Source organism: Ammospiza caudacuta, chromosome 2, assembly GCF_027887145.1.
Source record: "Ammospiza caudacuta isolate bAmmCau1 chromosome 2, bAmmCau1.pri, whole genome shotgun sequence".
Taxonomy (NCBI): domain Eukaryota; kingdom Metazoa; phylum Chordata; class Aves; order Passeriformes; family Passerellidae; genus Ammospiza; species Ammospiza caudacuta.
Window position 1 is genome coordinate 96,275,822 of NC_080594.1, and position 576,716 is coordinate 96,852,537.

The 576,716-nt window shown below is 41.1% G+C and overlaps 6 protein-coding genes across 13 annotated transcripts; 3 read left to right on the forward strand and 3 right to left on the reverse strand.

Moving 5' to 3' along the window:
- Window positions 1-2,985: 2,985 nt before the first annotated feature.
- Window positions 2,986-9,404, reverse strand: ING1 (inhibitor of growth family member 1). 2 transcript variants are annotated; one of them, XM_058825003.1, is made up of 4 exons: window positions 9,352-9,404; window positions 8,720-8,920; window positions 3,893-4,592; window positions 2,986-3,570 (listed from the first exon to the last, which is right to left on the reverse strand). In XM_058825003.1, the coding sequence occupies exons 2-4, from the start codon at window positions 8,859-8,861 to the stop codon at window positions 3,525-3,527; spliced, it is 888 nt and encodes a 295-aa protein (XP_058680986.1). In that variant the 5' UTR covers window positions 8,862-8,920; window positions 9,352-9,404; the 3' UTR covers window positions 2,986-3,524. The 2 variants fall into 2 exon arrangements, with proteins under 2 accessions (XP_058680986.1, XP_058680987.1); XM_058825004.1 differs by lacking the exon at window positions 9,352-9,404 and adding an exon at window positions 4,732-4,801 and having other exon boundaries at window positions 2,986-4,592; window positions 8,720-8,755.
- Window positions 9,405-18,170: 8,766 nt separating this feature from the next.
- Window positions 18,171-53,690, forward strand: CARS2 (cysteinyl-tRNA synthetase 2, mitochondrial). The gene is made up of 15 exons (XM_058799892.1): window positions 18,171-18,379; window positions 18,958-19,008; window positions 23,077-23,194; window positions 25,746-25,817; window positions 26,377-26,482; window positions 27,200-27,283; window positions 29,673-29,802; window positions 32,047-32,180; window positions 35,149-35,216; window positions 37,865-37,931; window positions 42,976-43,114; window positions 45,090-45,213; window positions 47,123-47,221; window positions 50,550-50,810; window positions 53,517-53,690. The coding sequence occupies exons 1-15, from the start codon at window positions 18,171-18,173 to the stop codon at window positions 53,589-53,591; spliced, it is 1,737 nt and encodes a 578-aa protein (XP_058655875.1). The 3' UTR covers window positions 53,592-53,690.
- A 1,039-nt stretch (window positions 53,691-54,729) lies between these two features.
- Window positions 54,730-106,066, reverse strand: NAXD (NAD(P)HX dehydratase). Of its 7 annotated transcripts, XR_009275998.1 has the most exons (13): window positions 104,880-104,986; window positions 103,681-104,261; window positions 102,099-102,470; window positions 98,551-98,701; window positions 97,448-97,493; window positions 95,729-95,817; window positions 82,960-83,068; window positions 68,445-68,495; window positions 68,262-68,366; window positions 67,808-67,928; window positions 64,803-64,922; window positions 59,398-59,518; window positions 56,902-56,982 (listed from the first exon to the last, which is right to left on the reverse strand). XR_009275998.1 is itself a non-coding variant. In XM_058824993.1 (12 exons), the coding sequence occupies exons 2-12, from the start codon at window positions 104,240-104,242 to the stop codon at window positions 56,832-56,834; spliced, it is 1,878 nt and encodes a 625-aa protein (XP_058680976.1). In that variant the 5' UTR covers window positions 104,243-104,261; window positions 105,557-105,785; the 3' UTR covers window positions 54,730-56,831. The 7 variants fall into 7 exon arrangements, 6 of the variants coding, with proteins under 6 accessions (XP_058680976.1, XP_058680975.1, XP_058680977.1 ...); XM_058824993.1 differs by lacking the exons at window positions 64,803-64,922; window positions 104,880-104,986 and adding an exon at window positions 105,557-105,785 and having other exon boundaries at window positions 54,730-56,982; XM_058824992.1 differs by lacking the exon at window positions 64,803-64,922 and having other exon boundaries at window positions 54,730-56,982.
- Window positions 106,067-139,971: 33,905 nt separating this feature from the next.
- RAB20 (RAB20, member RAS oncogene family) lies at window positions 139,972-168,327 on the forward strand. The gene is made up of 2 exons (XM_058799931.1): window positions 139,972-140,242; window positions 166,544-168,327. Exons 1-2 carry the CDS (start codon window positions 140,071-140,073, stop codon window positions 167,062-167,064), a joined length of 693 nt encoding a protein of 230 aa, XP_058655914.1. The 5' UTR covers window positions 139,972-140,070; the 3' UTR covers window positions 167,065-168,327.
- Window positions 168,328-172,843: 4,516 nt separating this feature from the next.
- COL4A2 (collagen type IV alpha 2 chain) lies at window positions 172,844-319,219 on the reverse strand. Its single transcript, XM_058823172.1, has 48 exons — window positions 319,065-319,219; window positions 318,670-318,773; window positions 318,472-318,532; window positions 277,225-277,305; window positions 227,653-227,787; window positions 227,527-227,571; window positions 225,300-225,416; window positions 224,503-224,574; window positions 222,921-222,956; window positions 222,763-222,825; window positions 220,578-220,613; window positions 219,894-219,935; window positions 219,286-219,360; window positions 218,133-218,177; window positions 216,874-216,936; window positions 216,071-216,115; window positions 214,002-214,055; window positions 213,664-213,730; window positions 212,108-212,209; window positions 211,557-211,712; window positions 210,846-210,938; window positions 210,380-210,546; window positions 204,538-204,610; window positions 204,343-204,449; window positions 203,041-203,242; window positions 202,227-202,286; window positions 201,408-201,470; window positions 197,337-197,444; window positions 195,644-195,865; window positions 193,314-193,475; window positions 192,694-192,864; window positions 191,467-191,610; window positions 190,079-190,204; window positions 189,531-189,712; window positions 188,024-188,087; window positions 187,565-187,639; window positions 186,840-186,947; window positions 185,812-185,919; window positions 184,500-184,571; window positions 183,988-184,113; window positions 182,618-182,734; window positions 181,058-181,219; window positions 180,824-180,922; window positions 179,916-180,062; window positions 179,199-179,315; window positions 178,139-178,330; window positions 177,082-177,368; window positions 172,844-174,492 (listed from the first exon to the last, which is right to left on the reverse strand). Exons 2-48 carry the CDS (start codon window positions 318,711-318,713, stop codon window positions 174,238-174,240), a joined length of 5,148 nt encoding a protein of 1,715 aa, XP_058679155.1. The 5' UTR covers window positions 318,714-318,773; window positions 319,065-319,219; the 3' UTR covers window positions 172,844-174,237.
- Window positions 319,178-439,881, forward strand: COL4A1 (collagen type IV alpha 1 chain). The gene is made up of 52 exons (XM_058823186.1): window positions 319,178-319,507; window positions 367,717-367,767; window positions 385,208-385,297; window positions 385,388-385,432; window positions 386,918-386,962; window positions 387,069-387,131; window positions 387,233-387,286; window positions 387,431-387,457; window positions 388,804-388,887; window positions 389,000-389,062; window positions 389,679-389,714; window positions 391,608-391,649; window positions 393,252-393,341; window positions 393,939-393,974; window positions 394,120-394,179; window positions 396,329-396,373; window positions 396,593-396,646; window positions 397,112-397,153; window positions 398,313-398,406; window positions 399,065-399,100; window positions 400,625-400,789; window positions 402,653-402,748; window positions 403,847-403,930; window positions 404,684-404,754; window positions 407,847-408,038; window positions 408,913-409,081; window positions 409,437-409,529; window positions 409,628-409,732; window positions 411,223-411,320; window positions 411,623-411,773; window positions 412,110-412,223; window positions 412,628-412,795; window positions 413,348-413,437; window positions 414,020-414,172; window positions 416,935-417,033; window positions 417,124-417,213; window positions 419,143-419,282; window positions 420,148-420,278; window positions 420,382-420,458; window positions 421,228-421,326; window positions 421,842-421,892; window positions 423,774-423,959; window positions 424,613-424,746; window positions 428,110-428,182; window positions 428,845-428,916; window positions 430,224-430,352; window positions 431,735-431,833; window positions 431,981-432,193; window positions 432,947-433,124; window positions 435,915-436,029; window positions 436,653-436,825; window positions 438,361-439,881. The coding sequence occupies exons 1-52, from the start codon at window positions 319,445-319,447 to the stop codon at window positions 438,440-438,442; spliced, it is 5,010 nt and encodes a 1,669-aa protein (XP_058679169.1). The 5' UTR covers window positions 319,178-319,444; the 3' UTR covers window positions 438,443-439,881.
- The last annotated feature ends 136,835 nt before the right edge of the window (window positions 439,882-576,716 follow it).

Genomic DNA, 576,716 nt, shown 5'->3' on the forward strand with positions numbered 1-576,716 from the left:
TATATCTTTCATTTCTATTACAATTTAAAAGATCAACTAAAAATACCCTATGAAAATTAAAACAGTGGAGCAGTCCAATTCGATTGTATTTACCGGATTGTATTTATTCTGAAAGAATAATTACAAGAATAATCTCCAAGAAATTAGGATACAGGTTATCAGCAACTGTGTTTAATTAGTAAGAAACCTATTTAAGCCTAATGATATGCATGGTGAAGGTTGTTGCTGCTCAGTGGAGACAGTGGTTCTGCTTGACTGGGATGCTTTCAGATGGTGCAATAGTTGAAACTGATGCTCTGCTCTGCTCTGCTGGTTCAGGCTCGCAGTGGTTCTCTTGCTCTCTCCCCAGCTGGCTGGGAACATTTTGCAATTGGAGCTGACATAGCACCCAAAGGGCTCCCTGACTTTGACTGCCCAGCTCGTGCCTCCAGCAGCCCTTCTGCACTGCCAGCTGGCCCACTGCACAACAAATCTGCTGCCGAGGACAGGGACGACTCCAGGACAAGGTCTGCTGTCAGCTGCTTGGAGTGTTGAACCGTCACTTTTCAGTGGTTGGAAGGACTTTACCATCAGCTCAAGGGTTCAGCAACACAATAGAGACATGCCTGCTACCCCTACCACACAGAAGAGCAGCAATTACAGCTGTCTGAATGATTTCAATGAGAAGTTTAAGTTTGTAACTCCTGCTGCTATGACTTCCCCCTCAGCAAACACCCAATGATTTTTATACTTTGCATTGATGCTGCAACACCTGAGAGCTGTTTACTAACCCGTGGGAAATGGAGATGAAGCCTCAGCTCAGCTCCTAGAGGAGCCTCCCTCTCACTCAAACCTTTTGTTAGCAGCCTCGTGGGAAAGGGTCACTAAGAGAGTCATATGTTTTCTCAAACCAGGCAGATGATCTCCCCAAATCACTCTGCTTGACAAAATAAGAAAGTTTGCAAAATAGCTGATCTGTCACGCAGAGATTACAAAACTTGGCTCAAAAGATAGAAGTTTCTTGTGGACATGTGAATAACTAAGACAGCATTTTAGACAAAGTACCAAAGCCAGGACAGAGTTTGCAGAGTCAGCAGCGCTTGGCAGTGTGTCAGTATAACACAAGATGGCTCCACTTCCATCAACAAAGAGCTTAGTGCCATTGCAGAGCCCCTTGCATCCAACTAATCGCGCCCATCGACTGAAACCAGACCTTCCAGGCTGTCCCGTGCCAGTGCACTCAGCCCTCAGGGCCAAGGAGCAGATCAGTGCTGTAGCCTGCAACAGGGTGAGCTGGAAGGTAACACAAGCCTGGGAAAAATGTGGAAAGGGACGTAACTCCAAGCTGCTTTACAGATCAGCAGCTGTCTTCAGCAAAAGACTGAAAAATGGGAGACCACAGCCAGCCTTCAGTAGCTGGAAATATTTAAGGGCAGTATAAATATGGCTCTACTGATCCATCTATAGCTGAACATTCTTACCATCCTCTTTTGCATTTTTGTTGTTTGCTTCTGGCTTTTCACATTCAAAATATCCCTCAGAATCAATGCAGACATTTTGTGAAAAAGGCTTGGTTTGAAACCTTGTCTGCACTAGTTCCTACATAAAGTTTCACTGGGGTTTTGCTAGTACAGTCCTGCTGCTAAGTATTGATGTTCTCAGCATAGGCTGGTGGGAGAACGCCAGAACAGCAGAGGCAGAAAAGACCAGAAGCATCAGCATCAGCCACAACAACAGCAGGTGGAGGCACAGAGGAGCGGGAAAGACCAGTAAGTGTGCAGGGAGAACGGAAAACCAGAAGGCTTTAGAGAAAAGATGAAAGGAGAAGGAAATGTAGAGAGCAGAAAAATTACACACCAAGCCTAAACCAGCTCGGGAGCAGCAGACTGATTTGGAGCAGGCACTTGCCCTGGGCACAGGTGCCTCAGTGGAACCTGACACAGACGTCTGAAGGGATTGGAAACAACTGCAGATGTGCACAAGTAGTGCACCTATTTAGAAGTAAAACAGGACTACTTGCCACTGTGAGCATGTTTGTCTGGCAGGGAATATCCATGCAAGGTGATGCAGTGCATTTTGGGGCCCCTCAGTACATTTTTAGAAAACACTGAACCCCTTCAGCTGTCTTGTGTTTGGCTAGATCAAAACCTTACTCCCTACAGAAGGATCTTTTGGAATACAAGGGTCATTTCAGTGGTATGGTTTCACTGTTCAGGAAACAAAACACCACCATTATACACAGAATGTTCTAAAAAAAAAAAACCACCAACCCCAGGCCCCCATCTTTTTATGTGAGTCTTTCACCTGATCCTCTGGATTTCACAACTTTTACTTCCATGGCCTTCCTACTGCTGGTCCTGCTCCCTTCTCACTGGATGAAGGCCTGCAGTGTGATGGAGACGAAATCTGCTCACTGTAATGTTGGCCCCTAAAGCCATGATGGTGAAGGAAACAGCCTGACCAAGCTTCAGTGTCCATCCAAGGGACAGAGCACTGGGTACCTGGCACAGCACCTGGTCACAGCAAGTACATTTTGGTATGGGGTGACCATGAAGAACAAAAAGGCCTGCCCTGGAACAGCTGCAGGAATACTTGGGAAATGCTGAAACACAAAAGATCCCAATAACAAACATGGAATAATTTATATCCACAATGAAAAAAGCATTAAAAAAACTGAACAAGACCAGCTCTGTACTATTGATTTTCAGATAAATGTCTGGGTCTGGGAGTGACTGCAAGCACAAAATGAGAAGATTTGGATGGAAAGCTGAATGCTATTTTGGCTCTCCTACGACCTTGCTGGCCATACATTCTATGAAGATCCTTTATCAGAACTGTAATTTGGTTACCACTACAACAGGTTCAGGCTTCCAGCAGCAGCTTGCTGCAGCTGCTGAGGTCAAAGATGAATTTCTGGGTTTTTTGAGCTACATGAATGATCATTAAACAAGACTGCTAAAGAAGCAAACTGTCAAAGTCATTTCATTTATTTCTTAATATCACATCTGTACAATTTTCATACATACAGCAGGAAATGCACATTGGTTACACAATGGCATTTGGCTGCATTTCCAAGTATAATACAGTAAGTGCAACTCCACTTAAAATGTACATTTATACAACTTAAACAAATTAAGGATTGCTACACCACTATCTGTGACAGTATAAAGCTTCATTTATGTTATGTCTCATTACTAAACCACTTCCTGGTTAAATACAAAACATATTCAATCATTTAAAAATGGCCTTTGTGGTACCTGGCCAGCATATAAAATATTTGTTGTTTAAAATTTAACCATTAACTTTTTGTTTTAAAAAATAATCCTCTAAGCCTATTTAAACATTTGTTATTGAACTGTTATACTGACACTTTGTAGCAGGAACCAAATTTTACCCTCTTTTTGTTTGTTCTTGCTTATCACCAAAAGAAGTTACTTTTGCAATGTATTGCAGCTTTATTCAGATACAGCCAGGTGGTTAAACTATTTATCAATTTTACTCAAAAGGTAAATAACATTTTTCATTAAGGAAAACAAAATTACATTTCAAGAGATATTTGTCAAAATTTTAATGGGTAGAGTGCTACCAGCACTAAAAAAAAAAAAGAAAATAAAAAGAAAAAAAAAAAGAAAAGAAATAAAGAAAATTATTAATTTATCTTTTAAGAAACACCCGAATATTCTTATAATTTTACTTTTGGAATACATTGGTCCACAGACCACATTCTTGTTACAGCTTACCAAATGAAACCCAAAATTTCTTATTGCCGTCCCTGTAACAGGAATGGTTCAGTTTTACACCTCCTTTAAAAATATACATTTTACAATCCTTTCACCTCAACAAAGGTGACACTGACAATAAATACACTGGTTTGGTGGGTTTTTTCCTTCACTATGAAAAGTCCACAAACTACCTGTTGTATGCCCTTTCTTTTTTAGATTTCTCCAACGCCTTGTCCATAGTTTTCTCGTTTTCTCCTCTACATTTGGGGCAGTACCATTTGCCCTTTGGTTTATGGTTGAGTCCCACACAAGAAAAGTGAAACCATTCAATGGGGCACTCATCATTATCACATCCTATCATTTCTCCATAGGAGACCTGGTTGCACAAGCAGTATGTTGGCTCATTAGGGTCAATAGGAAGGTCAGGAGGAGAAGCTTCCCGCTCTGCTTTAGCCTTGGATCGTTTCTTCTTCTTGGATGTTTTTGCTTTCTTCTCCTTTGGTGTTCCTGAGGTGATGTCATCGTGATCATGATTATTTGAGGCATTTTCTCGATTCTCATTATTCCGCTGCCTCCTCGATCTCTTGTTGTTGGGCTTTTCAGCCTGTGCGATTGTCTCATTCTTCGACTTATCCTGGCTGCCTTTCCCGCTGTTTCCAGTGGTGTCATTAGTCTCTTGGCAAGTCTCAAACAGCTCCACGTGGCTGTCCACTTGCCTTGTTCTGTTCTCAACCAGCTCCACCATCTGACTGACAATTTGGATCTTCTCGTCCCCCAGTTCCTGACTCCGAATCAAGGCTCTCTGTATGCAGTGTAACATTCTTCTCTTCTGCACAGCATCTGTCTCCCGCTTAAATTTTTCATAGTAATCATCCAGGTCCTTCAGAATCTCTGCAAAGAAGAAATAAAAACTATAAATATTTTTGACGGGGAAAATGGCAAAACAAAACCTCCTGGTTTTCCTTCCATACAGCAACAACTTCTTGTAACACGCAGCTCTGATCAAAGACAGATGCCCTGAAGCTTGTACCTGACAGCAGCTCATGACTCCACTGGACTGCTTTTGTTCTAGGTGGTCCCACAGGAATGGAATGCAAAGGCTGATTTAGGAGAAAAAAAAGTGACTAAATATATTTTTATGTATGTTGATAATGCTTCCCTTTAAACTTTTCAGTGATTAAAAAGAATTAACTAAACCAATACACATACCGTCAAAAGCTCCAAGGTTAACTGCAAAATTAGAGGGGAAATCATTGGACATTTTCTGTACAACAACATTAACATTTTCAGTGAATGACAGAGCAGGAGAAAGAGAGTGGGACAGAAAGAAAGCACAAACCACCCTAGAAGCACACTGCTGGGTTACTTGACAGGAGATACAGAAACACCAAATACATGGCCTAGACCCAAAGCTATTTCATCCAATACTGTTGAGCTATTTCTGCTGAAAATATGAGGCTGTGTAAATCCCTGGACTGCAAAACTAGGATTACAATATCCAGGAGGTTTAGATTATTTCCCACCTACACTTTCTGTAAAATACATGTTGCTATTCTTTAAAACACAAAAATATTATCTTCATTAAATACTTACTGCAGAGCAGGAAGTTAAAAGATAACATTAAAGATGATAGGCAACAACAGGGAGCTAGAGCTTCTGCTTTAAAATATGTTACATCCTGAATTGCACCTCAAGGATTGTTCTAAGTTTATAAAAAACAACAATGCACAAAGTATCTAAAGTTTCAAGAATGGCCATGGAAACGTCTTTGTAAGATGTTTTTGAGTTTCATTATGATACCCAAATAAACTACAGCATACACGACACTCAGCACTCCATATTAAGTCCTCAAAAACACATTGAATGTTTTTCCTGCATCTCCTTTCTTCTCTGAATTTTCCCTTTCTCACAGGTTAGAACAGACTGTCTTAGAGAAGCAAAATATATTAAATATATTTATATAAAATCTGACTTCAATTCATCTAACAGAAACTAGGATCTCTCATATATGCCAATGGCATTATCAAAACTTTTATAAACTTACATTTTTTTATTATTTATTTATTCATAGGAACATGTGACACATATGCAAACCAAGAGTTATCCTGTGGTTTAGGTTTTGACTTTCCTTGGCAGAGTTTTTAAACATACACAATTTCCAGTGAAGACATGGAAATATTACACAAGCTTTATTCAGATTTTAGAGCTGCAGCTTGTGCTTCACACATCGGTTAAGCACGACCTGTCAGCTGGTTCTGCAATATAACCTATCTGACAAATCAGCATTCCTATATGTTATTCATCGTTTTAAGCAACCGGTGGGTTTTTTTTAACCTACAAAAAAAAGCCCAAAACAAAACAACAATAAAAAAATACCAAAAATGGTATGCCCAAGATGCCACCAAAAGATCCTTCAAACACACAGCGGATTCTACGTTCAAGAAGGCTGAAAAAGCAGAGTTAATGTTTTTCAGTGGCTGAAATACAGAAGTTTTATGCTTTAAGTTTTGGCACTTGACTGATGTCATCAGTTTAACCCATCTCAATCTGGTGGGTGGGCATGTCCTACGAAGAACGGTCTGTCTGAACAGCACAAAACCATTACCGACGGAAGTTCGGCGTCGGGAAAACTTCGGTTCCAGCACTGCCCGCTGCCATTCCCGCCCGGCTGCGGGCTGGGATCCCGGCCCGGGTGTGTTTGGCATGTGCGACACGGAGCGGGAGCTGCGCAAAGCCGCGGGCGCTCAGCCCGGGCGCCGGGAGCGCAGCGCCGCTCGCTCGGTGCTGAGGGAGCCACCGGGGCCGTGCTGCGGCTCGGGCTGCCTGCAGCCGCTCGCTCGGTGCTGAGGGAGCCACCGGGGCCGTGCTGCGGCTCGGGCTGCCTGCAGCCGCTCGCTCGGTGCTGAGGGAGCCACCGGGGCCGTGCTGCGGCTCGGGCTGCCTGCAGCCGCTCGCTCGGTGCTGAGGGAGCCACCGGGGCCGTGCTGCGGCTCGGGCTGCCTGCAGCCGCCGCCGCGGGAACCTCGGCTCACGGCGATCCCAGGAACCCGCGCTGCCGCGCCGTGCTGCAGCAGCGGGAGCGGAGCGCTGCGCTCTGAGGCACTGGCGAACGCGCGCTCCCGGCATCACAGACACCACTCCGGCGGAGGGAAGCCGTGCCGCCGGAGCTTCACTCCCAGCGCAGCTCCGCGGCCTCACGGGGGCTCAAACGCCGCGGAACGACGGCGAGCGGGACACGGGCGAGAGCCCGGCCTCCTCCCCGCCCCTCTGCGGCGCCCGGGGCCGACCCAGAGGTGACGGAGCCGCCATTGTTCTCGAGCAGGAAACCGGGACGACCCCGCGGAACCCGCGGCGGTCCCGGCGACGCGGGGGGGGCGGGGCGGCTCCGCCCCCGCCGTCCCGAGCGGGGCCGAACGGACTCTCCCGGGGCAACAAACGAGTGATTGACAGGGAGCAGCGGCCAATCACGGCGGGCGGGAGCGAGCTGGCGCCCGCCCCCTCCGGCCAGTCACGAGCGAGGTGCGGCTGGAGCAGAAGCGCCCCCCCCACCCGGACACGTCAGTCACTCTCCGGACGGCCAAGGCTGCCCCGCCCCCTTGCTGCGAACCCGGCCAATCAGAGCGCGCCGGCCGAGGCCGGCCGAGATATTCAAATCAGCCCCACGGAAAAGTTGCTTCTCGAAACGTCACGACGAGGCGGGGCCGCGAGACGGGTCGGCCCGGCCCCGGAGCCAATCCGCGCGGGGAGGCGGGGCACGGCCGGCCCGTGGGGACGCCCCCGCCCTATCAGCACCCCCGACGGGCGTGGCGAACCGCGATATGCTAACGAGGTCTGTCTATAAAAAGAGCGCGGACGCCCCTTCCTAGCACAGCGCGGAGGTGCCCGCTGGACGTGGCTTCGTGGGGCGCGATGCCCGCCTTGTCCTTTTCTTCCCTTCTTACCCCCGAAAGCCCCCGCGGGCTCCTGAAGAAGTTTCCCCCGGACCCTTCCCCCGGGAGCTGACGGGCTCCCATGGTGAGCTGCCCTAGGAGCGGCTGAGGCAACGGCAGGCAGGGCTCGCTGCCCGCCGCCCCTAAGGCCACATGCATGGGGGCGCGGGCAAGGAGAGGGGGTCCCCCCCTCCCGGCACCCCGGCTGTCACCGCTACCTGCGGCACAGAATAAAGCGCCCTCCCCCCTCCCCCTGCTTCCGAGCGGACGCCAGCTACCAAGTGACAAAGCTGCCCCGAGTCCCGCAAACCGGCCTCCCCTTCCTTCCCTCCGCCCGTGGGGACGGGGACGGCGTGCCCCGAGCGCGGGGAGGGAGGGGGGCGCTTCAGCCCGGCCGTAAGCGCGACCGTGTGTGCCGTCCCCCCCGACTCACACCGCACACGCCGGTCCTGCCCCCTCGGCCCCCCCGCCCAACGGAGCGGGGCTGTTTCACCGGGTGAAACGAAACCCACCGAGAAGGGAGCGAAGAAAGCACACCCTGCCCCCCACTCTCGCCTAACCCCCCTCTCCTCTTCTCCCTCCCTCCTTCCCTCCCTCCTTCACTAGCTGCCTCTCTCCCCTACTACAGCCATAATGAATACTGTACATTCCTAAATGTTGTGCTGTAATCTCTTCCCCCTCTATCCACCCAGCACTTTCTTCCGTACCCCCAAACCCTTCCACCTCAGCCCCACGGCCAGGGACGGCCCCCCTTTGTGCACCGCACACCCCACTTCCCTGCCCCCGCCTTCTTGGCCAGCAATTTACACAGAAAAACAGAGTCCTTGCTAAATAAGAAAAGCCGGAGACCTTTTGTTCCGCCCCATGACAAGAGCTAACGCTGCAGATCAGTCCCTCTCTCTCCTCGGATCTTTCCTCCCGGCTTTCTTCCTCCTTTTACCTCTCAAAAATAAAGCTACCATCCCTGTGGGGTGCAGAGGGGCAAACGGAGCCGAGGCTCAGCTCTAAAGAAAAGAAAGGGAAAGACACCCTTCCCCCCTGAGCCCCAAACCACACACACGGACACACAGATATATAGAAAACACTTACCTTGATATTTGGCGTCAATTTCCCTCATCAAGGAGACATTTCTCTGCAGATCGAAGGGCATAGACTCGATGGAGTCCAGATAATCCTCCACATAGTTCACTAGGTGAAGCTGGTCTCCGTTTGCAGGACTCAACATTTTCATCCGGCAAAGAAACAAAAATCCTTCCCCACACCTCTCCGTGTGAGAGCAAGTGCTGCTCCCTTCAAAGACGGTAACCCCGATGAAGGTCTCACTCCCTGCCCACCTCTCTCGGTAGCTCCCCCCCAAAAAACCGAGGGAAGCTACATCTGACTCCTCTTGTGTGAAAAAGAGGGAGAGACACACACACACCCTCCGCTAGTCCCCTACAGCCAGCAGCAGCTGATTGAATGGCTGTCGTTGTGGGTAATTCACGAAGGAGGTGGTAAGAACAATCAGAGGGATTTGTGTGTGTGCGTGTGTGTGTGTGTGTGGGGAGGGGAGGGGGAGAGGAGGAGGAGAAAGGAGGGGGGCTTAAACCAGCTCCTCCGAAACAATCTGGAAACAAAATGTGCTCTGCAAAGTGTCTGTCAGAGGCAGCGGCAGCCCCTCTGCCTGCGCCAGCGCCGCTCTGCTTCTCCTCTGCTCCCCCCTTCCCCGCTCTCCTCCTCACCACCGCCGCCGCCGCCGCTCCCCGGCGATATCAACGCAGCCTCCTCGCTCCCATACGCCGCGCTAGATCCAACGTGGAAAACCCAAATACCAGTTTCAAACACTTGGGAAACATTCGGCCCCGCCAGCCAAGGCGCATGCGCTCTCTCCCAGCGCTGTGTACACACACACACACACACACACACTCTCTCTCTCTCACACACTCACCGCACACACTCAATCCCTTCCCCCGCCCGGAACCTCCGCATATCCATCGGCCCGCCTCCCTTACTCACGTTTGGGGAGGGAGGGAAGGCGGCGGGGATGCGGGCCGAGCCAGGGGGCGGGCGGCGCAGGGCCGGCGTGGGCGTGGGGTGAAGGAAGCCCCGGGGAAGGCGGAGGCTCCGGTGAAGTTGTGCGGAGGCTGCGAGGCGAGCGGCCCGCGGGGAGGCTGGGGGGGATCGCGGGGGCAAGTGAATGATTTTGCGCTAGGGTACCGAGACTTTGGAGGAGTCTCGCCTCCTGCCAGCTCGCCCCGGGATGGAGCGGCTCCGAAGCCCTTCCTAGGAGAGGGGAACACTGAGAACCATGCGACTCCACCCGGCGCTGCGGGCAGGGCTGTGCCCGGCGCGGCGCCGGACGCCGAGGGGAACCGGGGAGCGTTCCGTCCCTCCCTCCTCAGCGGGCACCCGCATCCATCACCCCGCGGCGCCTGACAGCCGCCCCAGCCAATCAGCGCGCCCCTTGCGTCCCGCCCCGCGGCCCCCTCGGCCAATCCCCGCTGTGACACCGCTGCCCGGGATACCGCGCGCCGCGGCAGAGGGGGCGGTAACGCCCGAGGGGAGGGGGCGGGCCTGCGCACGCGCGATTCCTCTGGCGACGGGGAGAAAATGGAGCCGTTAGGGACGCAGCGCGACTACGTTTCCCAGTGGTCTCCGGGCGGTTGCGCATGCGCGAGGCAAGGCTAGCTGAAAGGCGGGAGGGGAGGAAAAGGGAAGGAGGGAGGGTGCCCGAGCCAGCCAGCGAACGAGCTTGCTGTGGCTGCCTTGTCCCGTGCAGTGGCGAGGGAAGCGTCACCGGGGGACGCCGCCGGGGCTGCGTTGTACAAGAGGCCGGCGGCGGAACGCTCCCACCCCGCATGGTTGCTGGTGGAGAGGGCTTACTGTCGGCAGAAGGGGAGGAGCAGAAGGGGAGCTCGAGTATAGCCCTGTGTTCCCCGCCAGTGTCCCGGCGGTCCAGCGGAGGAGTCGCGCTGTCGGTCAGCGTTGCCTTTGCGTCCTGGAGTCGCTGCCATGTCCCGGAGGCTTCAGGCACCCGGCTCTGCCGGGATCGGGGAACGAGGAGCGGGGAAGGCGGGGCTGGAAAGATCTACCCCAGCTCTGCTGAAGCAAAACAACGTGCGCTTTATGCCTCTTGTTGTTTTAGCAGACGTCACCGGCAATCCCCTAATTTAGGGGAGACTGAGTCATCGCTTGTGAGCGCCCGGACTCGCTGGTGCAGTCGCTGCTCGGTGAGGCCCCGGCGATTTGCTCGCTGCGGGAGCGGCGGCCTGCCCGGGCACCTCAGCCCAGTCCGAGCCCTGTGCAATGGCTCTGCTGCTGCCCGCAGCTTGGTGTGTGAACCCAGAGCTGGGGCTCGCAGGGAAGAACAGGCACCTGTTTAGCAATACCTCCAGTATCCTCCCTCCCACCCCCCAGTGGGAGACATGCACCCAAATGCTTTCTGAGGAGTGGAGACGGTACCACAGACCAAACTTTGTGAACTGATACCGACCCGCTGTTACGGGCAGATGTCAGAGGGAGCTTCCTTGTTTTCTGAAGATCCCTGTAAGTTCTCCCGTTATTTTCTTCCTCTCAATTTCTGTTTCCAGGAGCTGCTGTAAAAAAATGAGTTGCTGAAGTAAATAAAAGCCACATACACAAGGTCTCAGGTTTTTAACTTAGAAGCACTATGGCACGTAGGCATTGCTCCAAGCCAGTGTTTCTGGACCTGTGTGCTTTGGTTTGCGTGGCATAGAGAGGGAGTTGTCTAATGGCTGCACTAGCCTGGGAATAGGTTTTCTATTCCAATTCTAGACTGTTGGCACCTATCTGGTAGTTAAAGCCTTCTTGCCTTCAAGAAGGTGAGCCACTGTCAGCGATTAAAGGTAGTTAACAGTCCCCTGCGTAGTGTAAGAATCCAGGCCAATAATTATGACTCAGTAGAGGCAAGACATCTGAAAAGAATACAGATGAGTCCTAAAAAGAGTCATTCTTGCAAAAAAGGTAATCATCATTCTAGACACACACAAGTAATTACATGTATGAATAAAAAATTATTTTGTAAAAGTACCTTTTAATTTGCTAAACAGGAACTTTTGTCCCTCCTCTTAATAGACAAAAAAATAGGAAGGGAAATGCTGAGGTGTAATGGTAGCCTGCTAAGTTGCAGCAATACTATCTTTCAACAAAAGTATTGATAGTTTGGATGTGCTGAGTTGAAAGAGATTGGTGTCATCAGGCTCTTAAAAGTGCTGTCTACTAGATCCTCCTCTGTTAATTTCTTGTATGTTACTAGAAGACTGACAGAGAAAAACCATCATGGGACTTTGCACAAGTCCTTGGACAGGAAGGGACTGAACTCCCCTGAGAATGCATTTGGTGTCCTCTTTGAAGGTCCTCTTTTACAGCTCTTAAATATGATGCTCAGTGCTTTTTATAGTGCTGTAATCAAATATATACCTGTACCCAGAAATCTCAATTCTCTGCACCCCCCTCTAAGCCCAGCAGCAGGTCAGCCATTGTTTTAGGAAGCTGGGTGAGGGGGAGGGAAGGATGAAATCAGGTGTATGAGTACCTCTCTAGAGGGGGAAGTGTTAGAAGGTATGGAGCTGATGCCCACTGCCCGTTGCTGCTTTTCCTTCTTCTCTGTTTTTTTCTTACTTTGGCCTCTTGCCTCTGAACTACATTAGGTGAGAGATGGGAGATTTTGAGTAGAGTTTCAGATGTTCTTTTCATATTAGGGGCCCATTTCTTACCATGGAGAAGGATTTGCAAGTAGAAGTGAATGTCATGTATCAAAGAAGGAAGAGACTCCTGGGCTTAATTTTCTTCCTATTTCTTATATTTGTCTAGAGGATAAAAGTATGTATCTCTCCTCCTTTGGCTCCCAAGCCCCTTTGCTCTGTTTATGAGAAATTTTTCCTATTTAGAACCAAATCTGAGGTTTACAGAAGTTTCTTGAAGCTGTTGCCTTACTACAGATCTAAACTCACAGCAATTAGAATCAAGGGAACTTAGTACCAGATCAACAACTTGCACAACTACTGTGTCATACACATACCATGTGTGTATATACAAAATATACTTGATATAATATAATTTTTTTATAGTTGTTCCAGTCATGGTTATCCCAGCTAATCAGCACAAAGTTCAGAATACTTGATATGATAAACATAAAATCCCAAACTTCCAAACGTTCCACAAATGCACGTACTGCAAAGCTGGTACAAGGAATTCTGGCTGCCTCCTCTCTCCTTCTCTGCCTTAGCTGAATACTGCTGTATGAAGTACTGTGTAATCATTACAGCTGTGTTTCTGTTTATTAGAAAAGATAGTGTCTTCTGATCATTTGTCACTATACTTTATAGTACAGATGAATCAGATGGGTTTATTCCTGCTAATGAATTGCTGTTTCCGCACCATTTAATAGCTTAATCCCTCTTCTATAGTTACATATGCTTGGAGGGTTTTTTCCTTGCTTGTTTGTCTGTTTATTCTTTATGAAGCTAAATTCATGCTTACGTGGATGATGGTAGTAGAATTTTACAAGCCTATTTATTTTGCTTTTGTTGTGAGTTTTGAAACAAAAGTACAAACAATTAACATGCAAGATGAGCAGAGCTGAGGTTTGCAAGTATGAAGACTGGCAGAGCCATGGCTCACCCTCTCATGCAATCCACATTGGCAGTGCCCTGGATAGTATATACTGTTTACAGATATTTAGGCCAGAAATACCTGTTCATGCCACCAAATAATGTTGGATGAATACATTCTAAAATCTGGAAAACAAATCTAGTTGTTTGTCCTTCTGCTGCTTCCCAGTAAAGGCTCAAGAACTTAATGAACTTTCCAAATGCCCACCTAACATTGGCCTGCTGTTCTAAACTTCTTCCTTTTTAATCAGATATTTCACATCTCCTCCTCTGCTTGCCCCAAGGCAGTTGCACTCACTACCTCTTCTCACACCTGTTTCCTGGCTACTGCCTCCTTTTTCTTGCACTTGCTGCACTTCTAAAGCATAGTGAGCTTAAACAGCATTACACTGACATTAAAGGTCAGCAAAAAAATTTGACTGGAACAAGTAAATGTGCATTGCAGTAGAAGGCCAAAGCAAATACATCTGAGTTGTCTCAGATGTCAATGGAATGAACACAGATCAAGGGCAACATATTCCATGGGATTCACATTCCTTTAGTGAATTCAAGAGAGATATACCTCAGCAGTTGGAAACTACTGACAAAGAACCAATCTAAACCCTCACTGAATTCTTACCAACCCTCAGACTTGTGGTCAGCTGTGGTGCAGGACCCAAACACTTGCAATGAAAAACAGGCAATGTATGTCAGAGCAGTTGGTGGGTAGGTTTTCTGAACCTAAGAGCTAATAGACTTCTGGTTAGAGCAAGTAAGTTTAATTGGTTATATATGTCCACCAGCAATGAATTTTCTTTTGCAGTGTTACTCCCTGTCCCCAGAACTACTCTTTTCAAATAAATTCTGAAGATGATTTCTCTGTTATAAAGCATACTCTTTACCTTGTGAATATTTGGTGGAATGGCCACTCAACATTTACAATATTTCTGAGCCAAACACTTGTAATAAGATTGAGGCAATTTTTAGTCTCCTTTAAAAAATCAAACAAGATTCTGAAACAAACCAATAACACCTAGATTTTCTAAAAATAAAAAGACTATAAAAGTTAAGTTAAAATGTGTCTGTAACTACAGATTACTGCAGAGCACCAGCAGAAATTCAGTCCACTGCAGTGGATTTAGCTCGTCTTTGCTTTTGGTTTGTAATCTGTCTTTATAACCTTTGCCCCTGTATTTTCTCAGATTTGGCCTCCTTGCCAGGTTTCTGAACTAGAATTTGATGAGAAGGGCCACGGATACTGGAAACACGCTCTTGCTAACACAGCAAATGCAACCTTTTTCCTCTGTCAACAACTCTAAGATGCTGTGGCTGAATTTTTAGAAGATAAAATACAGCACCTTTAGCAATATGGGGGAAACTGTAAAAAATTACAAAGCATATGTCTCCTAATAATACATGGAAATGGATAATTGTTTTTTAGCTTTATTCATGTATGATACAAAACATGCTCTGGGATCTTACCTCTGAGGGAAAATCTTATAGGTATTACTAGGACTGGAGGCTGGAAAATACAGAAGCCAGGTAAGCCAAAATCCCCAGAGATCCTCCCTGCTCACCACAGAAATGTTGTCAGCACTGCTGGTGGACAGCACACACAGCTGTGCTTCTAACAGACTTCCTTCTTGATCAAGGATGGAGGGGAAACATTGCCTTCTTACATACTCGGATAAAGGAACAGAAAACACAGAGATCCCTTCTAAGGTGTTCAGGAGTCACCCCTTTACCTTGGAGTTTCAGTTTTTAATTTAAAGGAAGTTTTAGCCTTGATGACTCTTAAGAAAAACATGAGAACATGAGCTGACAACATTAAATACATGTGTGTCCCCTTGAAACAAGAGTTTACCCAAAGCTCAGGCAGACCTGCTGCAGTGGGAGTGTGACTAAGAGCTGCACTGCTCTGCAGATCACATTTCCTCCTGGCTATTCTGCAAGAGCTGAAGTTACAGGACTACAGCAGGCCCAGGCCTGGCACTGATCATGTGTACCTTGGCTCCAACTGCCTGCAAACTCCAAAGGCATCTTCTATCCAGGTGGAAGCAAAGGTCTCCTGGTGGCATAAAACCTTTTGCTGCTGTTCTGCACTTGTGGTAGATGGCTTTTGTGTCCTTGCACATGTCCCAGAGCAGGAGTAAGGGTACAGGTACAGGTGGCATGAAGTGGAGGTATGCTTACAGCCACAGACCAATTGATTCTGAGAATGCTGGTATTTTTAACATGAATAATTCATGTTTTTTATCCACCAGGATTAGTTTTGCTTTCATTTGAAATTAGGTTCTTTTTGTACTTAGGTGTTTGAAGAACACTTTCCACTATTCCACTGTATTCTTTTGCATTAAATCTCAGGCATGAATGATGTTAGCTGTTTATTTCAGGCATTTAATAACTGTGGCTTTTCCCACCATCAGAAAATAACATTTTACAGCAGGACATAGAGGTTTTGGGACTAAATGCTAAAAGCCAGTCTGGCTAGCACAGACACTAAGCCTTCTGAAACCAATGGGAAAGAAAAGGCTCTTGCATTCTTCTGATCTGTTGGCAGTTTCATCCATGATAGCTAAACCTGGAATTAAGCCTAAAAAACATCCATTGTTACTTAGTATTGATTTGAACTCTGTCAAAGTGCTTAGAACCATACAGAACAAAGAAGACAACAGAGTTAATGACAAGTCTTAACTAGATGTGTGTTGAACAGCAAGACATCAAAACCAGCTCATTATGGAAGCTGAAATAATTGGCTTGTAAAGCTTCCTGAGAAACATACAAAGCAAACATTTACAAAGGTTATTGGATGGTATCCTAAATTTCATCCTAGGTAGTCTTAAATTAACAAGCTCATAAAATAGGTATCTTATTTGATCAAAATGTTAAGATTGTTAAATGACAAATTCTGTGGAAAGTACCTATTAAAAGAAAAGGGAAACATTTGCCACTGGTAGGGCTTTATATCTGATATGCTCTAAAATTGAGTAAACTGTAGACAGACATCAAGTATTATGTAAAAGCAATAATTTTAAATTATCTTATTACTTATGAGAAAAATCTATTCAAGTCATCCCTGGCACATAGAAAAGGAAACAATACAAACACTTCTGTGAGGCAGCTCACCACAGGCACACCTGCAGCATGCAGCCCAGAAAAGCTGTGAGTGTTCAGTAGTGCCTTCCTCCCAAAGACCAGCAAGGTGCCTTAGCAGGTAACACAGTGGTCTGAGGGACCCGAAAAGGCTCTCCCTGAACAGCCTGTGTAGAGGATTGTGTGGAAGACAGTCAGGAGCAGGACAGACAAGGTGAGTTCACTCACTCTCCTTGTACAAGAGCAAGGGTGGCCATAACTGGAGCTCACAGGCCTTGAGTTCAACGCATGCCAAGGGGGTGCTTCCTAAAGATGGCACTAGACCTGCAGTACTCCTTGCCAAAGCCTGGGATTGATGTGGGTTCACAGAGAATGGGGAATTAATGGTACAGCAATCTGTGAGGATGGGTACAAAAACCGGGGGGGGCGGGGAGGGTCATGAGGCACAAAAAAAAAAATAATCACAAGATATTCAGTTGAAGATGCCATCTGTTTGGAAGCTGGAAAAATATCTGGGAAGATATTCACAGAATCATAGAAAGGCTTGGATTGGAAGGGACCTTAAGGATAATCCAGTTTCAACCCCTCTGAGCAGAGACATCTGTCACTTAGACCAGGTTCCTCAGAGCCCCATCCAACCTGGCCTTGAACACTTACAGGGATCAGGCATCTACAGCTTCTCTGAGCAAACTGTTCCAAAACCTCCCTACCCTATGAGTAAAGAATTTCTTCCTAACATGTATCTAAATCTCTCCTCTCCGAGTTCAAAACGGTTCCCCCCTTGTCCTGTCACTATCTGTACAAGTAAAGAGTTGCTCTCCCCTTTTTTTGTAGGTCCTCTCTAGGTACTGGAAGGTGCTGTAAGGTCTCCCTGGAGCCTTCTCCAGGCTGAACAACCCCAACTCTCTCAGCTTGTCTTCACAGGATACCTGTTCCATCCCTCTGATCATCTTTGTGGTTATAAGCTTATGGAATTCTCACTTATTTCCTTGGTATCTGCTCATAGTCACTTTTGGAAACAAGGTGCTCATTAAAAAATACTTTTGGTACCCTTATGTCTGTTCCATTACACTGTTATTCATTCTGGTTGAGTAGCCGTGGTTCAAGGTACTGCAGCCAGTTAAGCTCCATTTCCTCGATATGCTCTGAAAGCAAGAAAAAAAAATCCCCAGTGAGGAAGCAGACCTTGACAGTCAGCCTGGCTACCTTTAGGGTACCTCACCAAGTACTCGGCAGCACTTGCTGTCATTTTTGAAAACGTCTAGGTCAGGTAACACTTTATACAAGTATGTGGGAGTCAGGGGGTGCATTAAGTGTTTTCTGAGACTCTGATTTGGGAGTTTGGGAATGTCACACCATGTTTATTTCCAGGAACTAACAGGCTGCCAGCCGTTCTCTGACCTGAAAGGCAATGCAAAAAGAGATTCATTCCCTGAAGTGACCGAATTGACTCGACACAGTGGAGACCATTATGGTGAATTAGTCACACATTACAAACATCTCCCTTAAAAACCTCGTTAGGAAGAAGCCGCGCTGGGGTTGTGCCGAAGCACAAGGCTGGGTACGCGCCGTGCCAGCGGGACCCAGCCGGCCCAAGCCCCGCAGCGCAGGCTCAGCATGGCAGGGCTCGGCAGACCGCGCCGGGAGCGGGGCAGAAGCGGACCGGGAGGGGCGCGGAGCGGGGCGGGAGCGACGCTGCCCCCCCGGCCCGGCGGGAGGCCGTGGCGCCCGGCCCCGCCCGCAGGCCCCGCCCCTTCCTGCGCCCCGGCGGCCCCGGCCACGCTCCGCCGCGGGTTCCGCACGGCTGTGGCGGCGGGTTGTGCCCTCCCCGCCCGCGGCCGGGCAGCCTGCGGGCCATGCTGCGCGGGGCGGCGGCGGCGGCCCGGCGGTGCGGGCTCGGCCCCGGTGCCGGCCGGGGGCAGGCGGGAGCGCGGCGGTGCTCGGGCGCTGCGCGGCGGCGGCCGTGGGCGCCTCCGGCGGGGCGCGACAGCGGGATCGTGGCGTACAACAGCCGGAGCCGGAGCAAGGAGCCGCTCGTGCTGGCCACGGAAGGAGTGGCGACCTGGTAGCGCCTTGCGGCGCGGCGGGCGGGGGGTAGCGGGGGTGACAGGAGCGGTTCGTGTCCGGAAACAGCTCCTGTGTCCCCTCCTGGGCTCCAGGGCACGAAAGACATGGAGCTACTGGATGAAGGTCTAGAGAAGGGTCACAAAGTGATTAAGGGACCGGAGCGTCTCTCTTGCGAGGAGAGACTGCAGGAGCTGGGCCTGTTTAGTCCAGGGGTGAGAAGACTGAGAGGGGAAACTCAGCAATACATATAAATACCTCGAAGATGGGTGTCAAGAGGATGGTGCCAGGCTCCTTTTGGCATTGCCTAGTGTCAGGACGAGGAGTTGTGGCCATAAACTAAAACACAAGAAGTTTCACCTCAACATGGGAAAGAACTGATTTATGTTGAGGGTGGCAGAGCACTGGGACAGGCTGCCCAGAGGGCTCATGGAGACTCCCTCTCTAGGGACATTCAAAACCTACCTGGACACATTCCTGTGTCACCTGCTGTAGGTGACCCTGCCTTGACAGGGGTTTGGACTGGGTGATCTTCCAACCTTGACAATTCAGTGATTCTGTTTGCCTCCTCTCCTGCAGGTACAGCTGCGGGCCGACGGTGTATGACCACGCACACCTCGGGCACGCCTGGTGAGTCGTGGATGGCAGCGTGGGGACATGCAGGCACATACACAGCGCTGGACATCCCATGCCAGGGGTGCTGGGAATACAGTGCTGGGCATCCCCAGGCTGCAGTGTGTGTCCTGGTGACAGAGCTGTAACTGCTGACACGAGGCCCAGCCCTTCGCCCCCTGTGCTGTGCGAAGGGCAAAAGTCTGTTTGTTGTGTATTTTTCCTCTGGGGCTGGGGTAGTCCATAAAGGGGCTGTTGGTTCTGCTGCCTGGCTGAGACAGAGAGTGTGTGTCTGTGTCTTAGGAAGAAGCATTAGGAATGTGTGCAGTTTGTTTGGGTAGGGTGAGTTGTAACAAATTGTATCACCATAGTGTGACCTCTCATGTGGAGTTCATGATCTGGAGCAGAGTCTCTCAGCTGTGTGAAAAGATAGTTTCACCTCAGGTTAGTTCAGGCACTGTGTTGGCACCAAGGAAAAGCCATGCAGGGCTGGCTAATAGAAAGGTGCTTTCAAGGTTCATAGATGAACACATCGCATCTCAAATCTCAGAAAGTCCAGGTAGCTTAAAGGTTTTTCTCTGTAGTTCATTAGGATTGTTAGAACAATAAGCTAGCTTCATTATAAGTAACTTTGAAAAAGTACTTTAAATACACCAGAAGAGGTTGCTGGCACTTGTTTCAAAACAACACACCTGATGAGTAGACATGCAGGGGGTCTGCTGTTCCTGTGAAACTGAGGAGAGTTGCAGCAAGCAGCAGCTCAAGCTGCTCTTAAGGTTCTTAAAGAGCAGGTTGTGTTGTGCTCTTTGGAAGAGCAGGGGTTTATCAGATAATTGCCATCTATATGAAGATCAGATATTGTGCATTTCAGTAACTGAATAGTTCCCGTTCAATGTAAGGGATTTCACAGCTTCTCATCCTGTCTCAACTTCATTCAGAAACTTGTGTTGAATCTTGCTCATGTTGAACTGAGCCATCACAGTAATTGCACAATTGCTGCTTTGTTCTGTAAAAAGGAGGACTTAAAATACCAGTTATATGAAAGTACTGTTGTCAGTGCTAATGTTAATGCTGCTGTACTGTTGTGTGTATGTTCTGGTGTCTTTTTCCTCCTTGCTTTTGTCAAGTCTCAGCAGTAAACTGATCTAGCTTTTTACTTGTGACCTAAAAATCAAGAACATGATATCGATATCTTGGACTTGTTGTTTGTACTTAGTATTTTCAGGAAAGTCATAGTAATTGGTGTATTTAAATCTACAGCTCTTTGTGATACAGGCTCCTTTACAGTTTACCTTGAAATAATCACGATTTAAAATCATCACTTGAAAGTAACTGTGTAAAAAAGATGGTTATAAGTTTCTTGTCTTTATCCCTCAGTTGAGGTTCTCTAGTGTGATAGGGCCTGTCTTCCCTGACATGGTGTAATAGGGAAGGGAATTGCAGAGGTGCTTCTGTCCTAAGGGGTATAGTTGATCTAGACCACAATGTTTTATAGAGGTGGAGAATTTACCCGTTGGTCTTGCAGCTCTCTGTGGCTTTTAAATGTCTTGTTTTTTCAGTGGTTCCTTGCCCTCAGACTTTCTTGATTAAAAGAGGGAGTAGAAGGGCCTTGCTTACGCTTGCTGTTTTTTTACCCATCTTTTCTTACCCATGTGTAAATAAGCAATTTCAGGCTTTCCCACTGTGGAGGTTTGCCATACATCTTCCTCACCCTGGTCTGACCTCTTCACGTGCTAATTTAAGATAGAATGGTTAGTGCAGAATATTGCCTTTGGTGTATCATGCAGATACACCAGGTATAATTCCCTGTTTTAGCACCTCTTTAAGCACTTCACGTGTTGTTCCTGTTGCCTGACAAGGTGTCTGCACTGAAGACCTTTTGCTCTCTTTTCTCATCAGTTGAACCCTCCAGCGTGGGAGGAGTTGGCTGTTCCTTTCCAGTATCTCTGGTCTTACACATGTCAGTGTTGACATCCTGTTGCTCAGCTGATTTGTTAGGATGGTGGAGCACTCTTGGTTCTATTTGTTTATTTATTTTTCAAAATGGTATCTTTTTTCCCCAGTAGCTAGGTCCAGCCATAGAACAGCTGGAATGTGTGCTGCTGTTGGGGGCCAGGAGGGGCCCTGGGAAGTAGCATAAAGTCAAATGGAGTGGTGGCTGTTGCTACTCTGCTGCTCTTGTTAAATACCTTCATATTGTTGTACTCCTGCCACATGTTCTTTTCTTACTAGAATTCCCTTTTTCCCCCTCTGTCTTACATTTGACTTGTGTCAAACACAACAAATGGAGCAGGTAATAAAGCAGAAATGGATCATGAAAATGAGTTTGAGATCCTTGAAGAGAATTTGGAAATAATGGCATTATTTTTCTCCTGTCCTGTTTCCATTCCACAAGGAGTTCTTTTTCTCTAAATAATTTAACATTCTCTAGTATGTTGTGCTTCCAGTCCTAAAAACAGATGCTCTGTCTGCCTCCATATGACATCCAACACCCATTCTATATAGAGAAAAAAGTAAGACAGGCAAATAATAATATTTTTTTCCCCCAGTTCTGGGTCTGACCTTGATTGTACTGGTTTGACCTGCAGCCTGGTTGGCATCCAGGTTCCTGGCTGAATGCTTTGAAGTAAGAGTAAAACCAGCCATGAGAGATTTCTCTTGCACGTGCTCTGCCACCCCCTGATCTTGACTGTCTGTTTTGGCTGGGTTTTTTTATCAGTGCTGGAGTGGTAAGGACCCCGTGGTATCAGGAATTCTGCTCTTGTTCTTGCAGAGTTTCTTCCATTAATTCAGATGGAAGATGAGAGGACAGGGAACAGTGTGAAATTTGTGCCTGCTCTGGGAACAGTGACTGCAGGGCTGTTAAATCTAATATCAAGCTTTTGATGCTGGCGTTGTTCCTCTGAACAGGATCCAAAGGCCAATTTAATATTCTTATGGAATCGTGTCACCACATTAGATGAGCCTTACTCCCAGTGAGCTGCTATTCATTAAAAACTATCTCCCTGGCAGCAAGGCTTTCAAAAAGTCTTTTATTCAGCATGGGCATGGCACAAACAACAACTAAAAGTATTTTTCTTCATTGAGATATTCTGCATCCATAAATCAGTACCTTAGTGCTACCTGGCACCTGCTGGGAAGGGTGCAAATCCATTTCTGGAGTTGCTTACACTTCTTTGTTCTGGCAGCCATGGGAGTTGCAGTTTGTGTGATGCTGTGAATGAAATGGGAACCTGTAGGTCTGTGAACCTCCTTGCTGGCTTTGGGGAAAACAGCTCAGAAATACTGAGGATTCTCATCATCTTGCAGGGCAGACACAGAGATTTTAGTAATCTTCTAGTATCCCACCTAGTAATTTAGTTTAATTCAGTGAAAGTGTGTTTTGAGAATTACAGATGGGGAGTCTGTGAGCAGGAGCTGCAGCAGCCCTCTACAGCTTGTATATCCACCAGTCTATCAGCATTAATACTCTGCTTTGTGGTAAAAGCCCTGAATAATTTTCAGAATAACTTTTATTCTCAAATGTAAATAAAACAGAATTAAGCTATGGAGCATCTACTCTTTGCTATCAGAAAAGATCTGTGATGGTGTGTGAATGAAATACTTTATTGGTGGCTGGTATCTGTTGTTACTCAACCCTAAGAAAAGTGAATTTGAATCCTGCTTTATTTCTCCCTGTTCTGCTGCATGACTTTTGAAAACCTCTTAGGATAATACTAAGCCTAAGGGATGTATTTCAAGAACATCTGATCTATGTGTCTCATTTTGTCCTGTTGGCTTTGAAAGAGTCTCCCAGCTCCTGTAGCTTGTGATACCCTTTGAATAAAGAGATGCAACAAAAGAGAACACTCAGAAAATCTGATGTAATGTGTCACTAATGCCAGAAGAGGGTAGGCCAGTTCAAGAGAAATTTGCTTGACTTTTCTCCAGGTAGCAACTGGTTTTGGAAAAACACCTTATGTACTGAAGATCTTTTCATTGCAAGTGTTGGGATTAATTAGATTGTCCCTGTGGCTGTTGGTTATTTTTGTTTTAGTTTATTCTTACTACTACGTGTTCAAAAGCTCGTGTTTCTTTCTCTTCCAGCTCCTATGTTAGATTTGATATAATTCGAAGGATAATGACAAGATTTTTTGGAATTGAAGTTATCATGGTGATGGGGATCACAGACATAGATGACAAGATAATAAAAAGAGCCAATGAGGTAGGTGTTTGCTGCAATCTTTGACTAACCTTTTGGTATTTTCTAAGCTGCTTATGTAGGAAAATTAACCTGGGTTTGGGGTTCTTTAGTTATGTTTGTTTTAATTAGTAGGTAATTAACGGTGAGATTTCTGGTTCCCTAGTGTGGCTGTAATGGGTCTGGCAGTGAAGAGGGCTGAGTGTTGAGCTGTGGGGGTAAATGGGTACAGAGCTGAGTGATGGGGGGAGGCAGAGAGGGAGCTGCCTTACAGCACCCACAGCTGGGATTCTCCTGCCCTCTCCCCCTGCCTGAGAGGCTGGAAGGGAGCAAAAGCCCAGCGTGAATCCTCAGCACAGTGAAATTATCCCAAAATGTATCAGCCAGAAGGGTTCTGGGTGAGTTCTGGGAAGTGTTTGTGTGCCGTGATCATGCAGGGCAGTGCTGTACACAAGCACTGCCGCGTGGGGCCGAGGGCAGTTCCGGGCAGGTGCCGAGCACCATCTAGCTGCAATGTCAGCACCTTGGAAAGCTTCACCCGGCCTGCCTGGATTTGTCACCCGCAGGAAAGTTAACATTGTGTGTACGGGTAAGTCTTGGTAAGACTGGGGCTGTAAGTGGTTCTTGGCAGAATTTTAATATGACCTTTTTTACCAGATTAGCTTGGTGAATGATTATTTCAATTCTTTTTTTTTTAATGGTTTTAAGAACACTTTTTGAACCCTCAAGCACTAAGACTGTATTCTGTATTTTTATTCTGCATTTTGAGTCCTTTTGTTTAATTTGATTTTAGAATCTATAACTCATGTCTTTGAGATCATAAGTGAATGTGTGGTATTGAATTTCAGTTGCAAGCTTTAAGATAGTTTCTTGGAGCCAGAGAATTTGACAGCTGTTCCTTTTACTTATCTTTAAGTAAACAGTTACTTTTGCAGTTAAATATAGGCCCCTGCATTCAAATGAATACCAGCACACCACTCATATAGAAATATGTCTGTTCCCTTAGTCCATTTACTAGCAGTTTTCTAAGGCAGTAAACAATTCTAAAATAAAAAACCTCCAAAATTCAGGCATATTAAATCCATGTTTGCATTTTAAATTTTTTCCTTATTGTCAGAAGATCTTAGCGATTTTGTGTTTGAGGAGGGGGAAATTACATGTTCTTGAAAGATGTGTTGCTTCACTACATTCTTTGCTTCTATGAAGTCATCTTTTCTTGGCTTTTTTTTTTGTGACCTTTTGAAGTGTTTGCTCAACCATTTTTTTTTGGATTACCTCAGTAGCCTGCTTTTGTTGTTGGAACCTGAAGCATTACAGTGGTAAATCAACATGTCTGAGCTTGTTTTTCATCCCCTGGTGGGGTTCATCTGGGGGAAGCCTCAAAGTTGGTACTGATGAACATGCTGCATGCCATCAGGGGTCCTTTGAGAGAGACACGAGTCTCCTTGTGTGTTGAACATCCATCTGGAGGGGAGGAAATTCTCCATCTTCTTTCTGTAGACACCTTTGTTTCTTTCTTGATCAAAGAAGCGGCTGAGCTGTATAGAGAGATGAATCTAGTCACAGGTCTGTAGGCAGAAAGAAGCGTGTCTTTGCTTTTTGGTGCTGAGCATTGTCCTCATTTCAGTGCTGCATGAACATTGTCTTCACCAGAACCCCTGCTTTGTACAAACAGTGGTACCCACCTGTTCTCTCAAAATCTGAACCCATAGAGGTGCTCCAGTAATGAATTGGAAGTGATGATGTGGGATTTGTGTTGTTAAGGGTTCAGTTACCTGCAAGATGGAGAGACTGACAGTATGTTGTCTCTCCCCAGTTCGCAGAGAAGATGTAAAAGCATGCATTTGAAACACTTTGATACCGTGCTGTAGATTACTAGGGCAGGTTTTGCTGTCATGCATCTTTCAATCCCTGGTCTTTTCTGAGTATTTGAGAACAAGTACCTTACTATGTGCAAGTACCTTTCCTTTTGGGTTGCATTTTCTCATCTCCTCTGCAAGAGGAACCCGTTCATTTCCCATGAATGAGAAATGTAGAAAAGGTGCTTGAGAAATGCTGGACTTGGCAAAGCATGGAACTGGCTTTCAGTATTGAGATCTATGAGTATCCATGATCTGCTGAAATAGCTTATTTTTCTTAATCACTGGAAATGAATCCCTTGTCTCATCCTGCAAGTCCCTGATCTGTCTTTCTGACACGTAGGTGGTATTGGTGTTTCCTGTCAGTTTTAATGTCCTATGTATGGTAGTATATTTTATCACTGGAAATGAAAGACCCTCTCAAGAGGAAAATAATAAGAGAGGGAAGGAGTTTATTATTTTAGTCTTTGGTTGCTTTCTCTTAAAAGAGATATAATAATATTTTGTAAATTAAGCATAAATTAAATACTACTTCTAAGTTATTTATAATTTATATCTCCTCCCTGTCAGTGTTAGATTAATAAGCCTTTCTGACTCTTTACCTTAGGGGCTCTCTAAGTCTTCCAATTAGCTATTAGCTGTCTGAGAAAAGATTGCCATATTTTATATCATTACTCTGACTTATGATTTGCCAATCTGCTTCTCTTTTTTTTCAGATGAATATATCGCCAGTAGCTCTTGCTCGTATTTATGAAGAAGACTTTAAACAAGATATGGCTGCCTTGAAGGTACAAACACTCAAGATTGTAAATCTAAGAGCATTTCTAAGCAATTATTTTGGGAAAGAATCTGGTTTTGAGAGTTTGAAAAAATAAATTCGTTGCTTGGAAACTGAGTGCTGATTTACTTTTTCATTCTTCTAGAATGATATTGCACACCTTTTGAGTAAGGAGATGTGGGGAGAAGCAATCCTGAGCTTTAGAATGAACAAATGAAACTCTGGAACAGTTTTTTTCCATATTCAGTAGATCCTTGATTCACAGATACTACTATAATGCAGAAACAGCCTGATTGAAAGCACAGGAAACACAAAATCTTCTTTCATTGATTTCAAGTGACTTTGCTTCTTGTCTCCCTGTCAGAAGCAGAGAGTGAGCCACTGGGAAAATCAGGGTTTATTTTTGCCACCCTTCTGTGTGTAGTGTCTTAAATACTATTTATGATTTTTTTATGATACTTGCAACTTTTTTTAAAGATACAATTGAGAAGAATGTTCGTTTTTGTTTGTCTCCTAGAATGAAGGAACTCATTGGCAGTGTGTTAATGCTATGTTACTCTTTCTTTAAGGTCCTTCCTCCTACAGTATATATGAGGGTGACTGACCATATTCCTCAAATAATCTCCTTTATAAAAACAATAATTTCCAGTGGACAAGCTTATGCAACCTCACAAGGTAAGACTTTGACCAAGGTAACTCCTTGTTCAGCACATGTATAGGAAGTCACTGCTCTTAGTAATCCTGTTTTGGAATCAGATGAGATACCTTGTGCCAGGCTTTCCTTCTGTTGCTTGACGGGGTGTGAGTGAGTTGTTTGTGATGACATGAGTGGGCAGAACAACTATTACTCAATTTCTAAGTTAAATGCAGCTCGTTATTTATTGTAATTGTTTACTGTAATAAACTGCTGTCTAAACTCCTTGGGGAAATCCTGGCCTGGGTTCTATAAGAAAGCTGAGGGAACCTCTGAAGAGGAGCTGTGTATCTCCTATGTGCTGTCAAAGATGTGTCTGCAAAGCAAAATGTGTGGGTTTCTTTTTTTAGCAGAGCTGGTGGCTGTAGAAGAATTCAAGTGCATTGTAACTGGACTAGGTGTAGGTTGAGCTGCAGTAGGGAGGGGATTGCTGGTTGTGCATGGGCAAGGAAGAGCCTGGGAGATCCCCAGAATTCAGAGTTATGCTATGGGCAGAATGAGCATGTGCACAGAGGTTACTGAAAAACTGGATAACATGGGAACATCTGCTACTACTTTTGCCATATTTCTGAATTTCTAAATCACAATTTCAAATGGGAGTGGAAGAGCACTTTTTTTTTGCTTTCAGGGAAACGTTATCAAGTTCTCATCAATGTGCTGCATCTTTGCTATGCAACTAAACATTTCTTTTGTATTAGGTAATGTTTATTTTGATGTTAAGTCCTGGGGAAAAAGATACGGAGTGTTAACTGCTATTAACCCTGATACCCAAGATGAAGCAGGTAAGTTTGTGGCATGAGCTTGTTTGTGTTAATGCATTGTTTGAATGCATTTTGCATCTATGTGCAGACTTTCATTTAACAGTCTGAAACAGTTTTCTAACCCATTCTGTATAGCTAAGTTTCTGGTTAATTAGGGTTACAGTGCTTTCATAGTTCTTTTTTGAGGCACTCACTGTTGCCAGTGGAGGAGGAAAGTTGGGTTTTCTTCTTCCTTTTGTCCTTCCCTCTATACCTTTGTTCTGGTACCTTAGAACAGTTAGGATTCTTAAGCAATTTTAATTAAGTACTTGGCATTGGTACATAGAAACTTCACAGTGGGGTAGTGTTCTTGCTGTTACAGTAGCCAGCAGTGAGGTACTCAAGGGAAAACACAAGGAAACCTCACCTGCCATGTTCTTGTTGGGGCAGTTTCCCTGCTCTGAAGTTAACTGGATGAATTGCTCCCTTCATTACTTATCACTGGGCTAAGCAGCCTCTGTGTGAGGGTGAGCAGTCTCTCATAGGCTGTGCTAGAGCAGGCTGTGGAGATTTTGCTGTAGTTCCTGCTTTGCAGGGTTGCTGAACCTCTGTTCAGCAGAGTAGTAGGGTCTGATGAGGTCTCTGTGTCAGAGAATTTGATTCAGGTCTCCTGCATACTTTTGTAAACTAAAGTTCAGTATTGCATCGTTAAAAAAATCTGTTTGCAATTATTGAAAATACCCTGGGGGCTGATGCTCAGGTGCAGCCAGAACTTCTCACAGCTCTGCTCTGGAGCTGTTTCAGTGTTACAGCTTACAGAGGGAATGCATTTTGTCAACAGTTATTTAGAGGTGATTACTGAGTGCAGAGAGCAGCAGCCTCCTGGGCTGCATGACCATTGGGAGGAGCATTGCCAGCTCCTTCTCTGCTCAGCCCTGGTGAGACTGCCCGGAGTGCAGGGCTGGTGCTGGGCTCCCCAGAACAGCAGTGGGGAAAGGCCAGCAAGGGCCACAATAGTGATGGAGAGCATCTTTCATCTCCAAATACTGGAGCATCTTTCATATGAGGCAAAGCAGACAGAGCTGGACCACCGAGCACGGAGGAGAGAAGGCTCAGGGGAATCCTACCCATGTGTACTCATACTGATGGAGTAGAGCAGATGGAGCCAGGCTTTCCTCTGTGGTGCTTGGTGATGGGACAAGAGGTGCTGATCACAACTTGAAGTACAGGAATTTCATTTAAAGCCAAGAAAAATGCTTTTTACCCTGAGGATGGTTAACACAAACCATGTTGCTCAGAGAGGCTGTGGAGTCTCCATCCTCAGTCAAAGCTGAACTGGACACCATCCTGGGCAGCCTGCTGCAGCTGCTCCTGCTCTGAGCAGGGGGTTGGATTGGGCTGTCCCCAGATGTGCCTTCCAGCCTCAGCTGTGACTGATTATGTGTTTTACCCTGCTTCCTCTCCAGTCACAACTAAATACATTCTTATTTCTAAAGATTTTGACACTTGTTTTGCTTACAACTGAGAAGTTGAAGAGTGCTCTTTTATAGCCGTATACTCAAAAAAGGCAGAAGAGGGTTGTAGTCAGCAGATCCTGGTCACTCAGAATTTGGCAATATAGTGAAGAGCCCAGGTGAAGATTCAGTGGATAAAATTAGAGTTATATTTCTGTATCTTTAGTTCTTAGGAATTTTGAGTTGTATGATTCTAAAAGTGAGGTCATGTATTTGTCAGAAATAAAGTCCAGAGTCCAGAGCCCTGTTCTGTGGCTCCTGCCAGGGGTTGCTGGTATTTGACTGGAGGTTAGGAGTCAGCAGAGATGAACAGTCCTGCAGTATTGTAACAAAAAGGACTGCATCCTTGGCAATGAAGGAAGGAACAAATGTAGCTGTGAGGGAACCTTTGTAGAGAACCCATTGGTGAAAATGGTAGTGAAAAGTTGCTACTGTCCAAGAACAGTTTTGATTCTTACCTCTGTGCACTTTGTTTTATAAAATATAAAACAGAAAGCAATTGTGTCCCAGAGAAAAAATTGTGGGGGTTTATGTTTGTTTGTTTGTGTGGTTTGGTTTAGTTTTATTACCTTTTCTGCTGTAGTGCAGTAAATTTGTCCTGGGGAAACTGGTGGATGTGTAACTAAATGAATGAAAATAAGACAAACTGGGCAAGGATAAAAGGACTGAGAGGATAGGATATATTAAGGAATCTTGAATCCATCTTTGTAGCTTGTCAAAATAAATTTCAATATTTCAGTATTTCAATATTTCAATTTTCCCCGGTGTGAGGGGGAAGAGAGGGAAGTTGTAGTGAAAAGAAGTTGATTGAAAGGGATTAAAATCAGAGTAGTTCACTAAATACACATTTCCTCTTGCTTTCATTGGTCATTTTTTTTCTTTGAGACATATCCCATTAACAAATCACTTCTTGCCAGCTGATTCTGACAAACGACATGGTAAAGATTTTGCCCTGTGGAAGGCTGCCAAGCCTCAGGAGCTATCCTGGAATTCTCCCTGGGGAAAAGGGCGACCTGGATGGCACATTGAATGCTCCACAATATCAAGGTCAGATTTCTTGGATTTTGATAAATCTAGTGCTATTTTTCTTTTTCAGTCACAGTACAATGGTAGCAGCAGTACTGAAATTGTTTTCTGATCAGTAGGTAGCACTGGTTTTAATGTGACCCTTAACTTAGCATGTCACATGTGGCCCAGATAAACTCTGCTTCACCTTACTGTCACACCTGTCTCTATGTTTTGGCACCTTCTCTAGAGTCAGACTTGGTGCTTAAAATATGGCACACAGGATCACACAGTCCATTAGCAGTCTTTCAACTTGAGCTGGGTAACCAAAGGAGTGGTGCAAGTTATGGTGCCTCTTCCATTGCCTCCCTTCCACTTCTAGCAGTCTCCATCAGTCCTAGTTCAGGAGGTAGGTGTCAGGAGGACTGGGTGTGGGATTGCAGCTTGATCTATGAGATCTTGCTGGCCTTATCTTAACAGCAGCTATGGATGTTCGTGCTCATCATCTAAGTGTTATTCAGCATTCTTGCTGAGTAGTGTTTTGCTTGCAGTTGGTTTGATGTAATTTGCTCTTAATTTAAAGTTTCATTTTCACCACAGGAGAAAAAGGTCTTCTCTCCTGGAAGATTGATAGTGTACTTAGTTTTGCATTAGTCTCAGATCTTTTTTTGGAAGCTAATAAGAAATAGTTTAGATCTGACCTTGTTCAGCTGAAATTTTCAGCTAAAGCTGAAAGAAGGTGGAACCAGCTGCCTTAGGTTTTTCTTTCATATGCTTTTCTGGTGCACCTGGGATTGTTAGTCTTTTCCACCTGCTTGTGAAAGGTGTTTATAAGGGTGATTTTCTGTCTGCAAATAGTTTCAGCATAGTGAGGCAGCTCTTAAAGCAATCAAAGTGCACAAAATCATGCTGTGTTTGATGTACAACCTCTGACAGAAGTGCACAGATAAGAAGTGCCAGTTACAACATGGCTTGTCTGCTAATGCAGTGCTGTTTATAGTCTGCATTTCTTTCTCTAAAAATCTATTTTACTGAGGCTGGATGAGGCTCTTACCATATAAATAAAAGACCCACGGAGAGCGTGATTGTAGTAATCTTGGACTGTGAAAAATGGAGAGCTTACTTTGGTAAGTGACCTAAAACAATTTGTTGTGCCAGTCAGCTGCTGAAGGCTCATTTTTAAGCAATACTTACTTAGCTGTCTGTTTTGCCAAGTATCTCAAAGCACTTTAACTATGTTAGGTGAATTAATTTTGATAATGAGGAGTCTCTGGTCTCTAGAGCAGCCTTGGAGGAGGGAATTCCCTGCTTTGGCCCCCTCAGGTCTGTCATTCTCTACCCATTTTCCCTTGTGGTGAGGTGGGTGGCTCCTCCTGTCCCTGTGCATTTGGCAGATCCATCTGTCACCTCTCTCCAGCTCTTAATGGTTTTGTTGGAGGATGCAGCAAGTGCTCCTCTGTAGGTGGCACAAGGGGAGGTGAGGGTCAGTCCTGGGAAGATTTGTGCTTTAGCTGATTTTGAAGCAGGCAGGAGCAGAGAAGGATGAACTTGGGAAATGGTGGCAGCTGCGCTTTCTTCTTTCTCTCTTCTCCTTGTCTTTTCCTCCTGTGCCCCAACAGCTTCTGCACATCATTTGGCACAGTGTTAGCAGGGTGTTTTGTCTCAAAAAGGGACCAAAGTATCAATGTTTAACCAGCTACCAGGAGCATCTTGTTAAGGTGACATATGTGAGGCCTGTGTGTTTGTCTGTAGGCCTTGCATCTTTCCCTGCTTGAGCACTCCTGGTTTCTGAGCAGTTAAGGTTGACTCCCATCCCTATGAGGCTGTAAGTGTAAACTTTGTTTAACAGGCAAAATAAAGTTGCTGACCTGCCCAGCTTGACCTGACTACACATACTATTGTTTGAATTCTTACAGAAAATATACAAGATAAGGAAGAGTAATACCAAATTTATAGATGTAAGTTGTTAGGCTTGCACATAAAGGCACCTGTGTGGTAATGAAACTGTAGCAGAACAAGGAAAGGAGACATCCTGCTTGCAGTCCTTAAGATAGAAAAGTAATTGCTTTTACTAAGGAGAAGTAATTGTGAACAGATATGGGTCCTGTCCAGACAAGTTCTGCTGCTTTTTTGGTATCCAAGGTATGTGTAAAATCTTGTTTTAAAACTGCAGTTACTAAGTTGTACACTTACATATATGTTGTTTCATCTTATTTTTATCTGCATTTCTTTTTACAAAAAGCTTTTGTGGTGTTCTACTTACCGATCAGGAAAATATTGTTACAGTGCAGTGTTTGGAAAGCAGCTGGACATCCATACTGGTGGAATAGATCTTGCATTTCCTCATCATGAAAATGAAATTGCACAGTGTGAGGTGTATCATCAGTGTGAGCAGTGGGGGAATTACTTTCTGCATTCTGGTAAGTAAAATATTGATCACTTGAGAGGCCTGTGCAAATACAATAGTTTGGGATTTTTAAGTTTGGCATTTCATGCTGTGAGAACACGTTACACTGCCTGGCATTATGTAGAGCTGCTCCTTGCTCTCTCTGCATAAAAGTGCTTCATTCAGTGAGGTTTGTGCTGTACAGAGCTTTGAACTACATCACTAATGGCTCTAGTGCTGTTCCCATTGATGGAAGCCTTGGCATTTGTTCTTCCTGTTGCAGTTGTGGTGGTTCTGGATGGACAGCTGAAGTCAATAGAAAATCAGATTCAAGTCTGCAGCCTCTTTTGCTGATTAGTATTTTGGGCAGGATGTCTCTATGAACTCTGGAAGCTGCTTCTGTGAATAGAAGAGCTGCAGAGTTAAGCCTGTGGTGCACTCTGGGAATTACATGAGCTTTCATTTTTATATATTTGTACTGTATGGGATGAATATTGAATTCTAGTTTCAGTTCCCAGTGCAGAGCCTGTTGGAAATCAATAGCAATAGTCCAGAGGCTGGTGCATCCTCCAGGGTGTGCTTTGTTCCCAAGGTGCTGTGGAATCCTCTGCATTTCCATTGAGATGCACTGCTTACTGCCAAGGGGAGCCTTCTGTTGACAAACCAGTGAATCTGGCTTTTCAAGCTTGGAACTGAATCTGTAGGGGAAATATTTTTTGATACCATCTAAATAAAGAAGAGTCAATTAAAAAAAAAAAAAAAAAAAAAAAAAAGGGAGAACTTAATTCCAAGGGCAATTTTTACACTGAAGTTTTCTAGGAGCTGACAGATTGCATTCATTAAGTCAGAAAGAGTTGCTGGAGGATGATGGTGTGAATTATTTAGGGCAAATGAATCAGCTTCAGAAACAATTTATTCTGCTAACAGACTTCAGGATTTTAGCAGCTCAGAATTGGAGGAGCAGTCCCCATTAGAGGAAGAAAATCCCTGCACTGAGGATAAATCTTATAAGGACTTTATTTTTAGACTACTTGTACTCTGGGAAGAGCGCCAAACCAAAGTTATGAAAATCCTTGTATTTTGTGTACTTGAATGAAATCATTCTAAGTACTGAAACTCTTGGAAGAGAAATATTAATTCAAATTCAGATATAACTGGTACATTTTTAGGAAAACACAGTCCAACTATTTTAAACTTGTTTGCCAGAAGTTAATTAAGTCAGTATTTGGGCACCTTTGCAAAAGAGAGAAAGTAATCTTAGCCAGGCTCTTCCCTTTCTCCCAGGATAATTTTGGCTGTGGGTTTTACTTGAGTCCCAAGAGCTGCAGGTGTCCAGCTGTGTCTCACAGCCTGAATGTGCTTATTGAGAGTCCCAGGTTTAATGATGCTGTGGTGAAAGTGGCCTCACCTGCTGGCAGACAGGACAGACAGACTTTGTGAAAACAAGCTTTTTTATCATGGGTAGTTGCTGTAGCTGGTTCTGCATCCATGGATTTTTTGATTCATTCCTACTCTCCATAGAGTATGTTGTACAAAATTAAATTTTGAGATGGTCAGGGTAGGACTTCACATGGTGAGTTCCTGTTACTTTGAATCATTATCAGAAATAGCTGAGGAATGAAGCAATGAGCTTTTCAGGTCCAGTTATCAGGCCTGAGCTTGTTGTTTTCATATCCAGATAAGTGTAATGGGGATTTTATCTACTTGTGGAAGCAAGAGGGTTTCAGGCAAGGCTGCAAAGCAGCTCTGTGCAGTGAGTAGCACAAAATACAGACAGCTGCATGGGTTGCTGAGCAAGAAATGCCACTTCTGTCACCACTCATAAAAGCAGGAGTGTGATCATACGTTGTCCTTGCACTCTGAGGCACTGGTAGCACTGGGCTGCCAAATGTGAAAGAATGCAGTGCTGGTAGGGTATTACAGAGCAAGAGAAACTTATGCTTAAAAATCTGTCTCAAAGTATGATTAAGTGCTAGATGCTGCAGGTCACTGATGTGCCTAAAATCTCATTTAGTTGTGGGTGGTTGGTAACTTACAGAATTAGTCTTTCATTAGGAGAAGCCTATTAAGGCTTTTAACAACATTTCTGAAATTATGCTGAGTAGTTTTTCAATGGCAGGATGTTTGCCATCTCTCTGGTGCTGTGAATAATTGGTGTTTTCCATCAGTGATGCTGCCATGGCTCACATGATGAGACTTGGAAGCAGGCAACCTCAGGCTATGCCTCTCCTGTCTTTGACAGAGCTTTCAGTCCTAAAGCCAAGCTCTACATACTCTTTTAAATGCAGTGTTACTACCTTTTTCCTGTGCTTCAGCCCTGCAAGGCAGTGATCTGTGTGACTGTTCAATGTTCTAGCAGTGCTCAGAGGTCACACTTCAAAAAAAACTAATTCAAATTAGATACTGTAGCTGCATCCCTCCCTCACCCTGCTTCTTCTCAGTCTCACAAGTCTGGAGAAGTTGAGAATCTGTTGAAAATTCATTTTGCATTTAAGGTATTTTGAACCAGTGCTATAAAACTTTGGGGTAAAAAAATAATGTTAACAGCCATTAGCAAGTAATAAGTACAGAAGATTGAGTTTTAAGGATTTTTTAATGCTAGATCACTGGAAAATATTTCTTAAAATACTTCTGAAAAGTCAAGAGTAACAGATAAAGTACTTGTGAAGACTGAAACTATTTCTTTGCTTGTTTTTATCAGTTTATTGTAAATTCTGAGCAGGGGGGCTCATGGTGGTGGTGGGTAGTATTTTTTTTTTTTGATGTTTTAAATGACTGTGTTTTAAAATTCACCCAGTGGAAGTTTTGAGAATGGAGACATGTGCAGGACTGTAGGCAAAGCTTTTGAAAAATGTTCCCCATTACATTGAAATGTTTGGCATGTATCCATCATAGCATATGCTGCCTCCAACATATAGCGTCTCAGTGCAGTCTTTCTCATTTGCTCCCTATTCAGAAGCACACTTGTTTATCCTGATTAATCCCTTTTTCTTTTACTATAGGGCACTTGCATGTTAAAGGAAGTCAAGAAAAAATGTCAAAGTCATTAAAAAACTACATAACAATTAAGGTAATTTCTTTGTTTGAATTGAAGCAATTTTGTCAGTTTGTAATATGTAAATATTAATCACAGCCCTCTTTTGAGAAAGCTTTGGAGTGTGTGCTTGTGCTGCAGGGTTTCTCTAGTACTGATGTATCTGTTTTTGTGGATCTGGAGGTAAGATACCTGCTCAGATTCATGGTTTGCTTATAACAATGGATCTTGCTGAGCTCAGAGTGTTTGTAGGAGCAGAGTTTGTGCCCAGTACCAGAATCCTGCACTGTACATTTGTGGTCTCAGGGGTCTTTTCCAACCTGAATGATTCTGTTCTCTAGTGATGGGTTCTCATCATCTGTCCTTAATAATGCTTTGAAAAAGCATGGACTTGGAAAAGAATGGATGTTTTTCCTAGTCCTTCTTTAGGTGAAATGGGACATAGTGTCAGTGTTTTGTCAGGAAGCTGCTGGGTGTCCTGAACCACACTGTTGCAGCAGTCTTTCCCATTACCCTTTATTTTTATATGGTGACCTTGCTGAGGCACAGAAGCCTTTTGATAGCCATGAGCCACATGACTGTGTGATATTCCAGTGTGTCCCCAGGTCTTTGGTGTGGCCCAGAGCAGGGTTTCTCTGCCAGCTGTGTGTGCTCCAGCTCTGCTGGGGTGGCTCCCACCATGGCTGATGCCTACTGCTGCAATAGGGTGATTTCCTTCCTTTAGACAAAGCTTGGGAAACTGCTTTGGCATATATGTTCCCCTTTGCCCTCTTGGAAAAATTAATTAAAATCCCTTTAAAATGAAATTCAATATGAGCTGCTTTATTCCTAAGTCTTCTGATGCTGTCGGGGTACAGTTAAGCCCTGTTTCCCTGGAGCTCACAGTTTTCACAGAAATCTCATGTCTCAGCAGATGTTGTGGACAGGGTGGAGAAATGACCACAACTGCAGTGCTTGGAGTTAAAAGCAGCATATAACAATGTTCCTCTCCATGTCCCCCATGATGGCACAGCTTGTGTTGAGGAAACAAATATTTCTGGCCTGTCTCTCTTTCCTTGTAGGTCTCTGCTTTTCATGCCTGCCCTTACACATGGGTAACAAGTATTAATCTTTCCTGAGAAGTGATTTTCAATCCAGTGGAACAATTTTTTCCTGTACAGCTGCCTTGCACCTTGAAAGTTAAGCCCTGCATGGAAGGTTTTATGCCCGTGCCAGAAGAGGGGAGGTCTGTCCAGGATCTTCCCTCAGCCCAGCCAGTTGCCACCTGCATCCCAGGCTGTCACCTGGGCACAGCAGCCCAGCATCCTCTGCATCCAGCTGCCCTGTTTCCCTCCCCTTGTACCCTACTCCAGTTTTTTCTTTCCTTTTTTTTTAATAGCTAATTAAAAAAAATTAATTTAAAATTAATTAATTTAAAAAATTTAATTCTGACCCCAAAAATCAAAGAGATTGTGATAACACAGGGCCAAGCAAGCTGCTTTCAAAGAGCTGTGATTCTTCATCTGTTCTGTTTTAAAGGAAATGCAGAGTTGTTTTTTCTAGTTTGGATGGTCCTTTACCAAATTTGAATTTATTTCTGTACTGTACTCATATTGTTCTACCTCTGTATATTAGTGTAAAGCTGCTGGGCATATGGGGTACACTCATTTATAACCAGTTTATTTTTAAAAACCCACAACAAACAAACAAACACCCACCAAAACAATCAGTACCACTGTTTCTTGATTGTGATTGCCTCAATTATTTCTATTTTCACTTGAGAGACAGCACATTGCTGATGCTGTTCCACTGTTCAGGCTGGTTTAGTCTTGTACCAGAAGGCTATTTCAAAATGTGAAGTTTAAGCAAATAACACTTTCCATATTTTCTCACTTGTACTTTCTTCTTATTATTTTTGATTTTTGTGGCACTTCAGTGATCCTCATCAGTTTGCAAATTAAAAAAATTGCAAATTAAAAAAAAAAAGGCAGAAGTGCAATAGTCACAGTCAATCTACCTCAGTGTCCAGCCTTGCTGAGAGCAGGGTTAGAAGTGATTGAATGTTTTATTAGTGTACCTTCCAAACATATTTAAGTAGCTCATTATGCTATTAATATACATTATTTGTACTAGTAGTTTACTGTTTAATTTACTGGAGTAAATTATTTGTAAAGCTAGATTAATATTAGAGTGGAGTTTATTAGGCTTCATAATTAACACAGATAACTCTTTTTATAATGCTGGGATTTTGTTCACTCCCTGAGTTTCTTCATATTCTATCCTGCAAAAAAGCACACCTATTTTCTTTTGCAATAAATATTTTTTTTTGTAAAGTTTGCAAAACTTGGGAGCTTTCCTCTCTGTAAGATTGTATCCCAATCTTAGTCTGATAATTTCATTTTGGGTTTTCTTTGCAAAGGTGTTTTTACAGTGTATGTTTGATTGTACTTGCAAAGTAATTTTCACTATCTTATATTGGACATTGTGTGTGTATTTATATCTTGTCTATATGTATGCACATCTATCTTATATGGAATTGAATTTTATTTAGTTTAGGTTTTAAAGCAGGGTTAGAGTCTAAAGATTTTATGCCTGTCTTAAATTGCAAAGATGCATTGTCCTGCTAGTTTGAAAAGCAAGAGGGTGAAAGAAATTTCCTGAAGAAATTGATATGCTAAAGCTGTCTTTTTATGCATGGAGTTTAGGATTTCCTGAAGAAATGTTCATCAGACCAATTCAGAATGTTTTGTTTGCGTGGCAGATACAGCTCAGGTAAGGAGCAGCCCCTTCCCTGCTGAGGTGTGCATGGCTTTCCCCACTCCTTTCCCAGCTTTCCCCACTCCTTTCCCAGCTTTCCCCACTCCTTTCTCAGCTTTCCCCACTCCTTTCCCAGCTTTCCCCACTCCTTTCCCACCTTTCCCCACACCTTTCCCAGCTTTCCCCACTCCTTTCCCAGCTTTCCCCACACCTTTCCCACCTTTCCCCACACCTTTCCCAGCTTTCCCCACTCCTTTCCCAGCTTTCCCCACACCTTTCCCAGCTTTCCCCACTCCTTTCCCACCTTTCCCCACTCCTTTCCCACCTTTCCCCACTCCTTTCCCAGCTTTCCCCACTCCTTTCCCAGCTTTCCCCACTCCTTTCCCACTGGTCCCTCTGGAGCGAGCTCCCCGTGTGGGTCCCTGCAGTTCCTGAATGCAGTGGGTGGAAAGGGTTTGGTGGTGCTCTGTGGGGCTGCTCTTTGGCTCACATTTAGAAAATGGTCTTTACTGAGCACAGTACATAACCATTCATTTAAATACCTTCTTGAGCCACAGTTAGCTGTGACTCGTAGTTAATTGCACTTTTAATTAATGAATTACCTCTGTCTGTGATTGGCATCTGCTGTAGTTACTTGCATTGCAGTCACAATCAGCTGTTTTTGGAGATGTATCTAGATGGAGCTGTGGCTTATATTCCTGTAGAGAGTATGATGAGGGCTGGCTAATATTTTTTTATCTGCCTGCTGTGTTACCATTTTTGTCCTGTGGAGTTCGTGAGTGTTGAGGCAGTTCTGTGGTGCAGTGCAGCTCACTTAGACCAGCACATGATAACCTTATCACATGATAATGAACACCTTAGCCTGGCAGATCATCTCTCTGCTGGTGGGGAGATTTTGTCAGCTTCCCTGTGTACCCCATAGTGTTTCCAGCAGGTAGATGATGCTTTGAGCTGGAAGAAGTTTTCATATGTCTGTGTTCCTACCAGTTTATTGGGCCCTGCCAAAAGCAGAGGGTAGCTCCTTAACCGCTGCTGGGTCATCTGGCTTGTTGGCTGTCCTGGCATGGCAAGGGAATGATGGAGCATGGGGCTGCAGGTGCTGTGGTGTTCCAGTGGGCCTCTGTCTGCCTTGGATAAAGCACCTGTAGCAGTGTGACTGTGAGAGCTGGCGTGGCCAAGGCTCTGGGGCACTGCTTGTGCCTGTCAGTGTGCAGTGTGCTGCCAGTCTATAGCCGTGCAGTCTTCTGCTTGTTCATACTGCTAACTGCCTTGCAGGAGCCACTCATGTGACATTCCTGGTGGATCCTCCCTCTCCTAGGACAGCTGAAGGCATCAGGAATTGAGTAATTGCAGTATTTCAAAGCATGGGATAGCAAAGAGAGAGCTGGTTATTAACTTCCCTGCCACTGTCACAGAAAGAAAGGGTGCATCCAATTGCAGGTCTGTGAGGGTGGTCACAAGGGTTTTCAGGTGAAAGGAGAGACGAGAATGTTGACTCCATGTTCAGAAGGCTTGATTTATTATTTTATGATATATATATTACATTATAACTATACTAAAAATAAATAGAAGGAAAGATTTCCTCAGAAGCTAGCTAAGCTAAGAATAGAAAAGAATGAATAACAAAGGTCTGTGTCTCGGACAGCCAGTCCAAGCTCTCTGGTCTATGGTTGGCCATTAATTGTAAGCATGCAAGATGGCCCAATCACAGACAAACCTAATGTATTCCACAGCAGCAGATAACTATTGTTTACATCTTGTTTCTGAAGCTACAGCTTCTCAGAAAGGAGAAAAATCCCAAGAAAAGATTTTTCACAAAAGATGTCTGTGACACAGGTCTGCTGCAGAGCAGCATCCTGTTGTGGCATGCAGTGGATTGGTGGCATCCTTGGCTGTTTTGGGGTGATGCTGCAGGGCAGTGGTTTCTTCTGATTGCTTCTTTTAGGAGATGAAATACCTTGTGTACACTTAGGTGTCTCCCTGGTTGGGGCCACTTGGGAGTTGTGAACAAATGTGCGTTTAAAACAAGGGAAAGACTACACCTGCTACCACTATCATATATATGTGAGCAAGAGCTAAATGTCCAGTAGTTTCTAACCTTGCCTAAGAAAGCCTGCAGGCACCTCTGCATTGCTGGGCAAGGAATGGCACTGGAGCCCTGCCATGGAGAGGTACCTGCAGGCTTTCTTCACTCCCTGTCAGCTGGCTGCATTTGAACCTGTGCTTTTTGCATTACTTCTGGGATAAACACCCCCCTGAGGTAGAAAAAGAGTGCTACCTGTCTGGATGTGGGTGGCTTTGATGAAAAGATATGCCGGTGTCATATCAGAGTATAAGCCAGCTGGCAGGTAAGGCTTGCTCAGAAGTCTGCACTTCCCACCTCCACCTTACAAGGCCATTATTAGCTTCCCATAAAGAGCCAGAGTTGGTCTCTACTGAGCCAGGTATTCACTGTGCTGCCTGTCAGCTTGTGTCCCTGCTGTCAGTATTGGTCTAAACATCAGTTTACTGTACTTCTTCTCATCTTGCTGTCTGCTCATATTTTTATTAGAAGTGAAATCCCAAGCACCTTCTTGTTTCTTAAAAGGTTTTTATGGCCTAGACCCATGGGTAATGGCTCCTGCCACTCCTACCTGCCAAAGAAAGCCTTTTGTAAAATCCAGGTTTGGGGCTCAGGTGGTACCACAATCATTGGATTGAATGTGTAAAAAAGATCTTTGTAGGCATGTGGATGAGGGCAGCTGCTGACAGTTGGGAATGGTTCATGCTTGAAACTGTGTTTCCTTTGGCTTGGAATGGGCCTTTTTTGTTGTCTGGGCTACCCCCCCTGTCTCTGTGTGTGCTAAGAGGCACAAATAGAGTCAAATGTGACTCCAGACTGGCCCAGCCTTGGAGGGGCAGGGATTGAAAGGGGTGTGTGCAAGGATGTGCATGTGTTTCATGAGAGAGGAGTCCCTTCCTGTGATGATCATTGCCAGAGGGAGGACAAAGCTGCATGACCTGCCTGTGGGGAAGAGGAGGAAAGTTAGAGAGAAGAGACTTTTATCATCCTTGCATAATGTATTTTTGTATGAGGTTCCTCTGCTTTATCTGCCTCTCTGCCTCTCTGCCAGTGAGGCAGAGCTGCTCAGGGTGCAGCTGAGCTCTGGGGGCAGTGGGGATTATCTGGGCTGTCAGTGACAAAGGAGGGAAGGAGTGGGGAGCACAGTGAAGGTTCATAGGGCCAGGCTTGCCTGTGCTTTACTGTGGGTTTGCAGTGCCTGCAGGCAGTGGTTTAGGAGTATGCCCTGAACTAGGGATGAAGAATGGCTTGAACTAAAGTAGGTTTCGTCAGGATAAACTTTTATCAAGTTATTCCTTGCAGAATTCTTGTAACCAGGTTAATCAATTGAATAATCCTAATGTATATAAATGATCGCTCTCAGTGTCGCACTGTGTTATAGAGGTGTGTACATTGGTCTTCTTGAAAACTAAGTAAAGCTTGATTTAATGAAGCAGTAATGCAGATTTTTAATTACACACAAGTGAAAAATCTGACAAATAGAGGTTCAGACTTACACCTTTGTTACACTGGGGTAAATCCTGTGTAAAGTCTGTTTAAACAGTTAGGCTTCCTTGGGATTTAGGCTAATGGAAATGAGATTGGATGTCACATCTGGCTGCTTTTTCCCTCTTACATCTGTCCTCTTGGTAGAACTGTCTGCTCTAAAGAGTCTGTCTGGGCAGCACTGGGTAATTCCACAAAGCAGTTGGATGCACCGCAGGCAGGACCAGAGGTGAGATTTCTGTGGAAGCTGTGGGTCATATTCAGTGCTGATGATACCAGGAATATGCTGGTATCAGCTGTAGTTTGGATGTACCTTATTGCTGAGGTCAGGAGTACAGCAGTGAAGCAATGCTGCTCTGGCCATGGAATGGCTCTGGTGTGATCCTGGGGGAAGGAGTGCATTCAGACTTAGACACAACTTCCACTGAGCTCAGGTGAGCTCTCTTAAAAAAAAAGCTTTTCTGCAGAAGATTGCACATTCCTGTACAAATTTAGAAAAGCCTCTCACTGGTAGCAATTCCCAGTAAAAGTGACAGTGAGCTTGTCTGGCTCCTGCACTTCACAGGGTGCAGGCAAGGCCAGGGAGCCTGCTGGACTCCTGCCAGCAGCAGTGGACTCTGGAAGCTCCCAAGGTGGAATTGGCTGCCAGAGGTGGGGTCTCCCTGAATGCCGTGGGGATGTCTGTGTGCATGGATGCCTTGTTAGTGGCAGGGCTGATGTTACTGTGGCTGGGGGAAGAGAAGCTCTGTAGGGTTCCTGTATGCCACATCTCATTGTAAACTGGAGCTCAGCTGTGGATGCAAGGAATTGAGGTTTTATCTTTCTTTTCAGTGGCCATAAGAGGCTTTGATATGTGTGAGTGTGATGAATCCCACCCTAGACATGCCCTTATGAGTTTAAGCAATTTGTATTTTCTCTAAAAATAACTTTCTCAAAGTGGTATGATCAGTTTAGCTTTGATGTTGTGAGGGAATTGTTCAGGAGCTAGATCACAAATTTTAGGTTCATCTAGATTTTAGATGTTGGTGAAGCAGCCCTTTGAACAGAGTCAGAGGTGAGGGTTAGGCTTCTTTGTATGTCTCCAAATACAGATTGTGTCTACCTAAATTAGACTAGGCACAAAATTAGAGGTACATGTTGCCATCACTAGAACACTTAGAAGTATATTAAATCTTAATGATTTGGATTGATAACTTGGCAGAGAAATTCAATAATGGAAAAAAATTAAAGTTAAATAGTGATTGCTTCAGTAAACTTTCAGATTCAACTTTTTGAATCAGTTTGATAAGTGTTCCAGTAGGTTATACTTTGTCATATGTAGTGATTGTCTTTTATATTGATTTAGTCCTCCTGGTGTGCATGAAGAATGGAGCTTTTAATTAAATGTGCAGTTAATTGTGAGAAGTTTGCTATACAAATAATAACAAACTTCTCCTTTGTCTCCAAATACTGTTCCTATATATGACAGACAACATTCTCTCCATTGTAATGCCTTGATTTCTTTTTTCTTAGCAGTAGAATTTAGTGAGGAGAGCATGGAAGATGCAAAGAACCTTCTTCAGGCAATCTCCTCATTTATTAGAGATGCAAATGCTTATATAAAAGGACAGCTGGTGTGTGACCCTGTTAGAGAAGACATATTGTGGGAAAGGTAAGTGCAGTTCCTGTATTAAAAGATTGGGATTATGTGAGCAGTAGTTGGCTGACAAACTCGTGTTCAAGAAGCAGGACAAGAAGGACTAAGCAGCAGTCCTCCTCCCCAGCCCAAAAACAAGGGCAGGTTTTTAAAAAATTCCCTTTCTAGCCAGCTGTTTTTGCTCTTAATGTGCTGTCCTCAGGTCATTGTGGTTTTAAGATCTGTGTTACTTTTCTGGTGTGCCTGTCCTAACACAGGCTTTCCCCCTCGTGGGCAATGCAGGAGGCAGAGCTGTGGCAGCTGTGAGGGTCCCCAGTTTGTAAGCAGAGCTGGGCTGTGGTGACTGGAGAAGAAAGAGAATCACTGGAGAGTGACACACCTTGGGCACCTGGATTTGTAATCAGGCTGGCTGGCACTGTGCTGTGCAGCAGAGGAGAGAAGGGGCTACTGAGAGGCTGGCCAGGGACAGGGATGTCACAGGGCAGGAAGCAATTATAATTGTTGTGTCCCTGACAATGGTGAGGAGAATCCTTTGGAGTCCATTGTGAAAACCAGATTATCTTCAGGACTGAGGTGTGCTGTGTGCAAAGCTGAGAGCAGAGCACAGAGCCAGGGCAGGAGGGACACTGAGTGCCCTGAAGCAAGGTTAGTGCAGGCAGCTCTGGGCTGCAGAGTCAGAGGGGAGACAGCCTGGGCTGTGGAGGTGAGAGGCAGCTTCTTGTGGCTCAGGTACCTCACTGTTGGGGAAGCTTCTGGCTGCAGTGACTGACGGTTGCAACGGGCACTGGAGCACATTACAGGAAAGTGGAGTTGCATTAACTAGCTGTGGTATTTGGCAAAAGCAAGTCCTTCAGCAGGGGGCTGCAGGAGATCTGTTGGTGCAAGATAAAGCTGAGAGGTGTGAGGAAGTTGAAATGGATAATCAGTAGGGGATGTGTGGGAGGGCACAACTTGTGTATTCCTAGGTGTAAAAACAACCAAAATGAAACAAAGCTCTTAATTAGTGAAGTGTTAGATACTCAGTGGAGAGGGGGAAGCTTGCAGGGAAAAGTGTTGGGAAGGATGAATTAGAACAGCAGCCATCCAGTATCTGAGGGGAGGTAGGCATTCCAGGCAGAAAAATACAGAAACAGGGAAAATGAGGCTCAGGAGAGCCCCAGAGATGCTAGAACAGCTTGAGGTTCCCCTGCTCCTTGCACTGTTTTGGGAAATGGCATCCTTGGGGCAGTGCTGTCAAGCTCTGGTTCACCTGGCTGTGTGTGGGAGCACTCTGCCAGCAGCTGTTTGTGGCTCCCCATTTATCCCTGCTGCTCTCTCATCTCCCTCTCCAGTGGCTGCAGCTGCTGCTGCTGGTTCTGTGCTGATCTCTGCTGGTTGCCCACTGGCCTTTGGCACTGTTACACAAATGGTCCCACTGGACATTTCCATCTGGGCCATGGAGAGTGCAATCCCTTGGGACTGGGCTTGGGCTCTCCTGGGAGATGAGGAGGCAGTGCTTGGTTCTGAGTTGGATCCTGCCAGCAGGATTCTTGGCCAGCCCCAGGACAGCTTCCTTGCCAGGCCCTGAGAGCTGCCTGTGATGTGCCTTTGGAAGAGAAGCATGCTGCTAGCATGATTAGTGGGCTGCTGGAAAAAAAAAAAAAAACAGAACTCAGTAAGATCTTTGAAATGCCTAGTATCAGTCTCATTTTCCATCTGTTTTTAAATGATTTAAGGCAAACTTTGCTCTGTTGTTGTTGGCCTCTCTCATTAGCCATGTACATTTATTGAATGGCTGTAACACTTAGGATTTTAACATGCATCAAATTTTTCCCTTCACAGCAGAAAGATGTATTCTCCCTGATGAGTGCAGCACTGCCCATCACAGGACAGCTGGGAAGGAGATGGCAGTGTCCTTTCAGTGACTCCCTCTGGCTGAATGGCTGATGAATTCAGCGTACTGCTGGCATCTTGTTTGTCTTATCTTAAATGTTACCTTTTCTTCTTGAAGGCTAGCCAACACAAAAGTAACGGTGAAGGCTGCATTTGCAGATGACTTTGACACCTCCAGGGCTGTTGCAGCAATTATGGACCTCATTCACCATGGCAACAGACAGCTTAAGGCTGTTACTAAGGTAACCCATTAGGATACAGAGATCAGAAAATGACAGCTGTCCACTGTCCTACTGCTTAATGCAGACAGATTAGTTTATTGTTCACATAAGAAACCAGCAGAAACAAAGCTCCATAAATTTTTGACCTTAATGGAGCCCATTTGTCCTGACCCTAGCACAGGAATTGTGCATGGCTATTGTTTTGTGCTCTGTTGTGTCCAGAGGATGTTTCTTTCCTGCTACCCTATATTATTTATATCTAATGCTTTTGGAAGTCCTGAGGCTGTTGTGACATGTTGCTAATTTTAGTGCTGGTTCTGTGTTCTTACCCTGCTTCTTTGCTTAATGCCCATGCACAGAAATTAAGCTAAACTGGGAAGGGTGTGGGGTGGTTGCTGCAGGGGCTTTGGCCAGCAGTCCCAGGTGCCCTGGACAGTCTTGGTGGTGACTGGGGACTGAGTGGCTTCTGCTGTGTTCTGTAACTGGCATCAGCATGAGCCTGTCTTCACATGGCTTTTGGCAAATTAGGACCCTGTTAAGATCTCTCATGTTGACACAAATAAAGAATCTGCTAAGGACAAGACTTGAGCAGTAAACACTGTCTGAAGCACTTCTGTGTTCTCCATGTACCAACAGCTCCCTTTGTCACTGAAGGTGAGCACCTCAGCCTTGTTGCTGTGCTCCTTGAGTACTGGTGTCATCATGTTCACCATGTTTGTGCAGTAAAAGAAGTGTTATATACATGGTAATAACTGGTTTTAAGAGAGAATGTCTTGTCCTGTTTTGGCATTGGCTTTCAATTTTCTCCTTAGCCTTATCTTTACAAATAAGCAAATCTTTACAGATTAGCCTTAGCCTTATCTTTACAAATGATCTTTACAATCTGAGTGAATCCCTGACCTGAAACACTTAGCAGCAGGGATCTGTAATGGCATTGCCACTCCTAGATACAACTACCCCCATTTTGTCAGTCACTGCTTGTTCCCCCTGAATTCCTCCTGTCAGTTGTTTTGTTGAGAATGGGATGGGATATTTGTGGGGCAGCTGACTCAGATTTCTGGTTGAGGTGGTGGAGCTTTTCTGGGTACATCCCAGCTGTCTGGAGTGTTCCCTCTTTATTACAAGTGTAGTAAAGTTCCTTAAGAACTGTCAGTAAATCCACATAACTACTTATTCCTCTCTTTAGCCTTCCTGCTAGGCATTTCTCACCTTAGATGGCACACTCCTGTTCCTTTCTCCCAGTGGCTGCTCCAGCTCCTCCCAGTTCAGACCTTCCTATACATTTTAGACTATAGTTTATCTCAGGCCCCGGTAAAGATGTCAGATAAAATCCAGTACCAGCTGCTGATTTGCTAGTGCATGTCATCACTCTTATTTTTTAGGCAAGGGTTAGTCCCTTAAATGGCTCCTCAGTCTGTCATTTAATCCTTATTTTATTGCTGCTGCTGATTGCTGGTGCTGCCAGGGTGTGACAAAATGCCATACACTTTCTCAAAGCAGTCTCACAATGGATCAAATCAATAAGATACTAAAAAAATTTGGGTTTAATCTTTTATATTATAGGTGCCCATGAATGTGGGATTTTGTTGTTTTTATTTTGTTTCCATACACATAGCCCTTTCATGGCCAGAGTGCTATTTTTAGTTCTGATTTACTGCACACATGTAATGTGTGGCTGCTTCTCACATCTCTTGTTGCTGCACAGGCTGGTGATCAGCTCTTCCCTTCCCTTGTGTACTTAAATCCCTTCCCTTTGTACTGTGAGGTGCTTTTGTATCTCTGTAAGATTGCTTGTCTGGGCAGGTGTTCCTGATGGAGGTAGATCTTTATAATTAGTAGCAGTTTTCCCTTGTGGACTAGGCTGCAGAGAGATGCTGGGCTCTGTAATATGTATCGACTGGACAATCTCTTTTGAGTGTTTTCTTAACAGGATGCTGGATCTCCTAGAAGCTCTGTTGTGTATGGAAGCATTATTTCCTATATTGAAGGCTTTTTCAGTGCCCTTGGGATGTCCTTTGAGGAAAGACAGGTAATGAAATATCTCTTCTATGTGTTTGAGGATATGGTCGCAGCCCCTGTGTTTCATAGAGTGCTTTCTGAAAGCATCAGATGTAACAAAGTTATTTATGGTTTTAATAAATCTTTCCGCACTGCTTGCACTTTCTCCTGTGATGTTTTAGGAGAATGTTTGAGCAGGTGGAACAAAATGTGGGCTTTTTAGTTCTTGGAGGTGCTCCCATGTGACTTCTGCACTGGTTTTGCTGTGGAAATGAAAGACTGAGGAATGAAACAAGAAGAAGTTAGCATTGGAGGCAGTTAAATCATCCTGCTATGTGTCTGGCTTTCCCCAGCTTTTCCTATTCTTCCTGATGGTTGCATCCAGGCTGGCTTTGATAGCTGTGTGAGTATTTGCAGTTGAGGGGTCCCACTCCTCTGCAGAAAGCCAGAGGAAGGGGCTGCTCTGCCTTGAGCCATGGGATATGGGGAGGGAAGGACAATGAGTTTACATAACTAGTTCTTGGAAAAGTAGGAATGGGGAGAGAAAAAAAAGAAGAGAACAGCTCAAAGAAAGTACTGAATGGGAAAGAGAGTCATCAATATGGAGGTGATATCCCAATGTATGGAAGCATTTAAAATGACACAAGGTGCGGGAGAATAGCAGGGTGTTCTTTGCTCCTCTCCTGCTCAAATATGCAGCTGAATGCAAAGTAGTGGAAAACTTTCTATAGAGAAAGTGTTCTGCAAAACAGAACAGTTATTTTGGGGAGGGGGACAAGAGAGTAAGAAAATGTAACATTATTCATCCTTTGAAAATCAGGCAGTGTAGTGGTAAATGTTTTTATTTAGTTTGCCTCCATGGATTTTCTCACAAAATTTCTTTCAAAACAGTGTCTGGATGTGATTTGGCTGTGTGTTACTCCTCACAGCCTGTAGTTTGCATGTTAATTTTTAGTGGCATACTAAACACATTTTTTTGTTAGCTGGATGGCAAAGTCATTACTCCAGATTCTGGGCTGTCTGTATGCAGGCATCTGCTGCACCTATATTTTTGCTGAAACAAGTATCTGAATGCTTTTCTTTGTTTTAGGCTGTGCTAGTCCCTTTCTCTGTGTGGCAGGAGGATCAGCAGAAGATGCTGGTCTGAGATAAGCAGGAAGAAAGGAGCAAGTCGTCAGACTCCTCTCTGTTCCTCTGCTCTTCCAGCTTCCACTAAACAAATGTGTCAAAATCTTCATCAGAAAGGTCCATGGGCTACCACAATTTAGTAAATTAAATGGTGTAGGGATTGTTCCCTGACTCTGAGACCAGCCAGAACAGCTCAGCATCCAGCCTTTCTTGCCCCTTAGCCATGTAGCCCCAGGCATGCAGCTTGCCAGGAGCAGTCCCTGACCACAGTGGATGCTGCCATGTGTGGGAGAGGGCTGCCTGGCCTGGACACTGCTGTGCTGACAGTGCAGAGGATACAGGCAGCAGTGTTTGGACCCCTTCATTTGGATGTTTGCATGTAGCCTGTGGGTCTGTCTTGCTCCTGGGCTGGGCTTCATCTCAGCTAATCAGCCTAATGTAGCTGCCTGTGCTTCTGAAGTCATCAGTTGGGGTGCTAAGGAATGGCTCATCTCAGTCTAGTGGCTGTATGACAGTAACAGAGCCTGTCTCTCTCTCTGCATTGGCAAGAGATCTTATCCACAGGGGAGGTAAGATGCATCCATGTGCAAAGGTAAAGAGTGAAAACCATTGTGCCTGTTTTAGAGGTGGGAAGCTTTTGCTCTCCCAAAGAGTGCAGTGTTGAGTGTATTGCAGGTGCAGCTGGGACCAGTCTGTGGAGTAAGAAAGGGCCAGAAATTTGAGATCAGCCCTGAGAAGCTGTTTTATGTGGCAGATTTGTGGCAGATTTGTTCATCTCCTAAAGCTGCTTCTCCTTTTGAAGGCTCTCACTCCAGTAGGTGCCTGGTTTGAACTCTTTCAGTGGTGTTTGTAGAGGCATGTTTCTTGCTCCCATCATCGTGGCTTTCCCTTCTGTATTTAAGTGTTATCCTGCCATAGGTTACTGTGGAGTGTTTCTGGCACTTAGATTTATTACCTTTTTCAATCTCAAAGACTTCTTCTTTAGTATGGCTACATGTTTTGAACACTTGAGGAATTCACTGTATTTCACACTCTTGTCTTCAATAGCTGCCCCCTCACTTCTCCTCCTGCTCCTCTTTTTTGCCTGTGGCCTCGGAAGCTCTGCTCCCTTTCGTTTCCATCCTGCTGTTTGGTGACTAAACCCAGATCCTTCTGGCTTTAATTACTCAGCTGCCCTTCTGCTGCCTGGTGATGTTGCTGCCAGGAGCTTTGCCCCAGGCCTTGGTGTGCTTTGTGCTCCCACTCTCATGTGCTAGTGATAAAACACCGCGGTGAGGTTCTCTTGTTTGTTGGAGGTTTGTCCTTTTCTCCCCTTGGGAGTTCGCCTCTAATGAGAAACAGGGATGGTGTCTCTGCCAGGAGTGAGACCAGGAGCCTGGCTGTGCCAGTGCTGAGGAGTGGCCTTCCTCTTCAGCTGACTGCCAAGCTCCCATCCTGGCAGCTGTTGGAGCAGGACTGAGTCAGTTCCTTTCCTGAGGCATTGACCAGCGGGGCTCCTGCCAAGCCAGAGGAGGCCAGGGAAGCTTGGAGGTGGCTGAGGGGAGGAAGGGGCTCAGCTGCAGCCAGGAAATATCCACACCCTGTGCAGTAGCTGCTGCTTCTCTCAGGTTTTTTTGAGTGGCTGAAACTTTGGGTAAGGTGGATCGGATGAAGGTTCTGTGGATTTGGGAAGTGTTTCTGTAGATGAAGGGAGAAAGGATAGGATGGACTGGAGACTTAAAGGCAAAATACTTTTCCTGGTTTGTGTTTCCTGAAGGAGGTCTGGAGCTCAAAGACAGAGTAAAGGGCTGATGTATTCTCTGTCTTTGGAGTTTTACAGCCAAGGAGCTGTCTGAGCTGGTGGCTAGGCTTCCCTTGCTGTGTTGGATTCCTGTTGCCAGGCCTTTCTTACATTAACTTGTCAGATCCCTTTTCAAGTTATGTACATTTATGGCATATCCAGGGTTTCCTGTGGAGATGAGTTCCCCACTTGGGTTATGCAGTGTGTTGTGTTCACGTGAGAGCACTCTGCTCCAAGGTAAATGCTGTCTTGTGCAGAAACATGCTGAATTACTTGCAAGTGTGACTCCACTGTAACTTTTTGTCCAGCATTAGTGAGATGGTGACATTTTAATCCTACCAATATATGGAAGATGCACAACTAAGAGAGGTGATACAGTCTCACATTGCTATGGAGATGGGGTTGATTTTTTAATCTCAGATGTTTGTAAAGCCCCCTGTTTGATTTCTAGGTGGCTGTGGGAGGAGACAAGTCTGCAGTGCTGTCCAATGTCATTGAGGAGCTGGTGAGGTTCCGCTCCAAGGTCCGGCATTACGCGCTGGCTCTGCCCGAAGCAGCGGACACTGCACCAGTGGAGGGTGCAGCAGGAGCCCAGGGAACCAAACAAGAGCAGAAGGAAAAGAGGAAGCACTTAATGCAGGAGAGAAAGCCCCTCTTGGAGGCTTGTGACAGTCTGCGTGGAGACCTTGCTGCCTTTGGAATCCACATTAAGGTAGAAGAGAGTAACTCTCTTTGTGAGACTCTCAGTCACTTTTTAAGATAACACATTTTTGTCCTTCATTCCCCTTCAACGGCTTGTGGTGTGGTGCCCTGCTCCCTGTGTGACTGCAGTAGCAGGAGGTGGAAGTCAAGCCCTTGTTTGGCTATAGTGCTGCCTTCTCTTCTGCTCCCCCTCAGCCTTGTGTTTCCATGCAAGCCACTCATAATATGAAAATCTCATAATGTTCAGAAATCCCTAAGTTGCCCAAGTTCAGTCCAGAAGGAAGGGTGTGAGTAATGTCTGCAGTCTTAAAAAAGATTGCAAAGGAACTGGAAAGTAAACCGAGATGACTTGTGAAAATAATGCCTTCCTTCTACCTACCCCACACTGCCCACCAAAAATAAGTCTTCATGAGAAAGCCTCTTCCATCTCCAGCATTCCCAATTGTTCCTGAGCCACAGGAACTTTGCCTGATTTCTGTACCGCTCCTCTCTCTAAACTGCTTTCTACTTTTAGCCTACACCTAATGCCAGTGTTCTTTTCCATTATCTCAGTGGCATCTCTGGCTTGGGAAAAGACCCTCTATGGCATTACTGCCTTCTCCTTGTTCCAAGGATCTGCATTACTTCCTTAAGTGCTGCTTCTTCCAGTTCTCTAGGTCATTGTCCTTCTTGCCTCTGTGAGGCAAGGGTCACTGTAGCTCCTTGAGTGCAGAATAATCCTCCACATTCTCTCCTTCCATCCAGTTTATACTGTTCATTTTTCCTTTCCTTGGGAACTGATGCTGGCAAGTCTGGTTCCATAGTTCTGCCGGTGGGAGGATGGAAAGCACAGTGACATCATGGAGTGACAGCACACATGGCTCCAGCTGCCGAGCATGAGGGCTGTCACTTGTCACCGCCCCTGTTGGAGCGCAGTGCGGTCGGCACTCTCCTCTCTTGGGTGGCAGCGAGCGTGCCGGCAAAATCCGGGGTGAGGGCCAGAGCTGCAGCTGGGGAAGGAAAGGGAAGCTGCAACATCTCCTTCCTTTGTTTGTAAATCCGCACTGCACTCACCTACCAAGCACGTTTGCAAATCCAAACAACCGTGCTGAGACAAAGTCTTGGAGAAGCAGCCTGCCTTTTCATCCATTGGGAAAATGCTGCAGCTCCACCTCCATCCTTTTGCAGATCTGTTTTGGTTTGTTTTTAAGGAGATTTACATTTGAAAACCCCACAAATGAGCCAGTATTCAAACCATTCCATTCATTAAAAAAAAAAATTAATAACATGAAGCTCAGCATAATCTGTCCCAGACTAGATTGCTCCAGAAGACAAAGCACAAGTGCACTTAGGAGCACACACAGATCAAGCATCCGAAGCTGAACTCCTGCTTTTTTGGCTGATACTGTGGAAGTATCTGAAGGTGTGAAGTTAGCTTTCACCTTGCTTTTCCAGATCCCAAAGAGTCCTGCGAGCTGAGTGATGCAGCTCTGCAATTCCTCACACAGGCTCACTAAAGCATGTGTACAAAGAGACAGAGCCTACACAAAGCAGGGCTATCCCCACCCTCTTGCTCGTCATGAGTCTGCCTGGCTGGGTCAGCTGATGCCAAAAATACCGTGGTAAAACAGCACCTAACAGGGGTCCTGCTTGCCTAGTAATGGCTTGAGGAAGTTATGTGAATTTCTGATTTCTGCCCAGCCCCTCATTCCCACAAAATGTTTGAGCCTCACACTGTGCATGCATTAATGCCAACACACTGCCCTCTGTCATGTGAGGCTCAAGCAAGCCAGCAACTTCTGAAGTCCATGTGCAGGTGGAAAAGCAGCAGAAGAGATGAAGCAAACGAGCCACAGCTCCATCCAGTGCAGACTGGGAACCCCCCTGGTTGGAGGCAGGGGAGAGAGGGGGGGCTTGAATAAAGCTTAATTTTCTTAAAATCAGTTTTGTAGAAAGGGTAGTTCCTCCTTCGGGTTCTAGCTTGTCATTTCCCTAGTCTGGTTTCTTCTGTCAGGTTGCTCATTGCAAAGGATGTTGGCTGAAGTTACATATTTTGCAACAGACTGATTAAAAAAATCCATGTTTCTTTTCTTGTCATTGTGGCATGCTTGGAAGCTATGGTACCAAGTGAAATGTATTTAGGCATCAAAAAGTTTTCATTTTCATATAAAAAAAGATTCAACAATTCCAGCTGCTCTCATGAGACAGCACTCATGGAATGTTGTTGTGTGTCAATGCTCAGATTAACTTTTATTTTCAACCACTGCAATCAAACAGCTGGTTCTAAACAGAATGTTCAATTTAGCTGTAATATGGCCTTTCAGAAATATGACAGTATCACATTACAGAGACTAAAATCAACAGGCTTCTGTCCTGAGTTCAGATCAGACATGTTCAGCAATACATTCAGATGTATTGAGTGTTTTTTCAGGAACATGAGCCATTGAGACTTGAAAATAGGATTGTATGAGTTGAGTGTAGCTCCTCATGTGAGAGGCTGCACTCCACTGCAGCATTCCACACTGAAGAGATGACATTTCTGCTCTGTATTTCTTCCCTCCAAATTAGGAAAAATTGTCTAGTTTTGTTCTGAGCATTTTTAGTAGCAGTGGCATTCCTGTGAGATTGTATTGCCACCTCTTTTGCTCAATTGGATGAATAGCTTTGCTGAGTGAATCTTGGTTAAAAAACCTGTGATCCACTTGGGCTGGACTGACCTGCTTACTTTCTCCTACAGGACAGAGCTGCTGTTTCAACCTGGGAAATTGTGGAAGGAGGGCAGACAGAGAAGCAGACTGAGAAAAAAAGCTGATCCTTCATCCTTGGACTTGTTTTTTTGTCTCAGCTACTTCAGCAACTGTTGTAAATACTAATTCTTTCAAAATAAAATCTGTTGAACAGAATGGCCAAAAAGGATAGCATGTAATTTGAGCAAAACTGTTGGCACTAGTACTTGGTAAATAAATACAGGCCTTGCAGCACAGGTGGTGGAAGCATCCACAATGCAAGGCAGCACAGGAGCAGCTGAGCTGATTTAACACCATGAGGCATGGGTCTGTTCTGCTGCACGAACTGCCCCAGCCCAAAGGCTCTGCCATCTGCCCTCACCCCGTGCTGCTGACCTGACCCAGAGTCTAAACATTGTGAAGGCAGAGGCCAGAACTTAGGCCTGTCTTAAGGATGAAAACACTAAAGTTTTATGCCTTTGGTTGGACAGTCCTGGTCCTCTCAGATGCAGGAAGGGGGGATACTTTTAACCTCAAAGTATTTCCTTATTGCAGTGGTGCTGCTTTGAGCCTGTAAAACCTTTACCCGTAATGTGATGGTATCCAGTTACCTGTAAGGCTTGGTACTTTTGTTTGCTTTTGCACAGAATACAAGGAGCCTTCTGTAGCACTGGGAGTGTAGCACTCTCAGGATCTCTCCAGAATTGGGAAGATAAAATTAGGATGTATATATATTAGTATAAAGTATATTTTTTTTTACCTGTTCAGTTACCTTTTTGCTGGCCATGGCTGCTGTGGCTGTGGGCAGAGCCTCTCTTACACCTGAGGTGAGCTGTGTTCTAGGGCCTGTGTTGATACAGGGCTGGTAGTTACCTGGTACCTGCACTTTCTTTAAATCAATTTGCAAAAACATAAGAACCAAAATTATGGGTTCATCTACAAGGCACTTGTGTGTTTTCAAAGTGACTGTTTAAAAGGACAAAGGCTTTCTTTTATACTGTTGAGAATGAAATGTGTAGCTCTTTTTCTGCTCCCTTTCTCCATTATCTGTACTTCCAGAGAAGAGTGGGGTGTCTCTTCATTCAGCCCTGGGGCACAGGTGCTTATTTGACACAGCTGGTATTGTACATTTGCTCGTGGCAGTGTTGTTCCAGCAAAACAGAGTGAATGGTGAGCAGCAGCTCAGCTGCTGTGGGAAATGGGATCAGCACACACCAAACAAAGTCCACTCAATTTGCTATTATTTTTATTTCCTACCAAAAGAAACTGCTACATTTCCAGAATGTTTAAAAATTGTAACAATTCATATACATTAGTGAATAACGGAGTTACAACTTCTGTGTAGCTTTAAAACCAACAGGGCAAGTTGAAATCTGTACTGAGCTCTGTTAATTGATTGACTTCACCTACTCATCATTTAGATTATAATACCACTGATGTTCTAATTAAAAGAAAAAAATCACTTATTTTAAAGGCAGTAGCTGTTTTAAAAATCAGTCTAAACTTTCTGATTTCATTTGAAAGTAGTCAGGTTTCTCAAATACATTTAAGGGGAGGATTAATAGCTTAAGATTCCCCAAAGATACAGTTTACAAAACTGCTTAAATTAAACACTAAAACCTCATTTCTTAAGAGTAGTCTGTGAACCCTCATAGAGCAACACAAGCAAACACTTAAAAACCTATTTTAAAAATAGGTAACTGGTTTAAAAAGAAAAAGAAAAATGCATCAGGGTGAGGTAGTAGTCACAGTGCATCTATAAATACCAACTCTTAAGGGCTGAAGGGAAATACTTGGAGTAGCCTTTCTGATTCTGGGTGCCTTCTGCAGGCAGCTATTGCAAGGAATGAGAACAGTCTGACTGGTCTGAGACACAGTTGCAGCTCAGAGCATTGCAGGGGTGGCTGTGCTGAGCAGGAACATCCCCTGCAGGGACCAGATGCATTATGTGCTTGGTCCAGAGCTTTAATGAGCAGCAACTCTTGGAGATGGAGTGGAGGGTCAAGGGCATCAGCCATTTAAATTTACTTTGCATGAACTTGCCTCCCTCTCCAATCAGGTTCAATCTCTACAAGCTTTGACTAAATCTCCAAAACTTTAAGGAATGGTCCTGTGCAAAATCCCACAGAAGTTCTGCTTAACACCTAATGCCTGCCTGCTCTGCCAATGTGCCAGATCAGCATGGCCCTGACAGTGTCTGTCTGTCCTGCAAATATAAGTAAAAGCCTCTATGCTTTTTGCTCTAAAAACTTCTGCTTTTTGCAGTGCTAAGGACTGCACCTGAAGCTCAAACACGGACCACCATTTCTGCTCCTGCCTTCAACTTGCAGCACATGCTGCCTGCACTGTGCTGTGAAGGGACAGGTACAAGCCCTGGGCTCCTTTTGTTCCTCAAGGTGTATTCCTGCTGGCTCATTGCTGTCCACCTACAGATCTGTGTGCTGGGCTGCTCTGAGCTCTACCCCAGCAGGCAGCTGCAGTTTTAGAAGCACTTCACTGTTCCATGATCACTGAGGGCTGAACCAGTTCTGCTGGGTGCCACCGAGTTTCGTGCCCCACCTTGTACCTCTCCAAATGACAATTTCACAGGTTCATTATATTGAGTCAAGACCAGATAAAGAAACAGAAATTTATTTCTTTTCCAGGTAAGCCTAATTATTGTTTAAAGAATTTTACTGCCATGATACCTATAGCATATCTTTACTCTGCCAAGGGAGAACCTTTAAAAAGAAAATAACAGGACATTGCAGGAAGGGATGCCTCGTCTAAATGAATGCTGCCTCTAGGACTGGGAATGGGAAAAGGCAACTAATTACATTCAAAATCTACAGCAACTCTCATGCATTCCCTTTCCAAAGAGGCTTACTTTTTGCTTCTTACTCTACTAGCATGGCAAAAAACGAAGTGCAATAGCTAATTCTAGACATAGGGTCTAAGCATGACAAGTGACAACCTTGGTGAAATCCAAGAAATTCAGTTGAGCTGGTGGAAGAATTTTATCTAAGTATCAAGTGCATTTTTTTTTTGCTGTTCACACTTTAGTTATTGCTCAATAACTATCAAAAAGAACAGAGGAATACTTTCAGTTTAGTTTTATTATATTATAACAGATCTGCAACTACAGCTTATTTCAGCCAAAACATTTTTGTATTCCAAACTCTTAAAAAATATCTACATTAATCATATTTTTTCTATTCTTAAAAATAAAAAAATCTACCTAACATACCAATGCTGCTACAGCACTTGAAAGGGTGCATTATGTAAATTCTACGGTACATGTAATTACTCTTGCAGTCATTGTTCTTTTCTTCTCTGCTGCTTTGGCTTCAGGTTTCAAAAAGTTTATTAAAAGCTGTTCCAACTTCTGAAACCATGTCAGAGGCTGTCATTGAACGTCCAAATTTCTGAAAGGCTTGCTGGTTAGACTGCCTTGTGAGAGAGCAAGCTCCAAATGCAGCCACTAGAAAGGGATTTTGACTGAAAGGAAAGAAACCAAAAAACAACATTATAAAGAGAATCCCAACACTTCTGTGCAATCTGTGAGGTGGTGGACATCATCTTTATACCCATAAATGTTAGCATTGCCAGGAAGGCCTCTTAAGCAAACATGTTCTCACTCTTGCACTGCAGAGCATCTTTGTCTGAATATTTTTAATCAAATACTTCCCTACCCATGGCACAGCATGTGACTGAGTGAGAAACACCACCATGGCCAACAGGCTTAAAAAGTGGGGAAGGTGTTCCATGTCTAGTTTCACTGATGTGAAGCTTCATGCTGTCCTTCAGAGGAAGACTGAAGGCTCACCAGACAGCCTTTCAACCCCTTTCCTCTCCATTCTCTTGGTAACTCCATTTAGTTTCTGTCTTGCAGGGGTGGGGGAAGGTCATGGGGATGCACACAAGAGATGATTGTAGACTGCTCCAGGGCCTTCATTAGATCAGCTTGAAAGGGGTACAGTGGCAAGTGAAGACCACAACACAAGCTAAAGGCATTACTGCTGTAATGCCTCCTACACACTTATGAACAGCCCAAGAGTGTACCCAGACCCAGACCTGCAATGCTGAACCTCCCCCAGAGAAGCCAGCACAGTCCAGAGCCACTTCCACCTTTCACCTTCAAGAGCATCTCTTCACAGGCTGGGCCATGGGAGTCACTTCTGCTGCCTTAAAACAGAAAACAACTGCAGAACAGTTCAGCAGCCAGTGCTGTGCTTCAGGTCTGGAAGATCAGAAACCTCACAAAGCCCAGCCTCAGCTGAGCATTGCAGCCTGGAACACACTGAAGACCTCCTGACTCCTCTGCCAAGTGAGAATTTTGTGAAGGATTCCAATGTAAAACACAGACAAAGCAGGACATGACTTTACAATTAGGTGCTACATAAGCAAAATTTCCATGTACTCATCAAGGTGCCAGGAGCATTTAAGGCACCTTGAGAGCTAATCTGGAAGCCCAAAGAAGAAACAAGAGCTGTGTACAGGCCCCTGGGCTCAAGGCAGCTAAAACACCAAACACATCAGCATTCTCAAGTGAAGAATCCTGCCTACTGTGCCACTAGCACCCCTGAAAGCCAGCACAGTCTCAGTGCTTGAAAACCTCTCTGCACAGACCCATTCTGAATGCCAGAGCCAGGCACAAGCTGGAACTGGCTGGACTGCCTGCAGTGCAGTCTCCAAGCAGATGCCCTGACTCACTGAACCCAAAAAGCTCCTCCTTTCCTGCAACACATGAGGTAGGCAGGATTGGTACAGCAGGTGTCTGTGAAGGGTCACCTTAACACCACTGCAGGACACACAATGCACTGCTGATGCCAATTATGCTTTTCCTTCATCTATAAAATAAAGGAGTTTCTGAGCAAGCTGTTTAGAGAAGCCACAGGAGCTCAAGTCAGGAGAGCCTGGAAAACACATGCTGTGTTTGCTAATCTCTCCAACAATTTAATACTGCTGTGCTGTACCCCATGCAAAAATGAAGTCACTCTTTTAATGACTTAAAACAGAATTCCTCCTTTAGTGGCAGCTGCAAATTCAGATACCCGGAATGACAAAGGAAACCAAGATTGTGTATGTTAGACTTAAGAATTTTGAAGCCTGAGGCACCTTGTGCAGTGCCCTTGTGGTAACACAGCCTGGATAACTCCCAGGGACATCTGACACTGCACATCCCAAAGACAACAGGTCTGCACTCCTCAAGCTTCCATAGCCCCTGACTTACTGAGAAGAGGGACTGTAACTCCCTGACTGCTTACATTCCTTTCAACTTTATTTGAAGCTGATGCTTGCACAGAAAGACTCCATGACTATCTGAACCAGCTACTTCACAGGAACTGACATCGTTTAACTAAAAAGCCAAAAGCCATCTGCATGGCTGTTTTATGTGCAACCAGAGTGGACTGCCATTTGGCCTTAAAAGATTTACTCTCTTTGAAATTGTATTTTATTTGCAAGTTTCAACATACCTGCCCCCCTGAATTACATAGCCACTATGCAGGAGGATTCACTAAAATAAAACAACAAAGCCAAACAACATGTCTTTTGAATTACAGAGATGTTATTGCCAATGACTACCACTTATTTATCCTTTCTACTTTCTGCCTACATTCAAATGTTTTGAAAACACAAACCTCATACATAAATGTCCTTATGAACAGATCCACAGGCTCTTCTTCTGCCCCAGACTTGGGAGATGTTAGATTACTGAAGGGCTTGTATTACTATAATTATTACTGTTATATAGACTGTTCTAGAACACCCTTATACTTTTTAAAAGTACATGGATACTTTCTCACCAAAATCTCCAATTTCATTTGGAAATTCATATAATAGCAGGTCTACAACAGTTGCCATAGGTGAACACAGACTCACAGCAATTAAGTTATTAATTAATATTCATACCCATTTGTTTTTTCAGCTCCAGCAACAAATGCCCAGTGTGCCAAGACTCCAAGAGAACCAGAAAGGAGGTCCCCCTGCCCACCACATCTCCGGCTGCTTCCTTCATGGCTGCACACAAGAACTGTGAACACAAAGCAAAACCAGTCAGGTACTTTTATCCCTCTGCTTACAGTGACAGCTCTGCAGCTGCCAGGGTATCCTCTGAGGCACACAGCAACTAACAGGTGGGACTTAACATCAACTTAATACAGGCTGCAGAATACACTGAAATACACTGTTCTTAAAAAAAATTAACATTAACATTTTAAAAAATACTTTTCTCATTACCTTTTAATCCTTTGCACATAACATTGCACAATGTGCACACTTTTTCCACTTCACTCAGCCTGCACAGGTGAGTTTAGTTATTCATGTAGCATCATGAGCCATCACCCCAAACTGACCAGGTCCTTCCCCAAAGCCATTGCACAAACAGAACTCTTCAGGGTCTCTGACCTTCAGAGTTTGCCAGTGTAAACCAACGTGTTTACAAAAAGCAAATGCAAAACAGAACTAAAATCTCAAATGTTCTACTGTATCCATCATGAAAATATTTTATGAAACAGCCCTTTCCTTAAGCTTTGTAAAAAGAACATGCAAGACAGATTTATTTTTGTTCTGCCAATCAACAGTGTCCTCACCATCCGTGTATGTTTCTGTCAGCAGTGTCACTGTGGATAGGCTGTGTCAGGATATCAGATGTTACATTTCTATTTTAAATATACAAAGGACCTTGATCAAACTGATATCTTTTTGTAGCTTTAACTATGAGGAACACACAAATGGTTTCACTACATTTAACTCCTTTGTTCTCCATTCTCAACAAGCCCAAGCAGGAAGCCTGGAGGACATACAAGGCACATAAAAAGAAAACAGCATCAATTCTGCTACCCTTCTCCAAGCTCTCGTGTGGGAATGTACCTACCCTTAGCTTTTTTCTTGCTTGGCTCTGAAAAATAAAACAAAAACCCAGGAGAAATTTATTTTCCTCTCCTAGGAGGATGGAAGACCTGGCAGAATCATGACTGGCCAAGTGTGATCCTCAGCATCTCCAGTCAGCTACTGCAGGATTCAGGACTGTGCACACAACTCCTTGTGTGCTGCTGAGCATGCCAAATATCCCACAAAGGGTAAGGCAAGAGCAGGCATTGCTTGGACAACAGCTCTTACCTCAAGCCTGGACCTGGATTCCCCAAAGAGTATAAACACAGCAGCCCAGGTGTTTTAGAGGGAGTACTGCCATATTTTTAACATTTGAAAAAATTTTTCTTTTTGAAGCTAATGGAAAAAATGTGCACAGAACTGAAGGACTTGCAGATACATCTTTCTAACTAGCAAATGGTAAAAAACTACATAATGCCAATAAATCCCTTCCAGTTTGTTATGTGCAACAGCAAAGAATTGTACTTCAGCTCCATTTCCTAGTGGTCCTTCCAGCAGTAACTGTGGGGCTCACAGGGCCAGGCAGTTGTGCCTGTCTGCTGCCACTGAGAGGGCAAAGACTCATTAGTCACCAGGAGCACAGCACACACCACTGCAGCCCTGCCAGCAGTTCATTTTCCCAATCACTCTTCTGCCCTTCCCCCTCCCCCTCTCAAATTAAGATTCTGGATGTGTTTCTCAGTGAGCAGTAGCTAATGTCAAATTTCACAAGTGTAATGCCCTTCTGAGTTAGCTATCTGAAGAAGGTATGCCCTTTTAGGTGGAGTGATTTATTCTTATTTTTATTTTAAATACAGTGCTTTGGAGAAATTACCTCTAATTCTACTACTTTGAAGATGCTATCTCACAGGATTTTCACTTTGAGGGCTTGAACTCCTGGCAGGAGGCAGGATGGAAATCCTCTGTTCAAAAGCTTTGGGGCCTTCTGACTGACAGCTGAGCTCAAGCCCCTGCTTATTAGCTGTATGTCACCATCTGCCACTATTCTGTAGCCCCACAACCTTCCAGTCATTTTTGAGCTGTACAGGAAAGCAAGATCTCAAACTAGGCCAATTATAATACTCGGCTAAAAAAAAAAAAGAAGCGGTCTTTTGTTTGTGGTTTCAAAAAGTAAGTCTCAAATATGTGCAGACTACCTCACAGGCAACAATAAAAGCAGACCTTTGTACTCTGCACACAGATGCTGGAAAACAAATCCTTGGAATACCTTCAAAGAAGCAGAACTAGAGGAAATTCACTTGAATGAGGAGGGAGATATAACACAATTCTTGTGCAGAGGCTCGGCTGATCAAAGAACACCTCAATATAAAAGGATGATGAACATGATGACAGGCAATGGGAAAAGGATTTAAAAACACTTCTGAATTACAGCCATTATTAAGAGCTTTTAAAATCTAAGAAGTAGTCCCACAGTGGCATCAAGACAAACTGCCACACTGCCAAATCAACATGGGATACTTTTCTCACCCTTCTCCTAGAACAGCAACACAGAACTGCTGTCTTCACTCTGCTAGTGCAACATCCATCCCCCAGTGCATGTCTGAGCCTGCTGTGAGGACAGCTCTGGCAGCTCCTTCAGGACCATGGGGGTGATGCCTTTAAGTTGCACTGAGCAGTCACAACCAGTGGCAGTGTTACAAGAACTTGGTTAGCTGGACATGGCTGAAAAGTCAGCTGTGATGCCAAGAAGGTGGGCAGCTCTGTCCCCTGGAAACGAGCACAATGCTCTGTTTATGTGGGGATGAAGTTGGGTGTGATGTGTTGTACATCACATACATCAGCAAACACAGAAAACATGGTTCTTGGAAGAGCTGAGGAGACCCAGATGACTGCATGTGGCACAACAAGGAAACCACAAAGAAATCACCACAGTGTGTCAATTCTGAAAGGGCAGCAGCCAGGGCCACTTAAGGTCAATTAGTTTGACACCAGTCTGGATCAAAACAATGGAGAGGTTCAGTTATAGCTGCACTGACAGAAACCACAATTAATGCTGGTCAAGCTGGCTGTTACAGCAGGGTGTCCAGTTCTGCCTTCTAACAGGTCTGAGCAACCAAATCTGATGTCATGATTTCTCAGGTTAATGAATCAAAGAAAACCCACCTCAGTATAAGTAGCAGAGAGTTTTTTAATGAAAACTGATTTATACCAAGTAACTCTCAGCAGAAAAAAAAAATCACCCAACTTCCTAGCATTTATCCATGCAGCACACATATACTATCAGGAGAAAAGGCTAGATGAAATAAAAATGTCATCACTGAAGAAATGCCTGCAAGGAGATCTGCTAGAGTCAGAACAGCCACAGTCCTATTCAACAGTTTCAACACAGTCTCAGCAAGTAAACATCACATAAATACTGCCAGGCCTTTAGGCAGCAAGTACAACACGTCCCTCACATATAATCACAGGGATTTCTTGTGTACCCAAATCCACAGAAATTATTTGTACTGAAATGAGTGCAACAGAAACAAAAAACTGAAGGCTGTCATACTGACAGAATATTGTAAAGCAAAATTAAGGAGTTTTAGGCTTCAAACAATTCAAAACTCTGGCCCAGAATTTCTGGGTAATCATGGCCAAGTCATTTAATAGGTCTGTGTTTAAGATATCTTCAAGAAGTGCTGAAAAGGGAGTGATGGTAAGATACACATTAATGTTTGTGAAAGCATTCACACCATGGTGTCACACCTAGCTGTATCATTGCCAAGTTTTAAGCTGAAAGAACTCCCAGCCCAAATTTTGCTGCTGCCAAAAGCCCAGAATTACCTATTTATGGGTATTGTATGCTTAATTAAAAAAAACAAAACACAACAGTCTGTTCTATAATTGAAAACAGCTGTCCCGAATAGCAGCTCCATTTACAATGCCAGCTCCTAAATACATCACAGTTAGAAAACCAAAATAGTGTGTGTCTGCTTGTTCCCAATTCACCATGTTCACCCAGTAGTGAAATAAATAAATGAATCTCTGGGGTGGTTTTACTTTTGCATTTAGACCATGGCATGTGAAATATGGGATAGTTTAGGTGTTCTGATGATGGTCAAGAAGGCTGAAGAGCCTATGTGAAACATCACATTTATTGAGATGCCAGACAAAGACTGGAGATTTAAATTTAACTCCTGAATCTCAGATGTCCTGGACAAACTCCTTGCACTTGTTTTCTTCTTACAGAGGAGGAGTATTACACTCACCCTAATGTGGTCAGGAACCCATGGAAGAAACATGACCATTCTAACTTTTGATACAATCCAACTGGATCAATCAGCTAACAGCCACCCCACACAACAAACACACTCCAGTTTAATTAAAAGGTTTAAGATTTCCATTTTCTATGCAAATAATGTAGCTACCAAGGACCATTTTGCGCAATCAAGGCAAGATTTAGACCAACATCAGATTTTTAGTAAAACCTCTTACCAATATACATCTCTGACCTAGCATGTATCTATTCTAGTAATACATTTATCTTTTTCCTTTTGCAAGTTAGTTCACAAAAGCAAATAGCTGGAGATCATGGATTCCCAAGAACATGTCCCAGAGTGCATACAGACAGGGAAACCAAGTTTAATGACTCTGGCTAGAGAAACAACTCAACTGATGTGGAAAATGTAAGTTGGCTTTTATATAAAGGGTGCTTATACTTTTTTATTCCCTAATCACACTTTTAAAACTTAGGTAAGTCCTTGAGTGCAATAGAGCAGTCAATTTAAGTTGAGATGAGAATGACCCAAGTTTTCCATTAGTTCTGCTGGACAGGCAGAGGAGCCAGGTGAGCAGTGCCAGGAGAAGCTGGCTGGGCTGCACTGCCAGAGGCAGCACAGGGGCACCAGGACAGGAACCAGCACCTCCCCATTCTGCTCATTCTGCAGAAGCAGCACTGCAGACCAAAGTGCTGCCTCTCAGTTACAAATCCCTCAGTTGTAAATCTAGGTGAGATTTGCTCAGCAGCTGTGAGGGAGCCAGGCAGTGACAAGCTTCATTTCCAGCTTTGTGGGGAGATGAATGGCTGGAATTAGAAGCACCACTTGGGGATTTATGGCAAAAGTTGGCTTTTTAGCCCTTAGCCAGTACTCAGTATTCTGCCTCATGTGCTTCCTTGCTTCTTTTGACCATAAAGCTGCACCTGAGCAACTGAAGTTAAACCAAATTTGGCTACTGGTTCCAGGTAGAAGTAATCCCAGGTAGTAGCAAGATGGTTCCCATAAAGCCTGCCTTTTGGAAGGGAGGAGGGTCAAACACAGAAAAACTCACTGTAATGTTTAAAAACCAAAATCCAAATACTCTAATTCAAGGACCTAACCAAATTTTAAACATGTTAGGAACTAAGGCTGGTATAACCACACTTTATTATTGACCAGTTCTCCAAAGAATAATAAAAAGATAACCTTAGAGAGCTGTGCCATAGTGAATAAAAGCTGACTTACCTTTTACCCATAGGCTGAGTACTCATTCCTACCCTGGTCAATGATGGCACTGATATCACCTACCAAGAGCATGGTGAAGCTCATCTTTGTAGAGCAGGGAATCAACAACTGTAGACCAAGCTATAATGTGAAATTGCAAAAGGAAAGAGAAAAAGAGTATATAAAACTTAATTTAAAATCTGGGTGATTACAGGCCAGTTGGCAGCTCACTACTGAAATGGAGACAAATTTTAGAAAAACCTCCTTTGTACTGGAGGGCTGCTACTGCTTTCACAGAGGCCAGTATGTGACTCTGAGGCCATCTAGTCTGATCTGTGAAAACAAACTTTAGAGGTCTCCAGACACTTCAAAGTTTGTGAACCTAGCAAAGTTTCAGGTATGTGGATGTACTAGTTCATTTGTCTAAATCTTACTTTGAATTTATTAAACTTCACCTTCCAATCAGAATTTATTGAGCCTCTCTGTGTAGATTACAAAGCTTGTTGTTGAGAGTAATTCTTCAGCAATACCTGACACCAAATTACCTGGTAACCCTTTCTGTCTTCAGGTGGCAGAAGTAAACTGGCTACGGTATTTCCTACAGACTCAGGAATAAAACTACTGTGAAAACAATCATTACAATCACTCTAAGCTATAAAGCATTCACAAACCCAGTCTTTCCTACTGCAAAATGTAGTATCTTCAAAAAGTCTTCCTTCTTCAACAACTAAGCATAAAAAACTAAAGTTACACAGTTAAGTTTGCAATTTCTCAATTTCTGGTGTTCCTGGAGAGCACTGAGACTTACTTTTCTCTCTCTTTTTTTTTTTTTTTTTTTTCCTGGAAAGCGCACATGCAGTATTTTCCCAAAGGAGAAAGTTTAAAAGTAATATATGCAAACTACAGTGTCAGTATGCTGAACACAGGAGGTCAAACAGGAAAAGCCTAACAGGCAGGGCTTAAGCACTACAAATAGATGGTGACATGACAAATAAAAGGCAAGAGGAGTACACAGATCTTTTCATAATGTTTGATTGTGCTCAGAGGACACTGGCCCATTCTAATAACCTTGGATTTTTTGTAGTCTTAGCTGAAAAAAATGACATCAGATCAAAAGAAGAGACAGATGAAAAAGAGCAAAAAAACCTGAAGAATTCGAGGTCAGTGACAGGACAACATATTCCTTGTTTGGCACAGAGCACGCAGTAGAATCTCCTTTCTCAATGTAATTTTGCATTTGAGAAGCTTTTAAAAAAATGACCAGCAGATCAGACCCAAAGAATATTGTTGTTAAAAGGAAGGTGAAGTCTGTAGTCTCTGCAAAATTCTCAAGAACCTTCTTCAAAGTCATGCAAACTCTAAAAACAGTTCTTGTAACAGACATTACAACCTGCTTTCTTAGCTCAGCAATGCTGCCTGTAATGTCTGTAATCCAACAAAGCACCAGTGATAGCACCAAGGTAAGAACAAGAAAGCAGCCTACAGCTGGACATCAATCTACTGCTATAAAGGCACAGAACTGTTTTTATTTCAAAACCAAAAGTCATTTCACTAGTAGAAGAAAATACCACAACACAACAGAGACAAATAACAAGGTGGGGGAAAAATATAACCAATGAAAAACCCCAAAAGCACACAAGACATATATGAACTTGTGCCACATATGAATATTCAAAACTGAAACTGGAAAGAGCTTCACTTGTTTCCTGGGTTTTTCTTTAAATCTTGCATGACAAGAGACATTTTACACCTGTCCTGTCTCTCCAGCAGGTGTGGGGATACACTTATCTCAAGAGTAACAGTTCCAAAGGAGAACAGACATATAGATAAATATACTAGATAATGTACTCCATCTAAAGTGCTCACCCAGTCTTCCCAATGTTCATTTAAAAAGCAACAATCCTGTATAAAGAGAATATTTTTGACATAAAAGCAGAAGAAGAAGACAACTACAATGCTCTAAAGCTCTCTAGCTGGCACAGACTGGAGTCAAGTCCAGCCAAGTTCATCCACCCCTAAGCCTGGCCTGACTGTCCACGGTTACAAATCAAGTCTGCTGCAGGTGCAAATAGGACAAAAAATTCTTCCTGTGGGGAAAGCTGAGTTCTTTGTGAGGAAGTACATCTATCTTTCCCACACAGATGTAACCATATTACTTCCAGGTCCCACTTGTTGCACAGTCTGCTACAGTATCTGCCCTAACAGAGTATGTGAAGGTGGCTCTGCCCAAACCAGTTGTCATATTACATTTGCTTTTCTGTTATGAAAGACTTCCATAGCTCCCAGTAATGAAAAATTGACTGTATATACAAAACAGTTCTGAAGCAGCATAAACATTTATCAGAGATTAGCATTTCAAGTAATTAAAGGCAGAGCTGCTGCTTGTTATGTATGAAATAAGACCATGCAGGCAAAATGTGACGAAGGCACTCATGAATTAATTTTATACTGATCACAGCACATGATCAGTATAAAAAGCATCAGACAAGCAGCTAATTTTATTAAATATACTTTAAACTATATTGGTATAAGACTGTTGTAATGACAATCTAGAATTAATTTTTAATTTGTCAGGGCTGCTGTGAAGTCATATGAAGAACATGATGGACAGGATCAAGGAACTGAGTCTTAAGACATCTTCATTTCTCACACACACTGACACATCCTGAACTAACAGTATTATTTTGTATCAATTTAGCAATGACACATGCACTTCTATAAACCATTTCAGCAAATAACTATCAAAGAGTCCACAAAGATTAAATAATTAATTTCTCAATACCCATGTAATGTAAAATATAACATCTATAAATGCAAAATAAAATCAGCAACTTTTTTCAGCAAATAAATTTAGTTGCACTCTTAAAATATTAATTTAGACAAACCATCTAAAGGTGATCAGCAAAGACAGCAATCCCTCTCATCTTCAGGGCAATACTGCCAATTGCTATACACTCTACTGGACTCTGACTGAAAGCAAACAGAACAGAACAATCACATTGCTGAAAGCAGAAGGCTTCACTTACCCTTCTCTCCATCTGAAATAAGATCTCTTTCTCCCTTTTGCACAACTGTCAAATTCCCCATGGCTTGGCTGAGTCTTAGCACACATCCATGATGATCACTACTGTCTACGGGGTCTCTAAGCTACAACACAAGAATTCCATACACAGTACATATTTTGCTACTAGAACAACATATTCTAACACATGCTAGTTACATATGCATGGGGGAAAAAAAGCAACATCAGTCTTTCTATACCCACTGCAATGTTAAAAAATGCATGAGAGTGGGTTTTTAAAAACCAGCTCAGTTTAAGAATATGCATTGCTGTGACAATCATCCCATGAAAATAATAACCCAGCAAGTGTTTCTCTCACATACAAGAAACAGCACATAATATTTAAGCCAGTAATAAGTTACTTGTTTTCAAGGACAAAAAGACTAAATACATAAATACCCAAAAGGCAAGTAGCTCACCATGGCCTCATACAGTCTACTGAACTCCATGTAGTTTGGAGTAAGAATAGCTCGCTGGTAGCCTTGGATAAGAGAAGGCTGCTGGGAAATGAGCCACAGTCCATCCTGCAAAACACAGTAAGAACATTTACTGAACAGATTCTTAAATGCTAAACCACTGATAGAAATAAAGAAAATACTTACTGCATCAATAATGATAGGAATTCCTTTCATTTTCGATTTCTCTATAATACCCTGCAAAAAATGCAGATACTTTTAAGATGCTTGTTAATTTATATTTTATAAGATCCAAACCAAATTCATACCATAAATCTGACCATGAAAGTTGTTTTTACAAAGTGATAGAAAAAGATCTGTTATATTCTGCAAACTAGTGTAAAACATTTTCATATCAGCAGGTAATTTTACAGTCACAATGTTTTCTCCCTGGTTTAAGTGTCCACAGAGCTGGTATGTGTATTGGGTATCCATGGCAAGGTTTTGGGAGGGGGAAGAGGGGCCACAGCGCTTTTATAAGAAGTTGCTGGAAGTTTCCCTTATGTCCAACAGAGCCAATGCCAGCCACCTCCAGGACAGTCCTGCCACTGACCAAGCCAAGCCCATCATTGACAGTGATGGGATCATAGACTTAAAAACAGAATAAAGTTACTGTGCTGAATCAACTGCAGCCAGAGAAGAGAGGAGTGAGAATATGTAAAAACTACAGCCCTGCAGACATGGGAAGTATTCCGGGCTTTGGAGCAAATTCCCCTGCAGCCTGTGGTGCAGTTCATGGTGAGGCAGCTGTGCCCCTGCAGCCCATGGAAATCCACAGGGGAGCAGAGCACGTGGATGCCCAAAGGAGGCTGTGACCCCATGGAAAGCATGCACTGAAACAGGCTCCTCGTAGGACCTGTGGCCCCATGGAGAGAGGAGCCCACAGTGGAGCAGTCTGTTCCCAAAGGACTGCACCCCATGGGAAGGACCCATGTTGGAGCAGTTTGTGAAGAACTGCAGTCCATGATAAATCCACTGGAGAAGTTTGTGGAGGACTGTCTCTTGTCAGAGGAAGCCCATGGTGGAACAGGGGAAGAATGTGGAGTCCTGCTCCTAAGGAGGAAAGAGCAGCAGAGACAATATGTGATGAACTGACCAGAGTATCCATTTCCCAACCACCTGAACCATTAACAGCAGGGAAATGAACAATTTTGGAGTTAAAATAAGCTTGGAAAGAAGGGAGGGGTGGAGGGAAGGTGTTTTATCACCTTCAGCTTTAAGGTGGTTTTATTTCTCATTATCCTACTCTGATTTCACTTGTCATAAAACTCGATTTCCCCAAGTTGAGTCTGTTGCAATACTTCAATATAACAGTAACTGGTGAATCATCTCTCCTGTCCTTATCTTAAACCCACGAGGAGTCTTTTGTTGTATTTTCTCTCCCCTGTCCAGCTGAGCAGGGGAGTGGCAGAGAAGCTTTGATGGCACCCGGCATTCAGCCAGGGTGAACCCACCACAATAAGCAACCCAAACAAACAAGCAATCTCACCCACTCTGCCTGCTGCAGGAGGCATGTAATGCCAACACAAATCACACACAGTAAACATACATCTTAAAATAAAATAAAACCACAAAAATCCCAGGGAGTACTGCCTTGATAGAAATCTACCAATAACTATAATAACTAACTTCAGTTGCTTTGCTGCTGACAGCCCCACTGCGGTATTAGTTTATGTACAAACAAACATCTGAGACAAGCAGCATATATGATGTCATTTCACCTGTGGGTCTGGAGGTTTTATGCTTTGAAAGCAAAACCAAGGTAGCCCAGACAACAGACCATTTGTAAAAGTGTTCTTTTCAGTGCTGAGCAGACTGTCTGCCCTTGTTCTCCCTCCTAACCCAGCAGCAGCAATGACTGATCCTCAGGCTTTCTAATGAACAGTGGTCAACAGTCAAGTTTTCTTCAGTGTCGGTTATTACCAACTCATCTTTGAAGCTGGAGGGTTTATCTTTTTCCTGTATAAGATAATAGAGCATGGTATCCATCCAGAAGCTTAATTAATTTTGAATGTTATTAAGCTCTTCAGATTAGCTATCATACGGCACTGAGCTTCACAGGTTAGCAAGACATGATGTAAGGAATAAGGAAGCAATTTTAAATTAATATTCAGGGTACTGAACATCCCTCATTTCTTGTAGTGTGGTTAAAATAAACACCACCCACCTTAGTCCCTGTAAATTATTACATATGACATACACATATCCTCACAAATATTACTACCTGATTCTGATTTTTCCAATACCAAGGGAAAGTATTTCCCTTCCATTTTCTTTGTAGGGCACTGTCTGCAGTTTGGAAGCATGAGACTGCTCACTGCTCCAAGCCTGAGGACTTGTCCCCACACACAGCTGTGACCACAGCAGAAGCTACCAGTGAACAGAAGCCTTTCCAACACAGACCTGCACACCTTGGGCTGTGTGTCAGACTGCCAGCTGCCCACCTCCTTTGGGATCCCCAGGGAACACCACAGAGTCCTCCCTTATACTCAGCTACTTGAATAATTTTGAACTAATGGCAAGTTTTACACAACTCATACAGTTCAGCTACTGCTAAATTAGTTAAATTTACTGGTAAGTATACTTAACAGCTGTGTGAGGATGGAGTGTCAAAACATACCTAGAATTAACTGTGACATTGTGAAAACCAGAGTGCCTTACTATCAAAGCTTTCAAGAAATGTATATGAGAGTAATTTCTTAATTCATTCATGTAATCTTCACAGATGTGCACAGCTCAGTTTTCCTTCACAGAAGCTGCACTGCTTTGCCCCTGCTGTGTTAAGTTCATTAACAATTATGTTTAACTTGGCTCACTTTGTAACAATAAAACAAGGCTGTGAATCTAGCAAACAGATTTTGTGTTTGCTGTTTGTATTTTCCTTGTATAAATGCATGTTATAGATCCAACAGCCCAATTATTTTTGAATGATACCAAGCTATTCTGATTAGATATCAGAGGGCACTGAGACCCAGACCTCAGCAAGATCATCCTTCCCCAATCTTTGAAGGTACAAGTACCTTTTGCTGCAACCTGGTTTTCTAACTGGTTATAATTAGAATATTTTTGTACATTAGCAGCTTCACCAAACTCCTTCAGTACACTTAAAATGCTTACTGCTCCACTTCCCACTAATATGAATCACCAGTTTATTCTAGTATGTCAACCTCAATAAGCGAGTGTTTCATGACACTTGATGTTCTTAAACTAAAAAAGATTCCCACAACAGAGTCAGTAAGGAAGTCTGAAGGAAGACACAGATCTCAGGAGTCCTTATCCTTCCAAACTGTTCTCTTAAATGCATTACAAGCAATCTAGGGAAGGAATTTTGCCAAAATTCTGTTCCCAAAGAAGCTGAAGTTTGGCAGTAGCTGTTATTGCTTGGCCCTTTTTCATGTTTCCTCATAATTGTCATCTTGGATACAGCAATGTCTTGCTCTCTCCTAAATAAGCAATCCTGAAGATCCATAGTATACCAAGAGAATGTATGTATAAGACAAAAATTAAAAAAAAATAAAAAAAGGAAGTTACAGAGTATGACAGTGTATCTACAGCTAAATAGCATCTGGAAGGCCAGATCACTGGTACACTTCAGAGAAATAAGGCATTTTTTTCCTAGTCATGTTTTGAGTTCCTACCTCTTTAGCACATCCTCCACAATCCTGAAACATCTGACCTCCACTCTAAAGAGAAATTTCACCTTGCTAAGTAAAACCACTGGGCAAGCAACTTTTATTGTGTACCAAGTCTCTGAGGTGTCAGTTTTTCATCTAACATACTGAATGATCTTTGCTTGTTCTTCCTCTCCTTATAAAACAAACAATCAGGGGATACAAAGTTATTTGTATTATTTAGAAAGCTCATTTTTATTTAAAAAATGCAAAAGAAAGGAAGAAAGGAAAAAAGGACGAAAGGAAAAAAGGACGAAAGGAAAAAAGGACGAAAGCCCCTATCCCAATCATTTTCCTTTCCTCTTCTTTCCTTAAACCCAGAGAGAAACTGCTGGGAGATAGACAAGGAGCCTCACAGAGGAAGTTTTGGGGAGGGAAGGGGTGATTTCAAAACCGTAATAAACCAGTAGAGATCAGGGAACCCCCTAAGACAGCCACACGTTTGAAGGACATCACATTCACAGGAGAACCTCTGTTTCCTACTGATTGTGGACAGGACCACTGGAGAGCTGCTCATCCCATGCAGCTCAGACACCTCATTTAGGGTGGGAGGAATAGCCAACAGACATACCTGTGTCTCCTCAGCTGTCACAGGGGATGCAGAGACACTTCACCGTTTTATTTTTAGACACCAACAATTAGGTGAGATGAAGCCCACTTTTAAGCATTCTATTTCTGCAAATAGCATATTTAACAAAAAAAAAAACCCGAAAAACAACAAACCCTTAAATATTGGCATTAAGAGGAGTTTATGGCAATAATGGCAACATCCTCTATGCAGAGTATTAGCAAAAAATCGATTTTCACCTGAATTTGTACCTCAGTATTTGGCATGGACATTTTTTGGTTAATACCTGTAGATATAGAAGAACCTTCACTGTTAATTAATACAGCTCAGGCTAACTCTGCTTTCACACCAAAACCTCTTTAACAGTTCCTGGTAGAATTCTATGAATGAGCAGAAAACATCTATCTGTTCAGTTGTATCCAATGTAACAATTTATATGGGAAAGGATTTAGAAGAAAACATTGACAATTAAAAATATGAAGAAATGTCACCAAGACAAAAGCTGAAACCAAAACACCATTGACAAGTGAACAGCAACACATACAGGTATCAATGATAAGCTCAAGGCATCATCCATTCCCTTCAAACACCATTTTGAATATTAAGGATTTGAAGATTCTAGCTCCAGTGAACAAACTTTCTGTGCACAGAATGTATTATACTACAACAGTGGTGGTTCAGCTGGGAGCAAAGCAGGAGAACTTCCTTCAGCTGATGCCTAAGCCCTCAAGGACATCCAAAACTGAAGCACTGGACTCACAAGGCAATCTTGGCATGAGTCAGAAAGCAGAGGGCACAATGATGAGAAGAGGAGGATGCCGCACTGTTGTCACCCAACCTTATGACCTACAGCCACACTGTGTAATTAAGATATCAAAGAATGAAATTTGGATTCTTCCTCTGCAGTTCACAGTCAGGGCCAAAACTCAGTCTCTTACCTTTCATATTGACACTCTTAATAATGGGGTTTGGGCAATCTCTTGCAAGAGATATTCTCCTTTGTATCAGCTGGCTAAATACTTGGCAGTGCTCTGAAACAGTGATTCAACATTTGTGTGAGAAAAGGAAAAGAGATGTCAACCCCCTCTTACTAAAAAATCAGTGATGATTAACTGTATTGCAAGACTGCAGTACTCATGCTAGAACAAATCTGTAGCAGGACTTTCCTCTCCTAATAACAAGACCAAATCTGAAGCTTCTCTCCTCATTAAGCCAAAGAGGAAATTACCTGGGATTCACACATCCCACAAAGATGCTCTATGGGACAAACACTCTCACAGTTATTATCATTTGTTAGCAGCACCAAATCCTTGACATTTTGAATTGCCCAAAATAGTATTTCAGTCATTGCAGGTTTTGGTGGTGGTGGTTGAGAGGAAAAAAGCCAGAGAGGGTAAAATTAACCTGAATCTACTCCTACTCTACTCTTGAAATACACTATTTCCTGAAAAAAACCTTTTCTTTGACTCATTATTCAGGACTTCTACACAAGCAGCCTACTCAGTAAGAACTGAAAAAGAACTTGTGTCACAGTAGAAACCATTGGTCTATCTGAGGAAAGGTAACTCTTTACAGTAATTTCAAAAATTTAAAAAGTAAGGATGAAAAATTAATGTGTTTTCATTATTTTTTATTATCATGGAAGCTATTCCCCTAAATGCAAAGCATTCATTGTAGTAGATATCTGTTTCCTGTCCCAACTTTCACATGGGAATTTTAAAACAGATTCCCAAACCCAAATTCCAAACTTTAAAAGAAACCCAAAAGACAAAGGTGAAACACAAAATAAGCAAAACCACCAAAACAAAACCAAAACACACCAACCAGCACACTTTCCCCAAAACAACCTGAAACACAAAACCCCCAACACATGGATACCTGTACAGAACACACACAAATGCAGAATTATTCAGGTAGGAAAGGTCTGCAGGAGGGAGAAGCCTGAAGGAACAAATGGACAGGATACTGCTGAAAGAGGGCACAGTAATGCAGAAAAGCAAGATGTGATTTAACCATTTGGTAGCCTGCAGCTGTGCTGTGAAACACAAAATTCACCTGCACTGTACCAACATGGACATCCAGGACTCCTGCACACTTCCACAAGTACTATGGAAAAGGGAATGGGGCTGAGATGAGCCACTGGCTGTAAGGAACAGCCACGTGGGGAACAGTGGGGAACATGTGAGGGAGGAGCAAATTGCTATGGAGCTCCTGAGTTCAGGCAAAGGATTCCCTATGAGCCACCCTGAGGCCGCAGGGGCAGAGCACAGTGCTGCTCTCTCAGCCAGTGCCACAGGCTCTTGGAAAGAAACTCTGCACTCTGGGCTGCGGCACCCAAACCCACGAGCCAGCAGGAACACCCATCCTATTTATGCTGCCCACATGCAACAGCATAAAAGCTGCTTCTCCACAGACCCACAGAAAAGACAATTATGTGGGTTTCCCCCACCTAAGTCAGATATACTTTTCAGCTTTTTTTAATTAGATACGGATTAGCAGAAGAATGCCTGCAGTGACTTTTAATATATTAATATTTTTATCACTACTTATGTTCTTCCTCATGAGCTAGTTCAGCTACAGAAAACTTTGGCATTTGGTGTTTACAAAAGGAAGAATCAGGAAATTAGAGCCAGTCATTTAATTATAAGATCGAATTTTAATGAAATGAACAGAAAAGCAGACTAGCAGAATATATAAAGCAACATCTATCCCAAAACAGTAATTAATTTTCACACTGCCATCTCTCTACCTAGCAAAGGAAAGATTGCTTTACTTGACATCAGCAAAAACACTGCATTTCCTCAGTCCCTTCAAGAGTCATGCCTTGACCCACTCTCGGAAAAAGTCTTACTCATGCCCTCAAAAAGAAATTCAAGCCTTAACATGCCATAATAATGGACAGTACTGACCAAAATAACATCCAAACACTTTAGGAAGCAGCGCCTTCAGCCCACTGGAAGTCCACTCCACTGCAACCTGCAAATGCTGAGTATGTAATGACCACTCTGGTTTGGTAAAGACATGCAAATGTGCATAACCTGGCACTGGGAGTGGCAGTCCCTCTCACAAAGAACCCCCTCCTGAAAGCTAGGATCAGAAACTGCTGGTGAAACACCACCTAAAATTGCTTATATTTTCTGCATGGATGCCGCTCTCATCCAGCAATCCTGAATCCATGATTTTGTCTGAAACAGGGAGATAAAAGAAAAAAGAGTCAAAATTTTCCTGTAAATGCTGCAGCATTTCCACACATCCTCCTCCCCAAGGTGACCGGGAGGAACAAATAAGTTCCACCCCAACACGCTGCAAATCAATTCCTACAAATAGGCACTGAAAGCCCTGGGAAGCATTTCTGCCTTGCTGGCTTCAAGTCTGGATAAATGCAGAGTTAGCAGGGACTCAGCTGCAATAGAGGTCAGGATGCAGCTCTCTGGTGGAGATGCCTGGAAAATGGCCTTGGCAAGCAGGAATTTGTAATCTTGCACAGCTAGAAGTAGGCAAATAGCCCAGGCACAGGCTGTGCTCGAGGCTACAGCCCTAGCTGGCAGGGGGGAGAAGCTTCCCTTAATATATTCTATTTGATACAAGAAGTCTGAAAAACATTAAGAATGGAGCTCTACTGTTTGAAATTCTTCCATTAGAGCCATATTTTCACACATTTCAAAACTGGTTTTACTGACTCACTGATTAATATGGGCAGTTGTCTCTTAAATGTGCTTTTATTAATTCCTACAAACTGATCCAAAGACTCATCCTCCTTTCAAAATTCAGCAAAGACAATGAAAATCTCTCTTTTTGGACAAGATATATATATATATTGTCCAAAAAGATATATATATATATATATATCTATATATATCTTATATATAACCTTATCACCTTTAACTAGCCTAATTGCCTGAGTTTTACTTTATGTATTTCTGTAGGCATACCTGTCACTAATTCCTTAATCCTCCACTAAGCCTTCAAACCTCATGCAAGGAATGACCACCACTTGTGAATGAAAAGTCACCTAATAGAGATGAATGTCCCAGCTCTGGAACAAATACGTTCTTCCTCTCGTAGAATGGTTTATGCTCCTCTTGGTTTATGCTCCATTCAATTTAAGTTGGTCTTTTGTCTTTAACTGTAGTACCACATGCTAGGCCCTGTTTTCCAAAACAGATTTTCAGGTGCACAGCAAAATGTTTCACTTAAGCCAGACAGAGTGTGATACGGACTCTAAATTAGAGTACCCCTCTACACCATCAGGCTCATTCAGTGTTTTGGGAGATGTTAGAAGCTGTTACAAATAACAAAGCTGAAAACACTGTAGATGGCAGCTAATCAAAACTGTTCTATTTCACATTAAAAAAAAAGATGAAAAATATTCATTTGTAGATTCCTTCTTTGAATTCAAATTAGATCACTGGCCTTGAGCATAGAAGAAAACTGCAACTAACAGTTTCTTAATATCAGCTTCAATCACATGCTAAATTTCAGAAGAAGCGACATAAACCAAAGTAATGCCTGAACACAATAAGAAAAAGCAAAGGCCTCTGAAATACTGTTCTAGTTATGAAAAAATCCAGAGCAGTCCTTTGTGCCTGTGCTCCCCCAAAATCATGGTCAAACAGAGACCATTTGAGAAGCTACATTTATACGTATATTTTGGTCCTAAATACATGAATATCCACTTTTAAGTATTAATCCTTTTTATTGCAATCCAAAGTATAAATACCTACATCAGAATAAATAAAAGCAGTAATTTTTCTCATGCTCTCATTCACTTAGTGTTTGCACTGACAATGAAAACTGTACAAAGTTTCCAATTTATAGCTGATTATGTTAACTAGATTTGGCATAAGATATTCATGGTCAGCTGTTGGCACTTTGTCTTAAATAAACATAAAATGAACTTGTCATGCTTAAAATGAAATTAATGAACTGAATTTATCACTGCCAATTTCTTTTTAGGGTTTCTAGCTGAATGAAAGAGTTGAAAAGACATCCAATACCAGAGTTTTGCTTAGAAATGCTTTTGAGTATCAAAATCAAATTAAATTACAATATAAGCCTACATGCAGAAAGCAAATAAATATCCCACTTCACTGTGAATGACTTTCATCAAGATCCATGACACATATTAGAAATAAATTCTGTTTGCAAGCTGCATAAACCTGTATTTAAGGTACTGTTAGCATATATTCAAACACTATTTTTCTAATCAAGACATCCCTGAGGAAGCCACAGAATACTGACAGCTCTTAGCACAAGCAGCAGGAGTTTCTTGGCATAACCAAGAGGGCGTGTCTGTCTTGAGCTGGTGTTCCCAAGCTTCATCCACAGCAGTTGCACCATCACAAAGACCTGCATCCTAACTCAGCACCTGCCCCACCTTAGGTGACAACATCCACAAATTCTGAGTATCATCAGGCCTTCTGACAGCAATGAAGCTTGGCTAGCTGAAGATCAGTTTTTCACTGGATTCTGTTTGTGATCTGAGCATCAATGCTGGGCCTTGGGTGAAGGCTGACAGCACACACATCCCACTGGGTTTTGCCTTTACAGTACCCCAAACACAAGGTTTCAGCCACCTCACCTGCCCCTAGCTGAGGGCTGAGAAGAGAAAGAGGCATATCCTTGCTGCTACTTCAGTTCCCTATGAACTGCTGAATCCCCACAGCAAGAACTACAAAGGGTATAAAAACAGGGAGGAAGCAAATGCATGACACAGGCTAAGGAATGAAGTTTCTGGAAAATAATTCTGCTGATTTGAGTTGCCATGAGCAGTGACTCCAAACAATAATACATTCTCTCGGTTCATATTTGTACATGGTGGTAGAAAATTAATCACTGTGTGGGATAGTGTGAATTTTTTTCCACAGGCAATACTACTAATCTGTCACCTGCAACATTAACCTGAGACACTTCCCAGGTGTCCTTACACCTGTGGTACAAACAGAAATGAGAGGGCTACTTAGATAACAAGAGCGAAATCCTTTTCAAGGCCCACAGTGACAGATTCAACTCTAACTGACCTATATGACAACATCAGGTGGCCCTGTATTCTGCAGTGCTCTTGATCTTGCAGAAAAGCAGTGCAGATAGTGAGGCACCTGGTCCCGTTCTCACAATTTATTAGGGCTGTGAAGTGTTGCCTAAATCTTGAATGCACAAGGCTTGAAAGGGGGAAAATAATCCAACTAACCAAATACAGAAAGGCTGATGCCTCAGTCAAGGTGGAACTGAGAATCCACCCATCTGAAATTTTCAAATGGGTTCTCTCTGGGCACACCTGATGGAGATGATCTGTGACAAGAGCCCAAACCCCTCTCACCATGTACATGTTAACTACAGCCAAGACATTTTAACACAACTTTAAGATGATGTCACAAGGGGTGGAAAATGAGATTCTGCAATTTATATCCCAAGAGATAGCAGAGATCTTTAAGGGCAAATGACTGGCTGAAGGAAGCACTGCAGAGCAAGGGGGCTGAGGGAAGAAAAACAGCAACAGCAATAGGCACAAATGGCAGCTAGGCAGGGCCTCAGCCAAAAGAAAAGCCAGGCTGGTAGTCCTGACATGTTCTGGAAGCTAAAACAAAGACTGAGAAGTGAGCAAGAGGAACAAGCATATGGTTTGAGAACCCAGTCAATTTCATCATGTAATCTGAATTACACAGAGCTGTTCTTGCCATTAATCATTACCTCTCTCCTACAGCAGGAAAGCAAGCATGCTCTGCTGAAAACTTCATTCTGACTTCAAGCAAGACACAGGAAGGCTGGAAGACCAGGGTCCAGGACTTGGTGCTGCCACTTCAAGGAGAGAGGCAAGGAACTCAGTTACAAGCAAGGAAGATTCCAACATGGAAGAGTTCAGTTAAGGAGAGGGCTCTTCATAATGGCTCTTTATTCATCCTACAGGATGAATGCTTGTCTATTGATCCCTACAGTAACTGCTATTCCAGCAGCAATCCCAGATCAGTCCATTGGCCTCAAAGTCAGAAGGAACAGGGGAAAGGAGATGGCAAAGAAACGGAAACTGATGAAGGACATAGCTCAGCCTCTAACTGCCTAACTGCTAGGTGGCAGCAGAATGCAGAACATCCTGGAGCATCAGGCAGCTCTCCTGCTCTCCCACGAGGCTGTGCAAGGAACATTATTTTTAACTAAGTCCTCTCAGAAGCTGCTCTCATCTGCACCCTGCAGCAGAGGAACCCGGTTCTCTCACACACCCAAGAAACAGCTCTTGATGGTACAGGCAGAAATTTCCCTACTTCCAAGCTTCTCCTAGAAGGAAAATCAGATCAGAGTTAAGCCAGAAGCGCAAACATTCATGCAACAGCTGAATGAAGTAAATTGTGATTGGTAGATATGATAGGAACATAACACTGATGCTGTGGGAAAAAAAGAATATCCAACAGCTCTGGAAATATGCTGCTTCTAAGCAGAGGACAGTCTGGGATCTTGGCCTTGCTTACACATAGCAGCTAAATGGGTTCTCTTTCTCAACAGGCTAAACCACTAGGAGCAGCTGAGCTGAACTCAGGGACATAACATACTTGTATCTCTGGCCAGAATCAGTCATGCACACTGAAAGGAATAAACAGATGGCCTGATGCTCCCAATAAGAAAGCTGACATCATGGCCAACTTCCACACTGGATGTGATAACAGCATTTCAAAAGTTTGAAGTAGTATGGGGAGCAGAAATGCTTCAATCTGCATACTCCAGAGCTGAGAAGTGGAGCAGAAATGTGTTTTTTCTCTTTTCTCTTGAAGAGAAGCTGCTTGGACTGCTTATTTCCTTTGGAATTGGAAGGTCTAACCAGGCTGAGACTAGAATTGCCACATCTGCAAGGGATCCAGGTGTACAGCTTTCAGAACACAACAAATGCCTTCTTTAGGGGAATTTTCTGAAGCTGCAGCTCCTGGTCTCACAAACCCATGGCCAGAAAGCTCTGACAGCATCAGCTCCAAGCAACTGAGTAACAGCATGTGAGAGTTCTGGCACAGACCCACACAAGTGGCTTATAAAAGGAGGATATAACTTGGAGAGCAGCTTCTTGTAACAGGACTTGTAAATGGAACGACAGCCAGACCCACAAAATTGCAGGAAACCAGTAAATATGTATTCAGAGACTATCATAGTGCTCAAGGAAAAAAAATCAAAGGAAACTGATCACAAGGTGGGTTTTTTAAAATCAGACTGTTGAAAGGAGCTCAAATGCCACAGCGCAGTGCAGGCGCTAAGAATGAGGGAGGCAGGTGACACACTAAAGATGCTGAGGAAGCAAAGCATTCTTTGATCTGGAGATGATGCACCATCTGGTCAACAAGCACTCAAGCTATTCCACAACAAAACACTGTCTCTTGGCCATATACCAGAAATTGAAGGTTACAGCACTAGTAATTAATTTCTTAATTTCTCAATGCTCAGAAGAGAGAAGCAGCCCAAACACATGACTGTTTGGAGAAGCACATTAATTGGAAATGTGCTGGCACAATACTGACAAGAACTGACATAAAAACAGCTTTAGAGGGATGCCAGAACACGATGCCTCAGCACCTTAATGGGACAGGAGGAGGCTGAGGGGAAGCTCTATCTCACCATCACAGGCACTCTGATACAAAACCCTGACCAGAAAGCAGGCACTCACCTACCTCCCAGCCTGGTGTTCATATGTGCCACAGTTAGCTTAAGGGGAAACCAGAAAACTTTATAGCAAGCCAGCCTCCTATAAAAGTTTAGAATAGCAATGCTATCATCTCTTGGTTTTTTTTTTTTTTTTTCTTGACACTTAAGATCCACAGTTGAAGCAGGAGGGAGACTCAGCTTTCCCTGAGCACAGAGAAGCAGCACTCTCCCTCAGACAGCAGCCAGGGTTCACCTGCCCCCAGTGGCACGTTAAAAACCTCAGCACTGGGTAACTAATGAACACTTACACAACTACAGTGCAGACAAAGAACTTGAGCTTTAATGTGACTTGAAATTACTAAGGCCAGATCCACAGCTCATATGAATGTGCCCTGAGATTTTAGCACGAAGTAACTTCCAAATGCCTTGTCTTCACTGGCTAGGTTTGTTTCTTTAACTCTAAGCTGGCTTTCACAGGACAGCCAGACTGAAGTAAAAGTATGCTTGCAATTCACAAGGAAAGCAATATTATTTTTAGCAACGAGGAAAAAAATGCAATCAAGAAATCTTCCAGATACTTCTGTAGTACAGATAAGCACATAAACCCTGGATGGAATTCTGATATAAAAGACATTTATCTTAGATATTCCGAATGAATTCTTATTTTCTTTTGTTTAAAGTTGTTTTCCTTTAAGAAAAAAACCCCATCAAACTTATTTTTTTTTAGCCAAGAAAAAAGAAAAGAATTGCTTCGGATATTTTTTCTGTTAAAAAATTCTGAAAATCATGTTTTCAAAAAATAATAAAACCTGTTTAAATTTTTCACTTGTAATACAATTTCATTTCTTCATCAGCTGTAATAAATTTATTTTATTTTCTAATATTTATTAATTTTGACTTCTCTACCATAATATATACATTTTCCTTCCAAAAAAAGTTAATGAAGCAAGAAACTCCAATAGCAACTTTCTCTAACAAAGTCCTAGCAAAACTACCATTCATAGGTAGTTTTTTCAAGGTTTTCTAAACACTTGGATAGCGTGGTCTCCAGTCCCTTGCCTGCTCTGTTTTGTGATTTCACTGTGTAACTGTCAACATTTATGTAAATTATATTAATTCCACTTGTTAGTGCCACTGATTAATTCAGTAATACAAGTCAGAAAAAAAAATTAAATTGTACAAAATTAGATTGACATTAGACTGAAAGACACACTTCCAACACACAAAGATGTGTTGCCAATAATACAAAACATCATTGGGAAGATGGTCTAAGTATGTATTATCTAAAGTAAAAGACTATCTGATCTCCTGTTTCAGCTCTCCACTAAGGCTTGACAGAAAATAGGATTATCTCTTTATCCACAGTAGAAATCTGCAACATTTTAGAGAGTATTATTTCTTATTGCAAGAGGACACAGTCCCTGTTCTTTGGTGCATCTGATATGAGCTGTCAAAAATTATGAACTCAAATCCATATTTATGCACTTACAGTACTGGTGCTTTGCACCTAAGAAAACAGAGCCTTTTATCTAGATATACCAACACCTATTTCTTAATTAGTGACTTTGACAAGCTATACAAAAGCAAACCAGAACAACCATACAGGTGCCTAAAATTCAGACTGAAGGTTACAGTTTAACAATGAAGACCGTGGATAGAAACTGTAATTGCCAGTCAACAATATTTTATTAAATTTTATATTTCGCAACCATAACAGGAATATTTGTGTAATGATGCAAAATATAGGAATGGTTAATGCAAATCAACATGAAGACACAGGATAAAACATCAATATGCACATTACCTTAGCATTCTCAAGCAGAACTTCATCTCTGCCTAAGCCAGGTCCTATGACAACCGAGTGCAGCCGTGGTAACCACTTTTCCACCTCATGGACAGCATTGGGACTATCACTACAAGGAAGAGTGGAAAAAAAAATTAAGTTTAAAAAGGCTTCATTTCAGTATGAAGTATTTCCTATCTCGAGCGTCAGGCAATTTTATCCTCCAAACTACCAAGAATCTGTGACCAGAAAACATAGAATGGTTTTCCAAATAGCTAAAATTAAAAATTTCTCTCAATTCATTCTTTAGGGGATACCACATAAAAATGAGGAAGTAACTGCAAGTATCCACTACAGCTGTTACAAAATAAAAAAATAAAATCCAAGCAGGAAACCAACAATTTTTAGAGTCTGTCACAAGTCCCTATTTAATGGTTCTTTGCAGAGGTTATACCTTGGAGAGAGATTCACTATCTCCCAGGTATATATTGCAGCTTGCTGGAAATGATGCAATTGTTTATCACCCCAAATGGCAGAATGATAAATGTACTCATATGCTTTTTTGTCAGTTGCTTCATAAGAATTTGTTCCAACTGAATTACAGCCAAATTGTCCCCTTTCCCCAAAAGGCAACAGGAGAAACAAGCTATTCAGTACAGGCATTATCTGCTTGTAATGCTTAAAATTTCTATGGCATTCTGGTTTTTGTCTGCATTGGAAAAATGATGAGAAAATTCACTGCCAAATATAGCTGCCACAATACTGCATTCAGCCACTGACCAGAACGGTTTATTTTGTTCTGATCAGTTTTGTTGTGTAAATAGGTCAGAATATTTTGAAAGCACTGCCCAGCATTTGCAGTTAATCCTTACTGACAGTATGTAGGGAAAATTTAGCCTCCCTCCCCCCCATCTCTGACATTAGTGACAACAATAAATGAACATCCTAACTGAAGCATGGGGGAATAAAGCTCCCTGTGGGCTGAGCAAGGGGGTGCTGCCTCACAGTATTGCTCAGATTATTGTAAACTTGCAATACTCCAACAAAGCTGTATTATTACAGATGAAAGCCACTACAGGTTTTTCATAACCAACAGCTGTCCTGATGGGACACAGCACTTAGGAACAAGTGTTTAGGTTGTGTCTGGCAGAATCAGCAAATTCCACAATGATTTCTGCAAGTGCCAGGCAGCAGCCCAAAGCTTTTGCAGCTGCAGGGAGCGAGGCATCCCGTCAAGGGCGCAGGGATGCGGAGCCTGGCCGCAGCCCAGAGACCCCTCTGCCGACAGGAGCCGCCTCAGGGAGCCCAGCGGCGCCTGTGCTGACACCACAACACAGCTCTGTCAAAGCAGGGCTGCTGGGTGCGAGTGAGGGCCCTGCAAGGGCAAGGGGGACAGTGAACAGCAGGACATCGCTGTCCCTGGAGCAGTCCCTGTTCCAGCAGGCTGAGCTTCTTCCACTTGAGCACTGCAGCTCCCTCCTCCTCCTCCTCTACCTCGCATGGAAACCAGCTGGAGAACTGTTAAACAGCTCACTTTTATTTTTGTTTATCTCTGTACCATCACGTATCAGTTTATGATGTAGATAGAAGATGGAAATAAAAATTATTCAAGAAATAGCTAAAGCACTATTTAAATAAAGACAGGTCTTTAATATGTGGTAGGTTGAACATGTGAAAAACTGCCTGCAAACCAAACTCTAATAAAACATCATAATTTCTGAATGCAGACCACTTTTCTTTGTTCACATACTGAACTTCTTTTATCTTTGAAGAGCAATATATATCTCAATGTACATACACCATGTAGTTGTAAGAACACTGCAACTTCTAGGTATGCAAGGATGTCTGGACTCAATATACCTTTGGATAGTAGAAGCCAAATAGATTAACAAAAGCTTCATTAAGCATAAGCTAAGAATAGAGCCACAGGTAGTGTCACAAATGCTCTGCTCTTCTACAAATATCTTATGCAAATAATCTAACCATAAAAAAGTTTGTCAATTTATTTATATTCAGGACTGAAATAAGATAGTTTTGTCTAAAACTCAATTGATAATGTGCACTTTTCAAAACAAAGCCATCTCTTGGGAAATAAACAGTCCAATATTAAGCCTGCACACTTTGCCTCTGGTAATAATAAAAACCTACTGTGGAGCTTTTCATCTTCCAAGCATCTTACAAATATTATATTCAACTCCTTTGCAATGTCACATCAAGAAGCAACCCAAGATGTGAAGGGTCAAGAGATTAAAAATGGCGATAATGACTACTACATTGCAAAATCAGCTATAAAACCATGCTGTAAGTAACTGATGGATTTTATATCTTCATCAAGAAAGCAGAAAAATACTGTCTCACAACAGCACCATGCCAGCTTCACTTCAGGACACTGAATGTTCACAACAGCTGTGCTACACAGCTACAGACACTGTACCAATATCCTGCTCCTGCAGCTGCTCTGGAAGTGGAAGGGCTGTTGTGTTATCTACAGTTTATGTCCACACACGTACATCAAACCAGCAGCATTTTAAAGCTGATAGGGTACAAATGATCAACAAGCAGCTTCAGGCAGGGGTAATCCTCGAATGTTCCTGACCATGGGATTTAGCACAAAGGCAGAATTCCTCTAGCTCGTACCAGCTACAGTCTACACATGATGTTTGAACACACCCAGAAAAGCTCTCTGACTCTAAGATCAGATGGCCTCTGCACTCTCAGCTCCAAAACAAAGCTCAACCTGCCTGTCAGTCACAGTTCCTGCACCATGGTAATTCCTCATCAGTGGAAAAAGTGGCTGGGAGAGGCTAGCTGGCATGGGCCAAAATCCTTGCTAAGGATCATCTGGATAATTAGCCTGTACAGATAATTGTGCCTGGGTACTGAGGAATAAACATTTCTTGGCAGTATTTAGTTTATCATCACAGAAAAAGTCAATGCATGTTCTTGTTTGCCTGTGGATCAATACCAGACACAAATGCCTTTGGGAAAAGCTGCTTTGGAGGCAACAGCACAGAATGCCATGTCAGGTCCTCAGCTGCTCATGGTGCACTACACTCACACAGAGAACAGAGTGAACCTCCTTTGTCACATCATGCCAATTTCTCTGCCTAGTTACTAAACTGATCTCAAACATCTCCTTTTACCTAATCACCTCCACTGCCCAAGACATTGAAACAACAACTGAAATTAGCGTTGTACTTTAAAAAAAACCAACATCTCTCTAGAAAGATAAGGGGTATGGAGAAGATTTCCCCTTGATCAAAAGAGATGTGATCTTCAAGCTTTGACAGAAATTAATCAAGTGAGCAAGAATCACTATTGCCTTTAGAGGTGCAGAGCCATATGAAATCCAACTTGATTTTTTTCCAAAGGAGGTATCACAAATGCAGCACCCCCAATCTAAAGCACAAAGCTACTAATAATATAAAGAGAAGCAAGAAAATCTCTTAAGCCAGGAGAAAACAGTATTTCAGTTTCTGAGAAGAGAGTAAAAACCTTTAAGACAAACTTTGATTAAATAAAAATCTGGGATTTTCGAAAATAAAGCAAGTTTTTTTGATGGTGATAGGGTAAGACTTTGGGAGCTAGTCTGCTTTCCCCTAATACAAAAATACAAACTCTGCACCATGAACATACAAAATAGGAATAACTGGGAAGCTGAATCCTAGCAGTAATACCTGTAAACATGGAGAGTGAACTGCAGTACCATTGTGCAGATGTGTGCAAAAAAATATTCTAGTGACAAAGCACATCAGGGAATATATGGGGAATGAACAGATCTCTAACAGCTACTTCCAGCTAATCACCAGGTGTTATGTGACATGTTATCAGATGCCATTCTGATGAAAATATAGATTATTACAACTCACTGTTGTTCAGTCAAGCCCCAAACACTTCCTCAAAACCTTAGCTTGTCTGCAAAGCAACCAGTAAACCTCTGCCTGCACGCATTAAAGAACTATCACAGGGTAAACACATAAATAACAACTGCAAGACAACAGAATAGCTAATAAGAAAAACTGAAAGAGCTTCTGTAATTTGTGTCATATCTGTGAAGCTGCACAGGTAAGGAAGAGTCTAAAGCTAATGTCAGCAATCACAGAATCAACTTCACAAATTGTCCATTAGTCAGATCAAGCAGACAGAGGAGGTTACATGGAGGCACACGAAGGAAAAGGACACCAGAGATGGGGTCTGATCGGCTTTCCTTGGCTGCTAAGGAGAGGCTGAGATGACTGATGATCTCTTGGGAAGGCAGACACAGCACCTTTATCCTCTGCTGTCCCTGAAGCTGCTGGGTAGACAGGAGCAAGGTATGGTGTTCAGTATCTTGCATGTTTATATTTTTCCTCTTTTCTATGCTTACAAAATATATTGAGGAAAGCACTTTCCCTGGCAAAATAGACAAGGATTCTTCAAATTAAACATCACTGAGTCTCTAAAATGGTGAGGACAAATTTTCTTTATAAATTATTAGTGGCTTTAGGTAACTTTTGCCACATTAACCTCATGAAGTTCAAGGAGTGCAAGGTGTTGCATCTGGATTGGGCCAATTCCAGATATGAGTACAGACTGGGAGAAGCCATTAGAGGCAGCCTTGAGGGGAAGAGCTAATAAAGAAAGAAGAACAAAGTTAAGCTTTTAGAAGCTTAACTTATCTTCAGGACTCTTCTATATTTCACTATGGCACAATGAAAATTGTCCTAAAACACAGTTCTGTAGATCTTCATCTTAGGGAAATCTTGATGTAATAATCTTTCCAAAAACAGACAAGCAAACAAAACCTCCTAACATTAAAAAAAAAAAAAAAAAAAACAAAAAAACAAACAAGAAATCCCCAACAAACACCAAAGATGGTGGGTATTGCCCTGAAATCACCCACAGTTCCTAAGCACCTTCTAGGGCTGTTTATAACAGATATCTGACAGGTGCCATCTGCTTGAAAGTCTTCTCTAGGTTGGTCACTGCCCAGAGTGGGGGACACTTGACAGCTAGGATCTGAAACACCACTCCCATCCTCAACTCTCTGAAGAAATAAAATTTTGTTCTATGCTGCATTTTATTCAAAGACTGGCTTTTACCAGATGATCAAAAGCCACCAAGCAACAGCTTTAAATAATCACAGAAAGCTCTAAACACAGCAGCTTTCCCCATTCAGGATGAATGACAGTTTCTGTCACTGCTTTCTGGAGGAGGGAAAGGAACAAGAGATAAGGTGCAGCCTTGTCAAATTTTACATGGAAACAAGAAAATGTGAAGCAAAGTCAGCAAGGGTATAACCAGGAGCTACAGAAATAGTAGATAAGCATGAATGACAGCACAAACAGGAGGCAGCAGGACTGCAGCTCTTCACATGGGTTTTGGGCAGAGCTGGTACCTCCTTAGCAATCAGAGATGTGGTTTGGACACCAGAAAATGCCAATCAGTGGGACCTCCTGCTAGAGGAGAACACGGGGCAAAAGCAAGACTGCTGTCACCTGATTGACTATATGGCTCCTCACTGGAAAGGACATTATTCAAATCCTGCTTGTAATCTGTACACACTTGGTATGACTGGGGCAACTCCAAATGCATTAAAATGTATCACTGCACAAGCCTGTTTATGCAAACTCAGACAAAGCCACACTAAGGGGGCAGTTTCATAGCAAACCTACAGACTTATCTTCAAAGATGGGAAAATTTCTGATCTGAGGATGGAAGAGTTTCAGTTTTGTTTGTCCAAACACTGCAGGTAATTATAATTAATGTGCATCAAATGGTAGACCTGCTGACATGTATAACGTTCATGTAATACAACACATCAAAAGAGCCAAAGATGGGACACAATGTGTAGCTCTAGAACCGAAGTAATTCTCTCAGAAAACTAATTGTTACCAATTGTGGTAAACCTTGGGTGAGGTTTTCATTGGGAAAATAAGATAGGGAGTGAAATTATCCTGGAAATGATGAGTCAAAGGAATGAAAATCAAACTCAATGCAAAAAATGTTCGGCATAAAATTAAACTAATTCTCTATTCTAAGAGAGGCTGTATTTGCCAATGTTTAAATCATCTCTCTCGTACAAATTTCCAGAAGCCCAAGGGCTTCAGGGAGCCTCTTTCAGTCCCATGACCAGAACTGGAAATAATAGCTTCTTCTAGAGAAGCTCTTGTGTTTCTCACCAAGCACTTCAGTCAGGTAGAGCCAATTGCAGAGACAACACACTGGCATGAAGCTGTCTGGATGCAATTAGAGAACAAAAGGAGATACATGTATTAAATTAAGATTAGCATATTAAAATGCCCCCCCCCCCCAAAATGTTTAGAAGACAAAATGATCATTTTCACCTAGCAGACTGTTAAAATATCTAAATTGTGTACAATCTGTAAACACTGGATAGACAATACATATTTTCCAGCTACAATTTGATTAAATAACAGGGAAGAAAATGAAAGAGAAATAAAGACCTTAATGAGAGAGGGATTGAATTCTATTCAAATCAAGTCTTCTTTTCCAGACATTGAGTAAGTTAATTTAGACACCAGAAGGGAACCTGGTAGGCTTCTTCTGTTAGCAGCAGCAAGAACAGCAACCCATTATCCAGGAGAAGCAGGAATATCACAAGTTCATAGAAAGGAACTGCTCTTAATGTGCAGATACCAGAGTCTTGCTCCATATTCTACCTTCAAGGCAGTAAAAGTATGAATGACCTATTGAGGTGAACATTTAGAAAAAAAATGACACATTGGCCACATTGTTGTTTTGGAGTTTTTTTTTTTTTCATAATGCCAATGACTGTAAGTGTTTTCCATAGCTGCTGCCTGGACACCAGACTCTCACTCAGGTATCAGATTTCTGCTACATTAGGAATTGGGTGATCATACACTAGAGGCATTGGAGCCAACCCAAATGCACTACACAAATGGGATCACCTCTCTTGAGCAGAGCAGAGCCTCTTGCATCCTGTGAGACAGCCCCAAAGGAGAAGAAGCTGTTGCCTGACTCTGTTTTCTGAGGTTTCTCACCCAGACATGACTACAGCGCTGAACATCAACCTTATCTAGCCTTGTAAAGATACCACAGCTACCAACACAATCATTTTATGACTTGCACTTAGATATATACAAATACATAAAGCACTTGTAGTCTGCTTTGATCTCAACCACATTACCACTGTGTATTATGACAATCCTCTCCAAAAGCATAATGATACCCAAATGTCTTGACCTCCTATTTTCAGAGTTCATGGAAATGGTCTTGACCCATTATATTTCCCATGAACTGAATTGATAAATACAATCTGGCTAATATTTTTCAAATGGACAGCAATCAACCAAATTTGTGACTTTAAAAGCCATAGAAAGAAGATGACAATGAAATTTCCCTCAGAAAGAAACACATTTAAAATATCCCTAGAAAAAGAAAAATAATGCCCCCCCCCTTTTTTTTTTAATATTAAAATCAGTAAATAAAGTGACAAGCTTTGATCACATTGGTAGCCCTTGCATTCAACCCTTAAGGCAGAGATAATAGTTGAAAACCCAGAAGGTTAGAGTACTTCCAGTCAGCTGTGAACACATGAGAAGACAGGACAGGTCTCAACCTACACATCTGCTTTGCTTATTGTCATCCGGAGAAAAAAAGGGGGGATCCTAAAACCTTCAAAAATAAACCCCAGGGATGCCTGCCTTCAGTCAAACTCAGGAAAGATTGAACACCAAAGAAATTTGATCCCGGTTTCAAACCACAGCAGTATGGCAAGTATTCAGGAAGATAAATTTGGCCAGATCCAACTGGAGTACATCTCTTTCTGACATATCAGAAAGCAGCAAGGACAGCAGAACTTCCTGCAGCAATGCTAAAAATCTTTGGCTACTTCTCACACTTTGAGGAGGTGACAAAACCTCTGCTGGAATCACAGGGGACCTCTGCAACAACAGGAAGGAAAGGGACTATAGCACAGGGTGAATACACCTCCCTGCTTTTATTCACTCTGCAACACACAGCAAAGAAGGAGCAGTTTTTTGCCAAGAAAGCTGGACACAGGAAACAAGTCCATAAGCAAGTTTTGGCCACAGCATTCCATGACAGAACAAGAAAGAGTTTAAATATATAAATTCTCTAAGTTTGCACATACAAATTGACCTTTATCTCCCCCTAAGTACTTAAGAAAAAAACCTGGACTTTCTCATGTGATTTCTAGCCAGGCTGATGTCTAAATGAGGCTTTGGAAGAATGATCACAAAGTTTATATCTTCCTTCATCTTTGCTGCAGGTGACCCAGCAGCCAAGTCGCTTATGAGACATCATTTTGATTGTTGGAGGCATCTCTGTTTATTCCCTGACTTTCCCTGGTGACAATAACTCTGCACTTCTTCCAGCAGCTGATCCAAAAGTCAGGTCAGTGCCAGCATTACACCAAAGTAGTGTTTAATAGCTATCCTTAATAGCTATCCTACAGCTAGAAGGTATGAGCATCCTTCTACACTGCATCAATGCTTTTGCATCTCCTCTTCACATAATAAATTACAGGAGACCAAAAATATTAAGATTATTGCTGGGCTTTCTATAAGAGATTTGGCACTGGTTCAGAGTGCTCAAGTAACTTATCAGGGCCTCAACTAGCCATGATTCACTTTCATGATTTTTTCAAATGCTCAAAACATAGACAAAATTCAATAAAACTAGGTAAAATATGTTCCAGAAACCCTGATCTTCACTGAGTTTCTTCATTAAAGATAGCTGCCCTCAACAAACAGTCCAGCCTCAGAAGTATTTTTTTCCCAATTATTCTTATTTCAAACTAAAATGAATAATCTTTTCCAAAATGCAACCCAAACCTGAACTCTGCATTTAACTGTAAGACTTGAAGTAATTCTGACAATCTTTCCTAGTCCACACAAACCCAGAGATATAACCAGCTAAGAGGAAGGTTTTAGCTCTAAATCCATGCCTTGTTCAAGGGTGGCTTTTTTGGTGGATAATGTAGAATTACATCACTTCTTTGGCACCACAAGAAATCAATGACCTCATTCTACTCTGATAAAACCCTGGAGGATCAAGGAGTATATTGACTGTTGCCTTTACAAACTGTCTGATGACCAGCTTACAAGGGGGCTACTCAGTATTATCTGGCTCTTTTCTGGCCTACAGAGAAGAAAATCTCTGTACAATTAGGAAAAGTCCCAGCAAAAGGGGAAAATAGCACAATAGATTTATTCTCTCTTCTTTCAACATACAACCACCTGGTTCCTACAGCTCATTTAGCTCTGTGATCACTTGCCTACCAGGACAAGATAAGGTAACCCAGCACAGGTATCCAAGAAGTCTATTCAGTCTGATCTGAGCCAGGCCACTACCATGGAAAATATGAAAAAGCTGCTGAAAACTCTTCTCTAGAAAGGCATGAAGGAAGTGTGCACACATGTACAGCAAAAATCCACACAGAGAACACCTGCAATAAAACTTAATAAAATGCCAAAGCTAGGTTTTATCTTGCCTGTATTTGTGAAGCATTTACAGTAGGAGCACATTAGCTGACAGAACAGGAAAGTGCAGCACAAACCTGAGGTAGCAGTGACAAGACCAAGGAGAGCAGATGTCACCAAGACTGGGTACATTCCACTATTCAAAGATCCCAACTTCTGCAATACGCATTTTTTGCTTCTCCACAGGAAAGCAAGAAGTTGGACATCAATATGAATGTTAGTTGGACATCAATATTGAACTGGTTAGCTGGTCAATTTTTGAATAATACCACGTCCTTGTGGAAGGGGACATAATGCATTTGACAGAATCCCTGAATAAAAAGGAAAAGTTACTATTGATAATACTGACTATTCACAGTCCCTAGACATCCTGCTTTCCCTTTTCTGCTCAGGTAGTGAGGACACAAAGCCAGGTGCTGAAGTTTCATTTTTCCAGATCCCAGGCTGTCACATGCAGTCCCAGCTCTCACATTCACTTACAGGGAATGAAGTCAAGAAACAAAAAGCACAGAAAGCGGCACTATGGGTGTCCCCAAAACGGAATGTCACACCAAAAGGATTCCTGGGATGGACTGCATCTGAGATCATGTGGAATTGCCTTGGCAATGCTGCAAGATGGATGTTCATTTTCATAACCCTCCTTCTGCAATCCTGCTCAATCATTCTCACATACCATTCTCTGCATCCTTCAAGTGACAGACAGTTGCCAAAGACCTGAAACGCCCCAGTCCAACTTCTAACTCTCCCATGCCTTCACCAGTCATGCTGGCAAAGATCCACAACAGCAGCTCTAATGAGCCCAAAGAGCCTAAGCACCCAGAGAGGGCAAGAAAAGAGCATTTTCTTCCCTTGAGGTGATCCCCTGTGAGGTGAAGGCAGTAGAGAAAGCAGTGGCAGCTAAGATGATAAAATGTCAGACTCCCAGCAGTACAAAATGGCAGCTGAACCCTGGCAAAGTGCCAAGCTGCTCAAACAGGGAGTTGAGCACACGGGGCCATAATTATGATTAGCATAATAACAGAGTGGCACAACAGCTACCTAGTTACTCTGAAGGGTCATGGAGAAATCATAACAAAGCAGAGTTTTGAGGAGAGCCACAAAAGCAAACAATGGCATAGCTCTGGTGGGTTTTACCCGGAGGTTCCCCCATGCGTGAAGCGCGGCCGGGAGGAGGCACAAAGGCTGTTTAAGGGATCAGGCTCCGAGGCAGGAGCAGCCGGCCGTGCCCGCGGAACGCAAACCGCCCCACCACGTACAAAGGATCAGATGAACACTGGGACACTGAGCACAAAGCACCTTGCAAGAAAAATAGGCTGTTAGTGTAAATTTCAATAAAACCTGGGCTCAGTAGAGTCAATCAAGATTTTTTTCCTTTCTAACCAGAAAAGACTCTTTTCTCTTTCCCTCTGTCCCGGTTTGAGAATGAAGCAGAACAGATAAAAAAACGAGAAAATTTAATAAATAAAATCTGAACACTCAGATATTAGCATTTTTTTTCATTTTGAATGTCATGTAAACAAGATTTACAGATCCACTGCATCACGCAATTAGCCCAGCTGTCTGTATGAAATGAATTAGAGTTTTAATAAAAGTATTAAATACTGAGTCACAGACTTAAAAATATATGGACATGAAAATCTGCAGATTAACTATACTGTGTATGTCTGAAGGAACTCATAGACAGAGTAGAAGTTTAAAATCAAAAGTTCTCTTGGCAGGTAGAAAGATCAGAGTTTTCACTGAAATCTGAATTCCAGAGAAGACACTGAGAATCTGTGTATAAAAAAATCCCACTCTTACTTAGCAGGCCTGATCTGGTTCTTCATGAACAGAAAGTTTACTGTCAACCCTATTTTCAGCTCCCTTTTCCTCTGTGCCGCTTCTATATCTCCTATTAATATTTTCCATTACCAAGAATATTATCAAGAACTACTGCATACACAAACCAAGCTTTTCCCAAGGCAAGGTCAACTCATCACCATACAAGATGACCATCTGCTGTACCTCAAGTGAAAGACATCCAGACACCCCAAGTTAAATGCTGATATTGCCATTAGGCTTCTCCATTGCATTTGCTATCATATGATATCAGACAGAACATCAACAGAAGAGATGCTTTTTAGACTGAAGAGATAAACAGTCATACTGGTAAAAACCCTACCCATCTCTCCTTGCTTTCAAACATCATTTTTATTTTATATGAAATCCATAAAGTTACGGGTTTCTTCTACCTTTGGGGAGTGGGGGGAAAAAGCAGCCAACAAAACACAACCCTGTTTAGCTGCCTTCCTTCTAAGCACTTCTGTCTCCAGCAACAGGAATGAATCCCACCTTCAGAATGCAATAAATTTACAACTTCCAACGTAGACATCCCCGTAAGGAAGACCACATTCTTGTTCTCAGACACCAAATTATTCCTACTGTCATAAATCCTTCCTGATAGCAGTATCTGACAAACATGTTTTTAAATCATGCTTTTCCTACCCTCATCACAGCTTTGCTACGTACACCAACAGACTTTGACGTGCACTGGTCTGAACTAAGCTCACAGGCATACACCTAAGGCACACATCTTAATTCTAATTTGCAGTGCTCATTGCAAACAATCAAAACACCTAATTGAAACAAATTTATCCTATGAAAGTTCATCAATCAGTAACATATTTCAGAACAGAAATTCAGAGAAGCACACACACATTGACACTGATTTTCTCAATTAGAGGACAGTCACTTATTAAAATTTCCTCTTCTTGTTAATTAAACCCTTATTTTATATAATTTTGGAACATCTATTAATTCCCAAGAACAGGTGTGTATTTCAAGCAACATACTCACAAAGAAAAAGGAGAATTAGCATCTCTCTTGCCTTGTAATTTTACCTAGGTGTCTATATACACAGTAGTGAGAGGAAAACAGACACTCTACTATTAAATACTATTAATACTGAAGAAGCAAGAGAACACACTCCATTTGCCTTTCAAATGCAGATTGCAAAATGCTGACTTGTAGCAATTTTTAGCTCTGGATCTTGCTGCTGCTCACTGCTAAATGCATTACAACCACAGAACAAGTCAGGGAGAAGCAGGAAGAAAGATCTCTGCTTTTTAAAACTTGTACTTTGACAGTCACGAAAAGAAATTCACAGCTGACTGTGAATTTCAACTGGTCATAACGAAAGGACAAAGCCTGGAGTTTTTATGATCTCCAGCTCATCCATCCAGTAACTCAGCAAAATAAATAACACAAATGAATCAATTATCAGACTGAAATATTAAAACTAGTAAGCCTGACTAGCTCATTTAAACAAACTTTAAGTCACTTACAGAACTGGATGAACAATCAGCTCTGGACTATATGATTTGATTACCGTTGCTGCATCTTTGGTACAAAACACATGGGATAAATCTGCACCCTAAAAAAGAAAATTTGCAAACAGTATTGTCAAATTTATACTTAATAACAACTTAATCATTCCAAAGATTACTCAACTAATAATTCAACTGAATACTTTCCTCTCGGTAGTTTAAACAAGTTTTATGATGTTTCTTCTATTTTGGCATAGACTAGTATGAAATGTTCTGTTCTTTTTGTATGTAACTTCCAATATATTTTTTTTCTGTTTCTCGCTAACAGGATGACTGAAAATGCAAATCTCAAATTTTTATTCACTTGAGAAATGTTTCTCATCTGTAAATGAGCAAAGACTCATGTACAAAAGCCATAGATGAACATGAGTAAAACTACTTAAGAGAGCCATAATACTATTGTAACACTTGAAAATATAGCTATGGTGACCCATGAATACATTTCTAGTCCTACCATTTTCACTGAATAGGCAAAAATTCATACATGAAAAAGGCTGGCACAATTTTGGCAACACACCCTATGTTAAATAAACATTAAAGCTAAAGAGTTGAGTCTCAAGCTTCTACTACCAGCTCAAAAAATCAGAGCACACATAAAATTATGCAAGGAGTGACCAGACCAGTGATCTTGTATTGGTCATGCATACTGAAACTTCCCAGTATCAAGGAAGTGTCTTCTCTGTTTTACCACTATACATTGAACATTTCAAGTTACTGTGACTGTTTATGTGCAGGTGCAATGGTCTGAAATCAAGTGACCTCAGTAAGGAACCTCTTAGTATTGCCACTGGACTTGTCCACATAGTGGACAGAATAGTGGACAGAAAGCTGAGTGGCCTTGTGATTTTATAATAACATGGTAAAATAACATCATTTCAGTTTCAAATTTTTGAGGGTTTGCATCCTGAGAGAAGAAGTGGTTAGAAATATCTGGGATATTTCCTACATATTGAGAGAAATCTTCAAAAAGAAAAACAGACACAATGAGCTGAAAGTACTGACACACTATATATAGCATTCTGAAAATCAGATGTATTATGTAAGCATGGCTTGTTTACATTTAAACAATCACCCTGTATTTATGTAGTCTGTTTAGCCATTTAATATGTCAATAAAATAAGGTAGTTCATGCTTCTAGGGAAAAAAAATCTTAGAAAATATTTCTGCTGAAGATTAGAATGCAAATAAAATGTGCTATTAGAAATTACATGGAATTCCACCCACAATCTTTAAACCTACCACATATAAAAATTTTACTAGTCTAAAGTTTTAAATTTTGAAAGAAAGAAAGTTGTTTCATTCAATACAGTTATCAGGTCCAGAAAAAATTTCCAAAGAACTCACTATAGCACAAAAACACAACTCTAAACAATAATCTAAGGTTATTTCATTGTTCACTTTTGGAGAAAATATTTCATCAAGTCTTGAAATTTCCTATCCAAGTCCCTGAAATTGTCAAATTTTGGAAATATTTCTAACTTCACCTTATACAGAGAAAGGAAACATGGTGAATGAAACACAGTAAATGACACATTTACAAAGTATTTCTACAAATTCTGAACCAAGGATTTTCTTTGCTTAAGAGAAGACCTTCTAGAGCTCAAAGTTTTAAAAATGACACCTAGGCAACAGAAATTATGAAAGGTTCACTTTGGACTTGTATAGAAGAACACGTACCACTTTGAGGGCTGTAATTGCAGCAAAATATGGTGCTCCAGTGTATCTAAAATGAAATAAAACTTAGGTTAGGAACCACAGACATGAGAAATGATCTTTCATAGAAATATTTACACAGATCATGCCATAAACCAGCAAAAGTTTCTCAAGTAACAGAGGCAAAACTTCAGAGACAAACAAAACAAGAGCCAAAAACTGTTTGCAAGCTAAATATGGGATCTGTGACCTGGATCAATCCCATCTGGCTTTAGATGCTTAACTAAAGTGCCTAAACTGTGATTCCAGTTGCCCTAAATTCTCTTTTTATAAAGACTGAGGAGAGAGATATGAACACAATCACCCTCCAAAAGTGCTTACTTCAACAAAGAGGTTGAATGAACCTATGACCAGTAGCTTCTAACTCCTGGCTATTTGACCCAGCTACAAGACAGCACCTTTCTGCTCTTTATGGAATGTTTATTAACAGCAGATGTCCAACAGCAGATCTCTCTTACAGGAGAAAGATGTCATCTCTCTTTCAAAAGGGGAATATGAAAAGAAGGAAAATGTAGTGGCTCATTCAAAGTATTGTGGCCAAAATTGGCTGTAGGTCAGTAAAGCATTTAACTGATTTATGCAGTACATTTTTTCTCCCCTGAAATAGGATATTTCCATTACTCCAGTACATAAAACAAGACATTGACAGAATCTACTAAACACCAATATTTATCAAAATAAAATGCCTACAAGAAAACACAGCATAAGAAAAAAGAGACACAGTTCCCGAGAAGGCAAAAAATCAGATGTGCCACTGTGTTACTCTATTTATTCTAAAACCTCACCATGCAATGGGAAAAGACTAACAGCTTTTGGTGGTCAAAAAAGACAGAGAAGGTAGACACAAACAGCATTTTAAGTTCCCATAACATTCAGTATAAAAACTTGGCAACATATCTGCAAGGTACTGTATTCTTTCCTAAGTATGCATGGTCATGATGATGGAGTCCTAGAGCTCTCTGGAAAACTGTGGTTTAAGTGTAAGGTGAGCTTGAATGGCTTCTCCAGGCAGTTATGAAATCCTGAAGCTTTAACAGAAGCAAAAATCAAATTTCTATTTAACTTACTCTCGACATCCTCCAACAATGCCTATACGACCATCTTGACCTTTATGCTTTTTCCCTGTGAGAGGAGGGATAACATTGCGCACCAGCTGGAAAATATTCTCCATATCCTTCAGAGTGTGTGTTCTGTGCAGCGAAAAAGACCTCTCTATAACTGAAAAGAAGAAAATAAGTGTTACTTCAAAGAATGTTCTTCCTTAAACTACTGCCAAGCATTTCTTTTAAGCACTCATGTACACTAATAAAATCACACAAAGATACACAAAGTGACATACTTCTAAAATCCAAATGCTTTGTCACTTAAAGGCCTTTAGAACAGTGAGTAACTAGGGAAGGTGATGATTATAAAAATGCATTCAGGGTCTGATGAAGAGAATATTCTCACTGACTGTTCACAGTCCTAATTTAGGGCTCAGGTACAGAAAGAAGCAACAACCCAGAATAGTTACATGAACATTTAGTAACTAGAAATACCTTCTTAGTTCAGCCTGAAATCAGTTCCATAATTAAGCTCAACTGAAACAGGAACACTTAGTAAGGACTAACACATCCACAGAGCAAGTACAAAGCAACTAAAACCAAATTTTAAATGTACACCCTACCTTATATTTCGCATCCCCTTAAAGACTTCCACCTCTTAGCAGAATCACTGCTTTGTTATTTTGGTAGGCGGTTACAAAGCATAGTGAAAGTCTTTCTGCAAAACTATAATCCGACACACTAGATGCAAACATCACAAATATCACACAAAGATCATTTTTAGCTATAATACATCTCCAAATCTCTGATGCAAAGCCACATGTCAAGCCACATACTAAAACAACTGCACACTCAGTAGGCTATGTATCAAATTACTCTTTCCAAAGGCTACAAAAATTTAGAAGAAAAAGTTACTTCAACAATTACAACTAGAAAGAATCAAAACATTTACCTAACACGGGGAAAATGTGAAGATCACTACTTCTATCAACAATATGTTAACTATAAACTGCAGCAAATACACTAAAAGAGCAAATTCTTAAAAGCTCCTCATTACCTGTAAAACTTTGCTCAGAAGAGTGGCTTATTTGAATGCTAATATCAGTGTTCTAGATCATAGCCATGCTTACTTTCTTTTTTACAGATCTTCTAAAAAGCTTTCAAGAACTGCTACACATGTAAAACACAATTATGTAGAAAATAATTCCCATGATATTCCTTATTTTCAGCTGTACACAACTCAATAACCCAAACCCTCAACTCCAAAATATAGAGGGGAGGAAAAAAGAAGGAAAAAAAAAAAAAAAAGAAAATTTCTGTTCCAGAAGTGCTGGGCATAATAAGGTGAAAAAATGTAATAAACAAGAAAATTCCAAGTCTGTGCGCTATCAGCAAAATACATCTTTTTCTCTGTCTTTCACAGAATCTAAACCAAACATGCTAATCTTCAGTAATAGTATGCTTTAGTCTTCAATAATGATAAATACTCTTGGCTGATCTTTTGCTCTTGAATACAGGCATCCCAGTCTTGCTGAGAAATAATAAAAATGGGGGGGGGGGGGGTAAAAAAGAAAGGAATGAAAAATAAAAGAAAAAACCCACAACCTGATTTGGATTATGGCCAAAATAGTATTGCAGTGACCCAGAGGAGAACAAAATCCTCAGCTCCTCTGAAAACAGGGCAGATTATTTTCTTTAAACCATACTTCACACACTTGCTGGTTTTCAACCACACAAAAATATTATGTAGCTTGGGACCCTTAAACTGCAGTGTTGCTAAGAAGGCCTTGTGTTTATTTGCTGCTGGTTCTTGTTCATGTGTGAATATAAAATCACTACATAATAAATGGAGAGAAAGCAGAGAATTATGCAAAAAGCCATTCTTAATATAGCCCTACTCTACCTACAGAATCACTATGGCATATTCAGCTCTCAACAAATTAAATCTTAATTCCTTAAAAGATGTGTTGCCTGAAGCACTGTGCTCACATTTTAGCATAAACACTTTTTTACACCCTTGCCAATTAGAAGATTAGAATCTCGAATTGCTCTCGCTACAGTAAAATAAATAAAATGAATTTTTGTATTGTGCAATATGCCTGTACACCTATATGATGAAATCCAACAAGAAAAATTGAACCTCAGTTTCAGGTTGCTACACATAATTAAGCTTTTCAGGAAAAAACTTTCAGAAGTAATGGCAAGGCCTTGTAGGTACCTTCACCCCAGTCTAGAACCTTAAATAATTTCCTATGGGATTTTCTAAAGCACACCAGTTTTCCTTAATTTTAAAAGTGAGAACATTTGAAACACTGTATCCATTCATATCCCATAAATTATCTGCAAAAGTCTGCTGCCACCAGGAAATGCTACACACCAGCTATCCACTCAAGGAACACAACCAGATCTGCCAGCCTAAACCCTCAACGGGCCTAACCACCAGTCTGCCTGCACTTTACAGGGAAACAATAACTAACACACAACTGAAAGGACCTCTCAGGACTCAGGGAATGCCCCTTAGGATCTGGCATGCCAGATGATTATTCATCACTGATGCTGGCTGCTTCCTTTTTTTTTTTTCCTCTTTCCAAACTACACTTTTTTCCTTCCAAGCAGTGTGAAAACCAGAATTAGAACAGAGTAAGAGTTTTTGCATTTCCACATGGCAGGCTACAGTCACTAAGCTCCAGTCTGACTCTACTTCCAGCACTGATGGAATATCCCTGATTTCCTCCTGCCCATGCAGCCTACCTCCAGGTACAAAGAAACTATGATGAAGATAAATGCCACAGGCACACAGATCCCAAGAAGTTTGATAATGATTGCTACCATCAGCTTCTGGCCCACACATGAGGTACAGAAGGAAGTTTGTGCATAAATATCAATAATTGAGATACTGCTTTGCCATTCACTTTAAAGTAAACTCAGATGCCCAAAAAATTTATAGAGCTGGTGTAGAAAAAAAAAACCACAAGCAAATATTTTCATCTTCTATTACACCGGCTACAAGAATACAATATTTATAAGATTCAGAATTTTGTTGTAAAGGAATTTATTTTAAAGAAGCTAGATCTTAACATCTGACTTACTTCAGCGTAGGAAAAACTCCTCTCTTTTCCCAGCCCTGAAAAAACACACGCACAGCCTTAACTTCATATACTGGGTTATGCTGGGTAACTTCAAGCAGAACAGCAGCAATATTTCTGCTACAGAGTAACTCATGTTTCCAGATTGCTTCCAGCAACTCTCCTACCTGCCTTTTACATATACAACTCCTTCTCACTTCACTGTACAGAGACATGAATGTGGAAAGAAGTTCCCAAGGTTTACAGGGTTCCAAAGGGATAATTTTGCTCATGAAAATTTGTTATAACTAATGTACCTGTATTAAGTAATCAGTACAATGGTACGAATAATGATTTAATTTAATTTGACATCAGACAAACACCTTCACCACAGTATTAAATAATTCCAATTAGCTTTTATTTTTTAAAAGCTGCTTACTACCAGTGCTTTCACACAGAAGTTTTAAAAAGTACCCCAGCTTTTATTTATGCTGTAGAAGGAAGTACCTATCGGTGGAGAAAGTGTTGCTGTCATAGCATTATAATTAAAGTTATCCGCATATGAACGATGGTTCGCTCTCCGAGGTGGACTTGTTGGTATAGACTGTGACCTCTGTGATACCGAAGAAGAAATTCCAGCCAACATCTGTCCCAACATCTGTAACATCTGGAGTTCTCGAGCATGCTCAGCTTCCCGACGCTTGTCCTCAATTTTGAGCCTCTGCTCTTCGAATCTGTAAAACTTCTCGTCTGTATCCATGCTCTGCTGCAGGAACTTTTCCATCATTTTATCCAATGTCAAATTGGTATGGCGTTTTTTTGATCTTTTGGGCTGATTGAGAGGTGGGGTAATAGTTGGAGCACTGACTTCTTTAAAGCCTAAAGCAAGGGAAGAATCTATTATTTTTCTGATGGAAAACAATTTTCTAAGAGGAAAGCAGCAAACAATCTCCCTACAAGAGGTGACCTAACGTCTCACAAAGCATTAGGTTACACTTTCTCAATGCAAGTTGTATTTATGTGACATAAATAGTACTTCTTTCAGAGTACCAAAGCAAATCCACAAACTTCTACCAAGTTGCAAGGGTAACACAAAAATCACAGAGCCATTTTTTAATTGTCGTAGTACTAAACTTCAACAATGGGAGTCTTTTTCATCTTCTAAAAAGGTTTAAGTGAAGGTTATTAAATAGTATAGCCTCATTTGTCTATTGCAGATAATTACATTAATCTAAATTGAGCTTCAGTCTGTTGGCATTCTAGATTTGCATTTCAAAAGAACATTAGTGTAAACAACTCTTTGATGGGGTTTAAATGTAAAAAGAAGGTTGCTTAAACGTCAACCAGTTGGCTGATTCTTAAGTCATGTCAACTTCTGAAGACAGGTTCATGTTTGTATTAAAAACCCTGCATTAATCTAGATTGAAAACAAACAAGCAACATTTCCCCCGCTGCTCCACAATACAGATGTGGAGGGTAAAGAACGCTCAGGAAAAGGACAGGCTTTATCAAAGTGCTGCTTCTGTCCGCAAGCCGGTAAAGTTAGAAACAGTGTTTCTGAAACAACTCGTGCAATTTATTACGTAAAAGCTCTCCCGTAGCTTTCTGGCCCAGCTGCAACATAAGGAGATTTTTCAGGTATTATCGTCATCATCGTTTTAATACCGTTTTAATGCAGTTTAGCATAACTGCACTCAGTCTGCAGGGAACGGGAAAACACGCCAGCGGGAAGGATGCTTATTTTCTTGTACAATGCTACCTGACACTTTGTCTCGATAATCTCTGCGCTAGTTTTCCATGGGTTTCCCATTGACAAATGCCGATGAAAACTCTCTGGGGTCCCTGTCTGCAGCATCTCCCCCTCCCCGGCATGCAGCACTGGCAGCACCCGCAGCAGCCCGCTCCCCGGTTCACGGGGACGCGCAAGGTGCAGGAGCGGGGAAAGCACGGGCGGGTTTCGGAGCGCCAAGGACGGGGCAGGAGCAGCAGGGTAAGGAAAAAGCCACTTAGAAGCGCCGGCAAGTGGGGCTGCGAGAGCCCGCGGGGTGAGGGGAGGACACCCGGCGCCGGGAGCCCGCAGCGTACTCACCGTCCCCCGGCGGCACGGGGATGGCGAAGGACGGGCACTCCACCTTGATGGGGTGGTCGGCGTAGGAAGAGCACTCGCCGGAATCCTCGGTGAAGTTGTCCCGGGGGGACTCCGGCCCGGCGTCCTCGTCCAGCTCGGCGTCCAGCGAGCGGCTGTTGTGCGGCGTGCCCGGCGTGGGCGGCGCGGCCAGCGGCCCCGCGGGCGGGTGGGCGCCGTCGGGCGGCGGGGCCAGCGGCTCGGGGGCGCCCTCGGGGCCCCCCCGGCAGCTGAGGATCCGGTCCATCTCGTCGTAGTACTTGCATATCTTGCGGGCGTGCCCGTTCTTCTTCAGCCCGTCCCGGGCCTGGTAGTACTGCCGCTTGAGGCCCTTGATGCGGATGCGGCACTGCTCGGGGGTGCGCTCGAAGCCCAGCTCGGCCAGGCGGCACGCCACGTCCCGGTACACATGGCTGTTCCGAAAGTTGCCGTCCAGCGCCGACTGCACGTCCGCCTCGCCCCAGATCTCCAGCAGCGCCCGCGTCTCCAGATCCGACCACAAGAAGCCCCGCGTGTTCGTAATCATCCTTGGCCGGCCGGGGTCACTGCAATGGCCGCGCACCGGGGAGAGGGAAGGAGGGAGGGAGGGAGAGAGGGAGGGACGGAGGGGGCGGAGGAGGGCGGCGGGGAGGAGGGAGGGGGTTTAATGCCCGCACGCGGCTCTCCCAGGGGGCGCCTACGCCAGCCCCGGCAGCCGCGGTGCGGCGGGAAGCGGCGGAGAGCCGGGCCCCAGGACCCGCATCCCGGGCCGCCGCCGCTCGCAGCCCGCAAACAAAACTTTCCAGGCGCCGCTTTGAGCTGCGGGCACCTGCAACAAGAGGGGTAGTGAGGTGGCAAAAAAAAAAAAAAAAAGAAAAAGGAAAAAAAATCTCTTCCCCTTGACTCGCCCCCTCCGAAAACGATGATGACAAATAAAAAATAAACAAGCAGGCACCCGGCGCGGAGCCGCGGTGCTCTCCTCCCCCCTCTCAGGCAGTCATTCGTGCGCTGCCGCTCCCCCGGGCTCCGCTGGGAGCGACAGGACGACGGCGCTGGCTGGACTTGGAGGCTCTGCTCATCACAGTGCGCCTGCCTCCCTCCCTCCCCGCCGCAGTGGAGCGCGATCCCTACACACACACACCCCCACACACACACAGGGCGCTGCAGCTCCGCTCGGCGCCTACCTCACCCCCGCGCACCGCCGTGCCGCGCCGCGCCGCGCCAGCGCGGGCAGCGACATCGCTGCGCCCCGGCCGCCGTGTCACCGAGCCGGGCCGGGCGGGCTCCCCCCGCACCGGCGCACAGACGCGCGGCAGCGCTGCCCCTGCAGGCCGCCACCACAGCCGCGCCGCAGCCGGCGCCGCCCGCAGGCCCGCGGGGAGCCGGCAGCCGCTGCCCTCGGCAGACCCTGCGGCGGTGCCGGGGGTCGGGTCTGCGAGCGCTTCCCCGCCCCCGGCCGTCCCTCCGCGGAGCAGGTGAGCGGCCTGGCCGGCCCCCGCGGCAGGCGGGGGTGGGCTGCATCCTGCTGGGCCCCGCTGCCGCCCCTTCGCTTTGGTTCTGCTCTCCGGCACGAGCGTCACGCGAGGCCGCCACCGCCTCCCTCCAGCCTCGGCCCAGCCCCCGGCGGGGCTGCCCGGCCCGGCGACCTTTCCCCCCGTGGGGAGCACGCACCGGCCCGACCGCCCGGGGCTCCGGCAGCACCCGGCGCCCACCCGGCCCCGCCTCCCGCCCGGGCCGGCGCTCGGAGGTTTGTACCTTCGCCGCTCCGCAGCCAGAGGGCCGCGGCCAGTGCGGCCAAGGCGATGGCAGCGCACCGTCCCCACATCCTGGCGGGGACAAGGCAGGGCCCCTCCGCTCTTACCTCGGCCCAGCGCGGGGCTCCGCACGGCCGCTGCCCAGCGCGCACAGCTCATCGGCGCGGCTTCCGCCTCCGCTCCGCCGGGGCCGGGCCGGGCTCCGCGGGCGGGCGGGCGCGCCCTCCTGGCACCGCTCCGCGCCTCCCCGCAGCGCTGTGTGTTACAGCCCGGCTCGGCTCGGCTCGGCCCGGGAGGGGAGAACTCGGAGAACCTGGCCCGGCCAAAGCCCGGCGCTTTGGGGCTGTCTTCCCGGCCCTTTAATTGGCAGCTCTTATAAACTCCCAGGAATTTACCATTTATTGTTTCACGCTCTTCCCATCCCTCACCTCGCCAGGTGTTTCTGAGAAAACTCCTCGTTTGCAAGTATGATTTGCTTCCAGGGTGGTATTTCTTGCTCAGATACATCATTTTCCCCTATACACATCAGTTGCCCTATACTCCACTGGTGAGACCACGCCTCAAGTACTGTGTCCAGTTCTGAGCTCCTCAGTCCACAAAGGACACTTGAGGTGCTGGAGCAAGTCCAGAGAAAGGAAACAAAGCTGGTCTAGAACACTAGTTCTGTAAGCAGCAAGTGAGGAAGCTGACGTTGTTTAACCCGGAGAAGAGGAGGCTCAAGAGACCTTATCACTTTACAACTACCTGAAAGGAGGCTGCAGTCACATGGGAGTCAGCCTCTTCTCCCAGGTAACCAGTGACAGGACAAGAGGACACAGCAGTCTTACACCGGGCTAGGGGAGGTGTAGGTTGTACATCGGGAGGAATTTCAACACAGAAAGCATGGTTAGACCTTGGAATAGGCTGCCCAGGGTGGTGGTGGAACCATCATCCCTGGAGGTGGTTAAGGAAAGACCAGATATGGCACTTAGTGCTGTATTCTAGTAGACATGTGTGATCCTGTGATTTTTATAGCAGCATTCCATTATTATTTTCTTTAAAACACAACAGAGCTGGTGAATTTACCATCTGATGTTCACCTCAGCTCCTACAGCACCTGCTTAATCTACACAATGAATCAAAATGCAGTGTCACCCAGGAGAAATTTAAGATTATATGCATGAGAAATCTGAAACATTTTTTAAAAGCTCTGAACAGCTGTAATCTCTGCTGTAGACTCCTGGGTATTTCAAGAAAGAGTGTTGTTATTAACTCAAAAGCTTGTAGCCTAACTGGCAGTAAAATGTCAGTGTTTCAATTAATATTTTGAAGGGGTGAAGACAGACAAAATTTTCCTTTACTGTTCTATGTTATATATAAGCTGTGGTCAAACAGACCTGCTGGTGTTACCTGGACCAAAGCCAAGCACAAGATATTTATGTTTTTCAGCTACAGAAGCATTGTTTGAAGCAGCCATGCTGTGTGCAAAGTAGGAGACAGACAACCTGAACTTTTAGTGACCCAGGTTGATCAGTAACCCGTGTTCTGGAGCAGGACCTTGGATACCTGATGACTTCACTGTCAAATATTAACTTGTTTGCTGAAAAGTTGCTTTTCTATAGGTCCCAGTATCTGGTATGATTTTAAAGCCAATACCAAGTCAGTGAAATTTTCCCTTCATTCAGTCAGCACAAGTAATGCTTTTTACCCTCTGATTATCTGAGTGGCAGTCCAAAAGATAGATTAAACAGACAATCACATTTAGTTTGCACATGAATTTTAACCCAGAAAAAAATGAGTTGAATACCGCATTTCATACACTCATGCTTTGATTCCAGCTGGAAGGATAATGAATGTGTAGATTCCCATAATTCCAGCACTGATTTAATGTCTGGAAGAGAGGGGGGAAAGAATAATGTGGATGTTTTTTTCATCCCATCAAGTGTCTCTACCAAAGGCATATCTTGTGCCCAACAAAGGACAGGAAGAAAGATACAGGTGTAATGTTTTTTGCTGAATTCTCTGGTTTCCTTTGTAGCAGAGGTGGAAGGGAATTCTTCTGATGCTGCAGGCCCCTCAGAAGTTGTTTGTGGAGGACCCAGTTCTCAATTTGTGTGTGGAAGAAAACCTAAGGGTGTCTGTGGGCTTCCCCTATGCCACAGTTCTTCAGCTTGTTATGCACACCTTTGTTGTGCACAACAACTTTGCATAACCACAGGAGTGTAAAACCTTTGGGCAAAACATGGTGCCACTCCTCTGACATTCTCCTGCCCTGTATCTAACTCAAGGTACCTTCTTCTGGTATAGTACTGGCTGCCATCTCCATACCTTGTACAGAATAAATCCATAACTTCTGGTGCCACCTCTGAATGCAGCAACACCAATACTACTTAACCAGCAGATGAGGCAGGGAAAAGGGCCTTTAACAGAACTACAGAAGGTAGGAGGTGTGTGAGGCAAAAGTTCACACTCCCACCAAAAAGGAAGAGAAAAAGCAGCTGCAAGAGGCACTTAGTTTTTCAGGTATATACTGTGCTTGTCTCTTTTTTTTTAATTGGGCTTTCTTTTCTGACAGTCCTGCCATTTTCTCTGCTTGTCCCTCTTACATGAAAGGAGGAATGACCCTGCAGAGTTCCATTTCCTTCTTTGTCAAAATCATTCTGCCTTCATTGCCTGTTGCTGGCCCCTACCACATCCTCAGTGTCTTTTCCCTCCTTCCCCAGCTCTTGATCTTAACCCTGAGTTCCAGCATTTTAACCCTTCCCTAGCTGCACTGTCAAGGCAGCGCATCCTCCTCATCAGTGGATTAACTCTGTACCTCCCCAGCTACACAAAAGAAGAAGCATCAGTAGCCAGCCTGAGAATGTCCTAGCACTGTCAAGGTAGACAAGAACTTGGAGGATTGACTTTGTACTGCATGGCAGCAGCCACTGACAGCTGGTGCTTGCTGGGAACAATCGATATGGGGAGGGATGGACTGTCAGCTAGATGTCCCTAGGTGGAGACCCCAAAATAGTGACCATTCGGGACCATCTTTTCTTCTGCAGGTTCCTGATGAATCTTTGTTGGCTCTTTGCTTCTGATGACTTGGCACCCACTCAGCACTTCAGTCCTTTCCACCCATTTGGTAACTGTTGTGCAGCCCTGCCTACCAAAGCCATTCCATGGTGAATGTGGACAGCAGGTGTCCATAGCAGAGTTCGCAACATCCTTTGATTGCATTCTCTCCACTCAAACAATTGACAGCCTGTACTGGAATCACCATTTAATATCATAAATATTACAAACACATCCCTGCCAACATATGCATATTAATAATGGCAATAAGAGGTTTAAGCATACATGTGGCGAAAGGTAATGGAAGAACTCAGAAGTAATAAGTAGCTCTAGTTGAAACTGCCCTTAAAATACCACCAAGAATTTCTTTGTTGTTGAAATGTGAATCTGGAAACACCTTTCATTGTGAAAAAGATAAAGGAAGTCTTAATTTCATTCGAATGATTACCTAGCTAAATTGCAGCTGTTAGAATCGATAGTGTAATAGAGAATAGAGAAGGCAAAAATGGTATAGGTGTTCTGATAAAAGAGAGAAAATCCTGCAGGTATTATTAGTAGTGCTATTTACTGTTTTTAAATTGAGTGGAATGAGTATGTTTTACACTGCTAATGTGTTTATCTTGGTACAGGACAAAATGTGGCTATATGGTGTAAATTTTAGTTTACTAGTTTGATGTCTCTGTAGGCCACAAAGAAACTAGGAACACCTGAAGCTATAGTAATTATTCCTGTCACTTCACTTTGTGTATTTTTATATTCAAGAGAAAGGATAGCAGCAAGCAATTGACAACAAGCTGTTACAAGAACACATCAACATGGCTTTGGTTTCCCTATAAAGTTTACTAAACAGGAATGTTGTATGGGCTGAAGAAGGAAAGTAATGTTTCTTTCCATAATGTATATGGAAAGAAACATACCTGCACCTGATTAAATACTGTGTTAAAAGTTTGCCCCTACGGCTTCTGTGATTCTTCATATTCCTACCAGGGCACCTCAGATATTATCACTTCTAGACATACTCAGTCTAATAATGTTTGTGAAGCCCTGTGCTTCACTAGGTAATTTTTGTTTTACCCAAAGTGAACACTCTTTCTGCTGAGTGTTAATGGTGAGAAAAGCAAACATGAGAGAAACAATAAAGAGGCTGTTTCTGGTTTGTACTCTCCTTAGAGCAGGCAATAAGAATGATCTATGTGGTGCAGTAGAAGTGAAGGTTTTTTGGACTCGCCCAAATCCTTCAAACAAGTTCCTGATATCTAGTGCAAACAATTATGTAAAATCTCTTAAGCAACAACAAAAATGTTAAAACAAATGGCCTCTTTTCTAATAGGGAATAATGAGAAAGTTGATACTGGGCAATTATACAGTTTTTTTAAAAACTGCTTTATCTTGTTCTTTGGTGGCAGAAGGTAAAATTTGCCAAATCCAATAATTTTCACAATTTAGAAGACTGCTATTATTATGAAATATACCATTTATATAATTTTTTACTGTTCAGTAATGTCATTTACACATTATTTTAGTTGTGTTGTGGCTGAGCCTGATGGCTTTGCCTGAGCATCGTCTTACCCATTGTACATATACAAATGTCAACCCCTTGCTCAAAACAGTTTTGTGTGCATTTAAGAGAGACATGAATACTCAGAATGATGGACAGATTTGTAAAAAATAAATTGGCTTTACCTTAAGTGATACAGCTCAGTTCAGTCTTGGAAAATCATAGTGGATATTGAATGTGACTGCTGGAGGAAGGCTACATGCTGTATTCACAAAGGGATTTGAACACTGAAAGGTTCCTCTTTCAGGTACCTGGCTTCCCTGGGTTTTGTTTCCCCCATAATGTGTTGCTAGTTATCTCATAGATCCAGCAACTTTAGCAGTTGTGTCCCCAGGTTTCTCTGAAGACTGTGTAGTTGCTTTCCCTGCAGCCCCTAAGCCTTGCATTTGTAGTCAGGCTCAGACTGCTGTAATGCCACGGGTGATATCTGCCTCCAGTTGCTTCTGGAGTTGTGCATAATCTTTTTGCCCACAGGAAAAAGCTGCAGTTCTCTTTCCTCCCTGTGAGAGCTGTTCCTATTACATATTCCTGAGCTCTCATATATAGAAAATATATATGTTTATATATATATATATATGTCTAGTCCTTAATATGCCTGCACTTCAATTTACAGGTGTTAGAATTAGACACACGTACCCTGGTTTTGGTTACAGCTTCTACTTCAAAGTCAGCATATATGCATGCACATTATCACTTCCTGTGATTGTCACAGCTGTGTAGGTGTATGGGCAGCAACAATTCATTTTCTCCATGCCAAGGCCAGCTCTGCAAGTTCTGTTGGGATAATTAATCCCATCGTGGGAGGAGAAGGTTGTGTAAAAATAAAAGCTAAAATAGGGTAAGAGGGTGGATATAACTATGTCGTTACAAAGATGACACATCCAAATGATGATTTTCCTTGCTGTATGGGAATAGCCATCCCAGTATAAAGCACCTTTACACAAATACAGCTATAGACTTGACATGTCAGAAGTTGAGACAGCAGGGAAATTGCATTGCTTTAGTTCTATCACAATAATTAAAATAAGACTTATTTTATTTGGGACAAGCCCCAAATAACATATGGCAATAAAAATTTACTTCATTTGGCAAATGGTTTTCCACAAAGAAGCCCATCCTTTCATGTGAAGAAAACTTTTCAATCTTCCCCACTTCCATTTTCTATCCTTCATTGCTCTTAACACCCTTCCAGAAGGGCATACCATGTCAGTGAATCCAGGTCTTCTACTAGCATGTCTTCATGAAGAGTAGTTAATGAAGGAGCAGTAAAGATCAGAAGGGTATGGAAAGGAGAGCCTTGATGGGTGGCTCTCCAGGTCTGCCAATGTCATGTGTCAGGAAAGAGGATGTGTGGCCAGGGAGGAAGGGAGGCAGGTAGCCCTTCTGCCCTGAGCTCCTGCTGTCACCTCCAGGTTCACACTAAGACTTGAGACAGCCCATGCCAGGGTCACCGCTCTGTACCAACCCACCTCTCCTGCTCTCTCCCACTGTCTTCCATCAAACCCAAGTCTTGCTGACAGATTAAGACTAAACTCTACAGTCAGGGGAAAGTCTTACTGCCCTGAAGGCATCCTACTGGTGGTCCCTAGCTCCAGGCCTTTCCCTCCATGCCTGTCTGCTCTCAGCCCCTTCCCTTGCCAGCCCTACTGTGGCTCAGCACTCAGTGTCAGCTGGCCCCAGCCTTCCCATGCCAGGCACTGAGGCTGTCCACAGTGACCTTCTGCTCCCATTCTCCCTGGGCAAGAAGAAGCAGCTCCTGCTGCTGGCAGTCGGGCAGACACAGCCTGCACTTCCTCAAAATCCACCCAGGCAGGATCCCGATGGATGGAAGGAGGTGTCTGTGGCAAAACTTGGACACCTTAGCAAGGAATAACCATGCCAAGCCCTGGTGCTGTGGTGGGGGAGACTGTGACAGAATGATAACTGGAGTGTCTTTGGTGGCCAGACCTCAGCCAGGCATGCAGAGCTCCAGTGAGGGTGCAATGTGATTGTGCATCACCTTCAGCCTGCAGCGTTGGCTGATCTCCCATCACACTAACCCTCCCCCTCAGCACCATGCAGAGAGGGGGTACCCCCTCTTCAGCCACCTCCAGTCTGCAAATGATTCCAGGACATTGCTCTTACCTTGTCCATTCTTTAATGATACATCCCACTCCCTCAGGCTAGCACCCCGTACATTGCATCCCTGCTCTCCCCATGATTTTCTCTTGAATACCTCCTTGTCCCACTGTACAGCCCACTTGGATCCCTGCTCTGTGTTTTCTTTTGTGAAGTGGATGCCAGCACTCTGCTGAAAGTGAGGGAAAGGCACCACAGCTGGACACTGAGCTCCCACACTTTGACCAGAGTTTTGAGCATTCCCAAACAATACTGCACGTCACAGGTGAGCAGTTTCTGCAACTGGTAACAACAGAGCACCAAATCTGTAACATGCCTTCATCCAGTTGTCAGCTGGTGAGTTATGTGCTGTAAAAAAGCTTTTTAAGACACTGCCTTCTGAGTGGCCATGAAGGCTTTCTCCCATTATATGGAAACCAGATTATTGCTGAACTTATTTGATCCATTCATAGGGAGCAATAAAATGCACAATTTGCTCAGTAAAAACTCCACCTGGTCTCTGAGATATATTGGCATGGCAAGCATCCACCTTCCATTGCTGTCACTTGCAGTCCCCATCCAGTCACTTATCAGTTCATCTGTTACAAGAAGCAGAAATATTCCCCTTGCATAGGCAAAAAGTCACCTCCCTGGGGCTTCTAGTAACTTTTCCTGCCTCTATTCTGGCAACTGGAGTGGCACACTTTAAGGCTGTAACAGCCTAAAAAGGATTCATCAGACTGCCCCTTCTGCTCAGGCATTCACAGCTGTCTCTGTACAAGGAAACTATGTAATGGGGAGGAAAAGCATTGGGAATTGAATATTAATCACTCTTGTTTTTTTCCTGTAAAAGCTCTTTTGTAATGCTTTAGAGCAGACAGGAGTTAGCTGGTTAGGAAAATCAGCAAACTGAATGCCTTCTTTTGAGATAAAATGTGATTCATTTGCAGCTGTGCAGACACAGTCTTAGTCCACGCCATGTTTATCAGGTTCAAAAGCACTTTTATCAAATTCACCAGAGAAAAAGAAGTGCTGCAGGTTTGAGCTTAACTATCCTGCTGATACCTGTAGGTCAAGGCTGAGACCTCAGGTCTTTCCTTTCATGGAGGGGGACTGACTTCCCTCCCTCTTGGTCTAAGTTTATTGAACTTTCTGGCGTGTTACAGTTCATTGTGATTACAAAAGTGACTCAATTACTTTTCAACAGCATCACATTATTTCAAGACAATTATTTCAAGCTACTGAGTTGTATCAAGACCTGTTTGTCAGGTTTAACTGATGCTTGGGGTTATTAGTTTTTATGTTGTGTGTTTGTGAATTTTTCCTGCTCAGACATGCCCTGCCAGTGTGCTCTTCTCCCTCCCAGCTTTTTGCCCTGTTGAGCTAAAATCCATTATCATGTTGCTTGAGGGCATTAGGCTTCCCAGTTTTGTTCAGTTGTAAGATTATTCTTAACTACTCTTTTAGGATCTCAGAATGACACCTATTGATCCATTAACCTATGAACATTTAATGTGTGGGGGGTCTGGAGATAAAAATTTTGCTTTTTCTGGGCTTTCAACATCTCATGTCTTTTTGTAAAAGAGACTCTTAAACCATTCACTGTGAGTAAAAAGGCTCAGAACTGGAGGTCAGAGTGACAGACAACAAAGTTGACCTAATTGTGGAGGTGTGTGAGGACTGTTTCAGAGTAGTGGAAAAAATGGGAATAAAGGAGGTCAAAGAGTTCCAGAAGATGCTTCTGACTGAGTATTTTTGCCAGGTCCTGAGCTGTAGTGGGAAATATGGAGTGTAATTCAGCTCCAGATTGCAGACATCTAAATTTAGGTATTAAATGTAGGTGACTGCCTGTGAGCCACATATCTCAAGTTCCATTTCAAGCAATGGAGATCACGTCCTTAGAGTTACTGGGGCCTGGAGAGCTACTGAGCTCATCCTAAATTAGACACCTACCAGGCCAGTCTGTCAAAGACCCAGTCATGCTGCAGCTAAGATACTTCTTAAACTTTGACAAGTCTATTTTGTACATCCCAAGATGCCCAGGGTTCCCCAAAGACAGAATAATCACACACATCTCTCTGGTAACTGTGTTGGCAGGGGGAAATTATGATTGTGTTTGCCCAGCCAGAAACACACCAGATGGTTGTAACAACTGAGTGTAATGCATCCTTTGGGGAAAACCTCCTTGAATTTCCCAAATCCTGCCTGAATACTTGCTCATTATACATAATAGACACAAGAAGGATGTGAACATGGGATCAAGTGCTCCTGGGCAGCCACAGAGTCAGTTCACAGCCTCTCTGCCAGGCCTTCTTACTGTCATGGCCATAGTCCCACCTGTGGGGCTATGGACGGGAGCTGTAGGGCTCTTTGGTAACAGTGGCTGGATATCTATGCAGTAAGCACTATCAGCTGCTAAGACATGGCAGGATGATCCTGGCACTGTATACACATGGATTATATATGGAACATATAGGGAAGGCTAAAACAAAATTTTATATCTCCAGCACTAACATCTGTAGCTCACTTGTTTGCAAGAGAAAGGGCATGTTCATCCTGTATTTCTCTTTTAGCTTACCCTTTACTCATAAGGTTAAAAAAAAAAAAAAGCCCAAACACACCCACAATGGCATGATCAGAGCTTATTTTTATCTCTTTGTTTGTAGAGTTCACTTACAAGGTTACAAATCTTTTTGGTATATTGCACAAGAATTACAAGAATTCAACTACTAATGAATTTTCACCACACAACATGAGTACTGACCATTTCTGGGAATACAGTATGTTCAACTGTTCAACATGAAATGTGTGAACACACAAATACTTAACCCAGTATATTAATGATAGATACTATGAGTTAATATAAGAGGATATATGAGTAATTGACTTGTACTTCACGAGAAGATCCTTGGTCCCTCACTGCTCATTGCACATTCCCTTCACAAGGCATTTGTGGTACACATCTGCCTTGAAAACATCACCAGCTTTTTCTGTGCCACTGTTTTTACACGGTCTTGCCCTTTCTTGCTGTTGTTAGGCTTCTGTTTGCAACTAAAGGCTGCTACTCCCATCTGCTGTGGGCAAAAATGTGCTTCTGAAAGACTCTCACTGTCCCTTGGCAGCATGCCACAGAAATGTTTCTCCACAAAAACAGTAGCTGTCAGTGCTGGATTTTAGGGACTGAGGGATCATCTTGAATACTTGAATACAGTGTACTTTTATAAAAGTTATTATTAGGTTCCTGCAGAATTTTCTGGGCCTGGACTTCTGAGCCTCTTACACTTTCAAGCAAAGTGACTGATGTACAGCTGACTGTTCATGCAAACAGAGCAGCCTGACAAGCTGCAGTGCTGTGAATCTGCTTCCTTTTCTTCTTTTAAGAGATCTTGAAAGAGAAGTGTTTCATCTTTTGTAACCCATACTTATCACTGTACTACTCAACAAAATATTTCTTCTCTCCAATACCCTTTGTAATCATTATTGACAGCACAGTTCTTCTGATTGTTCATCAGATTTATAACATGAGACAGCACTTGAGTGGGCACAAACAAGCAGAGAAACAGGAAAACAGATCTTTGAGAAGTTATTAATGGTCAGCTTGGGGAGGACAGTACTTCCAGCACAACTGCAGCATAAGAGTTTCAAGGTTTTTGCTGGAAAGCTTTGAAAAGCACAGCACATTCACTCCATAAGTGCTTGTGGCATCCTTTGCTCATAATGTGATGGCTGAAGGAGGAAATGCCAAAGGGATGCACTGAAAATGTAACACATGGCCAGTTATTGGCTGGAATCAGCATCTTTATGGAGAGTGAGGGATAACAACACAGTGCAAGCATGCTAAAGTTCTTGAAAATGAAGACAAGGATGTGTTTGATGGGCAAGAAAAAAGAGCAGAGAATAAATGTGTGGAGTTCAAAGACACACAAAACTGATGGAAAAGACCTGAAAGAAACAAACAGAAGGCAGGAGCTGTTACATGATGTGGTAAGGTTTAATTCAGCAAGTCCCTAAGCTGCTGGCTATAGAAGAAAGAAAGGAACCCTTTCTCTATTTCTAGGTTTTTGCTCATTTCTGGATCACCACAGGTAATTTCAAGGAGTGCAAGGTAAGGTAAATACAAAGGAAAAGTCTTGCAAGTTAGGAAGGGTTAGGAATTTGCACTGTCAAATATTTTGGAAGCTTTGCACTGAAAAGCAATGGTCTCTACATTATTTTGTCTAAATATATTTCTCTAAATTTCTCTACATTTTCTCACCTAATGACCAGCAGTACAGTATGTGTTCGGACACCATGTTTTTGTTACCATGACAAATAGGAGAATAAGAATGTATATAGGATGTGGAACTTAGCACCAGGAACTTATCTGTATTAGTCACAAATGTCTTAATCTTAGTTAGCTTGCTAGAGAAAAACTGTGACATATGACAGTTGTATCCAAATAAAACATACTATCTGACACTGGTATCCATATCAACCCAATTCATGCACAGTCCACATCAGATTATTTGTATGATACAGAAATCTCTTAAATGTGCTGAATTTTCCCTCCAACCCCTCAGCACCTTTTGTGCTACAACATGTTACCCCCAGAGCTTCTCTGCCATCAGAGCCAGTCACCATCTCTTAGCATTTTTTCCCTTAATATAAAATGAAAGAAGTTTTGAAGCAAAAATTTAAATGCTGAAATTCTCTTCACCTAACTCTTGTTATTTAAAATTTAGCTTAATAATCTAAAACTCAATCTACTGATTCAGTTCAAGGTGAATAAATTGAGAGTGGTTCATTTGATTTCTTAAAAATAAGTATCTGCTTACATTTGCAAAGATATTGTAAGCTCTTTAATGTGCAACTTCAATTGTTTTTCTCGACCTTGATATCAAAACCATGGTTCAGGACACTAGAGGGAAAATCCTATATTAATAGTCATTGATTGCCCACATGAGGGGAACTGGCAGAGGACATCACTGCCCACTCCTTTCTCAGGTATCTGGGCCTTCCTTGGGTGGAAAAGATGTCCAGGAAAGGAAAAGCTGCACAAACACCTGGCTTTTCCACCCAAGTCAGGGTGGAGTCAGAGTGTATTTCTACTGACATAGTAGATGTTGTTTGATCTATGACATGTATTATACCAAATAATCTCTCTCTCTCTCTCTCCCTCTTTCTTTGTTATGTAAGAGTGGTGACATTTTTTGAGCTGTCAGACACAGTCTGAAAATCTGAAACTTCTTTACAGAACAGGTCACAAAAGTCAGGATAGGGAAGACATTAATAGGACTGCATTCAAAGATCTTTAGCAGCCATTTCTGTCTCTTTCCTCTATTTTTATACTAATATTTTGAAATTTTATGATGTTGTTTTCATATATTTCCTGCGTTTATTGCTGGAGAATATTAATATGTTATTATTGAGCTGTTTAAGTGTCCATGGCCACAATTCTCACGATTCCTCTCATTTTTAAAGTGTTCATTAATACTTTTGTTTGAGGAAAAACAAAAGAAGCATAGATATAATAATTTGTATACATACAAGCTTCAGAAAAGCTGTTTGTGTTTCTGAGCTCTCATATTTGATTCTGTCTGTCCCTTTAATGTCAACTGAACACTTAATACTGATGGGAAGACAGCTGGCTGCTCAGACATGGGTGTACAACATCTGTTGGCTGCTGTATGAGCACAAGACTTGGAACAGCTTCCACTCACTGTGCACCTGACTTTTTTGAAAATGATCCAGTTTTTGTGTTTGTGAACTGATTTGATGCCTTTATTCATCACAGAGCATCTCCTCATCCCTTCTTTATCCATCCTTGACTGTGTGCCACACCATCTGAAAATCAAAGATTGAATTGGAAGGATGACACTTGTTTTTCTAGCTTTTGCACAGTTCATCCAATATTTTCTTTCTTTAAAACAAAAGTAAATGAGTTTTGGAGTGTCTGCTATTCTGCGTGAGTCTTTGTCTCCCTTGCCACAGGTGGCAGAAGTAAGAAAATGAAACCCCCAAATGCTCACAAGCTTAGAGCTATGAGCAAGGGGATGCTAAAGAATCCACAGAGGGATAGAGAGTCTCTGGTTCTGCAGCACCTGAACTGTGGTCTCATTTCTTTGATGAAGAAACAGGTAAAGCTTGTGTCTAGGAAGAGTGCCTGAGAGATTGGTTAAATCAGCAGTGTTGGAATCCATTGTAATAAAAAAATTTAAAGAGCTTCTGAATGTAGCTGGGTAATCCTCCAGCAAGGAGAAATCTTTTTGAGGCTGTAACCTGCACTCAGGATGCTTCCCATGCTGCTGGCAGCCTCCAGCAGAGTATCACAAGGTTTGTTGCAAATACTGAATATGAACAAGTGCAGATGGTGACTTTCTACCTCTGAAAATGCTTTCTTTCCAGCACACAACACATGCATGTCATTCCATGCCACTGTGAATGTGTGCATACAGTTTGCTAAAATCATCCTTTATGTTAAAGGAGTAAATGGGGAGATGGGAACTTTATTGACCATCAAGACAAAAGTAAGAGGTGATGCATGACATTGCTTTTTTCCACTTCTCCTAAGGCACTTTCTCAGGGTGCACAAACACACACACACCTGTATAATCTCCATACACACCTGTGTAATCTCAAGTGCAAACTGATTTTCAGGGTGGGGTGGGGAGACGTTGATACACTCAGTCTTAAGCACAGGGCTTGCAGACCCAAAGCTGGGAAGGTAAGTTCTCCTGGGACATGCATTCCCAAGCAGCTGGGTGTAGATATTGTCAACAGCGTGACACCCAAAATTCCTGTAACTGTGCTTGCTGCCACATCACTTCTGTGTGTTGGTCATTGTTAGAGGCTGCAGATGCTGCTTCATGAATGCCTCCACACATGTTCTGGGCTGAAGTTACCTCGCTTGAGTGAGGATGAGGGGAGCTTACTGGGATAGGTACTAGGTGTTATCCAGGGTCCAGCACGGCCAGGACTTCAGGTTTGGCCCAGAACCTGTAGGTATCATTGCTATAGAAATAATCCCTTTTGCCTACTTTGTCAAATATGAGAGGATTTAGGCTATAAGCATTTCAGCAGGTGCCTGCTCCTTCCCTTTGAGAGGAGGAACAAGATTTCTTCCTTTAGCTGCTCTACTGCAGTCCATAGGTCAGGACAGCCAACCCACTTCATCTACTTTTTACCTACAATAAACTCTGAACTGGAACATCTAAAGCATGTGCTTGATTATGCTGGTGCTCTTCTGGGTATGTGTGGATGGATTTGAATTTTTTTTTTTTTTTTTGTGCCTGTTGTGACTTTGTCATGTCCCTTCTACACAAATGTGAGGAAATATGGGCACACCAATTTCCTTTTTTTATCACAGATAGGATCAGATGTGAGCTTATGACAGTGGTTGTGACAAGGCTGGAGTCTGCATGTGAAGATATCCAAATCCTCTTGCTTTAATTTAGGTGGTTGAAGGTGATATATTTAGCCTTAGATAACATTATAGGCTCTTTTCATAAGCAATGAACAGGGAAATGTACCATCAAAGCTGATATGTGTCATCCTAAAATGAATGTCTGTGAGAAGTTAGGCAAGTACAAGAGACAATTCCTCTGTTTCCTTCCATTACACTTGAAGAGAGCATGGGGTACTAGCTCTGGCTGCTTTGGATCACTGTGGATTGGTGGCAATATTCAGTGTGTGTGGAACCTGGCCATAGAATCCCTCTTCACAGATGACAGAAGTAGAACACAACTATGATGGCTCTCTCACAACTACTACTAAGAATAAGAGCCAGCATACCTGGGATGACAGACATTTACAGTGACCATCTGGACTGGATGGCTCTCCTCCAGAAGGGATGAGGAGTGGAACAGCTGACTTGCTAATAAATATCTACAAGTGTTCATCTCACATTTATTATGCCACACTGAGATGAAACCCTAACCCTGACTCTAACTCTAACCCTAGGAGTACCAGTTAAGTTGTAGATATTTTATTTTTCCATTATCCTGAAGAACAGAAATACTGCTAGCACTGAATGCATGCTAGAGGAATTCCAAAGAAATACCATTCCAAAGAAGTACCAAACAGAATAGGAATTAACAAACTCATTGAGAATGACAAAATACTAAGGGGCTTACAATTTAAGAGCAGCTTTCATGAAGAGAAATTCTGACTAATTTTGTGTCTTTTTTTTTTTTTTTTTTTTTTTTTGGTAGAAAATTGATAAAGGGAGAAAGAAAAGGAGGCAGATAATTTACTGGCTGAACGTTCACACAACAAGCAGTAAAAGAAACTTGAAAACCACAGGGTTGCAGGAGCTGTTCTGTCATTAATCAAACTTGCAAGAGAAAGGACTGAAAGGGTAATAAAATCAGTTTGAAATTAGGTTAAATTTGAATTGTTCAAGTGACCACTACACATAAAATTTGCTTGTGTGCTATCATCAGAGTTAAAAACAGAATTAGTCAATTATTATAAGTTGTATAATTAATTAGGAAACTGTTACAGATCTAAAAAATTATTCAGAGTCTAGCACTTACTTTCATCAAACTTCATTTTATTAATCTGTGCCACAAAACCTTCCTACAATATTATTTTATGCAAGAATCTCATGGAGTGAAGAAGGATTCCATTTCTTCATACAAATCCCTGGAATACATCCATTTGCTAGGTTTCAGGTTCTGCATTTTTTGGTGTCTGTGGGGTAGGATGGGAGTGCAGCTGGTTGCAGCTGCTCATGCTTTATACCCCTGTCCATCTTGGAGCCTGGCTGTGAGCCGTGAGCGTGCCATCACGAGTATGTTGTCTCGAACATTTGGCCAGAGGCGTGCAAAATAGAAACCCTAATGCCCCAACAGTTGCACTGACCAGGTGTCCTCAGAGGTTGGCTGGGGACAGAGACGCTTCTTTTTACACTTTCTAGGAAGCATCCGGATGCTATTGAGTGAGCTAGGAAAGAGAATCTGTTCTTCATTCCTTGGAAAGCTGAGGTACTGTGGAAGAAATGCTTTGGGTTTTCCAGAACGCATTCCTAAAACGGTTTGGTGAAGAAGAAGCGTGTTTGACCAGGGAAAGGGGCAATGCAGTTTCACGTTTTTGGAGGAGTGGGGTGAGTGGAGGAGCTCCTGCCCTGTGGAAATTACCCAGGGTTGTTCTTTGATGCCTTCTGTGCTTTGTGACACCACAAAATTGTCACACAATGGGAGCCACAGGGTCTGTCGCTGGTAATGTTACCACAACCTGTTTTATTTATCTGCCCTTTCTTTCCCAACTGCCTACTGGAATTGAGTGGAGAAGGTCTTGGAGGGGATCAGCTTCTGACAGAAGCATTTCCTTGTCTACAAGGATGAGAAAAATGAGTGTAACTCAGTCTGATACTTTCTTAATCTCATTTGAGTCCTGCTGAAGACAGAGTCTTGACCTTACCTGTTCTTTTTGCACACTCCTGTCCTTCAGCCCTTGGAAACACAAAGGCTTTTTGTACAAGAATCTTTTGTGTAGCTGAGGGGGCACTGGCTTAACCAAGTGATCTGCTCCAGAACCACAGTCAGCATCACTGACACATCCATTAAAGCCTGAAAAGTGCATGCAAATAAAATTTGTGAAATATCATATAGTCATTAGCCTGTATGCAGTGCCTCTTAGATTGTCAAATAAACTGTTGAAGATTAGAGCTTTGTTATTCTCTTTATTGTTGGCATAAACCAAGGGATGGAATAGCAAGGAAATATGAATAAACTCACTCCTGAACTGTTGGTCAGGATGGCATATTACCAACAAACTATTGAAGACTTTGCAACATCCCCTTATTTTTAATACCTTCATGTGGGGTGAGGGTCTGTAGTCATGCGGAGAGTCTCCAGGCAGGTGGAAAGGAGAGCTGCATTATTGCAAAACCCAGGCCTTTTAAAGCAGTTAGCCCATAATCAGCTACATAGTTTTAAATCATAACAAACATAGTTCAACCAACCACCATACACCATGATGTGAACACAGAATGGTTACATAACCTGTTTTTCTACCCCTAATTCAGCTGAATCTCTTTCCCACAGTCCTTTTCTGCCTATTCAAGGTAGCAGACCTGAGCCATGATTTTACAAGGCCTTCTCTTGGTAAGGTTTTACCTATATGCACACCTTCAGATTAAAATGCCAATGGAATTAATCAAAATTAGGAGTGTTCAGCAGAGCAGGAAAGACTGCAGAGTGCTGCTGCTGCAAAAATTAATAGAGACATTCTGGAACCCTGGCTCCATTGCATGACTGAGTCTGTAACCTCAGCTATCAAAAGTTCATTATATATGTAGCTTTGGGGGATTTGACAAACCGTTTCAAAGACTGGAGATTATAAGAAAAATGAAAAATAAATATGTTCATTACAGTATCATTACTTCATTTTGCCTTTAGAAACTGGCACGGACAGTTTGGCTGAACAGACATGGAACAATTTATTTTGATCAGTATGAAATACAATGCATTTTACCCTGCTCCTCTTACTCTTTCCATGGCTCAGGTTGCACGGAGTTTGATTAATGTGCATGCTTTACATGGGGTAATTTTTACTTTTATATCCCCTCTCATAGCTATATAAAAAGGCAGTATCTACCCTGGATAAGAACTCCCTTGTGTTAGAGAAAACACACACATATGCATTTTTTTCTTTCCTTGAATTTTTTTTCTATGGTTTTGAAGGAAATAACTTTCAAGCTCATATTTTTTGTTCTTTAGTAAATAAAGTATTGGGCTAGGAAGAGAGCAAACCTAGAAATGAGTAATCAGACAGAGTCTTCAATAGAATACCAACCACCCTGACAGCTACAGGCTTGGTCTTATGGGATGCACTTTAATATAGGCTCTACAACTAGTAATTGAAGGCAACAAATATCTTTTTGGCCCTACCAAGACCATTTGATGTACTAATCTAATTTTAGGTATCCAAGTAAAACCTGTCGCTCCCAATTTTCTATATTTTTGTGACTGGAGTGTGTGCATTTAATTGGTAAATAAAATTGAAACCAATTGATTATTTTTATTTTTATGGTAATATTTATACCACTGATAAAAGCCTGCCTGCAAGTTGAAAAAATTCAATCATCCCTTTTCAATATGGAAAGAAGTAGATTTTTTTTCCTCAAAAAAACTCATGCAAAATTTAATTTCTTCGGTGTTGTTTTTGTTCTCATATAGATGTATGCCTACAGGCTTCAAAGTGCTCCGTGTAAAAGTTACTTAACTTCAGAAGATTTGTCTAATAATCTCCATTGGTGTACTAGAGCTATTGCATTGGAACTATTTGGGTTGTATCAACATTTACAATACTGCAGATGTTGTTAGACACTGACTCCTTGAAAGTACAGCAACTTTTCAGCTTTTTGCTTCACTGCTTTATTTCTAATGGATTGCAACACTACTCTGTGCCTGACAAAGAATCTGTTTTCTCTGTTACTTTCTGATTTTGACTGTGATCTGTATTTCAAGGCAGCAGAAGTTAAAGCAGCTTTTCTTTTCCACCATCCCACTGACATAAGGGCATCACTGATAAATTGAAAACAAGGCTGTTCACTTCTTGCAAAAGTGTTTCTGACTGGTTGTGTTAGTGCTGCTCCTGTGCCCTGGCAGAAGCTGCTCCACAGAGCTCTGTAGCAGCCATGGAGAGCTTTTTACTCACTGTGAGCAACCACTGAAATACAATTAATAAATCCATGCATTAACATTAGGCTTATTTACAAATGGAGGTGAAAACCCAAAATCACCTAGAACTCTCAGCATCACCGTTTGCATCTAAGGAAATCCTCAGCTTGTTTTTGACCCCCTACTGCTGCTTCTTTACAGCAACCTCTGCAATTCAAGGCATCTACCCATACTTGGGTTAAGACAGTAGGATATTTAGACCACAACTAAATTAGAGGAGTTTGTATATTTTCTCACCATGTGAGTGGCTGTATTTTTTCATGCTACCAGAGTGCTTAATCCAGTCAGAAGGTAGTTTCTGAGATACATGAGGAAACAATGAACAGACATTTTGTTATTACAAATATACTGACATTGTTTAGAGATAGAAATCATTATTTGGGAAGCAGGGGATAGAGAGGTGAAAAATGTTGCTTGACGGCTGACAAAGTAATTGGAAGCTGACTTGACAGCCTTCACTCCTGACAGCCTAATCCAGTACAGCTGCTTGTTCCCACAGGCTCTGCACTGAATGTAGGGGTGAATTCTTCTTCTTAAAGCCATAGAAACACCATCAGGTGTTTCCACTCCTGCAAGGTGAAGGCCTCTGTGATTCTTGTGGCCAAGGCAGTATCCATACATCAGGACACTGCTCTGGAGCCCCCAGGGTTTTCATTCTGCCCTGGCCACTGTGCACAGCTCAGGCACCAGGAAAGGTCTTTGGCACATCTTGGAGACAAACTCCCTCCACAAAAGCACAAAAGGGCTCTTTGTTGGCATTAGGTGTGCAGAGCTGGCCTCTGCAGCAACCATGCTGCTCTCCTGGGTTTTACCAGTGCCAGGGGAAAAGGACAGACTGGAGAAGGACTGAGAGAAGTCCATATTCATTTTCCAGACAGTCCCAGGAGGGGCAGTGGTGGCAGCCTGCACACAGAGCCCCTGCACCAAGGCTGTCACCTGCTGTTGGTGAGAAACAGCAGAGTTTACACATGTGTGTAAGCACCCACAGCAAACACAGCACAGGGGATAACACACAACCTGAAAATCATCCAGCAGGAAGCAACAGGACACCTGACACAGGTTTTGTTCAAAACAGGCTTAAGCAAGGTATATGCATGCATAGGAGGGAGCAGAGAGATATGCCAAGCCAGCACGAGTGTAAGAGTGGAAGCAGACAGGATAACAGCGCTTTAAAGGAGGTTATTTGCTTCCATGTCTTTAAGGAATGCTGTCAGTCTCTATGCTCATCAGACACAGACAGCAAATAAGTTTTTCCAGAAAGTGAGTATGATCTTAACAGCATCTGACTGCACAGGTGACCATTTTCTGAATACAATGACATTGCCATTGCCTTTTTACATAAAGCATCATTGGGAAGAGTACCCCATGACAGAGTACTCACTGTAAGAGCAGTGACTAAAGGAGGAAACCCATCATATTTCAGCACTGTGAACATGGAGCTGGCTGTTTGAAAGCTGAGATCTTGCAGTTAGCTCCATTTCCAGAGTGTGAAGAGGGTCTCACAGTGGTTGGTGAATCCCCAGGCAGCAGCAGCCACTGGGCTGCCATGACAACCACAGGGCTATGGCCACGGGCTGTGGAGCTAGCACACACTGCATGGCTGTTGGCTTTGTGACGAATTCCTTACCATCAGCTGACTCTTGCCCTCTGCCAATGCTTCTTCTGGTTCAGAAAATATGGAAAGTAATTTCTACTAGGCAGCTCATTTGTATTGCTGACTTAATGGTACTTTTCTGATAAGTGGCACCAGATTATTTTACAAAAGAAGGCATTGATTGACCATTTTATGAATGGCCTACAATATATATACCATCTTTTGTCTCCTTAATTTCAGTGGTGGCCTCTAAACCATTTCTTTTCTAGGCCCAGGACATTCTTGATTACTCCAGCAGTGACAGAGCAATGAACAGTATGAACTATGTATGAACTATGAACAGCAATAGCCCAAGAATGTCAGCATCTCAGTGCAGTATGACTGCAATACAAATTATTTTGGACTCATGCTGTGACTTTTTAGGGGAAGAGATTCTCCGTCTCCTCCACAGTACCTTCACAGAGCTTATCAGCAGAGCTTTTCCAGAGGGTGGACAACCTAGGTAATCTCTGCTGTTTGAATCATTCATCTTTGTCAAGTATTTCTTGCTGTGATAAGCTTCCAGTTTAATTTGTGTGTAGAATAATTTATATTTAGAGCAGTGGTAGCAGACCTGTATCCAAGCAGGATAAATGCTGGTCCTTACTTGCCACAATACCACGCAGTTTCAAGATGCTGCTGTTTGCTTAATTAGAGAGAGGGGAATGAAAAGCTCTGTATTTCTCCACTGGCACACCTGGGGTGTGAGCAGCCCCTGCTCACCCAGTCCACATCTCAGCATTGCTGAGACCAGCACTGGACTGCAGCAGGGCCCCAGCAGCCAGTGCCACCTCTGCCCTTGTGTGAAACCCTCTGAGCAGCTGCAGCAGTGGCAGCCCTGAGCACAGACTCTGGGCAGCTCTAGGTCTCCCTCTCCAGGAACAAGGCTGATGCAGAGGCAACTGCTGAGGCTGACCATCAGGTCCTTCATTTGCTAGGTTCCTCAGAACGTAAGTTTGTGAATCCACCACTGAAAAAAATCTTTCTTATTGAACTCACATGCCTGTTATGTGTTTGAGCTTTCAGGTTAAGCAGTTAGAGAGCAAAGTGTAGTGAGGAAATACTAAAGAGACAGACAATCTCCTGCGCCTTCAGAGTGAAGGGATTTCCCCTGATTTTTTGCAGTAATTCATTTATTAGCTGCTGGGAAAGAGCAATAATAATAACAAGCATGTGTTTATCGTTATTATTTATCAGAACTTGTCCCTTCCCCCAGAAGTAGGGCCGGCACTTCTGCAAAGGCACACAGAGGCACAGCAGGTCCACGAGGGGCTGGCAGCCTCCACATAGCAATGGGAGCTCTGCCGAAGGTACTGCTACCAGTAGCATTGCACCAGTTTACTTAAATTTAATGGGGTAGCAACTTAAAACACTATAAATAAGTTTTCCATTAGACATGGTTTCTATGGCCTCTTGATTTCCATGGAAGTGTATGCTTTGACCCCTGAGCCATGTCCCCCTTCCTCCTCGGGTCATGGCACTCACATTTCCCTTAGCTTCATGACTTCAGCATTTACCTGGCTCTCAGAGAGACCTGGCCCTGGCCCACCAGCAGCTGGGCTGGTCTGGCTCGCTGCTCCTCACTCACTAACTCCTGTTAGCTCAGGGGCCCGAGCACATGGACTCTCAGGCACAGCAGAAATTTCAATGGGCGGCATCCCTCAACAAGATTCCCCCTGAGCCTGCATTGCCCAGAAGCCGATTCGCGTTTGGGGCCTGGTGCAGTGTTGAGAAATGATGTTGTGAGGAGGAAGGCGAGAGACGCGTGGGCAGTCGGGCTGCCTCCCGCCGTCCTTCTGGCACTCATTTGGGTCAGCAGGTGGGAAGGAGCGGAGCCCCGGGCCGGCCGAGGAGCCGGGCGAGCCGAGGGCCGTGACCCGCAGCCCGGACGACGAAGGGCCGGGCAGCCCGGGGCCGTGACCGGCAGCCCGGGGCCGTGGTCCGCAGCCCGGGGCCGTAGCCCGCAGCCCGGGGCCGTAGCCCGCAGCCCGGGGCCGTAGCCCGCAGCCCGGGGACCGTGACCCGCAGCCCGGGGCCGTGGTCCGCAGCCCGGGGGCCGTGGTCCGCAGCCCGGGGGCCGTGGTCCGCAGCCCGGGGCCGTGGCCCGCAGCCCGGGGCCGTGGTCCGCAGCCCGGGGCCGTGGTCCGCAGCCCGGGGCCGTGGCCCGCAGCCCGGCGGGGCGGGCAGCGCCGGCCGGCGGCTCCCGGTGCGAAGCGGCCGTGCCGCCACCTGCCGGCCCCGGGCAGAGCCCCGGTGTCTCCCGGACCTTCCTCTGCCCCCGCTTCGTGCTCTTCGCAAACTATCTTATTCCCGTGACATCCAGTATGTTTTATCCGACTTTGTAAAGTAAACGTTAATATCACTTCGGGAAAAAAATACAGCTGAGAGAAATGGCAATCGTTTCTTTTTCTTTGCAAGAGCTTGTTTCAGAAGTAATCCCTCCAGTTTTTGGCTGTGCCACTAGTGTTGTGGCATATATATTGTATACATGCCTACAGTCTTGATTTTCCTACTTGTCTAGATAAAGGCACTAGCCCAAGATTGCATCTGCTCCCTCCTGTCTGAGCATCAAGTTTTCTTTTATATAGAAAAAGTGAACAGCAAAAGGATGGGAATGGTCAGCTATAAAATCTGGACACAAATTTTTAAGCATCCAGACTCAACAACAGAGAGATGCCCTCATGCCCCATAATGCAGTCACATTCTGAACATCCTATTGTAATTGGAGTTGTTCATATTCCCAGGCACAACAACACAAATCTGCAAAATTCCCACATAATGTAATACGAGACTAAGCACTAAATTAAATTGTTGTTTCTTCAAGGATATTTTCCAAAAGTATGTCTGTCTTCTAAAGAATATCCCCTTGCTTCAAGTTCTTCCATTTATCCATGCCCAGAACAGACAAAGCAGAAACTCAGAGAATCTTAAACAGATTTAACTGAAGGGATAATGCAATAGTAGATGAACTTTATTGTTAATAAATCAGAACTCATTCACCCTTGGGACACCTAGACCTGACAGGGTCTCCTACAGGAGGCCTTCAAAAACACCTCTTTTCATTGACTGTATAAAATATGCCCAAACCATTCAGTCTGGGAACTGAGGAAGAAGTGTGTCTCACAGGCTGAAATCAACAGGCTGCTTTTAGGACAAGGTACACCATGTATCCGTAGCTCAGTTCAAATCATAGAATTATTTAGGTTGGAAAAGATCTCTAAGACCATTGAGTTCACCTGTTAATCCAGCACTGCCAAATCCATCACTAAGCCTTGTCTTTTGAATACCTCCAGGGATGGTGACTCAACCACTACCCTAGGCAGCCTGTTCCACTGCCTGACAACACTTGAGGTGAAGAAATTTTTCTCAGTATCCAATCTAAACCTCCCTGGCACAACTTGAGATAATTTTCCCTGATCCTGCCATTTATTTGGGACGCCTCCTTTCAGGTAGTTGTAGAGTGATAATGTCTCCCCTGAGCCTCCTTTTCTGCAGGCTGAACAACCCCAGCTCCCTCAGCCATTCCTCACATGAATTACTCTGTAAACCCTTCAAGGCTCCACTGCCATTCTCTGGACACACTCCAGCACCTCAATGCCTCAGCAAAAAAAGAACTGTAAAGAAGGCTAGAATGCAATTCTGCTAATACAGATAAGCAGTGTCAAAACTAGAGGCTGGGTTGTTAGTCCCTGAGTGATCCTGGTGCACAGTTACTTTTCTGCATTTGTTATCATGTTATGTTAATGCAATTAATATGCACAAAGAGTAGATACTGATCAACTGCTCTCAGAAGAGACTAATTTTTTTTTCTGCCATCAGCAACTGAGTTTGTCAAGGTCATGAATCATCTCATTCTTCAGCAATGACTGATTTCAGAATGTAACCAAACCAGCCTCCATCTACTGGTTAATAGTTAACAATTTCAAGTGTCTGATAAATTCTGGACCAGATCTGAAAACACGTGAGGGCTCAGAGTTAATATTTATCTTAGCAGGGTGAAAATATAAACAGCTTACTTCTAGCCTCTTGTGATTTGTTTTCATTTTCTATATGAAACAAATGGGGCACAAGCAGCCACCTGTCTTTCCAGGGAGACAATAAAATAGCTGATCAGAAAAGTCTCTCAGAAATAGAAGACCAGATGGGAGGAAGCTACAAGGACCAGAATCATAATTTACCACCACTAATCAGTTTAAGACTATCACTAATCAGTTTAAGACCAAATATCTACACTCACCTAAGTTTTGATCAAGTTAGGCAGATTTTGCAATAAGTTTTCCAGTCAAAAATCTCTAACTACTATCTCTATATTTCTTTACTCAAATCCAGTATGGATTATACTTTTGAAATCCACTTTTTTTTCCTTTCAACCACCTGCATCATGACAATATAAGTTTTATGATCTTGCCAGCTGGGAAGCAAGAGAGCACCTACAGCTTGAAAAATAAAATCTTGAACAGTAGTTAGACTCCATGTGGGTCATGTGGGTCTAGGAGCTTTATACTAGAGGATGTGGCAGGCCAGAATCTGGGAGACCTTTGCAGCCCCTTTCTACAGTCACCTCCTGACTCCCTGACTGCCTCAAATCCTCAGAAGGGACAAATGAGCTGTCATTTTTATCTCCTGAAATGCCACAGGTGTTAAATTTTTGCATTAAGGCAAGCTGGCCCAAGTTTCAGTTTATGATTCTCTGTAACATCAGCAGTTTGGGGGGTGCTCCATGAAACCATTCCATTCACAGAGGTGAGGAGGGTTCAAGTGGGAAACAAGGCAAGAATACAGGAGTTCTTTCCAGGTAAATGCTGCTCAGAATCAGCAGCTTTGAGACTTTCTGATTTTCATTAGTCTAATCTCCTTTTTTTTTTTTTAATTTTAACATTGACCTTCGCAAGGCAAGAAGTTCTGCAATGTATTAATCATGCCAGGCACTCAAATGATGCACTGAGAAGAAACAATTGTTTCCTTCCATTTTAAACCTGCTACCACAAGACTGGAATGGCTTCTCTCACTGCTGGTAATTTCCTGCTAGTTTTTCATCCTTTGTACTGGCAATTTGAGGACAGAGACAATGAGGAAAAGGTTTTATCTGGAAAACAAACTCCACTCCACTTCCTGAATTGCCTAAATTCTTCAATTTTAAAAAGTCCTTCAGTTTCAAGTTCTTGCAGCTCTTGTGCCTTCATGCAAAGGTTTGTTATAGATCTTTTCTCCTTCATGATCACAAAATGTACTTGCAATGAGTATAAGCACACTGTGAGCTTGTGTGCCTTATGCATCAAAACACAGGCTGTGACCTGAAGCTCACTGAAGTGGATGGATTTTTGCTACTTACTCTGAAGAATACACCTAACAAGTGTTCATTGCAATTTCTCCATCTGTGCTCAATCATTTCTTTTTGTTAGTACCCATGATCAGTGTGTCCAGAAGTTAGCTAATTTATAACCCTAATCAAAAACTCATAACATAATTTAAATTCAAGTCCATTCTTCTTCACTGAAGAATTTTAGCATAGGTTTAATTTAGGTGTGCTTTTAACTGTTAATGGTATTCCTAAGAGCTTCAGCACCCAGCTGAATATGCCTTGGGATTAAGTTCATACTTGCCATTTCACTGAGAACGGATTTTTTTTTTTTTTTGGCTCATGATGCCTTATAATCAGACTGAGTATTCCTATTTCTTTTTATTTTACCCTCTTCCATTCTTGTTTTCCATGCATATATTCTATCATGAAGGTTTGAATCAATGTTTTGTAGTCTTTCTCTTCTCCTTTGGACATACCCCCTTCTGTTTCAGCTTTTAATTTCAAGCACTTTTTCCATTCAGTGTCATTTGTATATATTAAATTAATTGTCACCTTTCTCCTTTTTCTGCTTTATGAATAGCAGTTTTGCCATGTTATTTTATAGTAACCCCATCTGAGCTTTAGAGAATTACAAGCTTCTTTATTTGACTTAAATAGGAACAAGCTTACTCCAATAATAATAATATCTTATGTTAACATCTCCAATATGTTCTAAAAGTTTTCTTTACTCTGCTATTTTTATTCCTTAAATAGACTAGCTTTGACAGAAGCAGGTGTTTGAAGTAAATTAAATTATATAATATTATGTCTGGAATGACTTTTACCCAGCACTTCTGTTTAAATTGGGGATTTACATTAAATATCAGCTAACATCAGTCTTTTATCTCACAGAAGCTGTTTTCTCAGAGTCTTAAAAGGATACATATTATTCACATTCACTGAAGAAAAACCTTATAATAGAAACTTTTTCCTTGAGCATTTTCCTTCTTCCTTCATCCTTTAGGGTTCCAAGTTTTCCCTCTTGATTAAGAGTTTCTTGCCCTGGGTGTGAAGGAGAGTTAGGATATTTTATATATATATATATATATATGAATTATATTATATATATTTTTATATCTATTTATAAATGTATCATATAGTTAGGTTATTATCAAAGCTCTGGAACCAATCAGTGATGTATGAGGCCAAACACAGAATTGACTTGCTTCCATAAGCAATTCAAGCAATGTTTTAGAGAGGTTGGCTTAAGTGAAAATGAGCACAGATTGTGGGGCTGCAATGCTCTGAAGATGGAAACATCATGACAATAGTAATTACTAGTGATAACAACGCCAAAGAAAGCCAATCCACAATTATATTTACCTCCCACTTGGCATTTCAAATGGGAAAAGGCAAGCAAGCAGACTTTTAAATATTTTCAGAGCTGAATCCATTTCAGGAGCTACTAAATCAATTATTTCAGCAACTTGCTTTTGTAAAGGGAATAAAACCTCAGCAACAGATTTCATTTCTAGGTGACTTCCCAGGCCCCAAGAAAGACAGCAGCTTCTACAGCCTGGAAAGATGTTGAAACAGCAGCATGCAATTCCTAGCAACTCATAAGTGCCAAAAAATATACTGCTTCAGCAAACATAGCAAATTTTCACATAACAGAACTACAGAGAGAATAACTATTATAGCAGGAAAAAAAAGTTTAAGTTTCAGCTGCAAGCACTAGACACTGTTTTTCAGAGGCAATTTAAAGTATTTTTGCTCTTGAATTTACAGCAGAATTTTCTCTACATAATTAGGTTGGAGAATATTTTTTGAGATGACTGAAGGTCAAATTGCATCGTACTTATTTATACCTTGGCTATGAATAGTTCCACTGATCTCAGTAAGATTTCTGGAGGAGTATCCAAGGTGAGTAATGATTAAAACCTTGGTTATTAAAAAAGAAAGAGTAGAAGCAAACCAGAACAGTTTCCTATGATCAATCAACAGCAATTTTTTGAATGGTGACATTGGAAATGCACTCAAAAGAATAAAACAGAAATTAATTCTCAGAAACACTGTGATGTAAAGTGATGTGCTGGGGAGTGGTGCACTTCATTTTAATTATTAATATATTGTTAAAGTTACAGAAAAAGTAGGAAATTCTGACTGCACCATCTTTATGTAAACTCTCTACAGGATATTATGGTATGGCAATGTTTCAAATGTAATGAGGTTGCCCTCATGCTGTGTTTGAAACTATTTTAGTAAAACTTAGCATTTTTAGTAGGCTTTTAATGCCTAGATATAATGTCTGAAACAGCAGAAATCCAACTAACTAGCTAGCAACTACAGTCTGAAATATTCTGGGGTGTTTTGTCTATTTATACAATTCAGAAAGCAGCCAGGAAGCCCTCTTTCATATTCTAGGAAGAAAAGATTTTCTGTTACAGAAGTAACTAAGAAAGTCATCATAGCTTCCTTTTTTTCCTAGTTCTAAACTAGGACTAGCAGAGAACTGGAACATTTTATGCAGTAAGTTTCTTATTTGAATGCTATAAACTTGATAAGAATTTCCAGTATTACTCTCCAAAAACATGCTAGAATAAATGATATTTTTATATTCTAAATTCCACTTTGATTATCCTTTTTTCTTCTAATCTCAAAGTCACATCTTCACACATGTAAGCAAGTCAGTACTATCTTTATGCTTCTAATTGCATTAATATTTCCTTTCTAAATAGGTTCTCTTATCCATAAATAGCTGGGGCATCTCTCATCCAAGGGCCAGATATGGCCAGATGAAACAGGAGCCCATGAAGGGGTGCAATACTTATAGGAGAAACCATTGTGAAAAATTTCATTTCAGAGTGGTCAATTTACACTTTGAAGGTCACAGTGTTGTCTTTCTGTAACAGAATAAAAAGAGGGTAGCTGTTTTTTCCTGCCAAATGCAATCAATTTTTTTCAACTTTAACATGCACCAGGAGGAGAAATCCCACTTCTCTCTACAGCTGCCAGTATGGGTGGGGAGGAGCTCAAAGAGGAAGGAGAAAAGGGGATTGCAATGGCTTGTCCAGCCAAGAGGTGAAACCAAAGTATAGTAACAGGGCTAGAGGCAGGACAAAGTGTAACTCCTGACTGGATGTGTGTCATGGTTTAGGAATGATTCCCCGATTAGTGTTCCCAATGAAACACTCCAAACCACATGCCCCACTCCCTTTCCCTGCAGGGAGATGGAGAGGAGAATTGGAGGCTCAAAAGGTGAAGATCATGGGTTCAGACAAGAACAATTACAGGAAACAGCAACGAAATAAAAAACTGAAGAGTAACAGCAGCAATATTAATAACAATATGTCTAAGAGGTGAACAATTCACATGCGAGTGCTCACCACACAGAAACCCCTGAGAGCACCCACCATGCTTTGACAGCAGGAAGGGACCCCTTTCCCTGCTCCCAGAAAATGATGTGAGGTGATATAGAATTACCTCCAGGCCCTAGCAGTGATCCCTTCTGGCTACTGCAAAAATTAACCCTGCCCTGTCTGGAACCAGGGCAATGGGATTTTGCCCTGAGAAAAATTTGTCTGTGATGCTCTTCAGTGGCATTTTCTTCATGACCAGAAACCATGATGGCATGCTTGGCACCATGTGAATTTATTCACAGGGAATAGCTATGGTTACAGCCTAGAGAAATGACTTCAGGTACAATATGCTAAAGATACTTGATATGCATGCATGCCATTAGGAATGAGGTGGTCCAAATAAAACTGTTCTGTATATGTTGCTTTTTTAACAATTCATACAATGACAGAATTGAACTTGCAAATAAAAATTAAATTATTTAAACTGTCACAAATGTGTTGTGGAAATACCTTCACATTTAAAGGTCACGAGTTGCATTTTTTTAAACTCCTATATCATTATTAGTCAATAGACCACACTTTCTGATTCTGCCAAATCTGCACTCACATTCCCACTGTGGGCTGCTGCAGTCCATAGGATGTCTCCTAGATACATGGGTCTGCTTATTATGGATAAGAATCTTAATGAGTTTATAAAAACTAAAGCAAATTCTGTTTTACTATTGGCTAACTTATTCCATCTCCTTCATGATGCCAGGAAGAGTGAAAATCTAATGCATTTTTCAAAGGCCATAATTCTGTAACTTCTAGTAAGCTTATTGTATACCTTTGTATACATCCACATACAGTGCCCTATTAAACTTCAGGAACATGATAGTAGGACAGCCTTGGATTCTTGTGTGCTGGTGGAGTCAGACTAGACCTTAAAATGCTGCAGTTAAAAAAAACCAATCTATGCAAAACTCACATTTAGTGCATTTACCAGAACTTCCTGCATTGTGATCACTTTGAATCACAATGCTTACTTTTGATTGAATTTCTAGTCCTATATTTCTGTGTCATTTATTGAGTTTTCATTGGCACCTGTGCATCAGAGAAGAGTTTATTTTTGCTCACTCAGTTCCTGAGTATATCTATAGCTCAGGTTCCTTCGTGGTTTCCATGTAAGACCTGATGTTCAACTGCCTGTAACACAAGTAAATTCTAATCATCCAGGTCAGGCTTTTCTGCGATAAGGATGTCTTGAGCTGGTTGGTTTACCATCTCACTGTCACAGTGGAGTGATTCAGACACCAACCAGACAGGAGTCATTCAGTGAAATACTTTTCCAATCCTGGTGAAAGAAAACAGTCCTACAACTGAGGTGCTCCAAAACCTGCAAGGTTTGAAGATGAGGTAGAGCAGGGAGACTTGCCAAGGGAAAGTAAAGGTCTGTGAGCAGCCAGCACTGCTTAGCTGAAGACCCAGGGGACTGAAGCTCAGTGCCTCCAACCATGGGCTGCCTCATCAGCCTCGTCTATGCCAACCACAAAATCAGCAGAAAATTATTCACAATCACTGCTGAGCTGGTTTCTCATCAGCTTATCAAGCTCAGTTGTCATGCCAAATCCAGTGCCAGCCTAAGAAAAATGCCAGGAAAAGGAGAGGGAGAAAGGTGTGGAACTGCAACCCTAGAGAAGGGCAGACCAGCTTTTGATAAGCAGTACAGGCAATTTCCCTTGATTAGGGTATCTAGGTTGTGGACTAACCTGAGGGGTGGAGAGGAAGAGCCTAGTATATGTCAAGATAAATATGTAGGCAGAGCAGTGGCAATGTGAAAAATAGCTTTTTCAGGCTACATAGCTACTCATCACATTGCCACGGCTCTGGTGCAATATTCTGGGCTTCCTAGCCTGAAAGAAAACACCTTGAGAGTGAACTCTAGTTACAGCTGTCTGGAAGATGATGAGGGCAAATATTTCTGTTTCATGAGCATGCATACTCATTAAACAGAGTAAACTCATTGCTCATTAGAAGAAAGAAGTCATAAAGGAAGGCAATAAGCAGAAACAAAACCAGAAATTGCTGTGGTTCACCAAATGGTACCTTTTTGTAACTTCTGGAGTGACCTCATGCTTCATGAAGAGGTACAACAAAGCACTGGTGTGCCAGCACGTATTAAGGACAAGGAATAAGCCTCCCTTATTGTCCTTCTCTTTGGTTTGTAAAGCCTTGTCTAGGATTTGTAAAGCCTTGTCTAGGATTCAGTAAGTAACTAAGATAGAGATGGCTCTAACTTATAGATTCTTCCATGTTTTAAAAGTAGGATGAGATTGTACCACCTTCATCATTAAAAACAGTCCCATTGAGGTTACCTGTGGTACCTCCAGAAAGCACACATCAGGTCATGGAGATTCAACATCTCACAGAGATGGGACAGAGACACTGACAGAGGACAAAAAGGAGGCAGGTTGAGGTGCCTCCTTTTACCAAGTCCACAGCACACCTGTGACGTGTTGGGGGCAGCAGTTAGTAGCTGACGTGACACATCCTTTCAACCACTTGCTCAATTTGTCTCCAAAATAAGATCAGCTCAGCAAAAAACAACCTTGTTCTGTGACAAACATTTCACCTCATGTGAACTTACAAAATATTGTTAGCCTGAAGACCAAATGAGGACCATAAGCAGGACAATACACACACACACACACACACACACACACATATATATATATATAGAGAGAGAGAGAGAGAGAGAGAGGGAAGGCTGGCAAGGAAAAAAATAAACAGGCTCTAATTTTCTCCTGCAATACTAAGCAGCTTTCATACTGCAGGAGACTAAAAACGCTGAGTTACCCTGACGTCAGTACAGTCATTATTGGCTCAGGATTTTGGCTTGTGTACAAGGCTAACATTCTTACTCTTGGGAAGGTCTTACTCTAGCACAGAAGTGGGTAAGAAACTAATGTGTTGTCCCTCTTTGTACCCTAATCCAAGTGTCTGAATTTCAGAACGTCCAGAGACCAACCATGGTGAGCACAGTCACACTGTCAGGAAGGCTAATGAACAACCTCCTTGTAATTAAAGGTGTCCTCAGATGCTCTAAAATGAAAAACACCAGACAATGTATGTAGTCCACATACTTGCACTACCTAGAGAGTAAAGTATTCCATATTCCTTCCTATCAAGCAATTTGACATTCTTCATGCCCATACTGACTACTGTGGAGACGTCTTGCTACAGACGACTCAGTGATTTGGGGAAATTATCTTGCAACAGGCCAATACATCTGAGTACTAGAGAGCAAATTACAGGCTCTTAATGTTTTCCCAAATATTTTCACATATGCTCTGTTATTATTTATATTGCATTACAGACTATCGTGAGCCATTTGACTTTAACCAGGGGTGACTTAAATTGCATGCTGAGGTTCGGTGTGCGTTCATCCAAGGCGGTGTCAGCAGTAATAACACAACACGCTGTGCTCTGCCCAGTGAGCGTGCTTTCCTGAGGTCAGTGGGAGCTCAGGCTGCTCAGGATTCACAAACTTGACTCTTTAAGGGCTCACCTCAGGGGCCCTTTGACAAACCTTGACCCTGTTCAGAGCACCACTGTCCTAAATTCTCCCAAGGATCTGAAACAAAACACAGCACCCTCCAATCCTGTTGCACATGATTATCAGGGACAGATAGCTGTGAAACAGAGATGGCCCTTTAAGTAAGCAGTGAATGGGAGGTGAATACTGGTGGGATAATGCACATCCCTTGTGCATTAGAGAGTTGTTAGTTGTGACACTAGGTTCAAACCAGTACTGCACCAGATGAATTTGGTGCCTCGTTGAGCTAGGCTATGTTTAACATACAAAAGCGATACATTGCTATCAGCGACATTTGGCTGGTGACACTTTCAGGAGAGTCCCCTGACTGTCTGACTGCTGCTAGCTGGAAATACACTCACTCAAATATGTGGGGATGTAGGTATGTGTTTCCAGAAACTGTGGAAAACATCTGTGAAGGGAATGGACTTCTCTTTTTATATAGCATGTTATTAACAGAGCCTAAAATCTCAGTTGCATTTTCACCCTATTATTCAGACTGTTTTCTGTCCCAAGTTCTCTGCTCACCATTAGAAACTATTGATACTTGTTTTGAATACCAGAAAGACCTACATTTCTTCAGTACTTGAAAACAATTCAAATACAGCAGAATTTTGGTAAAATTCAGAAATAATTGTTTTAAGTGCTTTAACTGCTAGGATTTGGTAGTAGAGGCACTGTTGTAAATCAATAACTGTGTTTAAGCTTTTAGGTATTTTGTTATTCTGTGGACAGTTCATATGGCAAGAGTACATAAACCCAGGAATCTTTTACAGGTGCAGACCCTTATGGTCTAAACTCTTTGATACAAGATTCTTCTTTTCTCTTTCTGAAATGGCATCTGCCACTTCAAAAGGGTGAAACATATTGCACATGGGAATTTGCAAGCAGTATCCATACAAAGAGAATTTTGTTATTTTTACACTTTCATGCCAAGCACCCAGAAGAAACCTACTTGCTTAGAGGTATGTCAGAGAAGCACTTTGATCCAATGAGTGTATCTCTGGGAGTGAGATAGGAATCCAGGCAGAAAATGGGAATCTGAGGCAAAGGCTGCATATGCCACATAAAAATAGTGCCACACAATTACCCAAGGGCAACAATTCCCCCCCCCCTTAATTAGTATTGCACACAGCTCTGAATCACATCCCACATTAATACTTGAAGTCACTTGTAAGACTTTTTCTACCTAACCATTTAACAACCCCTCTCGTTGGGTATCTCCAGTACTTTAATATCTGGAGCATATCTTATTCTGAACTGAAATTACATATCACTGGCTACAGCTGCAAGATTACAAATCTGGTCAGTAAAAGCAGAATAAGCAAAAGTAAGTAGGCAAGGCTTAAAAAACCCAGACTGTCACACAGCTAATCCTTTTTAGCAGGGAGGCGAAAATCAAAGCATCTCATAAATATGAAGCCTAGACTGGCTAAAGAAATTCTAGCACTTTCAACATGAGACATGCAAGAATGAGGATGCATGTTCACTTATTAAGAAAAGTGCTTCTATTTGAAGACTTTTCTGTGGGGAGGGAAAGACAATTAGTAAATGGTAGGTTCTTTTAAGAATACTATAACAGTTGTTTCCTCCCCTCAGTTGGTCTACAAATTGTCCCTTTATTGGACCCAAAATTTGTAGCAAATTTATATTTTATTAATATTTTTTCCCAGATTTGTTTGGCATAAAGAGGACTGATGCAAAAAGGATAGGCTAGATCTCTGTAATGGAATTAATCTGAATTACAGCAGCTGGGCAACGGACTGTGAAATTGGGTAGACCTGCCCTCGGAAAATAATCGCTGACACTTCCCTCTCACCAGGGCAAAGGTGTTTGCCTGGCAGCTGTCACAGCTCTGTGAGAGATCTTAATTTCGGAGCAACTTTCTGCCCCTCCGTGTACACCCCAGAAGGGGGTCGGGATGAGCGGGCTTTGCCTTGTGCTCCGGGAGGGCTGCGGAGGTGGTGTCTGTGCCATCCCCAGCTGGAAAGACGCGAGCATCCCGGGATGCAGCGGCATCCCCCGAAGGCTCAGCGAGGCCGACTCGGCCCCGACACCCCCGACAGAACCGGGCAGCGGGCAGCCTGCCCCGGGGCAGGGACAGCGCACCCGGCCGCTCCGGGCAGGGCAGGGCAGGGCCGGAGGGGCCGCGGAGCTCCGGCCGCTTCCCCGCCCGCGTCCCCTCCCCCTGGCGGGGCGGGAGCGGGGCCGGGCCGGGCCGGGGGAGGAGCAGCAGCCGGAGCCGGGGCCGGATCACGGCGGCTCCCGCGGAGCCCCCGAAGTTTTCGCTGCCGGCGGAGGCGGCTCCGGGCCCTCGTCCCGCCGCTTCCGGGGCCCCGCCGGGCGGAGCGGGCCGGGCCGGGCCGGGCAAGGGGGCGGGAGCGGCAGCGGCCGCCGGCAGGGAACCGAACCGAGCCGCGATGAAGAAGCCGGACGGGAAGGTGGTGCTGCTGGGGGACATGAACGTGGGCAAGACCTCCCTGCTGCACCGCTACATGGAGCGGCGCTTCCAGGAGACGGTCAGCACCGTCGGCGGCGCCTTCTACCTGAAGCAGTGGGGGCCGTACAACATCTCCATCTGGGACACCGCAGGTGAGGCACCGCGGCACGGAGGGCACGGGGTCCGGCACGGCGCTCCCCGGAACCCGCGGGGTGTCTGCTGGCGGGCTGCCCCTCTCCTCCGGTCCCGGGGAGAGCGGCGCTGCCCGCGGCGCCCCCCGTGCCTTGGGATGCGTAGGGCTTCCTTTTCCCTGGTTTTGGCTCGGCCCTGGAGTACGAGCTGCGGGGTGGGTGCCCTCGCTCGGGACAGCTTCGCTTTGCGAGAAGCGGGGGCAGGAGATGGAGACGTGATCCCGCGGTGCCCCGGAGGCGGCGGCCGGCGCCGGGAGCCCTGCCCCGCTGCTTATCGCCTTGTTTCGGCTCTGCGGTGAAGTCAGCCGCCTGAATCATAGGGTTGGGTGGTAGGACAGAGTCTGAAAAGAGACACGATTTTGACGGGCTATAAGGGGTCTTACAACTGTTCATCTCTGGTGTTTTTTCTTTGCAAAATGTGGATGTACAGGGAAGATTGCAGTGCCTAGTTGCTTTCTTTTACCCGAGTAGATGGCTACTGGCCGCAAGTTCAGTCATGAATTAGAGAGGTTGCAGCTTCTCCCTTCCCTTTCTTGCTGAGTTCATCCCTTCTCGCTGTGTACTGTTGAGTTTGGTATCAGCTGGTGTCACTTCCCGAGGCGTGCTGCCTGCCAGCCCTTCAGACGTGGCGTTCCCCTTCCCCGCAGCTGCAAGGAACTGGTGCACGGAGCATGGGCTGCCGGCAGCTCCTGTCTGGGACAGCAGCGAGGGGCTGGCTGTGCCACAGCATCTCTGCGATGCAGGACCGAGCGTGGGCTGTGGTTTGGAGGCCTGGGCTGGAGGAGGTGGGAGAGCATGGACCGGAGAAGCGGTTTGTGGTCTTAGTCATATGAATGTCTTGCTCTTGATTATTACGTCAGGAAGCTCTCCTCTGTCATGTAAAGGAGCAGAGTGTCCTGCAAAATTAAGTCAGTGGACGCTCTTGCCTTTAAATTGTTCTTTGCAAATAAAATCTTGTTCCATTGTTTTTGTAGCTGATTTCATGTTTAGCTGGAGTTTTTAAAACTATTTAGTGGCAACATGAAGAATGCAAGTTATATGTCCTTGTGAAACTTGAGGAGCTGCAACATCGTGCAATATTCCAGTTTCCTCTTGATGAAATTTCGGAGGCAAGTTCATTTGCTGTGTCACTTCATGTCACGATCTAGTCCAAAATAGCTTTTCCTGTGTCAGAAATTGAGAAGAAGGAAGGGGAGAAACGAAACTGCCAAAAAGTTATACAGAAACACTTCTGGGAAGTGTGGGAAGGAGGTGTTTAAGAGCTTTTTCTAGAATTTGGTAATCTGTTACTATCATGACAGCTCTCTACCAGTAGCTCTGTTTTAAATATAATTTCCATGTCATTTGCAGTATTTTTTTTTTAAATCTACTTCAATTTTGCAGTTATTGTGTTGTACTATGGGGAGTCTCTTGTGGGCAGTTGCTGCTTGTTTCTTGTAAGCCAAACCCCTGTGGGTGATTAGCAGTGGGCTTTATTTCAGCAGAAAAACCATCTGTCTTGGTGACATTGTTCCTTGGTAATTTTCATGACACTCTTCTATTTTTTTTTAATCATGCATAATAAAATAAGTCCCTGCAAGGCTTGTTTGCTGGTTTCAGAGCCCTTTTTGTCAGTTGTTTATTTTTATTGTGGTATTTTATTCAGTGTTAATTGAGGAACCAGGTTCCAGTTGTGTGTGGAATCTGGAAAACTCCAGAGGAGGAATCTCCATGTGCCAGATGAAGCACACAGGTGATACCTGTCTCAGGACAGTGCAAGTGTTCAGAGCTCAGCAATCGCTTCCCCAGTGGCCACAATTCCCTCTGCACCCTGGAGCAGGGCCCCTGCCAATGCACAGCTCTGCAACAGAGGTTCCTGCTGCTCAGCAGCACTTCTGGAGCTGAGTTGCTGAAACTCTGCAGAGCAACAGCTGAAAAGTGTTGCTGTGTTGTACCAGGGTGGCATAACACATCTTCCTCATTCTCCTCTGTTGCTGGAGTTAGCCCTGAGCCTGGCTGTCCCCTCTCTCGTGTTTCAGGGGCACACAAGGGCTCTTGCACCATCTCCCTGTTAATTTGTGCTCCTGCAGAATGATGGAAGTTGCCAAAACTGAGCCAGACTGCTGGGGCCTCTGGGTTTTTGTTTATTAACAGCTCTCGTTACTCTTGGAATTAAGAAAAGCTCCCAGGGCACATATGTGCTTTCTGCTGTCCTGGTGAAGAAGTAAGGGACCTTGTTGACACTGTAACTCTGGTGTTAAGAAACAAGGGGATTCAAAAGTCGGTGTTATTCATTTGTTTGTTTTGTGTGGATCTTATGCTTTTGCTGGCCTCAACGTGTCGGGAGACCTTAGTTTGCACCTCTTATCTCTCTGTGGTCTCACTGTCTTATCTCTACCAGGTGGGTACCAAGTAAGCTTGGAATGTGTAGAAAGGACGAGTTTAAAATTTAGCTTTTTTGTCTGTTTATTAACCTGATGTTGCTAACTACTGAATCATTGTGAAGGAGTTATAGGGTTGTCAAATACTGATACATTGTTTTTTTAAATTATGCATGTGTAGATATATAGAGAAATCCAGCAACAATCATCCAGGAGAGTTGAAATTCTTTAGCACAGCAATGACAAGAACGTGGATCAAAGTTTGCACCCATCCCACCTACCTGAATACTGAGTGCCAGCTCAGGATGTCTGTCTTAATACCTCAACAGCAGTTTATACAATGTATAATGTAGAAATATGGAAGATTTGGCCTAGAGAAATTAGGGTATGCATGGTAGTAGCTACTGTACTAGTCCAATACATAATTAACAAGGTAAAGTGGAATATATATTCTTTTTAAATTTTCTCCATTCATATTATATTTAGTATGTGAATGTATGTTTATTTTTGTTGTTGCTTATGAGCATTATTTTTGGGACTGATCTCCATAGAAGTCCCCTATGTTTTACTTGCAATTCAGATTGTATGGGTTATTTGTTTTTCTGATATGGGGGTGGGCATTTGGCTGTAAAAATGCAAGCTTCAATACAATGAGGCTTCATTCTTGTAATACAAAGTGGTGTTTGTGCACACTTAGACTTTAGTAATCAATGAGAATATCTGCAGTAGTGGTGATGGATCAAAAGTATGCATGGATGCTAGTACAAGTGTAATTGCTGATTTTCTGAGCTATTTAAAATGTGTGTCATTTTCACTAATCACTCTGTTGATTTTGCGTTACTTCCTGCTCTGAATTTAGAAAAACCTCATTTTCCTAGGAAGAACTAAATTTGCTTACCACAGTGCTTAAAATGTGCATTTCTGTGTTGTCTTTAATGAAATCAGTGTGCACACCTGACCTGTTCTACCAAGTTAGATTTGAAGTGTAAATCAGTTATTCTAGGGAGGAGTCTTAGCTGTAAATTCACACCCCTCCTTATCTTGGAAAAATCAGCTGCTTAGTCTAATCTAAATCTTTCATGTTCTTATCCACAAGCCCTGTAGAATGGGTGTGCAGAAGTTGTCAGACTTGATTGTTTTTTTATGTAAATGCTCATTGCAAATAGTTCAACATCTCCTGTTTTCCAATTTCATGATTATGAGAGAAGTTATTTGGAAGTTGCATTCAAGTCAAGGAAACAAATAAGCCCCAGATGGGGGAATACTTGGGAGAAGTATCATATGCTTGCCATGTTCCAAAGCTCTCCTTTTCCTAGCTTTCTGCTTTTGGCTGTTTTTCCATTGTCAGAGGCTTGGATAGACAGTCTTGTGTCTGACTTGGCATGGCTGCTGTTGTGTTTGTGGTTGATGCATAGAATTATTTACTTCTTATATTCTGATGCAACAAGTTACATTTGTTGTTTTCTCTTTGGATCAGTTAATTCAAAGGAACTAAAAAAAAAGACCATAAACTGTACAAAAAGAAGTAACTGTACACTTTTAGCATAGATTTCAGTCTCTTTAAGTTGACATTTGTTCATCTGGCAGAGAAGTGGTTTCTTAATCCCAGCAGCAAGGTTTCTTAATTATTAGTGGCCATGTCCCCTGTGTTGCTGGCATAGTATTAGAGCAGTCAACTGGTAAATGAATGACCAGTAATTCAGAAAGTTCACATCAGGATCCTCTAATTCTATTTTAAGAGACTGAGTTTTGAACTTGCTAGCAGATATTCATGCAGCATTATAATGGGGAAACATATAGGTTAACTTCAAGGGAAGCAAAGTTTCCTGCTTTTCTTTCTTCTCATCTTGAACTATCTGTCAACAAGGAATGACTTGATTTTTTTTATTACTCTGTGAATACTCGGTTCATATTTTTACATCTTCCAACCGTTTATTTTTACCTGCATATATATATATTTTTTAACTTGTCAGAGCTAGTATTTAGGGACAAAGGAGATAAACCTAGCCTAGAAAAGGCTCTCCTGTGCCTTGGGTCAGCTGCAGTGTATCTGCCGAATGAGTGCTCACATCTCTTGTGATCGGCGTGCTGATGTCTGATGTTAATCAGCGCTGGTGAGCACGTGTGAATTGCTCACAGCTTCTGGTCTCTGGCTGCTGGGGTTTACGGGCTGCAGTGCCGGCAGCTGCCTGGGCTCAGCTTGCTCGGCCCAGGTGTCAATGTTTAGCTGGTCAGATGTGTTAGATTCCCCCGGTAACAAGGATTAGGTTCCCCCTTGCTTATTTAGGCTTTGAGGGGTATGTGGCTTTGGTTTTGTTCTTTGTTCGCAATTTATCTGTGCTGATGAACACTTCCTTGTGCACACTGAGTCAAAGAATATCTTGAGCTGAAAGGGACCCGTAAAGACCAAGTCCAGTTCCGTGCTCCTTGCAGGTTAACTTAAAACGAAAGCATTAAACCGTGTGACCAAGAGGGAGCTCCTTGAACTCTGGCAGGCTTGGTGCTGCTGGGAGCCTGTTCACACACTCAGTGAAGAATCTTTTCCTGATGTCCAATCTGAACTTCCTCTGATGCAGCTGCACTTTCCATTTCTTGGTAAAGGCTGTGAATCAGCATAGTTCTAATGCAAACATGAAATCGGGTGTGGCTTGGTCCTCAGAGTGTGAGATGGGCCCAGGAAGCTGGAATCAAACATTGCCCTGTGTGGTGAACAATATGCAAATTGACAGTAGGTAGAGCAGAGACACGGTCCTCCATCATACTGAAACAGAACAAAGAGGAGGACTTAGGTGGCACATTTCCTCACATGTGAACACTGATAGTAGCTACTCTGTTTGGTGTTATTCTGGTTTTGACTTTTGGAAGTAGAGGATTACAGCAGGGAAAAAGAAGCTGCAGATGAGATGGTTGGGTTGAGTAGTTGAAGCCAAAGAGGGCTCTGATGTGTGTGCCTTTCTGCACCTGATGGAATTTTGGCAGTGGTTGAGGTTGGCTGTTGCTGCATGTGTAGTGGGGTATCTTTAGTTCAGGAGGTTTCTTATTGGAAGGTCATAGGGGATATAACCTCAAAAAGTGTCTTGGGTATCAGGACCATCAGTGAGGAAGACTGCTGAGTGTGTACCTGCACTCAACAGGTGAACTAAACACCATAGAGGTTAGAAATCATGGAGAATAAAATCCCTTAAGTCTGTTGCTGGTGAGTCATGGCTTGGGGGCCAATTACCAGCAAGAGTCTTTGATTTTTAAATTTTTTTCTAAATTCTTAAAACACTTATCTTTCCTTTCTGCCCTTGGGAAAATTATTTTGCAGAATGTTATGTTGGCCATAATTAGTTGTTCATGATGGTGGTATGTAAAACAATGATGGCTGAGGACCAGTGCCTCATACACACATGGTGTGGCTTCCCTGAGATTACTGTGCATGGTTATAAGCTATATATTTTCATATCTTGCAAATGAAACCATAATAGTGGAAGCTCAAAGGGACAGAAATTCCCCAAGAGAGTCAGTGAGCTCTGTATCTAAGCCTCTGAAGCAGATTCAGAGGAAGGAATAAAAGTTTAAGCTTTAGACCATCCCTGGAAACGTGGTTTTGTTGTTGTGAAACAGTCTACTGGATTACTTTTTTTTTTTTTTTTTTGCAATGAATGTTTCCTGAAAAGAGCAGAATAACTTGGGAGGTGATTAAAAATACGAAGAAATAATGAACTGTGTGAGAAATGTCCTGGAAAAAGTTCTATTTTCTGTGTCCAGCAATTTAAAATAGAGCGATACACAAGTAAAGCCAAAGGTAACAAATTCACTGCAACTGGAAGTGCTTTTGTATGCAAATTAAGTAAAAATACAGAAATACCTTGTCAGAGGGAATTGTGAAAAATACATATCAAAAAGAAACAGAAGGCAAAAGTAACACAATTTATTCAGCTATAGCTAACTGAATTTATTGAAAGCAGGATTTTATTTCTAATGTGTAATTTTAGTACTGACTTACAGAGGCAAGCTGAAGGGGAGGTTATGGCACCTCGTGAGTACTTGATGCAGGCTAAGGTAAATGTTGTGTGTGAACCTCTGTGCTACCTGCTGTGTTCCAGCCCCCACACTGAATCCCCACTTTGCATGTGGTATTTAATAATAGTGTGCAAAGTGACCGAACTGTTCTAGCCTAAGTGGGAAAGTACTCAACACTTTGAGTTGGACTCTCCCTGAACAGTCTCAGTGACCTGAGGTGTGTGCCTGGCTAAAGCTGTCTGGGATCATGCCAAGGCATTGTGGCTTGACAAACATGAGCCACTTTCAAGAGGACTTGAGTTTGTTCAAGTTCTTGACTTGACTAAATATGCCATCTTTTAAAGTCACAGATTCTAGGCTGGAGCAATATGGAGAATCTTCCTGATGAAGAAGAGTTTGTGCCTCTGGCATTGCATTTTTCTTCCCTGGTTACTGAAGGAAGAGGTGTATTTTGCAGATATCTGTCAAAATTTACTAAACAGCTGAAAGATTAGTTTAAATACTGTCTGCTTTATGCCAATACTGAAAATGTATGAGGGAGGGAGACGTGAACAAGAGGAATGGTTAGTAAAACATTGTAAATGCAATGGCAAAGCTGCTCACAAAAATTGCAGATATATGGAAATTCATCTTCCTGCTGGATCGGGAGCTGGTAGGACACTGTAGAAAATAAGGGTGTCCAAGAACTGGATTATTGGCTTCAGTTAAACTGGTGTCCTAGAGGGTATACGCAAAGGCATAGGTGTTCTGGGCATGAAAACAAGTTACTAATGCCCTGTTCCATTCTGCAGTTTGACTTTGTGAAATGTATACCTCAGCTGTCTAAGAAACAGCAACTCTTTCAGTTTGAGCATGAGGGAAAAAACACAGGGATGGGATGGGAAATGTTTTTCCCAATAGTTCTCTGTCTGAGTAAATAGTGTGGCACAGAACAGCAGAATGCTTCACAAACTGCAATGTAGAGATGAATGTATGCAAATAACACACATTGATTAAATTGTGGTGGTGCGGTGTTTTTTTGTTGTTGCTGTTGTTTTTACTGGGATGCAATCACATTCTGTAATGGAAAACAAATAGGTATTTAAAATTATTATTGTATGTCCAGGTGCCTGAACTTAGGCAGTCAGGGTTGTGGTGTCTTTCTGTTGACTTTGCAATTAACTTTTGCTCTCAGCTGGAAGGAAGGGGACAGTGGACACTTAAAATACAAGTGTGGGGCTGGTAACTGGCTGCTAGTTGTTGTACAATTACTACTTTGAGTGATCCTGTATGGTGAGTACCTTTTTAGTTTCACCTCAGTAGGTGCACATTATGGTGGAACAAATATCAAAACCAGGAAAACTCCTAAGCAGCCTCACACTGCCTTGGCTAAGTTTCTCCTGATACTCTGTGGGCTGGTTTGAGTCTCTTCACACTGCAATCACACTTATATCTACATGAATTGTTTGCTTCACTGCAATTGCTGTCTTGTGTTGAAGCCACTGGCCATGTGAGCTTCCAAGGGGCAGTGTTTTACTGCCTGAACTGAAGGTACACTTAGTAATCCCTCATCTGAATCACATTTTACTATTGCAAAATATCCAAACAAATAACCTTTGTTTGGGTCTCCATCTAGAAAAATGCTGAGTCTGTGGAGCCATTAAAAATTGTGGAATAGAAAGAATATTTTCTCTTCCAAGTCTGAATGATTTCCTTTCTTTCAGGGAAACACTGAAAGTACAACATCCAGGGGGTTGATCAAAAGGCATCAAAGCTGTGATAAATTCCTTTTCCTGTGTTTGATTAACTGTAATTTCATATTCAGTACCTGAAGATATGCCTAGGAAATGAGATTTCAGGTTGGTGATTAAACTTAACTTATGCAAGTGTGCTGCAGAGAGCAGAGGTGGTCAAAGGAAGTGAGTGGGTTTTTGCTCTTAATTTGAATTCTTTACATAAGTAATTTGCTATACTACATCACAGGAGATTCAGGATAGCTTCCTTTAGGGCAACCAACTCAATAAACATACAAGATTTCCACACCTACCTGGGTGTGGAAAGAAACAAATCTGAGGAGTGCTTATTAACGTGTTTTTTAAAGGGAGATTTCAGATAAGTTTGTGAATTTTCTAGTACATCTTTCCACCTCTTAGGAAGCAGATGAGAATGGAAGTTGGCTTTGCATGGGCCATCAAGAAGCCATTCATGGAGGATCCCTGCTAAGAGCCTAAAGACCTGTGTGAGCATTTGATGTAGATACTTCTCCCTGTTCCCTCAGCCTTTCTTTTTGATGCAGTTATATATTTTCTATACTGTTACATAATTTAATATTCCTAACTACTGCTTTTGTACTTCAGGAGATTCTTGCAAAATACAGAGAAAAGGTGTTGTCCAGCCATCCAACCACTTATACATACTTATTTTAAAAATAATGGTCTTCAGTGCAGTTGAAATAAAAGGAAAATTTTTGATTTACATTCTCTCAGGGCCTCTCGCTGGTCAGAGTGACCCTGAGGTAAGTTAGAAAGTCTCTTTTCCCAGCCTGGCGCTCGAAGAAGGAGTCAGAGCTCTTCAGTTCTCTGTCTCAAGGTTGTTTATTGTTCCTTATCTGTAAAATATTTTCTCCTGTCCAGCTGAGGTCTGCTCAACAAGACAGTCCAGGCACTCTGCCTGCCTTCCAGGCGGTGTTATCTTTTTATACTAAAAACTACATGTACAATATTTACAATTACCTTCATATACCTATCACCTATGTTAGACAGTGATCTTCTACTCTAGACCAATCTGTAAGTGCCAACCTCACAGCAGAAGATGGAGGCCAAGAAGAAGAAGGAGAAAGGCTGGACACACCCAGATCCCTCCATCTTGCCCCCAGAACCCCCATTCTAAAAACTCCAAAATCTACTTTTTCACCCCGTGATAAATTCACTGTCATTCTACTTAATTTGTCATGGCTTGCAGATCTTCATCTAAGGTTGGTAACTTGCTCCACAGGTCATAATCAAACCCACAGGCATCCTGGGCTCTGTGCCAGGGTCTGTGAGCCCCCTGGCAGGGGTCTTGGCTGCTCAGGACAGCCAGAGGGATGTCTTGGGTTCTCACAACATTCTGCAGCTGACGACTACTTATGAGGTTTTACTCATATAAAATATTCAACCATATATATTTAAATACGCGAGATTTTGTTGTGAAAGGCCTCAAAAATTCAGTTTCTGTTCTGCATCATGGGATCTGTGATCTTGGCATATAAATCTGTACATCTGTTGTTCTTTTCTTAATTGTTGAAGGTAGAAATAAGGATCTTGTTAATGTTCTAGAGGGTTTTTTGCTTATATTCCACCTATCATTTGCTCTCAAAATTTTCGTTCTTTCAGAAAAGGGAGAAATTACCAGAATCTGTAGTGGCTTATAGGTACAAAATTAAATGAAAGAAAATCTGTGTGTAGTTGAGTCAGCATCTTCCAAGCCTCATAAAAGGGATCATCAAATCTTGTGGTTTGCTGCAAGTGAGACTTGGGTGTTTTAAACAAAACAAAAAATCCCCACTGGTATAATGAGTGAATTTATTTTTAATTTTTTTTGCCTTCCTGATACAGGCTGTTGCTTTTTAAAAAACTAAAACTCCAATTTTGTGAAACTAAAAATGTCTAACTGCTCAGCTCCTCCAGCCCCTATCAGTATGATTCCTTCTTATTTTCATGAGACTGTAAGGCTGTCTTTAGGACATGAGCTTTCCCTCCTGCAGCAGATAGCTGTATGTATGACATTTGTATTGTTTCCCTTATCTCCCTTCCCGTTCTTGTGTTTTGTCACGTTGTCCTGTTTGACTTCTTATTTCGCTTCAACTCTTGGAACCACAGTGGAAGTGGAATAGTTGTCTTCTCTTTGAGTTGCAGAGCACTTTGTAACCTAGAGATACTGTCCTAATTATGGAAGAGAAGGAGGCAGTGCAAGCAAATCAGTGAGCAGTTCCCTTTCTGTAGGCAGCTTCCCCTCTTGGCAGGAGGGTTGCATGGGCAGACACTGGGCAGTGGCAACATTGCTCTTGGGAGCTTATTTTGTTTAGAAAGTTCAGAACTGAGTTGTTTATGATTTTTAGCGCTACTCCCTTTGTACCAGGTTGGAGAACAATAATGAGATGAGATTATGTACCATGCCACTTGTCTGATTACAGTTTATTTAATTCTCACACTAACGCTCCTAAACTGTGGATATTACATATCCACTTAAGTGTGCAGGCAGAGAAACTGGAAGGAGAATTAAAAGGGAGAAGTAGTGCTGGAAATGTCAAGGCCATTTGTTTATCTTACTTAGCATAAGCTCTGAAAACACAAGTCACACGTCCTGTGATAAAATTATCCTAATGTTTTGAGCAAGTTTTAAATACATTCCCACAAAACCCAGGTAGCAGCACTGTCTGGCACAGTCTCCCACTTCTGATCCTTGCTGAAGGCAGCCCACTGGATAACCAGAACTGCCTCCTGCTTTTGACAAATAGCAACTATTTAGAAGCACCCCGTGAAGAAGGTTTCAACTGAATAGAAACTGATGGTAGCTGGTAAGTAATAGAAGCAGTTATAATTTTCTTCAAGGTTAATTATGCATGAATTCATTGCTTGTGTTCTTAGTTGAGAACCTGCCTATAAATAATTGAAAATGTTGAAACAAATAATAATGAGTGAGCCTAATTTTATGTCCCATGTTATTAATATGAGTTTCTCTTCAAAAAATAAAACAGACTTTTAAATTCAGTTTGCAAGATCCATGGCCTTTATTTCTACACATTTAGCAAAGTTTAAATATTTTTCAAATTGTTGGTGAGGGGTGGTTTGAAGTTAAACTCAGCAGTACAAATCAGGAACTAGCATAGTTATCTACTGTGCCTCAGTTCCATTTCACCAAAAGATGATTTAATCTCAAATAAGAGGCACTTTCCAAGTAGACCAGCTGTGAGGATCTGATACCCAGAGCTTCCTGAAGCATTTCAGATAACTGTGGTTTTTGTTATGTGTGCTAGAGTCATTCCTCACTTTGGAAACATGTGACACAGAAGGTCACTTCTTACAAAACAGCCTGGCAGCTCTCAAGTGTGTTTTTGTGTGACCTGGACTCTGTTTCTTGGAAGGTGAATGTTGTGATTTGAAGATGCCTTTCCTTCCCCCTCCTCACCTGGTAGTGATCACTGATGAATACCAGCATTTAGCTGCTGTCTTGCACTAACTTCAGCTTTGTAAATCCTAGGCCTCTAGAAGAGCTTCTAGTTCTCTTCTTTCTGTCCTCTACTCCTAATCAACCTGGAAACATACTAGTAGGATAAAAGATTTACAGAAGTAGTGCTTGAGGGGCTGCCTACATATGAGCCTAGTAATTAATTTTCTCTTCAAAAGGAAGCATGGCCAATACACTTGAGTCCCTCTCTACACTGCAGTGCCCCATGCATGTACTGAACCAAACTGTGCTGCAGCTGTGGAAGAAGAGAATGTTCTGGCTGTGTGGTAGGATTGGAAGGTGCATTCTCACAGGTATGTGGCCTACCAGACTGATTACTAAAGGCTTAAAAACTCTTGCTTCTGGTGGCCTGATGCTGTGGTAGAAATGGCCTGCAGATCCCTGAAACTGTCTAAATACTGAATTTCTTGCAGGTTCTTGAAAGCCTCTGGTGTTGGGATGACCCTGAAGTAGAGCACAGAGGGGTAGGGCTGGGTTCTGCTGGCCTGTCTTTGCTGCTAGTGCTTTTGAAATTCTAACGGAAGGAATCATCATGAAAGTGGGGCTGATAGAAAATAGGCACTGCCATAGCTAATGCTCTTGTAAATTAATCTAGAATGGTTTGGGTTGGAAAAGGTCTTAAAAATTATCTAGGTTCAAACCCCCTGTCATGGGCAGGGATACCACCCACTTGATCAGCTTACTCAGGCCCCCATCCAACCTGTTCTTCAACACTTCCAGGGTTGGAGCACCTAAATCCTCTCTGGGCAACAAGCTCTGAAGCTCTTCTGTGGGTCTGTGGAAGAAAGCTAACTTACTGTGTTACCATGGGTGGATGTGCACAAAAGAGTTTACAGCTGCTTCTTGATGATTTGGCTTCCTATACATGGGAAAAAGGGAAATGACTGACAGCCAGGAAGCAGAAATACATAGAATGTGTTTGGGATTAAAGCAATTACATGGAAAAAGAAGAACGTTTCTAAAAGAGCAGACCTTTTAATTCTATGTATGGTTGGATACAAAATTTAATCCAAAGACGGTCTGCAATGAGTAACAATAAACTCTTTTTGTAGTCTCTAAAAAGTCAATTCCCTTTATTGAGATATTTATTAAGTTTATTATGTTTTCTCACTCAAAAAATGGTGTATTGTACTGATTGTTTTGGTATATATTTAGTTAACCCTTCTACAAAAAATCCTTTGAGGAATTTTGGTTTTAAAAAAAGAGGTTGTAATGAGCTAAGGCTATAGCAAAGCATCTAATGAGGAAGTTAAAAAATCTAACTCAGCTTAAAACAGGGATAAAGAATGAAGAAAAACAGGAAGAATTTCTTGTCTGTGAGGTAGTGGGCAGACACTGACTTAACAATTCTCTGCTGAGAGCTGTCAGGAATGCTGATGAGTGGTAGAATTTCAGAGTGCTCATTGAGATACATTTAGGAGGACAATCTTAACTAAGCTCCAAGCACCCTCTTGCTTACTCTGCCCCATGGGGATGGGGGAGAGAACTGGGGGAGTAAAAGTGAGAAAAGTTGTGGGTTAAGACAAGTAGTTTAGCGGGTAAAGCAAAAGTTGTATGTTCCAGCAAAGCAAAACAAGGAATCCATTCTCACTTGTCATTGGTAGGCAGTTGTTCAGCCATCTCCAGGGAAGGTGGGCCCCATAATGCGTAATGTTGACTTGGGAATACAAGCACTATCACTCTGAACAACTCCCACTTCCTACTCCTTTCCCCCAGCTTTATCTGCTAAGTATGACACCCTGTGGTGTGGGATATCCCTCTGGTTAGTTGGGCCCAGCTGTCCTGGCTGCATCCCAATTTCTGATGCACCCCCAGCACCCTCACTGTTTGGGTGATGTCACAGCATCAAATAGGTCGGACAAGATCTCTGAGATCAAGTCCAGCCTTTGAACATCACCATGTCAGTTATACCAAGAAACTCAGTGCCAAGTCAAATCTTTCCTAAAACACCTCCAGGGACAGCCCATTCCAATGTCTAATCACCCTTTCCATTCCTTAATGTCCAGCCTAAATCTCCCCTGATGCAGCTTAATCTGTTGCTGGTTACCCAGCAGAAGAGGCCAACCCCCACCTGGCTGCACCCTCCTTTCAGGTGATTGTAGAGGCAAAGTCCCTGCTGAGCCTTCTGTTCTGCAGGCCAAACAGCCCCAGCTCCCTCAGCCTCTCCCCATGGGACATGCACTGTTGACCAGCTCTCCCAGGTCCTTTTCTGCTGGGCCCCTTTCCAGCCATTCTGTCCCCAGCCTGTCCTGCTCCCTGGGGCTGTTGCTGCCAAGTGCAGGACCCAGCCACTGGTCTTGTTGAACCTCATGCCACTGGTTTTGCCTCATTGATCCAGCATGTCCAGGTCCCTCTGCCAAACCTTCTCACCCTCCAGCAGATTGTCCCAACTTGGTGTTGTCTGTGGACTTGCTGGAGGTAGATTCAGTCTCCTCATCCAGATAATCCAAAAAGATAATTAACAGGACTGGCTCCCCCACTGGTCCCTGGGGGATACCATTAGTGGCCAGGTGGCTGCAGCACTGTTCAGCACCATGTCCTGGGCCCAGCCATCCAGCTGGTTCTTAACCCAGCAAGCAGTGCTCCTTTCCAAGACAAGGCCTGCCAGCTTTTCCAGAGTATGCCATGGGGGGTGGTGTCAAAGGCTTTGTTGAAGTCCAGGTAGGCTGCATTGTCTTTCAGCACACAGGGATGGCCTGCTTGTGTGTCTTCAAGATTTCTTTTTTAAGGTATGTATTGATTAAAGTATGTATTGTCTGTTAATTAAAGTTGAAATATGTATTGAAGTTTATGAGAAACAGGGAATTTTCTAATACTGTGCTGCTCAGCAATAGCTAAAATATCCCTGTGCTATCTATGCAGTTTCCCAAATCAGCAGCACAAATCCGAGAGCACAGCCCCATACTGGGTACTGTGAAGAAAATTGACTGCCCCAGCCAAACCAGCACACCAGGCTAATCTCCCAGTTCCTTATTGAGCAATATAAAACAATAAGTGTGGAGTGACCTCCTGGCCCTGCAGTGCCAGTCAGGCTGTGCTAAAGTACACCTGGCCATGCATTCCTGCCTCAGCTAAGGACCTGCTCCTCAGTTTGAAGAGCAAGCTTGGGGAGGGGGTGTGGGCTTTGAAGGTCTCCTTTGAGTGACTCTGAAGTTAAGGACCTGGCAACACCCCCTGCTTGGAAATTGTGTAGGGAATTGGGCTCATCTACAGTGCCTTTACCCCTGTGGAAAGGAATTGTAAATTAAGTAAAGTTTTCAGGTACTGCAAAGAAAAACCAGCTGCTTTTAGGACTCACTCTGTAGAAAATGATTTGTTTTCTGTAGAAGGTACTTTTCTTTGAGGAAATGAATTGGTGTTTCAGCAGGTGTTGAAGCTGAAAAGCTTCTCCCAGAGGCCAGAAGCGAGTGTCTTGCCTAGGTCAGGTTGTTGTGCAGCCCTGTCCTGTCTCTGGCCTCTTTGTTGCTCACTGCTGAACGGGATTTGACCGTCAAGCTCTGCTGCTGCACTTAAGTGTTCAGTGATATTGCTTCCTGCAGAACTCTTACAAAGTAAATCCAAGGTTCCTTTTTCCCCTCCCCTTATGATTTCCTTCCAATCAGATTTTCCTTAAGGAAAGCTGCCAAATGACCACTTCTTTCTAAGCAGCAGTTTCAACTTTTCTTTTAGATGCATAGTTTCAGAAGAATTTTATGTCGATGCTTTTCTACTTACTTGCAATTGAATTTTTAATTTCATTATTGCATTCATGCTCTCATTTCAGTAGAGGCATTTGGGAACTTCATGGATTTAACTTAATTAACCTAATTTAGTACGCTGATACATTTTCAGTAGACGTGTTGATGCTAGATTTCAGCTGGAGTCCTGGTGGAGCATTTGTAGATGGGATGGTAGTGTCCCATCAGTTTGTTTGGACTTTGTTTCTTTTGCCAGATATCAGTGTTTAGATAAAACATTTCCCTTCACAGCTGTGAGATTTCAGAGAGACACAGTTAAAAACTGGTGTAATTTTTTCAGTTTGTGTTGAAGGTGCACCTTGTGGTATGCTTGCCTGTCTGGCAGGTCTAGGGTTAGTTCTGTTCATCTTTTACAAGGCACTACCCTTCCAGGCAGCTGAAAATACATGAAGTGCTTGAATCTTCTGGGGTTATCTCCTTTTTCAAGAAATGAACACAGTATGTGAAGAGAACTAAATAAAATGATGGTTTGAAGAAAGTAAATCCAACTAGCTAAATGTAAAAGTTATTCAGGATTGTAGAGACATCAGTGGAATCTTTAGCTACAAATAGGTTTTTTTTTTTTTTCAGTGTGGGTCTAGCCAAAGTTTTTGTTGGCAAAAACATGCTATGTAGTGTGGTTAGGAGGTTTTCTCTGTGTGTCTGTGTAATGCTTTGTATTGCTAGACATAATATGGTGAAGTTTAAAACTTTGGATAGAAAGCATATTTGTGTTTTTATGAAATGTGATAGCTTTGGATGGAAAGCATACTGTTTCTATGGAAACATCTGTATTGAAATGAAAATTCTTGTGAGTTCAGTAGCTCAGTCTTAATTTAATTATTAGAATTGTAAGTTCTGATTTATTCTTGGCAGCAAGAAAAATTATTTTGCATTTATGTAGTAGAAGAGATTCCAGGTATTCTTTTGTTTCAGTAAAGCTGAAACTAGTGGGCTAAGTCTTGTGGATAATAGGAATTTTCTCTGATACTTCTCCTTTATACAGGCATTGTGCAGCTGAAGGCATTGCTGATGATAGAAACCCCAAATATGCCTTTAGTCCAAAGATACTGAGTTTATAAGTCTCTTTATAAAAAATCAGTTATAGCTAGAAATATACAGACTAAACGAACATATAAGGCTGCAAATGAAGAGAGACTGATGTTATGGGTTGCTGGCAGCAGGTTAAGCTTAATTAACTCATTAATTAATTAAGGTTAAGGTTAATTCATTGGGCAACAGTACATTTTGCAAGGTCCATTGAGTTGTAGTGGATGGCAAACCAAGCTCTTGGTACCTTGTGCTTTCCCAGAACCTGTGAGCTATTCTGGAAAGTACAACAGGTAGGCAGAGATAAAAGTCATCAAGAATTTAGGTAACATTGTGACTTCAGTGATATTCTTTTTACATTCTTGGTAATAAAATCATACAGAAAGATGGAAGAAAGGAGCTAGGGGTAGGATTTTTAGTTCAGAGAAATATGCCAGAGGCAAAGACTCAGAGTGAAAAAAAGACTAATTTCTCTGGCCTAACAAGAAGGAGGTTAAGTCATAGGGGAATACCTTTTATGAGGACTGTGGAGTTTTTCTGGGGTTTGGGGAATACGGTATTTTTTAGTTTGGTGTTTGAAGGAGGGGTGTTTGTTTTTGGAACAAATTACTTTGTAAAGCTGAAAGTCTATAAAAACTCAGAATCTGAAAGCTGAAATCCAGCAGGCTAATTGGTGGGATGCTAACTTTCCTTTCTTTAGATACTTTATAGAATTCAGATTTCTCCTAAGTCACAAGACAAGGACTGAGTGAAATTCTATCATCTTTATTATGCAGGAGGTAAAATTTGAATGAGGATTACACTTGGTCTCTGATCATGCTCTGTAAATGTTTTTTTTTCTTTATGATTTTTTTTTTCTTTCCTCTTTTATTCTCTCCCATGTAAACTTGGTCTCCTTCTTTCATTGAGTGTGTCTGACAGGTCTGTCATTGGGAACCAGAAATGCAAGCCTTCACTACCAGTTATGGAATGAAAATGGACAAACTACTCTTCAGGGCTGGATTAAAAATGGTTCTGGGGATATTGAAACTAATTAATGATCAAATAACACAGAATTTGACAAGATGACTGAGGGATGTTTATTATATTTGAGCTGTGGGTGAGAAGGCTTCATCTGTGGTAATCAGCTTTTTTGGATACCTCTGGGACTCAGAATGCTCTGCAGGATGTAACTGATGGGCACCTGTGTAAGCTGCTAGGCATCTGCTTTTAGTTTAGCTGCCTTTAGAAAATTAGGCTTCTACTTAAAAGCAGATTTCTCCATAAACTATCACACTGTTAGCTGTCAAAAAGACCAGGAAATTTTTACCCATGTTTCAGTTGTTGGTTCTTTGGTGGTGTGCTGTGAATTAAAGCTACATGGCTTTTGGGGCTTTTCTTCCACACATCAGAAAAAGGTGGTAACTACCCTTTTATTTTGGAGCTTCTACAAGAACATGCCTAGATTGATAATCTTCTTGGAGAATATGAAATAAAACTAATCTGCAGCAAAAAATTCCCAGTATTTTCTGTTTTGTGATTCTTATTAAACAGGGGTTTGTGTGTGCCTTTTTGTGAAGAAAAGCACATTGCAGCAACCCTTATTCTGCAGATAATGCTCAGATGATCCTGTAGATCATTAACCGCATCTTGCAGAGTTTGACATGTGATGTGCAGCACACCACGCTGGCATTCTTGCATAACTTCTCAGTGTTATTTGTCCTAACAATAAAAGGCCCATTTAAGTGAACTTCTTTGGAAGAATTGTTTTATGTGAATTGTGCCAAAGTATCACTTTTGGAATGTTAATTGAATTGATGGTCTAATAAAAATTAAAGAGTCAGTTAAAACTGTTTGACCTATTGGTATACTTCAAGTTTGACAAGGGAAAGATGTTCTTAGAAAGGTCAAGGGCATAAAGGGGATTTTTTTTCCCAACAAATCAGGGCTTTCTTGAGTGAATTTGGCCTATAAAAACAGGAAATACAGCCGAAATAGAATTATGAGCACTTTTTCCTGGTGAGAACCATAAAGAGGAGCACATTAATGGTAGTTTGTGCTGTTGTTTATTTCAGCCAGTTAAGATGGGATGCTGCCACCACATACAAATCTTAAGGGCAGGTGTCAAAATGGTGGGACCAGACTTTTCAGTAGTGCCCATTGAAGGGACAAGGGGCAGAAGGCACGAATCAAACCACAGGAAGTGTAATCTAAATATTGGGAAAATCTTCTGTACTTTGAGTGTGATAAAGCCCTGGAACAGGCTGTCCAGGGAGGTTTTGTATCCTTACCTGGAAATGTTCAAAACCTGCCTGGAATTATCTTGTGCAACCTGTTCTAGGCAAGCCTGCTTCAGCAGGGAGGTTGGATTTGATGATTTCCAGAGGTCTCTTCCAACCCCAACCATCCTGGGATTTGTGTAGCTTTCCTTTTTTAAATGCTCTAAACAAACAATAAGCTTGAATCTTTAAAGAAATATAGGCAGCATTAATTTTAGCAACGTTATTAATCCTTTTTAAAGGAGGACTTGTCTTTCAAGAAAGTAGGTGAGTTTTAGTGCAGAATCTTCTATGTCTTTGGTATTTGTTGGTCCTTGCTGAAACATATCCTTCAAATCTTATTTATGGCATATTTGTTAGCTTTAGTTTAATTGTTATACTTTAAGGGGAGAGGAAAGAAGTAGGCTAAAATAAATCTGCATAAGGTTTTTTTCATTAATGATATTACTATTCTTATGTATAAAGTATAGCAGAATTTCCATTTCCAGTAAGTAATCACCCCATTTTTCGTTATTTCAGATGCCTTCTAGTGATTCTTTCTGTTTATAATTATTCTGAATTAATTCCTTTCCCAGACACACTGATTGTAGTGATTTTTTTTTATTTATGTAACAACACAATTTGTGCTTTTGGTGCTCTTAGATAAAGCAGAGGAAGAGTGAGCTGCATTTAATGCACACTGTAGGTGCTGGTGTAGACCTTCTAGGGGGTAGTTTGTCTTCTCTGGGCAGAATCTTAATAGCTAATTTAGATCCCAAAAAGGATGTTGGCTTTGTTATGTAAAGGACTGGAAATAAAGGATAAGTTTTATTCTTTCCCTTGCATATTGTATTAGAGACAGAATCCCTAGTAAAAGGCCTTGATGCTTAGTAATGCTATTAATTTCATCCAGCTTTTCCTGAAACCTGTTGTAGATTTTCCTCTTATTCCATGGAGAATATATTAATATCTGTTAAGTATTCCTGCATAAGTTTGCTTCCAAAGAGAAAAGAGGTATGCTCTTTTAAAAAATGTGTTTAAGAATTAGCCCTTTCTCAGCCCTTCGCTTACTTATCTCTGTGTATTTTCCCTAGATTTTTATTTCTATCATAATTTAGATTCCCTAGTAACAGAGTTTACATATATTTTTGGATGTGCTTTATCCCAGACACTGTTGGATCACTGGTGGTAGTTTAGTAATCTTCTTAAAAAAATCTCTCTTTATTATTTTTATTTATGTAAAAGGTACAGTTTAATCTTTCAGGATAAAAGTTATGCTGTCGAAGCATAGCTCATAAATTTTGGATTATAGTGCCAAGGCATTTCCTGTTTTATCAAAACTTTCTCTGCTTCCACTTAGATGACTAGTTGGATTTTCTTGAGTAACTTTATCCAGTTGTCCAGGCAAAAATCATATCTATTAAACTGAATTTTTAATATTGGATAGAATTCTATTCTATAGCCTGCCCCTAGATTGTATAAAAATTCTGAATGTGAATTCAATGGGGACTAGGTTATAGTGACATAATGTAATGCCACTTGATGGTGCTTTTACATACTTTTGTGTTTTAAATCAGAGCTAAAATGAAAATGTTACAAAGACTGAAGTTGTGTTAATTGTTTCTATTTATTTTAAAAGTGTTTTTAAACAACCTCAATTTTCTAAGACCAGACCTAAGAGTGTTTAAGGAATTAGTAGAAAATGATTATGCAGTGTGCAAGTTCTAGTCTTTCTAGTCATTGATTTTGTGTCCAAGGGGCACATCTGTTAGTGGAAGTATGGTGTTTCTAGTACAATAATTAAAGCTGACTGGAGGACAGGGCTCAGTTTGATTTCTTGTCTTGCTTAAGTGAGAAGTGAAAGACTGCTTCTGGTTCGTGTGGGTTGTTTTCTCACACTGAGCTGCTGTTTTGCAGAAGGAGATTGAGAAGACCAGAATAATTCATGTTTGTAGAGTGGGGATGTTTGCAGAGTCTTGGTAATTTCAGACTCCTTCAGAATCCAAAGCATTTGCTCGTTAAGTAAAAACTGCATGGATTTAAGGGAAGAGATTATTTCTTTCACAAATTTATCTTCTATTATGAGAGAAAGATTCTTGAGTTAACAATTCAGAATAAATTGTATTTAGAAGTGGAGTAAGCATGTCTCAATCATGTATTACTTTGAGCCCACTTTCTTGACTGTTTTTGATGTTTTCTCTTTGGAGAGCTTTATGAAAGAATTTTCCTTTGTTCATTGTTCACTTTACCCATGTGGTTGTTATTTTCTTCTTTCATGTGTAGCTCTTTCTACTTTAAAACATGCAAGTAAAGCCCTTTGGGTATTAAGATCACTACTCTCCTATGTTTATGTTATATTCTGCTTTGGCCAAGACATACACATCTAATTTTAATAACTTAAATAGAAGCTGCTAAAATAGGGCACAGTTCATGCCATGAATGTTGATTCATATCTAAGTAATGAGTATAAACAAAATAAACGTCATCTTGTTTTTTAGCAGAGCTAGACATCTGTTGCATACTGAAGCTTCAACGTATGCAAGTGTCTTCTGTAATACAGCTTTGTGAATGTAAAATACTGGGTGAAGGTGGAGCTGAAATGAATTTTATTGTTACTCAACTGTAATTGTTTTTGTGGTTGGTGGTTGTTTTTTTCTGGGGAGAGGTAGGGGGTGTTGTGTTGAAGTTTTTTGTTTATTTGGATTTGTTGGTTTAATTATTTAGTTTCTCTCTGTCTCAGAGACTACCATTCCGTGGGGAATTTTGTCTTGAAGAAAAACCAAATGTTGGCATTTTTCTGGCAGATCAGGAAATCATGTATTCTGACAGCTCCTGGACATGTAGAAATTGGACTCTCCAGTCCTTTGTGACTCATGTTTCCACAAATTTCTATTTATGTAATCCTTGTTAATCCTTTGGAATGGAGAGCTTTATTTTTATCCCCAAGTAACCACAGATGTAGTCCAGTTCTTTACAAAGCTCCTGACTTCAAGGGAAATATGATAAAGCCACCTACAAGAAATAAATACCAACCTTGAACAAGGTAATGAAGAACCCTGACTTCATCACTCTCAAAACCTGACTCATATGTGGGCAGGAGAATTTTCCTGAAACCTTTAGGGACCTTTACTGTTTGTTCTTTGGTAGTCATTACAATGCTTGGTATATGTGCTCAAATAGAAATCTCAGTTCCTAGCAAAATTGTTTCTCCTGATGTCCTTTAAAGGGTCACAACTTTACTGCCTTGTCTGTGAACAGAAAGAAATGTTGTTCCCCTTTCAAAAAGGATCTTTGTCTACCCTTGTGATTGAGAGGATGTTCCTGCTGAGGTAACTCAAGAGCATAAGGGTCACCCTTTGAACCTTCATCTACTGCAGCTGAACCCTCAAAGCTCACTTCTTTCTAATACTGATTTCTGTGCTGTGTCATGGGTGTCATGCTTTCTCTTTTCTTTCCTCTTTGAGCTGTCTCCCCAGGGTACAGTTCCTATTCCTCTCTGTGTACACTCAAGTTCAGACTCTACAAAGCAGAAAGAGAATCTGAAAGAAAAAAGCTAGCGGATACCTTATGTTTCTGTTAATTCCTCTCTACTGTTCCGATTACAGTACTGCACAAATCACAGTGAAAATCCCTGGAAGGTCCCTGGTTTATGGACTGGGCACTTCCTGGACAATTCTGCAATCTTGTGCAATTTTAACGCTATGGTGACATGCCTCTGTAGCTCACCTTTGTGTGCTTTTCCCCACTACATATTTACCTTAGGAACTGAGTTGTGCTGCCACTTAGACTATGATATCAGAGTAGAAACAGTACTTTTTCAGTACTTTATTGAAGAACTTTTTTGCTCTTTAATAGTCGTTGTGTTTTATTCCCTCCAGACTGAAAGTCACAGCCTGTTTTGCATTCTTGTACATGCTCAACACTGAGAGATTTAAAACTTCTTCTTCTAGTAGAAGTTGTGCCACTTCAGGAGTTGTGGTGAAAGCCTTTGAAGAGGTGGTGGGTAAGGAGCATTCAAATCTGGCTTCTGCTCTCATAAACATCCACAGCAACTTCATGAGCTACTTGGGATAACACCCTCAGGGGCTGTGGGCAGGCAGAGAGCTCCAAGCATTGAGGTGCTGCTGTTGTCAGTGAATGCCACAGCTGGAGGGGATTGGGATGCTTGGATGGGCTGTGGTCCCATCCAGAGAAAGCATTCACAGGGGCTGCTGCCTTCCAGCTGAGATGTCCAAGTGCAGTAGGAGGCCTTAAGTTCAAGTCTTAGTACACTTTAAATCTACCCTTGTTTATTTGTCAAGCCAGCCTCTTGCAAGGTCTGCTTTTCTCTTCTTTCTCTGTTAGGTTCATTACAAACTTCATGGTACTGAGGTGCATTTGGCTCATTGCAGGACTTGGAAAATGCTCATTGGTTGTGCTGCCTCTGAGTGGCTGAAGTCTCCAACAGGTCTTCATATACTTCATCAAAGACCTTCTGGAAAGCTGATGGTGCTGCAGATAGGGATACAGATGTAGGGTTGTTGAACTGCTCTAAACACGACAAAATATAAAGATGAAAAGGAAATGAAAATTAGTTTTTGGTTGCTTAGTTTTCAGCATTTTCCCCGATGTTGTGCCTTTGTGGTTGATTCGGTGGTTCTTGCAATTCCTTTGACTGCAAATTATTTAATAGTTCTTTCACTCTTCTCTCTTAACTTTATTTTTTTGAAAAGGCAAAATTGTTTAATTGTTGGTTTCAAGGCTTACCACTTACTAATTGTATAAAAAAATATGTGGTTGCAGTGGGACCAGATGGGTCCAGAGGAAAAAATAACTGTCTATAAGACAGGGATGGCTGTTCTCATGCAGTAACTTTTTCATCCTAATGTCTGATACTATTTTGCCTGATACCTTGAGGACATATGTTAGTTTAAATACTTTGTGTAGTTTTGGGGATTTTTTCCATATGTAGTGTTGTTCCAGCCCATAAGTGTCAGAAGTGGTCTGTACAAGGAAAATGCTACAAAAATACATTGTGCAGTTTTTTCTGCATGTTGATTGTGCTGTGAGGGTGACCAGAGGAGACTGTCCATAATTCCTTTGATATAATTAGTTTCTTATGCAAGGTAAATTCTCTACTGTTTCTTTCCCCCTTTCAACAATGTATTCGTTATAGAAGTAGTCAGTTGGTAGTTGCCATGTAAAAGTGTCACGGTTTATATTATGCTGTGCAAGATTAGATTAGCATACAAATGCCATAAAACAAGTAATAATATTGTTCTACTGCTTGGTTGCTGTAGCAAACGATTCTGGGGGCTGCATTTTATGGCTTAGGCATCTGAAGTGGGAGGGCAGGGGGAGATAACATGTTCCATTGTGGTCTCCAGACCACAGTATAATCAGGGTTTGGGTGAGAACAAAATCAGTCGTGGTGCAAACTTCTATTGAAAACTTGGGGACATTTAAAGACTCAGTTGCAGTGCAGCTGGAAGTACAACTTTAATGTGAGATTTGAGAAAAAAAGCATAAAAGGCCTGACCTCCTCCATCCCCTGCATCCCAATCTCCCTTGCCCTTACTCAACATACCTAAACAAGGGTGTAGCTATTTTTTTTTTAAACCTCCTTTTTTCCTACCTCCATGATCATGAGTTAAAGAATTTCTTTTGCTGAGGGAAAGCAAATCAGAGGTTATACAAAATTTCACTGAAGCAATTTTCCATAAATTTTCCCTAATGATTTTCTGAATGCTGTTCACTAAACTTTTGACCTCTGCAGTGTTATATAAATGCTATTACCAATTTTTCACTTTGTGGGAAAGTATTTAAATATTACACGCATGTTTTTGATGTGAAATCCTCATTTTCTGTGTGACGAGAAAATAACTGAGGAACAACTATTTATTTTTTCTCAGCATTACACCTGAATTTATAGACATCTGTTTCTACCCTTTTTTCCAATCATTCACCAGCCTGAAAGATCCCACAATTTTTCCTCATGCAAATGTTTCACATACTTCTGAGCATTCTCACCAGCTTCCTTTTACCCCTCTTTATAGTGAGCTCTGCACCTTTCCAAACCTCTCTCTCTGGCAGCTGCCAGAATTTCACTCAGTGTGAAAAGTGCAATGAGATTTGAATTTCATGTTCTAGCTTGAGGTTTCCCAGATCTGTTTTACTGATAATGATGAGCACTGTCTCTCTTCTGGCAGCCTTGGAGTTCTGAGATTTGTAGAAGGACTAACTGCAGTTTTGCTCCCCACCAGAGCTGGATTCTGAGTTCCTTTCACAGAGTGCACGTTCACATGCAGATGTGTTTTCCCAATGTGTGCTGACCTCCTTTTTTCAGCATTACTTTCTTCTGCCTTTCCTGTTCCACCATCATTTACCAGGATTTCATGATGAATCATTGATGGTGATGAAATAGCTCCTGGTGGTCAGTAGCTTTGTGCAGAAGATGAATGTAACCAGATCTCTTCCAGATTTTCTATAAATGAAGGCTCTATGCAAAGGGATTGTATGAAAAGAGTTGGAAACTGATGTTGATTTTCAAATGTTCATAAGCATGTAGTTGGCTCTTTTTTTCTCTGTTCATGCACATTTATGTAGTGACCTGAGGCTGACTCTGATGGTTGGTTGAGATCTAGTGTGTTTTATCTTTTTCTTGATACCATCTTAGGTATCAAGAAAAAGATAGTGAAACAAGCAGCATATTCTACAGGTAGGAAGTATTTGGGGAAGGGATCAGTTCTCAGTAGGAAGGAAAGCACAGTTTGTCTTCTGCCTAATTTCCCTTAGTCCTGTTGCAACTACTGAAGAACATTATTTGCTTCCCAGGATTTAACAGAGTCACTTTTGTCTTACAAGAAATGAAGGACACCATCAAAGTTTACTTGGAAGTGTTGGAAGATAGTCCCTGAATGAGGAGAAAGAAATCTTTTAACTCTTGATTATTGAGCAATGGCCAGGGCAACTTAAAATATTAATTTCTCTTAGAATGTATTAGGATTTTCTGTATATTGTGTGTTTAGTACTCTAAAAATTGTGTGAAAACTGGTGGAGGGACAGATGCCTATCACTACAGGCTGGATAGCACAAGACACTTTTCCTGTAAAGCCAAGGTACCTGAGAACTGTGGGCATGTAGCATCAGACTATATGGCTTACAAAATCCTTCAAAACTTAGAAAGAAGTGGATTACTGATTTTGATACAGATTTCTGAACTAGATATACTTGAAAATGCATGCTGGATTTATAGGAGTAATAAATTCCAGCAGAACTTGAAACAGTAGAACTTTTTTGTTTGTAAATGGTGATGTAGATGGATGGGCCACCTGTGGGTGCAAGCAGGGTAGTAGTTAATGTGACATAAATCAGCTAGCATGCAATTTAATAAAAAAGAAGCCAGGTTTTTTTTTTTGCTCTCTGCAAGTAAGAATGCTGCATGAACTCCCTTGTTCACTGTTGCCTACAAGAGATTCCCTTCTCTGAGACTGAGCAAGCAGTGAGCAGAGCTGTTCTGTATAACGGTTGCTCTCTTATGGAAAAACAGAAGGAAAAACCTCAAAGTGCTACAAATAACCCATTTTTATCTTCACTGCTTCATCCAGACTTGTGAAATTGGTTTAAAATTTCTTAAATTCTCTTAGTTGGTCAATGATGTGTTTTCCAGCACGCTAACATTTGCTGTGTTTAAACCTTTGCCAGGACGGGAGCAGTTCCACGGCCTCGGGTCCATGTACTGCAGAGGAGCGGCTGCTGTGATCCTCACGTACGACGTGAACAGCCTCCAGAGCCTGACGGAGCTGGAAGAAAGATTCTTGGCTCTGACAGACAGTGCAAGTGCTGACTGCATTTTTGCTATTGTTGGAAATAAAGTTGACCTCAGCGATGACTGTACTTCAGCACCGGATGAAAACAGACCCGGGAAGTCTGGTGCCAGCTGTGGCTCCAAGGTGCGGAAACAAGTCCGTGCAGAGGACGCGATTGCGCTCTATAAAAAGATACTGAAATACAAAATGCTAGATGAGAAGGATGTTCCAGCAGCTGAGAAAATGTGTTTTGAGACCAGTGCAAAGACAGGATACAAGGTGGACTACCTGTTTGAAACTGTGTTTGACATGGTAGTCCCAATAATCGTACGGCAGAAAGCTGAGGGGCCGCCGCAAACCGTAGACATCACGGACTACAAGCCAGCCAAAAGGACAAAATCAGGTTGTTGTGCCTGAACCATCTATGTGACATGGAAAAGGGGAGGGATTTTTCACTCCAGCAGAATGAGGAATATGAACTGCTTGCAGTTGACCAGAAAGGAAAAGTCAAAGAATAAGTAGACTAAAATGGTGTGTTAAAAAAAAAAAAGAAAAAGAAAAGAAACAATAAATATTCTGACCATTAAAGGCTTCTGGGAAGCTCTGTGTATAAAAAAATGGGAATGCAGGTGAAATTATGGAGTAAGACTTGCCAGTTTCCATGGGCTCTGAAGACAAGTGGTGTGTTATTAGAATGGGTAGTGACAATCATTTGGACAGATTTGAAAGATTCTGATTTTTAGTGACTTGCCATTTCATGTTGCATGTAAATGATCTGTTTGTGTACTCTTGAAAACTTTCATATGATGATCTTCTTTTCCCTTACAATTATAACTTCGGAAGACTGAAGACACAGTACTTTTTTATTCTTAAGGAAAAAAAAGAAAATCCAGGTATATTTATATTTGTAGCTAATAAATCAATTGCAGTCTTTTTATGTCAGATTGATAGCATATGATTCAGAAGCTGAACTATTAAAATCACTGTGGATATGTACTGTTCATTTGGAGACTTTATTAATGAGAATTCTTCTTCCATAGTGAGCTTTCATGTGTTAACAAGCAGTATCCCAGCTCTTGCTGTTCTAATTGCAAGTTGCAGGAGGAAGTTTTTTCTTTCTTTCCATTTTCCCCTTGTAATTCTTTTTAATATAGGTGGGTTTTGGGGAAGAAATCAATCTTATTTTGTCTGTATTTTTGTTAAAACTTCTTTTTGGTGCCCTATAGGGGTCTCATTGTGTTCAGCATCTGTGTCTGTCTCCTTTCCCACTCCTTAGTTGTTCTCAGGCAGAACTGCAGCTTTGATTTTTATCAGCTATGCATGACATTACTACCTGGGGTAGTAATTACCTCTACCTGGAGGGAAGTGAAGACTGGTGTTTTCTGATGTGAAACAGGATAATGCAGGAGGAAGGGAAGAAACTGCCTTTTGTGGAGTAAAAGGCCCATGAAGGAGCAATAATGAGGTACAGGTTTCTCTCCTGACTGCAGTAAAAAGGCGTGGCTAACGCTTAATACAGCTCCTGGAGTTTCCCAACCCTCTCAGCTACAAAGAATGCACGTAGTGACCCAGGAGCTCACACTGAACTGAAGCAGAGTGAAGAACTTCTGGTTTTTCAACACACCCTGAGACACACCCCCCCCCCCCGCCATTCCTCCCAAAATCAGGCAACCACTCAAGCCCAAGGATGCAGCTTGCATATTTTCAGTTTTGCGAGCTCCTGTGTGGGGACTTCATCTTCCTTTGGGTGCCTCTGGTACAATTTTCTAAAACTAAGCATTGGTGGTTCTTAAGCTTTGTCACTGCCTGTCTCTGTCTCACCCAAATAACAGTTCCATACATAGGGAGAAAATTCCTGAATAAATATTAAATTAAATTTTTACTAAATGTATTTAAAGCACTTTTTTTTTGGAAGTACATCCTATTGAGCGAATTGCTACAGAGCAGTAGCTTTATTTTCTGCTTTTCTGCTTTCAAGTTAATTCATAGTACACATGTAGTGGGGAAGAATGGCTTGAGGGAGAAACCACTCAGCATTAAATAATATAATCATAGGTTTGGGTTCAAAGGGACCTTTAAATGTCATCTAGTCCACTTCCCCATGCATTGAGCAGGTAGGTCTTCAATTTCATCAGGTTGCTCTGTCCAGTCAACGTGAATATTTCCACAGATGGGGCACCTACCACCTCTCTGGGTGGTGCAACAGGTGCAACACCTGTTGCAGTGTTTTACCAACCTCATTGTCAAAATGTCTTCCTTGTATCTAGTCTGCACCTGCCCTTTTGTGGTTTAAAATCATTACCCATTTTCCTATTGCTACAGGCCCTACTAAGGGTTGTAATCTTTTGGGTTTGCCACTGGCTTGCAGACACCTACCAGTGTCAGAGACTAAACAGCACCTGAGCTGTGGTATTTTAAAATGTGTATAATTAGAAACCTTCTAGCCATTAACAAAATTCCAGGGGCCATATGTAGTCTTCCCTCAGGACTGGGAAGAGACAAACAGGCTACAATCTCAGGTTTTTTTGTGACCGAAGGGTTCTGCAGACACACCTGTGAGAAGTCCAGCACTGGCTTTCCTGCTTCTGTTGGCAGCTGAACCTGCAACACATGCTGATTGCAAGGTGAGGCATTTTGGGAGATGTACATCTAGAAGGCACAGAATAGAAAAAATAGTTGTAAATTTAACGTCCGACACTTCTTAAGGTATAAATATTTGTAATTGAGTTGCACTAGCATTTGATTCATATGAGATGTTAAGTAACTCTTAGTCTTTCTAAAAGCTTCAGCTTGAGTGTTTTCACCAAATGAGATGACACAGGAACCAGTCTTGTGTGCTGCACTCTTGCCCTTAAGGCTACACTTGTCTGGTATGATCTTGTTTTTTCAGTGTTGCTGGCTATTGTTCCTTGAAAAATTTCTGGGTTATGATGAGATGACACTGTACCAGCCTTTGTGAGGTCATGGGATTACAGGACACAACCTGGGAAGTAGTTGTGTAATACATGGGAGCTGTTGAAGAGAGCTCAGTTGTCTGGAGCTGGGCCTGTTGTGGTGATGCTGCTGAAGCCAAGGGAAATCCTCCCTGCATGGACTAAGGACTCTGCCTGCTGTGCCAGGGAGGGGGAACTCATTTGACAAGCATTTATTCCCCCTGCCCCTCTCCCTGTTGTGTCTGGATTATGTGAGGTGATCATATAGTGAAATAAAAGAGGTGCTATTTTTGGCCATGCTGGGTGAATGTGAGCTACAGGCCAGCCAGTGCCTGAGGTGAGGGCTGAGCCAGGCTGACCATGGGGAGGATCCATCCTGCTTTCTGCCCCTCACAGGCACTTATGGTGCAAAATGGAGGGTGCTATGGGCCCTTGACAACCCCAACAAGACTACAAGTCCTGTGGGGGTCACAAAAGAACCCCCTCTGCCAGTGCCCATAGGGCTGGCAAAGCTTCCCAGACTCTTAGCTATGTCCTTGCCCACATCCTAATGGGAAGCCCTCCTGCCTGTTTCTGCTACTCTGTTAGTGAGTCATGGGGTGCTGTGATGTTGCTTCTTTCCCTTGTTCAGTAGGGTTTAGCTGTTGTGTGCAGAACAACTGCAGGGCCATGTCCCCACTCCCCCTCAGCAGGTGGCCATGTCTGGGGGTGCCACTGGTCCCCATGTGGTTACAGGGACAGCTGCTGCCTGCACTTGGGTGCTCTTGGCATCTTCCAGTGACCCCTCAGCCTCTCCTCTGGCAACAATCTCACACCTCCTGTGCCAAGGCCATACTTGCTGCTTGCTAATTTTCTATTTCTGGCAGCCATGGACAAGCACAGTCATATAGGGTGTGAACAGACTCTGCTCATTTGGTCAATAGCTCTGAGGGAATAATTGGGGTCAACTCATGTCACTATGTTGACTTCACTTATATCAGTGTTAATACACTGATGTGCTAATACCTATAAAAGGGAAATATAACCTCATTTATCTTCTCCAGGCTTGGCAGCATGTTATACTTCACATGTTTTCAAACAGGAAAGTGTAGGAAGCATACACCACGCTTTGAAGTAGATGTGGTCAAACCGAGGTAAAACATTTATGATTTATTTTACATCCTAGGCTGGAGCACTCTAGTTCAGTAAAAGGATAGTTTTGTTTTGCTGTAGCTGAATTTTTCCTGTAGAGAGGTATTTTAGCTTCCTGAAAGTGGGTTCTACAACCGTAACTGTGGAATGGTTTGGGTTGGAAGGGATCTTCAGGAATCATCTAGTTCCAACCCTCTGGCCATGGGCAGGGACATCTGCCAGCCACTCGAGCAGGTTGCTCAATGCCACCATCCAGCCTGGCCTTGAACACCCTTGGGCATGGGACAGCCACAGCTTTTATGTGCAACCTACTCCAGTGTCTCACTACCCTCACAGTAAAAAATGTCCTCCTTCTGTCCAATCTAAACCAAATCTCTTTCAGTTTAAAATTGCTTCCCCTTGTCCTGTACACTACAGGTCTTTTAAAGTCTCCTTTAGGTGCTTTGAGGCTGCTGTAAGATCTCCCCAGAGTCTTTTTCAGCTGAACAACCCCAACTGTCAGCCTGTCTCCCTCGGAGAGGAGGTAAACTCGCAGCTGAGAGGCAGTGTGACAAGTCAGAGTCCTTCCATGCAGTGCTCTGGATGAGCTCACCAGGTGCAATCCTCTGTGTGCTGTGAGTGCTCTGCGTGTCTGTGCAGAGCTCCCTGCCCTGCTCTGAGCCGCGATTGCGCAGCTTTGGGGAAACACTGCTCTGGGCACACGCACCTGGAGCACACGACACACACCAAGTACAGAAGCTCAAGCCTGCTTAGCACCCTGTGGGTTTTATGGTTGGTTTGTCTTTTCCCTGCACCACGCTGATGTGTTCCATTTAATGCTGAGCTGGGACCACTCTGAACAAACTTGTTAAGATCAGGTTATTGAATCAGAGAAAATGAAGAGGCAAAGCAACTGCTGGTGGAAGAACCATGTGCTGAAGTTTTATGTGCAAGAGCAATGATCTTTGTAGGAAGATTAGGCAATATATTAGCCATGAAAATCCAAATAGTTTGCTGCTGTTGTTGACATAATCAGTTTTTACAGATTTGTTTAACCTTCACTTGAGTTCTCTTAAAACACTGAATGTGCTGCATTGCCAGAGTTGCATGCTCTACAACCCATAAATGATAGTTTTGTGATAATCCCACAAGCACTGCTGCCTAGCAATGTGTGGAAGAGGCAAGTTGTGTGTTCTTGAGTATTTATTATTGCCATGTTTAAGAGATTTGGCAAATATGGAAAAGATTTAGCTCACGTTGACTGCAATGCTTTCAGTACTAAGAGTTCTATTTAGCTGAAATAAATAATAGTGTGATAAGTTTGTTCAGAACTAATGCAAGGTCAGAGAGCTCATTTAAAGCTCAGGTAGTTTCTCTTTTTATGGCTATATCTAATTATATGAGCAGCTAATGTAGGTCAGACAGTGTGCTCGGTAAGTACCTGAAGGCAGCCTACTAGAAAGATGGCAGGGGACTTTTTACAAGGCCATGTAGTGCCAGGACAAGAGGGAATGGTTTCAAATTGAGAGTAGGTTTAGATTAGATATTAAGAAAAAATCTTTACTGTGAAGGTGGTGATGCACTGGAACTTGCCCTGAGAAGTTGTGGGTGCCCCATCCCTGTAAGTGTGTAAGGCCAGGTTGGATGTCACTCTGAGCAACCTGGTCTAGTGAAAGATCTCCCTGTCCATGGCAGGGGGCTTGGAACAAAATTGTTTTAATGGTTCCTTCCAGTTCAACCCATTCTATGATTCTAACCTTTAACTTAATTTATATATATATATTTTTTTTCTGTGGAGGTAACACTTGTCAAGTCTGGTAAATGTCGGTTTCCTGAACACTGCAGAGTATGAATAATGGTTGTTTTAATCTGCAATGCCACAGTTTATTTGCTTTTATCATTCTAACAACAAATTAAATACTATTTTACTTGTTCATCTTAAATAAGTGATTTTAGAGACAGCTTCCCTCTTAGATCTTTTTAAGTGCAATGAAACAAACAAGTGTTCTCTGGTTGAAGAGTTTGAGTTTCAGTGGGAGGAGTTTGCTGGAAGTGCTTTTCTAATTCCTTAGTGCAAACAAAGTATTTCAACAGAGTAGTCCATATGCATTGTATGGAAAGCCACAGTTTACAAAATAGAAATCACCAACAAATAGAGATGTAGAAAAAAAGGGTTTATTTATGATACAGTGAGGTTGGAATGTAATAATAAAAGCCAAGAAGCACCTGAAGCAGGAGTGAGGTGAGTTACTGAAAAATCACTGTCATTGCTATAAATATTAATCAGATTATGTGAACATTAAATTTGTAGCTGATCCTTTTTTCCCTCCTCTCTTGCAGCACTGACAGACAACTTTGGGCTAAATTGTTTCTTTCTACAGAAGAAGGAAAGGACTAGCCATTCTTGCAATTATCACCCCTTTTCTACAGGAAAGGATGATGCCAAATAAATGCCTTGCTTCCCTCCCCTTTGCTTTTGCAAGGATGACTCTGTGCAGGTTGGGATGGTGGCCATCCCACTGCCACTTGTCCCCAGCTGCCAGGACAGGACACATTAATGAGCCAGCTGGCAGGGCTGCCAGTTCTGTGTTTGAGGGTCATGTGGGATCCAGCACTCCTGCACACCCTACCCTGTGTGCTGCTCCAACATGATGCCCCTAAAGCCTGTTTGTGATGAGTGGCTTCATTCTGGAGAGAAAAAGGTGCAATGCAGAAACCAATTGCTGCTGCTGTGGGGGTGGTGTGACACAGATGAAATGTCCACAGCATGGTGGAGCAAGGGATTGTTTGGCTTGGGAAATGTCTAGGAAAAAACACCATCAAGTTTGTAAAATAAAATGGTAATCTTCTTCATGTAGACTTCTAACCAAACGGAAAGAGTTGCATTTTGTGATTTTCTGTTTTTGGGAGCCTATGGGGTTTGTTACTGGCAATGGTTAAGTGCTAAAGCATGGTGAGGCTTGGGAGAAAAAAAAAAAGATGGTGTTGAGTGTGTTTGAAATGCCCAAGCAGAAAATACTAAAATGCAAATTAGGTTTCAGTGCTGAACGTGAGCATTTTGGACAACAGCATATTTTCAGTATTTTGCAACAATTTAGGACTTAGATCATCCTGTGTTAATTTATGGAACTGCAGCTGTTAGTGTTTACTGTTGTGACAAATACAGTAAATAGAAAGATACATATATTCTCTTCAGGTAAAGGTGGTGGGTATCTGACCAAGAAAACCTTTTATTACTGAAGTTTTTTTGGTGTTTCAAAGCTGTGAGTATTTCTATCAATCATTTGGCAAATGATGTAATATTAGACTAGCAAAAAATGTGTATATATTCTGCATAGTGGGAGAACACACCACTAGATCTGTTCAATTTAATTTGTGTTATACTTAACTTGCTTTTACAGACATTTAAAAAATTACTTTCCATTCAGCTTTTGAGGTAATAAGTTAAAAAAAGCACCAACATGATTTATTCAATTGTCTAACCACCTCAGAAGGCTCCTCAGTATAAGAACTACGCGATAAGGAGGTTCCTTATACTGTGAGACTTCTATAAGTTTTTCATACAGACTTGACATCTGCTGATATGGCTTCGGATGAGTCCTGCCTTGAGTGTGTCTCCCGAGGGCTTGCTTTGGAAGGGCTGGTCGATGGTGGTGAGCCAGAAGCTGTATTTGTTGGCAAAGTAGTGGCAGGTTCCGCGGGCGCCGTTGCATTCGATGAAAGGAGTCGCCCTGAAATCCTCCAGGCAGCTCCCAGGGGAAACCAGCGACTGTCCTCCACCTTCATCACCAGCAGCAGTGTGCTAAGGGAGACAAGCAGGGCACTGTTCAGAGCGCAGCCTCAGGCAGTGCTGCCATAAACTCACATGTGTGAAAACAGAAAAACCACTAGAATCGCTCCCAATTCTTATCTCCAGAGCAGAAAGTTGGCCAGTCCTGCAGCTGTGTGAGGGTTTGGCTATGCTGTAACTATATAAAGCAGCTAGCCCATGCACTGATGCCTCTTTGAAATCTTCTAACAAACATCTTTTCTGTAGTTAAGATTGTCACTGTTTGAAATCCTAGAATTGGAGAATCATTTAGGTGGAAAGGGCCCACTGGAAGTCACTTCTCCCAGTTCCCTGCTCAAACCAGAGCTGACACACCAAAGCTGCCCTCAGTTGCTCCATGGTGGAGTTGTTAATACCTCCAAGGATGGACCTCCCACAACTTGTCTGTGCATCTTGCTCCTCTGTTTTACTGTCCTCATTAAGAACAATTTTTCACCATATATGTAATTCAAACTTCCCAAATTATAAAGTCTTACTCTGCATTGCATGTGAGGAGCACTGCAGAAACAGAATTAACTTCAATACAAAAACTAGTTCCTCGTATGAGATGTTTTTTTAACAGTGAATTACACCCGAAATCTGCATCTTTACACCACTCAACTGTTGCCTTTGACAGGTTCTGTGATAATGAACTGAATGTTGCTTTTCTTCTGTCAAAGGCATTACTAACAAAATGGGCATTTTTTCTGTCCCTTTAATAAATATACAGCTGTATTTTTTAGTTATACTGTAGATTTTTTGTTAGGAATTGAAAGAATCTGTAATATAAAAGAAAGCAGGTGGAAAATAAAGTTCTTAAACAGTTTTGTAAATGTAGGGAATGTAAGAGACAGCATACATTATTTCAAATTAGAGGCCTCTGCAGTTGGAGCTGGAAAGCAGACAGTAAAACCTGCTGATGCTATTTGAACCCTGGGATGGGAGCAGCCCTGCTTGGCAACCTCAGGTTGAGCTCTGGTATTCCATGCTTGGTCTGTAAGCTCCAACTCTATGCCCATAATATCTCTTCTGGTATTCACTATGGCTTTTTATCCTCCTGCAATGCTTACCCATATAGGATGTGTGATAGTGGAGTGCCCTCACTACATGAAATCTCACTGACTTCTCTGGCTTCTCTCTTTGGGCAGTGTCTGTGCTGACTGAGCATTGTTCCTTACTCAGGGGAAGGAGGTGACAAATTTAAGCCAAGGAATTAAAACAGCATGTACTCTGAGAAAACCACAAGTGTGCACTACTTCTTCCACAGTTGCCTGAGAAGCAAAAATGAATACACCAAACACTTCATTTGCTCCACAAGCTAGCTGGGAAAATGGGGATTTTTCTCACAGTGCTGACAGACTTTGTTCTGGCAAAAAGTTCTTGCTAAGGTGACAATTTTGCTCTTAACAATGCTCAGTGTTTACATGGGGCTCTGCAAATATTTAATTAATTCTTGGAATTCTTGTGAAGGAACTATGAGATTGGTATCAGGGCTTTTTATAGAAGCAAAAGAAAGGTCAAACACAGGGATGGTAAAAAATTTGACCTACTCTCTCAAAATGTAGGGATTTTTTTTTGTATGTAATTTTGGATTTGCCTGTATCTTCTTTTCTGAAAAATCTAAGTTTTTGGCTTTTGACAAACAAATGGTTTGTGGGTAAGATTGATTATTGTTCTTTTATGTTGTCTCCTGCCACAGAAATATTTTTTCTTTTCCAGTACTGTTTACTTCAGGATTCAGCCCAGTCTTCAAAAATTAACAACATGGGCAAGCTGCTACAGGTTTTGACCATTGTGTTCATCAAGCAAGTCAGAAAAATGAGCATCTGTCAGACCATTCACTGACATTTTAGATGCTCTTTACCATGCTAAGCTCTCTGGGGCTCATATTATCCCTCTGTACAGTCTTGCAAAAAATGCTCAGGCCCTTCAGTAGGTCTTCTGCTGCACACCCAGCACTAAGTTTTTCTGTAACATCCCATCTGCTAATTATAAGATCACAAGATTGAAGAGCTCATGTAAATGATGGGATGTACAGCTCAGCTCTTGCTGCCAACAACACTGAAACTTAATTTTTAAAACAACCAAAGGCTGTCTCTCTTTCCAGAGTAAGTGAAAGACTTTGGCTTCAAAATCGTCGACCAAAATACCAATGATTTTTAAATTTCGAAAAGATGGGAAAAAGAATGTTGCTGCTTTTCCTTTTTCTTCCCCCTAGAAGAGCTTCTTAGTAATGATGTATGTACATAACTCCAAATCTTTAGCTGTGACAATGCTTTGTGTGCTCCTGTTGCATCTCAGTTAGTTTTATCTGTTAAGTGACAGCTGTCCTTTAATTCTGTTCTGAAGTGCTATTTTGTACATAAAGTAAGGTCTCCAGAGGCTACTCTGACAAGAGACAATTTTCTCTGAAATTCACAGAAATTTTCATCTTCCTAGAAATTACTTTTGTAGTTCCCTGGTTCCCCAGTATGATGCATGGTTTTGGTCTGGCTGCCTCTGAAGCAGAGCCGCCTTACTAGTACCAAACACTCAAATTTAAACCCCATTGCTGCACAAAATGTGACCCTGGAGGCCCAATACCATAAGGAAGGAATATCCGATCCACAAACTGCGCCAGCCTTCAGGGCAGTGAGGAATAGAAGCTTCTTGGCTGTGGACAGCAATTGCCACAGCTGGGGCCTCACAGACCGAGCAGCGACTGATATATGGCTTAATGTCTTCTTCTGCCACGGGCATCATTGGGAGAGGTGCTGTAGTGGAGAGCCAGTAGGATTTATCATTTCGACTTGCATAGTAGCAAATATCCCCAGGGTTACAGTAGAGGAATGGCATGGTGCTAAAGCGAGACAAACACGAGCCAGCCAGCCCTGTTCAAAAAGAAGAAGAAAAAGGCAATCATTCTCACAGAAGACAATGTACATTTCCAGTTTCCTGCTCTTTCCCAAGTACCTGCCAGGAAAGCCCCATGGTCCAGAATGTTTTGCTGGCTTTACAGGTGCCCTCAAACAACACTAATGATTTGCAGGAGCTCTCTCAGGGACACTCCATGAAGACATGTAGTTTTTATATTCTCATTTTGGTGCTTCCTAAGCCTGTTTGTTGTAGTCCCAGCTTTTGGAATCCAGGCTGCTGCCAGCAGCTGTAAGACCATGTCTGGCCAGTCTGTTTAGGTCCACTCTGGCCAGCTATGGACCCCGGCCCACATGGTCTTACATGGACAAAAGCAAAAGACCAGAAGCACTCTTCTCCATGTGGGGATGAATGTCCTCTGTTTATTGTCTTGAGAACCACCAGATGGAAGAACCCGTATGGAAAGAGACCTCATGGCTCATGGCGGGAGACTTTTATACCCAGGGAACGGGGGGCAGAGGAGGAGGACCATGGCAAATGGGATACCTGCAGGGAGGGGTGAGGAGAGGGACTGACCAGGGAATACACCACCAGGGGGGTATTGGGGACAGAGGTGGCTGAGGGAGAAACCGTGTGATAGGAGAGGGGGAAGAACAAACCATGTGATATAACATAAACTATTCAGTGCGATATAAAGACTACTCTGTGCAAATCTCTCATAACCCAGTGGAAAACAACAACTAAATAAACTATTTAGTGCAATACAATGAGCAGTATTTGTACATACCTAAATCCTGGTTGTGTGCTTTCTCTTGTCCTTCAAAATACAGCAGGCTGTATCCACTCCAGAGTTTGTTCATGCCCACTGGGCACATGGGCTCTTGGTCGGACTGGCTGTGCTTCACCAGCAGGTATCCCATGCTGACACTGCGGCCCGGCATGCCCGGGGGCCCAGGGCTGCCAGGCCGGCCCGGCTGGCCTTAGAGCAGAGCAGAAAAGAAAGAATCCAACTGGGTTTATGCTCCCACAAAGGATCTGGTGCTAGCTGATACTCCAGCTAAGCTGCTAACCAACAGCTTAATGGCATGATGCCTTTGCTTTATGGTAAGTTATTGATAGAAGAGCTGCAGTTCTAGGATTATAACAGTTGCTGGATAAGGCTCCCTGGTTTCTAACATAATGAATTTCACACCAGAACTAGAGAAAGTCACAAATAAAGTTCTGATGAATTTGAGCATACAGGGATGAGCAGATTTTCCCTTTAAAATATTTTCTTAGTCCAAGATAAGGCAGTGGTTGTTGGACTTCTTGCATTTGCCTCATACACTTGAAACTATGCTCTGCAAATACCTTTTTTTTGTGTGCTTAGCTAACTAAGATAGTAATAGTTCTGCTCTTTGATTTGATAAGGACACAGGTATTTCCTTTACAGACACATTCCCTTACACTTCATCCATCCAAGTTTCACCTACCCAGCCATTCATCTCCATGAATGTAACTGTTAGTTAAACACTAGGCTGAAAATACTTAAAGAGAATAAATACAGTCAGAATGGAACAAACTCATGAGTGGACTGATATTTACAGCTATCAAAATTTATTCTGAAAATACTGCTCTAAGGTAACTCTTAACATTTAATTAGTTGTCCCTTGTGAAGTATCTATGAAAACAGATGCTTTCCTCCCCTCCCCTTCCCTCCCCTCCTGCACCTTCCTTTTGCTCCCTGCCCTCTCCTCTTGCCCCCTCCTCTCTCTCCTCTCATTTCCTTCCAGTGAAGTAGTAACTGCAGAGTGATGAAGTGCAGAGAAATGGGAAAGAGGAAAGAAGTGCTGTGTGAAATCTCTTACCTTCAAATCCCACCGGACCCTGAAATCCCATTCCTCCTTGTTCCCCTCTGGAGCCAGGAGGAGCTGGAATGCCACCCCTGCCCTGGAGTCCTGGCTCTCCTGGTGAGCCTCTGAAACCTTATACAACAATGGTTGTAAGCACAGTGACTGCAGACATATCAACATGCCCATCCCACTTTGTTAACAGGAGCTCTACTTGCATACATTTGGTCCTGTCTGCTGGGCTTGCACTGAAGGTAAGACCCTATGGTACTTGCTCAGGCAAAAAGCACCAAGTTAATTACAAAAGCTTGCTGGGGCCAAGACTACCTGAGTCCCACAACCTTAATCCTTCACTCTTGGCACCACTTATCTCTGATGAGGCTCATGGCAAAAGGTGCAGTGCATCAGCTCTACACTGATGCTATGTTATTCCCCAAGCTGACAGTGTTCCCACAAGGATGTGCACTTGTCCACCAAAGATGTTCAGTCTTGATGTGCATGAGATCCGTATCTGATGTTGCTTTGGCTTTGTGAGTGTTGCCAAAGTTATTTCCTGTTTTGCTTATGTTCTGAATGCTAGGAGGAGGAAGAAAGCTGAAGCCTCAGCTTTGGAAGACTAAAAATTAACTCTCCTTTCTGGATTACAGACTTAAAGTAGAAGAGCATCAAATCAGTGCTCTGGTGGCCTCAGTCTGCTAAGGGGAACAGCTTTCAGTCTGAATGTGTGATTCCTACCTGGATCTCCTGGTGGGCCCTGAGGTCCCATATCTCCTGGGCTTCCCTGAGGTCCTATACTTCCACGGGGACCTGGTGAACCTTGCTCAGCAACCAGCCTTGGAGGATCAGGGGCTCGCCCAGGAGAGCCTGGAGGTCCCTGGAAGCCTGTCATAAGAAGCAGGATGAGATAGTTTGATTAAAAATAAAAACCTGAACCATCCTGTATTTTTTTCCTTAATGTACTTTCATCCAGAGACATGTTGCTCTTACTTGGCTGCATATGCATGAGAGGTCTATGGTCTGCAACTCACCAGCTTGGGTATAGCAGCTATATTATATTGGGGAAATATGTGTGGGTATGGGATGCCCAAGATGAGACAATCTCCAAGTATGGGATCATCTCCAAGAGACTGTCTTCACCTGAACTGTACACAGATAGGCAAAAGAAAATTATTGATGCTACGGCTCCCTCATTTATGACACAGGAAGCTGGAAAGTTCCCCCCAAACAGCTGCAAGTCTCTGAGGTGCAGCATCATCTTTTGGTGGGCTTCAAGAGATACAAATACATGATGGTACAGATGGAGTGATGGATTTTAAAGCTCTCTTTAAATATTCAGGATGTCTTCTCTGGAGGATTAATTTAGACAATAAATCCTTCTTTTTACTGACTTTAAAGGTGGCTCTGATTTTGGAGTTGGCACCTCATATAAGTCAAATCCATAAAGCCAAAACTTGACTCTCGTGTTAAATTCAGGCATCTGCTCCCTGGAAGTTTCCAGAATTCACAGACTCATGCAGGATGGAGGGCTCTGGAGGTCACCAAGCCCAACCTGCTGCTCAAAGCAGGGCCAGTTAGATCAGCTCTGTGGAGCTGCAGAACGAGTGGTTTCAGAAGGAGTCACACATCTGACTGCACACACTTACCCGTTACTCCTCTATCCCCCTTGGGTCCGATGGGTCCCAGGTCACCTGGAAATCCTACTGTGCCCATAAAGCCAATGACACCTTGTTCACCCCTGGGACCTTTAATGCAAAATGATAAGTGGCATTATTGCATTTCAGTACAAATCAAGTGAGTGCAAAAGTCACGGTGTTAAAGCTGTTGTAGCACAGAAGGCTCCCCTGCTTCCTGCCACGATCAGCATTTCCCATCCTTACCTTTTGGTCCAGGGAATCCAGGCAGGCCAGGACTTCCTGATAATCCAGGATCACCTCTACTTCCTTTTGGGCCGATTTCTCCAGTCCTACCTGTTTCTCCACTTTCTCCTTTGCTTCCTGGTGGAGCAGGAGTTCCAGGCTGCCCCTGTGGTCCTGGATAGCCTGTTTAGAGGACATATAGATTGTAATCTGTTTATACAGATTATATAGATTGTAATCTGTTTATACTTAACATCTGGGCACACAAGAAAGTAACAGAACTATCTAACTGTATCCCATCAGGTCCTATTTCCTTAATTTAAGCAGGGGACAGATTTATTCAGCATTCCTGCTCCTGCTCTCAGGCTGGCAGCAGTGGCAGAGGAATTAGAGTATGAAGCTCCCACAAAACAGTGTTATCTCAAGCAAGATTTCAGCAGAAATAGGGTGCCTGCTGAGATACAGCCTTCCATGAGCTATTCCTTCACTAGCAAATGCCCCACTTCCCTAGGTGTTTCCTTGCTTCATCCTAAATTATCCAAGTTGCTAGAGAGAAATCAGAGAGCAGCAAGTATCTGACTCAGAGCCAAGGACTTACTGTTCTGTGTATCTTAGTGCTCAGTTGAACATCTGGAACCAAATAAGTACTTCGTGCTGTCTTGGGAATGATGGGAACAGCTTCTTTTTCTAGAATTTCATATTGCCTGAAGCTAAACCTGGCAGGTTTCTCTTCAGCTACCTCTGCTGCTTACAAGACATTTGGACTTTTTTTTTCTGAGGAGAGAATTACCCTTACTATGAAGGGTTTTGAGTGGGGCATCTCTTGCGCTGCCTTTTGAAGCTGGATCCCATGAGGATACGATTGCAAGATGTATGTGGCAAAGTCAGAGTGAGCCATACTTGTCTCACCATTTTGGCTGGGATATGGTGTTCCTGTTTCCACTCTCCTGACTGCTTGGAGAGTTCGAATCAGTATGCAGAGTTAGGCCAGCTCACATCCTCTTTAAACTTGGAAGCCTAGGCATTTTGTTGGTTTTCAGCTGGTTTGTCTGTTCTAAATTTTTGCTGAGTTTACAAAAAAATTTCCATCCATCATATAAAGATGTTAGTGGAATAACTTCTGCTACAAGCTCTGCTTGTATAGTGGCACTGCTGTTTGAAATGATTGTGCAGTCCAATAAGGAACAGGAATTTTCAAGAAGGAAGAGCTAATCCTTTCCAGTGTAATTTAGCTTGCATGGTCATTTCACATAGGAGAATTTTGTGAATGATTAAGACTATTTAATAGACTTGCAAGTCTGCCACAGACCTCAGATTTTAGAGTAGTAGATTAGCATAATGCTTCTGAAAGTTGTCAAGAGAATTCTGGATTATTTAATCTGTTATTTGCATAAAGATCAAACCCTCCCATGAGGACAACCTGGAGGAACTGCCTTTTGCTTTCAAGAGGTTATTATCTATCTGATAACCTCTCTATTATCTGATCTACCATGAGTTCTGTTCAACAATTTTAGTGCTATATTTAGGGCTACTTTACTGATTCAAGGCAGAAATAACAATGACTGCTGTTGCATGAATTACCTGGCACTCCATCTAGACCTGGGGAGCCTTTATCACCAGGATATCCTGATATATTTGAAATCCCAGGGGGCCCTGGAAATCCTTCCTGCCCAGGAATACCAAAGGTTCCTGGGACTCCTGAAGGGAAAAAAAGAAATAATTAATACTGTAAGAAAAATGCACAATTGCAATTAAAATGACTCACCTTAGATTAAGGAGTGGGATTTTCAAAATAGAAAACACCTGCAGTTCCCACTGATTTTTGTTTTGCTTTTTCAGATGATACTGTGGAAGTTTTGGTTTTTTTTAAAGAACCAAATACTGTCCTCTGCCAAAGCTCTCTGGATAGCAAATTACATTTCACTGTGTTGAATACTAATAATCTTGTGTCTGCCAGGTAAAGTATTATTTCAAGATAGGAAATACTCAAAATATAATAGGTATACTGAAGCAGGCAGGAAAGCAGCTTTGTTCTTCTGTGCCTGCAGGGTCAGGGCTGACAATTAGCATTATCTGGCGTGAGTTAAAACCAAAAGTTCAAATTCAAGAAGTTCTCTAGAGATGAAAAATTGTTAAGCGGTCAAAAATCTGCCCTACCAATGACAGATTATTCTTTTGTTAGGAATTTGACCTTCTGTTTATAATTGTGACAAATAAAAATGAATGAGGTAAGCTGTTTTTTTGAATGCTTGATAATAAATCTCTGAATGGTGTTTGAGATGGCATAGCATGTTAGTAACAATAAAAGAATATGTAACACAAAAGAATATGTATGAACCACTGAACCAAGCAGGCAAAGGCTTTGTTTAAAAAACAACCCCCCCCCCAAACATATGTAATTAGTTTATTTGTTCATAATATCAGTCTGGTGGCTTCTTGATGAATGAAAACCAGGTGGTGGCCCATTCTGAGATGAGCACAGTCTGCTACAGCACAGAGGGCTGAAGCTTACTCTGCACAAGGGGTAGATGGCACCAGCAAAGCACTGGGTATGGGAACAGAGCCCCCGAGGTGCCAGCAGGACCATCACACATTGAGAGGCAGTGAGGCTTTCAGGAGAAAGGGAAATATGGACAGGTTTGAACACAAAGAGCTTTTGTGTAACCAGAACTCGATTGAAAATATTTGGGGAGCTGATGGCTGAGAGTAGCTCTGGCATTTGCAGCTTGCTGAGCCCAGTGGGTGCTACAAGATGGGGAGGCAGCACTGGGGAACACACACTGCTGATCCTGAGCAAGGGCTGGCTGAGCTGCAGCACAAACTCCAAACAGTGACCTCCCCAGCTTCGGGAGTTCACCTATTCACCTGTGTACCCCACAGTGTATTTTGTGACATCTCTAGCACCCACAGATAACAAGTCACAGGTGGATGCCATTCTCTGAAGCACAGACCTGGAACACCTCTCTCTCCCTTCTGGCCTGGAGGTCCTCGGCTGCCTTCTACTCTGCTTGGCTCTCCTGCTTCTCCTTTGTCCCCCACTGGACCTGGGAAACCTGCAGAGCCGTACCCATCTGGACCTGTTGAGTTGTTCAGAATAAAGAGGAAAGCTGAAACATTTCTGCATATAACAGTGCATGCTAAAGTACATGTACAGAGCATGTGGATTTACAAAATACATGAGTCTGTAATGGCTCATTGGATAAAAGGCTCATGATGAGAAAAAAGGCCTTGAAGTTTTAACTTTATCAGAGGAAAGAAACAATGATTTGAACTTGTGTTCTGATCCACCTGTGGGATAGCACATAGTGTATGAGTTGTTTGCCAGAGCCCACAATAATGAAGCACATTCCAAAGCTTTGAAGGACACAGTTAAAAAACGTTGCCTTAGAGAGATCTCACTGACCAAACTTGAAGAGAACACAATGTTGTGCCTGTGAACAGGCAGAGTAACAGCCTCACTTACCTGGTGATCCTGGTAAGCCCTTAGTGCCCGGTAAACCATGCAGTCCACTGATTCCTCTGAAGCCAGGCTGGCCTGTTTTAAATTTATATTAACTTTTTATTAGTCTGTATATATTCCTGGGCAAAAAAAAATCAAATGCTTGAATAAGTGCTATTCTATGTTAAAATGTGCTGTATTATATGCAAATTAATTAATTACTGTAAGTTTATTATTAAATACACCACGCTATGGTTTTGTGATTGGCAAATTTTGTTCTTATCCAATAAACTCATTACTCAAGAGATATTTTTAAAAATATCTCTGATCCATCTGGCAGCATGTCATTAGTTCCAGTCTTGCTGCCATAGTTTTTTTAATACCCATTTAGTTTTCCAAAATCCTCAAGCCAAGACAATTATGACATAATTGTAGACTCTAAATGTGGTTATAATAAAGCTGTCTTCAGGAGCAATTCATTCTGTGTCATTTAAAAAAAAACCCCAAAACTCTAAAAAAATGTCTGATAGCTACCATTACTATTGTTACAGGTAGAATTTATTCCATCTATTTGTACCTGTCAAAGTGGTAAGTATGATGTTAAAGCTAGACAATGGCCAGAGCTCTGGAGGACTATTCAGTCTCAGAAAAATAAGTGTCTGTCTGTCTCTCTTCACTGTCTAAAAAGGCAGTCTTCATAACTGTATTAGCTTAGCTTTGAGGCAGATTCAGATAGAAGAATCTTACTAAAAGATTTCTGGCTGAAAGGTAGAAAAAAATCTGCTGCCTTAATATATTAAGGAATTAAGTGGCCACCATTGAGATTCCGTATTCTGTGATACAAACAGCTTCATTTTAAACTATCACCTGCATTTTCACAGCACAATTCTGCCTAAACCATAAGTCATTTATTCTTGAAACTAGATATTGAATCAGTTAAAAGTTTTTGGTGATGATGCAGGACAAATACATTGTTTACTATCTAATGCCACATTATAATATTCTCATATTGTATATTACTACCCTTGATGCATGTTTAATAATTTTTATTGCTTTTTTTCTTCCTAGCTGTCATGAGAAACAAAAATGTTTCTTGCAAACTGCTTTCCTAGTTGAAGAGGTCATAAACAGTTAAAACGAGCTGAAAAGACACCAGAAGCCATAAATCAGCAACATCTCATTGTTAATACACTTGGACTTTGTGAGGAACAAATATTTTAGTACAGGAAACTCTGCCACTCTGAACTGCAAAACCCCCTTTCTTCTTCTTCACTCCAAAAGAACATTTGCAAGTGCTCACACAGAAATGATTGAATAGCTGAAGCTGTACAAATACCTGCTTGTCCTGGTAAGCCAGGCCAGCCAGGAGCTCCCTTTTGACCTGTAAGTCCAGGAGTCCCAGGGCTTCCTTGCTGCCCTGGGGGGCCAACCAGTCCTGGCAAACCTGCGTGACAACAATGAATCATTGCTCATGAGCATCCTTAAAACCAACAGCCAAAACTTGTGCTACTTTCATTCTCCCAGGCAGAAAAATAAAGACCTTCCCTTCTTGATGGCATTGTATGGCACTGCACTACTCATCCAAGTGGAAGAAAACCAAAAAGAACACAGGTAGGAGAGACAAAGTATAAAAGAAGAGCTCATTACAAACTTCGGATTTCTGACAGCCTCAGAAAGACAGCAGGCTCCTCCTAATAAAACGACTTCTATTGCCAGTTACAAGTGATTTAATTTCTGTGCGTGTCACTTTCCCCTTCTGCTGCACTTGTTTTGCCTTTCCCACTGATCAGACAAGAAATGTTTCCCAGTGAGGCACCTGTTGAAGTTCTTCCAGTCTTGGCTGGAGTTTCTAGGCCTTCTAATGAGAAGAAATGTGGAGCAACTGTTCTAAAAGAGCATTTCCATGATCCTCCTGCAATAGGACATGTTCTTAAGCCCTGAGTGTGTGATCCAGCCACAGCTGAACCTCACTTGGCTTCTCTTGTAGAGCTGGCCCATGAGCCTGACTCAAAGGCTCTGTAACTGTGTCCTGGGAGATGCTGACTTCATTTATGGCAGGAAAGGTCACTGAAAAGCCTACTCCTTGTAGTATTGAGACATTAGAATACCTGAGTATGGCAGCAATCAACACTTTGACTGGACACATGGTTGCTACAGAAAAGGAAAAACTGGTATCAAGTAGAGTTAAGTTTTTGCAATTTCCTCTTAACTTCTGCTGTTTTCACATCCTTGTCACTGCTCCTCACCAATTTACAGAATGCTAAGCATATTAAAAACTTAACTACTTTCTTTTGATGGAAAGAGTACTTTTCTTTGTCCTCTTAAACAATGTTATTCTTTGGAGTATTAAAAAGAATATTTTACCTTCTTGTCCCACAGAGCCAGGGACACCCTGTGTGCCCTTGAGACCTTCAATGCCAGGGAAACCAGGATCACCACCTTCTCCTTTTGGTCCCACACCTCCTCTTATGCCTGGAAAACCACAAAACCAGTATGTTGTTTTAATTCCTTTAATGTTCTTTTAAGCAAACGAGCATAACATGAACTTGGCTACTGAATGGGTCCTGGTCTTGCCACGTAAAGACATTCTTCTAGTCAGGGTGCTTATATAATCTGGGAGCATGAACAGTCCTCTGGCCAAATGATCATTAAACTTGTTTTTAAAAGTGCTCCCAAATTATGTGGAATTCATATTCAACACTAATGATGTTTAAGTACATTGCACGTACAGGGAAATTTAATATACTACCTAACAACTCAATCCAAAATCTACAAGACTTTGCTATCCCACCTTCTAGAATCATGGCCTGATAATGCTCCTTTTGTCATCAACAGCAAAACAAATTATACAGAAATGTTTACTGGAGTTGCCTGTGATGATGTTTACTGCAATAATGGTACTTTGAGTTGAAGAAGTAAATATAACACATATTAATTTCAATAAAGAAAAGATGAACCTCTCCAGGAGTTGTCATGAGAACACAGGTTCAAGAGCCACCAAAAGCCCATGGAAAGCTCCTTCTCCCTTCCTCTGGGAACTTTGTTATGTGAAAAGAAATACATTCAGACAACAACTGTGAAATGAATACCTGTTAAGCCTGGCACACCAACTTCCCCTTTCAGGCCTGGCATTCCTGGTAAGTTTATAGTGTCTCCCCGATCACCTGTTTCAAACAAAAATGAACACATGAGTGGTAAGGCTTTAATTTAAACAGTACTTCCTGTTGTTTTGAAGGAATTTCAACTTCAGAGGCAAAATTCTGCAACTATTATCTTTGTAGAATAAAAGAGAAGTAAATTAAAGACAGCAAAAAAAGTGTCTGGAACAGCTTCCCTCCTTGCCACAGAAGGGTTTATCCATGGACAGCACGTGTTGCATGAAATGAACAGTATTAACCTTTTTAGAGTCTTCCACACCTACAATATCATTCTGTGAGACTGCAGAAGGACTCTGAGATTGCAGACACACTGAGACCCCTCAGAACTTAATGTCAAGTATTTGATGGGTGATGAATACAGAGAATGCTCACATAAAAGAACAAACTCACCTATTTCTCCATGTGAGCCAGGAGTACCAAAATGGCCTGAAATTCCTGGAATGCCCTTTTCTCCCTATCATATGATTGAAAACAAGCATCAGTTAGTGAAGATGAGGATTTATTCAACCTTCCAAGCAGCTGACTTTGGAAATACTAAAAAGAGGCTATTAAAAGTACCACTTTTGAGGTTTGTAGTACTTTATAGAGTAATGCGGCAGCAGTCTGTTAATCTAAATCAGTACCAACCAAGGGACAAGTTATGTTTGCAAAGGCTTAAGTTTAAAATTGAGCATTATGCATATACAGCAGTGAGTCCTTGTGCTGGTTTTGGCTGGGGAAGACTTATTTTTTTTCACAGTAGCCAGTATAGGATTGTGTTTTGGATTTGTGCTGGAAACACTGTTGATAACACAGGGATGTTTTCATTCCTACTGAACTGTGCTTACACCATGTCAGGACATTTTTTGCTTGTCACTCCACCCTGCCAGTGAGCAGGCTGGGGGTGAGCAAGGATTTGGGAGAGGACACAGCTGGGACAGCTGATCCCAACTGACCCAATGGATATCCCACACTATGGCCTCATGCTCAGCATGTAAGGCAGATGGCATGGTGGACTGGGGGGTAACAATGCTTGGCATCAGCCAGTTGGTGGTGGGCAATAGTTTTCATTTGCATCACTTGCCTTTCTTGGGTTTTATTTATTTATCATTGTTATATTATGATTATGATTATTACTACCACTATTATTATTTATTGTTATTGTAGTTTATTTCAATTCTAAAACTGTTCTTATCCACAAGTTCTCTCACTTTTACCCTTCCAATTCTCTTCTCCCCATCCTGCTTGTGGGGATGTGTGGGGGAGCAAGCGACCAGGTGAGGCTTAGATTCTGGCTGAGGTTAAACCATAACAGTCCTGCAGTCCTTGGTTAAAAAAAAAAAAATCTTACTGAAATCTGAAGGCAAAGAGAACCTGAGAAAGGAACATAGTTTTTGTCTCTCTTAAATAAATGATGTCTATGAACTGTCAGGCCTTTTCTAAGCTTTTATTTCTTCCAGTGTAACTTATTTTGCAGCCAGAGTGAATTACAATGAATTGCCCTCTAGAAGCTAAGATTCTCAGGCTTTTCTACTGTTAGGTAAGTGACAGTGAGTAACTTTTGGCAGTGATACCATTAAGTCCTGGGACAAAGAGAAAAATAAGCCCAACACTGAGAATAATTTTTACCAGCAGCTGTGGCAACAGGATCAAAGATCTAGAAGGAACCATCTGGATCGTCACTGGCAAAATGCCGGCATATGAAATTTGGACTTCTCACAATGAGAAAAGAAATTACTCTGCCTGATGAATGTTGGAGAGAGCAAGCAAAAGTATTTGATCTATTCATCCAATGCTTATGGCATTTTTATCTTTGCACTGCTGTTGTTCAGCAAAATTTCAAGGGGTGAATGCCACTTCCTGAGAAGCTGAATGCCAGCACAAGGACACCCTTATTCCCTCATGTGCATGAACTCACCCTGACTCCTGTGGTGCCAGGGAAGCCTCTGATGCCAGGAGAACCAGCAGGACCAGGATATCCTTTCACACCTGTCAGCCCTTTCGCACCGATGTCTCCTTTCACACCAGCCACATAGCTGGGATGCCCAGGGGACCCTGGGGTTCCTGTCTTTCCAGGAAGGCCTGGCATTCCCTTGCTTCCTGCAGGCAGGGAAGAAGAAAAATAAATAAGGGAAGACTGACATGTAGGCTTGTGTGTAAGAAGTTTTCCTGCTACTGGTCTTTTCGAAAAATGGCACCACAATGTGCTGTACAAGGCAACACACACACACACACACACACACACACACACACACACACCCACACACCCACATCATCCCTCAAAGCTTTCCTTGGGGGTGACTCTGTGAAATGCATCCAGGAGCTCAGGTTCTGCTGTCAGAGACCTTGCTGGGGAGGCTGCAGCCAAGTGGTACAATGAGCAGGGAATGTTTAATTTGGTAGCTGAGAAAAAGCACTAAATGAGAGTTCTGAATGTGCTTGCCTTGTTTTACTATGGCCACTGACCTTTTAAGCCAAAGAATCCCTTTGTGCCCCTTTCTCCAGCATCTCCTTTTTCACCTTTAACTTCCATCATCATGCTGGGCATGAGCTTTGGAGGGTCTCCTGGTGGGCCCTGATCCCCACGGTCACCTGAAGGGTAAAAAGCCCAACCATATTACAAAATGCTAGTCAGCAGCATGGTCAGAAAAAGTGAACAGAAGAGTGACTTAGGAGAAAGGATTGACCTTGCACAAGCTACAGAAAATCTATTTGCATGAAAAGTAACGTGTCAATACAACATGGCAGTGGAAGAGTCACGCTTAAGAAAACATGAAAACTGAGTTAAACTTTTGTACATAAAATCCTGGGAGTTGGACCCAGACTCCTCTGTGATAGATAATTTATCTCTCAGTAGATCAGTTAGGAATCATGTTTTTATAAAAAAAGCCCCAAAATCATGGTTTATTAAAAAAACCAAGAAGCACAATGGAGAAAGCACAGAAAAGTAGTTTAGTTCTAGTGCAAAGGAAACTCTCAATCAAAAAGCCTTGGGCAAAAGAGTGTTTGGATTTGTGACCAGCTATAGTGTTCATTTTCTTGAATTTATTGGGTGATATCAGTAAATATCCAGAAGAAGGGACCCATACAGACTCTATGAGTGCCTTTAGTTCTTTGTGGGGTGCAGAGACAGGCCAGTCACCCAGATTTGTCTCCTATGATTATGCACTGTCTCATATTTCTTCAACAAGAAGTGTATTTGCACTTCTCTTCACAGGGGCTGTTTTCACACATGTCTTTTGCTGAGACTGTTGCTGGGACACTGTTCTGCAACCTCTGAATTGCAGACACTTTTGTAAAAAATACCAATCTCAGGGTCCCTAGAAAGAACATTTTGGTCTTGTGGCAAAACATTTATTTAAAGGCGATTGTGTGTAATCAAAAGAGGACTGAGTTACAGTTTTCATTTCACCAACAATAATACCAGCTGAATGTTTGTTACTTTTAAGTTTTTAATAATATTTGTGACTTTTAACTACATAATTTTAACTACTTAATTGCCTGTTTTTCTGAATATTTAACTGTCTTTACAGTGCAACTGGAGAAAAATCTAAATATTCTACCCCAAACATCTTAGGCTTCCTGGGAAAATGCTCTCATGACTTCTGCACATGTCCAGGGGTGCCACTATCTGAGTTCAGATGAGTAATAAGATATTTGTCTCCAGCCTTAAGTGTGTAAAGACGTAATCTTTCCCTGAGTCTAAAATCCAGGCCTCTTGGCCAGAGGCCCATGTGTGAAATAGGTGGAGGAATGTCTGAGCTAAATTTAACATGTGAAAAATGTGTCTTCTTTGTAAAATAGTTCTGCAGATGTGAAGAGCAAACACACTAGTATCCCCCATAAGCAAATACCTTTGAAGCCACGTGCACCCTGTGAGCCTTTATCTCCCTGAGCCCCAAATGGGCCAAATTCTCCTTTGATTCCCTTGATGCCTGGTCTTCCTTTTAGGCCTGTCATGCCTTTGAAACCATCAATGCCGGGGGAACCTTTCAAGCCTTTAAGAAAGAAGGGGAAGAGAAGGGTCACTTAACTCAGATTTCTGCAAATTAAGTAAATATGAACCAACTATTGTTTGTGTGCCTGGATGCCTACAGCAATCTGTGTGTCTGGAGCAGGCACCCAAGCTCTCTAAGAGGTAGTAGAGCTCCTGAGGTAGTGTGCTCTCAGAAGTACACAAACCTGCCTCAAGTGGCCAAGAAGAGGTATTGTGGAGATGACCAGAACTTACTGCCTTCTTCTGAGAGATCAGTACAACCCCTCTCCTAGAGATGAGCTTGAGATATGTACCTAGTTCCACATAAGGCTTGTAGTCAGTCCGGTCTACAGGTAGACATACAAATCATGGGTCTAGGACTGGCTGGTCCTTTCTCACCAAAAATTTCCTATTTCTCGTTTCTGAACAAGAGAATGCTGTTTTACATGGGTAATGCCAACAAACAGATTTTAATTTCTCTCAAATGAGAGCTGATCTCAGAACTAGTCTTGTCCTGTCTTTCCAACTGATGGAACTGCCACATGTATTTTGAAGCATGCTTTGTGCTCAGCTTGGCTTCACATGGAGTTGAACCCTGTTGAAACTCCCTGTGTGGTGTAGGCAATGTGCATTACACAGCTGTGTTTTCTTGTGGCTGGTAGGTGAGAATCTCACATTCTCAACATAACATCAGTGTCCTAAAGTCACCATTGAGGTCCTGTGTCTGGTATTCTCAGTTCACAGCTCCCACCTTTAAAAAACTTTGAAACCAATGTTTAAGGAAACATCTCTTACATTTCACTGAGGACCAACGGGACTAGGACAAGGGTAAGACTTTTAGAGAGAAAACAGTAAATATTGTGTAATTTTTAAAATGAGAATAAACTAGCCATTGCTCTTCTAAATAGGGCTGCATATCACAAGCTAGCACTGTGCCAAGCCCAACACAGTGGAAAACGGGCAGTGATTTTGGAATGTATTAGGCACATGATCCTAATTCTACTGTTTTAACTAGAGGGAGACCAGCAGAGAATATGTCTGGTTCATGTCTGCACAGAAAAGCTTTAGTCAAGCACTGCTTTCAAAGCAGCAGTTCAGAGCTCACCTTTATCTCCTGGAAAGCCATCCATTCCACTTATGCCAGGCGGACCAGTCACACCACGTATACCTGGCAGTCCCGTGTGACCCATGTCACCTTTGTCACCAGACAGACCCTTCAGGCCCACGGGGCCAGGAAAACCTTGCTCACCATCTTCTCCCCTAGCACCAGGTGGACCTGTTGTATAAATGTGAGAACAGGGAGATTAAAAAGGATGATTTCCTATAAGGTAGCTAAGAGGAGAAAACTGCTGTCCTATCAACTTCATATCAAAGCGGGAAAATCAGGATTTTTTTCATCAAAGAATTGCAGAAGTTATTGTAAAGATAAAGTAGCTCATCAACATGAACCAGCTTCGCTACCAGTTTGGTTCCACGCCCACTTGCAACAGGATCTTCCCCTCCTCTTTAATTCAATAATTAAGCCCCTTTTCCATAAGCCTACACTAATTTGGTGGCTTCCTTTTTCCAGTCTGCCTGACTTGGTAGGTGGCTACAGAAAGAAAAGCAGCAGCTCCGCCTGAGAAGATCATCCCCAAACTTAACTCTCAGCTGTGGAAACCTTACAGTGGCCCTGCCACAGAGGACTATCAAGAGGAATGACACAGGACTGCACTACTTCCTCACCGAGAGGTCCTTGAGAGCCAGGGCCACCATCTGGCCCACGGTTTCCTGGTGGACCTGGGAATCCACGTGTTCCTGGTGTTCCTGGTAATCCCATCAAACCAGGGAGACCTTGTGGCCCTGGATCTCCTTTGGCTCCTGGCGAACCTGGGCTACCATCCGCTCCTAAAAGACCAAAATTATGCGTTAGAGAGCATCATATGCAGAGAACATGTTTTTATATATTTCCTCTGTGCACATCCTCGGCTTCCAGGGTGTGTTTTGCCTTTGGAAATTCAATGAGAACAGGAAAAGCAAATTAAAGGACTGGTCTTTAGATTTAAAATAATTGATGTTACCACCAATGATCTCAATGTTTGCATCAGATAGATTGACTGACTATTTCAAATGAATGATAACGATTTGGCATCATGTGGATATACATGCAGGTCTCTTTCAGTTTTAATCCCAATCTTTCTATTTTAATCCAAATAATTCTGTTATTCCTGATATCCCTGTCACATATGTATTAGTAAGAACTGAATCAAGCAGCTGACTGCACCACTGAAATAATGCTATGTATCTTTTCTAAAATTTTATAGGCAGGAAAAGTAACATTTAAGACAGATGGTGGGATCTGTGTTATTGTTTAGAAATTTTCATGTAAGGTCATTACAAGGCATTTCTGTAAGACTGATATAAATTCCTAAGCAAAAAGGCCCTAAGTTTGACTACATGCACTGGGTGAAAAATTATGACTCTACCATAAACCAGTAAAGAGGGTGTTAAGTTTTAAAAAGATAATGCCCATTTTTCATTCAGATTGGAAAAGCAGCAGCATACAAATAGTACATGGCATTTAAAATCCAGGTCAAGTGGATCTCTTTCTCTTTCTTCAGGTTTTGCATGAGTGTAGGTCCATTGGCTTGACTGTAGTTTAAAGAGCTTTATAACTGTGGTCATTTAAAGTGGGTTTTCTCAACAACAGCATACAGGCTTTAGTTTGCTATTCTGAGTGAAGTGGCAAAGGTGGTATAAATAAATTCCTAGTAATTTAATGTAAAATTTTAAAATTTCATACTTGTAGAAAAATTCATATGCTATCTGGAGCCATTCTGTCAGAACTGTAAAATAAATCAAGAACAGACAAACTAGTAATGCTTTTTATTTTCGCTGTATTTTTTACTATTTAAAACTTAGTTCCACAAAAATGCTTACAAAAAGGGTGCAAAGTCGCACCATATTATTTTTTTCAAACAAAATTAGATTTTGTTCCCTCTTCAGAGGTGTTAGTGATGTTTTCTGCCTTTTCTCAAACTTGTTAAAGACCACAGAGCTGCTTTCATCCCTTTCATTCACTCTGCGGCTCTCCTGCAGGTGAAACTAGCTCTCCTCACTTCAAATAACTCTGAGATGATGCTCTTCTTTATTTATTTTCATCAAAAATCATGAGAAGGATATCCAAAACTAGTTCCTGCGATAAACATTGCTTTGAGCTAGTCATACAATTACTACTCCTTTCTCAGTTCCACGCAGGGGAATGGGGGTAATCAGCAGTCCTAAATTTAATTATGGGTTCAAATGCAATTGAAACTGTGTAGCAGGGTATGCTAAATTCCACATGTGCTTTTGAAAGTCCTTCACAGAGTTGAGAGAGTGAAAAAATCAGATTTTGTGGAGAAACTCTGGTTTCTGCAGGGATTTTAGGATATTTTTTATGGTCTGTGACATAACAAATGAAAATTAACACCCTGAAGTTATAAATAAGTATATAATACTATCTTTTTCTTATTTGTGAGTGCCTAAAAACTGTCAAGGTAAAATAGCTTATTAGCAGTTACCAAACTCTCTGTCCTCTTAGCTAAAATTGACAAATTCAGCACTACTGCAATGTGCTGATCAGCAAAGCCATGCAATATCCAGACATTTTTGGTGTGGGAAAAAAAATCTCAGTATTATTGCTGTATGTAAATGAAAATTGAGGATAATAGCAAAACCACCATTCCCTTAACTACAGGGCAAAAAATTAGCAGTACATCTGAAAGCAACAAAGATGAGCAAAGTCTGGTTCTCTGCTATCCTCCTGTAGTTGATTTCATGTAGAACAGTGTGAAGGACAGCTGAACATAAGCAATGGATCTCTAGAAACTGTTCAGAGGAGCCAGGCATGCTGGCAACAGCTGCCACAGAAGTGGAAAGACTGGGAGATCATCAGGCACTGGGAATTAATAGTGAGGTCATCAGTACCTCTGACACATCCTAACACGGTCTCTTCCTACTCACACATCCCTACAACTTGGCTGCATTTGTATCAACTCTTAGACAAACCTTTTTTTATTAGAAGAAGCTGTTACCTCTAGCTCCTGGTACTCCTTGATCTCCTGGTGCACCTTTCAGCCCTGGCAAGCCAGGGAGGCCGACATCCCCTCGGGGCCCTGCTGCTGCTCCAAAAACATCACCAGGAAGGCCCTTCGGTCCTGGTGCTCCTGGAGCTCCGGATTTTCCTGTAAGGCCTGGGTGTCCCTGCAGTCCAGGTAGCCCATTTGGGCCTCTGTCTCCCCTGGGTCCAGTGAAACCTATAAATAAAACAGGAACTAGGCATCACAGAGTTCACTACAAATGTTGGAGTTCAAATCCTAGATGTACCAACATGATGTTCCCATCATCACAAATGACAAGGTAAAGGCTTCTTGTGCTCTGGAAAACTGGAGCTGGACTGAAAGTTAAGCCCAAGCATTGGTGAAAGATAGCATGGAAAACTGCAGGGGATTGCTCCCTGTGGCCTGGGAGCCATTTGGGAGCCCTAATTTAGCAATCAGAACACTCTGTGGAGCTTACCAGGAAGACAGAGGTTCGTGGTCCTGCCCTATGTGGTGGGATAGAATATAAGAAAATAAAGATGGTGCAGAAGGTAATCTTGCCCCTGAAGAGCTGCAGCTGTACTAACTACCAAAGATTAGGAACAGGCCTGCCCTTGATAGGCCAGAGCTGTGACTAGTAAGGAAAAGTGCTATAAAAGAGTGGGTTAGCTGGCCCAGAGGGTCTGGGGTTTTTGGCTGTGAAGTGCTGGTGGTTGTGAAGAAGAAGGAGTCAGTGCTGTGAGGAGATGCACATGAGAAATCACTGAGAAGTATGAGAGCTTTTGTGTATGATGACTAACAGCCCTATACTGCACAAAGCTGTGTTGTATGATGTGTCCCTTGATACACCAGGACATGTACCAGCTCTTCTTTTGCTTTCTCTGTTGCTACTACAGATGCTGTAGATGAGTCCAGAGAACACTGTCAGGCCATGTGCTGCCTGAGGGCAAAGCACCACCTGGCACTGGATTTGGGAAAGTTTGCAGCACTTTAGAATCTCTGAGGATTTAGGACTTTGAAATCAGATCTCTCAAAAAAATTTTCAGAGAGCTCATAAATTAAGTTGCATCAATGGCTTCTGTAACGGGGTACAGAAAAACCCCAAGTAACTCATTACCCATTTCTCTGACCAAATAAACTTGGTCAACCACAGGGAAGTGGTAGTTTCTGGAGGTAATTCCTGTAATTCTTCGTGGACTGACTGATGATTTGCGAACATACACAACCACTGCAGCTTGTATGTGCATGCCACTGAATGAATCACGTGTGCAGTGACATACACAGAGGCTAATTTATACTAATGTTTAAAGAATTAAATGGAAGTACTAATACTATTATTTTCTTCCTTTCTTTATCATTATTATGAGTAAAATGCACTTGGAATCTAAAATATCTTGTCATTGAATTTCTTTATGAGAATTTCATGAATTTTTATAATCACATTTATAATTTTGGACAATAAAATTAGTGTAAAAGGTTGACATCTATGAAATCATGAAATTTTTCATGATTATGGAAGTTGCAAGAAATACTTCTGGATTTAAGTAATATTTTTGTCTAATGGCTTATTGATTCAATGTAGAAGGGAAGATAAGTGAAAATGTACCTAGAATCAAGTATTTGTGTTTAAGTAACTTCAGTAAAAAGGTCAAAAGTATATAAAGAATGAGTAACTGTTTCAAGATACCTGGAGGACCTGGGAATCCTTCCCGACCTGGATCACCTCGTGTACCATTTAGCCCAGGAAAACCCATTGGACCTGGATCACCTGGGAATCCTCTTGCACCTTTTGCACCTAAATTATATAAAAAGAAAGTACAAAAGTGTTATCTGAACAAACAAAACAGAAATGTGCATATAATGTAAAATAGGTACCAGTAAGTATTATCATGATGTGTTTCTGAATGCAAAACTGAAATCTTTAAAAAATAATTAATGGGGCTATACAGTAGCTCTTTACAAGTATTCAAGATCCCAAAACATGGACCAAAAATCTAGATTAAACGCTTTTACAAACATGGATTAACCTGACTTAAAGACTAATGAGACTCCTAGGGTAAAGATAATTGGTTTCACAGAGTTTTAGAGCTTTTCAATATTTTGTAAATTAAGGCTTTTAGATTAAGGTCAAAAGGCAATGTCAAAAAAGAGTGTTCACAGAAATGGGCACAGATGAGATGCTGTAGGAGGAAAAAAATTTTCCTTTCCCTGCTAAACTGATCACAGAACAAGAGCAGACTGGCTTAGATAATCAAGAAGCAGAAATGTAAGGCTAAAGGTTAGATCTAATAATCCTTCAAACTGAATACAAATTAACTAGCCTACTTACTATATTTGTAACATTACAGGTCTAGAGATTTCCTAGTAAAAGAAAGGATGTGCCCTGAAAAAAAAAAAAGGTGTGCCAGTTCTTAAGGCACTGACCTCTTGTTCATACTGATTTTTCTCCTAACAGCTAAAATAATACCTCCTTTCCTTGTGATACAGTATTTGACATTTCAGTAAGGACAAATATTACTGTTTTTTTTAACATGTCAAAACCTGCAAGCATTTTGTAGCATTCCTTTGTTATGTTTATAAAATTATATATTTTTTTCCATGCAATAGTTTTATTACATGAGTCTTGTTAATCCACTGTATTACAAGATCAAGATTTTTGGTAAAGTTATTTGAAAATAATTCCTAGGAAATGCTTTGTTCCACTATGCTCCCCAGCACTTTGAACTTTATAAGGTCCCAGCTCAGGCTTGAAGGTCAACAACATGCTTTAACATTTAAAATGTTGTTGCTTAGCATCACCATGAATTACAACTCATTTATTCATTACTGAAAGCAAGTTTCTCTCCATCCCTGACTATGACAAACCAAGGGAAATATCACCTGGATTTTGATACTTTCTTCCACTTCAGTTTTCTGAAATTTTTATTATTTAACCATGATTATTTGTTGTTTTAACTATCATTTGTTAAGGGGAGCAGGAAACATTTTAAATAATGAGAAATAAGGTGCACATAACCAGCCAATGCAGTGTGCATAATATTTCACTGTGCTGTACAGGACTCTTCAGTGCTGTACAGGACAATTTTTTCTCTCCCTTATATGAAAAATAACTTCTCAGAAAGAAATCAAAAGGAAAATCTTAGGTTTTCAGGTCTCAATGAAAAACTCCCATGTCCCTCTTACCCAAATGGCACATTGGTCTTGTTTCCCATCTGCAATAACTGGCTTTCATTAATTCTGTTCAATATTGCACTAATTAAAAAGCCACGTGAGAGAAAGAAGGTGCAGAGGAAGAAAACATCCACTGCTTACCATATATTTCAGTAAGTCAATACATGATGTTAGCTGGTGATAACATGTGCCAAACAGCAGCATGAAAAAAGTTTTTTATTTTGGCAATGTAATGTTTGGTTTGCAAATATTTTAGTTGTTTGAGACAGAAAACGGCCTAAAAATTTTATTCAACACTAATTGTGTAGACTTTGAGACTCCTGAATAACCAAGATGTTTTTGTGTGTTGCCAGGAATCTCAAAGGAACACAAAGACATGAGGGTGGCAGGCTCTAAAGACAACTCCTTGCTTGATACACTGTGTGCTGTGAGCACCTAGGACACTGAGAGTCCTGATTGTCTACAGAGGAGCTCCATGCTGGCTGGGCAGAATGTGGGAAATCCTGTGGATAACCCCATCACTCCAAGCAGACAATGAAAATGGTGTAAAGGAGGTGCTGCTGCTTTTGTGTTGGTTTGGCCAATGTGGGTAGCAATGATGCTCCAGAGAACCCAACTGACACAGCTATGGCAAAAAGAAGCTGTGTCCTGTTCCTCCCAGGCTTCTGGTTCCAGAACTGCCTCTGGAACTGACTGAAAGGCAGCCACAAACAGAGTTCTGCACTGGGCTCTGCAAGGGGCCCTTCCCAGGTTTTGGAGAGAGAGGATGAAAAACAAGTCTTAAAAAAAAACAAGTCTTAAAATTACTAAAGCATGTAAGCTAACAGAGGCAGAGAAGGATCTGTGAAAGAGCTAGCCAAGAACAGAAAATGTAAAACACATGAAACAGCATCACTTGTGCTACAGCAGTCTTACAGCTGGGAGTTAAATCTGACAAATCTGACTGTACTCACTGAAAGAAAAACCTTCAAGTTCATATGAACAAAAATAAACAAATCATATTCAGAAAAAAAATACAAATATTGCAAAGAAAACAAGAAGTCGTGATCCTACCAACAAACTTAGGCACCAGGACTAAGGAAACACAGATAATCTTTCAACTGTGATAAAATTTTTCCTTTTAAGATGCATTAGTCTGTGATAAATCAATTAATAAATCCATCTATACTAATAAACCTTGTGCTGAAAAAAAAGAAAGACCTTGACCTTAAAATTTATACTCCAGATCTCTAAACTTGGCTAAAGCACAGAAACAGATGCATCAAGAATTTTACATTTACGAAAATCTGAAAGACCCAGCTATGTTTTTTGTCAGTGTCTTTACAGCTCGTGATAAGGATTTATTGAAAAACAGTTTTATTGCTTAGGTGGGGAGTACATAAGTTCATAGGAACTATCAGTGCTGGTCAGACATTCCCCCTTCAAGGTCAGTCATTATGACCACCCAGCACACCCTGCCCATGTGTCTCAATTCCATCTCACACAGTCCCTCAGGCTCTGTCCTCACCTCCTCTTCCTCTTGGAAGAAGGTTTGTCACTATTGAGTCAGGAACAGGGGTGATGTGTCATATAGACTCTAGGTCTCTTCAGAAGGCAAATCTGAGTTTATTACAATCCCATTCTTTTATACACCATTCCAATACAGGTGGGCCTGATTGGTCATTTAATCAACACCCCGTCACACCACTGGCTAATTAAGACACCCTCAGGTAAACATCTTATGAGAAAACAACTGTTTCAAAACACCAGCTGCAAGATTGTTTTAATTCTTTAATTCTCTCGGCCTTCTCAAAACTCCCCAGAACAATTCCTGGGAAAGTTTATCTGGCTTCTCTCTCTCTGATGAAACTGTCGCATTCACAGCTCCCCCTTTGTGTTTAAAGGAGGAGGGGTGTTTATAATCCCCTGCAGGGCCTTTTGCTGGAAGGAGAACAAACACAGCTCAGAGGCGGGGAACCCCCAGTGGTGGGGAGGCCCAGGATGACCAGGTGGCCCCTCTGGGCTAGGAGGGACCAGCTCTGCAAGGCAGGTGTGTGTGTGAAAACAGACAGATCAGCTGTGTTGTGTCAGCCTGGCCCAGACACTGAGCTGCACCACAGGCTCTGGGATCACACTTGCTGAAGGAACTCACACTTGCTGAGGGAATTCTGTACAGAACTTGAAGGGGAACAGTGAGAAGGATCTGCCACAGTCCTCCATCAAATACTTTCATCACCCTGCTCTCAGAGGACAGGATTTGCCTTGTGAGGTGTGCAGTCAGCTCTGAGAGCTCAGTACACTCTCTAGCACCAAACCTGTAGACTCTGTATACTCTTACTTGCATGTGGAGAATAGCAAACAGGCTGTCCTTTCTGCCTTCTGCTTTGTGGCTGACACTCATTAGCAAAGGCAGGCTTAGTTCAGGAATGTGAAGTCACCTGGGCTGCTCACTGCTTAGATCTCTCTGGCAGGGTCAGGTTCATGCTGTGTTCCAAAGTAATTTCTAAAACTTGCTGTCTGCTAACGCTCAGTTATAACTGATATGGCAAGATATCCTTCAAATGCAGTGTATGTAGGAAACCCAATATGGGCAAAGGCAAAACATTACCTGTGGCTCCTGGCAATCCTGGCCTTCCTTCGGATCCCTTTGGTGGCCTTACACAGCCTGCACCTGCAAACAAAAAAACCAAGTTAGTCACACTATATGTGCTCCTATACTGTCTCTCCATGTCTCTGGGCCTGCAGTCAAGACAGTTTCATTAAAACAGGTGAAGGAAATTAACAAGCAAACTCCTAATTTGAAAAGACATTTTATTTTTCATTAAAAAAAAAGTTTGCTATGTGTGGCATTTTCAGGGGAGCACTCAAGCTGATCTCCACTCCAAGAGCTGCTCTTCTGCCTGTTTTACAGGGGTTACGGTGGCAGGTCCAGTTGTACCAGCACAGAAAGGGTAGTCCAGACTACTGCATTTTTCAGAATAAGATAAATGCCTTGTTTCCCTATGGGTGGTTTATACCCATGAAGCAATCAAGTTAATTTTGGTAAAAATCTAAGGGTTTTTTCTCATATGTCACATTTGACTGAAAATCTTCACTCAAGGTTCTTCTTCCAAAAAATTGCTAAAATTTTCTTGGGCACCTAATTTCTGGCACTGTTTTTCTAGACTGCACAGTAATCACACAATAAACACTCAAGAGTGATGAAATAAAAAATTTCTGAATAGAGCCAAAAGTGCAATAATTTTGGAAAATGTTCAATTTGATTATTCTGTTTAGAGCTACATCAAGTATATGCATAGTTATTTGTGACCTAAAGTTCAAACAATTTACAGCCAAGAGCATCCAAAGCAGTCATCAGAAGAAAGTATCAACCCATTAAAGCAGCATAATACTACAAAGATATTCAAGCCATGTATATGTACAGTACCTGACCATATTGGTTCAGTTGCATCTCCTCTAGGAAAGTCTTCAATGACCTGCCCACAGTCTGTGAACAAAGAATTATAAAACACAGTTATTATCTAAAAGAGCAAAATTGCAAAAAGACAAAAATGTTCTCAATTCTAACCAAAATGCCTATAAAATCAGCAGATAATGTATTCTCTTATGTATTATGCACACATACCACACAAATCCACTATCCACACTATCCACACATTGATTAGATCCAGGCCTAAAACCTATCCTGTCCATGTTAGGAGGCTGTCCCATGCACTATGTAAGGCTGACATATGCTTGCTTTAGCTTTAATATTCTGCCAGGCTTCTCAAAGTGGAGGAATAAAACTCTGAGCTGGAGCACTTCTGAATTCAGCCCAGGCATTGCTAGCGGGGAAGGGACTTGAAAAGCTGCAGAAATGCTATGAGGAGCTCTGAAGAGTGGAAACATGATTTTCTGTGGTAAATTAAAAGATTATGTTGGATGGGAAAAATCAGAGAAAACCACCTGTGGGATTTCCAATGGCAGCACATTGCTCCATTGCCTCCAACTGCTTGAAACCTGAAAAATGTTACTTGCTGGCACTAACACATTAATTCATGTTATTTCAAAACTTGACATGAAACTGCTGGACTTCTGAAGTATCTCCTTTTTTAAGCTTTCTGGACAATACCAGCATTTCCTTTTACCCCACATAACCCCCACCAAGCTGTTCCTTTTCAACAGTGTGCTGGATAAATGCTGCACAGAACTCAGAGCTGATTTCCCATGGCTCTGATGTAGGACAGAGTTGTGTCTCTTACCTAGTTGGCCAGGCTCCCCTGGCAGACCAGGCAGACCTGGAGATCCTGGGCTTCCAGCTTGTCCTTGGTCACCTGGAGGACCCCGGAAGCCTTTTGGACCAGGAAATCCTTCACCTGGCGGGCCTGCTTCTCCTGGAAAGCCCTTTGGGCCCAATTCACCTGGATAACCAGGATCACCAGGGAAACCTCTGAGAGAATCACCCTGTGGGAAGTGAACAGAGGTGGTCACTCCTGACTCTGCTGAGAAACAACTCAAACAGTTGAACTGCTCTCATGAACAACATTTTATAGGCAGTAATTTCTCAAGTGTTGTATCCCAGCTGTTTTAATCAACACTGAAAGTAAAGTATTTTTGAAATAACCTGACTTTAATGTAGACCACATGGCTGTAAGGGCATTAGAGAAGTGCTTCTTGAGGGAACATTCCCCTAAAAATGTTGGCCCATGAAAAGCACTTGGGCAATACAAATCAGTGTTGTGGAGGGGCTCCTGGTCCTTCCTGAAAAGCTCTAAGTTGATTTGGGGAGACAAAAAGCATTGTTAGAGATGTTCCATTGTGGCATTTACTTCTGAGAAAAGCTGACATAAAAATGCACCCAAAAGATTTTTTTCTCTGTCTGCACTTCCAGTGACATTTCTACACTACTGAATCAACATTTTACAAACATAATTAGAGAATGCTTTTCTATCTTCAGAAGCAATATAAAGTATCATCTTCACTGGTAGGAAAAGTACTGTGGTCTAGAGTGCCTAATATAGCTCTTGCCCATCTTCAAATATGATCTATGAGTGTCCCAGTGGTTCAAAACATCATTTATGATGGCCACAGGAATTCTTCTTGCAAGGTATTTAATTTTGCCTATAGAAGGAAGTTAAAAAAATGAACAAAGACTACATGTGTAATTTCTAGACAGCTACAGTTAGTTAGGTGAATTGCTATCAAGCAAAACGATGACATAATGTACATTTTAAGAACATAAAATTGTAGTAATTTTGCTTTTCTTCAACACAGTTGTAGCAAAGTTATAAAAATTCAGTCACAAAGAATCTCAGACTATACTGAAGGAGTTACTAATGAACCATACACTACCACTTGTTGTTTAAGTAAAATGGAAATGAAAGTGAAAGATTTTTCTAAAAATCCTTGAGAGTAAACCTGATGCTTAATTTATCAATAACCAGCAAACCCAGTCTAGTTCTGCGTCATTATCTGTGAGAGAAGGACAGGCTGGTGATCACAACTCCTCAGAATTAAGTGCATGAGTAGCTGGGTCTGGTGTGTTTGCTGTATTTGCTGCTTACCGGAAGGCCAGGCTGTCCTGGTAAACCATCCAGTCCATCTCTGCCTGGGAAACCATCCTCACCTCTGCTTCCAGGCAGCCCAGGGTCTCCTCGGATCCCTTTGGTGCCTAAAGAAGACATTCCATTGTGAGACCAATCTTTCATTAATACTACAAATAATAGGAAAAATACAGGTGATAAGAATTTTCACTCTACCTTTTGTAGTTACGTGTAAAGAGTCTCCCTTTTCTCCTTTCCGTCCAGGAAATCCAGCCGGACCCGAATATCCCTGGTGTTACATACATTAAGAAAACCCAAAACAAATGAGAACTGCTTAAGAAGTAAGTATCAAGATTTGCATTTCTACTGTACTGCTTAAACAAACAAAAAAAAAGCCTCCTTAAATTTTACTTCTTTCCTGTTACTTTCCACGAATGATTTCCTCTTCAGTATTCCCATTCTTCTGCAGAACCTTTATTAATATGTTCTATCTAGGACCAGGGTCTCTATGGCATGGTGGAGGAGATTCTGCATGAGGATGGATTGGGACACCTGTGGCTTTCCATGAGCCAGAGTCCTGCAGGACTTCTAGGTGAATGCAGGACTGCTGTGGAGTTCTGCAGGACTGCTGCTGCAGAACTGCACTGGAGAAAACCTGGTGAATTACTCAGTGTTTGCCACTAAAGAAAATGCCCCAAGGAACTCTTTATCACCTTGGGAAAAAACTTAGGGTTCTACTGATGTGCAATTCCTCCTGTGCACCACTCCCAAGGAGAACAATCTTGCAGCTGGCAGTGGATTGTGATTCAAGCACTGTTCTGGGGCTGAAAAGCAGCATCACCTTCATTTACCAGACAACAATTTGGGCATAGAGGGATTAAGGGATCAAATCACTTAATCAAATCACAGATGGGTGGTAAGGCTTTGGTTAGAAGGGAGGGCTGGAGGTCTCTGGCCCAGCCCAGCACCTGGACACAGAGCAGGTTGCCCAGGGCCTTGCCTAGCCATGCACTGAAAATCTCCAAGGAGAAAAAACCTTCTCTCTTGCAAAGACAAACTGTGGGGAAGCTAAAGACCAGTCTCTGGCATTCTTGACTCCTTGGCACAATGCTGGAACCTCCTCCTGAACAGCCCATCTGAAAGTGAAATTTCCAGCTGCTGGCCAAGAGCCTGGCAATCACAGAACTAAATCCACATCCATGGCAGGTGCCAAGGCCCAAAGGTTACAGAGCCATTTACTAGTGATTGTTTTATGCCATTTAGCTTTAGTTCTGAATAATTACACTCATGTTCACTAAAACATAAGCCGTGCATGTCAGGATTGCCTCAGCCACCTCTTACTGAATTTCAGGGCAGACACTGAATGAAAGGGATGTACCTGATAAATTTATTTTTTGCTTAAAATATCCCTGTGCCAGATATTATTTAAAAGTGTGCCTTTGGCACCACTGTATTTTATTGACATTCTGGGTGAAAAGCATGTGTAAAAACTGTATCTCAGCTGCAGGTCACCACAACAGTGCAAGTTTGCACTTCTGTTAGTCAAAAGAGTGAGATTAATTTTGATTATAAGCATTCTGCTTTACCTGGGACATACTTGAAAACTGCATTTTAATGTGACTGAAGCCAATCTGTACTCTACGGTAAAGTCGTTTCTTTTGGACATTGATTTTTTTCAGGCCAAAAGAAACCTCAAGAACTTAACATAATGCTGAATTACTACATTAACACTGCACTAATAGCATGATCTTCACATTGCTATTTTTTTTCTCAAGATTTAGTTGTTACGTATAATACAATTCAGCACAGAGGTATTTTCAAAATATTTTACAGCTGTTCTAATTTCTCTTTGTCCACAGGGAAAAAAAATCCTTTTGCTTAGGATAAAACTTCATTTTCATTAAAATGACATACATCTCATCAAGATTAATTATATTTATCATCCACACATGTAGCTTTTTGAACATGCTTAAAAAATTATGGAGTGATTTTTGCCCCAATATATGGACAAGAATATAAAAGCTACATGGTTTCACTTTTTGAATTTGCTGTGCTATGTGTGTACATGTTTATACTTCCCTCTGTTCTACAGTAACTTAAATTCTGGGAAGAAGAATCTCAAAAGCAAAAAAGCTTTGTAGAAATTACAAAGTTTTAACCAAAGTATCAATATTATATTTTTGGAAATATTTCTGTCAAATTTTTGTGACTTCTAGAAAGTCATAAAAGTATTTAAGTATTTTGAATTTTCGCAAAAAATCTACCCTTTCTGTTTTTTTTTTTTTTTTTTAATAGAGCCAAAATAATGTAAATGTTTAATGTATTATTTTTTAATTCTAAAAAATTCCAAACTTTAGATAGTTGTGAGTGAGCTTGGCTTTTTTACTGTCCAGAAGAGCCTAAAGAACTAACTGAAACTAGTCAGATTTGCTCTGACATCTTTGGACTTCACAATGGTATGTAGTGTTAGGAAAAGAGGAATGGTTTTATACTGGTAGACAGCAGGTTTAGATTAGATATTAGGAAGAAGTTCTTTACTGTAAGGGTGGTGAGGCCCTGAAGCAGGTACATAGACCCAGAAGAGTTGTGGATATCCCACCCCTGGAAATGTTCTAGGCCAAGAACACCTGGATGGGGTTCTGAGCAACCTGGTCTAGTGGAGGAAGTTCCATCCCATAGCAAGGGTTTGGAACTGAGTGATCTTTAAGGACCTTTCCAACCAAAAGCATTCTGCAATCCTTTGATACATAAAATCAGCTTCTGGGTCAGCATTACAAAGGACTTATTCTAAAATCCTGAGAGATGTGGCTGATTGAAGCCAGTTCTGCCTGTGAGGAGCCACAATGCAGTGAGCACACCACACAGTACAGCACCTCTATGATTCACCTATAAACAAGCTGTTATGAGCCCTTTCCTCAGTGCTATTGAACAGTGTTTTTTAGAAAGACTATATTGTGAACAAGAACCTTACATTTTATCAGTTTAACATGTGCATCCTTTAAGCAACAACCTTAGGTTACTACTGGAGTTGTTTTCCTTCCCTGGTCAGATCACACTCAATACAGCAGCTTGAAAGAGTTCTGCTTTCTTCAGGTGGGAGGTGGATTTTGGTTTATGGGGAAATCTTTTACTCTTCTCAAAATTTGCACTTCCATTCTAGCAATTTTTTGCCTTCTGTAGAAGGGAGGGAGGGAGGGAGGGAGGGAGGGAGGGAGGGAGGGAGGGAGGGAGGGAGGGAGGGAGGGAGGGAGGGAGGGAGGGAGGGAGGGAGGGAGGGAGGGAGGGAGGGAGGGAGGGAGGAAGGAAGGAAGGAAGGAAGGAAGGAAGGAAGGAAGGAAGGAAGGAAGGAAGGAAGGAAGGAAGGAAGGAAGGAAGGAAGGAAGGAAGGAAGGAAGGAAGGAAGGAAGGAAGGAAGGAAGGAAGGAAGGAAGGAAGGAAGGAAGGAAGGAAGGAAGGAAGGAAGGAAGGAAGGAAGGAAGGAAGGAAGGAAGGAAGGAAGGAAGGAAGGAAGGAAGGAAGGAAGGAAGGAAGGAAGTGGCGGAAGGAAGGAAGTGGCGGAAGGAAGGAAGGAAGTGGCAGAAGGAAGTGGCGGAAGGAAGTGGCGGAAGTGGCGGAAGGAAGGAAGGAAGGAAGGAAGGAAGGAAGGAAGGAAGGAAGGAAGTGGCGGAAGGAAGTGGCGGAAGGAAGGAAGGAAGTGGCGGAAGGAAGTGGCGGAAGGAAGTGGCGGAAGGAAGGAAGGAAGTGGCAGAAGGAAGTGGCGGAAGGAAGTGGCGGAAGTGGTGGAAGGAAGGAAGGAAGGAAGGAAGGAAGGAAGGAAGGAAGGAAGGAAGGAAGTGGCGGAAGGAAGTGGCGGAAGGAAGTGGCGGAAGGAAGGAAGGAAGGAAGGAAGGAAGGAAGGAAGGAAGGAAGGAAGGAAGGAAGGAAGGAAGGAAGTGGCGGAAGGAAGTGGCGGAAGGAAGGAAGGAAGTGGCGGAAGGAAGTGGCGGAAGGAAGTGGCGGAAGGAAGGAAGGAAGTGGCAGAAGGAAGTGGCGGAAGGAAGTGGCGGAAGGAAGGAAGGAAGTGGCAGAAGGAAGTGGCGGAAGGAAGTGGCGGAAGTGGCGGAAGTGGCGGAAGTGGCGGAAGGAAGGAAGGAAGGAAGGAAGGAAGGAAGGAAGGAAGGAAGGAAGTGGCGGAAGGAAGTGGCGGAAGGAAGGAAGGAAGTGGCGGAAGGAAGTGGCGGAAGGAAGTGGCGGAAGGAAGGAAGGAAGTGGCGGAAGGAAGTGGCGGAAGGAAGTGGCGGAAGGAAGGAAGGAAGTGGCGGAAGGAAGTGGCGGAAGGAAGTGGCGGAAGTGGCGGAAGTGGCGGAAGTGGCGGAAGTGGCGGAAGGAAGGAAGGAAGGAAGGAAGGAAGGAAGTGGCGGAAGGAAGTGGCGGAAGGAAGGAAGGAAGTGGCGGAAGGAAGTGGCGGAAGGAAGTGGCGGAAGGTAGGAAGGAAGGAAGGAAGGAAGGAAGGAAGGAAGGAAGTAAGTGGCGGAAGGAAGGAAGGAAGTGGCGGAAGGAAGGAAGTGGCGGAAGGAAGGAAGTGGCGGAAGGAAGTGGCGGAAGGAAGTGGCGGAAGTGGCGGAAGTGGCGGAAGTGGCGGAAGGAAGGAAGGAAGGAAGGAAGGAAGTGGCGGAAGGAAGTGGCGGAAGGAAGTGGCGGAAGGAAGTGGCGGAAGGAAGTGGCAGAAGGAAGTGGCGGAAGGAAGTGGCGGAAGTGGCGGAAGTGGCGGAAGTGGCGGAAGGAAGGAAGGAAGTGGCGGAAGGAAGGAAGGAAGGAAGGAAGGAAGGAAGTGGCGGAAGGAAGTGGCGGAAGGAAGGAAGGAAGGAAGGAAGGAAGGAAGGAAGTGGCGGAAGGAAGTGGCGGAAGGAAGGAAGGAAGTGGCGGAAGGAAGTGGCGGAAGGAAGTGGCGGAAGGAAGGAAGGAAGTGGCGGAAGGAAGTGGCGGAAGGAAGTGGCGGAAGTGGCGGAAGTGGCGGAAGTGGCGGAAGGAAGGAAGGAAGGAAGGAAGGAAGGAAGGAAGTGGCGGAAGGAAGTGGCGGAAGGAAGGAAGGAAGTGGCGGAAGGAAGTGGCGGAAGGAAGTGGCGGAAGTGGCGGAAGGAAGGAAGGAAGGAAGGAAGGAAGGAAGGAAGGAAGGAAGTGGCGGAAGGAAGAAAGTGGCGGAAGGAAGGAAGGAAGTGGCGGAAGGAAGTGGCGGAAGGAAGTGGCGGAAGTGGCGGAAGTGGCGGAAGTGGCGGAAGGAAGGAAGGAAGGAAGGAAGGAAGGAAGGAAGGAAGGAAGGAAGTGGCGGAAGGAAGGAAGGAAGTGGCGGAAGGAAGGAAGTGGCGGAAGGAAGGAAGTGGCGGAAGGAAGTGGCGGAAGGAAGTGGCGGAAGGAAGTGGCGGAAGTGGCGGAAGGAAGGAAGGAAGGAAGGAAGGAAGGAAGGAAGTGGCGGAAGGAAGGAAGTGGCGGAAGGAAGGAAGGAAGTGGCGGAAGGAAGTGGCGGAAGGAAGTGGCGGAAGTGGCGGAAGTGGCGGAAGTGGCGGAAGGAAGGAAGGAAGGAAGGAAGGAAGGAAGGAAGGAAGGAAGGAAGTGGCGGAAGGAAGGAAGGAAGTGGCGGAAGGAAGGAAGTGGCGGAAGGAAGGAAGTGGCGGAAGGAAGTGGCGGAAGGAAGTGGCGGAAGTGGCGGAAGTGGTGGAAGTGGCGGAAGGAAGGAAGGAAGGAAGGAAGGAAGGAAGTGGCGGAAGGAAGTGGCGGAAGGAAGTGGCGGAAGGAAGTGGCGGAAGGAAGTGGCGGAAGTGGCGGAAGTGGCGGAAGTGGCGGAAGTGGCGGAAGTGGCGGAAGGAAGGAAGGAAGGAAGGAAGGAAGGAAGGAAGGAAGGAAGTGGCAGAAGTAAGGAAGGAAGTGGCCGAAGTGGCGGAAGTGGCGGAAGTAAGGAAGGAAGGAAGGGAAAATAATACTTTTCATAATTTTCCCATGGAGAATAGCTTGAGGTTTTGGATTTTTTTCATCTAAAATTGGCATATAAAAGTAAGCAATAAGAAAACCCCAACGATCTCACTTTTGCTCCAGGGAAGCCAGGAAGACCATGTGGTCCTTGATCACCAGGTTCTCCTTTGCTTCCAGGCTGGCCAGGGGTTCCTGGAAAGCCAGGAGGGCCACGGGGGCCAGTAGAGCCCCTTCTGAGTTCCTCACCCAAAAGGCATGTAGTGCAATCCCCTTCTTCACCTAAGGAAAAATTTGGAATGAGAAGAAAGAAAGCTCTATCAACAACAAAGAGATGTGCAGCTGTATCCTTCTTATATATAGACTTGAGAATATTTGAGCAGTTTCTCAAATACTTGAGAAAATTACTCCTTTTTTTTTTTTTTCTGACAAGAATACAACATTTCTTTGTCATGTTAGCCCCAGATCAAATTCATCAGTCCTCATGCATGTCACAGTTCAGTGAACCCAGACTGAACACACTGGGGCTTTAGATAATGCATAACAGCGGATCATCCATTGAGTTATCTGTTATAACCTACCTTTAGGTCCTTTTTGTCCTCTTGGCCCAGGGAAACCTTGCACACCATATCTACCTGGTGCTCCCTCTCGTCCTTTTAATCCAAAGAGAGGACCTAGAAGTTTAATTTAATAAAAATATAAATTCATCTACTGTGGATTTACTCTTTTTCTCTTTCATTCCTATTTCTTTGAGCTGCAACACATTTTCCCGTTTCTCCTAATGTCACTTCCTGTCTAACCCAGCCTGCTATGATGTACTCCCTTCTCTCTTCCTCTCTCCATCTTCTGACAGCTTCTCACACTCATTCTCAGCAACTTCCATCTGTTGCGACAGACAATTCTCACCATTCTTTGCCCTCTCTAACACTGAATTCCTCCTCTCAGCCCAACCTACTCTGCATTAGCACAAATAACATTCTCTGGATCACCTCCTGCACATCCTTTCCTCCAGTCTTTCAAATGTTGCCAGGACTGTCTAAAAATCATACAAACATTTTCTTCACCGATGAGTGTACACGACTTCTTTGTGTGTCCTCCCCACCTCTCATTTAATTTTCATTTCATTTCATTTCATTTCATTTCATTTCATTTCATTTCATTTCATTTCATTTCATTTCATTTCATTTCATTTCATTTCATTCTGCCAATGTCTCACCTTGCCCTGCCAGCAGCTGTCTTTAAAATAATCTAAGATGTTCCTGAGAGCTCTCATCATCTGTTTTAGCACTTACCAGGGGCTCCAACAGGACCAGGTGGACCACGAATTCCAGGTGAGCCATCCTTGCCTGGAAGCCCAGGCGGTCCCGCAAAATAAGCAGGAGATCCAATTTCACCCTTTTCACCTTTTGGTCCCATTTCTCCAGGCAAGCCTGGCTTATCCCCATCCGCTGAAACAGAACCAGGGAAGAAGTTCAGAGCAATTCCTTAACAGTGCTGCCCAAAGAGCTGTGATGTAACAGAAGAGAAAGTTCATACAATTGCATTAACATGCAAGGAAAAATAGACATGGTTAGCACGGAGCAAAAATGGTAACTGCACTTTTCACTGGAGCAAATCAATAGCAGTTACAGGAAAAAGCCTCTGTCATCATCTCTATTTCAGCAGTTTTGCAAGAGTCCCACTGGTCCAAAGGAAAATGCTCCTCCCATTCTTTGCCCCCCCCCCCAGTTATTATCTCCTACTCTGCACTGTGTATCACATGATCACCACAAAGATTTTCCCCACTGTATCAGTCAAACTCCCTATAAAGTTAAGCTGTTAGAACATGTATTGCTGGCATTACCATCAGAAAATCCAGGAAGACCAGGTAATCCAGGATCTCCCTCGTCTCCTCTGTCTCCTGGGAGTCCAGAAGCACCTGGGAAGCCTGGATCACCTCTTGCACCTGAAAGACATCCCCAATTCCACAAAATGTGTTAGTGTGATGCTGCTCTTTGTAAAAAAGCAAATATTAGAATCTTCAAGTGCTTTGGAACAGCAGAGTTTACAACAGTTTCTAATGTAGCTTTAGACTGACAGGAGTGGTGTGGAGCCACCAAGCCCAGGAAGCAGGATAGTGTCTTTCACCTTTTACTAATATGCAGCTAGAGCTACATTGCTCCTGGGAAGCACAGCAGAGCAGCTTCCTGAGGAGAGCGCCTCTTTTTCCTGCAGGAAGTTTCTGCTGTAACAGATGTGTGACATGTGAGCTTTCCTTTGCTTCCCACTACCAAAAGCATCTGGGCCCAGCCCAACTACTGCCTGCAGAAAGTATCATACTCTTGTCAAAGATCAGTGATAGTAGAGGACAGGTGGTGTCTTCAGCCCTCTGCCTGCTTCTTTCTATCTCTACACAGTCCCTCCTGCTTCTAAAAGGTTCGCAGGGTATCCAGGGTGATCTGATGTTTTGGGCCTCTTTCCCCCTTTCTCTGGGAGGAAGGGAGCCATTCACTGCTAGTCTCTCTGGCTTACAACAAGACAAGTAAACTCTGTGGTATGAGGACAAAGGCCAAGGCAATGGCATGTGATCACTCTTGCTGTTTGCTGGCACCTTCCCTTGAATAGTTTTGGCCTTGGCAGACTGCTATCACCTTTTATGTGTTTCTAGTCTGGCCATGCAGAGCCACCACAGCTCTCAGAACAGCTGACACTGGGTGCTACAAGCACAGTGAAAAGATCGCAAAGGAAATTTATCAATTTTAAAAAGGAAAAAAATATTCTTATATTCCTCAAGGCTTTTTTAATGTGTAGGTTTCTCTTTCTTTCTCTTTCTTTTTCTTTCTTTCTTTCTTTCTTTCTTTCTTTCTTTCTTTCTTTCTTTCTTTCTTTCTTTCTTTCTTTCTTTCTTTCTTTCTTTCTTTCTTTCTTTCTTTCTTTCTTTCTTTCTTTCTTTCTTTCTTTCTTTCTTTCTTTCTTTCTTTCTTTCTTTCTTTCTTTCTTTCTTTCTTTCTTTCTTTTTCTCTCTTTCTCTCTTTCTTTCTCTCTGATGATAAGAATGCTCTCTGCTATGCTGCCACTACTGTGCTTTATCCCAAGTCTGAAACAGGACACAGAAGACAGACTCCCATTCTTCCTTTTGCTGGACAACAAAGTCACACGCTTTTTTGCTTGCTTCTTCTCTGTGGATACAGGCATGCATGGAAGCCTTTTGTATAGCAATCCAGCTCAGCAGGAGAGACAAAGAAACCATCTGCCTGCAGAAAGATGATTAGGGCACTCTCTTGGAAGGCAATTACAGCTTCCGGAACACTTTAGCAAACACATTTTTTTAGGAGTTGAATTCTCAGAATGTCATGCTTTTGATCTATGCAGAAGGCAGTAAAACAGCTGAGATAAACAATGAGAGCAAAGAAGATGTACCTTTCCTCGGGATGCGGGAAGGGAAATAGGAATCTGGCCCTGGAGGACCCATCTCGCCAGGCTCCCCCTGTCAACAGAAGTTGAAGTATCACTCCCAAGCACATTGTTATAGAGAATTTCTTTAAAAATGGAAAGGTATCCCCATGAAACACAAACCCCAAACTCCCAAAGGCACTGACACAACATTTAAGAAACCTCAAAGATATCAAATTAACAAACCACATAACTGGTTCTACAATGGCAACAGACACAATTGCTACTACATGATGACAGAAAAGGAAAGAAGGCAAAATGACAATCTGACTTATTGCTTCTGGCAAGTCAAAGTAAAGCAGTACCTTGCTTCCTCTGGGACCATGACCACCAGGTGGACCATCATATCCTGGAATACCCTGTAATACACATAGAAACAATTGACTTTGCCTTTATCAGAGAGAGACTAAAATTATTTGGTCTGTAGCAATTCCTGTAACACCAATAAGGTTCCTTGTGGTTTGCTGTCTTGGACCAAGCCTAACTCTTGGCAAAGGCCAGAGGGACCTGCTGTGCTGCAGGCTCTGTCACCCTGGCAGTGGTGCACATGGAAGGAGCACCTACACTCACACCATTCCATGGATGCTGTAGGGTGCAGGAGGAGAAAAGGGGATCCCCTCCATGCCAGTTGACCCTGAGACACATGGGCTAGGCAGCCAGACCACAGCAGCCTGCTGCAAGAAAACTAAACAAGTCAGAAGCATTACAAGTAGACATATTTTCACTGGAATGGGAACAGTGAGCAGTGAAATGGCACTGAAGTACATAGGTGCTTTTTGCTCTTTTCCAGGTGGCTGGAGACTGTTTGGCTGAAGAAGGGATGAACGAGAAGAACTCAGAAACAGATGGATTTCAGAGATGCTGACCCAGATGAGATCATCTCTTCTGTGTGCTTTACTCAGCTCTTTGACAACTTTTGCTCTCTACAGGAAATATTTATATGCAGTCTGGAAAGAGACTGGTGTTAAAAATGTGTGCTTTTAGTAGAAAACAGTGGCCAGATCAACAACAGATGTCAATTAACACAGTAGTTTTGTATAATTCACACTTATTAGTCAGTTTTTTATAATCTCAGTATCCCTCAAGTTTTACAGTGGGTACAACTCTTATCCAGAACTTCAGGGTTAATAACCAGCTCTGTAAGTCACTCCTGAAGTAGGTTTGAAGCACCAGAAGAACCACAGCTCTCAATCAGAGGCTGCAAACCTGATCACGTTTCAGAGGCTTTTCCATAATGGCAAGTGTGCATTTCACCATTGGAAAAGGAGCCTCCTGATTATCAGGTGTAAAATCTCTTTACACTAGGTGGAGCTGGCGGTCTAAAAGCAAAACCAGCAGCTTTCTGCTCAACTGCAACTTCATCTGTGTGCTAGCAGGACCTAATCATCCTTCTTTCTTTCTCAAGAATAAAATCACTCAAAAATCAGCAAAAAGAAGGTTGTGAATAGCACATGGAGCAGGGTGTCCCCTCACACATACATTATACAATGATAGTTCATCCAAACCAATGTACCTTCTGCTACAATTATTGCCAAGATTCATCCTCAAAAAGGAGCAGCCACTGCTCACTTCTGACTGCAGCACGAACCCATGGTAAGGTCAACCAGTGGGCTTTAATGGGTTTTGCATCAGCCTCTCCATGTTGGTATGCATTACTAATAGCAATTCCCTTCCACACCACCAGACTGAATAGCTGTGCAAATGTTATTTTTCAGATTTCGTGTACTTTCATGTCCCATGTGTTTCATGTTATTATTGTTATGCCTTGGTGGCAGGACAAATCTTTAAACAACTAAAGATGGCAAAGCATGGAAAAATCGTGCATCCCACAGCTATTTACCTCATGGAAGTGATTTCTAATGCTGACTGAAGAAGCCTTTTTTTCTGAGACCAAACAGAAAGTCTCTGTCTGACAGAATGCTATTTTAAATATTTGGGTGTGTTTCCATGGGGACAGAGATTAAACTGGTATATTTATCAGTTTCCATCTCTTCTCTCTTTGTGATATCCAAGATAACCGTACATTTCAAACACATCTGCAGAAAGCTATTCAAAAAAACTTCTGCTTGTAGCAAGAAAATGACAGAAATCATAATCACAGTAATTAGAACAATGAAAGTTGTACTTCCCTGTAATGGTCTCAAAAGATGCTCATGGTTTAAGCAAAACTGGACTTTAATCATAGGGTAATTTTTTTTTGCCTCACTGATGTGAAAAATAACTGACCCAAAATTAGAATGATGGATGAACCCAGATGATATTTGTTAGACTACAGCTAGTGTAATTGTAGGCAGAATTTGTCCTCTACAGTTTACTTTTCAGACAGATTGTCTTCATAAGTATTAGAAACAACAGTCTTGTATGAAATACTCACTCTTTCTCCACTGAGTCCTGGAAAACCAGTGATGCCAGGCAGTCCCTATGAAGGTACAATACAATTAACAAAATAAAATTACATTCTAACATTCTAATGGCAAAGAACCATTATTATTTCTTAGATAAAATAAATCTAACAGCTTGAAACTCCAGATATGTTTTCAAATAGAAAACAGTACAAATCAGTGCAAACAGTATAAGTCTGAAATCTAATCTGGCATTATATTTTTTTCTCTCTTAATCAATACATTGTAAATTGACCGTAAGATTATAAAGATGACTGAGATTTTTTAAGAAAATGTATTCTCAGTACTGTTCTCACTCCATTTAAGCACTTCAGAAACACTGCTCCAAAACAAGCAGTCAGAGATACTACAAGGAAGCATTTACATTGACTTTTGCTTGAGTCCACAAGTAAGTGAAGTCAGACTCATGTTGTTAACCATGGTCTGCAGACAGCTCAGGTGGGAACAGTGAAGGACAGTCTGTGCTGAGGACCAGGACAGCAGCTCTGGTTGGTGAGCTTCAGGTGAGAGATGCACAAGGCTTCCCAGGGATGGCAGGCATGCCTTGCCATTCTTTGGCACACCTGTGAGTCCTGTGGGGGCCTCCTCCCACCACCATTTCAAAATGGCTTTTTTTGCTTTCTTGCTTCAGGCAGTTCTGAGCTGGCCAAACCTATTGATCTGAAGCACTGTAACTTCTTTGATTTTTTCATGTGTGTTTTGTTCCAGAAGGCAAACTTTCAGCTCAGATCCACCCACTCAGCTGAGTGAATTCCACCTTTAATAAGGGACTCACCCTTTGTCCTGGGTAGCCCATTACCCCTTCTTCACCTTTTTGGAGAGGAAAGAGAAGAACACCCTAGGAAAGATTGCATGTCAGTTCAATGTATTTCTTCATTATGTACAAAAAAATTGCAACACTGTCTATGGAAGCTAAACAGGAAGAAAGCATCATTGTAACACAAGGATAATCTAATAATAGCTGCATGTGAAAGAACTGTTGTCCTTATAATTAAGTGTAACATGCTTGCTTTGTTAGAATAGCAGGAGCAGGCCATTAGAGGGAGGACAGTGTCTCCCTCCTATCATCTCCTTTATTTCTTCTGTGTCTGCAGCTCTGAAGAAGAGCCAAAGTAATTATTCAGCTATACAACCAATTAAGCAACTCAGCTGATGCCCAAACTGTAGCTTCAGAGAGCTGTTTGGCAAACACAGGCACGCTGCTATCCATCCTACTATACAATACAAAAGAAGGGGAGAAGCACATATCCCCTTTTGCCACATCAGCATGTAATTATAGCTTTTCTAATGAGAAAAAAAATATCCTACATGTGTGGAATATGATCAGCAGCTGAACAACAGGCTAGCAACCACACATGGAGGGCATCAGGGCTCACAATGTGACCTTCTCCCATAACCTTGTGGAGCTGCTGACCAGACCATCTGAGAAAATAAAGCTCTGCAAAATGCTCAGCGAGGCATCCCTGCTTAGTAAAGATTCTGTTTTAAACCCCTTTGGGAAGTCAAAAGGAACCACTCAATGGCAAAGCTATTTAGTCAGTCTAGAGCTTGTCTGTGAGTTATAACTAAAACATGTTCAGTCAAGCTGGGTTGACAGCTTTACACAATACAACATATGGGATTACTGCCCACGTACTCAACAGATTTAAAAAACCATGAGGCAAAAAGTTTGTATGTGTTGGACAGTAGGCTAAAAAGGATTAAAAATACAATATGTTCCTATTGAATGAAATACAGTGAAATTTAAAAACATAGATCAGAAGAATAAGTAAAGAGATTTATTAATAATTAGAACTAAAATTAAAAATATGTGAGGAAAAGTCTTATTTCAGTAAACCAGTCAGCGAACAACTGATTGTAGTGTGGAGTTATTACACATCAAGCTGTTCAGTTTTTATGAAGCATTAGAACTGGTGTCTCTGCTTATAACACATCTATATTGATCCATATCTATATTGCATCACATCAGTGAAGAGCACACAAGAATTAACTCTAATATTATTATTTGACTTTGTTCTTCCCCACATGACTTACTGGAAGTCCAGCTTCTCCTCTTGGTCCAGGATCTCCTCTTTCACCCTAACAATAAGGAAAAAGTATTCAGATAGGTTTGGCATTCCCACTTACATTTCAATAACTTTTATACAACACAAAATGACTGATCAAGAGACAAAACACTCCTCTTGTGCTGTTCTTAATTCACATATTTCTTGTATGAAATCAATGCTTTCATGATAAGTTTTTGAAGTTGATTTTTAAGGAAATATTTGATCATTTTTCTGAAAAGGTCTCTAGGAATGTCCAGCTCTTTCCAGGGTTGTTCATGAGATGTCTGGGGGGTGAGTGCCAAAGGAATGCCCATGAATAAATGCACACTCTCCCATTTTTACCTACTGATTACCTACGAATTATTTGATCAAGAGCTTCAGTTAGGGTAAGACAAATCAAAACCTAAATTCCACTCTATATTGATGACATCTCCATTGAATATAACAGCTCTCCAGGTAAGTAGCTTAATGTAGGTATCTGCTTAGTCATGGAAATCTCAGCATGTATGTTATTTAGGGCAGACTGCAGAGTATCAAAGGTGTTTTTAGATCTTCCAGTATCATAGCAATTTACTGCAGAAGTTGTATGAGCCATGTACACTTTCTAACTTCAAATATGGGAAGAAAAATAACTGGTCTGGAGCTTGGTGTCTGATACAGAATACACACATACAGGGTATGACTGCCTCTGCTCCCAGCAAGGAGCAGCAGATGAGAATAAACTGCATCTGGTATGTGGGGATTTCTCCAATATGTAAGAATAAGCCTTAACTCTAAGTATATAAATATCTGCATCACATAGATAAGTTATCAAAACAAACACAGTAATGGTTTCTCAGCAGGCATTTCTGCTTGTAAAATGAGATGTGAGTGATGGCCAGTAGCTGCACGCTTAAACAAAAAGAACAAGTTTGCCAAAGACATCTCTAAACTTGAGAAATACTTTCTGAATTACTATCGCCACCACAGTTTCAATAAATTTGTTCTGATCCAAGTTTGTGAAAGTAGCAAATTTCTCTTCTGGTATATTAAAGTCTTTTAAGTTCTATATGTTACAGCACTTTTGTACAATATTTTTGTTTCGGTAGCGCAGAGCTCCTGGTTCCTTTTTTATTTCAGAAAAATGCCCTCTTGGTTACCTTGTGCTTGTCAGGGGAGACACCTGTCAGTTCTCCTGTAGGAAGCCCAGGTGGACCTGGAGGACCTGGGGGGCCCTGCAGGGAAAACACAAAGGAACATTTACCAAAGGAACATTTACCAACAGCTCTAATACCTGGCCAAGTTGCTCAGCAGAGGCTCTAGGACACTGCAAAGGAGCAGCACAGATTTGCCCCTGCTGGGAATGTGGTTCTAAACCATATATTATACCAAATAAATTGGTGGCAAGATAAATTAATTTTGTGTTGGGTTAACATATAGCAGAACTTGCTCTTGCCCTGCCTGTTTTCAGAACAACAGCAGAGATTACTGCATTGCATAAAGTGGCATGGCTTTGTAAATTTCAGAAGTGTTACCTCTGGGTCAGTGTAAATGAGAGCACACAGAGAACTAGACATATAGGGGTTAGTTCAGCTATGATGTCCCTTATTGAGATTATAATTCTTTCAGACCTATACTTCATTTTTCTCTTATAATTATATAATGCAATTGCAAATGAAGAGAGTATTTAAAGGATGTTAATTTATAAATAGCAGAAAACATCCACCTGCCCTTTAGTAGTGATATTAATTCATTAGTTTTCCTTTACCTGTTCACCTTTTTCTCCATAGAAGCCAAGTCCCCTGTTGCCCTGCAAAAATAACAGGTCAATGTTTACCAAGTGTACAACTCTAATCTAATATAAAATTCAAATTTAAACATGCTTAAAAGCCTTTTGAGGCTTACCAATCTGTATGACACCACTGAAGAATACAATCAAACTATAGCCTAGGCTTACCTTGAAGTATTTTAAGAGATTTAGAAGTAATTTTACAGACCCAAACTTTTATAAAGACAACTGTTTAAAATACCATGCTACCAGTTCTTCTTTGAGTCATCCACTTAGTAAGGTCATGAAAAGATCAAGCATTTCTTCTGAAAGATTTTTTAATAGCCTTGAATGCTAAATAAAAACACCTAAATAGGCTGGAACAATGAAGTCATATATTTTTTCCATGGAGATAAAATTGAGTATTGTGAAGACTGCAAGGATTCTCTGTTCATGGGAAGCTACTGTGACTACAGTAGCAAATTAAATCTGGCTCTAATCTTTTCAGGGTAGGTGATCCCAGTGTAAGATTAACTTCCCATGGTAGGCAGCCAACACAGAAAGTCTTGTGCTACACAGTCTTTCGTGCAGCCCATGGTTCTTTCTTTTACTGCCTTCAAGTAGGTCTTGGATAAACCTCACCAACACAAAATCAACATTGACAACTCTGACACAAAGACTTACTTGTGGTCCTGGGGGCCCTGGGGGTCCTGGTGGTCCCTGGGGAAGCACAAGAGGGGAGAGCAAGTTACTTGTTGCTTTCTAATCAATGCATGCAGGAGGTTAGCTACCCTCTGTCTGAAACATAAGTACATAGGAGGGAGTGTGCTCCTCAGCATCCCAAGTGCCATTGTTACTATATTAGCTCTATTTACTGTTCTGAAAACACTTTCCAAAGTCACATTGTGATCTTTCTGAGCAGACTGACAGTTACCCAGCCTAGATCTGATGAAAACCCATTTTTCCAAGTAATAAGAACTTCTGCTTTTGGATCCTGACTAAGCAACATTTTAAGCCCATACCTGAAGCTAAGCCCATCTTTAAGGGCTTCAGTGGGCTGCAGTTTTGTTACTGTATTGGTCTGTAAAAGGCCTGAACAACCATTGGCATCTCAGATTACCTATTTGGGATTGTACAGAATGAAACCAAAGGAAGATGGTGGCAAATGAAACTAAAACAGGAAGTACATCTGACAGAGGCTTGCAAGAGGTAGGAAAGCCATTAATTGAAGAGACAACTTTCCTTGGTTCAGTCAGCTATGGCAGTTAACAGGCTCCAAAGAACTTTACACATTAAAAACTGTCAAAGGAGGGAAATCTGGGGTGAATAAGAAGCATGAGCTGCTCAGCTCATGGTGAATGAGTGACACAGAAAGGAGAGAAGGTTGCAGATGGAACTGTCCACCTACTGAGCCCTGAAAGGGGATGTTAGCTGCATAAAGCAAAATCAAGTCTAACCTGCAAGGAAAAGATAGTAACATTCAGGTGAGACCTGAACTTTTTAGGCATCTCTGCCTTGCTATATACCTTTGTTTTGTTCTGAAAAACCCTGCTTTTGAATCACTTTTGGTGACTTGAGCAATTTGTGAACTACTGCCTAACCTACTGGGCAGATGCTGCACAGGGTATCCCCTGGGCTGGGGAGCCTGCAGGGACCTGGGGGAGCCAGGCCTGCCCTCCTGCACCACCCAGCTCTTAGAGAAGAGCAGAGATGCAAACTCACACCTGGGAAGTGCTGCTGGGTCTCTCTCACAGGAGAGTCAGAGGCAGTAAATAAAGCTGGATGCATTTTGCTCAGAAGAGACGTTGCCAATATGGTAACCAGAGGGATGTGGCTGTGGGAGCTCCCCAAGACAGGGGCTCCAAAAATGTACAGTTCATAGCACTCCTAACATCCCAGAAAGAGCACTGGAATATGAGTCACTGCAGGCTGGGCTCCTGGGTGAAGCTCATGAACCTCCGTGGGTTTGCTCTAAAGAAAGAGTAAGTAAAGGACTGATTTTCCTTTGACCAGTGAGAAAGAAAAAGTGCAGTTGACTCCAGGTGATAAAACAGGCCAGTGCAGGAAATTAACTTTGAAAGGCTTAGCATACTGTGGATTTTTTTTTTGTTTAGTTTTGTTTAGTTTAGTTTGGGTTTTTTTGGGCTGGTGGGGAGGGGAGTGTTCCTGAAAACTATGGAGCTATGGAGGCTGTGAGTGAGAAGCCCCAAAATAATTTTTTTTTTCCTTTCAGACCAGGGATGTAAAGCAGGTCCAAAGTAAATTTTGACAAAACAATGAAAAAAGCAAATGCTACAAAGTTGTGTTACAGGAAAATAAAAGAAGCTTAAAGAAAATGAGATCTATTGAATTTGAATACCTGCTTCTCACCCATGAAACTATTAACCATGGAAATAAGAAATGTAGAAATTGTATCTGGAGAGAACATAGTCTTCTCAAAGAACTACAGTGCAACAGTTGTCAACATCAGTGCTGTAAATGATGATTTTGGAAAAAAAATCACAGAAAAATAGTTGAAAATCGCATTCTAAATACCATTCAATCTCCTGTGGGAAGGATAGAGAGCTAATATACATATCCTTTGTGAGCAGAAAAGGTAACATATCCAAGTCTTCTGATAACTCAGTGTAGGAAGATGTTCTAAGGAGGTTAAAAAAATACAATATGAATCAAAAGCTTCTGACAGCACCCCTATCTCTTCATGCAATATTCATCTCCCAGTGCCTCACTGTGCTTTTTAAAAGGTCTAACATTCATTGGCACCTTCTTGATATTTCTAACCTAGGTTACAATCCAACATAATGGAACTTGCTGAGATAATTCTTCTGTTTGGTTAATTTACTAGAGAACATAATTTTAATATACTTACTGGTCTTCCTCGCTGTCCTCTTGGACCTGTAGGTCCTTGAATACCCAGCGTACCCGGAGGTCCCTTTAAATAAAAAAATATCCACCAACTATCAATAAATGTTGTTCTGATATTAGTTACTGTTGACACTTTATCACATCCACTGTAATGCTACTTACTGGAAAACCAATGATCCCTGAATCCCCAGGCTCTCCCTAAAAAAAAAAACCAAAACAAAAACAAAGAAGTAAAAAAAAATCCAAAAAATAAAAATCCAATAAATTCTATATACAAAGTTGAATAAAATATTTTTATCCATTAATAATATTTTTCTCATTTAAACAACTAATTATACCATGCAGTGATACTCAAACCCTTCCATACAGATGCATCTCATAGAGATGTTGAGATAGCTGAATGTGGGCCACACAGATTTCATACTCTATAGATAAATGCATGCAATAAAGTAGCAGGGTACGAAGTTGGCTAATGAAGTTAGGGATCCAAATTACAAGGCTGAACTATACAACAGACCACATAGAATTTTTTTGTAGAAAAATGCTATCTCACCAGTGGCTTAATTAGGGCTATAACCTTAGCTGAAATGTCCAAGCTCATTTTTGTGAGTTGCATGGGAATTACTGAATCATTTTGATTCTCTTCTGAGTCACTAAAAGCATTTGGAACATACTGTTTTCAGTGACCACATATTTTAACTTCAGTACATGCTGAAATGTTTTTGGAAATTAGATCCAAAAATGTTCTAGCCCAAAGACCTTTCAACACACATAAATAATGTGTTATTCAGGCCAAACACCTTCAATCATTTTGAGTAGCATCTTAACTGCCTAGTTAATTTGGGTTTAGTTAACAGAATAATTTGTGGAACCAAATACTTTCTGAAATGAATACAGGTGTCAGTATCCATCCTTGGCCACAATATAGTTGAGAATTTCTTAAACATTACTTAATCACTCCTGATTACTAACAGTGCAGATCTGAAGACTTTCTAAAAGGAAAAGAAGTTTCCATTAAAAATACAAGCAACTTACAAATACGTCAAGAGAAATACCTATTTTGGCACTTACTGCTGGCACAAAATACACACAAACAATGTCAGCAGATCCCTTCTAGCTCAGTTGCAGCTTCTCAATCAGCCACGATTTATACTCTACATATGTAATCCCTTATCTCCTTCTTATACCTTCAAATTATGCAAGGTTTTATATATATATATATGAGAAAAAGCTTCAAGTGATTACAAAACAAGCTTTAAGGATTAGACACGGTAAAAGCAGCCATTGGAACACTTGGGGTTTACTAAATAACTAAGTAAAATATTGAAGGACATTTTACCCTAAGTCAATCAAACACTTGCATGACAATTTTACAAGAAACATGCTAATAGTAACCAGAATCATTCAATGGACAAACCAATGGCAAAGAAAGGGTTTTTCCATGCATGATACAAAGGTAGTCATGAATAAAGAGGGAAATACTTGACCTATATCATCTACAGTGCCTTTGCAATTCACCTATGGCATGACACTCCTTGGAAATAACCGAGTTCAGATTTTTTCCCTTGGAAATCATATAAACCTTGCTGCAACCAGAGAAAGCAGAAGCTGCCTTTCAAAGTCTACACAAAATCAAAGTGGGCCTGTTGGGCTGTGCCCATCAGAGTATAAGAAAAATTTACTCTCCATCACGTGTGTGAAAAACTGCGCTGGGCAAGAGTAACTGGGGGAGTTCAGGACGTACCCTGTGTCGGCTGATGATCTCCGGCGACACTATGTACGGCTCCCCCTTCTGGCCCTTGGGCCCCTGGACTCCCTGCAGGTGACCAAAAAACCAAAACACAACGTGAGCTCACACACCATCTCTGCTAATATGTAAACAGATAAGGCTGAAATGAAAAATATTTGTTGGTGTTTTCGTAAGTGTACATAAACATATTGCAGTTTAGAGGTAGAGACTGTGCCTAGCTTTGGAAATTTATGGTTTAGAAAAAAAGTATAAACCCTCACAGCATATAAAAGAATTAATTTCTAAATTTTGGGGAGAAACCCCCCATTACCAGGGAGTGGTATTATGGAGCAGCACCTCCTAGGTAGAACTGATGCTGCACTTCCAAGGGCTGACATGCGCCCATGTAAATCCAGGAGCCCCACTGCTCACATCAGCATGATCCTGTGTATCTCACCATGAAAAGCCAATACTATGGCCATGGGGCAGGGAAGAAAAGGATACTTTCATCAGAAATTTTGAGTTTAATATTATCTAACTGCTGTTGATTAAAGCTGTACAGGTTTTCCTACAGCAATCTCTCTGCCAGACCTGTATGACAGGTACAGCTCTGAGCAGACCTTGTGGCCTGGCTGCAATGCAGTGACTGCACACAGTGCTGTGTGTCCATGCTGACTCTGCACCAATGCTCTGCTGGGCCAAAACACATTCCCTTTGTTAAGAGATGTCCCATTAATCCAAGCCACGTGTGAATGAAAGTCACTCCAGCAATGCTCTTAGCTTCAGATACTCACTTACTGCCAGCTACTTACAATGCTACCAGGGAAACCAGAGAATCCAGGGGTTCCCGCGTCACCAGGGTCACCTGCTGTCCCATTACAGCCATCATGACCTGGTTTCCCCCTTGGTCCTGGCTGGCCTGGATGACCCTGTTGAGGAAAAAAAAAAAGTGTTTATCTATCCATCTGTTTCTAGTTTTCCTTTTCCTGTAGTCATGAAGTATTTAGACATTCTCACATTAAGCCCAAGGCTTGGATCCATGGGAAACTAGGATTTTCAAAGACAGAAACAGACAGTGCATTTTTTTAATATAGCTGCAGCTTGAACCAGATGCCCCAGACAGCATGAAAAAACGAGTAGTGAAGGACCTCTCAGAAAGGGTAAGAAAGCTATGTTCAATGCAGGCTCTGTTATGCAGAGCACTAAGCCAGATGAGGCTGCTGTGCAGGGATCCACCAAGAACTGGGATTGGTAAGCATTTCAGTGCTTCACACTGGAAGAGTGGTAAGAAATGTTCCTCACTGAGTTTGAACAGCTTCCAAGCCAGGAAAAAAGTCAAAGATGCTGTTGGAGCTAGACTGAGTGTCATGATGAGGCTGTGAATATGGAAGAAAACAGCAGGGCTCAAAGGTAGCAAGCTGGGGGCACTCCAAGACCTTGACAAAGAGCCTCTGAAAAGTTACTCCTGTCTCAAACTGTATTTTCATTGCTGTTCCTACATTCACCTCAACTGCTGTTGCTTCTGGTTTGCACTGAGGCTGATGAGAAGCAAATCTTCCCTTGAGCAGCTCTTTCTTCCAGCAGGCTCAGTCACAAAACTCCAGAAACTAACATAAAACATTTCTCCCTTCTCCTTTATCTATAGCAAGGGTTTTCTCTTTGCTTTTGCTCCATTGCTTAGAAAAAATACAAGAACATCCATGTCCTTACTGAGCTCCACCAAATACTGCACTCCCATCCCAGAAGAGACTCAGTCTTGGCACCATTCTCTCTTGGCTCCCAGCCCCACATCTTAGCACTGTGCCATTGCGGTTTGTTCAGGTGTCTATCTACCTGCCTTCCCATGGCCAGTGAAAAAATTGGTTGGAAAATATAAGGATGCCTGAAGGGCAAGGCAGCTTGAAGAGAGTACACAATGAAAATGCAGGTTCAAGTTCTGTCTGAAGGTATTTATCCCTCACAGAGGGATGCGCAGAGGTCAGGGAGGCAGGGCTGAAAAAGAAAACATGGCCAGGTAAGAGAAGCGGCTATAGCAATACTGGGCTTCACAGAGGAGCAATTCACTCTACTTCCCAGGATGTGTCAGTGCTTAGAAAAAAACTCAGCATGATGCAGTGTGATGAACAAGATCCTTGGCTCAGGAGTGTTAATAGAAATGGCAAATATGGTCTTTTTTCTTCCTTAAAGAGTGAGAAAGAGGGACACAAGGAAGATTGTGAGAGAGAAATCCCTGAAACTTCATAGGAAGCTCTTCTGGAAACAAAAGAGGGTGAAAGTAGAGTGGATGTGGATGTGTGGGCTGCAAAGCGGGGCCCCAGTGTCAGAGAGAACTACAAAGGAAACCCAAGCCTGGGAACTCTGTCCAGGGATTCCAGTGACTCAGATTTCTTTGTTATTTTATGACACAAGATGTAAAGAAGTGTAGGCTGGGAAAATACTGTGCTGTGAACTTTACCCGGTTTTCCTCTTTGAGTGTTTCAGTTTCATAGACCTGGTCCATTTGCTCAAAGTTTTACACTGTTTAGTGCTCAGTAAGATTTTAAAGACAATCTCAAGCATGCCATATGAGCTATAAAGCAAATTAACCATAGTTAGTATTCTTAATATCACTGGTTGTTATACCAACTTTGCAAATCAGAAATAATTAAGGATTATCAACTTGTGTCCTTCGTTCACAAGCTTAAGAGTTGTGAAGCACTTCAGTCACAGGTCTTTCCTACAAAAGAACACACTTAGCTGGGTAACCTCTAGAGACACAGGAAATTTCTATCCTTTTCTGCCACTTTAATAAGGGGATTTCTCCATAGGACAAAGCAAATGGAACTTAATTATCTGAGGAATGAGAGGGAGCACAGATTCTTCTCTTTTGTTGTATATCTTCAGTTCCACTCACTTCAGCAAATGTCCTTAGCTGAAAAGTGTGTACGTGGCTGATGCAGAATTTAACCAAGACATTTTAATTAAAGTACAAAGGCTTTAAGCTAGCCTGCAATATTTGCATTTGGTGATTTCTTAGAGATGAAGTAACCCGCTACTTACAGGAATGCCATCTGCCCCGGGGAATCCAGTGACTCCTCTTTGTCCCTAGAGTGAAACAGCACAATTAAAATTATGTTCTGCTAGCATTTTGCTTATTAGCTAAAACATTTGATATTCAAAAATTACCACTTCTCCTTTGGGTCCAGTTATTCCTGGGTATCCTCTTTCACCTTTGTGACCTTTGGGACCTTGCACTCCTGGGATCCCCATCAATCCTGGTGGTCCAGTGAATCCCTGTGATCCAAGGAGTCCTGGCTGGCCCTGATAAAAACAATAAAACAGCATTGACACAGGAACAGTTGTGATGCATGAAGCTGGATAGGTTATCAGTCCTGCAACAAAGTCAGTCTCTCAAAGAAAAAATAAACACAGAATTTCTGTCCATCACAGTAGGCCAGGCTCTTTGATAAAAGTCATCTGAAACACCACACAGAGAAACTCCAGCAGCAGTGACTATATTGCACATATGGTCAGAAAATTAACATATGGATACTAGCATTCAAATTCAATATTCACTACTTCAGTATTCATGGCCATTGTATGAAAAAACTGTTTTCTTTGGAATGAGGTTTCTCAAGAGTGGTTCTCCTACAACATAACATATGACACTCCAAACAAGTAGAATATGACTAACTGTGAAATTTGCTTATTGGCCATATTTATTGTAAGTGGAGTCTGATATTTAATGGCAGGAATTTCTGCCTCTTTAGTGACAATATTTCTATTCAGCAGTGGAGCCTGAAAATGATGGGACATGCATGGATCCACAGAGGTTGAAGAGTTGCATGCAGGGCTCCTTGGTCATTCTCCCTTCCAGCGCTGGTTTGGCTCTTCACACCACTTCAACCATTGTTTAAAAATAATCCCCACTGGCTGCCAAGATCACAAGGCTCAAAAGGGGAAAAAACAATTTTGAAATGACACAATGGAGGTTTAAGTAATGGATTGTGACAGTATGTCTGAGATCTGTGAACTGAAGTATTTGAATATTGTTCCAGACGTAGCATCACCAAAGGCACACATGTTTTGCATGTACTCACTTCTCTAATGACATTAATAGTACATTGTTGCAATCTTTTCTGGAGAAATATGTTTTAAATGGGGCAAAGCACCATTTACCAAGACATTCAAATTAAGTCAAATCTAATGAAAGTTGTTTTTAAAATGCAATTAGATTTTTTTCACAGACCAGGCTGGAACAGCACCAGTATCTCACAAAGGAGAAGAACTACAGCAAACCATGAACAAACACATATATATTCATACCACAAAGCTGATTAAAAAATACTATCTTCTTTTAGTAGAAAATACTTACAGTCTTGCCCATGCCTTCAAAGAAAGAGCTGGAAGGTGAATGCAATTCCTGTTCAAGAGTTCAACTTCATTTAATGCCATTGAGGTGGAAAGAGGGCAATGTGGGGACTTGAATAAAAGAAACCTGAAGATAGCCTAATTTCTTTGGATTGGGAAGTTGCACCAAAGACACTGAACAATGCCTTACTGATATTAGTAAAAATTTATTTTAGTCTCATAGGCCCATTTGTGATGCACTTTAAAAATTTCATAGTCAACAGCTATCTAAAATAAACATTTATCTCTGCTATAGTTGTTTTCATACCACACACCCTGAACCACTGCTATGACTGAAGCACAGTTTACTTTTAGCTTCAAAAACAAATCAATTTTCCACACTGCTTCCCTTCCATGCACAATGGTTGTCACAACACTTAGGGCAGGTTTTATACTTTAAATCTTATTGTATCACATCATATGAGTCCATATTGAAAATCTGACACAGCCAAACAAAGTACAGAACTGAGAGCAAGTCTTCAATTTTGGAGGAAGACTAGGAATGAGCCAATATGTACAGTATGATCCACACTTGCACAGTATGGATCTTTTGCTCTACTGATAGGACTGATTTGACAGGACTGATGGTTTAGGAGCAGTGACAAAGACAACATGAATTTAAGTGTTTGAGCTGTCAGCGTGAAAGAGAATTCCCTCTGCTTACAACCAAACCTGACTTTATACAGCATCCCTATTTTTAAACCAAGCCTGCTCATGTGGATTATTAGGTGCCAAGAGGCCAATGTCTTCTCAGATTAACAAACTGAGAAGAAACAAAGATTACATGAATACATCTAAAACATAAAAGAACTCATGTTGGCAGGAGGCATACGCATCTGAACAAGCAGCTGCTTATTTCCTTATGCCAGGCACCACTGGCTGGTACAAATGCATCTACCTCTACCAGCAGCAGTTTTTAGTTTTAAGAATCTTTAAAATTTATTCTGTGGAGGTACAGATCCCAAAAGACATATTTTTTGAGTTGCCTGACTCAAATGGAAATCCAGTGCTGATTAAAAGCACTAGAGTAATGACTTAAATCTGAACCAGAATTTTTCATTGTGAGTTCCAAGATCAGGAAAAAGAAAATCTTTCTTATACCACTTTTTCTCCACTTTTCTTATCTACTATGGCTCAAAACTTATGTATATAGGAATTCATAAAATACTTATGAGCATTCCCCATGAAACTGCCTTTTTAGGGAAATAAACATTTCATTCATCAAAAAATGGAGTTAGTGAACCATTTTTTTGTTTGGATTCTTTTGGTAGAAAAGTATAAATTCTCATGCAAATATCAATCAAAAATATTTCAATTTTACTATAAAGCCTTTAAACATTATTCAATGCTTAAGGTAGTTTGTTCCTCATGCACTCAAATCTGAAAGGAACCTTTAAAAAGGTTCAAAAAGGATGGAAACATATTCATTACATCTGCAAAGAACACCGAAAAATGATTAACATTCATTTGTAGAGATTTGAATTGGCTCCAGTTGCATTTAATTTGTAGAAATAAATGTTCAGTTGCTTCTGCAAAGAAAGGAATACATGGATTCTGAGCACTAAAAATGTCACCTTATTTTTGGAGTACCTGAAAGCCAGAATAAATAATCTAAATTCCAAAACCCACTCATCCTCCTGAGATAAGTAAACTGTCTCTTTGGTGCCCCTATACCCTCCTTTAGAGGGCAGCTGTCTGGAGGTAGAACACATGTAAAACTTTTCATTGCAGTTTCTGATAAAAGGCTGGTTATGTTCATGATTTTCAAATCTGTGCCTGGCTTTCTATAGGGACCAGGCAGAGCTGTACAGTTCAAAGGTGGTATTTCATGGAATGGAATGGTTACCTCTCTAACTTCTGCATCAAATACCATTCTCCTGCTCCCAGTCCCATTTTCCTTCTGGTGTGGAGGAAGAAATAAACAAGGAATAGAAAACAAGGAAGAGGATTGGGCATCAGCACCCCTTCTCCATGCCTTCCTGGTAGTTATCTGGTCATCTGTTTTTTGAGGAATATGGGTTATTTAATATGAGGAGAAGAGAATAGATCCTCATGGGACTAGTTTAACACAAGGCTAGAGTCAGAGCTAGGGAAATACTTAATATCATGACAATGTTTGTGTTAATTCCTCAGCCAATTAGTACCTTGGGTTGTTAACTGAATTAACTTTGTTAACCTTCATTAACTCAGACATGTCAGCTTTAACTCTGCTTTCTTTATCTTAGATCTTTTGTTGGACAAGTATGTCCCCTTTTCATTAGCAAGTGACCTAGGAACATTCTCTCTTTGGCAAAGGTCACTAAGGAGATTTAAGCAAAGACAATCACAAATTTCCAAATTTGAAAGGTTTAGTCAAACAAAGCATGACTCAATTCTTAGCCCCAAATACCCCGGTGTGACACATGCCATGCATGGCACTACTCTGTCTGTGCTCCTGGAGGGTCAGAATTTCTAGAGAATTCTCCAAAGCTGTAAATTGTGCTTGACTTAAAATTTCCAGGTCTAAAAAAAAAAAAAAAAAGAAAAGAGAAAGAAAAGAAAAAGAAGCAAGCCTAGGGGAAAACATCATCCATGTCATAGTTCAGAAAACTCATTAAGTTCTTTCTCTTGAACATGCAGTGCCCTTCCCATTTCACTAGGGTAAACTGGACCTCTTCCCTAGTCCAGAGCATGGCACTGTTACCCCGTGTCACCCACCAGGGGACTTACAGGCCAGTGCTCAGAGGCTCACTTAAGTGTGTGAATGCCATGGCCAGCACCTCTGAGACAGTGCATGAAAAGAAAAGGAAAAAGTAGGCTGATGGAGTATGTTGAAGATTAACAATAAGTTTTTTCATTGCATTTATACTTCCACCACCCTTTAGTTGAATTACAAAGCTCCCAATGTCAGGTTATATACCTAAATAGGCAGTCCCTGCTTTGCTCTTCCTGCAACTGCAGCTGACTGGAAGAGGTCTCACAAAATTCTTGTGGCCAGCCTAAATATTGTGCAAAAACTATTTACAGAGAGGAACAAAGGTTGGAAATTAGAAAGCCTGAAGGAAATCTCCCCAGAAAATATTTGCCATGTCATATATACATTGTCACTTGTCCAGTGACATGCATGAAAGAAAATGCTGCCAAGGTTGTGATTGAATTCAATACCACATTTTGAAATTAAGTACCAGTGGATGTAAGAAGATCCTGATGAGACTTTTAAATTTGTACTCAATGTTCATGTTTTGCAGCTTGAACTTTAATTTCCAGTTCTTTTACCATTAGTCAGATGAAAGAGATGTCATGTTGCAATAATTTCTTCCTTCTAATTTACTGTTAAATTTACAGTGTGGAAACAAAATTGACAGAGTAGGGTGTGCTAATTTTGAGAGCAACCAAATGTTTGATGTGCTATAAAAAGAGAGATGCAATAAATGACAGTACCTGGTCCAAAGGTTTTAAAACACAAGAATCATGAATTGCTGAGAAATCCACCTACGAGGGTGGAGATACAAAGATAGGAGAAAACTGTTGATTTGCAATGAAAAGGAGGCAGAATCAAGAGTTTCTACAGAGCTTCCCAGCCACTGAGCACATTTCTCCATGTTTCATTACAGATAACCATTTTGCAATTGTTGCTGGTACATGGAATGTGATGATGCAGTATTCCCCACATGGAAACGAGCCTTGTAGACCATAATTTCCTTTAACAGTGGACAAAAAGAAAGGAGGTTAATTCCCTGACATTTTAAAAAGGTCACTGGTGAAAGGACAAGTTCATTTCCTGCGGGAAGGGTGATCTGACCATGACAGACAAGCTGGAGCTGGGATTTTTTTTGTAAGAGCTCTTAGTTTGGAATGGTCCCTGTACGGACAGATGGGGAAAGGACATGACAGCAAGGACCTCAGTGCACTCCTACTCAGTGAGACCAGCAAGTGGAACAGACAGCAACTCAACAGGGAATAAAATAATTTAGAAGGAAAATGAACAACTTTTGAGCTGATTAAAAGTGCTAACCCAGGGAAAGACAACTCTCCAGGCACACAAGAAAAAAACCAGAGAAGTTTTTAAATGTAATGCTGGCAAAATATGGAAAACTGGGTGTAAATACAGGGAATTTGTGATTCTTTCAGATGGTTTCAATGGATGTACTGCACTAAAGCAATCAGTGACCCCAAAAAATAAATGCATTACCTTAGTTCTCTCACTACCCCCACAAATATAAATGACAAGGAAGAACGTCAAGAACCTGCTGTGGCACACAGAGTCAGACTAGGATGGGCATCTCACCTGACATTTCTGCTGGAGCATAAATCCAGGAGGTTATCTAGGAGTTTATGGATTAAATGTACTAGAGGGGAATATGTAGGGGAAGGGTTTGGGGTTCAGCTCCATGAAGTGCACACTTTGTCAGAAATACTCCACCACTTTGGGCTGAGAGGCAGAGAAAAGCAGACCACACGGAGCACCTGCTGCCATGGCATGGACTCAGCAGCTGCCTCTGGTGTCACTGGGCTGCCCAGTACAGACAGATCTCCAGAGATCTTCAGACACTGATGAGTACAACACCTACCATGACACAGAAGAAAATGGAACATTTATGTACCTTCAAACATTATGTTGTGCATTGATGATTTAGTTTGAATGGTTCCATCCAGCTCAGCAACTCAAGAGTTTTGTTTAAGCAAGAGCTTTGTTTAAGCTTTTGTAATTCCACCTATGAAGAATAGATCAAACCAACCACAAAAGGGTATGAAATACAAATACGCAGGGCAAAACACAAACAATGCTAGCCACTGGTGAAAAAAATCATCTGGGAGAAAAAAATCCTGAAGTTTGTGCAGGCTTGGTTGTTAACCATATTAGCATGTTACTTTATTTCTGCGTCTTCAGGACTGTGTAAATGACTACTTCCTAAAAGCCAGGTGCCTTGCAGCACTTTGCAGTGAGCATTCAGAAGCTCCTCACTAGATGGCACCAGCCATTGCTGCTGCACGCAGCCCCCAGCACTGCAGGTGCAGGATTCCAGACCATGGTACAACCTTCAGGAAATCTGATAAGGAGTTCAGATGGGGTCAAACTGTCCTTGAGCGAGGTCTGAGGCAACAAAAGCAGGAGGTTTCTGCCAAAATGTCTGTAAGTGAGATAGCTGGGGAAGTGCAAATAAAATGGGATTGAATGCATCATGCAACTGAGCACCATGGCTGCCTGAAGTGAAGGTGTTCTGCCACTCAATCTGTATTTTATTATGTAGTAGGCACACTTGGCCTTCTAAGAGAAATGAGAAAATCTTATTACCTAACTTCTTCATTGTATTGCTAAATTTACATTTACTGTCCAAGGCTTGAAAATTCTCAAATTTATCTTCTGAATCTGTATTTTCAGTGTAGAGCTGGCTATAACTTCTGCCATCACACTGATACTAAAATGGGAGTCTTATTCTGATATTTTGGATATTTGGCAACAACATGGTAATCAGTGTACCATGGCAGCAGGAGGAGATGGGACTTCTGTTGTCTTACTAGAATATTGATAAGCAAATCAAACAAACTTTTCTCTTGTGAATTAAGCTGCATGATATTAAATCCTTAAACACAGAGTACCACTGAAAGAGTTGGCACACTTTAACAAAAAGGTACATAACTAATGGTTACTTCTACAAAGTTTTTCTTCTGTTTTGCTACTTTAGAGGAGGTTGTTTAGCTGAGTTTCACATTCCAGCTCTTATTCTCAGAAAAGACTTTCCTTCTCATTTGTTAACAAGCTTTTTTATTTATAACAAAAGTAAACAAAAAAATTGTAACATTCATTAAAAATAACTAAAAAATGAAGCTAGTTCAGCCTAGTGGCATGGTAACAATCTGCTGTTCTTTTAACTTCATTGTCTGGACATAGGACATTTTCTCTCAGGACAGTAGTGACCAAATGACATTAACATTAATTCCAGAACAGTGATTCAGCTTGCAGAAGAGTGGATTTTTTTTTTTTTTCATTAAGGAAGGAATACACATTAAATCTTCATAAAAAAAGAACTATGAAAGCATTCCCTTTACCAGAAGCCACATCCCTTTTCTGTACTCAGTAATGAAATAATTTTGTACTGTTTTCTGTTCCCACGGCTTGATCTAATTTGTGATCTTCCAGAAAGCTGCTATGTCACCCAAGAAGATAAAACATGTGCAAAAGTAAATATATGCTGGAATGTAGGTCAAGAACTCAAAAGAACCAGTTAATAGTTTCTTCATGTCACAAAATACACAGGAGTGAATGTCAGAAATGCATTCTGTCCTGTGCAGTGCTTCTGTAGAGTAAGAACAATACTGGGACCACAGCAGTGATCTCTCAAAGAAAAGCATAAGAAAGGGCAAGTCTAGACAAAACCACACGAGGATTTCCATACTAAATCTTCAAAAGGTCATTGCATAGAGGAAAGAGGAAGAGGATGGTGGACAAGATGTGGGAAAAAAGCATTGGGCAGAGGCAAAGAGTGCTTTTGTTTGCAGACTGAGTAAGGGGATATCTCTGAAAGTACAAAGCAGAATCTCTGCTGAACTATGGCTAAACAGACAAACTAGGAAATTTAGCATCAGAATCAAGACCTATATTAGCAAATGTATCTCTCTAGTAAGCATGCTCTACTGAATTATGTGAGAAGACTTGGAATGATTTGAAAGGCACTGAATTTTTTAAGTACTGTATTTATAGAACAGATGTAGATATTTATCTACCTGCAGTGTAGTCATCAAAAGATCCCATCAGGTGCAGGTGATATCTCATGGCATGATATCCTAATACAGATATTCACACTAAGTCAAACAAATGCATCTGAACGTAGCCATTTTTCTTAAGTGTCTATAAAAGGAGCCCAGGTTTCTAGCTTAAAAGCTGACCTCACATCATTGCTTTCTAAACTGTGCTAGAAGGCAATACCCCCAAAGATAAGTCCTGAAACAGTGGGTTTAGCAGTTAGAATTAAGACTGAAATAAAAATCGTGCTGTATGAAAAGGAAGCTGATATAAATGCAATATATTTACTTAACCTGAAAGATAATAAATGGCAGAAATGCTGCTCCTGGTAGTACAACACAGTAGGACTTTCTTGGAAGTTAGAAATATTTCAGCATTAAAGAGAAAGCAGATGATAATGGTGTGTGCTCAAAAGTGTATGCATTTATTCATGTTAGCCTGAGAGTGGAAGTGCAGTTAACAGAGCTACTCACTTTATGTTGGTTAAACTGAGACTACCAAGCTAAGACAACTATAAAATCAGAAAAAAACCCCTAATTCAGTGATGTGTAAAATCTGTCCCTTTGACTACCAGCTAAATTCTCTTTTTGAGACAGAGGTAACTGAAGTTAAATTTGGATGTCCTGATTTTTTTAAGATTTTCTAAGCCTTCTAATGTTTACATTCTTGTAACAAACTTTCTCACACACTTTTTGTAAATAACTTATTGTTTTGCATTCTTTTATGGAAGAAGAGACATTTGATGGACTGTTGGTTTATCCAGTGTCATTGGAGAAGTGGCACTGTCACCCTCCAATCCACTGTCACTTTTGGAAATCTATATATGTTAGAGTCAGAAATTAAAAAACACTCTTTCACCATGAAAGAGCAGCGTGTCCGTGTTGTGTTATTTTGTGTCCTACAGTGACATTTGAAGATGTCAACTTTGAATGAACTTGAATGAACTTGAATGAGCTAATGATGTTTTACAGAACACTAAAATGACATTGATTTATACTTGTCAAATGTTCATTACTATGTAATTAATTGGGGAAGGTTAGTTTGATAGCCAACAAAAAATTCACCAGAGAGGAAAATCACCTTGCCAAATATGCTCTTATAACCAGACAATTATCACACTGATGGGTGTGGACAAAGAGCAGGAGGAAGCAGGGAACTCCCAGTTACTCTGTGACATCTGCTGTATCATGCTCATGTAAAGGAGCAGACTTTTTAGTTTTTAGTATATTGAGTATATAATATGAGTATATTTATAGAACAAAATTCTGTTCATTTAACATGGGTTTTTACAGGATCAAAAAAGCCAAAATATTTCCAGGGCACCACAGAATGCAGTGAAATCTTCCTACTCTGCTAGTATCTGGATCAAACTTTTCTTTAAAAGTTCTTTTCATTCATTCTATTCATTTTATTGCCATAAAAATATTAAGATCAGCTGCTTTCTGAGACTTTTAAAAAGCATACCTCGCACATATTGCCAAAAACTTGGATAACGCAGTTGGTTGGATAGCTGTAAGACTGCTGCTTGGCTAACTGGGCTTTCTCAAGGCAAGACAACAACCAGCACCTGCTTGAGTTAGAACATTCAGTCATAGACACAAGAGCCAATCTGCCAGCCCAACTGCTTTCAAATGGCTTTCAGTGGTGTGTGGGAGTGTTCTCAAGATCCTAAAATTCAGGAAGTTCAACACAGATGTTTTCTGTCAGTAGGCGTTGGAAGCACCACTAGTAACATCTGTTCACTTTTCATATTTGTGAGAACATTTTTTTTTTTTTTTGGTCCAAAAGCTATTAACTGTTGAAATTTCCAAATTGTGCAACTGGCCAAAATGTTAAGCTCATTAGGCTCCATGAGTTTAAGAGTATGTGAAAATTAAAACCCCTGCAGGAGTTCAGCCTATCGTATGCCAATTTTTCCATTCTGTGTTCTTCTGTTTAAACAAAAGCGTAACTATTTTTGTGATGGGAACAGCTATCAAAACTGACTTGATCATGCAAATAAAAGTTACTATTGGCTGTTTTAACTACAGAAAGAATTTAATTTGCTTACAGAGGCTGTGAATTTTTAGTAATTTGTGTACTGGGATACCCTCTCCACATGGGAGCCCAGAACACATGTTCTAGCAGCATGTACAAGAGACTCGGTACGGACCTTCGCGCTCCAGTCATGGGAATTTACAGTTTGGGACAGTCTCTGAGCTCCTGACAAGGCCAGATGATTGGCTCTGAACCACCAGGAAGGACGCTGGGCTTTAAGGCAGATGTGTGCAGCAATATGGAGAGTCATTGTCGATAGAGAATCAGAGACATTTTTTTTCTCCTGGCCCTCCTAGACAGATGAGCCTCAAGAGCAGCAGGGTGCTATGATATCATCTGAACTGAGTTTGTACAGTTGTTCCCTCTACATGATTTCCCAGCCTTGATGTACCAATGCAAATGGTCTAGAAATTTCAGTAACTGGGACTCTGTTGAAACCTGCTGTTGAGTCAGCTCACACTGAAGCTAAATCAACCCTCATGCCTTCCCATGGGTTGTTAACCTCACAAATATTCTAACGCAATCACTTTGATGGTTGTTAAGCTGGGCTTGCCTTCATGTTTGGTTTGTCTCCAGAATCAAAAAATAGTCTAAATAATTTGTAATCTATGAGAAATCTTCAGTTAATAAATAGAAATACTGAAAATTATCAGCAGTTGTCTTTTATATAATAGAATTATGTTGCCTGCACAGATTCACAAAAGGTTTTTACAAGTTGGCAGTACTAGATCAAGCTGAATGATCCTCTAGGGAAGTTAAATTATTTGGAGAATGTATTATGGCAACCAATTACTTGGAGAACTCTACGCGACTCTGTGAAGTCTTCTTTTTTTTTTTTTTCCTTTGAAATCAGGTAGGAGAGTAAAAATATCTTCCTTTGAATCATAAAGGAAATAGTTCTGTATCATCTACCTGGAAAAAAATGAATGTAACTTGTGATAACTTTAGGAGAGGGTCAAGGGTGGAATACAAACTTGATCAGGAAGATTCTCCAAATCCATTACAAAATATCTAGTTTTTCTGGCAGACTCGGTTTGAGGTAGCATTCAAACTGAGTGAGGGGGGCCAAGAGTGCCCACACATCTTCTGCAGATTCCAAAATCTCATCAGTCATGGGAAAGGATGTTCTGGAGAACATCAGCAGCAGACAGTTCCACAGCTGTTCAAGGAGAAAGCCTATTTATAATTTCAAATGTTGATTTCAAAAGCTACTGGGAATTTTTTAACCATTTATTGTAGGCAGTACGGGTTATGGAGCTTCTTCAGCAAAGGATCGGGATAATAATCAGGGCAAACAATTTTGTTTGATTATAAAATCATAGAATGGTTTGGGCTGGAAGCAACCTTAAAAATAATTTCATTCCAACCCTGTTACCAAGGGCAGGAGTACCTTCTACTACACCAGACTGCAAAAAGTCCCATCCAACTTAACCTTCAACAATTCCAGGGGTGGAACATCTACCATCTCTGTGGGTAAGCTGTTCCACTGCCTCACCACCCTCACAGTAAAAAAATTCTTCCTAATATCTAATTTACACTTGACCTCTTTCAGTTTAAAGACAATATCACACGCCCTTGTGAAAAGTCCCTCTCCAGCATTTTTTAAAGCATCCTTTAGATTACTGGAAGGCTGCTGAAAGATCTCCCTGGAGCCTCTTCTCCCGGCTTTGCAGTCCCAGTTCTCAGCTTGGTTTCATAGCATGGGTGTTCTGGCCCTCTGATCATCTTTGCAGCCCTCCCCTGGACTTGCTCCAACAGGTCCATGTCCTTCTTATGTTAGGGCCCCAGAGCTGGACACAGCACTACAGTCTGGATCTCACCAGAGCGGAATGCAGGGGCAGAATTACCTTCCTCAACCTGCTGGTCACATCACCTGGTTTTGATCCAGCACAGCATGTGTTGGCTTTCTGGGCTGCAAAGATGCAGTGCTGAGTCATGTTGAGCTTCCTGCCCACCAACACCCCCAAGTCATTCTCAAAGCTGCTCTCAGTCTGGCCATCCCCCAGCCTGTATTGAGAGGGCTACTCCAACCCAGATGCTGCACCTTGTACTCGGCTTTGCTGAACTTCACAGGCTTTTCACACTGGATGGCATCCCTCCCCTCCGGCCTGTTGACCACACCACACAGCTTGGTGTCATCAGGAAACTTGAGGAGGGTGCACTTAGTCCCACTGCCCTTGCAGCTGACAAAGATGTTGATCCCAAGACCAACCTCTGAGGAACATCACTTGTCACTGCTTCCCACCTGGACATTGAGCCATTGACTGCAACTCTATGTGTGTGTCCATCCAACTAATTCCTTGTGTACCAAGTGGTCCACCTGTCAAATCCCTGATTCTCCAGTTTAGAGACTCCTTTTCATTTTTCAGATACTGAGGAAGTGAAGGCACTGCTAAATTGTAATGGCAAGTTGTTTTACTTGAAGGACACGCCTTTAGTTTGAGAGGTCTTGGAGAAAATTTAGGTTGCTCTCCAAGTGGTAGCAAATGCAGGTAATGTGGAGGAAAAGAAAAGCCTTTCAGACAAGGAGAAACAATAGAGGGAGCTTATCTGTTCTATCAGAACACCAGAGAGACTGCTAAACAATTTGTCATAACTACTCATCTGGGTCCCATCACTGGGGACTAGTTTCAGGCTTCAGCTTGAGGAAAGCATCCTCAGTATTTCAGATTCTGATTCTAGAGTGTCTCTAAGCTTTGTTAAATTAGTGCTTTCTTGGCTAAAACACAGTCTGCTTACAGGATTAGCTGTGTCAAAGGAACCAGTGATGTGCAGTGACGCGCTGTCATTGTGAACTTTTAATGTACTTGCAGAGATGCTTCCACCAGTCTCATGGGAGAGGCTGCATTTATTGACAGGGGAAATTGAATTGCTGGTGAAACTGTCAGAATGGCACAGTTCACAAGCCAACCATGACCCCAAACTTCTGCTAAGATGCCTCTCTTGCTTTACCATATCTATTACAGGCAAGGACAAAAGGAAGCAAGAGATAAATGTGAAGCTTCTCCTCCTCTCCAAAACACTAATTAATGCTGGAACATCTCTACCTGAGATTTATAGGTCCTGGATCCTCCAGATCCCTAAGAGGATCTCAACTACCACACGGAGTGTCAGCCTTCTGTATTTTTGACAGAGAGAGTAACAAATGCACTTTTATTTATGTGGTTGTTTGAAGTTTTGGCTCTCACTCCTCCCTTTTTTCATGAAAAAATATTTCCAACTTTTCTGACTGTTTCTGTATCTGGGAGAACCTAAGGCTTTTATCTAGCTACTGAAAAGAGCCAATGCTAGCTCTTCTGTCCAAGTTAATGCCTATAACTTTTATTGACTTTTTTTTTTTTGTCCAGAGATAAAGAACATTTGCTATAAGAGAGCAAACAAACTCTGAGCAATAGTGTTATGGAGGCTGCAGTGCTCAGTACAGACTGATGATGTGGATGGCTGAATGAGTCATAATGGCCTAGAGACTGGTAACCCCCAAATTATCTGGGTAATAAAAAAGACTAATCAAATATTACCTGCTCTAGCTGACCTTTCTTGAGCACTGGTGGTTGGATGAGATGATCTTAGAGCCCCTTTCCAACCTCAGCCATCCTGTGATTCAGTGAAATACAGCGACACTGATGTTGAAAATCCTCTTTAAGACTCTGCAATTTAGCTGTTTGCCTATTCTATTGCTTAGATTTTTTCCTCTCTGTGATGTCTGTAGAATTTTTCTGTCTGTGTACATATTTATTCTCTCTTTTGTTTGCTGTCTTCAGATCTCTGTGTATCTAACACAAGCCATAAAGCACTCTAGTTTCTTTAGAACAGATAAGGGCTGGGTTCCACTGACATGAGGTGGAACACTTTCTTACTGTTAAAAACACTGATAATTATGATGAAGTGCTTAACATTATTGACAAAAGCCAAGATGCAGGTTTATGGCTATCTGCCTGTGAATAACTATAGCTGTGTGTTTGTTGCAGGCATACTTATGTATGTGTGAGGTCTCCCATATCTTTACAGTTTACATGGGTGCTTACAAGAAAAAAGAGCCTTCTGGTCCTGCAATGCTTTAATAACCTCACTAAAATCCTGCCAGACTATCCCTCAACCAACTCTACTGATTTACACAGTTATGAACCAGACTGAAGAAGTTTCTGCTGTGATTAGTTTCCACCACAGGAAGACAACAACACGCACTCCTAAGGATAAAAACCAACGTACATTTTCATGAACACAGCCTGATATTTCCATTACACTTCGACACAAAAAAGAGGGTGCACTTAAAAGGAGAGATTTGAAGAAAGAGTCAGAGTAAAAAAAGATGACAGAGCTATTCAGCTTCCTCTGAATATTTTTGATTTAGAGCCATATTTCTCTTCCTGCTTCCCCTGCTGCCTCCAAATAAACAAGAAACCCACAACAGAGTTTCAACAAATATAGGAAAAAAAAAAAAAAGAAAAATTAAATTTGTCTTAATAAGGCTGACAGAATTTTCATATGGTAAGTTTCCAGTAACAAGGACCAAAACAAGAATCAATGAAAACTAATTTTTAATTACGCTGGTTGGGGCTATGCAACATTGCCTCAATAAATATTAACCCAACTGCAATGAAATGAATCAGCAATTTGCCTATTTGCATATTCTTTTTGGTCTTGATGATCTTATCAATCTAATTTCTATACATATCTGATACCTTTGGAAGATGAAGCTAATTTTAAAAGAATATGATTTAGTAACCCCATGGACATGATGCAATTCAGGAAGAATTTTAATGAAGCATCACAGAGAAAGAATTTGAATTATTAACTATGATAGATTGTGGACAAAAAGGAAAATCATATCTATTTCCTCTCAGTATTCAATAAAACTATTTTATTCTGAAGAGAAATATAATTTAATATGATTTTCCAGTTAATTCTTATTAATTATAAAGGCCTGACTTGACACTGAGCTATGAATGTGTTAGATTTCAAGTTACCACAGGCATTTAAATAATTTAAATTATTTTCTGTGAAGTAGTTATGAGATTTCTGCAGAAGTTCCTCCTTGACTGAACTGTTCCCAATGAATTCAATTATTTGACAAAATTCAATTATTTGACAAAGAGATGTGAAATTAATGTACTTTGAATGTTCAGCAGAAACATTAAGGGAAATAGCTGTAAATGTATTTCCAGGCATAGCAAAGTATAGGCTTGGATTGCTTTTCAGCTGTTTGACTAAGCAACATGCTACTTCATTCAATTAGTGTCTTAGAGAACTGATGACTTGTTGCCCAATTGAATGTTTAATCCTTGTCAGCAGGAATCAGCAACGACTTGAGAAAACAGCTAAACAACAGGACCCAACATTCTCTATCATAACACTGAGAACACTGCTGCCCTAAACTTCCTTCAGATATAAGATACAGCTATTAATTGGTGTATTTTTATGGAATACAGCTTTCAACTTAGAAAAATTATTGACACTACCTTGATAATATGCAGGGTTCACTTGCCTCGCTATAGATGAACAAATTAGTAGTATTAAGAAACCAGAAGTTTTAGGGAAAAAACCCAACAAACTGGGGCAAGAGATTTACCTCAATGTTTTCCTGATAATAGAGTGGTTGTAGGATAAGCATGCAAAACTACAGCCTTCTCATTCCTCAGTAAATGTGTGCAGATACTGAGGAGGGCTTGAGATGGGTCTGTACTGAACTGGTGTCGTTCCCGTGTGCCAGACTGAAGGTGGGAAGCACCCATGGATGAGAACAGCAGTCTCCAGTCAATGCCCAGCACCTCCCCACACTCACCTCTCTGAAGCCCACAGGGCGTTCCCTCCCACCTTTATGCAGAAACACACGTGGGTGTCACAATCCCTCTCACACCTCAAGGTGCCACAGGTGTCAGACAAGCCCTTCTGAATTGAGGTGGATTTCGGCCAGTTTAAGTTTGCTAACTATTAGAGTCCTTCAGCAGCAGCAATCCCTCACCACAGAAATAAACAGAGACTTGGAAAAACATTTCAAGAGACAGTTTTTGTGCAGCTGCTAACAACTTCAGAGGAGAAGTGCAGAAGATATGTGTTGGGATAAAACACGTGGTGACAAAAATATAAACACAAAAAGCCACGCTGTGACCTAGTTTAAGCCTTGTTCAGTCACAGGCTAGCTAAAGCATGCTTCCACGCTCATAATTAAAAAAAAATCCTGAAATTTAAAACAACTGAAACCACACAACAGCAGGACTTCTTGCACTGTTCCAAAGATGTGTAGTGAAGAAAAAAAAAAAAATCAGTTAAATGTCTGAGATTAAATAGGAAGTATCCAAGAATACATTTAAAATGCTTTTACCTTATTAATCCCTTATTTTCCTAAACCTAATGGAGCACATATATTTTAGTAAAAATGCACCAGTATCCATTCTAGATTAAAAAAAAAAGATGACAACACAAATGATCTTAAATTTTGGGAAATTAATTAAAAACACTGTTGAAAAATCTACATTCTAGGTATAATCAATGTTCTTTGTTGCACATCAGGCACATAAAATGGCACAGAGTGAAGCACAATGCTCTAGGCAAACACAACTATCAGAGGGCACCTTGCAGGACATTTTGAATGAGCACAAGAAAAAGAAATCTGAGAATTACTCCAGCAAGTCCTCACAGCAAAGCTGACTATCAGCAGCTGACAGCTTGTGGGTACACAAGAAGCTACTGACTGAAGTCAGTGAGACTTGATAAATGGGCATTTCATGACCTTCAAGATATGGCCTGAAACATGCTTGTCTTTTCAGGAAAATTTGATACTGCATTAGATGAGATTACACAACATGATTGTCAAAGCCTCTCTCAGGATCAGCTGTCTGCAACCACACCTACTTATGTTTTTGCTTGCAGTGGTTGAGGGTGTCAGAGGGGCATGGGAAAATCTGTGAAGCAATTTCAAGTACCTCTTTAAATGCTCCTATGTATCCTTCAGGAGAATTAAATGGTATAACACTGAATAATTATTTGTCATAAAGCTGGGCAATAAGCACTTCCAAAAATTGTACTTAGATATTCTTTTCTCCAAAGCTTACATTTTGTTTTGCAGAGACTCTTGCACCACTGCTGTTCCTGAAACCCATCAGTACATGGAGAAGCCACCAACAGGCATTCCTGGTGGGGCTGCTGCCCTAAAAGCCAGGGAGACACTTGTTACATTCCACTGCCCAGCTGCTTCAGCCTAAAAAATGCAAAGTATGAGTTACTTCTGGTAAAACTAAGCCCATGCTAATTTCTTAGCTGAAGCTCATCAGTTCCTTTTCTGGAGAGATGGGTGCTATGCAGAGTGGCTGCTCTCCTCACTGTCCTTCCTAAGGACCACAGGAATCCAATGCCAGTTGAGCTGTAAAAATTATTTTGGTGATTTTTGGGGTGCCTGTTTTATGGGTCTGCTCAAATGAACCTGTCCTAAACTGTCAGCTGCTTCTCACAGCATCTGCCAGAAAAGTTTTTTCAACTTTCTTTGGGAAGCAGAAACAAGGCATACTACACAGGTATTTCTGTACCACCTTCTTCTGAGGGGATTTCCTTCTGCAGGGTGGAGGCAAGGGGTGAACAAAGGAGATCCCCTTTGTTGGGGGCTCTGCTGATCTGCCTCGCCTTAGCGAGTATAAGGTGACACCGTGGACTATCTGCTCTTCCTTCCATTGATCATCAGGTGGACTGAGAGGAATGGGGCAGCACCCAGTACTTGTGCCCTTACAGTTCTGTTCAGTGCAGTCCCTCTTCCCCAGGTAAAGAACACTTTCTATCTCCATGCTATTGACCTCCAATAGGCTCTACAAATGTCAAAAAATGAACAGCTCATGGGCAGCACTTGTGGTTTCTTTACAAAATTAGGTAAAGTTCCCACAACAATTGGAGAGATTCATTTTAATCCTCTGCATGAAGACTACAAAACCAAAAATGAGCACAAATACTATGAAAAATGCATGTCCCAACAAACATGAGATACAGAGCTTCTTGTTGAAGTTCTCCTACACCATTCCAGTCTATTTCTTCATTCTATCCACATTCATTCATGATAAGCTAGTTTGATGAGTTCAGATCATTTTCCATTGCTGTTCCATGCAAGCTGCAGTCATAGCAAAGACTTAAGGCCTTCTCAGGGTCTTGCTCCAAAATTTGTCTGTGTTGCCCAATGCCTAAACCCATCAAAGTAGTTATGATAATGCTTGCATGTGGTGCTATTAGCTGATTTTTGAAGCTATAGCTGGAGAAACAAGGATTAGAAGCTTTGCTAGTAATTACAATCAGATGCCTGTAACAATCCTTGCGGTTTTGCCTGCTCGTTCAGTTGTTGCTCACACAGACTATCCACAACATGAGTGGGAAATTCCCGTGAGAAAAGATCCTGGAAATGAGGCACAAATGGTGCACTCTATTGGTCTGAATGAAGAAAATAAGCTTTTTTTGGGTCAGTTTACTTTGATTAAGGCATCACAGAATAAATTGAATATAGCCCAATAAATGACAAATGTTTTATCCCTGAAATGTATTCACTTTTGCATTATTATCTCTTTTTATAATTTAAAAAAACCGTGGATAGAAAAAACTTACTGGAAACCAATATACACATACTTGATATTTTTATCTACGTTTTATTGGTAAACAAATTTCTGAAATATCAGCAAGTAAATAGACTGTAAAATATATCTTTAGAAAAATATCAATGTAGACAGATAAACAATCTTGAGAGAGGAGGTTTCAAAAAGAAATCTTAAGCTTCATGTAAGGAAGGAATACAGGAATAACAGGAATACAGTGTGCTTTCCTCAGCACTGCTTGGAACGAAATGTTATGCCCATGGATGGTAAAGCAATGAATAAGCTGCAATGAATAAGTCCTGGTCGTGAAGCACTGTTTGAAGGCTGAACACGAATGCCAAAAATCTGTACAATTAAGTGCTACTAGTCTTACAGATCCCAAGTAGGCCATATAAGAGCTTATCACTCTGCTTGGTGTGGAAAATCAAAGTGAAACACAAGCTCGACCACTGCATACTTTAGCTCTTAAGTGCTAAACAGAGCTGGGAACATGAAGCCACAGAAGCCACCCATCCTAAGGGCAGTCTGAAGAGAGACTTACTTAAGTCTCAGGACTTAAAACAGCTTCAAAACCAGAGCTGTGTAGAATTATTTTGCTGAATGAAAACAGAAATATGTCAGAAAAGGTTCTTTGTATGGATTGATTTAAAAGATAGTGGGGAGAAAAAATGGGACAGAATTCCTAATTACAAAATAAGGTTTTAGTCAAAATGAGATAAGGTGCCAACTCTTGAGCTAGTGAGTAAATACAGCCCTTACAGGACAGATGGCAAGCTCAGGTTTGAGCCTAGAGCACAGCTGCATTGCCATCTCTGTATTTCTTTTCTACAACTGTTTCTTCATCTCTGTCTTAAAAAAATAGTTTTGCCTTATTTAGGAATAAAATATCACAAGTCTAAAAAATATTTCAGGTCAGCAAAAGTGGCTCTGTTAACATTTGTTCTGCCATACACTACCCAAGAGCAGTCTCCTTGCTTTGATGCTGGAGAACAGCATGTTTGGATCTTGCTGTCTCCTGCTTTTTACATCTGCTATGCTGTGAATGGAGTCAATGTCACCAAGCTGGCTCTGCTGGCCTTATTCCAGCCTAAGATTTCCTCATGCTGGAGGGAATTGCTTCAGCTGCTTTTACAGACCAATTTTAATTCCCCTTTCCTCTGCTACAGTTTACCAAAAGGGCATTGTGCAGAAATGTAATCTTCCCTTTTTTTAATCTTCCCAACAGTGTAAATTCTTACTAATGTGGCTTTGATACCCAAAGTAAAGGAGGCAATAGCTTGTGTACTCATCTTAAACCAGGCTTTTAAAGTAATTTATTTCCCCTAATCTTCATGTGAACGGAAATGTAACTGTACACACTGCACATCAAAACTCAGATCTAGATCCATTTCTTTCTGAAAGATTTAGTGACAATGGAAAGGACATTCAAAAGATAGAACATATAGTGCTGGAATAAGACATTCACTGGCTTTCAGCAGTGGACCCAGAAAAGGTTCCCACTGCAAAGAGACACTGATGCTGAAAGTCTGCTAGAATAAGGCTCCTTCTGGGTCAACTTCTGGCCATTTACAGTTTCTTTATGTTAAAAGCTATAATTCACAGATTCCTCTGCCTCTCACTACACAATTTTCCTAATTTGCAATTAATTTAGCTTTCAGTATACTGCCATCACTGCTATTTAAACAGTAGGTGTGTTGCAATAAACGCTGTTGTCATCTCTGATTAACTCCACTGAGTTCTGTTACACCACCCCAGTACTAGACCAGAACAGCTGAACTGGGAACATATTCGGGTCTAACATCTAACAGATGTTTGATGGGAAAATTTCCAACATCTCTCCTTTTTTTCTTAGAAAGCAGTTTAAAGAAAAACTAGTTTAACTCCAGTTTCTCAAGGCTCAGAATCTCTCACAATAAAAATCTTTCAGAATAACATGGGAATGAAAGGAAGCACAGTAATATAACAAGAGGGAATAACTGCTCTGCTTAAAATACAAACTATTTCACATGTTTATTCCTATCCATATTATATAGAATTTTTCCACTGAAAGCATTCCAAGAATGTGCCATTTACTGCTAAATCAATGAAGTCAAAGAGCATGGGAATGTAGTCTGAGATCCCAGAAGAACCCATCCAGATTGTGCTATCAACAACCTGCAATGCAGTGCAAGGTTGACACCAAGTCTGGCACTTTGTCCAAATCCAGTGATTATTTTTGTTAAAGGCTACAAGTGCAGGCATTTTCAGTGTACCATTTGTGGCTGTTTGCCTTGGGAAAGTTAAGTAAAGTTGGAAAACAATGCTTTTTTAATGAATATATTTCACTTTCTCTCAATCTATATGCAAGTGTTTATTGCAAGCAAATTGCTTGTAAGCTGTTCTAAAATAACCCCCTAAAAGTAAGTAATTGAAGCTTACTCTAATACATGGCAGAAGTAAGAATTCTGCTGAGTTACTACATGCTCAGCTTTTTTCATCCCATGCCTTGTCTATGTTAAGACCACAGCTTCTGCGATAAATATGATTCTTGTATAAACACATTCTTTCCAACAATATTCATCTGGCTCTTTGCGTCTAAGAGAGTATGAAACGTTACAGAGCTCTCAGCACTCCATTCTCTTTCTCATTCAGTGAGCAAAAATAAATCTTTGCTTCTTCTGTTGGTATATAAATGCAGTGCCAGGAGCTGCAAAATCCTTCCCTTTTCTAGTAGTGTCTAGCGCACTCGAGAACTCGCCGTTAGCCACAAACGTGAAGAAATGTTAAACAAATTTGCCACTGCATAACCACCTCCTCCTACATGAGCTCTTGGGATAGGTTTAATCCCCAGCTGCACTTGAAGAATACACTTGTTGAGATTAATGTGGCATCAGAGCCGGACTGCTTGCGTAGTTTTGTTTAGAGCGGCGTCAGCATCCCTGCAGAGCCAGCCAAGCAGCCTATTTGAAACACATCTCACCAGGGCAAGAAATCACATGTTTTTACATTGTATGGAGCAGAATTTCCACAGGGGACTGGGGAGATCTCGACTGCTGTTGGTCTTTGAAAGAAGTCCTTATACATTCAGGATGAAATTTAGCTTCTCCTCTTCAGTCTGGGCTACATTTAGAAATAAAGACCCAAGACAATGCCTAGCTCCTGGATCCAGATGCTTACCCAACCATTTCCTTGCTGTGTATCAGGATGAGACACAGGTCCTTTTTGTCTCCTTTTTCCCTTTCTTCTGCCTCATGCTCTAGTGGAAGAGCACAAAGCTCTTGAGAACGCAGGAATACAGATTGTAGGGGCACTGGCTCTGCAGGGCTGGCTGCAGGAAGATCTAGAGTGTACTTCAAATTAGACACCATTCTAATGAAACAGCTGGAACCAAACAGGTACATGGAGACCAAAAGCAGAAATTCAGAACACTATCATTATTTCTTATCTAAAATATTGGATTAGTACTTTGCAGACACGAGCAATTTAATTCTCAGGTTCACCATGTCTTTTGTTTAACACTTGCAAAGCTCTTATGACTGCATCCATTCTGCAGTGGCAAAACTGTCTTTTCTCATTATTTGCATCACTTTAGTGAGTAAAGTCCTCTTTTCAGATTAGAATTCCATTTCTGTGTCAATAATGACGGTAGAATAGCTGCAATTCAGTCCATTGTACTAATTTGAAACTGTTAAAGAATTCCATGTTTATCTTTTTGATTATTTCAAATTAGAAAGAAAACTTCACTAGGACTACTTGCATGAAATTTCTTCACAATAACTAATTGTGAGAGTGATGTGTTCAGTAAAAGCTTGGGTCTTGCACATACACACACAAGAACAGGCACACACATACATGGAAAGCTCCTCATGCCTAGCCTGTAGATATCCATTTCTGTAGAGGAGTGGAATCACAGTTCTTCCACATTTGCTCATCATCCTCATCCTTATTGTGTGCCTGCTGAGCTTCACTCTCTGGAGGTCCACCTCCGGGGAGGGAAATGTGATATGGGCAGTTTTCTGAATTTAGACCTGAGAACAACTGAGAAACCCAATGCCGGCTGCACTGAGCAGCTTTTCTCTCTACTGCCAAGTCTGCAGCAGCCTTGAGAATTCACGCTCTGCATAGCAAAGGGATATGTTTCTTTATCATCTGAGTCAGTTTATTCACCATTGGCATTTGCAGAGCACATCAGTAATGCTGTGACAAGGCAGTGCACAGATGAAAGCCAGAACCTGATCCCCCAAAGCATCCTTTTTCCAGAGCTACATTACTCCAACTGTAACACAGCCCTTCACACAAAACCACGGCTATGCCTTTTTTCTTTAGTAAGAATAATGTGTGCTTATGGCTGAGTTCTCCATCAGTGTCTGTTTCTGACACGGGGAGCTAACTAAAAAAAAAAAAATCCCCTTTCCTGTTTCTTTGTCTGTGTATACCGACATGTGCCAAAAGGAAGCATGTTTGGACACTATTATGCAGCTTGCTGAGAAGCTATCTTAAAAGTGAGGTTTCTTCTTTCCTACTAGCCATTATGGTTTCTTATCTCAGGCATTCAAACTATTTGCTAATTGCTCTCTTTTCTGTTATGGAATTTTTTGGTGTGTTGTTTTTTTTTTTTTTTTTTGCAGGGGGGGATTTTTTGTTGTTTTACAAAGTAGTTGCTATGAAAATAATAACCACTTGTGGACAAGAACATTTCTGTCCATATTTTTAATACTGAAAGACCCTGTATTTATTTTGTAGGAATGTTAGCCTTTCTCTGGGGATATCCTTATAGAAAGCAGGTTAAATTTTGCTGTGAGATTGAAATGCTGGTGAAATAAAAAGACTGAGTAAGTCTTTGTGACTAATTGCTACCAGGAGTTATACTGCAGCCTGATCCATAACCATTAAAACAAATAGAAAATAGACTCCCATCTACTTTACATTATATAAGGTACATTATATTTAAACATAAAGGCTTCAACTATTTTTCATTGCAAGATTTAGTTCCCCTTTAACTCTTATTTTGCTCTAGACTTAATGAAAATCCAAACATATTCAAATATACTTGTTATATATTAACACATTTAGGGTGCTTTTCAGATTTATCATGCCTACAAAGTTACTAATATGGATATAAGGGGAGAGAAAAAGAGGTGTGAGCTGTATATAGGAACACGATTGACAAGAACCGTGCAACATTGTGCTCTAGCTGGCACTAGCACTGCTCCGCTAATGCACAGCTGGAATTCACAACCAAAACATGGAGATGGAGTTGTTGTTCCTTTTAAAAAGAGGTAGATGGTATCAAAATCAACCTCTAAAATCTCCCAACAGAAACATCTTTCCATCTGCTGCTATAGTTTCTTTATCCTGAAATTGTTCTGTGGAATTTCCTGTTTACTCTCAATCTCCTAATTTATAGATCATGTCCTTCAACACCAATGGTACAGTTTATGTAATTCCCATTCACTGAATTCCTTCATTATGTTCTTTTAGAACAAACTGTGTTATTATCTTAATGTGTGCAAGTTCATGAGGTTTAACATTTTTCTACCAGCTACAACTTAACTGCAAGTTTGAGCCTCATACTCACAACTGCCTAACTGAAAAAGAATATTAAATTCAAACCAGTGGAATAAAATCTAAATGCTAGAGTGACTATGGCATTACTTTTGAATTTTCTCATTTTATTGGTGCTCCCAGTATGCATTAATTCTACCTGAAACACCACTAAAATATAACATCTCCTGCTCAGTTACCTGAAGAATCCTTCTCTGCATCACTTTCGTGGCTGATCTCGAAGTATGGGACCAGCCTGGAGCATCACCAGTGTGACAGCTGAGACAGCTATAGGTCACCAACTCAGAAGGAAGAAGTTTGTGAGTACTTCTGCAATGAATTTCCCTTTCAGGAAGCTGGTAGGATAGGCAGCCTTCCCACAGGGCAAATGGTAGGGCTCAGCACTGGCTATACAGACACTGCTTAAGCAGCAGAGTCCAGGACTCATCTCTTCTACCATCTTCCCTTTTCCTCCAGCCACACTTCTCTTAGAGAAAGGTCTTTACAGAAAAGGACAGGCACAGAAACCCTGCGTGTGCTGTCCTTCCTAGGCAGTGCTTAAGGAGGAGGATGGATGAATCACTTTTTCCATCTCACAAAAGCATGCACTTCCATCCTCAGCCCATCCAGTGTCAGCAGCCTTCCTGCAGCCTGGGAAAACCAAGGAAGAGAGCAGGCACTGGATCCTGGTGCACACCACTGTTTCTGTCTCTCAGGAAGTCTTACAAAATCCATTTCTAGAGGGGCTTTGGAAAATTGTGATTCAGTTTATTTACTAAAATAAGATTTATTTCACTAAGTCCTCCCTGCATTTTTAAGTGGTTTGTTGAAAATCTTCCAAAGGTTGACTCGGGAACCAAATTCATTTTAACTTAGTAGAAACTTTCTTTTAACCAAGTACATAAGAAGCAAAGGCCATCTGCTGCTGACTGGCCAAACTCAAGATGAGATTAACTAATCCTCTTGCTCCTTTGCCCCAGCTTCTCCACCGTCTCCCCAGAAGTAACAAGGCAGCAAAGGCCCCTTCATTCCCCTACTGACACCACTGGAGAGGGATGGATGCTCAGTGCCCACAGTGAGAGCAGCTGAGATGGCACTGAGCCACCTATTTAAGCAGCACTTTGGCTGCACAGTGAGTGAGCTAGGCATTGTTATACCTCACAGGCTAACCTGGCCCTCAGACAAACAAAACATGACACTGACAATACTCCAATTCCCCTCTATTTCCAGCAACTTTGTTCCAAGTGGGAGAGGGACATCAATATGACAACCTGCTCCATGACAGCTTATTGAGGATCATGTCCACCACATTAACACATTTCTATCAGACACAGAACAGCTTGACGTTACCTTCCCCTTGTGCAGCCCTGAGCCCTGCTGCATTTAGAATGGTTTGCTTTACTGCCCAGCTCACTGTTCCCTCCTGCTCTCACTGCTCATCTCCTCCTCTTCTGGCCTTAGTCCCAGCCATGTGCTGCCAGCTCCTAGACAAATCACATCCACAAACTTCCTCCTTCTGTCTCCTTTCCACTGTCCACTCCCACACTCTCCTGAAGTATCTTCACCAATTAGCCACCTGGCAAGAAGAGTATCTTCAAGTTCATTAGGTGAACATTCCTGGACAGAAAAGCACCAGTTAAAAAAGAAGGGTGGGGTTGGCATGGAATAGCCAGGGAGAAAAAGCAAAACAAACATGCAGTGAAAATAGGGTAGGAAAACAATGTACAAACTTTAGAAATTCCATGACTGATAGTATGGATGGCCAACTGGGTTTCAGCAAACCTTAGAGTGAATAACATCCTGCCTTACTTCTACTCTATAATCTGGTCTTCAACAAAAGTACAAAAGAAAACCAGAAGAAAGTGCTGGAGTACTTTGATAAAATTTTTATGGGCTGTGAGACGCTCTAAAATTCATCACTAAAAGGATCCAGAAACACGAAGAGCTAATCTGAGGGCTTGCATTTTTGTTTCAGCAGAAGAAAGTACAAACCAGACCAAAATCAAACACAGCTCATTTTCAGAAGACACAGGGTGGTAACAAGCAGTTGTGTTTTGTAAGAATAAGACATCAAGAAGAGGAATGCATCTCACTTCTGACTTTTTTCTAAACATGGATCTGAGGTCGATAAAGGCGAATGAGCTCACCTCCCAGTAGAGATAAAATTCCACTCATACAACTGATTAGCTGTAAGACAGTCTTCATACTAAAACTATTCCAATCAACCCCTCCTCCCAAAACCTTCCCACAACACCCCCCAATGCCACCCACAGCTCTCAGAGCATTGGAAAAGTAGCTGACAAATGGGAGTGCTGTCCATCTACTGAGTTTTCCAAGTGTTATGTTTTGGCTATTTATTGGCACAGTTACATTGCAAATGAACTTCTCACTCACTGATATGTTCCAGCAAAATTTGACCTAAGCAAAGCATACCCAGTAATTTTGGCCAAATTGGCAAGGGATGATTAAGATTGCTGTTATTTTTACTTTGTTTTGACTGGCTTTGAAAAGGCAGTCTTAAACAGGCTTTTCTCACTTTCTGGAGCCTTAGGGAGCCAAGGAGGTATTGTACAGTACATGTAGAAGCTATTGTGTGTCCACACACTGCTGTGCCATTACAGGCTGCCACTTGTACCTCCTCACTCTGATTTATCACCCAGATATGAAAAAAAAAATGCACTGTTGTGCAAGCATTCCTTCCCAACTTTGATAAGGGAAATGATATTAAAACCCATAGGGGCATACACAGACTTCCACAACTCCTGGTGAACGCCACATTGTTCTCATGCTCCCCATCTTTCAACAACCAGAGACTGAAGTTCCTAATACTTTCCTAAAAATATTCAGAGCCTCCTAGATGGTGAGCTTCTGACTGGAAACAGATGAAACCTTCCAGTGATGGGAGAAAAGAATTGTCATGCACACTGACAAACCCTTCAGTAATTTTTGCAGACATAGTCTGCGGAATAATTCTCCACCTCCTCAGACTTACACCCTGTAGGTGTAGCTTCCACCAGTAAGAATTACTAGGCAGTAAATGTTGCATTAAATATTGAACTGCAATATTCAGTTACATACACATTCATCCAGCACTAGATTCAAATGTGAAGAGATGCTGCAGCAACAACATAATTTAAGAAGAAAATTACAACTGTTGCAAAGAATAGTAGAAAAGTTTGAGTTGGAAGGAACCTTTTAAAGGTCATCTAGTCCAATCCCCAGTGACCTCTCCAATGACCTTGCTTGCCTCTGAGATTGTGAACACTGTAGACAAGTCTAATATACATGAAATAACCCCTATCTTCTTCTCAGCATTGATAGGCTTGTGGTCAGATGGTCGAAGTTCAGTTCTGGACACTGCATCTCAACAGTCAAGAGGAAAACAGTAAAGTATGGTCAGCAATACAAGAAACTTTGCCTACAAGTAATAAATTAATGGGTCAGCTCTCCCTAGACTGCAGCAGCAAAGACCACGTGGGGTATAATAGCACAGATACCAGCACAGGAACTTCAGATATGCTGACAAACTTGCTGGTGGACTGTGGAACTCCATGATTTGAGCTCTTTAGGGGAAAGTTAGACCCATCTATGTTGGCAACAGTAGCAGAAATGGCATATCTCACAGTTTACTGGGACATAAACAAGGAAAAAAAGCCTGTCAAATCTAGTAAGTGCTTATTAGCTGTACTGTGTACAGAGTCTCCAAGAGATGAAGGCCTCTGTGTCACAGACACTTCTATGCACACCAAGTACAGTTTACAGAGCATACACTGCAAAGAAACAAGAGGGCTGAAGGAGGGAGTTTGGGATATTTTCTTTACTAGGGCTGAGAATCTCAACCACAGTGGTATTATCCAAAAGACAAGAACCTAGTTTGAAAAATTAGTCAGTACCAAACCCTGGCTCCAAGCTCCCTTAGGTGCCTTCAACTCCCACTTAATTATTTAGTAAATAAGTACAATGACCAAAAATCAGCACACAATGGATGTACCTCGTTGTCAAACACTTAAAAAGTGTTTTACTAAGGAGAACTGAGCTCTTGGCAGATTTACCTTACATCACGGGCCTGTGAACAAGCCAAGAGAGGAAGCAATGTCTCCTGAGAGCCTAAGGCCACAAGCAGGACAGCTTGCCTGGAGGCTGCAGCACCTCCTGCACCTCACTCCTGTTCTATCACTGGCTGTGGGCACAGGTGGGACACCCATGCAGTAATATCAGAAGTACAGACAGCTGGGCTGGCTGAGCTCAGTGTGCTTCACTGCACTTGGGTGAACTGGGAGCTGTGGGATCAGCTGCTGCCTCCTGAGCTGGCAGCCAGCTCACCCCAGGAGCAGTGACAGGCTGATAGACTGTACACAAGAGGGAAACACTTCTTGCTTTTGGTTTTTTATGGTAATAGCTCCTCATAGGCTCCCACATCATGCAAAGCAGGTACTGAGGCTTTCTCCTGACAATGTATGTATTGAAGTACCTCATGTCTGAACAGGCTTGAGAGCTTCAGAGTGTAAAAACCGCGCTTCTAGTAATAAAAGGTAGTACTTATATGTTGTCTGAAGACAGTACAGAAATCAAATCTCTTTAGGGAAAAAACCTCAAACCTGTTTTGAAATCAACGTTTCTGATTTTGTTTGTTGGGCATAAAGCACTCTGAAGGTGAACTGGTACACTGCACTAATGGCTACTTTTCACCCTGTGCATTCATTATTTACACACTTTATTGAAAATATTAAAATTGCTTGATGCTAATACACCTTGCTTGTTGGGATATTTTTGTTTGTTCAATTTTTGTTGTTATTTTGTTTTGCTTGTTCCTCATTATAACAAATACAATCTAATTGACAGGAATGGCAAATGAGATCTAGATGAACTCTGGTAGAGACCATGGGTGAGATGTCCAGCTGATACTAACTGGGGTAGTTCCATTTTCTTCTTGAAGCTAGCAATTTTCTTGTAAAGGCATCTGACTACTGTCTACTGTCATCAGAGAGGCTTCAGAAGAAACATGTGTGGGCAAAGGAAGGGGAATGGCAGAGAAACCACCTACAGGACATCTGACTACCACTGGTTCAAAAAAGAGGAAGACACAGTGCAGTGGCAGATCAGAGAGTATTTCACTTCTTTCCCCACCCCAGGCCTCCATCAGTTTTTCTCCAAACCACAGGGAAACTACCAACAGCCACCTGTACACCTCCCAGGTCTCATTTCAAGATCCTGAGTGGAAGCCTTAAGTTTTGTGGCTACTTCTTGGTTCAGGAGTGAATTCAGCAGAGGTGAAGGTGCACTGGTGCCATGATCTAGTTGAGGTGTTAGAACATGGGTTGGACTCAATGATCTTACAGGTCTCTTCCAGCCTAGAATTTCTGTGATTCTGTGATTCTGTGAAGGTGAGCTGTATAGGAAAGGTCACATGCAAAAGTTATCCCAAATGCACCTGAGTTTTTGAAGCTTTTCACTTAAGAAATCAGAGCAGTCAGTTTTAGCCTATAGGAGGAGCATGAGCTTAAGTCCTCTCTAACACGGAACACCTTTCTTTACACACTTTTTCTCAGTATAAGTTCTTGTTCCGTCGCACTCCACTGTGTACCCTAAAATCTGGAGAAAATCTGCCCTATTTTTGACTTGGGAGACTATAAATAAATGTAGATAATAGCAGACAACTGCATATTTTTACATATATTACATGAAATTATAGCAACATTCTTCCTTGCTGAAGCGACTTTTGCCCTTAAGCTCTCGAGACCTTTGTACTTATTGAAAATGGTTGTGTGTGTGGCACTTTAATGTAATGACACAATCTGTAAGTACAATAGTCTAAGTTAAATAATGCTTCCTCACACAGTTTCAGGCACACAACTAAGGAGTTAAGTAGTTTCCATGTTTGTTTTTCCTGGATCCTGTTCTGAGACTATCTTCCATAGCTGGAAAAGGTCAACATCCTACCATTAATACAACATTATTCCCACAAGTTTCTACAACAAAAAAACTTTTCATAAACAAAAGCCATTTTTTAATGTGGTGCATCAAGAGCCATGTTTACTTGCACTGTTATTTTGCCAGTACCTTATGGTTTAGAAAAGATAAGGCTATTAACAGAATTTAAAATACATATTTTTTGATCTTATTCCACATTGGGAATGAAAGAAAATGTTACTAAACTGTCCTCCTAACTTCCTCTCTTGAGAGGTCAGATAACTTGGCAATCTATCACTTCTGAAAAAGAAAGTATACATATGTGTATTTGAGGGAGCCAAGACATGTAAAAAAAAATCATATACAATCATTCAAGATTTTCTGAACTTTGCTCTGAAAATAAATAATGCTGACATTAAGAAACCAGTTTGAAGTATTTTATGGTTATTAAAGCTAAGCCCCACAAATCTTCTCATAATCAAAATGCTCAGAGGAACTTCTCTGCTTTGACTTAACTCTCTTTGTTCCTATGCACTGGTTGGCAAGCATGGTTCATCTGGGAAATGCACATACGTTTATAGTCTTTCCATTTGTCAGCTTTCTGTAAAACTTCAAGAGTGTTCACAAAAGCAGTACCAAAATACTTGCATGACATCTGGCTAAAATGTAAAAGGAAAAAAAAAAACCAAAACCACTGAAGAGATGTGAGCTTTGTTTGTTTGGGTTTTTTCCCTTCACATACAGTATCTAACTGCAGCACCTGTTTGGATTGTTCATTTGTTCCTAATGCATATGATTCACATCCCTTCATTCCAGAGAAACAAATGCACTAAACTGCAACGTACAATCCAGAACATAGATCCCACTATTTCTTCTCTTTGAACTTCAAAATTAAGTTAGAAAGAATGTATTGGAATGGTGGTATCTGAATAAGAAGGTGCAGTGCATGGAATTAAATATGTTATAATCCTGAACTCTGAAAAACAAAAATTGTTATTACCTGTTAATCTATTTGATGTGACTCTTCCCTATACCATGGCTTCCCAGGGCAATCCCTGAGCTGGTGAATGCTATCAGTTACCAGTTTTAGATCAGAAATGCTCCTGCTGAGTTTCCTGACATGAGGGCACACATGGAAACCTGAGGCACACTGTCAGCCCCTGCACTGCCCACACTGGGTCATGGTACAGGTCTGCCTTGATCTCTGGGTGCATCTCCTGGGGACCTCTTTCTTTCAAGAATTCTGTTTCCTCCCCTACTCCACTAAGGAAAAGGATTTTGTGTCAGGGAAGCAACTTTTGACCTTCGCCTGGCACGTGAGCAAGATACAAACCTTTGTAAAGTTTCATGCACTCAGCAAAGCTTTTCATTCCCAGCAGCTGAAATGTGGGAAGATCCTGCATTTCCTTTGGAGTGTCCCCAAACCCTCAGGGCTCCTTTTCAGAACCAGGCTCTGGGATCACAGAGCACCGTGTGTGTGTGTGTGTGTGTGTCTGTCTGTCTGTCTGTCTGTCTGTGGGGTACCTTTGACAGCCAGTTGCATGGAGCAGCATCAGCCCCACAGACACCTGGGTGGGAGCCCACTGCCCAAAGCTGAGGAGCTTCTGGGGAATAATTTCTGCAGCTCTCCTTCCAAACCAGCCTGGGACAGATGTGGAAACTGAGAGCCAGTTCCCTGACCCTTTTCAACAAGCATTGAGGCAGCATGAACAGGGGCACACGCCAGGCTGGGTGAAGAGGTTGGTGGAGGCTGCCAGCTGGAGGTGTCTAAGAAACCAGAAGCAAGGCTTGTTTTTATTACTAAAAAATGATTGGGAATGAGAGTCAGAGAGGAAAGATGGGCCCTGGTGGCCCAGGATGATGTACCAGCACAAGAAGGGGCTGTGTTTTTGAAAATAAGTGAACAAAAATGTTCAATGGGTAGAAGAGGGACTTTAGGGTCAGATGGATGCAGATAGTTATAGTTTGGTACAGAATAATGCACAAAGGGAAAAACAGTTCAAATAGTTGTAATTTCAAACATCTTTTTATACCTGATTGTGGATTAAACAAGAGATGAATTACACAGGATTGACAACTGGATGAGCAGGTCAGGATTTTGTAAGTGAATTTCTGCTTCTATCCATGAGCAAGTCAGCAGTACCAGGTGCTGCTGAGTGCTGCCTCTTCTGAGGAAAACACAGAGAGCAGGTGAAGAATAGGTGATGGTTGCAACTTCAGTTGAATGATAGTAAGTCAATTCATAGGAGTAAGATGAGGTAAATTCCCTTTGAGAAGCTTTCACAAATCTGTTCAAATTTCTGATTTCTATGTTTGTTTAGCTTTCCTCTAAGGAAAGAGTTTTGTTTGGAGTTCTTCATTAAAAGAGTCCTATCAAAAACTCAGGTAACCCATAGCTCAAACATTTTGAATATCAAGAGAAACTGCTTTCACATCCTAAAGATCTCGGTTAAAACCTTGGAATAAAAAGTGCAGGGGGGCTATCCCTAGCATCTCACCTAGCTGAGACATGTAATACCCTGACCAAAGGGAGAGGGACAGAACACAGAAAATAGTCTTGAAATATAGGCATAAAAGTAACAGCATTCTGAAGTGGTTACAGGAACACACTCAGTTGCACATAACAGAAGCAAATGTGCAGTTCATATTAACTCAAGCTCCATTTTCACCAGCCCCGAAGCAATAAAAATACATCTCACACTGACAGGAACAGAGGAGATTACATCACTTCAGGGACACATCTGACTGGCTGTAAGAGAATCTGGAGGAGCACAAGTGTCAGGCTCAAAGCTGGTAAAAGCCAAGAGAGCACTACAAGCACCAAGGCATCACACAAAGGCACATGCTCTGGACATAGACTAAACTGGCCCCAGTTTCAGGGTGATAAACAAAGCAGGGGATTGTTTCACAGCCCCCATCAGAATTTATTCTTAGCAATTTCAACTGCCTGACTATTCAGAAGTCAGATAGGAAGTAAATGAAATTCATCAGTCATCAGCTGGCTGATGCTCCTGCATCCTGGAGTGTTTGTGGGTTGTGCAACATTTCCTCTCCCAGGAAAAGAAATACTTGTTTCAAGCTTGAAATGCTTTTTCTTCAGTCACTAGTTCTTAACAGCAGTTTCTTGCTGAGGTTTGCTTTGCTTTGTCTCTGCTTACCTCATGACACTTTTGTATCTAAATATTAGTGTTTTGTTTGAAAGACTTGCCTTTTGTTCGGTATACATATCGCTATGTATACTTCTACAGTTTCTCTGTTTTACTACCATCCTCTCCTCCTTTCAGCCCATTCTAAGCAACTCAAGGAAACTTCTGCTTGTCCTGTGACTACACCAAAAGCTTTGTGCCCAGGGAAGGAGGCACTTCTAGGAAGGAAATCTCAATAATATTTTGCTTTGGAGAGTAGTAATTAGTATCTCCAGACAATTTTATCTCAATTCTCCCCTGACAGTCAAATTTAGGCAAAGATGGCTATTTCCTATTTCCATTACAGGAAACTGAAAGGTTCTCACAGAAGACTAAGCTGGAAGCTTAAGCATTTCCCTCCTGGACCCTCTGGAATGTCTTCCTTACTGCTGCAGTTTTGATTTAAAGCACCTGGGTCTTCCCTGGTCAAACACAATGTAATTTGCCTGTGACGCTTCTGCTTTCTTACAAAACACACTTGAGCCTCTCAAGAATTCTTAGATGCTTAGTTAGGTCTTAAAAAGCCAAAGCTTACTTCTAGACAAATTTCAGTTCTGAAAGCTAATCAGACCAGCAGCTAGAATATGTGATCAAACTGGAATAGTCCTTTTTGCAGGACCTCAGCCAAATTGTGTCTGGTGGCAATAGCTGCAGTCTGGCAAGCATAAGGCTGGGGTGGGATACACCCCACAGCTCACAGAGACCGGCAGCTAAAGGGATTAATTTGTGACACGTGAATAAAAGGGATCATGTGCTTGCTTAAAGATACAGGTTTATTGACAGAGGTTACAAGGCCCTAGGAATTACTAGATTTTGTAAAGAGGGAATTTTGAGGAAGTTTATCCTTGAACTAAAATAGGGATAAGTTAAGGGAACTTAAGTTTATCCTTGAACTTAAGGGATAAGTTACAGTTTGACCTGTATTTCACTTCATGACAAGAATACATTATAATAATTGAAACAACATGAGCTGAACAATCTTTTTTCTGAAAATCGTGGTATATGTTTGAATAAACAAATGGCAGGAAGAGATGAACAATTATAAAATGATACTAGGCATTGAATTTCATGATGGGAATGCTCTGAACTGAACTGAAAATGAAACAGTATTCCACTGGATACAGATAACAGCTCTGCAGCCTCTAATTGCAGACACTTCCTGAGATCTTAAACAGAATTTGGTTTAGAGACATGGGAATATAAAAAAAAAAAAAAAAAAAAAAAAAAAAAAAAAAACAAAAAAAACCCCAGTATAAAAGATCTCTTCTTGAAGCAAAGGATTCACAACTGGCTGCAGGAGTGTTCCAGTGACTGTAAATACATGACAGAGAAGTATGTTTATCCCACAAAAAGGACTCCTCTTGATTTAGTAGTTGATTTAGTACACAGAGGCAGGAACACATTTAGCTTTACAATTATGCCTCATTGCAAGGAGGGTTTATTTAGCCAGTTGGTGCTCTGATTGACACCATACAAAACATCTTTGAAGTCACTAAAGTCACACAAGATAGATAAGTTAGGACAGTTCTCTGTCTAGGACTAAGAATAGGTAGAGAAGGAAAATCCTCACAGGGAGAAACCAGAACACAATGTCTATGAGGAAAAGAGTAAACAACAGCCCAAATTGCAGCTGTGTAAATGCACCAACCCACAGCCACAGGCTGACAATATGATGTGTATATTTATTTATGTTTGGGCTTTTATAAAAAAAAAGTATGCTTACTGAGAATGGTATTTAGTGTGTATTTGGTTTGGTAGACATGAGGAGCCAAACTGCCGTGCTTAGGCAGGAGATGCTGAAATGATATAGAGGATTTTTGCTGATTAAATGTACACATGACTGATACAATTGGCATTGTATAGCAGAAACTATGACTTAGTAAAACTATCACAGTGGCAGTAATGTATAGCCATATTTGATGGCTTTACCAGAGAGAGTAGCACTCTTGTGGTGTCATGTGTCCCTCCAGCAAGGACTGGACATGCTGAGGAGGGACTTGCAGGGGGCGGGAGGGTCTGCATCCCCTGAGGGGGAGCACCCCCACCCCTCTGCACATTTCTTGTTCTGCACACCTTATACCACAGTGGAGCATGGGCTGAAGTGTCCTGCTTAGAGCCGGCACCTTGGAGCAGTGTCAGGGCCGCTTGCAGGGGTAGCCCAAGGACACTCTGTTTCTTCCCATGGGTGCTTCCTCATGAAGCAACCTGATTTTCCTTGGTCTTGTTTGTAGTCATGGATCCAGACTAGCCTCAACAGACCTGTTCTCCACTTCCCATGTATCTGGAATAGCTCAGGCATCTTTAGAGGTATGACACAGGAGGTATGAACAAGCAAGCCTGTTCTCTAGTTCACTTGACCAAGGTTACCACTGCAGATCAGGCCCCAGACATGCTTGATCCCATGGAGTTGCCCTGCACCTTTAACATCACTCCAGCACATACCATTCCCTACTCCAGAGATGCTTGAGCCATTGTGCCAGATTGAAAATATGCCTCTACATGCCTGACAGGCCCTGAGAAAATAGCTCTAAAGATGCAGGGGTGAGCAGCTCCCTGCTGAGACACTGACTGTGGCTCTGTGCATAGACCCATCCACGATCTTGGGTCTGCAGGTCTACGTGGCCTAGCAGAATTTTCTATGGTGGTGAAAGCTGTATCAGCAGATTTATTTTGTGATTACACTTTCCAGATGGCTTTACAGTTCACTAAGCAGCTGTCTTTGACATGGTTTCTCTCCTCAGGCTGCTCTGCTGTTTTTAGGGGGATGTGTGGGGTATGAGTGTGTGTGTAATATTTTTTTTTCTTCTCCTTTGATGGTAAAACTCTATTCTGCCTCAAATAAGTATTTTGTTTTTTTTCCCCCCTCCTCCACTGTGCTGAATTCTGGATCTCTCCATCAACTTCTCTAATTTTAATGCTGTTGTTTAACTGGATAATCTGACTTCTTCTATTTTTCATTTATATTTCATGGCACATCTGCAGGATTTGAGAGTTCACTGCATGGATGTTTCAAACCACACCATAGGATCTTGGCAGTTACACATGACTTCAGAGATTTTGTACACATATATCTGACCTACAGAGGAAGTAATTAAACCATATGGACCTCTCCTATAGAGTAGGAAGCACAACACAAATCTTCTCACTTGATTTATTATAACCTTATGTCATTTAGCAAAACCAACTCTGCAACCGTCTGAAGGAGAGAAGCCAGCTGAGGAGAGGAGAGGAGAGGGAGGAGCTGTATGGGGGCTGCAATCCTGAGCAGTTTTATGTGTTTTTTTATTTTTAATGCAGCTGTGCAGGGCAGTTGAGACCTTGCTGGCAGCACCAGGTATGAGGCAGCAGAGCACAGACTCCACAGTTTGGTTTGTGAGGTCTTGTAACAGCAAGAAAAAAAAAAGGATCTGTCCTCAGCCAGCACATCCACCTCTGCCTCTGCTCCAGTGGCAGGGGATAAGGATGAGGAGCTGCAGGGGACAGCAATAACATCCTCCTCACACAGGGAGCCCACCCCTCCTCTGTCCTGCAGCCTCACTCTCTGAGGAGGGGCTGAAGGTCAAGATTGGGCTCATGCAACCCAGCTTGTCCAGTCTACAGCACTGCCATGGAAAGGGGTCAGTCTCACAGTGGTAAGGGATACTCTGCAGTAGCAGCACAGTCATATTTGAACTGAACAGTTTCCTGTGGAAAAAACGTTTTATCCATAAATCTGCATGCCAGTGCATTCCCTCATTAAATACTGGAATAAGGAATATATATGGGTCCAACACCCACAGCATCATGTGGTGCCTTTGAGCCTTTGCTGCTGCAGTCCCTGTGCACTGGAAAGAAGCTGTCACTGTGCCCCTCTGCATGATGCTACCTCTGCCCCAAACCTGGAAGGGTTAGCAATGCATTTGGCACCATACAAAGAGCCACAAGCAAACAGCTCCTGCCCAAGGAGCTCATATCCTAACACAGACAAGCCCAGACAGCTGCAAAGACCATGGCATCCTGCATTACAGGAGGGAGACCTCATCCCAAAACCAGTTTCCCTCATTCCTCTTCCAGGCTATCAAGACAGGAAGTCCCTTGTAGGAAGCCTTTAACAGATAAAGGGTGGTGAAATGGAAAAGGAAAAGATGTTGCATGCTTGAGAGTAGATAACAGTTCACCAAAGAAAGAGAAAAGTAGGGGGTCTAGAAACAAAAAAACAGCCAAAAGGTGATTTATAGAGAAAAAGGGGTATTTAGATCAGATAAAATAATACAGACATATCCAAGTCTTCATTTGATTGAACAGAAAGACTATGCAAGTTGCCATACTCTGAATGGAGTGAAACAATTTGTACTGGGGAGGATTGCAAGTACAACTTTTTCTTTGCTCTTACACCTCTGCAGGACTTCGCCAACAATCTTGGGGACAAATAAGCCTGGTTTAAACAAGTTTATATGGGCTAATAACATATCTTTAAGCAGTGATACTATATTTACAAAAAATTAGTTTTGCTAAGTAAATAATAAATAATAAATAATACTAAATAAGCAATACGTAAACACAGAACTTAATCAAACAACCATGACCCATACCAGAAAAAAAAAAAAAAACAAGCCAAAACCATAAAAAACCCCAAAGTGCTTTTCTTTGCTGGGCATCTATGATAGCAGTAGACAGAAAGGAATTTTACAGACTTATACAGTCTTTTCATAGAAAAATAGTTTTAGCCTATGGGAGAAAAAATGCTGCACGGATGCTTTATTTGTTTGGGCTTTCAGTTTTATTCATTGTCTAGAGCTGTTTTCTGTGTGTAAAACACAGATTTCTATCCTTCAAGATCTTTTTTCTGCATGCTCTCAAAGTCCATATCTAATGGTCAATAAAATATATTTTAACATTTGTCATAATTTTCCAGATACATGTAATGGAAACACTCAGGTATACTTCAACTGTCTGGTTCATTATGCAAAGACACTGAAGATGATTTGGAAACCTTTTGTACTAACTGAGGTTAATAAAGAACATTTATTTTCTTAAGTGTCAGTAAGAAAACGCTGAGAGCAGGCTCAGTCTGCCTCGGCAGATACTGTTTGAGATGACAGCCTGCCCATTCCCACATTCCTGGTCTCTCCAGGTCAGACTCAAAGGATTCCACTAATAGCTTGGTACTTAGCAAAGCAGACAAAAGGAAAATGGGTCAATGTTACTTGCTCCCATGTGACAAAAAATACAGAAAATAGAAACAAGCACCATTTGAGAAATTTGTAAAGCCTCAGACATATGTCATGAGAAACATTTACAATCTCTGGAGTATAATTTAAGTGCTAAAGGATGACCTGGATTATCCCTCTTGGATGCCTGTGTGAGCTACCCAGTCACAGAGTAAAACCATCATCCCCCCGCTGCTCTATCTATAAACTTCTTCTCACAGTAAGCAGAAATTGCAAAACTTGGCTGAAAGCACAAATAATACTTTTGTGCAGTAGTTGAACTGTATGAGTGCTAGCAGTCAAAGCCTGACGGTGTAACCAAATCAATAACACAATTTTCTGAAAGCAATCCTGACAGTGCATTTAATTTCCTTAATGAAGTGGAATTCATATGTGAAAACCAAATAAAAAGATCAATGATACAGAATGACAGAATATTCTCAGTTGGAAGGGGCCCATAAGCATCATCCAATCCAACTCTTGAGTGAATGGCCCATCCAGGGATCACACCCTTGGCACTGTGAGCACTCCATGGTGGGAAACTCCCACCCAACAGAGCTGACACACATGCATACACACATACATACATACATACACACACATACATACACACATGCATACACACATACATACACACATAAATACACACATACATACATACATACACACACATACATACACACATAAATACACACATACATACACACATAAATACACATATACATACATACATACACACACATACATACACACATGCATACACACATACATACATACACACACACACATACATACACACATAAATACACACATACATACATACATACACACACATACATACACACATAAATACACACATACATACATGCATACACACACATACATACATACAGGAGGGTGTGCTGTGCTACGCAGACACTATTGGCCCCAATGTATGGAAAGGTGGCAGATGAGTAGACACCAGTGACATTCTCTAACTTCAGGTACTTATTTTCTAAATAAGGTAAGATATACTTGCAGGATTTCATAGGAAGACAGAAAGGATAAAATAAAAGCCATCCAAGAAAAAAGGTATGGCAATATTTTTAAATGGTTGTGAATTGCATCCAAAGGATTCTTATCTCAGCATTGGCTATTATCACCAAAGTTAACTTTGCAATATTCATCTCCAGCAAGTCTCCTTTCTATTAGTTCTTCACTAGAGTTAACTTTTCTAGAATTAAATTTTAAGTCTTGTTTTATTTTCTGAAATAAAATGATTCTTGATTTCTTACTGTGATTTCTCTTGCATTTTCTCTCCATCTCTGTGAAATGCAGGTGTTTTCAAATACACTCTTAAAAATGCTGACCTCGAAATAAATTCCTGAAATATCAGTGAAATACCTTCTTGATTTATTAGCAAACTACCATAAGATTTGTTTTTTCAATGAGTGTAACAAGCCCATAAATCAACAGATCACATAGCTAATGCAAAAGGCATCAGATGGTGTCATTTCAAATGGAAGAGCTGAATCTACAATGCCAATAGTTAATCCAGCATATTGACTTCAGTCATAAGTTTGTTTAAACAAACTTATGCAACCTTGGTATTCTTTCTGATTGATGACACAAATTCTTGAGCTTTGTCCAATGCTGTTGAATTGTTTTCTCATCACATCAGCTGAGATTGCAAACGTTTCTGATACAAGGTCATAGAAGTATCTGCACAGGTCTAACCTTGGGCTTTAGGAGGAAGGTGCAGTATCTGCATTAATGCTACATACCTGGCCCCTATTTTGCTGGAGACAATATATGTCAGTCCAGGGGAGTTTAAAATTATTAAACTGAAAATGGAAATAAAAAGGTGAATGTGTCCTTTTGACTACCTTTAATTAAAGTATCATTCTTCTTTCCTTCTGTACAGTTCTGTACATTCGATTTGAAAAGGCTTTGAAGGAATTTTGCTTTCAGGGCTGGAGCAAAAGGCAGGGAGTGCAAATTGTTACCATGGCATGGGCTTAAAAAGTCTTCTATTCCTTTGGATTACAAATAAATACAATTTCTATACATTACTTATGAAATCAAACAATGTTTCATATCTGGTGAAATAGAAATGTTCTGCAAAAGAGCAAAAGGGTAACAAGGAGTAAAAAAAAAAATTTGGTCAATATGCATATTTTGTTTGATTTGAAAGAAAGTCTCCATTTGAGTGAATTTTATCTTTTAAATATTCTTTAAAATGTTCTGAAATTTACAAATGAAAATGTGATTTCTGTGTGAATGTTTAATTGCACTCCTGCATATACTGAAACAAGACACCCTAATTTGCATTTTAATATATCTTGCATTTTTTTACTTTGAAAGAGATTCTGAGGAAGACCTTTCACTGCTTCCCAAATCTCAGATTTTGTGTAGAATGCAAATATGGGAAGTAGAGCTTCTTGCTCATGGGAAAGTTATCTAATCTCCATCCACTAGTTCAAAAAGATCTCTGATGTTGACTAAACATGTATAAACAGAGCTTAGGGAAAAAAAAAAAAGGAAACATGCATATTTCACTCAAAAAAATGTCAAGACAAATGCACTAAAGGACAGCAATTAGCAAACAACATAACTATCCCACTACATGGTTGATTAATTTTCAGTGTAGCCCAGGTAAATCAATGCTCATTAAATAAAACATTAGGTCATAAAGATATCAAGTTTCAGATTGACACAAGTTCAAGTTTTGTCAAGCAAACTTGTACGCTGCCTGCCTTTGCTAGTGAACTCTAAAGATTTTGGGCCTGTTTGCTGCTAACAGTTCATGCAATCAAACCTTATACCCAAGATGCAGGTGCCTATGGAACAGTATCAAGGGTTCAGGCATTTGTGTATGCTGGCAAGACCTTGTAAGGCTGAGTTTTAAAAGTATAAACTTAAAAAAACCATTCATTTGAAACCACCCTCACACACATGTGCAAAAGAAAACTGTATGCATGTATCTGAAAGCAGAATTTAGCTTCACACTGTTAAACAGATTTTACAGGAACACTTTTCCTGTCTTTTGCCAATGGAGCTGCTCTCCTCCATCACCTTGACCAGAGAAAAAAAGAAAATTAAATCTTGAAGTACCACACCCAACTCAATTACAGCATTGAAATAATGAAGAGTGTCATCCCATCCCATCCCATGTATAGTGCTCATTAATACCACAGGCACTTTACTTTTAAATCTGTTAGCATTACAAACACCTCAAAATACCTTCCCTCAGAGGGTAGCTTTTCCTCTGGGAATTTTCCAGAGACTTAACCTTGGTCTATGAAGCAATGTGAGATTTTGAAGCACCAATTTTTGGTACTTCTATCCATTCTGCTGCAGAATCTGACAATACTTCAGTAGATATGGGATCAAGTTCACTCCCAAAGCTTTGTATATGGCAAACACTGGAGAGCAAACAGGACATTTTGCAACCCATTTGTGTCTTGCTGACCATCAAAAAAATTCCACAAAATCTTGATGCTGATCTAACAAGTGTTTAGGGGTTGTCAGACAGAGGGAAGGTGGATGATCAGCCTGGAAGAAGGGATCAAACCTCTGATAAACTCTAAGCTGATAAGCTCTAGCTGACTATAATGTCTGCTGGGTGTGAGGATGCTCCTGGGAGAGAGAGAATCTTCCAGGAGAGGACAAGGCAGGTGATGGCAGCAGGAGGTTTGATGAGTTGACACAGAGAGCTGGATTTGGAACAGCTGAGAGGACTGAAAGGGCTGCTAAGTGCAAAGGGAGCAGAGCCCATGAGATTGCCAGATAGGAATTTGTTCTGGTAGAAGGGACTGGTGACCAGTGGTCACAATTCTGTATTATACCCCTTGTGAGGAAAGTAGAACAGGGGTGTCCAAGGGGATTAACTCAAGGCAGCTGTGTGGGAGACTGAGGTCCTGGCCAGCTTTGTGGAATAGGTAAGGTAAATAACACCATTTACAACTCCACTTGAATGGTGCTTGCAACAGAGGATGGTCAAAAGCTCTAAGTGCTTCTACAGCAATGCTAGAAATCTAAAGAGTAAGATTATGGAATTATGCTACCTGGCAATTAATGAGAACCCTGATATAAAAGGCATCTTGTGGTGGTGAAAGGAAGATAACCTGTAGCATACATAGACTAGTCCATTTACTTTACAGAAACGATAGAAAATAAGATACAGACAGGGCAATGGCACAATATGTGACGGCTACAACAAAGTGTTACAGAAAAAAATAGGGAGGAGGGGAACATTAGGAGCCCTTGTGGGTGGAAATAACAGAAAGGTAGGACTTGGTTTGTATTTAGGATTCCTCTGTTAAAGATGCCTATAATTAAATACTCAGTGAAATTAGAAAAGCTGAACAACTAGGTCAGGTAGCAATACTGGTCAATTCCAACTACCCAGATACTGTCAGGCACAATGCCTCATCCAGATGTGATAAGGAAATAAAAGTATTAGACCCACTAACTGACTTTTTCCTTACCACAATAAACACTGAGACCCATAAGAAAGAATGCTGCTCTGGGTTTAGTCTCAAGTGCTGCACAGGACCTGCTTCAAGAGGTACCACTGGGAGAACTGCTCTGCAAGAGCTTCAAAATATAACTGAATTGAATGTTGTAGTGCACTGGGATAAAGTAAGTCAAACAAATACATCACACAGATATCCAATTTCAAGAAGGGGAAATGCATAAAAATCACAAAAATAGTAAAAGCCTGAAAAAGCAGTCAAAAAGGCAAGAAGCCTAAAGCAAGCTGGAGGCTTTTCAAAAACACTGCATTAAAAATCCCAGTAAACTATGTGTCACATATCAAAAAGAAAGTAAAATGGTTCAATGAAAACCCTGCACAGCTAATAAAAAAAACTAAGGAGGCTATTGTAGGCAAAAGGGTTGGAATCATCTACCAAGGGAGGTGGCAGAGTCACCATCCCTCGAAGAGTTTAAAAAAAAGACTGGATGTGGCACTTGGTGCCATGATCTAGTTGAGGTGTTAGAACATGGGTTGGACTCAATGATCTTAAATGTCTCTTCCAACCTAGAATTTCTGTGATTCTGTGATGTAAAAAATTGCTGAAATGAACAGGAAAGCCCATAAAAAACAGATAAAGAGTAAATGGCAACTAGGATGGCTAAAAATGAATGAGAAAATTTTGCAGAAGATAACCAAGCTGATAGTAAAAAGATGTTTAAAGGAAAACAAAAAGCCATCAAGGGAAATAGCAGCACCATGTGATGCCAAGGGCTCATAAGGGGCAATTGGGGATAGTAAGGCCATAGCAGAGAAACTTGGTGACTTCTCTGCAGAGGTCTTTTCTGCTGAGGGTACTTGAGAAGATCTCTATTCCTTGAGACAGAATTATTTCAGGTAAGTATGAAGGAAGTAGTAGACAAAACAGGTAAGGCAGCTGGTACTAAGTGAACACCAGAGGGTACGTTCACCCATGACTTCTGGAGGAACTGAAGAGTGAAACTGCAGAACTGCTGGCCAAAGTGTGTGACCCAGTATTACAAACCCCACTGCACCAGTGGGCTGGTGCCAACCAAGCTTCCATGTGGAAAGGGGGCTCAAGAGGAAACTTTGAGAACTGTGGGCCAGTTTATTTCACTTTCCTGTTTGGCAAGGCAGTAGTCCACCTTAAGGAACACAATAACTGAGCTCAGGGATAATCATGGTAAAGCAAGCCTTAGTGACTACAATGTATTTGGATTTTCAAAACTGTTTTATAAAATGCTTCGCTGAAGCTTTTAAAATAAATTATCTTGGGGTTGTAAGAGAGGTGCTCTTATGGATTGAAGGCTGTTAAAGGATAGGAAGAAAAGAATAGTAACTGATGGTCACATTTCAAAATGAAGACATAACACCAGTGGGTCCTCTCAGACATGCTGTAACTGGTTTTTTGCAAAGATTCCAATGGTGATCTACAGAAGGGACTGACCTGTGAAACATCTGAGTAACTGTAGATGATACTAATCCCTCTTTGGTTGTTCAATATGATGCCGGTGCTGAGGAATCATATTGATTCCTCAGAGAAATCTGGTGATTTATCATGCTGGGACATCCAGAAGGACCCCACCAAACTGGATAGGTACAGTTCTGGTCTGCCACAGAATGAGAGAATAAAGGGACTAAGGGCTAGAATGTCACCTTCCAAAGAGAACCTGAAAAGGCTGTGACTAACCCTTTTGGAGAAGAGAAAGTTGAGAGGGAATATAACTGAGATTTACAAGATTAGGGAAACAGTGAGTAACCTAAACACAGACTTACTCAAAATCTCCCAGTACTGGAAATAGGGTGTATTTGAGGAAACCAGAGGGAGCTTTGCTTAGAACAGGTCACACAGTGATTTACAGAATTTATATAATTTGAATAGTGCCACCGGAGGTTGCAAAGACACACAGTTACAGTAGCTTCAAAAAAGGATTGGAAAAATTCAGGACAAAACACAGATACAGAAGGAATATTTAAATCAGGTTATCTTGGGTGCAAGTGAATGGACTGCAGAAAATTGCCAGAACTCTGTGCTCCCTATAAATAGCATCTCTTATGGCAGTTCACTTTTGGGAACAGAATAGTGAGCTAGATGAATAATTAAGAAGATGTTTCTAATGTTATTATTTTGTGGAGAAAAAAAAATCAGATTTAATCAGATATATCAGTTTACACCAACAGACTTACAAGGAGCTACTGCCACTATACCAGCTTGGAAGCCAGTTAATTATGATATACAAGAATTACACTAACAGTTGATAAAATTATTTTATTGGATTTAAACATTTCCCTACAATTTAATAATGGAGTTGACTTTAGAATATTTGTGTGTTCTATTTTGTTGTTTGTTTTTAATTATGAAGAAACACTTCTAAATCTAGCCCATGTGTTAAGGCTTAAACTTGTATGGAAAATGTTTGCAAGCAAATATCACACACTACATTTCCCAACTGTGCAGCATCCAAAAGCAGACAGAAGTAATTTTAGGTGTACTGGTAATAGCTTGCCCTTGGCCACTGCATCAGTGAAAGCAATAGAACAGCTGTAAAGGACTGCTAGTGAACACTCATGTTAGTCTAGGTTAAAAATAAATGTTTGGGCTTTCCCAAGAAGTGGCCTTTGGGGGGACACAAAGCTGTCTTATAATTTCAGTTTCCATGATTCCAGCCCCTTGCAAAAACAATGGCTAAATGGCTTGAGCACTGTTAGACGCTTGACTTGGGAAGTACAAAAGAGTGCAATTTCTCACTCTATAGAAAGATCAAAAAGATTTCTACTCACTTCCACTTTCTATAAAGCCTTCTAGGCTGGTGATGAAGTGAGGCTGATTATGAACTTCAATGGATCAAACAGTTGGCCATTGTACTGAATGGAGTTATCGTTTCCTACATAAGTGCATTAATGTTTAACAAATTTTAAGGCACATATATTGTTCTCTGAGCAATGCATGGTTTACAAAGAACTATAAGTCTCAAGATTTTAGGGGCTGCAATAAAACTCTTGAGGAAAAAAGAAAAAACACCAGATTTTAAAAAATTCATTTCAATTAGGCTTTCCATTTCATTCAAAACAGAATTTCAATACCATATCAGTGTTTCCCTTTACTCTTTTCCCTCTTACCCAGGCATCTGTGTACTCCTTATATTATGTTCTCCAAATGCACCTTAGGGAAAGGGTGAGTCTCTTGTTGTAGGAGAACAACTTAGGAGAAGTTGCCATAGAAGAAAATTAGAAGATGAATCTGTCTCAGGGAGAAAAGTCTGCTGTCTTTTCTCTGCCTTCTCACTCTGTGTCCTCCACTGAGGCTTATACTGTGGTTTCTTGGTCATACCATGGTCATGTGGATTTGAACACTCCTTCAGGAGCTTTGATTTGCACTGTAACTCCACTGAGTTTTTGCCCACTGTGAGAAGGGGAGATGAGGCTAAGGCTGGTCCCCAAGCCTGGCTCCTGCAGCCCCTGCTCCATCTACCTAGACTGGGTATTTGTAGCCAGCTAACAGTAAATACAACTGGAACATAACTGGGCTGAAGTGAAAAGAACAAAGACTAGAATGCCATTAAAGACTGGGAAAACCAAAACCCGCTTACAGAAGGAAGATTACTCTTTCTGCTATGAAGATGTGAACACAAAGCAGGATTGGAGGTGGGAACTTCAAGGGGATTGTGTATGGCCTGAAAGACATTTCTTGGGAGAAAGTTCTCCAAGAAACAACTCAGCATTTGCTGTGAGTTGCGAACACAGTTATCAGCAATGTCCTGATTCTCTGCACATTTGGATTTGACCAGCTTTCCTTTTGGGAATGAAGAAGAAAGTGTCATTTGCAGGTGTCCTCACAGCCCTGGGAGCAGCTCAGATGAGAGGCAGGAGGTTGCAGGCTAGACGATGCTTTTCCTTAGCTGCAGCAACTCCTCCACCACTACAGTGGGCAGATCATGCTTCTGCTGCTTTATTTTTCCGTTCCCACTGGATTTCAGCTGTGTGAGCCCAGTGAAAGCTGCAGGGTCAAGCCCAGGCAAAACAGAGTAGAGAAAACCTAAAATCACATACCTCCTTCCAGTAGGCCTGCTAGGTGGGTGCATGATTTGTGCTAGGTTGCCTTTTGCCCCTAGAAACTGCCCCTGTGAAGCAGGAATCAGCTTTCCTGTGCCTTTGTGCCTATCCTCACCAGTCCTGAACCAAAAGCAGTGTAGACAGTAGCACAGGGCTTCCAGATGCCTTACACCTGGAGACTTGGCCCAGATCACCAAAGCCTGGATAAATCTCTGCACATCTTGACAGTGCCTCTCTGCCTCTAGCACAGAGTCTCAGGAGATACCAGTGGGCATATTTTGCAAAAAATCCCTTTTTTAAAAACAAAAGTTACTGGATTAAGACAACAAATAAAGCTAAGCCTATTTCCTTATATGCTGTATCTTAAGACTACAATGACAACAAATGAAGTAGAAGCACATATAAATAAAGAGCAGGAATTCCTTCAGACCTTCACTCCTTCCATGGTTTGCAATTGTGTTTACCACTTCAGTGAATTCACTTCATTCAACAGATGCTGATGTGCATTTAGTAGCAATCCAAAGAAAATGCTTTTAATTTGCCTGGTTTAGATATGTCACTAACAGAGGGCGAGTTTCCAGAGGATGGCAGGGCTGACAGCTGGCTGCAGACCCTTGCAGTGCTGCTCCTACCCAAGCTGCAGGCAAGTGACAGCTCTGTGGCACCTGGGCTGGAGAGCCACTGCAGAAGCAGGCTCTGCCAGACTGCTTCAGGCACTCTGACAAGTGCAAACACGCAGGAACCTCTATTGTGCATGCAATGAGTCACCTCGAACAGAGAACGTGTGCCGTGCCAGATTATACTGAGCTTTTGTGAAAATAAATATTCCCATTGAGGATTAGCATGAGACCAGAAGCCATGCCAAACTTGACTAGACTCTAAAGGCCAATCCTGTTCCTTAAACCAGATGTTGAACAGAGGTTATGACATCTGAAAAGATCAGCAGACACAAAATACAGGCAGTGTATGCTAAATCAGAATGAGGTGTATCATTTCTGAGAGGTAAATTACAGACAGATAAAATATGATTTTTGAAGTGTAGAATTCTGTAAATCCCCTTTTCCAATACTTTTTCACATCTTGCACAATTAACCACAATCAGTAAAATATAATTCATGTTTTGTAGCATGTCCTTTTTCTCTTTTTCAACATCTATTTAAAGGGAGGCCAACCTCATTAGTAAGTGGGTTTACTTAATTTCCTGAGGTAAAACTGAGAGTGGTAAACAAGTACATAAAATCTGCCCTCGCTTTACCAATCTAGATAGGAAGCAACTCACAGGGAGCTTCTTGTCAGTGACTGACTGCTTCTCTACTGTGATATTTTCACATTTACAGCTTTTCCAACCTATGCAGTTGTTTTGTTTAACTACTTCTTTTTTCTTTCACATTTGGCAACTTGAAATTCAAGGTCATTCAGTCAATAAGGAGCATGAAAAACATTTCAAAGTTGATAGTTTTGCAATAGATATTTTCACGAACTCTAGTGAGCATCTTACAGCATCAGTTTTTGATTTTCAGTCAAAAGTGGGAAGTGGCAGGAGACACTTGCCAAACTTCATGTGCTGGATGACGAGGGTAAGGCAGTAACAGCTGGAGGGAGCCCCATGGGAAGCTGTGTCTCAGGGGAAGGCTTGTTTGTCCTCAGATCATCAGGTTGCCATTGGGTTATTGTGATGGAAAGCAGATCATGAGCAGCTCATGGCCAGGCCATGGGAGTATAACCATTACATTCCCCATGGCATGGTGGCCCCAGGATCATCTGACTTCCATGGAGACATCAGGACTTCTGCAGTAAACAGCAATGTTCCTTGCCTCCCACCTACACTGTGACTTTCCTGCCACCTCTCCCTCCACTCAGACGTGGAGTCAAGCTTGAGGAATGCAATGGGAATGAGAACTGGAGGCTGGCTGTGTGGAGGGAAGGCAGAGGACTGAAAAATCTTGTGAGGTTTGTGATAGCAGAACTAGCACATGACCTGCCACCACATCTCTTGCCTGACCTATTCTTAGAGATGGGTGGATGGAAAAGGCTGAGTCACTGTCTCAGCTGCAGAAGACCAAGCTGTACAGAAGGAGCTGCCAGCCAGGGCTCCAAGCCATACAGGATAGGAGCCCTGCCCTATTTCTCAGTGCTCTTTGTGGCAGGTGGCTAATCCCCTCCACCCCATCTCCCTTCCTCTGCCTCATTCCTCACTCGTTCCCAGAACAAAGAACAGACTGTCAGCCACAACATAATGCCAGGAATTCTAAACAGTTGCCTTTCAGCAGGGATTTCAGGTTTTGCAGGCATGGTTCCTTCTTGCTCTAGTGGAAATCATATAGAATCACAGAATTATTGAATCATTTAGGTTGGAAAAGATCTCTAAAATCATTAAATGTCCATATCCTATGCATGTATGTGGTATCTTTTCATCATTCTGATCTAATCTTGTCATGGCTGTCAGGTTCCTTAGCCCTCATCTTTTGATATAGGTGCCTGCTACATATCATAACAAAGCATTCACAACAAAGCACTTCTTCAAATCTGCAAGCCTGTGAGAAAGTAAGATGAAACACCAACAACTTTTTCCTGAAAAAGAATAATGGTTTTAGCACTCTTAGCAGTCTAGTGTCCACCTATGGCAAAGTATGTAGCATTGGACTTGTAACATCAAGAACAATTTAAAGGAAAAAATGTTACTTACACGGCTTCCTTTTTCAGGGAAACACTGACATCCTCCACTGCAGTCTCTGCCTCCACATGGTCCTGTGTATTTCTTCCCACCCTGCAAACCAGAACACACATAACAAAAAGGTTAAAAGATACCAGCTAGAATACCTGAAACAACACAATCAGCTTTGATTAGCAGACTTGCTGGGAAATGCTAAAGCAAAGACCAGGATCAGATCTAGGATTTACAACTGAAATCTCTTTAATATGCGCTTAGAAACAACTGTGAGTGGCTGTCCAGTTCTTGGAGATCAGCATCAAGAAATATAATGCTACTTCATTTATTTCCCTCCACATTTTCAAAACACTGCAGCTTGATGCTGAGCAGTATCTCACATATCTTTTTTGACACATGCAATAGATATCACATCACAGAAGTGCAGCTGCTTGAATTCTTCAGGGACATGTACTAAGTCCTAGGTCACAATGCAGCATATCCTTCTATACATGCTCCAAATGGTTGCTGTATTTTGAAATATTTATTGGTGGACATAAAGGAAGATGTAGGTATCATGTTCAAAATCATGAGCCAAACTCCTGCTTTCTCTTCTTCTAGAGCCACCTATTCTGGAAGAGCAAAAAATTTGCTAGCAGTCAACCACTGTGATTTAGAAGTCACTCCTAGCTTAAGTAAATGTCTTCAGTTACATCTTCCCTGCCTGACCACAACCACGTTGGCCTGGGCCACAAATATATGGATCACAAAATATGCACTGCTCCACAGAAACCCTTGGATGGACTTCAACAGGCAGGCAAACTCAGATTATATTCCATGCAAGCACCTGCACAGAATGCAGCAGCCACAGCCAGTCTGGTTCAGAAACCTGAACAGCAGAGACGCTGTGCATGCTGTGGTGTGACTTTTATAAATGTAACTTAATGATAAGGAATGTTGTGAAGACCTGCCTGCAGCACACTGGAACCCCTGAAAATGACCCAGCAGCCTAGTAAGTAATCTGGGAAAGGAGCAAGGGATTTCTCATCACTATTTATGAACTTGACTTGGCCCACGGTGAATAATTAATACAGGCAGAAGAAAAAGAGAGGACTAATCTAGTGGCTACAGAAAACCTGAATCTCTCATTCAGGGCATTTCACATGCAGTGCTCCTCACATGAAACCTCAAGGCAACCCAGCTGTAGGGTGCAGAGTCAGGCTCCAAGTCACTTGTTCTCCTCTTGGCTAAAGCAAATAATGCCTTCACTTTTCTGACTCCTTCAGAGCTTGAGTTCATCATCTCTTGAAAGGGAGGTGAAGGGAATATAAACAAGGCTCCAAAACAGGATGGGTGCTCTGAACTGCTGTGCTGTTTCATAAATAGACAGTGATGCTGCTATTCCTGCCTCTAGAGCTGACTTAAGGAGCTAAAACAGAGCGGGAACCAAAGCTGCCATGGGGCTCTAAGCAATCCTCTACTCAATGCCTGAGGTTTTTCAGTCACATTTCTCAGGTATCCATTTCTGCCTTCACAGTACCTGAAAACACAGCTCTGGGATTTGGATATCTCCCTGGCAGTCAAATTAATAAAAGGTATGGAGCAGGCACCAAGCATTACCGAAGTCCCGCTTTGGTCGTATTTGTACAGCAGACTCTTAATCTTATGATACACAGAAATACAAAGTTCCCAAAACGAGTTTTCATGCTTGTCATGAGAAGGTTCATGTCTGTATCTAAAGTACTTTTATATACTAAAACACTTTTGTTTCAGCTTTATATTTAATCCTCATGTTTAATTGAGGAAGTAGGGTTTTCATACTGATCAAAGCAGTCCACCAAACTGAAACCATGCCCTGACCTAGGTCAGGTGTTTTATGCAGGAAATTATTTCATGGATGTAGCAGAATTCTGTGTCATGTTATGAATTCTGATTTATGTTTAAGCTATTGTTTAGAGGAAATATTAAATCAAGACAATTTTATGAACTCCAGCAGTTTGCTCAGGTTGGTCCATTTTTTAGTTAAATAAACCTCACTATTTCTGTGGAGTTTATTTCTTATTAACCCATTTGCAGATGAAATGTGCATCTTCTTCTCAGTATTCTTCATTTAACAGAGTTTTCCCCACAGTTACTTCTCTGAAATTGAGTATAGTTCTATTAATTTTTATGGATGCCATGCAGATGAATGGCCTGTGTGATCATACTCCTCTGGAGGATGTGGGTATACTTTAAGGAGAACTGTGCTATGTAGTGCTGCCATTGGTAACAATCAATTCTGAACTTTTAGAATCTGTTTTTGTCAGTGTTGTAAACAACAGCATATCCCAGCCTAAGAGTAAAACACAGATACAGTAATTTTATCATGTGGGTTCTCAGTTTTGCCTACTGAGAAAAAAATAACGAGAACAATAAGTTTATTTCTTTAAATAGCATAGTGTCTCTAAATTTGGTAAACTGTTGTTAAGAGGAAAATAGAAAATGAATCAGAACTATGTTAAGATATTTGTGCACTTGTAAGAAAAAAATGGAGGAGGCTGCTAATGTTTATTTCAAATGGAAGTTCAAGGTCCATTGTTTGTGTACTATCCACCATCCAATATTTTAATTTGCATGCTGTAACAATACCAGCAGCTAATACGGGGACACAATTGTTTTCTTCCACAATTTTAGGAAGCTTTTTTTTTTTCATTATTTTTTCATTTTGTATCCTTTTATGCACACAGATTCTGCAGATAATGAAAAGAAAAATCTGGAAGATTCTCCAAGGGTAGGGAACATAATGGGAAAGCATTTGCGATCAGCAGTAACATACCTCTTCTTGATTATACTTGGGCTTTCTTTATTACCTAATTTCCACCTCTTCACTTTTCAACTGCTAGTGGAATGACTCTGGGAACTTTTAGTCACATGCAGCATTTTCTACTATCTTCCACTATTACAAATATCTGGAATATTTATAATTTTTTGAAGGTTGCTGCACTATTGTTTGATCTTACATTACTGGCAGTTACATTCTAAACCAGTATGATTTACAAGCTTGTTAATGTTCAAAAATAAGTCTGTTAGGGATTCTTGTAGAACTTTGCTAAAAACAATTATACCCATGGACCCACAATTGAGATGAAGGGAAATCAAATGGACATATATCAGTCAATAATTAGAATGCAAAAACCTGAAAGTTTCAAATTTAGCAATGGACCATGTACTTTGAAGTCCTCAACTATTTGTGTCCGGAGGAAAACAGATTTCTGGGAACATAACACTAATGGTGATAACCCAATGTGGTTGTTTTGAACTGAGCAGGAGCCTTTTTGGTCAGTGGCAAGAACAGTCACATCTAGGACATGCTTCATCCCATCCTTACACTGGCATTTAAACTGATGGACTGCATCTCTCCCAGAAAGGTCCTACTGCTTTCTCTCAACCACAATGGTGGGTGGAGGTGACTAGCTTCCACAGAGACATCCACCCCCTGTAGAAAGTGTAAGGATGGGGAGATGGATCTCCTGACTAGCTCAGTATGCAGTTAAATTAAGAGAAGTGCTCCTGCACCAGAACGATATTCTAGGATTTGTGTAATCAAGCTGAAAGAACTGGCCCTCAAGTATGAAGGAGTCTGCTGAGAAGCCTCTCAGCTCCAAGTCTTTCTCATGTTTTGGATGATGTATAATCTCTAAGAAGTCCAGAGTTTCGGCAGAGTCTAGAAATGGGGTTTATAGGATCTAATTTAAGATTTATGCAATATAGGCACAACATCCAGCTGCTGTTTTAGATCACCCAGAGACTCTCATCAGATCTATTTCAGATACCAGAGCTAAATCTCATCATAGGAGGGTAAGGGGATTAGAGATGTAGCATAGGGTAACTGGTTCAGTTGTGCCTACAGAGCAGATGTCCAGTTTCACATGAGATGAATCCTGTGCTAAGTGCCCAAGTCTCACCCTCACAGGAAGCTACACATCCTTTGATGGGAACACTGAGTGTGAAGAACGTTATTTAAGAGCAGACATATGTGCAAACACAAAATGAGCTATGCCATTGCAATGGTGTGCAAACTTTCTGTGCATAAGGTGAGGTGCTGCTTAATTAGAATTAGGTTGGAGAATCAAGAGTGAAATGTGGTAATTCTGTCCAGAAATGTGTAACATTGATGTTCCCAATGAGACCCACAGGGTCAAAACACAGCCCTTGGAGGCAACGCTGTCTCATTCAGCCAACTGTAATGGTAATACCATATTAGAGAAAATTTTGCCTAGGTAATAGTGTCAGAAAAAATAACTTTTGAGCATTAAAAAATGGGACCAATGAGGGAAAAGAAATTGAGAGTAGTTTGTTTATTTGGGAGGAGTATAGGCAGGGAAATGGTAGTGCAAGAGTGGTGAAAACTTGGAAAATAAAAAAAAAGATGAAGAGGGCATCAAATTAGGTGAAGAATGGAAGTGGTGAGGATATACTAAAAGCAAGGGCAGGGACATCTGCAGGCAGCAGTGAGGCTGACTTGTGAGCACAAGCCCACTGGGAGGCCCCACGGGGAGAGACCACAGGTCTCTTGACCAGGCATGTCCTGTGGGAAGGTGGGGTAAAAAGGGATAAGCTTGTAAGGAAGGACAGGCTTACTCCTAAATACCAACTGCAGGAGCAAAGGCAGTAGAATTACAACTTAATAGCCCTTTTGTGTAATTTATCAGATTTTTTTCAGTGATTTTGTACAAATGATAATAACAAGAAGATATAGAATTGTAATTCACTGTTTCTTGCAGAGATGTGGTTGTGAATTATTACTAATAACAACAGTGATATGTTACTTTGCCAAATGAAGAAATGCTAGGTTCTTAGAGGTGTTTTCTTTAATCATCAAATCTTAAGTTACATCTAACACTGCTCAAGTTCACACTGTTCAAAGCTAAGCATCTCCAGAGCTGGCTTACCCAGCCACTGTGCTGGGATGAATATATTCATCGTGTTCAAGGAACATGAACACTGCTCAAACAAAAGCAAGAGAAAACATGTAAGTTAAGTGCCACCTATGTTTGTGCATATTTGCCGAGTGTAAATCTCATTTTTATGTACAGCAAGCATACAACGTGTGTGTCCCAACTCAAAATTTTTTCTGCCCTCTTGCTTTCTCATAATTGTTTTTTCTCCAAACAGTATTATTTCTCTATTTACACATCTTCAGCCAAAAATAGACAACTTAAATTCCGCTTCTTTCAGCCAAGCTCTTAAAAAACACAGAAATACATATGCACTTCTCTTTAAACTTTTCCACATGTAATGATTTATTTGTTGCTAATCTTGGCCACATTTGGGTAGCTGTCATTTCTGCGTGCCCATTCAAGTACCTCCACTTCAAGGGCTGGTTTTCTAACAAAGAACAAAAGCAACCAGAGACAGACCTCAAAGTACAGTTCTATGAGTACAGAAAGACCAGGAAATATAAGCCATTTCCTTACATACAGCTCAAAAAATAATTACGGAAATTATAATGAAAATATTGCAACTTGGAATCAAAGACTCCATACACCAACATCTTCTTTGATAACATTTTGTACATTGTAGTTGTGCATTAACCTCTGTGCTGACAAGCCCCATTCTGTACACCAAAGTTTCACCAAGGATGTGTTTTAGAAGTTTTAGGAGCTTGCAGAAGCACTGAGCTAGGACTGAGGTGCTGACATTCTGCATGCCCCTGCAGTGGGGCAGTGTACAGCACACTGGAGCAGCACATTCAGATGCTTCCAGTGAGGCTTCAGCCTGGAAGTCCCGAGGGAATTCCTGGCATGCCTGAGAGTCAGCCTCTGTGTCAGTGCCAGGGAGACCAGACCAGGCCACACCTCCAGTACGAACCTCTGCTTTCACATTTGACCTTCAGCTGTTGATACCGACATTAATTTCAAATTCGGTTTATACAGCCCTGACTTAGAAACATTATTTTTTTGCTTCCTTCAAATGAAAGAAGAAAAAATAAAGTAGGAGTATGACAGAGTACTCCTGCTGCTGATCATCACCAGACAAAGAACTTCATCAGATTCAAATGTGACAGCACAGTTGTCTTTGCTCAAACCAAACATTTTACTCCTTTAAGAGCTGAAAACATTTGTTGCCTGTTACCAAACTTACTTCTCTAGAAATATGCATAAACAATCACTCAAAACAAAGTATTGAGAATGCTGTCAGCGGAGAAGGCCTGGATTGCCCAGGAACAGGCCTGGTCTCTCCTCAAAGTCAAAGATGCAATCAGCCACCAGAAAATGCCTGCTAACAGTCCTGCTATTGCATGGCACAGTAAGACCACTGTGAAGACCTTAATTGTCCAGGGAAAGGGAGAGATAATTGGCACAGTCAGAGAGGAAGGAAAAGATGTGGGTGTGGATCCTCTCCCCAACTGTTCTGAGAATTATTTCACTAAGAACTAATTCTTTCTTTCATATTTGAATGAGAGCCAGAATCTTTTCCAGACTGGATGCATGGCAACTAGAATAATTTAGTGCGTGACCTAAAAATCTTATGAATGTTTACACTTCCCACCAAAAGTAGGGGGAGCCATGTATTTACATATCCTTCAATGAAAAAACTCTGGAGGAGGAAACTGGTCCCAGGAAGAACACAAAAAGATACTTCCCATCAGCTGTATGAAGAGAGCTGGTCTCCTAACCACTGCCTAATGGAGTCCTCCCAATGCAATGAGAAGAGCTGTACTTGTGGTAATCAATTATTTATTATAAACTGGTGTGAAGTTCCACATGCCCTCTCCCTCTCAAGTAGTGTATCAAGAAAACTGGGAAGCAGGATGCCAAGAAAGCAAGCAGCTTGCTTCAGCTCTGAGTCCTGGTGGGCATGGGAATGGCAACAAAGGAGAAGTACTCAAAAGCACTACTGGTCCTAGGGACTGAGATACCTTGGTTTGATGTCTGGGGTAAGGAAAGGAAGGGCAAGAATTTAAAGTCTCCAGTGCTGAGAAGACCCTTAGAGACAGGAACTGATCTTCTCAAGGGTGTCTCAGCAAGTATGTTGGAACCAGAAATGTGAAATATGAATTCTGTATCTCTCAGAAATGAAGCTATAAAAGACTTTCCTCTTATGGACTTGCTTGTGACTCTTGATTATATGAACCTCCTGGCATGCAGCCTTGATTTGAAGGCTGCATAGTTTCATTTCAAAGTGAAACTTCACAGCTCCACATGTTCACTTTATTTGAGGTACTATTTACTGTCCCCCTTCAGATTATAAAGTTCTCTAGTTGCTGTCTGGAGACACTGCCTTGGAACAATGGCAGAAGCCAGATATGATACAGTGTGAATGTATCCATCACATTTTCATTAAACCATTTCTAATTTTGTGGCTTTCATCCAAATACATATTTACCCACAAAACCAGATGAAATCCAGAAAGAGCAGCTGTGATATAGTAGGCATTAAAAATAAAAAAAGGTCTTTAAGAGGCCAGGCAAAGAGAAATGCTTAAAAGCTGACTACGTATAAAGCACAGATATTTGAATAACTCTCCAGGGGTCTTGCCTAGTTGTCCAACATGAGTTTGTTTGCAAACAGCACATTTTGAAGCAAGCAGCATATGTTGTGACACAGTTTTTTGTCAAGAGGTTTGAGAATGGAAGTTTCATATTTTACAGGTAATGAAGGTGATTTCAGCCATATTTTTCCTTTTTTTTCTGTCACAAGGTGATTATATGTTATGCTAGAAAAGAGGAATATAAGATAGGAAAACTCAGTTAAAACACTTCAAAGTGTCAAACAACTAAAAGAAGTCACCTCTATACAAAAATATAGCACTCCTGCTTATTTTCGAAGAATCTGTAATGCCATGGGAAAGGGAATCCTAAAAGTTTGCCCCAGATCTCTGAATGAAAGTGCTGCAGCTTTCAGGAACTAATGAAGAAGGGATAAAATGCAAAAGGCTTTTTCTGGAACAAAATTGCATCCAGAAAAGGAAGAAAAATATCATCTGGCACTTCTCTGTTTGAGCTTGCCTAAAGAAATGACAAATTTTGTCTTAGTCATCAGCTGAGGCATGAATATATGGTAGCAGGAGACAAGTAATACTGCAGGAAAATGAAGCTCTTTGAAGAGCGTGCAACCATGGTTAAAAATGTCTTACATCTTACAAAGGGGCAAATATTAAGCAGCCATGAAGTGGTACCTATGGCCCACAATGATTACAAAAAGAGAGTAAAAGTGTTGCTCTGTTTTACCAAGGTCAGAATTGGGTTTGCCTGCAAAAAAAATACCCCACAGGTATGAGCCTAGTAAGATTTTGAAGCTGGAAATGTATTAATAAAGGTAAGCAAAGATACCTACATTAATTATTACTATTAGTTAAGGCAAGCCCATTGGCTTCCTTGATTATAATGAGAACTCAAGACACCTCCTGAATATGTAGATGCCTAAATTTAGGTGACTTCATGTCACCTGGTTCTTTGTTCAAACAGGATTTTTTAGCTGAATCTGAGAGAAAGGTACATGATGCAGCAGTAACTACAGTAAAATCTGTATTGGTAAGGTAAAATTTGATATCCTATTAAACTTGATCCCATCTTTGGTAAAGCAATACTTTTGGAGATGTGTATTATTTCACTATTATCTTTTCCTATGAGACAGCAGACTCTCATCTAACATTCAACATGACATTCCTCATCTAAAAGGATGGTGGTCTTAGATGTCTCTCTGGGATATCTTAACATGAGTCCTTGTTCTCAACACCCCACCCCTAGGAATTGAATGCATCTCCACAGAAGCTACTTAGGTCATTTAAAAAACAGTATTACAGAAGTCAGAAGTGTTTTCTAGTTATCAGCAATGAAAAAAGTCCTTTGACTTAATTCTGTGATTTTATTGTGACTTGCCAAAGTAGACGTAATCACTTGTTAGGGACACTGAAAAGCACAGATTGTTTCTCTTTTAATTTTTATTCTAGTATTTTATTTATGCAAATCACTGTGCATTTTGTATTTGATCTGCCCAGAGCTTATGCAAGGTGCAAGTTAGTGAACAGTGTGATCTTGATATGTGCAGTTACACTGGAATATTTTCCATAAAAGAATGAAGTCAAAGCCTATCAACTCTTAATCTGAATTTGGCTTTTGTGCAATATCTTATATGACTAGAATAAAACCTCCTTTCCCATCCCTAAGAACAGAAAGACATTTGTTCACATACTAGTAGCATAATAATGAACCACAGCATTCACTCATTAAAGTAGCAATTTCTATATTTAACTACTTCTGGTTTCCGAAGTCTAGTCCTTTTCAGTTTTGGAAAGACATCCAAATAATGATATCATTTGCTTGAAACAATAGAAAGTCTGGATGCTAGTCTATATATGGAGATATTTTTTTTTAGTCTATTTATAAACCACACCAGTTATTTGACCTGTCTAGTTTACTCACCTACGTAAATTGGCAGACTCAGGAAACTTAAGAACATATTATTCTTTGTGACTGGTAAGCCTTAAAGGTTGCTAATCATACCTCAGATAGGCAACCAGTATTTCTGAGAACTCATCTGTGCCTATTACACTAAGAACAAACCAGCCAGCCAATGTAGGAAAGATTTTTTTACTTTTGAACCAGCAGCAGTGCAATGGCATTACTCTGCTCGTGGGGAGGGGACTGACAGAAACCAGCTGTACAGCTGTTCACATGGCTGCAGCATCTGGACTTTCTTCAGTGCACTGCAATGGTGCCAGGGCTTCCCAAAATGTGAGCAAAACCACAGAGATTTTATTCCTGTTTCATGTTGTCTGTAATAACTTTAAAAAGTTTGATTGTGGCAGAACTGCTTTTATCAATTGAATTAGTTAATTTTCCTCTGATAACTGTTTACAGACATTGTTCTGTTTACAGTCATGGCTCAGACACGGTTCAGACATGCTGATCTGGTTCTGAAGTGAATACTTAAAAGATCCTGGGAGTTCTTTTTTCCCTTGGGAGGGATGAAGTTGGCAATGGTTTTCAATGGCCTTTTAAAATCTTCTTGTCCCTGCAGAATCAGATATAATGAAGAAAGCAAGAAAGCTGAATTTAAATTCTTCCTGCAGAATTATATAAATCACAATTAGAAATATCTACCAAGAAGTGAAAGTATGGAATTATCCCTGACAGTATGATTTGGAAGGAATGGATCTGCACAGGTTTATCAGTGATGGCACAGATTGGCTGACACTGCATTTATCATACATGCTGATGGGTAAGTCCAGTCCAGTATAACCTTTACAGCCCTGGCTCAATTTTCAGAGTTGGCTGTTAGACAAATGACTGTAGTGGAAATATTAAATGTGGAAATTTGCTATGCAATTTTTCAGAACTGCTTCTTGGGACTGGACTGGTATTTCCTTAAAAGTAAGAAGAATGGGTAAGAGATTTGCAAACTGGAAAAAGAATTGCATTCGATGATGGAAGTGTTTACTGCTAACTGCTTGGTCAGATGCTTCACCCACCATTTCCTTTCTATTTCAGTCAAGAAAAAGCCCATGAGAACAAGCTTTCTTACTGACCCATTTTACTTTCCACTTTTGATTGCAAAACTTTACCTCCTCCCTGAGCCTTATTGCCTCTGCTCCAAGGTGATCTGTGTTGCTGCTGGTAAAAGCCTTGGGTACAGGTTTAGCAAATAAAGAAGCCACAGTAGAGGATCTGACATATCAGGGCTACATGCAGACATCTGTGAAAGCTTTTCTATTTGCAATGAGGTTAAGGAAGGTAATCTAACATAAGAAAGTATTCAGAATGAAAAGACTAATATGCCTCTGTGGATATAAAAACTGGTAGTCAACTATCATTGGCAATCTCTTGTCTCACCTATATACTTTTCATTTTATTAAATGTCTTAAAACATTTGCTCATAAAACTCACATGATATCTTTCTTTCTTCTGCCAAAGAGCTCTTTTAGTTACTTACCTAGTTAGGGGTCAAAATCTATATGTCTATATAAAGTATTTGCATCTGTAGATTACAAAATCAGAAACCTGGAATGGCTGAATTGTTACCCTGAATCCTAAAAAATAAATGACAGTTTATTCTTTGGATATTTCTTCATCCTGCATATCTGTTTCCACATAATTTTAATGGGAAGAGTGGGAAGGTTTGTTTGTTTTATTGGGGTTTTTTTGGTTTTTTTTTTTTTTTTTTGGAAGGGGGGAATAGGGGAGGTTTCACTTTCTTCCAAATATCCCCTTGACTATACAAGAGCATTACCACAGCCATACTGTGAAACATTGGCTCAGGATATGGTAATATGGAAATTACATTTATTTACTCAATGAAAAAAAGGGCTCATCCTTCCCATATTACCACTGACTTGTGACTTAAAGCATGCTCTGGTTCAGTTTGGCAACTGAGCTGATTCCTGCAATGTTGCAGAACTGGGTTAAATGCACTTTCCCAGAGTTTGATGAGTCACTGGTTCAGCTTGGTCTGGGACCCAGATCTTCCTGCTTTCCGGTCCACTTCCCTGACCAACAGACAAACACTGTCTGCATTGCTGCAATTGTTGCTCAGCCTCCACACCAAAAATGCTCTTATCATAGTACAAACAACTAACATACTGAGATTATAAACAACCAAGTATCGAGCTTTAAACTGACTTAAGGGATGTCATTTGGCTTCTCTTTCACATCCTTTTTCATGACATGCTTGCTATTTTGCAAACAGATCTGCAAAATTCAGAAATGCTCATGTCTTGGCAGTAAAAAGCAGAAAATAGACAAGAAAAAAAGTAAGTAATGCATTTATAGCTCACTGAATGCAGTGATATGATCTCGACTCATGATATGAGCTTGACTCTTACAAGAGGTGGAACAAATCCCAGAGTGCTCATCAAGCTCAAAGGTTTTAGAAACTGGTAACTGATGCTTTATTCAGAACATGTTTCTGTATGGGCTGTATATACCACCTAACCCAGGAAGAATAGCCTTGAATTTGAAATCCAGAGGCAAGCAGAAGACTGGATGCATCTATACAGCTTTGCTATAAGCAGCTTTCTGTGAAACTCCTCATAGGCGATGCCAGCTCAACATAATGGTATTGAGCAAAAATGCCCAAGGACTAAGAAAAGATCTTAGAGAAACTTTATCAGCAATGATGTGAAATAACATGGGGCTGCAACATTCATGTTCAATAAAACAACAACAACAACAACAATGAATCCAAGCTCTATGTCCTTGCTTGCCTCCTTGGAACCACATATCTCACGCCTCTGTTCAGAGCAGATCTTCAGATTAAAGATCAGTAATGAGACTGTTGCTCTCGTGAATAGGTACCATCTTATTGTGGCACTGGTCTGGCTTCTCTAAGGTCTGAAATACAAAAACCCAGTGGCTTTCCTCTGACATAAGATGGTTCTCCCCACGTAGATTGATGAATTAAGCTTCTAGTGAATCATTACTATATGTATGGCTCAACCACCATAAAGACTCTTCTCCAGGGACCCTTTGCTCTACCACAAAAACCACAGCTTCATTTTCAGGCATCAGAAGGTAAAGAAAAATCATATATTTTTCTTGTCTTTCTTTTCTGTGATCATGGAAAAGTCAATATCTACACTATATTTTGTGAGCAGAATAGATCTCAAACACATTAAGCTTCTAGAAGGACTCTACTACATATCCCCTCCTGGAAGAATCAGTCTCTCACCATTTACTTTTATAAACTCAATGCTTCACCAGCAGAAAGCCTGGCAAAAGTTTTCAGTTTCGTTGCTACTCGTCACTAGATCCTTCCTTCTGTGTCCTATTTTTCCAACGTCTAAGAAATTATTCCAGTTGATTTTTGAAAAGCGGATCTTTTTCATGAAAAGGCAACAGTACTGACACATGCTGGATCAGTACTGAGGTCTTCAGTCTGGTCACACGTTGTCAGCAACATCTGTTGTTCACAGATGTGAATCTCACCAAGCACTTGAGGGACTAAGTTCTGTTTGGTGCCTGTAAGCTGCATAACTAGAACTTCATTTCTCCATCTAACAAGCCAAGCAATAATCCACAGAAAATTCCCATTCTCTGTTTATATTACTTAATTTGTAGTCTTCCCTTTTGTATTTTGAAAGGTAAGAAGAGGGTTTCTCTAGTCACCAGATGCTGGGATCTGTTTTACTGAATTGGAAAGCTGGTAAAACAAGTCTTGGGGGCATTTACTCCAAACCCTCCAAACCTTATCCATTTTATTTCCTTAGAGTGTACTTACACACACACACAAGTGGAATTAATTTTCCAGCTGTGAAATATAATAGCTTTTCTTCTGGTTTCTTGTATTTTCTGTTTTTCCTGATGAATTGGGTTCCACTCAGCCAAAAGCTTCTCAGTAGCAGGAGATCCCAAATAAGCTGCTAACTTGGTTTCAGTTTTATTGATGTTGCTCAAGTACAATCTTTTAGCACAGCTGGACCATTTCTCTACAGTTCTCAGGGTGCTACACCATTCATGCAGTGTCTATTAATGAACATTTGATTCTGCTGTTCTGATAATTCAAGCATAATATTTCAGTTTCCCTGGACCTTTGTGACTGCTGCCCATTACCTTCCTTAATCATTGACAGGCTCTTTCCTTCTCTCTGTACAACACTTAGGTCACCAGATCATTTGTTTAACTCCCTAAAGTAGGTTACAGTCACACTAACATTAAGCCTTATTTTGTGGCATTAGTGATTCCTGGTGCCCACTGCTACACAGAACACTGGCTTCAGTACCTCAGGGGAGTGCTTGTTCCTGTGGTGCTCCTGTGCTTCTTTATCACACACAAGCCAGATTTTGAGTCTAGGTCACCACTGATGCTGCAAGGCAAGGCACTGAAAATATGGGCATGACAAAAAGAATCTTTGAAGATCTTAACATGGCAATAATTAAGACCCTTTATGGATTTCTCTTCTACTATTTACTGAGAAAGATAAAGGGTATCTATAATAACACATTTCTCATAAATTCTTGTGACATTTCAATACCTTGCTTTTTCTTACTCATCCCCAAAAAATCTCCCACATCTCCCACTGCAAATACCCAGTTGGCCTTAACTCTGTTGTCCCACTAAATCCAACTGTATGCCTTAATCATGGAAACCCAGGCTCTTCTTGCTTATTGAAGAACTTCCTTACCATCATAAAATGTGATGTTCTTGCCTGTGAATTCCTCCAACAACATGAATTAGGATCCCAAGCAAGTAAGTTTTTTCTGCTTTTGCTGTTTTTATCATATTTAGGTAAGTAAGAAAACATGATTTCTTGTGTTTTCCTAATTAAGCCACATCAATAATATAAAAATAATGTAAAAAGCTACTCTTAAAACCTCACAGTAACAAACGCCTCATCCTCCACACAAATATACTTCTTTAACTCTTACAGTCCCAAAGCCCAGTATGCTTTTCTTTGTAAAAAACCACAACAAATGTGACTATTATCCCCCCATGGTAACAGTCTAACTCCCCAGTGATCTCTTTCTAGCAACAAGGGACCTACATGAAACATGACTGAAGACAACAGTTTATGCCGGATGCTTAAAGAGCAATAGGAAACATTACACGAACAATTATCTAGTTTTGTACTTTGACCAAACATACAAGTTATTAGCCACCTCTGTTCCATATCTTGTCTTTTTTAAACTATTCTGTTCTTTCAGGAAGAGAGCAGTAAAATGCTGACGTACTTTGCTGTGTCTATTTTGCTGGCAACAGCTGGCATAGCTGGCAAAAGTGAGGTTAACTTCTCACTTCCCCCACTCCCCACCACCCCCCATCCCAGGAACACAGGAGGGAAAACAGAATTGTTCTTCTGAGTTGCACATCCGTCAGCCTCCTCCTGGGAAGAGACAGCTATTTCTTATCTTGGCTGTTTTACATCACTGAAATGTGAAGGGAGAATCTGGAGGAAGGAAGTCATAGAAAAGAGAGACCTCTAGGTTTCAGGGAACTACCAGAAAAAGGGTGGGATGATTGGTGGTGGTAGAGATGGGAATGCTGTAGGTAATGAAGAGCTACAGAACCTACAACAGTAACAAACTTTTTAAATAAAATATTTTTGATTTGCTATCCTTTACCCTTTTGAAAAGTCATTTAAAGAAATACCTTTAATTATTTCAGTCTGCAAACTTCTTATCCTCTGAGATTCTAAAGGAAAGATGTCTCTCTCTAATGTTATTCATGCCTCAAAAATAGACAGAAAAACATCCTTTTTGTACTATTCTGGGACACACTGCCCCTGAAAGTAGGGATTTACAGCTAAATCTAGTATAAATAGTGTCATTTGGTAATACTTCAAGAAATGGCAGCAGGGTTAATTTAGTCTTCCCTTGGGACCATAAATGAACACATGGATTCACTGAAAAGACACAAAGCAATGTTAAGATTCTAATTTAGAGGAAGACCTGTTTGTAGGACAGATTTGAAATGCATTGGGGCAAATTTCAAAAGATCAGGAATTAAAGATAAGCATCCAAAACGCAGAGTACTTATCTGAAACTTATTGGGACTATCTGATGCTCTGTGAAACGGTACCAGAAATCCTGTACTGGCAGGCCATCTGCAGCAATTTCACAACTTGCTTTCAGGCTAGAAACTTGATGTTTGGTGGTAATTCCTCACCTCTGGATCTTGTGTAAAGCTGAGAGCATAGCATAAGAACTCAAAGCCCAGTAACTTTAGAATCTCCTATCTTGGAAATGCTAACCAGGCATGTCAGAACTCAAAACTGCTCATGCAACCACAGGAGCTTGGACAAAATCAGTCACTTTCTCCAAAGAAAGCAGATGATCTGAAAAGCAGCTCTTTCTTAAGGACTTCTATGGACAACAAGTCTTCTCCACAGCCTAGAAAAGAAACATCATCTCTTGGCATCTGCCTATGAGGGAAGGGAATAATGGGCCAGGCTTTATCAGGTTTAATTGAATGTTTATTTTCTATAATTTTGGACCTGTGTGTTAAAACCCATTAATTTAAAGAGTGCAGGACATGGTATGCCAAAACAATTTGCAAAGAATTGGGTAGGTAGGTTTTTAATAGCTCATTACAATTCTTCTAGTAATTGGTAGGCTGAAAGTTCAATATAGTGCCTATAAGGATAGGTATCCTGGGGTAAATAATGGCCCCAATAACTTGTTCTTGTCCCAAGAAATGGAAAAAATGTGTCTATGTGTGGAAAAATATTCCTAAGAGATTATTTCTTCTTTTCTTTTTTTCCCTTAGGAAAGCAAAAAACCACTTATTTCGGTCAGTCCGTTCAGCGCGGCTGGGGCTCTGCAGTGGCCGTGCATCCCCGCACCGCTGCACTTTCTGTAAAGCGTCGGGAGCGCGGCGGGGCTGCTGCAGCCACGGGGGAAGGGAGCGGGCAGGAAGGGGCGGCGGGAGCGGCGGGCACCGCTCCCGGGACAGCAGCGCCAGCAGCAGCGGCATCAATAACAGCAGCGATGCTCGCAAGGGCCGCGGTGCAGCCCGGCCCGGCACGGTGCAGCACGGCACGGTGCAGCCCGGCCCGGCACGGTGCAGCACGGCACGGCACGGCGCAGCACGGCACGGCACGGCGCAGCCCGGCACGGCACGGTGCAGCACGGCACGGTGCAGCCCGGCCCGGCACGGTGCAGCACGGCACGGTGCAGCCCGGCCCGGCACGGTGCAGCCCGGCCCGGCACGGTGCAGCCCGGCACGGCACGGTGTAGCACGGCACGGCACGGTGCAGCACGGCCCGGCACGGTGCAGCACGGCACGGCACAGTTTGGCCCGGCACGGTTTGGACCGGCCCGGCGCAGCCCCGCACGGTGCAGCCCGACCCGGCACGGTGCAGCACGGCCCGGCACGGTGCAGCCCCTCACGGGGCAGCACGGCCCGGCACGGCGCAGCCCAGCACGGTACAGTCCCGCACGGTGCAGCCCCTCACGGGGCAGCACGGCCCGGCACGGCGCAGCCCAGCACGGTACAGTCCTGCACGGTGCAGCCCCGCACGGTACAGCCCCTCACAGGGCAGCACGGCCCGGCACGGCGCAGCCCAGCACGGCCGGACACACGCGGGCCGCTCGCCCTGCGAGGCTTGGGCTCCCCGCTGCCCAGGACTGGGAATGAGAAGAAGCCACCCCAGCCCCATGCCCTGCTCCCGGAGGTCGATATGACGCTACGAGCACGCTCTGCGATGGCAGCTTTGCCTCCTGCTGTGGAATGCTTAGGTTTTCCAAAATGACGTCTGATTAATTGGGAGGTGGAAAGAACAGGGAAGTGTAAAGATTTATTTATTTTGTTTGATTCATTGTTCCTGAGGAGGGAAGTACTGCTCAATAAGAGAGCGTAATTTAGATTGCCAGATTTCTGGGTGGAGGCTCAAACTGGTGCAGTTTGTTTGGTTCTGCAGGATGGGTTGTTTTCCTTTCGTAAGCAAAGCTAAAATTTATTCTGACCTATACTGCTTCTTGCCAGAGAGGTTTCCCTCACATTGCATTCCCTGTTGGGTTAGACATCTGTCTTCCTGAATGATCTCAGCTCAAAGATAACACAGACCTCTAAAGAGTCAATGCACACAAGTAGGTATCAAATCTAGAGGCACAGCTGTCTTGCACACAGTGGATGTGTTGAAGTGTCATTTATCACCTGGACAGCTCAGCCAGGGAAGGCTGGTATTGCAATCACCCTGTCACATCACTGCTGCCAGTGGAGTGCCTCTATGCAAGAAATACAAATCAGGAACAGCACAGGCTTTACCCTTCCAGCTTTATGTGTAAGAGGCTTTTGTCAGCAAAATGTGTGTATGTGATCCACTGATGGCTGGACTGCAGACCTGGCTGAAGTAAGGATGCTACTTGGACAGCTTTCAAAAATCTGGGCAAAGACTGCTTGACTTGCCACAGGAGTTGAAGAGACCCTGAGCCAAACTGTTACTGACCCCCACCAACCCAATGCACCTCACCCCATGTCTGCAGCCTGGACCCAACCTTCATAAAAGCATCCTCCTTGCCCACATTTCTACAGCAGCTCCCAAAGCATTAATTAGTACAAATTTGCAGTGTTGAAACTGTGTTAGTATGTCAGTCACTCTGTTTCACTCTAAAAAAGCTCTGTTTCCATAGCACAGCACCTGTAGCATGTGTTTTGTGGCATAATTCAGTCCCAAAGCTCAGGACAAACACAAATATCCTTTGTATCTGCCTGCTGCAGGGCAGATGTCCATCCCATCTAAATATCCCTTGCTACAAACTGAGGAAGTGATCAAGATCAGTACTACCAAACACTTCTATTTTTTTGCTGGTTTTTAATAGCTCATTACAATTCTTCTAGTAATTTGTAGGCTGAAAGTTCAATATAGTGCCTGTAAGTGCATTTATATGCTTTCTGCTTTCAGATTTTTTCTAATACTTGGACTCAAAAATAGCAAAAATTAATTGTTTGTGGTAGGACATAGCAACAACAAAATCAAAACATATCTAAGCAAAGCTGGGAAAGTTTACTTAACCTGGTATTAATTTCTGATTTTTTTTTTATACAAACAAAAATGTAAACTTGGGTTTTTCCCAGCTTTGACTATGGTTTAGATCTATACAGTCAGAAAAAATTATATGACTGCAACATGCTTTCTATGTAAGTATGAAGTGTAAAAATCTTCAATATCTAAATGATAGATCACTTGAGTTATTAATCTTTCTGAGCAGGAAAAATCTGTCTTTCAGATACTTTTCCATTAAATTTCTTAAATATCTTTGAAATGTGGCTTCCTTTCTTTTAGATTAGAAGTTGCCCACACCTTCAGGAAAATAGCAGTGGTGGAAAGGTCAAGCAACCTTCTTATCCATGCCTCCATACAGACTCAAGGCGCCTGTGCTGAGACTTCTCTGCCTCAGGGAGCTTGCCCAGCTCTGCTCTGCTGGGGAGATCTGATAAGGCTGCAGGTTGCACTGACAGGGCTGCAGGCAATGAAGACCAGCAAGGCTGTTCCAGCTGTTTCCCAAGCACAGCTGGAGCCTGCCAATGTTACTGCTGCAGCACAGCCTTGTGCATCAGAACAACCAAAAGTGGAGAAGCATCAGTGGAATATCAAAAGCAGTTTTGGTATCACTTTGCTATCTGATCTCATTGAGGTTACAGACTTTCTGTGGAGGGCTTGTGTCTTGTTTCATTAAAATGCTTTTCTGCACTGATTTTTTTTTCTCCTGGCATTAAATGTCTTTCTCTGGGACATGGCAATACCTACTGCATGAGGAAAACAAGAGGTCCCACAAGCATGTGGAGAAAGTTCTTGGCTAGCAATGCAGAAAAGAAAAACATTCTTCACTTACTCACTCATTTGCAAAAGAGAGAATATTCCTGAGAACTCCCAAGCCTCTGTTATCTTTGTGACTGATCCTTGGTGAATAGCCGGCAGCAAAATGAACTTTGCAGAGTGGCTGAATATCAAATAATTGTGGGTTGCCTGGACTAGAGAACAGCACTATTACCACTTATCTTGTTAGGACAAAATGAGCATATTTATCATTCTTTACTTGGTAAATGTAAACACGAGGGCTATATAGGGACATAGCATCATTTTCTTCCACTTCTCAAAATCAGCAAAGCTAAAAGTCTTCTCTGTAAGTGCAGTGAATTCAAAAATTAGAAAAAAAAAAAGACTGGAGAAAGGTTTCTGGGACTTGGTTTTCTAATTTAATAATGGGAAGAATGGTTCCTTCCATTCTTCCTGTTTTTTTGCCTCTCTAACTTGGCGGAGAGATAGAAAGCAATTTAAGAAACAGGGAGTTGAGTTACATCCAAGTAAAAAAAAAAAAAACAAAAAGAGGAGCTATTGAACTGAAAGAAACTGAACTTTAGTGTTGAATTAATATTACATAGGGGTGTTCCCTGACTTGCTTGATGATAGCAACAGCTCTTGCCTTTACAGATGGGTGTATCTATTCCTTGAATTTACAGACAAGCTTGAATTGATGAATTCAAAGCTGTGCAATCACTTCTTACATCTTCCTGTTACACACACTCACTCCCCTAATGCCCTAGCTCCAACCTCCTTAGTCAGGTATCCTACAGGCTCCTCTGCAGTGCACCCATGCTAGCAGGCAGCAACAGAAATGGGTACTTCTGATTTTCCTTCATAAACAGGGGGACTCGGGTGAGCTGAGCTGGAAGCTGCTGTCTCTGGCTGGTCCCCATGCTCTACCTTCAAGCAGTGTGCCCACAGGGCTGTTTTATAAAATATGATCTGAGAATCACATGAGAAACTGAAGTAAAAAAGAAAATGGACTGAAAAACAAAAGTTACAAACATTCGGCTGCTTAATGCACCCCAAGGCAGCAAGCAGAGGCCAGAAGAGCCTATCCATAGACTAGCTTTGGTATCACACATCTGGAGCTCTGTCACTTGTGTCAGCCCATGAAGGGAAAAGATTCATCGGTGTTCCTCCTGACACCTGTGTGTGGAAGTACCATAACAATAAAGAAGGTCATTTAGAGTATTCAATTGCTATAAGCAGCATAAAAATTAAGTAATTGTAACACCAAGACTAAGTTGGAGAAAAAAAAAATGTTGACTTGCAGGAAACAGAATTAGTAAACCTAAAATATGTGCTAAAAGGAGCACATAAAAAAATTAAATCATTTGACAGCTACTCTGAACCTTCTGACTGCACTAAAAATAGTCACATAAACTAACTTCCGTGCTGCTGCCTTTTCTTAAGCAGAAGTATGCAAACTAGCTTTAAACTTATCTCTTATCTCTATACTTGTTGTAATTGGAATTTTCCAGAGGAATTTGTCTAGCAGTTGTTTTTAACTAATGTTCATTAAAAGCATGATAAAGCCCCATCAGGGAAAATAAGTAACAGTGCTGTGACACTAGGAACCCAGTTGTCATCATTAGTGATGAGAAAAAAGATAACTGTCTGCCCTGGCCAGTAGTGTTTTGGTGGTCTCAGTAAAATCTAAGATTGAGGATAATAAGCTGGACCAAATTCTATGAACATGAGTGTTCTGTCATATTCCTTCAAATTATAAAAAGCCTGAATAAGTTTTTCAGCTGTCTACAGTATCAGATTTTAGAAGCACTTGCTGTGTATCTGTAAAATACAGTATCTGGGAAGAGGAATTGCCTCTCATCCAAACTAAGAGTTAAAGGCTGGAGTCCTTAGACCTTTAAGATGAAAAGCTTTCATCCTACAGAGGAGCACACAGTTTAATGGTGAACATGGTGACAGTGCTAGGCTGGCAGTAGGACTTGATGATCTTAAAAGGTTTTTTTCAACCTTAACAATTCTAAGATCTTTCTTAGTTAAACTACTAAAGGTAGTCACAGAGGACACAGTCAGCCAGGGAGAAAGATGAAATTGGGTTCTCGGCACATTTCATGCTACCTGTGCAGCTGGTTTCTTCCAGGCTGAGAAAGGAAAATGCCTGAAGAAAGGGGGAGGAAATTCTACAGGAAATTTGGTAAAGATTTCCTTTTCTTGTTTTTCTCATGGAAGAAGGTGACCTGAACTCATAAGGATAAAAAATAAATGCTCCATGAAGCCTCATACAATTCAACTTCTTGTCAAAAAAGCCCGCTCTTCTGCATGCAACACTCTTACAAGTTCTAATGGAGGAACTTAATATAATTAGTTCCATCCAATCTGCACAACTCCATCACTGATGTACTGCTTTTGCAATACCAGAAGCAAAATTGAGCATGACTGAACTCTTTTCCTGCAATGTCATGTTGCTACACAAATAGCAACTGGCTTCAGGCTACAACATCAGGCTGCCCTTTGAGTCCAGGTTAGTCTGTGCAGGGTGGCTGCACTCTTGGGCCTCTTTGGAGAGGCAATGAAAGGACACTGTGGGTGGTAGAGAAAATAGAAAGTAGGAGCAAGAAGTGGAAATCTATTATATGCCCACAAAGCTAAAAGGGAAAGAATAAACAAAGCACTATTATTCCTTCTGTTGCTGCTTTTTTATAATTCATTTTCTCACTGGGTTTTCTTTTTTCACTAGATTTCTTTCATCTTCCTGTCTCCTGATCTTTCTTTACCAAAAAGCCACTGCGTTGAGATGCACTCAAGCTTAAAAATTATTAAAGGACCACACTGTATTTATCCTCCCAAGTGTTCCTTTGTGCAGAGGCACTTCCCTGCTGACTGGGGTGCTGAGCCAGGTAGCAACACACAGTGCACCTCGCTCTAGCAAGCATGGTCCCTCCTACACTTGGCCCTGGATCCCTGTGGAGCGCAGAGCAGGGGTGTCATATCTCTTAGGGAACCCCTATGTCCCTGTTCCCTGGCATCAGAAAAAGCCTCCTCAGCAGAGGCTGTGGCAGAGCTGATCACTGCCAGCAGCAGCCTGTAGGGGGATAGAATAACAGTAAATAAAGGTAGTATGGAAAGTAATCTTACCCCTGAAGAGTTGAGCTGGGTTAATTATTTAAGATTAAGAGCAGGCCTGATTTTAACAGGCCAAAGCTGTAGCCAATAGGAAGCGTGTTATAAAAGAGTGGGTTGGTTGGTTGAGGGGAACTGGAGTCTGTTGGCTGCTGTGAGGACAAGGAAGAGTCAGTGCCTAGGGGAGCCGCCTACAAGAAACATCAGGGAGGTATGGAACTCTTGCAATAAGGAGACAATAATATGAAACTTTTGCAATGTAATGACAACAGCAGCCTTCCCCCCTGGGCTTGCCCCAAGGATGGACTTGAGAAGGCAGAAGTCACCTCTTGCTATGGATGTGTGGTTGCAATGAAGCACAGTAAGCTGCGCCCTGCAGGGACATGACAAACAGAAGCCTCAGAGCCCTAAAAAAGTGTTTGAGGATTTAACCTGCTCAGAGGCAAAGCCTTGAGCCCATGTCACCATGCATAAGGCAGCAGTGTTTTCTAATTGACAAAAGGCTATGGACTCCTGGAAGATGAGGTGTGCTGCTGAAGCATCTCAGAAGGGTCCGTTTGACACTTGTCGCTGACTGTGCAACCAGGGAAGAGACAGAGACATCTCCGGAGGAGAAACAGGTCCTGCTGTGCCTGTCTAGACACCCATGCACCATGGAACAGGCTCAGCTGTGCCTGGCAGGCATCTCCTCCCCCAGGGCCAGCCCAGACCTACTGCAGGGCCTGTCCAGATAAAGCAGGGTGAAGGGAAGCCAAGCCCTTCTGAAACCTGACTTCTCTGAAGCATCTCACATTGCACATTTACTCTCCTAAATACTTGGACCATTATGAAGGAGAAAAGCTTGCTTTAATGAGTTTATCAAGTCAATACTTTATATCAACGAGTACGCAAGAAGATTTTCAGGTATAGAGTTTATTTCTTCCTGACAATGTGGAGAAATTCTTAGATTAGCAGCTAGCAAAAGGAGTGATGGATGTATGGTATGCATTCAGAAGCATGAAAAGAAATGCAAGGAGGAAGAAATGCATGCCTGAGGAAGTCTCAATTTACTTGAGAAGACACATTTTACTGTCTTGAGTGTGAAATAACTTTCTAAAATTGAGTTTCCAGAAGATCCTATTATTATTTCATCATTGCTGAATTTACAGTACTTCAGGGAAGGCTTCTGTTTCTTAGGATATCTCCCAGAAGAACCTGGCATTGGAATGCTTGACTCAGTAAATGCTTAACTTTGGTAGCATAACCTTCTTTCCAGCAAAACTGACCTCTGGTTATTTTTGGAAAAGACATCATTTGGAGTTATCTATCTGCACAGTATTTTTTTAATTTGCTAAAAGAACCCCAGTTTTTTTCCCTAAAAGTAGACTTTGAAAGTAAATTTTGTGAGTCTTTAGAATATAGTTAAAGACATTCCCAGAAGGGATTATTTTTCCATGTAGGATGAATGACATACATTATACAAGATTGTATAGATAGGCCAAACTTCCAGTGTGATTAATCCACCGACTTTGTCCAAGGCACGATAACCTTTCAGAAAATACCTTTTCTATACAAAGAATAGGACCTGAGCCAAAAGGTGGACACCTTTGAATAGGTTTTTAATAGCCAGTAAAGCCAAAACTGCCTTTACTGTGTGGCTCTTCATGAGTTCAGACAAAGGTATGGATGTTTCAATATATGCTGAAGTAACCATTTTCAAAGATGAGAATACTAGGTTGCCTGATATTCTTATGAGACAGAGACCATCAAACAGACTCTTGATTTGGAAGATTTTAAACTCAAAAAGGAAACAGCCCTAAAAGTAATTGTACCCAGGGATGAACTTTACAATCTAATACTTGCCATTGAATGGTAACCACAATTTCATCCCTTCAGGCCATGAACAGCTGCACTTTCTAAGTACACTGTGAGTGTTTCTTTGCATTATTTCATCCCTAACACTCCTCTTAAGTAACATACAATCTCCTCTTTCTATTCATCCTTTATAAACTTAATTTAAAAGTCTGACTGGGGAGAATTGTTTGTAAACAATTGTAAACAATTCTCTTGTCAGTGGAATGACCTTTTTTTCCTAGATATCAAGTGTCACAGTTTGTTTCTCTCTTCACCCTGTGAAGCCTGTATTAGGAAACAACAAAGTAAACAATAGAAAGAAAAGAAAAAAGCCACCAAGCTCCAGACCAGCTGAACTTAAAGGACTTAACATAATCTTTAAGCTAATTGAAACAGTGTGGTAGCCTTTCTGATAAGTCTTGTATTATATTACAGGCTTCCTAGAATACAATGCACTCTGTCCCAGAATTGCTCAGAATTTCAAAAGAATTTGCATCCATATTAAGAAAAGATGCTGCATTGTGGATCAATCCTAATTTGTATTAGTAGCCCTTAAGAGACCTACATTCAACCTTTTTAATAATGTCAGGATTTTAAAGAAAATGCAATAAAAATAAACTGCCTTTGTGATGGTACTTTTAATGATGACCTGTGCTGGATGGGAAGATCTGTTGCTACCAGTGTAGAATGCAAGTATACAAGAGTCTCTGTATGACCCCAAAAAATGGGAAAAAAACCCTTTTATTTGTGAACAGAGATTAAATTCCCACTCTCCACAGCTGCAGATTTGGCAATGATCATCACAGCTAGCTGAAATGCGCTTAGATTTAAGAATTGAGGTTTTGCCACTCTGCAGAGTGAAAATGCAGAACTGATGAAGTTTTAGCCTCACAAATGTCAAGTCTTGATGCCCACGGGAATATTGCATTGGCCCTACTCCACATGCCAAGTAAGACAATAAAGTTAACATCAGGGTAATATCACATTTTTGGAAATAGGCCAAGTGACAAATGATACACATCTGAATTTCCTCCTTTCCTTTCACAGAAGAATTATTACTAAATGTAAAAACATAAGAGACTTAAGTGAAAATAAGGAGGATTGCTGGTTAAATAATTTTAAATTACCATGACTATCTTAAAAGAAAGAAAAAGCAAGAGCGTTAACTGGAATTCATTACACTGTAAGAAGTAGGCACACCAATCTCAAGTTACTATTTTCAGCCTAGTATGCATAATAGGACAAGAGGGCAAAGGTAGAAATTAAAGAAAAACAAATTCCAGCCATCAGGAATCATTTTTCACATGAGATTCATAAATGTTGGAACACTCTATCAAGTAAGGTTAATGAGACTAACAGCTAGCAGCCAAGGAACATCAAATTAGATGGCATCATGGGTGGATGATAAAAAAGAAGGAAACAATTTTGCAATTATCCCGAAAACAAAAATGCTTCTGATGCTCTTTGCCTGCCAATATACATAAAGGGCCACACTTCCCTTTCAGTTTTATCTACAAAATCCAATAACTATCCCTAGGAGAATTGGACAGCATCAGTGACAGGATAACCTGGTCTGTGGGTTTTATGGAAGGTATGCAAGAAATGAGAAGGGAAATATTATTTTTCCTTAATTGGCTATGATTTAAAAATGATGTTAATTTATATATGCATAGTACCTATATAATGACATAATGAAACTAATAAACTTGTAACATTCATCTACTTTGCAAAGGTAAAACAAAAGCTCAGAGACTGATTCTAAAGCTAGACCAATGTGGTTAAATCAATCTGTGATTATTTTAAGAGTAATCAACTACTGAAAAAATCTAGTAGGGGCTGTGGTAGGCTCTTTGGCACTTAAAACCACAAAAAATACAGATGAGATGTTTCTCCAAAACTGGCACTGTAATTCAAACATGAATTAAACTCAGGACATTCTCACAGCCTACTTTGTAAATATCAGTCTTGCTTTATATATTCCATATATTTCTTTACACCAATGTGCCACATGAATCAAGTTTTCTCTATCAAACTGAGCCTGTACTTTCAGCTGATGATAAGCAAGGACTGCAGAAGATGAGAGAGGACAGACTTACAGTTAGTTCTGTAGGTTTCACACAGGTGTGTGTGGGAGGGGTGTCATAGGACCACACTCTCTGCTCACATAACTTCACACCATACATAACTTCACTGGTTGGTAACAAATGTAGGTGACCAGTCTGGTGACGTGTTCTCACTCACTTTTCCAGGACCCTATTTTCAACTTCTGGTTCTTAGAAATTAAAACTTGGACCTCCTTAAAGGAAGGAATATGTTTATCAGCACAGACAGAGAGATAGGACATACACAGGACATACAGCTACAAAACCAGGAAAGCCTAAAGATGTATGTGATGTTAAGTCACTCATTATTACCTGGGGGAGGCTTGAAAAGCAGAACTTCAGTAACGATTAACATGAAATCTCACTGTCAGCACACACTGGAAGAATTTCTATTAATTGTTACCCTGAAAACTAAATCCAGTCAATCTTATTGTGTTCTGTTGCATCCTGCAGCAACTAACAGAAAAGGTCAAATGCTTAGAGCCTGACCCAAAGTGTGCTTAAACCCACTGATTTAAAGGGGGTTTCTACAAACATGTTGCACTTTAAAACCTAACTGAAAACTTTAGACTGTTCGATAGCACACACAAAAATTGGAATTTTCTGTTGAAGACATCATGCTGTTCTGCTTAAAAGCTGGTGGCACGAAATGACTCTCATAACACTGAAGTTAATTATTAAAAAACAGTGGAGCCGGGGAAGTATTGTGTTTTTCAGCTTTAATTATTTAGACTTAAAGCAACTGGTCACATGTCTTTAATAACTAGACAGAATCCATGTAACAATATACTGAGATCCCACACCACTAATTCTTTACAAATCATGCTCAATATACTGTTTGGAAATGTGACCTTTTGGGGCATGTTTAATGCAGCACAGTAATACAGCACAGAGATTTAAAAAATGAGTTTCAAGTGAGCTACCTTGGGTTCTGTGTCTGGCCTGAACGGCAAAAGTCGCAGTGCATTTGTAAAATCTCCTAGAGGACTTCATTCAGAAAGTTCTTGCTGCAGAAACACACAGCTGGCTGAAAGTAACTCTCATATTAGCGATGTAGCCAGCTCAGTAACCTGTACTGGTGGCAATGCCACTCTGATACATTTCTTTCCCTGTGATTTTCAAAGCTAGAGATGTTACAGTTAATATAATGCAACCATGGCAAAGATGTGTGTACTGAATGCTAAGGAGGAGAAAATGGTTAACCTGCTTACAGACCAACAGGGAGAATGAGTTCCCTCTCCCCTGTACGCTGGGCCAGGCAATGCACAGCTTCTCCCTCATGCAGACTGGGGCATGACTCACAAACCAGCAGATCTGAGGACAACACCAAGCTAGATGGGAGTGTTGATCTGCTGGAGGGTAGGAGGGTTCTGCAGAGGACCTGGACATGCTGGATCAATGGGCTGAGCCCAGCAACAAGGGCTGTGCGCTGTACTATGGTCACAACAACCCCACACAGAGCTACAGACTGGGGGCAGAGCGGTTGGAAAGCAGCCCAGCAGAAAAGGACCTGGGGGTGATGGTCAACAGCCTGATGAACATGAGATGGTGTGTCCCCTCGTGGCCAAGGCCGGTGGCAGCCTGGCCTGTCTCAGCAATACTGTGGCCAGCAGGACCAGAGCAGTGATTGTCTCTCTGTACTCAGCACTGGTGAGGTCATACCTTGAGTCTTGTGTCCAGTTCTGGGCTCTTCCATTCATGAAGAACCTTGAGGTGCTGGAGTGCATCCAGAGAAAGGCAACAAGGCTGGTGAAGCTGCTGGAGCACAAATTCTATGAGGAGCAGCTGAGGGAGCTGGGGTTGTTTAGCCAGGAGAAGACTGAGCAAGGACCTTACCAGTCTCTACAACCACCTGAAAGGAGGCTGTAGCCAGGTAGGGATCGACCTTTTCTCCCAGGCAACAAGTGACAGGACAAGAGGACACAGTCTTACACTGGGCAGATTTGGTTGGACATTAGAAAGAAGCTCTTCACAGAAATTGGAATGGGCTGCCCAGGGAGGTGGTGGAGTCACTGTCCCTGGAGGTGTTTAAGGAAAGACTGGATGTGGCACTGAGTGCCATGGACTGATTGACATGGTGGTGTTCAGTCATATTGGACTCAATGATCTCAGAGGTCTTCTCCAACCTCACTGATTCTGTGATTAACCTGCACCATGACTGCAGCAAGACCAACACCACAGGGAGCACAGACAGCAAGTCCTGGCTTGCTCATGCTCCCTAATTAGTTAACCATGGATCTCTCCTTGGGGTTATGTTTCCATAGAATGGCTTGGGTTTAAGGGACCTTAAAGATCATCTAGTTCCAACACCCCTGCCATGAGCAGAGACACCTTCCACTGGAGCAGGTTTCTCAAAGCCCCATTCCACCTGATCTTGTTGACTTCCACGAATGGAGCTTCAAAAACTGCTCTGGCCAACCTATTGAAGTGCCTCATCACCATCACAGTAAAGGATTTCTTCTAATCTATACCTAACCTCTTTCAGTTTAATGCCATTCCCTTTATCCTGTAACTACAAGTCCTGGTAAAGTCTGTCTTCATCTTTTATGCCTCCTTTAGGCACTGGAAGGCTGACAGTTTTTAAGAGTCTGTGCAGCTCTCTATTGTGAAGGCTGATGGGCAGTCTGATGCTTGAAGGAGAGCTACAGGAGTTCACAGCAAACCCCATTTCCAGGTCCCTCACAGCCTTGGTTCTGAGCTCTGTGCTGCAGCTGGGCTCCTCAGAGAGCTGCTCCCTTCTTCTGTTTGTGAAATGCCGGAGCTTCCCCTTGCCTCAACTCTCCAAGTCTTCTGGTATTTGTCTTGCTGCTTTTGGACATGCAGAGATTTTGGGAACAGATCATCAGATCAAAAGGTCAGAAGTCTTTCCTGCTTGTGCTCTGGAGCAGTTTTTGTGTTCTTTGCTCATTTGAAAGATGCTGGGACAGCTGACACTACTAACAAGACTTCTACCAAAGGCTAACCAGACTATATAAAATTATCTAAAATTTGGCTGTGAAATGCCAGAAAAAAAAAAGGAAATTTCTTGAAGCTATGGCAAAACTGATTTAGTCTTTTACTCAAGAGGGAAAAGAACCCAAAAAACCCAAAAGAACCCTTGCACTTTTATTTTAATTCATGATTTTCCTGTGTCCTTTCTTAGGAAAACTACCCACTTGTCTACCCAAGTAGACAAACTTGGAAGTAGAAAGATACTGTAGGATTTCTGAGATTAAGCAGCAAGACTTCTGCAGCTAAAACAACTTCAGATCAGTCTGACCACAAAAAGACAAAAAAATGGACTGAGGCCTGGCTTCTTAGCTACTGAGGAATAGGACTTTCCTCAAAGAAAAGACTAAATTTATATTTACAGAAATGCTGCAAGCATTGGGGGATCTTCAGATGACAGTCAAATAATTTTAGCATGGTCCCTGTCCCTCTGTTAAATAAAAAAATCCTGTTTTTTCTGTATGTTCCTACATGGTACAGTCAGATGGGGTTGCCCATCAGCTGCATGCAGCACTGTAATCTCTCCATGGACTGTGTCTGCAGGGTAAGTAGTGAAACCACTCGGGAAGTGCATTTTTATATCCTTTTTTTTTTTTTTCCTGAGGAGGATGAGCTTTAATCTCCCCAAATTAATTATGCTATCCTATGAAGTTATGCGCCCTTGTCTTAATGGAACATTCATTTTAGAGCCTAATGAAAGATCAGTAGCCTCAAGTCTAAGAACACATGTCCAGGGCAGATCTCAGACTCCTCCTCATTTATAACACATGATGACTGTACTCAGTTCCTCTCTCCTTGTTTACACATGTTACTGACTTTATTGAAGACAGTGAATGATACATGACTAACATGGAAATCATGCTGAATGAAAATTAAATACCTTGAAGAAGTAGTAAAAATTACATCATCCCTAATTTGAGATGCTATAGTTCCACTGCAGCTGACAAGCCTCATGGAATCTATCTCTATATGGAAACTGGATTCTATGCACAAAGAGCTGCCAACGTGCCAGTATGATGTTTCTGGCTGCCTGTGACTTGCTCATAGTAACTGCTGTATGTTTTCCCTTGGAAAAAGAACAGACCAGTTGGTTCAAAGCATGAAGCAGCACAGGATCATGCAAGCACGTTGCTGTAGGGCTCAAAGGATTCCTTACTCAGACAAATTCAGGAGCACAGTCCCAATCCTCAAGGTGATTTATGATACAGCCTCAAGCTACCTTACTAATCACCCATCTACTCACTTGTGACTCTGTGTGATACTGCGTCCCCAAGGGACAATATGAACCTCAAGCAAGAGATTAGAGTTGTAAAAGCAGAGGCAACATTTTCTTGAAGAATGGCTACTATATTATCCCCTTGAAGACACAAAAACAATTGTTATGAGCTAGTAACGACAAGGAGAGTTTAAAGTTTCCCCTCTCACACAGAAACATAAACAACAGTGTTGGGCAGATCATGTATTGGATGGATGGTAAGATGTATGAGTCTCAATTTGATGACATAAATTCATAAAGGATTAATGAGGAAAAAGGTTCATAAAATGTTAATGAGAAATTTCTTTTTTTCCTGGATTTTTCCCTGTCCATCAACCATATAAGTCTATTTAAAGAATAATTTCTTTTAAGGGATTCAAGTATAGATGGCTTGTTGTGTAAAACCAGTACTGTACTTCACTCTTTTTGAGTCTAATTAAGTCTGTTTACTCAAAATAAAGGGGTACTTATCCTTTTATCTCTAGATTATTGAAGGGATGGAGTCTCACGAAGTTCTTTCCTTATTCTCTAAGACCAAGGCAAAAGCTAAACAGATGATCTTATAGTAGATTTTTTTTTAAGGCAGTATTAATAGCCTAATAGCTAAGGCAGCAAGGCTGTGATTCACAAAGAAATAAAAACCTCTTGCCATAGCAAGGAAGTGGAATAGAAAAGTAAGAAAGAAACCTAGACTGGAGGCTGGCATTGTGTGACTGACAACTGGCAAACCCCAGTTCACATCAAATGAGGCCAATTAAAACCCTTCCCTTCTACTGCTCACCTGTTCTTGACTATATTCTAAAACCACAAGGCAAAAGAGCACATTTTTGCCATGCCCCTCACCTATTCCCTGGAAAAGCTCTCTGGAGAGTGGGGGAGTTGAAGAAGATGCACTGCAGTGCTGATACTCCAGAACAGATTAGGGTGCAGCTGCAATGTTCAACATAAGCCACCAGAAAACAAGTATGTAGCCAATTGCTAAATATTCTAGTCACTTTCCTTTTGTTGGGAAGGATCACTTTTCCTAACACTTAGGCGTGACACAGAGGATGAATAAATAGTTTTTTGATACCTCTGCTTTTGCAATTTGACTTGTTGCCAGTCACAGCTTCTTATATGCTTATTTTTGTCTTTTATTTTGCTTATATGAAGTGAAATATCAACAGATAGCATGAAAATGCCAAGAATCATCACATAAAGCTTAAAACAAAACTACCAGGAAGGGTTTGGGTCTTTCTTGGCACAAATTTCTTATTCAAATGGGTGACAATGCTGCTCAGTACTTTTATTCCATTCTTACTCTGGTAAAACTCCCCAGTACAATGATGCACATGAGAAAGGAGAGTGGGCCCTGATTCCCAGCCAGTCGACCTCAGTCTGAGGCACACATGCTCCAGGTCTATAATAATGTGTAAAGGAGCCTTGTACCCCAGAGCCATGGTACAGACCATCTGTACCATTTAGCCCTGAATGTACCACTGGCCCCCTGAATGGCTGCAGTTTGGGCTAGGAGGCTTTCACTTGCTTTGTTTGCAAAGACAGTTTTGGCCATGGTGCAGGAGTCAGCATAATGTAAGGAGCAGAGGCAGTCTCTAAGGGGCCCCCCTGTTTTGGAAACTAAGGAGGCTATTACTGTTATGGACATGGACAGGCTGTGCCAACTGACCACAAGGCAGAGAATGCACCTGGGACTTTGCGGTTTACTGTAAGGGACACAGCCAGAGAGGAAGCAGCCTCTATGCCTAAGTGAGTTAAGAGATAACAGATGTGCTGGCTACCTCCTGGGCACGTACTGAGGACAGAAGATTTGGATAACTTCACACTGACTTCTTCACACCTATTCTTACCACAAACCTGCAAAGCACCTGGAGGAAACGCAGCCTCAGCCCCACACTGCAAGAAAAATGCTTACATTTCCCCATTCAGCCAGTGTCACTGAAGATTTCCTAAGCTCCTTGCGGAGACGTTTGGGCTGTTTCCAGCAGACTGTTTCTCTGGCTGCTGGCTTGGGGAGATATGCAGGCTTCCCATGCTCCGTGGCCCCAGCGGCTATTCCCAGCCCTGCGCGGGAGCGGCATTCCTTTCTGCCCACTCCCTGCGCCGGGGCTCAGCCCGGGACACTCCAGCAGCAGCTCCGCTCTCCTCCCGGAATTGCACCCTGGGGTCTCGGCCCAAGTGTTCAGGATGCCGTGAGACTCAGACCAGGTGTCTGAACATCAATTACATGGGGTCAGCGAGGCTGCAGCTTGAATGTGGGAATGCCTTTCCTCATCCATATGCAGCGTGCCCGGGGACTGCACAGATGGAGCAGCAGGAGACAACACTTTGCTGAGAGCAAGACACACACCAGGGCGACGGGGAAAGCCTGTGAAGCTTTCCCAGTTTCCTGTCCCAGCCTTGGAAAATGATCCTGCTCCCTACAAGCATGGGCAGGACCTGACAACGGAGACCCATGTGGTACAGGCAGAGTATTGACAATTTGTACAGATGGCTTTTTTCCTTCTTTTTATCTCTGATGAGCAACAGGTTTGTTTCCAAGCCTGTGTTTCCATAGGAGGCTGGGGTGTGCACCAAGGGGGTCAGCTCAGTGTTGAGCCAGGAGCTGCAGCCTCCAGAGGATGGACAGAAGGACAGCCACACTGCTCAGGCACCGATGGCAGGTACGCAAGGTCCTGGAATTCCAGTGGATGTAAAAACTCAGGAGTTCAGAGCTGTACTTTGTGACAAGGCTCAAACCTGAGGCAGTTAGTTGTTCTGTAATGATACAAACTGGAAGACAACAAAACAAACTACCAAACCCCCAAAAAATTCCAATTGTAGAACAAAACAAATGTGCTGTATGCAAAATATTTCACTTTGCCCAGCATTACTTTTCTGTATACAGCCTGATTATATATTCAAGTGATTTTTGTCAGAAAAATCACCTTTAAGGGTCTGGTGAACTATAAAGGAAAAGTATACTTGGAATAAAGGATTTATTATTTGGCTGCATCATCCAATAGTGAGAAGAGGTGTGGGTAGGATCTGCAGCTAGGATCTGCCAAAAATAAGCCAAGCCCTATTTATCTGAATGATCTTTCCTTGCTAACTTCAGAAAGCTACTTCAAAATAAAGGTCGGGATCATTTGCAAATAAATAGGATGCCTGAAATATCCCAGTAAGCGTGTATCCTCAGTAACTGATATGTTCTAAATGTTTTTCTGATCTCGTGTTTCTGAAATAAAAATAGAACTTGTTAGTAAATTTATATTGGAAATCAGGGGGTTTTCTTGACAAAAAGTCCCCTGTTGAGGAACTATTCCTGCAGAGATATACCAAATGATGCTGCCCTTTCAATTAATACAGAAGGCTCTGGTCAATTTTTAAATTCTGTTCCGGCCCTCCTAAAACATGTTGATTTCTGTAAAATTGCCACAAATTTGAAACTTACACATCTGCTTTTCCAGCTTCCCAGCCTCCCTGCGGCCAGCTGGGCTGCACCAGGACGTGCTGGCTGCCTCTGCCTCAGGCTGGCTCCCCATCCCAGCCCAGGGGAGCCCCGGGTGTGCTCAGCGGGCGCAGGGCCAGCTCCGGGTGCAGCTGCGCTCCCAGGGCGCTGTGGGATGAGCCGTGTGGGAAAAGGCCTGGGAGAAGTGGGGCTTCCCCCTGGCCTGCCAGCAGCCTGGGAGCCTGGCTGAATGCTGGGCCTCGGTGCTGACCTGAGCTGTGCTCAGCCAAGGCTGAATGCTGGGCCTTGGTGCTGACCTGAGCTCAGCCATGCCTGTGCCAGGCCTGCCAGCAGCCTGGGAGCCTGGCTGAATGCTGGGCCTCGGTGCTGACCTGAGCTGTGCTCAGCCATGCCTGTGCCAGGCCACCCTGATCTCCTCCACCTGTGGGCAAATTCCCCAGCCTGGCCTCTGCCTGGCTCCATCCCCATGGCCCTGCCCTGCCCTCCAGGGCTGTGTCTGCCCTTGGTGACCACCTGGACCCGCTGGAGGGTACATGTCCTACCTCCCCACCCTGGCTCCCCACCCTGGCTCCCCTGATCCCTGCCCACTCTGCTGCTGCTCAATCCACAACCACATCACCCCTCATTCCCAGGAAGCACAAAAGTAAACGCAGAAACTGAAAGACAGCACAAAACCAGGTGTGTTCAGAAGATGCAGCAGCCTAGTCAAACACTGTGACTGTCAAAGAGGGGAAACGGCAACAAAAACATGACTCTGCTGACGTAGGGAAAATTAATCACACAAATGCAAGTTTGCTCATGAACTGTGAGAGCATTTTTCCTTGCTACACATTGTTTCTAGGGTGTGAAAACAAGGAGCTTTCTTCATATCAAACCAGCACCTTCAGCTTCCAAATGGACAAAAAAGGGCACGTGGAAACCACCAGCGTTGGTCCTTGGTCACTCAGAAATGTTTGCATGATTAAGATCACATACTTTCACTGTGAGCTGAGTCAACTGCTGCTATCAACTAGGTGCTGCCATTTTAAAGAAAATAACTTGATAAACATCAGGAAACACTGCAAATTTCACTGTGCTTTTTACTCCTGAGGAGCAAACAGGGCACTGGGAATAAAGCAAGATAAGCTACCTTCTTAGGCAAAACTATGTGAGCTACTAAATTAACATTGAACTCTCAGAAGATCTTGGATCAGTACAATATGATATGAAGAATTTTCCACTCCTTGGCCAACTTCTGGCTTGTCAAAACAAAAGCAAAGAAGTAATTAAGAATAATCTGGTCTGAAACAAGAAATGCATTACTGCAAAAAACCCCAAACCCAACACTAATACAAAGTGTGCTCTGAACTAATGAATTAAAATATTTAGAACAAATGTGTTTGCTTATAGTATAACTGAATAAGCCACTATGCAGCTTTACATTCTGAGTAAGGCAAACATATTTTGGATCTACAAATAATCTTTTTGTTCAAAATTTAAAAAATACAAGATAGGTTTAGTATCATAATGCATAATAAGGGCTTCCTGTGGTAAAATCACTACACAATAAAACCCAGATGTCCTATCTTAAAACCTCAAGGAAAAGCAATGCTGAATTTCTGAAACCACTTCAGCTACTTTCAGAGTAAGGTGAAAAAACAACAAGATCATTTTATTACATGACAGTTTACTTTGTCAGGGTTCTTGTCTCTCAGTATCAATATTTTAACTCTCAGAATTCTGGGAGGCTGACAGAACTCTGTCTATTCTGCTACCAAATGCAGCATGACATATGATATGCCAGTTAATAACTCAACAAGATAGAATTAACTTGAATATATTATAGTAAATATTCCTTGAGCATCGTTCTGATCTATAAAGAAGACAAAGTGAGTAAAGAACCTATATGTGACTTTGCACAGAGAGCTCAAAAAACATGGACACATGCAAGAAACTCCTCATCATCATCATCACTAACTTCAGGCAGATACAGCATTTTGCTTTTGGTATAACTTGTCTTGTCCTTGCATGCATAACTTGATTCACTTATACAGGATATGACTGTATACAAAGAATAGACTCTCTAATTTTTTCCACACAGACATAGAACAAATGACTCTTAAAGAAATCTTTCAAGAAAGAATGATTAATTAATAAATTAGAATCAGTATCAGTTTCATAGGCATGGCAGATAAAAAAGAATTTCAAGGAAGAATTTAGAGAGCAACAAGGAAAAAACGCTTTTACTGATGAGTGGAGCAGACAGCACACAAGAAAAGAGGGACCAAAAATAAGGAATTCAAAGCTATCAACCACGACTACATTTCCATGTGTGCAATACTGGCTGTGAATGTGCCTGCCTGTCTGGCATCATATGATGTTGATGGGAGAAGTCATGGCTATTTAAAAAAAAACCATAAATAAATTCCCACTTGGGCAGCCATCCTGCTGCCTGTCCAAAATGTGATACAAACTCTGTGATCCTCAACATTGAAACAGCACTGCCAGACCAAGACATGGCTGTTGATGGCAGTGAAAATGAGGGGCTTTGCCTTAGGCAGCTGCCACCTCCTTCATTCAGGATTTCTCAGAGTTCTTCAAGAGAGCTGTCCCCTCTGTGACTGAACATGGAAAGAGTCCTCTCTTAACTGCCCAATAATTCTTCCAGGGCTCAAAGAAATTTTGAATAAAGCAATGAGATGTGTTAGGAGGGTCCCCAAAATGCTAGTGATTTTTTCAAGGTATCATTATTCTGTCTGATTTTCTTATGGAACACCATTCATACTCAAAGATGAGCCTGTAGGAAAGACATTCTGTGCTGTTCTTGTGAGCCAGCAAAGGCCTCCTGGAGATAAAGGAAAGGCCCATATTTCTCCCGAAGAAGACACCAAGGTTGTCACCATGGAGACATGATGACAGTGAGAAAGTTAAGAGATACAGACTCTAGCTGGCTCACAGAATGACATGGCTCCTTGGTCACCCACTGAGAACTTTGTTTCTTTCCTATAACCAATGGGCAGTGAATGTGTATGTTGGGTGAATGTAAACATCTTGAAAAAGTTTAAAAGCAACATGTTGCTATAATAAATCTCTCTTGCAGCCTTCTGATGGAGTCATGGGATTTTGTGCTGCGTCGTGCTCTGTAACGACATGAGCCCAACTATACACTTATTTAGTCAGATCTAAATAAGCGATGTCTGTCAGTGTGGATACACCTCAAATGAAGCTGTTCTAAATTAGAATTGCAATGTATCTTTTTGGGGAAACTCCTAGGCTATTTCTAAAGCAGCCCACAGGTAGGGAGTCTGGTATTTCCAGGAAGAGGTAGATTCACTTTGCATGCACTAAATAAATAATGTGGCAGATTAAATCAATACATCAGATTGATGCCTCCTTCCTAGATCACCTAGGCAGTATGCCTTCCTTATCACATTTCTCACACTGTAACCCAGTGCCTACATTTACAGTAGACACATTAAGCAGGATGGGCCAAGTGATGACTCCACCCTGCTTATTTAGCCTGGAAATCCTGTGTTAATGAAAAAAGTCCTCCTGTTTCAACCAGACAAAACTTTCCAGATGGAATAAAACAGGACACATCTGGGAAAACCTGGATGTGAGATAGCCCAGAGCATTGACACATTTTAACTTAGAGCAATAACTTAGGTCCCCACGTCAGCAATCTAATTTCATGACACAACCAACAGAGGTAGTACATAGTAGTGTTGGTTTTATCTTCTCTGTTAAAGATTTATTGCTTCTTCCACTTGATGACATTCTCCATGATATATCCCCTTAAAATCTCACAGAAGCGAAGAGAATTATATCTCATGCACTACTTCAACCATTTTCTTTCTATATATCTATATATGGTCTCCTGTTATAATGACAGTTGTGATCTGTTACTTGCTGTTATTTTTGCAGATGTTATTCAAACTTATTCTCTCTCAATTTTCTTTCTTTGATCTGACAATTATTTCTTTCTTTGCAGGGGTTCTGTTGTTCTCACCTGAATATAACTTGGGAAAAAAGTAACTTTTGTTAGAGGCAGTTAAAAAAATATACTAAAAGGACACAAATAAAGTAATCAAATGTTACAAAACTACTTAGGGAAAAGTGTTCTTTTTTGGAAGACAAAAGAAAAAATAATCATCACTAGCAGAAGATACATTGTCTCCAAAGAGAAAAAAAACCCCAAGAACTCTATTTTTGATGTAATGCATTAGCAGGGACAGAAAGGGAGAAAAAATCTGTAAACTTAGTTGAACTTCAGGTAGTTAATACTACTTAATTTTATTTAAGCCATGTGAATTATTAAATCTACAATTCAGAGTAGTTCCAAAGTTATTTGAGGCCTCTAACATCACTATCCAACGTACGCCAAAGAGCGCTAAAGATAACTGTGCCTGATCCACCCCATTTGGCTGTCTGTCCTGGCACTTCCATTCAGGGACTTCTCTTCCTTAGTTCTTCAAGTCTGCAACCAGCATCCTCTTCTCTTGCCAGAGACACCATTTTTTTCTCTTCCAGTTCTCTGATATCCTAAACATCCTCCTTCTTTTTCCTGCTCTCATGTCTTTTTCTGCTGAGAAACATCCGTCTCCCTAACAGCCAGCAGCAGCCTGCCAGGCAACACATTCAAACTCTCCGAGTTCCACTCTTCCTCTCTCCCTCTTTCCTGTCCTTTCCTTAATCTCCCTCCAATTTCTTCCTATGTGCAATTTTTCTCATTCAACACCACTTATGTGCAGCAGCTGTAACTCATTCACATATATATGGCTGTCAAAGCCAGCAACTCTGCCTGTCTCACTACAGGCAGAACCATGACTTTTAAGACCTGGTCCCACAGACTCTAATAATTCATAGCAGTTTTTTAAATTCAAGCTAATAAAACACTTCATAACATTAGCACATTGATCTGTGTAACAAATAGGAGAAGAGTCAGTGTGACAAACAGGATTACAATATAAACAATATGACTGCCAGCAACTCTGGCAATTGTTCAGGTGCTACTGGTTCCCACTGACACCCACTTTGTCACTTACAAACATATTTGACCAGAGCAGTCACTGCAAGGAGCAAGGCCAACCCTCCTCCCACCCCCAGCTGCCTGCTTCCAACCCCATGCCAGCCCAGGTTTCTATGAATACAAGTGATCTGACCCAGGATAAAGTAAGCTCTCACCCCTCTTCTTTTTTGGGGTAGTCATTAGTACAAACAAGGAATTTTCCAAATCAGCTCACCACACAATTACAGAAAGACCTGTGCTGACCAAGGGAAGGAAGCAGCATATGAGTGGAAAATGGGATAAATATTGTGGTGGCAGTGCAGCTCACTTTTTCATGGAAACATGACCAGACTTCCCCATTCACATTCACTGGAGTGTTTCATCTCCTATACAGCCGCCACCTTAGGAACTACTAAATCTGAGAAATTAAACCTTCAAGCAAACCAATTTACTTTTTCAAGATTCTCTGGGAAAACCAGCATGTGGAGATTCAAGCAGCCATGATCAGACTGCATGCATTAACTGAGATGTCTTGAACACCTCTTCAGTATACCTCTACTTTAACATCACAGTCTGCAGGCTACTGTTAAAGACATGAGGGAGAATGAATTAGTCCATGCTATAGCTAAAACTCAGGTATCATGCTATACACACACTACAACAAAACTTCATAAAAGAAGAGTCACAATGCCACTGGTTTATGTCAACTGATCCCAGTGATATCATTACTGGGCATAAAACATTTGCAGTTATCACCAGCCTGCTCTGGTTTCAGTAGCACATGGTAATTTTATCATCCATTCAGCACTATGCAACAGAACAATGTTTGTATCTAAATGAGGCAAAGACAAGCAGCACATGACACTTAAGGTTCTTGCTCCTGTCTCCTCCTACAGGGCTGTGGGTCCCCAGCCAGACAGCTCTTGCATGATGTGGAGAGATCAACCATCCATGCAGGCTGACGGGCAGGCACGACATGCCAACTGCAGCTGGAGTGCAGGATTATCCTTGTCACAGCACCTGCTGCAAAAGCCCTAGGATTTCCCAGTCCCTAACACAGTATTTTCCAGTCCTTAACACAGTATTTCCCAGTCCCTAACACAGTATTCCCCAGTCCCCAACACAGTATTTCCCAGTCCCTAACACAGTATTTCCAATTCCCTAACACAGTATTTCCCAGTCCCTAACACAGTATTCCCCAGTCCCCAACACAGTATTCCCCAGTCCCCAACACAGTATTCCACAGTCCCTAACACAGTATTTCCAATTCCCTAACAGTATTTCCAATTCCCTAACACAGTATTTCCCAGTCCCTAACACAGTATTTCCCAGTCCCTGACACAGTATTTCCCAGTCCCTAACACAGTATTTCCCAGTCCCTGACACAGTATTTCCCAGTCCCTAACACAGTATTTCCCAGTCCTTAACACAGTATGCCATCTCACCAGAGATGTGGTCTATCATCACACATCTATCTAAAGTGGAAAGTCAAAAAGTTGCACACAAAAGGGTTAAAATATAAGTAGGATAGCTTTTGAAAAAAAATGTAATCAAGTTCCCACTAGCACATGACCACAAAGCCTCGCCCACACTTGTGGCTGACCAATAAATGCAGCCACAAGCCAAGCCTACCAACCTCAGTATCCTATACTCAGGCCTGATCCAAAAATCTATTCCCATTGAACTCACCAAGCTTTGCAACAGGCAAGTTGCATAGGAGAGTGTTGCACTCTCCTATGCATTATCTCTCACAGCTTTCACATCCTTGTGACAATGATGCAAGAGTTTAGTAACTTCTACCTATATCAACTCAGGTAGATAGCTGCAACCACCTATATGGCCCATTTTTTGATTTAGCAATTTAATTTAAATAACTATTTGTTTATAAACTCTGACTTGTAGAAATAAGCTTCACAGTCCTCAGTTGAGGTTTGTATGTAAATGAAGATATTTCACCTGCAGGTTAACTATATTGGTATAGTTAACCTGCAGATGAAATGTCTTCATTGTACTCATTGGTATCTGGAGCACTGCATTTTTGGTGTGTTTCTCACAAAAAAATAAAGAAATTGTTGGGTTTGTTTCACTATTGTTTTAACAGAATACCCAAACAGAGAAATTAACAGCGGAATACTTCAAACAACCTGACACTTGAAGCATTATGCTTCTCTGCTGAACATCATGTTGTGGAAGACAGCAATCTGTAAGGCTTCTAAGATGATCTGTTAGTAGTTTCTTTTAATAGAAAGACAGATAAGCCATCTGGCAAGGAAAACGCAGTTCCTCACTTATTGGTACCAAGGAAACTGCTTTTTTGTCCTCTTCTTTCCTCAGTAAAAGTCAAAAGATGTTTTACTTACAGCGTCCACTTTGACGGCTGACAGCACAACTTCCATCAGGATCAGCAAAAGCCCCGTATCCCTGCAGGGAAAGGTGAATAAGAGCGATATTGTTTTCAGCTAGTGCAAAACAAACACGTGATAACGCTCTGCAGTTAAAGGTGACAATACGACTTTAAAAAAGTTATTTCCAAAAGCCTTTCGAGCGGAATTACTTACTGACAAAGGAAAGTACGTGCACTGGGAAGCTGCGAGATGTCCATTTTCGCTCCTTCCCCGGCCGGGGGCTCGGCTCAGGGCTCCCTCCCGCCGGACGGCCACCCCTGCAAGGCAGAGCAGAGCCCGTTCGGAACGCCGCTCCCCCCGCCGGAGGTCTCCGCGCTCGGCGACGCCGCTGCCGGGGCAGGGAGCGGCCCCTGCGGCCGGGCCGGGCCGGGCTGCGATCCGGGGGCAGAGGGGCTGTCCCGCCGCTCCCTCCCGAGCCGCGTACTGCCGGCGCGCAGCCACCCGCGGGCGCGGACCCCGACGGGCCGAGGGGAGCGCAGCCACCGCCGCTGCCTCGGCCCCTTCCGCCGCCCGCCCCGCGCCCGCTCCGCACCGCTGCGCTGCCGTACCGTGCCGAACCGTGCCGTGCCGGGCGGCCGCGGCCGTGTGCGGCGGGGAAGCGGCGCGCCTCCCGGCTCCGCCCGCGCCCCCCGCGGCCCACCACACACCCGCGGCGGGGACCGGGAGGCGGAAGAACTGCGGCCAGCGGGGAACGGGAGCGGGCGAGGTTGCGCCCTCCCAGGGTCCCCGCCCGGAGGGGAGGAGAGGGGGGGCTGCCACCGCCCATCGTGTACGACGAGTCGAGTCCTTCGCCCCCGAGGCATTGCAAGCGCCGCGGCCGCGACGGAGGGAAGAGACGCGCATGTGGGGCCGGCCCCGCGGAGCCCCACTGTGAGTCGGCGGCGTCCCGCCGCCCAGGGATCGACGGCGCGGAGCGGTGCGCGGCAGCATGCGGCTCTGGCTGGGCTTCGGGCTGCTGCTGAGCGCCGAGCTCAGCGCCGTGTCCGCCGCGGTGAGTACGCGGGGGCGGCTCCTCCGGGCTGCGCCATCGGGCGCACACGCGGGAACCCCTCACGGGGAGCCGCGGGAGCGGTGCGGGACGGGACGGGAGCCGGAGCGGGGCCTCCGCTCTCGGGGCGCTGGGGCAGCCAGGTGCGCTGGGCGCGGATGCCCGGCGGCCCCGGCGCTGCGCGGGGCTGTGCCTGCCCGCCGGCCCTCCGCGGGGCTGTGCGGAGCGGGGATGGCCGCGGGTCCGGCGGGACGGGCCCCGCAGCGCTCTCCCACGGCCCGGCACGGAGCGCCGCTGACTGGGGAGGGATGGAACGCACGCACCCACCCGGGACTGCAAAGTACCGAGCTGTGTTGCCACGGTGAAAAAGAATAACAATTTAAAATGTTAAAAACAACCAAAATTTATATTAATAATAGTTTAGAGTCGTCTGCGTGCATTCAAAGTGCGGTGCATGCTGCCTTTGACCCCCGCGATGGGCGGTAGGCTGGGGACTGCGAAGGATCCTAATGTTAATGGTGCATTCTGGCATCTTTCCGGATGGAACTAGATTGTGGCATAGGCTTTGTAAAATCGAAAGCATGCAAGTAGTCTGAAAGTTTTGCTAAGGGAGCTAATTTTATCACTGTGATAATAGCTATTAGCTGTCCTTAAGTCTAAAAGACTCTCTCTGCTGGCGCTCCTGAAGTATTTGGGCTGTTCCTTCTGCACGTCTAAGTAATGGGCAGCTGACACAATAATTTGTATTAGGTTATCTTTTTGTGTCTCCTTGTTTCCTTGAATTTGTTTAGGTTGATACTGTATTAGTGAAATTCAGGAGTGGAGAAAACTTCTCAGTAGCTGTAGACACATGGCTTTTTGTCATGCTTCCTGATATAAATGCAAGGTCTTGCATTAACATTTCAGTCAACAATGGAGGTATGGGAAAGGGTTATTTTAAGCTTTTCTCAATTTCAGCTGAAATTGAGTCCTATAATGAATTTTGATGCCTCTGTGGGATGGTGTGTATGTATTGAATCAACTGAAGTAAGCAATGCACTGAACTTCCCATGTCTTGTCTGTTGCTCCTAGGTTGATAATATCAGGCTTACTGTGATTGCAATAAATCACTCAGTGGTGAATCCTCTAAGGCAATTCACCCAGCACATGCCATTAAGTTGATTAAACTGTATTTCCTTAAGGTTGTAATTAATTTTAATTAATTAGAGTATTTTGAAGTAAATTATTTACATTTGAGTTCTGAATTTGTTATATCTAGAGATAAAAATACCTATCTGTGAGATACATTCCCACCTTGTGCTGCAAAGTGAAGTCATTGGGTGAACCATGACTGTCAATCATAGACACAAAACTACGTAGGCATGAGGTGCTTATTAAAAGAAGGTACAAACTTTAGTATTAGTATTAGTTGTACAATTGTTGCCTCTTCTTTGGCAACTGTGAAGAGGCTCTGTTCTAGAAGTATCTAGCCATGTGCTGGATAAATTATTCCATTAAAATCAAGATTTCTTAAAATGTAACCTGAAGCTGTTAATTATATTATGAAGCTATTCTCATAATTAACCATTCTTTGTGTGTTAAGCTCACTGCAGATTTACAGTTCCTTTTTAGAGCCACCAGAAAACATAAATATGCAGTGGAAGCTGAACTCCTTGCAGTTTTGCTGCCTTAGATAAACCCTCAACTGCACATGGGTGGCCTTTCAATCAATTCAGTTCTGCTGGCATTGTCCCGAGCTCCACAGTGTTGCCTGTCACTAGCAGCCACACAAAAGGTGATGGAGATGCCTGTTAGCCTGCACCATACCACGTGTGGGTGGTGATCCAGAGGCTGCTCTTTGGAGATTCTTGAGCTGGGCTGATGCTTGTGCATGACTGTGGCAGGGTGGTGTGAAGCACTCTACACCTAGGCAGCACCATTTCTGCTTTTGGAGAGCTGGCAGAGCTGACCCAGTGCTCACATTGTCCTCAGATGAACGTATTCCCACTGTTTACATTTAAAGAGTGGTTGTATTAGCAGAAGATTGTGTGGTAAGGAAGGCTGTAGCAGAACTCTTTGCAATAGGCTGAACAGAGCAACCAACTTTATGCAGGAAAAAAAAATTATGCTGGTTCCTTCCTTCCCTAAGTAGCTTTCATTGGCTAGTCTTTTGGTTTTTTGTTGGTTTTTTTTTGTTTTTTTTTTTTTTTTTTTTTGTTTGTTTGTTTGTTTGTTTTTTCTTTTTTAATGGCAGTTGTGTAGCCACAGTCTTACTAATTGTACCATGGCCTTCATCACAAAATTGATGAGGCTGGTGGGCACCTTGGAGATCATCTATTCCAACCTCCTGCTCACAGCAGGGACAGCTACAACAGCTACTTAATACTGTGTCCCACTGAGTTTTGAATATGTCCAAGGATGGAGACTGCTCAACTCCTCTAGGCAACCTGTGTCAGTGCTTAGTCACCCTCACAGAAAATGTTTCTTCATATGTGCAAAGTGGTTGTTCCAGGCCTGAGACCATCCATGCCTGTGAGCACAAGCAAATGTGACAGGAGCAGCTCATGCTGTCTTGGTGGTGGTGATTCTGCAGTCTGTCTGGGCTGACAGAGTGAAAAATTGTTTTTATCTCTGACATATCTGTGATTAAATACATACAAGGAGATTTGGAATGACTGCTCTGACAGAGGCATTTGACGTAGCAAAGTCAGCCCTCAGCCAGCTACTGTCACGATCACGTGCCTCTGTACAGAAAGAGGGAGCTGCTCTGTTGCAGCTCCTGCTGGTTTTAATGTGGCACTATAAGGAGCTTCCAGATGTGACTCTGGAAGTTGTGTTCTTTATTTTGATAAATTATAACAAAAATAATATTTACAGCTGATCTGGTCTTTTATGCTGTTCTGTGTTCTTCTCAGGAGATTTGTTTTCAGGTTACAGTGAGAGCAGAGTGGAAGAAGGGCAGCACATTAAGCTGTTTCCAGGTCAGGATAAAAGACTGCTCCCATGAGACAGTTACAGGAGAAGCTTGTTTTGATGGATCTCTGCAGGGGCTCTCATTTCTGACACTCTTCAGGCTTCCATTTCCTATGGAGAAAGTCTGTTTCCTAACATTAGTACTGCTTGGTTGGGAGTGGACAGTGCCATGGGAATGCCTGTTTCATGATTTGGTACCCTGTCCATGCTGCTGCAGTGCTGGTCCTTGTGCTGCGTGCAGCACAGCGAGATCTTCAGCTGCACTTGAGCCCTGGGTGTAGTCACCTTCCACACAAGTGAGCACTGGTGGAAGGGAGGAGCTCTCCTGGCCACCACTGCTCAGGAGTGGGTTTAGCATTCTCTCCAAGTTCCCAACCAATCTCCCTTTTCTCCTTTTAGTCTAGGTGAAAAGTTTGCTGGGACAGAGTGAGAGCAAGCTCTATGGAGCTAGTAGGGAAAGGTGTGCCAAAACAGTGATAAAAGCATGCATAAATTTTTCCACAAGGGCAGTGCTGATTCCAGTAGTCCTGTTTGAGCTGAGAGTGTGGTGGCAGCTGGGGATGCACTGGTGGGAGGCCAGGAGGTTCCCGTCCCTGGGTAAGGCCTGTATAAAGAGTGGTCCTGTATGTGGCCAGGCAGAGACAGCTCTGCTGTATTGTCCTCATGCCTTCCTTGCATCACCTCTCCTATTTTTACATGATATTTGGGAGTGCATTCTGACACATGCAGTTAGAAGCCAAAGGCAAAAGGAATATAATCTGGCCAATTTTTCTATTCTCTTTTCTTTAAAAATGTGATTTACTGAGATGGAGATGTACAGAGTATATAAACCTAGAGTAGATAAAAAGAATGACCTGGGCTTTTGGCATGTGGTTGAAGAGAAGTTGTATGACTGAGTCTGAATCACTGGTAGCACTTCACTTGGGTGTGCTTTTACCAATGAAGTAAGGCAGGGTTGGGCAGCTGCCTTCTGCAGCAGTTCGTGTCTAGGACTGCCACGTCTTTGATGCTGAGACACCCTGAGGCCATCTGGCACCCTTGTCCCTAATGTCCTCAAGGACTTGACAATACCAAGGGCAAGTTTAATAGACCCTAGCAAGTGTTAATTCAGGAGGGAGATATGGTCACTCTGATTCCAAAAATATGGCCAGAACGGGAGACCCAAATGATTTTTAATGAGTAAAGCTCCTCTCAGACTAGAAGGTTTCAGAGAAGAGCAGGAAATGGGTTTGGTTGCCCCTGCCAGGCTATGGTGGGGTGTGGAAGCATGAAGAAGACAAGTGCAGTGCTCCCTTTTCCTCCTGTTGGAGCAAGATGCCAGGAAGAGGTATAAGATCTGGGGTGGCTGAGGGTGCTCCAGAGAGGGTCATGAGAGCATGGGTAGGAGAGTGGCCTTCCAGCTTGTGGCCAGCACTGCTTGCTGGGAAAGTGGAGGAGTGGTGGGCATGGCTTCACCTGTCCCAGCAGTGGTGGGTTACTGCTCAATATATATGCACAGAAAAATGCATGGGCACTTCTAGAGACAAGGGGGCAGGCCTGATGACTCCTTGCTCCCAAAGGTATCTCTTTATACCTGTTGTCCTTTCTGCCAAATTCCCCTCTCCCTCTGGCCACTTTTTCTACAGCATCATGGCATGGGGTGCTGGAGGAGGGAGAGAAGGGCAGGATATTTTATATCACCTGCCTGCTGCCTGCCGTGTTGGTGAGCACAGCCTCTGAACCTGCTGAGTGTCAGCGTATGCAAGTGAGTTCACGGACTGTCATCCCCAGCTGCACAAGTTTTGCTTCTGAGTGTTTGTATCAAATGCCTGCAGGCCTACTGCAATGTTTCATTGTAACTTGTGTACTTGGTGTTTATAATCCTGGATGTCAGTAGCTTGTGTAATGCCTGAGGTTATGCTGGATGTATATTCTGTCAGTTGCCCTGATTATGTAGAGCAATGTAGCACAGCTGCTGCAGGCTGCTTAGACTATTGTTCTAAAATGTCAGAAACCTTCTTTAGGGATAGGCTTAGGAATATTGTTCTTTTTATAGAACTAGACTAAACAAAGGAAGATTCAACAACCTCTACACAAGAATAAATTGACTTACTTCATCAGTGTTTGAAAGTTACATAGTACACCCTTCCCAGAATTTCCGCTGACTCTCCCATCATAAACACTTAACACCTTAACACCTTGCAGGATTTGATCAAAGAGAGGAATTTGGGCATGGGCTATGACCTGAATGGAAGAGCAACCTGTGGCTTTAGTGAGTAGTTGAAAGTGTAAAGTGCTGCTGCAATGTAATGATGTGTGTGGGAAGATAAATTTTTGATTTCTCTGGGTTGTAACTGGCTGGGATTATTCTTCGTGATGTAATACATCAGAAAAGTATGTGGCATTAACTCTTCAAGAGTCTTTATGTAGCAATGTCTTGGACAATGTGCCAGTAAAACAAAGGAGCAGTTAATACTTTATCAGTATGTAATTAGTACCATTATGCTGTTGTAATCGGAGGTGAGTTGCAGTAAAGAAATAGGCACATTCTTCATAAAGAGTCTAACTAGTGCAAAAACCAGTCCTTTTTTACCCTCTGGCATGTACAAATAGTTATAGGATGAAAAACTGACTGTTTCATCTTCCTTTATCTCTGACATATCCTCTTACAGAAGGGGGAGCTTGAATAAACTTTCTAAATTGAAAAAGAAAAGTACAGTGTAGATGTTCAAAAGCACTTCAGCTTCCAGTCCCTTGTACTTCTACAATATACTGTTCAGCTCACTTTTTACTACTTTGGCATCTCAAAAAAGTATTTTTTAGGAAACCTCTTAACAAGGTATGCTTTCATTATATTTCCAATGTAGGCAAAATACATTGTAAGCCTTAATATTATATTAGCTCTTCTTAGTTTAGGTGTTTGTGTGGTGCTGGTAGGAACTGCCCCTTTTCACCTCTGATTTGCCAAGTTATCAAGCATCTGAAAACCTGTAATTATGGGCTCCAGTGAGAATTGTGGTCCTGCTTTTATACCTGTGCTGGGGTGTTCCAGCACAGAGACATTAGTGCAGTTCTGGTGCAAGGTGCTGAGGCCTGGCTGCAGACAGCAGGTGCTGTGGAACCCAGCAGCTTGGGAATCTGCTTGGGTGGAGATGAGTCAGCCTCACAGCCAGCAAAAAAGTTCCCTTTTTTTAGCTTGGCTTGCCTTACAGCCCCATGATTAAAAGGACATGTCAGAAAATGAAATGAGGGAAGCCAAAGAAGAGCTGGAAAAGGATAGGTTTCCTTTTTCTTGATTTTTTTTTTAATGCTACCTTCATATCTAAAGAATGCTGTTCTCACACATGTTCTGAAATAAGTGGCATAAGATTTGCTGTGAATGCACCAACTTAATTTAGAAAATGTATAATTGTGTCTTTAGCAAAGTTATTCAGCTACTTTTATGGAATTTCTTTTAAGCTAAAGGGTTTCTTTGTGTGGATTAAAGAGAATCACTAATCATACTGTGTTCCCTTCCTTTCCTATGCTTTTTTTCTCTCTCTCTGCATCCGCTGCCTTCACCTTTACTGCTGCTGGCAGACAGCCCCTTTCTCGCAGGGTCTGAGGAAGGGTGTGCTTCTTCAGCAGAACAATGTGAAGGACAAAATACAAAGTGCTGTCAAGTGTGTGGAGTAAACAAATTGCAAAGTAATAATTAAGTTTCTTTCATCTTTTTGTGGCTTTCATCTGCTTGTAGCAGTGACAGACCACATTTTGACATGCAGATTTTTAAGGTGGCTGAGAGGGAACCAGCAGAATAAATTATCAGAGTTATAAAATAAATCCAATAAATCCAGTAGTTAGTTTAATGCGCTAAGATTGGTAGGAAAAACTAGAATATTTTATTTTAAAATCAAGTGAGTTTGGTCATTTGCATTCAGAAGAAACATAGTTTTTTATAGAGGACTGACACATGGTACAAACTATTCATTATCTTGTCTGTAGATAACATATACATTATTAAAGAACATTTCAAATGCTACAACTACAGAACGGAAAGTTCTAAAGTAAAGTCTGTCACCCCCTTGGAGATCCCTGCCCAACTGTAAAAGTGGGAGTGGAAGAGATGTGCTAACTAGCTCCAGCTTGTAAACTCTGTTCTTCATCTCTGCATTGAGATAAAGTGAAAGCCACAAATCAGGTTTAGGTGTTAAACTTTCTTTAAAGGTGCCAGAAGTCTGGTGGTGTTCCCTAACATTGGTGGAAAAAAATTATTTGAGGCAAGTAACATTCATCTCCTCTACTACCTTTAAACACCAGTGTCCAGCCTTCTCCCTGCCCATGTGTGTCTCAGCTGCTGTGGGATTTATCATCTCTCTGGCTTCATGGGAGGTCTGAGGTTTCAACCTTTCTTCCAGTCAAGATGCCCTCTCAGTATTTCTGTACATGTGGATGTTTTCTTAACACTGGGGAATGAACATGGTAGAGCATTTCTAAATGGTTTAGTGGGAGAAGGAGTTCTGATTCGTCATAGTCAATGATCAATGCCATTTTTACATGGGGATTCTTCCTATAGATAACTCACATTGGAAATTCATAATGAAGTATGTAATCTTCCATGCAAATAATCACTAACTTAGTGGAAAATAAATAGTTTTATTAGCTTGTTCTCTTTGAGTAGATGATTTATGGGGTTCTTAGTTTAGTATACAGAAATCAGAATGAGAAAGGTTCTTTATTTTTTTTTCTCTTTGTCATGCAAATGTTTCAGTTGTAGCTAAGGGACAGAACAAATTAGTCCATTTTCACTGGATAGCTATGTGCTGACTAGATATTGTAAGTCTTTTGGTCTTATTAGTCCATTTGTTTATCTAATGGAAGAAAACTTGTTTTCTACTCTACTGAAAACTTCTGTTGAAATATTTCTTAATCTAAAAGCATTGAAACATATCCTAAGATTGTAATGAAACCCAAATAAGGCTGAAAAATTATACTGGTATGGACTGATGGGGCTGTCAAGAATTAGAACAAAAGTTTAAAAAGAAATTAGTGCATTAATAGTTTGTATTCATAGTGCACATATTAAGGGAAAAATCAGCTACATGAGGGCAGATTCAAGCATTCCAGGAATTTTCATATTGTACTTGAAGCTTGTCCCTTTTATGGCAATGGTAAGTCAGTTATCTGCTAGCAGAATAAAAAAGGATGAGTTCTGGCTGCCATAAAGCCAAGATATATGTGCAAGCACTAATTGTGGCCAAAACTCAGAAGACTTTTTTAGCTGAAAATGCACATGTGCTTTTAGCAGTTTGTTAGAATAGGCAAGGAATACTAAAGCCTTGTAGGTTATTGTAATGCTTTTACTTCAGAAAATTATAAGTAACTTTTTATTGGATTTTTTTTTTTTTTTGCTGAAGTGAATTGACTGGGGCTGTATCTTTGTTAAGAGCAGCTGAATTTTTTGGAATCAACACGGACACTTTTAGAGAAAAGCAGGGAATAGCAAGAGGCATAAATGAAAGTGAGAAGAAAGTAAAAAGCTTAACACTATGCTAGGAAGTCTATGTTTTCATAATTGTTTTTTTAATGGCACAGTGACTCTGAGGAGTCACGGCTGCATGATGCATCTCTAGGGGGCAGAGTAGAAAGCAGGGCATGAAGAAAGGCCAGGAAAAAGGGAAAGAACTAAGTGCTAGAGCCCTGCACTTAAGTTTTGCTTAGCTGGACAACAGCTGTGGGAGCTGGCTCTTGGTCCTGGCCACTGCCACCAGTTGTGGGGACCCTCCAGCTGGCAGTCCCAGCCTGGAACGGGCTGTTCCATGATTGTTACTGGTAAATATCAGCTGGGACAAGACTTAGACAGGGATTCTGGTGCTGTTAATTCTTACGCAATGTAATCCTACTGTCTGTGACTTTCTATTGCTATTTTAAACCTTACTTCCCAGTATGGACCTTGGTGATCCAGCAAATGTTGTGCCAGTGCCTAAAGTCACTGGGTTAAATAATGTCTCGGCTCACGCCCTTGAGAATGCCAAAATAATAGTTCAAATCATGCAGAAAAGTAGATCCATCTTTCTGGGAACATGCTTTTGAAAATGTGCTCTGATTCACACTGGTCAAACAAATAGTGGATGCTGATTTCTGATGCATTTTCCAGGAACTATGTGCTTGATTGGGACAGAGCTTGTGATTTGAAAGGGACTGGATGTGTCATAAGCATGGAAAAGCTTTGAATGGTAGCCCCTGAGATGTGCAGGCACACAACTGCTAACCTTGTAGTGATTGTAGCTCAGTGCCCTCTGTCCTGCCAGGTGCAGACTCATTTCCTCAAAGTTGCTAATAATTTCAGCTTCCATTTAATTGATTTTTGGAGTAGTCAAAGAGGCTGTAAATGTGGAAAGCTTTTTTTCTGGAGTATCAAGGAGACCGAAGAAGATGATGGTGACAGGAGAAAGCAAAAAAAATGCATAGGTCAAAAATGAAAAAAGATTGTTTTGTGAGAATGCTTCTGTGTGCTGTCATTATAAAAATCATGTTTTCCTTTTAGTGCCTTCAAATAAAATCTTTAAAAGGGCAAGCCTGGCAAGTGACTGCCTTATACCTATTTGTGTTCCCACAGTCTTTGCAAAGGTAATATACACACTAAAATATACATCTACTGAAAGATGTTTGTTCTAAATGCCTTCCTTGCATTCCAAAAAACTTTCTCATTGATACCACTGGAGCTGCTGGTGCTAGAATTGATTTGGCAAAGTGAAAGCCAGAGGAAAAGGTCTGTTTGGTCCTCTGGATACACTACTTTGCATCATGACAGACCTGCAGAAAATGCAACTGCACAAAACACAAGTAGGATACTATCAAGATTTGCTGACCCTGTGTTAAGGCTGAGGTGGCATTTACATGGCCCCTATGTAGTGGGCAAGTTATGGTTTTGGTCCAGAGTTTGCAAATTAACAATTCTGTGCACAACTTTAGTTACTCACACAATATAAGACACATATGTGCATTGACAGACATGCACATCTGGGCTCTATTTCAGCAGAATACTTTTTATATTTGTTCGATGTCAACACAACAATATCCTTTATTTTAATAGTGTCCTGTTGCCTATAATTAAGTGGAACCAATTTAAATTGCAAAATAGAACAGCATGCAGAATTTAATGCAGTGCCAAAGCAGTCTGTGTAGTGAGTGTCTTCTGCATAGCTTAGGTTTATTTTAGCTGGACTGTTGTTCTGTACCACATGGTTCACAAGCAATGCTTTGTTTTTTGTAAATCCCCATTCAACATCATAGCTTCAAGTCTGAACATTTCATGGGCAAAATGTGAAAAGTTCTGTGTTTCCCTCCCTGGGCCCTCTCAGATGTGTGCCATGATTGGAAGGGTAATTGGCAATTACATGGGATGGGTTTGCACATGGCACAGTGTGTGTCTGTTCTGTCCAAGGGAAATTGTGAAATTAAATTGATTGATATGGGAGGCTGCACATGTGATTATGTCATGTTGGGTATTGTCTTGGTTAATACCCCTGCTTTTCTGATAAATGTGGTTCAGCTGTCTAGAAAAATATTTCATAGTTCTGAATCCAGAGAACTATAAATCATATCAAATCAGTCTTGAAAACAGAATGAGATTTTTTTGAAGTTGCACATATTATTGTATGAGGTACTGCTGAAAATAATTGAATGTTGTGATGGTCTTAAAACATGAGCCTCTTACGTGAGTTTTTTGTACCTGAGGACAACTGATAAATTTCTATTATGTTAGGTAAAATGTAAAGCTTTTGGCCAAGACCACTCCTTAAAACAGAATTTGTAAGTTTCTGTGTAAATTAATCTGTTTCTTGTGACTATTGCTTGCTGTGTTTGAAAGTATAAAGTGCTTAGATTTATAGTATTGGATGGAAGCTGCATTTTTTAAATCTGAGTCACACCATGCTAAAGGCAAAGTTATGATGTGCATTCATAATTAACCTATCTCATAGTTGTCACTGATGATGGATAGTCATTTGTATACATAAGTACCAATTGTTATTATCCCGATAGCCCAATATCAAGTGCTATAATTGACAGGAATTAGTAATTTGACTAAATTTTGGTGCTGATGCTTCTGACTGGCTGCAGGAATGATATAGTGAATCATTAAGTGTAAAACTGGTTCTGTTTTTGGAGAAGCCATCAGCTTCTTCAGACTGGTTATTTACCTGCTTTTGTTTGGGAAGGGGGAAAAGGGCTGGGACTGTAAGAGTCAAGGCACTTTGCATGTTGTGATGATGTGCTGAGGTACCAGCTGGGTGAAGAATAATTTCTAAGTGTGTTGTCTGGGTAAGGCCAACAGTTACACTTTGGCATTCCCCTGTGCCTTCCTGTGTGTGCTGTGCTCCTCGGGGGTCAGATTGGTGTGCCAGCCTGCTCCTTACACCTGCTTTACTGTGGGGCATGGAAAAGATATGCCACCTTCTCTTTCCTGGCTGGTGCCTTCTGCACATGAGACCTTGCAGGTGAATCGACACGATTTGCCTTCTATCCAGTGTCAGCACCAGCATTTGAAGCTGCTGAGGCTTGGACTGGCCAGCAGCAAGGATGTGCTCCTGCAGGAGGAGCAGCAGAACCCTGGGCCCATCATGCCAGGGGAGGGGCAGAGGAGTGCACATCAGCTGATGGGCTGTACATCCCAGGTCAGACCCTTCCTCTCTTCCTGTGAGCTCCAGGGTGTCCAGCGAGGGTCCATCATTGCCTGACCTGCTGGGACTGGAGAGGTTTGCTCTCCAGCAGAGCCTGAAGTGCAGCCCTGCTCCATCCCTTCCTGATGTTGCCTTTGAGGCTGAGCTCTGCAGCTGACTGCAGTAGAGAGCCAGAGCAATGCCAGTTGCATTCCCATCACAACCTACAGACCATGAGAAAAGGGAGGGAACAAGCTGTAAAAATGCCAGAAAATGTCCATAAGATCTATGTGTCTTTTCTTACTCTTAAGGGTTTTCAACAATTTATGGCATGAGAAATTACTTTTGTCACTGAGGAATTATGACATGCAGAGAAATAGGTTAGTGATCTTGATCAGCAGAGTAAAAATGAGTTTCATCAGCTTGGTTGTCTGAGGATGATTTTATCTTGACAGGCCTACAGATGGAAAATAGAGGCTGGTCAGATGTTCTGTGCCTCTGTTCCTCCCTTATAACCAGCCTTGCGCTGTTCCTCAAACTGAAAGTCCAAAATGTCATGTCTGTAATCTCTTCATTTTTCATGCTTATTTCATTGTTGGGGCTTCATGATGATAAGCCTATCATCACTTCCTAAAAACTCAGTCAATTAAAATATAGCACGTGAAAATGAAAATATATGCTATTGTCTAATATTGGGAAGCCATTAAAAGCTTCTGAATGTGTTGACAGGTGAGAAACTACTTAGGTGTTGTGATCAAGGTAAATTACCGAGGGAAAAGTGTATCCTCAGGCTCTCAGATGAGTCATCAAAGAGAATTTTTTTTTTATTTTAATAATGAAGACATTAACAAAAAGACACCTCTAGAATGTTATCAGTATCACAAGACAACCTTTTCTTAGGCTTAATTTTTCTCACTTGTAAGTGAACACTTCAAGCTACCTTCAAAGGTGGTGGATGTATTTCTTGGCGCCCTAAGTTTTTCTCCTTATTGTAACACTTAACATTGCCAAGGAGATGGATTACTTAGTGGTCTTTAAATCCAGAGGTGATGGTAGGAAAGAGAAACTAAGAATGTAAGGTTGACTGAAACCCAAAAGTTTTGTAGCTGTGCCCAGCAGGTTTATTATTGTTATTCTTTAAGGACAATTGAGAGTTGGTACAGATCACAGCATTTAGAATCAATGTGAAATGCAGGAATACATATGGGCTTTTTTTTTTTGGAAAAGTCCAAAAGCAAGAGAAAAATGGAAAAGAAATACATACTATATATTTTTGTCTTAGAATAGGCAGTAAAGTAATTGCCAGGGTAACGAAAATGTATTACCACTGCACTTACATTTATCAGAGTTTTTTTCTGAAATTATAAATAGTTTGAATAAACAACTTAATTTTGGAACCTGCAGTATCAGCCAAACACAATTCCTGTAAACTGCAATCTGTACTATTCTCAATCCTGTGCAGTATGCTGTTGTGTATTGGCATATTTGTTTCTTGGCTAAGATTTTTTTTTTACCAGAAGCATCTCCTTTATTTTTATTATAGATTGAAGTACCTATACACATACTTGTTTCTGAAATCTTAATTTCTGTTTAGAAATTACTGATATTAATACTGACACTTTATCTTTTCTAGCATTTTCCTTTTCTCTGTTCTAGACATATTCCATTGGTGCCTGCTCATGGGAGTGTGTGCTAGAAGAACCCCCTCAATATTACATGTAATATTCAAAAGTATTTTATCATTCATTTCATGCAAACATATCTAGCATGGCTCACTCATTTTAGGGCTGAGAGATGCATTATGCATAATGGTGATAAAACCTCATTGTGAGAAGCAGTTATCTGTTGCAGATACTATTTTTTCCCCCTCATTCCATTTTATTTTTCTTCAGGAAAAGTGTGATACCCTCCTGCCCACTCTCAACACCTTTAAAACCTGTGGAGAGCTCTCACATCTAAGTGTGGACCATGGACCTTGATAGATAATCAAAGAGGAATAAGAGTTCCTACAAATGTCTTTTCCCTTGCCAATAAAATTGTCATAGCCTGTAGTCTGATTCATTGGTAAAAATAAAATGGTGGGGTTTTTTCTGTTATTTCAGGTTAAATAGTGAAATTTCTCTCTGTGCAGTCTAAGGTTTTATTTTCCATTTCACTTTTTTCACTGATATGTTCATCAGACCTTTTTAGATATGAAGATATGGACATTGCATCCCATCCAAAGGTGGAGTGTGTTTCAGAAGTAGGTCTCCAGAGTTGCCTCTGGATGTGCACCATGTGCCACAAACCCCTCCAGGGCTGTCATTTTTTATCTGAAGCTTCCAGTGCAATTGTTGTGTCTCCAGTGGTTCCCCTCCTGCTGCACATCCACCTGCAGCTTGAAGGGATGAATCTGGCTTATTTGTAAGGAGCTTGGTCCCATCCTTTCCCTTTGGTGCATGGAAGGGTCTCTCCTCCCTGAGCAGCTCCAGGTGGCTGCATGCCCTGTGTGAGCCTGGATTCCAGCTCCGTAACGCTGTTCAGCTGCTGATCCCATTCCTGTCCAAGGGTGAGGAGAGCTTGGAGCTGCTCTGGTGGGCTGGGGGAATGTTGCAGGCAGGATCCAGTGCAGCTGCAGATGAGTGTGCCTGGGTTCACGTGTAGGAGCAGAAATCCAGTCCCTGTTTTGCCACAGGCTGCTTTGGCAGCCCTACGGCAGTATTTTTAGCTTCCCTGTGTCTCCCTTTCCTAAAAGTGAAGTAAGGAGAACAAAACCTCCTGATATTCAAAGTAAGATATAAGTAAATTGTGTGATATTCTGTGACATGGATTATACAAAGCTTGAAAGTGTGTAATAAAAATGTATTTGATGGAGACTGAAGATTAATTTCTCAGCATCATCAGCTTCAGGAATAAAAGGAGTTCACACACTCAAAAGTTGGCAGCACACTGCCCCTCATGACCTAACATGTAACTCTGGGTTGCCAAGCTTTTTCCTGTATTGGCCCTTGCTGCTCTCATTTTAGGTGTTTCTGCAGTAACCACAGACACAAAAACTTTAAATACAGAGGCTAAATATCAGAATGGGGAAAAAAGGAGTGATTGAGGGGAATTTTTTGATGGGTTCAGGATGGTGTACCAAATTAACTTGGGATTTCCATCCAGTGATTTTGGCTGCGTCCCTCTGATCCTCTTGGAGGATCCTCAAAATAATTACAGTACATTTAAAAGCTTATTTTCTAAATTGTTTCTGCCTAGGACCCCAAAGTAGATAAATCTTGTTTTTTCTACCCGAACAGGCAAGTATTCACAGAATTATTTAGATGAGTAAGGTAGAGGAGGAAAATAAAAGTAGTAAGACAGAATAACTTTAAACCTGCATACCTGATGAAGCCCACCAGTTTTTATGAGGTAAAACCAGTCAAGATCTTCATATAAATTCATTTTAATGATTAAAAATAGTCTTTTGAAAATGGAAATAATAACTTCAAAATTTTTTTCCAGTTTAACATGAAATTCCTGTCCAGTGAAAGAAGGGGAAATGAAGTAAATGAATAAAGGAAAGGCTTGCCAAACAATGATAAGCTTTGGATTTTTGCAAATAACTGTAAGAAGTTTAGTGTCATTATAGGAGAGTATGTTACCTGTTCTCCTCTTCCTTCACTGCTGATTGAAATTAGGGGGGACTGATTTTATTCTTTACAGTTAAATTTACAGCACTGAACAAGAGGGAATCCAGGCTGTTCTCAGCTGGATAATAAACAGTAGAGCTATTCTTTTGCTCTGAAAACCCTGACCTCGCAGGGAAAAGTGATCCAACTGCTTCCAAAATAGGCACATCTGTATACTGTAGCACTTTGTCTCTCAGGGATACTTGATGTGTGCTCCACCAGTTGAAGAAGGGGTGAGGTAAATGCAGAGTTCCAGAATAAAAGGCATGAAACTACACCTAATCCCAAAAATTTTAGGCATCCCTGGGCGATTTTTTATTTAGAAAAGTACGTGTCAATCTATTTTAGGAAGTAAGCAGGCAGCTTCTGTTCTTCATTCTCCTCACTACTTTTAGGTTTTGGTGAGCATTTAAATGCTGTACCTGTCTTAAATACACTTACAAGTATTAAATCACTCTATTGCATCATATTGAAAATAAATTTTTCTGTATTCATGTGCTGAAATTGAGATGGAAATGCGAAAAAGCATCCAATCAGTTGACTTCACTCTCATTTTGCTTTGAAAATGCAATGTTTTTGAGATAATCCAGAAAAAACATTGAAATATAGACATAATTATAAAGTGAGGGATAGATGTTACTTGACTTTTGTAAGCACTGTTTTTTTGCCTGTAGACAATTTACATGTGGAGTTGAATAGCAGAGCTCCCAGCCACCCATCAGCTCCTTGCCCCAGTAATACCAGGTAGCAGGGAGGCGTTCCAGGGCCCATTGGTGGGGAAGATCTGCTGCCTTTCCCCAGAGAGAAATAAGAACAAGCAGCCTTCTGAGCAAGCCTTTGTGCTGCCATCGCAGTAGGATTAGGAGAATAGTTAACCACACCAGCAAGGCATTGGCAGTGGAGGTTTTTGGTCTCTGTTGTAAATGTTTTGTGATTAATTTAACAGGGTTGGACAGGACAGGGAGGCAGGTTGGACTGACTCGCTGGCTGATGCTAAAGCGGCTGTGTCCCACAGGGCTGTCAAAAGAAACATCTCCACTCCTTTTTCTCATTTGTGTCAGGGCTGGTTTTGCTGTGAGCCGTGGCTGTTCCCGAGCTGGCTGCTGGCAGGGCTGGCTGCTCTGGCCGGGAGTGGGGCGGGAGCGCGGCCAGACCGCAGCTGTTGGCGGCACAAACCGCGCTAACCACAGCCCAAGGTGTGCTCCCACCTCGAGCTGCCCTGACCTGCAGCAGGGCTGGGGGATCAGCGGGGCTACCCTGCTCACAGCCAGCTGTTGGCTGGCCTCTGCCAGCTGCAGCCTGTCTGCATGTGGAGGGGCATCTCTGCTCTATGCATTATGGATAGTTAGATGCACTTCCTTCCCACCGCTGGCCATGTGCTGACATATTAATGCCTTCCTACAGAGAAAATGTTTAAATGCTCTGTTTTCATAGTGAAGCTCTGTGCAACCTAAACATGGGCCCCTTTTGCATCATTCTAGCCTTTAATTGCTTGATGGGTTTCACAGGATCACATCTTATTCAATACATGGAACAGAATGTCCTCGCTGTGCAAGGGAAGATGCAGGAATTTTTGCCTTACACTCACTTTCTGGAATTGTTTCTTACTTAAGGTCTAATAATCAAGTTGTGCTAATAAATGCATTCAGCTTCTCATGAGCTTCCTGTAGCATTTATCACAGTAATACCTGAATGTTTTGAGAAAGCATGTGCTGATTTTTATATGTATACTCCCCAGAAGGAAGGAGGCAGTGTATTGCTGCACTCAGTTTTTTCATCCCATTCTGTCTGTGCTAGCCAGAGTGGTGCTTCAGCCTTTTTCATAGCTATTTGCTGACTCTTTGGGAGAGGAAGCCTGGAAAAGGTAATGTCAAAATTACCTCCTAATTAGCATTAAGTAGCATTTCACAGTCTGCTTTTAACACAGTAACTTCAGCTGAAGCCAGGACTTTGAGTTGTTTCATTTGAGAAAAGATCCAAGCCTAAACATGTAGAAAAAATGGGGAATGTATAATTAGTGACTGCCTGTGAAAAGTGTGGAAATGATTTGTGCAGCATCTTCAGTTGATTTCATGGGAGAGAATGGGACTGGATCCCATTCTCCAAGGCACCAGGCAACTGCCTTAACCAGGAAATATCTTTCCAGTTGTCTGTCTCAGCTCTCTGTGCATCCCCCATGACAGCAGCACCCAAGCAGCAGACATGCAGGCAGTCAGCTTTAGGATTGCAGAGCCTAGTGCTGAGATTTCACATTCTCCATGTTAAATGGGTCTGAGTAGGGCTGGTGCTGGCCAGGCATAGCCATGCTCTCTCACAGCTCACACCTATTTTTAGAAAGGATAGATGTTTCCTACCAGAGTTCCTTGCTGTGGCTTGCCAGGCAGGAGAAGTGCAAGGCAGGTGGGGTGATGGAACCTTGGCCAGGCCAGGCTGGTGTGGAGGGCTTGGGTTGCCTCAGAGCAGAGGTAATTTAATGACTGCAGCCTGTTAGGAGAGCAAAAGAGCTGCTTGAGAAGAAAGGAACTTTCTGCTCAGTGCAGGCTTGTATGGAGCTTTCACAGAACACCCTTAATTTGCATTTCCTAACTTGCTTTAGCTTGGAAAGAGAAGGTTGTAGATTTAAAACCTCAAAAAATATTTCAAAGAACAAAGTAAGTTGATTTAAAAAAAATATAGTTATTTTTCCATTTTGACTCTTTCAAGAAAGACTTTTTTTCCCCCAGTCCTAAGGTTATGAAGTGTAGGTACATCTCAAAGATTGTGATGAGAGGTACCATTTCCCTGCTGCAGGAGGTAGGTGTGATGTTTGAAATCCTTTATGAAAGGCTTCACACTTACTGGAAGCAATGGTGAAATGGAAATTCATTTTTCTTTGTCTCATCCAGACTACGGTTTGGTCCACCAAAGAGCCTTCACTTTTGCTTGTTCCTTCTCATTTTCTCAGCCCAGTGTCTTTCACCTGACTGTACTGGTTACTTTCCAGTTACATTACCTGTTTATCTTACCTTACCTACATTATCATAGTTTTCTTCGTGTTCTTGTGCCTTAATAGTGCAGCCCAATGTATTTGACTGTTATTTCAATCTTACCCATCTTTCTTCATGAAAACCTTTGACCTTACTTACATGAGACCATTTGACCTTACATACATTGGTAGGCCTACAAGCTTTGTCTGTATTAAGCAGGAAAAAAGTAGGCAGCAAACAACAGGTTTTGATGTTAGCATTGTGTATATTTGAGTATTTTGCCCTTTTAACTGCTGATGAGCAGGAGTTCCCAGTTTACAGCTGCTTAATCTGTTTGATTACAAATGCTTAGGCTGTGCTTCTCCTTTGGTGTTCCTTCCTTTCTGTTGAACTATTGCCAGATATAATTCATATGTCTGAAAACATGGAAGAGTTCATGGAACAACTGTCTTTTTTCCTTGGAAATAGTTCCGTGGGCTTTTGCTATGGCGGGGTTCTGTGTTGTGTTTATCTCTGTCTCATTCTACGCTTAAAATTACCGTGAGAAAATAAAAAGGTCAGATGCTGCAGGGCTTCCTTGCAAACCTTCCATGTCACGAATATGGAACTTTTAAAACTGGCTAAAAGTTGTGTTGAAACAACTGGAGAATGATAAAATCAATGTATTCAGATGAAGCAATGGTGAAACAGCAGTATGGTTGTTTTTGAAGACAGATGCAGGTTTTTGCAACCTGTTTTGAATTATCTTTGGCAGTAGAAAATTGTATATTATTACTGTTAACTGTGTAAAACTTGAGGTTTTCCTAAGCATGTTTCTCCTTAGAGAGGAGAGTATCTTTCAGAAGATCAGTGTTGGCTCTGTGACAGGACATGTCCTCCTACACGTGGTGCCTTCTCTGCACTGCTGGTAGCCCCAGGCATCCACTGATGACAGTGAGCACCTCGAAAGTAATGATCAGCCTGGTGTGCATTGTACATGTACTAACCACACAGTGTACTGGGAGATAGTTCTAATTATCTGTTTAAACTGGTAATTAATTATAAAAAATGTCTTAAGTTGTCCAAAAAGATCATGATGTGCCTCCTCTGAATAAAGTGATTTCATGTTGTGAAGCTGGATAAGCAGTGTGATGTAATTTTATACAGCTTTTAGGACAAAAAGAAATGTGTAGTTTTCAATCTCCTAATAAGCTGAGCAGAAGTACAGTAGAAGGGAAAAATTAGAAAGTAAAATGTAATATTGCAGCAGGTGTTTTATAGCTTGCACTTTCAATAATTTTGAGACTTAGAAGAACTAAAAAGCTACATGTTGTTTCAGCGAGCTTTAGTTTAGATCCTGGACACTGGGCTTAGGGCTGTACTAAGACTTAGAAATGAAGAAGTAAGCTGTAAGAAACCTGCTAGCCACAAGTTCCTGCTCCACTGGAGTTCTGTGTTCTGATTTTGCTAAATGGGGTCAGTAAATATTGATTAATAGTTGCAGGTAGGTATTGTGCCATAAACGTAATCTACCAAGAATCACTAAAAAGTTTGAGGAAATGTGGGACTGGCTGCTTTGGCTACTGTTGGTGTTTGAATAAGAATTGTTTTCCTTTTATTCAAAGTGAACAAATACTAGGATTACATCACGTCTTTTAAACATTTATGGGTGTTATGACTTCCATAATGTATAAAACTGCAAGGAAAATAAGTTGTACTTCTTGAACAGCAAGATTTAAAATTCTCACTGTTGGTATTTCAGTGGTTTTTAGGGCCAGTTCTTTTTAAAGAGTTTTGCTTTTAATATAAATGATCAATTGTTTTACATTTTCAAAGGAATAATAATGACATTGTGTTGCATTCTAGATAGTTCGGAGTTTAGGAATGCGACTTTTATTTTAAGGTTGCATGGGATCTCCCAAAGGCATTTCACTTTTGACCTTTAGATGGAATAAATGGATGTTCCCTCTTTGTAAAACAGACAGAGCCTGCTGGTGGAGTGCAAAGGCATTTCTTATTTAGCACAAAGTCAAGCTTTATGTGAGGAATTAGATATACAGATTAAGCAACAGCACTAAAATGAAGTAATGCCAATATAATGCCAATCTTGTTTTCACCCTAAGTAAGTTTACATTCTTGGACTCAGACTGGTAATGTACATCTTTGTTATTAGCTCTGCCTTTAGCTTCTTTGCTTCTGATTTTCCATTCACAATTTCATAGCAAGAGATGCCTGTGCATGTATGTGTGTGCTGAGGGTCAGGCTGTATTTCTACCAAAGACTGGGGTATCTGACGTAGTGCATATATTTGTTAGCAGATATGTCTAGTTTCTACTGTAGAACAGTTCTGATTGTAGGTGGTGAGAAATAGGTAGATGCCTAGATTAAGACTCCTTCAGTAGATAAATATTAAACTTTGTCTTCCTTTTACTATGGTGTTTCTAACATGGTCATTCTTTCAGCTGTTCTTCAGGGCACTGTGTGTGCAATGGTTTTGTGTGGCATTAATTTTTTGTGTGCTATAAATGGATTTTATATGTTAGAGAATGAAAAATTTAAAAAGTACCATACATTGGAAGCAGAAGGTGAGGAGATTTGTTGTGATGCTCAGGAATCTGTAAAAATCCATTCATAGCTGTGAACCAGCTATTTTGAAGTGCAGAACCGATCAAAAGGAGCTGGACTTGCCAAGTGGTTTGTCCAGCTTTCCAGCAGTGGGATATGGCCTTGAGGGGTGACCTTGGTTTCTGTTGTCAGTCCTGCTCTCCCCAAAGAACTGTACACAGATGAGCAGTGCCAGTGATCACTTGCCCTGGCTGGGGATGTGGCCAGGCCTGCTCAGTTTTGGTTGAACAGTGCCATAAGGAGGAAACACAGATGTTGTCTCCAGTTATTTACTGTACATACAAAGTAGGTCTAAGTGGTGTTGAAATGTCTACTTCCATTTTCAGGCACCTGGCTTAGATGTACCAACAAGGATGACAAAACTTGTCAACACTCTTCTCTCTCATCTCACTTCTCCAGGACCTGCATAGTTGAGGGAAAAATCAAACAAAAGTATTGTCCAGATAAATTATTAATTACTCACCCATAAACTGTTACTTTGAATCCCTAGTGGTATTGTAGGGGGTAAAGTATATCCCAAGGGAAGAGTGTGGCATGCATTTGGTTTTTCAGGAAGTATATAAGTGAGTTTCAGTATTAAAATCGATTATTGTTCAGTTAATATTTTTCTACATATTTAGGTCAAAATCTGAATCTTGCATAGCCCCCATTTCACTGAGAGGCAGGACATTTGTGCCTGAACAGCATTTCACAGAAACAAGGACTTTTGAAGAGCTGGTGCTTCTAAAACTGTTCTGAGAGGCCTGAGGTTTGAATCACTCCAGTTAAGTGCAGATGATTTCTTTGTTTCAATGAACCTCCTCACCTCTGTAGTTTGAGCCCTATTTTGTATTTAGATGAAAGAATTGCAGAGAAAGTTAAAACTTGCAATAGTAGTGCCTGCAGAGTAGCTTTTGTAGGTGAGAGATGGCTCCTGCAGATGAGGAGAGAAAGGATGCCTTTGTGTGGGCTCCTGCTTTGCTGCTTTCCTCTGACTATTTGTTTTGTGGATACACTCTCAAGCTTTAATGAGCTTTCTATACCGCCTGCTCCCAGTGCTGGGCTCTGGTGTTGTGAAGAGACTGGACTCTCAGCTGTCTGTTTGTCTGCCTTTGATTGTATCAAAGCTAGAAACAAGGGAGGGAGAGACATTTCACTTCCCAGTACCCTTCTCAGCAATTAAAGGGATAGATGGACCTGCTTTTGCCAAGCACATTGGACTGGGCACCAATACAACTTTGTGCTGGTAAGGTCACAGAAAAAGGAGTGTTTGTCATTGATTTGATTTGATTTGTGCTGTGGGCTTGAGCTAACACACCTGTCTGATAGTCAGCGATATTTTGATTTTGAAAAACTGTCGAAATGCTTCCATAGCTGTGCAGCTTTTCATTCTGGTTTCATTTATAGGAGGGTGGAAGGGTGAGTATAGTTGTACAATAAAAATTCTCAGTAATTTGTTTTGAACTATAGGGAAGGTTTTTTACCTTAAAGAAGTACAAGTGTGTTAGAATAAACAGGTGGAAGACTGGAAACAAAAGCATTGGTAAAGCTTCCAGTTCCCTCCATGGCACAGGGGCTGGGGGACCAAACCAGCTCTGCCTAAGGGTGGCAGTGGGAAGCAGTGTGAATCAGATGCCCCCAAAACACAGTTTCCTGTTTCATAGAGGCAGCATGTTCAGTGATTCCCCTCTCTGGGCTGGCTGCAGAAAAAAAACATTATTGTGTTCTTCCGAGTATTTAACCCGTCATCCAGTTACAGTTGTGAAAAATACAAAAAGATTGGAGTCCATAAAAGGAAATAATTTGAAGTTAATAGGGGCAGCTCTGTGTCACACAGAAATGGAACACAAGCTGTCATGCCTTTCACTCGTGTTCTGCTCTGTTAAATTAATCTGCCAATTTAATTCATGTCTGTACTAAACAAAACTTTACATGACATAATAGAAATTAGCTTGTGTTTCTGCCTTGTTGCCTCGGCTCTTTCATAATACTGTAACTTTCTGCCTGCCTAAAGACAGCAGGGTGAGAGCCTCAGTGTGGGCTGAAAGGAAGGAGGTTGAGTACTTGAAGCTAAAAGGTTGACCAAAATGTCCACCCTGCCTCTGCTGTGCTCCCTGATACAGATTAACCTAAAGTGGTTAAATATACAACTTGATTTATGAAGCACAAAATTGCTTCAGCACATGAAAGCTACCTAAGCCTGTAGATGTAGGATATTTCCTTGCCCTTTTTTTTTTCTTCAGTTAATAAGTTAGTACAATAGCAACTGAACTCATGCAATAAGTGAAATTCTGTGCATCCCAGTGTGTTTGATGAGCCAGGAGTATCAAAGTCAGGTGAGGCTGATGATGATTGCTCCTAAAGTTTAAGGAAAATGGATTTTACAGCAGAGAACTGCATGTGGGAAAAATTTTACCTTAAATCACTGGAAATAAAGATTAGAAAGGAAGCAGCTGTGCTCAGCCAGAAGTAGCTGGCTGATGGCCATGGCAGTGAAGCTCTTTTGGAAGTCTGGATGCCCTTGGTGCTGGGTGCTGTGCTTTTCCTCCCCCCATTGCTTTACCTATAGGCAGGTGGGAGACAGGGCGCCCCGGCTGCCCAGCATAAACCCATTTCTGTTTGGGGTGGCTGCCATGTTTCTGACCTCAAAGAAAGTGGGGGACAAAAGTAAGCCTCTTTTGTCCCTTTGTTCCCTGAGAGAGGAACCTGGAGCTGCTGTGGTGATGAGAGTGACAGCATGGACACAAGGGAGGGCGGGAAAGGTGGCTGAGATGATGGGGGTCAAGTGAACACATAACATGTGGGAGCCCTAATATTTGCAACCTTGTTATGCTGACCAAGTGTGACTAATGCTTGGAAGACTAATGGCCACCACTGATCTGTTAATTGAAGATGGCTTTTGTCTTAATCTCCTGTATTGCAACATGTTGGAGATACGCGTCACTAGATGTTTACTGTGAAGATTACTGATGTTCTTCCAGACTGCCTTGTGTGTGCTCAGTTTTGAAAACTTGAGTACAATTGTTCCACTGTGAATTTTAGAAACATATGTTCAGGGATATATATCTTTCATATTCCATTTGTGCAGCTGCAAACAAAAACTTGGTACTATCTCTTACTTGAGAGAAAAATAAAGGACGTGCTGTACCCATGGATGAGTCACGATTCATTTATGTTCTATGAGAAATTTTAAATGCTATTTCATGACCTTTGTCATCTTTGTGTACAGTGGAAAAAAATATGCCAAGCCAGGAATATCAATGAAAGTCTTCCCAATAACCAAAAGCAGGCAAGTGAGTTCCCATTGGGTTGGGTTTTTTTTGGTTCTTCACTAACTGGGTCTTTACTGTGGAACAAATGATGATGACTGCCTGAGAATTTACAAGATAAATAAGCTTTGAGATCATACAGCCTGCTAGACTAACCATCATTATCTGATCTTACATCAAAGGAATGGGGCTTTTTTGGTGGGCAAACTGAGTCTGGAGCAAACCCAAGAGTTATTTAATTTATTAATTAGTAGGTGATTTGGATAATGTGTTTATTGCAAGTGTGCCTGTAGCCATGCCCTGTTCATTTGGTGCAGTATTGAAATGCATGAAAGATGGTAGAGGAAAAATCAAATCTTACCACCTAGACCTGAAATAAAGCTAGAACATCCAGGAGAAGGTACATCTCCTGGGTTCATTCCCTCATGTGTTTCAAGTAGTGTTATTACCCAGTGCACTGTAATGCAGCAAACTTTTCTTATCCACCCCCTTTCTCCCCAGGCATCTGGGATTTTTTTCACTGAGAGTTAATGTTTGGCTTGGAACTAATCTAACAGCTTACTACAGCTTGCTCTGTGGACCCAAGCATGCCCTGTAATGGATTAGATACATGTCCTTAGAATAGGAGGGATAATGTGTCTGCTGTCCAGGGATATTTGTGGGGGTGGCAGAGAAATTGGAATGCACAGATAATAAAATGCTCTTTCATTCATGTCAAAATTTTCGTGAAGTTTCATAATGCTATTTTCTGTGAGTGCGTGTTTTCCCAGTATGTGTTCTTGTCTGACAGTTTTTGTTACTTAATATCCTGTTTATTAACATACATCCTAAAACGAGCTCTAACATAAGGATATACCACTTGCATTTTTCATAGGAAAATGGGAAATCGGAATAACTTCTTAGGCTGAAAAGGGACACTGTAGGAGTATTGGTCTATTAAGACCAAAAAAAAAAAAAGGAATTTTAGGGACATGGGCCTTTTAGTTTTGGTTTTCACCTGTCCATATGAACTTTTAGAGATTATGAAAATGGTGTGGAATTGTGAATTGTGGTTGGTGATGATTGTGAATTATAGTTTTAATAATTTCTGAAAAGGGGATGAAGTAGAAAGTAGTTGGAAGAATAAAGTCAAAATAGACAGTCTTCAACAGGCTCTGGGATGCTTTGGTAGGATTTTGCTGGAAGCAAGACTAAACAGTTAGTGTTGTACTTTTATGCAGCATAAACTATCCAACCGCAATGGGAAAATCAGAAAGTGTAATCAGAAACTAATTGGGAGATGCACTGGAGAGATTGAGGGAGTTGGGGCACATTCCTCAGAAAATGGCAGTGAGGCCAAATTACTAGAAACCTTTATAAGTACCACAGGCATACAGGGACAAACTTGGAAAGGGATGAATGAAATAAAAGGATCTGGGGGCATAATAGATACTCCTTGTGCTTGCAGATGGTAAGGGAAAACCAAAAGGCAAGGAGCTGCACCTTAGTAACTGGAGATGAAAACCTCATGACTGAGGCTTCTATGTTCAGGTGGTTAATGCGTGCATCATGAGGAGTCTGAGCTATCTTGGGGAGAGAGCAAGCTAGAACCTACTTAAAATTAGATGGTTATTTTAAAGTCATTTGACCCCCATGACTCAGACTCATGGCAGCACTCTCAGTCTAGCTTTTTTAAGCTGCAGAGCCATTAGACGAAGCAGTGTCTCTCTCCTACCCCTGCCCAGTCCCAGGAGCTTACTCCCACTCCTGAACTCTGCCCCTTCTTGTGCTGCCACAGGAATTCATCCAGTTATGTGGCAAAACAGGGCAGGGAGTTGATTTGGCTCAAAAGTTTTGATGTTTTAAGAACGCTTTGTTATGTCAATTTTCGGAAAACTGCTTTCACCTACCCAGTCCACTGCACACTTATGTTGCTGGTAGAAGGGCATCAGGGAGAAGTCTACTTTCAGTGGCTGTGCTTACATCTACTCTTGGTGGACCTACAGCACTGCCTCATGAGTGTAAGCCTGAAGTTCCAGCATATAAGAACTATGAGGGTGTCGTGGTTATGCCTGATGTGATTGGCTGTATCTTCTTGCACTTAGCACTGAACTCTTGTTAGGTCTGCTGTAATTGTCCTACTCTGAGACAGTTCAAGTTCAGTAGCCTGTAAAAAGCAGAATTATTCTTTTAAAAACAGTCTTCTTGTTAGGGGGGAGAATGGGATGATTCCTTTATGTTGGTAGTGACTGAATTGATTGAGATAGACTCAGCTCCACCTTTGGTGAGTGGGCTGTAGCAGCCTTACAGTTGTCAGCACCTATCTTTGAGAAGTTATGTGAGGACAGAGAAGCTGTAATGACCCCCTTTAAAAGCTGGGAAAGGAATATCTGTGAGCTTATTCAGACTACTCAGTTTTTCTCCAATTCCCCAGAAAGATCCCTGGCTGACTGAACAGAAGCACCCATGTAAATAAACACCCACGCGGCTCATGCTGGCACCAGCTGTATTAAATCAGCTCCCTGGCTCTGTAACACAGTAGCAAGTGGAGAGAGGGAAGGAGCAGATAACAGTGATTTCAGTAATGATTTTAACAAGTCTCTTCTGCTTTGTGATGGAAATGTCATATGTAAGTCTTGGGTCAAATGGCAGAAGGAGGCAGTGCTGTACCACCCTCCATGGGAGGCTTGTGTATCCTTGCTGGAAAAAAAGGAGGGACATCGCTTCTCTGAAATGTGAGAAAAGAAAAAGAACCAAAAAACTTTAGCTAACTGAAAAGTTGCTTGTAAGTGGGTGAGAATAAATTCTTTCTGTTCTCCAGGTAAGACAAGAATAATTAAATTTCCAGGAGAAGGATTCAGATTGGTCACTGAACTACTAAGTTTTAGCAAAGACCAGAGAAGCATTAGGTGAAGTATAGTTGATCCTCTCTTGAGACAGTAGGCTTAGGAGCTTCTTGAGGTCTGTTTTTCAGATACTATTTTCTAGCATTTCAGTTAAAGAGGAAACATGACTCTTAACTGCTAGTATACACCAGCAAAAATTCAATGTGTAGACAATTTGCTACAAGATACCCTCAATTAAATTTATTTTGCTTCAGAGGAGCAGAAAGACTGTTAGGCATTACATGATGTCCTGTAGTTCTCTCAAATATTGGCAATTAAGCTCAGTTTCAGTGTGCACCAATAAACACTTGGAAAACTAATCAAACCTATTCATATGCTATATTTCTATGTTTCTTCAATCCCCATCTTCCTCTTTGTGAATGCATAAGGGAACTGCTTTTAAATTTTTTGTTTGTTAGTTTCAAGAAGGAGGCTATGGGTGATTGCTATAAGCAAAACAGCTTTGCTTGAATGCACCTCAAACTGCCTGAAAAATAAATGTGTGAAAGGTTTAGAGGATCTTTAGGTCTTTTTTTGGGGTTGTGCACCAGATGGAGAGCCTAACTGCCTGTTCCTCCTGACCCTTTGCCTACATTTTTTTCAAATATTGGGGAAGAAAAGCGCAAAAAAATGAATTAAGGAAGAAACATTAGTGAAGCTTTTATTTTTTCAGAGTAACTGGAAATGTAAAAACGTGCTTCACAAAATAAGTCTTTGTTCAATGGTGTTCTTTCTTGGTAGCCAAATTTATCATTCTCCAAGATTCTTCATATTGCCTGTAACTGTGAATTTTTAATCATCTTTGGGACTGAATGTTCATAGGAATTATGAGGCAGTATTAAAAAACTTCAGTGAATGTGGTTGAAGTGAGTGGGGACCTGTTTGGGAGCAGAGAGCAGTTTTAATGTTTATAATGTTGACAGGGTGAGGGATGTGTGCTGCCAAACGTGCCAGTCAGTGTTGAAGAAAACTCCAGTGTCTCCTGAAAGGCTCTTTCCTCACCCGGCTTGCTTGCCCTCCCATGTAGCACAGCTTTTCAGCACTTCTTACATTTTACACAAAACATACGTATGGGGACAGTTTAGCAAAAAGACAGAGCCAATATATTGTTCTCTTAATTTGGTTCACATATGGCCTTGGATGTGTGTTCAGCTTACTTTAAATTACTCGAACCATGGATTTAGTATTTCAGGATGAGTTTCTTAAGCATTATATTTGTTATGAAGATAATGCTTCCCCTGGTGGGAAAAGGAAGACTGTATTGTTACAGTGACACATCTTTGTAATTTGAGATGACATTTCTTTTCAGAGCTTAGACTTTGTGCATGAAAGTATAATAAAACTCCAGAACCTGGGTATTCTAAACTGCAGGCAAGCACAGTTCAATAGAGGAATGCAAACAATTGGTTTTTTAGTAGTTTTTATCATTACTTAGATGCCAAAAGGAAAGAGATGTGTTCCCCCTGAGCTTAAGAGCCACAAAAGTATGAGGTACTAATTCATAAAAGTTAGCCAAGATGAGAAGGATTCTTGTTAGCAAACAAAAAAATGTACCACGTTAGGATTGGGTGGCAGCCCTTTGTGCCAAGGGGTGTAAGTGTCAGCACACCCAGACTGGAAGAGCCAGGGATGGACAGAGACCTCCCTTTGGTACCCTCTCTTCCTTTAGTCCACAGTCCTGATCCAGTCTCAGTATATTGCTCATCTGTGGCCTATCTGGGGGACTCCACTTTTTTCACAGCTCACTTTTCACCGATCATCTCCTACTCACCAGTCTTCTGTGAATCAAACTCCTTCATATTTTCTAATTCTCCATATCTGATTCCTGTACCTCTGCTGCCTCATCAGCAGGAGACTCTCACAGTTCCCTTTCTGAGGCTGCCCTTGCTTTATCTGCCCTGGGTTACAGCTAATGACATTTTCATCTTTCTCTAGGTACCATGGTCTAGTGCACTCATCCCAGCATCCTCTTCAGTCCATCCTCTTACGTGGTTCTTTTTGTCACAGAGAAAAACCTGTTTCCTTTTGGCTTTTTGCCATTTCCATACTCCCAGCCACCCAGTACAGTAAGCCTCCCCAGGGTTTTGGATGCTTCTGCACTTGTCCATCAGTCTTGCATGGTTCTGAAGCTGTGTGTGAGTGCATCCCCTGTCCTGCTCATCCCATTTACCATGCTGCCCAATGTGTGCTGCTTCTAGGAGGTTGCTTCATTTCCCCTGGGATCCTGTTAATCATAGTTCAAAGGCTATATTTTCATTTTTTCTCCTTGCTGATTTGCATGTCATTTAAATATGTTGATATTTGAAATAAATGAATATTTAAAATGGCTTTTTTGTTTTGTTTTTAAATTAATTGTCTGGTTATAGCCAAGACACATGATGCTAGGCTCAGAGTAGAGCTCATCCTAGTTGGGGATGTAGCTCATCTCAAGCTTGGTGTTCTAAAGAACATTGGTTTTTTCTTAGAAATATTCTCTCTCTTCTCTTAGTTAACCATGTAAAAGGAACGATGGAAACAGGTGTGCTCTGAGTACTACTTCAGTAAATTGGTGATAATACAAAGAGATAGTTCATTTGTCTAAGGAATGATGGTAGTGGGAGCTTAACTGATGTGTGTCTTTGGGGGAATTCATTGAAATTAAATGTGTGTATTGTGAAGATCCACACATAAGTACAATTTTTGCCTCTGTTTGACATGAATATCCCACTGACCAACTGAACTTCCAGCTCTGTCAACAGAGGAAGTATAGTGAAGGATTGTTTTTGTATTTTTTTTCCAGACATGTATTGTAATTCGTTCAGTAATGAAATACAAGTGTGCCACGATTTGGAAGTATCTCAAATATCCCTTCTTAATTCTTATGGCCTGGTGATGACTTCACTCCAAGAAGAAGCTGTTTCTCATGCAACTCTTCTAGAAATCAAAGGTTAAAAAGCTATGTAGACAAATGATGACGTTTAAGAAAATTTCACAGTGTCATTTGAACCAGTATAGTTCAAACTGTGTCAGAGTTTACAACATTTCCTGTTTTTGGTGCTTTGTAATTGTAATCTAATCTTTTTTTGGTTTGGAGGAGAGATTAAATCATTGCCAGGGACTAATTTTCAAAAACTGAAAGAACATGAAAAGTCAGCTGGTTTTGCTTTAAAGTGAAAATGTAAAGTGGAGTAAGTTTCTATGTTGAAGTGAAAATAGGAGGACAGATATTCCAGTAGTCACTGAAAAGCAGTTGTTCAACATACACCCCTCTAATGTTTCTTTTTCTGGGTAAAGGCTAAGACTTTGTAGAAAATTTATTTCTGTAATAATGCATTTTTATAGTCCACTTCTATAATACTTTAAGTATCACATTGTTAAATCTGAAAGTACCTTTCAAGGATTCTTAAGCTAGTGCCAGTAAAATGAACTTATTTTTATAGCAGATTTATTATTATACAGGTACTGCATTTGCATTGCTAGAACAGCTCTTGCCACTTCATGGTCATCCAAGTCCAAATCTGGTCGTGCTACACACTTAAAGAATGTGAATTGGTAGAGCAAACCAGCAGCTAAATATTAACACTGCTGCATGCCTTTACAAGGTGGAACAAATCTGTCACATTACCATACAAGCAAGCTATAAAATAAAATAAGATCTCCAGGGACCTGTCACTGGTGTGGAAGTTTCCACACAGGACATGGCTGAGGCATTTCACAAATTGCCAAGATCAGGATTAGGATGTGAGCTGGAAATGTGTCTGTTGTCCCAGGTGTGTGCTTGTCCAGCCCTGTGCATGTAGAAGGAGCCAACCTAAGGATTCTTCAGCACAGAACAACTTAGGCATTGTTTAGTTTGTCCTTGAGCTTTTCACTGCCAAAGTACCCTTAATACAACATCTAACTGCCAGTGGTGTCTTCTGGTCAGAAATAATCAAAAGCTTTCTGTTCTTTTACACATGTTTCTTAGAGCCTAATGGAAGTTTACTTGTGATTCAAATATTTAGGAGGTGGTGCACATAATTACAAGTAGCACTCAAAATAGAAAAGACCAAGAGAGTTTGTAAGGGAGAAGTTATGAAAGTCAATTGTCCTTCTGCCTCTTACTTTAGAATGAACTCTTTCATTAGGTATTTGAAATTAATCATGACTATTAAGAGAAACCAAAGCATTTGTAATGTACTTTTTGGTGGTTGGGGTTTTTTTTTAATTTTTTTGGGGTTTTTTTGTTGTTGTGGTTTTTTTGTTTGGTTGGGTTTTTTTGTTTGTGTTTTTTTTTTGTTTTAGTAACAGGCACATTTTTAAAAACGTTCCATTACTTCTCCACAATTATTTAAAAATTCTGGAAGTAATAAATTTGAGGTTTTGCAATGATAAAATTCAGATGCTTTCTTCTTTACAAAATGGCGACACACAGCCACCTAAAAGGAAGGAAGGATCTGAAAAACAAGACCAAAGGAAGAAGGATGCTGCCTTAATGAGGATAGCAGAATCTTTGTGGTACTGGTTGCTTGATGTTTCCATCTTCCGACAGATGCTATTTTTGTGTAGAGTTTTTCCAAGGGATGAAATGGTGACTCCATGATCTAAAAAGTGATACAAGGTACTGCTACAGGATGCCTTGATTTGAGCATTGGTGTTTATGATGTGTACATTTCAAGACATCTGTTCAATACATCCTGGGATGATGACATCCTTCTGAGATAAAATCAGGGTTCTTTTGCTTTTGCAGTTAAGCTAACTGTTTACCTAAACAGATCCTAACTTTGGTTTTGGTATTTTGGATTATTTCAGAAAATCTGCCAAGTCTGGAGACTTTATATGAGATGACTTTATTTATAACATGCTGTTCTTAATAGATGATGTGAAATTCTTATCATGTGAGAAATATAACAGCTATATTGAATATTTATGCATTACTAATAAATAGTGATAAAGTCAGAATCCTACAGTGAAGGTAAGAGAATTTGTGGTGATCTTGTTTCACTTAGGCTAGTTGGAGTGCTACTTAAATTAATAAAGCTCTTTGACTCAGAAAATTAGACTGAATGTAGCCATATTTATTCAACAAAAGTTGTGCTCATATAGCCAAATCCAAATCTAGCAAGATTTTGCAAAGTTGTTGTATACTCTGAAGTTTCTGATCATAATTCTTGGTGATGTGATAGGTGCAACACTGTTGAAAGAAACTTCTGCAGTGGTTTTATTCTGCTTAGTGCCCAGTCCATTTGAAAATTGTGAAATTTATTTTGATTTTTATAAAGGAGGTATGAATGTTAATGGTGTTGCTAAACTAAATTTTGTATATGTTTTGTCCAGTGGTTTCTCATTACTTCTATTTTTAAAATTTGATGCTTTAAAGTGTTTCCCTATCAACAAAATGTTCATTTAGTTCCTCAAAACTTGTTGAATGTTCAGAACCTCTTGAAGGTGTTTTGATTCACATGGCCTATTTAACACCACTTTTGTCTCCTTTTTGAAGAAATTGTGGCAAGGAGTTAGGTATTATGGGTGCATATCAAAATAAAATAAAAAAAACACGTATCTTTTTTCTGTCGGGGTCCAGATTTTGTTTTGGCAAACACTATCCATCCTCCCAGCCATTCTGCTGCTGTGTACAGTTTGTAAATCACTGTAGAGTATGTTCCATCTGTGAGACACTGTGGCATGAGTATGTTTGTGACTGCAGATGTTTGGATTCTGATTTCTGTTGAGGTCTGTGGAGATTAGTTTTGCTCTTTTTTTCCCCCTCTAATTTTAGTTAGAGTTGAAAGGAATGCCAGACAGAATAAAATTGCAATTCATCATCTTAGATCTGCCCCTGTGGAGAGTCCTACAGGTTCTGCTGTCTGAATGTCCTTCTTCTCCTCCTTCTCCAGCTTGGGACAACCTGCCTCTGTTCTTTGCTCTGCTTTTATTTGTCAACCAAAACTCCTAATCATAGATCATAGAACCTCCTGAACTGGAATGGGCCCAGAAGGGTCATTGAAGTCCAACTCCTGGCCCTAGGCAGGTTACCCAGAGACTCACACCCAGTGTCTGAGAGCATTGTCCAAATGCTTCTTGAACTCTGCCAGGCTGGTGTGTGACCACCTCCCTGAGGAGCCTGTTCCAGTGCCCAAACACCCTCTGCGTGAAGAAACTTTTCCTTATATCCAACCTAAACCTCCCCTTATACAACCCTTGGGTCCTGTCACTGGTCACCAGAGAGGAGAGATCAGTGCTTGCCCCTCCTCTTCCCCTTGTGAGGAAGCTGCAATGAGGTCTCCCCTCAATCTCCTCTTCTCCAGGCTGAACTGACCAAGTGACCTCAGCCCATAAGGCTTCCCCTCAAGGCTCTACAGCATCTTTCTTGCCCTCCTCTGGATGCTCTCCAGTAGTTCAATATCTTTTTTATATTGTGACACCCAAAAGTCGAGGTGAGGCTGCCCCAGCTTGGAGCAGAGTGGGACAATCCCCTCCCTTGCCCAGCTGGCCATGCTGTGCCTGATGCCCCCAGACAGGGATGTCCCTCCTGGCTGCCAGGGCACTGCTGGCTCATGGTCAACTTGCCATTGACCCCCAGGTCCCTTTCCATGGCACTGCTCTGCAGCCTCTCACTCCCCAGCCTCTACATCCAGGGTTGTCCTGTCTCACATCCAGGCTTACGCTATCCTGCACAGCAATCCTGTTTTCCTGCTTTCCTTTCTCCACTGTAAGTCCTCCAAGTAGTGCCAATCTAGAGTGATACTCACTTAGGTCATGTCAGGTGATGATAGGGGAGTAAACCCTTCATTTTCTGATGACTCTTGGAACTACTGACATTTTGCACATTTTAGTTATTAAAATGTTTTTAAATAAAGAACTTCTGTACCATTCTAGCCCTGTGTTTTACTTCAATTGAATGTTTTATCTTAATGAGGTACTTTTCAAACCCAAATTATTTTACTTGATGATCAAATAAACTGTTAGAGACAGAGAATAATAAATATTATAAAAACCTAATATAAATAAATATCCCCTTTAAAGCAAGCACCAGTGAAATTAAGGAAATAATCCCCTTGTAAAACTTTTGCTTACATTATGTCTGGTTAAAATATGCTAATGGTTACTTTATCAAGCAGACTGAATCTGCCCTAAAAACTTGAATTATTTAATAATTGACTTTTTCCCTCTCTTTCAACTTCTGAATTACATCAAGTAGAAAAAGATATATAAGCCAATTTAAATGGAGTAACCATTTTCCTTGTGCAAGAAACATGAGTTGAGCCCAAAGGAAATGTGATTTTAGCTAAAAAGAATCTTCTTAATAATTACTCTGTTGAAATTTATATACTCTTTTTGATCATTACTGTGCAGATTTTTGATCTATAAGATAGTCAAATGGATGAGACTTTTAAAATAAATTAAAAAAAAAAAGCTAGAAGATAGTAATAAAGTCACTTAACTCAGTCTGAAGAGTAATGCCAAAAGTGAAAGGCCCCTTGACAGTCATGAGCACTTGCTGTGTGTCTGTAAGGCAGCAGTCACAAGTTTAAGGTTGTGTATAGCCAGGATTAATACCCTTGTGGTTAACGACACACTTTTATAAAGTAGAGGAAGTGATTTTAATGACTTCAGTTTTTAACTTCTCAAGCAGTGTAAATATGAGATTAAAAAAAAAGTGTTATTTAGATGTGAGGTTTAAAGTGTGGTCTGTTCTAGGGAGTGATTTGGGAATACATCTGGCGCGTTAAGGATGTTGCCATAAGAATGACATGTTCTGAACTTTGAGTTTTAGTGTGACTTCTGCAGATGTGCTGGCATTGAAAGGCAGTCTCGTGATGTGACTTTGGGTGGTTTTGCTTACATTTATCACTTTTATTCCTGTTTTTTTGAGGGCACTTGTTACTTAAAATTGTCAATATTTGCATATTTTATAGTGAAATTATTAAGCTGAACATTCATTCTTGAATCTACATGGAATGTTCTGAAACAGCTAGACACCATTTGCAATGAGCATTAATTCTAGCAAAATGCTAGTCTGGTAGGACTGTGAGATTTCACCTTTCTTTTGTACATGACTTGAGGACTTACATTATCTGAGGATCATTTTCTTGCGTTTATGCTGGTATGTTACTGCTGAGAACACACTGCAGATCACAAGGATGTATGCTTAAGGATGAAGGATAATTATAAATTTTAAATTTCTTTCTAGATGTACTCAGGATGGCATATCTTCTAGAGATGTTCACAGGCAGGGAAGGTTTTTGGAAAGCTCATGTTCAACATCTCTGAGTCCCCTGAAATTTGCTAATTATGGTATAAAGCCATGTTGTTAGTGCCACAATGTGTGATCATCTTTGTAATTAGGAAGCCTGGTTAAGCTTGCAGTCACATTACAAGTAACTGCAACAGTGAATTCAGCCAGTATCCACAATGATACAAAGCTGGTCAACCTATTTTGAAAAAATATCTTGCAAACCCAGATGAAATGAGGTTATTAAACATACACGTCATATAGGTATAAAAAATGGAAAGTAATGATTGTATTTGTTGTCAAGAATAATTTAGATATGCATAACTTTAGAGATACTTTCAACATTCTTTCACAAATACCAATAAAAATTAAAGCACCCTTGTTTGTTACACTGTTGGAGAAGGGAGTACGATCAATACTGTTTTAGTATAAAGGTAAACTCCGGGGACCTCCATTTTTTTCTGTCACAATAGCATGCAATAGCTCATAAATTTATCAATTTACCAATTTATCTCATAAAATGATACGTGCCTTTGATAATTAAAGTACTTGTGACACCTGTGTCAGTCTTAAACCCCCTGCATGAGTGTTCCTGGACAGTTTTGCCTGTGGTCCTGTTTGCATTGTCTTGCCCCTCCACCATGGCAGCATTTATTTGATTGACCTCATTGCGAAGGTAATAAACTAAGCTGTAGCATTAAAAAAAAAAAATAATAAAAAGGTCACTGCATTTAGTACTCACATAGTTTAATTCCAGGGTGGGTTTGATGCATTGAAGTGGCAGGACAAGAGTAGGGCTGGGACTGCAGAAGGGAGAGCAAACATGTGGCAGGTCCCAGGAAGAAAGGTCTCTGTGGCTTTACCCATTGTGACCCAGCCCTTCAGCAGGTCTCAGGGGGAAAGGCCTTTGTCACGTCCTTCATCTTGCCCTTTGGGTGCCTTATACCTCTTATTGGCAGGATCTTTTTTTTTTGGAAGAACTCTGAAATGGATACTCAGCTTGCTTCTATAATAGCCTGTGTTTATTAACTTCAGAAAATTTTGATTAATTTTTTGATGAAGTATGAGATCTTTAGTATTGACCTTTCACTGGATGAATGACCTTAAGCTTATTGTTTCTAATTTTAAATAATAAGCATGGATTTTGAAGCCTATTTGTGTCTGCTTAATTAGTGGAAGATATCTTATTGCTGAAACATTATCTGTCTGCTTCTTACAGTTTTTAAATAAGCTGCTCACAAAATATTTACAGCTGAATCTCAATGTTCATAAATGTTTGCACTTCTGCTGACCTTTACATGCAGGAATACAGGTTAGGAAGATGTTTAATTTTACTCAACTATAACTTTTCCATCACTCAGGAAGTTGCCATAGAAAAGAATGGATTTTCAGCCTCTCTTCTAAACCATGTTATTTCCGTTTCTGCAGTGAGCACTATTTACTTTTCTTCTTGTACCTAATTAGTACTGCATTTTTGTAAACTGTCAGATAGCAAGCTCTTCCCTGGATGCTCATGAAGTATGCTTTTATTTACAAAATGCAGTCTGCAACTGAAGTGGTACAATAAAAATTATGTTGTATGCTTTACGAGAGGAAAAAAATCAATTTTTGTCAGCTTCCTGTCTAGTCAACAAAGAAACATAAAAGAAAGAGAGGACTGACAAGTTTGTTTCCTTTTGCGTCTGGCAAATGTTGCACACTAAAATAATATTTCCTGTGGCTATTTTGCTCTCATGTTCCAACATTTCAATTTTTATTAAAACTGGATTTTCAAATGTCAATTTGGAAAAATATGGGTTGGAGAAAATTTTGTCTGTTTTTCATTTGGGCCAGACAAATAAATTAGAGAACATGTCGATAGCACCAGTTTTAACTTGCAACTATGTTTTAAAAATGGCATCCATTTGATCTGTCACATAAGTAAAAGTGAGTTCCATGGCTGAAAAATAAATTGAAAACAAAAAAAGTTGTTTGACATTCAATCTATGTTATTACTTAGTTACTCTATTAATTCTTATTGCTCTTTAATTGATATGTTTATTTGCAGTGCAATGTGCATTTAGAATGTCACAATCCAGTTGCAAGTGAAAATGGGTTTTGGATTAAGGAGCTAATTTGCATGGGAAGACATGGCACTATAGTTTCTACCAGTATAAATATTCTGCTATGCTTATGTAAGGGTGGATTTCAGAGTAAGTTACAGGTTCAGGCTAGAGGACTTCAGGGCAATATAATTCACACTGAAGATTTGCACTGCCTTTCTCTGAACTCCTGTATACCATAAGGCTCTTAACTAAGAAATGAATACAACATGAGGTGTAACTACTGGAAATGTGCATTTAATGGAACAAATTGTGAGTTGGAACCATCTAATTTGCACCTAAATTCTCTTTCCATGTAATTTTGATGTTCATTGGATGGACAAGACAGCAACATCCTGAAAGAGATCCAATCCATCCACTCTGATGCACACAAATTCTGTGAGCTCTTGCAAGTCATTCAGGTTATTGATAGCTTTTATTCCAATGTTGGGATGCTGCTGCCCATCAGAGAGCAAAATATGTGGGCTCCTCTCCATAACTCCTAATTCGCAGAGAAGTTTTGCCGTCCATAGGGTGAGGCTGTGGCAAAGCTCATCATGGTTTTTGTTCAAGTCAGGTAGAAGGGAGTCAAACTGTCATAAGCTATGGGTGTCCAAGTGTGTTTGTTAAAGTCAGAGCCTGTTGTTCACTGAGGGAAGTATTTTCCTGCTGCTGGCATTGTCTGTGGAGGATCTAGAGCCAGCACCTTGCTGCGGATGTGAGGTGGTGCCTCAGGGGCATTACTGAGTCTTGCACAGCAGACCTGTGAACTGAAATAGTAATTTGGGGGTTACTTCTCAATTATCTGTCCAACTGCTGAATGCAACGTGTGTTTTGAGGGTTGAGGTTTGTTTTGGAGTCTTTTTTTTCTCCTATCTTCTTCTCTCTAAACTCTTTCTTAAGAGACACCACCACTTGGAAAAGCCCAAGCGTTTCTGCTTAGCTGGTGCTTCTCAGAAAGGAAAAAAGTGTCCTTTGGGATAATTTCTTTATAACAGCAAAAGAAAGTAAAAACCCACTTTTTTTACTTCTGGTCAGTCATCTTTGTGATCCTTCACAGGAGCTGAGTCCTTACTTCTCTATTGAGCAAGGGCTTTTGCTAAACCATGAGCTTTGCATTTAAGAGGAATATCTCTTGAAAGTTGTGACTCTTCAACAGTCAGAGAGACCCATATGCATCTGGAGTCTTTAGATATGCAGTAATGTCCTTTGAAATGTAGCTTGAACTGAGCGGATTATTTCTGGGGTTTGCAGAGTCTTTAGGAGAAAAGATGTTGGTGTGTCCTGAAGAGAAAGCAGCTCATAATCAATGGCATCCTTGATGGAGCAAAAGACAAAATTCAGTGGCCTGAGGAGCAGAGAAAGCAATACTTCCCCTTATGGCTCTTTAGGAGTCCAAACTGATAAATGACTAGTGGTTTGTTGCTAAAATTATCAGTGTAACAGAACTAAAGTTGTGAGATGGAGCTGAAGAGAAGGTGCCCTGATAGATTAATGACTGGCAATTTGTTAAAATATTTGAGAGAAAATGCATGGTGTAGACTTCCGGTACTGCTTCCAGTCCAAAAATTATGGTAGTATTATAATGCAAATAGTCAAAAAATGTATTTCATTTTAGGAAGTACTCTTCCAATTTTAGACCTTCCCTGTGGTGCTGTAGTTTCTAGAGCTGACTGTCTGCAAGAAGTGGGTGAAATCTTTCACTAGGACAATTAAATAGATCTTTTTTTTTTTTTTTTTTTTTTTTTATCTTTACTGTAACAGTGACATTGCCATAGGATGAACCTGCTTGAAAAATCTTTGAGATCTGTGGGGAAGAAAAGTGGGTTAAGTAGGTTTATCAAATGGATTTTTGTGTATTTTGGCTGGCTGCTAAGTAGACTAAACATGCTACATGCTTTTTAAATCTTGTGTTTGACAAGAATGTTGAACTGCTGTGGTTACTACTGCTGTTTCCAGAATACCATAAGGCTCTTAAAATGTACAAATTAATTGCTCATTAGCAATCTTGTGATTCATTGTTGAGTCTGTTGGTCAGAGTGAGGCCATTGTTATCCTACCTGTCTCCTCTTCCCAGTATTGCTGAGGAGATGGAACTGGTGTTGTGAAGTGCAAACCATGTATTTAAAATTGTTTACATTGATTGTTACTATTTAATTGTGAGAAGTTTTGAAAAAGTTGAGGCTCCTTTCAGAAGAAAAGATAACATCACATGTTTTGCTAGAGAAATCACTTGGACAGCTCTGATAAATTCATGCAATAGAAGTTGCATGTGTTCTAGTAAAATTTGCTAATCTTTAAATGCCCTGACAGAGTCTCCTGGAAAGGTTTTAGTGGCAAGTTGTATATACCTGCAGTATGCCATGGAGGTCAGTGGAGTCTTCCATTGAGGTTTTCCTTGCAGAAGCTGCCACATTTGACAGGTACGGGCAAATCTTCTGTTAAGGTCAGATGGGGCTGTGCACTGTGGATGTTGGTGCTGTGCTGGTACAGCCACAGCTCCAGGGAGTGATTGCAGCACTGAGGAGCTGCTGCCTGAGCCTGTGCAGAGCCTGGTTGCAGGTCAGCCATACCCACTTAAAGCCACAATGTTTCCTGAGTAATGCAAGCTCAGGCTTGGGAGAGCTGAAGAGTAAGGAACTGCTGATGGGGAGCAAAGGACTAAGAAAGGAGCAAGGGGACCCTGGTCATGCAGTGTCAGTATGTGACATGAAGACAGGAGCCCTTCTGGGACAGACCTTTCCGTGGTGATGGTGTTACCTGGAAGTGCACACAGCCTCCTCCACAGGTGGTGGATCACACTGCAGGAGGATGGTGAAAGGAAATAAGGAGCTGCACAAATAGTGCCCAGGGGAAAGCCCTGCTCAGGTGGCGTGAGTTCAGGACACAGCAGTCTGTGCCTCTGCTGGACTGTGTGTCACCTGGGTTTCTCCTCTGCACTCAAACACAGAATTCCAGTTTATCTTTTGTGCTTTTCTCACATGCCTTGATGTGCATCCCAACTAAGAGGATATTGCTTCTCCGTTTATTTAGTCTAGGCGAGAATGGTGGGGGCTGAAGATCTCTGCTTCCCAGCACTGTGTTTTCTAAAAGCTGTTACTTCTAAATGTATTTGTTTATTTTGATGTTCATGTGTATCAGCTAAGGGAAGGGAAAGCACCGCTCATGGATATGCTGTACACATTTGGAAAATGGCTTCACTGGCTTCCTGCATCTCTCTCCTGAGGCATCTCCTTTGCTTTTGGGTGTATGAAGATGCCTTGCTGGACAGAGGCTGCCGTGCAGGAGGGCTGCACCTCCCCTGCAGGCTTGCTCTTTCAGTGCACTCACTCCCCAGTGTAATGGGGGCTTGCTGGGGCCAGACAAGTTTAAAGGGAGGACTTAGTGATTGGCTGGACAGCGTGGCAGAGGTGGCCTCTCCATCAGGCCCAAACCCACAGCAGCCGCAGAGATGTTCCTGTGCCTGTCATGGCCCATAGTGGCACAGCTCTGGGGCTGGTTGCTGCCATGGCATCCATCTCTTATCTCATTCCCAGTGCTGCTTAGAGAGGGTTCCTCCCTGTGGGAGGAGAAGGGAGGGAATCCACCTTGGCAGTTCCCTCTCATCCTGGTTCTGCCTCCAGCCTGGGTTGGAAAGCGCTGGGAAGTGGAAGGTGCCTGGGAGGGGCTGCAATGCCTGCTGAGCTGATGGCCACCACTGCCTCTCCCTCTCCCTCTGCCTAGTGTTGGTGGCATTGTGTTTTGCCTCCCTGCTGGAACTGTTTTGGGGCAGGCTTTTGACCACACTGAGTAGAGTTATTATGGGTACTCCCTGTGCTTGTGAAAATGGGGTTGTGCACTGAACAGCAAAGGCACAGGGGCCAGGGAAACTGAAACATTTCTGGGAAGCAGTGAAGCCCTGCAGGTGTGGATTTATTGGGAAGACAGCAAGAAGACTGCCACCTGTCCTTGCACCACCACACCATTGTAATGACACTGTTCCATTTTGCCAGGTTATGGCCTTTTACCTCTGGCAGGTGCTGTAAGTGGTTGTGTGGATCCATCCCATAAAGCAACAAGAAAAACAAACTTGTGTGATTTGTTTCAGAGTCCACAACCTCTCTGCCTCATGAACAAGAAAGAAGTTTGATATTTTGTTAGCCCTCCACTTGTATATGTGGGGATTGCTAATGCCAGTTTCACCAAACCATGCAAGTTACAGGACAGGGGGCTTGGATCTGTTCCCTGCAGGATTTTCTTTGCACTTTGCTTTGTGAGCTCCAGGATAGTTGTATATGAGGCGGGTGGTGAGCTCTGCAACAGCCATAGGGGGGTTCTGCAACAGGATTTCCTGTCCTCTCTGCAGGTTTTTTCAGGTTAGCAAGATGAGGAATGGGAGTTTCTTACCTGTATCGACTGGCTTCAGTTTGCCTGTTCACAAAGCAGAAGAGCTGAGTGACAATTGTTAGCAGTGATTACCATAATTGAATTTAGGAGGGGTCGTGCCCTTTGAAATGTATTCCTGAAAGCGCCTGTCACTGGGTGTTAGGAAGCCCTGGAACATGCTCTAATCCTTAGCGGTCAGTGAAGAAACACCAGTGGCTGCCCAGAAGATCTTACTGGCACCTGGAATTTTTTTCACTTATTTGAAAATAAAACTAACAGTGGAGTTCTTGTATAGGAAAAGAGTACAAAACCTGCTGAGTGGATTGGTAAATACAGTCTTCTCTGTTGGAGGCTGAGCAGTATCTGACAGTCCATGGAAATAAGCCTAGTAGATAGTTCAGTAGATAATGCTCATGGGAGGCTTTTTTAGTTTGTATTCACAAAGCAGTTATTTGCTTTGAGCTGTGCAGTATGGAGTTCTATAATGTGATATTCTGAAATTTCCCTAAGTAAGCAGATACCTTGATTGTTTCCAGAGCTTCCTGTAAAAGAATGTAGCTGGAGGAAACAGTTGTTTTAAATGTCCTTTCTGTCCAAATATGGAACAACAGGAATAACTATATTTCCTGTGAATTAACGGGAAGCCCCCTAGATTTGCATCACTTTGTGCAAACGATGTTCACATCACCAACAGGAAGGTCATATTCACAAAGCAGCCTTTAGGGTAGTCCCATGACCCTACCTCCAGGATAGACCCCTGGGGAATTTGGAAAAGAATGTGAAAAATGAGGTCCCAGCAACAAAACATTTCAGCGCCAGCAATCTAATATTCTTTTGATTAAGAATACACAGCTCTTCTTTAAACATATTTTAAGTGAAGTACTTCCAACTGATGCTAATTTACAAAATAAATATTTTCATGAATAGTTAATTTAAAATCTACTAAATTCTGAAAATTTGCTAATGTTCCTTTGAGTGACTAAAGTACACTGGAGATAGATAAGAATCTGTGGTCTGTCTGCAATTTTTGTATGAACATCCTGCATGATTATGGTAATTCTAAAAACAACAACAAAACAGCCCTCCCACCAGCCAAACAGAAAAAACGTGCCAAAAATATATGAACAGCCCCCTCCTGTCCCAATAGCCATAATGATTTTTTTTCCAATTGTTTTTTATAGAGTTTTTCTTAAAATTAATTATCTTCCAAAAATTGTACAAGGCTTTTCTCAGACTCAGAGAGTATTCTGAGCTGGAAGGGATCCACAAGGATTGTTGAGTCCAGCTCTTAAAGTAAATGGCCCCATACAGGGATTGAACCCACACTCTTGGTGCAACTACCACCATGCTCCAGTCAACTGAGCTAAACTTCTAAATAAAACCAGAGCTGAATTGTTGTAATTAGTTCAGATTTCATCATGCACAGCACTACTTCAGAAAGTGACTTGCCATTCTTTTCAGATATTACAAATATGTTAATTTGTAAACTTCTAAACTTAAAGTTCCCCTCAGACTAACAGGACTACTTAACTCATGCACTGACATGCAAGTAATCATGAAGTGCCACAGTTTTCCACTGACTGTGTAGGTTTGTTTTCACCTGGGCCAAAGCAATCCCCAGAAGATACATTTGAAGAATGACTCTGCATTTACAGAGAGAAATGAGTGGGAACCACTTCTGCTTCCTCCTGTTACACTCATGTGCATCAGCCTACAAGCCAAGAAGGTCTTCAGGAGAATGAGTATTGTAATCCTGAAGTTTAATGAGTGTTTGGAGATTTTTGGGTTGCATGTATTTCCCTTGCTTAAACACAGGCATCTGGTGCATGTGCAGGACATCTTGAATGGCACTGCTCTGCTGTCCTCTGATCTGCAGAAAATGGAAATGACACAACCAAGAACTTTAAATAGCTACTGCATGGCAGAAGCTTCCAGTCACTGCTGACGAGAGCTGAACTTAATTTGGTGACCTACAGCGTTAAAGCTTCAAAACCAATAAGTCTTCCCTTGGTTTGGGGAATTCCCTGAACAGTCATAATTGGAGTCTACCCATGATTTGCTGGGAAAAAAAAATTTAAAAAAGGAGATGAAGATAAGCTGCCAACATTGGTTTGTGAAAGGTCTTTCTTATTTGTTTTGTTTTTTAATAATGAGAGATATAAATCTGGAGAGGTGGAAAGACTGGAGCTTGCTGACATTAGAAAAAAGTTGTCTTTTTGTCTGCTATTTTTCTGTCTGTAGACATCTGAAATTGATGGGTTTACAAAAGACATGAGAATTGTGCTCAACTTCTGGTCTTTGCTTTAAGTCATCAAAATGAAGGAATAGCAGATGTTTCTTTTCCTAAACCATTCTAAGAGTTGAAGTTCAAATAATCAGTTCAGAAAAACTGGCTTTGTATCAACTCCTTTAAGGGTGTATAACTAAATTTTGCTAATTGCTAAGACAGTGCAGATTTTTTTGTTACCTTCTTTTTTCTAGCTAAGTGTAAATCAGGAGTTTTAGCTACATGATTTTTTTCAAAGTTGTTAATGGACTGTAAAATCAGTTAAAAAATATTAATTTTAACTAAATACTAATTCTAACTAATACTAATTTAACTAATTTTAGTAGTTTCCTCTAGTGGTACTTTGTACACAAAATAGCAGTTCTGCTAATTCAGTAGTTATATCTAAAGGTTTAAGACAAGAATAGTAATACAGCCAGGGAGCTATTTTGACATTCTGGAAAGAGAAGAAAATATGAGAGGAATGCAAGATAAGTGTCCTGCAGTTGGCATCAACTCATTGTTTCTGTATTTGGTGGGATGTGAAATGGGAAGATATTATTGATCCAGCTCTCATGTCAGCTACATGAGTTGCATGCATGTGCACTTAGGAAGAAGTGCCTGCTACAGAGGGATGAATCTCCCTTAGGCTTCCAAGTGACTGGGTTTATACAGAGGTGGAAAGGGTTGATTTTGTGGTAAGAGGAGATTCAGACTTAAAGTTGTCCCTGTCAAACAGCCATCCTGTTGGCTTAGCCTTTCTTGTGTTTCAGCGTGAAACTGCTATGGTAATTCAGCTCAAAATGGGGTTTAAAGTAAGGCAATATAGAGTGGGAAATCTTCACTGTTTAGTCGGAAAACATCATCAGTTCAAGCATCCCATCTAAACAGAAATTGTAATTTTCTAATGATTTAATCACGAGATGAAGTAATTATGATTATTTTTACCTTTTTGAAGCACTTTGGCTATGAAATAGGTAATTTGTGAATAATCAGAGGATTTTGACATCTGTTTTAGCCTCACCTATCCACAGGATTTTCTGTGATTTGAAAGACAGTATATTTTGTGCAGGACAAGTGACTATGTTCCCTGGAATGTGATTTTTAACATGAACAGACTTAAGTGACCAGGGAGAGTTTAACTAAATTTTTACCTTATAGCTGTGCTTTGCAGGCTTCAGTGTGAACTCTGTTGATACCTAGGCAATTGGCCTAAGCTGGTGGCTGCTCAGCAACTGAAATTCAGTAAGCAGAGCCTGAGGTGATGTTGTGGGAAAGGGAACTACATTTTGTCTTGAGAAATGCACTTCTCTAAGAGAGTGTAGCTTCCAAGAACTGACTCTGCCTTTGTATTTTTTTGGAGATGTCTGTGGCCTCCAGAAATGGTGCATTTCCAAATATGGCAGTCATCTCCCTCCTAGGCTGCTCATCTGGCTGTTTGCATCGTTCCTGTGCGAGTTCCAAGCAGTAGTCCTCAAATGCCAGGAAAGTAGCTGGACGTGGAAAAACAGGGCAGAACGCAACAAGTCTGTAGCTGTGATCTGACAGATGTCTTACAGCCTGCCTTGCAGAGTTTGTTCATCTGCTGCAGGGAATTTTAGCGGCTTTCTCCGCTCTGTCACTGACAGGGCTTAAGGCTTGTAAGGCTCAGTATGTGGGTCATGGAAGCCAGAGGTCCAGATTGGGACACCCATTCATTAGCGGGACTTGTTTTGGACTATATGTTAATGTGATGGAAAACAGATAGGTGTCCTTTAGGCAAACACTCAGGCTGCATGTGGCACCTCTGTGTGTGTTGTGTTGAAGGGATGTAGTCTTTTTATAGTTTAATACTGATTTACTAGGATGATTCACTGAGCTTATCAGTTGCAGACAGTCTGGGAGAATGAAATGGAATGGAAATGCTTGTCAAGAAATGAAACAATTTGCATCACTAAAATAAGCTTTTGCTTCTGGGCAGACTTATATTTTGTGGGTGGAGTAAGATAAAATGAATGTCCTGTAATGTTGCATGAGAGGCTGGCCTATGGTGCAAGGAAGCTATGGCTGTTTGAAAATTGTGAGTACCATGCAAAATAGGGGAGGTACCTGGTGCAGTGCACCTGGCCAATCTTTGGATTAGCCTGTAACTGGCTCCTAGACACAGGATAAAGAGACTGCCTTTTCATCTGTCACTCCCCCCACAGATTATGCTTCCTGCCCAGCACTGTTCCTTCTCTGTTTTGGCACTTGGAGGACAGCAGTGATTGTTCCAAGCTCCCTGCAGTTTCTGGGGAAGGCGTTGTCTCTCTCAGGATGTCTGGGAGATAGGACAGAGTTATTTCTTTCTATTTGTCTCAATATCTCTAGTCATATATAGTGGGAAATCATTAAGTGGATTATTCATGTCATGAGACTGATTTAAAACCAAAGTTTAGAAATGAACAATGATTTGCATAGTTTCAGTTTAATTGCCTTGTGATGATTCCTGTACGTGCTATAATCATCCTTCTCTCTTCCAGCATCTCATTACTTAAGTGCCCTTTTGACCTCCTTAAAGTGACCTCTGATCCACAAGCTTCTTCCAGTCTGGCCCTCCCCTTTTACCAGAGAAGCAGAAAGAAAAGCCTCATACTTCTTCCTAGTATAGGCAGAGTGTTATCACGTTGCTCAGATTCTAAATGCATTTTAGGAGTTGAGGATAATGCTGTCCAGCAGTGGCTGTCGTTGCTGGCCAACCTCCCACCCACCCACAGAGGTTGCATCAGTGGCAGAAGGAGATGATGTTGCTGTGGAATAAAGGCAGTGTTTTGTAGAGCAGGTGCCTGTTCTGGCATGGCAGGCTGCAGCCCTTGCCCCAGCAGGACCTTGTGCAGTTGTGCTCCCTGGTGCTCAGTACCTTCTTACCTTCCTTGCCTTTGGTTATTCTAATCTGAGGCATTAAAAACAGGAAAAATGGAATATAATGGACTCATTTTTGTGGGGACAAAAAGAGGCTCGAAAGCACAAGCCCATTCTTCTGGCTATGCTAAATTTGAGAACAAAACCATACTTAAATAACAACATGGGTTTTTTCTAAAACAGTGCATGTTAAATAATAGGCTGAAGGAAATATGCAGGGATTAACTTGAAAACAGATGTTTATAATGATTCAGTGACTTATGTTAAGTACATTCCCAGATGCAACTAAAACAGACTTCTGAGTTTAGGGGATGTGTTGATAAAACTGATAACATTCTACATTATTCTGGAGGAGGAAGTATGAGCTGCAAGCATGCCTCCTCCAGCTGAGATCTCATCAGGTCTGAAAAACTAAGAGAGGTCACACCAGGTCACTCCTTGTAATGGAAGACCCAATGTTTTTCTAGGCATAAGCATGTCCTGCAAGGAGTGAAGCTGATTATTCAGTGGGTGGCACGTTTCCTTTCTGATCCTTGCTGAGGTTCCACTGCAGAATGTCTAGGTGTTGTCTTCAGATCTAGTTCTCTTTCTGCATTATATGATAAAAACTCATTCTAATCATGTTAATTCTCACCTTTGTGTGAATTTATAATATAACATGGTATAATAATGTAAGTAAAAATTGTAAATTGTCAAAATCATAACTATTTTTGCTTTAAGTCAGTATGGAGAAAATTCTACTTCAAGAAACAAATTCAGTGGATGTACATATACAAAAAAAAGTGTCAACAAAAGCAATAAATTTTTTAGGAGATAGCACTGTAGTTTCATTGGACGGCCTTTTTTTTAAGTATTAAAGCCCCGTTTCTCTTTGATGCTTTACTTTAAAATAAAATGTATTTACCAAGTAAAAATGTTACTGTATTATTTAGCTTTCTGGGTCAATATTTATTGGTCTCATTTGGGACTTTCCAAATTCAAAACGGATTAGGTGCATTTTCTTTTCATTTCCCAGCAGTACTGAGATCCCAGTAGCCTGCAGAGCCTGCAGGTGTAGAGGGACAGGTGCCCAGCATCTGTGCTGAAACTGTCTCAGGGGAGGTGCTGTCCCTGACTGCTTCTGAATAATGGCCTGAAGGGGCTGCTGAAGGATCTCCTGTGCGTTGGTGGAATATTCACTGATACAGATGTTCTGCTTCCTTTGCTCTAGTTTGTTTCTGAGGGGCATGACAACAGTAAAAGCAATTGACTGCTGAGTTGCTTCATGACTGTGAGGAGGAAAAGTAGAGATTGGCCTGATGCACTTTAGAGCATCTTTGGTAACACAAAGTGACTGTAAGATTTTACCTGTGCACCAGTTAATCTGACTTCTCTCATGTTACTGTATGGGCTTAAGCAAACTTTCCCTGCCCTGACCAGCCTTGCAGTCACTGGGATGCTGCTGACATCCCTGGCTCATTGCAGTGTGTTCTGCCTGTCACCCACTTCAGACATTTAATTCTCAATTTCTTTTATTTTCAGGGATGTTCCGGTTGTGGAAAATGTGATTGCAGTGGAGTTAAAGGACAAAAGGTAAGTCAGCTCTGTCCATTTCATTTTCTTGCCTATTTCAACCACAGGGTATAAAATCCACTGGGAGCCAGGTGAGCCACTGGGTTCAGTGAAGGCTTGCAGTGCCAGGGGCCATGGCCAAGGCCAGGCAGTGCCATCAGCAGGGTTTCTGAGCAGCAGCCTCCTCTGTGGCCGTGGCTGCAGAGGGCAGGAGGGCCAGGGCTGGGGACAGGTGAATGCCTTCACTCTGGAGTGAAGCTCCCAGCCTAATGTGGCCGTGTCCTCTGTCCTCCCCCATCGAGTGGGATGCTGACCCTTCACTCCCACCTTTCCCTCACCTCATCTCCAGCGTCCTCAGTGGGCAGCAGGCTTGACATCCTGACCAGTTCTGGAAGTGAGGCAAGCAGTTCAGTTCAGGAATGCTCCTCTCAGCATGCCGTGCAGATTGCTCTCCAGAATGGCTGTGATGCATCATAATCAATGTTCCTTGACCAGGGTTAGCCCTGGGAGGCAAGGACTTGCACTAGGAAGAGGGAGGTTAATGATCAACTTAGATACAGAAAAGCGTTGCAGGTCAAGAAAAAAAATGTAAAACTTTTGACAGAACCTTGCAATGAGTTTTAAAGTTCCCATTCAGTTATCTAAACTTCTTGTATATGAAAAAAAGGCACTTTAAAGTCTTCTTTTAAAGCAGTTACAGTGAAGAAAAATTACAGAGCACTTAAGCACTCTGTGAATTCCCCCTGTAAACTACCTGCTTTTGTAAATATTATAGACATTCAACCATCTCCTTATCTCTTCCAATTTTGCTTGTAGAGATTTTAATCTATGATGTGTTCTCCTGTGCATGCAAATGTGCTGTACAGCTACCTTTCTAAATGAATGTAAACCACAGTTTTCTCATCCTGTGGTTGCTTTGGGTATGTGTTATGTGTTTTGAGGTAAGTTGTTTAGGTCACCCAAAGGAATACTTAGAAGAGATGGGGCGGTTGTTTGCTTTTTGTTTTGGGGATTGTTTTGTTCTTTGAAATAAATAGACAGCTGGTGTTCTGTGTTGTCTGAAAGGCAATAGCTGCATATTTACGGATGATGGATTTAAGAATGTCTGTTGGTGGCTTTTCTTTGGTGTTTTCCACAACTAGGAATGTAAATTACTTAATTGGAGGCCCAAGCCAGATAATTTTCTTTGTAACAGAGCATAGATGAATTTGTGATACAGATAAAAAGTGTCAAGGTCTGGAGCATCATTCAGATGGAGTCTCCTTTTTAAAATGACCCATTAATGTCTGTTTAATAAAAGTCAACTATATATTGAAAACAAATACAGCAAAGATTTGGTAAAGGTTCAGAACTCTGAATTTATTCCTTGATAGCTTGATCTTATTGTTCAGTAACAAGTACAAATGAGTCATGGTAGAATGAAGGAGACATGTTATAACCCTTGTGTTGAAAGACATCAGTTTTCAGTTCATAAGGTATGCCAGCATCTTGTAACAAGATAATTTTTAAAAAATGATAGCTTGAGGAAATAAATAGTATTAAGCCTTATGCTTAATTTATTTCCAGCTGTGTTCCTGTCTGTTTGCTAGAGCTTTTGCTGGCATTTTTCATTTGCATAGTCCAGAGAACATCTCAAATGTTCTGTTTAAAAGAAATAGATGCTTGTCTGATATGCTAGAATCCAAAACTACTTCACATTAATGTAGGCTGTTTAAAAATGTTGATGAGAGAAAAATATCAGTCCGTAGTAACAGAAGGCATATTAAGTTCCAGTGTGGCAGTGTGCTCTCCATACTTCCTAATGGGTTCCATCACAAATTTCTCTGACTTTAAGCAGGTATATAATGAAGTATTCACATAATTTTAGACTGTGTAGGAAATGTAGTTATTGACATTAGAGACATCTGAACAAGTGAATGTCTAGTTATACCTAGAAAACAACACTCAAGACAGGCATTTGAAGGTATTTTGGAATGCATTTAACATGCTTAAATCTGGTTCAGATCAATGCTTGCTCATTATCTTAACTCTGTTTAGAAGATATTTAAGATTTTGAACAGAAAACTGAGTTTTATTTTTAAGAAATCTGCCCCCTGCCCTTCAGCCCTGCTTAGTTTTTATCCCAATTCATTACATTTGGTGTCTGTCTAGAGTAAGGAATAGCCTGCCACTTGGTCCCAGGCCTGGAGACAGAACCTGGTGAGGGAGAGTAAGGGGATCATCCTTTCTGCTTGCCTCTGTAATATTTCTGCAAATGGCATTTCCAACAAATGCATTTGGATTTGGTCCCTGCTAAACGTGGTTCCCATTAACACACACATCAGTAATGGTACCTGTTCCTTCAAAAATCTATGTGAATGTTTCTTAATCAGAGGACAGATTAGAAAGACTGATTTTAGCCAAGATCTGGGCTCGGAGAAGGCTGCCATGCCCACCTCCTGTGGTACCCCAGGAGACCACATAAAAGAACATCTGCTCTCCACTTCTCATGTGGGAGCACATATCCACTCTACCCTCCACCATCCACAGCCAACATTCTGCCTGCCCTGGAAACCCTTTTGATCTGGCTTCCATGTCATGCAGAAGTGCACGAATGCTGCAGGGCCTTTTCCAATCCTCCCACACCACTTCACTGCCATGGGAGCCCCGGGAGCTGCGGAAGTGGGTGCTGGGTTTACTCTTTAATGCCTTAATTATTAACATCTGGAGAGATATTTCCTACTCTAGTGTGGGAAGAAGTTCCAGACCCAGGAGTTCCAGACTGGGGTTCAATTGAAATTCATTTGGCCAAATAATCATATTCATGATCTCATCAGAAAAAGTGCTGAAAATGGTATTTGACTTAAAAGCTGGGAAATTACTTGGAAATAGTACCCAAGAGCATTTCAGACATGGAAGAGTAAATCACATTGCCATATTTTTCTCTCTCCTTTGAGAATAATTTCATCAATATGATGGCCATATTTAGAGTACATTTAAAATATTCTCTCATCAGACTGTTTCCATGAAAATTGCATTTCTATGCCAAACTCCTTTAACATGACTCATATGTTATCAAGGGCATATAATTGACAAATTCTAAGGGTTTTCATCCCTTTCAGAAAATTCAGAAAGTGAATGTAATTGCGACAGATGGCCCTTATCCTATAAAGCCTTTATTATTACGCTGAACATCAAGCTGTTGTTTTAAGCTATATAATGTCAAATATCACATATTTTCCAAACAAAAGGTACAGAAATTTTAGAAAAACATAATATTGCTAAAATAATAAATAATACCATACTGTTTTCCATTAGAGAGATTAACCTAAAACATCTTCGTTTATTACCTCATACTTTTTTTTGGTCTTCTGCATAATAACTTGACTGTTCTCTTAAACCTCACTGAAGTGTGAGATCTGTTTAAACTGATTAGAGTGTTGAATGCTTGCCTGCATTTTATTGAGCTACTCAGAAGAAGACTGAAGCTATGTTTACTCTTTTATGCCTACCTAGATTTTGAGAACAATTTCAAGCAGCTGTCTAGATAAGAAGTGATAGCTGTTAGTGTGTGCAGAAAATCATGTTAAGCATTTAATTACCATTCAGAACAAAGACTGCTCAGAGATGAGTAAAATTCTCCATGCACTGACTTCTTCTAAAAATGTTCCATCTCTCATTCATGACCATTTGCACTACTTTTACTCTGTATCAGAAACAAGTGTAAATGAAGCCAACACTGGAACGTTGCTGTAAATAATACAGAATGATTAATCTTCTTAGACTTATCAAGTTAGAATGCACTGAAGTGGAAATCCTCATTCTTTAGTATAAATATTTTATGATGATTTCACTGTCTCAGCATTACCCACTGAGAGTTGAAGTCAACAAGAGTATCAAACATGCTTTTGTCATTGAGCATGAAGTATTGCAATTTAAAAAAAAAACTTTGCTAGACAGAAGATAAGAATAGAATTAACTCTTAATGTACTGCTGGTTTTGACATTTTTATTATTTGAAAGGAGGAAAACTTGAGCAAATAACATAATTTTGGCTTATATTTGTTTCCCTTATTCTGAGGCTGTATCTGTATTATTATGCCTGCATAAATTTGAATTCTCTGTTTGCCTTGATGGGTGCATCACCCATGTGTGCATTGACCATGCTGCAGAAGTACACAGACTGGCTTTGCTTGAGGAATTTTGGATCTGGAAGCCAGGTAGCTCTGACTTAGACTGAGAGTCACTGGGACATCTCTGGAGTTCCCCATCAACAGGAGCAGGGACCAGTGTTTTCTCTCCTGCACACTTCTACAGCCTTAAAAATCACAGATGGTTTTGCTGTATGCAGGGTATTGTGCTTCTGCCTGTGCTCTGGATAATGAAGAGTTGACTGTTGCAGTGAATTTTTTTTTTTAAGGTTTACCAGACTGGGAGGACCTTTGAGGGTTTTCTGTCATTTTACATATCAAAAGATAGAACAGAAGTATTTCTAATATTGATGATTTAACACAATATAAACCCCTTTGTTGGAGACAAGCCCTGGCAGTCAGAGGAGGATCACTATTAAGTACTTTGAGTTTCCTTGAAAATATATCAGAGGTAACAAGTCAGTTCCTTTAGTGGAGCAAATCAGTAATCATTATGCCTATATTTTCATAGTCAACCTTTATTATATCTTTTAGAGTCAAGAATGTTAATTTTTTAAATCACTTTTCATTGACAGTGCTTGGTTTTAGTAAGCACTGCTCAGTGTTCCTATTTAAATCCCCCGAGAACAAGAGGACACAGTCTCAAGCTGCACCAAGAGAAATATAGGTCGGATATTAGGAGAAAGTTTTTTAGTGAAAGAGTGATAGAGTACTGGAATGGTCTGTCCAGGGAGGTGGTGGAGTCACCATCCCTGGATGTGTTTAAAAAAAGATTGGATGTATTTAAAAAAAGGTTGGATGTGGCACTCGGTGCCATGGTTTAGTTGAGGTGTTCGGGCATGGGTTGGACTTGATGATCTTGAAGATCTCTTCCAACCTAGTGATTCTGTGATTCTGTGAAGTGGCTGCTGTAGGAACTTGGAGTCCAGCACCAGTTTATGCCTGAGTTGGAAAGACCTTGAACAGGGGACGTTAAGGAAACCTCAGCCAAACAATGTACTCTGGAGATGGCCATAAAGTTGGAAAGAGGAGTGATAGGCAATGTGGGAGTCAAAACGTGTCTGCAGTCTGGAAAGGGCTAATAGATAACATGAAATCATTTAATTATGCCTGAAAGGGCAGACTCAGAAAACAGTAATAAAATAAACAGAGATACTGATCAGCTGCAGATCTGATGTTCTACAGGGAAACTTGTGATTTATATTTATGAAATTTGGGATATTGTCACAATGGTTTTTGTCAGTTGTGCTTTGACAGCAGTATATTTTTATTGATTTATCCTTTACTCTGAGAAAAATAATCTTTTGAATTCAAATCAGGGGAAAAGAACATAATTTTTCGTGAAGAGGTCTGCTATTCTTGAAAAGAACAAAATATCAAACAAGTTTGAATAATATTGACTGTGATATGCTAAATGTTGATAAGTTGTCTACTCTTTCACAGCTGTCAGACCAAACTGCTAAGTGGCCTCTAAACCCATCAGCTTTTCTTAGTTTTAAATAGTTATAGGAACCATTTGTCCCAATTGTCTCTAGCAACGTTTTCTATGTTAAGATACATTTTTGCACTCAGTACAGTGGGTATCTGTTGTGATTAATACAAACCAGTGGATTACACTGATCAATTTATCTCTATGGAGAGAGGGCTATAAAAGCAGTAGTATTATGTGCTGGGACATGCTCATATTTAGTTTTCAGAGCTGTCTTCTGAAGGTATTCACAAAGTAATATTTCATTTGGCACAATATGACCTTCTAAGCAGCTGTTGCTAGATGCACTGTCTTTGATTTTAAGGGTATTGGCACAATGAGCTCAAGCTCTCTTCTTCATGGAATAAAACAAGCTCACAGAGCTTGATTTTATATTTGCACAACAACTGTTAGTGTATGCTTTCACTATGGTTTCTTGAAGGATTGCAGGGCCTTAGCTTGATCCGAAGTATGTGAGCCTCCAATGAGTCACGTTTCCCCAGTGTGAGATGTGAGATATAAGATATGAAAAGATATGTAAGGTCTCTGCTGCTCTGAAATCTTCATGCTCAAGAAGTGGAGCTGTCCAGTGCCTGTGCAATACCTGTGCATAGCTTGACATCTTCCCAAATTTAAAATTATGTCTATACAGAGTCAATATCTGCGGACTAGATACATATTACAAAACCTTTGTCCTGTGCAGTGTGTCAGTATCTGGTCTAATTGCCCACTAAAACTCTGATGCTGCAGGGGTTTGTTGGTGTAACTGAGGAGTCTGGGACAGCAAACCCTGGGGTACAGCAGGAGCTACATTTTGTAGTTAATCCTTTAAGTTTCTTTAAATAATCCTGCTCTTCCAATTTATATTGTATTTGCTGGGATCTCAGACCAAGACAGACATTAAAGTAGACAGTTCTGTGATATGTCAGTTCCCACACTAGAATTTAATCCTCAATGCACTTAATAATAATCAGTTTCTGTGTACGTTTTCTCTGTAGCAATATCCACAAGTGACCTGGGTGTATATAGTTATCACTAGGGAACCGTAGTAATGTGGGATATAATGTCTTCTTAAATCACTTTCTGGTCTTGCTAGCCAAGGGCAAAAAGTAGTTTGGGGAATTGGTGGTTTTTTATTTTATTTTTTTAAATCTCATACCTCATGGTAGTTGTGTGCTTCCTTTCTGTCAGCTACTTCTTACTTCAGATTTTAGACTTATGCTTTCAGAGAAAGGTCATAACTAAGATTAGTCACTGAAAACATCTGGCCATATGATGTTGGCCTTCAGAAAAGCAGATCTGGATTTTCTCAAAGTTTGGATTTCATTAAGGAAGGGTAAAAAGCCAAATTTTATACAAAGTTCTCAAAACCACTTGCAGCAGAAGCAATAGCAAAGCTTGTAACAGTATATGCCTGGAAGGAGACAGAACAGTGAGAAGCAGCATGAAAGTGGAATTTTCAAAGAGGAAACCTGAAGTAGCTGCTAAAGGAGTGATAGTGGAGCACTTTATCACACAGGGAAGTTTCTAACCTGCTGGAGAACATATTTAGTTTAGCCACAAAAGAAGTTTAATATCACAGTAGGAGCAAAAACAGTTGGGAAACCATATTTAAGAGATGTTGAAGAGGATTTACATTTCTTTTCAAGTAACTACAACACCTGAGAAAGGGCTACAGAGTAGTTAATTGAAGTATTGATAACATAGCAAAGAGAGTTCAATTAAATGTTGAAAATAATGACCAGCTTTCAGTAATGAAGTGTTCTCTTATGTAATGTTTAACAGCAAGAGAAATGCGAAATCAAGGTAAAGCCAAGGGAAAAGAAACTTTGACTCCTGTCTGGAAAATCATGTTTATATCTCTTAGAATATTTGAGTGATTATAATGGCAAAACGTACTCATAAATTTTGTAGCTCTTAAAGAAAGCATGTGACAGCTTCCACCGAAGTTCATCTGGAACATTTTTATATGTATTGATATGCCAACAAAAATAATTCTCACCAAGGCTTGTGTCAAAGTTCAGTGTGCACAGTGTACTGAGCTCAGTGAGTGAGCACAGTCACCAGCATCAAATGGGGTGTTTTCTCACTCTTTTCTCACTGACTGTAAACACATGCAACAAAAGCATTTCATGGCTAGTTAGCAGAATACTTAAAGCCTTGAGGGGGTTTAGTAACAAATTTTGTTAGGTTTGCTCGAGTGGCAAGCAAAGTCTGAAAGACAGTGTGGAACTGCAAAATAAATGGCTTCAAGTGGTAGTGATGGAGGGAATGGACTGTTGGTATAGAGGAGCAGTCTAAAATGTCCTCTGGCTCCAATGTCAGTAGTTAGATGAAATAAAGAGAGGAATACCAAAGGCTTGTACAGCAAGCAATGAACAGAGAAACCAGTGCTGCCTCCATCTGTATGGCAGTACCTTTAATGGGATCGTGAGTTAAGGATGTGATCACAGCACCTCAACTCAAACTTAGTCTCTGTCTGAAAGTGCGGAAACAGAAGCTGGAAATCCAGCAAGGACACGTCCAGCCCCGTGAAATTCCTATAAAAGGATCTCTGTAGGAAATTCTAGTATTAAATGCAGTGAAATAAGCGGTGTCAAGGCAGGAGAAGTGAGTGACCCCGTTTCCCCCATCAGAAAAGGGGGAATCTAGTGTTTGTGAAACTCTCCGGAGGATAAGCTTTAATAGCAAGGCTGCCTTTGCCGCAGTCTGTGGCTGGGCTCCGTTCGGGAGGAGCAGGAAGGAGAAGGGCTGGAGGGCAGGGCTGTGCCCGGGCTGGCGGTGTCCCAGCAGCCGCCTGTGTCACTTCCCCGCGGGCTCCTCTGGGTGGCAGTCAGACATTACGGATGTCCTTTATTCTGACCGGCCTCTTCACGTGTCCCTGCCCCTTTTTTGGGCAGAAAAAACTTAAAGCCACCTGCTGAGCAATACACCAACTTCTGGCTGGCACTTACTGACAAAGATACTGACATGATCTACAATGTCAAAATAAGAAAGATACTTGTTTTCATTATTGTTAATAATTATTGCATCTTTATTAACTTTATTGCCTTAGGCTGAACAGCCCTGGAGGTATTACAAAGATATATATTGTCGTGTCTGTTTTACAGTGGATCTGGTTGAATCAAGAGACAATTAAGTGAAGAAGCACTGATTGACACTTCTGAGACACTCATTGTGTCACAATGTTGTCTGCCCTGTCATATTTACGTGATTAAAAGTCAGAAGCCAGAGTATTTCCTCTATTTTGTGGAAAGATATTTTACTCCTGTGGAACTTTCAAAAAGTTTTAATCTTTAGAAATGCCATTTCCAACCTGACTCAAAAAAGCAGCTAGACTAGCACTGTCTCAAATAGTGCTGTCTGTCGCATGCCCTCAAGATATGAGTAGCTCATTATGAGAACTTTATTGCAGTCTGTACTGTCTAGGACCAGCTGCCCATGTTTTTACTATTTATGGAAGAGGTTATTTTCTGTAAATATGTCCATGACGAACCTTTGGCAAGAGAATAAAACTTGCATGTAATGTCACATTTCATTCCCAGTCTAGGATCTGAACAAAAATAAATTAAAAACCCAGAGAAGTTTAAGACCCTTTTTTCCCCCCTGCTGTTTCATCTTTAAATGTGAGCCTTTAAACAATGCCAAATGCAAACAAATGCTAAATAATTTTCATTAATGAAGTAGGAAGGGTGTGGAACATTTTTACCCCTTATATTCTTGGACCTTCAACACTGGAAGTGATTTAATACAATGTGTAATAAAACAAAGGAAGAGTTACTCAGACCTAATGTATTCAACAGATGATTAGAAGGGGTGGGAAATATAGCACCCTTTTGATTCAACCTGTATGCAGGTGATAGAACTTCCTTTTTCTTTTTACAGTGCAAACACATTTGTCCTTCAAACATCCTCTTCCCTTATGATCCTTTGAGGCTCTTCTGTTCCCCTGAGTGACTCTAGCTGATGAGAAGAGGTTCCTTGACCGATGTGTGATAAAAGATTTAAAAACTAAAATAAAGTTGGAGAACCTCATGTGTACCTTTGCAAAAAGGTTTGTGTGACTTCCTTCTGAAACATCATAAGCTGTATTGTTGTGTTGGGCTTTTTTTTCCCTTTTTTTTTAAATCAAGAAAAGTTTAAACAAAAAAACAACCACATACTTTGATGTTGAACTGCCAAACTCTGCAGGCAGACTTCCACAGCTGGAGATAAAGTTTAGTTGCTGTCAGTCGTCTTCTTCTCTCTCATTTTCTATTTCTGTACTTCATATACCATGCTCTCAATCATGCTATGGATGAATATGTACCCCCTCAGCATCCCAGCTACTTTGGATCTGTAACATTTATCTGTGCTGGAATGCAGTATTGCACAACAAACCAAAGACGTGCAAATATAAGGAGTATTGAGAGCTTGAGGTAAGAGTGTACATGGCTCAAGAAGTCCTAATATGTGAACTTTGGGCAGCTGCACTGAAAAAACTGACTACTACATTTGGAAAATGAGGAATATAACTATGGGTCAGGGAAGAAGAGGAATTGCATGAGGAAGACTTCTAAATTATTTAGGGAGCAGCTCTTACTTACAGTTGGTTTAACTGAAATTGTATGATATTGATACAATTGATGAGGAAACCAATTGCTTGGCACTGGTTAAATGATAGCCATGATTGGCTTTTGAATGTTAATTTTACTTCACTCCCTTTACTTCCTATTCAGCTTCTGAATTTCTTGGAGACACGCTGTTATATCCATGCACTTGAGCACCAGCTAAGCACATAGATACTGATATGTAGGGGAAAGGATAATCAAAGATTGTTATTTCTATTTTTATACTCCTGGGAAACACTTAGCAGCTTCCCGAGGAATGTTCTGTACAGCCATGAGGTGTCACAGAAATATGCTTTTGGTCTAAGCATTCTTTAGGAGGCAGAGGCCCAGGCTCAGTCCCTTAACCTTAAACCTGAAAAGCCCTCTAATGACATGTTTATATCAATGGAGTCACTGTTGGAGGTTTGGGCTCATCTTGGATCAAGCTGCAGAGGTTCCCCAGTGTTGTGAATTTATGACCCTTGAGAAAGGATACTTTCATAGTAAAAGGAGTAATCCTGCCAGGGAGTAAAAACACACAGTGAAATTTGGTGATCAGGGTGCCTGCCCCATGGTATATGAACCTGTATGGGTTCCTGTGAATTAAGGGTACAGCACTGGCTTTTGCTCCATAAATAGCTGCTTGCCAGTGTCCTCCCCTCAGAATGCAGCCTGAGAGCCCGTTTGGCTGTGGCACTGGAGGAGTCCCACAGGAGCAAGTCACTGGGGAGGAGCAGAGGGAGAAGGAGATGCAGAGTGAACACCATGGCAAAGAGATCATGGGGAAGAGAGTGCTGTTCCCCAGCAGCTCTTGGGGTGGCCCTTTGTTGTCACACATGTCAATACAGTGTAGAGCAGCCCTGGTAGTGCTGGAGGTTGCTCAGGGCCTCAGCCAGCCTGGCAATGTGAAACTGTCATGGCTGCTCCTTCTGCTGGCCATGCCAAAAATGCTGCACTCGTGTTTTCGTGGGACTGAGTTCTTTCAGATACTTCCTGGCAATGAAGAATCCAGATTTTGCTGACTCTCCCCCCCTCTGTCTGCCTTAGCCCCTCTTCCACTCCACTTACTGTCAGGAACTCGGCTCCAAAACTTCTGGGTGAGCCAAGATCTTTACAGAGCTCCTACACAGATTCTTTGCATGTCTGCAGAGTTATGTTTGTGTAATTAATTGCTTGTTACTTGTGTGGCTCCAGAACTGTATAGCTGTGGTGCAGATAGATTCTGCTGAAGAATGTGCAGTGGGAATTTTGTAATGTCAAACATGCTCAGTGCATTTGAGGACACATCTCCTGTAAGCATATAGCAGTAATTCTGCTTGACTGATATCCACCTCACACTTTCAATAAAATACTGAAAATGCTAAGTGCAGCTGAGGACAAACAGATGACATTTATTGTACATGTTTATTTTATTCCTGACATATATTCCGGGCCAGTGCTCCCTCTGGTGGTTAAAAATACCATTTTAATAAAGAATTGGCTATTCTCTGTGCCTTCTCTAATGTAACACTGAGTAACACTGAGCCAATTACAATTCTCTAACACATGTTTGAAAGAGTGTTGAGAGAAACACTGTAACTTGAGAGCCACGCTCAGGTTGCACAATGCTGTTTCCCACTGTGGGCTGTAATTACTGTAATTACTGGTCCAACACCTTGGAGCCAATTCACTGAGTGCTTGTAGATACATCAGCTGAAGGAACAAACACAGAGCCTGCACTCACCTCTCACGGGGCTGGGGATGGGCTGGGTAGAAACCATGCAGTCCATTGCTGTGGATTTCATGAGGTCGCACTGGAGCATCAAGGTGTGATGACTGTTTTGAATGGCAGCTTTTCCTGTTAACAATCAGGCTTTTTTTTTTTTTTTTAAAGTCTGTTTGGAAATTGCATTGCCAGTTTACATCTTGAAACAGTTGCATTTATTTGCCAAGTATGCCCCTGGTAGAATTTCAGTTCACTGAATGTTAACTTTTGGGAACAGGATAGCACGTGTGTTTGTGGGAAGAATTCTGAGTTTATAACACGTTGGAGTCAGCAGTGACAGTGGTCTGAAGGCAGCCCTCTGGCAAGGCCAAGGATTTGTTGGCTCCCAGCTCAGTTTCCCTTGCAGCGAAGGCACAGCTGAGGAGCTGTGGTGGAGGAGCTCCAGCAAACCCCACTGTGCTGGTGTGAGAAACTGCTCTAGCTCCATTCCACCTTGTGTCCTTGTGTCTTGCTGTGTGCTCCTCACATGGGCTTTGGCAGCTGCCTGGCCACCTGGCTCAGCTCACAGAGGCCAGACCAAGTTCACTCACTAGAGAAAAGGGAGTAAATTTAGTGAACTGAGCTGTCTGAGGGAATCATACTAGCTGGTGTAAAGAAGGGTGAGGTGGCACCATCCCTTTAAAAGAAGAGCCACCTTTGCTGGGTAGATCAGTTTAGCTGCCCTGTGACATCTTTCCCTTAGACTGAGCTGTATGCATTTTCAGCTGAGGGACAGACACGTGTCTGTCCTGCTGTTTCAGCTGCTGGGGGATCTCTGGCAGAGGCAAACGTTAAGAATTGAAGCATCTTTCAAATGGCTTTGGGAAGATCTACACATTATTATTCACCATGTTCCTGAGTCTCAGGAGAGCCTGAGAACATCATATTTGTACAGACACAGACAGCCTGTGAGCCCACACTCTGGGAAGCAGCTGATTTATATCCATGTTACCAGTCTCTCAAGCCTAAAACCTCCCAGTCCAGTAGTCCCTAGGCAAAGTAATAGGGGAAATAATTTATAATGGGGTGGTGATTATTTCCTCCCCCTCAGCCCTTGATATAGTACAGCTGAACCTTCTGAAATGACTTACTTTATGTGACTCTCTTGCTTAGCAATCTGCGGTTGTTCCATGTGCCAAACAGCATTTCATGGCTAATTTGGAAGGGTAGGTGTCAGAAAAAACCCCATCAGGTCATGCAGTTCAGCTCTTAACAGGTTCATGTCTGCTTAGAAGTCTATTCAATTTTAATTTGAACTACCTAATGCAAAGGAATTTCACAAAAGCTGAGCTAACACAGACATTTGCTTATTAAATGAGTACAGTGGTGACTGAGCACTTGCTGTCTTTTACGTAGCACTTCCACATTTTCAGCAGTTGAGTGGCAGAATATTCATTTTTGTGAGCTGAGTAATGTGTTCTCCTTTGTGCTTTCTGACAGCTTGCATTGAATCAGCAGAGGTACAGATGACATGGTTACATCTGTTTCAATTTTTGAGTCTCATGAATTGATTTGTAAGAAGCAGAAGCTCTTTCAATATTACTTGCCAAGATTTTGCAGCTGTGAATATTGGAACTTGAACAATACATAACCCTTGCAGTCAGAGTCTCATGTTCTTCATGCATCACAGCTAAAAATCTCAGAGCTGAGTAAAAAAAAAGTGGGGTAGCAGTGATGACCTGGTGCTTGCCAATTTATGCAGTGTATGTGCTTAATGAGTTGCAGCATGAATGTAGCACAAGCACTTTATTGTTGGACTGTTTGGCTGGAATATTGAATGAAGGAAGGAACAGGCAGGCAAGCAGGGGAAGGATGCAGCAGATCAAGTGTTTCCTTGCAATGTCAAGGCGTCTTCAGGACATGCTTATGTCTGTTGTGTACAGCATAATAAGTGATAGCTCCATGTGATCTCAAAGTTCCAAGTGAGCCATCTCAGGTAGGAATGCAGCAATGGGACTGTTGTTACCTCACTGGTCTGTGGGGTCTGATCTACCCAGTGACATTAGCACAGGATTTTACAGTTTAAGGATGTAGAGTTTCTGTACTGTCTTGTTCACTGTAGGTACTCTGAATTTTACTGAAATTTAGTGTAGTATCACTGATGCAAAAAAAATATGATGGAAGTTTGTACTAACTCAAACAAAAGTATTGAAGTAAAAGCTTTATTTGTTAGTCCTTACAACACCATTCGTTTTCTAAGGCTGTTGTACAGAGGAAGACTGATACCTGGACTAAAGAAAGGAAATGGAACCCAGAAGGCATCCCTAAGGTCTCTTACTGGGTCTCAGTGGAATAGGTTGCCCTCACTTCTCTGAGTGTCCATGGGTGACATAGAGAAGTAAAATCCTATTAATTGTCTAGCCTAAAACTGCAGAAATTTGGACTTACAAACAATCTTTAGTTTGGACTGTTTACCCTGAGCTTACTTCGCAGTAAAATCAATTGGGAAGGCAGAGTAGAGGGAGAGGTGTTAGCAGTGTGTAAGTCCATGACTCCCTACAGGTTGCATGCAGAGAGGGATCCAGCAGCTCTCAAATGTTCAGTCTCTTTTATGTTTCCTTCTGTCTTGCAAAAAAATGAGCTCAGTTCCAGAAGGAGAAATCATGAGTCTGCAGGCTTTGGGGTGGTACAGACCTCCACATGCTCAGGAGTTATATTTTCCAGGCCTTGGAACATCCAGTACCTTGACTGGGTGTCCAGAAGTTCTGGACAAATAGCCAGTTGTTTTTCTTCTTGGCCTAACAGTTTAAGTAGGAAAATAAAAATGTTTCCAGGGAAACCTCAATGTATCTTAGCTCGAAGTTACTTGTTGTGCTCTTCCAGCTGTTTTACCCCTCAGGCAGGGCAGCCTGGAAGGTTGAAGATAGCCTTAAGAGAATTGACCATAGTTGCTTTAGAAGTTGCAAGTTTTTATGTATTTTAAGCCTTTAGGTAACCTCCTTGGCCAGCTGAAGCAGTCATTCCCTTAGTAAGTGATTTACAGGCCCTTTTACAGTTCCAGAATGGTCAAAAGGACCAAGTGAAAATCTGATCTGTAAAGCTCAGTTTTAACTTTCCTTAAGAATGGAGGAAGGACTATTTTTCTGTGTTGCAGGGTGCAGTGGTTCAAAGTGAAATCCTCAGGGGCAGAACTTCTGAGTGCAGGTGGTGTGAGCCGTGTTACACATTGCTGATGTGAGTCACCTATGGTGCACAGGGGGCATATTTCTCTGTGGCTGTCAAAATAATCTCGTTTTCTTCTCATTTGCACATGTTGTACATTCCTTCAGCAGTGGAAGACCCTCTTGTATATACTTGGGTGTCTTCTCCTTCCTTAGCCTATCTCGCAGCAGGTCATGAGAGCAAGTGCCCAGGGTTCAGTGGGAAATTCTGGTCTGAATGGCAGAACAACATGAAGAATGCTTGTGACAGCAGTGCAAATTAGCCAGTCAAAGTATGGGTTTATGTTAAACTCTTTAACTTTACAGATATATTTCAGCTTGTTAATTATTTCAACATTCATTCAGAGACCTCCATCATGATGCATTCTTCCTTCAAATATTTTTCAAAACAATTTTAGTTATTTTAGAACTTGGACTTTGTACCTCTACAGCTGACCTAGAAACATATTTCTCCAGCTGTTCTGATGTTTGCTTTGTTTTGCTTTGTTTTCTGGTCTAGCACACTGCTTCAGATTTGGCTCAAACCAAATAAAGAATTCTCAAACCATGATAAAGAATATTGGAAATTACAGCCATTTCAGCACTTCAAGGAACTGTTTGCCTCAGAAAGTACTCTTATACGGAAAATTTTATTTTTGTGGGGAGATGCAGAGGAGAAGCAGCAGGATAATTTTTTCTATCAGGAATTTTAAATAAATTAATGCTATTTTGATTTTACTCCCTTGTGCTCTTATCATCTCAGTTTGAGTTTTCTCCCTCCCTCCTTGACCGTGCTCTTCATACCCATCAATAATGTCCCTTTCCCCTTGTCTCTTCATTTTAACAAAATCCTGGACAAGGAACTAAGAAACAACATCAACCCAGTAATTCCACAAATTTTCCAATTCCTCTCGTCTTCTGACACTATAGCACCATGTCTGCTGGTTATCACTCAGTTTCCTCTGTCTGCATGTCATAACTTTTTCATTGCAGGATGCCTGTAATACTTCCTGGACAAATGAGCTCTCCAAGACTCCAGTGTTCTCATGTGTGCTCAGTCCTCAGCTGACCTCTGAGTAGCCAGCATATTTCTGGGAATTTTTGTCCTCGGCAAACAAGAGAAAAGTTTATTCTTAACTGCCATCCTGAAATCAAATGCTAAATTGGTTGTTAATTATGAGTTGCAATTTTGTCTGTCACTGTTTCACTGAAAATCCTTAAGTCTCTGTACTCTCCTTTTATGTGGGTTCTGAACATTGTTAATTTTATTTTCTTTTTGCAATCCTTTGAAAATGGCTGTGTTTTGAGTTTCTTATGCAGGTGCCATGTTTTTAGCTGTTGTCCAAACTTGTAAAACTTCTTCTTTTCAGTTTCACACTAACCTTTTATTCATCCAATATTCCCACAGTTTTTGACAGGATGAAGTGTTTCTGCTAGTTTCACATCAGGCCTTGAAAGGACAACTTTGGTTACTTCCTGCATGGAACCAGTGGCTTTGGATTTGCTTGATTTGCTGTTTCCAGGGATTGACATGCATACATTTTTCCCTCTCTCCCTACGTGTAGGTTTTGCATCTTTTATTCAGACAGTGTTCCTGTCGGTTTCAGTGGGAGTGCAAATATAGTTGAATGTATAATAGCTGCAATATTGATCTAGAATGTGGATACGTTTTCTGCCTCTAGATTTATCTGATTTAAATACATTTGGAACAATAGAGAGAGGGACAGCACAGATGTCCCATACAGCATTAAAAGAGAATCGAAAGGATAACACATATACAAATATAGTTTTGTGTTCAGCTTCTTGGGAAGATCCTGTATCTTGAAGCACCCTGTTTCTGAACCAACCTGAAATTCAAGTACAAGTGACAAACCTGGTCTCCAAAACCTGCTGTGTATTAGAAGAGTGGTGTTTGCTGTTCATACACTAGTTCACCAAACAGTGATATTTGTGGTTTTCAGAAATTTAGTTGCTGATTTGAGCTGTTAGATTTTCTTCTGGGACTTAGCAGCCTCTCTGGAGGAATGCAGGTAAGTTTTATTAGAGGTAAAGTGACCTTCCTGTTACCAGGAGAATAAATCTGCTATGAAGAGTGCTGTCCAGGAAAAAAGGTTTAACTAATATTTAAAGAGTGCTTTTGTGTTTTGCCACACTCAGCCCCTGCCAATTTATTATTGAACCTAGTATTTAAACTATTATTTAAATTTATTGAATATGAATATTTCTTTATTTATAATAATCCTTCTTTCAAGTACCAACATGAACTCTTTGCTGTCACATCTAGCTTCTTGCCACTTACCAGGTTCCTTGAGCACAGAAATGGGATATGTGAGTTACTTGAAGAAGGAGATCCAGTTGTGTAGTTGCTAATTAGTTTTTCTTCTTCTACAGGGAGAAAGAGGCTTGCCGGGACTACAGGGTGTGATTGGGTTTCCTGGAATGCAAGGACCTGAAGGTCCCCCTGGGCCACCAGGGCTTAAGGTAAGAACTTTAGCTTTAGTATTCAAAACAATCAGATTTCCCTAAATTGCTGTCTCAAGAAAAGATAAAGCTTTCTCTTTTACTTTTCAGGGTGATACTGGAGAACCAGGACTGCCAGGAACAAAGGGAACAAGAGTGAGTTCTCTTACTTTCTTGCAATTCTGATGTCTTTGGGTTTGGCTGCCTTCAATTGCAAGAGGAAGTCTCTGAGTTAATGAATGACATCCTCTTGAGCTGCACAATAATTTCAAAATTATCACTTTTACCTTTGATTTTCTCACTGCATTGGATAGCCATTACCTTTGTTAATTTGCATTGTTACCTGATGCTTATCACTGTGTCAACAGCACTGGTTTTAGTGTGCCTCTGATACCTTCTTGACATACCAAAAGGCTTTTTTCCAGCTTCAGAATGAACCAACCTTATTTCCTCTTTCAAAATTCTCCTTTATATTTGCCATCTACCCTTGAAGCACTCCAGCAGAGAAGCTGACACAGTCATGAGCACATATGAGCAAATTAAAGCCAGGGACAAAGATTTCTTAACTTTGATAGATGAGGCTCTGAATATCTGTGATCTTCCTGTTGTCATTTCTGTTAAATGGGGCACTTATATAGAACTTCTTTTAATATATTGTGTTGGCCAGGGCCATACCTGTTGGGGTTTTTTGGCGTGCCAAGCTCTTTCTGAGAATTTTCACATTTCCTACTGTCATGATGAAAGAGGATTCAAATGTCTTGGCCAATAATGATGCATACATTTTCAGCTATACCCTCTTGCTCACCAATTCTCAAAATGCCTTTTCAGTTTTGTTCTCCATTTGCCTGCAGTTGTTGCAGCAAATAGAATTTACTGAATTAGCTGCAGTTTATGAGGTGTTACAGAGAGGATATTCTGCTAAATCAAGAAATCCATATTTCAATCCATGATGTTCATGTTGACCTGGGGTATCCTGAGTGTTAATATAAATTGGCACCTCCTGGCAAATGTATTTGTTTGCTGCAGAGTAAGTAAAATGTATTTTAGCAATTATGAAGTTTGAAAGAAGCAAATGCACTCTGAGCTGAGGATTCCCATACATCTTTTCTGCTTCATAATACATGTTTTAGGAAATGCAGCATGGATAAGTAAGATAATAGTATGAAAATTATGTGCCAACTTAAATGCATGATTCATTACACTGAAAAGCTGTTCAAGGAGAAAGAATTATCTCAGCTGGTAGGATTTTTGATAGTAAGAATGAATTGATACACTCAAGAGTATGAAAGACAGAGAAGCTTCTCTATAGTGTGTTAACATTATCTTCTGCTATGAAGAGATGCCTACAGTAAATTTCATTTTGGGAACAATGTTTCTGAGAAGGGAACACCTGTGAATTCCTTTTTACCTCTACATGAGGCTCTGATCTAGTTCTTACTGCTTAAAAAGTTAAAGAAATATAAAAGGTTACTTTCAGTTGTTCATTACTAAGATGACATATTGAAGAGATTTTGAAGATTAGAGATATTTTGTCAAGAAAGTTTAAATGCTACTGATTTTTGCTGTCAGCAAATTGGGCTGCAGCTTGTTCTTGCTGTTTTGTGGATTTGTCCTTTCAGTTTGTGTTTTTCTCAATTGCAGGGCCCCCCAGGAGTATCAGGCTTCCCAGGAAACCCAGGCCTTCCTGTATGTATTAAATATATGTTTTTTACAAGGAATATCAAACTTTTAGTCTGGATCTGGTCTGGATTATTACTAATATTGCTAATCTCTTTCCTTTCTCTTCATGTAGGGCATTCCTGGACAAGATGGCCCTCCTGGTCCACCTGGCATTCCAGGATGTAATGGCACAAAGGTGACATTTGCATATGTTTATAACAGCATCTTTGTGTTGAAATTAAAAAACCCCTCAAGCATATGTTCCCTAAACAAAACCAATTTTTCTGTTCTCCTTAGGGTGAAAGAGGTCCAGTAGGTCCCCCAGGTTTACCAGGACTGACTGGAAGTATAGTAAGTAGATTCTTTCCTCCTTCCCTCACTTTTTTAAGGCTGACTCTTGATATGCAAATATATCTATAGAAAATGATATTGAGTTTAAGATGTGATATATACAATATTGAGGAGCAGTAACAACTATGTATGTTTTTTTCGCAGGGACCTCCAGGACCTCCTGGAATGAAGGTAAATTTTACTCTTGGAGTATTTCTATCCTGCTTCTAAGAATAAGAATTTGTGTGATCTCTACACCCCTTAAGACTAGCAGCAGTCTTTACTTAAGGACTGAAAAGTTGTATTGCCTTGTTTCACTTTGTACTCTGTTTTCCAAACCACTAAATAAAGACAGTTGGGTGACCTCCTCACTTTATAACAATTGGACATATGTGTTGTTCCATGCAGGTCTTAAAAGGGTAAATGTTATATGGATTACAACAGAAAAGAAGCAGTACATGTCATTAATTATGCATAAACACTACGGTGGCCACCCAGTTGGGTATAAAATTTAGATAGGTTTTATAATTCAAACATTTGGTTTTATATTGACATTTGATGTATCTAAAAAGTTTCACATGGATGATGTTTGTGGAAGAAGGTCCTACATATACCGACAACATGAGAATCATCCAACACATACTAGACTCATTTTTCATATAGACAAAAAATCAGACTAGCTAAGTAAGTATCTGAGTGCATTTTGTGAACTGGAGAATGAAGCATTGAATGACACTCAAGAGCCTTTTGTCTTTTAAATGAACAGATATTATCTGGAACTGTAAGCTAAATATAAGTCTAAAAGTAATCTCAAATTTGTAATGACATGACAACCCAAGTTATTAAAACGTCCATTTCTCATACTCTCACATGGAAAGAACGGATTCATTATAGAAACTGAAGTACTCAGATGCTTCTTCCCTAGACATTTATGCATAGGTACAGAACTGAAATAAAATCACTTACCATATTGTAACTTTGTACAAAAACACAGGAGAAATATGATTTTTACTCTCAAAAGAAGGAACATAAAGAAATGGATGGCAATCAGAATAATTTTCTAAAGAAAGACTTTCTAAAGTGTATTCCTTTCCTGAAGAAAAAGAACACGTAAATGGCCTTTATGTCAAAATTAGGTGTAAGCATGAAGATCTCAGTGGGGGAAGGAGATTGTGAGGTTACCACTCCTCTCAGTAGCCAGGCCATATGATCCAATTGTGTGGTGACACTGTAGTAGTGATAGATTTCATGGAAAAATCATTCTGACTACCCATTACAATACAGGAAATGAGGTATGAAGGTAGTTTTGGTACTGAAATCTCTTCAGGATGCTTTAGAGTACATTTGGCAATTAAGGTCTTAACTTTTAATATCTCTATGAGCTGAATTCTAGCTGAATTAAAAGAAATAAGGTGATTTTTTTAAAGTCAGCTTTCCAAACGATTCCAAAGTATGCATAGCTACAGCTCTCTTCTCCTGGTGAGTTTGAATGTATTTGAATTTATGCTCAAGACTTACTTTTTCCATTCTTATTATAGGGAGATCCAGGTGAAGTGATTGGTCTTATACCTCCTGGTGTGCTAAAAGGTGAAAAAGGGTTTCCTGGCCAACCTGGACTGCCTGTAAGTAAAAATGATGTTGGTATAGCAGTGAATTTCAACTAAAATTGTATCAGTATCATGAAATTACCATATAAGTATCACTTTCTTATGATATCATTTGAATTTTTCGTAGGGCCCACCTGGAGCTTCAGGTTTTCAGGGACCAATGGGACCGATGGGCCCTCCAGGAGACCCAGTAAGTTTCCTTTCATGGTCATTTGCACTTCACTTAGAGATCGTTATTGCAGGAACGTTCTGGAAATTGTGTGTAGCAGATCTTGGTTGGGATTTGGGAAGGATAAGGTGTGATTCCAGACTTCATGTTCAGCCTTCTAAACTCTACCATGGCAGAAATTACTGGGCAACATGGCTCTTCAGTAGCAGCTGCTCCTACAGTCCTCTTCTCTTCTTGCACTCTCGGAGGGTATTTTTGTGGGGGAGAGACTGTAACTCTGCTTGGTCGTCCTTTCCTCTCTTCCCTCGTTTAATTTATAGAAAATAAACTACATACCAAGCATCCAGATCAAAATCCAAACTTTTGCTGAGGTTGTTCTTGTGGGTAGCAGCACTGAGCATTACTGTGGAAGCACATTATCATCTATCTGTTATTATAATAATTAATGAGATATCTCAGATTCACTTTGTTACTCTTTTTTTATTCTAAGTTGTGAATTATGCTCAACAACAGCAAAATGAAATTACTGGGTTTAATGAAAAGATCTGCCTTTTTGCTGTTTTCATAGCATAAGACATTATTCCACTTAGTGTACTCATTATTCCACTTTAGTTTACTAAAATGTATTGTCTTGTAGGGTCCCCCAGGGCCACCAGGACTTCCAGGAGAGAAGGTAAGACTCTTTAATACAAATATTAAGTCCATTTGTTTATTTATTTTGCATACCAGATCTGCAAAACTCTGAAAACTAATGTCCTAAATGTGTGGGTTTTTTTTATACTTAGGGACCTATTTCTGTGTCTTAATGAACATCATAAAGAGAGATTTTTTACCCTTTTTTTTTTCAAATTGGTCTAGCCCTGTTATCTCACTTAATCAAATCAGTAGTAATTACAGCATTCTCTGCTTATTCAAATTAATTTTAAAGTGTCAACATTTTCACTAAGTGTTGGGTAAAAGAGCATATTGACCATAAAATTATTTGATGAATTTCAATCTGATTTTTCACCAGTTGATGTGACACAGGGCTTAAAAAACAGCAGGGGAGTTAAGACATGATTATTTATTTATTTCACACATGCATTTAAAATATATATTCTGTCTTTTATATTCTCCCTTAGCATCTGACCTCAGTACCTGGCAAAATAATGGAACAGTTTATATTAAGCGCCATCACGCAAAATTTACAAGATGGCCAGGGTATCAGACCCAGCCAGCACGGATTTAGGAGGGGTAGGTCATGTTTGACCAACCTGGTCACCTTTTATGACCAGGTAACCCGGCTAGTGTATGCAGGGAAGGCTGTAGATGTTGTTTACTTGGATTTCAGCAAGGCCTTTGACACTGTCTCCCACAGCATACTCCTAGACAAACTCGCAGGCCATGGCTTGGACAGGAGCACTCTTTGCTGGGTTCAGAACTGGCTGCATGGCCGGGCCCAGAGAGTGGTGGTGAATGGTGCTGCATCCAGCTGGGGCCAGTCACCAGTGGTGTCCCTCAGGGGTCTGTGCTGGGGCCAGTTCTGTTTAATATTTTTATTGATGACATGGATGAGGGTTTAGAGTCCTTTATTAGCAAATTTGCAGACGACACTAAGCTGGGAATGTGTGTTGATCTGTTAGAGGGACAGAGGGCTTTGCAGAGGGACTTGGAACGGTTGGATGGATGGGCAGAATCCAATGGGATGAAGTTCAATAAGTCCAAGTGCCAAGTCCTGCACTTTGGCCACAATAACCCTCTGCAATGATACAAGCTGGGGACGGTGTGGCTGGACAGTGCTCAGGTGGAAAGGGACCTGGGGGTGCTGGTTGACAGTCGGCTGAACATGAGCCAGCAGTGTGCCCAGGTGGCCAAGAAGGCCAATGGCATCCTGGCCAGTATCAGGAACGGTGTGGCCAGCAGGAGCAGGGAGGTCATTCTTCCCCTGTACTCGGCACTGGTGAGGCCTCACCTGGAGTATTGCGTCCAGTTCTGGGTCCCTCACTTTAGGAGGGACGTTGAGATGCTTGAGCGTGTCCAAAGGAGGGCAACGAGGCTGGTGAGGGGCTTGGAACACAAGCCATATGAAGAACGACTGAGGGAGCTGGGGGTGTTCAGCCTGGAGAAAAGGAGACTCAGGGGTGACCTTATCACTCTCTTCAACTTCCTGAAGGGTGGCTGTGGTGAGCTGGGGGTCGGTCTCTTTCTCCGGGCAACAACAGACAGAACAAGAGGACACAGTCTCAAGCTGCACCAAGGGAGATACAGGCTAGAATTAAGGAGGAAGTATTTTACAGAAAGAGTGGTCAAATACTGGAATCATCTACCCAGGGAGGTGGTGGAGTCACCATCCCTCAAAGAGTTTAAAAAAAGACTGGATGTGGCACTTGGTGCCATGATCTAGTTGAGGTGTTAGAACATGGGTTGAACTCGATGATCTTAAAGGTCTCTTCCAACCTAGAATTTCTGTGATTCTGTGATTCTGTGATTTGACAAGTACATAATACCTTCATATGTTCATCTGTATGTATGTATGCACTGCAAAAAAAAAAAAAATTGACTAAGTGTGTGTAATTTACATTTTCAGGGCTACATGGGCTTGGGCTTTCAGGGTCCCAAAGGTGAAAAGGTAGGTCTCTAGTAAACTTCTAGAGAACAACTGTCAGAAATATTCTTGATACTTAGTTTTAAATGAAGAAAACTCATGAAATCAATCAATGGAGAAAATCAATGCCGCGATTTTTGGAAGACGTGAGTAAATCTGTAACTTACACCTAAATGAAAAGTCATGAGCAGCAACATTTTTTAATGTTGATGTTATACCTGACGTTAATTTAGGTCGCCATCCTGTTTTCCAACTGTGCCTGGAAAGCTGCTTTAATTTGCAGTGGGCAGATCTTGAAACATTTATTCTGTATATTAGGACTCACCATGAGATTTTTAAAAAATCAATTTAGCTCTAAGGGATGAGATTTAATGTACTGTTCAGGATGATCAGAATTAATTGTCGTAGGACTCTAAAGCCTGTCTGCCTTATTTTGTTTTAGTCATGCACACATTTGAAGCAGATCTTTCAGTTGTCCCCTTTTATTGTGTTTTGACACAACCAGGAAGAGGTTTCAGAGCGCATAGAGTGGTTTACTTTTGAGTGAATCTAAGCCAAGAGATGTGCTCCAGGATCCCATTTATTCTCTTAATCAGCATCAAATGGGAGGTAATACATGTCAGCTTTAATCTGTCACCTCTCACTCTGAGAGGTCTAGGCTAAAGTGCCTTATGTTGTGTTTGTGGGAGCCAAGAACTGCATGCATTCAAGGGCTATTCAGTAAATTCATAATGTGTCTGAGCACTTCTCCAGAAGCTTTTCATGAGTGTCATTGACAGAGGGCTTTTGCAGTGTAAGTAAATTATATTACTTAGGTAGGATGTTTTTGTTTTTTGTTTGTTTTTTTTTTAAACCACCACCTTATTGATAGATTTTGAGTCAATATTCCTAATGGATAGATTTTTTGTGACATGACACATAGTTGAAATTAATTTGTTATCATGAAATTTATTGAAAAATGTTGGAAAAGGTGACATAGAAGTGTGTGGAGATTTCCTGGACTCGACAGGTTTGTCTTTAGCAAAAGATAAGTGGTATTGCTGTGCATTACTGCTTGACAGAAATTTATGGAGTCTGTTCAGAGGTGTTTTACTGTTAAAGATAGACCTTTTGCACTATAGAAGGAGGTGATGCTCAGACCCTGTAATGAACACATGCAGACTAAAAAAGTCATCCACAGTTATCATCTTGAAGTTGGCCTTTATGGACTTCCATAAAACTTTTGGAGCACTGTAAACTTGGGTAACTTTTTCCTTTAGCCATTGGCATTCTGTACCTGACCTCTTTCCTCCTAATTTCCTTCCTCCTGAAGGAGGCACTATAAAACTTAGGTGCCATTGTTGTAATTATTTGCATAAGTTTGTATTGGGTTAATCAGTCTTGATCTTAAGAGTAGATTCGGAGGTCTTTCTTCAGGGCAGTCTCTGTTGGTAACCAGTTACACAGTAGTGACTTCTGTAACCCTTTGTCTTGCTGATTTTGTTGAAAAAAGAATTTTTAAAGAAACCATCTAGCTATATTTTTTAAAAGCAAGTGCTAGTTCTCTTTAATGTTACTGATCTTAGGCATACTTGATCTCAGTGTCATTCTGTTTTCAATGGACAATTCTGGATTTGCTATTGACAGGGAGAACAAGGGGTAAGGGGCCCCCCAGGACCCCCAGGACCAGCACCTCATGTGAAAGAAAAAGGGAGTGAAATCATAAAGGGAGAAAAGGTGAGATACTAAATGATTAAACTTCTTGTACTTCTCATTAAAGTATAATCTATAGGAATTAGCAAATAGAAGTGACACAGGAAAAAGAAAATACAAAGTCACCTAGAGCAAAGTTTTCAAAAATTTCTGCCTGCTTTACTTTATGGAGGAGTTTTAATTTTCATTCTAGAAGTCTCTCTAAAAAATACACAATAGATGGTAAATGCATCAATAATTGCATAAATAGGTAAGCAGCAAATGACTTTCTGAGGAAGGAGGATTGGTGAGGATAGGATATTGTAAAATATTCAGAAGATTTGAATTAAGTAGCATATACTCAACTTTTCATACACACATTTGTGAAATCTTAGTGCTAATTAATGTTTCAATTACTGAATTAAGCAGTCAAAGCAATATATACTAGTAAAAAAAACTAGCTTAATGGATTCACATTTGACCTTTGTCTAAATTCTTGCATATCATACTATTAGGCATAGCTCTTGAAGTGGAGAACAGGATTAAATGTGCTTTTGCTGAAATGAAGAATTATTTACAACCTAAATGAATAATGTTTAAGTTTTTGTTTACTAATTTACATTTTTTTTATAATTTCATTAGGGTGATCCAGGTGAAAAGGGTGAACAGGGAATCCCAGTGAGTATTGAGTTATTTTTTTTACTACAATAAAAATTGTAAAGACTCTGATAATACCACTGAATATCTTTATACCTATTAGTTAAAAGCAAATTTGGTTTGGAATTTGGTAGTATTTTTAATCTCGTGACTATTTATTTTCCAGGGATTGCCAGGTTCAGGTTTCAAAGGAGACAAGGGTGAACCTGGGCAGCCTGGTCCACGTGTAAGTATACTCAATTTTATCAATATCATAATTGCAGTTAGTGTATGTTTCCGTTAGCTAACTAAACTTAGTAACCATTAGTTAAACAGCAAATTTGCTATATTTCAAACAAGCAAGTTTTGCTGTAGGACAGGTGTACAATCAAGGTAGTAGTAGCATACAGTAATGTTAGTATGTAATATTTCAGTTAACTAAGGACATTTAATAGTGGCTTGCAGTGCTGAAGGTGAAGGCAGAACTCACATTAAACCCAATTGAAGAAAGATGAAGTCAGCAGCCCCACATTGGGCGCAACAGAAGTCATTCCAGAGCAGAAGAAAATGCAAAGAAAAATAACCACTCTGTAGGAGTGCTAAATGGAACATGTTGAATTTATTTCAAATACTCTCATGTGCAGTTGACAAAATAAGCCTGCTTAGCCTCGGGGTAGAGATTTGTACAAAGAAAATGAAAGGAGCAAAAAATTCAGGTGACAGAAATCCTTTTGCTTGCTGGTTTCTAGCCTGGTTGTGGATGCTTGAGGATATAAGGTCTGTTACGTTTGTCTGATCTGACCCATATCATAGTCTCATCCATAGAACTTGCCCATGAGTCATGCTGTATCTTTCATAGCTGAGCAGGTAGCAAAACTGGACTTTTTTTTACATTCAAATGTATCTAAAGTATTCTAAGTAATTCTATGTTTCTTGAGGTGTGGGTCTTGATAAATGATTAGGCCCAGCACACCTATAGGCATTCACTTGTACTTCCATCTGAAAAAGAAAACTCTCCCTTTCTACTGTGTTTCAAAGTCAGATGTCCTATTAACTTTTCAGTAAAGTTATGTGTTGGGATTATTTTTCTATCATATATGTATTTTTACTCTTATTGTAAATGCAAGCTTGAACCTGGAGGAATGGAGATATGTTGGCTTAGAGCTTTTTGACGAAACCAGAGCATCTGAATTTATCAAAAGTACAATTTTCAGTATCTGAAGAGCTCCCTCAACTAAGTTTCTCAGATATTTTATATATAGTTTTTCAGGAAATCATATCTACTTCTGAAATTAAGCTAAGCCTGAAAGATGATCAGATGTTACAATCTGATATTCTAGTTCAAACTAAACAATATAATTAATTCTGATTACAGAGTGTATTTGAAGACTCTCTTGACTTTGCAGATCAAAGTTTTAATTAATCGTTAAAAACTACTTGTAACCCTTCATTATAAGAGACCATAGCTGCACACCTCAATGGGGGTAGCCTGTTCTCATTTGTGCTATCATTTATGTCCTTCAATTGCATTAAGACAATATCTTTATACCTAAACTGATGGGATTATTTTTAGACTGAATTATATGCACTGTTACTTTGTATATTAAGTGCCTACATTTCCTTGGGTTTATGGGACAAATTCGTATTGCTTATGCTACACATACAATCTAAGCACTGGGACACCAAATGAGAAGCAGCCACCAGAGGGTCAGGCTACAAGCTGATGTCCCAGTCCTTTTATGGTGCAGAGGAAAGAAAAATGCTGAAAAGTAGGTTTAATTTATCACATAGTTGTTGACTGCTTCAAGGGAATCTTATCCCCTCTGTGGGTTGACCCAGTGGGCTAATAGTTGTAATTTTACTCTGGAGGAAGGAATTTTGAATTTCTAGTGTATCATCTTCCTTATGATTTGAATTTCAGTTTGAGGGAAGAGAATTTACCACTACATGACCACACAGTCTGATAGAGGGCCACTCTCCAACCCTTCTGCTGAAACTGAACCACTAAATATCCATGCAAAAATGTCTTGTGAAGTTGAAGAGCCTATATATAGAAAGTCATTGTTGTGAAGGAAAAAGATGGATCTGGTTCCAGTTTCTTGTGCTGTAGATATATTTTGTCTAGAAGATTGTGTGACAGGGAAATCTGTGTTATTTCTGAATCTGGGAATGGATTTGCAGGATTTTATTTAACTTGGCATCTTGGAGGATGTGGGGTAATACAAGCACTAGGCATAGTCACCATTTGTACCCTCTGCTCTTTTAGCTGAATTAGCACACTTTGATTAATGCATTGCAATAGTGATAATTTTGTTCTAGTATTCCACCCACTGTGTTCAGAAATTGAATGTATGTGGGTTGTCTGTTAAAACAAAGTGGAACTTGGTGTTTTACAGGGCAAGCCTGGAAAAGATGGTGATCCAGGACTGAAAGGAGAACCTGTATGTATTTTACTCATTTTCCAGTACTGCTTCTTACATTCAAAACAAACAACTGTCTGTGTATTATAGATAGTTGATATTTTCTAGCCTTCTGAATTTTTTATTTGAAGTAGTTGCTTTCTGTGATTTGTGACTTTTAAAATTTTTAAACTTTGCTGCTGCTACAGCTAAGATCCACCTATATTTGTCTCTTCTGGTTTCACTGCCTTCTCCACACAGGGTTTGCCTGGAGGGTTTGGGATTCCAGGACGACCTGGGGAGCCTGGCACAAAGGTGAGTAGTAGGAGCTTTTGCTTCCCTTCACACAGATTGAGCTAACAGCTTTTGTGGTGTGTTCATTGATTGCATTAAGGCAGTGAATGCACATCAAGCAATATTAATTGAATGTTGCTTAGCTGTATGTTATCATTCAGAGACAGTGAAAAGTAAAAATGAAGATGTCCCCAATTTAGATCTCTTATCTGTGTTGTTTAATGCAGGCTTTATTTTCACAAGCTCTTTGTCCAGCCAGCATAGGTGTAAGTGTACTTCCCTAAAACCTCCAGTTTCTCTTCAAATAGTGCAAACCAGTACAGGCTTGCAAACTAATTACTACTGCTGGCTATTACAGCATTCCAGGTACTCACCATGTGGGTGTTGTTTAAATCTGTATCAAAGTATTCATTTGTTGAGGAAATCTGAATTTGTTGGCAAAAAAATCTGATCTGGATTTAAGACATAAATTTTATTTTGATTTAGGGTGACAAAGGGGACCGAGGTCTTCCAGGACCTCCAGGAAGAGTAAGTAAAATAAATTTTTATTTATTTTTAAACTTAAAATAAAATAAAAATAAATTTTGTGAAAGTCAGAGTGCTCAAACAATGAAGAAAAAAAGAGTTACTATGAATACTCTGATCTTGTTCTCTTCAGTCATGTCCATATTTTTCCTTAATGGAAGCAAAAGTTGGGTGCAGTTCTTTAAAGTACATCTGAATTTTGGGAAAGGAACCCTTTTCAAGTGTTTTGGACTGTGAATATTATAAGAATTGGTATTCAATACACAGTAGCCAAAAGACAGTTCAAAAGAGTAAATCTGCCAGTTTTAGGGCTGTGGTTTAACCCAGTGGGAGCTAAGCACCAGACAGATGCTCACACACTCACTGTCCCTCCTCAGCATGGGATGGGAAGGAGAATAGGCAAAAGGTAAAATTCATTGGATAAGAACAAGTTATTAATAAAAATAAAGTTAGTAGTAGTAATAGTAGTAGTAGTAATCATGAAGGAATGGGAGATAGCAAGAAGAGACAGAGAGGAATAAAACCTGAGGAAGACAAGTGATGCACAGTGCAATTGCTCACCACTTGCTGACTAATGTCCACTGAGTCCCTGAGCAGAAATTGGCTCTTATACATAAGAAGTAACCAAGGGAACAATTTTTTAACACTTCAATTAAAAAATAGGGTTAGTCAGGATCAAATAGATTATTGGTGGCGCTGCTTCCCAGCTATGGCAACAAATGCCCAACATCTGCTAATTTGGTTTGGAAAATTGTGCATATCTCCTGAATACGGTATTGTAAATATTAGCATCCTATATATTCAGCTCAGATCAATGTTAGCAAAAATTGGCTAGATAATATTTTAAAAGGTAATGCAAACCTAATGCATCAGTTCTTAGACCATGTTAAGGTTTTCTGGCATCATTCTTTGTGAGGAAGATGCTATAAAAGCTCTCCACTTAATCCTTACATTGATATGAAAGTATTTGAGTAGAATAGGAAATACTTATTTTCTCTGGTAATTCCTCAGCAGCTGCAATCGTCACTTGCTGAAATGGCAAGTATAATCAAAACTGCTGAAAATTGTCAGTAAAACTAAGATGGCCTCTGTACCATCAGATGAAGATGGGGGAGATATGATGGCTCAGTTGCATGTTTCTAGTCTTTGTCTTGTGATTTAGATGATAGATGCTGGACCAATAGATACCTTTGGTCAAAAAGGAGACCCTGGAGTTTCAGGTTTGCCTGGACTGAAAGGTCAAAAAGGTGAAAAAGGTATGTATTTTGTCTTGTATTTTTAATTGAGTTAGACTTCTAATTTTCTCACTAAAGGAAATTAAAATTGTGCTGTCTGTGCTCAGGAGCTTTGTATGACAATGTAATGTTCCAGTTATTTAATTGTTTTCAGGTTATTCTATTTTCCAGTAGCTTGTAAGACACTTCTGGTTCTCAACGTAGCTAAGACTGTCTTTCAGTTGTAGATGTAAAAACGATAATCTGGGATCAGTTTTTATGGCAGCTAAATAATTCAGTGAGATTATATAAGAAGTATGGAAATCAACATGAATATAAGAAGTTAATTAATGCAGAAAATCTTGAGACTCCTTTGTAAAACTCAGTTGCTAATTTTTATCCTAAGATTGGCTTGCTTTTTTAAAAATGTCTTTAGTAAAGAGAAAAAATCAAGCATTTCCCTTCCCATTTTCCCCATTACAGATCTTAGCCAATTCAAGAAAAATTTCTGGGGAATTTGGCACACAGCAGGACCTTTTCTCTGAATGTATTTCTTGAAGATATATAGAGATTATTTAACTTCAGATTTGATTTTGAATGTGAATATGCATGAATATGAATTTCAATTATATCTCCTAAAAGTTCACTTTCACCTGCATTACAGAATTCATTATCTAATTGAAACCTTCTCTTTCTAAAGGCTTCCCTGGTGCACAAGGAATCCCAGGACCTCCAGGTATGAAATTATAACTACTGATTTTTTCACATTTGTCATGTGCTCTTGAGTGAAGAGTCCTGAGGGATATTCTCCTTAGCTCCTTTCAGTTACTGCCTGACTTTCTGAACACCCAAGCACTGACCTCCCCAGGGTCTAATCATCCCTGCAGGCCCTTCCTCTAGATTGCTTTTCTCAGGTCTCTGGTGTGATCCAGCCTTGTTCTTTCTGTTCTGCTCTGATAACTTCCTGCTGAAATTGGAAATGTAGAGTCCATCAGAGACATCCCAGAGAGTGTGACCCCATGGGGCAAGCAGAGTTGTTAGCTGGGAATGTGTGTGCGTGTGTGCACATACACCTGAGTGTGTGTGCTCATATCTTTGTCTGGCTATCACTTCAGCTCTCTATGTGTTTGTGTGAGTATAATAAAACAAGGTTTGTAGAAAGAAATAATACTGACTTGATCAAAGTCATTCCTGAAGGCATTCTGCTTTTTTGACTGTGTCACTTGGTCTATATAAAAGTTATTTCTTTTGCCTACAAATTTTGCCTTTTTCAGAGCCTTAATATCTTCCCATTCATGGTAACACTGCTTTTATGCATACAAGTACATGTACATGTGTTTGACCTAGACCATGACACTTGCTTCTTAAAAATTAGGCAAATCATCTCTGGAGACCTGACACTTCACACATCCTGCACTGATACTACCATTACCTTCCTTGCTTTCTTTTTCTATCTTGGCAGTGAGCTAAATATGAAATTAATGTGAGTCAGGGTCAGATAGTTTCCAGGAAATTTTTCACAGGTCAGGGAGAAGATGCTATACACCACAGGCTGTAATGATAGCTCTTGTTCTGTAATTACCCTACAGAGATTGAGCTTTGTGTGACTTCTGTATCTTCCTGCAGTGTTGCAGATGGCTCAGAATGTTTTAATGGTGAAGTGTAATGATAAGTTGTGAGCTGGAAGTCATTAAAATATGAAGACCTGTGTGACTGTACAAATAGCTAAAAGGAGATCTTAAGCAGGGGTTTTGGTAGTTGTTTATCTGCTTCTTTTTATTGGCTACTTTCACTTATTATTCTTAAAAAGCATTTTCATTTTAGCATTCCTTTAATCTGCTAACATTGTTATTTTTTGAAGTTATGAGACATGCCCTCCCTTTCTAGATGTGTTTTAGATTAGGTTTTTCATGAGGTGAGGAAGCGTGAAATAGTTTCTAGATGGAATAGCTAAGTTAACTCCAGTGTTGCTACTATTTACTACCCAGCAAAAGTGTGTCCAACTAAATCCCAGAAAAGCACTCTAATACAGATGAGGTGTGTTTGTTTAGGGACCAAACAGAAATGAGGTTCTCTCAGCTGTCGTGAGTGTACAAACCCCATTTTTTAATAAATCACCAATAATTAAAATTCAGTCCCTTTTTTCTTTCGCATTAACATTTTTCCATTTCTTTCTAAAACCCTGTGAAAGTTAATGTGTTGAAAATGCTGCTGTCTTTTCACTTGTCATTTTTACATATATGTTTTACTCTGTCCAAAGGTCGACCAGTTCCAGGCAGGGTAGGATCACCTGGTGTCCCTGGAGAGAGAGGTGAAAAAGGTGAAAAGGGTTCTCCTGGATTCCCTTCACCTGGAATCCCTGGAAGAGATGGTTTCCCAGGTCCTCCTGGTTTGCCTGGCCTACCAGGACCTCCAGGCAAAACAGGTAAGTAAAGCCCAAGGTTGCTTTTCACTTTGAGGACTCATAATGCACATTAAAAAAAGAAAAAAGAGACAGGATACATCTGTCATCAGGATGCATCTGTGTCATGGAAGAAACATATCTGAGTTGTTGATGAACCAATTAAAGCTGTTGCACAGTGTAGGGAGCCGCTTGTTTCCTTACTGGGAAAGCACAAGGATTCTTCGCTAAATAAATACTTCAAAAATGTCTACAAAATTCATTGTTAATTGTTAGAATATAACCAAACAATTGACCTTAATTCACATTAATTTGTTCTGTGTCGTATTGTGCCAATGTAGTGATATTTGTATATTTTCAATTAAAAATAGCAGATACTAATACTGTCCTTAGCATAAAAGGTGCTGTTCATTGTGATGATTTACAAGTCTGCAGTTGCAGTCTGTGTAACAGATTGACCAGGTGTGACAACTGCTGTGTGAGGTGCTAGTATGTCAGAAGATTTTATTTTAAAATAAAATTATCTTAGAGGAGAATGGGGTCATAGAAAGGCTTCGGTTGGAAGAAATGTTAAAGATCATCTGGTTCCAATCCCCCAACACAGGCAAGGATGCCACCTACTAGATCAGGGTAAACACCTGCTTTATGATATAAATGAAAAACCAGTAATGATGGAACAAGAAAATAATAGCATCAGTAGTAATAATAACAACATTACACATGTTTTTATTAGATTGTGATAAACGAATTTTAAAGAGAACAATGTTTTTGCTCTGCAATGAAGCAGTAGCCAAGTACATGTGGAAGTGGTCCATGCTAAATAGCTCCTTAAAACTAATGTTTTAAGTCATAGAAAACTTTTACTATAGGTGATACTGATATTGTGAGTTAAATTATCATTCCAACATCAGGAATGATATCCCTATTACAATGGTTAAGGTACTTTAAAGTTATTGAAGGAAACATTATTCTCTATGGAATTCCTAAACCAAAGGTACTTTGTTCAAAAACAGGGGAAGATTCCTGGTTGTTGCTGTGTTTGCCAGTGAAGCAGTGCAAAATCCAGCATGTAGAATATGGAATTAAGTAGCTAAATCTTACATTTTCCTAAAAAAATTCTATTTTTCATACAAATTATTGTCATTGTTTAATTCTGCTCTTTCCCCAGATACTTCTTTAGCCTTCTTCAAGTACATAATGGGGAGCAATTCCTTTTCATTTAACTGGTTTTTCAAACTTCACATTAGCATTTTGATTACTGGCTTTGGTCAAAATGATGTCATGCTATGTTGGGTCAGATCCTGCATCATATCATCAAACAGAACAAACACTGTTTGTATTCTTATATCAAACCTGAGAAATATTCTCATTTGTTACCTATTTCAGATCCTAACATATGAAGTTTGTTGTTTTCAGGAAGCTTGATCAGTGTGAAGAAGTTAAATAGATGTTGACAAGCTGCTCTTACCTACAAAGTTTCCTAAAATGTTGAAAAAGAGAAGTCAGGGTACAAAAAAACCTTCTTAATGAATCTCTCTGAACATCAATACTCTCCATTCTCTTCAGGGTCAAAACATCAGTTTTTCACCCATGATACTTTACCAAGCCAAAACTTAAATTGAAAATTGATTTTATGTTGAAATTGTTTGTAACCTTATTATGGCAGAGCCTGTCTTTACTCTGTAATTCTCAGGGTTTCTTAAGCAGTGTATATGGAATAAGAATACAGAATCCCAGTTAAATTTTTCCAAGTAAATCCAATAAAGGAGTAAAATGCTATCCTGAGTTACCACTTTTCATAGGTAACATTTCAGGTAAGATGTAAATGCAACCCTATAATGGAAACTTGCACTTCTCAAAACAATATTTATTGCAATTTCATTTCAGATGGAATTGACCAGTGCCAGCAAGGAGAACCTGGTGCACCAGGTAGTCCTGGACTTCCAGGGAGAGATGGATTTCCAGGAGAAATGGGAGAGAAAGGTAATAATATATTAAAATTATTGTATTCTTATGCTTAGTAGCCTGAAGATTGGGTATGTAAAGATGCTGAGCAAATTAGGTTGGATCCAGAGAAAGTGTGCTTAAAGTTAGTTAAATAGTTCATAGACATGGAAGATGTTTCTTGACTCTCTGGTGAGTAAAGAAGGATATTGTGTTTTGAATTGTGTGACACGAACTTCTCTTGGCCAGCTAAAGGATGGGCCAGGGCTGCAAGAGGGCTCAGTAGAGCCTTATGCCCTATGTAAATGGAGCTGCTCAAGGCAATTCAGGGTGTGAATTCTGAGATGCAGATTTAAAGAGGGGCAGATGAGTTGAGAATAAAAATGGTTTATGAATCATTGCCATGAGTATAATTGAAGATAAGATTTTAACACCTACAGACAACCTTAGGTTGGACATTAGGAAGAAGATCTTCACAGGAAGGGTGATTGGGTGTTGGAATGGGCTGCCCAGGGAGATGATGGAATCACTGTCCCTGGAGGTGTTTAAGAAAAGTCTGGATGTGGCACTGAGTTCCATGGACTATTGACATGGTGGTGTTTGGTCATAGGTTGGACTCAGTGATGGCAAAGATCTTTTCTGACCTAACTGTGGGATTCTGTGAATAGGACTGTCAACCATGTGTTTTAGCAGCATTGACTAAATGAACATTTATAAAAAAGAGATGCAAAAATTTACATGGTGGTTGCTCCTTTCCAATCTCATTCTGTTCACTGTTTTTGTGCAGAATTATAGTGACTATAGAAGTTATCATTTTTCTGCTTTAATAATTTTATTTTCTTTATACCTACTGAATATATTTATTTTATTCTTTTTGATCCTCTTCAACCTTGTCCCCTTTAACCATTATTTTAAATACTAACCCTGGAATAAAACTTATGTTGATTTTCATGCTATTCCTTTAAAAATTTAAAGAATTTTGAACATCAGCTTGCTGATATTTTCTCCTTGAAGCATGGAATTAGAAGCAGCAATTTATTTAAATATTAAATTGACATTTGCCCTGAATCCACCTGCTTGCAGTTGTCTTGAATCTTTTTGTTGTTATTCATGTCCTTTGTTATTTTCTGTTTTCAGGTGACAAAGGTGAAGCCTGTGCCTTGTGTGATAAAGTAGGACCTCCTGGACTTCCAGGACCACAAGGGCCACCAGGTCCAGCAGGTAAAAACTCCTTAATAACCCAAGAATGAGCTATGTAGGCTAAATTCTAAATAATGCAGCAGAGATAAGAAAATTAATTACATTTTGTGCCACTAATCAAATTGCTTGTGAAACTAATGAAAAGACTAATGAAAGGAAGGTGACATATTCCTATTTTTGACCTAATTCCAAATTTCAAATACAATTAACTAGAATTACCAGGGAAGCAGAAACTGACCACAATGAAGGGTCTTTGCAAATTGCGGCCCAAATATTTTCACAATGAGATATAATGTGGGAACCATTTTCTTATGTGCTCAGGCTTGATAGTGACCCATACATTTGTTTCCAATTGCAGCACTAGATTCTGTGGCCCAAAAATAATTTTATTTTTGCTACCATATGAGAGCAGTGCTGCATGCCAAAAATTATATTAATTATATTATACCTAATGTTTGTTCTAATGCTGTTCAGAAAAATAAATGTGGTTTAGTTCATTTCAGTTCTGCATTCGTTACATGAATTGGTAAATTCATTGCTAAGTCAAATGAATCATCAGCTTCCAAGTTTATGAATGCGGGCGTGCAATGAAGTGCATGAATCAAGACAGCCTCTCTGGCTTTAGCAGCATTATGCTGGTATTACTGGGAATGAAATGAGACACTTTACAGGGGATCACAAAGAATTCACATTCAATGAACTGTGTAGTGTATTTTTTGCAATATATTGTATTTTATGTAATAAACTAAGCCATATTTTTGTCTTTCTGAAAAGGTTTTCCAGGACAAGCAGGTTTCAAGGGTGACAGAGGCTTACCTGGACTTGATGGCCTTCCAGGGGTGCCTGTAAGTAATGCCTTGCCAAATACTACATGTCCTGCTGGGCATGTGATCCAAACACATATGATGATCAGTGTATGACTGTAGTGTATCAGTGTGGTTGTGTAACAGTTCTCTTTAAAAACTACCCCCCCTCCCCCTCCCCAAAACAGTGCACTGATATGATAAAATTAGGGTCAATTATGCCCTATAAAATAATGTAGGGTTTGAACTGTAAGAGCTAAAAAAGAGCTGTCAGATATTGGTTATACTTCTGAGTTTATCCATCATAAGAACTCGGTGGGACACATGACCTTCTGCCTGAGCAAGCTAAGCAGTGGAGCTGGGTAAAGAGTAGGATTTCTCAGGAAACAGGTGCAGGTATTCCCTGACCTTCTGAATTGTTCCAATAACATTTTGCTGGGTGCAGGTATTCCCTGACCTTCTGAATTGTTCCAATAACATTTTGCTGGTGAGTACAAATATATTGAGAGAGAGACAGTGCCATCTAGTGTGGTGTGTGCAATCCTATGTTAGCATGCAGCACATTGTGGCAGTTTTGCTGAATTTTGAATCATAGAATAGGATAAAATGCTGAGTTGGAAGGGGCTCATCAGGACCATTGGATCTGTGAAGAACATCCCAAACATCACACCATGGGCCTGAGAGAGTTGTTCAAATGCTTATTGAACTCGTTCAGGCTGTGACCACTTCCCTGGGGAGCCTGTTCCAGTGCTCAACCACCCTCTGGATGTAAATTTTGTTCCTGATATCCAGCCTAAACCTCCTCTGACTCAGCTTCATGCTGTTTCCTCAATTCCTGTCACTGTTGGCAAGAGAGATCAGTGCCTGTCTCTCCTCATCCCCTCATGCAGAAGTTGTAGACTGATATGAGGTCTCCCCTCATCTCCTCTTCTCCAGGCTGCACAAACCAAGTGGCACCAGCCATTCCTCATAAGGCTTCCCCTGCAGAATCTTCACCATTCTCATGGCCTTCCTCTGGATGCTTTCCAATAGTTTAATGTAATTTTTATTTTGTGGCACCAAAAACAGTATTCAAGGTGAAGCTGCCCTAGCTCAGGGCAGAATGGGACAATCCCCTCCCTTGCCCAGCTGGCCATGCTGTGCCTGATGCCCCCCAGACAGGGATGTCCCTCCTGGCTGTCAGGGCACTGCTGACTCATGTTCAACTTGCCATTGACCAGGAACCCCAGGTCCCTTTCCATGGCACTGCTCTGCAGCCTCTCATTCTTTGGTCTGTCCACACACTCAGGATTGCCCCATCCCAGGTGCAGAATCTGGCACTTGCCCTTGTGCTGGTGATTGCCCATCTCTCTGATTTGTTTCTCTCTGCAGGGCCTTTCTACCCCCTTGGGAGCTGACAGCTCCTCCCAATTTATTGTCACTGGCAAACTTACTTAGTATTCCTTCAAGTCCTGCATCCAGGTTGTTAATGAAGATTTGGGAAGTATCTGCAGTATGTTCTGGAAAACACAATTAGTAAATAAGAAAGTCAAATACTTTTGAAGAAATAAAGCAAAGCTGTGAAAGTGGGTAGCATCCTAATAAGATTACTTGTAAATTATGTTGAGGCAGCACAGCATGACTCTCAGTAAGGCCAAAAGCAGAACAGCTGTAAGTGTAGCACTTGTCTAAAATGTGACACAAATGACTCCTAGATGAGCAGTGTACTACCACAACTACATTTGACCTTGTCAGAATCCATTTAAGTGCCCCTATGGACACTGAGGTTTGCTGTGAAAACCTGCCTCAGCATACATGTTCCTGCAGCATAATGTGGGCTTTGACACCATTCCTAGTGTGAGTAGACTGAGTCTTCCCAGACCTCTTCTCCCCAAAGCTGTTTCCTTACAGCTGACCCTTTCTGACATAACTTCTCAGTGACATCCCTGTGCACTGACTTTATCACACACTGGAGTTATGTGAGCTCCCTCTATCACCAATGTGAGAGAGAGAAGTGAAAAAAGTAACTTCAGAAGTAAAAACCTTCAGAAGTAAAAACAACTAAACCTTCAGAATCAAAAAAAAACCCAAACCATTTGTGTGAATTCATTACTCAAGGAATCTCTTTCTCTCACTGAAGTATAAATAAAGCCTTGTTGCCTGAATTCAGCCAATGAAAGTTGACTAAGATTAATTCCTTATCTATTGCCACCTCAATAAATTGCATTACCCAGTGACTGAATGTATTATAATATGAATGGGATTCATGAAAGAAACAGTAGGAAAAAATGGAAGACATTCTAATGTATTTAAGCTTTTTTGCTGTCTGTCATTTGTTCTTGGCACATGTTTTGCCACACCTTTATATTTTACTTTCATTGCCTCATAAGTGCTATTCATATCTTTAATCAGACAAGGATTGGCTGCAGTTCTGAATGCTTTTAAGTTTGTTTTACTCTGCAAAGTTCAGCCAGGTGGTGATCCAGCATATAATTTAACTTGGAAGAACTACAATGGAGGCTGGCCTTGCAAGCTGACATTGTTTACAGCCATGCCAAAACATCAGAGTCTGATTCAGAATACTCCAGTGCTAATGAAGAGATTACCAATGACCATGTTCTGGTTCAGGTTGAAGTGGAGGGCACACATGAGCTGTACATAGTGGACATTGCCCATGAAGTTTGTGTTTTACTGCCCTGAGTCGCTAGAAATTACAGAGATTGTTCCCATAAGACAAGTTCAATCAAGTCCTAGAAAATATGTAGGGGAAAAATTGAAATTCTGGAAATCATGTAGGCATACCATTAGGTAGGTAGCTTCTTTCCAGGCGAGGTTACAAAACTATTTTCTGAGCACATGCATTATATTCTGATATTACCAACTGACTGGGTCAGCTGTTTAAAGTTGATGAATATTAATAACGATTGAACACATGTATTCACATCTGATGAATGTTATGAATAAACTACTCAAGGGAGAAGCTTTCTGCTTCCAAGACTGCTGTGTCTTGGAAAATATTCTCATTTGACCTTCTCAGTCATTGACTTCGTGGTTCCCTTAATTTGGATTTGCAGTTCAGTTTCTGCGGTTTGCTTTCTTTTATAGTTGAAGGGTTTGTAGGGCAATTGATGACATCTGAATTGATGAAATTTCAGGGTCCCCCCGGCACTCCAGGACTTATGGGCAGCCCTGGGCCAAAAGGAGAACCTGGAGATTTTACCTACGATTCTATCCTGAAAGGCGAAAAGGGAGATCCTGGTTTCCCAGGACAGCCAGGCATTCCTGGAAGGGAAGGAAGGCCAGGAAAAGATGGATTTCCAGGTCCCCCAGGTCCAAAAGGAGTAGCGGTATGTTTGTTTATGTTTTCATATTGTCCTACTGTGTGTTCATTTATGTTTACTTGCTGTGCTGCACATCCTGTCTTTCAGATCAGAATTCACATGCTTTTGTGCCCTATACATGCTTTATGTTTATTGGCCTGATTTATTTTTCAACATCTATTCTTTACCTTGAGTAGTACATTGTTCCTCAGAAGACGATTCCATTTTCACTGGAAGTAGTGAGGAAGACAGTTCTTCAACAACAGACTATTTCAAAGCTAGGTTTTTCAGACCATTTCTTTTTACATGTCATGCAAATAAGTAATCTGACTCAAATGCATTCAGTGTGGCTTGTTACTTTCAGGACTATAGAGAAAAGGTTCAAACATGGACAGTAGTTTTATTCCTTTCTGCCTTTCTCATAGCTTGATAGTGAGAACGAATGTGAGTGATTTAGCTGATATTTGGAGATGATTGAACAAATTCAGTTATCCAAGTAGAAATTGTGAAGACAAGATTCAAGTCTGTTCTAGCATATTTCTCTTCTTGTAGAAATGAATGCCTCAAAATCTGGCACTGATAGAGTTGAGCTGATGTGGATATGATGTTGAGCTGAATGTTGAGCTGATGCTGAGCTGAATGTGGAGCTCACCTCTACTCCCAGATCCACTACTGGAAACATGGCCTGCATGATACAGTTAGCTGCATTGCCAGATGTGATGTCCATGTGCTATTCCACATGGAACCTCATTCTGTTTCTATTATACTGAATAGAAAAAATCCAGTTTCTTCAACATCACAGATACCTGTGCTAAATCCCAGTTACAAAATATTCAGAGAGGATGTTGTGTTCTGTCTTGCCAGCCAGGCAAGAAGTACACTTGTACTTTCCAAAAATTAGGGTACAGCTGGTTTGAAAGGAGAACGTGGTCCCCCTGGCCAACCTGGATTCCCTGGAGTGCGTGGTGAAAGAGGTTTCCCTGGCTCTCCTGGGATAGGTTCTGCAGGATTACCTGGTGAAAAAGGAGACAGAGGCTTTGCTGGAACCCCAGGTTTACCAGGACTTCCAGGTAATGCTATAATGTGTTTTAAAAAATACAAAAAAATATTTTAAATTGTGCCCTTTAAATGGTACAGCCTAAAAGATCATCGGAATTTAAGCCTGAAATAAAAAGACTTGCTGATTTGAATCAGTGCTCTCTTTCGCCAGTATAATTGCAATTTTTGAGGGCAGTTTTCTTGAAGGATTTGCTAGGCAAAATGGGATGGTTCAGGTTCATCCTAGTTTTTTACGAAGTTTCTACCAAAAAAACTTCGTAACAAGTCACTTTTAATGGTATGGATGAACTGATAATGCTGTCAAGGTAGCAGTCCCTTGTTTTATTTCATCAGTTCCTGTACTCTAATACAACTTTACATTTACAGGAGCAAAGGGTGAAGCAGGACGAACTATATCGCTCCCTGGACCTCCTGGGGCAGATGGCCTTCCTGGGCCACCTGGTTTCCCTGGACCCCAAGGTACAGCAGTCTGTTAATCTTTGTCTGATGATCTGGATGGTTCTGTTCCCCAGAAGTTAGCCTTTGTGTTGACATTTGTCTTGTTTCTATTTGCGAAGGTGACAAAGGGAATCCTGGGCTTCCAGGCAGACCTGGCCTACCAGGAGAAAAAGGTGCTGTTGGGCAGCCAGGGATAGGGTTCCCTGGACCTCCAGGTCCCAAAGGTAAGATAGAGCTGTCCATCTAACAGGGCTGGTGTAACTGGAGTGTGGGTGGAGGCCTAGGTCTGCACTGTCATCCAGCCATAGCTGCATGGATTTGGGAGGTGCAGCTGAAGAAGCTCCCTTGCAGAAGTCAGCCAGCAGCGCAGGGAGCATTCTTTCAATAGAGTTCAGCTGCACACTTGCTTTGTGTAGTGCATGGTGCACCTGCAGACAATGTCACAGCTACTGCCAGATGGAAAGTGAAATGGTACAGCTTCTTTCATTGCAGCAACTGAAGTTGCTGAGATGAGATGACCCTTCTGAGAGATGAAAAACACTGTGTGTAGTTGGTCCAAATAATATGCTGATGTAACTGTAACAGTTGTGGGCCAGAGCTTACATCTCTGCTGGGTCCCAGACAGCTGAGAGTGGCTTGGTTAGAATTCCAGCTTACTCAATATAAGTGTAGTCTTCCCTCCATGGCCATTGTCAGCATATGCAAGTAGCTTGGAGAGAGTCTAAATGTTTTGGAATTTTTGAAGATGTATTTGACAGTACTGCTGCTCATTTAGAACTAGATGACTGAACTTTCAGCAGCCACCTCAATCACCAAAATTCTTTTGTGTCTTTGTCATTATTTCTTATGATTCCACACACGAATGAACTGGGAGGGTCAGAAACTTAATAATGAGAAAGGGCGTATTTTTCTCTGTAACCATGTCTGATTCCTCTGAGAGTGCATTGGGACCTGAACAGAAAAGGCCCATTGTATCTGTAAAAGAATTGCTGTATGCACTTTGATGCCAGATGAAAGAAATGACACATTAAATATATTTCTTTAAAGGACCCTTCCATGAACTCAGCCCTGCCCAATGACATTCTGAGGTCTTAGCCTAAAAGCTAGATTTCTGCCTGCTTCATTTGAATTTGTTGTACATGTGCTGATGTTGAGTGAGTGCTATCTTTAAGGGATTTACAGAATGTTGTAGGTATTCCTTCTTGCATTCCCAAGGTGCAGTTCATGGGCTAGCTCTGGCATAGAAACCTTCTGTATGAAACCCTCAGCAGGACACGTAGAACGCATCACAAAACATATACTGCACAAAAGGTGTTGATTCACAGGTTGGCTATGTTGTGCATCCCTCAGTCTGATGCCCCACACATTAAGTTGCCTTTTCTGAAGAAGACTTTGGGAACCCGGTTTTGCACGATATTTCTCACAGGGGAGATGGGAGATGAACTCACAAGGCTATTATTTAAGAGGAGACACTCAGCATTTATTTCTTCTGGGTGGTTGTTTCTCATCAGAAGGCAACTGCTGCACAAAAGTCAGTGTTTGAATCTTTGTTGGGACATTTGCATACTGGCAGGGGTAGAAGTTTGACTGCCTAGGTCTTTGTTAACACGTCCTTGTGAATAGTTCAGTTTAGAGGCTTAAAGAAGCATCAGGGGTCACTTTACAGACAGAGGGTAATGATGAGACTCTAGGTTTGTTTTGCTTTGTTTTATAGGTTTCCAAGGTCAGCCTGGCTCACCTGGTCAGCCAGGAACTCCAGGAACCCCCGGTCTGGATGGTTTGCCAGGAGTTCCAGGTTTACAAGGCCAAAAGGTAGATGTCAGCTGTTGATACTTTTATCTGTGACTCCCCATGTTGACAGGAATGTGAGCAAGGAAAAACTTTAGAAGCTGGCCAAACTGCCTTTCATTTTATGTTTCCCACTGTGCACACAAGGAGACAGAGCAGAGGATAAATGCTTGGCATTAACACTTTTAAAGGGCTTACAGCTCTCCCCTGAAGTCATGTATAGTGGTCTGTACATAAGCCCTATACTGGATAATTTAATTACATTCAATAAATGATTTCTTGGTTTTGAAGTGTTGTTTCCTAATCTATTGCATTTCTTTGGCTAGGGTGAACCTGGTGTAGGTCTACCTGGCCCTAAGGGATTGCCAGGCCCCCCTGGCCCAGCTGGCATCCCTGGAGAGAAGGGAAGTCCAGGACTGCCTGGTTTACGTGGCGAGCAGGGCTTTCCAGGCATACCTGGACAGCAGGGATTCAGAGGTAACGTCACTGGAAAAATGCAGTTCTGTATTTGTATTCCTTTTTAAAGTCACTCTCCTGCAGATGCAGTGAAAAGTCCATTCATTACTGAAATATCTTACTGATATCTTGGGGAATTGCTCTTTTCCCATCTCATTTTTTCCTACTACCCACCAGTAGTAAATGCTAGCAGCAAAGAGCAGCCCTTCGTCCAAGCCCAGGCTTAGAGGTGTTGGTGGCTGAATGAAGTCTCCTTGGCCATGGGCTTCCAAAGCACCTTGTCTGGCATCTTCAGCAAGCAAGATATCAAACAGCATCAGAGAAGGCCTGGTCTATGTTTCTCCTGTCTCCCTGCAGGTGACCCTGGTCTCCCAGGTCTCCAAGGCTTGCAGGGCCCTCCAGGTGCACCAGGGCTGGGCCCTCCAGGATTGCCAGGACCTGCTGGGCAGCCGGGACCCCAGGGACCACCAGGTGAGCAGAGAATACTCCCATGATGCTGCTTAAGAGCAGAATTTTGACATAAGTGGGTAACACAGGTAAAAGTGTTGCTTGAGAACTTTTTGCAGTGTGAAGTTGATAGGGGTAGATGGGGGGGCATGCCAGTGGGCCTCCTCCATGTGGTCCAAAATGAAGGGTGAGGCCTCCTGAGAGGATTTCTGGCATTTGGATTGGTCTCCTCGGGTCATTGATGGGTTATTGATACAGGTTCAAAGCCTCTCTTAGGAAAAGAGGACTGGTTCTGCTGTCTGCCTTTGAGTCTTTATCCTCTGTGCCCTCTAATTTGTGAATCACAGGTGAACATGGTCAGATATGCTTATTAATGGTTTTCCTTGTGTTTTGTTAAGGACTAATCTGATATCTTCTGTATTTCCTAGGATTTCCCGGAATAAAAGGAGAAAGGGGCTTCCCTGGTATCCCAGGTCTAGATATGCCAGGACCTAAAGGGGATAAAGGCAGCCCGGGCCAGCCAGGAGTCCCAGGCTCTGTGGGGTTACCTGGCCTGCCAGGTCCACAGGGGGCTGTTGGGCTGAAAGGATCAACAGGTAAATGCCCTGTCCCTCAGAAATCAGCATCTTTGACAGCTGTTTCATTAAGTTGTGATAGCACACCCTTTCACTCAGTTAGGAATTGATTGATCAAAGAGCCCAAGCTTGGGAAAACGCAAGGACTGATGTCAGTAAAGCAGCTCTGCGCATGTAACTGAACTGCTGCTGCTGAAGTCCTTTCATGGACCAAATCCAGCAGGTTGAATCCAGCCTTGCTCCTGTAATAATCAAAGAGGATTATTCTGCACAGTTTTGGTGACAGAGTATGGTTTTAATAATGCCTTTGTTAATGACAGCATTGTTTGCTGTAATAGGGAGTTTTAAGAATTTGTCAAAAACCCATTACAAACTGTTTTCTTCTGGTTTTCATAATACTGTTTGTACTGTTGTTTTCTCTATTGGGCTGCTTTAGTTTAATCATCTTCTTTGTCCCATTTTTCCTTAAGCAGTGCAACTCCTAATATGATAGGCAGTAAATAATTCTGTTTCTTGTATTTCTTTGCACTGCTTGCTTTATTTTTTTTATTAACTCTTCTTCTTTGGCTTCAGGACCCAAAGGAGAAATGGGAGTTATGGGAACTCCTGGGTTGCCAGGAACTCCTGGGCCAGTTGGAGAACGAGGGTTTCCTGGTGAAAAAGGTAAGAGTGAGATTTTCTCAATATAAAAATTGCAAACCCTACACCTTTTCCCCAACAGAAGTTGAGAAATAACCAAAGCTAAGGAGTATACTTGGCCTAAGGAACTGTTTATGTCAAGAGACTTACCTCTAAGTTAGAAAAAGTATAAAAGGCCACATTCTAGGAGCAGGCATGAGTTTGGGCACCAAAACATGATTTTTGATCAATTTTTCAAGAGCATAAGATTTTGCTAGGTGTTGGGCTGCCATAGGTATTACTCCAAGAAAAATACACTATTTGAAATTATTAAAAGCCAGCAGGAAGGTCTTAATTAAGAGCCTCAGATAATGCTCTGTATTACTGCCAAACCCCTGTCCTTATTGTTTCAAGAGTCTAAAATTATTGGATTGGAAGTGGGAAAAATATGTCAACTTTCTGACAGAACTATTGTGAAGTATAAAAAAAGATCATAGGAGCTGTTCCAGAGCATGATATTTGGTGGTCAAAATCTGAATAAATAGCTAATTTAATTTGTTGTTGTCTACTAAATATTCTTGCAAAGTTTTATATGCCCCTATAACATTCAGTGCTGTCTCTTTATAGGTAGCCAAGGTTTCAAAGGTGTAATTGGACCACAGGGTGATCCTGGTGTTAAGGGAGATAAAGGTGAAGCTGGTCTCCCAGGAAAACCTGGAACAATAGACAACATGGACATGGTTAGCCTCAAAGGCCAGAAGGGAGATCAAGGAGAAAAAGGTAATTTTATTCTCTAACTGTGTGAATAAGTGGAATTAACACTCATATACTACCAAGCAGCAGTTCTTTGAATTCAGTTTTGTGTTAGTTTTAGGCAACAGTTTTTAAAATGAAATTAAAGAGTTTTGCACAGCAAATATAGATATTTTTCTGGTGTTCTTCAACTGTATAGAAAAAAAGAATAATCACAGATCAGAGGGGTTTTGTTTGAACAGAAGAGGTTCAATTTGTCCTTTTATAATTGATTTTACCTCTTTAATCACAAGACTCTCTGAAAATAAAAGAAATTTTAAAAGTAAAACTAGAGCTTTCCAGAAGGGAAAAGCTGTCTTTTATGTAAAATATGTAGTTGTGGCCATGAAGATCAACTGATAATGTAAGAAAAAAAGTGAGCTGCCTTTTTTGGCACACTTTCTTGTGACCTGAAGAAAATTCAGTAAAGAAATGCATTTATGTCAATGATACCAACAGATCAACTTATTTCAGTTTAGAAATATCTGGAAGTATGCAGGGATAAGGCAATCAGTTTTCTGTTTAGAAACTTTAGAAATGGTTATAGATTTGTTCGCTTTTTTAGATAATACCTTCTTCTTGGTTTTTTAGTTTTACTGCTAATTGGTAAATTATTTGTTTGAAATAATTTTCTCTCCCATATTTCTTTTCAAAGAAAAAAATGTGTATAGTTTGCATATTTTTAGTATTTTTTCTTCTTACTATACATTATATTTTATTTAAAAATAAGAGTTTTTAATAAATGGTTACTTTTTTTGTTAAAATAGAAGTGTAGAGCTTAGAAGGGAGCTGCTGAGATATTGTGGTGTTTAATTTCCCTCAACCAAGTCCTTCAGGCTTTAATAGTATATCATGTTTTCTGAAACAATTATCGTTCCTTTTATACTTTGTGATTGCTCCCCAGTTTGGCTGAATCCTTGTTAGAGTGCACATTGCTGAAACAAGCAAAGTACTTTCACCTCAGGCCTGTCTAGAATGAAATTTCCCTTTCTTGAAACAATAGCTGACTGAGTTTGTGATTAGCTATAATTCTTAGTCCCTTAGTTCTAGACTACTGTGTGATAATTTTTCATTTTGTATGCGTGTTTTTGACTTCTTCTATCCCACACGTGGTGCATTATGCTTTTTGATTTTCATTGTGATGATTTCCAAGCTTCACTCAAACTCTTCAAAATCCTTCTGTAGTCTAATCCTGTCCTCGTTTCGAGCCTTTCCTTTTGAGTGTCATCTGTACATTTCATCAGTGCATTCTAGGGCAGACTCCTTTCCAGTTTGACAGTGAATCACTAACAACTATACTATGTTGTATTTGAACTGTGGAAACAGGAGAGTATCCCAGTCTTAGCTACCTCTTATCTCCATGTCCTGGCTAATTGTCAGAAGGAGATGTGGGCTCACGTGTTCTGGTTGGGTCTCAGAGAAACCTGGGCATGTGGGTAAGTAGTGCCTTGCAGTTTGGGCAGCCAGGGGCTGCAGGGGAGGGCGTCAGCCAGTGAGCAGTAAGTACATCTGCCCTTCAACTGAGATGCAGCTTCTGAGAGTACTTTTAATGTAGCTCCCAGCCTACAAAGATTTCATCTAGATTATTTTTTCTCATTTGTTTCTGGTCTTGATATGTACAGTGCTTTGTGAAGACTTAAAACCACATGGGTCGTTTTCACTATTTCCTTATCTACTATTGGCATGTAGGATGATTAATTTTATTTTGTACCTAGAAATCTAAATTAGGCACACTTGTTACATGCAAATAAAGAAACCTTTGCTGAGAAATTCAAATGGTTAGTTTCTTTGGTTTCTAATTTACTAATCTCTCCATCACTAACAATGCATGCTTGCAAACTTCTACACTCTACCTTTTCCTCACCACATGCAGTCTACAGATTGGCCTGGCTCACTCAGCCTGGAAGAGTAGGTTCCAAACAGATCCCAGCCTGCAAATTTCTGCTCTTGCCTCATCCTCTCCAAGCAAAAGATACTTAGTACCAGTAGAGAAAAATAATTTAGTGATACTCCGTAGCTTTGCTGATCTTTTGGCTGCCTTCATTCCTCTAGACATGAATATCACAGTAATGCTTTTAGAAGCTTCCAAAAGACAAACTATGCAGATAAGACACTGAATTTTTATGGCATATTATCAGTGATGCTTAATGAAAAAATTTGGGTTTGTACATCTTGAAATGTTTTTAATGAAAGCTGCTTACTTAAAAACATTCAGTGATTTATCTTCAGTAACCTGTTGTCCTGCAGCTCTATGCAACACTAACAGAATTGTTTATGACCAAAAGGCATGGACATAAAGCTGGAGAAGAGGCACGCTAGAGAGTAAGAGATCAAGCCTTCTGAAGGTGCTTTACATTAAATGGAACAGGGAAAACAGCAAATTTCTGTCTGTTTACTAACTGTTCACATGTGCCCTTTTAGAGAGCTGAACAGTTAAATCAATAATTTCTGCTAATATCTGTTGGCCACTTTTCAAATAACTTATTAATCTAACTCAAACACGCATTCCTTCCATTTCTTTTATAGATATAACTTGCTTTGTAATTTGCACAGGCACCCATAAAATTGCAATAGTTTTCAGCCTTTTCTCAGTACTGGTTTAATGATGAAAGTTGTGTTTTACTAAGCCATTTCCTTGTTCAACAGAGAGAAGCAGCAGTGATCAAAAATTAACTAGAAGGATTATTGTATGTAATTGCAGTAAATTGTAATAAAATTGATCTCACTGTGTTTTTCTTTTTGGTGTCCAGGGGACCATGGAGAAGCAGGAGAAAAAGGGCTACGTGGGGATTATGGAGAACCAGGAATTCCAGGGAGAGATGGTGAACCCGGTACTCCAGGACAGCCAGGTATGTCTGAAGATAACAGCAGACAGACTGTTTGTCAGGTATTTTAAACCTTGTTAATGATGGGATTATTCATTTCTCTGTTGTCCATAGGACCAAAAGGTGATCAAGGCCCCCCAGGGTACCCAGGGGATCCAGGAATTCCAGGACAAAAAGGATCGGTTGGTGAAATGGGTCTGCCAGGTACTGATTGCTAGGAATTTCTTATTTTTTTCCTTAATTAATATAGAACATTCTGAGAAATCTGTATGGAATATTTGTTGGTGTAGATCTACTAAACAATTGCACTGTTTCCAAGCAGGCCATGGCTTGGACAGCAGCACTCTTTGCTGGGTTCAGAACTGGCTGCATGGCCGGGCCCAGAGAGTGGTGGTGAATGGTGCTGCATCCAGCTGGCGACCAGTCACCAGTGGTGTCCCTCAGGAGTCTGTGCTGGGGCCAGTTCTGTTTAATATTTTTATTGATGACATGGATGAGGGTTTAGAGTCTTTTATTAGCAAATTTGCAGACGACACTAAGCTGGGAACGTGTGTTCATCTGTTAGAGGGACAGAGGGCTTTGCAGAGGGACTTGGAACGGTTGGATGGATGGGCAGAATCCAATGGGATGAATTTCAGTAAATCCAAGTGCCGAGTCCTGCACTTTGGCCACAATAACCCTCTGCAATGATACAAGCTGGGGACGGTGTGGCTGGACAGTGCTCAGGTGGAAAGGGACCTGGGGGTGCTGGTTGACAGTCGGCTGAACATGAGCCAGCAGTGTGCCCAGGTGGCCAAGAAGGCCAATGGCATCCTGGCCAGTATCAGGAACGGTGTGGCCAGCAGGAGCAGGGAGGTCATTCTTCCCCTGTACTCAGAACTGGTGAGGCCTCACCTGGAGTATTGCATCCAGTTCTGGGTCCCTCACTTTAGGAGGGACGTTGAGATGCTTGAGCGTGTCCAAAGGAGAGCAACGAGGCTGGTGAGGGGCTTGGAACACAAGCCATATGAAGAACGACTGAGGGAGCTGGGGTTGTTTAGCCTGGAGAAAAGGAGACTCAGGGGTGACCTTATCACTCTCTTCAACTTCCTGAAGGGTGGCTGTGGTGAGCTGGGGGTCGGTCTCTTTCTCCGGGCAACAACAGACAGAACAAGAGGACACAGTCTCAAGCTGCACCAAGGGAGATACAGGCTAGAATTAAGGAGGAAGTATTTTACAGAAAGAGTGGTCAAATACTGGAATCATCTACCCAGGGAGGCGGTGGAGTCACCATCCCTCAAAGAGTTTAAAAAAAGACTGGATGTGGCACTTGGTGCCATGATCTAGTTGAGGTGTTAGAACATGGGTTGGACTCGATGATCTTACAGGTCTCTTCCAACCTAGAATTTCTGTGATTCCGTGTTTGCAGTGACTAAACGCTAGGCTTTTGACGCATTGCTTTTCAATCCTATTGTCATATACAAATAATAGGATGGTTTCCTAAGTTGCTACATGCAAATCCTTTAGCTGGATCTTTAGGTTTTCTGTATTTGTTTCAGGCAGGCAGTTTTTTGAGTGGTTCCTGTTTGTGTCTCTGATAGTTTGTGAACTGCATTAAGCTTCTTGTGTATTTTCCCCCTTCTAAAAGGTTTGGTGAGCTGCTGTGTACTGCCTGTCAATTATGAACTGTAGGGGTCTGGGAATAAAATTGTTGTGGAAGGGATTGGTAAAGAATAAAATGGAGAAGAACCTATAACTCAGCATGGAAACTTTGTCTTCATTGGGATGGCCTTGTGTCTAGCATATTTAGAAATCAAACATGAAAGTCTGAAATGGTAAATGAGGACAGAAAACATATGCTGCAGAGGAGTCACTTTGTAGTACTATTAGAAATTAATCAAATAAAAATAAAGTTTTATTCAGTTCATATTTTTAGCAAGATCTTTGTTTACTCTGAATCCAAGATTATGACTGTCTTCTATGAGTAGAGTTGATCATCCTATAAGTCCCATTTAGAGAGTGAATCTCTTTTCTCACAGAAAATGTACTTACTTTTATAGCTCTGAATGGCCAAAGCAACCCTGAAACATCACTGTCAACACTGCTGAGGTACCACTGGTTCTGATGTACCTATTTTTTCCTTCCCTTTACTAGGAACACCTGGAGAAAAGGGTCTTCCTGGAGTACCAGGTTCACCAGGCACACCAGGGTTCCCTGGGCAAAAAGGCGAAAAAGGAGACAAAGGAGCACCAGGTTTTCCTGGAATTGGCTTTCCAGGGGCTCCTGGGGAGAAGGTATTTATATCCCTGAGGATTTGGTTATCTCTACCAAGCACTTGAAGAGATGCTGTTGGCCTTTAAGCTGTTTTGTTATATTTTCTATTATGCTAATTTAACTGCCTTATGAAAAACTTGAAAGGTGTGCATATGTACAGGCTTAGATGCATTCTGTTTGATGGAACCAATATCCAGTGTTCTTTTTTATTATCTCTGCTTAAAATAGGCTAATTGACAGTGCTAGAAAGGTAGGGAAGGGGAAGCACTTTTAAAAATACTAAGTCAATAATGTGAAAAGGCATTTTATGAACAGGGAAAATAATCACACTAAAATAATGTTACTGTACTTTTACAAAGATACTATACAGTGCTCAGCCACTACTGAAAAGTGAACTGTGCTAATACTGTCTGTAAAGTTTAATTGAATCTCTAATAGTATCTATTAGGATTCTCATTTGTTTCATATTCCTTTTCCTAGCTGTACAATGACAGTTATAATGAATTTATAAGTAAAAGTGGTAAAAAATAATACCTGCTAATCTGGTAGCAAACTTACTGAGGACTCAAAAAAAGACTTTTTTTAAGGCGCTGAAGTGTAATAAATTAAAAGGCTAATTTTGAAAAGACTTTGTATAACCATCCTAAAAATGCATAGAAGACTGCTCATTTTCATTTGTAGGTATTAAGCAATTGCTAGATTACTTGAAAAACTCTGATAGTGGAATTTAATACCAAATTTAATCCTAAATTACATTGTGTAGAAGTGGAAAAATTATGGAATTCTTTAAATTCAGATGCATAAGAGGGGTGACATCTACCACTGCATACAGAAAAAACTGTTTCAGAATTAATGTCTGGATTTTATGTGTGCTTCTTCTTCTAGGGAGAACCAGGAAGAACGGGTAGTCCAGGTCTATCTGGAGAAAAAGGTGAAAAGGGTAATATAGGAATTCCTGGAATGCCGGGTGCCCCAGGTCCCAAAGGATCCCCTGGCATGGCAGGATTTCCAGGCAAGTGTTTATGCTTCTACAAAACAGAAACTGCAGTGAAAAGTTGAAGTAAAAATTATATCAAATATCCCACATGGAAACACATTTTTCTTCCTTTCTTTAGGAAGCCCTGGCCGCCATGGAGAAAAGGGTGAAAAAGGACTTCCTGGCTTAAGTGGCATTCCAGGTTTAAAAGGAGAACCAGGTAAAAAAGAAATATAAACCAGCAAAGGACACTTAAAATATTGTTTGTCTCCAGGCAGTGGCTAAAACAAAATCTTTTGCATTCTACATTCATTTTGGCTCAGATATTTCACAGTGATTTTGTTCATTTCATAAGCAAAAAAGACATTGCTTGAAAATATTGACATATTTCCTAGGTAAATATGAGTCAGTGTAGTGGGAATAGATTTTACCACCTTCCACAAGACCAGTTGTTGCTACAGCCATTACTTCTGTTGTTTCTGAGTTAATTGTAAAACAATTCAGGTAATCTTTATGCCCAAACCTGAACCACCACATTATCATAATTTCACTGATGTTAGAAAGGAAATAGAGTATGGAAGAGAGTAAATCCATTGCTGTTACGAACCTTTTTGATCTTGGAGTCTTCTGTTCTCAGTTTTTTGGCTGCAGGACACATCATCTTACAGGACAATGGACTGTGCTGTTCACAAGTCTTTGCTAGAGGTCCTGCATTCTAAACTCACTGCGATTCATGATAATTAGCTGTGTCAAAATATTTAATACTTGAGCCCTGTCTCAGACGGATTTAATTCAGAAGTAAACTCAGTGGAAAGTCACACTGAAGTCATCATGCAATATCTGCTTGGTCTCTGTGGGTGCAAAAGAAAAAGTAAAGTTTTTCATGCGAGAGAAAAAAAGTCATAGTTCAAATAAAAATGTCAATGATTTTTCAGGTGAACCTGGTCTAAAAAGTCATAGTTAAAATGAAAATGTCAATGATTTTTCAGGTGAACCTGGTTTTCCGGGTCCTGCTGGTGCCGCTGGTCAGAAGGGTGAACCAGGTTATGATGGGATTCCAGGTGCAGCTGGTGCAAAGGGTGAACAAGGTACTGTGACTGTCATCTTCAGTTCCCATGGTATGAAAATGCACAGACACAGGCTGCACAAGAGTAGTTGGTAGAGGTGTGTCCTGGTTTTGAGTCCTTTGGATGAAACGTTAGAAAATAAAGTCAATATTGATGTCTTAGGATCATCCAGCATTGCAATGTGATCATTTAGATGAGCAACTGTGTTTAATCAAATCAATGTAATATTGAAAGAATTTCTTTCACAAAGGCTGGTAATACTTTAAAGAATTGTGTTTTGGCATTTATTTCAGCCTGAAACTTAGCTGTGAAATAGTGGAGCAGCCTTGCCTTTTCTTTGGGTAGGGTTTTCAGTCATACAGGACCCATTGTGCTAAATACAATACCAGTACATAACAAAAACAGCCTCTGCCCTGAGGAACTTTTGCATAAGCCAATTATTTGAAATTTGTATTTGCATAATAGAGTTTTATTCATTATAGGTTAAATGTAAGTACTTTCCTGACTTTTCATTTTTTGCTGTCTCTTTACTGCAGGTCTTCCAGGTAGAGGACTTCCAGGATTTCCTGGTGCAAAGGGAGATAAAGGTAAAACAATTACTTAAACAATTATAAGCCTCCTTCCCAACATACTATAACCATAATCCTGTAATGCAGACATATTTTCTACTTCATTCTTTTACATCCTATGCCTTCTCAGAGCAAGCAGAAGCTCTGAGAGGTTCAAATACTGATTTCTGTTACAGTGCCAACATCTTGGAATTAGATATACCCTAAAATAGGTAATTATTCATAGTGTGGAATTCTCTGCAAGCTGTGGTGTGATGAGGTAATATAAATAACTCCCGTATTTGTGTGCTGTGTTTTGACTCCAAGTATTTCTGTTTTCCTACTAATTTTGCAAGAATCAAAGTTTAGTGAGGCTCTGTGCACAGACAGCTATAGGTAGTGGTTTTGTGGCCAGGATACTGTAGTGATCTTTTTGCCTGAACCTGTTTTGCAGCCCAGACATATTAATTGCTAAATTAGTCATTTACTGTATCTCAATTGAGCATGTCTAAGCTATGCACAGGAGCATGGTGCAGAGATGCAAAAGATAGCAGAGTCCTGCTGAGATCCCACTGAAAATTTTTATTACCTGGGCTCAGGACTTAATTGCTTGGGTACAGTTGCATGACCATGACAATTCAAGTCCCCTTACGTTCTTTGAAAAGTGTGTCACTACACTGTGCTGTGAGAATGGTTTGACTGGCTTGAGTCAGTGCTTGTTCAAGGTGTCTGTAATGCACCATGCTCCAGTTAATGAAATAAGTATATCCTAGACACTAGGCTGCAATAGATACAGTAGTCAAGAAATGTCAAACTGCTGTTGATAAAAGAAATTGCGTATAATGGGGGAATTTTCAATTTTAACTATCCACAATTTTCCATTGTGGAAAACACAAACAATTCAAGTAGTTCATCCATGAAATTAACATGACACAGCAGATTTTGAAGAAATTACATAGCTTTAAATGTCAATGCCCTACCTCACTTATTCATTCTACTAATAAAGGAAACTTGTCTGGACAACCAAAGTGATAAACCAGAATTTCAGGATATCATTTATTTACCATCTTAGACTAATTAATAATCATTAACTACTGTGAAATCCCTAATGTTAAAGATTTAATAAATTTAGCAAATGTTCTGATTGTAGCTCGGTAGGTGTGTAGAGCACTAGATTATGAGAACACTTCTCTCACCTTCCCCATCTCTCATTTTGTCAGCTCAGCTCATTTAAAAATATCTGGGTTTAGAGTAAGTATATATTCTAAAGGTATTTCTTTGGTAGTTCCAAAGAAACAAGTCAAGGATTTAAAAACCTTGTTCTGCTCAAGCAGAGACCCAGGGATAGTGTTCTCTATAAATTTTGGGTTTTTTTATTATTGTACTTATACCAATTATTCTATATTCTTTTGCTCAGTCTAAAACTAGATTGAATTGCAATTGTCAACTATTTGTACAAGCCTGAAAGTAAGTACAAGGAGTCTAAATCTAGATCTTAGTAAAAAAGTATTCAATTTTTCTCCAGGAGCAAGACCTTTTGTGCTTAGTCAAGCACAACATCCATTACTTGACTATGACAATAATAATTGCTGTGGAGTAAGGGTTTGGGGGCTTTATAACCTTTGTGTAAGGAGTGGTAGAGGGATGCTGAATGTTAATCTATTTTAAGAGTGACTAAAAACAGCCCAGTGATGAGTTTAGATAAGAAAAGGTATGTCAGTCAAACTACTTTCCTCATATTTTATATCATATTGTGAAGAATCACACACTTTTCCTGAAGTTTTGCATTTTATAGAAATGTATGAAGTTAAGGTCAGTGTTTTCAAAAAGAGTAAAGCTTACAATGAGTGGATAATATGGCAGAAGGTTTCAGTGATTGTGATCTCTCTAATCGTGTTCTCTTGTTGTTTCAAATCTTAGGTGCAAAAGGTGAAGTGGGTTTTCCAGGATCCCCAGGAAGTCCAGGAATCCCCGGCCTGAAAGGGGAGCCAGGATATGCAGGTCCACCAGGCCCTAAAGGGAACCAAGGTCTTCCCGGGCTGCCAGGAAGTGCAATTGAAGGCCCTAAAGGAGACAGAGGACCCCAAGGCCAACCTGGTCTTCCAGGTAATTCTTTATCTTTAGTGTTAAAGTATTGCTGGTCCTCGAGGCTTGCCTAATTAATTAATTATTAATACAATCAATATTGCATATCTTTGTTCATCCTCTTCTCCCAGGTCAGAGAAAAGCCTTTGTTCACAGGCAGTTTTGGCAGTGTGTCCTAGAACAGGCTGATTTTGTATCCTTAAGCACTTAACTTTGTCCAGAAATCGTTCAAGTGTTGAGAAGGTTGCCTCCCATTTCCATGTTTCCCTATGGACTTTATTTACTGTTTTGAGGCATCCAGGGCTGTTTGTTCCTATGTGCTGAGGTTAATGTACTTAAAAATGGCCCACCTTGGCCTTTCCATGGCAGTGGCCTGTGCTAGAGGCTAAGGAGGAGAGTGGAGCAGAGTACAAAGTATCTTTAGCATGTTTATGCCTGAGGATGGACTATCTGCTTGTTCTGCACATGTGGAAAACTGCCTCTGTTTTCAGTCAGCTACAGGCTGAGAGAGGATTGGATGAGAGGTGTCCCTGCAACAGATTCTCCTACTTATTTTCTTGAAATGTTACAAGAATTTTTTTTGGTTCTGACCATCTGTACACCCTGTTTGTCCTCCATGAGATACTACTCTAAGCCAATTTTGCTGCAAAATACTCTTTTCTTCTGTTTTTTAGGTTTACCAGGTCCAATAGGGCCACCAGGACCTCCAGGTCTGAAAGGGGCCAAAGGAGAGCAAGGGAGCAATGGCTGGCCAGGGATCCCTGGGGGTCCAGGAATGAAAGGTGATCCGGGTTCCCAAGGACTGCCAGTAAGTTACTTTCAGTACACTCCAGATTTGCTGAAAGCTGGTTCTTGTAATTAATAGATATATTAATCATACAGTTTCTTGTTCAAAACAATAATATTTTATGTTCAAAGTGCCTTTGCACTCACTGCTGATGATGTAAAGTCATTTTGAAAACATTTCAATGCTCTCCTTGGAAAGGCTGCCCCAGTGAGCTAATGAACTTATTAGAAATTTATAGATAGTGAGTGGTAACATACAACACCCAAAATATAATTTACAGTGTTTTAACAGCACGGGATGGCTGAAGCACATCCATAAATCTGGTAAATGCATTAGTAGTTAATTTTAAAGGTTGCATATTTCATGATAAATTGCCTTCTGAAAATACCTGAACTGTTTGCTTTTGTTATGAAGGCTCTCAAATAAAGTGCAATTTCAGTACTGTCAGTGATGAAATATTGCTGCTGTTTTAGAACTACAAACAGGCAATACTATTAATACATTTTTGTCATATATTATTCATTTTCCCTGGCCTAAAATAGTCACTTTTCAGTATACTAACAAGAGTGAAGTAGAATAGGACAGTCACCCAGAATAGTTTGTCTTCTTTATTCTTTCTCTCAGGGTGTATGATCCCTTTTTCCACACTGAAAAATATGCTCTATTTTTTAACTTTTCATTCCTTCTTTCCTACTACACTGGGAATGGAGATCATTTAGCCCAGAGTAGAAGGAGGCTCAGAGGGGCCCTTATCAGAGGGGACCTTATAATTCTCTACAACTCCCTGAAAGGAAGTTGTGGCCAGATTGGGGTCGGTCTCTTCTCCCAAGTAACAAATGAGAGGACAAGAAGAAATGGTCTCAGGTTATGCCAGGGGAGCTTTAGATTGGATATTAGGAAAAATTTCTTCACTGAAAGGGTGGTCAGGCATTAGAATGAGCTGCCCAGGAAAGTGGTGGAGTCACCGTCCCTGGAAGTGTTCAAAAAATGTGTGGATAGAACACTTGAGGTGTTTGGTTTAGGGGTGAGTATGGTGGTGCTGGGTTAATGCTTGGATTTGATGATCTTAGGGGTATTTCCCAATCTTAATGATTCTATTAAAAAAAGGACAATAGTAATAAAAATAATATTTATGGAAAAAAGGATGAGAAAATTCCTAGTGTACAAAAGGAAGAAAGACTCAGGAATAAGGTCCTGATATGAAATGCAGGGCTTTAAAGGTCCACATTATTTTTGATAATGCAAAGATCTAGTGCATCTTTTTCTACATCCAGGAGTCACTTCACAGAGACTTTAGGATTTGCTTCTGTGTTCAGCCCTTTTTATATTTGATACCATACTGTACCATACCAGCTTTGAAGGTAGTAATTTCCAACATAAGCCTCCAGTATATTTTCTGTAGTTTAATAATTTGCACTGCTTTTACAGAGAGCTAAATTTCTATACCCCAGGAAATTGCAAAGCTTTTCACTGGTTGCTCTACTAGTCTGAGACTGTTTGCTGAGAAAGAATGGGAAATGCCTAAGGGTTTTGATTCCATGCCTTCAATCAGAAAAAAATGTTTCACTATCCTTGAGCCATAATTCATAGTAGCAGGTTGTTAACTCAGTGTGAAATGCTGCAGTGAGAGTGATATTAAATATTAAGCTTCCTCTGATGATACATACTAAGATGAGTTTCCACTGTTCCCAGTGTGACAGGCTCCTACCCTGATTATGGCTGAATTGCTCATACAGGTTTCCAGGTACATGGTTGCCTATATCAGAATGGAGATTTTGTTGCAACACGAGTGACACAACCTGTCCAAAAATGGTATCCAAAGAAAGTAAATACAGAGATCAGATTGTGAAATACAAATCTCATGTTTTTTTTCCTGTTCATTTTAGTGTTGTAATGGGAGAAGAAACATTTTCCTGAAATAGTTTTGTTCTGTTTGGAACAGACCCAAAAAAGTTGTTTACCTAGCTGTATCTGATGAGAAAAAAAATTAGGAAATGCATATTTTAGGAAATGCATTTATGGGAAATGTATTTTGATGGAAAGCATCCAATAAACTCCCCTTATAAATATTTTTATAATTATAACCTAAAATATATACATATATTTGAACCCCCCCCCTCTTTTAATGTGATTGACTCATAATTGCCTTCTGAATGAAAGCTAGCTCTCCTGTTTTGGGCTTCAGAAGTTCACATATTATGATACAAAGAGATGGCCATTTCTTTAAACAATCCTCTATGCTGTGACTGTGTGACAGAAGGAAACCAGGGAATCTTACTGCATTCATGCCTTCCTTAACACTCTTGAGAGCAGCACTTCTTTTGTTTAACTTTGGAGTCTTTAGATGTTTAACTGTGGGCATCCATTTTTGAACTAGTCATCTCCCTTTATAATCAGTGAAAAGAATTAGACATTTGTTGTTCTTCTCACCTTAATATAAACATCTAACTTGCACTAAATGAAAAATCACTTCTATGTGCCTATTTTATTGCTCTGCAAATTTGATAAGATGACTTCTACTGTTGGTATTCTTTTTCACTGTGTGTTTAATTCACATCTCCAACTTCTGGTTGGTAGGTTACTTAGCAAATGGATTTTCTTTCCTCCACCTATGTTCTGTGTTTTATTATATAGTGAACTATCACCATCATACCAAATCAGCCAGGGAGAAACTCTAAACTATACTAACAAGCTTTTTGATCTGCAACAGACAAAAGAAGAAAATAAATTGGCTGCCATTTGAATGACTATTTACAATGTCTTTTGAAAAAGGGTCTTGGTTTTCCTTGAAGTGAGGCTACAGTGAATGTGTTACCATTAATTTCAGGGCTACAGTTTAGAATGCTGAAGGCAGAAGGAGGAGTTCCCATTGTGTTTGAAGTGTTTTAAGTCCTTGAGTGTTTTATCCCTGTTGAAAAGTAAAAATCTTCAGAGAATTATAAATTGTTGAGCATATTTAATTTCATCCTATGTGTGAATGTAGCAGTTTTCAAGTCTGCTAGAATTACCCCATTTAATTATCTAACCAGTAACCTCCTGCTGGGACTGCACTGAAATTAGTATCTGCTGAGGTTTGTGCTTACAGATGTTTTTCATAATTACATGGTCTATGGTTGAGAACCTTTTTACTGGCTGCAGTGCTAGTAGTACCTCATTCTGGTCTGGTATCTTTGAGGCAAAAAATAGTTTAGAAAGAGCAAAGTGTCACTCCTGTTCCGGTAGGAAAAGCTTCTCAGCTAATCAAGGGAGAGAATGACCATTTCTTAAATTTAATGGCTTTTTCATATTACATTTTTTTCATAGACTTTCATTAATACCCAGCCTATATGAGAGCCATATCATAATAGTGTAGGATAACTATATTTCACATTTTCTTTTATGCAGGGTAGTCCTGGTTTGCCAGGAGATGTTGGTCCAAAGGGTGATCTCGGACCTCCAGGAATTCCCGGTGTTCCAGGTGAGGAGGAAACTTAACATACTCCTGAAAAGTATGCAAAAATATCTCTTTCATATCCTTCCCCTCTCAAAAAAATGCCCAAAGAATGCTGACTCTATGTTAATAATTACTGACACTGAAAGCTGTGTCAAAAACCACAAAAGCATTGAGATTTTTCTTAAGATTTTTTTGTCTCTTGCCTGTTCTTGCATTGAAAATATTAAATGTGCACTTCCTTTAAAAGATGGATGTAAAATTGATTGTTAGATGCTACCAGTCAAGAATCTTCAAGTTTTTCTTGAGAATTGAAGAGGCAAATCTTATAATTATATGTGAGGAAGTGAGCTCTGTATGTCTCTCTTGTTGAATATACAGGTGTATAAAAATACAATTATTAATAGAAAAAACATAATGCTTTTAATCTAGAGAATGATATTATTAAAGTAACAGAACTTTGAGGAGAAGTAAGAGAAAAAAAAAGAGAAATTTATTTTCAGTCATCATTTCTTTTATGACTTAGTGGTGATGTTTGTATCATGTTTTTGCAAATAGTTAAAAAGTACTTGAGCAAATAAAGTCATGTCTTTTTCAGGATCATGGGGGTCATACATGATTATTCCACACATATCCTTCCAAATCCAGAAATTACTGAATTTTCATGCAAATATTTTCTTTCACTTCAGGTCCAAAAGGGACTCCTGGCTTCCCAGGCCTTAAGGGTGAGCGAGGTGATCAAGGTCTTCCTGGATCTAAAGGTATAATGAAGACTTGTGCTTTTTTCCCCCAGATTTTTTTGGTAAAATGGTTATTTTTGATTAATTTATTGTTATTTGTGGCTACAACTCTTCACCCTTTTGTTCTGTGTAAAAACTCAGAATATGAAACCGGGTATCATGGATCAGCATCTGAATGGTCAGATTAGAATCATAGAAGGGTTTGGGATTGAAGGGATCTTAAAAACCATCTAGTCCCAACCTGCCTGCCATGGGCAGGGACATCTTTCACTAGACCAGGTTGCTCAGAGCCCCATCCAACCTGGCTTTGAATGCTTCCAGGGATAGAACTTCTGCAGCTTCTTTGGAAACCTCTGTCCCAGTGCTTCATCACCCTCACAGTAAAAAAATCATCCTCCTTAAGTCCAATCTAAATTAACACTCTTCCTGTAAACACTTCTTTCTTCCACACTGTTACCCCTTCCTCTGTCACTCCAGACCCTGGTAAAAAATCTCTCTGTCTTTCTTATAAACCCCTTTTATATATTGAAAGGCCGCAGTGAGGCCTTCCTCGGGCCTTCTGCAGGCTGAACAAGCCCAACTCTCTCAGCCTGTCTTCATAGAAGATCTCTTCCACCCCTCTGATCATTTTCATGGCCCTGCTCTGGGCCTGCTCTAACAGGTACATGCCCTCCTTGTACAGGGGACCCCAGAGCTGCATATAATACTCCAGGTGGGCTCTTAGAGCAGAGGAGGAGCATTGCTGGCCACACTTCTTTTCACGTAGCCCTGTATTGGTTTTCTGGGCTGCAAGCAGACATTGCCGACTCATCCCGTTTTTTATCTACTTGTGTTTCCCAAGTCCTACTCTGCAGGGCTGTTTCAATCCATTCATCCCCCAGTCTGTACTGATACTGTGGATTGCTCTGGCCCATGTGTAAGACCTTGCACTTGGCCTGCACTTGTTGAACTTCATGAGGTTTCCACTGGCCCACTTGTCACGTATGTCAGGGTGCCTCTGGATGGCATCCCTTCCTTCCGGCATATTGACTACACCACTCAACCTGGGGTTATTTGCAGACTTGCTGAGACAGCTCCATGGAGCCTAAGGTCTGAACAGCTATTTCAGTCCATGGGAAGTCTGTTTGGCTGGAGATATCAGCATAGATAGGCTTCATTTTGGGAAGTTTTGCAGTTTCGTTCACATGTAAAGTCTAGGATGTATTGATATCTTGTGACTATCTGGGACAGGCTTCAGTCTCTGACTTTATAAATGGCAATACAAGGTAACTTTTTTTTCATTTGTGCTATACTACATTCATGCTGATTTTCTTGGTTGATTTTCACAGGTTTACAAGGCCCACCAGGCCCACCAGGTCCTTTTCAGCTTATTAAAGGGGATCCTGGCTTACCTGGACCTGTAGGACCAGTTGGTCTCAAGGGATTCCCAGGACTTCCAGGTCCCAAAGGACAACAAGGTGAGAGTTTCTAATTTGCCAGTAGAAAGATATTTTTGTAATGTAAAATAGTCAAAGGTAGGCTAGATACTACAAGATTTTTGGTATAATATTATCCAATTTTTGTAAGTCACTTAAATTGTGTCAGTGAGGAAGAAGCTTCTTTTTGAAGCTCATCCAAAACAGATGCCTTCCTGGTGGTTTTTTATAGGCTCTCACTCTGCAGGCAGCACATCAGTATCTGAAATCAGTAGTAGGCAGAATGACTTGCAGCACTCTGCTTATCCTTTCCCCAAAATGTATTTGTCAGGGTGTATTCTGTCATTAGTCTTGAATCCAAACTTAATTACTGTGTGTCTCTGGGACAAGAAGGCATGAGGAAGAACACTTGATGCTGGAATGAAAAGCAATTCCTGAGGAAGCTTGTTCCAAGGTCCTGGATTTCTTCTTTTAGTCCAGATATGGCAATTTTTATAAAGAGTAGGTGAACTGCAAAAATGAAACACATCAGCAAGTAAGAGAATGGAGCAAGTGGTAGGAAAAATGAAATGCTGGCACGGGGACATGTCATTCAGAATGATGGGACATGGAGAATGGGAGCTCAGGGGTGTTAAGATTCTAAGGGAAAGCTTTTTTCCTGAATAATTTATGTTGAGTTCATGGGGAATTACAGTGGAGGATAATGAATATCTTCTTCCTAGTTAATTAAATACATATGAAAGTTTTCTCTTGAAGGTGATGATACAGCTCTGCAACTGCTGTCCTTTATGAAATAGCTGTGAAACAGTCTCAGTGATTGAACACAGCATGGGTTTGCTTGTGCAGAATCCATTACTCTATCACTAGTAGTCAATTCAGTACATCAAAACAATGTTTCTTTTTGGGTGATCAGGAAAAGGAAATCTGTGAGTGTCTGATGAGACACAGAAATATTCCTATAGTGCTGATAGTATTAACTTCCTTCTCCTGAAGTCAGATTTGCTGAGTTTATGTAGAATTCATAGCATCCCTAAAAATTGATAAAGGGAAGACATAAAATATGTCTGAATTGGGAAGAAGCTAAGAGGATACCCATTTTCCCACTGTTCATGACCCTAATTTTTTATGGTCTATTTTTGATTGAGTCATATGATAAGCAGAGAGAGAAGAGATTCCTTTTCGTATTCCAGTCAAATGCTAGCTTGTTTAGAAAGATGCTCTCTCCTTGCTTCTCCTTCTCTACTATAGAATCACTTTGCCTGCAGTAACCCTCATATATTCTCTACATATGGAACTGTCTGCACTAAATCTGCAGGAGTTTAGTTTATGCTGAGGCATACCTATGCTGTACTGTATTAAAAGCCAAAAGGTCAGAATGAACATGAAATAATATCCACTAATAATTATTGCTTGTTTTTCAACAGGGGTGACAGGACCTTCAGGTGTACCTGGACCACCTGGTAGTCCAGGGTTTGATGGTCAGCCTGGGCAGAAAGGAGAAGCTGGTCCTTTTGGTCCCCCAGGTAAGTCCCTGCATTCTTCAAAGACTTGATTCCTTCATGGAAAAAATAACATGTGATATTAGGTGTGAATGTATCTAATTTCACTTCTTTAGACATGTAGGGAGGGACTCTGTCTGCAGAAATAAAAGGAGTCTCTCTGTATTGTAGGGCCCAGAGGATTTCCTGGTCCCCCTGGCCCTGATGGCTTGCCTGGGGCTATGGGCCCACCAGGGGCACCATCAGTTGCTCATGGATTCCTTGTTACCAGACACAGTCAAACCATTGAAGAACCATCATGTCCGTTTGGAACAAGGCTGATTTACCACGGCTACTCCTTGCTTTATGTACAAGGCAATGAAAGAGCACATGGCCAAGATCTGGGTAAGTGGAGACCAAATTAGAATTCAGTTAGAACTCATTACAAACCAAATGCTGCTCTCGTTTGTAGGACTGCATTGAGCAAATCTGTGTAATTGCTCTGGCTCAGACCTAGGCACACCAGAACAAGGAAGATGTTGCTACACCACAGTGGATACAACTCCTAGTTACTGAGATGGCTCACGGGGTCTTGGGCAGTCTGATGGATCTGGGTTTGCTCAGCCTTAACTGATATTTATGGAGAGGCCTTTATTGCAGTCTACAGCTGCCTAGAGAAAGGGTAGAGAGTATAGAGTCCCTTCTCAGAGGGTCTCAGTGACAGAAGCAGCAATGGACCACAAGTATGAGATACATTTTAGTGAAACATGAAGAAAAGCCCTTTCATTATGCTGATGGTCAACCGTTGGAACAGAACCCCAGAGGGATGGTTGAATTTCTTGTCTTTGGAGATCCTCAAAACTCAACTAAATCTGGATCCAAGAAACTAGATCCAGCTGGTAGGGCAGTTCGCTAGATGACCTCTAGAGGTCTATTCCAACCTAACATATTCTGTAATTCTACAGGCAAGACTGGACTACTCCTTTCTTTGCCTTGTTCATTCCTCATGAAGCTAAGAGAAGTGAATTCTCTGAGAAAACTGGGCCATCCAGAGCAAGTGTTCTCTGCCTTATTTAGCTGCTCCTGGAAATAATTGTTAGGCAGTTGGCAGTAGCTTAACAAAACTGTTAAGAAATAACCTTTCACTTAACATTTCAGGTACAGCAGGAAGCTGTCTTCGGAAATTCAGTACCATGCCTTTCTTATTCTGCAATATCAACAACGTCTGTAATTTTGCATCAAGGAATGACTACTCCTACTGGCTGTCTACCCCTGAGCCCATGCCAATGAATATGGCTCCTATCACTGGTGATAATATCAGACCATTCATCAGCAGGTATGGTTTCAGTTCTGCTGTATTTATAAAGTGAAAAAGCCCGTGGAAAGAGCTTAGGGTACTTTATTTTTCTGGACAAGGTTTTGAATCTGTACATTTTTATTTCCTGCCTTTAAATTTGGAGTTTGAATTCTTTTGATGAAATGTTTCAAAGTGTGCATGTTTTCAGTTTAGACTTTGATCAAAAATAAATCCATTTTGGGGAAAACCCAAAGAAATAGAATAGCCTATTTTGAGTATAATTGAAATTCAAAGATGTACTTTGAAATGTTGTCTTGCAAAAGCTGTGATGTATTTTGAAGGAAAATTTGTGCATTTTTTCACAATTCTTGTCTGAAACACTTCTGTTCTTTGACTAGCCATAGCTAGAAGCTTTTTAGGGCTCAGTTTCCTTTTGTTTGAAAATGGTAGCATTTTTATCATACAGTAGACTGACAGGCTTCTTCCATTGTTTTAGACATTCTGCTCGAATACAGCCATTATTTTCTGAATTAAAGGAAACAATTGAAAAATCAATCATCTATTTTTTTAATAATTCCGGATTCACAGCTAGCATAAAGAATGGTGCTTATATCAGAGACATAACTGTTCTGCATCAATGCAATGTTGAACTTTTGGTCCATTTGAAATTTTAAGACCACTAGAAAACCTCTTCTTGCATAATATATCCAGTGCTGAAGCCAGAGTTTTGAGCAAGAGTGTGGCAAACTGCCCTACAATTGGATATGAGTCTGACAAGGGAATCTTCAGTTTACAGCTTAAGTGATAATCATTAGATACAGGCATTACTGTCCTTTCTGTCATTGCTTCTGATCTGTATCAGCTCTTGCTGATCCCTCTTCCAGGCATATTTAAGGAATGAGAATGGAGATTGCTGGTAGTGATTTCTCAGGTACATCCAAGAGAAAGGACAATCCAAATCAGCAGTTGGTTGTATTCTGGATATCTTGGATGTTCAAAAAGCTATATGGCTCTACTGCAAAACATTCCATGTTTATTTTGCGTCATGGAATCCATCTTGTGTCTGCAGTTGTACTCTGTATTCTTACTTTTGGTTTAGTACCAAAGAAGTTGGTATGTTTTGAAAATGAATGGGCAGATTGAGGACAAGATTCTCAAGAGAGATTTTTTTGGTCTTACATTTTTGGTTGTTTGTTATCCATGAATGGAAGGGGCTTGACTCTCAGAAAAAATTCAAATTCCCAGCCTCTGAAATTCATATTCCTTTTATGCCATCCCATATAATGCAAAATAGCCTTTAACAGTCATATTTGAAACTCTTGCTGAAGGAGGTACTAACCAACACGTTGCCTTATCTTATGCCTACGGATTAGCTTTTGCACCGTAAGAACGCGTAAGTGTGTATATGTATGTACATGTGTGTGTGTGCATGTGTGCTTATGTGTCTTTCTCCTTTTAGTCATAGAAATGAGTGAAATAGTTGTAATACTCATTTTAGAAAACTAGCAAAGGATCTGGTAAACTCTTCTTTCTATTTATTTTATTAGTTGATGCTTTTTGACTGACAGTTTTCCAAATGTAGAAAATGTGTAGAAGTGTCACTTGCTGCCTTGAATCACAGGACTTCTTTTCCTGTATGGCCTTCTACTGAAATACCAGAAATCTCTTGAAGCAAAGCAGAGCTCCAAGAATAGAGGCAGCTTTACATTCCTTCTTTTAACTTACTCTTTCATTGATGTGTTTCTTAAAATAACTTGCTTCTGCACTAAAGATGAAGGCAGTAGGTATGAAAGCAGTCTTCACAAGGCAGAAATAGCAGACTTTCATTCTGAATACCTTTGCTTCTCTGCATTTTCCAGAATCCAACCTAATCCATTTTGCACTTGATTCTTTTCCCTGCTCTGATAACAGGAATCAGACTGTTTAGTTTTGAATAATGTTCATAATTGCTAACTGCAGCAGCCAGTTGAAGAATTGTACAAGGAAAAACTGATTATATCTACCAAATTCCTTATTGCCAGCCCCCATATTAAAATTCCAGCCCAGCTCATGGGTTTTTTGTGATTCTGTGGAGGAATGATTGGTCATTGGATTATTCAGTAACTTAGCAGTAACTTTCTGAGACATGAGGAATTTATCTGAAGTAAAAGAACTGGTGCTGCATGCCTTTCTGGAGAATTGCTTTGAAGTTTGTCGTGCAAGTTACTTTGCTGGAAATCTCTTACTGGAGATATAGACCACAAATGTAAATAAAAAACACTTTCAAGGAAAATGCATGGGAAAGAGTCTGCATTAGATTAGATTAGCAGTGATTGCCTTTGTAAGACATTTTCCAGAGAGATGGCTTGTTCTCTGGAAGTCAGAGCTAAGTTTAGGATGATGAATTGCTGTTACTTGTTTCTGATCAGATTAGACCACTTTTAAGTGATACTTGCTGAGATAGAGTGGCTATTTGTCCCCCATGTTCGTGACATGGAGCACTTTTAGAAACTTCAGTACAAACAGGACTAGAAAAAGAAAAATACATGTAAATATTTAGATAAGAGGTCTCTTATTCTTTTCTCATAGGAAAGCTAATAGGAATAAGACTTAATAGTTGAACTTTCTCTAAGTAAGGGAGAAATTAGAACTTTATCAAATAAATTAGAAATTAACAAGAAAGAAAAAAGAACCAGTTGGCTGTTTTTCTAAATGAAACATTGTGATTTTCCTTTGGTTTTGAATATGACAACATTTTCTATTTCAAGATTCCATAAAGAAAGTAGCTTCTGAATAATGAACTGTTAATCCTTAAGTGCACACAGTTCATTCATGTCTTGGTGCTTCTAGATGCTCTGTGTGTGAAGCTCCTGCTATGGTAATAGCTGTTCACAGTCAAACAATTCAAATACCACCGTGTCCTGAAGGCTGGAGTTCACTTTGGATTGGTTACTCCTTTGTCATGGTAAGTGCACTGGGACATACTCTGAGCTGAGGAAAGCATTTGTTTCAGGGTTTTGATCTATGGAAATATAGTATCTGCCTCTGTCCCTTCAGGTTTTTGGAGGGCATTAGTCCTTCACTCTTTGTAGTGACTTCAAAAAGAACCTGATCATTTTCCCAGGCAAGGCCTGGGCATGGTCTGAGACACAGCTGGATCCAGAGCTGTTAGCACTTGGCAATGGGAGAGAGACCACTGTGATGTGGAGTGGGAATGGAGTTAAGCTGTTCAGATAAAAGCCATACCAGACCTTGTGCCTCCTGGGCCAAGAGCTAGCCCTGGCACGTTGCTTACATAGAGATAGCTTGAGTCCTGCTGTCTCCTGAAGGACTTCTGTGCATACAGCTGTCCTGAAGCTGATATTGCTCATGTGTCAAGCTGCTGTTGAATGAGAGAACCCAATGCCATCTCTGGAGTCTTCAGCTCCACCTTATTGTTCCTCCTTGAGCTGAGCAACAAAGCAGCAGATGGACAGAACAGAGGATGAGGAGAGAAGTGTGAAGAAATATTTGTGCGAGAGAGTTCATTGCAGGTGTAGCAGAAGAGGTGGAAAGTCCCTGTCTGACCAGTGCTTTTGCCTTTCCTAGCACACCAGTGCTGGTGCTGAGGGCTCTGGCCAGGCCCTGGCATCCCCTGGCTCCTGCCTAGAGGAGTTCCGCAGCGCTCCCTTCATTGAATGCCATGGCCGGGGCACCTGCAATTACTATGCAAATGCTTACAGCTTCTGGCTTGCCACTATAGAAAGGAATGAGATGTTCAGGTAAGTTCATGATTTATTTATCACTCTTTCAGACTCAGTTGAGCCTTATCACTGAATAAAATAAGTATTTTTTGAATGGAATACAGGTTCAACTATTGGCTGTCCACTAGCACAGTAATTTATGTAGTAAATTACTTTTGTAGCAGAAAGAAAAGTAGCTTTCAGGGGAATTAATGAATGCATCATCAGTTAGTGTTTGCAATGTGTATCATGTATTTTGCTTTTCAGAATAATCTAACAATGCTCACAATTCCACTATGTTTCTGATTGTATTCACCAAGTGGTAACTGGGATAGGGTGACATACTGATTGAAATTAGATTAGAATATAACATTTCCTGTAAATGGGCATTAACTTATAATAGAACTACTTGCAATTTGTACAGGTGTTAAACTAAGTGAGTTGAACAATTATTTACCTTTCCCTAATGTTAGAGGAAGTATGTTTGAGTAAAATGCAGCTAGTGGTAATAGGCTTTGTTCTGGTCTCCTGCACATGAGTACTTTTCAACACAGGTTCATTTGCTCTTTATGAATGTTACTAATATGTTGGCATATAGGTCAGTTCCCATGTCTGCATAGCTTAGCTAGTCAGCAGACATTCCTCTGGAGTGCAGGTAATCGCCCTCTTCCACCACAGTCCTGGCTGCTGCTCCTGTTACCCTGCGTCTCTTCGTGTCTTCTGTCTGGATCTGTGAATGCTGCCTTGCCTGTCTCAGAATGAGACAGGTTGTTTAGCCAGTTTTCACTTTTTGTTTATCAGATAGCTGTCAGTGGAGTAGGTAGAAAAACTGAGCACTGAGACTGAGTATCACTGGGGCTGTAATAATCTTAACAACCTGAAAAACTACTGCCACAACCACCCCACCACTGGGGTAAGCCCTGGATCCCTAGGAAAGAGGAAGGCTGGTCAGAAGAAAATTTAGAGTGAGCACTACAGTTGTTTCCATTCCTCGAGTCCTACCCCGAGACCTCTCAACCTCACACACCTTTCTGGCTGCAAACTATGCCTCAGATTAATAAAATAATCCCAGATCAGGGGACCTGCCCTGCTATCAGAAATCACAAATACTCCTCAATTTCCTGTAAACACATTGTATTTTTTAATGAAAAACATTAAATGCAAGCACAACTTTGTCTGAAAATGATTTATTTCTAGTTGCTAGGAGGTCTCTAACCTCCTTATGACAGGTTAGAGACTCGAGGTTTGGGTTGTGTTTCTATATGACATCACATAATTTCTTTTGCCAACTTTTCATTTGTCTTTAAAGTCACATGAGTTAGCAGAAACTCATAAACAGTCAAATTTCAGCTTCTTTGCCAATTTTATTTGAACTCTTCAGTAAGTGTGTGATGTTTAAAACTAGTCTTACGATAGTTTGTGACCAAACTTGGAAGTGATTACACACTGGAGAACTTAGGAACACCTTCTTGATTCAGCAGAGGCTGGAAGGGAGACTTGCATTCCAAGCTGGTGTTGTCAGTCATGAACCTGAAAATTGTTAATGGGTCTTCTAATTTCTTTCTTTTATGTAGGAAACCGACTCCCTCAACCTTGAAAGCCGGGGATCTACGCTCAAATGTTAGCCGTTGTCAAGTCTGTATGAGAAGAACATAATGACTTTTGAATTTCAACTAATTTCACACAATATGGTGCTATTTGTTTAACAGCAATGAAGCCTAGACATATATCATATGTACCTCATTGTTGTCCAATATGAAAACAGTAAAGTGCCTTTTAGGAACTTGCATAACTAACACACACTGCTTTACTGGCCCTGTCCTTGCTAAAGAAGAAAAGAGACAACAAAGATAAGCTTCAAATGTCGACATGCCAAACGGCACTTTTGATCAAAGTATATGTATTTTTTATATAAATGCAATGCACTGATAGAATAAAAAGTCAGCATTTATCCAGAAAAAAAAATGCAAAGGTGCTAGGAGGTATGCAGTTCTGCCTTATACTGTTTGACCCCCCTTTCTCATTCTTGTATTATATATTTAGATTCATTTTTCTTCCCCAGATAAGTTTGTTACCGTTATCTAGGTGTCTTAAAATCCCAGACTCTTGGGTATGTACTTATTGTTCTTGTACAAAGAAATACTAATGTAAAAAAGAGGTTTGGGATTACAGACTGTGGTTAAGCAACATGTAACCATCTTTTCACAACATAGAATGCCATCCTGCCAACCTTTGCTTCTGTTTGTAGCCTTTAGTGCTGCCAGTATTAATGGGTCTACATCTGGAAGAAATTGCCAAATTGGCTTCACAAATGGGCAAGTAAGTGTTTCTGCTATGTTGGTACTATGCAGCTTCTTTGTGCAGTAGAACAAACTTTCCTGTGGAATAAAGAATGATCCAGCAATGGTCAAGAAGAAAAATATATATAAATATTTTAGTAATTTATATAGATATCAACCATTAGGCAAGTCAAACTCTAAGTTTATCATATCAAAAAGAAGCTTACAAAATTTTTCTTCTTTTCAGTGTCATGAATTAGGTGTTAAATGCCAAAATATGATGTGAAATGTTCATTTTACATAGCCATTTCAATGCTGAAGTTGCAGAGACTGAACCCAGGTTAATAGTTATTTGTGTTTATAATAGTAAATTCTGCTTTGAGCTTATAGTCTTTATTCTGTATTTAATATTTTTCAGGGTTTTAAACACTACTCACACACTGAATTACTTGATTTTGAAAAGTATAAGGCCTTATTTTTGTTAATATTGTGCCAAAAAAATTCTTCAAAGTGGCCTCAGAAATATTTCTAAAGAATTTCTATGCAATGATACCATTTTTTGAGCACGTCTGTGTCCAGAAATGTTTTATGGACAATTACCATGCAAATACCAAAAGATTTTTGCAAATGCCAAGGCCTTTGTGTAATTTCTTACATGTGTATTTCTTAAAAATTCAAGTTTGTAATAAAACTATTTGTGTAAAAAAAAAACAAACAGAAGAAAGGAAGATGTTTTTACTAATTTGTTATTAGCATTCATTCACAGCAATTAATTAATTTTAATAAGCCACCAATAAATGCAAAAGCTTGATGCAATCATAGATGATTTTTGTTTTGCACATCTTGCAGATGTACAAAGCATCTTCTAAAGGGGGAAACAAGGCACTGTATTGACACCTCTGTTGTTATCTTGTAAGAACTGAAACTGATAGATGAAACATGAGAAACTTATCACTGAAATGTATTTGATACGAACACATTACAAAAATTTGCCAACTTCATCTCAGCTCATGGGAATCAACAAATTATGCACATTTTCCACTTTTCCTTTGAATTTTTCATGCACAAACAGAACTGAATTATATAGGACAACAATTAAAATATCTCATAAACTTTGCTTTTAAGTGAACAAGGTGAATCTTGGCTCTGGTTGAAGAGGAAATGGGCCGTGCTATCATTTTCATTGGCAAAAACACATAATTTGCTAAAGTTTCACGTTGTTTTCCAAAATTAGTGAAGACACTGCAGCTGCTGCTATTTTGAACTTGTCTTTCAATTAAAATCCTTCCGGACATTCTCTGACGAAATGGCTGAAGGCTCCTGCATAGAAATTGGCCATTTCATTTAGCAATGATTCTTAACTCTCATGGAAGTTCTGACACTTGATAATCTTATTTATAAAAGACCACTCCTCACAAAAGTTCCTTTCTGGTCTATAAAATAAAACAGTCAGATTATGCCTGAGCAGCCTCATGCAGGGTTTTCCAAGGACACTTGACGTCCAGAAGAAGAGGAGAAGACTATAAGGTGATTCCTTGTGGTATCTAGGAAAAATTATTTAAAAATAGAGTCTTCACTGACTCAGACTGTCCAAACTGTTGTTCACACTCTACATTTTATCTCCTGGTCAGCTAGGGATTTAATTTGCTATGTCAAATTGTCTTAGAACTGCCAGACAGTTGGGTTTATAAAGTTCTTCATGTATGTTTAAATCAGTTTGGTGTGTATGAACCTTTCTCTTCTCAATTGGGAGCATTTGGAAACAAGGTCCTTTGAAAATTTTTGAAAACTGCTTGAACTGTAGTTTGATGTCTTCCTTATCTAGTAGTAATTATTTATTCTATAACCTCCAGTTCATATAATGACCCAAACCATTCTCATGCTGAAGATGCTGTTTCTTAAATCAATCACTAAACTTTTTGGTGCTTATTGAATATCAGTCAGATCTGAAAATGTATGAATGCTAGATTTTGATGCCCTGGGTGAGGAAGAGCCTGTGTGAAACACTGCCTTGCTTTCAAAAACCTCTTTAGTACCCCATATTCAGGCATTTATGGTCAGTGTTGTGGCTACAATAAAGTTCATCGTGTGAACAGGCATCTGCTAAGTCATCACTTATTCAAATCGTGTTGCAGAAGCTTCAGGAGAAAATTTTTGAGTGCAGTACTTGAAGAGTCGCTGTCATGTTCCAAATAAATACATTTCTAAAACAGCAGGTGGTGCCCTTGCTCTCTTTGCGGTAACGCTGGGACGGACGGCTTTACACTAACACCAAATACCTTGGTCTCTCGTCTGCTAACAGGACCCTACTGAATACGTGACTATTTTCTCATGTCTCCATCTCTACTTTGACACGTTCTAGTCACCAGCAATTTTCCTTTTGAAATAGGAATGGATCAGTTTTCAATTAAAGAAATTTCTATACACACTACGAAATAAAAATATAATTAAGTGATCCAGTAGATATTTTGAAGTAAATGATGTCTTAGCCTGTGTTGTCTTTTCTGATAAATGTATATTCAGTGTAAGTATGTACATTCATTTATAAGTGTATCTCTTACTGGTTTCATAGTGATAACTTCCTTGATGAAATACTACTTTTTCTATGTAACAGGACTCCTGAGAACAGTATCCCCATACTAGGCTCCCAGAGCAGTGATTGTATTCTTCATGACTGAAATTGTATATCTGCATGACTTTTTGAGAATTCCTTTCCTATTTTTCATGTTTTATAAATCTGTAATAATCTGCACTATCTGCCTGAGGAGAAACAAATACAGAGTCAGGCTTGTGGATCTCAGAGCACCAGCTAAATGGAAAATACAGCACAAAGAAGGACCACTGACTAATTGAAATGGCAGCTACCTCAGTACCTGCCTGTATCTCCATCCCTTACTCTGTAAAGGTGCTTGGCCATGTCTGCATTGGGACTTCTGGAGGAGACCAACAGCATTTTGTCAGAGGTTGCAGTGGAGCTTATCACTCTCTGCTGGTCACACTGTGGCAGCGATGTGCTGCCCACTGCATTTCCACCTCTTCATATAGAAATTATCTTTCTTACGATCTTCACATTCTGAATTAGATAACAGTGAGAATATGAGAGACCAGGGTGGATCTTTAAATGCATATTTCAAGCTCAGACAAATGCTGAGACCAGTGATGGATGGTCTGGGATATAATTAATCATTATTAAGAAAATAAGTGGCTACATGGAAGTGTTTAGCCTGTTGGTTTCAGAGGAAAGATGGTAGAGAGGAGGAAGTAATTCCACCCAACTGTTAGTAAAAGTGTAGTACGAAATGGATAAAAATTGTGAATTTGTAATATTGCTGAAGTCTCTACAGAATAATTATAAACAAAAACTAATGCACAAACTTACTTTTAGCACTAACAGCTAAACAAGAAACACATGTTCTTTGTGAAAGATGTACTAACAAAATAACCCCCAAAAAATTTCCTGGGAGTACAATCTTTAAACCATTCTCTTTCTTCGGTGTCAGAGGAAAGTCCTTAAAGAAAATGCAGAGGGGAGTGTGTGGGTTTTGGCTATTTCTCTCTGGCAAACAATAAGCTTGTTGTGTTGCTTGAGGTGTTAATATCTGTGGGAGGAAAAACCACTACTACTTCTCATGAACACAGGAATGCTTCTATTGTAAGATATTTTACTCAGTCAGGCCTACTGACACCACCTTCTCTCTTCAGCTCCCACCATAAGAGGATGATACTCAGAGCTGAATATTCTTTCTTACTTTTCAGTGTTGATTTTTAAAGGCATATTCCTTTGCAGCTTTTCATTGTTTTCAAACCAGAGAACAGAGCATAAACATTGAAAATATTTTAAAATGTCTGAATCTTTAACATATGTTAGAGAATTGCCTTTTTTTCCCCCTCTGGCTGTATGCAGTCAGCTGTATTTGTTATAATTGGTGTGCAGAGGACAGAAGACTTGACAGAGTGAAAGTTATAGATGGAACATGATCATTTGATGCTCTGTCAACTCCTGTCTTGCCTAAGAAAACATGTTAGATTTCATGCAGAATTGTGGCAGGATTCATTTGTCATCTCAACCCCATGAAGAACGATTAGTAAATAAACATGTAAAATGTTTATTAGTAAATAAACATGTAAAATGGCTTGGGAAGGGGAGAAAGTCCTTGTAAAACAGTCTAAAGAGCATTGATCAAACCTTTTTGTTATGCTTAGCGCACAGCTTTTAGACCAGTGTAACCCATGGTGTGTTTTTGCCAGAACGTTCCTCTCACTCTTACACCAGAGTGCTCATTTCTCACCATTGTTTCCTGGGAGAGGTTCAAAGTGAAGAGAACATGCCCAGTGTTACCTTCTGCCAAAGCTTTTGTTATCTTTGTGGGCATAGAAGCTGGCAGTGGAAGATGTTCTCATCTTCCTATTTCCTCTAAATAATTATAGCAGCATTTTTTCCAGCCTAATTTTGGACATGAACCTGTTTGAGAGATGTGATCAAAGTGTCAACAAAATCATAGTGACTTGAAATGCAGTCACATGAATCCCATGTCAACAATTCCTTCTGTGTACCACTTTCAATAATGTGTCTGGGAATCCCCACAGAAACACTGATTCCCAGGGCAGTCTCAGTACACATTGTTTTATAGTTATATTGGGATCCACCTCCTCCTTCCCTGGCCTGGATGTGTTGCAGCGCCTTTGGGACCTCAGACTGGTAAGAAGGTGAGTACCAGGCAGAAGTGAATGAAGATTGCTGGTAGTTCTCAAAATCTGCAAACAAAATTGCTATTTGCTCTTGTTTCCACATTGACAGACTACAACTTTTTCACAGATTATTTTTTGCTACCTTTGATCAGTTGGGAACTGTCAACTGTCTCTGTTCAAAGCTAATACTATCCAGGCCTTTTGGCATTGTTCCTGAACTGAGGAAAGGACCTAAGCCCAGGGCAATGAAAGATACACTCTGTCTAATTCTAACCCTTTTTTTCCCAATTAAAAATCACATAGAAAAGAAAAGAAGTTCTGTTGTCCAAAAAACCCACAAAGAAACCCCCACTGCATTTCTCCTTCCCCTCTCTTCAAAGGCAAATCTTACATCAGGGAAAGATCTTGACCTCTTTAAAATAGGAAGGAAAAAATTGGAAATGGAAATTTGAAAAATTATTCCCTGGATTATATATTCACTTTATCACAACAGCTACTCACAGTAAGAAAGACAAGATCTGAAATACTATAGTCATCCAAAGTTGCTTAAGAATTTGAGGGATTCCCTGTAGAGATTGGATTTCTTAGAAGGAAAGCTACTGAAGTTGTGAAGGCATTTCCTAGAGGAAGTCACTGTGACTGGGAATCACAGGTACAAACAGCTGGGACAAGTTAGGAATCTGCTCAGATGAGGTGTTTTGGTGCTTCTGCAAAATGGAATTTAAGAGAACTGACCTAAAAAATTGAGTAGCTCCTACTTGTCAAAGGGCAAGGTTGTCTTGAGAGGATATTTGTGATGAGGATCTGGAAACAATAGCCAAGTGTGGGAACCACCACTATGAACATTATGGCTCTTCCATGTAGCATTGGTACCAAAGCATTTTTTGGGTACTCTCCTATTGTAATCAGAGAAATCTTGCCAACACAGGTATATTAATAGCTATTTTCAAGAAGTAGTTTTCTTCCTAGAAACACACAGTAGAGAGGAAATTTTTAAAGTTTTTCTTTTCTATCAAACAAATTGCAGAGAATCACAGAAAGAGAGAGAGGGGAAAAAAAAATGTAGTTGTTTGTTTGCTCTTGCAAGGCACTGAACATGACCTCTCAGGATTATGCAGGAGAGGAAATGAAAAGCAGACGTGGGAAGCTGAAAAAGCAGTGCTTCTCCTCTATCATTAAGTATATAATAAGGTAGATTACATCAGTTGTTGTCCTAGTCTCCCTGGTGAACAGGTGTCATAGATACAGCACTGTCTAATCAAATATTAACTCATCATGTGGCAGCAGTGGAGAGGGAATGTGTAAGATCATCTACCTCCTTTCACATGTGGCCAAGTCTTCAGCACCAAGGTTCAGCAAAGGACATTCTTATCATTCCTATGGGTTCTTATGAATCTAATTTTATATAGTTGCATAGACTCATGACAACTGATTTTTTTCTGCTTCCTAAACAAAAATATGTTAGATACAAACATGAATGTGGCAAACTCAGACAAAACCTATGTTTATGTACATTGTTATGCAATGAACCCACAGGAGCTTAGTACTTACTGTCTTCAGGCTTTACTTAGAATAAACTGATATACGGGGGTTTTGTATTTCTAAGTTGTTTACAATTACAAATAAATGCCATTGCTCCTGCAAAAGGGAGATGTCTTGCTGTTAGTTAGACAGGAAGGCAGTTCTAAACTCCTAAACAGGTGTGTCTCTGCTGGGTCATGGTCTCCCTAAGTGTCTGGCACTCCTGAATGGTGATGAAGACTTGTTTAGTTTTTGATTATTCCATTGCACTTGCTAGACTTTTTAATGTATACAACTTTACATAGACTCTAAAGTGTTACAGTGCTTTTAAAATGACAGCTGAATCAGATATGTGGGTATTGTACATAAGATATCAAATAACCTGAGGAAAGGTGCCTGATGAGAGTCACTTTCTATCTTCTCAGTCACTTTCCTGAAGGAGGAAAAAATCAGTAACACGATATTCAAAGCAGTGCCTCCAAAGCAAAGTAATGGTAAGTGAAATGAGGCAAGGTATTTTTTTAGGAAATTCAGCTTATCACTTACTTTCTTTGCTTTGGGCCCCAGGAAGAGTCAGTATAAAAGGAGAAACAATCACTAGGAGAGGTTATTCTGCATAACCAGAATATTCTGACATATGGACTTTTACAGGTGTCCTCTTTGATCCATCCTCGATGTCCTTTTGCCAAGATGAGAAGCCTAAAACTCTGTCACAGAGTTTCAAGGAGGGGATTAGAAACTCCTGCTATTTAATAGAGAAAGGACTATTGGATGTAAACTGGATGTAAATTACCTTTAAAAAATCAGCCAGGGGAATCCATTGAAACCATGAAAAAAAAAAAAAGGGAGATTTGGAGCTATTTTTTCGATAAGAATGTAGGTACAAAAAATGTTAAGTATTAAGGCCTGACAAATTTGCATAGCTATTTGGTGGGATTGACTGGGCTAGCAGGACTGGAAGGCTAAAATGGTTCTAAGTACTAAGATGGTGGGGCTGGGGGGGTGTGGAGTGAGCAGCTTAATGGTGCTTCATTTCCATCTGGGCCCAAACCAGCACACCATCCCAAGATGTGTTATCACTTACTGAAAAGAAATGCACAGCTCTTGTCCATATCTGTAGTTTCTTAGTACTAGATGCTACCCTTTTGTGTTCAGGTGAGATTCTTATTATGGATTATATCTCTAAATATATGTATTAAAATAATAAATATAATGCATAACACAATAAATCAATAGTTATTTTATATATTTTTTACCTCTAAGGCCTATTAACCCATCATCTGTACTACTCGTCACAAACTATTGAAATTCATCTGACACAAGGGTGAACCCAATCTGTAGTAAGTAAGAGATCTTGCTCAGTTATTTTTAATTATTCATTGAAGGTGGAAGACGTGCCAAGAGCTGGAGAGCTCTAGGTGCAAATGTGAGCTCTGGCTCAGCTCCACCTGGAAGGGAGGTACAGGTGCAGACTGTTCCCTCTCCAACCTGTTTGCTCTTGGGAAGAAGCCCAGCACAAAAAAAAAGGGGGCAGACAATCTGGTCATGAGCTCCAGCCTGTTCATGGTGTGGGCAGTCAGCGTGTTAGGACTGATGATATATTGTGGGGTAAACTTTCTCTGTGGCTGGGATATGACCCAGGTCCTTGACTTAAAAACACCACACCTGCACTACCCTGCAAATACAGCTGGTGCTACCCTACTCTGCTTCTGCTCAAATCAGTGTTAGTTCATGGGAGAAAAGATGATGAGGCTTAGGCATATCGTGATGTATTTTAAAAGTGGCATTCAAAACAAGCATTGCTGGGCCACCTGTTGATGATAAAGCCTTGTCAATTTATCTGAGATTAATTGAAGATGTCTCCGTGGGTTCTGTATTGTATCACCTCCAATATCTTTCAGACACCTTGATGTGACAGAGGCAGTGAGATGAGGCAATCTTCTTGAACTCCCACTTCTGGAAAGGAGACCAGTAAAGGCTTGTCATCAGTTTCTATTGACACAAACTATTTTAGCAAGCACTTGCCATTTTAACTATTGTGATGAAAACAAAGTAGTCATCTGCCTCCTCTAGGAATTTTCATAGCTCATGAGACTAATAGTTCCTGTCAGGTAGCTGGAGAGCTTTTTCATTAAGCATAGCTCACAGTCTTTTTGCATTTGGTATTGAAAGCACAGGCTCCAGCCTTATGCTACCCAGAACATGCTGCATATTTTAATAACTTCCTGGAATCACTCACCTTTTGAAAGAGGCACAGCACTGTGCTGTAAAACATGGAAAGAACAGCAGTGAGTCTACAGGATTCATAATCTCTGAACAATTTGGGCAGAAGTGCAATACTCTCATTGAAAGGCACTGAGATCAGGCTCTGGTATGATCTTAGTGAACTTGTTATCCTTACTTTTGTGTCATCCTCAGCATGCGCTGTGACTTGAACTAGATTTAAATTTTTTAAATAGCCATGTTATTGGTGGGTCATAGAGGGTTTGTTACAGAAAAAAAGGAACACAGAATAGAAATAGTCTCTTGTTTTTGTAAGAAGTAAAGGCTCATTACCAACAGAGAGATTCTACTCCAATAAACTTGTACTGATGGGACAGGTTTAAGCGCTTAATCCTTTTTCTGCTCCTGTTATAACAATTCCTAGAATATGGCAATGCTAACAGGATGTTTTTCATAGAGATTAAAAAGCATTATTCATTTTAGTGACTCATCTCTAGCCAGTCCATTGTTGAAAGCTCTGGTTGATTGTACAAACAGTGTGTTTTCCTAATGAAATGAAAGCAAACTGAAGAGACCTGGTCCTTTTCAGCCACCATTTATTCTGACCTTTGTTTGCTGTCTATTATCAGCATAACAGTTAAAATCCCAGCAAAGTCTAGTTCTCTTCAGTGTTTCCCATGTGTTATCCCAAACATCTGTCTCTCCCTGTGCTCCAGGTCTGCAGGCTATTCAGAGACAAACACCATCACAACGTGTCCACTCTGTTTTGTTTCAGAGTGGTGTAACCTCTGTGTGTCAGTATTAGGGACACATACTCAATTGGTCCTGCTTAGAAATTCTGGGAACAATAGGTCTGAGAAAATTTACTGCAACAAAAGAAATTCTCTTTTGACTAGGTAAAATGTACAGCTGGGTGGAAGCACAAGAGCAAGTAAAATGCTTCACAAAGAAGATGCAAAAATATCTTGCTTTTTTACAGAAAGGCAGGAATTGTGCTGCTGAGTAAGGCTCTCAACTCTCTTCTTCCTCTGCTATATTTAGAAAAAGTCTGTCCCTTTTATAAGGGCAAACTATAAACTCCTAGTAGAATTAATTATGTGTCCTTTTAGTCTGCTTGAAAAAGATTTAAATAGTGAGAACAAACAACAAAAGCCTTTACTTTAAAAAATACAGCCTAGCTTGGAATCTGCCTTTTAACATTAACTTTCCTGATGCAATTGAAGAGCTTCTTACTTTATCTCCAGGGGGTTATCTGCATAAAGCCTTTCACTAAATTTTTTTTCATATGTTGGGAAGTGATTTGCTTTCTAAGAACTACTTTTAATCTTTCAGTTTTTTACATCTTCTTCTGGATTGTTACTTACTACTTTATGGTCAAGAATTGCCAGAAGTCTTTTGAAGTATAACAAATGTATATATTCAAGATAGCTTTTTGGGCTATGTTCTCCAAATAATTAGTTTTACCCAGTAACAAAAGTAATTTTCTTATGTTGTAGACAAACTGGACTTCAATTAAACATGAAGCAAAACTTGCCTGGAAGAATGATTTTCCTGTGAAATAGGAAATATATTTTCTCCTGACATCATTGACATGACACATACTGCCATCTGGGGTGTTCTGAGAAAGCACCTGGCTTGCTTCCTTACCTGCTGCTCTCATCCTTTCCCAGTGGCCACATCAAAATGCCCTACAAATGCGAAAATGTCATCAAATGTCAGCCTTTCAACCTTACCTAATGCCACTTGCTCCAGGCTTCTGCAATTAGATCGATCATCCCCATTTCTTGCAGGCAGAGGAGTTGAAGCCAAGACACCCAGGAGCCATGGGCTGGGAGTAGAGCTGGAGCCCAGATTCTTCACACAGTGCCTGCTCTGAGCCCAAGTCCACAGGCACTGCTGTCTTTGTGTCCACAGCTCCTGCCAGTCCTTTACAGCTGTATAAAACCATTACTTCTGAACTCTTCACAGAATCACAGAATGGTTGGGATTGGAAGGGACCTCTGGAGATCACCCAGTCCAATGCCCCTCCTAAAACACCTCACTGAGAGCAAGTTGTCCAGGATTGTGTCCAGGTGGGTTCTGAATGTCTCCAGAGAAGAAGAATACAAACCTCTCTGAGCAGCCTGTTAAAGCATCTTAAGAGACCAAATGATAATACTACATTTACAGAATATTTTTTGTGCTGCAGTACTTACCCCAAACAAATCATACCTAATATTAAATTCACTTTTTCTGCTCCACTTACTTTCTCTGTGCCCAGGTAATTGAATGCTAGTGAAGTGCCTAATCTGACATGTTATGAGATATGTGTCTATGTGTAGGTCACTGAGAGTACATTAGGAATGCAGTGACATTTGTCATTCAAACTATCACATCAACCAAGCCCCTGCAAGTGTTAATGATTTTACAACTGACTGCACTCCGTCTCAGGTTGGCATATTGCCAAAGAAGGATATATATATATTTTTAATAAATAAAAATTCTCTTTTCTTTCCACATTGGTATCCTCTTACATGGTATTATAGTCTTTAGATATTTTCAGAGGAAAGTGAAGACACATTGAGTAAGAAACAAAAAAAGAAGTTAAATTGCAATCTACTCCCTGTCCTATGTTTTCTTTCTTTGTGGCAGATGACTGAGGTTCCCATTACACTGTTCAGTCTTCCAGGGAGTGGAAAGAAGGTATTTCATTGTCCTCAGGAACTCAAGGGGGTTTGTATTATAATGAAGTAGCAAGAAGTTGTTTCAATTGGTGCAGTTGCCAGGAAGCTCACAATATATCTTATATCTTTATCATGAATCTGGTTTCTTTTTACCATAGGCTGAAGCAAGAATGGTAAACTGTATTAAAAATCAATATCATTTAGTAATGCATGATGGAGAGAACAAGCAGGATTTTTCTAGAATTTAGAAATAAACTGTCTGTTGACTACTGCTGATGGCTTAATCTACTCTTCATTCTGTGAACACTAGGATATGAGGCCAGCTGGGGTTTACGAGACACTTCCAAAGCAGGGTTATTCCAGCTAGAAATGCAATCTGCTGTGAAGTGAAATCCCCACAGTGGAGGGAGGCTGCTGAGTCTTTGCACTCTGCCAGAGCACAGGCGCTGCCCTGATCGAGTGCAGCCCAACTGGAGCCACAGCTATGACAGGACACCGGGCAGAGACGTGGCAGCCTGGAAACTCTGTCCCTGGTCATTATGCTCATTGCTGCTATAAAAAGACTTCAGTCAATTACAAATTTTGTGAGAACATTCTAATACGGATGGAAGGAGAAGGTCATCTTGAAAATAGCTCATATTTATTTGTCTGTCAATGCTCATAAGAAATTATACACATACACCAGATGCGAGACTGGCTGTGCCCTTTGTTCATAACTCTGGCAATTAAAACAAAACCAAGAATGTCCAAGTGGTATAGTTTTAATAATCCCAAAGATTAGCAACTAATCCCAAACCATAATGAATTTTCCATCAGCATGACTTGTAGGTCACTGTCACTATAAATCTAGTCTAATAAAGTTTGTTACCCAGAGGAATGTTCATGGCGTGCAGAAGAAGAGAACAGAAGCCAAGGTCAGTGATGGAAAAAGTGCAAATAATAAAACATTGCCTGGAAGGTACTGTATTAACAATCAGTAGATAACAAAGCACTCAACTCAACTAATACTCATATACTCCACAAGGAAAATACCTTTAAGGAGGTAAACACCCATCATCTTTTCCATTTACATCAATTTCTGTTCCATTTAATCTTAATAATACCAAGTCTTTGTGTCATTAGTAGAGTCCTTGGTTTTATCATGAGTGTTCTTTGAATGGTTGCTAGGCATGTTTGGTGAAGACGCTGGGACTTTTGCTCAAGTAACTTAATTCTGGAAAAAATGGTTCCAAGCCAGTAATGCTCTCCAAAGACAAAGATCTGTGAGGAGAGACACATCCTTGGCAAAATGGGAAAAACTACTCTGATCACAGAATGTCTTTGCTGAGTATGTCATAGGAATACTACCAGTGTGCCATGAAGGTCCAAAAACTCAGTCACAAATTGCTCTTTGCGACCCACAGACACCAGAGGCCATGGCCTGTGGAGGTATGAAGTTCTGGTGCAGATTAAATATCTTAAGACCAAAACTGTGAACCAGAAGCCTTCTCTTCAGAAGCCAGGTTATGTGGCAGGGAAGTACTTGGGATTGCCTTAAACTCACTTGTGACCAAACACTGACATGACACCGTGACCTGAGGGAATTTCTGTAATGGTATCAGCAGCATATCCGTGTGAACAAACAAACATTTTACACCGACTCCTGCAGTGTTGCAGTCTGGATGGGTGGACAATCAGAGCAGTAATGAACCAGTTGGATGGTTGGGCTCAGAGTCTCAGGGTCAGGGGAATATTTTTCTGCCTGGAACATGCTACAGGGGAGCTACCATATCCCAGGACCTGTCCTGCCTCAGTTACCTGAGGAGGTTGTAGAGCACACTCTCACCAGATAATACAAATTGCTACTGGCCAGACAGTACTCTCCATGGAAGGATTGTCTTTCAGAGGCTCCTTGACAGGCTGGAGGGATGGGCCAACAGCAACCTTACCTTATGAATCTCAAGAAACAATATGCAAAGAGCTGGGAAGGAAGAATCTCTTACAATCATACAGGCTGGGGCAACAGCAGGAGCACAGTGAGGAGCTGGGGCAGGACCCCGTGCCCAGGCCTCGCTGTCAGAGCACACCTGGGCAGCCCCAGCTCGGTGCCCCAGGGCAGACAGACAGACAGACAGACGGACGCCGATAACCCGAGCGAGTTCAGCCCTGCAGGGCTCAGGGCCGGAGCCTGGCCGGGAGCAGAGGCTGGGGCTGCTCCAGCCTGGGCAGAGACAGCTCTGGGGGCACCACAGAGACGCCCAGAGCCCCTGGGAGGGCAGGGACAGGCGGCAGCCGGGCCCTGGGCAGCAGGAGCTGAAATGGGAGGGCTCGGGCTGGCACTGAAACATTTCCATGAGGACAGGCAGGTCCTGCACAGGGAGGCTGGGCAGGCTCCATCCCTGAGGACTGTGAAACCTGCCTGGGCGCAGCCCTCAGCAGCCTGGTCTGACCTCACTGCTGGCCCTGCTGTGGGGCAGGAGGCACCTCCTGTGGTCCCTTCCAACACAAACTACTTTATGATTCCACTTTTCTAATCAACAATATTAGATGTAGGAGCAGGAAGAGTATTATTCTTGTTGTGATGCTATTCCCATCTAAATATGCACTGGTGATAAATCCTGGCTGGGGACAGTCACCCAGACCCCCTGTGTCTTGACCACTGACGTAAATCAACCTACACTTTATTAACTCAAAGTATTTAAATATAGCAGTCATTTTGGCTCATTTTTTATTCAGAATAGCAGATTTGTCAGCAGTATATTTCACTGCTTTTTCTCCAATAGAGGATCAGATTAAGAGTTCTGCCCTTTTTTCTATTACTGTTTACAGTTCATCACCAACATCCTGTGATGGACCTGAGATTTGGAGAGGGTTTTTTTTCCCCAATTTGTTCTTTTTTTAAAGAGCTCTGTTTTGATTTTGAATTCTAGTGGTCATTCACTGTGATTCATGGCATTTCCTGGTCATTCACTGATGACTGGTGACTGATTCCTTCAGTTTTTTGTTTCTCTCCTTCCTTTTAAAAGTTAAAACGTATGGTAACTGACTTAATTTTTTTTCTTCTCAGATTATAAATATTTTTTTTGAGAAATCAATTACTTCTCTGTATCTTTTTCTTTATAAGCCATTGCATTTTTCATGGTTTCTCCATCACAGTGCTTTATTTAGCATTCAAAAACTAGTTCTTAAACATTTCCTCATGTGCTTTTTAAAAGCATTTCTTGCTCTATATATACATTCCAGTCTAAAATGTTGCCAATTAGTTAAAACATTAAAAAAATTGCTATTTGAAGCTTGATAAAATGTAATGTTGATTAGTAGCAGTACTGTGGTCAAATATATTTAACCCAATCATGATCATTGATAGACAGGCAAACATAAATATTCTAAATCTGCAGTGAATATTTGCTTGTCCATCAAAATGAGCTCTAACATGGCAACTCTCTTATTGTCATGTTCTATGAATATTTTAAGGTCTCTGTAGTTATCTTAGCTAGCTTTTCTCCCATACTTAATCACATTTTCAGACTCACATGAAGAGCATCTAATGCCATTTATTTGTTGCCACCACCTAAAAAAGTGAGGGTCTTTCTGTAAAAGCTCCTAAATTTATTTCCTATAATACAGATAAAACATAGACAAGGTGAACTCCAGAGATCCCTCCTAACCTCAGCATGTTATTTGTACATGTGATTTCTCCTGCTGTACCTTGAGTATGTTCTTCTACATTCAATTCCAATTTTTTTAACATCTACCCTACCATTCTTTATATTCTTTTCACTGAATACATTATGAATGGGGTACAAAAGCCTATGTGCTTCAAAGACTCTTGAACTTGGACAGCATCATAGAAATGGGGCCTATGCTCAGAAGCAATATCTGACGTCTTAGCCAGTGGGATCCACAGACTCTGCTTTAGATCACAATGCTGGTGCCTCAGCCTTTCTGGACCTGTAATGACCAAGATACCTTCCCTGTTAGCTGGTGAATCCCTGGTTTCTGCTAGCGCCAGGACCATGGCAAGAGTAATTCAAACACACCCAAGAATGGAGAATATAGCACTCTGAAAAATAAAAATATTCTGTGAAGACCTTCAAGGTTCATCTCACCCTACTAGTATTCCTTTGGTTTGAACAGTGGTGTTGCACAATTTGTAATTCCTTCCTGATTTTCTTTTTTTACAGAACTGGGGTCCAGATTGTAAAACCAAGGACTTCTTCCCTCATCAGCTTTCTAGCAAAAACACTGAGAGGCAGTAGCCATTTTTCCTGTATGGAGACATGCTGTGTTCTGGTAGCCCAGGATGTCTCTGCCACACATCTGAGCCATCCCTTTCCCACCAGAGTATCAAAAGCCCTTACTATTGTCCATCTTGACCTTGAAAAAGAGAAAACCTACAAAGCAGAGCTATTTGACTTGAATTACTTTGAACACTTCTGAATCCAGCTAGCTGGAAAGGATAATGAATGAAATTTGTGAAAAATGTATGCATTTAATGATATTTATGCAATTTATGTATTTAATAAAATAAATCCAGATTTATTTTGGATTATTTTTTATACTAGATTGGTAGAAAATGGTCCAAGGTAACGAAATGCTGATTAGAAGACATAGGGTGGTCACACCCAATACAAACCCACACTAAAATTATACTGATAAATTCTGGACTTCTGGCTTCTTTGAGAGACACTGGAATGATTGCAGCATGAACACCGGATCTCCATGTCAGTGTCACTGTAGATAAGTATAGAAAGAGCTGATTTAAAACCAAAGATTAGTCGAACATGACTATATTATGTTTGAACATGATTATAACCATGTAGTGAGCCCAAAACTGCTTCATATTCACGGTGTGGGTTGAAGGCAAGCTGAGGAAGGAGGGGATTCTTAGGCTTAGATTAACTCTGAGTTAACTCTTCACACAAAACCCATTCTACTTGAATGGCAGTCTTTAGTCTCAGCCTGGGAAACAGGCTGGAAGAGTGCAAGAGCCACATGAATGAAGTTAGTTAGTAGGCTGGCTATAAATATCTCATTGACATCACACAATCATTGTCACTTCTGTTACCCTCAGCTGGGAAAAGAAGGCATTGGGAGTGACTTTTTCAAGGTACTTTCCTGCAGGGCAGTGAAGCCAGCTGAGCTCAGGCAGGCTGGGGCAATGTGCCGCTGTGGGCTGGAGCCCAGGCGTGCAGTCAAAAAGCCTTTGTCAGCCCTTGGCTCTGATGGGGCAGTGAGCAGCAAGCAGCTTATTTCTGAGCTTGAGCGGCTAGCCTGAGTTTGTGAGATCCCTTCTACGTGCAGCCTGGGCTCTCCTGAAATGTCTGTCACAGGACATAAACATTTATGGTTTCTTTAATGCCAAATCCTTGGGCTCAGAACCAGTTAAGGTTAAATTAATACCTGTTATTCTTCACTATTGCAGCTTAAACCAAAGTCAGTGTGCTTAGCTATGCAGTAGTCTGTTGCTTCATGTTTTTAATAGTGTAGGATGGTCATGCCTGTCTTACTGGTTCACAACAGCATGCAGACAGTCTCAGTTCTGCAGTGTGATAGAGTGCACAGGGACACCAACATTTGCATAAGTGCCACTGTGTGACTTCTGTTGAAGTGAACCAAAAAAAACCCTTCACAAAGCAAGAAAAAACCCCTTCACAAAAAAACCCCAAAAAACAAAAAACAAAAACACCACCAAAAAACCCAAAACAAACAAACAAAACAAAACAAAAAAACCCACCAAAAACCAAACCAAACAAAACAATGGCTGGAGGAGGCTCCCATCATCTGGCTGATTCTGATTCTTAGACTTTGGGTGTAGCTCTCTGCTCCACATGCTTGTCCTTCTCACTCAGTCCTTTGTCCTGGTTTCACTCTCTGCTTCACTTCTCACTTTTACAACACACAACCATGTCACACAGGTCCACTGTAAGTTAGTTATACGCAGTTATATGACTGATTAAATCAATAAGCAGCAGCCTTTTTTGGAATAGAGATTCTAGTTTTCCTTTTTGTGGATCTTGAGACTTTGTTAAGGAAATAGCTTTGCTTAGTAGAAGAGTTTTGCAGCCAGTTTCAAATCACAGAAAAATTGTCAAGATAGTTGTAAGATCTTAACAAGCCCTCTTTGCCTTTCTGTTTGCATTGGTATATTCACACACATAGAATTACCAGTAAGAGGTTGGTTGGTTTGGGTTTTTAAATCTTTTTGCCAGAATTCTTTGCTTCCTGACTCGTTTGGTACTGTGACAAACTTCAGTGGTACAACATCAGTGATTTTACTCACAGTAAATACCATCCTTTTTTCTTTTCTGAGAGTCTTTAGCTGTAATCCTACCCTTCAGAGCTATGATCACGTCTCTCTCTCAAGGAGGATAAGTCAGGTTGCAGCACTCACTAGATTAACCAGATATAAAACATGAATGCAGCAGATCACAATCACAATGAATAAACACCCTTGAGAAGCAAGAGTTCCAATTTAGTGGAACAACAACAAATTAGCTTGTTATGAATAACATTTACAATAGCTTCAAAGTGAAGTTGCCAGTCTGTTCTGCTAACTATTTAAGGCACAAAGTCACAAGGTGAAAGTGTCAAATTCTAGGAAAGGGAACAAAATTCGTACCTTCACATCAGGGCTGATTAGAAATAACAACTATTGCATCTCAATTTGTGTTCAGTTTAACCTGCTATTGCTCAGCTAAAGGTCCTTTCCACTGATGACAGTTTTGTAAGATAAATCTTGCAGGTGATGAGCTACCTTCAAAATGCACAGTGAACTCTGCAGACTCGTAAGAGGGTGAACCTGTTCAAGGATGATTTTTTGGGTCTTTTCCAACCTAAATGATTCTGTACTTCTATAAGAAGTTGAAAGCTGTAATCTTGCAAACTCACCAAAGATCTCTTTGACTTCAAATGAGAGCTGTGATGTGATGATTCTTTTTTTTATGTGCATGTGCATTTGCAAAGCTAGGTCTGAAGCATGGAACTTTTGGCATGACTTAAAAAGAAAAGGAAAAAAACTGATGAAAGGAGAGAGGAAGTAAAGACTTTCTAGGCTTCACTGACAATGTGTCTTCCTACTTTAACTATGTATATGAGATAGTGGTTTTTAAAGTAAATATATAGTGGAAAGGAGCTCAGAATTGCAAAATCATGCAATAAAAAAAGTAAGAAAGAATAATTTTTTTATCAGATGAGGCAGAACAGCGAGGGAAGTGCAGTCTAGTGCTGAGAAGTCAGAAGGCAAGACAACAGCAAAACTTTGCTGATTTTAGGGTAGGCAAGTGAAGCGACATGTTTGAAACTAAGATGTAACAGCTGTTACATGAAAAATCCTAAGCAAAGACACATGCAAGACAGTGGTCAACAACATATTCATCACCCAATTCCTCCCATTGTGATTTACTTCAGACAGCTTAGTTCAGGAAAATTTAATATTTGCCCTGATTTTGGATGGCATGATTATGTAGTGAAAGCTACACCTTTGTATTAACAGCAAAATATCTGTCCAGAGGCCAGACCTCACCACAATTTCTACACCTGTGGGCCTTGACCCCAGCCTGGTCAATGAGACTGAGACCGTGTCCTGATACCATTACACACCTATGTAGACCTTGTTCATTCTTGAAGGACCAATTTGAACTGCACCACAGAAATTGGGAGGACTAAGGTTTTCTGAGATATGACAAAAAGGAAAAGTAAGAAAAAACTCATTTCAGTAGCAGCATGTCTTAGTCAAGGTAGGAAATATGCAGAGACATCAGGGGAAGCAGTTAGATCCACAGATCAAATTGAGGGATGGAGAGCATCTCGCCCAAAAGTGTTGGGTGGGAGTCAGTTTGAGTCTAAGATGCCCAAATTGTGATTATGTCATGTGAGTGTCACACATGGACCACTAGCCTAAGCTCCCGCTGCTGTCAACAGAGATTTAGTCAATGGGATCCAGAGAGAAATACAGCAGACCTGTTGCTTGGGACATGATCCTGCAGTCTAAATATAGACATTTAATGCCAGTAGAGATGTCCTAGGCTGTGCCATCTGGCCTGCAGCTGCCTCTCCTGGCACAAGCAGGACAAACAGGTCTGTATTGGATCTGCCAGTCTTGGGGAACTGCATGCACCTGAAAAGGATGCTGCACAATTTTGTCCAAGGGTACATATGAAGTAGCTGAATTGAGTCTTAGTTTGAGTCTTTAGTCTTGAGACTGTTTTAGAATGAGCCTCTATGATGCTCTCTTGGGTCTTCTAAATTTAGGTGTTTTATTTTCCACATAGATGCTAGTTTAAATTTCCTATATGGGTGCTAGTTCCAAGTTAGTTCCACCACTTCCCTCACAGGTGCACCTATAAACAGGCTCCCAGTGAAGGTGAGCTGTGTAATCTGAAAATGGTACTCGAGCTGGTCCTAGGGGACAACTGCTGGTTCTATCTGACATTTTTTTTTTTTTAATTACCTATAAAGGGAGGAAAGCCTGAGTAACTTGCACTTTAATATCTGGCTTCTAAATACCTAAAACCACAGGAAGCAAAACCCACAGCAGGGTACTAGTTCCAGAAGAAGAATTGACAAATTTAGGTCTGATCAAGAGAAGAAAAACAATTTTTCTCTGGAATTCTTGGTGCAACTTTATCTGAATGATTTCATACTGGTATGAACACTTTAATTCCAGGATAATTTTCCAGTTTTGATTGTGAGGAGACTGGTGAAAACCAGTTCCAGGGTAAGTGTGCCTTTGTGGCATAACTTACAAAATTTCACTCCAGAGACAAAGCCTGGGGACAGAAGAAGAGAAAGGAGAGAAGGGCTGGTAAAACCAGTGTCAGGGGAGGTTAGTCAAGTCATGGACAATTGTAGTAGAAGAAAGCACTCATTTAAGTCCCTTCCGATTGTCTAATAGTGATGATAAAACTTTGGCTCCATTTATTTTGTTTTAAAAGGGTTTGTGTTTTTATACTTGCTTTTTATTTCATTGTGAGCTTTTTGTTTGCTACAAATTGCTTCAATATGTCTTTGAACTGCCTCTTTGAACACATAGCTTAATTCACTTCCATTTTCAAGAGTAAAATATCTCAAGCACTTAAAAATGTTTAGAAATAGCTCCCCACTCATAAAACTTTAAAATATTTGCAAGTGCCTGGAGTAGAAAATGCTGTTGGTTTGAAAGACGTTTAGTCTGTTTGAAAACCAGTTGGATGTTTCATTTAAAATGAAATTATGTAAAAATGATTTGTCGGCTTAAAGCAATTTTAATTTAAGATGTCCCTTGAAATTGCTTTCATCCTCATTTTTTGCTGCCCTTATCCTTATATTATCCTTATATATGTATAAATATAAGGATATTATAAATATATCCTTATATTTTTGCAGCCTTCAATCCTGCAACAATTGGTGCACAACAGGACAATTGTCATTATCTAGTTGACTCCAATGGAACAACACCAAAGAATCATGCTAGGCCTGACAGTTTTTGCAGAAGCAAGGTCTGGATAGAGCATTCCCACTTCCCACCTGAGGGACCTAACCTCACTTGCTTGCATGGTGTGTAGGAACCATATTAGAAGGTTTATTTACAGGAAAGCATTAAGCTGTTAGCAACAGATCTTACTGTGAATGTTCTGAACAGACTTTTAAATTTTCATCCAATTAAAATGTTTGTCACACTAAGTAGCCAGTTATGCTCACAGTGATGTAGCCTTTCTTCTGAAGACAGCAGGGATTGGTGTCAGATGAGAACATATCCTAGGGTTACAAATATGCTTCAAGTCTGCAGTGATGCTCGAACAGGGAATAGTTTATCAGGGACCTAATGATCAACTATGTAAAAGGCTTTTGTGAAAGGTATTTTAAAGGAAGCAGAGAATACAATATTTCAATTTCTAGCTTGCTGTGCCTTGTTTCATGAGCCCCTTAACTTCACAACTTCAAAATAAAATTGCTTTGTATTGGGCTCTTTATTGTTTCCTTTCTTTTTAATATTTCATTTTGTCAACACAAAGCTAATAGAATTATTTTCTCATAGGAATTGTCTGAATCACAGTCTTCAATGTGGAAACATGGGAAGCCTAAGTCACCTTTAGCAAGGAATCCCTTCTGTGGAAAGTCTGGAAACTTTACAGCGTTATTTGCTATACTGGCTGTGGTATTTTTGTTCCATTAAAAACAGATGCTCTTCCTGAGTCTTAAGACAGATTAATTTCACAGATACAATGGAATCCTATTATAAAAATCTGGTTTTGTTTCTAATCAAAACAATTTCATCATATGCATGACGCCTGGCTATAATATAACTGTTTTGATGTGCAAATGGAAATCTGGAATTCTGACTTTCTTACAGTGTATGTAAATGGTGGCTATATTTGTAGACTCTAAAAGTGGATTCAACTGTACAAATGAAATGTTTGAATACATACCACCTGTGTTAAACATATGTTCTTTTAAGTCCTGAATTTGCCACTGCCATTATTTCTTCGAGATTACTCCAGTGCACTTTGAACTGACTGGGCATCTCAGAATCCAAGATTAATTGGTATCTGTCTTGTTAAATCTTGACGCATATTAATAGCAAGTTGCTCTGCAATTAGCAACAACAACAAAAAAAAGGGTTTGATTATTTGTGAGATAAGGCACTTCTGGGTGCTGTGAGGAGCACTTACTGTGGCCCTGGCATGGGGCCAGTCACGCACAAACTTGAGCTTCAGAAGTGACAAGGCAGGACCCTGGGAGCATGAGCACAAAAGGCAAACATCGAACAGCAAGCAGCCTGTGGTATTGTTGTCACATCTGGTCCCAGAGATGGGAGTGAATGCAGAGCTGCTTGTAAACAGCTGAGCTGTGGCACAGCTCTCCTGATGCCTTTCCAAGCGAGGTATGTTTCCAGAGTAGAGGCTCAGTTACGGAATTTAATGCTCTTTCAAGAACATCTGTGGCTTGTTTTTCTAATTAGAAGGGCAGTCCACAAACAAACTGCTTTCTATGCTGGGAGAAGAAATGACATCTTAGAAAGAAGCTCAAGGCTTTTGAAGATGCAACAACTCACAAGGGGGAAAAAGAATCAAGCAGCTATGCTTTTCAGAAGTCACATCACTTTCCGATAGTGTTATGCCACTGAGCCCCTACAATAACATGTATGTCTTAAAATGAAATGTCACTGGGTCCTCCATTTATTATACTTCATCATAATTGATAGCCTAAGCTTTTCCAGCATTGGATTTGATCTTGTTTGATTTATGTGTGCTGACTCTAGAGCCTTGGAAAACCTCAGTTTGAAAAACTGAGTTGAAATCAGTGGTGTTGTACATGGGTGTACTGTGATGCCCTGCAGATCAGGTTGCAGGATAGGAAAACAGTTTTATAACACTGAAAATTGCTTTTTGAATTTGCTACTATGAAATGCCAAACTAACATGCTCAAAATTTTCATTTTCATAAATGCACCTGCTGGTACATGACTAGAAAGTGTGAATTTCCAGAAGGCTGGGTTGAATCACTGTGCAGTGTCTGGTCAGCACTGCCCTGAACTCACAAGGTGTTGAGCCTAAGGGGTGTGTAAGGAACTCTGTACCTAGTCCATGGAAATGAATGAAGGAAAGGAAAACTGATTGTAACAACAACAACAGTTTTTTTTTCTTTTTCATGTCAAGTGGTTGAAAATTTTTTCATTGTTTTGGCAGTACAGGGAAATCCAGATCTTACCTTTACAGCCTACTCATCTTCTCAGGCTTTTCCCCTGATGCTTCCTTGAGCCTTTTGGCAGTCCATCTCTTAGTGATTCCTTACTCAACAGAAAACCTAATCTCAATCCCCCTTACAAGAAATATATATTGAATATAGTAGATATATTGGATAAAATAGACAACTTTAATAAAAAATAAACACTTTTATAGGTTTATATATATAGCCAATAGTCATTATAAATAAGTGCTATTTATATGCATGTATGTATGTATTTGTTTACATAATGAATAATAATATTAAAATATCTCAGTCCTCTGAGATATTTTCCCTCTGAAAGCAGTGGGAAAATATGTAACAGGAAAGACTTACTCCAGGTTAACTAAAATCATGTTGGAGAACATTTAAACAAACCAGACATCCTGAAGTCCATAGAGTCTGAGAGATTGCATACACAAGTGCTGAAGGAGCTAGCTGATGTCACTATGAAGCCACTCTTGATTATGTTTGCAAAGTAATGGAATGTTGAAGAAGGGAAAGAAGGAGGATCTGTGGATTTGGAGATTAGTCAGCCTTAGCTCAATCCCTGGGTAGGTGATGTAGCAACTGATCCTGAAAACCTCTTCCAGACATCTGAAAGAGAAAAAGGTGGTCAGGATTGGCCAGCAGAGATTTACAAATGGGGAGTCATGTTTACCCAACCTGACAGCCTCCTTCCATGAGGGGATTAGCCTGATGCATGAGGGTAAAATAGAGAATGCTGTTTAACTTGACCTTAGTAAGGCTTTTGACACTGTGCATCACAACATCTTCATAGACAAGCTGACAAGATGGTCATTAGATAGTACACAGTGAGGTGCATCAAAAACTGGCAGAATGGTCAGAATATTCAACTAATGACCCCGACCAGTGACTGTGGAGCAGAGCGCTCCCAGAGTGAGAATAAAAACAGAAGACTGGGAAGCGTGGTGGGTATGCCAGATGGTGTGCTCACATTAAGAAGAACCTAGATAGGCTGGAGAACTGGGCAATTCTGTATTTCAACGAAGAAAGCCAAGTCCCAGATGTACAGACAAATATCACTGAGTATAAGTATGTGATGAGGGCACCAAACTGGAAAGCAGGTCTGCAGAGAAGTATGTGAGGATCAGCAAGCTGGATATGATCCAAAAATGTGCCTTTCTGGTGAAGGCCACCAGAAGAGCATTAGCATTGCCCTCAGGTTGATAGAAATGGTCCTCCCTCTCAGCATTGATAGAGAAATACCTAAAGTACGGGATCCAGTTCTGGGCTTTCCAGTATGGGAGACCCAGTGACACTGGAAAGTGTCCAGCCTACAGTCATAAAGGTGATGAAAAGAGTGAAGCATCTCTCTTATGAGGAAAAGCTGAGGGAGCTGAGGCTGTTCAGGTTGGAGAAGATGAGCCTGAGAGGGATTTTATCAGTGAGTATAAATGCCCATGAACAGAAAGGAGACAAGATCTTTTCAGCAGTGCTTAAGGGCAGAACAAGAGGCAATGGGCACAAATTAAAAAAAAAAAAAATCAATCTGAACACAAAAAACTGCAAGAGTGGTCTAACACCAGAATGGGTTGTTCAGAGAGGTGGTGGAGTTTCTGTCCATGGAATCATGTAAAATCAGGTAAGGGTCCTGGGCAACCAGCTCTTACTTATGCTGCTTGAGAAGTGGGAATGGACTAGATGAACTGAAAAGTTGCCTTCCAACCTGAACCATTCTGTGATATTCCACAGTAGATTTGTTGATGTGTTTAATTGCACTTGCTCATAAGATATAAAAGTATCTCTGTGGAAGAGTCCATTATCAGAGTGGTGGAACATAATAATTGTTATTTAAAGAAAAAGTGCTTCTGCTACTAATTACAGCAGACCTACAGGAGCTTCCTAGGCTGCACAGGGTGAACTGGCTTCCTCGTAGAGACCATTCCCCAGATTCCCTGTTATAGTTTTGCAACAATGCAAATGTCACTTGCCAATAAAACAACGTTGTAGCTATTTGGTTAGCTACTTGAAATGGTCTCCACTACCATCTCTGCAAGCAGGTTATAAAAACCAGGCTAGCACTAGACTGAAAGCAGAGAGGAATACAGCTATCACACAGGATTTCTGCTTGTCTTCCTAGTATGTAGCTATGCTGGGAATTCTGTCACATGGGTGACATGTTATGTCAATTCTATAGAGTATTCTCCTTTTATGGCCATGCTGTGTTGTTCCTGTAGCTGCTGATATGAGCATTGCTTTGGCTGCTTGGCAATGCACTGTAATTAACTGTCTACTAAGTAACAATGCCTTTAAACCAGGATTTTAAAAACGTAGTTATTTGTAGGAGAATACCAGATAAATAATTGAAGCACTGGAATGAGGCTTTCTTAATACTATATTCTGTGCTGTTTGGGGACACAAATATATCTTATTAAAAAAAGAAATTTAGTCTTCAACAGCAAAACCCTTTTGAGTATGTCAGACACTTCACATGAAGACAGGTTGCTGTTGGTGTATAAACTCTTACCTCTCTCAGTAAAGCTGAAGAAGACTCTGTCCCTTTTCTTTTTTCTTAATGCACATTGGTCTGCTATTTTATAGTCTCTGTACAGAAACATCAACCATTGCCATGTAACTGAAAAACCTAAAGAGGTGCATGTTTCTGGAAAGAATCAGATTTCCTGTGCAAGCCAGTCACTTCCCAGAAATACTGTACTGTGTGATATACGCACATTTGTGTTTGGGAAATCCCAGGAAGAAATGCAACCCAGTGGGTGCACTCTGAGTGCCCAAATCACAACTTCCTGACCCTTTTTCAAGTCTCACTCAACTTCTGTGCTCTCATACTCTCCATTTTTGCCCAGAACGACTCTTTCCCTTCATGCTCCTGTTCTCTGGGCACCCTTCCCACACCCATCCATGAGCTGTGTTCAACACTCATCTCCGCTGTGTTTCTAATGCTAGAAAAGAAGGCACTAGGTAAGGGCAAGGAGAGAAGAACCTCAGAGCCACTTGCTTTGGAGCTCTGCAGGAAACACAGTGATGGGTCTTTTGTCCAGTAATGGCAAGGTGCAGAGAAGCATAAGACCTGAAATCTGCATGTGATTTGAAGCTTGTGCTTGAATCCCCTATTGAAGCATAGTTTTCTATCCTACTTACTCAAGATGTTCCTCTTAAATTCAGTGATGTCAATAGGTACTTGCTATCCCGGCTGACCTGGACAAACTCTCTTAGCAGGACTTGGGATGGATTAATTGCAGCCCTCCAGTACCTGAGGGGAGCCTACAGGAAAGGTGGAAAGAGACTATAAGAGTATGTAGTGATAGGAAAAGGGGACATGGCTTCAAACTGAAAACAGTTGGTTTAGATTAGATATTAGGAAAAACCCTTTCCTGGGAGGGTGGTGAGGCACAGGAACAGGTTGTCCAGAGAAGCTGTGGATGCCCCATATCTGGAAGTTTCCAAGGCCAGGTTGGATGGCGCTCTGAGCAACCTGATCTATTGGAAGGTGTCCCTACCAATGGCAGGGAGTTTGGAACTGGATGGTCTTTAAGGTCCTCTGCAACCCAAAGCATTCTATGATTCTAGGATTCTGTGATTGCTGGAAAATACTCTGATTGTCTGATGGGAGAAGATAACCCATCTCACCATTTTAGCCTCAGGGTGCTCATCTTTTGTTTCTTTCCCTAAGCATTCTTGTTCCTGGTTACTTCTCAGGAACCACTCTGCAAACTGCCCATTTCCACCTTTCAGCTTCCCTTCCCCTTGTGTCTTCCTTTGGTCAGTTCCAGATCTCCCTCACAGGCTTGTTCTTCCTGTGCTTCCACACAAAGTCTTTCCTTCTGCTGCCCCTTGCCTACAGCCCCTTCCCACCCTCACCCTGGAGTCCTTTCCTGTAGGAGGATACAATATAAGAAAATAAAGGTTGTATAGAAAGTAATCTTACCCCTTAAGGAGTTGCAGCTGAGTTAATTATTAGAGATTGGGAATAGGCCTGACTTTAAGAGGCCGCAGCTGTAGCCAACAAGAAGAGTGTTATAAAAGAGTGGGTTGGGTGGTTGAGGGGACTGGAGTCAGTTGGCTGCTGTGAGGACAAGGAAGAGTCAGTGCCTAGAGGAGCTGCCTACAGAAAACATCAAGGAGGTACAAAACTCTAGCAATATGGAACCCCTGCAATGTAATGACAATAGAACTCTTGCAATATAACTACAACTCTTTCCCAGACTTGGCTGCTCCAGTTCCATTTTCATTTTTCTGCTGTGCTCAAGTGAAGCTGAAATCTTGATATGTCCTTCCAGCTTCCACCTGGAACATGTGCAGGAAGGGTGCAGTTTCTAGGCAGCTATTGATTTCTGAACAGGTGAAATCGCTGTTTTTGAATAGCTTATAACTGGATCATGTTGGATGGAAAAGGCAGGAGGTTTACCACATGTAAGTCACTCATCTCCAATTGGATTTCAAGTGACTTGTTTGAACCTCTGGATTTAAGAGCAGGTTTTAGAAGTCTAAAAAATGCACAAAACACTATTCTTTCCCCACACTCACTCTTGTGGATGACTAGATCTTGCCATGTCAAATTTTCCCCAACTATTCATCATTCAGTGTCCAATTGAATCTGCAGCTTTTCATACATGTAAGTTAGAAGTTGACAATTCCTATTATGGGCAGTTTTGTAAAGAGTTTTATCGTATAATTATCTTATCATTAACATGCCAGGCTGAATTCCTAACAGGAGTTGCTACCAATCCCACCTAGTGTAGAGGAAAAAAAAAATCATTTATTGATTTAGAACACCAACTACTGAACATTATAGTAAAATATGTCACACTGACACTGTGTTTTCATGTTGCCTCATCCAAGACTTAATTAAGACAGTTCAAAAAGCATATTGACTACTATTAGCTTTGTATCAAGTTCTGACTGAAAAAACAACTGCTTATAAAAGATGAGACATAATAAACATGGCCAGCTTGTTTTTTTTTAATGTGAATTTGGAAGAAAGAGAGAATAATGGGCTGAGGAATGTTTTATTTCTTCTTGTCAGGGTAAAAGAAAAGAAAAATACACCCAAGATGTTTCTTTAAAAGATCCATTTAAATGGGACTGCTGCTGAAGGAGGCAATTATTTTTTTATCATAAAAGCTTGACAGCCTCCTTTTAGGGCTGAAATGCAGAAACAAAATGAAATCTTTTGTATGATAGATTGAGTTAATGCACAGCAGCTTTCTGAGTGGGAAAACCAGAGAAGTGATTAGGTTATTTTTATTACTTTAACTAGAGAGACTGGGTACTGCTTCTTCAACTAGTCACTGGGGTACAATTAATAGACCATTTGCCAATAGAATACAGAGCTTTAAAAGCAGATGCTGTTTGGGATTTCAGCTGTCTTGCAGCATCTCAGGTGGGTGTGGAGAGTGCAGAGCTGTGTAGCACAGTCTGAGCTGCTCATGCTGGACTGTACATGGTTAATCTGTGTTGCTGTGAGAGCCCCTTGCTGTGCCGAGGTCCAGGCAGAGCTGGGGCTGGGCTGTGCCTGGGCTGGGAGCCCTCTGGCAGCTGCTGGCCAGGGTGTGTGCACTCAGCTGCTGGCTGTGCCAGCTGCCAAAATGAGTCCCAAACTCGGCTTGGCAGACAGGAGAGGTGTGGCTGTTTTTCAAGAGGAAATGAGGAGCCATTCTACCATCCTGGCCTGGCCTGAGAAGTGAAGAGCTATCCAGAGCCCTTCTGTCAGGTCAGACCTGCTGGTTTGTGGTGAAATCTCATTGTGCCACAGAGAGAGCTCCTCTCCATGTCACCCCAGAAGAGCTCTCTCTCCTTTCTCATCCATTTGCACCTGTGAAGGTGTTGTCTGATAAGGCTCACCCAAGCTTGGCTGATAGAATAATTGCCTTCAGCACCTCTGGGCATTGCAGGTCTTTACAAGAACAGGGAGATGGAGGAATCTGGTCTCAGCTGTACTTGCTTTGCATATTATGTGTTGGTCCAAGGGAATAAAGAAGCAAAGTCAAGCAGGAACTTAAAAGTAGTGTGTATTAAGGATTCCCTGACAAAGGCACTTGTCGCAGACATCTTTTATGAAAAATCCTTTCCTTAGGATTTTTCCTCCTGAGAAGCTGGGAGGCCTCAGGAACAAAATGTAAACATTGATTATCTGCTGCTGTGGAATGCAACAGGTGCATCTGTGATTGGTCTATGTTGGATGTTTGTACTTAATGGCCAATCACAGCCCAGCTGGCTTGGACACAGAGCCCAAGCCACAAACCTTTGTTATCATTCTTTCCTATTCTATTCTTAGCTAGCCTTCTGATGAAACCTTTTCTTCTATTCTTTTAGTGTAGTTTTAATGTAATATATATAATAAAATAATAAATCAAGCCTTCTGAAACATGGAGTCAGATCCTCATCTCTTCCCTCATCCAAGAACCCCTGTGAACACCATCACAGGCACTGATCTTGTTCAGCATGGTTTAATACACCTTGTTCTGGGTTTAGGATACATGTCTGCTCTGGATTTGGATTGCACTGAAGGTCAAGCATCTCAGTTTGGGCTGGAGATGGGGTCAGTCTTCCAAAAGGGTCAGATCACAAAGACTAAAACGATTTCTCACTGGCACTGCATCCACTGATTCTTATTTTGCATAGGAAAAAGGCATAGACATGAATATGGACCAAAGTGTTTATTTACATGTTCCTGATTAACATGTTTACCACAGGGGAAAGAGCAATTAAGATGAGTGGGAGATATTAAGAAAATAAGTGTAATGAAAGATCTGTAGGCTTGCTTTTCCCAGAAAGGATGCTAAGAGGGAGAAAAAGTAATTTTTGATGGATGCTGTGTAACCCTTGAAGAAATACAGTCTATTTTTTTGCCTCTGACATTTGAGAGATTTCATAGTCTTCAAACCTTTTTTCCATTTTATTCTTCATTGTTTGCAGTGCTTTACATGTTCTTATGCATCTTGTATATCTGTTTACAATTTTCTCCCTGAGTCCCTGAGCCTGCAGATAGCCAGAGAAAGGAAATGTATGTGCCTTTCCTAGAATTGTAAAACTGCTTAGGTTGGGAGAAGATCTTAAAGATCATTGAGCTCAACCATTTGATCTCTTCCTGACTACAGGTTCAATTTCTCCACTTTGGTATGGAAGAGAGACAAACCAGTGAGATCCAGCAGCCCCTTCCAAATTGTATTGTATGATAAGTCCAGGCATGAATGAGAAAAACGCACGCCTCCCATCCCATTCTGTCCATGTAGGTTTTGTTTCAAAGTTTCCATTTGCTTTTCAAGTCACACCGACAGAGTACATGGAGAGTTTGCCACCTTCCAAAGCACAACTCCTTTAACAAGTGATTGTGAAGCAATTTAGGGCCAGTTATTAGTGACAAGGCTGTGAGGAGCCTCCTTGGGGGTCCTGGGGCCCCTTTTCTGCTCGGGCCCTGGCCTGTGGTGCCTGCTGGGGCATCTGTGCCTTGCTTGAGTGGTGCAGACCCACCTGGCTGACTGGACAGCTCAGACCTCACGCCCTTCTTGTCCCCTTGGCCTTCCCTCAGCTCTTGCTCCCCAGCCTGCACAGGACAGTGCAATGTAGTGTCTCACACTCAGATCTGCTTCAAGGCTGATTTTTTCTGCTGGTCTCTCAATATTTATTTCTATATTGCTCATTGGTATAGTCAGTACCACAGGAGGTAATCCTATCTGCAGATTTTGAGAGCTACCACAGCAGACTTGAACATAAAGTTCATTTCCAGAGCTTAACAAGCTGCCACTCATCAGCTGCCATGGTGGCTGCCTTCCTATGCTCTTAGTCTGCAGTAAATACAAGATAATTCAGCTTATCTTAACTCTTTATTGCTGCAGGCTCAATTAAATCCAATTACCTCACACTTGCAAGATAAGATGCACACGCAGGATTACTGCCACTCAGTTGCTGGTGGAGAATCTGACAACAGCTGAGCCCAGCCTAAATATTTCTTACTCCAAAGGATATTTTATATGGCTGTCTGCATGTCTTTTGAATTTGTGTGCATAGAGCTTCGAATCTGAGAGAAGGTGCACTGCTTCTAGGTGCTAGCTTCTGTTAGTAAAGGAATTTACATTAGGCTGAACTGGTGACAGTGGAGAGAAAGAAACAGGCTCTGTAACAAATAGGAACTCTTAGCCTCAGGCATTGAAAGGTTAGGAAATTCCCTTACAGGAGCCCTAGGCTGTGCACAGTTAGCCAGGATTTATCAGAGATATTTCAAGGGATGACGTCATTCAGTATTTTCTGTTACTATTTTGTGTCTTTCAAAAAGATGGAAATTAAATCTCAGATCTCCCCAGTACGTTTATAGTTAAACTTTGGAGAAGTGTTCTGCTAAGTAGGAACTTAACCAGGAGAGATGGAAGAATTCAAGGTAGGCACAAGAAAGGATCAAGTCAGCAGAAAGTGTTGGTGGGGCAAATAAGGCAATGCAGGCAACATCTGAGGAGACAAGGAACTTTCTGAAAAAGTGGCCACAAACAGAAGAAGGATCATTTAAATATGGCATGAGTTCTGAGGTCCTTATGAGTAAGATATTTATAGAAAAACATTGCACACATGGGATGCCCTGCCATCTAAGAGTTAGTGACTCCCAGAAATCTGCTACTTAGGGAAAGCATTATTTGCATGATACAATCATGTGATAATGGTTGCAAAATAAATTGCACATTCTTTTTAAAATTGGGGGTTTTTTTTAAAGTAAAAATGGCAGCATGTGTAGTTTGGAGGGCAAGGTGAGGGCAGATTACCTTTGAATGTAACATTAGTAGCTGGCTTTTCAGGTAAGGTAGTAATGGCTTTTAATGGTTAAACTAAAAAAAGAAGTCTTCATCTATTACCTTCAAGCAGATTTCAAGAGCCTTGAAGTGCTAATTTTGTACCAGAATGATCTTGAGTTCCTTGCTGTTAACACTCCAGAAAAGTATTCCAGCACCTGCTCTCACATAGAATTAGCTCTACTTATATTCCTAAAAAGAAGACCAAATGTATTATACTATCTTCTATAAATAATTTCACATGTATCTCCAAGAGCCATTGATATTGTAAATATTCAGCAGTTATAGGAATAATAGGAAGAGGTAATACACTTCTTTATGTAAAACTTCAAAGTAAGTGGAGAACCAACTGTTTGATCTATACATAACAACATGCTTTTAAAATCTATTCCATTATAATCTTGGTTATTGTTTAATGATAAAAACTAAAAACTAGGCAAGAATTAATTACATTCATATCCATTGGTTTGTAAAATACCTTCTTTGAACACTGAGATGGATTTGAGTCAAGTGGCTTCCTCTTTATGTTCAGTGCATACAACAGTGATTTCAATAAGGTCAAAACCAGTTAGGTAAACCTTGAAAGCATTTGCTATTTATAGGTCAGTGAACTTCGAACAAGTACACATCATACATTGGAATCTGACCTACCAGAAGTAAAATCTAAAGGGGATTGAAACTCACAGAGTCGTTACACCACTTCTCACACAATATCATGTTTAAAGCACGTTCTTCTAGGAGCTTCTCCCGCCAATATGGTTCATAGGTCAAACCTTTCAGCCTAATTTATCACAGCCTTCAATATACTTAAGTATACAAGTGACTTTAAAAAAAAGCAAAGAGTAAAGAAAGAAACTGAGGCATCCTGTTTCTATATTTTTCAAGGTAAGTTCCAAAGCAGCCCAAGAAGTATAATTCTGGGATCCAATTCCCTCCTGCCAACTGGCAGCGCTGGGACAGACAATCTAGATTTTATCATTTAAACTCAGTCAAGTCAGCTCTATCAGTCAAGACTGAAATAAGCACAGTACTGATTTTTACTGTTTATATTTATTTGTAAAGATTCTTTCATATAGAAACTTCCCTCTGCACTCCAGGAAGTGTCAGATCTTTTGTACCTGTTTTCTATGGGTTTATATCAACTATACACTGAATCTGATATGACATAGAGTCACAAGGTGCACAGGAGATTTTCAGCTACATAGAATTGTAAAAGTCAGGGAGAAGACATTCAAAAGCCAGTATTACATTCAAACCTTTAAATTCCTAAGGCAGCCTTGGATAGGGAGGTGTGAGAAGACACCCCTAATGCAGGCTGTGCTGTGGTGCCAAGAGAGCTGAGAGGGAAGGGGGCTGATATTATCTTCAGCTGACCTGGATGGATTTGGAAGAGGACATATGTCTACAGCTTCAGCCAAGGGTTATAAATATGGGATTAAGTTCCCATTCCTTTATGCTACACTTCCATCTAGGAAAGCTGAGTTACCTCAGTATTTCCACAGTTGTAAACTAGTGATCTTTGCCATAATGGTTATACAGTCACATTTTTGTTCCAGAGGAGTCTGCCTAGCATTTATAGGCCTCCCATTAAAGTAACTCCTTTAGTGACTTTTTTTATATAGCAACTATAACTGGGGATCAAATATTTTTGGTGGCAAGATATAATTCCTATGATTGGCACTCAGTAAACTGAAGATATGTTTCAGATTTTGGAGACAGAGAGATGAGAAGACTCTCTGATCTTCTTAAAAACCTACCCAAAATCTGGATAATATATTTAGATAAGAGCGATGTTTCAGCCATGAGAAAGATCTATGAAGCTGTCTCAAAGGAGAAGAAGTTACAGAAATGAAAAAAAGGAACAAAAAATTATATTCTTTATGGAACTGTCTTCAATTCATTTCCAAATGTCCCCAGCTCTTTTCTTACACAGTATGAAGGCCAGCTGTTAATCATACGCACCAACAGTGTGGATGGAACTCCTGCACTACATTTTAATCATGGTAGAGCGACTATTAGAAGGTATGATCTATGTGTATTCTTGTAGAAAGGGAAGAAGCACAAAGTAAAAATAACACTGTCAGCTGAAGAGGAGCACTTGCGCTCATGTTGGAGGTGGAAACTTGTCACATCAGCCATCATCGTGAAAAATCAGACCTTCATGTAAAGGCCAGTCCTTTGGCTAAAGCATTCTCCCAATTAAGGAGTAGCTGCTGAGTGACAGAAATCATGGGTTAAGATGCCAAAGAGAAGGGGTCATTTTACAAACCTGGCCTGTTAAAATGTGAGCACTCCCTGTGGCATATTTAAAATACTTTGTAATGGCAACATGTTCCACTCTTGCTGGTCAAGTTCGTGTCTCCTGTCCACAGGTACCTGCTAGAAAGATAAATGCTTTGATGGAGTTCAGTCAGGGACAAACCCATGGGGGATTGCTGCTTTACTGTTGCCATGCAGGAGGCTTATAAAGTATCTAAATATACTTTTGCTTCCCATTTGGCCATTCTGTTGAATGTAGAGAAACTACTCATGTTTGTTTTCCTCAGCCTGGAAGTCAGAACAACTTTTTCTTTTACTAAGCTGTTTGTTTTAAGTTTGACTAACACCTGCGGCCAGAGGGAATGACTGAAATCTGGAACAAAATATCAGACAGACATTTTGTGAACGATATCCCAGAGTAAAAGAGTCTTCAGATAATTTTTCTTTTACGTAATATTGTGCTGTAAGCAATTGTGCTGAGATTCTGAGACTTTAATAGATAGAGAGTGGATTATGATTTGGAGGTAAAATAAGTTCACTTTCCATTAGTAATTTACAGGGATAAAATTTACACTGATTTCATTAGGAATTTGTCCCATGTAGCATCACTGAGAACAGAGTCTTGAGTCCTGGATGTTTGGAAGCAATGAGTTCATATGGGAAAATTCAGTTGTACACTTTGCTTTCTTGAATTTTATTTTATTTCTATGATTAAAGGAGTACCTGCTACCTCTATCCCTCTTTAAAGCTTCAGTTTTCCAACACTATTATGTCTTTTGGAATGTGGGTAGGGGTAACTTACCACCTGAAACATACAGATATTATTTTTGTGCTGACAGGAACAACCTGTAATTTTCAATATCTCTAACTGTGAAATGATCTACAGTAACCTGCTGACATGTGAATGTATTTACTTCTCAGTCAGCTATGAGTGTCAAATGCTAAATGCAGAATATAAATACATTAAGTGAATCTGCAACATCTATTGGAAGGATCTGAGTCCATAATCTTTTACTAGCCTTTTGCAAATTTTACAAGCACACCAGTATAAGCACAAGCTTATTTGAAATCTTTGAAGTTAAATCTTTGAAATTCAAAAGCCTGAAAATGCCCATATTGGCACATACCCTGGGACAAGCAGTTCTTATGATCAAATCAGGTTTGGCTATAGTGACCCAGAATAAACTCAAACTTACCAGTGCCACACTCTAAACAACTAATTCAGAGGTGACCCAAAGTGCATCATACTAGACCCTGTGCTGGAATGGAGTTGGAGAATTCTGTTATCCTAGACTGGTAGTTTCTCATGCTAGAACTGCCCATGGCTTTTTGCTTATTTTGGGACTCTGTGGGGTTTTACGTGCATTGGTTCTGACTCAACTGCATGCATACTTTAATTCAAAGAAATTTGTTCTTTTTGCTCACATTAAATTCATGAGGAGCATGAACAATTTTAGGATTTTTTCCTACCCATTTTATGGCATGAAGTGGGCACAAATTTTCTAGGTGTTTCAGAGCTCTGGCTTCAAGGGAAGAAGCTGACCTTATCTTTAGAAGAGCCATTTGCAGGCCTTAAACAGGCAGCCACAGGGAAGAGGGTCTGGCTGAGTCTCTGCCGCAAAGGAAAGGAGGTTCTGTAACAAATACTCTGCCCAAGGCCTAGTGCCATGGCTGGATTTTGCCCACTCAATCCAGGGCTAGCACTTCTAGATGCTATCTGCCATTGCAAGGGCAAATAGGAACCCTTTGAAACCGCAGCCAAGCAGTGGAAGTAATCAAATCTTCAGGAGCTGAACTCATTTGCTTCTTCTCTTGCTGAGCATCAGGGTCTATGTTTGTGGCTTCCAAGAGATGTGTTGCCTTAGAAGAGGCAGAATAGCTCTGTTTCCAGCCTTTTGCAAGCTAACCTTCAGAAAGGAGTACCAAAAATGTGTTATTTTAACACTGCCAGCCATCCAGTAGATCCCTGAGTAAAATTTCTTTACGCTGCTTTATTCCGGAGATCTTTATCATCCATGATCCACTGAAAGAGAAATAAATATGAATCTATCTACTTGTCTTATTAGACCAGGAGCTCAGAAGCACTCCTGGTACTTTCTTATGCCTTTCACCTCTCCCTATGCAACTGCAGACCTTTATCTTCAAACCAAAAGCATCTGTGGGGGGATGTTGAGCACTCTTTTTGATCCTTTCCTTTGGACACCCCAGTCTGGAATTGTGCTTGGTGCTGCAGAAAAGACCAGTTTTCTAGCACTCTTGGGGGGTTTATTTTGGTTTTTTTTTTGGCCTGCAATAGAAAATATTTCATTTGGAATTTGTTTTCCTCTACCACCACAGAACTGGGAAGTTGCTCTTCTGTTGTTGTTGATCTTCTGTATCGGTTAAAGGAATTAAGCAAACACACTTCATTTGTCAATCTGACAAATGAAAAGAAAGAGAAAAGAACAAACCCAGCATCACAGGATGCTTAGAAAATGACTTCTATTTTTAGCCTGGTACATTTCAGACATATAAACACCTCTATTAATCGCAGACCCTGAGGCAGTGCTCTAGGGATTATTGAATTGCTTAGAAAGCTGGCAGCCCTATATGGCATGCCAGTGAAGGACTTGACAAGGCTAATTGTGTTCCAAGTTGTTTTCAGCACCAGTGGGAAATGAGGTCTGTGTGCTGGATGTACTGTACAAACTAAGTAGTGACGGAGGAAGGGAGGTGGGAAGAGTGAGGTGATGAATAAAGGTAACAGGATCCATAAGCATATGACATTTCACTAATATATTTGGCCTCTGGAATCTGAAAGGCAGTTGCATGCTTAACAGGCATGTGATGTACTATCGTGAGTGCCTGCATTTCCCTTGGAAATTTTAAATTGCTGTTAGCTCTGGAGTACATCTATCTCTTTTCTCTACACAAGTAAGAATACAAAAATCATTATTAATGGTGTTTTTCCTCTAGACACAGGATTTTTAAGATCCTGAGAAGTAACTTTTTTTCCCTGTATATGCTTATGAAGCCTAGAAATTATGCCACAATGATTCAAACTCTACTAATAACACTTCAGGATTGTCCTGTCTTGCAAATTCCCAGTAGAAGCAAACAATTTGCAAATACCTTTTGTCTTATCTTCCTGTCTTCAGTTATGGGTTTCCATCTAATCTCTTGCTTGAGTGACTTATCTTCTGTCCTATGAGGTGTTCCTTAAGGAATATTTAAATCAAAACCTGTGTGAGCAGGTAAAACTTCTGTGCCTGTTTATCACATATTTAAAATTGTTTCTGCTCATCAAATTCAGTGTATTTCACCACACTATTTTCCAAGGATAACTATTCAAAACCTGTTTATGTGACTCTTTGTGTTCTAGTGGGAGGAGTCTAGTTTAATGGCTTAGAGATCCATGAAAACTAGCTTGCTTTCCCTGCTGCAGAAAAACATGCCATAGAAACACCTCATTGAAACACCTTTAACAACATCTCCTCTTTTTATGAGCTCTGCGACAGATTTGTGCTAGGTTTGGCTTTGGTGCCTTGGTTTCCTCTGTCATATGCTGTTAAACATAAAATGTGATGCAAAACGTGACCTGTTTCTTCCTTTCTAGGGTATATCTGCTAGTCTTACAGTGACAAAGCAATCTAAGATTGTGATCAAACTTGAGAGTGCCAGCTCTTAAGAACTGGTGTTATGAGCCCTCTCATTGAGAGTTTAATAACAGGAAATTTTGGGCAATGCAATCTCACAGGGAGATTGTTGGCATCATGGGGTTTTGGAATAATCTGTCTACCAGAGTAATAAAAGAGAAGCCATATAAAAGGATTGAAAGGATGTGAGACGAGGTAAGGAGGAATGGAGGGGGGGGGGGAATAGCCAGGAAATGAGAGAAGGCCTGGAAGAATATCAGGGGTGTGATGGAAAGAGATTGTGAGAAGAAGCATTTCCAGAAGGGAGAAGCTTGGCAGAGAAGTATGAAGTGGTATTAAAGGGAGTGATGCATGCTCTGGCCTGGGGACCAGAGCACTTTGGGGCTTGCAAGGGGAGTACTCTCTTTCTAGGAGTCTGGATCAGGAAACAAAAGGATAGTTATGTTTGGGGGCAAGCTAACAGGCAACCTTTATGTCCACCTTCCTAAAAGTATTATGAAATGCCTTATTGGTGCAAAGGCTTAGAACAGAATGGTAAGGACATTACTTCTCATCAACTTTTTTCAGTTCTGGATTGAAGGATACATGGATCCCACTGAAAAATACTGAGCAACAAGTGTTATGTGGCCCACCGAGAAACTATCAATGGAATGATAACATTTCACTTTCTCCTCCCAATCAAATAAGCTGTTCTTATCCATTGACTCTAGGAGCAGCAGGCCTTATCTAAATTTCCCCATGAATCATGCTTGGGTATTGTCTGGGAGGACCCAAACTATGAGTGGGGACCTACCAACAGTGTGGCTGGTCCACGGTCCAGCTTAGTTTTCCAGGAATGTCATAACCTGTGAAAGTTCAAAAACAAATGTGAGATGGATGTCTTGCTGAAGAGAATTTTTTTCAGTCATTCTTTAGCTCTGAAAATGAATGTGAAATCTTGAAGGGATGTTTCCAGGCAGTGTAGGTTTTCCTGTTTTCCACTGTGGCTGACATGAATGACATCAGCATCTGAAACCTGCACAGCAAAGAGCTTAGAGCTGATTTCTCTCAGTTTCCCCTATCAGAATGATGATGACCAATTGGCAGGGGTGCCAAGTCACCAAAACAGCTTCAGGATGGTGGCAGCACTGTGAAAATTTAAAAAATAAGTTTTAAATGCCTTAAAAAAAGGTGATGTAGGGATGGCACTTTCAGTATAGGATAGTTCCCTTCTGGGGAGACCCTGAATACTTGGAGAGCAGTTCATTCATAAAGGAGAAAGATTAGAGATTTGTACCCAAATACTAAAGCAAGGTCTCGTGATTATTTTGTTATCCTATCAAAAAATTAACAGGTACTGTGCATTGGTGTGTGTCATACACTAACCTGCAGCATGGTGTGTTGAGGATCTGATCTGGTGTCCTATTTGGGTGGCAGGACATCTACCCCACATGTCCTGTCCTTTACATGGTCTTCAGATAAAAGGGCAAGGAAAGTAAATTGTACACTTTTTGCAAGATAGTTTGGATGGAGCCAAAGTACCTGCATAGATCCACAAATGGAAGAGTACCCAAATCTTCCCATCACATCCTACACAACTGTGGTGTATTTATTTTTTGTTACCACGAAGCTGAACTTTAAAGAAAGTAAAAATAAATTAGCTCCTAAGACTGTTCTGAAAGAAGCTGTAACTACCAAGACCAAGAACTGTCATGATTACTCCACAGACATCAGCACAAAAATGGCAATATATTCTGCCAACAAACAGTGTGCTGTTCCATTGCTGCAGGACTATCAGCCCCAAACTGCCATCTGTGTCTCCTGCAGTGTTCAGTGTCCCATGTGGTGGATTAGCTGGCATATGTCAACATGTGAAAGAAGGAATTGTTCTGTCTTGTTGAAGGGCTTTTTCTGTTCAGAATTCTAGATATTTACACTTGTTCATCTAAAGGGTAAAGTGTTTGTTATGGGAGCTGTTAATGTTCTGAGAACTGCACAGAACAAATAGGATACAAATCTTGACTGCAAAGAATCTATCTAGTTCAGAAAAAAAGACTTACAGGATCAGATGGATGACTAGTTGTACATTTGAAAAATTGCTATAGATGGAAACCCAGGTTTTCAAGAAAAAATTTCACAAGAAATTCTTGATTTGAGCTGATTTGGTTTTAGATAGGAAGTAACCATAAGTTTCAGTTCAGATATTCTGCTGTAAAAGTTATAGTTAGGCTGTTCTGGGTTTTCTTTCTCCGTGGTAATTACTCTTCGTGACCTGAACTGCAGTCCCACTGATGCAATCTTGTCTCTTGCTAATAGGGGACCAGGTAGTGTCTCAGAGAAGATTTAGTCTAAACAATAAACATTTTATTTACATAGAAGAATGTACGGCAAATACACTTTAATTCCCAGTGAATAGAAATATTGCACCAAAAAGAGATTCACAACAAATTTTCATGAGGCAATTTAATTTCATTGGTTTTGTCTGTTTTTCTCTTGTGTAAGGGCACTTGTCTTCATGCCAAACAGACATCAAGGAGCCAGAAGGGTGGGGGTTTTGTAGCTGAAAAGATGAAGAGACACTGGTTTCTGAAATACTTGGAGCTGACAATACTGCTAATCATCCATGGCTGTTTTTCAAAGAATTATAACCTGGCAAACACATTTAACTTCTGCCGACTCGAAAAGGTTACTGAGATAAATATATGATTGCCTACTTTAGCAGTGTAAGTTTTCCCGAATAATTTTTCAAACCTAAGAGAACAAAAAACTTGGCCTGAGACCGCTACGAACTCGAGAAGCAATGAAATCCTGCCTAGATGAATTATCTAATGTTATTCACAATTAATACACATTCATGTTTATTATGCTAAACACATATATCTGGCTGTGGTTAAAATGCTTCTGCTGAGGGTACTTTGGAATAGAAACCACCTCTTTTTATCTAGACTAAAAGGACAGTATTGTGTGGTTCCTGGTTCCTCCACAGAGGTTCTGTATAAAATAAAATTCCAAAAGAAGGCCCAATGGCAGTGGAAAAGTAGGATGTAGCATCACAACTCCTTCTGCAGGAATTTTCTCATTACTTCACAGAGTTATGAAGTTGGTCTGGCCAAGCTCTGTATCTCTCCAGCTGAATCCTATACATGAAATATTCTCCTACTTCTGGTAGTTTAGAAAGTAATTACCAGGCTATGGCCAGAGAAAATTCAGGGTAGATCTTCAAACTCTTCAACAATTTAACTGTGAATGGAGCAAATTAGATCTCTGTGGAGACCCCCTCAAGTTCCACTGATGTTCCATTTGCTTTAAAATATTGTTTGCAACTTTAGAGCTACAATAAGTCTGTAATAATTCACCTCAGCAGCCTCTCTCAGGAGATTTTAGCCCAAGTAGCTTGCCAGATTTCTTAAACATGCTTTACTGTATATAGACACTTCAGCTTTTTGTGTATTTCTGTTTCTTTGCCCATATGAACCACTCCTTAAAATGGTCTGTTTCCCTGGCACTGGGAATGAGACTGGAACAGCTTGTCCTGGCAACTGTTGCTAGTCTACAGTAATTGGATGTATTAAAAATAAAAACAACAACAAAACAATTGTTTTTCCTCATTCCTTCCCAGTAGAAATCAGTTAGTCACAGCCTTTATTTAGCACATGTGACATTTACCTAAGCAGAGGCAAGTGGTGAGCCAGTTCTGTGTACCAGGCCTGGGGAGCACAGATCTTACTCATGCTGCAGACTCTGTTCTGTTGTCCTGCTCGTCACCAAGGGTTCGTCATTATTCAGGATGTTTCTGGTAACAGGACAAACTGCTACAAGATCATTACTGCCATGAGTTTGAAAGGGATTGGAGAGAGGATTTACTCTTGGGGGTACCTTCCAGCAACACCCCATGCAAAGAGTTTTCCCTGGGCTTCATGTCAGGAGCACATCCCTGGCGCAAATTGTCACCTTCAGAGCTTCTTTTCTGCAGTCCATCAGATTCCTGTGTGCTCCTGCTCATGGGACGGTTCTTGCAATAAATTACACATTTGTGTCTCCATCTCGTGGTACCTTCTCTGTCTCCTACCTGTCCCCATCCCTGCAATCCTTATCTCCAGTCTCCAGGAAGAAGTGGGGGGTAATTTTATTTTCTTGAGAAGACATCTGATTTATGACATGTGGATTCTGTTGTCTTGGGGTGGCTGTTCAAAACAGGTCAAACTTTGGGGGGCGGTGTGGGATGTGTGAGGAAGGATAATCAGGAAAGGCTTGGTTATTTTATGTGTTGTTTCATTTTTCTTAAGGTAGCTGTAGTGGAAGTGGAGGCCTCTGAGGAGTTGTAGATTCAAACTGATTTCCCTTCTTGGACTGAGGTCACCTCAAGCTACATCACCCAGAGAGAAACACTTCACCACCTGGCATGCTGAAGACGACCTCTTGATATGATCTCTGAATAAAATGCAGTTTTGACACTGTAATAACCTGCTTCTAGTGATGTGCATTTGGGCAGTAGTATAGCTGGAGTCCAGATATCTGTCCTGCTACATGCCCTAATAACTGTGTGTTCTCCTTCCCTGCAGACTTCTCTCAGTGTTGTGACTCCAGCTCATCATTTTCTTTGCATTTGTTGACAGCATCTAAGAGAGAATGAGTCAACTGAAATGTGCAGTGCAACATCTGATTATTTTTTTCAAGGTGTCCCTTTGTTTCAATGGGAAATATCAGAAATAATTCTCAGTTTGTGCTAAATTAAATTGTTCTTTAGGTTTTGCCTCCATTCTTGTCACATCAGACTTAATTTCTCCCTCAGTTCTGACCAGCCTTTGTGTTGCTTGTGCATTGAGTGTTGCTTGTGTTTTGAGGGGTGGTTTCTGTCTGTCAACTGTCTAACTCAGAAAAAGGCTCTTTCTTTTCTCTGACAGCATCTTGAGTAAAAAATAATGCTCTCACATCTCAGTTTCATCTAGGCATCACCCTGCTTGTGCAAAGCGAGTTATTTGGTACGTACATTCACATGAGGATGTTCTTTAACTCTATCAGCTGGCATTTAATCATTGCTTAGATTGAAAAAATACAAAATTTTATTTTTTAAAAGATACATTGCTATACATAAAAGCCTCCCAGGGAGACTTTGAAGTTTGAAGATAATTATTTGGCAAGCAATGTGGGGTCTGCTGACATGGTTGGTTAAAGACCACATTGTGCTAATTTGCAGTTACACTAACAGAGATAAGAAGCCTGAACTAAAGAACTCAGTACAATCAGGGGCATGTAAATGGGAGCTATGCTAAGCCTGCTGGATCTCCTGAGGTTTTGGCTCTAGTTTAGAGTATTTCTTTATTTAATACCGCTCTGTTGAAAAGTGAGATGTGTTGAATGTTCCAGAGGAATGTGAAAGCTGGAAGACACTCAAGAAAATGTGATTTCCCTTTCATGCCTGATAAGAGATTCATCTATTGTTACCTGCTTTTCCTTTCCTGGATAATTACAGAAAATATGAATTTTATCTCCCATGTTAATACTATCTATCTAGTGTTAAAGACTTTACTGGATGAATTGATATGCTCTGAATTTTGCAAAAGCTCCACAAACAGAGATATAGGGCAGCAAATAACTGGCACCATTGGTCTTCTAGTTTGGCTTTAAAGAGAGTACCTTAAGATGAACTTTGGTTATTCCTGTAGGAGTAATTTAAAATACCTGCTCCATTTCTCTGGCAGATATTATTACCCCAGCAGCAGAGGCAGCAGAGAGGGTCATGTACCCTCTCTCTGCTACAGAGGTCATAGCCTGGTGTATTCACTGAAACTACAGTAAGACTTGGGTTTTGGGCAGTAACTCCTGGCTGTGTGGGCAGGCAGCTGAGAGTAATAACCACTTAAATTATTCCAGCTTATATTGCAAGAACTCATATAGAAGTATTCTGCATAATCTTGGGCCCATATTTTCTTAGGTGCATTTGCTGTCATGAGACTTTGTGTATAGTTTTCACCTACATACATGTGGCCATTGGTCTTCTCACCTGCACATGAAACCACCAGAATTAAATTGTCTTGTGTGCAGTGTGTGGCTATCCATCATGGTACTGATCACAGAAATGTCTTGATGCTTACAGAAGTCCTGTTCCTGTCTTTGTAAAGTGGCTGGTAATGGCACCATGTTCAGGTACCTGGCTGGGAGCCTTGAGATGGCAAATCAAAAGCCAGACATTTCTCTCACACCAGAGGTCCACAGCATGCCAGGCTTTGGACATGTCATGTAAACCCCTTGAGCTTTCCCTTCTCATCGAAAGCAAGATACTTCTTCTCCTCTCTGGTAGGACCTGGGAGCTGCTGTCTCAGTGGTTTTCACAAGGCCATGCCCACAAACCCCATCCCTGCCTTGTTGCAAGCCACCTAGCAGCTTTCCTGTATGCCTTGCATGGCATCTCTGCTGCCAGCTCCTGCTCAAGGTGGAGCTGCACTGCTCAGAAATCAGTTCAGTTATCAGCACCTGTGGAAAATATCTCATGGCATGGAGACACTGGATTAGAAGGCAATGGCTGCACAATGGCTGTGATGTTTGTGGGTTTAGGTTGGTTTGTTTGCGTTTTTTTGTTAGAGGGTAAGTGCTGTGTTATAATCCCTCACAATTAATATATACTTAATGGAGGCAATAAAAAGATTAATAAAGTTTGGAATTTTGGAATAATTATTTTGGAATAATTATTTAAAGACTGAAAGAAACAGTAGTGATCCCAGTCTAAGTGGGGACAAGAAAGAGCTATGGCAGTCCACATCCCTGATCACCAGCTCCTCCTCTGCTGGTCTAGTCCTTCATCAAAAGCTTTCAAATAGGCTTTCAAAGTCACATTGACCACAGTGAGCCACAGAATTCTCTCAATGGCTTTTACTTGTCCCCTTAATACTTGGCATTTTCTCAGGAACTTGAGATTTAATTGAGACCTACTTATTTTTCAAGTCTAAGTCAATTATTTCCATAGAATTTACATGTTTTTTAAAACTATTAATGACTAAACAGCTGTACTTGACATTTCTTTGGGGATGGAGGAGAAACTGACTAGTGGTTTTCCATAATAGATATATCTATTCAGGAAATGTCTGTTGGAAGCAGAACTTCAGGGTTTATCTTGGCATAGCCAAATTGCCACTTGGAAAGAATAGTTTCATTCATGGCTCTAGATTTTGTTGTTGCTAAGAGTTCTGTGCTTACTAAAGTGTAGTATACACATATAAGGGACAAAGGTACAGAATCAATGGAGTTGCAGATGAGATTTTGCAAACAGCTATCTGAATAAATAGTTAACATATGTCACTCTTCAGCCTCCACTCATGTTCACTTCCCTCAGCTGAAGCCACATAGGGACTATGGTGAATACAAGAAAATCTCAGCTAAATTGTAGTGATCAAGCTTGTAATCAAATTAATAAAAATACTGACCTCATTTATGACAGCTTGAGCACCATTATTCTCAGGCTGGCATCTGGAACTGGAGTTCCTTTTCAATACCTGACAACTGCAAGGACAATAACACCAGGAGTTTAACTCATAAATGGCACATCCTTTTTCTTCTGGATGACTTTTATCAACTTAGGTTTCTGTTTCAATTTTTCACCTCAGAAAATGAAGATGATTAACACAAACCAAGCCCATATTGAAACAGATGATGCTTGTCTTTTTCCCATATAATCTTCATCTGCCTCTGCCTTGAAATTTCTGTTTCTGTTTCCCTTCCTCAGCCCTGTAGAATCTGATAATGAATTTGGTTGAAGTCTTAAAAAAAGTGAAATACATTAAAAAAATCAGAAGAGTTTTTCTTGGATTGCATCCTTCAAATAAGGTCTGAAGCAATTTAAACAAAACATGAGGTTTTTTTTGTTCTTCCATTTAGGAAGATCAGTTATTAGTGGTTTATACACATGTAAGGAATTTACCTCACCTGAAATATAATTTCCACACTTATTCCTTCAATTTACATTGTTCATAACCATTTTATCTTTTATAATCTGTGGAATCATACCAACATTTTAAAATTATCTGTAAGTACAATCTGTAGTTCTGATTAAATATCATAATTGCTTGAAGTTTTCAGCCCACTTTTGAATTACTTCATGAGCAGATTGGAAATGTTCCTGTTAATAAAAACTCAGGGTCTGCACTTTTTCTTAATAACAATGATTTTACAAATATTATTGACTTTCTTGAAAGAAAAAGAATCTGAGCAATAGATCTGGCATTGAAGTCACTTTCCTTTATACCTCTTTCTCCCAAAATCTCATTCATCTGGGTTCTACCCAGAAACTGTTTGTAGGGACTTGTGGATATAGTTTCGGCATGGGGTATGTGTGGATTTGCAATGAAACTGTGGATGTAGAGGTAGGTCTCTGGTGCCTACCAGCATTTCAGAGGTACTGTCTCAAGGATACGGTTTAGGGTGGACTTGGCAGTGCTGGGTTGATGGCTGTGCTCAATGATCTCACAGGTCTTTTCCAGCTCATGGCTCTGTGATTCTAGGGATTGCTGTAGACCACCTGCTCTGGTTTTCAGGGCAGGTCTGAAATGTCTCTGCTGCACAGGGGCTGAGTGTTCACAAAGCAAACTTGCTTTCTAATTTTCTTGCTTGCTAGCAAACTGGCTCTTGAGAATCAGTTAATGATAGATTGTATATCTGAAGTTGGCACTGCATTGTGGATTGCAGCCATAGCATTAAGAGTCTTTAAAGGTTGAGTGGCTATTACTGACCTATAAAACATTATTGCATAGCAATTTATTCCACAAAACCAAAACGATACAAGCAGAAACTGTATTCATTACATAAACAGCAGCCTTCCACAAACAGGATTGAAATTCTATAAGCAGCACACATGTAGGAATGAGAATTTTATAAAACAAACCATGAAAGGAACAAACTGTTACAGTCTGATGTAATTTCAGTAACTTTGTAGTGGGGAATTTCCACCCACTATGTGTGAAAGAAAAAGTACACAAAGTCCTGCACACTCATTATGTTTTTACTTCTTTGATAGTGGCAAGCATATTAGCGGGTGAAATGATGGCTTGGTGTCCTTCTGGTACTCCTTGACCATTCACAGACAGACACTGCTTCCCAAAGTTAGGAAAAATAAACTTTGTATTTTGATAATTAATATGATTTCTAATTGGAAGAAAACTGACACTTTAATTAAAAAAAGACCCACAAATACTGAACAATTATTTTATTGAGGTGTTTTTTTTCCGTTAGCACTAAAAAGTTCATTGGGAGGAAGATTGCATGATAGCTTACAGTTGATTTCTTTCAGACATCAGTAATGGAAACTTTTCTTTTGAATATAATTACATATGTGAACAATCAGGGAAATCTGCCAAAGGTTTCACTGCTGTGAAGTTAATCTTTCATCTTTTCAAATATTTATTTATAAATGTTTTCAAAGATTTATTTATAGTCCCAGATCAGTTACAGGAAGAACAACAGCAGCTGTGGTCTCAATGTCTGCATTAATTACTAGAAAAGTATACATATGTGTATATATATATATATACATACATACATACACACATATATATACACATATATGTATATGTACATCTACAAACACACATAACAGTATTTCAGACATACAACAGAAACTCCTGTATTGCTAAAACTAAAATCAAGCTCATAGGTTCCATTCCCAGTTTTGAACCATTTTTGTGTTATGTTGTGAATTTTATTGACTTATTATGTTCAGGCACTGCTTGTCATTCAAATTTTTGTTACTCATACAAACAAGTCTGAGTGTCAGATATTGGAAGGTCATTTTTTGGCACTCCACTTCTGGAAAGATGTGAACAAGTTGGAAAGAATCTGGAGGAAAGTAACAGAAATGAGTAGAGATCCAGAAAACATAAGCCATGTGAAAAGGTTGAAGGCTGTTTAGTCTAGACAGGAGCAGAGAGAGGGTGAAAATTTTAACACTTCTCCTATATCTAATAAGCAGCTTTACTTATCTATTTCCAAGCTGATGGTGATAAAGCAAGAAGGAATGATCTTAAACTGTGCTGAGAGACAGATGAGATGCTAGGAAATACACTGTAATGGTATGGCGAGACAAGCCCTGGAAGAGTGCTGGAAATTTGATCATCTGGAGATTTGAAAGAGCAGGTTAGAAAAATGTCAGCCAAGAAGCTTTGGAAGGGGGGTAGCGGAAGGAATGAAAGGGTTGAACTAGGCAATCTTTTGACAATCTTTTGAAAATTCCTTGTTTCTGGACTACATTGCTTCATATCCTGGACTGTTATAATACCTTTGCTACCTTTCCAGGCATTCAAGATAGCCTGGAGACAGATGCCATTTTCCAGATCAAAATGAACCAGTGGAAAACGTTACCATGTTGTTGCATGCAATGGGAGCATGCCATTTCTTTGTTCTGTCATTCCAGTCAGCTACCAGAATGGCTTAGGTGAACCCTCCAAAACCATTTCAGTAAAAACATCTAAATTACTAAAGACTTTTTTGAAGTGTGTATGCTATCTCATTTGACTAAGCAGCAGCTGTCAGTAGTTCTCCAGCAAGATCAGTGGTAAGGAGGAGGTGAGTCTGGGCTATTTGACTCAGCACAGTTTCTTCCTCCCTTTTAAGACTTTGCAGACATTACTCATAATTTTCCCTACTAACCTTGGTGCTTTCCCACCTGCCATCCTTTCTTAAAGGAACAAATATCTTTCCCATCTTTGGAAGTGCTCAAGGCCAGGTTGGGTGGGATTTTGAGCTACCTGGTCTAGTGGAGGGTGTCCTTGCCCATGTCATGGGTGTTGGAACTGGTTGATCTTTTAAGGCCCCTTCCAACCCAACCCATTCCATTCTATCATTCATGCATCATGGGTTGTACCTCTAAGATCTTTTACCAGACATAAGGTGAATATATGTAAGGATAAGTTACAGTCAGTGCAAGACTGGCGTTGGAGTCTCAGAAAAAATGGGCAAAGTAGATAATGTTTAATCATTGTTTCAAGTATCATGTCTGTTTTGATATATTGCCTTTCTGGCAAACTGGGTGCATCCTTCAGGAACTGCCAGCATGAAGCTAAGGCATTACTCACTACAAAATCAGTCCAAGAAGTTATAGTGGCAACTGGCATGGCGTCCTGTTCTCAACAGCCTGTTAATGTTTGCAGGGTAATTTGGACATCTCAGCTCTTTGCTATCTGAAACTCAGGATATAACTTTAGATTCTGCAGAAGAATACAGAAATTATTAAGACATTGATCAAATAGTATTCCTCAGTCTTACTCTGAGGCCTCAAAAGGGTGTAGAGGTTGTGCACTTCCCCTTTTGATGCCTGTATTTGGGTCAGACCATTAGGCCATGCCAGGTACCTGGTCCTGCTCTTCAGCAGTCTCAGATTGGAGAGGGTTCAAGTGCCTATGAGCTAGGCAAAAAGCCACAGCACCTGGCTGTGAGGGGACACTGTTGATATTGCCCTCTCCACAACCTCTTGCTACTTCTGGCAAGATAAGAGTCCTCACCTCCTCTAGTTTTCACACAAAGGTAAAGGAAATATTTGGAAATGTGAATTTTGAGGAAGAAAACTGAACAAGCTGTATTCATACCAGAATACAAGACAAAAAACTTTACCAAAAACCAGTGGATGTCTTAGCAGTGTCCAGACTGTGGCGTACTCATTTAAACCATTTCCTTCTCTGGCCTCAGTGGAGGAAGCAATATTTTGCAGGACGGGAGGTAAGATGCTGATGAAAGATTTCGAAGGGATTGTATCTTAGTTAATGGATGTGTCTTTTTAGAGACTATCTAAAAGAGAGTGGGGCAGAGCTGTGTTCTTGACAAGAATAATCTTTGTACTGCACAGATATTTTGTTAAGGGTCTCATGAAAGTAGGGTTTAGCAATTGTTCAGTAATATATTGCAGACTGATAAACCTGAATTTGTAAGTTCTAAAAGGTTTAAATAAACCCCAAATTTTCTTCCAGTTTTTTAGACTTTGCATCCATCTGCCACATCTCTTGTTCTACCTTGCATTTTTGGACCCTCTAAAAATCCCAGGTGTGTATAAGCATGACTCACACAACCTCCATCTGCTCTGTGATCCATGTAGGGCATCAGCATCTTATATCACTGTCATGGAGCCAAGGGGCTCCCTTGGAACTAAACATGCTTTTTGTATGGGCATAATGCCATCTTTACAGGATACTGCCATCTAAAGATTTTATTGTGTTTCCATATAACTGTTTGGATGATGCAGAGGGGTATTAAGCTTTGTGTCCTTATAAAAAAAACAGTAATGTAATGGAAGATGAAAACGGGTTCCAAAAAGCCAAACTTTTTATGAGAGATCCTCATGATTTAGAATTGCTATGGAACATAGCACGATCCTGATCATTTTTATTTAAAGAATTAAATTTGCTATTTTTCTCCATGTTATTTTTGATCCTATATTTTATGAAGGTACTTTGTTAATTTTCCAAGAGACACTGTACAAAGTTCCACCCCTAGGTGTTGGCTATCTGCTTCTAATAGCAACTGCATGCAAAGTTGCATTTCATCCAGACTAGAGCTTGAAATCCCTGCCAGATACTGCATAACACTAATGAAGGTCAATGCAGTTTGTTCAGAAATAGCTCTAAAAATGGAAGATAGTTCTAGTTTATAAATCCTCAGTTCACATGCTTACCTACAGTTTATAAATTTACTTACATTAATCTAAGGGAATTTATCAAGACATTTAAAATTATATCCACTGTTTCTTTTAAATAGCTCCTTCCGTATGTAAAGAAGTTCTGGAAACACTGTGTGACAAGACAGAACTTACAAATCAATGGAAAAATGTGTGTGGCAGGGGAAATTAGTAAAGCTAGTATTCAGAAATAAATTATTTTGCATGTCTACTGGTCAGAATAGAAACACCTACCAGAGCAAACCTCACTACCTAGAAACAGTTTCAGCTAAAATATTTCAGCAACACAGCCAAGGAGTAAGTGACTTCAGAAAATAAGAAATAACTTGTTATGCTCAGGAAAGGCAGCTCCTTTACTTGAAAGAATTAAATAACCTTTCACTTGCATAAAACTTTAACATGGAAAGAGGCTTGTAGTTATTGTACAGGCATGTTTTGTATGACAAGCAGCCTTCTCCCAGCTGCAGTGTTGAGGGCAGGGAGGGGGAATAATTGCAGCATTCCTTGTAGTGTCACCATTCACACTTCAAACGGGACATATATGGGAACAAGAATAACACTGGTGCTCTTCTGAATGTATACTAGAAAGCACCAAAGTGGATATAATTTATCCCTATGGCATCCAGATGCTGTGGAAACCAATCTCATATAAGCCAGGATGTTTCTTTTATGATTTAAATTCTGTTTCTTCTGGCCCACATGAAGCATATGAATACCACCAAGGGAGAATTCACATATAAACTACCAAACACTTCTCAGCAATTTCAAACCTTTTCTGAAGTGACAGTAATATTTATATGATCCCTGTATACATTTTCAATCCTTTAGATGCTTCAAGAAGAAACAGAAAACTCTTTTATGTAAAACTTTATGTAAAGCTTTGTCTATGACATTGTACACAAAACCAGATTGCATTGTGCTTCCACTGAATGGAGAAATGGCCAGGACAGAGGGTAGAATGAAGATATTATTTTCCAACAGAGTGATTAATTAGAAGGCTCTAAAAGTCCTTTAAGTCTTCCTTAACAGTTTAAACAACCTTTTATTATCTCATTTTTACCATGGTTCTCAATATGGAAAAGTAGATAGTTTATATACTAAAGGGTATAGGTACTTGTGTTGTTGGAACTCTACTTGAGGAGCAAAGTTTAATTTACTTTTTTTTTAAAAAAAAAGAGAGTGGCTGCATTGAAGACTGAATTTTTTGTAATACACTTAGAGTTTATTGAGCACCAGCTGGAGATTTGATCAACTTTCTGGTATTTTTTCAGATGCAAATTAACCAAGAATCTCAGTCCTCCCATAAAGTTTGTGTGGCTGAGTTCTGTTGGCTAGCTTAGCGTTGCAGAAGACAGACATTATCTCTCAATCACTCACTCACCATTTTCCAGCTGTGTCCTTCAGCTTCTTCACAAATCTATAATTAATCTTACTGTGTTGAAGCTTAGAAAACTGTCTCCTATAAAAGCGTTTCTTATTACAGATGACTAATCCTTGCCATCTCTGCCTTCCTGCTATGGAGAACTTCATAAAATGGTAAAATTTTTTTGGGTAGGAAGGAACCTTTAAGATATCTACTTCCAGCCCCCTGACAGGTTGCTCAGAGACCCATTCAACCTGGTCCTGAACCCTTTTAGGCATGGGGCATCCACCACCTCTCTGGGCAACCTATTATTATGTCTCACTGTCAGAGTAAAGATTTTCTTCCTAATATCTAATCTAAACACCCACTCTTTCAGTCTGAAGCCATTCCTTCTAGTCCCATCACTACATGTCTGTAGACAACCCCTCTTCAGTTTTCCTGTAGACCTTCTTTAGGTACTGGAAGGCTGCTATAAGGCCACCCCAGAGTCTTCTGTTTTCCAGGCTGAAAAAGCCCAATTGTGTTAATCTTCGTTTATAGGAGAGATGCTCCATCTATCCAATCATCTTGGTGGGCCTCCTCTGGACTCATTCTCCCAGGTTAACCTCCTACCTGTGCTGGGGACTGCAGAGCTCCATGCTGTACTTCAGGCAGTGTCTCATGGGAGTGGAGTAGAGGGGCAGAATCACCTCCTCTGAGTGTAGCTTCCCCTGGTACTGCCTGTATTATGTCTCAATGCTGCAACATTTGCCTTCACGAGTATTCTGTTCTTTCACTACCTACAACAGCTGCATGGATGGCAGTGGTTTGTGTGTGCATGTATGTTTGAGTGTGTATAAATACCTGGGCAAAAAAGTGACTGCCATGCTTAATGCTCTAGAACACTTTAACAATGATAGCTGCATATTTATTTTCTTTGAGGTTGATCAACAGCTATTGGCAAGGTGTAGGGATGGATTGCTTCTGTCAGCCCAGATGGTGCTCAAAGTAGAGTTTATTCAATGATATTTAAAAAATATTTACACAAATGTTTTCTTACAAGTTCTGAGAATAACATTCTGTGTTGACTACAATACATGCTTTGCCTTCAAAGGCTGTTTTTGGAAAAGGCCGCTCTTCTTTCCTTTTCCTTTCCTATCATCCTTAGCAGCTTGCTGGAAGTTCTTTCCCCAAGGAGGAGGAGCAGAAGAGAGCATGGGCCCAAGGCTGGCTGCTCCAGTTTGCACTGAAGCAGCTGATGGCAGTGAATTGACATTAGGATGCCAAAGTGGTTTTCTGCAGAGCTTGTTCTGTGACACTGTTGGTGACCACCAGCAGAAAAAAAGGCAGGTACAGAACAGAGGAGCCCCAAGGCACCCTTAGTCACTTGAGCAGTGACCAGTGACTGTGATCACCTGTCAGAGCAGCCGTAGCCAGAGCTGCCAGTGGAGATGTATCTGGGCAGGCTTTGGAGGAGCTGCCTTGGACACAGCCTGACAAACAGCCCAGGGTCAGTGCAGGCTGCACTTGCAGTTATTTATTCAGCTTCTCCCATGGTTTGCACTACCCAGGCTGAGCTGTGCTGCCTTAGCTACCCAGTAACATCACTCCTGTGAGTTTAAAGTTAGACTGGGCTTGTGAGCACAAGTTCCAGCCATGGCTCTGCACAAACAGTCCAGCTCTGCCCTTATTTGTTTGTTTCAATTCCCCAATGGGATCTTCAGGCACTGCTGCAATAGAAATAATAATGAATAATTAATAACTTCTGCTGATTCACTTGGAAATTATTTACCATGCAGTTGATGTTTATTAGTGCAGAGTAGGTGATGCAACAAAAGACAGCAAACAAAATGAACTGTGGACTGTTTTGCTTCAATTTATTGTACATTTTCTTCTGGGGATATTTATGTCTTAAAATGAAAGCAAATTATGTGCATTTGTGGTTGGAAAGATTCCCCTTGCTTCCAAACATCTTTTGAAAGTAGCTTTGTTTATTACTCCTGGTATTATTTAACTATTAATACAATGCTGATAAAGTGTCTGGAGAGAGGTGATTTTTTTTCAAAAACAGAGTTATGAGACGTCAGAACTGGGTATGTTCTGTCCTTCTGTTAATATTTCTATGTTCTTTTGGCATAAATTCATGTCAGCCTCCATCTTTGAGCCCAAAACAGCTAGATGGAGCTCTTTGCTCTCTAATTAAGAGGAAACCATCTTAAAGAACTAATTTAAAATCTTTGGACCAATCTGCCAATGAAAATATTTTCATTTTTTAAAATAAGATAGCTCTGAGTAAGAGCTATGTAGGAAGGTTTTGCAAGATTAGACCCAAAGGCTTAAACTGCAAAGATGTTAATAATGAGCATGGGAACAGAGCTGGTTCTGCAGTGCATGGACTGGCAAAAAAATAAAAATGAAATGAAACAGAATAAAATATAACTCAAAGGTTTCTTGTCAAGCAGTAATTCTGTCATACAGACATAGAGATACAAATATTGAATCAGATGATATAATGATCTTTCTCTGTCTCTGACTCAACGAACCCAGAGAGATGCCAAGTGTATTCATTAGTGAAGATCGCCAAGGTGCTGCTTGTGAGAGGTTGCATTGAAAGAAGCCAGGTCCTGTGATCTAAAATACCATGGCTAAGAGAAGACTAAACATTATATTCAAAATCTACAAAACAAGGCAGCAGTCTTATAGCTGGTCTTGCTAGGTTAAGAAAATCTACCCTAGTGTGGATATCTTTCCTTCTGTCAACCCTCAGGAAATAAAGATAAATTAAAATGGAGAACTATTTGCTTTAAAAATATTCACAGCAAAGATACTCACAATTTACATATGTATTATTTGTTACCACATTTTGGAAAAGGTAACTAATAAACATAGATATGAGGATGTTTATTCTTTGCTTTTCTTTGCAATACACACAGTTGTGCCGATTTTACATTAAAACCTCTTAGAATCGGTGGAAGATTTTCCCGCTGGTAGGAGAAGCTAAAAATAAACTATATCATATAATTGCTTTCACAAACCACTAATCAAACTCCACTCCTGAAACTGTGCTTCTGCCAGTTACTAAGGCATCCTGGTTATTACAGACACTCAACAGAGCTGTCTGCTTCTGCTTTGGTCTCCCCTTCCTGGTCTATCCACACCGTGAGCAAGCAGAGGGAGCAGAGCTGCAGTGACACTGTGGCACCCACGCATCACCTCCACTCCAGAGCACACAGGCATTTTCCAGAGGCTGCCTGGACCTCCTGCTCATTATGCTGTTCCTTTAGGAAGGGCCACTCTATGACCTGGACTGGTCTTCCTGGGCAGGCAAAGGATGCTGGAAACACTCGCTTCCCTAAAGTACCTCCATTGCCATGGCCCAGGATGGAAGACTCCAAAGCAGGCTTTGGGATTTTCTCAGCTGTACATGGCACTGTGGACCTGAAGGAGTCTGCCTGAGCTGTATAATTCAGTCTCATGATAATACAGTCAGTCACAACTTTTGTTCCTCTTCGCCTGTCCAACTCCAGCCAGCAAAAGTTTTTGTTTCACTGCCACACAGGAAAGCTGCTACAGGTTCTCACTGCAAGATTAGAAACTTTCTACTCTCCCAATATAACTTACTGCTAGCCTACTTTATCTCATACAAGTATACCTGAAAGCTTAACTAGATCCTCCCTGATGCTAATGGAATAGAGTCATGCTGTGGCTGCATTAACAAATGAACTGCAGTCATACAGCTGCATTGGTAAGCAAAAGCAGTCATTGATGACACTCTTGTGTTATGTCCCTCACAGGCACTTTGGAATCATATCACATGAGATATGATTTCTTTCAGTTTAATGCCTCCACTGCATGTGTGATTCAAAGTTTTCCAAAGGAAATCTGTGCTTCAGACCTTTTCTTCCTAGATCTTGAGTTCCTTTAGGAAGGGCCATTCTGTCTGCCTGCCTCATGCAGATAAATGCCACTACTTACAGCAGTTTCCTCCTAGTATTATCCATCTAACATCAAGCATATGAAAATATCACCTCTCTTCCTGCTCATGCTGTGCAAGACACCACCTACACCTCGGTTCACTTCCCTCCTCATAGCCTGCACAGCACCTGCTGCTCTGTGCTGCAGTCACAGAGTGAATCCTGTGGATTCAGCAGGTGTCCCAGCAGGACAGCAACCAGAAACTGACACTAGCATGCCCAGATTTCTGTCTCATGATTTTGCCCAGGCTTGATTGATGCTGAATTAAGACTCCTGGGACTGCATCACCATTGGGATGATCAGTAGCAGGTATGATATTTTCCACTGCACCAAGAATCTCTCCTGTGAGCTGGCTTCAGTGTCTTGTTATCCTGACATTAATTTTGCAATCTGATATCTGTATTCAGAAAAGCAACTGTAACCCTAAGGACCTTTACAAACTTCACAGCCTGGTCTGTGCCTAATAGGCCTGGGATGGACAAGTCCACCATAGGCAGGGTGCAGTGAATCTCTCCAAGACCATTCTCCACAGCTGCTTCCTACACCCAGAGCAAACAACCAACATAAACAGAATCACTGAGACCTTTCCCATTCAGGGCCTGCATTAGTGTTTGTGTTGTGGGAGAGAGGGACAGGGCCCTTCTTCCTCCCCCTGCTTCCCAGCGCATGGAAGCTGTGACCCCCTAAGCTGCAAGGCCTGCCACCACTTGTTCAGGCCAAAAGCAGGCCAAGATGCCTCGACAGAGCTTGCCAAAAGGAATGAGGCTACTCATGCCTTCTGCAGCTCTGGCCATGCAGTCTATGGGGTGCAGGAACCATCTTTTCAAGCTGCACAAGGATCATTCAGGCACTCAAGCCTGGTGGCAATGCTGCTCATGCATGCAGGACTGGATTATGAGTCTGTGCTAAGGACTGCAATGTCAAATATGACACACTTCTCACTCTGTGTGCAAGTCATGCAGCACACTGCAAGGTGGAGGGCCACACAAGGCAGCCTTGATGACAGTGCCCTCCAAATTATGGGTGCCTGCTGTGTCCTGCAGGACTGTGGGAGAACAGATTTTGCACTGAAATGCTGAGGAATAGTTTCTGCAGTAAAACTGAAAAATCTGCAGCACCCTGCACATGAAACACCTATGTGACATGTATGCAAATGATGTTATCTGTTCCTTCATGGATGCAGAACATCTTACTCTTACATGTAAGAGTATGATGCTTACAGATGCTTACATGTCCCCATCTTTTCCAGAAATTAAACTTCATACTGGAAATAATAAAGATTAAAAAAGAAAAAAATCTCCAAGTGTCCTTTAGGTCTGCTTAGTCCTCACTCTTCCTCTGGAAGAGGCTATAGTGGATTTTTGTAGCCCTAGTGTTGAGTTTCAGTTTCTCAGCCCCTCAATACACTAGTCCTTTTCATCAAAGATGGTTACTCTAGTTAAATCTTCTCTAGCTTTCTGTCTCCCATGGCTTTTTCTGTGCATCAGTATGTGCTTTGATTCAGTAAGTCTCAGGAAACCACCCTCACTCTCCTGAGATGAGTCTCCTGCCCTCACAGGTCTTTCCTGGAGTAGCTGCTCTGGGGGACGTAGCAGCCAGAATATACATGGGATTCAGCTGAAAAGGATGGTGTGTGGGTGTGTTTTTTGATGCTTAACAAAGATCTGACAGGAGAAGAGAGCCTTGAGGGTGGATTGCTTGCATGTGGCACTGCAGGGAGCTGGCAACAACACAGTGGTGGGAGAGAAGCTTGTTGAAGGTTCTGTTAGCTGAAACTGCTTGGGGATGGGACAATCAATAAATGTTGCAGTAGTAGATCTAGCTGGTCCTGAGCAGTGGGAAAGGATTGCTCAGCAGGAAGATTCTCCTCCAATGTCAGACAAAACTCTGTCTGACTTCTCCTTCATTCTTTACAAATTTTAGGAAAAGAACCTCCCATATTTTCTGTGCCTTGGCTATTGACTCAAATGTTTGATTCACAGAGACTGTGAATCTTCCAGCCCTTCCAGCCTCACAAATTGCCCCAGTTCCTTGTCCCAGAGTGACTTAAAGCTGGAGTCCCAGATTTGTGTGCTGGCCCTGATACTCATGAACTCTCAGGGGCCAAGCTTTCCACAATGACACAGTTTTTCAAGGAACCACTATACCCTTCCCGTGCTAGGAGGGGCCATCAACACCTACAACCCACAGACCCTTCTCAGGCACCTTGCTCTTATCCTATGGAAAAAAATAAAAGATGGCACAGGCTAGGACGACTCTGAGCTTCAGCACAAGGTGAAATACATGTATCTAAGCAGAAATGGGTTAGCATGGGTGACCATCTTCTGAGCTGACAGGCCTCATCCCCTCTAAGGAGATCAGTGAGGTAGGGAAATTGGTGGGAAAATCCACATGGCCAAGAAAGAACTACTTATGAGCAAGGACACAGAAAGAAAGACCAGGAAGAGATGCAGGGAGTGGGAAAAAAGACCCAATCCCTGCCACTTGTCAATTGTAAAACAGCTCAGTGAGGACAATGTTGGTTAAAACTGGTAAACATGGCCAAACAAAGATGGCAACACAGTGCCTGTTGGAAAGAGGCAAGTGGACACTGTGCTGTCCAGAGCTTTTCCTCTCTCCACCAGGCTGTCTACCTGACACTGCTGGATGTGGGTTCCTCTCTAAGTCCCTTTCTCCTCCTTATTCTCTTCCCAGAAACCTGAGCTTGAAGGCTCTGAAGGAAGGTGAAGGAGATGCTGTTGTTGTCACTGCTCCTGCTCCTGAGATTCTGGTCCTTTTAATGGAGTGTGGAAGAAAGATGGAGAGGAGTGGTAGCCAGCTGCTACCCCAGTGACATCTTTGTGTTGTAAATACAGGGAAGCCTTTCAGGATGTGCTTTTCTGTCTCATGACTGAGGGCAGAAGTGGGAGCAGTAGTGTTATTGTGAATGGTACCATATCTACATCTTCAGGTGATAATCCAGTGCCTGCAGGAAAGGACCAAGCAGGAGTGTCAGTTTTCAGTAAGCTAAGAAGGAGGAATCACCATAGAGTGCTCTATGCACAGCTTTCCAGGAGGTGTAGACTGAGCTAGGTGCTCCTGCTGAGTGGAATTGGATGAAAAGTTTTGCATGTAGAGACAGTTGCTGCATGAAAAAATACTCTGGCATATTTCAGACCTTGAAGAATAATTTGCAAAGTGGTCAGATCACCAATGCAGGAAACCACAGCTACAAATACACACCTGTAATACAGTTGCTAGAGATTCACCCCTTCTCTTCCCAGCATGGAGATGTGAGTATGAAACTGTACCCATGCTCCAATTAACCTGGACAGAAGGTGACTATTGCAATTTATGGTGAGAGTGGCCAAAGCAGAAGCTCCTCTGAATGTCCTCACACACTTGCGTGCCTCCTGCAAGGTTTAGGTGCGGGCCCTGGAGGTCAGCACCGGCCTGGTGGCCCTGGGACACAGGGCTATGGAGGTTCAAACAAGCACCAACTTTGTGGTGGACTCCCAGTCACAGAACTTTTAAATATGTCTGTGATGGACACAGGCCTTCCCCTGTCCTGACAGTGTGGTTGTTTCCTTCAGAAAAACCATCTTTCTCTTCTCAAATTTCAAGCAACACTGCTAGCAACCTGCTGATACTGCCCCAATGTTATTCAACTATCCAAGAAAGTTTCCCCCTCTTCATCTCACAGTTTGATGAAAGATGTCATTTCATCAAGTGTCTGTAAATCTTCCAGGAGAATGGGCAGGTGTCTGATGCTTTGACACACAAACAAAGATTGCAAGCTGGAAAAGGAAACTGTGGCAGGGTTGGACTAGTCACCAGAAGGAAAGGTAGCAGGCCCAGGGTTGCTTCTGTAGAAGATGAAATGTCCTTGCAAAAATAGCTGAGGCATAACAGTTGTTGATAAATAGAAAGGCAGAGATGACACTTGTTCATTTGAATGTTAGAAGAGATGCTTTATGGGACCTGTGGAAGAGTCAGAAGCCTCCTCACAGCACAGATATTTTATGTAACACCTAGTGGCAATGTGGCCCACACCCTGGCTCAAAACCCACTGTCTCCATGGAGCACTGGAACACTTTTGAAATGATAATTTCATTTTAGTTTCCTCCAAGGGGAATTTAACTTGTGGACACCAAAATCACACTGAACCACAATGCTGGAGCTGAGGCAAACAGGGAGGTCTCTTCAAAACTGCACAACTGTTTCCAGCCCCAGTGTCCATGTAGAATTCTTTCCTCACTCTTTGGAGGACAAGGGGAGACAAGCTAAGATTTTTACGTCAGTGTTCTGGCCTTGTAGCTGAGATGTAACACTGTAGATTGATGCAATATATACAGTGTCCCTCATCTACTTTCTGTGTTCACTGTTTCTTCTGAGGAATTTGAGTGTAGGGATTCTTTTTAGCATCTGACTCACACCAATATAGAAGTTGGTATATGGACGTGGGAACTTGGGAGCACCCATAGGTCAATAATGAGGACATGACTGGTAGGCTGCCTCCCCTGAACACACAGTGCTACACAAAGCTGGATGAATTCTACTGTGTCCAAAAAGGCCAAGTTTGATGTCAAACCCTTATTCTTATTTCTATGAAGAGGGTCTTTTTTATTGTTATTTGGCAGTAAACAATCCAAGAAGATGTCTCCCAAAAGTCCTATAGTGTGGAAAAGCTTGAACCAAGGTAATCTAAGTAATTTGAGACAGTAAACTTATCCCATTGGACCTATGTACTTTTTAAAATTTCTCAGTTTCAATGATGCTTTTGGAACTGAACAAAATGGAAAAAAAAATGAACTGTATTTTTTTATTTCACCAAAGCAGAAGAAAGAGCTCTAGTTTAAATCAACTCTGCTACCTCTGTTTAGGAAACACATGTTAAAAGCAAATCTTTCAGCTAGAATTATAATTAATATATAATGAAATTAAAACTTTCCAATGTAGTGTCTGGCATTTCCTCTTTACTACTTCATGTCTTCCAGTTGGATTAGCATCAAAGAATCATCACAAGATGTTTGCCTGAGGTTCAGCTGCATGATCACATCAAACTTTTTTCTTCACACCTGAGGGATTATCTCAGAGTTAAGAGTTTTATCTACTTCAACTATTAAGCACAAATATTCAAGCTTAATATATCTTTTTACACTTATTGTGTGATGATCAATAGGAGATTTTTGTTTGATTTTGCTCTTTTGATAGATTAGTTTGGAAACAAGGTACTCCAATATTTCAAGATGAATAATTGCTGAGATTTTGCAGAGTATGAGGCACTAAAATGTCCTGAAATGCCTTGCCTGACAAATATATTTACAATCAGACTTGTTTAATCCTTAACTGTTCATCAAGTCCCATTTATATGTAGGTGAGAAGAATCTTCAGGCTGACAAAAGGCTGACAGGAAACCAGATAGTCAGATATTTGGATAAAATAAGGAGGTATTATCCAGGCCTGAGTGATACTCTGCAAAACAAGGAAGAGTAAATGCCAGTTCAGAGTTCAGAAGGGCAGATGAGAAATAGTATTGCATGCTGCCTTCTCTTTCCCCTGTTAACAGCAGTACCTGGGGTGAAGAGTCCTCTGATAGCCACGGGCCTTGCAGGAAGCTGCTGGCAAAGTCCAGCCACACATGCACTGAGGCAAACGAGGTTCAATTACTCCACCTAGGACACAGAGAAGTAATTTCTGGCATGCAGGCACTGCTGATTGATTGGCAGAACCATAGGAGAGATAAATCAAAGCAAAACCAGGTTTGAACTCCTTGTGCTATCAGTGCCCTGCTGTGATGGTCAGTCATCTTTGTGCCCTTGTTTTCTTCTTCTCCCATTTTGAACAGGTTAAGGAGCACAATCCCAGTATTGCTCAGAAGCTGCCTACTACCTGCTCTTCCCTGAGCACCACCCTGTCATGTTGTACCACAGCTCTGGGGGAAGCCACTAGCTTCCAATGGCAGTGGGTATTCCTGTTATTAATTAGTGAATAAGAAATTGAGCTCTGCTTGATTTGGATTCCTGTAGCTTATCTGCATTAAGTCATGTGCTTAGAAATAATCTGCTCATCTTCCTTCTCTTTCTCCTATTGTTTGCAGCAGTCATTTATTTCCTATGCTGAAATGTAGGATGTCATCAGATGTCTATGAAATGGAAGCAAGCCTGTCCATAGAGGGATATTCTACATAAACAGATGCTTCTCTGAGGTGTGGGAGTTTACTGACATAACCATTTGTGCAGCTGAACCTCCTCTGATTCCTTTCAGACCCCTTATCAAACACAATGTCCTTCAAGGGTGAGACTACTTCTGAATTTATAGTTGAATATTATCCATTTCTCATTTATTGTCTCAGAAAACCTGCTTGGGGATAAGGTGAGGAAAACAAATGGTGAAGATACTATACTACAGAGAAATCAGAGAGATTTAAAAAAGTTGTCAGATTAAAATGAGTCATTTTTTAAGAGGCAGCAACCAATATCTTATACTTCAGGGAGAGCCATGTGCAATGTCCACAGAGATGGTTTCTAATGCTCTTCATGGTATTCTTTCCTGATCCAGCAGTAATTCAAAAAGTTTTCTGTCCTTGTGTATACCTGTAAAATGAGTTCTAGGATGGATTAGGAAATTCTAAAATAGAACACAGGAAGTCATTAGGATTAACCTTTGTGGTGATGATGTCAAAAAGTCAACTGTGAAAAGTCATTGATCATTCCTTGATTGTTTATGAAAATTAATACATTTGCACTGTTAAGGAAACTATTCCTTAATTTGCTTTTCTTCCTTCTATGATATCCACTCCCTTAAACAAGGGATCTAGTCAGGGCAGAGAGGGGAGGTAGGAAGAGAGAGGAAATGTCTAGTGGAAAGGTATGGCTGTGCAGGTTGGCAGGCAGATTAGCCAGGTGATGAACGATACTCAGGAATGTTTGCACACTGTGCCTCATTAATTGCTCTCCATGAAGTAGTGAACTAAGGAAGGAAAGGCTGATTTTATTTTAATCTGAGTTGCTCACACGACCAAAGTTTCATTTCATCAGACAGTTTCACTTGTATGGCTCAACTCCCTATAATTCTATCAGTGAATAGTAAAATTTTTTGCTGCTTTTTATGTATCTTATACATTTTGCTATTCATGTTTTTGAATAGTAGTGTAAGTTCATGGATGCAAAAGGAAAACAAAGCATGCTTTTTATCCTTGAATCATGCTAGAGTGCAGTACAAAATACTGTCCATGTTGTAAAATAAAAGCATATCAGAGTAAATTATTAGAGTACAAATTCAAGCACAACTTCCCTTTACTCAATTCAAGTCTTATGGAAGATCCAATATAAAACTTGGAAACCTGGACTCTGACACTATTTTAATCCTAATGAAGGACAAAACTGAAGGCTTCAGCAGGGCACAATGCAGAAGTCAATGGTGGGCAAAGTTGTATTTCCAGGGTACAGCTGTGGCAGGCTATAGACAAATGTACGAGTGCACAGGTACTTATATGATCTTTAATAATATTTTTTTTCATGCCAAGGCCAGACTTTTTCCCAATCCCTGTGCCACTAATGTCTATGCATCCTCTGAGGGGCTCCTTACCAAAGGGACTCCTGATGGAGCCTCTGCAGTCAAGGCTTTAGGACTAGGCATGCCCACTGGCAGCAAGCTCCCTCCTCAAGGCATCTTCGTTGCACTTCTTGTGGGCTGGAAGTGGGGATGAGTAAAATATGGTCTCTGAGCAATCTGGCAGGGTGCTGTTCTTCTGCTCTTTCCAGCCAGGGCCTGCATATTCATTTGCTCAAGTGGAGAGGCCTTCTTCTATTTTAGATCGTGCAACTTGAAGTGCATATTCAGTTGAAAGTCTTGGATAGTAGCAGTGCAGTCCACTTTGCTAATTAAACCAGAGCTGTGTTTAATTCATTTTGACAGCACTCTTCTTTCCCTGTTGTATTTGTAACAGCAGGAATTCTGCTCTCTGGCTAATAGCTCCACAGAAACATGCAGTTACAGAAATTGCCCATCAGTCTTCATGTTTCTTGCTGTGGCCAAAATAGTAAAAGCACAGAAACTTATCTGACCAGATATAAACTGGGTGTGTGCCATGGAGGCTTTCCTGTTCCTCCAGGCAGTCACAGGCAGCATAAATTTGAGCATCAAGCAGGGGACAGAAGCATAACTACAGATGTTTTTAATGTCTGCCAAATTCCACAATCCTATTAGAAATAATCACTGTTCTTTCTGGTCCCTTGAGCTAATGCACAGAGTAGACTCAACTAGTTACCTAACATAATAAAGTGAAAAAGAGAGTAGGTGTGTGGTGTGAATCCATGGTGATGCACAGACTAGATGTTAGACGGTAAGAAATTAGGTTTCCTTCCATCTATCAGCTGTTAGAATGGTAGCCAGAGAGAAACAGCCTGGTAGGAGAAACTGGAACCTACAACAGTGATATCCATTCAGATTTATTAAAGAAAGACAGAAGCAATAGCATTTGGATTTGTGAAAGAGGAAAATAAAAGAAGCATTGCTTTTTGGCAAAAAGAGAAAAGCTGATAATTTTCTTCATCTATGTCTATAGCTCCTGTGTCTGCTCATTCACTGTCACAGCCCTAGGGTGCTTTTAGAACAATGGTCCATAAGAACCTTCAGAATTCCAGAAAAGTGTTTGAAACTGCTATGCTGGTTCAGTATGCACAGCATTTAATCTGCAGCTGAAAATGCAACACAACAATTCATTAGGTGCCACAAAAATTCAATTAGGTGCCACTGTGCCCCTGTGATACATGAAGGGGTTGTCCTCTCTATTTTGCAAATAAACAATAAACAACAGCAATTATTAATGCTCAAGTATAAACCTGCAACATTATTAACAAAGACCAATACACAGTGCAGCTTTCCTCTGTAAAACTGTCTTTTTTTAAAAATACATTAACCAGTTAAAAAAAGAAAGAGGATTTCAAGCTAATAAAATACCAGGAATTTTTCATGTAGGCTATCCGCAGCCTGATGACAGGAGTCTCTCTGAACACTAAATGAAGACAGGATGAGCCGCCCACTAAAGGAAACATTATTTTCTGTCCCTCTCTCTCTCCCCCAGCCTGGCCAGCTGCTCATGGCTCTTAGGCAGTTTTGAGAGGATGCCCATGTAAGAACAACACTAAATGCTTGAGTTTGTGCAGAAGCTGGGGCCAGAGGGCAGTGCCAAACTGTGAGGCAAGGAGGCTGCAGACCCCAGCTCTGGCCTTTCATGTCTCTTTCTCTTCTCATGATGAAGCAATGAGACCCTTGGTCAAAACACTCTCCTTCCTCCCAGGAATAGCCCTCATGCTCCTCCTCTCTTTGGATCTTTGTGCATGCAGTGGGTATTTCATGACTCTTGTTCACTCAAATACATTATTCAGCTCCTATTGACAGGACAACCAATTACCCTGGAGTGATTTCAGAAATTATGCTAAAGTTGGCAGAGAGATGCCTGTCAGAGTGTTTTTAGTTATTATTAGACTTTTCATTTCAATTTTACATATTTTTTCGAAGTATATGAACTCCTGACTATACAAGAGTTAAGCACACAAATACCTTTTAATCTGTGGTTCCTAATCCATGCTGAATATGCATTACTACCTTAGGTGAAACAAGACACTTGAAGGTTTAATGTTTGATCTAAATTCTCAGCTGAAATACATCAAAGCTGGTGAGGTGCCTACTCTTTTCTTTTTTTTTTTTTTTTCCCCAGTAAAAGTATTTCCACATTTGAAAATAATATTTTAGCCATTTTCTCTAATGAAAGAGTTGCATTGACAAATATTTCACAAGCTATTTCACCTTCTTTGGCTTATTCTTTTTCTGTGAGTTTGTTTTTGTATCAAGCAAAGAGGGCTGGGACAAGGCAGCTGATGTAAAAGCACAACCTTTTGTTGTTTTGTTGTACTTGCCCAGTGCCCTGGAATTTTATTTCCATGACAGCCTCCTTGAATGGCATATTTGCTATTTTCAGTTTACTCTGCGTGTGTTTGCGTATGAGTGTGCGCGTGTGCGTGTGTGGGTGTGCCTGCAGAACAATTCCCATTGATCAGAAAGGCCAGGAGAAGGTTTTTAGGAGATGTTATGAAATACTTAGAAGGAAACAGTGCCTGTAGCTGCCAGTACAAGTAAATTATTAATGTTTACAGCTTAAAAGCTTTTAGAAGCCAGGCTGTTCAGGGTGGGTATAGGCACATGTATGTGTGTGTACATATGTGTGTGTGTGTAAATACAGAGGTCAATGACTCATGCTGTGTTTAGTCAATGAATGAGTAAAAGAGCCCAGGCTGCAGGCATCAACTAGCACACAAGCCTAGTAATATCCCCCCAGAACCCATAAACTGCAACATTTCACTTGCTTGGGGCTTCTGGCGGCCCTGCTATCGTCATTGCTCTTTATTGGGTCCTTTATGATGTTATAAGGGACATACAGTTTTTTCTTTTGTAAACAAAAGTATAGTGCATGTTTACAGGTGAATAGTAGTACTTAAGATAGCTAACTTTGTTTTATTCCAAGAGAAGCCTAGCAGCTGCTTTGAAATGGTAGAAGTTTGGTGTTCCCAGAAATCACTTGTATTTGATCATACAACTAGGCAACATCCACTTTGGCATAAGAGCTCATTCTGTCTTTATTTCTGAATAACTGACAGAAAAATTTCATATGGAAAAATTCCTCCATTACCCACACAAGTAGACCTACAGTTCAAAGCTGAAATAATTTTTTTAAATGAAAAAACTGCATCTGAGAACAAAAAGAGAGTTTTGATGTTTTTAATGATCCACATATTTACAATAAGGAAAAGAAATGGCATTTGATTGGTTTTGACTCCTTATCCAGCAGTTAGACCTCTAGCTCTATTGCCTATTTAAGAAGATTTGCACTCAGACCTCAAGCTCCACAAGCACTGAATGCTCTAAGTGCTGTGTCTCTCTAGCTGAGAGTTGAGGCATTCCTATCTATATGGGATCCTGAAACATTCACTGACCTCTATTATCTGAAGTCATGCAGAAACTCATTCTAAAACATCCAGAATTTTGTTCTTCCTGAATAAGTGCGTGAATATTTTTTTTCTATGGAGAGAAAAGTGTTCAAATATTTCCAGATGAAGGAGGAAATTGAACCTTTCAGACATCCAAGATTTCCACACCTTGGATGTCTGAAAGAGTAATGGTAGATTTTTTCCATGCCATTTTTCCATTCAATGCCTACATCTATCTTTCCTTTGCCATTACCTTATTGTTCTTTTTAATTATCTTACTTGGAAATAAATAAAGAATTTAATTTGTTTTAAGGGTTTTTTTCCCAATGGACCATTTAAGCAAGAAAATTGGGATACTTTCATGTGTTAATGTCACAGCAATCCCCAGCTTTTGCTCTCAAAATCTGTGTTGCACCTGTTCTATTTTCCTTATTTAAAAACTGTAGCAATAGGAAAATAGTGCTCATTGATAGCCAGAACATGCAGTCCTTGACTGCATACAGAAAATACTTGAGCAAATATTACACATTCCAGATGTGTGTGCAGAGCATGAGCAGAAAGGATTCACTCTCTAAGCTCTGAAGTCCGGACTTAAAGAAAGAGCAAAAGTCACACTAGGAGAATTTCAGTAATTCTTCAGTGCTCTATATCAAAAGATTTTTTTTTAGAATTTTAATATTATATGCATAAATATATGTATATGATTTTCAGCGGTCAGCAAATTCCAGTTAAGCTTAGGTTGCTTCCTCCTCTGTCACTTTGCCAGACTTAATCAAGGATTAAAGCTGTGACTTGCTCACCCCTGGCAAGAAGAGTTCATGCATAAGGAATTGGGAGAACTGCAGATTGTGCTCTGGCAAGCTCAGCACATGCACCTTTGAGCCTGGAAAACCACGGGAAGCACAGACAGAAGCACCTGAGAGGGCCTGCTAGCTCTGCAGATGCAGCTACTGAGTGCACCCAGCTGGTGTGGAGCTGGTTGATATCCAGAGTTTGTGTCCACTTGCAACACTCTGGTTTGCTGTTCACACGGGGATTAGGTACGGCTGCACCTGAAAAGTTGAAGTTAGAGGACAGAGTGTTCCTATCAAATTACATGAGGGCTTACAGCTCCAACACTTGGCTGATTCAGCTTCTGAAGTCCAGTTAGCCGAGTTCTGTGCTGCTTCCAGCAGCATCCAGAAACTCATCTTCTCATGTCTTCATTTTAGCACTCTCACTTTCAAGAGTGAGATCAGCAAGCAGAGCATCAGTGAAGACAAAATCTTCCTTCATTAGCTCCTCTCTATAAAGACAAATTTCAACTTAAGTTTGCATTTTTGTGTTCGTAGGGATGACAGAACAGTCACCACTGTTGAGACAATAAAGACACACTTTGCCAAAATCTGGGGTGATTGAGGGCAGAGGTTTATTGTGAGCTATAGAATAATGCTGTGGGACAGAATCCCAACATGATATAGAGGGAACATGGCATTCATCTTTGCACACAGAACTGCCCTGACAGATCAGAGCTGAACAGCAGTATTGCTACTAGGTGCTAAAACCCTGCACAATGCAATACCAAACATGCACTACATGAATGCACCAGGTGAAACCTGCTGAGTCTGTGCTCATGGAGGCCTTGCATGATGTGACAATGCCTTTGGAAAGAGGGAAGTGCCTTACATCCTGCAGGGTCATAAACACCAGCTTTTGTCCTTGTTCTTTGTCAAGTACAACTTCAAAAAGCATTGTGGAAACTCCTTCAGTATTCCTAACTATGCAGATTGGGGGTGTTCAGGGGATTAGAGAGTCTACACAGCCCACACAGTAAATGTATTTGTAAAGTACTGCTTAGGTGTCTGAAAAATCATGGGACACCTCAGGTTTCCATAGCAGTACAACTACGTCTTCAAACTGCTTTGTGTTCCAGTTGCAGATATCTTTGGCATGGCTGTTAGCAAAAGCAAATTAAGGTTGTAATAGACCCACCTCCGTGAACATTTGACCACCTCCAGACAACCAGTGTCATGAGCTATATATGCTTGCTGATCTATAATTTCTTGACTCTCAGCAGCTGCTTGCCCTCCTCCCACCCTTTCCTCTCAGGGTACTTCCTATTTGAAAGGTATCATATGTCTGGGGCACACTCTTGCCATCTCTGGTGCTGTGCTCTGTCTTGGCAGCAGAGACTCATTGAATCATGTCAGTTCTGCTGCCAGCTGTACTGTTTCTCCATGTAGAGCCCTCCAACCAAATGGCCATGAACTCACATACCTTGCCAGTTTTCCCTTAATTCTTATTCAACCAGCCACAAAGCAAAAGCAATCAAAGCAAAAGCAATCAAAAAAATGATTTGTCACTCTGGTTCCTGAAGCATGTAAAAATTAAAATATCATTGAAATGTATCTCTAATAGAAAAACAAGAAGGTTGCCAGGAGAAGTTTGTGCTTTTCTTACAAATAATAGCTAACATTCATAAATGAGATCTAATACTGTTCTGTGACTAGGTTTGGGATAGAAGTTCTGAGGTTTATGAGAAAAAAGGGTAGAAATGATACAGAGTGCTAAAATCAGTTTCTGCACCTGTCAATATGATGGCAGCACATGCTATATCTTTCTTTCAAAAATAAACATCCTAGGGGATGTTTATGAGATCAAAACTAGACAAACCAGTTCTTCATTAACTAGTAAATTAATTGGACCAGTAGTCATGACTATAAAATACTGTGATGAATGTAATAGGGAAAAATAATTGCTGCCTTTGAAAAGAAAATGTCTATTTCTGAAAGTCTCAGGATAACAGTAGATTCCAAGGGATGGGACTGACACGAAAAAAAGAGAGAATTTCACTTTGTATGCAAATATGATGTTTGAGCTGCTTGGATACTTTTAACGTTTTTGTGGAAATGCCAGGAGGTCCTAATAGACTGGAAATCCAAGTATACATCCATGAATTTCAGCACTCAGAACATCTTGAAGTCTCAGCACTCTTCATCCTGGGAAACAGACTCAACTCTATAGCACTGGTAAACTCCCTCCCTCCCTCTCTTGTTCTTACGTGAATACACACAAACCCACACTTATTTTTGTCACAATTTCATGTGAACTTAATACAGATAGAAAGATTACCACTGAATGTTTCTCTAGAAGGGGGGAAATAGAAGTTACATTTCAATATAAAAATGTTTTGTTGAAAAATTCCAAACCCTCCTTAATAGATAAGCACACAGTCCTGAGACCCAAAGTGTTTTTGTTAAAGCCTGTCACAGAATTTTTGTAATTGCAACTATGTGTGAAAAATAATGTTATCTATTTTGGATTAAACAGAGCTTCTAGGGACTGCTGGAAACAAACGTCTCTGTCAAGATACAGGAAAAACATTTTTTTTTCACCATCTGAACTCTAATGAAAACCTTTCCTCAGCATGCATCAGTAGTAAAAACCAAACAGTGCTAAGATAGACAAGAAGATGGAGGAGAATATGGTTATGCAAACTGACAGTGTGCCAAATCATGGTAGTCACATTTAAGAACAATAACGTAAAGCAAAACAAAGCCTAAATGAGGGTTTTGTGCTGATGAGCTAAAATCATGAGGATTATGTAGAAACCTCTGCATCATGAGAACGTGAGATAGCTCATGTAAGGAAGGAGACAAGTAAGAGAGACTAAGTGATAGAGATAAAATATTGGAAATTTAAATGGAATGTAAATTGGGAAAGTCCTTTCTTGGGTCTCATAAGAGAAAAGGGATGGCACGTGAAATTGGGAAACAACACGTTTAACCACGACTTAAAGGAAATTTTCTTTATGCACTGTGTAATTATCCATTAGGACTGCTTGCTAAAAGATAATTGAAGCAAAGGGCTTAGCAGGATTTAAAAAATTATTAGATACAGATAATGGGAACATTCATAGTTAATTAGACAGGATAAGTAATGTACAGGATATACTTACAGTTTGCAAGAGCATAAGAGAACTACCAGTTAGTGGAAGTTAGGCTGATATTACCCTCACAGAGAGATTATTCTGCACCTGTTCCTTCTGAGGTTTTGTACACCTTTTTCTGAAACATTTTCTGTCAAACTCAGGATGACAAACTAATCTGTGGATCAATGCTACATTGGCAAATGGCAACTGCCATGTCATAAAGGCAGCAAGGTGAGATCCAGGAGGTCTGTGAGAGGCTGAAACCAACACAAAACCAGGATTTTGCTTTGCCCTTTAGAAAATGTGCCAAGTTCTGGAGACCTTCATGACCTTGGAAGCCTTTGCTCTGTGCTGGACTTGGGCAAAATGGGCTCATGCCTTCCCCAAAAAAGTCTGTTAAGGCCTGCATGGCCTACTGTGTCCAAGCAGAGTTTTTCAAAGACAACAACCCAAGACTGAACCAGATGAGCTCTAGGACAGGTCCCAAAGGAGACTGATGGATGCATCCTCTGGCAGAAGAGGCAAACACAGCTCGGTGAATACCTGCTGTTTAATGAGTGTCTCATGGCATCTTGGCGTCCTGCTTCCCTGGGTTCCTTTCCAGCCCTTGGTGTCTTCTCTGTGAAAGCAATGAAGAGGAAGAACAGTGCTTTCTTTTTTTCATCTCACAGCAGAGCTGAGGACTGGATGAAACACTTACCTGGAACTGGGAGTTGGGAAAAAATCACTGGTCTGGTAACAGACAGTCTCAGAGTTGAACTGGTCCATTTTAAAAGGATTAGAAAGTTATAGCTCTCAGCCCAATCCAGTGAGGCATGAATTCTCTACTTCTGTGTCACAAGTTTCTTTTACCTTTTCAGGGAAACATACCCATAGAGAAGAGTCTTTTTCTTCATTTGCCATAGTTGTACAGTATTTACAGTGATTTTGCCACTCAAAGGGTGTTTCTATGATCACAGAATTGACAAGCTGACTGACTCTCCATAATGGTGGCATGGTGATCAGTTGAGGGTTACAGAAGAATTTTAGTCTTTTTACAAAGGCTGGAAAATTATTCAAATTATTCAAAATTATTCAAAAGGCCAGTGAAAATTTTTTTAAAAAGTAATAATACTATATTTGCTAAGCCTAATTACATCTAGCATTGTGAAATAGATTACAATAAACATATAAAAAGACTGTATATACTTTGTGGGTCATTCTATGGGTCTAATTGAAGGATGAGATAAAATGAGGTATCTGCTGTACATTTGCCCAGAAGTCTGGCCTCCCATTATTTTGGTATTGTTCTTAGAAAATTTTGTAGGATTTGAAAAATCCAGTCTGTAGTATTTGAGAAGCTCTGTTCACTTAATATTTCATACTTCTTCTTTAGTCAGGCTAGAGGCAGCAACAGCATACACTGCCTTGTTCAATCCTCTGAAGAAGAGTTTTTTTCTATTCCTAAATCCTTATGTTATTAAAGATTTTAAATAAAATCTTTTATCTTAAAAACTACAGTGTAAAAGTAATGTTGAAAGCATATGATTGACCCTAAAAAGACTTACATTCTTACAATAACTTTTGGCAGTGTATTTTCATGGCTTATATATAACAAACAAATAAACTATGTTGCACCATAATGTCAATGTAATATAATTCTCAGTTGTTATAATAATTGGACAAAATATTATACACAACTTTTAAAATTTAAAATGTAGATACATAGAGAGGATATGTGTGGTTTAATCAGAGCAACATAAAATGACTTACTTAAGTTTCTTTTTTTACGAAGTGAAATCTGACTAATTCATGCATAGCCTATGAGACCCAGCATACACAGAGCATAACATAGATATTTCTAGACAGATCAAGGCTTAAAATCTACAAAAACCCCTCATGACATCTTTAAATTATTGAAAAGCAACTTTGATGTTTCTCTGCACATTTCCATAATAATATAAAATATTTTTAAAACTCGGTTTTTCTTTATTGGGTATTTCTGCTACTTTCTTAAAGAGAATTGAAATTTTGGAATGTGCATATGAAAACTCATGGATACTTTTAGGAATCTGTACTTTTCCAGCTGAAATCCAATATGCCAAAAATTATATCAGCTATTTGTTATTCCTGCTTACTTATTTTCAACAATTTTCACTCTGTGTTTGTCCAAGTTATATGTTTCAAATAAACAGCATGTTTTGGAACTGGCAGAGATCTCAGTACCAGCTCTGTGCCACAGGATACAGAGATCCTTTTACGATTCTGTTACAAATAATGTGACTGAGCAATATCAGATTCCCTCATTTTTAGTTAGAAGTAACTGAAATAAAATCACATTTAAAGATATAGCTGTTATTGAAGGTCGTGCTTTCTGATGAACCAGCAGCTGGAATACATCTGTGTAGGAAGTTGTTAAGAGATATATAAGTCTACAACCACAATATCTTTTGAAAAATAGGTTTTTACAAACTAAGGTACTTCCTATGAGAAGATTTTTTTGGTGGTTTTTCAAAAGATGCTAACAATATCACTGGTCATATTTAGTCTTGGAGAAACCTTTTAATAATTCCAGATTGGTCAGTGAGTGAAAAAGGGAATATGCTCATGCTTATTCAACAGCCGAGGTAGTGCGAAGAAGCCCTCTGACCTTGTTCTAATCCCAGTTACACTGCAGAAACCAGACTAATTCTGGAGTTAGTCCTCAAATAATTCAAGAATGATTCTTCCAGCCCGCAATTTCTGCATTTCCTTCTGCATGCATAGGCCTTGTCATTTTTCTAATTTGACAGAAAACATGTCTGTTCTCAAGGTACCATACCATTTGCAATTCACAATGCCCTCCCTTTTTTTTAACAACAGTTTTGTATGGCTCAGCTCTGCTGGTAATTCTGATAAAGATGCTGGTGATAACCAAGAGGGTATTAATGAAATAATAATAGAAATAGAAAAGGAAGAGTTAATTGAGGATACACTGTTTTCTGGTAGGCTGAAGTGAGGTATCACTCTCCTTATATGACTCTTTTTATTACTGTACATACTGTGTAAACATGAACTCTTTCATGTCTGGTTACTTTGTTCATCATGTGGCTGTTCATATACTCACACAATTTCTTAATTAAAATTTGCAACATCTTTACAGTTTCATCTCCCTGATCCTGTCTCAAAGTTAACCTGATGAAATGAAAGCTGCCATCACAGCTCTGTGCCCTACAAGGGCTTAAATAACCAAGGTGGCTCTGTTGCACACTCCCTGCAAAATTCCTAATGCAAAACAGGTTGAACCAATGCATCTAGTTGCCTGTGAGATGCTTCTATTTGCCATGGAAACTAAGTTTTACTTCTCGGTTCAAGCACCCAATGCTGATACTTGAAACTCCCAGAATAGTTTTATCTTAGAAGTAGCTAGTTGTGGAGAGGGAATTTCTTTGGTACAGTCTTTAAATATTTAACACACACACACAAAAAAAAGGGAACAGACTCAAAATTCTGTTCTCCTGAACATGCAATATTAAGAAAGAGGCACCTTCTATTTTCAAGAATTCAGACATGTCCTTTTTATTAGTACTTCACTCCAAAACACATCATTTACCCAAAAAATTACTGGCTGAAGGAAACATACAATTTTTGGATTCTGCTCTTCCTTCTGGCATGGCACTCACTTTTTGACTGTCTCACATCCAGCTGCAAAACAGATCAGTGCTGCCAGATCCTGTTTCTGCAAGCAAGCCCCTAGGAAACATATCAGTTCACATAGCTTTGGTTTAGCTCTTGCTTTGTTGGGCATTATCTCAGTGTTACAGCTGCCAGAGACCAAAGGAATATTTAATTGCTGCTTCACACTGAAGGAAGGATGTTTAGTGTAGGCATTACCTTTAAGCACACCTCCACTATCAGCTCTTACTGTCTTTCAGCTGGATTTTAGTCTGTTCTGTCCTAGTGCAAAAGGAGTTCTGCATTTTGGACTTCCAGAACTGAAGATCCCTCATATTCACATGTTTTGGGAAGGGAGAGTCTTTGATGTGAGGCTGGGAGGATTTGAATTTTTCAGGATGTATTTCCTTTCCTTTTTCTTTCTAGTACAGTTGTCCAGTTGATCATAGAAGAGGTTGACTAGTTAATATGGATAGAAGAGTGAATTTGCTTTAATGTATGGTGTAGGGTCTTAGTGGTGTGGAAAGTGGGAATTATAATCTGGAATTGGTAAGACTTCATGAGCCTGTTCTACAGACCCTTGTGTTTCATGCCAATAAGTCACCAGACATATTTCATAAGTTAACACTTGCTTTGGGTTGTAATATTGTGATTTGTATGATTTGTAATATTTCACTTTTGCTCTGAACTGCAAATGGAAATCACCCCAAGGGTACCAAGTATATAATGATGTTCAAATGTATACACGTACACATGAGTGTATATACTTGTTTTCTTGAGAGAAACATCTACAGACAAGATGAGACTTGCCCCAAGGCACAACACATCTCCTCCTACCCTCCTCTATAGGGATTCATTCTGTAAACTGATGAGTGTTTAATCAGTTGTGTTTCATTCTTACCTATAGCAGGAACAACATCCCACACCTATCCAAAACTGACATAACATTTGCTGAAGACAATAAAATACTTTGATTTCAAGCCTGAAGAAGGCATCCTTATCCAAAAGGCTGGTTGTTTTTTTGCTGGCTAGTTTAATAAGAAATATTACATATTCCCACAAGGTTTGCCCAACATACCTTTTGGCCATTCCTTCGACAGCAATATAAGTAAAGCTGTACTTGGCATATAAAAACTCAGGATTAAGGACCTACACCCCCTTACCAATGCTCTCCTTGGACTTGAGCATCTGAATGTCCCTAAGCACAGTTAGACTCTGAGTGCAGTACTAAGTGCAACTGGTGTGTGAAAAAACAAATACAAAATCCAGGAGCTGCTTCTCAGCTGTTTCAACTGCAAAAATTAATTCCTTGAAAGATTGTTCTTGATATCAGTTCTTTTATTAAGTACAGTGAAACACAGAAATTTCAGTGCATTTATATTTTAGCTAGAGCTGTGTCCCTACTTAACCACACTAAAATTGGACTGAGAATTATCATTCCTGTTTTCATCAACTAGGTTAACTACTAGCAGTCATATTTTCATGGCTGAGCATTCCCCAAAATATACATTTATGTTCTGTGCAACAACCCCCTTATGCAAATATCACTAAGAGGAATTAATTGCATGTGTTCTTCTCTCACACCCTTGGGGCAGAGCTTGTTAGGTACCACCACTTGAGCACAGCACAAGTTCAGTAAAAGAAACCTTTAAAGACTGCAAGGTCCCCACAGATTTCAGCTCCAAGAGACCAACTGCATGTCCTCTCCTGACAGCAGCAATGCCTCAAGTGGGACTGCTTGGCAATCCCCACCACTGTCCCCTGGGAAGATTTGCTTGCGCTAGCACTTTTTACCCTGCTTCAGCTTTAACCTGGCTCATTGTGATGGATGTGGGTCAGGGACTGCCTATCCAAGTAGCTCAGCCAGCAGGTCCCCAGGACAGTAAATTCTGGCAGCCATGGAAGTGGCTTTGCAGCTCTTCACCACCTCCCCCTGCAGCTGACAGAGAGGGAGTGGTGACCGAACCAGTGAAAGTTTTGGTTGTCTTTTCCTTTCTTTTAATACTTGTGCCTCTGAATCCTTTTTAGCACAACAACAACTGGTAGTCTAGTGCCAATGTTTGCTAGGGGACTGACATATGAATTTGTATAGGAAGGAATATAAAAGGAAATATTCAATCTTAGAATATGGAGGCTTTATTTTTCCAGGCATAAGTGAAATTATCCAGCTATGGAGGAGGACTGTTTTCATGCTCCCCCTGAAATTCTTTTCTGCAGCTCATTGAGCTTCTGACTCATTCATTCTGTGCAAAACAGAGTGATTACATATTTTAAAAGCATGTATCTTTATTGCTGTTTGTGTACTCTTGTACTCTCCCCATTCCTTTTGTTTTTGGTTTTTTTTCCCTGTTTTTTTTTTTTTTTTTTTTTTTTTTTTTGGTTGGTTGATTGGTTGGTTTTTTGGGTTTTTTTGGTTTTTTTTTTTTTTTTTGTTTTTTTTTTTTGTTTTTTTTTTTTGGTTTGGTTTGGTTTGGTTTGGTTTTTTTTTTTTTTTTGGATAAGCCAAATGGGTAAAAAGAATGATATCTTTAACCTGTCTTTCAGTCCAGATCTTATTATGGGCAAATATTAAACACTGTTTCATAACTTTTAACAGAGAAACCCCTATTGTCTGAGGTGTGAAAATGTGTGTCTTAAATAAAGTCTTTCCCTCTTTTGTTGTCGGTGCTGTCACTGACGTTCTGCTGCCTGGAGCTCAGAGGAACCCACATTTCTTCCTGCTTGACTAGCAAGCCTACATACAGACCAGGAGACACTTCTTGGGAGAAGCTGAGAGCTTAGGCATAATGGGAAGGCCAAAATGCCTGCTACCACCTCTGGGATGAAAAAACAGCGAAAATAAGTAAATAAGTGGTTCCTCAGAGAAGCATTTCCAGGCCCTGGTATAATTCTGCAGAGAGAAGGAGGCGAGTGGGCAGATGCTGGTAGCTTGTGATGGTTCCACTGCCCTGGGGATTGACTGGCAGGTCAGCACACGGGTGCAGGGGAGGTGGCTTACTGGTGGCACTGCTTAACAGATGCAGAGCAATTCTCCCCACAGGTTTACTGTCTCTGAACAGAGGTGCCAGCCAGGTAAAAGGGATGTGCAGTGCCCAGTGCTTTGCAGCAACCTGATGCAGCTGCTTGAGCTGGAGCTGTATTGTCCTCAGCTTCCACTTTGGCTCTTACTGGTAGATACTGCAGCAGGACAGAGACTCTCTTTACTTTGTTCTCCATCTGATTTCCTTTCTCTGACCATTTCTTCTTTCTTCATCTTCTCCCCACCTCTCTTACATCATTCCTGTTTCATCTTATGCTGAGTGACCCTTACCAGTGGCTATACAGACATTTAGATATCATTTAGACATCTGGGCAGTGTCTTCACTGCTAAGGTTGCTTGGACTCCTGGAGATCTTTCCCTTCCTAGTGAAAAGTTTGAACTTCTTATATTAATTTTGAATTATATAACAGTACTAAATGCTTCACCTGAGCTTAACACCTCCATCCGATGTTCTCTGACTATTTTCAGTGGTGATGGCAGGACTTCTATAATTTCTGTTCTTCCTAATACACAGCTGAACTGAGGCAAAACCATGCAATTTGTTCATTCCATTAAGCAGTTCATCCAAGACCACACTGGATTTCAGAATCTGTATCACCTGTCAAGTTGCAGTAAGATAACAGTGCTACAAAGTGGCATTATCATCTCTCTTCTTTCAAAATAGCCTAATGAAAAGTGTGCAAATGTTTGACTTTCACATGAATTGCATGACCTGAGGTAATCAGCTTAAGAGAAAAGTCACCATTCTGAAAGGGAAAAAGTCTTCACACACACATCCACCAGCACAAACTTGTCTTACCTCTTCAGTACCACTGAAACATGATGCCACCAAAGCTTTGTGCCAATAAATATCCCCAGGATAAGGCTGCTTACAAGTCCCCCATTCATGAAGTTCTCTAAATATTCGCTGTCATGTGCGATATTTCAAAGGCATAACAGTAAGAAAATGTGTGCTATTTTACAAGGGTGAGCTAAATGCATTTCTTCTGCCCTGTGCTTGAGATGAAAAGAAACCAGGCAATTAAATAAGGAAGTCTGGGGCCTTTTTATGGCATTGTATGTGACCGCAAAAGGGAGGATGGTAATTGCCACTGGTGTGTGATATCCTTTAGCAACCTGGCTCAGAAAATATCTCTGCGTCCTAGACTGCTGGTGTTTTATAAAGCCTGCAGGCCTATCAGTCTTCAATAAGAGAGCTCACCTCATTAAAGCATTTAAAATTAATTTTAATCCAGGGAATTCAACTCCTGTCTTTAAACTTTTACAAACAAGTTTAAAGCTGATGTTTCATAAATTCATAGTGGTCTGTAGAGGTTTTTTTATAAGCTGAACAAAGCATAACAATTACATAGGGAATTCAGCAAAGCCCAGTTGGTGTGTATAGGTAACTCAGAGAGGAGTTCTTTCTACTTTTTATAACAGCTACTGTATGTATAAAGTCTACAAGAAAATGTCACTGTGATAACAACTATCCCTTAAGTCAGGCATGTTATAATGAGAAGACAGTGCTGCTCCTTTATCTATGGCACAATAAAAGAGCAAAGTAGAGATCCTGTCCCATAGCTTGGACCCTTTGCCATATAGCACATTGATTACATTTGTCCTGTTCTGCTGCAAAACATGGAAAATACTTTTGTTTGACTTCATTTGCTCCTTCCCTCTGAAGGGTTTGAACAAATGCACATTCATTGCTTTAAGATGAAAAAACACTGAATTCCAGCTCTTGCCCCTTTCACTCTACCATCCCAAGATATTGTATTGGCAGTGGCTAATATGCAGTCACTACTTAACTGTCCAGGGTTTGGCTTCTAGACTGATCCAATTGTCTTCCTCTCGGGCCTCATGCAGTAAAGCAATGTTGACTCCCACCTCTTCTTTGTCAAAGACTCTGACCTTCACCTGTTATGCTTCAAACAAGTAGTAAGTGTTTTTGGTGCTGCTGTTCCACTGCACTAGGACACTATAATGGTACTGAAACTCTCCCCTGGAGCTGGCACACTGACACTGCTGCTTATTGAGCTGGCCCTTGTGACCCTGCTGTGCTGCTGTGTTCTTTGGCAGCTGTGCCCCGTTGCAATCCCAAAGGCAGCAGCTCCTTTGCACCAAGTCTCAGGCTGAAGCACCAACTGCCTGTGGGACGCTGTTTGCCATCCAGCCCTCTTCAGGGTTACACTTCAGACCTGAAAAGTGAAAAGATCCAAGCTAATATCCCCCCAGTCCTGCCCTAACAGTAGTGGTGGTGTTTTTTTTAATGGGAACATTTCTTTGATCCTATGAGGGAGCAGCTGAGATGAAAGAATATGGGACTGTCTTAAACCTGCTTCCCTGGAGAAATCCTAAGTGAACCCTTATGTTCATTTATTTTCTGTTGGTATTTACACGCTGACTCCAGTCATAATTAATCTGCAAGTTCCTTAGGGCAGAGACTAGCCTTTTGTTTGGTGTTAATTAGCAGTTTATGCAACAAGGCCTCTGTGACTTGACTTCTAAGTGACACAAAAATCAATGTGTTATGTTTTTCAGGTTTGGGGGAGGTTCTGGCAGTCTTCACACAGAGAAGACTGACATTTGGTTGAGGATCATAATATGTGCACATTAGTGGAATGATGCTGCTAAATGATAAGCAGTTATGATTCATTTGATGAAGACTTGAATGATGGCATTAGGATTTTGAGTTGGTGGTCTACTGTGGTCTAGTCACCCTCATCTCTGCAGGCTTTATTTCAGGCTGTCTGCACAGTCAGTAAAGGAACAATGCATGGATTTACTCCCAGTTCATATATGCAGTGTTTTCTGGAGTGGTTAGGGTTGGAAACATATTTATTCTCCTATGTTAAGGCTTGGATTCCTTGGGGATTCCAATGGGCTGCTAACTGTGTAATGGCTGCCAGGAGCTGCTACTGACCAAGTGTCTGCACTCTTCTGGCTCTGCTCTCCAGGTCAGCTAGGAAACAGTAAATATTTTCCACAGATTTTTACTAAGGAGCTGTAAAAACTTCTCTGAGGGGAAAAATAAATAAAATAGGGTATATTTCAAATTTTCAATGCAACACTAAAAGCACTTGATTCTGAACAAAAAATTCAGTTTCAGCTGTTTAACTGGTTCCTAAAAAAAAGTGAAAGAAGGAAATATGCTACATGAAAGGTTTTTTTTTGAAGGCAGTTTTTCATTAAAACTTTTAAATCATCTGTATTTGTGACAAATAGAACACACATGGGGATTTAAGATATTGTTTGTGTAATATGTCAGCAAAAGAAATTTAGAGCTTTTTCCAAGCATCAGAGAAATGTTAGGAGTTCGCAAGCTGTTACCAGTCTTATTAATCACCCTGTATTTTTAAGTATGTATTTCTAACCAAGTTAAACAATTAAATGAAAGTTAAGGCCAAAGTTTGCCTGTGAATATGCATATGCAATATCCATTTAAGTCAATGTGAGGATGAAATTTAGCTCATAAGCCTTTTAACTGATAAAGTCCTAAAATAGCTTTACAGGCAAGAATTTCCTGGCAAGACTAGAGTTTTGTAAATCTAAAAGCATGCAATCATATTTCAATGTAAAATAGCATATAAATATCAAGCCACATCTTGAATTATAGCCAAACGCAACACTACATCAAGCATAGCTCAGAAGTGCTATGTACAAAATTATTGCTGTGTCAGGTTTCTGCATGGGTGCATAATAAACACAGAAATTTGCACATACATGCATATCATTTGAAAAAATTGGAAGATGCAGTTGTCCTCTTTGTCTCAGTTATAAGCTCTTTTGCTAAAAGGAATGTTACATTTAGCTTTTAAAGTCAGAACAGGATGTAAGTGGACAGTATTTCAAGGAGAGTGTTATGTCTCAGGCTTACTGCCACTGTGTAGTGCTATATCCCTCCTGGGGTCACATGCAGCACAGTCAGTGGCTTTCTCAGAGTCAAGGAAAGTAGTTGTGAGTTTAAGTAGCACAGACATTTTTATAAAAGCCTTTCATCCCTGCCTGCCCTCCTCCCACCTGCACTCTACATAAGTCTCAAAACTCACTGAGAAAATGTAACACGTTAGAAAGTAATAGTACAATAAATCTTTCTCAGAAACTTTTCCATTCCTGTTTGGTTATTCCACTCCATCCTAATTTAACATTTATCCATCCTAGTTTAACTATAACTTTTCATTTGCTCTCCCAAATGTGAAATTCAGTGTTATGCATTGCTGGACCTCCATCCTGGAGGAAAAGTTAGAGGATTTGCAAATGAAGGCTTAGTCACTGATGCAATAGACAAAGCAGAAGTCAAGTTGGGAAGTAGCACTGAGGAGGAAGATGTTATCATAATGATGCCTTGGAGTGGGTACCTAGAACAGAGGCTAGACAGAGTTAAGAGACTAAAGTGGTTATTTATTAAAGGCTTTCAGCTGATACATCTTGGGCAGTCAAAAGCCTCCCAGAGGCTACACCCAGGATGAATGATGCTCACAGGTTTTTCAGACAGATGTAAGTTTGGTCTATTTCCATATCAGGGGTTAATTGTCCAATTACAGCCTCAGGTTGTAGGCACACAGTTTGTGGTAATTGGGAGTGGGGCTGTGGCTGAGCCTCATCCCCAACGGGCCACAGCTGTGAGCAGCAGGTGAGCAGCACTGACAGCAATGAGCCATGGAGGGCCAGGGGCACTGACCAACCACCAAAGGGAGCAGAGGGCACGCAGGTGCACTGCATCAACATGAGGGTATAAAAGATTGCACTGGAGGACAATAAAGGTCTGATGCTTGAAATCTCCTCTGATGCTAGTTGCACCCTCCACTGTGATATCAGGTAATGAAGTCATAGTCCCCTGGTTTGCTTTCATTTCCCCAATTCACTTTTGTTCATACTTTTCAGACCTGGGGCAGTGGGAGTCCTTGGTTCTTAAGCCTGGAAGGATTGTTTTGTCTGACCAAAGTGTGAAGAGAGTTGTTTAACACACTATATGGAATCCAGAGTTATGCACTAATGCAGTACAGGGTCTGAAAAAACATGAAAGCTAAAAACTTAAGGCATCAATAATGATAAGTCAAAGCCATCTCTCCAGCCCACTGCTGACAGATGTCGGTGCCCCTTGCTGTGGCCAGAGAAGGGGACTTGGAGGCAGCCAGGATAATAACAGCCCGGACTACTGCTTTATTTGTAAGAATGGAAAACAGAAGGTACAAGACCAAATGGGAATGGGCTCTGAGGCCGAAGAGAGAGATGATCATAGAATGCCTACAGGTAAATGAGCTTTCTTTCCTTCTCTCATTATATAGTTGTGTTCACACTGGGTGCATGCATGTAAGACCACTGAAAGAACTCACTATGTCCACAATTCATCAGTTAAGAATCCTGGAGAGAGAAAAGGACAATGACAAGAGACATGAGTGGGACCTTTCTGAGCTGTAACTAACTAGGAAAGAGAGGCATAAGTGAGGAGATCTAATTAAGCAATTTCAACTCTGATGCTCAGTGAGCACCTTCAGTTTGAGCCCACCTTGGGTGCTGAAGTCCCTCAGAGTACTGCCTAAAAGTCTCAGACAATTCAAAGCTAGTGACAGCTACTTAGTACCAACTGAGCAGTGCTTCCAGGGTGGCTTATTCTCTCCCATGGAGCAGCTGCAGACAGCAGTAAGACATGCTCTTTGCCCTCTCACATGGATGAGCAAACAGTCCTTGGATGCAGCAGGGCAGGGAGTGGAGTCTAATCACACCAGCCATCCTCAGCCATGCCATCCCATCAGTAAACCAGAGACCATAATGCTGCACGTGGGGAAACAGCATCTCTTTACTGAAATGTGACTTCTTGTGAGCTCACTTTGTGGATTAGTACCTTCTTATAACAGAAGAAGGCCCTTGTATCCATGACCAAGTTTCTGTTCTAGATGCAACGGTTCTCAAGACACCAACTGCTAGCCTTTCCATCAAATGGTAGGAAAAGAAAATAATTAATTCCCATAATTCCTGCTGTTTATTTCTAAAAGCAATAGTACAAAAACCCCCTATTTTTCAGTGAAAAGTAAGTTACAGCAGATTTTGATTTATGGATGTTTTAGCTTACTATCTCTCAGAGGAGAGTGATTTTTGCATTCCTACTTTTGTAAAACAAAATTCACTGATGAGCCAAGAGGCTTAAAACATACAGAAGAATACTGTTTTTTTTTCTGTTTTTCTCTTTGAAGAAGTATCATCTTCTTGAAGAAGCTTCTAGCAAACACACTGGTCACAGTTGCCTTCCATCTTCCATACCCTCTCATCTATTCTAGCATTCAGTGTTCACAACACTGAACTTCCTTAAACAAATGGAATTCTTTTTATGGAAAAACTTAAACTTCTAATGTATTGATTAGTAAGTCAGTTAAATTGGAAATTCTTCTGCCAACTGTATTATTTTAAATACACAACATGGAGGTTTTGCTTCATCTTTCACAACTGTTTGTTTAAGAATGGCTTATTCTGTCAGTTCCACTGAGGCTTTCTTGTCTAAGTCCAGTGAAAGTGAGAAAAAACCCCACAGGCTTACTGAGTCTGAATGCTTGTGCAAACAATGCAACCCTAGATGAGGATTCATGCCATTTATAACTATACATCTATAAATACACACACAGAGACAAATATGCCCAGTAAGCTTTCAAAAAGGGCTGGGGTAAAATTGCATTTCAGTAAAGTCCAGGTTAAAAAAGCCTGACTTAATAAAACTTGTTTTGATAATATTCAGCATTAATATTTTCATTGTTATGCATATTTTGAAAAGAATTTTCAGGAGGTGTAATAATTAAAGTCACTATAGAGCCCTTGCATGCAAGCCCCAAACCAACCAATGCATGTCTCCCATGAATGACTTGGGGTATTCATGGGTTTGTCACTGTTATACAGACATCCTCATACAGCTACTGATATCCTCCACTGTTTAAAAAAACATGCAAATGTTTCTGAGAAGGACACTTTCTGGTGGCATGCTCAGTTGTGTCCCTTCTCTCACTGTTCTTTAAGAATCTAGCTTGATCAATCCATTGGCTCAGGTTGCAAAGCTGGTTTAAGAGTTCTTCCTTTCCCCACCTTTGGCTGCTCACCATTATTGCTGAACTGCCCCCTTGGCAGTGCTGAAGCAACAGTTACATCACTGAAATAACCTAAGAGTTATTTTCAGAAAGCTTTATATATTAGCGGGGTTTTCTTTGTTGTTTTAGGTTTTTAAACCCAGTTAGGTGGCTGGCTCACCACCATAGAATTAAACCAGCACAGCTGAGGAAGTGATAGGTTAGAACTATGGGGCAAGAATAACCAGCAAATGCAGGAACCTCTTAAATCAGCTGCCACCTGAAAAAAGTTCCTATAGCTACATCGTTGTGTGATGTGCTGGGGGAGTAGAAGAGTATTTTTATGAATATAACTGCAGTGATTCATGTGTTTGGTGTTCTGGAATGTGTTGAGCATATGGTACTGCAGGCTTTATGTAAGTGACCTTGCAAGTTTGTATTTTTAAATCTATTATGGAGCAACTAATGAAGAGGTTCTGATTTCTCCTTCCTACTGGGATAAATCCTGAACTTCTGGTAAGCATACTCTTTGGGGCAGAGCCCCCAACTATTCCTGTAGGACTAGCATTTCTTTCATCCCAATGGAAAGAGGAGATTTCCACAACATCTCCTAGGAGATTTTTGCTTTTAGCATATGTTATCTTGTTGTTTTGTTGAGGTTTTTTTGTGATTTTTTTTCCTGTGGGAAGAAATTATATGAGCCATGTTAGCAATAAAGAGATATACTATATACAAAGTCTTAACATTTTCAAACAGCACACATAAGCTAGGAATCATGCAACTGTTCTTGTTCCTTGACAGATACAAGACTGTGATGATACAGTGAGTGACAGGCTGCCAGGGAGCATTACTCACCCCAGACAGTCCCTCACCCTTGGTGCTGTGCTGGTGGAGATCTCCACTGTGGTCTTTTGGCCAGGCCTCCTGTGGGTGATGTGCGGGAGAAAAGAACTTGGTCTGGAGTTATCACTCAGCTTGTTGACAGCTCAATAAAACCCTCACACCCAGGCCACGGTTTTTGCATAGTAAAAGGGCTGACACCCAAGGCCCAGCCTAATCTTTCTTCTGAGTTTTAGTTTAGCAGCAGATACCGATTGTGCCATGGCACAAAGCATGGGGAACATAAAGGTGCTAATGACATACTATAGGCAAATACATTCCTCTGTATTGCACTGAAATTCCTTGGCTAGGTGCTTAATGATTATGTACTGTGCTTGAATGGCTTATAAACAATGTCCTAAAAGTGTGATAATGCTATTTTTTCATTACAAATAATTAATTCTAAATATTACATCAAATGGTGTTGAAGTCTTTTAAGTAAAAGGCCTCAGTTAGCACTTTGTGGAGTTCTGGTCTGCCTTTGGTGACACATATGGTCTGCAGGGCCTCAGATGCAGAAATTGATCAGAATAGCTCTTTCAAACTAATTATTCTGCTGAGCCATTCTTCAGGCATTCATCCAAAATGTAAATGAGCATGTTCCAGAATAATTACTCCACTCAAAAAGCAGGGTAAATATCCCAAAATGAAATAATTTCTGTTCCAAATTAGGCTCTCTTTATAGAGGAGTCATTTGGTATTATTGGAATATCAAGGAAGTATGGAGAGTGTGAAGATTTTGATTACTCATATTATTCTGCTGTCAGTAATTTCTCTAAAAAGTCATAGATTTCTACATTTGTAAAGCCATTTAGAGTGTGTGAGGTTGCTACAAGCACATCTACAAAGCTAGATGGTTATGTCAGATATATTTGTACCAAGTAAAAAATAATTGAGTTTGAGTTCCCAGTTTGCATATTTACTATGGAGATAAGGCTTTTTAATAGTTTGAGTACAGCACATCCAATGTAATGGACTAGTTTACTTGCTTGAATGATAAATTGACTAAGGCCCCATTTAGTTGAAGGTTTATTTTTGTGGCAGAGTGCGTTCCCATGTTGTATCTCCCCATCCGTATGCTCTCCCATTGTACAGCTGCACGGTGAACCAGGATGAGAAACTGGTAACCCAGAAAAACACTCATAAAAACCACACCTTTTTAATCTGTATTAATTCCTCACTCCACTTTGGGAGCCTTGTTTGGAGCCTCACACAGTTGTACGACACATGGGGTACAATGGGAAACAAAAGACAGATTGGCAATAGCAGCCCATCTTCCTTCTATTTCGTTGGAGCTTTCCACTGCTTTATGTAAGTGTAGAAAACTTTCTGCAGTTAAAGGTGGTAATGAATAATTTCCAAATCAAAGATGAGTGTGTGAGTATATCCAGTGGCTGTCAATCAGTCCAAAGGCACAGTTGTGAAACAGGTTCATATTCCTTCAGCACCTTTCAGTATATATATTAATTAGTATTATGTTCAAAATTATGTTAGCTTTAACCTTTTTTTCTTATAAGACACTGTGCTAACTTTTCAATATTCTAGTTACATTTCCCAAAGGCCTCTCAGAATTTGGTTCAGGTCTCTACAAGTAGCATGGCTGGCTTGAAATTATAGCACCACAGTTCTAATTATTTGCATGCAAAATTAAAATGCAAGAGGATAATTATGCCAAAAATGTTCTCTTGTCTAGACAAAACCTTTTAAGGTTGTCAGGATGGGGGAAGGCTTCTGAATTTGTCTCCAAGAAATTCTGCATTCCTACCATGCAGAACAAGCACCCTAAGGACAGTGCCTCAGAGACAAGGCAGACCTAATGATTATCCCCCCCACACACTAAGAACATTGGTTTTTGATAGCGTCAGGCTGACTACTCACAGGTAAGGCCAACGTGTTCTGGCTTGTGCTGGCTTCACTTCACACCTGATTTTTGCATCAAAAATGACTGTTGATTATGAATCTATCTTCTTCAACCAGGCCAAATATTTTAATTGAAAACCAGTCTAGAAATACATGGATATATCAGGTCCAGCCCCACTGTAAATCTAATCTTCAGAGAAGCCTTTAAGATAGAACAGTCAGCTGTGAAAAGAACCCTGAAAATGTCTTCTCAAAGGCATCTGGCTAATTAAGGAGCTGAAATTCAAGCAGCTACAACCTTAGGAAGTGTTTTGTGAATGTTGGTGCACATCTTTGTGCATGTGCCAAATTTTTGAATGTATAGCTCTTCCAGTGCCAGGGATATGAATGTGAAAATGTCGAATAAGTAAGCCTTGAGCCAAGAAGAAATGAGACAACCAAAAAATCTGGCTAACCCATGACACTTCTAGATATTTCTCTCCAGAAGACATCTGTAAGCCACTATATTTTAGGACCAAGGCTTTTTATTGTTCCTAAAGTGTTAGCAGGAAGACCACAGTAAAAATCCAGGGCCAATAAATTATTATGAAAAATCGTTACTGAGCAGATACAAAAGCCAAATTAAAAATAGAACCATCGTCACTTTATTAAGAGTCATATTTTTTTAAAATGCCCATAGGACAGTGCTTCTCTTAATTTTGCCCTAGGACTGAATCCTGGTTCTGCACAGAGTTATCCCCAGGCAAGCACACACAAACACATACAGATGGCTTTATTTTAATATGTACACACACCCTGAACAGCAGAAACTGTACATGCCATATTTTGTGACATGTATGCTGTCCACAAGCTTGAGCAGAGTGCCCAGGAATGTGAGCACAGGCTGTGGAGCTACTGCCATGGCTGTGAGACAGCATGGGCTGGGTCAGTGATGGTGGCTGTGGTCCAGCTATGGCTGTGAGACCCATGGGCTGGGTCAGTGATGGTGGCTGTGGTCCAGCCATGGCTGTGAGATACCCTGGGTCAGTGATGGTGGCTGTGGTCCAACCTGGCTGTGAGACACCATGAGCTCGGTCAGTGATGGTGGCTGTGGTCCAGGGTGCAGGGTCATACACCTGACCCAGCAGCAGGTGCTGCTGCTCTGTGAGCCCCTGTGGACACACAATGTGAACACACACAATGACAACTGAGTAACTAAATAATTGGCTCCTTTCCAACTAATGAATGCAAATGCCAGCTGTAGCCTGAAGTAGGAGAGTAACCATGGCACTGCCCTCTGCATGCATCATGTTGGCTTGCCCAGGCAAAACATTATCTGTGTACAAACACAGGGCTGACAATTTCTGACCTTTAAATCATACCAGAAGACTTTGGTCCTGCTCTGTCTCGAGGTAGGGAGCTCTTGAAGGGAAAAGATAATCCTCTGGCCACATGGCACTTTGAGAGCATGAACTTTTTAACAGCTGTCTGAATGTGACCCAAAGTGATGAGACATGAGATTATCTAGTAGAGAAGACTCAATTCTGATGAGAATTAGGTAGAATTTGGTGTTAAATTCCTCCTATGGGGATGATACATCAGTAATAGTAGACAAAAAGACTGAGATTGTACCTAGGAATTAAGGATTTCCCAGACAGATGGCGAAAGGGGGCTGGAAGACAGAGGTATTAATTGCTATTGTTTATCTAACCTGTTTCTTACAACAATAAGTGGGTCTTACTGTTATCTCAAAGTTGCTGTGCTAATCATTGTTACACTTTCACAAAACTGGTCAACAGTAAATATTGTTTACTGCTTTATGATAGGAGTCTCAAGGAGGCACTATCACAAGTTGGGCTAAGATGTGAGACAGAACTTCCAAAAATTCAAATGTATATGACCAAGCCTACAATTTTAGATTGCCATTTAGGTACTGCCTTGACCTGAAAGCATGGAGTGCTTTGTTCCTGTTTCCAGTGCAATTTCTATTGTCAACACATGGCTATTTTATTTAAAACATTAAACTAAAGGTAGGAAGATACAGAATCTACAGATACTCTCTTGTGCCTTCAACAATAGGCCAAAGAGTAATTCTTCTGTCAGTATTTCATATTTCATACTTGTCTGCAGTCCTTCTGTGGTAGCCCCTGCTTCCCCCTCCACAGTGTGGTGAAGGAAAGGTAGATTGTGGTCTTTGTGGAGACCAGTAGCAACAAATTCTGAAAAATAAAACAAACCCTAAAGTAATCTGACAGAATCACTGTCAGAAAAACTTGGCTTAGGGAGCTGAGAAAGGATAGACCTTTTTTGCCCCCTACCCTCACACACATTTGGCAGGACAAAAGTCTTCTTAGCCTGAGGCCCAAGCAACTGGTGGGAAAGGCTAGGGGAGGAGTTGGACTGTAGAAATGATTGCAGTTCACTTGCCTAGACAAACACATAAAAATGAAATGGGAGAGTCAACTGTGCTGATGGAAAGGCTGTAGAGAAATCCAGAAATACTGGAATGATAGCAGGATTTTCCCAGCATTAACTGTCCCCAAGCAGGTATGTCATAACAAAAATCAGGTGAAAGTTTAACTACATCAAAAGCTGAAGCAGGGGAAAAGTTCCATGACACAATCATCTCAGAAATTCTGCCTACCAGCACTTGCATTGAAAAGAAAAAGGACAAATATGAGCTTGGGATGCTCAAGACATACCATCATTTGACTACCTTTGAATTTACCTCATCCCTTCCCTTCAGTCCTGTTGGAGTAGGTGAGGCACAAACTTCCTAGGATTCCTTGAGGAAGGAAGACGTCACAAGTGTTTGTGCAGCTTGCAAGGGGGAACACATGGTAATGTGGGAAGCTGGAGCACAGCCCCCTGAGGTGTACTTCTGCAGGTGCTGTACAGGCAGTATCACATCACTGCCAGAGCAGCACATGCCTCAGGGCAGTCTAGCTCAGGCCCTTTACCCACAGTCCTTTCCACCAGCCTTCTTCCCTTCCCCTCCATGGGGGATGAAGAGCCCTGGCTCTGCAGGGATGACCTCAAGGGGCAGGCTGGAGATGATATCAAATTGTGTTGCTTCTGCTTTCTCTCACAGCTGTTGTGCCTTATTCCTCTGCTTGCTTCCAAGCCAGCAGCAGCCTCACCTGTTGTCAGCATTAAGGCTCTCAAGCTCTTTAAGCTCTTTGCTGAAAGATGCTCCCCAAGTGTCAGATCCAATTGTGCCTAAGCCACACTAGTGAAGGTGCAACCCCAATAATAGTATGCAGAAATTATACTGAAGTGATAAATACTTGAATGATTAATCATTAGTCATATGATTTGCTCTGATAAACTAAACTGGAATAGCACTGCTATCTTGATTCATGCTCTGAAAGGAAGTAAGCTGATTGCTGCAGCATCTAAATGCTCTCCCATGGCCAGTCCTCCCTGGGTTTCAGGGAGCTCTGTCCATTTATCCTGCCTTCTGACTGCACTGCTGACACCTAGGCACCATCATTTCCTGGGATTTTCTGGAGACAGACCCTAGGATCTGTCATTTCTAGACTGTAAGGTAACCCAGTGTCCAATGGAACGTGTAACCAAACATACTCTCAGCAGTAATGTGTTTGCTAAAGTTCTCCAAACAGTGTTACTGCAGGTATTTTCTCTGTACACTGTGCTATCAGTGGGCATCTCCCACAAAGCCAATAGAGACCTGGTAAGTGCAATGACTCTGCTAATGACTGATCAATGGAAGTGAGTTATAAAGAGTTATAATGGCACCACCCTTTCAGAAGGCAGCAGCAGCAAATATGGCTCTTGTTTTCTGACACCTCACTGTGTGGATCCTGCTAACTACTGAGATTGGTAGGCAATTGAATCACATCATTAGCTGGACTACAAGATCACCTCTTCCTTCACTAGTTGTAGCAGCCTCAAATCTCAAACTTCTGTAAAAACAAGGGAAGATCCTTGAAGGCCAAGCAGTGAGCAGTTAAAATGCTGCAATGTACGTGCGCATTTAAATATGTATGTGTATGTATGAAAATGTGCCTGTGGTAGGGACAATTATATCAGCACAATAACAGGAAAATAGATGGCCTTTATTGTTTGAGTACAAGCAGTTCTTTAAGTACTAGCACAGTTGTGTAACAGCACGGAAATCTAAAGCTGAGCTCTGTTTGCTCTAACCAATGCAAGGCTGGCACCCTGTCAGTTGTGACTCAAGAGCACATTGTAGCACTCCAGCCCCATTGAGCTGTGCGTCACAAGGAGAATTATTTCGTACTCCCTTCTCTTACTTATAGACATACCAGAGCACAAGCAGCAGAATGGATTTTTATTTTTTTTCTGGTGAGTTGTGGGTTTTGCATTCATGGGATGCTTTGCAATAGGATGACTGCCAGACTGGCTTTCTTACAAAATCACCTTACCCGAGTAACCGTGCTGTTTCTAGACAGGAAATATGCTTTACACAGTACTCTCTACTATAAGCATTGGTGAGGTAATGAGGTCATAGAAACCAAAAAGAATTAGAGATTTAAGGATTTTAACTTCACTGCTGGCCAATGTGAAGAAAATAACTCCCCCTGTTTTTTTCTCTACTTTTCTGCAGAGAGGTCTGCAGTCACTCTCAGTGAAGACCACTGAACTAGCAATAGAACTGAAGCAGCTGTCATTTCATCCTCATTTTACCTCTGTGCAGTATTATTGTCCAATCCTTTATAAAGCTTTATGATAGTCCAAAACTTGCAACACTAGCAGTTTACACTGTTGTGTTTGGGTTTTATTTTTGTCAGATTCTATTTAAATCTTTATTTTCAGAAATCACAAGTATCTCATGTTAACTTCTATCCTGAATAGCAAATGTTTTTTTATTCATTCACATATTGTCATAATTTTAAAATCTCTTTTCCTCTCTGATGTTGTGACATACAATACTCATGTACATCATAAATCACTGCTTTATCTGGTATTCAGTTCAGAAAACAGTCAACCCTTTTTTCCCCTCAAGAGTAGCTGAGTAGGTATCCTTCTTTCTTCTCCCTTTGTTCTGACAAAGGCTCTTTCCCTTCAATGTCTCTCCCTTCTCTGCGAGATGGGAAGAAGAAGATAGGATGAAAAAGATGGGAATGAAAGAAAAACTTTGTGACTTCTCTCTTGCTTAAGTACTTGAAGCAACATTCTGTGGGCAGTGATTTCTGTAATCCTGTGTAATCATTCACCAGGTTCCACTTCACCTAGGGAAATCTTCCAAGCAGCAACAGAAGGAGGCATGCCAAACTACAGAGCTTGTCATGGGCATCAAGAAACAAGCAGTCTTATCTGAAAGTGCTTTTAACTAAATGTTAGCCTCCTTCTGTTTTCAAATTCATTATGCTTCATTGCCCACATTTATACAGAAATCTTATTCTCTGAAGGCCTGAAATCTTAAATCTCCTTAAAGTAGACCTACATGCAAAAGGGACAGGTGTTACCTTTGACAGTGGAATTTCTGGATCGTTTGGGTGCTTTAGATATTTTTGCGTAAGCTTTACAGCTATAAAGGAGGTTAGACTCTACTTCAGGTTTTCAACAGCATGGAAGAACAACAAGGCTAAGACAAAACCCATACTTTTCAGTACTTTGGAAAACACTGAAAGAACTGGATATTTTCAGTGTGCCACACTGTTATTGAATGTTTTTCTGATGCACTTCTTTACAGACCCAAGTAAGTAATACTACAGGTAAATGATGCCAGAAATTAAAGTCAGATTTCTTATGGGAAAGTTTGATAAACATGGATTATTTGCACTACCAGTCCCACAGAATTATGTTTCAGAGGATATTTTAAAAACTCACTTAAAATCATGTTTAAATGGTTGTTACCATCTGTGGTAATATGCAAGAGTCTCTCAGTCACAAAACAGCCTGAAATTTATTAAGATTTCAGTATATTGACTTCAGCTGAAGACTGCTTGAATCTTGGCTTTGACTTGCATTTAGAAATAGATTTAGCTGGGAAGTGGCCATTGTCCCAGATGCACACTGCTTAAAGTTCAACCATAATAACAACGAAGTTTAAATGGGATTGACATCCAATCCTCTAATGTTGTAATTTCCAGCATGACATATAACTGTATGATTAGCATTCATGTGCCCCCACTGGTACCCACCAGTTTCTGTTTATGGCTGTAGGACCAATTGCAAACAGAGGTAATTCAGACCTCTGTCCTGCTTAGCCACTGCTGGGAGGTTGATGGGGTAGCTGTGAGTGCTGCCTCAGCTATCCCAGCTCAACTGGCCAGTGAGCACAAGCCTGAGCCTCCTTAGAAATTGTGTTGTAAGTCTGTGGGAGCTGGAGGTGTCCATGTGTGTATCTAGAAGCTCCATTCAGAGATTATGAGTTCCCAGACAAGCAAGTAGGTAAATCCTAGTTGGACTGGAATTGGGGCTGGCAGTGTATTCCAGAGGCTTAATTGGTACAATCATTGCATCAAAGATGCTGATACTAAAACAAAACAAACAAGCTCCCCAAAAAACCAAGAAGAAAAGTAAGAAAAAAACCAGTGAAATATTTGAACACAATTGATGATGCAGGCGACTCAGGTGCTTCTTCTGCTTCTTTTTCCTTTTCCTAGAGAGTCCTGTTAAGGCTGTGAGATAGCTCTGGGCTATGCCCTTTCAAATCACACCTACCAGTCATTCCTTCCTCACTTACTCATTGTCTCATCACTCATCTGCTCCCATCTATCCATTTGCTAATGTCATTCACTACTTACTTAAAAATTATCTTTCATCCACTTACTTAATGAAATATTCAGATAGCTCAAGGAGTTTTATTTTCTGTTTTAAACTTATTTTTCCTGCACTCTGGCAGACTTCCTCTCAGAAGTGAATGTGCAGAAACCTGTGGAACTTGGAAGGAGCTTACTCCTAGCTCAGGGCACAAAGCTTTTGACCTTCTCTATTTTCCTCCCTGGTGCCATTAGAACATAAGAAACTCCATAGGAGCAGGATGAACTTCTCTGCTTCCATGAGAAGCACTCGAGAATTTCTCACTCACCACATTTACAAAGCATGTGCTGAGCTCTGAAATGCACCAGATCTAATTTATCACTAAGGCTAGTCACAAAAATAAATCACAGCACTTTTTAATTAATAATGTTGGAGCTGAAACACTTTCTGCAGTGTACTCTGCTCTACATTATTTTATAGGCAAAACCCCCAAACCTTCAAAATGAAACTTTTTAGACTTTGAAATCCAACATCAACATTTTTGATTATGAGGGTTCCAAATTACCTCTTATCACAAAGAGAATTTCTAGTACTCAACTTACTCTAAAATTCCAAAACTTTAGATAATATTTCAGTTTACAGAGCTTTGCAAATTTGTTTCTCTTTAGACATTTCCATTAGATATAGAAGATTCTCCAGTTTTTATTAGAAGCTTCCTAGCCAAATGCTCAATGCTTTAAAATAGACATAAATGCAAAGAGCTACAAATTTACCACAAGTAAAATTTGATGTTTAAGCCAACCTCATTAATTTTTTCTTAATTCTTGACTGCTGTGTTTGGAAACACTATATAAAAAACTCATTTAAATGTTACATTTTTCTTCTAACAACTAACTCATCTAACTTCTTCTTTTTCGTGGTTCTAAGTATAAAAACACCTTTCAAATCTGTGAAAATCTCAGTTGTAACTCACGTTTGTTCACCTCCTAGTGAGTCTAAAAATGATTTTTCATATCTTGCTTCCAGAGGACTTACCTGAATAAAATAAAGAGATCAGTAAAAATATCATTTGACAGCATATTTGAGCTCAAGAGACATTTTCTTGGAGATTTAAGGAAGTGAGAGACAATCTTCTGATAATTTTATTTTGCTTTGCATATAAGGACTGCAGTAATATACCAGAACTAGAAAATCACAGGCTGAAACTTTGAGGCATTGAAAATTTTGAGTGAAATCGATCAGACATTGTCAAGAGCCCCAGCAGACAATGCCACAGGAGCCATGTAGGAGGCTGTGCAGGTGGGGAGCAGCATCCACCTGAACCTGGGCTCAGCACCCCAGCAGGGAGGGAGGGAGGGAGTTGATTTTTAGCTCTCCAAAGGAGCTCCTGGCTGCTGGGGAGAGCTGGAGCTGGAGCCTTGGCTCTGCTCCCTGGCTGGACTCGCACAAAGAGCCCAGAGGGCTCTGCCAGCTCCCTGCTGGTGTCTGGCTGCTGCCTGGCAGATGTAAACAGCTCCTTGGCTGGAGGGTGACCATGGTGTTCAAAGCCAACACACAGGCACACACAATGAATATTTTTACTCCCTCGTATAAATTGTTAGACATTTGCTGCCAATTATTTGCTAGAAGTTAAGGCATAAAAGCTTTCTGCAGTCCTTGTCTAGCCTTATTCCTCCCCCTATATATAAAAAAACCCCAAAAAAGTTATCAATCTTGTTTTGACTCTGAGTATTTCACAGATATTAATACCTGCCTGGTGGTACTTTGTTTATATGACAGGAAGAAAACTTTTGTTTGCCCAGGCAAATGTTCTACCTCTCACACACATCCTGTTAGCAAAGGGGACCTGATCCCCTAAGGACAGGAGCTGTTCTGACCTCCCTGATCTCAGCCCTCAGGTGAGCATGGCTGACATTTTGCTGCTACCAGAGCCTTGCCTGAGACAAGAACTGCAGGAACAGGGCAAAGTGAGTCCAAAAAGTGAAGAAACAAATACTCTCCTTTGGCATCTCTTTTGAGGCCAAGGGGCATTAAGCACTACATGAAATCCAAAGTGCTGATTGATATTTTGCTGCTTCTACAGTTGGACATTAGCAGGGGCAGGAATCTAGCACTGATTCCACTTCCTACAGGATACAGGGAAGAAACTCTTAATTTAATAAAACATTTCTCACTTACTACTGCCTTTCCTGGTTGAAATAATCTCTTACACTCTGTCTTAGAAATACTTTTCTCTAAATACCCTTTCTCTCTAAAATCGAAATTATGGTGTTTTGATAGAGCTTCTATCTATTTCAGAAATCCAGTGACTTCAAGTTGGTCCTGTCCTTCCTGGCATCCTCACATCATGACAGTTACAGAAGTCTTAATTTTTGTTTTCTTTCCTAATTTTGCTCTCAACATGATCAAATAACAACAACAGATTTAGAAGGTCTGCTTAGTATTTTGACATATTAAATACACCTGTTATTTGAAGTTAAGGATAGTAGGCTTTTGAATCATCAAGTAATTTGTAATTTCATATAAATAGCATCTTCATGGTCTGCAGAATTTATTTAAATTCATATTCTTTGTTTGGGATATTTTTGTTTTGTTTTTCTCTGAGATGGAAGGTGGCCTTTTTCATTTTGTTTATAATAATACTGCTGTGAACTTACTACCAGCCAAGTACTAAAATTAGAACAACACACAAAACATATACACAGAGCTCGCTGCAAGGCGAATATTTGATTCCAAGTGTGTGCAGACATGGAGAGGAAAAGGGATTTACATTTGCCAAGTTACTGTTGCGGCATAATGCTGTACACAGGTGTGCTCCCTAAATGCAGCCTGCCTTGAGGATGGGTTCAGCTGTCAGCACTCCAAGTGTATATTTTCTCTAAGCAATACTGTATTTGGCTTGCATAAATGGCTATTGACCAATGTATTTAATCTTCATCACCTTGTGGTTGGGTTATAGATAAAACTTGCTGCCAAAATGATCTTCCCACTGCTCCCACATAAATCCATGCCTGTATCTCATGACTATTCCTGATTTTTACGCTATGATGTAATTTATTTTAAACTTGAAGATGCACATGTTACACCAAGAGCATCTGCTCAGTTTTGCTGCTGAAGTCTGTCACTGCAGCAGTGGGGAGCTCCATGAATTCACTGTGAAAAGGAGGGGTTAATACAATGGAACCAAACCCTTTATTAATTTAAGCTCCTGTATCAGTTTCTGGGCCTTTTATACTGCTTAGGCTTTTGCTGCCTGCCAACAGTATCTCTAATTGAAGCTGGAAACATCAGAGGAGATGTCTGTAACCTCAGTGGCATTACTCTCAGCTGGTATGAGTGGAATGTTGGCTCTGCATGGGGAAACCATGGCTCTCCTTTTTAACTCCTGCTGATAAAGCTCTGCATGAAAGCCACGCATACATCTTATACGGAAATTTGGGTTTGGTTTGTTTGAACTGGAAACAATCACAGCTCGGTGATCTTTCATTTGTTTACCAACAAAAATGTAAATAAGGGAATTTGTGGGTGAATGCACAGCAGAAATGTTATAGCCTGGTGCAAAATAAGTTGCAGAAACTTTTCTTTGCATTCTCTTCTGTTGTCTGAAGGAAATAAATAAATAAAATAAACCATTTATTTTTTTCACCAGCTGGTTTTCAAAGCACCTCCATATTTAAATGTGAACTATAGCCCTTTAACTAAGACATAAAATTCCTGATTATAAAAGCAAGAAATATAAGAAAATATATTCCATATTGGTGAAAAATGCTGTGTAAATTCATATTCTTTCTTTGGATGGTGGGTTACTATTTGCTTGTCAGTGACTGCTTAAGAGCTATGTACATAGAACTTAACTTCCACTGAAATCACCATGAGACTACCTTTACTTAATGATTAGGTATTTACAACATTTGTCTATGTAATACATTAAATCTCTGCCTATTTTCCGCATGCATATATACATGAGGTTGTGAAATAAATGTTTTCTGCGAATAAACCTGGAGCGGCCACATTATTTACAGATCATGAGGCTGCATTTTGTGAGAATGTACAAATAAGTATGTCTGAAATCTATTGCACAAATGATGGGCGTGTGTTTCAGTGTTGTTTTTTTTTTTTATGTAGTTTTCTTTTTAATGCTTGCCATGCATCTCTGTCAGCAGAGGGTGTAATGCGAAGTGGAAGAACTGAGTTTTGTCTGAGATCTACTGTGGTTCCAGAAGTGTGTATCTGCATTGCATTTACAGAACAGAACAGCATATATGATAGACTAGAACAGAATATTTAAGTTGGAAGGGACCTAAAGGATCTTGCAGTCCAACTGCCTAAAAAATTCAGGTCTGATCAAATACTAACCCCTGTTATTAAGAGCATTGTTCAAATGCCTCTTAGACATTGACAGGCTTGGGCCATCAACCTCCTCTCTAGGAAACCTGTTCCACAGTTTGACCACCCTCTTGGTAAAGAAATGCTTCCTAATACTAAGTCAGAACCTAACCTGATGCAGCTTTGAGTCTTTCCCACACATCCTATCCAGGTAGAAGAGCTCAGCACCTCCCTCTCCCCCTCCTCAGGAAGCTGTGGAGAGCAATGAGGTCACCTGTCATCTTCATTTTCCCCAAACTAAACCCATCCAAAGTCCTCATCCAGTCTTCCCTGGACAATCTTTCCAGCCCTTTCACCATCTTTGTTGTCCTCCACTGGACACATTAGAGGACATTCGCATCCTTAAATTGTGGAGCTCAGAACTACACATATACTCCAGGTGAGGCTCCACCAGTGCTGAGATCAGTGGGATAATCACCAGTGTTTGATGCACCCAGAATGGGATTTGCTCACTTGACTGCCTAAGCTCCCTGATGACTCCCACTGAAACCATTGTCAACCAGCACCTCCAGATCCCTCTCTGCAGGTCTGGTCTGCAGCCAGTCTTCTTCAAATCCATACCTTTGTGAGGCATTTCCAATCCTGTTTGCAGAATACAGCATTTAGACTTGCTCAATTTAATCCTAATTATCATTGTCCAATGATCCAGTCTATCTAGATCCCCTGTAAGTCCTCTTGTCCCTCAAGGGAGTCAACAGCACCTCCCAGTTGGGTACCATCAGCAAACTTGCTAACAGTGCATTCAATCCCTAATCCGGATTGTTGGTAAATACATTGAACACGACTGGCTGTCACTGCAAGTGGCCAGTCACCAGCAGAGTGATGGGGCCTCATTCCCTGCAACTCCTTGAGCCCTACTCTTCAGCCAGCTCCTCATGCTGCACACTGTGGACCCATCCCACAGCTGCACAGCTTGCACAGAATGATGATGTGAAGGACAGTATCAAAGGCCTTACAAAAATCAAGATAAACTACATTCACCACCTTCCATCCATCCTCTAGATGAGTGAGCTTATTAGAGACAGATATCAACTTAATTAAACAGGACTTTTCCTTTGAGAACCCACATTGCCTTGTGCTTGGTAATTACATTATTATTGAAATGCCTTCCAGCAGTGCCCAGGAGGACAGTGAGGCTGGTGGCCCGTGGCACACACAGTGCAGGTGGCTGCTGCAGGACCTTCAGCTCACCCTTCTTGTGAGGGGCCCTGAGTGGGGCCCTCTGTGTTTCTTCAAACTTTGTTACCTCTGCAGGGAAACTGCTCTGAACACCACTGATGTGCTTTGCTGTAAATCACTAACACAGAAGCACAGACAGCATTTTTGTGTTCCTCATTCCTTCCATTATCAGCCTTACAAGGACATCTGTATTTGTGATACAGTCCACAAATTCCCCAAGTCATATCAATGATGACATTGTAATATATAACATTATATAAAATTATATATAAATCACTTATAAATAAATCATATAATACAAAAATTACATATACACACCTAAGTATGTGCATAGTAATATATTTGTCTTTTCCAGGTCTTTTAAAATTAGTACAGAGAAGGTCTTCCTTCTAAAGTCATATTTTTGCTTCAACGCAAGGTCTTTCCACTCCGTCCAGAGAAACTGGGTGCTGTTAGGTGGTAAGTACCACTGGAAAGCAGCCCACTGGCTTTTTTCAATTAATGACGTGGAAATAAGGGTTTTTGCAAATTGTGTGGTTTATTGTGCTTCAGCAATTGTCCCAAAATTCTGTATTATTTATTATAATAACTAGATAGCAAAAACACCCTGTGAATTTAAAAGATGGATGGGCCTGTTTTTTGGAGCTTCAGAAAAAGGCTGTGTGATACGAATGTCAATACTCAATAATTGATGACATTGTAAGGTGATTTTGTTTCAGAATTCAAATGCTGTTGTTGTATGCCAAAAGTCTTTGAAGATCATGTGTTCAGAAGTATCTTAAATAGCTGAATATTTTAAGGGGGAGAGGGAGTATCAATTTTCAGAAAAGCTAAAAGAATTTTTAAAAATTACTATTATTATACCACAGTTTACTACAAAATACATATGGTAACTAAGACAAAATATCTGCAAGGTTTAGATATGATAAAAGTAGAGACAAAGATTTAGCTGTTCTAACATGGATGGAAAAGAATCTATAGACAAGGGAAAATCTGTGATGTAGTAATTGACTTAGTGTGGAATGATTCATGTCTCAATTGTGTGTGAAGTACAGATAGGAGATATTCCAGAGCACAGCACACAATGTACCCTGCACTGTAAAATAACAAGAGTCTTTAGGCCAGAAAAAGCTTATGAGATAGGCACAAACACTTTAACCACTGCTGTGAATGGGGGAGCAGAACCACTCTGGTTTAGGCTTGCTGTAACAGTAGCTCCCATGTCAGTGCAATCCGATGCCTCTCATGTGATGGGGGCAATCTGGAAGATGCTGACACATGCCACGTGACCAGATGCAGAATGCAAAATGTCCCTTACCAGCTCCTCGTGTGACATTGGTATCTTTTAACTGAATTTCAGTGGCATATTTTGTTTTGCATTTTCTCAAATGTATCCATTTTTCCCTTTTAAAATCTACCTCATAATGACCAAAGGAAGTAATTAGGTTTTCTACCAAATGTGAAGAGGAATTTTGATATCGCAAAGTGGAAATGCTTATCACAATTCACTTTATCTCTTAATAATTGTTGGTTTTCAGCGAAGAAGGAAGAAGAGAGATAAAGCTTTCTCTGATGGTTTCATCTAGTGGATAGCTAGGACATTTTTGAAAGAATAATTTAGTGAAGTGCTATTTAAAATTATTAAGAATATAAGTAATAGTGTTAAAATTGCTGCTCAGCTCCAAAGAGAGCAAATAAAATCCTGGTATGTCAGCTGCAGGCTTGGAGGTGGTTTGGAGGACAAATTTTGGGAAGATATGTCTGACTTCCTTGTAGAGATAGGCTTTATCACATGAACCATTATTCAAGACTAGGACCTTGAGCCACCACTGCAGTTTTATTTCAGGACCATTGAAAGTAGTCCAATTACTTCTCTGTAAAATAAAATATTTTTTAATTATAATCAACAGTATATGCCACTCACAGATTTTGTAAGGAAGGACTGAGATGTTGTCTGCATCTGGTCCTTGGAAACATATAAACTGCTTGCCACAAACCTTCATCATAAAATGCATAGGGTAGTCTCCAAATAAAATTAAAGTGTTAGACAGATCTGATCCTAAAAGTTTGGGGTCACTTCTCTCAGACTCTTGCTAGCTTTCTTATTTCTCCAGATTTTGAGAAGACAAAATATAAATGCTTACCATATATTTCAGGTAATTTTAGCTTTCTCTCCCTCCTTCTCCAATGGATTTACTTACCTGGTTAGCCTACTCCTGAGGCCCTCCTGAAGTGACCTCATGTCTGAAACACATCCACTTTGAAATAAATTAATTTCTCAACAATTCAGCCTATCCTTGTCATTACTCTGTGTCACATTTCTTCAGACGAATTTTGTTTCTGGCAGTTGCCATTCTTCTACAGGATTTACTGGGGAGGAACCAGCCTTTGGTGATATACATGGGCACCACCTCCTTCTAGAGATTTTGTATTTGAAAAGGCAGTGTGAAACCAGGTGCTTTTCTTCTGGCCCTCTGTCTGCCTGAATTTCTAGTTTTGTGGATCTGGCACCTTTCAGATGGCAATTCCTTGTGGTGGGGAAGTGAGCGCAGAGTTTTGGCCTCTGAGGCCTTCTTTGTGCTCTGCAGTAACCACGTTCCTGCTGCCAGGGGACCATGGCCAAACTGCTGCTTTTCTGAAAGAAAACTGACAAGCTCCTGCTTGAGGCCTGGAAAAATACTCTCAATAGGTGAGGCCTCAAGTGCTCCAACACATGGAAAGAAAAATTTCGTTCTCAGAGTTCCAGGTCACTAATTCTTGACAATTTATGATTTTGTTTTCCCTAATCTTGTCACTGTGGGTAGGTTCTGAATATGCAGATTGTTGTGAGTAGGAATGGATGAGATGAGCAGAAATCTGTATGTAGACCCTCAGCAGAAAAATTAATTTACTGAAACGTTGTCTGCATCTGTGTACTTAAAGAATTAAGTCTTTACCAGATATGGATTAATATGAAGTCTTTGAAATCTAGAAACTCCTTCCATTTACATTAAACAGGAAATTTGTCCTTGAGCATCTTGTTCCTTTTGTTCTCCTGGATTCTTATTAGTATCTTGCAATTCAATTTTAATAAATTGTAGCAATACACAGTAATCTGACTATAAAAATTGTCAAGAACTTTTAGCAACAAGCCCTAGTTTTTGAGATACAGACAACACTTAATACTTGCTGAAGCTGATGGGAGCAAAAAACATAGCATTTCATAAAGTGGTCTGAGATTTTTGTAACCAAAATGATTTATTTTATTTTATTTTATTTTATTTTATTTTATTTTATTTTATTTTATTCTTATCAAAAGATGTCTTACATATTTGCCTACTTGGCTTCATGACTCACGCTGGGGAAACTGAGAGCACTATTCTTAATAACTAATAAAACTGTTCAGCTTCTCACTGATAATGGAATGGGGTTTATGGTACTCCCCAGTCAGTATGCTAGAGTTGCTAAATATAACTTTTAAACTGAATCTAAACCAGTAGTATTACATTGCAGCTAAATTTTGAAGTAAAATATATGTGTTTGGACAGTACTGCCATTTTTTTTTCTAGTTATAAATTTAGAAACCAGAATATCCTATGCTTTGTATAAATCTTGTTAGTTGTGAAGTTGCTGGAAAACTGGCTTAAATCCACAGCTTCTAGGTAACAAAAAATTCTCACTTTGTTTTTCCACTTATAAGGGACTATAATTTCTGCCATTGTTTCAGCGATTAATTTATTTTGCAGTAATTTCAGCTGTTGTCTGCAGTGACTTCAGCTGCAGCTTTAAAAACTCTCTGATCAGACTTGCCAGTAATGTATTGTAGATTTTAATTTCTTTGTTTTATTTATGGAACTCATCAGTTTTCTACATTATTTTTAATGCCTGCAAGAAGAAACTGATATCTGTACATCAGAAAAGGTGATTAGAACACAATTTCTTGCTTAGAACAGACCAAAATCCATAAAAAATAATCTTTATACTTCTTTTCCTTTAGGAATTTTTTTTGTAACTAATGAATTTTGATGTGTTAGTCTTTGACAGTTTATTCTGAGCTGTTATTTAAAGGTCTGAATTTTTAAAAAGAACTTGTGTTTTCCATTATTTTGATTTGCCTAATGTGAATATCATACCAGGTACACAACATTTTCATGGCATAAAGTATTCAGTGAAAAAACTGTATTCAGATACTCTTTCCCCCTTTTTATCCTGTTGCCTTGTACTGTGACAGGAGGCTTAAAACATACCCTCAGCACTGCTGAAAAATTGTGTGTGGCACCACACTGTGAGGTTGAACACGAACTAAAAATCTTGCAGATCAACTGTTTGTAGTGTGAAACCATGGCCCAGAAATCACTTGTCACTCTAGACACTGCAGGTCTTCCTGTTCCAGAATTTGGAAATCATCCTGCTCTGTTTATTCCACTTTTATGAGTCAGTTAAATCATAGTCTTTGAACTCCTCACACAGAGGAGCACCCTTACAGAACTGGATCTTCTTTTCTATTATGACAGAATTGTTCAGATCTAATAAAAATGTGGAGGCATTGCAGGCAGGCAAATGCTGTCATTCCCTTCTGTGACTGTTCTTTGAGGCTGAGGGTGTAGATTCATTCCTCCAAAAGGATACAGGCTGTATCTGATCAGAATTTGGCAATTGTTTCTGTGCAAAAAAATTGCAGTGGATCTTTCTGTTGTAAATTCTGATTTTGTTATTTTTCTGTTTGTTAGCTGTGGGTGAAACTGGAATGAGGAAAGTGAGGATTTTTATTAACAGAGTAAATAAGCAGGAGTTGGACAGTCACATTTGTGCATCTCAGTACAGGAGGCAAAAAATTGCATACTGTGGCATCCTGTGCTAGAAGGAAACCTGTTATGTCTGTAGCTCTCCTGGTAAGTTCAAGCTTAATTAAATATTTCTGGAGAGTCATTTGCTGTCAAATGCTTCCACTGGGAGCCCAAATACATGAGGAATTACGTAGCACTTTTGTCAAAAGATAATACATGGGGCACTATTTGGTCTGTAGCTGTGACAATCATAACCTTGTCAAAAAATAACCTTTGTTTAAGCAGGATTAAGAGCATATGAATGTGTCTGCCCATAAACATTACCCACCATCAGAAGTGTTCACAGGCAGACATTCAGACAAATCCTAAATCTTGACTTCTGTTTCTCCATTCAACATGACTGATATTTGAACTTAGATCATATTTAGTTCTATCCTAGTACAGAACAGGCTAGACTGCAAACCATAACTACTTGTGGGTCTACGGCTAGTCAAATAACAATTACTTGGAAAGTAAGAAATGCCAATTTCCTGGCACTTACTTTCTTCTCATGAGAACATAAGATCTTATATTTTTCTAATACAGAGAGACACTTTGATTCTACCCATAGTCCCAAGGATATTTTGATAGCAAAAGTCAAATTATTACACTGTATCATTGCTACAAGTTAGAAAATGTCTTAGGTTTTTATTTATGTGGATTGAAAGGGTGACTGAAATATGATTGTTCTTTAAGAGAAATAATGAAATAATATTTTAAATCTGACAAAATCATTATTCAAGCGGATGACATATTAGCAATTATTTTAGCAGTTCTTTGATCAACCTATGAGAAATAATCTAGTATGTTCAATTACAATTTTATATGCTGTTGATACTTGTGCTATAAATAAGGGATTGCATGTAGGTCACTCAACTGTTTGGTTGTAAAATCATTTACTTAACAGACTGATGTCATTAAATTATTATTCCAGGTCACTGGGTAATCACACTGGGTGATCACTGGGTAATTTTTAAAAGAAGGAATCATCCTTTCATGGAATCAGCTTCTAATTCAGCCCATGAATTCCTTTAGTTCCAGATCTATTTTAAGCAAAATATAAAGGGCTGCAAGTATGTTTGTGTTGCTTACACTTCTCTGTGTGAAATTCATGGAATCATGGAATGGTTTGGGTTGGAAGGGACTTTAAAAATCATCTAGTTCCAACAACGCTGCCATGGTCAGGGGTGTCCCCCGCCAGACCAGGTTGCTCAGAGCTCCATCCAGCCTGGCCTTGAGCATTTGCAGGGCTGGGGGTCTGCAGCTTCTCTGGGCAGCCTGTTCCAGTGCCTCACCACACTCACAGTGAGGAAGTTGTTCTTAATATCTAATCTAATTCTACTCTCCTTCAATTTAAAGCCACTGTCCTTTGTCTTATCTCTACAAACCCTTGCAAAAAGGCCCTCTCCAACTTTCAGTATTCATTCAAATATGAATAACTTGTTTTGGCAGTCCAGTTTCTGGATTCTGAGCTGAAGCCTTCTGAAAGCATAGGAAGGGCAGTCAGGTCTCTTGATATTGCATAACAAAAGTGGGATAGGAATTAGTAACTGGCCTGAAGTGCACGTGCTCCCTCTGACCTGCAGCCACACTGCTTCAGGTTAGTGTTGCCCTAACAAGCAGGATGTGACAGGCCAGTGCAGAGCTGGGGAGTGAACTATCAAACCACTGTGGCAGTGATTAAAATCAGGGCTACAACTCACTCCCTGAGTACTACTGCTCTACTTGTTTGGCAGAGCAGGAGCAATACGTGGGATCAATGTAGTCTTGACTGATGGTTCATAAACTCTTCATGGAATTCATCCTCTTGTTTGTAATAAATGTAATGGGAACAAGAATTCAATATGCCTAATTTGATTAATACTAGGTGAAAAGCATGGCTGGGCTAGCCATGAGTGTGTATGAATTCGGTTTCACAACAGTTCAGATTCAGTGGTAAGACTAGTTTCCTGTTCTTTTTCCTCCTCTCCATCTCAGCTGGCCCTTTTCTGCCCCCAGTCGCTCATTCCCACGCCCTGTCCCCTCCAAAGCACATGTTATTTGTAGTCCAAATCAGTTCAGTGATCCAGTTTAGATTGCAGTTCCACAAACAGTTGTGTTGACACAACTGTGGAGGTGGTACAGTGTGGGGAGGCAGGGATGAGTGGTTAGGGACTGCATGTTGTGAAATGGCAGCTTGAAAGTGATACCTGGAAATGAAAGACTTTTTGCATTAGACCTATGAAACCATTACCACAATTATAAATCAACAAATCAGAACATAAATCTCAGTAGAGAAAGTCAACAAAATAAATCACCTTGTCTTCATACAAACCCTAAAGCTGGGGTGTTCTGGTAATCTGCCTTTTGCTGCCTTTTGTTCTGCCAAGCTGAAGCAATGGCTGAAATCTTCAATAGTGTCCTGAATTATAAAATAGGTTGCACATGCTGTTGTTTTCCTTCCCCCCCGCCCCTTCCCCCAGTGAGTTTATTTTTCATTTTGAATGTTGTTGTTGAACTCTGTCATTCTAATGCTCATCTAATTCCTCATTCAGTTTTATAGTTAAGCAGTAATTAGACTGAGCTATTTGACGTGATCCAGCCTCATAAAAAATACAAACTGTCCAAAAGTAGCAGTAAGATAATTGCAAAGGACCCATTCTCACTCAAATTCAAAATAAAATGTTAAGCCCTATATTTAGAACAAGTGCTACTTCTCATAACCGTTTCCAAACAATGTACAGTATGGTTTACACTGGAGAAAAGTGGGAGCAGGCTTTCTTTGCTGAAAGAGCTGAAATGAGGGAAACTCAGCAGAAAGCACAATAAAGCCAGGGGCTGTGTAACAGGTACAGCAGGTCCTTCCCACATCCCAGCGCTTCTCGGACACAGCCCTCCCATTCCAAGGTCTGTAGGTGGACACGTGTGTTAGACACATGTCAGAACCCAGGACATCGCTCTGGCTGTCCTGAGCAGCCAAGACCCCTGCCAGGGGGCTCACAGACCCTGGCACAGAGGCCAAGATGCCCCTGTGGTTTTGATTATGACCCGTGGAGCAAGTTACCAACCTTAGATGATGATCTGCAAGCCATGACAAATTAAGTAGAATGATAGTGAATTTATCATGGGGTGAAAAATAAATTTGGGGGTTTTTAGAATGGGGGTTCTGGGGGCAAGATGGAGGGATCTGGGTGTGTCCAGCCTTTCTCCTTCTTCTTCTTGGCCTCCATCTTCTGCTGTGAGGTTGGCACTTACAGATTGGTCTAGAGTAGAAGCTCACTGTCTAACATAGGTGATAGGTATTGGAAAGTAATTGTAAACATTGTATGCATAGTTTTTAGTATAAAGACATAACACCGCCCCGGGGGCAGGCAGAGTGCCTGGACTGTCTTGTTGAGCAGACCTCAGCTGGACAGGAGAAAATATTTTATAGATAAGGAACAATAAACAACCTTGAGACTGAGAACTGAAGAGCTCTGACTCCTTCTTCGAGCGCCAGGCTGGGAAAAGAGACTTTTAACATTTCTTGGGGTCACTCTGACGAGCAGAGACCCTGAGAGGCACAAGCTGATGTGACATGGCCGGTGATGTCCCTGTTCTCAGCCTCCCGGGCCCCACAGTGGCCGAGCCAGGGTGGGCTGGGCTGGGCAGGGAAGGGCGCTGGGGCCGGGCTGGGCTCGCCCGCCCTGCACCTGGTGCTGCCTTCTGAAACCTGCCCTTTCCCCGCTGTGAAACCACTTCTGTCCTTCAGAAAACCTGCCAGTAAGAACACTAAACCATTTCTTCAAGGCAGGGAAAAACCCCAAACAACTGATTGGCTCTCTACCTACATTATTTTTTTAACTGCTTTACCTATTCATAAAACAAGGCAGGAGGGGACAAAATGTTTTGACTAACATCCCAAAGAAACCCATGAGATTAAAGGGAAAAGTGAAGAATGAGAGACCTACATATCAAACCCTGCTTTTCAAAATCAGGAATTCAGTGGGAGGAGGCAGGAAGCAGGATCAGTCAGGATTGAATGAAAATATATTTGCAATAGCTTTTGTCCAAAATGTTTTCTGTGATTTTTATAACAATAGAGCAAACGTCCCTCCTCTCCAGAGGCAAGACCAGGCCTTAAAAATTTATTTTACATTTCTGTTTCCATTGTGGTATGTTTATTGGTTGCAGTAATTTTATGATTGCTTTTCAGTGTCTTGGAGGCATTGAGTATGCTTTATTTCTAGATCAATATTGCAACAAATTGCATTCAGCAAACTGTGAAATCTGCAAGGATTTTTCATTGAAATTTCTCACCTAACCCATGGCAAACGCGTTCTGGCAGATTTATTGGATGACATTACCCTCCCTCAGCCCATCACTCCCTGACCTGACCCAAAGGCACAGAGAAGCTCCCCTCCCTGCCCATACCCAGGCCCCCCCTGCCTGAACCCCATGTCAGCCCCCAGGACTGTCAGCTCTTGCCTTGGTGCTGTCAGAGCACAGCTCCCTCCCTTCAGCCCTGCCCTGCTGGCCCCACTGAGCTGGGGCAGGGATGCCCTACATACCCATTACTGCAGCCCAAAGGTGAGAGATGTGTCTCCAGGGTTTCCATTACTTGGTAGGATCTCAGCCTTGGGCTTTTTGGCCGTTTCTTTGCACTCTGCACAGAAGTTCTGTGCGTTTCACAAATGTCACAGGCTATGTGTTCAAGACTTTGTTCCATGTCAGTTTACTTCACACTCTTGGCTAAAAAGAAGCTATGCAACAAAAAGGTTGTGAGTGATGAAGGTGCAGAACCTTCTTCTGAATTAGAAAAAAAACTTTTCAAATGGGAACTGCAAAGTCAGCTCTTACAGATCTGCAAATTCAGGATCCAGGCAGAGAGCTGAATAGACAATAAAATTAGGAAACAAATTTCAAATAACAACTTTGTGTTCTGGATAAAAATTCCAAAGTACTTATTGGACTTTAAGAGCTCTTGATATTTGTGGATTTCATAGTCACAACTAAATTTGTTTTCAAGTTTTTTTTGCACTGCAGGGTTTCCATATCATAGAAAACATGTGTTTCTGGTTCTTCAGTCTCTAAGGATGGAGGTCCACAAACACTTTTCCTTCTGACAATATTTTCCTCTCAAGCTGCTTTCTTCCCTTCCCTTACTGATATTTACCTCCTCAGTTCTGCCAGTGGAGTGCTTGATAAGATTTTACTCAGTAGGATCAACAAAATGTTCTAAGCTAAGAAGAATGCCCAAGAAAGGGAATAAAGGGATCTTTTCAACACAGTTTATTTCACTAATCTAATTTGGAGCATGGAACTGAACACACATTGTCCTGCAACACAGGCACAACTGAGGAGGTGATAGATTGTGGTACAAGGAGGAAACGAATAGCTGGGGTGAGGAAGGACTGAAATTTATTAAATTGGTTTTGTCACCAGAGAAAATGAAGTCTGGAACTGCACTACAGCCCTTGTCTGAGTAGGGCTGGACAATATGAAGATTAAAAAGTACTGATAGCAGCCAGGGGCTCATCTATATGAGCATCCCACAGGACATGCTGCAGCAGGGAATTTAAACAAACAAAGTGCTGGTAAAACAAAGCTTCTAGGGTTGAGGATATTTTGGTTACAAAATTATAATACATCTATCCTTCAACTGCCAATCATTCTTTTATTTTTCTAGTGGAAAACTAGAACAAGTGTTTATAAAGTGCATCTTTGTACACCTAGGTTGATTGTGCAAGAAATTTATGAGAAAGTCTCACAGGAGTAAGAATTGAGAACAACTGTGAGATTTTGAAACTTTACAGGGAAAGTATTACCTTGGCTTGGACAAGAAGAGTTTTCTTGGTATGGTATGCTCTTCATGCATTAGCAGACTCTTTTAAGTCTTTGGTGTTTTCAACTCAGGTGCTGATTAAGAGCTTAGACCTTTATGATTACTTTATAAACAGTCAAGGCACTTTAAGATGTCCACACCTGCCATGTGGTTTGGAGGTGGAGCCATCAGTGCAGGTGTTGTGAGTAATCTTGGAAGGGTTTGCCAGGCACAGCTCGGGTCGCTGTCCCTGTTGGGTGCCTGTGGCAAGGCAGGGCCAACACTCCTGAGCTACCCCTGATACCAGCTGAGCTCGGGGGCAAAGGCTTTCTGCTGAGGACTGGGAACAAATCTCAGAGTCCCTAACTGCAAGCCCCATTTAGAGCCAGGAATGATCACCTCTACCACCTTACAAACCAAATTAGTGATCTAACTTCTGTGCTTCCCCTCTTCTCCCTCCTGGAGTACGCTCAAGTGAGACCTTACAGGACCTGGACCTCATCAGAGTTTAGGAAATTAGCATACTGAACGCTAGGCTTAAACTCAAAAATTTGCAAATGTATCTGAAATGACTTTAGGTAAACCAGAAAGAAAATTCTTTAAAACAATAGTGATATTATTATCTTTGCCAATGGTAAAGTACACTCACTTCTTAACACTTGCTCAGAGCAACCATGGCCTCTAATAGACGACAAAATTGTCAGCTGCTAGCTGAAAAGGAGATTAAAATGCATACTGATTTGCAGTAATTTATTATAGGTCCTTCTAGGAAAAAGCACAGAATACTTCTGTCACTAATAAAGTTATACTGAAATGAGATTCCATGGGATTCTGCTATCGTTCAAATAACATTATACACGCTCTTAATAACCTTGCACTGCTAATAACCTTCTACTGCTAATCTTTGTATAATATGAAACTGCAAATTAAGAAGTCTTTTCATGTACAGGGGCAGAACTTCATTTAAAGGCCTTGATGGTGTAAGAAGCAGACTGAAATAAATCCATATTGCAAACAGTCAGCTAATGGACACGAAGATAAAGAAGGACTTGGGACAGAAGCAGTGCAATGTCAAATCTATATTTTGCACATTTTCTTACAGAAACTATTCCTGTTAAAGCAGGAATGTACCAATACATGAGTGTTTTCTGCAAACTAAGAAATGTTAATGGTAAAAATTATCAATGAGGTTGAAAAAGTAAAATTTCTTTCTATTTGGTCAGACAGAAAATTAAGATTAATGGACTCTGATTAATCCCATATTCAACTTTGGAAATCTAGTAGCTTGGCAATACTAAATATCCTATTCACTTCTTATTTTTATATCAAGTTACAAGCCAAGACTTATGCTGATTTTATGAACATTGTTTGTTCTTATCTTAATTTACTATTTGTGCTTATCATGGTTTAACTTTGATTAAATTAAAATCAGACCATGGTATTGATTACTTTCATTCTAAGTTCTTCCTGTAACATTTTTTTCCTAAGAGGAACAGTCTGTTTTATTTTGATAGAGTAATTGAAATTCACTGAAATAATAAAGCTTACTCTTTAGCATATCCAGTTGGTGTACCCCTGCCACACAGTTGGATAGATCACAGCACTGGCAAAAACATTTTTCTGGCAGGAATCCTTTCATAAACAAAAAAGGCTTTCTTTCATTATTTTTCAGGGGTTAGGGCTGTTTAACACCAAAAGAACCAAGAACCCCACCCTGTTTTTGAAACACAAGCATGATTTAGAGCCAGGTGATTAAAAATGTATTTTTCATTATTCCACAATTAATAAAAAATGGAATTTCCTCCTGCAAACTCTGCTGTTCTTGTGCCTCTAGCCCATGTCAGCCACAACACTACCACCAGTGTTTTCATAAAGTGTTATTGTACTCAGCAATGCCCGTATTCCAGACTGGCACCACAGAGCAGGGAGAGGACAGTCACACCCCTCTGCAGGTTGTTCTGTCTTGTGGCCCTCACTGCATGGCCCTGGAGGAGTGTTTGTGCTAAATAAGAGGATCAAGGACCACCTCCTGCTGCTGAAACCACGTGGCCCTGAGATGCTGTTCCCAGGCACAGCTCCTCTGGCAGGATGGGTGTCCGTGCCACGGTGCGCGTTGTCCTGTGATCTCTGCCATGGCCTGGACTTCCAAGAGATAATTACCCTGTTCACATGGGAACTTCTTTCAGAGAAAGAAGAGCCAGCAAGGTCCATGGTCAGGGCTCCAGTGCTCACATTCAATTTATGGGCGCTTTTATTTAACTTGTTGATGGCCCTTTCTGTCCCCAGCCCAGCACACCCGCTCTGCTCTGCCCAGGCACAGGGCCTGCTCACATTGGCACGGGGCCTGGGATGTGGCTGGGGTTGTGGCTGTTCATGACTGAGGATATATGAAGCATGGAATTACAGAATCATTAAGGTTGGAAAAGGGCCTCCAAGATCATTGAGTGCAACTGCACAGCCCAAAAATCTACAGATCTCGCAGCCAGGAGGGGAAATGCAGGAAGAACATTCAGACAGGGAATGAGTCAAAGCTGAACAGTGAACAGCTGAACAGCGAAAAATGTCCAAATCTGGTTGCAAATCTTGGAAAGTGTGTCATGAATATGTCAGAGAACTTAAAACTTGGGTCCCTGCTTTCCTCTTACTTTTCTCTTGGTATCCATGTTAAAACACATGGAGAGTACCCAGGTGATTGCTAATGGCAAATAATTGCAGCAGAAGTGAACAGGAACTGTTCTTTGACTTTATGAAACCCTGAACTTACCAAGTTCTCTGAAAAATCTAGTTGAAAGGCATGTTACATGGGGGAAACAGCATTAGAGGACCTTTTTTCTTTTTTTTTTCAGTGTCTTCAGTCACGACTTGCAAGAGAAAAATAACAACCCCACCAGGGTGTCAGGAGGATAAATTCATTAATATTTGTGGAGAACTAGAGCACTACAATGAGAGTACTATGGGAAAGCCCATGAGAAAATGAGTGATTCTCTATTCAGTGCTGCATTTGGATGGAAAGCAGTAAATAATGGATAGGGCAGACATTGAGAAGTGAGTCTAAAAAGAAATATTGAACAACTATCCATTCATTGTGCTCTGTTCATCTTTTCCTGATCCTGCTGTCTGCACCTCCCATGAAGTTTGTTGAGTTTAATCTCATCTGATTTTAGTTTATAAAATAAGATGTCTAGTCTGTGCTTCCCCTGTAGTCAGTGAAAAGAGAAAGGTACCTTAGGAAGCAATTCATCACACTCCCTCTGACAGCTGCGTTAAAATGAGGTGATCACTGTCTGGGGTGTCTATCTCTTTTCCTGGACACACACTGATGGAGTGCAGAGAAACAATATGGCTTAGTCCGCCAGAGTTGGGATGACTTCAGTGTTTAGATTAATCCCTCCCTAAATCTCAGTCTGAATGGAGCAGTGTGCCATCCCAAAGCAGGTAAATCATTTTAACAGCCTTGTTTTCCTTCTGGTTTTCTGTGAATCATGATCTGTTTTGCACAGTGAAGTAAAGATGCTGAAATTTGCATTAGATTGTCACTGACAAGATGCTTCAAAGGTGCTATTTGTGGAGCAGCTGGAGAGTGATGGCATGACACCTGATTAGACATAGAACATCTGGTTTTGTTTTCCCTGTATTGACTAGAGAAGAATCCCTCCCTTTCTTTGTGTCACTGTATGTAGAAGATTCCTTCATAGTACAGAAAACTGAAAAAAATTTGAGGGATTTTGAAAGAAATTATTTTGCATTAGGAAACAAGTATCCTTCCTTATCCTGGGCAAATTATTTTAATCATTCATATTGCCAATCTGACCTTTGTGTTATGCCAGGGTGAGGAATCACACACAGTGCAAAACCCCGTTAGGAAATCATACAGAGCCAATAATGAAATTTTATTTTGTGATTGAATATGTATTTAATTTTAAGTCCAAGGCAAAGAGGAGAAATAAAAGCTCAAATGAAATAGTTTAGTAGCAATTAGATAGGGGAGAGGTTTTCAGGCATAATTTTTAAACATTTTATTTATTATCTTTCTGCTATTAAAATGGATTTGTGAGAGCTTACCTGTGTCTTACAAGGACCAGGTTCCTACAAGCTTCTGAGGACCAGGCTTCTTGAAATTGTGAGTAACTAGCTTAGATTTAAATAAACTAGTAACTAGCTTAGATTTTAAATTTTTGCTTTTCATGAAAACCTTGGTGAGCTCAAATCCAGTTGTATTTTATTTGTTATGCATTCTTTTCTTTTTCTAGGATTGCTATTACAAGGCATCTTTTGTAAGTGAAATTCATGACTGTATTTTTGATGGTTAAATTTAAAAACTTATTTTGAAAGGGCGTTTTGTAGGAAAATGCAGAATAGGAGGTTAATTAACAGAAAGCTCAACAATCAATCATCTTCAATTAAAATTTGGCTATAGATAATGCAGTTACAAGCCTGTGTCAGCCTCTTCACTCCAGGGACGAGTCAAATACATAATGCAAATCCACCCTACTTTTCTTCATAACATTAATATTCATTCTATAAAATTTTCATGGTAGGTGAAGTTCTGCATTTTATTTTCTGACAGCAACTCAAAATAGCAGTTTTATGCTGGTCCTCTCATTTGTTTTCTTTATTTTGTAAACACTCCTGTTTCTTGTATCCCCAATCAGGCAACTCCTTTGCCACATGCAAAGGAGGGACACCAAGGCCTACTGCATCCTATAATCAGTATTGAAAACAAACCAATAAATCAAAGAGCTGGCCAAATGAGATAATATGGCTTTAGAAGCCACCTAAATAAAAGTCAAGGCGGCTTCCAAATGCTGTCTCAGGTATTACTAAGAATAAAGGTGGAATTGCTAAAAAGGTAAATTCCTTACATTTAGCCATTGCTAAGACATTGCTGGTTTTAGACTTCTGCAGGGACCTGCAGGAAGTGATCATCTGTAGACTGGGGAACCAGAAAAGAATTTCAATGGACTGATTTAAAAAGTTGTGACTTTCAGTAGTTTAAAAGTCTTATTGGAGGTTGGTGTAGAGCTATGTTAGAACTGACTACATAAAGACACTTCATTTGCTCCAGTGAAAAGCTGGATTAAATTAAAGTGGCTTTGCACTGCAGTGAAAGAGGAATACTCACATGGTTGGTTCTGCCATAGAAATGGCATCTCAGAGAGAGGTGATGGTAAGCAGCTGCAAAGTAAAACATATTGAAGTCCATGTGCTCTGCAGTGAACATCTCCCCATGTCCCAGGGGGCCTGACCACATCAGACAGGCAGCTGAAAAGGCACTTTCTATATGATGGAATTTGTTTCATATTTTTCTGAAGGCTCTGTGAGGTACGTCCTACATGTTAAATGTCCAAAACATGCACTGGCACTCTCTGTATTCTCATCTATTCACAGATGTGCAAAAATGGAGACAGGGGCTTCTGCACAATCCCTCTCTCAGCCATTAACTACATGTGTTTACATTACCTTGCTAATTTATTAAATTTTACCTTGTTCTCATATGCACAATGTAACTTCAGTCTATAAACTGATAACTTCTCCTGGGCAGTCAGTCTGGGTAACACAAAACCCCAGAGCTACCTCTGTGGGTACTTATGGATAAAAGACACAAAGAACAAACTGAGGAAGGACCAGCTCTGGCCAGAACTGCTCCTTGAATAACAATGTCAGTGGCTACAGTACAATTTAATGTGGAATGGTTGCAAGAAACTAGAGAGCTCTGAAATGTTAGTGCTGGATGATACGAGTCAGGATTCAAGGCATTTTCAATGTCTCATGGCATCCAGAAAGGCTCATGGTCAGACACCTCACCAATCATCCAAAAATAAGAAACCATGCTGCTACTTGAAAACATGAGGCAAAACACAGAGCACAAAATTTTAAATTTTTTAATGTTTTAATTTGCCTTTAAAAATGTGGTTTTGTCCATTCAGGTTTTTCCCCCAGCTTTTTAAAGTGCAAAAAATGGACTCAATGACTATTAGACTTAGGGAGTATACTAGATTAGATTAATTTTAATAACACCATAGATACTCATCAATCATATGTTACCTAATACTCTCTCTCTGAAGGGTTGCTTGAAAATCAGATATTTTCATTTACTAGCAAGGTCTGGATTGAAGAGAAATGTCTCATGCACCAACTGAATTTCATGCTGCAATATCTATAAATCAAAACTAAGTAAACAGTTTTGTTTAGTGTGCAGACAGTTTTCTCCATGCTTCAGGGCCTTCATACTGATTTCTTTTATGCTGACATTTGTTCTTGTCCATTGACTATTCTGTCACTATCTGCCAGTTTTCTATAACCACTTATACTGTCCTTTCTTCTATATTTTCCTGCTATTCTACCCTGTGCTATTTTCTCCTTCTCAACACTCCTTCTCTGAAAGCCTTAAGAAAATATCTGAATGAAACTCCAAGGTAAGAATAGTTTAACTGCATGGGGTTTTTTGACTCCTGAAAAGATTTAAAATCTCTATGATAAATTTGTTTAACTTTCTTCCTCTTTTTTTCCCCCCCTGCTTTTTAGTTTTTTTCTTGTGTTTCAAACCAGCCCATGTTAAGCTGCATTACCTAGTGAGCTAAAACATTAGGGCAGATATGTTGAGGACTTTAGGAAATCTGCACTGAATTTAGTACCTAGGTGAATTATGTTTTTGAGTCATAAACAGATGAAAGGCAGCAACCTTATTTAATTTGATAAGGATGTCTCTTAAACCAGCCAGAAAATGTTCCATTTTGCACCATCACTGAATGTGAAGCATGTGAACTATGTGAAGTACCTTTTATTTTCCTGTTTTGAGCCAAAGTATGTTCTGAGTTGCCAAACAGGAGAATCAGTGTACAACTAATATTATTCCAAAGTCGAGTGCTGAGTGACATTTTGAATTATGTATTCCCACTATTGTGCATAACTACCTTCCAGTCTCTAATTGTGAGTCCCTTTTTGTGCATTTTAAGTAGTTTTTCATCTTGACTGAATTATAATTTTATCTGAACCTTTGCAAGTATGTGTGTTAATTATACAAAAAATCATTCTGCATTCGTTTTGAAACTAGAATATATTTTCAAGAAAATGTTTCCATTCCATAAATGTGAAATTAAAACTACTGCTAGATTTTCCAGTCAAAAAGATTTTTATTCATGTTATATATTAGAATATATTTATGAGACACACAAATAAAGTTACGACTTGTTTTCTACATTTTATTGTAGCATTTCTGTCAATAAAACAAAAATAACCTAAGACTATAATGATAAATTTCTAATACAAGATACAGAATAAAATACTGGCCAAATTAATATAGGTTTTTCATTTTAGAGTAATTTTAAGGAAATCTTTTCCAAAAAAATTATTTTCCTTTTACTAGTTTATCTTAGCTATGAGATAGAATTTCATTTTAACTTTAGATATTTAAAATTATACCACTCTACTTCTGATTACACACATAATAATAGGTATTATTTTAAAATTAAAGGATCCACAAAGAAGATAGATTTCTAATTATTTCTTACCTAGTATAGAAAAGGAAGGACAATGAAATACAAATGGTCACTTGAAGACTTAACTGCTTAGTTATTAAATGATTGAAAGGGTAAAGGAAATAAATAATTTTAAAGTAATTTTGAAATGTAATTCTCCATTATACCATCAGTGATCCAGGCACATAGTGATTTACCAATGAAAAATTCAGCATCATATTAGGCAAGAGAAAACCTATGTCAATAGCTGCTACAACACATGAGCACTAGTTTCCAGGAGAGAGAACTTGGTGCAAGATGGATAAAGCATTGTTTTTAATAATTCACAAGTTTTTAAACTTTATTACAGCTATTCAGAGCCAAAACAAAAAGCCTGACTCCTAACTTGGCTATTAATATCATGAAATTCTGATCTGTCAATGCTAAAGAATACTCTCCTGGCAACAGATATGCTACACAGAGGAATTACCAGTATAATTAGAAGCTCAATATTGATTTGAGCATAGTTTAACACTCAGATCTTAGTGTAGTTTAATTGTTAATTGTATAAGCTAATTTCTGACAATTAGCATAATGCCAGTACATGTGCATAAGATTCAGCCTGAATGCCATTTTGCTTTTGCTGTGCAGTCCAAAAATTTGTACCATGGGCCCATCTGACTTAAATCACACCTCCTTCACAGAAAGTACAGTATTTGGAAAACTATAATAAAAATTGTTGGGAAAATATGGGAAAATATAATAAATACTCCAAAACTTAGAATATTTAGAATTCTACCAACTTATGGAAAACTGTGTAAGTTCTATAACTGTTATATTATAAATTATAGGAGTTTTAAAAAGCAAATTGACTACACCAAATCTTTTCTTTAAAAGTGTTGAAAAGAACCGAGAAAGGCAAGAACTTAGCCACAGGCAAATCAGATTTCTTTGAACATGGAATCACTAATCAGGCATTGTGTAGGGGAAGTGATCTAAGACTGCACTGCTTAAGTGGTGATTTTGTTCTGACGATGCTTTCACATCCATGTGAAACAGAAACTTTATGTTTGGTAAAATCAGCATTTAGTGATATCAGAAAACTGATCCATGTCACCTTGTGTGCCAGAATGACAGGGACAGCAGGTACGGGTCATGGATGAGGTAGAAGAACTAACTCCATCAGTGGCTAGACTTTTCAAACTGAATTAAGCTGTTCTGATACCTTATGCCTTTGATGTGGTAACAGGACTTTCTGTAATCATGTGAGGAATTGAGTATTGAGGCATCAGTGAGCCTTTCTCCAGCAGGTAATAGAACATTTGCAAGAAGAGTCTTGTGTTTATCTTCCTAGGCTGCCAATCCATTGAACTGAATTGAAATGAATTCATTAATTGAAACCTACTTGAAAGTTTTAGAGAAGGTTTCTGATTCCTGTTAAGCAATATCTGGCTAAAAACTTTCCCCTTTCCTAAATGTGAAGAGAAGAAAATATATGATGTTCCTATCCAGGGAACTGGGTGAGAGCACTCAACCTTCAACTTGAAGAAGGGACAAAACTCCTGAAATATGTTAAATACACCAGCTCAGGGGTGGCCACTATCTAGGCAACACAGTAATTACAGATGGCCTACCAAAATCTAGTGTTTTCCCAGTGCTTCTCAGTCAAAACACACTGTGTAATGGGCATAAGTCTTGTACTTCAGCCTATATCCCTGACTCCTAGGGAAGAAGATATTGGGATACCTTGTGCTGAGTTTCAGATGCACAGCTTCTCACTGCTGTGGTTACACTGGGAGCAGAGCAGCAGATCTGCAGCATTCCCATTTTCTGAACATGATTCCTTCGCCCAGGGTTTTTCTCCTGGGAAGCTGAAAGGCAGTGAGAGGCCTCAGAGAAAAGAAAAACAATTCTTATCTCATTTGCTTCTCCTGTGTTGTGCTCATGTGGAATGTTTGGAGATTGTTTACCCAAGGTGATTTCTTGATTGCACTCCAGTGTGAGTTGTTTTGATTCATTGACCAATTAGGGCCAAGCTGTGTTGGGACTTTGGAAAGAGTCACCAGTTTTCATTATTATCTTTTTAGCACTCAGTAAGTATCTTTTCTGTATTCTTTAGCATAGTATAGTATTATTTAATATAATATAGCATAATAAAGTAATAAATTAGCCTTCTGACAACATGGAGTCAGATGCATCGTTCTTCCCTGCCACGGGGCTTGTTGTGCATTTGCAATGCAGCCCCACCTTCAGCCTTGGGTATGGCTGCACCACCAGCAACAGCAGCAACAGAGATTACACAGGATCACTTGGGAAAGGTAAGGGGTAGCAGCTGAAAATGCAGAATAAGAGCAAACAAAAGAAAAGCTGTACTTTAAAAAGAGCATAGCTGGGACAATCTAGAATATTTTATAGCTCCTGCTGGCTGCTCTTCTCTTCTGGAAGAAACTGGAAAACCCCTTTGTAAACTTGAGAGAAGAGCACTGGGTCTGCTCTTCAGCTGCCTGTGCCTCAAGCTTGGCAGACTGGCTCAAATGGCCATGAATCCCAGTTAAACCTAAAGTGCTGGACTTGGGCTGGTGTGGCCGGGGAGCAAACACACTGGTTTTGCTTTGGGCATGGTGATGTCCACAGAGAGGTGCAGCAGATCCTGGGGGCACTACATGCTGAACTGTTCCAGCGTGAATCAACACAGGTTTGTTGGTGACACTCTACTTTAAGGCACCCTTATGCAGTTGGATTGCTGTTGTTCATGAAGAAAAGAGCCTTTTCCTTAACTCTTTTCTAAGGATTAAGTTAGCATTATAGAGCCTGAGGCTTGGTCTTGGGTGTTAATTGGCAAATGGTGTGTGTGGGGACCTGCACAAAAGACTCTCATTCAGACAGTGATCACATTTATTTTCTTGCCTCCACTGTCTTCTTCAGGGCCAGTAGCTCTACAGACTCTTCCTGAGAAGGCTGCAATGTTCTCATAAGAAGAAAAGTCCTGTAAAAAGTCTATTTCTTAGTAAGTGGATGAAAAAATAAGACCCAGAACAAAATTATCAGTAACATTTTCTAGAGCTGTCATCTAGTTCATCTTCCCTGTCAATTTAATCCATCCTGTTCATATATTTTCCAATAAGAAGTATTACCTGACTTGCCAATTTACTCTTAATTCTAGACTGCAGAAATCCATTTTGACTTGTCTGAAGTTACACTTAGAACGAAAATGTAAACTTACTACATTCAGAAAAAAAAAAATCTCAGTGTTACAGTGGGTCTCAGCCTTCAGGCAAAGATAATTCAAACTGGTTTATTTTCAGCTGTATAACTATGTCCTAGATACAAGTTCCACTCTCCATTGAAAGCAGAGGGTGGATCTTCCACACTAACTGTGCAGTGTGAGTTAGGACCCCTACACAGTAACATGATGTCCTTTTGATCCTGCTCTTGCTATTAAAAATTTATAAAGATGACAAGTGAATCCTAGCATCTAAAGAGATTGTCACCTGGAGCTATCTATTCTCTACCACTCCTTTTCTCCCTGACCAAGGTCCCAGCTGCCTCAGGCAAACAGCCATTCACAGAGGGAGTGATCCTCAGCCACCCTACGGCAGAGTCAGGGAGCTCAGCATAAACTTTCAGTACAGGTGAACATTAACTGTCAGATTTTGGACCAACATTGTAACACATGGACTGGTATTTGAGCCACCTGGCTCCCAGCTGGGAGGGGATTTTCTGGCTGAACACAGGTCCTGACATTGTTTATAAGGGACTATTTGGAAACAGCAGCATACTCTGATAATGTTTTAATATTCTACATTCTCAGTATCCTCTCAGGACAGACACCTCCCTCTTTCCCCCTATTACCTCTTTTAATCTTTCTGCGGTAAAACTGGCTCAGTTAACACAACACAACAATCATGGTTGTATTAGCCATCTACAGATGGTAGTAATTTCAGATACCATACAACCCTTGAAGAGGGTGCATGTCCACAAGCTAATGTCTTAAAATGGTCACTTAAATGAGACCAACATTGGGCAAGAGAGAGCATTCCCAGGTGCAGTTCTCCATCCCCACCTTTACTGCAGGATGACTATGTCATGAATGAAGCTGTTAATGGCCATGAATTAAAGAAGCACATATCAGTGCTGGTTTATTTTGACAAGCCTAAAATCTTTTGGGTTATTATGGCTGCTTCCCAAAGAGCCTAGCCCATCTTGCAGTAGAGTGAGTAAAACTCAAAAGAGAGGAGAAAGCTAGACCAAAATAGATGACTATGAGCAGGGATTACAGCTGCACAAGCAAAAGCCATTCTAGCTCCTGAGTCAGAGTCCTGTGTGAGCATGAGTCAAGTCCCTTAATTGTATCAGCACAACCACAAGAAATTTCTAGCTATGGCACCTTATTGGGGCCCCTAAGCCAAGCCTAAAGTAGGAAAAAGCCCTATGTTTTAAAATTAAATGCCTAACAAAATGAAACCATTTCAAACAGGATTAAACCCAGGTTAACATCTAGAAAAACTGTTGCCTGACAAGTATGCTTTAGTGAGGAAAAGTATCACAAAACATTTGTTTGAAAACAGTAACTTCCCTGTATGCAACCTTTTTTTACTTTGCTGCTTTACTTTACTTTGTGCTGCTGGAAAATTCCTGAAGTTCCTGGCTTGTCCCTCAGTAATAGTAGTGATTTCAGACATAGTGCACACAGTGAATTGCATAGGTCAAACATACTCAGTAATCAAATTAATATGATGAGCAGAAAACAAAAAAGAATAGTGTGGGGGGAAAAAAGGGATGGAGGAAATATAGTAAATTTAGTAGGCATGCACTGACTATATTTTCTGTAAAATATCAGGGACAAGCACTCAGGGTTTTTTTTTTTTTGTGGCTGTGGGTCACCCAAACCTGAATGAGTTTTTCATATTCTTGTGATTGTCTTTTCCATATGCAAACCCAACATTTCTTAAAACATATGTGAGTGCTATTTACAAAGTCAGTCCAGTCATAGATGTAAAGAATCCAAATAGATTTCCCCTTAACTCAGTTCAGTGTTATTTTCCAAGCTCCTCTCTTCACACATGCAAGAGTCTTGCATTTAGAACAGGCTGCCTGAGGTCACAGACAGGATTTAACAAGTGCAAGCCTGCTTAAGGAGGCTGATTTGAACTGAGTGGATACAGAGCCTTATTTATGACACAATCATAATCTGAATGAAATTGGTTTATGTCTTGTTCATGTTTAAGAGTACTGTGCTACCCTTATGCAATATTTGCATTGGAAAATACGAGATTTGCATGGGAGTGAATAACTAACATTATTCACAAGGCATTACAGGATTTTACAGTGGATCTTTAAGAAGGAAATCAGGATGATACAGTGGCATTGATTTAAAAATAAAATCTGGATGCTATGTGTGAAATTCTGTTGATTTATTTTAGTGAAAAAGACTGTCTCACCATCACTCCAAATTTAAAATGCAAAATCTCTTACCTTTTAAATAATACCTTTTGCTCCAGAGCACTTGCAGCCTATCTATCTGCATCATGGTGTTAATGCAGGCATGTTGAACACGGAGAAGTGACTTAGTCAGAATGAGAAAGCCCTGTTTGGAGCACATAAGGTCATCTCTTGAATAGGAGGATTTTCTGCTAGCAGCTGCCACTGCTGAATCTGACCAGAGACTGGAAGGCATAATGCCAGAAGCTAGGAGAAAAAAAGATCTTCAGGCTGAGAAGCACAAAACTGAAATGGAGAGGAGCTGATCAGCTCTTTTTTCTAGTTTTAAAGATATGTCAGGAAGGTGAGTGAGGCAATGACTGATGGGGTTGGCACCTGTGGGTTTGGCTATGGGGGAAAGATACACTAAGGTGAATTTAATTATCTTTGAAGTCAGCATATTTATTGCAGTGCCTGTCCCTGATATGCACCTTCTTGGTATAGGAAGGCATTTTTCATTTTCAACCTGTCAGTAATGGATTCAAAGTAAATGGGAAAATCATGCTTACTCTGTCATAAAAACGTTCACGTGAAAGTTTGCTCTGATAAAAAAATGTAGAGACAAATCCATGTCAGGAAAGATTTGTCAGAATAGTTTTTCCAGAAATCTCTCTCAAGACAGGGGCATCCTGTAGGGGCAACAAAAGGCTTTGTCTGTGTAGCATGCACAAAAACATGTGCAAAAGAGCCAAATAAGCTGTACCACTTCTGTGCAGCAATGAGTGGGTTTCACCTTGAGGTGTTACTGGTATAAAAAGGATGCAAGACAAAGCACCTTGCTGACCATTTGTATGGCTACCAAGGCTACTTGTTATACCAACTGCTTTGTCTGTTTAAAGTCGCATGTATATTATTTATACCACATTTTATGTCATTCTTAAGACTAGTCTGGTGATGCATAAAGACACAACCAGACAGACTATTGTTCTATCCACACCATGGTTGCTTATCAATTTCTAATGCAATAGTGAGCACATTGAAGAACATATTTAACACCTGATAAAATAAAACACATGAACACATCCAAGAGTCTTGCAGGGAACACATTGGTTTTGCAGAGGCACATATGGAAGAGGCATACACTCTGTTGATTTGGACTTTACTGCTGAAAATATTAATTACTGGTTTTTTTAACCTTAGAGAAACCAACATGTGCCAGCTCTCCTGTCATAAGAACATAGCCAAGATAAGGTGCTTTAATTTTGGACTGAGGGGAATTTTCCAAGGTCAGACCCAGCCTAAGAAGACAGGGCAGATCTTGCTAAATTAAACTTATGGTGAAGTATCCAGTCCTTGGCTGTGTTTCCAGTTTGGCATTTCATATATATCCAAGTGATTTTAGTGGAAAAATATTGGATTTTTTTTAGCAGCAAATAACTAGTCTTTGTTATCTGTTCTCATGTTACTTCAAAAGCATTTCAGCAATTCTCTCCATGTAGCACAAAGCTTATAAAAGAGACTTAAATTCTGCATGCAACTGAAATTTGCTGTGGACATCTATGTGTCTAGGACAAGTCTCTGAAACAGGGAGCAGTATGTCCAGGGTGTTTCATTATCTTTGGTGATGCAATTTGTGTTTGGAATAGTCATGTCCACACACATGGAATTGCTATGCCCACACAGCTGTTACAACATTGCTGCTTTGCATTCTTGGGAGATTCCATGGTTTATTGCCTTGCCCTTCTGGTTTTTTCCATGCTTGCTCACTGTGAATACTCCAGTACGGAAAGTACTGGAGTATTTTCTATGATTTTCTCTCATTTCATCACAACTTTGGAAATGAGCTCTGTTTTTAAAGGACTATTGATCATCAGACAAGAAGCACTGAAGACCACTGAGAGGCTCCTGGGGCTACTTGCATACCTTTAGGGGCAGGTGCACAGCTGAAGCTGAAAAGGGAACTGACTAAACTAATTCATTAAATGGTGAGGCTCAGTAGTGATGACATTTCAAAAGGTTTGGGAATATTAACCTTCAAGAGCCTTAAAAGGAGAAATTGCCCCACAACTGTAAGAAAGGAACACTTCATAAGGGTTTATCTTGTCTTGGTGAAATATACTCATCCATTTTCATCTCTAGAGTCACCATTCTCATTTGGTAACCATTTCTGCAGAAAGAAATCCACAGAAAAAATGGTCAGGTTTATTGTGAATGGGAGTTCTTATTGTATGCAAGAACTAAAATCCTGGTTGGCATATATGAGTTGGCAACACACAAGAATTTACTGATGAGACTAAATATTTGAAATGCGTTAATTTTGTTTAGGTCATTAGGTAATTCTACCATTAATGTGACAGATAAGGTTATTCTCACTTCAGGTTGTATCTCACAGAAGGTGGCATTTTTCTGTGATATAGCAGATGATCACTATGGGAAATTTACTAATACTAGAATGACATGATGAGTAAGTCCAAGAAAGTTCATTTTTGGAAATACTAGACTATTTAATGCTATTTTTTTCATTAAGGGCAAATAAAGAAAATAATAATGCTATGATTATTTTTGTCTGTTCAAAAGACTGAGCATACCCACATATCAATGCTTCCCCTGTTTTTGGAGACTTTCAAAGGATGCTTTATTCTCGACCAAGTGGGGAGATTTTAGATTGTGCATTAACAATACTCAAAACTTGTATGCTTGATTGGAGAAATCTGCCTCATGAAAACCACTTTATCTGTAGAAAGAAATTTTGTAGATTCTTCCACAGCAAAGTAAACAGAAACACTGAGAAAATTTGAGAAGTAAATAAAATAGTGATGGTAAGCTCCTCTGTCTGATCAGAAAGACTGGAGTCAGTGATACCCCACAATTAAGTTGTGAAATGAGTGCACATTTGTGAACAAAATGCCTGACCTCTTGGGGCAGAAGCAGGGAAATTTTGATATATGAAGTTTTTTAATATATCACATAAGAGGGATTTTATTGAATTCTGTAAAGCCTTTAATATTATCAAGCAAGGTAAGGAAAATAATTTCAGAAAGTATAAGTTAGTACATACAGTTAGTATAAGCAGCAGAAAATTTTCTTTGGAACTTGAGAAACACACTACCCCTTTGGGCAGATGAATAAGTTTATAGAGGTCCACCACAATAACATTTTATTTGCTGCTTTGCAATGTGGAATGTGGAAGAACAAACCTGTTCCTGCAAACTGCTACCTCAGTGAATACACAATTAGTGAATGAATTTTATCTCTGAAAGAAGAACATTTTTAGATTTATCTGCTGTCTGTTTTCTGCAAAAGCTGTTTCTAAAGGATCGGGACCATTCTCCTCTACTATCTCTCCTCTTGATCATGTTAAATTTAACCTTTTTTTCCATTTCTCCATAATTTTTTTCACTTTTTTGTGTACAGAGAATCAGTAAATATGCTACACTTTGATTTCTTTTCCTTTTAGTGTAGATTGGACAGGTGTTCCTCCAGTGTAGGCACATGTGGCTGTAGTTGCTGTAATGTAGCATGTATGAGAAAGATAAAAAGGAACAGGTAGTCATTACCAAAGAAATGGCCTCTGTGCCAAAAATAATAAAATATAGCTCTTTCCTTAATTGCACAATATCCTTGCCAAAATAGGGAACTGTGTTGGCCTGAAGATTTCTTTTTTAGTACCTGTGGGTCAGTATAAAGTCATCTGTTAAATAGCTATGATTCTGCTGTCACTAAAGATACAAAATAATGAGAATCTCTGTAGTTATTATAATATTTGTGTAGTCAGAGTTGGGTGATTTGTAACAACTCTAAAGCTGAAGGTATAATAAAAAAAGTCAGAATATTTATTTTATCCTCTTTTTTTTTCTGTTGTTATCCTTTTGTTTCTGCTCTTACAATTAACTTCTACAACAACCTTCTACTTGTTAGGCCACACAATGTTGCCCTGTTAGACATGATGTCTCTGATGGAAATGATAGAATAGGAGAGAAGAGTAACCATGATTAAAAGCTGTTCAGCAGACTTAATCTAAAAGCTGTTTTACATAAGTGAGACTGAGGTCTTGCACCTTGAGGCACTTCAGTGTTCAACTCCAAAGCTGGTATAGAAAATTAATGGTTTAAAATAATTTTTGTATCTTCAAAATTTTGAGGCTCACTTGCTTCTTTTCCTCATGATTATATAACAAGTTTTTTTCTTTTTTTTTTTTTTTTTTTTTTTAATCTCCGCAAGAAAAGAGAAATGCTGCATGGATGTCCAGATATAGAAGTCTACTCTGCAAAAGAACTGGATCAGGACTAAGCACCATGGGCTCCTTTTATTGTCTGTGGGGAGGAAGAATGGAGAAAGAAGAAACACTATAAGGCATGATTCATAGCATCCTAATGTAGGCATCTAAAATAGGTCAGGTTCATTGAGCTCTAAAATGTCTGTTTTTCTCTATGGACAGAGGCATGGTCACCCTGGGGAATCACTGGCTTAGATGTGGATATCTATGTTATCAAGTAAGGTGAGATGATTTCCACCCCATGTAACTTTTGTGACCAAGAATAAATATCTATAAAGAAAGAAACATTGCCTCTATAAAAAAGGGCTTCTAATAGAATGACATGTGCTAAAGCTCTTGTTCCACATTGCCTACAATGACCTAGATCCTATAAAACTTAAAGATTGAAATCTCATCCCAAAGAAAAGCACGTTATAATACAGCATTATCCTTCATTCTGACTTGTGAAACTGATTTCTCACTCAAAACACATGCCAAGAAGTACACAGCAATGATCTAATTAAAGATGTGCACACAGAATTCAGACCTGATTATTATGTGTATTATAATTACTGCATACAGTAATTATAATATTAGCGTATACACACATATATATGTGTATATACATGCTAATAGAACACTTAAAAGACAATTATAGATAATGGTTGTAATTTCATACATTAATAAATGCACTATATTGGTATGCACACTAAATAGATCTATGAAAACATAAGGATAAAGACAACAAGAATATGTCCTTATTTTATTCTGAATTTTTGAAAGACTATTTAGCACAATAGAAATCTTGGTGCTGACATAGTTCCATCACTAATTGGGGAAAAGAAAAGCATTCATTGAATATTTCTGTTTTGCATTTAGAAAGAAAAGCAGTTTCTGCATTGCCAAGCTATCATCTATTCTGACATTTTCTAAAGCAGATGGTAAAGAACGTCTATTAATTTTTTTAAATTGGCAGGTCCACATAACTTGATTGAAAGATTTTAAAAACAATTTGTACTGCTCTGCATTGGCAAAAAGCTTTGGCATACTGGAGAAGTCCAAGAGGCCTGGAAAAATTGAATGCCATGTTGATATTTCAGCAACGTAAACAGGATGACCAGGGTAACTCTAGATGAGTTAACGTGACCTTGGTTCCGTGTGAAAGAATGGAACAGCTGATATGGGACTCTGTCCATAAGGAAATATAACATGGTAACATAATTACTGCCAGTCAACTGGACTTTATGCAAAACACGTTAAGTTAAACAAACTGCATAGCACTTTTATGAGATAAGAATTTTGATTATTTGATTTGTTTAATAAAGGTAACTATGTTGACAAAACAATGCCTTTCAGACTTCTGTTAAGCATTGATACCACATGACACTGTGATTAAATGTTACACCAGAACACAACCAAGACAACATATAATAAATGAGACTAAACCCTAGAACTCAGAATTTCAATGTGTAATTGTTAACTAAAATTTTCCAAGTATCACCAGTGTGATGCTACAAAGATTCTTCCATGCCTTAGACAATTATTCAATCAATTTACCTATGGGATGACAAAAAAAAAAAAAGAGGGCAGAAACTTAATGTTGTCTCTAAATTCTTAAAATGGCAAGAGGAGAGAAATTATGAGGAGAGATTACAAACAGGAAGTGATTTATACAATGGTAGCTAAGTAAAAATTATATGGGTATAAATATTGCCAATTAAAAACTGTTTTGGGAGGAGAACAGAAATTACACTTGCAGGACTGAGTGTAGTGGATTTAAAAAATGGGTATGTGATGGTTAATTGCTTAAGTTGATGGTTAATTTTTTAGTGCAAAAGAGCACTAAGTTGGTTAATGTGATCCATGGTTTTACACTGGAAAGGGTGAGAACTGGTCTTTTTATGGTTGTTGTATTCAGACCAAATTAAGCTCTCCATAGAGAAAGACAGAAGCAATGAAAGCTACCATCCTACAGACACATATTGCTCTGTTTTGAACTATAAAACCAAGCAGCTTCCTTGGGATATATTGCAAACACAGCAGATGAAGAAATAGTTAGCAGGGGTTATGTACATCTGCATAAATAAGGCACAAGAAGAACAGCAGGGAGTTTTTCCTTGTTGTGTTTGGGGAAACCAGACTTTGGCTACATTATTTGTAAATAAAGTTGCACAACTTTGCTAGCCTTTGTGGTGTTTGTGTTTTTGTTTTGGGGTTTTTTTTTTTTTTCAGTAAGTACAAAACAAGTCTCAGAGTGAATCAAGAAGCTTGAGGCTGTGATGAAATTTTCAAGATTTTTACTGGGAAACTTATCCTGACCATGTCCTGCCTATTTTCCTGTATTCTGGTCCCCAGGGATTTGCTGTGTAAGAGTTGGAATTCTTTCCTGGTTCCTCCTTGGGGCAGCCATCACTGGCATGGAAGGACAGAGCTGTCTGTGGCACACACACACACACCATCCACAGTTACCCTGCTTCCTACAGTCTCTCTTTTCCAGGAACACCAGAGAAAGACACTGATTTTCCACTCTCTGTTTTCCTTCCTAGCATGTTTTTAAAGGGAAAGGTGATAAAGACACACTCTCTGCAGGTCTAACCTCACTCTTGCAGTTCAGAAAGGAGAGAGCATGTCTAAAAGAAGTTTGATGGGGATTTGAGGAGCTATATGAGATTGCATGCAGCCAGCCAAGGGACCCTGATCTCTCAGTCCTCTCCAGTCTCCAGGCCCAGGGTTTTGGGTGGAAACCATGGAGCAGGAAAAGGGGACATTCAATATTTAAGTTCCATTTCTGTATGGAGTCAAATCTGAAGTTTGAAGAAACTGCTTGGAATTTGGTAATCTGGTAGAGCTCAGTAGGCTGCTGAAGGGAAGCAGAGGTGAAACTGCAGAGAAAAAAAAGCGGGGAGAGGTGAAGCTGAAAAGAAAAAAAACTGGGGAGATGCATATCTCTTGGTATTAGTCAGTGTCTGTGGATAAGACAGAAATAATGGCAGATAATGTGATGGGGAATCAGAGTGGTGCATCAGGCCATGTTGGGGAGCAGCCCTGCAGCACAGGCATACCCCACACACCTCAGGGTGCAAAGTACCACCACTAAAGGTGACTCAATACCTTACAGTCCTGCCGCCTTTTCTCTCTGATCTGACACATAACCCTCCGATACATCAGTTCATGGAATAGAAGAGCCTGAAGCAAAAATAAGTACAAAGTGGGCCAAATGGGGAGAAGTCAGGCAGGAGCAAGGGTACAAATCTCATTGTTAATACATGAGATTCAACAGATTGGGAACCGAGAGGCAAATGGGGGCAGGATTGAGAGTGGTGCTGGGAGAGTGTAGGAGTCAAAAAATCACCTAATCTAATCATTGCTGATATTCATATGGAATGTGAAGACCAATAATGATGAAAAGGGATAAAATGGATAGGTTATAAATAAAGCACTGCTGAACAACATCCCAGCATCTTCACCATCAAGGATATTGTGGGCTTTTGTCTTTAATCCCTCTTCTAAATAGCCTGTAATTCTACCCTTTCTAAAACAATGACCCAACAGCTGGTGTCTTCCTTCTTTCTCTACCATCATCAACAAACCATCTGTGAGAAGAGAGAGGGAAAAAATGAAATGTCTATATTTTGCTCTCACTGGCTGGCTAAGCATCTGTCCCACAGCTGTCACACAGCACTTAGAGAGCAATGGGTAACCTTAAAGTCCAAATGTCTTCCCGTTTCCTGGTTTTCAGGAAAATCATCTGTGTTGTGCTCTGTAATGCCTAAAATGTTTTCTGAAAACTTCCAATTTCCAAAGTGGTCATATTGTATCCAGGCAGGCAAGCAATTAAACATATTTGTCTTGGCTTTGGAAAAGAGAAAGGGCAAGTGTTAGCTAGTTCTCTAGAGTTCCTTTACAGCAAATGAAGGAAAGTTATTCTGTAATGGAAATATGTCACACCTTTTTTAATGCATTGCTTTGTGATTGCTGACACCAGAACTGTACACAACTAAACATAAGGGTCTTTCAAATTAAGCTGAATGCTTTTGTTAAGTGAGCAGAGCACACAATGTTGAGTCCATCAGGGTTTTATGCTACAAAAGCTCTAAAAATGCCCTAGCTGGCAATAAAATGAAGTGTGGCATGGTGAGGGGGGATGATATCTGTCTGGACATAAACTTCCTGGTACAAAGTTAATGCCTTAATTCTTTGTAAAAATTTGAATCAGTAGTTGCAATTGTAGGAATCAACACCTACATAATGTGGCTACATATTATCTCCTCCATTATTAAAATACACATTAACCAGATTCACTCAGCTTAATGTTAAACTTCAGAACTACTTGAAGAAAGGATTAATAACCCTCCCTTCATTACTTTGGAGGAACTCTAGAGGCTAAAATGCATTAGTCATTGAACTTTTAGATAGCTGTGGTAAGCTGAGATGAAACCACCTCACCAAACATGCAGGCACAGCCAATCCAGCCAAGTTTACAGCATGTCTTCACTCACCCCATCACTTATGGATATAACCTAATGGCCCCTCAAGGCCTGTACAGGAAGACTTAAATATCATAATTGAGTTTGATCACAAGTTGTTTGTGCTGCAGAGGACATCAGATCTGAAACCTCCATAGCAGGCTTTAAAATTCATGCTGCTATAATAAATACAACATAAATTGTGAATATCTATTCTTAAGTAACTTGTTAAGCCTGCAAAAAAGTATAAAATTTATCCAAGAAAACACAACAAAATAGAATGAAGTTGTTGAAAGAAAATATGTCTTGTGGATTGTGATGGTTTTCTTCAGATATAACATCTCTTCTGGAAATGCAGAGTACAGCTGCTGCATTTCTGTAATACACCCTGGTCTACTGTGGTGGCTTAAAACCAGGTGAGAATTAAACTCCAAATAATCTGTTCCTTTTCCCCCTGCCTCTGCTCCAGTGAGAGAGGAACAAAGGAAGAGACTATGTGTTGATATAATAATTTATCAAAACCAAACAGCCATGGAATAAGAAATGATGATAATAGCAACAGCATTAACAACAGAAGTGTACAAAGGAGAAAGTGCTTTACACACAGAGGTGTTCACCACCTTGACCCTGTTCTGCATGGCTGCTGAGACAAAGACAAGATGGCAAGCGCTCTCCACAACTGGCATTCCCTGTCCCAGAGTCCAAGACAACGAAAAACAGTGATGGACAAACACCCAAAGAGCTGGATGGTCTGCACTGTGCCACCACTTCCCAGGCTGCTGGCTCGGTTGCTGTTGGCAGTCTTCAGCTCGGCTCCTCTCCACTCGGCTTGGGATCGGCTGGGCTTGGGCTCAGCTCAGGCTCAGCTCGGGCTCAGCTGAGGCTCAGTTCAGGCTCAGGCTCAGCTCAGGCTCAGCCCAGGCTCAGCCTAGGCTCAGGCTCAGCTCAGGCTCAGCCCAGGCTCAGCTCAGGTTCAGCTCAGGTTCAGGCTCAGCTCAGGCTCAGGCTCAGCTCAGGCTCAGCCCAGGCTCAGTTCAGGCTCAGCTCAGGCTCAGGCTCAGCTCAGGCTCAGGCTCAGGCTCAGCTCAGGCTCAGCCCAGGCTCAGCCCAGGCTCAGGCTCAGCTCAGGCTCAGCCCAGGCTCAGCTCAGGTTCAGGGTCAGCTCAGGCTCAGGGTCAGCTCAGGCTCAGCCCAGGCTCAACTCAGCCCAGGCTCAGCTCAGGCTCAGCCCAGGCTCAGCTCAGGCTCAGGGTCAGCTCAGGCTCAGCCCAGGCTCAGTTCAGGCTCAGCCCAGGCTCAGGCTCAGCTCAGGCTCAGGCTCAGGCTCAGCTCAGGCTCAGCCCAGGCTCAGCCCAGGCTCAGGCTCAGGCTCAGCTCAGGCTCAGCCCAGGCTCAGCTCAGGCTCAGGCTCAGCTCAGGCTCAGCCCTGGCTCAGCTCAGGCATGGCTCACCTCTGCTGCTCTGTTCCTGTGGCTGCTTCCCACAGCAGCCCTGCAGCCTGTGCGCTCTGCTGGGCTCAGCTGTGTTGCCACCTGGAGTTGCATTCTTCCTGAGGGATGGGAAGGGATGGGCAACAGTGAGAGAGGGACAAAGTCTGCAGGGCTGGTCCTGGTGACTTCCTCAGGGAGAAATGGAACAAAATGGCCCCACTTCCAGAGTGTGTTCCCCTCTTCTTCCCCTCCAAGCCACTGTCTCCAGAGAGGATGCACAAGGTATAGAATAGCAGCCTAGCTCCAGCCCTTTATCAGCACCTGCAAGAAAAACTAGGATATCTATTCAGCACTTAAAAGTTTAAAATGAGGGACAGGAATTAATTTACTGAAACTAATGAATTTGAGATAAAATATTGTCAGTTCTGTGAGGTCATTTTCAAATAGAAGGGAGCCTTGTCAAGTGATGTGTGCTCCTCAGTCTTGCTGAAACAATTGAGGGAACAGAAACACAGGAATCCTGAAGCACAGGAAGTTCCACATGAAGATAGGCAAGAACTTCTTTACTGTGCAGGTGACAAAGTACTGGAACAGGCTGCCCAGTGAGATTGTGGAGCCTCCTTTCCAGCAGATATTCATGAGACATCTGGACAATCTTGAGCAGCATTCTCTAGGGTACCCAATTTGAACAGGGAGATTGGTGTAGATGACCCCAAGTGATCCCTTCCAGTCTTAGTGATTCTGTGAGTCAGTGACTGGTTTGTAAGATTTTCAGGTTTTTCTGAATATTAAAATCCAAGTGGAGGCAATGTTTACAGTAGGGTATCAATTTGATTTGTATGTGGAGTGTGGTTACAAAGTTGAACCTGTACTTGAAAAAAAAATATTAATTACAGAGAGCCTTCAAAAGTGAGAAATATGAAAACTTGCTATTTTTTTCAATCTGAAAGTAAAAAAAAAAAACCAAAAAACAAAAAAACCCCACACACTAAATCAACAAGTCATTAAATGGTGTAGTAAGATTACTTCAGCATTACCTGCCTAAAGGATTGGTAATGTAAGGATGTCTCAAAGTGGGAATGTTTTGGGGACTGTGGTTTTTACCTTGTAAATATTTCTTTAAATATAGGCAACAACTGTTGTTTTTAAACTTGACTATCCTGCGTGAATAACAAGATCAGTTCCCCATAGGCATTTTCCAGCAAATGTTCAATTAACAACTTTACAGCCAGCTACTGACTTCAAAACTATCTGATCTTTCCACAAGCTATAAATTTTATCTGTTTAAGTTATACCAGTGTGATAGTTACATTTTTAGAACATTGGTTGTGTTTATCCATTCCTGAACAAAGCAAAAATGTCATTTTATTACAAAGAAGGACACCTTCTCAGGAAATAGTTGCAGAGGAGACTTCTGTAAATAAACGCTGGCAAGGGTAACCCAAAGGCCAAACTGCAGTGCAGCCCTGGGATCTCTCACTAGGTTCAATTTAGTTGGGACAGAGGTTTTTGTTAGCAAACGAACTCAGAACACTTTGTACCAGAAATGCAAGGTCCTTTCAGCTCAGTGGAAGGTACAAGACAAAGATACCCCTAGGAATCTTCATTTCTAAGGCATCTTTCAGGTCCTTACACAACGCCAGCTGAAGAAAGGGTTTGCTTTGGCTTGGTCACTGCCAGGTAGTGAACTGAATCTCAGCTCACTGATCCACTTCCACACCAGCTGCATTCAGAAGGTGACAGCAGCTCTTCCAATGTCTGCATTTGGAATTATTCATCTTTAAAAAATCTGCTTCTGTAACCTTGAAAGTTTTTACAAGTCAGCAAAGAGTCTCTCAAAAAAGAAGTGCGTAGGAATGAAGTGAGGCATCCAGAAGCATTCCCTTATTGTATGATTAAATGCAACAAATGAAATTAAAAACATATTCATGGGCCATGATTACCTCATTCTCTTCTGTTACATATGCTGTTCCTTTGCTTAATCAGCAGTTTAACTGAAAACATATACTTCACTTGTATTTCGTCTGTGGTCTCACACTTTAATAATGAACATGTCACGTTCACATGAATATTTAAAAAACATTTAGTGACCATTTCATTTTGCATCCATGAGCACTCAGCAGAACAGGCAAGAACTTTTTATTTTTCCTTTCTGTGGAATTGACTTGACAGCAACTTTTTAATCAAGTTATTATTATTAGACATGCAGATTGCCTCCAACCACGGTAGTGCTTGATACAACAAGTATCTTGGACATGCTGCTCCTCCTTCTTATGCCCCACAATCCATGAGAGAGTCTCTGGCATGGGTGGAGTGTTTGAGCCCTTATGCCCAAGAACTGGGAGCAGGTTTCATTCAACCTTTTTCATTAGCACATGAAACTGCATGTGTTTCTGGTGCCAAGAGTTTTGTACTCATCTTGTTGTGATGCTTATCCTTCCTGAAATTAATAGTTGCACTTAATCTGCATACCTGAAAAAACGTGCTTCCAAAAATGTATTTCAAAAAGATACTCCACCTCTTCCTTCAGGCCATGTGTTGCCTTTGTGCTTCCCCCATGCATATAAGCCCATCAAAATATGGAAGACTGACACTTGTTAGTTCCCTTTACATGCTGAGCGTGCCTGCAGTGTCCATTTGTTAGGAAATGGGTGAGCTGAGGCTGCTGCTTGTCAGTCAGCCACAGCATTCACGGGACTGCAGAACTGCATTTGCCTCCCCACACTGGCAATACTCCTCAAGTCACTGCATATGTACAATATATACACTACACAAAACAGAAGGAGGCCCACCATTAATTACCCATCTACACAGTGTCTAACACAATGGAAGCCTGAGGCTCCAGTGAGTTTCCCAGACATTGCCTAAATAATGCAGATAGATGGTAATTTTCCTTGAAAGTAGTCAGCCTGCTCTGAGGGCAAGCCTTCCTCACCTTATGCACATAAAACTTCCACTGAAGGGATACACTGAGAAAAGCAGGCAAGATTTTCCTCTGCAGTGTCTCTATCTCCCCAGATGTCTCTCCACATTCCCGGTGGTCTTGTGCATGCACAAATGAGATCAGCATATGTCCTGCACAAGTAAGAATTGCACCAAAAGTGTATCCCAAACACTAAGAGATGATTCATAATCAGTTTTACACTCTTTATTTTGCACTGTTAAATTAGCAGATAGAAAAAGAAAAGAAAAAAAATAAGAGAGAGAGAGAGAAAGTGAAGATTGTTCTTTTCTCTTTCAACAGTAATAATCCTGGAGCTATTTATAGGTATATATACATCACAGAAATCCAACAAAATAGGACTGGAAGTAAACATGAGATCATCTAGACTATCACACTGCCCTGAGTCAGGACAGTTGTACTTGTGTCATTCCTGAGCAATATTTGCACAGCTTAAAATGCTCTAGTGATAGGGACTCCATAAAAAATCCCTTGACAGTCTACTCCAGAATTGCATTACCCCTGCTGTTAGAAAAAATATCCTGATGTCAAGATAAATGAAAAAGCTACTACCTAAAGCAGATGCAAAGGCCAGATGCAAATAGCCAAATGAATTGTAAGGCAGAGAGGAAAGCTGAATGATTGGAATGATTTTGCTGGGGAACAGCCTTCAAGAGCATTCAGAAAAGAACAGAAAAGGTGGCTAGAGTAACCTGCCTTGGGAAAAAAAAAAAAGTAAACAAATAGATTTTCAAACAGAATACTACTACAGTAAGAATCAGAATTGAAAAAGCAGAAAACAGACAAGCCCTCTTCTGTTCAAGTCCTATGGTGTTTGGGCAAATGAGGCTTTGCAAATTTTCTGCAAACATTGCATCAAAGAAATATTGAATTATATCATCTATTCTCATCTTGGAGAGAAAAATACCCTAAAGGACCGTAGATCTTGACTAGCCATACAGGTCAGAAAAGTACATTACAAAACCTCTTAAAAAAAAAAAAAAAAAAAAAAAAGCAAAAAAGGGCTGTATGTTCTCAGAGGCAAGAGGAGTATTGACTTCAATTATTGCTTAAAAATATTTCTCTCTGTTGCTCCTCGAACACTTTGTTTTTTCCCCTAGGACAGAACTGGTTATAGTCAATCAGGCACTTTTCTTTAAATAACAATATTTTTTTAAATCAGTGATCAATCCAGTAGGAATGAAAGACAGCATTTCCCCCGGAGGGAGGTGAAAAAAACAAAACAAAACAAAACAAAAAACGAACGAACAGAAACCAACAAACCATCAACAACAGAAGGTGTTTGGGAGCCCGCGCGTTGCTGCCCCGGCAGCGCGCCCGCGGTGCCCCCGCAGAGCCGCCCGGGGGGGCGGCCCCATCGCGGTGCCCTCACCGGGGGCGGCCCCAGCGCGGTGCCCTCACCGGGGGCGGCCCCATCGCGGTGCCCTCACCGGGGGCGGCCCCATCGCGGTGCCCTCACCGGGGGCGGCCCCAGCGCTGTTCTCCCACCGGGGGCGGCCCCATCGCGGTGCCCTCACCGGGGGCGGCCCCAGCGCGGTTCTCCCACCGGGGGCGGCCCCGGCTCGGTGCCCTCACCGGGGGCGGCCTCGGCTCGGTGTCCTCAACGTGGGCGGCCCCGGCGCGGTTCCCCCACCGGGGGCGGCCCCATCGTGGTGCCCTCACCGAGCGCGGCGGGGGCGCGTACCGAGGCTGCCCCGCGACCCTGCGGCTCCGCCATCGCGGCCCACCGCGCACATACATAAAGGAAAAAAAGAAAAAAAGAACCCCACAAAAAACGCAAACCGAACCCGAACCAAAATAAAACCCGCAACCAACAAAAATAGATGTTCCAGGAAGAAAATCCTGGTGATTACGAAGCGCTGACGCATATCAGCCCCCAGTGCGTAATTTTCGCACCGGCAGCGGAGGGGCGGGAGCGGGGCCGGAGCTGATCCCCACCCCCCGCACGCCCCCAGCCCTTCCCCAGGCTCGCCCCGGCAGCTTTACCAAAAGCGGCGATTTCCGCGGGAGGCGCCGGACGCGCGCAGCCCCCGCACCGGGCGGCGCTACCGAACCGGCGGAGCCCCGCGGCGGGAGGGCCCAGGGAGCCCCGCCGGGCCCGGGGACACGCTGCTGCAGCGAGACCG

What these genes read in the sequence shown, in the direction of transcription:
- ING1 (XM_058825003.1), bottom strand. Translation starts at nt 8,861, where the DNA reads ATGAAAATGTTGAGTCCTGCAAACGGAGACCAGCTTCACCTAGTGAAC. An exon ending in AATTGACGCCAAATATCAAG is followed by an intron (nt 4,593 to 8,719) that starts GTAAGTGTTTTC and finishes TCTTCTTTGCAG; the next exon opens with AGATTCTGAAGGACCTGGAT. An exon ending in AAAGAAAGGGCATACAACAG is followed by an intron (nt 3,571 to 3,892) that starts GTAGTTTGTGGA and finishes TTTTTTTTTTAG; the next exon opens with TGCTGGTAGCACTCTACCCA.
- CARS2 (XM_058799892.1), top strand. Translation starts at nt 18,171, where the DNA reads ATGCTGCGCGGGGCGGCGGCGGCGGCCCGGCGGTGCGGGCTCGGCCCC. An exon ending in AAGATATGGCTGCCTTGAAG is followed by an intron (nt 25,818 to 26,376) that starts GTACAAACACTC and finishes TCTTTCTTTAAG; the next exon opens with GTCCTTCCTCCTACAGTATA. An exon ending in AGCTTATGCAACCTCACAAG is followed by an intron (nt 26,483 to 27,199) that starts GTAAGACTTTGA and finishes CTTTTGTATTAG; the next exon opens with GTAATGTTTATTTTGATGTT.
- NAXD (XM_058824992.1), bottom strand. Translation starts at nt 104,935, where the DNA reads ATGTCGCTGCCCGCGCTGGCGCGGCGCGGCGCGGCACGGCGGTGCGCG. An exon ending in CCCCGTGCCGCCGGGGGACG is followed by an intron (nt 102,471 to 103,680) that starts GTGAGTACGCTG and finishes CCCTTGCTTTAG; the next exon opens with GCTTTAAAGAAGTCAGTGCT. An exon ending in TTCCTATCATTATTGATGCA is followed by an intron (nt 68,367 to 68,444) that starts GTAAGTATTTTC and finishes TGTGTTTTGCAG; the next exon opens with GATGGACTGTGGCTCATTTC.
- RAB20 (XM_058799931.1), top strand. Translation starts at nt 140,071, where the DNA reads ATGAAGAAGCCGGACGGGAAGGTGGTGCTGCTGGGGGACATGAACGTG. An exon ending in CTCCATCTGGGACACCGCAG is followed by an intron (nt 140,243 to 166,543) that starts GTGAGGCACCGC and finishes AACCTTTGCCAG; the next exon opens with GACGGGAGCAGTTCCACGGC.
- COL4A2 (XM_058823172.1), bottom strand. Translation starts at nt 318,713, where the DNA reads ATGGACATCTCGCAGCTTCCCAGTGCACGTACTTTCCTTTGTCA. An exon ending in GCACGTACTTTCCTTTGTCA is followed by an intron (nt 318,533 to 318,669) that starts GTAAGTAATTCC and finishes CTTTCCCTGCAG; the next exon opens with GGATACGGGGCTTTTGCTGA. An exon ending in TCTTCCTGGATTTTCTGATG is followed by an intron (nt 211,713 to 212,107) that starts GTAATGCCAGCA and finishes GTTCTGTTTCAG; the next exon opens with CGGATGGGGATAAGCCAGGC.
- COL4A1 (XM_058823186.1), top strand. Translation starts at nt 319,445, where the DNA reads ATGCGGCTCTGGCTGGGCTTCGGGCTGCTGCTGAGCGCCGAGCTCAGC. An exon ending in TGGGCTGAAAGGATCAACAG is followed by an intron (nt 412,796 to 413,347) that starts GTAAATGCCCTG and finishes CTTTGGCTTCAG; the next exon opens with GACCCAAAGGAGAAATGGGA. An exon ending in TGGTGCAAAGGGTGAACAAG is followed by an intron (nt 421,327 to 421,841) that starts GTACTGTGACTG and finishes TCTTTACTGCAG; the next exon opens with GTCTTCCAGGTAGAGGACTT.